Source organism: Myiozetetes cayanensis, unplaced genomic scaffold (assembly GCF_022539395.1).
Source record: "Myiozetetes cayanensis isolate MyiCay16 unplaced genomic scaffold, myiCay2020 scf4, whole genome shotgun sequence".
NCBI classification, from domain to species: domain Eukaryota; kingdom Metazoa; phylum Chordata; class Aves; order Passeriformes; family Tyrannidae; genus Myiozetetes; species Myiozetetes cayanensis.
The window spans coordinates 20,641,083-21,169,176 of NW_026087631.1; the positions used below are offsets into that span (position 1 = coordinate 20,641,083).

A 528,094-nucleotide genomic window follows, 5' to 3' on the forward strand; every position below is an offset into this window, starting at 1 on the left:
CCTCCTCCCTGGCCGCCAGCGCCCTCGGCTCCAGCGGCCGCCGCCTCCGCCGCTCGTCCCCGAGCGGGGCCGCCTGCTCCCCGTCGGGCTCGGCGCTGTCTCCCGGCCAGGGCCGCGGCTCCCGGTGCCGGTCGCGGCCGCCCCGCAGGGCCCTGCGCATCGCCTTGGCGGGCGGCTCCCCCCGGGCCCGGAGCGGCGCCGACCGCGCTTTCCGGCACGCGGCGCACGTGGCCGACATCCCCTGCGCGCGACCGCGACCGCGACCGCCGCGCACGCGCCCCAACCCCCTTGCGGCGCGCGCCGGCCGCTCGGCGCAGGCAGCAATATCGCGAGAAGAGGGGCGGGGGGGGCGGGGCGTGCCCCGGGAGGAGCTCCCGGCCCGGCGCTCGCTGTGGGCGGCAGAGCGGGCCGGGCGGCCCTGCCCTCACCTCACCGGCCGTGTGAGGAACCGCCCGGCGGGGCTGCCCCAAGGCGGCAGGGACGCCAAAGCACTCTCTCTCGTGCCCGACGCGGAGGCGCCCCTCGGAGTCCTCCCTTACTTAGATAAGTCCCGTTGCAGCAGTCAAAGCCCAGCTCTCCGCCTGGTGCCTGCAGCAGGCTGTGGTAAGGCACGCATCCAGCCCCGCCGAGCAGGCAGCTGTGCTGAGACGAGGCAGTACTTTGGAATAACCTCCGCGCCAGACTAAAGCCGGATTATGTTTCCTAGAAGGAAACGCAAGGACCAGCTGTGGGGAGGGAAGAGTGAGGAGGCACGTTTAACTGCCTTGCATGAGTCGCTAGGTACTAAATTTCTGCCCACAACACACCTTGGCCCTGAGGACACGTAAACCCATCCCCCTTCCACCTGACAAAACTTGTTTCACTGGATGCAGACATCCTGTATCCTGCAGCAAGTCACTATATGCCTTTCCAAACTGCTTTGAGAAGAGGTGGCTGATCCCCAGGGCCTCATTTGTAAGGGCCCATCCCCAGTTTGAGATGCTGAAGAGCATGCCCTACCTCACCCTCTGTAGAAATAGGAGAATCAGCCTCCTAACAGAAATACTCTCACTTTACTTTCAATGTTTTCCAGTATTCCTTACCCTAACACTACTCCTACTCTCTTGCAACTCCATTAACTGATGGGACACTGGATATCACTGGACACTGTGTTCAGTGGCAGTGCCAGAGAGAAAGCACAGACATCATATTTAGTTTGATGGACAAAGGAGTTGTTCCCAAGAGCACATTACTGGTTTTGTACATTAGGAAGCACCTTGTATGTGATAAAACCAACATCTAAATCAATGATACACAGGCTAAACAGAAATTCAGCTTTTCAACTTTGAAGGTTAAGGCAGGATCAATAACTCTGCAAGATAAAACGTTTGTACCTGCTACCTGCTGTTTTTGACTAGTACATTGTCATGTTCTCTCTGTTATTTTGATATGAGGAAATCACCTAAATATCAAACTAGTCACGTACTGGCATTTCTGCACTTCTTATATATAAGCCATTTGCCTTCTATAGACCACCACCACTTCTATTGCTGCAGTGTTTCTGAACATATGCAAGACACTTAGCAAAGCTTGCTTTCAGCTGTGACAGCCTGAAATTGCTGCCAGCAGGAAGTGACATGAAGAACCACAGGCTTCTGACATGCAGCTCTCCCCAGCCACAGCTTCACGGATAGCACAGCCCTGCTAATCAAACTGCATTTGCCAAGGGCAAACTAGAGTTTTCCTGTCAGGGGCTGCACTACGGTTAAAGCAAAAGCATTTTGCCAACATGCCAATGTTGCAGGGAAGTTCTCTAAGCTTTTGTAACAGCACCTGAAATATTTTTATCCCCAAATAGACTTAGAAGTTCATTCTCACTTCAGTGCCTGATAAATATATGGAGAGGTATTGAAAAACACATGAAAGCATAGTATTATCAAACTTTATTTCCTTTCATGATAAGATAACCCACCTAGTTGATCAGGGGAAGCCAGTTCATGTAATCTCTTGGATTTCAGTAAAGCTTTCAATATTGTCTCTCAAAGATCCTTCTGGACAAAATATCCAGCCCACAGCTGGATAAACACGTCATGCTGGGGGTGAGCAATTGGCTCATGGGTCACGCACAGAGGGTAATGTTGAATGAGGTAACATCAGACTGGTGACCTGTCACTAGCTGGGTTACACAGGGCTCCAGCTCAGAACCTGAGCTCTTCAACATCTTCCTAAATGACTTGGACACAGGACTGGAAGGGATGCTAAGCAAGTTTGCAGATGACACAAAATTGGGAGGAGCTGTTGGGACGCCCTTGAAGGTAGGGAAGCCCTGCAGAGAGACCTGAACAAATGAGAGGACTGGGCAATCATCAGCCATATGAAGTTCAACAAGGAAAGTGCGGGATTCTGCGCCTGGAATGGGACCCCTGGATGTTGGTACAGACTGGGGAATGAGAAGCTGGAAAGCAGTGCCGTGGAAAGGGACCTGGGGGTCGTGGTTGATGGCCAGTTGAATATGAGTCAGCAGTGCCCTGGCAGCCAGGAGGGCCAACCATGTCCTGTGGGGCATCAGGCAAAGCATCCCCAGCTGGTCGAGGGAGGGGATTGTCCTGCTCTGCTGTGCACTGGGGTGGCCTCACCTTGCATATTGTGGCAGTTTTGGGCACCACGATATAGGAAAGATATTAAGCCATTAGAGAGTGTCCAAAGGAGAGCAACGGAGATGGTGAAGGGCCTTGAGGGGAAGCCTTATCAGGAGTAGCTGAGGTCACTTGGGGTGTTCAGCCTGGAGAAGGGGAAACTGAGAAGAGACCTCATTGCAGTTACAACTTCCTCCTGAGGGGAAGAGGAGGGGCAGGCCCTGATCTCTCCTCTGTGGTGACCAGTGACTGGACCCAAGGAATGGCCAGGGGAGGTTTAAATTAGATATTAGAAAAAAATTCTTCATCCAGAGGGTGGTTGGGTGCTGGAACAGGGTCCCCAGGGAAGTGGTCACAGCACCAAGCCTGACAAGATTCCAAGAAGCATCTGGATGACACACTCAGGCACATGGTGTGACTCTTGGAAATGGTCCTGTGCAGAACTAAGGGTTGGACTCAATGATCCTTGCATATTCATTGATTATTTTTTCCCCACTGAGTTGCTGTAGTAACTGGCAAGAGCACAGAATTTAGGTACACCCGGTGAGCCTGGTCATTTTCTACAGTCCATCCCTGATATAGCCCTTCTTGTTTCTTTTACTATTTTTTATGGGTGAGGTGTCAATGAATCTTCAAAATCCGCTTTGAACTTGCTGGTACTATCTGCCTCCTATGGCCTTACATCTCAGAAGCTCAGTGTCTGCTGCATGAAGTATCATCTTTATCTGTGTGAAATATCACCTTAATATAACTGGTCAATCTGTTTCAAATGCAGAAGTGCCACCCAGACTAGTATTTGTACAATTTGGTGAATACTAGTTCTGCATCCCTTTGACTCAGCTTTCAAGATTTTGTCAATCTTGACCCTTTTACCCCTCAGTCTTCCCCTTCCACAGTGAAGGGTCCCAGCATTTTCAGTCTCTCCTCACAAAGCAGCTTCTTCATTCCCTTGATCAGCTGCCCTTCTTTTAACTCCACAATGGACTTCCTCTAAATATAGAAACTGCAACTGCCCAGCAGTGAAAATCTGTGTCCACCAGTCTTACAAGGGAGAAAAGTAGCAGCACCTGGCTTTTTTATATTTAAAAAAAAAAAAAAAAAATTGATGGAAGTCCAAACTGTGTCATGGTTACAGAAGAATTGTGAAAGATCTCTACCTTGAGCTCTTATTATAAGCTGCTGAAGTACAAGTTCAGTGCCATGTATATTTTGATAATAATTTATACCACAAATGCTTAGATCTGTACTGGAGCTCATCTATCACTTTTGCCTAGGGGAGGATCTTGCACAACTGAACTCCTTGCCACTGCACCAGTGTTGGACTACTTCAGAAAGCTTAGTATGATCTGCAAACTTGGGTGATAAAATTGTTCATTACCTCCTCTGAATCACCATGCAAGAGCAGGTGGATGTTGAAGACTGGCTCCGATGGGTGGGACCCCACTCTGAAGCAGCAGAAGACTGTGAGGAGGAAGGAGTGGTAGAGCCAGTATCCCATGAGCAGACCACAACCTCCATTCCCCATCCCCCTGCACTCTGGGAAAGAGGAAGTAGAGAACTTATGAGGGAAGTCAAGCCCAGGAATAAGGGAGGGGTGGGGGGAAGGTGTTCTAAGATTTGTTCTTATTTCTTATTATCCTACTCTGATTTGATTGGCAATAAATTGATTTCCCCAGGTCAAATCTGTTGTGCCTGTGACTGTAACTGCTGAGCAATCTTCCTGTCCTTATCTTGACTCATGAGCTATTCACTGTATTTTTTTCACTTGTATAGTTGAGGGAACACCTGGTGGCTAGCCAAGGACAGCCTCGCACAACCATCCAGGTTTTAGCTAATCTCTCCTAGTTACACCCTTTCCAAAGAGAAATAAAAACAAAAATACAGTTTAAAGTCAGACAGTCCATCACAGCATATAAGCAAATGCAGCATGAAATATTTTTAGTACAAAATAATAATAATACAAAATTATATTTGGAAGCACTTTGTCTTAAACACACCTAAATACAGCTCTAACCTGTTAACACCTTCTTCTTATACACTGACTCAGTACTGTTACAATAAAGCGTCACATTTTAATCACTCGTCAGTTCAGCTGTGATACAGTAAGAAGGATAGTCCATCCTTTGCTTTTCATGTCCATAGCTTTAGTTTTATTCCAGCTGATAAAAATGTAAGATATTGTACAGAAAATATAAGAATTAAGAAATTATTCAGGAACAACATATGACCCAACTAACTCCATTTCCTAATTTATCTAAATGTATGTACACAAATTCTATAACAAAGCTTTCACATTTGTTTAGCATACCTGCTTTCTGAACATTTTAATTATTTCAGTTTCAATCTGAGCTATGAATACTAATATGAATTCCTTCTTCCTTCCCCCTGAAACATGCATTTACTGTCTAGTAGTCTGTGCCATCCCAATCATCAATCTGCATAACATACGCATTATATTTTGTTAATGATGCATCTGCATTCTCTACATCTTATTCCCCCATCTTTTTCCAATATTTTGACTTCTCTCCAGGTTTGTTTAATTTTTTTTAATATCCATTCCCAACTGCCCCAAACAATACACAACATAGAAATTGCTTTGCAAACACCAGAGAGGTATTTAGCAAGTCTGAGTTCAGCTATGATGTATACCATTCTTGAAAAAGTAGCGTAACAACTTATACAGTCTTAAATTACACAGTTCTTCTAACCATGTATATACCAGTGATTATAAGCTCCTAAAATTATTAGAGACAATCACTGTCATTCCTAAATGATCATTTCAAACTGCAAACATCCATGTTCAAATGTGCTTATTTATCCGACAGAACTGCATCTTTGTAGTTTAGTTTTGTAGATAAAAATCTTTATGTTCTTTCAAAGGTACCCATTCAATGAGATTTAAAGCCAAAGTATGACTGATTAAACGAATTATAAAGAATGCACTGTTGATCCTAATAAACAATATTTGAGACTTACAGAGTGAATAGTTAGTACAAAAACACTTGTGTTGTATGAACTAGCATTTCAGTCACGCACATAACATTTGCTCAGTTGGTTGGCTTGCCAAACATGACAGTCTTGTTTTCAATTCGTGTCAAATGGGACCCAGGCTTTCTACATTATCATGCTGTGACCTGCTGATCTAAAATAAATAAAAAGTACACATTTAACCTGTAGTGTTTGCAAGTGACATCACTGTACATTAGAAACTAATATTACCAACACATTTGTTTTCACTGATGTTTTACCCCATATTCCTCCTGTTCCCCCTATTTTATTGTTATTTTATCATTAGATAATTGTGGATTCAACTATTATTTTAGAACATCCAATTTCAAGGAACATAATTATAATTTAGATTGACTTGGAGTAATGGGCAAACATGGGACTGTAATACATAAAGAGGTATAATATATACATATCCTTGTAGTACTTTCATATAAAAGGATCAGCTTCTTGTTAACACGGAATGGGACACGCAGATTCAATTTCCAGTAGCGTTACTTACTTTCTTCCCTCAGCTTGTTTAATTCCTGCATTATGTCACTATACACATAGGATAAAAGCTCCTCTTGGGATTTTGTTCCATCCAAATAAACTGAGGAAGACGAAAGAAAAAGTTTTCATGAGTTCTATGCCAGCTATCTGTAATACCAATTGGCAAAGTCTTCAGGATTCCTATAGATGCCATCAGAAGAGATGAAAAAATAAAAACCAAGAGCAGCATCTCCCCTTTTCTTCTTTTACAAATTAATTTTACATATTAAGAAATAGCATAATGAAAAAGTATTCTAGTTAATAATTCATGTAGAATTTTTTGTGTTATAGAAGTTTCCATAAGGGTAATAGTAATAATGTTAGGACAGCAGAGCAATAGAATAATTCAGCAGAAAGGTTTCTGTGCAGTGGAAGACTTCAGGTTCCTCAGCATCAGTATTTGAGCAAGTCCAGGAACAGCACTTCAGTTCCCATTCTCACTCCACAGTGAAAAGTAGAGTGTGGACTGAGCAGCCACCCACCTTCCCTTCCCTCTGGTCCCCCCTCCAGAAGGAGGCAGTCTAAGAGCTGTACAACTGTGAACATTACACAAGCTCATGGCACTGCCCTACCAGGTGGCCCAGCTTTGATACTTCTCATGCAAAACTGGTGACTATACTGTGTACAGTCAGCACCTAGAAAGTATCTTCAGTTTATTATAGAACTTCAACCAGGATATCAATTTGGTTTTGAAGAATTCTGCCACTACGTAAGCTATTGTCTCAGAAGCTTCCTGTTTAGACATATGTGTGTTTTCTTAACAAGCTACCTTGTTAAGTGGACTTAATTAGTGATCCAAACATTTCTATTTTTTAACTTCATAATTTTCATTATTAAAAAAACAAAAACAAAACTCCCAAAGACTTGGAATATAAACCAATAAAATAGTCAAAGCCTACTAAGTGCTACAAAAACTGAGGAAAATTTTGTCCCATTTATAAAACCCCACATCTCAACAAAAACTGCACAAGTGCCACACTTAAGCATTTTACAAGTTTAAGATTAAGGATACCATACCAACTTGCATACTTGCATTCTCTTCCAATTCATTTTTATATTTCAGATACATAGGCCACACGTGTCCATCGAAGTACCCCGGAGTATCTGCTGGCTGATAGACTCTGGTGCTACACAAAAATATATCTGCTTTTCCATACCAGTTTTACATTTTCCCCTACTGTCAGCTGGTTTAATAACACCTTTTATCCAAAATAAAAAAATAAGAGCTAGTAGGCTGCATAAGTATTGGAGCAAAGGAGGCTTCTTTGTTTAAATTCAATCCGTGTGATACAAATTTTTGCTATTTTACCTATTTCTGCCTATCAAAGCACATTTAGGAAGATAAGGTAAAAGGCTGGAGCTTTTTTAATTTAAAAAGGTATTACATATAAATTAAGCTGTATTGAAGCTTAGCAAAAAAATTACCTTTTTTTTTTATTAGACATACAGATTTCTTAAGCTTTAAATTACTAGTTGTTGGGTATAGTCACTTCCATTCTGGACACTAAACTCCTATAAAGGTGAGTCTAGTGAGAAACCAAGAAAGTGGAATCAACCAAAGCCAGCTGAATAGAGAATTATTTCACTCAGCCAGCAGATTCTGACTTTATGCACATGTATTGCTCCAAACAAAGCATACACTAAAACCACACATGAACATCATTATTTTAAAAACAACATATCATCATGTAACTGTATTCAACCAAGAATAAGACTGCTTATATACTGTTTATTACTGTTTCTCATTTTAAACATGGTTTAACTCAAATACACAACCAGTAATCAAAATAGTTTATCAGGACAACAAATTCTCTTTTTAGTGTTTGTAAAGCATTTAAACATTTTGATATCTCTGTGGTCTAAAATAAAAACTATAACAAACAAATCTAAACCAAACAGAGGACAGATGATCTTAATAGCTTACATTTGGCAAGCACCAAAGAAAAGCTAGTACAAAAGGACTACTCCAGTTGAGGGGGTACAGTGACCCTCGTTAAACAATAACTGAACAATCTTACCTCCTTCTCCTTTTGCACTCTTCATAAGGAAGGGTCAAAAAATATCTTCTATTCCAAAGTTCATTAAGTGGCCTAAGATAATAAAATATTTAGTTCCCTCTTCCATTTTAGGACAGTTTTAACATACCAGGTTACATATTACTGCTTACTTATAATTGTAAAGCAGAAAGCCTTCAACAATCAAAATATAAATATTTTTCTCATTGTCACATGCAGTCTGTGGCTCTTCTGTCACAGCCCCTGAGCTTGCTGGGCTTTTTATCCAGTTGTGAATCTTTGTCACCATTTCATCCATATAGAGGGCATCAAGTGCTAGATGAAAAAAAAGTTAGACATCCCTTAAACACAGAGAATAAAAGAAAAAAAAAAGAACCCTTAAGTACCCTTCAGTTAATCAGTAAGAATCAAATAATCCATACACAAGTTTAAAGGAAGTTCAGTTTAAATCTGAACCTCAAATATTATCTCATGCATATTAGTAGTCCTATGTTTGCAATTGATGATTTCCTGAAACCAAAGCTTGCACCAGGATTGGGGTAGTTCTGGTGGCTGAAGTCTCTCTGAACTTCATGACACCCAAAGTTGTGTGAACTCACTTCATAGCTTTTTGCTTCAGGGTAGAAATTGCAGGGACTGTTCTCCTCTTCCACAAAACTTGTGAAAACTTACTTACCCTGAGACCTCGACCTTTCTGTCAATTGTCATAGATGAAGTGGATGCTCAACATTTTGTGCTTCAGGTTTTTATGAGGTTCAGGTGTATGGAAGGTGGGCACAAGTGGATTTAAAGGAGCACAGCACACAAAGCAAAACAGCACAATGTAACACCTGCTTTTGTCTGTAGACACACAAGAATATATTAAGTACTGAAAGGCAGAAAGAAGGCAGCCTTCAGATGACATAAAAGCAAACACATTTTTAAAAGTTTTTAAGAGCAGCATTAAACCTGGATATTTGAGCCAGAATGTCCAATTTATCTCTCTAGTTCCACATTCCACTTTCATGAAGTTTACAAGTTGAGCCAAAGACTGCATAGCTCATAAGCATCATTTTTCAGATACAATGGAAGGGTCTGACTAGTGTTCTGAGTGACATATTTTGTGATCAGCAAGTATCAACAGAATTTAGCCACTAAGCAACTGTTCACAACTAGATGTAACCTGAATCAAAGCACTGGCCTAAAGTAGATCTGGATCTAGAAGTTTATTGACACATTGAACCAGCATTAATCATGAACTTAAAAACATTTGTTCTTTATGTGAGATCTGAAATGAAATAAAGGTGTCAGGTTAAGACTCCAGTTTTGACTGATTTGGAAAACTCAGTAGTGATATCCCGTGAGTTCCTTATCAAAGTGAAAAAAAAAATCCATTACATAGAAAGTTATGAGGTTAAACTTAGGCCAGTGCTACAAGCCAAGACTTAACTGAACAGTACCATTTGCTATTGCACCAGATACAAGTGAAAAAACAGAGGAAAAGATTAAAAAGAGAAAAGGAAAGGTTAAACACTAGATTGAGCTATTTACTAGTTAAGCAGGTTTTCTCAATGAGCTGAAGGAAATTGAGCAAAGGATTGCTCTGAAACAACGTTTGTTTAGTGCCTTGCTTAGAGGGGAAGAAGGGCATGGAGGGGAAGAAGTGTTGAAGCTCAGCACAACAGAATTTCAGTACCATGTGCAAAAGCAATACTTCAGAGTTACTGACCATCATATAGCTTAAATCCACGTTCATCTGTTTCTACTTCAGACTCTGGCTAAAGGAGAAAAAATTGAATTTTTTCAAGGCTGCTCTTATGATCACTCTCACAGATATATACACTTCACTAATAAACATGGGATTATACACTTTTTTACCCCAATTAATATAATTTATCTTCACCATTAAATTGCTATATACAACTGTTAAAATACAAAAACTTTATTTAATCTAGAACAACAGATACTCCAAAGCGTATGACTTAAGTTCATTAGAGCTTTACTTAAGAAATAAGAGCTCCTTAATCCTCCTTAACAAACACCTCCAACATCAACACACAAGCTGCTTTTCTGCTTTGATTTGGGAGACAAAGAACTACTTACTGCTGTAAGGGTGTAGGCTTAACACAGAACCACTAAATTCATTAGCACAAGAGATCTATCCAACATACACCTGCTCCTTATTTTAAAAGAGTATTAAAGAAGACAGTAATCTTCTTTTTGCTGAGTATACTCAGTGGTTTGGCCACTGAGACTTCAATTTACCCCAGTTCTCATTTTATTCCTCCTTCTCATGAAGTTAGCGTTACTTTAAGCAGCATCCATTTTAAAAGCTCGTCAATAGGAGAACTGAAAAAAGAAGAAATTATACTAAAATCTACTCAAGCCTTATCAGATCTTTCCATAAATACTGTTACCTTAAAGAAGTCATCTTGAGAGATTATATCACAGTTGGGAAGCATTTTCTTAAGCTTTTCTGCTAGCGTTGTTTTCCCCCCATTTGTTACACTGTTAGAAAACATTGTAAAAACTTCATCAAGACAAAAATCAATCTTTTAATTAGATGTACAAGCTCACACATACATTTCTATATAGTTATAGGTAAAGGAACAATACAACTCCTTCAGAACAATACAACTCCTTCCCCAAAAATTTATTCACATTAAATACTCTCTACCTATAGAAATTTTCTGATATGTTCCAACAGGTTTTAGACAGTAAATCTAGCAGTGCCAAGAAAGAAGCACCTGTACCTGAGACCTCTGACAGAGATAGAACAATTTGTTAAGAATTACATGCTGTAAAATCATACCATCATATGTTGTATTTGTAATCCAGTTTCAAGAGCATTGATATTCAGAAATAGAAATTATATCACTTCATTCTGAAAGAAAGACCAGTCTTAAGCTGTAGAGGAAATTTAATTTTGTAATACTTACCCTCCAAGGCCAATAACCAATACTTTCATAGTTTGTTTTCTCCTCAGTTCTTCCTTTTTGCTGCCAAAAACAGAAGACAGTGAAAACTCTTAATTCAGCAACAAGGAAAGTAGCTGCCATATTCAGAAATACCAGTTATAGAGACGATTTATTTTCTGTCCTTTTGTCAATTATTTTTCTTTTTGCAAAGCTACAGTCAGAATCTCAACTGTTGGTTCTAATGCTAACAAAAAACCTGCAATTCATATGCCACATTGTAAATTTCAATGTACTTTATCTTTGACCATATTTTAATCATTTGAAAAGAACTCTGAGAGATCCAGTTCTAAAAATATTAACATCATCCAAGTTCTTAAAGAAAAGCACAGTCACTAGCTCAATTACTAACAGTATAAAAAAACCTAGGTAAGCAGAGGCTGGGGTGGCAAAACACAGTCATTAAAAAAGAAACAAGTGACATCCTGAGAAGAAAGATGTTTTAAAAAATTCATAAAGAGTTATAACCAAGAGTATCTTCAAAGATTCTTCTATGAATCTAGTCTCAGCAGTGTAATATTCAATGTGTAATTCACCACTCCCTTCTTGTAGGGACCAACAGCACAGACCGCACAAGGACTCCTCCTCTCCTACAGATTAACCTGGATGCATTGAAACTAGTGCAAAGGCTGTTTAAGCCATCCTAGCTGATTTAGCACTGAGAAGGACTAGGTAGCACTTGGTTTTCTCCAGAAAAGATCAGAGTGAAACTATAAAGGCTAATTTAGCCACCCATACCCTTGTTGCTGTCGAGAAACCAACCCTGAGGCTCTGGCTGGCTGAACACCTTCAGTAGTCAGAGCTGCCAGAAGACACAATCCTGTCTTGCCCCAACTCCTTCCCCTGAACTTTCTTTTGGAACAGGTGTTTGCAGAGAACTATACTGGAAAAGGACCACAGCTGAAAAACAGTTCTGCAAAGAGTGTGGGGAAGAATATTTGTGTTGAGCTGAACAAATTCCCTCCAGTTCACCATCCAGTTACACGTCTGCAAAGGTATGATGTAGCAGGACAGGTTGTTCCCTTGGCAGCAACAGGGCTGCTTGTCTTGGCAGCACCACTAGTCTGGTTCATCAAAACAGTTTAACATTTGTTAAACACTGCTTTCCATAAGCACACATCAATTTGTAACTGTTTAACCCCAGACAAACACCCTTTTTTTCAACTGCTCTGTCTTCCTAGGTAACACTTAGGGAGTTAAGGTCTATGACACCTAAGACCTGAAAGGATGGAGCAGGCAAAACTGTCTCACCTACCCTAATAAACAAGTATCTGTACTATACTAGAAAAAAGACTGTTCCAGGGCATCAGTATGAAAGTAAAAACACAATATTTCTGTGAAAAGTACGTTTTAAGCATATATGGAGTCTGAAATAATAGCATCCTTTTGCATTTGGTGCAGTGACTGGACGTTCAACTGTTTCACGAGCCTGTGATGTGATCTTGGCATGGTTCTTTTTAATGTATTATTATATTGAAAAAAACCCAACAACAACAGACATACCGACTAGTGAAGCCATCACCCATATGACAGCAATGGCTTTGTAACGATGTTGCACATCTACTTGCATTGGCAAGTTTTTTTTAAGTTAGTACACTTGGGTTTTCTAATCATAATGTAATTCTCAAGTTCAAAGACAATTGCATGCTTATGGTATTGGCTATCAGTGCAAAGAGTGAAAACAGATGATCTGTTCTCAGAAAGTGATGATACTCGACCACCAAAAAACAAAACCAAACCGCTCTTTTCTAAAAATCATCAGTAAGGTTTGTGTTGGAGAGGATTACCCTTTGTCCCGCAAAGGATGCTATGTAACAAACTAAGTAATAACTGGACACATATGTTGAGCTTTGGACTTCAATTTATGTCCTTGTCTACATGTAAATTAATCCCAGCCTAAGGCAAAAAACACTAGCATAAAAAACCCCACCAACTCTTCTGATCTCTGAGTAATGTATAACACAGATTGCAAAAGCAAATTTTAAATCAATGGTGCAACACAGAAACCCTAAGCCACTTTATCTGGCCTCAGTTTAGCATCTTTAAATAAAACAAAAACTCATGACAACGCTAGCGCAGCACTGCCGTCACCCCATTTTTAACAGCATACCGGGTCAAAGCTCGCGGGCACGGGGACCGAAGAGTGCTTCCTTCCAGGCACCACCAGAGCCGGGCAGGGAGCGCCTCTCCCGGGCATCAACCTCACACACACTCCGGGATTGGCGGGGGGGCCTGGGGTCAGCGCGCCCGTCGCCTCTCCCAGCAGCTCCGACACTTCAGCGTCTCCGGGGTTCGCACTTCACTTTAACCACGCTGGGAGCGTGTCCAGAGCGGAGAGCCCGCCTCTCACGTCCCGTCACGGAACTGCCCGAGGCGCGCGTACCTCCGAGAAGGGGCGGCTCCGCGCGCACCGTGCTCCAGCCACACGCCTGGGATCGGGATCGGGATCGGGATCGGGATCGGGATCGGGATCGGGATCTGTTCCCTTCCAGCCCCCGGAGCCGCCGCGCCCCTGAGACCTCCCAGCCCCACCCCTGCGGCGCGCCCCCTTTCACCGCCCCCTCGGCGGGGAGAAGGGGCGGGGCCTCACCCTCAGCGCGCTCGCCGATTGGCTGCGTGCCGCGCGGGGCCGGCGCGGCGCCTGCGGCCGGCAGTGCGGAAGGATCCACCCCCGCTCCGCGCTGCTGCCGCCACCGCGCGCCCGTCCCGGCAGCTCCGAGCGGGGTTTGCGCCGCCGCCCGCACCGAGGGGCCGCCCGCCCCCCGCACACAGCCGATCGCCGCCGCGCCTCTCCCCGGCCGCGCTCAGCCCGGCTCCAGCCATGTCCAAGCCTCCACCTAAACCGGCCAAGCCAGGTGAGGGAAGGACGCAGCGGCCTGACCTGCCGTCCCCGTGCGGGGCGCGACGGAGCCCTCTGCCTGCTAACGCGTGGATGATTTGCGAGTCGGGTATGGGCCCTCAAACAGAGAGCCCGGGCGTGAGTGGGAGCGGGGCAGAGCGCCCTTCCCTTCCTGTCCGCGCCCTGCCGCCATGAACCCGCGCACCGCTCCCCTGATGTCGGGAGGGAAGGTGGCCGCTCCCGTGTCTGGGAAGGGCCGTGGATCTGCTCTCGGGCACCGTGTGTGGGCGGGATCCCGTGGCTGCTGTGTCTCGGGAGAATGTTCGTGAGTGCCCCGGGGCCGCGGGCCGGGGACACCGCTGTCGATGCGCAGCCCTCCCGCCCGTGTCCCTGCGCCGCGGCGCGGCCCTGCCCGGCCGCGGTGCCCGTGGCACTGCCCGGTCCGGCCCGCAGCGCCCGCCCAGAAGCTGCCTGCGGAGGCTGGAACGCGCAGGAAACCCTTCACCCTTTTAAGAAATAGCAGTGAAACGCCCTGAGGTTTGCCTTGTGGTTATTGCATGAGTTAGCAATATATTAATGCGTAAAAGCAGTTTTATAACGTAGTTCCATGCAGCGTTCTTCCTCTTCTAACGTGGCATCCGCTGCTTTCCCCTGTAGGACTCCCAGCAGCCAAACTCTCCATTTGCTCTTTGAAATTGAGTTGTAAATCATCGGGCGCATCGCCCTTTCCAGTGCACGTAGTCATTGATGTCATTTTTGCTCCTGTATTTTTTCCGAAAAAATCAGTGCAAAGTTAGTTTTTAAAAAAAAAGATAACAGCCACAGTTTTTTCCTAAAAATATATGAAAAGCCATTGAACGTGGCACAGTTTAAAATCCTAGAATAGAAGTGACAGTTTTTTTGAGTGAACATAAGTTCTTTCGCCAGAACTTAAGCCATTATTTTCAGGGTTTTCTTTTTTTAAATAAGGAATTGGTCTGGAAAATGCCTTGGCTGTTTATCTTGCTTGCATATCATCTCCCAGTGTAAAAGTTTGAATTCTTACTTGGAAATTAAAAAAAATCACCGTGAATGTAATTCAATAGACAGGACTAGTTGGTGTCTCCTGAAACAGGGCTGTCTGATCCTTAAATATATCTGAACTTCAATATTTTTTTGTGTTTGGAATGCTGTTTCAAATACTGACGTAAGTAAATACATAACCTAATTAAGTATTTCAACTAGACAGCTCATAAGCTCACAGTCTTTAATTTAAACTCAAGTAAGTGCAAACCCAGTTTTGACCATTTAAACCATCAATCTCAGTCTGCCTACAGAAACACTATCTGCTAAAGCTCTCTGAATGTAGTTTCATCCTTGGAAGAACTTCCTCTGCCCTGCAGTTTACTAAGCCTCTTTGAAAACAGCTTGCTTTAAATGAAAAAGACAGTAAGAAAAGTGTTGCTGTTGTGAACCTTTACTGAAGACAATCAGGACTGAGGAAACCTGCAGGCCTCTAACAGGATGTGGTGTTGCTCTTAACAGCTGAATATACATGAAGAGTAGGTTTTTCCAATGAAGTTGTTAACAGAGTTTTCTATTTTGCAGTAAAATGAGTTAAATTTAACCTAAGATTCTCAAGGAATTAAGGCCTCACCCTCCCTAACCTGCCTCATACTGACTTAGACAAGTCTAATGTAAGGGTCTCTCACTAGTTTGGCAGGGTGCAGTTTTGTGGTATGCTTGATCTGATAAAATGCAGACTGTCTTCAAAGGACAGGTTCCCTACTCCCACCATCCTTTTCCATTCTGTTTAGTTGCATAACAAGCTGGATTGCTGCTCTGACTTTTTATATAAGGTCATTTTAATGTCTACAGTATGAGTGCTTAACACAGCAAGAGGAAATGGTTAGAAGAGGAAGAGAAAGAATAAGACTGTCTTGGTAGTGGCTTTCAGAGCTGATTAAAATAATAAGATTAATTTTGCCAAATCCCTAATTTTTGAGGAGAGAAAATTTTAGGGAGTCTGTTGTGTTAAATGTTTTACAAGTAATTCAGGAATGGATTGCCTTCTAGCATACTCCAAAATATCTCTGTATTTGGATGTCTGACTTTCTTCTGTCTATGATACCAGTTTCACCTGTGATATTGTAATTTAATTTCTTAAGGTTATAAATATTAAAGACATAGAAGCTGCATGTGGTGAAATAGTTTCTACAGCAGTGTAATGCTGTCTCTTTTGGTGGCATTTAGATTGCAGTTGCTGGAATGTCTGGAATGTCTTGGTGCATTTGGTCAAACTGTGTTAATTTTTCTTCACTGGTTATTATCAGGTATCCAGTCTATAAGCTGTTTAAGGGAACAGCAAGCCTACTTGCCTTGCTGAAGTTGCATGGTTCAGATTAGATAGAAGAGAAAGCAGGACATTGGTTGCTATAGTCCTTTCCTATGTGTTGAGGAAATAAAAAGTGTAGTCTAGACAGAGAGGGAAGGATATATGTCAGGTGCCAGGGAAGTGAAAATATTTAATTAAATAAACATTCATCCTTTTTAAAACAGTCTTCACTGCTCAAATCAGGGATTTTGGACATGACAGTTGGACAGTGCTTTAAAAATGTGGGAAAAAGAGGAGATGAGAATGTGGAAAATCAACTGGCTTGTAGCACTCTCATTTCCATCAATACATCAGACCCTGTGATAGATGGCTCTTCTATAAATCCAGTTGTATGCACAGAACATTAGGATTTCAGTTGCAGAGAAATGGTTTTGACATCAATATGTTACACAGTCACAGGATATGTTTGTCAGCACTTGAACTAGTCTTTTAGGGTCTGTGGTTAGTCCTTAAATAAGGGGTCCCAATTGTTTTTAAAGGCTTTTTTTTTTTTTAACAAGCATGTCTAGCTTTGCTTTTCTTTTGTGACTCAGTATTGTTATTATTTTCTAGCTGTGTTTTTTTATTTAGCCTCACTATTGAAACTAAAAAAGGAGTTGAGTGGGTGTTGAAAATAGTAGGAACATACTTCTCTATCAACATTATGCAAGAGTAGGATTTCCCTTCCATCTTTCAAAAAACTTATTTATGTCTTAAACTACATTATTCTTTGCGCAGTTCATATCACTTTGGATATTAATCCTATTTACAAAAGTTTTCATTAAGTCCTTTGAATTTGGCAAGCTGTATTGGCTTCTGCTAGTTGTGCACTGTCTCATTGAACAGTGCTCGCTGTCTGCTTAGGTCTTTTTGATTAGATCCCCATATACTGTGGAGCAACAGCTTTTAGGGATATGAAAGTGGGGTTTTAATGTTTAAAGAAAACTTACTTCCTTTCATATTCACCAGACAGAGTAAGGTTTGTTGACCCTGGCCTAAAGTTGACACATTTATATTTTATGGAGAAAGACTAGTCTTTGTACTAAGGAAAATACAGTTTGAAATTACTCCCATTGCAAGGAAGGGAGGCAGGAGGAACCATAACTTATGTAACATTAAGGGTTGCTGCCTTAAAGCACATTCATTGGCTTTGCTCTCACTAGTAGCTGCCAGAGTTCAAAATAGGATTCTTGATATAAACACTGAAGTTCAATCACAAGTTCACCTCAATTCTAAGGTAAAGAAGGAGGTGTGACAGCATTCACAGGAGCAGAAGACTTGCATTGAGTCACATGCCTTGGGCCTTAGCTGTAGGCTTAAATTCAGTGTAAGTTGTAGGTTGGGTTTCTTCAGTAGACAAAGAAAGGTTAGCTAGGAATATGTGAACATGGGGAGTTACACTACAGTCATCAGCTCTGAGGGGACAGAAAAAACTGAACAGTTCCAAATCTGATTTCAGTTTGAATTTTAAACTTCCATTTCTGATCTCAAGTCCTCTTCTTACTGCAAGTTTCTGGGGCCACAGACAAGCTTTCTACAGGTGAAGGCATGCTGATATTGAAGAAGTAAAATTGGTAAGAAGTAGAAGATTGCAGCTTTAAACTGTGCCAGTGACTTTGCGTTCACCCACATCTTCCATGAGAATATTTTTAGTTCTGATTTTCTGTAAAGAAATGCTGTTTGTTCCTTCCACTTCAGATACTGGTTAGTGCAGTCTGTGTTTTTTCCTGGGCTACCCTAGTTTTTCATCTATGCTGGCACCAGTCTATCCTTTGCATTCTTTTTAGTGTGATCTTAAGCAGATTCCTAGGCTTTCTTTTTTGTTTGTTTAATGCACCCTCACCCTTTCCTCCTCTCAGATGTGTATGCCCTGTGTTCACTTCCTCTTTCTAACAAGCACTACTTAGGAGTGGAAGATGGTTGTTCTCTATAGAGTGGAGACTCCACTTTTTCTTCTGTCTCATTTGTAGCAATCCTTAAATGCTATGTTGAACTAGTTCTGTCTTTGTGAGCAAAATGCCAAACTGCACTCCTGTAGAAGGTATTTCCAATACTTTTATTCCCGCTTGAAGGTCTGGGTGTAAAGCACCTTGTTTTCCAATTCCCATGCAATGCTACAGATTTGGGGCAGAGTGGCTGGAAAGCTTCTTGAATGAAAAGGACCTGGGGGTGCTTGTTGACAGCTTCTGAACATGAGCTAGTGTGTGCCTAGTTGGCCAAGAAGGCCAGGGGTATCTGGCCTGCATCAAAAACAGTGCAGCCAGCAGGACCCAGGGCAGTGATCATCCCCCTGCACTGGTGAGGCCACACCTCAAGTGCTGTGTCCAGTTCTGGACCCTTCACTTCAGTAAAGACTTTGAGGTGCTGGAGTGTGTCCAGAGAAGGGCAACAAAGCTAGTGAATGGTCTAGAGAGTAAGTCCTATGTGGAGTGGCTGAGAGAGCAGGGGGGGGTTAACCTGGAGAAAAGGAGGCTCAGGGGAGACCGTATTGCTCTCTACAACTACCTGAAACGAGGTTGTAGCTAAGTGGGTGTTCGTTATCTTGGGACAAGTGATGCAAGTGATAGAAGAAGAGAAAGTTGCCTTGAGTTGTGCCAGGGGAAGTTTAGGCTGGATACAAAGGAAAATTTCTTCACTGAAAGGGTATGTCAGATATTGGAACAGGCTTCCCAGGGAATGGATTGAGTCCCTGGAGGTATGTAAAAGACATGTTGATATTGCACTGAAGAACATGGTTTACCATGTTGGCAGTGTTAGGTACATGGCTGGACTTAATGATCTTAGAGATCTTTTCTGATCTAAATTATTCTGTAAGAAGCCAGGAAAAAAAAAGGTTGTTTGGCCGTAATGGCCTACTAGTAAAATTGCACATCTCCCAAGAGACATGGAGATCATAAGATGAACATCTCTTTTCTTGCTAAAGCAAACTAAAAGCATATCACAAATTATTCTGATCTGTAGCTTACATCTGATAGTTCCCCTTGGCCAAAAGGTTGTGACTTCAAATTGCTGATACACACTGACAGACTGTGTAGATCCTTTGTGGGTTCTTAGGCCGATACTGAGAAAAACATGCTGTGCTTTTACCACCATGCTTTCTGTGAGGCCAGGCAGAAGATACCTATTACTTCCTTCAAGGAAATTAATCTGAACACATATCAAAATTCATATTCCCTGTTATAAATGTTCTCAGAAGAGACTAAATCTACCGTAAGACCTGGAACATGCAAACTTCTTTTTCTTCCCATCATCCCAAATCTTTTGCATATTTTCTATTTTTGGACCATTTCTTACAGGTAGGGATTCAGATTAGTTATTTTCAATCAAGTGGGTGCCAGAGAGATTACCTGATTCTGAACTGTTTCTATGCAGCATTACAGAAGCAAAGAGGAAGGTGGCTGATGACAGCTTGAACCCTTGAAGAAGTATATCGAAAGATTTGCAGTTTTTAATTTTCCTGTAGATGACCATGGTAAACTTTGATTTTCAATGGCATAGATATTACCCCTGTATTGTAGGCACTGGTAGTGCCTTGTGAACACAGTGAATCAGTTCATCTAAAGTAAGTTACTCTGACTTCTATGGTGATCTTAAGCTACTCAGTCTAAATATAGGTAATGAAAAGGTGCAGCATCTGGATCAGTATCCAATTTGTAGAATCTTGCTTGCACCAATGAGATTTGATTATGTCTGTCTATGGCAGATGAAGCAGGGTGTGAAATGCTAATGGTTCATACCAGTCCACTGAGGCCAAGCCTTGGTAGCTGCTGTGAATGTTGGCTTTCTGCCATCATTATTTTCTTTTAAGTAAATGTCTCTTTAACCAAGGACTGGTTTGGGTTTTCATTTGTTTCTTTCTTTTAGTTGAGGAAGTAATATTAGTTGACAGCTAATGAAATTGCTTTCTCTCCCTTTGGTGCTGAAAGTTCAACCTAACACAAATACCTAAGTAAGTAAAGCCATGCAGATATAGGTCGGGGGGGGTGGGGTGGGTGTCCCTTTCTTTTTTTCTTTTTTTTTTCTTTTCTTTTTTTTTCCTTTTTTAGCTTTTCATTCTTGGGTGAAAGCAAATAAGAGGAAAACAGCAAATGCTTTGTTGTCAGGTTGCATAAAAGAGGGGTAAATGCTAGAGCCGGTGATGGTTTAGAGAAGCTGGAGTAAAAGAACAGAAAGGAAGTGGGGAAAAAAGCGCCACTGAGAGAGAAACAGTAACTCTTTGTTGCGAAAACACTTAGCACTTCTTTGGAAGCAGTCTTCGGTTAATTATACTGCAATTGATTAAAAATTGTTACAAATAAACAAAAACCATGTCTATTTAGGAAATTGTGGTTTGGGTTTAGGTTTTTTTTTATTACTTAGTATTATGAAGCACAGCAGCTGTCTTGCTTCAATTCAGTACATATCAAAAGCTACATTTTTTACTGTTGTTACTGTTTAGCTCCTCCGTTTCGTTGTTTTTATGCACTTAACTGGGAGAAGGTTTCAGAAATATGAGTTGCTCGTTTCCCTTTCTCATAAAAGCTGGAGACATTTATAGGATAAGTTATCCCAAATAAATTTAAGAGCATGAGGTTAGCCCAGCCTGACAAAGTCATTAGTTTTATGTTGCTGGTTAGAGAGAATAGTTAGTTTGAATACTTTACCGTGTTGTGTTGCTGAGGGAGGCTTTGGCAAGTTATGACTCGGGAAGTTTTTATGTTAAGAATATTTGTATCTTTTATTTGTATCTCTGTATAGTAAGTTACCTTTTTCATTCATCAAACAGTTGTTTTGCAGATGTTTAATGCAAATTCCATGAGAAAAGATAGTCTTGTGGCTAAAATATAGGATTTGTGAGAGACTGAAATATTTATGGTTAATGGCTCAAACAGTCCTTCATTTGCAAAAGCAGCAGGTGCTTTGCTGACAATGTGCAAGGGGACAGCCCAGGTGCAGAGGGTGTGAGCACTAGAGGATGACCACAACAACAAATTAATCTTTGTTTAGCAAGAAGCTGGATTTTAAGCTGAATAAGGGAAGAGGCAGATAAGAAGCAGATCCTGCAAGGTGGGATAGTGCTTTTTATCATACCAGTCATGCCTCCCTTACACAACTGGCTGAGGTGTGAAAACTCCCCGCGGGGGAGGTATTGAGACATTGCTAGGTAGGCCTGGAGGTATTCATCCCTTCTGACAGGGAATAACTGGCTTAATACGCTGACATGAGAGGCAGCTGTCATGTTGTAAAAGGTGTCATAAACCATCAAAGACTGAAGTGCCCCCAGACTCATTTTTGGGGCTTTCCACCGGAGGACTGCACATGATCCACAGTGTTACATCAAATAGTGTAAAACTCCTGCAGCAGAGGTACCTGGCCATTGCCACCTATCCTGAGTGTATAATAACCCACTGAACTTTGTTTTGTGGGCTTTCCACCACCTGTGATGGATCAAGACTGCCACCATTATTTTGACCAGTGGACACTGAAATTGCAACAATCAAGTCTCGTCACTCGATATGCTTTTACTCTTATCCTTCTACTCTTCTAACTTCTCAAAACATATTGTAAGCCAGACTAAAAATTTTCAGTGAGTGCCTTAGTAAGTGCCTTGTGATGTTTGAATAAGTGAAAGTTGTCTAAGTTTAAGTTTGTGAAGTTAAAGTTTGTAAAGTGACTTACTTTGTCTAGATGTTGTTTTAAAATTTACCAAGTACCTTATTCTGCCCTAATGTTCTAAAAGTTTACAAGTAGTAGTTTGTTACTGAACCTCCTGAAAATTTTGTTGTTTTTCCCATGTGCTACCCAGATGGAATCAAAGAACCTAAACCCACTGAGAACATTAGGACATAACAGATTTGAAAAGAAAAACCTATACTTAGGGAAAGATTTTTTTTTTTTGTGGGGCACTTCACTACTCTGTGCCCGTTTACTTTGCTTTTAATAAAGATAGTTATGCTGAGAATAAAGTCATTAATATTTGCCTGGTTCCTTGAAATCTTAAAAAGATATGTATTTTTGTATTCTAGCTATTTTGTCCTGTAGAAGTATGTGGTGGGAAGGTACAGTCAGTTAACTTTGATAGGTTCAAATCAGTGCTAATTAACTGTTCATAATCTTGTATGAATCTTTAAACATGGTTCATAGTAGATAGATGGCAGTAAGTTAGAGCAGAGGAGGATCTTCAGTGTTTAACTTTTAGTTTATTCCAAAGCAGTGTTTTCACCAATGCAAGCTCTAAGTCTGCCTGCATACCTAGGGATAGGTATTGCTAGATAAAAGTACTTCAAGTGATCATAGGTACCCATGTGCCTAGTAAAATACATTTTGTATTTCCAGAACAGGGATTCAAGTCAAATGTGCCCTTAGATTTAATTATTTTAACCTTATAGACTTAATTTTTACATTAAAATTTTGTTCAAGTAATTTCCGTTAGTTTCCGTTAATTTCCGTAAAGTCCTAAAGTCCTTGTTCTAAGCTCTTAAGGGCAGCAAAGTAAACAGGCTTAATATCTCTTTATAAAAAAAAACCAAAAATTAAAGATTGATACCAGTAATTAGTAGAGTTTAACTCCTATATAAAGTGCTATAAACTTAACATTACCCAGACCTGCAGTTCTATAGATGCAGTTCTGTACTTTTTGTATTTCATCACAAGAATGTTTTAGAATTTGTCAGTCTCTGGACAATTGGACATTTGGGGAAGTAACTGTTTGTTGGCGTTTTATAGAATTAAAAAAAAAAAAAACACACACACACACAAAAAAAACCAACAAGTAACTAGCAACTAACAGTAAATTGTCTTTTGTTTAAACAACATGTCAGCAATACTTTGTCAGCATCAGTGTTTCCATTCTTTTTTTTCTCCACAGGTATGATAGCTTTAGAAAACCTGTTGACTCATATCCTGTACACTATTACAGAAAGCAAATGCGACACACACAAATACGTATTTCTTGCTTTTCCCTGTCTTGTACCATCTTCTCATTTCCCCTTTTAATATTCCTTATTCTTCCCTTTTGTGATGCATTTCCTCCTTTTGTTTACAAAAAACCTTGAAAATCGGTGGTTAATAGTTAAAGTCTTCAGAGTTGTCAGTGTATAGTTCTATCTTGTGTTTTTCTGTTATCTGTGTAAGAAAGCCGAGGAGAAGAAACAATACTCCTGTCATCCATCCTGTTTTGTTATCTCTTGTTCTTTTTTCTTTTATTTTTTTCTTCCCTCATTGTTTTTGTTGTTGTTTAGCTGCTCCCCAGCTGCAGTTCAGATGTTTCATGCTGAAGCTTTTATATCTAGGACACATTACGGTCTGCTGTCCTTGTTCATCATTTCTGTATGGGTAATGAACAGAATAAGGGTTTAATTCTCTTTAATTGTTGCCACAGTTGTAAGTACATAGTTTCTGAGTCAAAGGTACTCAGTTTTCTACATTTAATAAACTACACTAAACTTCGCGTATGTACACTGTATTGTACAGTACTAGCCTTTGGCAGTAAGTTCATCAGTTTCTATGAGTATACAAAATAAGTAAGTGACCTAAGTAATTGTCCTGATAGGCCAAACACTGCTTCACATAGTCAATCTATATAAAATATAATCTATATAACCATGTAAAGTATAGTGTAAGAACACGTACATAACTTACACTTGTATACTTATGATACTTAAAAGTAAATAAACCTATATGCTTAAGACTTGAGGTACTCTAAAGTAAACAACATGGAACAGTCTGAATAATATATTTCTCCATTGAGTTCAGTGGACTTAAGCAGTTCTCATACTTTCTGCTGGTGCTCTTGAAATGTACCTTTACTGAATTTTTTAATAAAGTTTTTGCGGAGATGTTTCTTTTGCAGTTTGTATAATTAAACTTGTACCTCTCTGCATTACAGTTATCTTTTCTTGGCTTGAATGCTGGTGACAGTCTCTTCCAAGCTGGCCTATTAACACAAATAGGAATTGCAAACACTCTAGCTTATTTTAAGAAACTGAATGGAACACCATGTCAGTTGTATATTCCGTAGGACTTGGTGACCATTTGTAATTTTTCTTAAATGCAATGAGTTCTGTGGTACTGCATTATTTTCCATTAGTAATGACTGCAAGTAAGTACGAGAACATACTGCAAACATTGGTCATTGTTTTGTTTCTTTCTTCTTTCCTTAATTCTGTATCATTTGACAGATCTGATACTAGAATAAAAATATATACAGCAGGTATGAGTGTATGAGGGTGTATATGACTGAAACTACACTTTGCCTCAGAAATCAGTGGCAGCACTTGAGTGGTGAGCTGTAAAGACCACGATAGGTGTGTGTAAGAGGCTACTTACATATAACTGATCAGATGGACGGTTTCCTTCATAACTCATTCTGCTGAGTCTTTTCATCATGATTTTCACTGACAGAGGCATAACACAAATTCATTCAGCAAGCTGCTTTGAGGTTGAAGGAAAGGAACGTATCTGGTTTTGAGGGCTGTATGTGTATGCTGTGTTTAAAAGGCATGCTATTGGTACTGATTTTTTTTATTTTTATTTTTTCAGGACAGGTTAAAGTGTTCAGGGCCCTATATACATTTGAGCCCAGAACGGTAAGTACATCTAAATTTTAGATGTTTGAAAAGCTTAATTTTAATCTTTTCAGTAACATTTCAATTCTGCTAGGATTGGCCTATTAGACTTACTGTACTGTTTTCAATGATAAAGTCTGTTTGATGGGTATTTGTTCTTAATGTGACTAAAACTGTCTGATTAATCATCACTCTCCAGTAAGTCCACTCTGTTTAAAAGCAGCATGCTTTCTTCTGTAGTATCTGTTACCTGCAATCTAAGGTCTGAAATCATAAGTAATTCAGTTTTTCTTCCAAAAAGGGGATGAAATTAACAAACACAAGATACATTTCACTGCTTCTTTTGCACAGTGCTCTGTTTGAAAGAACATAGTCTTTCTGCATTATTAGGAAGATCGCAGATATAAAAGGTCATCTGTAGACTAGTCAAACTAATGACTATCAGGTTATTGACTAGGTGATGGAGAATTTGAGTTATCATTCTTTTTAATGAAAAGGTGAATGTATTCTGACTTATCCAGGTATCTGTTTTTCATTCGTACACATATTCAAATATTTGTTTATTCCTCTTTTTTTTTTCTTTCTGTTTTTAAGCCAGATGAACTGTACTTTGAAGAAGGAGATATCATTTACATCTCAGACATGGTGAGTCTAAGACATCCCATGCAGACTGAATACTTCTGAGATACAACATGTCCCTTTTAAAATATTTTCTCTTTTCTCTGCAGAGTGATACAAATTGGTGGAAAGGAACTTGCAAGGGGAGAACTGGACTAATTCCAAGCAACTATGGTAATGTCTAGAATATTTTTATTTAGTAATGTCATTTACAATCAAAGGAAATTACTGAACAAAAAAGGGTTATTTTCAAAAACAGATCACATTGGTGTTTAACAGTACTCTACCATGTGTTTCAGAATACATCTGTCTGCAATATCAGTCACCATTTTACATCAGCAGTGGACAGGCTGTCTTGTTTTTTTATAACCCAAAGACAGCATAAGTTTGCCGAGTTGTGCAGTTTTGAGGGGAAGAATGTGTGGTTCTAAAGGAACCATTTTTGTTTGCCATTTGTTGTATTTTAGTGAATATATCCAGCCACAGAAAACATTGTTTACTTGGGGATTGCATCATATTAAATATCCCTTACACGTTTGGACTGGATAGAAACTGCTTTTTCAGATTTAACTAAAATGACTTTTAAAATCCATGAGTACAGACAATACAGCATAATTCTTCCAAGTCCTCTCAGGAACTGTAGACAGAGTAACAGTGTCTCATGACAAATTGCATCGTAACTCCAATATGATAGTGACTGTGGTTGCTTCATGTTGTCCTTTCTTCACTAGGAGATTTTATGGTAGCAATGCTATGATTCCCTGCCCTGTAGTTAGTAGGAATACATTAATAGAAATCCATGGTGTAGTTATTGAGACCACGGCATCAAATTTCCCTTTAGTTTGGGACTTCCAGTCTGACTCTACTCTTGCCATCAACTCTTGCCAGAATTCAGAGGTTACATGCAAGCAGAATAGTTTATACATGGTTACCTACACTCACATGTCTTTTGAACATTGAAATGTGTTATATTTAAAATATAATTAAAATAAAACCATCAGTATACCAATTCAATTTGTGTTCCCATTGGGAAAACTTGAAAAATTCAATTTTAGAGCAGGGTTTGGGGGCGGCATCTCTGTTTGTGTATTTGCAAAACTTCCACGTGTAAGCAGAACAGAAGTGTCTGCATACCTTAAAACGAGGAGTAGTAGGAACATGTCTTCTGTTTTAGACAAACTGTAAAATCCCCAAGGCCAGCTTTTTCTGGTTACGCCATTAGGACTGACAGGTTTTGTTGGTTTTAACCAATGAAACACTGTGATCTGTGCTATTCTATAACCCTTTTGCAAAATATGGAGACAGACCTGAAACTACTGAGTCTGGGTGGGGGATGTTGTGCTTCATCTGCTGGGCTGGAAGGAGCACATTTTAAAAGAATGTGAATGAAAAGCTGCTGAAGGCAGAGTCAGTGTTATCTGCAGTAAAGATACTTATTATGGAACTTTTCGCAAAAATTTTTTTAAAAGCTGTTGAGACAGTGTTGTTAGTGTTAATACTGTCTGCTATTCCCAACAAGCACTGCTCATTATGACTAACTTGTGCTGCTTGTATAATAGCTGTCTGCTCTGGGCATGGCTTCTCTGCATTAGGATTCTGTTCACTATTTGCACAAATTATTTTAAAATTAAATACCAGAATCTAGCATTTGTATTTTATTTTACTCACAGCTAGCAAGTCAAGCATGTAAAATCTTACAATTACAAGCATTATGGGAGGAATACACATCAAAGTGAGAAAAGAACTAGATAAGCCAAAAGAGTCTTGAGATTTTTATTTCTGGTACTAATGTACAGTTATCAGTATTTTCCTGCTTTGCATCTGATTACAGTAACATTGTGATCTGAGGAAAACCCTTTCACATAACAACCATAGTGCAAGGGTTCAGAGATCCCATTTGTCTCAGATTTTGCACTGTCCTACTTGCCTGTTACTCTTAGTTGTTAGTGATTTTCAGCTAAAATGAAGGTTTTAAAACAGAAGGTTAATCCTCAATCTGCCCATCACTACTGTCATAGTTTAAGCAGAGGTTTTTTGCAGGCCTCCCACAAGCTTCCCACGAAAAAGAAAAAGTCTCCATCAAACAAAAAGGAAAACCTCTTGCGAGTCGATCTTTTTAGCTACCCTTCACTGACCCCTTGGAAATAATTCACTCATAATTATAGATTGAAAACCTAGCCTCATGCAACCGCTCAGAACCGTCTTACAAGTTTAGAAAGGGAAGTAATGACTGAGATTAAATACTACCAGATTCCTGGTAACTTGCAACTGTTGATCAATTTGATGCTGCTGTTTGAAATTTTCACAGACTGAAATGCTTTCCTATACACTGGAAACGGAAGTTTTTCTGGCTAGTCTGTCACTCATAAATCCCTTTTCACATTAGAATCAACTATGTATTACTGGTTCCTTTGGAATAATGTCAAATATCTATTCAGTTTCAGAAGTAGTTAGAATTTACTCTTTCATTTCAGTGGCAGAGCAAGCAGAGTCTATTGATAATCCACTGCATGAAGCTGCCAAACGAGGTAAGTGTGTTTGGTCTTTTAGTCACGTAATGCTAAAGGGTGTTTTGCTTGTTTTCTGCTATAATAATAATAGTATATTAAGAATGAAGATGTTTTGCCTGTTTTGGTTGTCTGCTATCTTGAACAAGTTATCTGGTAACTTTTACAGCTTTGAAAAGCTGAGATACAAGCCTGGTAGAATTGCCACTCTGTGGCTGTATACACAGAAAAAGTGTAGTACCATCTATTTAACTGCATGAAGATCTAAAGGTCTTCTGGGAGTGGAAAATATCTGGTATGACTTTGGTTTAATGGATGGCATTGCTGCTGACTCACTTTTACTCTTTTTAAGTTCATGGAAAGACTGTCATTCAGAGAGAACTATGTGTCTTTAATGGTTCTGTTAAGTCTTTAAAGAAAAAGAAGATCATCAAAACTGATTTTGTCTTTCAGGCAACCTAAGCTGGTTGAGAGAGTGTTTGGATAATCGAGTTGGTGTCAATGGCTTAGACAAGGCTGGAAACACAGCTCTGTACTGGGCATGCCACGGAGGCCATAAAGGTATCAGAGAATTCATTTGAAATTACTTTGCTTTTCTCGATGTACTTTTTACACTAGTTGATAAAATTGCAGTGCTATCACAAATAACAAAACCATTTTTTTAATATTCTTTAAAAAAAAAAAAAAAAGAAGAAGAAAAATTAGAGCTAGAAGGGAAGTTCAGCTCCATCAACTGCTGTGTGTTTTGTTGCTGTTGAAGCAGGCATTCTCATCAGTGTAACTGTTAGAACCAGAGTGGGAAGAAGGACAGACCAAAAAGAAGTTTTCTATTGTTTTGCATATTCTATGCAATATCATGTTGTTTTGACTAATGGTTGTTTGCCCAGTGCAGTCCGACTTACAGATTTTCATTAGCTGATTGGATCGCTCTTTCACTGAATCTAAATTAAAATTTTTACTAAGAATGCAAAAAAGCCTGTTTTATTTCTACTAAATTTTTCTCTTTAACCCTCTCCCTGTTTTCTGCAGATATAGTAGATGTTCTGTTTTCCCAGGCAAACCTAGAGTTAAACCAACAGGTAGGTTAAACCACAGATCCTTACAGTAAGATATGTGATGTTATTCATCCTTGGTACAAGCTGAAAGGTTTTTTGCTGTATTTTAATCCTGTTGCTTTTCCCTCTAACTCCACAGAACAAATTGGGAGACACAGCTTTGCATGCTGCTGCATGGAAAGGTTATGCAGATATTGTAGAGATGCTGCTGGCAAAGGGTAAAGATCTTCACCAAGGTTTCAACAATCTATGTGGCAGACTAGATTCATGAATGTTTTTAGTTTGTATTTTTAAGTGTTTTTGTATAGCTCGTGTACGGTCCTTAGCCAGCTCACCTGCCTGACTTTATAAGTCTTGCAGAAAATTCTGACAGTGGTTTGGAAAGTTGACATCTCACCTGCTCAAGATAGATTTCGTCCTGCTTTGCAGACAAAATTAGGCACTTAACCCCTGAGCAGCAATGGCATCTGCTTGCTAGAAAGGGAGAGTAGCCAGCAAGTTCCCTAAGTAACTGTAGCTTATGGGAGAGCATCCATAGCTTCTGGTCTGCTTCAGAGCAGTTCATAGGTCAAATTCTTGTGTCCATTACTATTCTAGCCACTTTACTGAAATTCATATCAGAATGCCATTGCTTGAGAAATAGCTGGGACAGTGATTCATGATGAAAATTTTCTATTATGAAGGGGCAAGAACAGATCTGAAGAACAATGAGAAGAAACTGGCTTTAGATATGGCAACCAATGCAGCTTGTGCTTCCTTGCTTAAGAAGAAACAGAGTGCAGGTATCTCTGATTTTGTTTTGCTGATAAATTTTTTCTTTTAAGAGGACACTTAATATTTTAAACAAATATCAGTATGTTGAAAGCCATAAAAAACAGTTGGGAGATACATGGATGGAGTTGCGTTCAAAAGGGTTCACTTGAGAGGGTTAGTTTAGATTTATGATAGAAATGCGGTTTATCACATGCAGTGTTGCTGACTGCACACAATGTGCCATCCTGTGTCAGCAAGAGGCAAAAGAGTTCAGAAGTTGTGGAAATAACAAGGGAAGGAAATAGAAGACAGGTCCTTCAGATGGAAAAAGAAAAGGATAGAAATTACTTTAAAAGCAGTATACCACAAGGGACAGGGTATGAACGTAAAATAGTGTGCTGTCTTCCCCATTGTGCTTGTCTATTCCTCCAGACTTATGCCAAACCAACACCAACAGATGCTCTTATTTTATTTTCTACTGCTAATTTTTTAAAAATTTCTTATTCCTGTATCTTTCTGAATGATTGTCTAATAGAAAAATGAAGAAAGTCTGATTTCAGATAGTTATCAAAATAGTCTCACTGCCTCCCACTCTGTTCATTTCTCTTAATAACACAGTGCCATGTCCACAAGAGTTAAAAAGACGCAAGCTGAACAAAGACCGAATTGTCCAGTATTGTGTAACTAATACTCCCTGTAGTTTTCAGGGGGCTGAAGTTAGGGTGGAAACCGTAGGTGAAATGGGAAATTACTTAAAAATAGAGGCAGAGTTAAAGCTGGTTTTGTTGGGATATGCAGTTTAGCAACTGTATTGTCATAGGGCAAGTGAGAACAGAGGAAATGCTAACCTGTGGGAGCTTAGTGGTTATGGGAATTAAATAGTGGAGTAGCTGACTTCAGCTTTAGATGCCAAGAGGAGCAGTTGCAGCAAAAGTAATAATAATAATGGCCAGTCTTCGCGAGCGAAGATCCGGGGAAGGTCTTTACACCTTCCAGCCTGCGCATTGGATTTTTTAGGTGAGACACAGTGTGCGCGGAACTGAGCCCACCCTTTAATCCTAAGGTTCATCTGCCGGGGCCAAGCGAGCTTGGACAGTGGCAGCGAGGTCCTTAGGACGTAGGTGGGTTGCCTTTAAGGGCTAACGAGCCCCACCTGCCCGGGAGTGGCCCTGACCGGGAATCGAACCCGGGTCTCCGCGGTGATAGCGCGGCGCCTTTACCACTAGACCACCAGGGGCTCATATAAATATATATATATATATATATATATTATATCTAATATATATATAATATATATAATAATATATATATTATATAATAATATATATATAATAATAATATATATATAATAATAATATATATATATATGTGCAGCAAAAGTATTATCCAGGTAATGTCAGGAATTCCCAGCAAACTTTTGACAAGTTGTTTCTCTCAATTTTGACTCTGAAGAAAGCACTTGTAACAAAGGGCAGAACTCCTTCTGTTTTTACGGGTTTTTTTAAAGGTAGTTAATCCTTGTTAGGAGCACTTACTTCATCTTTGCATGTTGATTGTAGGCACCTGGTACAGGTGTATGCTCTGTTCTGATGTCCCTAATAATTATATGAATGTTTCATTTCCTAATACTAAGTACTAATCTTCTACTTTGTTACTGCCTCTAAATTAATTTAGTTTCATGGCTGGCTGATTTTTCATCCTTAGTCACTTAGTCTGTCACCAGTCTCTGGTACCCTCACATCCTGTCTTTTCTTGCTTGCCTGAGCTGATATTCTCAGTCTAACTGCTGTTTTAGTATTAGCTTCCATGTTTGCGTTTTTACCTTAATTTGGCCTTGTAAATATCTCTGACACTGCTGATCTGTATACTTTTCTTGGATTTTGTATTTTCATGGCTGTTTTCAGTATTCTGTAGTAGTCTTTCTGTTAGTATTCGGTATTCCTGGTAGTCTTCAGTAGTCTTCCTGTCCTCAGTTCCAAATCTGTTCCTATTTAGATACAACTTCTGTCATAGTCTATTTATAAAACTTTTTTTGTTGGAGGAAGCTTGCATTGCCTGCACTTAAATGTTCAGTTTGGTTTCACATGTACATGCACACATTCAAATGTCATAATTGCTGAAATATAGTCTAAAACATTAAAATCATATCATAGCAATGCAAAAAGATTGTGTTATTTGTGCTTCTGAACAAGGGAACAACTATTACACAGAAGAAATGGAATTAATTTTTCTCAAGATATGGCCCCTTTAGCACAGAGCTCTACAATTTCTCTTCTTCCCTCCCCATTCTTCCTTTGCTGCTTCTCCTACTCAAAAAGAAAACAAATTTTTTTTTCAGTTAGATTTCTTTTCTAAAACAATTAAGCAAGTCAGTTTTAAAGGTATCCTGGATTTCTGGAATAAGAAAGAGTAACATGGTTATCAATTCTGTGAATTATGTCAGGCTACACCTGGTTTTTTTAATACTTTGTTTTAAGATGTTATTACAAAGCTTCAGCTGACTAGAATCTTGCGATGTATAATGCAATATATCTATTATCTATAATCCCTATTCCTATATATTTGAAAATCTGTAGGGAAATAATCATCTATCACAAAAAGCCTGTGCTATTTATCTTGGTACAGTCTCAAAGATAGATGTAGTTCTCCAGGTACTGCTGCACATCTGGTAAATATACTTTAATACTCCTGTATTCTGCTTACTATCCTTCAAAGACAAAGGCTTGTAAGTATATCTAACAAATAATTAGTCAGGAAAAAACTTAATGAAAAGGAGGGAATGGGAAAAATAAATGGAATGTGTTTGATTTTAAGCAGAGAATGGCAGTCAGCTAGGCACTATCCCCACTTGATGAGGATAAAACCATGGAAGCTCTTCCACCAGCTCAGCAGTCCTTTCCTTTGTGATTTAGAAGTAATATATGCAGAAAATAGATTAAAGAGTTCAAGCTCTGGTGTACAGGTTCCAGAGAGCCAGAACATGGCTCTTGAAGGTCAAAGACTAAATCTTCTAGGTAGGAGGTGTGATTACTGGTTTAGCTCTGCATTTGAGATCCAGAGCTACATCCTCATCCGTGTAGCCCTAACACTCTAAATGATAGAGGAGTCAGGTTTGTTCAGTCCTGGTTTGTAAGCATTGCAAATGTGAGTCATTTTCTGATTTTATCCCAGATTAAGGGACATTTTTGTTTCTTTCCAGATACAGTCCGAACTCTGAGTAATGCCGAGGAATACCTTGATGATGAAGACTCCGATTAACTTTTTTTATTCAGCATCAAGAACTATAACTTGCGTTGCCTGTATCAGTCTCAAAACATATCTTTGCAACTGTTAAAATATCTTATTTTGAGTATTGCAGTCTTCCAGTATAGCATATAAATGAGTGGGTGAAATCATGCTTTCCAAAGGAATAATCTTTCCCTAGGCCAGAAGATGTCACGTTTTGAATCAGAGTTCCTTTGGAAGTATCCCACATAGGAAGTGTGGCATACTGTTACTGTTGAATGGGCAGAACAGCATCTTCTAAACTCACATGCTTCATCTCAGGCCTTCCCAGCAAGTGCCTTACATCTCTGGAACGTGTTTCTCAAACTGAAAGGTCCTTCTGGGACAGCAAGACACCACTGCTAACATTTTCCAAAATCTCCATGGGCATATGTTCCTTTGTGCAGCTAATACTGACAGAGTCAGTACTGGCTGACAAGCATAAATGGGAATGCTGCTATAGGGAGGGACCATTATTTACCCACATGGAGCCAGCATGACAAAGTTTGATTTTTATTTTTGGTAAATTTTTTTCCCTTCCTTCCTCTACCCCTCTAAGGTACAAAATGACCTAGGATGACCTGCCCCAGGATGCTTTGTTCTCTCTATTGCTCTGGGCCCAATCCCTGAAACGTTAACTCAGGTGAAATGCTTGCTTAAGTCAGGTTTGCTTGAGAAATATACTTAATTCTGAACTTGGTGGCTTGGTTATTTTCCTTTTTGAAGTGCATTATGCTGAAACTATTTGTAGTGAAAGGAAGACAAAATATTTTCCTATTTATCCTGCCTAAAATTTTTTATACTGGTCTCTTTCTTTTACTTTGTAAAAGTGCTCTTATATTTTGTCCTAAATTACCTCAAAGTTGAAGTGTGTTTGAAAGAATGAGGGAAGATGTATATCAAATATACTGCAGGTATTTAGAAGAGATACCTTAAGCTGAATAAACGTTTTTAAAATGTATGGCTTCTTCCTGTGAACTAAAGAGAACTAAAACATTATTGAGCCCCTTTCGAGCTTCCCTGCAGAGCTAAAAGACAGTACTTTCTTTAGATCACTCAAATAGCTGCAGACAAATATTGTACCTTACTGAGGGATACTTTCTCACTGTGATGATAAGAAAATGTTACCAGTATTTGAGATAAAATCTCATATCAGTTTTTGTTGCAAACTTCCCTAGTAGGGGCTTCTAACAAATTCATTTGAACACAGCAGTTTGCCATACCAAAAAAAAAGGGAAAAAAAAAAAAAGAAAAGAAAAAAACAAGCTCTTGCGAAAGATTGGGGATAAGTGAAAAGCTCTTGTGAAAGACTGGGGATAAACAAAAAGCTCTTGAGAAAGTCTGGGGATAAATAAAACTCACACTAAGTATTTTAGAGATTAAAAGAAGTCTAGAGCACTCCTAATTTCCCACTTTTAAAAATATATTCAACTCAATTTTTTATTTTTATCACTCTGGAAAGAACTAAATACAGGTAACACTTGCTAAGCATTTGTCAAAGAAGGCAGTGCTTGATTCAACAGAACAATGTAAGATGGAGACATTACACCAATAGTCATCTGCAGATATAGTTGAAAACTGTTTAAATGTTAAAACTAAACCAAATGTTTTAACCGTATGGAATATTGTGGCTACATGAACAGTGATGTTCTATTTTGTATATGAGCTTGAATATCCTGGAGGAGAAGAAATAAAAACCAAAGCCACCAGTTTTTTCTCTCTAGCTTTCATTAGGACAGTTGTTGAACGTAACTGTTAACAGACAGAGACTGTTCTGCTTCACATTTAATCAGCCAGCTATTCTACTAGCCCAGCTTTTTACTGTAGTCAAGCCACATGTTATGATGCATGCTGTTGATTAAAATGATACAATTTCAAAGTGCAAGTTTGAAAGGTCCTGTAATGAGAGGCAAGAAGGTTCTTGAGTCTTTTTCCTGCATAAATGAAGCTCACAAGGTTAAAATTCTCCAGTGTCACAGGACGTGGAGAGAATGGCTCTTCCCAAGTCACTGTTTTTGTTGAGTTTTGGAGGCAGAGTTTGTATTCTTAACTCTTAATGTAATGTCTTATGCTGCCATGGGTTCAACATCCTACAAGGAAAACATTATGCTCCTGTCTCTGGAATTAACAGCTGCCAGAAGACCTTATGTTCTGCAGATGCTACAAAAGAAGAATGGTGACAGAAGCACAAGTTGAGCACAAGGATTGCATTCTGAAGTTCTTACTGAAAGAAGCACATTTACATCGCAAGACAGCTAGCAAGTGCTGTGATTTGTTTCTAAGACCAAAATTATCGCTTTTGGGTTTTTTTCCACAACTTTGTTTTTCTTCATGAGACTGTCTACTTATCTTGTGAAATACAGATCACTGTGAAAGTTTTCAGGCAATAAATTACTTTTTGCCTAACTCCAGTGGTTTAAGTTTTGATGTTAAAAACAAAACACAACCCCAACTGAAAGTCCTACAACTAGAAGGAGTTACAGCTGGAGTAAGCTGATACATTTCTTACTAGTCTTACTAGTTATGCAAACCTACTTAGTCTCTCTACTTTTCTTCAATCTGTGTGCCACTGCAGGCTCATGGATAAATTTAAGACTTTCTTCCAAGGACAGCTGCATTTGGTATTGTAACAATAAGAAAGATATTTTTTTTTTAGGAGCAGCAAAGTGAAAGTTTTCAAGCTCATGGTGTCTCCTAACTGAACATTGAAGGATATTATGTCTTGTGTACCTCTTGTTGAACTAACTTGTGCCTTTCTTTTGAAAATAGCTGTGCTCCAGGTATAAATTTTGTGCTGTTAGGGGGTAATTCAATTGATTGAAAGTTTTTTCAAACTGAACTAGTAAATCTTCTGTTGGCTTAATCAAAAAATGCAAGTGTTTAATCCCTTTTTTCTAGGAGAAAAATGGGACTTTTTTTGAACTGACTTAGACTCTGGATAATTTTCAAGTTAGTATGCTGTTTTACTAAGACAAACCCCACCTTACTGAATTCCGCTCTTACATGTGCCATCACCTCTAATGTTATTTGCTTAAAACAGTTAAGGTCACACAAAAAGGTTAAACTGAGTAGCCTGTTTCTAGCAAAGTCTTCAGCTTAGAACTCTTGAGCCCTTATTTCTGAAGACATTGTCATATTTCTTGTGTTTGAGTTTTATGTCAAGGACTGAAGATTGGTGAAAGCCTGACGTAATTTCAGTTATATATAGGGTCAGGTGTTTGATGCAGCATACATCACAGAATTAAAAATTTGTTTTTAGCCATTGCCACCTGCCAACGAATCCTTTGAAATGTACCACTGAGCAGAATAACAATGGGCCATCAGTCTGCTGCTTTATGAGGCAGATAAAAACTGAAGTGTACCAGAGCAATGTTAAGCAACTGTACTTTGATCGTATCAGGAAACAAAAAAAAAGCAGATACGGTTTTCAAGAACTTGAAACAGAATTCTTCAAAAGAAATTAATTTGTTATCAAATCAATTTCATACAAAATCAGTATCCTCATTTGCAAAATAGAAGAAAAGGTGTGAGCTGGTTGTTTGGTTGTGTTTTTTTAAAGCTATACAATAAAAAAAGAGGAAAACAGAAGCTAAAAAGATGACAATAATACAGAAGCAATTCAGCAGAAAATGTGACTCTACATAAAATCACAAGTTCTGGGACAGAACTTGGACTGATGGTAGTGTCTGTGTCAGGGAAAAAACTACCAGGTACTTATTTACCTGATGCCTGCTGTTTCCCAGCTGATAGTTGATGCTGGAGATGTTGCGTGAAGTCTGCAACTTTCCAGGGAAAGTTGCATCACTACTTCCTCCTTCTATGAAGCTTAGCAGTCTTCCTTTGGGCTCTGTAGAGCAGGTCTATAGCACACCAGAGGAAGAGGCATTTCTATGACAGTCTTAAACTGACCTATGAGCAATGTCACTGTGAAAAAAGAGTGTTGTGTTGCAACGTTCACCTTCCCAGTTACAGAAGCAGTATTGTCTCCTGTGGTGGTGAGCAGCTAAGATCAGAGACTCGAGGAACCTCTTGCAGACATAATGGTAATTTAGGTGAGCATTTTTTAATTAATGTGGAAAAGCACAGATCTTGGCAGCTGTTTCACATGTGTAAGGTGTTAAGTTTATGCTACCAGGAAAGAATCCGTAAGTTACACTGTTGCCTCAAGAATTACACCTTTCACCACAATTCTGAAGCTCAGAGTAAGTCTATCACTGCTCCTCTGTCCGGTGGGAGATTTTTCTTTCAGATATGGATTATTTGGAACATAAAAATCTATATTCCTTCTTCCTCTTCTATCCAAGACTGACTCCTAACTTTAAAGAACTTTAGTGAGATTTAATATAAAACAGGTATGAAGACATAAAGAGCCACGAGCAAGTTGGACATTTGAAAGTTTCTTATAGTCGTGTTTCCAATTTGAATCCTGAAGCAAGTCTCTGGAATCCAGTGAAGATAAATGGGAAATGGAGGACCTCTGTTTTTAAGCTCAGCACAAACCTGTATTTGTTTACTTGATTTGTGTTGCTTAATATACTATATTTTTGTTCACAGCTGTACTGCAGTCACACCTCCAATTGACTTCATTTCTACGAGGACATACTGAAATTAATACTTAATCATCTTCAGATATGCTCAACATAAAATTAGAATTAAATCCTCAAAATTTATATCCAATGTGTATGTGTCTTTCCTGTTGAGTCTTGTATAACACAAGTAGTTTCACAGTATAGTAACTTACTTAGACATTTTTAATAAAAGGCCTAAATTTTATCTTCTCATAAAATTTCCCTAATGCAGATAAAGTTATGGTGCATTTCATGTAATCTATCAATGTTTACTTCTTTTTATGCTTTTTCCTGAGATTTCTGTTCAAGCCTAGAAAATTCCAACTGCCTAGGTATGAATTTAAAACAAAAGAGGGATCAAGAAATAAGAATATATCTGGTCTACATGCACTTACCCTGAAAGCAAGAGCAGTAAACATGCTGTTAATAAAAAAGTTGTGTGAGAGGTAGGTTGAGTAGCAGGCACTGTACTTAAGAGAAACTTAAACTGATTGAGCTAGCATTTACTTTGGCTTTAACAACTCCCATCTAATCAGAAAAGGTGGCCATCTAATCAGAAAAGGTGGCCAATTCAGTTACAGTTCAATGAGTACTTTTCTAAAATATAGTTTCCACATGGAGATAGAGCAGTGGAAAGTCATGGAATAACACAAATGTGACCAAATTTCATCCTGCTAAAAGATTGTAGAGTGCTCCCTTGTCAGACAAGGGTAATTCAAAAGCTTGGATCACTTCAGAGGCTGAACGACTGCAGATATTTTCTCATAGAAAGGTGTCTGAAGGTGAACAGCTTATGTAGGCTTCTTACAACTAGTGCTGGAAATGTTTGAATTATTTCAGTAGGTGTGACAAGATCGTTCAAGTTAATTGAGTTTGAAATGAAAAGCCATTATTACACAGGAGAAAACAGGTTGAAAGGGTCTGGTGATGCTTGTATTTGACTAGGAGTCATTTCCATTCAGTTTTAACCAAAGCAGACTGTTCCAGACACAGCTTCTGTAGTTTTCTAACCACTTAGAGATTCCAGTTTTACTCATTTTTGGGAAACTCCATTTCAGTGGTATATTGCCATTTTAAGGGCTGTTAACTGTTAGCTGAGCTTTGACTTCGCACTTTTCCTGGTTACACCAGTAACCTGCTCTTAAACCCGTGTCTGCAGCCTATAAGCTATTGTTCTTTAATTTCTGTATTTAAAAATTTTAAATGAAATCTAGTACTCTTGTGCTGGGCTTAGTTTTCCATTTATTCAAACTGATGGCTGACTGAAGTGCACTGTAGCCATATCCTTACTGTTAAAAAGTATCTTGAAATTTAAAGAAAGGGGAAAAAATAAATTAAAACCAAGTTTAGTGCATATACATTATATATCTAATAATATTCTTGAGCTATGGGTTTGTGAAAACTTGTGACAGATGCAAAAGGTAGGAGTGCAATATGGAATCTCTTTGCATATACAGTAGAAAGACCAAGCATTGAAGTACCTACACACCAATATTATTTTTATGTAAATGCATACAGATAGCCTGAAATTTCTCTTACCAGATTGTGTAGCAAAAGAGTGCACATACCTATGGATTGATTTGTGGCTTTTTAAAAATTAAATTACCGTTTGTCTAAACTCAGTTTGTAGTTTCCAGGATACATTTGCTTTGGAATCAGAAGCAGTAATTTCAATCTCATATGAAAGAATTAAAATATATTTTTTGTGGTTTTACAAACCTGTAACTTAATGCTTGGACAAGCTGAAAAAAACAATTTGCTTAATACTTCATGTATTAAGACACAAGTTTAAAAATTCTGATTTTTAAGAACTGCTAAGCATGGATTGAGTCTAACCTACTTCCTACTTGTGTGAAAAGACAATTTGATCCAAACTATAATATGTTAATGTATTAGTGACTTTTGTTCCTATATGTCAGAGCTTTTTTATTTAATAATTTTAATGTATTTTAAGTAAAGTTATGTAAACTACTGATTTCTTGCATACTGTGCTCTGAAAACTGGTCTTATATCTGTCTTGGTCCACCTAACTGCATCACTTTATCAAGTGGACTTTGTTAATGAGCTAAGTGGTTCTCCTATTTGGATTTAAAGAACAAAGCTGAGTTCTTTTGCTTTCCATATCAATTCTGCAGGCCTCATTACGTCCTCTATGCAATTCTGTTTTCTCTGTTGACCAGACCCTGATCACTATAGTGTACAAACAAACCTGTTGTGTGTGTGCGTGGTGGCCACACAGACAGGCTTTGCCAAATGCTACTGGATTCAAGGAAACTGAAGCTAAAAAACTGTGCCCAGTCTCTCAATTTCTAGTTAAAGAACGCACCATAAGATAACATCAAAATTACTTGCTTGCTATAAAATGAGTGAATTTCTTCATGTGGATTTTTCATAGCTTCTAATATAAAAATATATACATCCCAGAGAACAAAGCCTAATTTGTAGAACAGTGACTGGTTCTCCTAATAAAAATATATGTAAAATTTTCCTGTATTGAGGAGTTTATTAAACATAATCACCTCAGTTTACATCAATGTTTACTCTGTGATTGCAGTAAAACTTGTTGATTTTGATAAAAAAAAAAAATCCAGGCGCTTTGCAAAAATCTCTTAAACAATCCTTTAGTAGTTTACTTTTATTTCACTAGATAGGCAAATATTTCTTTGACTAGTTGAGTGGTATTCTTGTGATTTAAACTTGCACTGGATGCAGAGCAGGAGGTGTTACTAAGTGCATTACCAATAACAAGACTTCCAGACGCAAAGCAGAAGTCCAGACGTGATCTGTTTTTGAAACAGCTTTTTTTTTTTCCTAAAGTATATAAGGTTATATATAAATACCTTTCTATTTTGGCTGGGGGATGAAGAAGGAAATAGAAAAGAGAGAAATGAGCCAGAACTTACTTAGGTTTGTAATTAGTAATTTCCCGCTCCCCTACGCCTCGAGATACCTATCTTCTTAAAATAAGATAAAAACGTTCTTTTTGCCAATTCAATTTCCAAGCTGTCTACCAATTACTTGGAAAGATGACTCGGTTCTCATTTTTAAAGGCAGAACAGATGTAACTTGTAGGCAAGACAAGTCACTGCATTGTCAGTTGCCTTAATTTTATTGGCAAATGCAACCAATTGACACAGTCCTAATACAGCAGTTCTCATGTTCAGTTCTGCACCAGAGTGGATGATTCAAATAGGACAGAATAAAAAGGAGGGTTTGGATGGGGTTTTTTCAAGCATCAAAAATCTGGTAAGGGCGCATTAAACCATATAGGTTTAATTAGTGTTCTTCCACTAATCCTCTATCAGGATCATGCACACAGACATCCCCTTTATGTGATGAAATGCACAGCACTGCTTCATCACAGGTCTGGAAAATACATTCTTTTTTGCTGTACTTTTCTAAAGTACCAGTTAATATTTGTATTCTCATGCAGAGGCCTTTTGAGAAAGCGAGTAGACCATGGCCAGTAAGAATTGTTCTAAGGAACTGTGTCAAGATTGGCCGTCTTAGAGTAAGCAGAACACAAGGTGCAGGAAAACCAAGACAGCTACTAAAGGAAAAATTATAATATTAATACTATAATTCATTTACATTAGAAGCTATTAATATATATCATGGAGTATTTTCCAATTCTTTAATATAAAAGGCTGTAAGCATTGTTAAGGGCGAGCATTTAAAGCTGGAACATAATCCTGAAGACTAGAAAATTCCAGGCAGACAGAAGAAAACTGATATGTCCATACACAGGAAGCACACTAAGATAAAAATTAAGGCACACCTCCTGATTGTGTAGCTCTGACTATTTAGGCAGCATTAAGACTTGCACCATACAATGCCTATTGCCTGTGGCAAAATGTAATCTCAAGGCAGAGGCACTTTGCTTTACACTTGGTCATCTGTCACCCACAGGTAAATCTCAGTGGTCAGGTTCCTGCCCTTACACCCAGAATGGCGCTCATGTGTCTCTAGTGTCACTTTTTAGATGAACACCATGCTGAGTTGAGCATTCACTCTGGATTCAATATAAACAAAGCACTTCTACAGGCTTTAGCTTCATATTTATAAAGCCTCATATACCTTTGCCCTGGATCTACAGACTCTTATGCCAAAGTTTCTGATTAGCATCTTGCAATAATTTCACTGGCATAACTCTGAGCTATATACTAAGTGCTTTTATCCTCTTTTGCAAGTCTGTTTTCCAATTTCCATCTGACAAGAAGCCACTGTGATGCAACATATATCAGTGTGTATTTCTACTTGTGGAGAAATTATAGCAAATTCCACCAGTATTTTTTTTTTCTAGGTGGACAAACTCTAGCAATGACCCATTGTTTACACCTGCTCTTCATTAAAAGCTGTTGATTCTTCAAGAAATTCCATCCTACGGATGATGGCATCTTTAGAGAACTCACATTAACCAAGCACTGAAATCTGTGCTTGCTTTCTTCCACTATTTTTCTTCCAGTTGCATACCTTTTAGAAGCTATACAGTTTTCTATCAGCAGATGGCCATGTCGTTTTACAGCTATTTTCCCCTTCCGATTTTTTGGATTAAATGTTAGAAAGACAAAAGATCATAGCCAGCCCAACATGAACTCTTTATGTATTTCCATCTTGTATTTCCATCAGAACTTTGGCTTTCTTTTGAATATTAGTTAGGTAAGGTTTTTCTATATGCATTCAATACCTTTTAAGTATTAATTGCAGCATTTCTTAATGATAAGGTTATAGCTAAATATTAATAAGAAAAATCATGGTCAGGCATCAGTACAAGAGGACCACTAGCTGCTTTCAGATTCTTGATGTTTTTCAGAAATTCACCTGAAAACAAATAAAACCCAGAAATTTTCTTTGATATTATTTTGCTCTGAACTGTACTAGCAAAAAAACTTTTCAGAAGACTGCTCCTCCCACAGGTAAAATATCTGGCTGGTAATATATTGGTTGGTAAAATATCTGCTAAAATATACTCAGCTGTGATACAGAAAGCTCTGATCTGAGATCTTTGGTTCCTGCTGACAGCAGATCCTATCTCAGGTCTAGAAAACCTCCTTAGGACAACATCAAATCTAGGAAACTTTTTAATTTTATATATATATATATATATATACTTTCTTATTAGAGTCACGAGCCATTGGTATGGGGCATGATGTTTGCTGTAAATTCCCATCAGGCTGAACAAAGACACCAGACATATGTCAGAGAATGCTTGTGCTTTTATTGTATCATTGCCATAATTCTGGTGGCCAGCTCACTATTTAGACCAAAAGGTGTTGGCTAACAAACCCTTAAATTCTTACAATACATTTTCTCAAAAGTGGTGGCTAACAAGTCCTTAATTTTATGCAGTACAATCAATTCCCACAAAAAACTTCTCAAATGTGCTGGCTACCAAGCCACAACACATGACCAAAGGTGCTGTCTCACAATACACCACTTCTCAAAGATGTTGGTTAACAAGGCAAAACACGCTTACACAAGCTCCCCACTCCTACCACACACTTCAATACAGAATATGGAGTATAATATGATAGCCACACTTTGCCCAGACAAAGAAAGGGAGGAGAGAAATAAAGGCAAGAAAGAGAGAAAGAGAACAAAGTGTATCACCAGTTCATAGATATCATATTCAGCCTGTTACCTTGGTGGACTAGAGCTGGGCTAAAAAATAAGGGAGTAAGAGAAAGAAGGGAAAAAGTCAGTGAGGGAGTTGGATCTGCTTTAATAGTTAACCTGGTGCATGCCACTTACGTAAAATAGATTTTTCGTGTTTACTCTCATATATAGAGAGACATATTTAAAGAATAGTTTCTCTAAAAGATTGGATGATTGGATATAGCACTTATTGCCATGGTTTAGTTGATATGCTGGTGTTAGGTCATAGGTTGGATTTAGGTAATCTCAGAGGTCTTGTCCAACATAACTAATTCTGTGATTCTGTGATTCTCCATGTTATTACATTGTTTCAACAAGTCAATGTCCTTCCTGAGCTGGGGACCCCAGAGCTGTATGCAGCACTCCAGGTGGGGTCTCACCAGAGCAGAGAAGAGAGGCAGAATCCCCTCCCTCAACCTGCTGGCCGAACTGCTATAGACGCAGCCAAGGATAAAATTTGCTTTATGGGTTTTCCAGCCAGTGCACATTTGCTGGCTCTTGTTTTGTCCATCCCCCAGCCTTTGTCGATACCACATCACCTCAGGTTATATTTCCCGCTGCCTTCAATGGAGCCATGTAAGCTACGCAAGCCATGGTGCACTGTACATTTTGTTTACAGAGTGATGTCTTCAGAACGAGTGGAAATCATGGGTTTGCCTTCATGTTAGCATATCTGGGCTTACAGCTGCCAAACAGTGGCAGCTGAATACTCACAAGAGATATTTTTTAAGAATAGAGAAAAGCAAGTAAAGGAGTACTGCTTTCAGCTGGGATAGAGTTAATGTCTTCCCAGTAGCTGGTACAATGCTGTGGTTTGGATTCAGAGTGGGAATAATGTTGATAACATACGAAGGTTTTGGGTTTTGCTAAATCGTGTTAATCCTAAGTCAAGAACTTCTTTTAATGTCTCATGCTCTGCCAGTGAGGAAGTACACAAAAGAAAAACTGGGAGTGAGCATAAGTGGGACAGGTGACTGGCCCAGAAGATATTCCACACCACACAACGTTATGTCCACTATATAAACTGGGGTATTGGCATGGAAGCAGGGCTGATTTGTGTTCAGGGACAGCGTCAGGCATCAGCCAGTGAGTGACGAGAAATTGTATTGTGCATCACTTGTTTGTTTTTTTTCTTTCCCTTTTAATTATCATTAATATTATTATTTAGTAGTAGTAGTATTATATTTTACTTTGGTTTCAACTGTTCTTATCTCAACCTGTAATTTTTACTTTTGGATTCTCCTGCCCATTCTGCTGGGGTAGGGAGAGAGAGGAGGGTTTGAACAAGCTTCTGCACGGTACTTAGTTGCCAGTTTGGTTTAAATCACAAGGAGGTAATTCCCTCGGTAGATTTGTCTAAGCTTTGCTGAGTTACTACAAATTGCGACTTAACAGATGTAATTTCTATTACAGATCTCTTTGGCAAGCTAGCCCTATTTCTCACTCATCTGTGTGTGGCAGTGCCCTTCTCTCCCTTCAGGCCTTAAGGAACTCCACCAGAGCACAGAACTTTGCCGTGACCCTTTCACCCCTTACAGCATCTGCTGGAAATGAGCTAAGAATTTCTTTCGTAGAAGGGGAGGAGGGGGGAAAAAAACCAGACAAATTACATCGAATAGATGTTAGTGTGGCACATTAAAAGACAGACAACTCTTAACATTATTTACAAATTAGAGGACTGAAATAATCCAGTCTTCTTATAAAATATGAGTGTGTTATGGTTTAGCTAAATTTTCATACCATTGTGTGGTTTTGCGGAAGCACGGAGGACTCGCACCGCCCTCTCCCAGGGTGGGGGTGGGGATGGAGGAGGGGTCCCGCCCGCCCCGGCCATGAGACCGACCGGGGTGCGGCACCCTCCCGGCAAGGGGGAGCTCAGGGAGCGGGGTCGGTGACGTCTTGTTTTTTTTTTTTTTTTTTTTCTTTTTAAATGTTGTTGCTTAATTGTTGTTTTCTTCTATTTTGTTGTCCGTTTTTAGTAAAGTTGTTGTGCGTTTTCATACTCCACTCTAACACCTCATAATTTCAAAAATTTTCTAGTTTTTTGGGGAAAGGGGACCTTCCATCGGAGGTCCTGCCTCCGGGGACACGCTGTGAATAAACCAAGACAAAGTCCGCAGAAACCCAAACCCCTCATTTATCATCTTTTTAGCCCCTTGCTGTCAGCGTAACTTCTGCTCAATTGTGAGGAGGTGGTGAAATGTCATGCCCACTGAGCAACTACCATTTATTTCAGGGAAAAAAACACAACTTGTCAATCCTCTTTGGATTTCCTCTGATCATAAATTATGTTCTTGTCTGGGAAGTCTGCATGTGAGGTTGATTACTTTTATGATGTTAGGCAAAGCGATGTTTGCACCTCTCCCTAGAGGTCTCTTCATGTTAATGCGTCCATAGGAAATGCCACATCTATTGGTGGTGACAAATGAAGCATCTTTCTGTTGGTTGGTTAGCAACACCAAGGCCTTATGATACCTCCGTCCCATGGGTGCCTGACTGATCTTAGGCTGTAGCTCTTGCATGCCATTATGGCCCACAGTGGAGGAACAGTGATGAGGGAAACCCTACCACACATCACTGCTCTGTGGAGTCTTTTGTTGTAGGCCCTTCGGTGATTGCTTAAAGGCAGGTTAACAAGAGCTCACCCTTTCTTCCTTGCTTCCTTCCTTGTTTCCTTGCTTGCTTGCTTCCTTCCTTCCTGTATTCACATTAGAAAATTTCCTCTTGCCTTATTTTTATCTGATATATTTCATATATTCAACAGCATTTACAAGCCACACATATTTTAGACAAAATGATTTTTAATTACCATCAAGTTCTATAAAGAAGGCAACTACAAGTGCGTTTACTTAATCTTTCTATTTCTCAGTTGCAATTTGTCCTTCATTTACTGCTCTCCTTACTGTCTCAGATGGCGCCTTCTACTCTCCCTTGACATCAAACGCATGAAAACCTTATAAATTTTCCAAAATATAAAAAAACCAACCCAAACCCATGCAATCTGATTTATTTTGTTTGTAACTCATAAGTAAGAATTTCCTATTTGGAGACATATATAATGTGAGCACAGGCAAAAGAGCTGGCAAATCCAAATTTCTACTTCAGTTTCCCTAGCTCATCTTCAGCATCTCTTCTCCTATTTGCCCACTGGACAGAATTAAAGGAGTCTCCTATTAAGCACAAAGTATCAAAAGTCTTCCATTGCTGTCCAGCCAGCCGGAACAATAGGCTGGCCTGGACAGGGAAGGCAGTACAGTGTTGAGAGATTCAATTCTTTCTTCATTCAGCCCTTTTTTGTTTGTATTTAGACTGGAAATATACAAAAATTCACTATCATTAAAAGACCACAGTAAAGGGACACTTTAGTATATTAGACAACCTGGAAGAGTTTATGACGTGTTTGGAATTAAAACTTATTCTCTAAAAGTGTAGCAGGTTTCTGTGGCTGGGTTTTGGTAGCAGGGGGTAGCTTCCCTTTCCCATGGAGCCAATGCCAGCTGACTCCAGGACAGACTTCCTGCTGCTGGCCAAGGCAGAGCAATCAGGAGTAACAGTAACACCTCTGTGATAACAAATTTAAGAACAGAAGGCTCTGTGCAAAAAGAATTCCAGCCAGGAAAGAGCAGAGTGAGAACATGGGAACAACAAGGCAGACACCAAGGTCAGAGCAGAAGGAGGGGCAGGAGGTGCTCCAGGTGCCGGAGCTGAGGCCCTGCAGCCCCTGGTGCAGCCCATGGTGGGGCAGCTGTGCCCCTGCAGCCCAGGGAGGGACATCAGGGTGCAGAGACCCCCCTGCAGCCCATGGAGGAGCCCATGCTGGAGCAGGTGGATGCACGAAGGAGGCTGTGACCCCGTGGGAGGCCCAAGATGGAGCAGGGTCTTGTCAGGGACCACGCTGAAGCAGGTTTTTCTCAGGTAGGACTTGTGGCCCCTGTGGGGGACCCACATCAGTAGAGCTCATTCGTGAAGGACTGCACCCCGTGGAGGAGTGACCCACAGGACAGGAGTTTGGGAAGAGCTGCTGCCCGAGGGATGGACTCACTCCGTAGAAGTCCATCAAGGATTGTCTCCCATGGGAGGGACCCCACGGGAGCAGGGGAAGGACTCCTCTCTCTGGGCAGTGTCAGAATCAAAAACTGACCATAACCCCCATTCCCTGTCCTGCTGCACCACTGGGGAGGAGGAGGGAGAACCTGGAAGGAGGGTGGGGAGAAGGTGTTTTTAAGACTGTTTTATTTCTCACTCTTTGGCTCTTACCCTTTTAGTAAGAAATTTGAGTACTATCCCCACTTTGAGTCTGTTTTGCCCATGAAGGTAATCAGTAACTGACCTCTCCCAGCTGTTATCTCAACTCATGACTCCTTCATTGGTTTTTTTCTCTTCTCTGTCCAGTTGCAGAGGGAGAATGAGAAAGTGGTTTTAGTGCCTACCTGGCATCTGGCCAGGGTCAACCCACTACAAAATGTAAGAAAATGTTTAGAAAGTTTATGGTCCCATGAATTTACAGGATGGACTGAAATTATGGGAAAACCCAATACCAATTTAAGTGTGTTACATGAAAGGGTGGAGTTTAGATATTGCCTGTTGGTGTCCCCAGGAAAGTCGTGACCCTTATGTCTGACCTGTCTGTCAGCATCTCATAATGAGATCCTTCACCAACAGATTCACAAGATCAGAGGATGATTCAACTGCCCTTGTCAGGAGGGCTCAGCCAACAACATGAAGATTCTTCAGCAGGCCCTGTCAAGGTATTATCAGCTGCTGCCAACTGAAAAGGCTCACTCTTATACTTCACAGAATAACACTCTTTATTAATACCAATTCTGACAGGTTAATAAGGTCCATGGTCATTGGTGATAGGGTCTGGCTGTAAAAATATGTTTAAAAGCAATCTGCTGATATATATTTAGCAAGCAAAAACTCTAATCCTAAAAGCAGTATTTAACATGTCTAGAGTATAATTCTTACCTAAGGCAAGTCCCTTTGGGTAGGGAAGATAAGCTCAGCCTCTCAACAGGTCCCAGAAGTTTCGGTGGAGTCTTCTCCAACTTTCCCCCTATCCTCAACTTACTTTTGTATTATTTCTTTATGTTGAGGTGGAGCTTGAGTGGCTGTAATCATAAATACCTTTTATTTCTGATGTAAAGTTCTCTCACCATACCTAATGGAAGGGGGTTGTTGTGGCTTGGCATCTGAAGAGGGGGTTTTGATATCTTGTTAGCTCAGCTGTAGAACACCTTAATTCTCCCTTGGCTGACAGGTATTGTATGGTCTCGTGATCATGACAGTATCACAGTGTTCCCCTTTCTGCTTTGATTTTAATGGAGGGGGGGCCACGTAGTCTCCACTTTGTTCCACTCTCTGCTCCATTCCTCTGAGCAGATGATTATCATTGTATGGACAGCATGTCGACCTCATTCCATCCAGGTAGTTCCAGCTGCTTTTACCCTAGAATTCTTAACCTCCTCTAAATTTTAATTTATCCCACATAATAATAATAATAATCCATCATCCCACAAAGTGTTTTAATTATACAAAACCAAGCAATGATCTCAAGTAATGCCACTTGTAAAAATGTGCTAGGAAAAACTGGAGATCCTGAACAAGTAGGATGCTATGGTATTAAATTGGATGCAACTCCAATTTCTATAGAAAAATACCACTGCAAATCCAAAAATGCTAAGGCAGTGTGTGGTGTCAAACTTATGAATGTTGGTTTAATTTTACATCGGTTCAACCCCTTACTGTGACATGTCTGTGGCATATTGGATCCTGGATTGCCTTGGCTTTCTGATTTCCTATAACTGTACCACTGAAATTCTGATAAAGCAACGTTCTCTGTACAAATCCCCTTGTTATTTCTTGTCCAGTCACATACTGTAATAAGAAACCAATTATGCAATAGTATAAAGAGACACTCAGGAATGATATAAAGGAAAGTCTGTACTGATAAATAATGAAATAGCAAGTTGGGAATCTGACGGCATATATTCTTTAAAATAATGCTAATTAAAACAAAATGTGGAAATTTAAATAAAATATTTTAAACTTCCAAAGGGGTGCATTACTGTCTTCAAGATGAATTATCTGTCTTCAGGCTGATTTTTGTCACCTTTTGTAAATGTAACTGATGTCATCAGATAGCTTCTACAATAGAAGTTACTTAATAAAGAAAAGTACTTTGTGTTTCAAGCACTCTGCGAGCTTACATCACACAAATTCATTAGGTAGGCAGAGCTTATGTATTAGATAGGTGGGTTCATGAAAATTTTACTGTTGTAAAAGATGTCACTTCTTATCCTTTGGCATGGTTGATTTATGGAAGCCTCACAGTGCACCCTGCACAGAATAAAAAATATTTTCTTTCTAAACTAGACCCTGTGTCTCTGTTTAAAGACTTCCTGAAATCAGCAACAAGGGAAAAAAAATTTAAATTATCCTTTCCACAGGGAATTCTATGGCATAGGAAAGCTCCTTAGTTTTACCAGAGATGATTTGGTTCAAAAGCTGAAACAGAAGGGTAAGGAGAATACTATGGAAAACTCAAAATTACATAGACTGTATTTTTTTTCACTGGAACAAATGAAAAGGAAAAGGAGAAATGTATTTTGTGTTGAAACAGACATTCCATTTAACTGGAAATAAAAGGCTTTCCTTCTGTGACAGTTTTGAGAATGGCCTTGGAAAGGTTTTCAGGACAGGGTCAATTGGTTTCCCATGGGATTGACACTCACTCTGGATCACTTCCCAGCTTTGCAATAAATACCTTAACCATCAAGATATCATCTTAATGACTGATACCCTGGTCTACAGACACAGTCACTGGGCGCAGAAAAAGCTACAAGAACCATTCCCAGAACCAATTACACCATGCTGCTGACCTCCCATATGTGCCTTGGCAACCTTCACTTTCCCCTGAAAGGAATCTTCGTTTTCCATCATCCCTCCTCTGCTGCTCAGGGCAGTTAAGCAAGGAAAAACCTTCATGGCTTTGGCTAGAAGTAGTTGGAGGTAATGAGGGAGGATGGAAGGGAAGGGCTGTATTCAACAGCAAAATGAGCAAGGGAGAAATGATGATTTAAAGGCAAAGCTCCTGGGCCTTTGAATCTGTATCCAGAGAAATACTATCTCCACCCAGCCCAGACAGCCTGGTTGGCTCTGTTACAAAGACCACAGACCACCAGTACAGCCTCTCCTGTTGGCATAATGAAGACAGCTGCACCCATTAGAGATAGGTTCATGTTTGGAGAGAGGAAGTTCTCCTTACATCCAGCTCTGTTTAATGAGGTTTCAGTGGGTTTAGTTTTATTTTGGTTTGGTTTGGGGTTTTTTTTTATTTTTTGGGTTTTTTTCAAATTATGATGTCAGGCATTGTTTTCAGCTGAATTCTTTTTTATATACTAGAACATGCACTATTGAGAATGAAAATCTTGTTTTCCAGGCAATGTGGTGGATATTAAGGCGGGGCAACTTTCTGAAATAATAACAACTCCTGAACTGTGCTTCATGGTGTTGGTTATTCTGCTGAGAATGTGATGTACTGACAGCTGCGAAAGCAAAATTCCTCAACTTCTCAAGATCTGCTACTGCAAATGAATGTTGTGAGCTACAAGAAATAATTTCATGCATCTGAGTATTTTGGACTGTCCTGCAGTCCAAACATAGGTTTTTGAAAGGGACAAGATCGCATACAAGTCTACTAAAGAATTAGCTAAAAATAACACAAAAAAACTTTCTCTAGGCTAAAGAACTCTCAGCTTCAGAAAAGCCACACTATTAAGAAGTATATCCTCATTATGTTTTGTGGAAGACGTGAAAATATGTTTGAAATTATTTGTAAAATGTAAAAAAAAGTTCAGTTCCTGTGCTATTTCTAGAAAGAGGGACAGGCCATAGACTTGTAGCAGGCAGAATGAGAAGCTGCAAGTGTTTGCGTCTTGTTATCTGACTTGGAGTAAATTGGACTTCAAAACCAAAGTAACAAAGGTGAGACTTTTATGAAGAAACTACAAAAGAATGAAAATTCCTGTTAAATGATTTTCAAATAAACCAAATAATTAGAGAATGGTAAGAGAGGAAAAGGCTCAATGACTAATTAGATAAGGTATGGTCTTCTGGACCCAGCAATTGTTTGGGAGATTTGAGAAAAACCATAAACAAGGTGCTTTGTTTTGTTCCTGACAGGAACTGTGCAAAGTTGGAGTTCCTTGATGTTGCATGTCCTGCTTTGTCTGTCTGTAGCTATGGCCATATGTTCAAACTTGTCAGAATGGATGAAGATAAAAGCAGATTTAGGTTTTTTCCCTTAATAAGACTAAGACTTTCAACTAAAGCACTGAAATCTATATCCACTTCTGAGACAAAAGACACAGAGGTCTATGTGCAGAAGATACAGTATGATTCAGTTTCAGGAGTGATTTATGCAGGCATTGGAATATTTGGAGTCAAGAAAAAAAATCTCTTTGTTACAAATCCGTGATATAGGCTCTGAAGGAGATGCCAGAGTGGCAGTGGAGTTGAGTGACAATTGTGATATCAATGTTGCAAGGCTGTTGAATGAGTCATAAAGTATTTTTATTCTTCTTCTTGTTCATCCATTTTTCTTTAAGTGAATACTCTTTTTCTGTACTCACTAAATATATGTCTCATGACTAATTTATCACTTCTTTGTATCTCTGATGTGTACAGGGGGAGCTAAAAAGAGAGTTAGCTCATTTTTTCACTGTTATTGTGGGCCAGATTGTCTGTATATCTAAAACTCCCACTAAAGGTAGCACAAGGTAGGAATGTCAAAAAATATGGGATATGGTTTTAGTTATGAAAATTTAGCATGTCTTAGCTGGAGAGTTTTATAAACCACTAGTGTCCAAAAGAATCAGACTATCATTATTGACAATGATAACATCATAACTCATCTTGTTGCGCTGGACAGTTTTAATAAAAAAGGAATAATTAAGACCCACTAAATATTACAAATACTGTGCTCACATACAAGGTATTTACTAAAAGAGATTTCAAGCTGGTATTCTGATATTTTGTGTCAACACAATCACCACTCTATTTTACTGTTATTAAAGATAAACCAGAAACAACCACTTCACATTTTTTCTTCTGTATAACTTTATAATGTCTCTTCCTCCCTTCCTGGAAGAGGAAGAAAGTTGGTGTGAGAAGAGACATCCAGTACCAAGAGGGACCGGGACATGGGGTGGAGTTGGGGTAGAGCCATAGTTACTGGTCTGTATATGTAACCTCAGTTACTGGCATGTGAATGTAGCCATTCCCTGTCTTCCTCAAAATTGCTTAGATAGGGATGCTCCAGAGAACTAGTGCTTTTTCTTTGCATCAGTAATTGTAACATTGTAGATAGATTCTGGAAACTGGTAGTGCTCAAAAGAAGGCTGAAAGCCAAAAAGGATGTCAGACAGATTCACCTCTCCAATTCCTGTGCTGTGCTTTGGCACTGGAGGCGTGGGGCTCTAGGACTGGCACTGTGGCAGCACAGGGCAGCTGTTGGCACAAGTAGGAGCTTTCTTGAGCTACTGTCCCATGTACCCCAACACATCCTGGAGCACACTAAGCTGGACAGAGGCTCTGCAATGCCAAGTGTTCACATCAGAGGGGCAAACAACCAAGCTTTCAGCTTCCAGGAGCTTTTAAGTCCTCACATTTCATTATTGAAATCTGGTGGTTTTGAGGGAGGAGAATTTTTTTTCAAAGCTCATCTTCTCCCACCAGATAAAGTGGGAAATGACTGACTGAGTCCTATGAGCATGCTGCTGTCTTCAGTTTAAAACAGATAAATGAAAACTGAGCACTCCCTGCCCCCACTTTCAGCCCTTCAATAATTTTAAAAGGAGAGTTGCCACTTCAGTGAACAGAGCAGCCAAACTCTGCTTCTGGCCCACACATGTTGCCACAAGTCTAGACTGATTGGCCCAGACATCACCATAACCACATTTCCAAATTAGATTAGGCCTTCTGATCAAAGAACTGGGGACATTTAAGCAAAGCTGTAATCTCTTAATTATACATATAGAGTTTGATTGGACAAAGATTTAACATAGTGGCATTCAATATTTTCATGCCAAGGAAAACAGATTCTCACTGATTCCATGGCCCTGAGCTAAAAGAAACCACAGATGCTGAAAGGAAAGTAATAATAATAATGACAGTAGAAAAGGCATCCTACCAAGTACCCAGTTTAAGCAAAATTTGAGGATGAAAGTGATAAACAGCAGACTATAAAGCTATGATGCCTTTATGTAATTTTTTAAGTCAGTGTCACTTAACAATGAACAAGCTCACCTCTAAAACCATTAGAGAAGAAAAAACACCTCCCTTTTTCTCAGTGCACATAAGCAGAAGAGAAAAAAGCACTTCAGCAGCCCCAGCAATATGTTAAATTTAGTTGTCATACTAGAACAATACGGTTTTATCATGAAAGCTCTGAAAGTGTAAAAGTTACTAGCCTACAGGAACAACAGTGTTATATAAGAAACTGTCTACTCAGGCTGTCTCTGCAGGAAAGACAGAGACTACTAGCCCAAAACTACCCATAGATCCTCTTTCAACAGTGCTTTGAAACAGCTTTGGAAGTACCCTGATGCTGGTGGTAAAAAAATCTCATCTCTACCAGAGTATACTTTCATACAAGCTCCTGTCATACTTTTCTGGAAACGCAACAATACTGAAGGCTTTTATAGCCAATACACCCCCACTACAAGAACTGGAATTTGTGCTTGTTTATGGTCCACAAGGACCATAGACTGGGATATGATAATACCTGTTAAGTTTCATACAAGCTTTTATAGCCCTGAGCATGACCTTTGGACTAAAGAGCTTAAAGACTGACAGGCAGAAAAGGGTTAGAAGCATTACCAGCAATCTGCTTTTAAAGCAGAATATGTAAAGGGGTTTTGTTGCGCTTTTGTTTGTTTGTTTTTGGTGGGGTTTTTTTGTTTGTTTTGTGGGTGAGAATATAAAGTTGGGTTTGAAAAGAGCATGAACTCCTTTGGACTTCTCCCAGAGCCTGCCATTTATTGCCTAAATGCCAAGAGACATCATGACAAAGGCAGACCAGAGCAGATTCAAAGCAGGAAACAGGTTAGCATCAAAGTAGAGGCACGGAGAAAGTTCAGATAAATCTAGGGTTCCCCTAGAGATTAATGGAAACAATTTGCAGGATGATGGGAAAACAATAGGCTAAACCAACAACTGATGAAGTAACATGTCTAGTTCAGACTAAGCACAGCCTAATCTTTCTTCATTTCATGTTTCTTATGGACTGTTTTTCAGCATTGTATGTACCATGATCAGGAAACAATATATGACTGGTAGACAGGCACATCCATGCATGTTACTGCTTCTGTGTATTATCTTGAGTTGACTCTTAAGGCAGTATATGAAAATCTGGAAGAGTAATACATCAAAGAAATGAAGTTACAACAGTACTTTTGTATTGGCACAGTTCCACATAATGCACTGGCTGCTGCAAACAGCCACAACAAGGGCTGGGCTCAATTTGCCAAAGAGTCCTGTTCTGAAACAAAGATGGTTATTGCTTAAGCCCTGGCTCAGAACTGACTCCTTTTTCTAGTTCTGCATAACCAAACTCTTGTCACTTACTGCTGGGTCTCTCCACTCATAGCCTCTCAGGATCCCTGGAAGGATGAAACACTTAGACCTTACCCTTTCTCTCCTCCCAGCTAAGCCACTGCAGTCATGGCAATTACTCTGTCCTGACCGAATTTTATTTGTTTTGCTCTCTTGGGAGTGGTTGCTAAAGGCCAGTAACTGCACTTTGCTTGAGATGAGTGTGTAGAGGCAAGCCCCTCAGCTTCAGACCCCTGCCACAGCCTTGGCAGGGTCCCTGGCTCTCCTTTACCAAACCCCTCCTGCTTCACAGTGTGCCCAGCTGGTGGGGGACAGCGATGCTTTTCCCATCACTTTGATGAAAGCTGTCTCTACAAAGCTGTCTCAGTGCTAGCATCCTTCAGAGACTGTGACACTCTTTGCTCTGATAGTTGCCACTGCTGATGCATCTCTGTGCTGCTGCAAACTTGTTTCTGCCCAGATCTGTAGAACTTCACAGGACATCACTGAACACCTGACAGAGGGAAACAGAGGCAGAGCTTAACAGGATTTTGGGAAAGTCCTGCTTCACATCTACTGGTGTACAGGATAATATCAGCCTTGTTGAAGTTGAATTCCCTGCAAAGTCCTGCTGCAATTTCTGAACTTTGCACAATGCCTGTGTCTGGTTACGTATGAGCCATTGTGGATAGTGCAAGAAGAAACAGTACGTGAAACCACAGATAAGTAGTGACAATTCACATGGCCAGACTTGTTTGTTTCCCTATCAAGGGAGCAAAATTTTATCGGCCTGCCTCTAATTACCTATTACTGTGTGTATCTATCATTGTACTTCATAGTTTTACCTTCTTCTTATTTTTATAGTTTTGGTTTATTCCTATTTCCTTCTGTGTTTTTCATCCATTGCTGTGAAGGAAATACATAAATTCTCTTTCTATAAATTTTAACCATAAAATCATATTACTTATCGTTTCATCATTGTAATGAAACAACACTGTTTAGAAAGGAATACATGTGGGACTGTCTTCTGAGTGTACCAGTATCTGATGACCTAGCCACACCCAAAAGACAACAGGAAGTAACTAATTTCCTTCTTTGAGCTTCATGAGCAACTGAACACTTTCATTCCTCTGAATCTCTGACAAGAAGAAACCATAAGCCCTTGAAACAGACAAAAATGTTAATTTCTAACATTTCATAAAGTTACGCGTCATCTTGATGTACATAGCAGATGACAAGTTAGTAGAGAAGAGGTTTGCAAGTTGACCTTCCATGGGTTAATTTTTAAATTTATTCCAAGGTCAAATCTGCTCAGCTGCATCAGAGAAACACAGCTTGAAAACAAAGTGTTTGTGATAGGAAACACCTTTGTGACAGGCAGATGGAGTTGATGGAGTAGTTTAATGAGGTGGCACCACATGATCACCTTGAGCATCATGTCAAACATTTGTCCCAGATATTTTTTCCTGACTGTGTTTATATAATAATTCAATTACGATCAATGATGGTTCTTTTTCCAGTATGAATTACAAACTTCAAGGATGTTATTAATCAGTGGGCTGTGAACTAAGGTAATGCAGCCAAGTTGTATCTCCAGCCCTTGCTTTCCTGCACATCTGGATAACTCAAACAACCCAAACAAGCAGCATGCACTTTTTGACTTTTTCTGTAATGAGAAGGTTTGAGATGAACCAGGATTTAGAACCACTGAACTAAGCTAACCTTCCTGATGTGGGAAACAGTTTCTGATTCTGTGATAGCTGCAACAGAACCAGGACATTTTCCCTGGAGCAGCAACTGCAGAGGGAAAGATGAAGTACTGAGCCACTGTTCTCAGTTTTACTATTATGTTCTGTACACGCTCAAAGAAATCACTTTATCTGCAGTTTATCTTCTACATCTGAAAAGCAGGGTCAGACTGATCGGTTTATTGAAAGCACAAAGTTCATCACCTTTACTGAGGAAAGCTAGTAAAAATGCAAAAATTCTGTTCTGGTTAATGCTGATTTTTCAAAAGATGAGGGGAAAAAAATGAGAACTGTTGATACAAGACAATATGGGTCATGATGGTGGGGCAGGGTGCACAGAGAAGAACAATTTCTGGATTTAAAATCTCCCTTTGGAAAAGGAATGGAGGAACTCCAGGAGCCCTGTCCCCAGGGAAGCTGCTGAGGCAGGAGGACTGCACACTACCACCCTGATCTGGTATCTGTCAGCCTGCTCCAGCCCCTATACCCTTTGAAGTGCTTTTCTTCACAGTAATCAATCAAACACTTCAGTGAGAAAAACAGATAGCTTCCAACTGGGAATTCAAGATCTTCAGGGGTTGTTTGTTTGTTTGTTTTTAAATAACATTTTCTTCTTAAAAAAACGAACAACCATTTTTAGGCATGTCATGAGATGCTCTCAGCAGGTCTCTTTCCTGAACAGAACCAGACATCAAAGACCTGCAGTGTTTTCTGGGAACATGAGAAGAGGAAGATTGAGAGTATCCCACCAGGTGGTAACACTGAGCCTGCTGTTCTGTGGGCAGACATATGCCTGGAAGTGGGATGGTCAAACACTATTGGAGTAATTTCTGCTCACCACTCTATTCCAAGAACTCTCCATTGACTTACAGGGTAGCTATCTTACCCCTACATCTGCATAGATAGAGGGAGAATAAAGCAGAAATCAAAGTCCTCTGCTATCTGTTTTCCCCTGCAGAAATCCACTTACAGCAACAGATATTTACTTCAAAGGAAGTTCACTAATATGTTAAAAACCAAAAATTACTTGTAAACCTGCATAACTAAGCACCATCTGGCAGTTCTTGTCATAACAAACCTATTGTTTATTTAGGTAGACTTTAGGCTTTAATTAAACACTAGGGAGCAGCATCCCTGCAAAGAAAACTCCTGACCTCAAGCCCAGCAGATGAGAGCTGCTTATTTTTTACTTCGTTGGGAAAACCATCTATTACAAACAAACACAATTCCCAGTGTTTTAACACAGATATTCATCTAGGAGAAGAGTTTTAATGTAATTTTTTAATCTCATGGTTTAGGCCTGTCTGAGAAAGGAATGTAATCATTCAGCACTTTTTTCCCTTCATTTTTAAGCTCAAACAGGGGAGTAGCTCTGATATGCCCTTGACACAAGAAAGAACTGTTGGTCGGTTGTATTTACATCTGAGTTTTCCACAAAAAATTAATGCTGTGGAACAATCTTTTGTCTTGCTGACTAATCTATAAAACTGCAAAGACTTAAAATGTATGTAATGTATAGTAACTGCAGTGATAAAGGGAGTTAATCTCTGTAAAAGACTCACTATGGTATCAGTCTATTTAGTGCAGGTAGAAATACTCCTGCTATACTGCTGCAAGTTATCACAGTTAAACAATATTAACTAGAAAATGTTCCCTCCTAGCTGGGAGCCTTTGGTATAAATTACCATGAGAGAGAGAGAGAGGAATGTCAGTGATAACAGCAACTCTCCCATTTTCCTCCTCAGATTGTGTTTTAGGTGGTATGACAGTTTGAACACTGAATATTGGCCAAGCCTACAAAGGGAGTCTTAGTCATGACACATCACTGTCATCAATTGTATCCTTAAGTGACCTGGAACATATTAGCATTCTGAGGTAATGCTCCTAGCTGTCTCCATGCCAAAGAGTAAAGCAATCTGAAGTGAGGAGTTATGACTTCCTTTCCAGCCCTCTCACACCTCCTGTTTTAAGCCTGTGTACACCACAGACCTACTTGTCTAACCGCTAACTGTGGTGCAAAACTGATGACTAAATGTGATCAAGATGAGCATCAGACTGTAAACAGACATAATTTTCAGTTGTAATTGTTGGCAGTATAATAAAAATAAAGGTAGTAGTAACAGTGGTAGAGCATATCACAACTATTTCTATAGAAAGCATTCTTAAAATATTTTCCTATTTTTTTCTCATGCAAAAATATATGACTACAAGAATTTGCTCATAGTTAATGCTCACTTCTGAAAAAATAACTGACAATTTCGATTGGCTACAGACCGCATTGCCAAGAAGTAAAGATAAAGCTATATTAGATAAACTACAAATACATGGCTGTCTCCTGAACATCCCATGACTAAGACGTGGAGGCAGGAAAATGAATGTCCTGCATAAAAGAGTACTCATCATGCAGTGACCTTCACCTTCAGAAATACAAGGAAAACCATATCAAAATAAGAATGGTTCAATTTACACTGGCCCTTTTTGACTGCAAGTTATAACTGAAATAATGGTTTTTTTCACAGGGAAATTCTTTCCTCTGCAATGTATATTCAGATTCTTGTTTCATGTCTCTCACTTGTCCCTAGCCTACTATGGACATGAGAGCCTTCCTCCCTACAGTCTAAATTTTCCATCTGCAGTGGGTCTCATCTAATTGCAAATCCAGATGAAAGCACTTTCTTTGAATTTGAAAATCCTCACCATTTTCCTGTAGTTTGTATGGTGGTTTTGACAATTTTAAGCTGTTCTGTTGGTCTCAATGGGTTCACAATCACTTGTAACAGAGGAATACTGGAATATATTTACCTATTCATACCATTCTATTTATTTTTTTGTTTTATTAGTCAGTATGGAGCTTCAGATTAAAAACTTTATGGAGGGCAAGAGCAGTGTGCCAAAACCTCTGTACAATGCACAGAAAATGCAGTCCCCAGGGTGCTTTACTGAACTGCTCATAATTTTAAAGGTTCCTCCAAAGAGTCTTGTTTTACCTCTTCTTTAAGAAGCAGACAAAGCAGATTCCTGCCAAGTATTTTCTTCTCTGACCAGTTGGATGCGGCATACTGAATAACCTTATGAAAATTGTATTTTTGCCTGATAAATTCTGCCAGACATTCATGCGTACTCTCATTCTTTGAGTTCTAGTCAGTAAAACCTCCTGACCATCAGAGAAGACACCATGGTTTCAGTTGGTAAATCCTGCAGTTTCTTCAGTCACAGGTCAAAAGGTAAGTATAAACCACTGTTACTGTAGTATGTGCATTGATCACAAGTATTGTGTGATCAACTGAAGACTCCTACAATTCTTCAAATCTATCATTTGTTCCTTGTCAGTGTTTTTCATATTCTCAGGGCTTTTCATGACCGAGAAGATAAACATCCCCTTAACAGCACTAGCTTACCTGAAAAAGTTTAATCTTATTTGACAGGTGAAAGCTGAAACACATTCAAGTGTGTTTCATCCCACTAGAAGAAAGCACTCTGCTGTGTATCACTTTGCTGCTGTACCTTTTCCAATACCCCTGCTGTCCTCTTCATTTCCTTTGCTTATAAGGAGGCCCTTTTATGTAATGGAACCTGAGGACTGGGATCAAGGAAGGTAAATATTGCATGTTAAGCACATCCTGAGCAGCAGTGGTCTTGTAGGTTTAATCCCTTCTAACTGCACAGGAATTAGTTACTTTAAAATAAAAGGTGAGCTTACTCTGAAATACTTTGTATGCAGAGAATTAATAGAAAAATGAACCCTTTGGATTCTGGGTCAGGGTTTCAGTTGGTAGGAGATTTTTGTTTGCCAGTACACTGAGTTGATACTTGTTCTGGCCTTGGGTTGGCAGTTTTGCAAGCATTGAACTGAGGACCTTGGCAGCCCTCTGAACAGAATTTGCCACCTGTGGGAAGGTGAAAGGGAGAAAGTACTTCCTGATGTATTTCGAATGCACGGAGAAGGACGACGATGTACTCCACTCCCCGGGACACTCCTTTAACAATCATTCCAGACAGCATTTCCAAATCTCATCCTAGAACCTTGCCCAGTTCCCACAGCAGGACAGCCAGCACTCAGGCTTTGCCTGTCTTTCACAGGGACACACCATTGTCAAAGGCAGGGCTGCAACCTAGAATCTCACTCTGTCATCAGGTAATCAGCATCCAGGAGAATCACAGTACCACTGCAATCCCCCAACAGTTTCAAAAACCAATTAATTGAGCATTTAAACCATCTGTCACAGAGGGTCTTCTTGCTTCCAAAGACTCAAAACCCCATTCTGAAACATGATTTGCCCCAGCCAAAGCACTAGTGGTCAGTGTTTAAGAAGAATGGCTAGCAGATTTTCTTACATTTAACATTGTCACATCTTTAATATCTGATCTGTTATAGCTCTGCTGGGGTCTTGATGGGGACCTCAGCAAAGAAAGGATCCTAGCCTTTTTGTGAAAGTTACAATACTGGATTTTGCCTGGGCTAAGAGCTAGCAGACTTTAACTGAGTACTATTCTTCTTTTTTGAAATTTATTTTAGGTCACTCCTGAAGACTGCAGATTTCATAGAACTGTTTTAATTTTCCTTTCTCTCTGAAATCTATGCACTTAGGTTCCTAGCAATCAAGCTACTGAGCTAGGCAACCTGACAAAACAAAACATTATTCATTGAAATCACTCTGAAATTAAAGAGTATGTTTATTCAGACCTATACATACTCTAGAATGATGTACGTAAGAGTTTATCTAACTAATGTTTAACTTTGAAGTAGGTGCAAACGAAAATGTAATCACTATTCTTGCATTTCTCTACATTATCCATAAGCAGCTAAACTACAATTTATTGTGCTGGCTTTGTAGCATGTCTGTTCATAGGCTAATGAAATAGTTCTGTGGAATTTTGCAAATTACTAATAGTGGTGTAAAGTAGGCTAGACACTGATGAATCCCTTATTCTAAAATAGATGAAAGAAAATATGCTATCATAAAACTACATCACAAGATATGTAAAAGTACCACACTGAAAAACATAGTAATGAGGATGCTAGGGTCACCTGACCTTGTAAATCCACACCTTGTGTCTACACAGGCAAAACTATTGTTTGGAGCCTAAATCCAGTGATTTTTCTTGCTGTTTGTAAAATAACGTGCAGCATTTAATCTGTGAAGTGCATGTGACCCCTGCATCCCAACATTGTCTAGAACTTCACCCATAATCAGCAATGGCCCTTCTGAAAAAATTCCATGCAACCATGTTAATATACTTGATTTTTTTCCCCCACAATTTAATCTGCTATTACTGAAACTGAGTTTTGACTCCATCTGTCACAAACACAGCACAGCAAACCATAAAAATTGTTTGCACATTTCAATTAAATAAAAAAAAAAAAGTTTAATTAACCACAAGGGGAAAAAGACACAATTATTAGAAGCAATTCATATTGATATTAATATTTGAATGTAAAGAAGAAGGACAGAGAGAAAAAAAGCTAGGAAAAAGAAAAATAGATTTGCTTAAATGAATTCAGAGAGTGATGCTCGATTTCCTACTTCATTGCACTTCTCTGACAATAAAGTTTTGCTGATGCCAATGAGGTCCCATTGGTATGCAGATTAAAAGCTATGGAAAAAGCAATGTTGTGCTTACACAAAGTTCCCATTTCTGCCAGGAGCTCAGTACACTGGCTGAGAGAGGAACACCACCAAAAGAGTGGGCCTCGCCCCCAGATGCATGGCTCAGGCTGGCCTCTGGAGAGCTAAGGAACCAAAACTCAAAATTTCCCTATTAAAGGGTTTAGTTCAGCAGTTTTTCAAGAGTTGCCTGATCCAGTAATCTAGACTTCTCTTGCTATTTTTCCTGAGAAGGTGTCTTTTTTTTATTGGAAAAAGGAGAGTCTAAGTGCTGGGTCTCATAGCAGAAGCATTGTTTCCAGCTGAGACAAGATTCATGTCTACCTGTCAAGTGCTTCCTGAAAAACAGTCATGGGGAACTTGAGATTCAGCTCTTAGTGCACATCAGGTAGCATGCATCCTCTTCTTCCCACTTTTTTTTTCTCTCTCCCTTTGCCCAACTTCTTTATGTATCCATAACCAAGGGAACTAGTCATCAGCTGAGTCGCCTGTCTTCAAACCCTAGCTAAATTTGTCACCCTACATGAATAACAGTGAAAACTATTTTAAGGCAGCCTTGGGAAAGAGCATGGTGATCTGATCTTTTGTTGTTGTTTTGTTTAAATGAAAGATACAAAGGTGGCACTGGAATTTTTGGGGTTTTTTGGAAAATAGAAAGTAGAATTTTTTATATCTGTTTTAAAGAAGTATAATGGTCTGTCTTTGTTAGGGTTGCCTACCCTCTAGCTAAGCAAAGTAGGTGGAGTGCAGTGTCGAGTGTGGGGAGGGTGGAATTGAGGTTTACAGGCTGAACATCCCTGAGGAAGTGCAGAAAGCACAGAAAGAAAACTAAAAAAAACCAAACAACACAACAACAACAACAAAACCCAAATAAAAAACCCCAACCAAATAAACAAACAAAAAAATTCACACACAAAAAAAAGACTCAGTTCTCTCTCAGTAGCTTAAAACTTTTGTAAATAAACCAAATCAGAGTGAAAAATGAATAGCAAGGACATCCTGATGCATAGTGTTTTATATACTGATTTATATCTCCTGTGAATGTGGTCATGACCTATTTTGAGTCTCATTTGTTTGCACAGAGGTTCAAGCTAACAAAACTAAGTCACAAAACTTAACATATTAAAGCTCATGGTTCTGAGAAACTTGTAAAGGCAATGGGAGTGTTGAAAAAACAAGAGGTGTTCTAATAAAGCTGTATCTCTTCTATTTCTGATGTAATTTAGGTAGTACAATATTCTGCAAAAATTTATCACTTCTTGCCAGCACTAATCCGTCTGGACCCTAGCTTTAGGGGTCTCTTGGCTTTTATTGAAATTGAATACACCCTAAGTACCCAGAAAGCTCCAAAACATTAAGCTATAAATTCCAATGGTTTAAGAAAAGGACACTTTCTCAGACATTGAGGAGAAGGCATAACTGTAAAGTTATTAGTTATCTTACAAACTAGAGAGTGCTTCTGCTGCCACAGTAGATCAGACTGAGGAGTTCAGGTAAGAGCCACTGGACTGGACTGGACTGGACTGGACACATGCAGAATGTAGTTAAGTGCTTCTGTCAGGGTATCTGATGTTGGCACTTTGTATATGTATATGAGTGAAGAAACAATGACTAAGTGATTTCAAGGTTTCTGTGGTTTCACAGTAAGCTGAATGTACTTTTTTCCAATAAGTGTCCTTGAGATCTGAGAGAAAAGACATTTCTAGCTATTTAAAAAGCCAAAATGCCTTACTGCTGTAAGGGGTTCTGCTTTCTGATTCCCCTCACCAAAGCCCGTAAAACTTGTCCGAAATTAGAATTGGTCCAGAAGACTGAAAATCTTGAATAACTCTCTTTGGAAGAGCTCGGGATTTGGCCAGCTTTATTATATCATCTTTCACAGCATCTGATTCATTCATCTGCCCTTTCATGGTCTGATTACTTTAATTATAGGTGTATAGTGCTTTTCCTGAACTGTCATCTCACTTGCTTATCACTGTGTAAAAAAGGCCACAGAGAGTAAACAACAGCTAAATTTCAAGTCTAGTATGAACTACTAGTTGCTACCTGAAATGTTTCAACAAATTAATTTCAGTTTGCAGAGGGCAATCAGATTGTATATTCAGGACACTGAAGATACGTCTACAGGCTCAATACAGTCACTCTGTCTACAGGCCCACCTCTACAGGCAGCAATAACTGAACTTAACTAAAATGAAGCAACAGAAGTACTAGAAGCAGGCAAGATCTATTTGTTCTTTCCAATCTCTTCCTCTCCACACCTTTTTTTTTTTTTTTTTTTTTTAGCAAAATCACATTTATTTCTATTCTTGATCTTGGACACAGCTGACGGTAATTTTTTAATATTAAAAAAAATTAGACAAGGTACACATCCAGAAAAAAACTTCAGTTCTAATATTATATTTTGGTAAAGTTTTAAGCCATTAAAAACTAGATCTTATAATGGGCAATTTTAGGCAATCATAATAATAGGTAATGCAACAAACCCTGCCTATGATAACTAAGAAAATGTATAGATAACACACATCAGAGAAATCACATTCTGAAGTAATTGTATCCAGCATAATATTTGTTCTCATTTTATGTGATTGCTTGATTGTTTGATGTTCAAATTTATTTAATTTTTATGGGCTGAGTTATCTTCCTTTCACTAGAGAGCAAATTGCTACATGAATTATGTGGTGAGCGATTGCACAAGGATGTGCATCAGAGGCCCATGTAGTCACTGTGTACTTGGGTTTTACAGCTGTAGGTTGCATGTTATGATGATCTCTATGTATGCTCAATATAAGACAAATTGGTTTAGTGTTGGACTAAGACAACTGCTGTTTTCCATGTCTAATTGCTAATTCACATAATAATAAACCTGCTAAGGTTGCCTACAGTACTTTCTGAATTTCACTCTGAAGTAGAATATGTTACATTTGATTGTACTTGGATGGGATAGTAAGTTCAGGTTAGATTTCTATACACTGAGGATGTAATGACCAGCTTTATGGAATATGCCAGGAGACACACAGACACATCAATCATTTCCTATCAAATCATCCAGCAACACTGCACTTTCATATTCATTGCTCAACAAGGGCAAGGACAAAACAGTTTGAAAACATTTCAGTACTTTATGCATACTCGTAAGATGACAGACCTTTTAGGGAAACTTTGTCATCTGGAGGACTTTCTTAGCCTCATTCTGTTCTGCGTCATGCATGTATAATACAGGTTGAGGAAAGGGAAACTGGATTTTTCTTATGCAGGGGACTGTGTGATAAAACTCTAGCCTTCCTCAACAGTCAAACTCAGCTGTTTGACTGCAGATGAGAAGCAAAGGCTAGAACGGTGTTATACTATAGAATGGTTTCCTATTTTATTTGCCTTTCAGGACTTTTGAACTAGCAGAAAAATGCAATATGGTACAACAGATAAGAGAAAAAAGTGAGAATTCAGAAATTCCAGGTTATGGCTAATCTTTGGCTTCTGAACTGCTGTGTGATCTTGAGTGGTTTATTCTTTCTGTATTACCAGAGATAAAATCCTGACATCAACAGAAACCAATGTTCCTTGACATAAATGTAGATGCGTAACCTTGTACAACAGGCTCTTCATCTCTTTTAAGCCTCTAGATGTGTTTCTACTGTTGTTGCTAATGAGTCTGTAAGTGAACTGACCCAGTAATGTGGTTGGTCTAGCAGGGCTTCCTGATGACATATATCCTAATGTGCAGTAAGGAATAGGATTAGAAACAATTGGTTGTGTACCCTTTTGAAATCCTCGTTAGATTTTACATGTGCCCTATATTACACTTTGATGTTAAAGTCCTCTGCCCAAATTAACATGCAAATGAGACCAAATGCCAGTTCAACAATATTAACTTTATTTTGCAACCTTAAGTGTATAGGGGAAAGAGAAAGCCAGAGAGAGAGAGGGAGGCAGATAGTGCAAGCAGAAGATAGTCACCACTGTGGATCCAACAGGGTCCTGTTGGTCCTTCAGTGCCCTAGGCTTCTTTGTGGAGGGAAAGTCCCACTTCTTTCACTACCTGAGTCACTTTTTTACAGTTCCTCATCAGCATGGAAGGCGACAGTGGGTGTTGTTTCACCATTGCACATGCTCAGGTGGTTGTCGGGGCTCTACTCTGGGGGTCGTAGGAGATAAGTACCCCCAAAATCAAGTATTCTCTTTGAGATCCCAGTTCTTGTGCTTGCATAGTTATTCACTTGTTATACAACACGCATGCAGTGAAAGTATCAGTGTTGGTCCTGCTTTGCAAGGCCAGAACTGAAACTTTATTCCTTTTTGCAGTTTTTGCAAAAGTTCCAAAGGTTTCTGCTACAGGTTTCACCAGCAAGGGCTTGGTTAAATGTCATCATCCCTTTCCTTACAATATGTTCAAAAATGTAATCATTTGAGAAGAAGAATGAGAAACGGAGAAACAAAACACCAAAGAGGAATTCGCAGGTGCAGTCAAAATGCTCTAGGTATTTATGGCACAAATGAGGTAATACATATACATATCGAACATGTGATGAACTGGTTTTTTGATTTCATATTGCATACCTAGTGTAGTTCATGATTTCATAATTTGCATCATTTGCATTTTCATAATGTGTTTCATCAGCAATCTTCAATCTGGAGAAGTCTTTGTGTGCAACTGTGTTTCATTAAAACCACTTTCCTCTCTCTCTAAGTCAGACAATTCAGCTGTGATCAGTGATATACCATGCTGGTTTAGATGAAGAATTTCAATATTGCGAAAAGCATGAGAAAGATGTTTTCTCCCTACTCTTTATCAAAGACAGAGGCTATTCCAGCAGAAATGTGTTCATGACTGGGCAGGTGTAGAACAACATCTCTTTTGATTTTACGTGTTTCAGAAGGGGAGAAGTTCAGTTAGGAATAATTTTTCAGGGATGTCAGGATATCATTGAAAACAGCAGTGGATTGAAAAAGATTTTTCAGTTAATTAAGGATTTTAAAAGCCCACTAAACCATGAAAGCATCTTATTAATTGATGAAAGCACTTGCTTCCACTGTTTATTTAGTTTCAGGAGTCAAAGAGTAAGGGAAAACTTTCTAATTGTTCCTAAGAACAATAGGAAGGAAATTTAGGAGAGTAAGAAATCACAGCTGAACCGACTACCTTCAGAAAACAGAGATATAAGAAGTCTCTGCTGTCAATTTTTACCATTGCTTTTTTTTTTTTTTTCATAGAAGAACTTCAGGTTTTCTTTCTTCTCTATTTTTTTGTGTTTCACTTTTTTTTACCTGGACATGTAGAGAATAAACCCTGGGAAAGTTTGAAGAAAGGTCCCAATGTTAATAAAATACTTCTTTTCCTGTTTCCTCAGGAAACTGGAAGACACTTTTAAAAAAAATTTATTTACCTATATGTGTGAACTGAAGAGGGACCAATACTGAAATAAAACACGTTTTAGAGAAGAATGAGAACTGCCAATGTATTTGTTTGCCTTTTTTTCTTTTTTTTTGAAGTAGCGATTTCAACATGGCCTTCTTGTGGTGGTTTCCCTATTTGCTCAATATCCTGAAACAAGCTTTAATGTTTTAGTTTTAGCCACAGTCTACACTCCAGGAACACAGCCCACAGTATTAAACATGCTGAGACATCATACAGCATTCTTCATAGCTAAACAAATGATTACAGTCATTCTGTAAATCCTTCCCAAGCAGTGTTATTGTCCAGTACAAAAAATATTTTTCTCAAGAATTATTTTCCTGCATAATTTTTGTGGTATTGCACTCTGCTATGCTAAGTGCTAGCCATATATCAGAAGCTGTGAGGATCCACTAGGAATCCTAGTCCAGCTGTTACAACAAGTGCTATTGAGAAAAGGCATTACAACAGAGTATACATTGGGCAAGGCTTTAAATGCTGTTTACTCTTTTATCATACACCTTTTATTCTTCCTCAACTGCCTTTAAATCTGAGTATATTACACAACAACTTCTGAACACTGTCACTTGTCTTGCACTGGGAAAGAAAGAAACTGTGTGCACCGCTGAGTTATGAAAAAGTTTCAATTTGGTTAAAGGACCACAGTTATACAGGTGTTACTACACCTATCATCACCCTGGTCATGACTTGATCACACCTGTACTACCTGGCTAGTGTCAGCCAACCTAATGCTACAAAGTTCCAAGCCTACAGAATGAGAAAGAATCAAGACAGCAACTGCTATAAACAGGTTGGCCTTAAAAGACTTGTAAGGCAAACACACATGCCTCAGTGCTTATAAATAATTATAAAGAGAGAGAAACCAACTTCTAATTTCAAGGTGTGTATTTTACTGGCTACATCATAAACCATGAAATTACAATGCTACTCTGCAGTATTTCCATTAACATTCATAGCAACTGATAGAATATTCTTGTTTATTTTAAATGAGATGTGTCTTTCTGCAATATCCTGGTGATTCAAATCAGCAAAACTAGTGCAAACCAGTAGAAAAACCAAAATGAAAAAAACTTACCTGATAATCCTGTGATTAAATACTACATCAATGTAACATGAAAAATGGAAACATTTAGTCCCAATGATTTTGGGTAGCCAGTTAGTATAATGAAAAAGCCTCTACACTGTCTGTCATATCGCACTTATTGGATATATTAGAAATTTCCCCCTATCGGAATCCTTGGGCTTTCTTAATTTTTAGGATTCAGTTGTACAGACTTTCAGGACTACCTGGAAAACAGAAGCAAGCTTTTGTGAAGTTCCCTTCCTTTTGCCTTTTTAAAGACATAAATGTCTGCAGTGACATCAACATTGTGTTTCAGAGACATCAAACGTCATGGGAAGATGATGAAGGGTAAAAATTAGAGGAGACTAAGAATTATAGGGTAAAACACAGCTACTCCCTGGATGGAACATGGTCGACATGCTCCATGAGGACTCCCATACAATAATGAGCACCTGCTATGGAAGATGAAACAGAGGGTGGAATGGAGATGCTGCAGACTCCCTCCATAGAAATCCCTGCAAGGAGAGGAGCATAGTGGTACTTTGTAGTTCATAAGACCACATAGCACCTGTCAATAAATGAAGATGTTCTATTTCCAAGGCAACAACTATGGTGAAGTCTTTCTCCTCAGATGAACTTGGCTTATTAAAGCCTAATAATAATGCTAACGCACACCTCCATCCCAAAGTTACCTGCCTCCAAGGTACAACCACCCCCCACTGAGCATGTGCCCCATATTCTTTTGACTGAATTTTACACCAAGCAGAAGCAAAGGTATTAATGACTAAAGTCATTGAAGCCCCACCTTAACATAAAGAAATAGTATAAAAACAAGTTGAGAAGGAGGAGAAATCAGGGAAGATTCCACCAAAACTTCTGGGATCAGATGACAGGCTGAACCTGTCTTCTGCCCCTACAGGGACCCCTATTGGGTAAGAACCATTCTCTGCATGCACTGAATACTGTATTAGGATTAGAGCTTGCTTTAGGACATAGTATATTGCTTTAAATAGATTTTTGCAGTCAGATACTATTACTGGTAATCTTTGAACCTTATTAACCTGTCACAATTTCTATCCATAAACTGTTGAAATTTTCTTTTAGAAAAGCACCAGCTTTACATGTGCTGGGAGTTGCCAGAAGCATATAACACATTCAAACAAAGTGGGAAGACCAGCTAGGGTGTCTCCCTTACAAAGTTGGCTTAGCACCCCTGAAAAGGGCAGTCAAATCACCCTGTGATCCACTGGAATTGTTCGGTGAAAGGGATGCTGATAGATTGATTAGGCAGAAGGGTTTCAGCTTTCCTGAGGCACTAACAAACAAATAAATCCCTAAGAGTCAAGGAAATCTCCCCCTTTTCACATGACAAACCTTTAATCCAGTGAGGCTCCTATTCTATTCTATTAATTTTCTGAAACAGCTGTTGACCATCTAATTTGAAGTCTGGATGAAGAACAAGTAGAGAAATTATTTATTGACAATTTTAGTACCAGGTTGCAATTTGCAGAAGTAACATTGAAAATGTCTGTTTAAAAGTAATATGAAGATTCAGTGAATGGGACTCAACACATCCTAACCAGTAGCTGTTTTCTCTCTGGACAGCTTGCTTTGTTGTTAATTTCTGATTTCAAACATTTAGTGAGTGCTGGCCTCCATTTCCCTTACCTCATCTATTAGCAAACTACCTTCTGAGACTCCAGTTTTCCTGGAGGAAGTACTGTTTCTCCTTTTAATTTTGCATAGACTGTTTGTTCAGATTAAATTTAATTTCCTTACCAAAGACATTCCACTTCCTAAATATGTTTCTCTACCTCACTGCTAATGGTAGCATGTCATCACAAAGCAGAGTTACTCCATAATTGTATCAAAATGGAATGGAGAGATATGTTTCACAAAAAAAATCTGATTATCATTGATTATCACTGAAGCTGTTAGTGAGTTAATATGTTTTCTTAAATCAAGATCACACACAAGGAGATATTGTATTTTGTAAATAAAGTATATATATACAATATATATGATATATATTATATATATATTATAAGGTATATATATATAATAAAAGTTAGAGTTCATGTTTAGTCCATTCAGTCCCAATTGCTATTGTAGGCTACTTGTGCTTATTTACAATTACTTCCTTCCCTTCAGCACTCTGTTTGAATTGTACTTTCACCCTGTTAAATCAGGTTGATGTAATTTAAATCTCCCTCAATTAGAGCTTTCCAGTTTGCCTTGCTATATAAAAGTCTTTGCTCCAAAAACTTTATACTGATTGTGGTGTTTTTCAGTGCCTTCCTTGCTCTTCTGAAACAGCAGTTACAGAATTTAAACAGTTTCTAGATTTACCAGCAATTATCCTTATTTGCTGCAGTGTACTTAATTGTACCATACTGCTTTATAGCTTTGGCAAATAAACAGAATTACTTCCACTGTTTAATTCCTTTATAACATGAATAAAACAAAATAGCTTTTTATTCTGATTTTGCTGCAACTTATTCTAGAAACATGCAGATAATCAAACACCTTTTCGCTCCTGAACATCACTGGTAAAAACAAACCTTCATGCCTCCATATGCAGGCCATCTAACTGTGGATCAAATGGTTTACTAATGGTCAGCCTTCCCAAAAACTGCAAAGAGCTGCTGGAGGTCAACAGCTGCACATGTGTAGCAATAATTTGGTCAAATATTTGTGAATTACTGGAAAAAAAAAAAAAGAAAAAAGGAAAAAAAGAAAAAAAAAAAAGCTTCTCACCTTTAAGTTATTTCTATCCTGTTTTCATGGACAATGCACAGCAGTTTCTGCAGTAATTGGTGCCTTAGATTCTTTCTTTCAGGGAAAAATACCCCCATAGGTCAGCCAGTCCTGCCTGGTTCAGCATACATTGCACTCTGATGAACACTTAAAATAGACAGTAAAAGTGAACTATTTAAAAAATACATCTAAAGAATAATATACCGGTATTGTGGTTTAAACCTAGCTAGAAATTAAGCCCCACTCAGCCACTCCCTTCCTTTCCACCCAGTCCAGCGTGAGGGAGAAAAAAAGCTGAGATTCTGAGTTGAAATGAGAACAATTTACTTGAAAACAACTGGATAAGAAAATGAACACTAACTGCAGTAATATTAATAACAAAAGTATACAAAAGACAGAGGGTGTTTTGCATACAAGAAAGTGCTCACCAACCCAACCCAGCAACCAACCAACCAGCCTAACCCTACCCAGCTCCACATGGCCGCCAAGACAAAGAAAAAATGGTGGTAACCTTCCTTGTGGTGCCTTTTTCTTCTATGTGTGCAGCCACACACCCTTTCTTTGTGGAATTGGGAATCCCTTACTTCTGAGCCCTCCCCACCAAAGATGATTGGGTCATATAAAATAAAAACCTAGGTGCATCCACACAGCTCCAAGCTCCACTCTCCCCTGCCCCCCCATGGCAACTGTGAGAAAATTAATTCTGTCCGTGGCCAAAAGTAGGGCAACTGGTCTTACAGAAAGCTCAGTGTTATAGTCCTTTCTTCTGAAAAGGTTCTCTTCTGCAGCTTTGCTGTGATCCCTGCTCCATTTCTTCTATATAGTTCTGAGCTTTAAGGAACTGAAAAAAAAAAGCTTGCATTCAATATTGTCCTTGTACCTTGTACGTACCTATTAGGAATATCTGTACATGTGTACATGTGTGTGTACATATGCATATTGATATTGATATATAAAATCCGTATATACATATATAATACATATGTATATTCATATATATACTTAGAGTCTACATTTTGAGTGCTGCACAAACTTGCCAAGTACGTTTCACACAGGTGACTCTTAAACAAAGATGTATCCCTTTACTGCTTTTGCCTTATTTAAGATTGTTCTAAACACTGATATGAATGTTATAAATGTGTATTAGGTTTTTCTGTTTCTACTGCTCAATTATATGCTGTACACTATTCAGAGCCTTAGGCAATCACACCAGCAACACATGGTATCAACTGTTACCATATTCATAGCCTCTCCAGCAAGGCAAGAACAAAAAGAATAAAAGCTTTCAGTCACCTCATCCTATGGAAATAACCCTTTCTCAAAACCAATCTTACATAGATCCTGTTAACTTTCAGACATCAAATGTATCCCTAGACTGGATGCTTCACCATGCAGGTATTTTCACTGATTAGCATAAGACATCCAATTTCATAGGTTAGCAGCCATAGCATTGTTAAATATCAACTTTGTAAATATCTTAAAAACATAGCCTGGTTTTACCAACCATTTATGACACTGTAAGTATCCATTTGATTCAGTTTATAAAAGCATGGAACTAATGCATAAATGTACTGCAAAGTCTTACTCCTTCATTAAGACAGGATGTATATCTAATCTGAAGACAGATCATTACACTTATGAATATGACAGCAAGGTCTGTTGTAACCAACTCTTATGGAGATAATGAAAGCCTAAAAGAATTGCAGTTTGGTTACTTTGAAGCCTAATTTTTATCCCTTTTTGTACCTCTGTGACTTGTGACCACTATAAGCCACAAATATCTGACAACATTGCTGCTTTTGAATTAAATATTTACAAACTTGAGTGACATCTTTATAATTACAAATATCTAATAAGAATACTTTATTCCCATTTTACAGACTGGGAACTGAGACACAGTCTGTTCTGAAGTCTCTATTTTAGAAAATGGGCAAGAGAGATGACAGAATTATCTTGGTAATTCTCATTCTTGAAGAAATAGGTAACTCACAAAATAGTGCACTCCTCTGTGCTTTTTCTACAGCATGGCCATATTTGAGCTTTTGATCAACACTGGAGCAAAAAGTCGCATTTCCTTAGCTTTGTAGTACTGCATTCTTTTATGCTCCTAGACTTAGGAATTTTTTGTCTCCTTAGAGGGATCGCTGTTAGGAGAAGGCTAATACTCCTGATACTTTATTCAATGAAAGACAGGAACTTACATATTATTCTACACATTGTTTGCACTTTAACTTTGCAGTAAGAAGGCACTGTAGACCAAATTGATTTTGCCTGGAGATGAGAAGGTTGTCCCCATTACAGCACCTGCTCTTCTGTTAACTTGACTCCATTACTATCTTCACTGTAAATTAGTCACAAGTATTGCAAGACTGATTTGCTTCCTTAATTGCAGTTAGCTTGGAAAGCATTTGTCCTATATTCCTATTAGCCTTTCATTACTCATGCCATTTCACAGGCAAAGACGAGTACATCGACAGGAAAGTGTTAGGCTTGTGTTACTTTATGCATGGTTTCATATGACCCCACGTACTGTTTGGGATGGATCACTTCTCCATTCTCCTGCAGAAAAATTCCCTGAAGATTCAATTATGAGGGCTACCCACCCATACATCAGAATTTTAAGAAGTGAATGGTTCAGAAGGATAGTCATTCAACATTTATGAATGAAGAAGACTGCTTTCAGAGGGAGCCTTCAACTCCCTGTGCAGTTAGTAGATGCCTTTACACTATTCCAAAGGAAGGCTAACTTCAATCCGTAGGGAGCAAACCAGTTCATACGAAGAAGCATGATAATCAAGAGACCTTGATCAAAAAAGGAAAAACATTCACCCAGAAGAAAGGTACTACAGTAAAAGTTGATATTATTCTCCGTCTTTATTACTGTAAATTTCTGAGTCATGTTGTATCCTCAGATGATATTCAAGAAACATGCAGTTACTTTAAGGTATTTTGTATTCTGAGGTTTATGTTTAGTTATGCATCCTAGGGAAGCTCTACAGAAATACCATGTGTATTTGGAATGCTCACCATCAATCATTAACCATTAGTACATAGCAATAACTGTAAGCATAGAATTATAGAATCATTAAGGTTGGAAAAGGACACCAAGATCATTAAGTCCAGCCTCTGAACTAATACCACCATGACAGATAAACCATATCATGAAGTGCTATGTCTACTTAATTTTTGAATCACTTCACTAGGGAGCCTGTTCCAATGTTTAACCACTTCTTTGCAAAGAAATTTTTCCTCATAAACAGCATGAGCCTCCTTTGGGGCAAATTGAGGCCATTTGCCTTTGTCCTATCACTAGTTGCCTGGGGAAAAAAGCCAACTCCCAGCTCACCACAACAAGCAAGAAAGCAGCACCAGACAAAATATTAAAGCAAAGGACTTTAAGATTTATAAAGAACAGAATTCCTATTAATTTAATTACTTAAATGTTTTTTTAAGTAAAAGAATCTCTAGTAAGAACTTAAAACACTGGTAAATAGATACATACAATATTATCTAGAAAAAATCAAACCAAAGAACAGACTAAATCAGAAGCAATGATTGTTGTCGGGCCACTCACAGATGAGGTATTCATGCCACATAGTGAAAATTAACTGATGAGTCAGGTGACTGAATGGAGTCTGCAGAAAACAGTGTCTCTAGGAATAGCTATTCTGATGAGAAACCTTGCACTGAATGAAGCCAGATGTGTCTGACATGTTCTCTCTGAAACTCTCTCAGGAGTTAATAAGCTGAGTGATCTTTAAATTCTTAGAAAGGGTCTGTGTTAACCCACATTAAATCTGTAAACTATGTTGAGCAAAAACCTTTAAAAAGAAAAATCGTGAGTAATTATTTAATAGCCACATCACATCTATGCTGCTGAGATCCTCAATTCTTCCCCAATCCCTTGTGGCCAGTTTATAGTTATAATATATGATTTATTTATTACTATAACAGGGGTTAGAGAGGGGTCAGGGCTCTGCCCAGTGATACCGGATTTGCTACAAAGCATCAGGAATGTTTCTTAGCAAAGGATGAATTAGAATTGTGCCTTATTCATTAAAACTGCAAAATTAATAACCTCTTATTTGTCTAATCCCTATAAAAACATATGAGTTCTAACTTGCTTAGGAAATATTAGGAAATCTTTGTTTGCTTTAAATGCTCCTACAGGAATTTTATCGCGATGCCCAAGACAGCAACCAAATAACTGAAAATCATGCAAACTGCCATCTGAAATCACCCTCATCTTGAATTCCTTACAAATGAGAAGAACTCAATGCTGACAATCAGATTAACTGGTTTGGCCTACAGCACAGACTGTGGAGATATCACTTGAGAAGATATTTTGAAAGCAAAATGCTGGGATTGCAGTTATATTATGCAACTCTAAACATTTTGAGAAATTATTGGCATTGCTTCAGCTTGAACACAGAATAGTTTTCAGGCAGTCTAGGAGAAGTAAATACCTTTCTGCCTTGTCATTTCTGCCCCTGGATTTGCTCTTTACCTCAGCTGTTCACCACCTAACAAAAAAGTATGTTTAAACATTGACTGTCTGCAATATAATGGAGGCAGTATTTGGTTTCAGAAGTGGTTCACTCCTGCAACTAGTTCTGCACTGTACCTCTGTCTGGCAAAATAACAACCTGGATCAAAGAGAAAAGAGTCTCTCAGGGCTATTGAGCTAAGGTTATTGAGAAATTTTCCATGTTCTTGTCCAATGAGCAGGTACTTCAACTTTAAAGATATGGTGAGGAGGACAGGATATGAATTATAAGCAGTTTAATTTCTCCTCACTCCAAAAAAACAGTCATCTCTTAAGGCTAAATATCAAGATACTATGACTTTGTAGATGCTATATTACTTATGCAATGTAAAAGATCAATCCATGACATGAATAAAGGCCTGTCAGGTTGAAAAGGCAAAGGCAGTAAGCCACTAAAAAAATAATATAACTTGTTAATAGGTGTTGACATTAATTTTTTCCCTGCAGACTACTCTTCACGTGGTACAAGAACTGTGTATTTGCAAATGTACAAAAAGAATAGACGATTAAATGTATCTATTTCCATGCCAGTGATTTTCTTCTTTTCACTGGGAGTCATAGCCTTCTGTACATCAAGAACTGAAGAGATTTTTATTTCTTTCTAAAAAAGAAAATATTTCAGATAGCTTTAAGCATGGGTACGACCTAAGGGAGTAAAAAGGTCCCTCAAAGATAAGAACTCTGATGAGCCACAATTCAACACACACAATTATGCATTGATCTACACCCATAGAAAAACTCATCATAGTAGTAGTTAACACTTGGACTATAAACTTACAATTCTTCAGCTGGAAAAGTAACAGGCAGAATAATATTTGCTCAGACTTGTTCAGAAATTCTTCCTCACCTGCTTCTGGTGAACACCACAGCTCCTCATCTCTGCACAAAATAGCTTTAATGTTTGTTCAGAAGTCATAAAGAGTGTCAGATGTCACCATAGTTCTTAAAATGTCCTCTAATGGAGATGACTGAATATAAACCACAAGGATCAGAAAGGTGGAATTTTATATCATCTAGCTACTGGTCACTACATGTAATTCCCTGAACTGTTTATCTTGTGGTAGTAGACTAATTAAGAATCCTGAAGGAAGGAATTTAAAAGCAATATGACAACTGAAAACTGAAAGAATTGAAGAGTATCTCTTGAACACATCAGAAATTAAATGACCATGCAGCTGAAGAGCTGATCAAAGAGTCGAAAAGTCACTCAACACTTTCACAGGCAACCAGACTGTTGTATGAGAATTTGTAATTGCTTACACAACCATTCAGACATGAAAAGGTGAAGCAATAGTTAAAAGAACAAACTTACCATTGCTTTTACTAGGTAGTGTCATCATGGATTTCTACACTGTTAGCTTATTAAACATGTAGCAATGTGTGATGGAGATACATAAACAGATTTACAAGCCACTTGGATGTCCTGAGCTATCTTTGTTCCCCTGTCATGAAGGGGTTGGAGAAGATGAACTAATTCAGAAAAGATAAAATAAAGATGAGAAAGACCTACTATATGAAGCTGAGAAAAATAAATGTACTTAATTGCTTTATAAAAGACACTGCCCACGTTGAGAGCAAGTTGACATAGGTTTAGTTAAGGCTTATTTTTAAGTTAATTTGGAAGGCCATTGCCATAGTTCAGCCTTGGTTCTGAATTACAGAATCCTTGAACAACAGGTTGGCAAGGATCTCTGGAGACAGCTGGCCCTTGCTTTTCTAGAATTACAGAAGATTTCCCAGTGCCTTGCCCAGGACAATTTTGACAGTTTCCAAGGTAGGAGACTGCACATCCTCTCTGACCAACCTGTTCCGGAGTGTGACTGCCTGCTTGTGACAATATTATTCCTAATACCCAACTGGAATTTCCCTTGATACAAACTGTCTCTTTTCTTGTCCATATGCTTCCAATAAGAGTCTGAGCTTGCCTTTTCTAACATCAGGTATGTAATGAAGTAAAATCTAGTCTTCCCTTAGTGTTTTTGTGCTGAGGCAGAAGAAACCTGACTGCCTTAGCTTCTCATGTTTTGTGTTTCAGCCCCCTAGAGATTTCAGTAGCCCTCCACTGAACTTGTACTGATATATCAATAATCTTTTACTGGGGAGCAGACAACAAGGCCCTCCTCCAGATGCAATTACTCAAGTGTGAAATAGGATAAAAAAAAAGATCGTATTCTGTCACTTATGTAGTAGAATTTTGCTAATGCAGTGCAGAATGCAGGTGGCCTTCAAACCTACCAGAACATACCTCTAATTGTGTTCAGCTTGTCTGCCAGGGCAGCATAAGCACTTTTTTGCAAAGCTGCTTTCTAGGTAGTTGGTACTGTACTGTATTGTACTGCTGCATGGGATTCCAGCCCACATTCAAGACTTGGTGTTTGCCTTTAGTAAGTTTGAAGAAGCTCATGTCAACTCAGTTCTTCAGAATGCTATTATATCTGGGTAGCAGTCCTGAGCTCCACCATATACGTCCTCCCTCCAGTTTGCTGTCATCTGCAAGCAAGCTAAGAGTGCACTCTGTCCCATCTCACAGGTTAATAATGAAGAGGCTAAATAGCTCTAGCCCCCAAGAAACATGGCCAGTAGCTGAATGATAGCTGGACTTTGCGATCTCAAGTTTGTAAATGTCCGTAAGGTTCAAAAACAGAACAGCATGAGAAGCCCAGCCTCAGACTCATGGCAGCATCTGCAGCATCTTCTGGCCACCTGAACATAGGGCCACAGGAGCTCCACAGCCTCTTACGGGTACCTTTGTGTCCTAAATTAAGATATAATAATTATGATAAAGCAGTCTGAAAAATTAAATTTCACATCAGTGAGGGATAAATGGGAAAATAAGCCATGGCTACGGAGTCAGTAATTTTTGAACATTTTTTCACAGAGGTGGAGTGCAGCAGCACGAAAAAAAAGAAAAAAGCTCGGGTTAATTTCAAGAGGTGGGATTTTTAGTAATTTATTTCTCAAACACAGCAAACTCCATGATTTTCTAAGCTACTTTCATCACCTTGGGTAATATGACAAAGTATAAATAATGTTGAACTGAAGAGTTTGATGGCTTTTTGTATATTGCATCATTGCATATGATACTGCTGTTCAATGCTGTAATTCGCAACATGATTTTATCAGTTTGTCATAGAAGTCAGAAACAAGGAAAGAAATCCAGGGACAAAAGGCCGAATTTACAGATGATCTTACAAGAATTATTAATGAGTCAAAAATTTAATAATTTTAGACATATAAACCACAAAGGGTTCTTTGGACGGAAACAAAATCCTCAGCATTTGAGAAAGAAAAAATGATGTGATTTTTTAATTTCACAACATAAATTTTCAGACAGAGAAATAAAATTTACAATAGGATTATGATTTTAATTTAAAAAAAACTTCAGAAGAGGAGGCAAAGATAGCTTGCAATTAACATGCATTTAGATAAGCTTAAACTTCTTTCTTTCTCCTTCAGCACACTTTTGAATGTTATGATTATGCCAAGTCAGTTCCTTTTAAAGTGAAAATGTCCAAAATAATTGATTCAGGAAGTTATTAATTATTGTCTTCATTTGTCCTGCTTCAGAAACTTCTAGTGTTGCCACAGATTTTGAAGAAGACCAAAACAAAGATGCCTACAGCTTAGGAAAACCCAGTCTGATAAATCTTCACTCTTTACTGCTTGAGCTATATGGATCAGTCATGACAAATTCAAAGAAAGCACAAGGTACTGTCTGCTTGCATAGGACTTTGGATTACACCAAATGCCACTGAGAAGTGTGATAAGGGGCACAACAAACAACATACCGAGCAGGGTTGATCCATATCATGTCATCATGATGGGAAAGGTCATGGGGAACACAGAAAGATGAAGCAAAGCTGCAGGTGCAATCGAGGTCAGAGAGCATAGAATAGGGAGAAGAAGGGAGGGGAAGGAAAAGGAAAGGAGGGGAGGGGAGAAAAAAATATAGCAATCCCTTCTGAAGGAAAGGTCCAGCTTTCATGAGGAGCTCTCATTCTCTATCCTAGGTCTTCATTCCCGCCCTCTCTCCTTTCTTTCTTCTCCCTCCCCTCCTCCTTCTCTCTCTTTTTCCAGGGAGCAGCAGACCATCACCCTGATTTTCCAGAAGTCGGGCAATAACTGAGGAGAGAGAGCCACCACTATCTTTAGCAGCTGCTTGATGAAATGCTCAGCAAATAAAACTGTTATGATATTAGCAAGACCAAAAAGAAAGGATCCATACAGATGTCACTAGTGATTCAAAATAATTGGAGTAATTGTGCATTTGATTTTGGACAAATGAACTGTAGTGCTTGCAGCAGACCAAGTCCCATACAACAAATTGTCGTGTCTTGTAAACAGATTTGGTCTCCTGGGATCTTCCAAGTTGTGGAGCTATGTTCCTGGGAATAAGAGTCCACTATGAGAATGGCTGCTCACAGTATCATATTAAGGAAACATTTTGTTTCCTTACACCTTAAAAATGTCAAGAAAAACTTGGGATGTCACTGTACTTGATTAACCTTCCTTCTGTAACCCATATGGCATTTCAGCTTCTGTTCAATAAAAATAATTTCCATTTAATGGGAGTCTTAGCATAATTTGTGGAACACTGCTCAGCAGGCAACTGGTGGTCACTCTGAATATAAATAAGCCCCTTCCTTTCTTCATCTACCCTTCAAGAAAATGCATTAGGCAGAGCTTTTAAATACTGATGTGTATCACAACATGTGAAGAACAAGATCAAAGGAAAATGCAAGGTCCCTCTGTCATCCCACAGGACTGGAGTTAGAAGTGTGTGAGAATTTCAGAAGAACTGCTGAGTTGCTGCTGTTAAGTTGCATTTTCTGATATATTTTTCACTTTTTGTTGTAGGGAATCCATGTATGTGTTCACTTAAAGAAACACAATCTTGCAAAGCAGAAGAGACGTGAGACTTTTCCTGGCTAATTACTTTCTAAATACCTGAACTCCAACTCCGGTTGTGCAGGGATAAAATAACTACAACACCACTTTGTTAGTGACTTCAGCTCTAAAATTTTGGCTGGAGTGCTTTTCTGTGTCTGCTGCCTCTTTATCGGCTAAGATCTGCCCTGAAGGGGAAGATGTGATGGACAAAGAGCAATACATGTTTTCTGGTTAATTTCTGTTTCTTTCCCAAATAAACACACTGATTTTAAAATCAGATAAGGTTGAAAACGTCTGTCAGAGAAAAAAAAAATATAAGGAAGGCAAAAATTAACAAAAGTAGAATGGGACTCTGATATCCCTAAAGATTGAATACAATGAGATATTTAATGAACAACAAAAAAAATTAAAAAAGGAAATTACTGGGTAAATAATTTTGTGAACACCACCTGTGGATTTCAGTGGACAGAAACCAGGGCTTTATCACAAATCTGTGGTCTTCTAGCAAAATGCAGATTTATGAAAAAGCTGTCAAGGTTTATGTAAAATGGGGCAGTCAAAATCTCCATGTATCACTCCTTTAAATTGAAATCTTTTCTATTACCCTTGAGTCCTATGCCTTTACGTCAGAAGACAAACCCAGAGGTAATCAGAAATATCTTTTGTTATAAAGATTTCATTTGCACTACTGTAAGGTAATATCTTGTTGTTAAAGATAATGAATGCTAGGAAGCAGGACCTCTGAGGGAATAGAAACGCCTCCCAGACCTCCTATAAATTTTGAAAATATGAGACTTTCAAGCAACGTGTAGAAACAAGTAACAGTTTACTAAAAATGATTTTAGCAAAACAGAACAAAACAACCACCAAACACTAACAGAGAAAATGGCATCCAGAAATGACCCTTTCACTTTCGTGCTGCCGAGGCAGCAACGCCCTCCCGGTGCAGTCACGGCATCACAGTGAAGCCAGGATGAAGCTGCTGCCGCACCACACGGACCATGTGGAGAGGTTCACAGAGGGGCCCCCTGAGTACCCCAGTGCGGCTGCAGCGCTGGCGAGACAGCGCCGAGACAACGCGGACGAAAGGGGGCAGAAAGCAGCAGAGAAGAACAAGGGGTCCCGCGGGTCGGGTTCCGGGAGTTCCTCGGGTCGGGGATGCCACTGCTCGGGTGGCCGCGTCCCTGCGGACCGGAGGGTGCAGCGGGAGCGGTGGCTGCGCAGCCCGGAGCGCCTCCGGGGGCAGCTGCGGCAGGAGCTCCGTGTGGCAAGGCTCACTATACAGGGAAATAGGGAATTTCCCCGGGTTCCATGGCAGCAGCAAGAGCGTCGCTGGTATGCAGCACAGTGATGAGAGCACAGGATGGCACAGGTTCTGTGCAGCAAGTCACGGCAGGAAGTAGTTGACAACCTGCTGGGTTCCATAGCAGGGTGAGAGAGACGGCTGTGAGTGCGACTTGCATTATTCCATTTTAATTTGCCCTTGAAATCAACTTCACTCAATTTCTCTTGGCTTTGACAAATTAAGTCCCTAACCCTAACCCTCCATATGAGATTGTCCATTATCTGCCTACAGGAAATACAATTGCTGGTTCCTAAACCAACAATGATTAATCAAGCACTGGACTACAACCATTAATCTTTGTCTTCTAAAATCAGATTGAAACTTAAGATATCTCCTGTTAGATACAATAGTACTTGTATTGGGAGAATAATCACCAAGAACTTTTATAAGTGTTAGTGCCGTGTTTCAAGTTATGGTCAGAATCCTGACAATACAAAAATCCTAACTGTGCAAAAAAATTTTCAAGACCTGTGAAGCTCTGGGTGTGAGGGAGTCTTCAGACAACAGTGAACCTCTGAACAAATGAGAAAATGAACAAATTAGGAGACAGATTGAGGAAAAAATCCACTTAATTCCATGTCTTTGTGTCACTGAGATGGATTGAGGATGATGAAGGAGCTCCTCTCTTATTCATTCTGAAGGAGACTGAAATACATGGGAGAAAATTATGGAAGAATGATGTAAACGCTCAAGAGACACTGTAGAGTCATAGCATACCGCTGTGGAAGGGACTTCAAGGAACACCTGGTTCAACCTTTCTTTCCGAAAGCATAGTCTAGACAAGAGAGCCCAACACCTTGTCCAGCTGAATCTCTAAAGTGCCCGGTGCTGGAGAATTCACCGATTGCCTGGCTGGACTAGTCCGGTAGCTGATTGTGCTCACTGTTAAAAATTTTCCCATTGTGTCCAATTGGAATCTCCACAAGACTAACTTGTACCAATCACCCCTCACCTTTTCCATATTACTCATTGTAAAAAGGGAGTCTCCATCTTCTTTGTAGCCACCCTTTCAATATTGGAACATGATGATTAGGTCTCCCCTAAGCCTTCTTTTCTCAAGGCTGAACAAATCCCGCTCTCTCAGCCTTTCCTTATATGGCAGCTTCACAGTTCTCTGATCATCTTTGTGGGCCTTCTCTAGACCCTCTCCAGCCCACATCTTTTTTGTATAATGAGGACCAAAACTGAACATGATATTCTAGTATAGCCTGACAAGTGCTGAGTAAAGTAGGAGAATGACTCCTTTATCTCTGCTGGTGATTCCCTTCTTGATGCAGCCCAGCATCCTCTTTGTGCTCTTCTGCAGAGCCTGTTGTCTACCAGGACTTCCAGGGCCCATAGAGCTGTTCCTCAGCTGGGTCAATCCCAGCTGGTGCTGTGCTCCTGAATTATGTTTTCCTAGGTTTAAGACCTTACATATGCCTTTGTTGAACCTTTTATCCCACTCTTCCAGTCTATCAAGATCTTCCTTTGTTATGTGTCTCCCTTCCAGAGTGTCCATTTCTCCCTTTAGTTTGGTAGGATTGGCAAACTTCATCAGGGTACACTTGATTCTATTTTCCAGATCACTTTTGAAGATATTGAACTGTGTTGGGCTCAGTATTGATCCCTGGTGGACACCAATTGTGACAAGTCGCCTGTTTGAAAAGGACCTACTTACCACCCCTCTCTGGGTTGTGCCTGTCAACCAGTTCACCCACAACATGGGCCACTTTAGACTGTAATGCATCAGTTTCTCCAGGAGGAGGCTATTGCAAGCTCCATCAAAAATCTTGGAGAAATCCAAGAAGGCAATACCCACCACTTGCCCCACATCAGCTAAGCAGGTTACTTTGTCATAGAAGGCAGTCCAGTTTCTCAAGCATGATTTTGCCCCTGATGAAACTGTGATGTCTTTTCGAATTCACGGGCTGAATTTGACTTGTGATAGCCCCCAGGAGGATCCTTTCCATAACTATCTCAGAGTCTGAAGGAAGATTGATGAGCTTATAACTTCCTGTATCCTCTTTTAAGCCCTTCTTATGGTTGGGGAGACATTAGCCCTCTTCTGGTCTCCTGTGATGTCACTCAGTTTTCACCATTTCTCAAAGATTATGGAGGGAGGTCTCACAACCATGTCAGCCAGGTCTCTGAACAACACTGTTGGGGGTGGATGTTGTCAGGAACCACCCATTTGCAGGAGCCAAGCCCTTATAATAGTTCACATATCAACAGCATCTGTGGGTCTGTGTTTGCATCAACCTGCACTTTTGTTGACAAGGACAGAGACCCAACAGTGTTGGTAAAGACTGAGGTGAAAGAAGTGTTGAGAATGTCTGCCTTTTCAGCATTGTTGGTGGCTAATTCACTTCTCCTGTTTAATCATGGGCCAGTATTTTCCTTCTGTTTCTGCTTGTTTTTTACATACCCAAAGAACCCTTTCTTGTAGTTTTTGACATCTCCGGACAATTTCAATTACAGCAGAGCTTTTGCTTTTCCAACTGCATCTCTGCACATCCTGGCAATGCTTTTTTAGTTCCAGTGGGTATTCATCTGCTTTTCCATCCCTGGTACAGTTCTCTTTCAATTTTTAACTGACTCAGAATCCCACAGTTAAGACAAGAGAGTGTCTTGTTACACCTGCTTCCCTTACTTTTAAAGGCGATGAACTGCTTTTGTGCTTCCAGGAGAGCATCCTTGAAAAACTCCCAGCACTTACTAGCTCATTTATCTTCCATGAAAGCTTCCCACGGAATCCCTCCTAATCAAGCTCTGTGCAAACTTCAGTTTGGTCTTTGAAAAATATAAACCCCTTGTCTTAGTTGTAATGTTCTGTGCACTGAGCAGTATCCCTGCAGCCAAGGCTTTCACTAAACAAAATACTACAAAGCAGGTTTTCTTGGTTTACAAGTAGAAAGTCCAGGAGTGCCTCATTTCTGGATGGTACATACAGCATTTGTGTGATCAAGCAATCCTCTAGACATTTCAGGAACTTAATAGATGACATGTGAACTGCTGTGTTTTCTTCCAACAAATGTCTGCGTAAATAAGTTACCCATAAAAACTGGGTTTTGTCACTCAAAGCTTACTTAAATTACTTTACTTGCCTTACTGTCTTGGTTTGGAGGTCAATAGCAGACACCCTCTGTAATATCCCCCTTGGAGATGACCCCTTATCTTGGCTCAGAGGCATTTTATAGGGCTTTCACAACTGCTGTAGCTTTCATACATTCAAGGCTCTCCCTAAGGTAGAGTGTTGACACCCCCTTGTCTTCTTCCCTGCCTGTCTTTATAAAACAGCCTGTAGCCATTCATCATGATCCTCCAGTTGTGTGAACTGTCCCATGTTTAAGTTATTCCTATGATATTCCAGCTGGACGCAGAGCTCCAGTTCATCCTGTTAGTTCCCTGTGATGTGTGCATTGGTATGCGTACACTTTAAGTGCATTAGAAACACAAGCAAACCATACTCCCTACTGAAACAGAAAAGATTTCTATTATTACTGATATGGAAACAAACATAACCATTTTATTACCATAATGTTTGTTCCCGTTCTTATGTCAAAATGGAGTTCTTGCTCACCTCTCCTTTTCCAAAAGAATGTAATAACAATCTTTCCAGAGGGTAAAAATTTTACTACAAGAAGCATTTTAAAAACTATTATCTGTTTTGATAAATCACTTTGGACAAATGGAATATTATTCCTCTTTACGTTTCTTAGAATTCATCTCACTAAGACATTTTTAAGGCAAAAACTTTCTACAACATTTTCCTCTGTCAACATTATTCCTCAGCAGGAAAATCATATTCTGTTGAAAATTGAAGTTGTATAACTGTGTGGTGTTGACCGACCAATTCAAGAACTAGTAGTAGTCCTCTTAGTTTTCTTTTCTCTTCTTTTTTCTAATCCATTAAAATCCTATTTCTAGGTTTTCTTTCATTATCTATGTTGAGGAAATAACCCCTTTGTAGGAAAGAAATAAATGTATAATCTCTATCCACTGAGTTTACTCTTCAGTGGCAAATTCATGGTAGTATTTTTTGCTAGAAATAAAACAATATAAGGATTTTACAGGTCTTTTTGACAGAATTGAAAATATAATCATCTAACTAAAGTGGATTGAATGGTTCAGTGCACTGTCTTCTTTTTATCAGTAAACACCTTGAAAAGTCTAGCATGTGAAAAATAAAGCATGGATTTAGTAAAAAATTGAAACGTCTCAAATACTCTTTTGCTTGGAACCATTTAGCTCTGCGCTAAGGTCAAAGACATTAGCAAACTTGCCCCCTGGAAATATGCTATGTCATTGTTAACATGAAAGGTGACATTCCTAATAGCAGCAGAGAATAGAAAAGATCATCAGTAAACCTCAGATAAAGGAAACCAAAACCCAATTTGCTTCAGTTGAGGACACAAGATTTCTGTTCAGCTACAGCTTGTGCCAGCTATTCAGTGGAAGAATGCAGTGTGCATACTTACAGTTTGGATGCATCACACATGAAGATTATCCTTCTGTCCCTCAAGAATTAAATCAACTTTATTTAGTGTGCATTGTGTGGCTGCACAAGTAAGACTATGAAAAGTGAAATAATCTTTGCAAAGGGGTGCTGCTCCCTTTATCTTCTCCTAGAGGAACTGTCGGCTTTGGCATGATTCAGGGCTACCCGAGATTTTAATCTGGGTTTTAATAAATTGTTTTTAAAAGTGCACCCAGCCTCCTCCAGTAAGTAAGAAGCACTAATATTCATCTGTATTGCCTCTTGTTTTTTAGACTGGATGTGTGGGAAAAGCTAGGAAAGAAATAGGAATTATTAAAAGATTCCCATTGAAGTTAAGAAACTATGAAAGAAATTCAAAGCCTGGATGAACTCTGAAGCACAGGATTCAAATCTGCTTTCATTCTGATCTATTTTACTCTTATGACACTGCATTAATTTAAGTCAGAATATGTAATTTTCCTTAGTTTTAAATAAATATGATTAAATAAACAAGCTGTCTGGCAGTCAAATTCATCTGGAATTTTTTTTTTATCCCCAAAATACATATGGCTAGAAAAACTGAGCAAAATCCTGCTTTGGTTTTGATGTAAATTCTAAAACATAGACCTAGTTGAAGGAAAGAGTATATGCTGCATTTCAGACGTATTTGACCGTTTTTCAATCACTCAATGTCACATTAGTATTAGTCCTGCTGTTGGTTTAGGGATCTTGTTCCAAATTTGAGGCAGAATAAATAATACATCTAGCCTTTGAACTAATTTCACACTTGAGTATTTCCATAAGTGGAATAAATTTCTGAATCTCGCTGATGCGTGCTTAGGGATTGAGAGTTGGGGGATTTGGCACCACTGCAGGTACCATTTTCCCTCTAACATTCCTTTGCTGCTTTGTCAGTAATGACACGACCACCTAGATCACCTGTCAGAATAGAATGAAGGTAGACTAAGGTATGTTGCTGCATTTTCAGTGGAAAGTTTAGTGCAAGATTATATTGTTTAGGCATGATGAACCCTCTGTGTGTCATTTTCTATATGAAAATGCTTTGTATGCACCACTCTACTCCATCTGCAATTGTGCTGCAAGGGAGTGTCTGGGGAAGAGAGGCCTATGCGTGATCTTTTCTTAATGGGGTCAGCTACCAACCTGTGAAACAGCCTTCTGAGAAGTGTCATCCTGCTGTTCTTTTATTTCAGCATGCTAGGCCAACACACTGCCTCACCTTCTCCAGGGCAGCAGCTCTGCGGAGCCAAGCTTGGCAGGAAGCACATCTCTCATGCATTGCCAAAGCTCCTTGCACAGAGCTCTCACACATGCAAGAAAGTAGACAAGAAGAAAGTGCCGCAGCAGATTGAAAATTACTATATTCTTAGAAATTCTCAGTGCCAATGAAGATTAATAGAACTGTACATGGTGTCTGAGATTCTGAATAGCCCATTGAATGGTGGTGGAATATAGTGTTGTTAATGTAATATGACTGCTAATGAAGGAAGGATTTCAGAGTAGGGAAAGCATTCACAGGTGAGCTCAACATAAAACTGACTGAGATGGTGCTTGACAGAGAAGTGAAAAACAGCTGACTACTCCTGAACCAAGAGTTAAGCCAAGCATCGTTGCCAGTGTGTACAGGTGCTCCTCCTTTCTCCTTTTCTCTGGGAAGCAATTCAGATTTGGAAACCTGAACTAGCAGTTCAGTAAAGCAATCCATGCCCTGGAGGTAACCTCTATCCTCTGGTAGGTTTTGAACCTTAAGATATCACAGGCGGCTTTTCTATCCAGGCTCAACACTCAAGGGTGTCTCTTCAGATGAGTCATGGATTTTTATGCTACTGCAGATATTTTGGTACTACAATCTTGACTAAAGTTGGCAAAAATATGAGACACACCTTGCACAATACTTGCTGCCTCTCTGTCCTGGAAGCAAGCTATCCAGGCAGTGACAAATCTAAATCACTTTGCCACCTCTACATTGACTTCACCATACTGTGTTGACTTCACACTCCTGATTTAGGATCTGTTGAATTGAAACCTTAACTAACATGAAAAATATTGACTGGTGTTTGCATCTTAGTTGTGAAACATGGGTTCACCTCTCTGTCAAGGTAAGAAAGAGTCCAACTTGGATTTGCTCTTTTCCAAGATGTTGCTTACCCAGAGTGCACTTATGAACATTTAACAGGAGCAGCAGTACACACGGTAAGAGGTTGGGAAATCCAAAGAAAACCCATTTCTTGAGCTTTTTGATTGCTCTGACTTGTTCTTACATCCCTAAGAGACAGGAGAGTCAAATCCTGTCAGATTACTTTATGATAGCCACTAAAGGCCACTTATTGCAGTGTAAAATAGGATTTGCATTGAACTGAAAGTATTTGCTGCATTTCTTAGTTTGCTGCAGCTTACTTTCTCTCACTGTATAGCTTTAGAACCACAGGTAATCCAGATGCTTCTGTTTCATTTCAAAGACTCCAGAAACAATAATTGCAACTCCTCCACTTAACAAATGTAAAAGAAATTCATAGAAGTTGTGTAAAATACAAACCTCCCTCGGTCTTAAAATCTAGTGAATGCCTAGAGTTCCTTAGAGACACAAGCCAGTAGGTTAGGAGGAACAGCAGGTTAGGAGCACCAAGGTGGTCTGACTTAAGCATACTATTTCCTATCAGCACCCATCAGGTGCCTGCCATCTCTGCCATTACTCCACAAGGAGTGGAGAAGCAGTGGGCTGCCTAATGTATAGAGGTGGACTGTAGAAGGGCTTCAAGTCTGAATGCATGGAAGATGGACAGACACGAGATGGAGGGACATCATAAGCATCTATTGCTAACCTCACTCAGCTGCTGCATGTGTGGCTGCCTTAACTAGGATGGTTGCTTTGGGATATCAAAGGTGCTTTGGGATATCAAAGGGGATATCAAAGGGCAGGTGAGGCATTCAATGCAAAAGCACAGTAATGCTCTGAACTAAATAAGATCATTATATAAACATCCAAGGACATATCAACTGTGTTCAAAAAAAGAGCAGCAGGGACACACAATGGTAGAATTACAAAAAGTCAAACAGCAGCAGCAGTATTTTTGGTGCAATGTTAGGTACTCTGCAGCTGGCTCTGCCTTGTTGGAAAAGTCTTCTGCTTCCACTTTCCTTGCTACCTAGCAAAGGTAAGCAAATCTGGTACCTCTCTCAGCAAATACAGCTACTAAAATCAGAGATCTTGTCTCCAAGGACTCAAAAGGCTTATGAATAAAATCCACCAGGGATGGAAGAAAACCAGTGACATCTCATTCATAGAAGGGAAGAAATTTGAGGATGTCTTAATTGTGTGGCTGGATAATCAATAGAAATTGCTGGACCTAGCAAAAACCCAGGCCATTAGCAAAAAATTCTCTTCCAAATATCGAAGCTATTCTTTGAAAAATATAGCCTGCTTGCCTTTTTAGTTATCAGGTAGGAGTTTATGTGGGCCCAGGAAATCCTCCTCAGATTTCATTTAGCTTCCACCTAGTCTTCTATAAACTTAGGGGAAAAAAATCTTCAACAGATTTTTAGTAGGTATTTTTTCTTTTTTTCCATTGTCATATGCTGTAAAGAGCATTAAATTCTCTCTTTACCATTTTTTCACAGAGGTGCACATATCTCATGCAGGATGATTTCTGTGTACAGCATCCACAATTGCATGCACCTCCTTAGAAAGTCCTGAATGGAGGAAGGACTTAAAAACACACACAGGTAACTCACTACTGATTTAAAGTCTATAAAAGTCTATAAAAATATGCATTACACTTATGTTTACAAAATACTGTGTGCATATTAAAAGATACCAAACCATCATTTTCTCAAGTACTATTGCAACTTGTTTCTTTAAATTTGTGAGCCATTGCTGTATTCACAAAGCAAAGCAGGACTGGGAAAAGTGGAAGGCATCCTTGAAAAATCCATGAAACACTCTGCAACAGAGAGACCTGAAAGGTAAGGATGTTTAACATGTGCCTGTGCAAAGAGCAGATGGGCCCAGGAGGTTTAGACACACATCTGAGGAATGTTTGACCAACTGGGGAGGAGATTACCATAATGAGAAGGTGATGAAAGAAAGCAGTCTGAAACTCTGCCTGATCTCTGATCTGTGGATGTAGCCAGATAGCTTTTGACAGAAAGACAACAAGGGCAGGCAGAAGTCAGGCAGAGACCATATGTGGTGTTGTAGAACCACTTTGTTTATTCATACCATCATCTCCAGGGGCCCCAGGAAATCATCAGATAAAAAGAAACACTGGAACTGTGATATCTAGCTGGTTGAATTTGGTGGCTAGTATTCTTGCTCTCTAGATAAGCACTGAAGAGGTTAGACTCTGGCTGACCCATGACAAGGAAAAGTAGCCAGGATTTTCATGAAACAAGTAAGTTTTCACTGAAGGAGCTATCTGCAGATTGACATCTCATATAGTCTTCCTGCACTGCAGATTATCTGGAAACATGCCTTGCTAAGTCACAGGATGCAATACATGCTAACACAAGTCTTCATGAGCCTTTAATAAAATTATAAAGTAAGCCTTGTATGTTACTGAGAGTTTCCACAGAGGGATTTCTGTAAAGGCTCTAGAAACTATTTCCTTCTAAATGAAGTGAGAGGACAGTTGGTCTGCAAACTGGAAAGCAGCAAAATGGTATCAGAGGAAAATTCTCTTAATCCTTTCAGGAACCTCCAGCTGAATCTAGACAGTAGGACAAATAAACAGGAATCAGAGCAGTAGAACTTTTAAATGTGTATTTGCCAAACTCTGAGAAAGCTGATAATGAGATCAATGTCTCAGTGGCCAAACCGTGGGTTAGAAGTTAAACCTTGAGCTTCATCTTATGGTCCTGGAAAAATTTAGATTAAGATTTTCAAATGAAGAATTATAAGCACTTCAGGAATTCAAGAACTGACCCTTGAGTAATATAAGGAAGCTGAAAACTTGTGTCTGGTGTACAGGTTGCCTACATGTGCTTAAGTGTGCCCAACCTAATTAAGCTTCAAGCAAAATACAAAGAACATCACTGTATCCAGCATTTAAAAGCTACATGAGCTGTTTATTATAGAAGTATACACCAGCTAACAATTTTAGGCAGATAATAGAGAACACAGTGGCTAAGGTTCTTTTCCAGATAAAATTTCTCTACTATTACTTAATAAGTTGATGAGAATTCAGATTTTTTTCCATTATGTCTTAAATTTATAGTTTAATTTTTCATACCGACAAACTGAGTACACAAAGCAAAACCAACAAATCTCTATTAATTTTTATTTTTTTTAGAGTTCTTTATCAACTTCAATCTTCTATTGTTTATAACACAAGGCAATATAAAGCATATACTCCTGTGGAAACTAAAGCAAAAACAAATGTAGTTATATTACTACTCTCACCCTGGGACAACACTTTGAAATGGAGTAACAGGAGAAGAGGAGGACTCTACAGTACATAGGAGGAAAGTTTTATTTTTTCCCTTCTGTGTTTCACTGGCTAGTGAAACTCACTTAGCTGTTGCTTTAATTTAGTTTTCCAAGACTTCATTTCAGATGAACAGATAGCTGATGGGTGAACATAGAAGGTTTAAGCAAGATTAATAACTAATGCATCCAAGAGAAAAGGGTACAGCTAGTCTAAGGTCAGTCTTTGGTTGCTCACAGCACTGTCTTCAGGCTAACTGTCCAATCACTATTATTTCCGTTGGAGCAGCAGGGTAACCCTGAAGGATGCACACACCACTGGATATGGTGTTTAGCACACAGAACAGTCATGAAAAGGAAGCAAAGGGAACCATGTAGCATCTATCTCAACAGTAGTGGAAAAATTATTTTAGAATCATCCATCTTGCTAAAAATCCCCGTGAAATTGAAAGCCATTAAAGGACAATTTGCCATTTTGGATGGGTTATCATATCACTGAAAAAAAGAATAATTTGCTGATACAGTGCCAGTAGGCCCTGTATGGCAACTCTGCTGTCAGCAGAGTGACCAAAATGAATGTCCTGGTTTCCCCCACAACCATAATGTTACTCGATACCCTCTCATGTCATTGCCAGGGATAGGGCGAATGGACTCTCTCTCTTGCTTCTTAGGGGAAGGGAGCTCCTTCTGTTGGAGCAAGCGTGGTGGATGGAGCAGTGTAGTAAGGCTGGTCCAGAGCCAGAGAAAGCAGTCTGGGTGGCGTGGATGCAGTTGTGTCAAGCTCCACTTTTTGTATACTTGTGTTATTAATATTGTTGCTGTTACTGTTTGTTTTCTTACCTCATTGCCGTTTCCAGTAAATTGTTCTTATTTCAGCTCGTGATTTTTGCCTCTTTTGCCTCCAATTCTCCTCTCTGATCTGCTGCAGCAGGAATGGGAGAGGAAAGGGTTTTGGGGGGGAAGTGAGTGAGCATCTGTGGTTTTGGAGTCTCAGTGGGGAGGCACTAAATTGGGGAATACATTCCTAAACAACAATGGAGATGTGTTCCAGTCCACAGCATGGCTGGAAATATTTGGAAAAACAAAGGAGCCACTTTCCAACTTAATGCTGGAATTACCTTACAAGATAAATAAAACAATACAGATATAAATCTACTGCTGTGATCCAGAAATGCACTGCAAATCTAAGTTAAACATCAACAATAATATGTCTTCCCATCCAGTCCCTTCTAATGCACAGCTCACGAGTTCTCTCTATCTGCAAGATATACAATTCATTGCAAAATACCATGAAAATTAGATTGCCAAGGTATTTTGATATATTGCCTTGAATACAAGTCACATTGTGAGAGATTAGAGAAAATGATTAATGGCTCAAAACAACATAAGGGGGCAGGGGGCAGTAAGAGGGGGAGGCAGTGCAAGTTCTGTGCAGGTGGGGCAGTGCATTGCTCCACACCCCACCCCTGGAGCCTCTAGTCCAGCCTCAGAATGGCTATCTGGCACACCAAAAGCCCCAACAAAAGCCACTGAAACACCAAAAGCCCCACCTGGGGGCGAAGTGCCCCAGAAGACCAGAACAGATAAAAAGAGTTAAAAGTCCCATTGTCTTGTATCTTATAGTAGCTGAGACAGCACTGGATCCAAGCTGTGACTATTGATCTTCCTCTGTCCCTTTCTTTTCTCTCTCTCCATCTTTCTCTCTCCCTCTCTCTCTCTTTCTTTTCATAACTTCCTTTTCTCAAAATCTGAATAATTTAAAGTTGAATGGGTTAGAATTTGCTAAGTCAATGTTCTGTGCGTTATTTTGATTGAAAGTATCTGAGCCCCTTTAAAAAACTCACCAAGCAAGCTCAGGGCTTTACACATGTCAGGGAGACTTAAATGCCATATTAACAAAATCCAGCTCATTGTTGAGGATTCAACAGCAGGGAAAGCAATTATCTGAAAAAGCCAGAAAGCAAGATAGAGACTGGTATTCCAAAGCTCACACACAAGACTGGCAAAGAACCACTGAACCTCCACAAGACTAAAGCGCTAGGGAGAGCACAAGAGCATAATACGTAAAGAAAGTTTGCAAAACCTGAATTACTGAAGGGAGATTAAATTATATGTTGAAAATAAAAAAAAACAGTATGAAGTAAATGAAAAAAGTTAATGAACGTTGAAGAAAACAACAAGCACACAAACTAAGACGATCAGATTTCTCTCCAAGATTATTAATTTCTTCAGGGCTTAATCCATATAGATGTTAATGACCAAAAGGTTCCAGTGAAACACATCAGCAACTGAGCCACTTGTAGTTATTAGATTAGAGATCAAAGACAAAAACCAGGGATGCTTTACTGTCTGTAGAGTTACTCTTTTGGAAGAATTTGTAACAGGAAGCTAGAACTTGTTTTTCGCTTAGGAAGCCTTTTTTCCCTTTACCTTCTTTATTTCAGAGCAAGTTGCAGGAAGAGCTATCTATCTCCCTGGTATGCAAGAGAGATAATGCTCGACATGTGCAGGGTCCCCTCTGGCCAGAGAGGGTGGGGGAGAACAGAGAACAGATAAAAAACCTTGGAAGAGCATGGGGAATTTGCCTTTCCTCCTAGGCCTGGTGCTGCCTGCAATGCAGTGATGTTTGTAAATTTTAATGTCTTTGCCTATGAAATAAACCCTTTTTGAACCCTTTCCACTACCTTGGGAAGATACCTGAGTATGTTTTACCTTAGGCTGTCAGAAAAGGAAAAATCTACTAGACATATTAATGTGAGGACTTTTTTAATTTTAAGGAGAAATTTTAGTATAATAGCTTGCAGAATGTCTCCTCTCATGAAAAATGAGCCTGTGGAACCCCAGCCATATGTACAATGCAAAAAAAAAAAAAATCACTTGCAATAGCAGATAGGTAAGACGAGGACTGTGCCCACCGAGGTGTGTGTTAGGATATGTGTTTTACATGCTTGTAGATACAGAGCAAAACTGCACAGCAGCACAAGCAAAACACTGTCAGGCAACAGAGCAAAGCCTAAAATACCTTGGAAGTTGATTGCAACCCCATTAACCAGCCAGCTGCCTACAACAGACACAGCTATGCCTAATGAAAGGCAAGGGGAGTCAAGACTAGCTGCAGTTCCAGCAAACTAATTTTATATTTTTGAAAAGGTAAAGATCAAACAAAATGAAAGCAAGAACATTGTTAAAAGCTCTAGCCCTCTGGAAAAGAGTTGGAAAGAAGCTTTTGGAGTTTTTGCTAAACACAGAAGGAAGGAGCAAGATACATATACCAAGGTTTAGTCTCCAAGCAATATGGGAGTCTTGCTGTAGATGTTGGAGAAGACCCAAACCCACAATGTGGAAATTTTACAATGGTAATAAGCAGAACATTTTCATCTGTTATCTCTAATGATTTTTGATTGCAGAATTTATGTCCTGCCATAAAATGATCAGACTGTTATACTATCTTTTTAATATAGATAGGAGATGATGCTTAGACGATTCTCAGATATTGCCCTCACTCTGTGAGCTTTGAGCTTTCTGGAAAACTCATTTTTATGTGAGAATTGCAGTAACTTCCCTGAATTAGACCATCTCATTATACAAGAGGAAGACAATACAAAGAGAGAGATTTACAGGTTGTTTACTGCATGTTTTGGGCCTACATGGGTGTTAGTTATGACTCCTTAGAACAAGGTTTTTCTCTGGGTGGACAGAACCTAAAGATATTTTGTGGTTTGATCAGACAATATTCCTGGCTAGAAAGAGCATTTACTTTGTAACATAATGCTAGATAGTATGGTGTTTTCTAGCCATACTGGTAGAGATTATTATGCAGGTGGAAAAGTCAGCAGTAATGTACTACATTAGAAGTAGAATAAAACGTCTTATGCCTTTCTTTACGAGTGGAATATTTGTCTTGGACCAAGAGGCATGCCAGATAGTGAAACATTTTTATATATGTATTTTGCACACTTACTGATAGTCACTTGAGAAGTCTGTACTTAAGTTCTTTCTGGGGAAAGCCCATAAAACCAGCTCTGGCGGAAAAATTTTTCTCTGGAGGATTTTGGTAGAGAAAAGGAATGCTACATTACAATGTAACTACTTTGTGGGTGATGGTTTTTCCAGTCAAACAAAAAGAATGGGGGAGAAGATGAATGTAGAAATGAAGTATGAGTGGTAGCCAACATGAAAGATATTTCTGAAAGGAACATAACACAACAATCAGTTCTGCTTTGCCTATGAGCAGAGGAGTTCAGTACAAATTTTGTTTATCTGCACTTCACTATGATGGCTTCATTTGTTCCTTTCATCTCCTAACAAAGATTCAAGCTTAAACTGCAAGACATTTTCACTAAAAAAACATCAGTGCTCCAGCATACTCAAATACCGTCAAGCACAAATATAAGCTATTAAAATAGTCTCAAAAATTTGAGGAACAAGGATGTCTTCAAACATATTTATTTTATCACTTATTATGTTAACATATTCAGAAAAAAAAATCATTACTCTGCAAATTTTGCCCTGGGTTTATTTAAGGAAAGGATTTTATTTGAGACTATCTCCATCAACAGATCTAATAGTATGCAAAAAATGTATTGTGCCACCTAGATGACCAATCCTGTAAATTGATTTGTAAGTACTGACAGCTGTATATGTTTTTATCATGCATATCTGTCTATATCCAAAGACAGCAATAAAATAAGCAAAAATTTTTTGTAGCACTTCGTCCTTACATTGATGTTATCTTTCAGTATCAAATGTTGAAGTTTTTTGAAGGGGGGAAGAGAAAAGAAGAGCAGATGGATACAGAGCACACTTGTATACTCAATAATATTCTAACACAGGAAAAGTACTGTTATGGAGAAGTTGTATATCCTTCCATTATGTGACAAAAGAAACACAGATACTTTCAGTTCCAAGAAGATGGTTCTTTAGGATTTTTTTATTTCTGCTCCTTCTGCTGATATCCACTGCTCTTGCATCCATGGACTTCACTGAGATTTGCACCAGTAAAGCTCAGGGCTGAATTTGCTGCAAATGAAGACCTAAATCTCATCTTTGTACACCAAAGACAACGGCTGTCAGAACACCTTTATGTATGGGTAACCTGCTTGAGGTACATAAACAATGTCTGGTTTCAAATAGCCAGCAAATACTCGCATTGTAAAAATCAAGGCCAAGCTACGTTCAGGTGGTCGTTCAACAACAGAAGGTTCTAAAACAACAACTTTGAAGGGTCTTTGCAGTGCTAATACTTATAAAGTCTTATTCCAAGGCTTATCTGAAGGGCTGTCAAGCATTTCCTCACAAAGGAGGGGAAACCCACACAAAGCTTCAGAGCAACACCATATAATTGCCCAGAAAAAAAAATTAAATAGAAAGAATCTCATTAGTTTACACTTCCCAAAACTCAACAATGTTTTTCTTCATTAAATGCTTCAAGAGAGGCATGTTTTCAGAAAGGTAAACTATACTTTAAGACACTCCACAGTAGAAAGCTGACTCTGCATCAAAACATCCTTTTTATCTTTCCTTCCCAGGTTTGAGCAGAACTGATGAAACATTTCTGAAGGGAAAAATCAGAAATATTAGAAATTCCACTTTACTGCAAAGTTAAATTTGGAGTTATTTCATCAACCTACCTATAGGGATAGAAATACATAGATTTTTTGGGGTTGTTTTTCAGCACTCCTTCCTGTGGACTATCATTCTTGATAGCAAAACCACTTTGGATGATGAACCTGAGAACCAGCTAATATCAAGGAACTACAGTGAAGAAAGAAATAATATCATTTTGGTTCTCTGATTCAAGTTTTGCATCAAGATCCATTCTTGAACTGTCTTGTCTTCGGTCCCATTACTTGATGTGTAACTCTCTACATTATCTTCTAATGGGACATAATATAGTTTGAGGGTGGAAAAAAAAAGCAGCATCTTGCCATCAAAAAATAGACAATGTGAGTAATTGTGTTCTTGAATTATAGATTATATAGGTATTTACTGATGAACAGAATGGAGAGAAAAAATAGTAATTTAATTATAGACTATAATTTCCTTACACTGTAGGAGTAAAACACATTTTTATTTTCATTAAAATTCAGCACATATCAAAGTTGAAAACTATAACATTTTGGTTCAGTGCTGGAAGTGAAGAGAAATGGATAATTTCAGAACACTACTGTATGCAACAATGAACTTGGCTAAGCAACATATTTTCCTAACATATAGAAACACACCTGAAGATAACTAACAGGACTGTAGCGAGATCACTTTGAAACAGGATTACCCTGAGTAAGACAGGAAACTTTTAAATTCCCTTTCACTGCAAAGGAGACATTTCCAGTGTTTTGCAGCATGTAAGCTTCACTTCTCTTTAACTGATGGGATTTTTGTCTTCATCTCTAGTTTGAAAATGCTGTTGTATGGATGTGCCTAAAAAAAATAATTATTAAGAATATTTGGAACAGAAAGACGAAGTCATCTTGGAGCACTCAAAACAATAGTCTAACTTATTCACATCATGTTCCCATGATTGTAGGTGGAAAAAAATATTCTGTCATCATGGTATACATTAAATATCTAAAGACAGATTTTAGTGAAAGATGAGTACATACATGTACCTGTATTTGCCATCACAACATTTTTACCTGAAAGGCCGTTTTCTTAGATTATATCATGTGAAGATCTGGGTAGTTGCTGATGGTTACTACATTATGTCCATAGTGATTAAATTCAAATAGTTTTCCTTTTATGACTTCCTCATCCTAAATCTCTGTTACATTGGGGTTTTCCACCAGTGAAAACCTGTAGAACAAGTGCGTAATTTATTAGTGTAAGTAATGCCAGAAACAGAATATGCTTTCAGGGGAACACAGAATAGATCCATAGAAGTCAACACGTGATTCCATTCTTCCAGTAGAGTAAACCAAAATAAGTTTATTCCAGAGTCCAACTCCCCTTTTTCTTTTAACAGTGGGGTTATATTAGCAAGGATCTGATGCAGATGAGAAGAGGATCAAGGTAGTCAAAACAACAGACCACACAATGCATAAATACACCTTTGTAGGCATTTTTAACTGATGAAAGTAGATGTGAAATAAGATAACATGTAGGTATCCCCAAAATGCCAGGTAGTGGAAGTATTGTAGGAAAATTTATTTCCAAAGTTGAGACCACTAGACTTAAAAGAATATTAACGCTAATGGCACTTCTAACACCAGGTCTGAGAAAGACACTGCCCCTGCTCTTCTCAGGGCTTTCATAATTTCTGGTCCCCTCCTCTGTGGTGGCCTTCAACATGTCTGCAGAACTTATCTTTTTCTCAAACCAGGGAACACTTCTCCAGAATGCAGGAGGAGAAAACATCTAAAACTCTATCTGGGAAAAGATGCCTCTTCTAGGCAAGAAAGGTTTCTTAAGCAAAACAAGCTCTGATCCCCTTGCCATAATTCTTCTGGAAGGTCTTCTACCCTTAGAGTAGGTATCAGCTTGGACATAATCATTCTTAGCTAATAATTTCTTCTTTCCTCAAACTTTAGTGCATTTTGTAGCTGTTTGTGAACATGATTAAAATTTAACCCTCTGGCCAGCACCTCATCGCAGTTTGTCAGAGACATCAGTCTTCATAACTGTGTTTCGTGAAGAACCAATTTTCTCCTGCAATATCAGGGTCCTCCAGTCTGCACCTCCACAACAGTAGTGAATTTTGCCCCTGACTAGCAGTTGATAAAAGTTAGTATTTTTCTTTTCTTAGAGATCTCATTTACAGATAAGTTGCTTTTCATTAAAGAAAAAGAGAACTTTTACAGATAATTGAAAAGAGAACTGATACAGATAATTGAAAATTAAGCATTTTTGTTTTCCTTTTAATGCATAGAATCTTCCATTCAAACTTGTTGTTCCTTGTTTATCTTTTCCATAAAGTAGTGTGGAGTACCCAGGGGCTTCAATACTGTGGAACATTTTGTATAGGAAATCTTCGTGCACTTTCTGCGCACCCCACTTGCCCTCATGTTCCCTTCAAAATCCACTGAAATAAGACATATTTCCTGGAGATAGCAAACAGTAATCCCTGGTAAAGAAAGTTATTGTTTTGTTTTATACATTATTTCTGGTGTTATAATCTTTTTAACTCTTTCTTTAACTGAGGGACAGATTGACTTTTTCAGTGCAAATAACATATTTAACTTTGAGTTGACCTCATACTGTATCCCTCAATGGAGAGATATTCATAATATCTATGGACATCTTTCATTACAACAGTGGGATTTTTTGTCATCAATAGATGAATACCAGAAACATGGATGGAATAAAATGTAGCAGATATATTGAAAAGACAGATTGAACCTGATTTATTTATCAGCCTATTATTTACTATAGCCATCCTTTGTCTGCCTCATGGTGTGTGAAATGGAATTATTTCCTGTGTCTGTAAAATAAAACCGGAAAAAAGGCAGACACAGATAAAATACCACCTGAATAAAAGAAGCTGAAATTACAAATGTTTTTTTTTCCTGGTCCCTAAATATATAAACTGTTACAGAAGCTTTCAGAATTTTCTATGTGTTCAGTCCCCAGACGGAAAGTAACAAGATTCTTGTTCTTATTTGTTCTTACTATCTTGGAGTACCATCATGAGCACTTGGCACTTCAAAGGAGTAGAGAAGGAAAAAGGGAGCTCTCAGCCTTGACACGTATACAGACTCCACAGCAAACAGTTGCTGGCATAACAAACCCAAACAGGAGAACAAAGTAGACACCAGAGTTACAGATATGGTTACATGAGCACTCAAATAAGCATGACGAGTCAGAGAATTTAATCTTAAAAATATTTTCTTCCACTCCTACTCCTCCCCAAATTGCTTATTACAGACTTTTGTTCTCCAAAAACTTGCACACTAGATTTTCAACTGACTGGCATAGAAATCTGGTATAGATGACTTGTATAGGAATCAGTCTACCAAGATCCCAATCCACTCTATATTTACAATTGTAGAAACTATTAGCCAGTATGAAGAGCAGGAGAAAAGCTTATGCTCTACCTTCTGTAACTTTGATAAAGAAGAAATTTTTTTTTTCCCCTTAGCATGCACTAAAATAAGAGGGGATTGTGTGGAATTGGTGGAGATAACCTCTGGTTAGAAAAGGAGAGGTGGAGAACAGAGAAGGAGAGAAGGTATAACCAAGAGTTTAATTAATCTGCAATTTATTTAAAAATACTAAATTTTTGCATTTAGGCACAAACGTTTAAAAATTTGGGTCCCAACAAAAATTATTGAGGCAAAATTTTAGCAGTGGTAGCCCCAGCAATGAAAGGGATGTCACTTATCTTCTCAGAGTCCAAGTCAGAGTTCACCAGGAACATCAAAGGGAGAAATACTGAAAAGACAGTTATAGCTAGTACCTTTATGCATTTCATCACCTACCAGTGTCCTAACCCAAAACCTCCACCAATACCCCAGACATAGGATACACAGGATACTGAGCACATGAAACGTCAATTTTCTCTTCCTCACCCTGTAAGCCAGAGTTACAATAATACCATGTTCAAATGCAATATAAAGAAACAAGAAAATAAAAAAAAACAGTGAAAGGTTTTGTTCCTTATCAGTGAGGATCAGAGACTTGATTCTATAAAATAGCTTCAAGTCTTTCTAACTTTGGGTATAGAAAACAAAATTCAAGATTCATCCAGTAAAATACTTTGACTATCTTAATTGTGAACTGTTGACTAATTTGAGAAGGGCAAAGAGTCATTCCCAGATATCTATTTAAAGGGACCAAGTTCTTATCCCAGCAATTCTTCTGATAGCACCATGCTGAGGTACAGGCAGATGATGGAGAGATAGTGAGACTGCAGGTGCTATTATCTCACCCCCGGGCAGGTGGAGCTCGTTAGCCCTTAAAGGCAACCCACCTACGTCCTAAGGACCTCGCTGCCACCGTCCAAGCTCGCTTGGCCCCGGCAGATGAACCTTAGGATTAAAGGGTGGGCTCAGTTCCGCGCACACTGTGTCTCACCTAAAAAATCCAATGCGCAGGCTGGAAGGTGTAAAGACCTTCCCTGGATCTTCGCTCGTGAAGACTGGCCATTATTATCTCACCTCCCAGCTGCAAGACTGCAGCTCTGCCTCTGCAAGGCTGCATGAAGGCAGGGAGCCCTCCATTCCAGAGCTGTCCACAGAGTCCCATCTTCCAGGCTCCATCACACTGGGTCACAGGGGGTATGAATGATGACAATGCCAATAAAGGCTCAGATTTATCTCTCTCACAACATCCATAGCAGAAAGACCATACAGCAACCCATAGATACCAACAGAGAAAGAAAACTACACACATGGAGCTCAAACACTGCTCTTTGTTGCTAGACAGCTGTAAACCAGAACAGAGAGGAAAGACTGGATTTATTAATGCCTGGAAAAATAGTTAGATGTCTTTCTTAAAACTAAAAAATGTAAGTGCACAAAGCATTGAAGCAACAGAAGTAGACTGGGCTTTGAAAGCATCATCAGAAAACTGCAAGGTGTATTGTTAACAAAATTTGTCCCACTTCCTTTCCCACAGTATTATTATCTCTACTTCTAGAGATTTGTGATCTCTCTTTAGCCTCCATAGTAAGTGGCATATCCTACAAATGCAATATATCCTACAAATCCTATATCCTACAAATACAATATAAATGAAGGCAAATTTCAAGGTCTATTTCTAGATGAGCTTTTCACATGTCTATTTTTGGCTTCACAAAAATAATTATTTTCAAGGTTTGAAATAAATGCATTCTGAGTGTTAAATACTTGTTTTCAACATGTGTATTTGATATTAAAAACCACCAGTTGGTCATATAAATTGCCATGTATGTTTTTTATTCAACTGGATGACCAGACCTTACCCAGTTATTGGGTTTGGGATAACATAAAGGATCTGAGCCAAAATCTTATTTATTATTATTGATACACTAGCAACTAGATGATCAATTTATTGGCTTTTCCATTTTTGCAAGAGCACTTCGGCTATGAAAAAATTAATGGGCTGGGTGTCTGAAGAAAGAAAATATTTTTATTTGAGGTTGTATCTTATACACTTATACAGGCAGAACAAATCCATTCAGTTCTTGCCCAGCTTTGTTTAAAACAGCCTGTTTAAAATTGGTTGCAGTTCTGGAGAGAACATGCTGATGTGTAGAGGAGAAATAGTACTGGAATGAGACTTCCCAAACTCATGGAAAAATGAGAGCACAGTTACTGCACTAGGTCTGATGAGGACACTCAGACAGGCAAGAGAAAGCTGATGACAGTCCAGCACAGGCAGACACACGCTGTTCAGAGCACAGTTTTGCTTAAATGGTGCAATGCACACTAAATGAAACCTCTAAAAGAGGACACTGGAACAAGCGGACCAACATGCGAACTCAGGCCACCTGCAATCCTATGGAGAACTGTTCTTTCCCTAGGCCCCCTCAGGAGCTTAGATGACTGAGTAAAATCTTCCAGTTAACTGTTAATACAAGTATAATTCTATAACTAAATAATGTTAACATCAAAATCATATCTTTTTTAAAAAATGCATTGATTGACCTGTCTACATCCTATATCCCCCTCCCCTGAGTGAACCAGGATTTCTTATAATTATTTAGAATAAACTGTAATAGTACCAGGACCATAGAGATTCACAGAAAAACTACTATATGTGTGGTACTGTTAGAAACCTCATCCCTTCTGATCATTCATCTCATTTGTTTGGAAGAGAAGAGCAGCAATTGGGAACCTGGTTCTGTATCATGGTAGTGATGTTTTATAAAAGGACATAGGAGATAAGGAAAACATGCCCACATACAGGACTTTCTGCCATTTGGCCTTCTCAAGACATACTTATCTGTCTGTATATTGAGTAGCTGGATTAAAGATCAACAATGATTGATGTGGCACTAAGTCACCATTATAAGAAGACTATTAAACAGAGTTAATAAGGAGAAAGCAGAACTCATTTCTCATCATCTGTGAATTCTGGGACTTTTTTCAAATAGTAAGACAAAAGTGGCACCCCCAAACAAATGCTAGATGTGTGTGATTTCTCACTTGTTTCATCTTTATCATTTGCTTTTTAGTACTGTTTTCCTCCCGTGAAAGATGCTGAATATCCAGCCAGGGGTCAGATGTGAAGATGAGCCCTATATTTCAAGATACCTCTGAGCAGTCCCTGGAAAACAGACAGAAGTGCAGTCAAAATTAATAGCAAACAATCAAATGAAATGATCTTTAAAATCTCATCCAATACAGACTATTCTATGATTCTGTATGAATTAACTTATTTATCAAATATTGGTGATTTATGAGAGTAACTGGAGAAACAAAGATTTTTTGCAAACAATAGAAAAACTAAAGCTTGCAGGATACTTTATCCAAAAATGGTCATATCTGTCCTGCTAAATACACAGCCCTGATTCCTTATATTTAACAGGACACACTTCATAGGCTCCTTTCTTATAAAAATAGATAATAGAAACCATAAACATCAGAAGCAAATTTCTTGTAGTGTCACAGCTTTTCAGATGCCCTAGTTTAGCTGTTAGTACTGTCGATGTTGAAAATTCCACCAGACTTCAAGAGACATCAGATGATTCAGGATTGAGTACTTTTCAATTTAAACCTCAGCATGGAAACTCTGTATGTGTGTGTGTGCATGGCTTTTAAAGGCCATGTTTATAAAATCTTAATTGGTACTTATCAATGCAGTAAATATATGGCATGATGATGTTTGAGATAACTTTATCAATAATAAACAAAGATATTTTAAGGATTAATGTTTTAATTAGGATTTCTGTTAAAAATAGAGGACCTAGTTTATTGTTAATTTAGTGCTGTTTGCCTATCTTCATGTTTTGGTGCTCCTAAAATACAAGTCAGCTGCCAGGCCAGTGCTGGCAACATGAACAAGAGTAATCATATACTGGGAAAAGAGAGTAGGCAGACAGAAGGACGTCCGAAAAATCTAACCGTAATGGAGCAGTGGTGGTCTGCTCTTTTACCTAACTCAGCTGCCACCTAAGCCCTACCCTCCACCAGTTTTACACACCTCTGCAGAGCCTTCTTCAGCAGTGGAGTTTCCACAGATGACACAGTGTCCTTGGAGTCTGCCTGGAGCCAGCATGGGTTTCAACAGATGAGAAAGTCAACTCTACTTCAGCGCCTTTGCTATTGTCACAGGTTGCTGTGGCTGCTGCTACTGTGTACCTTGCCCCCAACTCAGTCCTTCTCTCACTCCACCCTCACCGTGATGCCTTCAAGGAGTGCTGAAATTCAGTGGTCAGTGGACAATCTGTCTGAAACTTGTATTAGTTTTGCAGAGACAATGGACATTGTTATGTTCAGTAAGCAAATAGTTAACTTCTTAAAGCACTGCAAAACAACTGTAAAATGATACAGATTTCCTTATATCCTTCTCAATATAAGAAAAAAACAAAGCCATCACTTATCATGAAAAAAGTGTACTGTAGGGTTCAATATTCCACTTCAGTGGCTATCTGGACACCAAATTGTATTCATTTGGCTTTCCACAAAGTACATCACAGAAGTAGCTGATGAGAATAACAGCTGGTGCTCAGGACAGAGATTTTCCTCTCAAATGTAAATTAAGGCACAGGGTAGTTTCATCAGTAGGTGAGCAAACAGCTGTTTGTCTGCTGAGGTCAGAACAGAAGGAGCATTAACTTCTCCTTGAAGTGACTTTTTTGCACTCAGGAAACCTTATCAAGGCATGATTACTGTTGGTGTCATACCCACTATGTTTTCTTTTGCTGTCAATCCCTGAAATTCGTTTGCACTGGATGAATTTGAAGGCAAGCTGTTGACCAGCTTACAGGGACACAGGGCTAAATTATTATTTTGTGTGGATTTTCAAGCTCCACTCGATGACACTATTGAAAACTAACTGAAAAAGGATTCAGCTGACATAAAACAAGAGAAATTCTGAAGACATGGATGATAAGAAAAACAAGCAAAATCTGCATAGCCAATATCTGATTAAAACTGTGCTGCAAAAATGACTGAACATTTATTTTAGTAACAAAATCTTAGTCTAGAGGAAACACAGTGGAAAGGCAATCAGTAGGTAAAGACAGAACACTATTTTCCATTTTCTTGGATATGCTAATTTCTTAACTTCGTATCTCCTAAAGTAGCTTATTGAATTTAACAAACGCTTGATGCTGTAATGAGATGATTGGAATCAAATTTAGGAATTAATAATCATACTTTCCCTATAAAAATATGGAGTCAGTACCATTAGTCTTAGTTTCTTCAACATTTGTTCTCAGTGACATTTAGAATTGTTGAACCATATGTTTTCCTACTCCCAAAAGGTGCAGGCAATTGAAAATTAATGTTTGTATCTACGAAGGAACACAACAGTTGTAGGGGAAATAATTCCTTTCAGCAGTCCAAGGGAGCAGAGGGATGTCTCCAAAATATCCCTCTAGTTGAAGTAGATTGTAGAATATTAACAAGATATCCAGAAAGTCATAGTCATAACTTTGTATTAGGAGGCAGTTGGACAGAGGAGTGCACTGGGAGCTTCACATCTGCCTCACCCACTTACAAATATCTACACAAGTATTATTTCAATGACCAGTTATTGTTTAGGCAACAACTAAAAAGAAGTGTTCTTGTCTCGATAAGAAAAGAAATTTTCTGGTCTCATTATTGAAAGTATGATGTATTGTCACAATTTGAGATCCTCCATGATAGGCAAGGAAAATAAGAAAAACATCCATTTCTGTGTCTCCCTTCCATCACTGTGACTTGTGCATGCCGTTTAAAAGTCTGTGCTCCTCTGAGCTGAACACAGGCACTCCCAACATCATCAGGAGGGTCTTTCCTCCTCTGCAGCTGTTGCATTACATCTGCATTACAGCTCACTCTTTTGCAGTTTTTCTCACAAGCTAAGAAACCACAGACCTCTGTGCATCTTAAGGAAAACCAAAGAACACACCTTTTGTAAATAACAAATGGGCAGCATACTCCATTACACATTTCCAGAGACCTGATTATCTCATCACATAGCCAATTTCTAGCCAGAATACCTACGCAGTATCACTTAACACCTGTGGAATGACTAATAAATAAATAATAATGGCCAGTCTTCGCGAGCGAAGATCCGGGGAAGGTCTTTCCACCTTCCAGCCTGCGCATTGGATTTTTTAGGTGAGACACAGTGTGCGCGGAACTGAGCCCACCCTTTAATCCTAAGGTTCATCTGCCGGGGCCAAGCGAGCTTGGACGGTGGCAGCGAGGTCCTTAGGACGTAGGTGGGTTGCCTTTAAGGGCTAACGAGCCCCACCTGCCCGGGAGTGGCCCTGACCGGGAATCGAACCCGGGTCTCCGCGGTGATAGCGCGGCGCCTTTACCCCTAGACCACCAGGAATGACTAATGGGGTTACAATATGCCAACTACCTTCCAGCCAGATTGAAGTGGGTCACTCTTTAATTCTCATTATATTTGTTTTGATTTCTGTTTTGGATTTATACACTTACATAACATATGTCCATGTCTACTTCAGTGAGCAGCAGTTCAACTATGGAGATGAAATCCAGTTTGCTTTATCTTCCTGTAACTTATAGACACTAAGGATGAGTATCTTTGACAATTGCTCTGTTTTCCTTTACTGACCCTGCTGTTCTGGTGGTATTTGCTCTCCTAGTTGGGCACCAGACATATGCCATTTCAATATGTATTAACTTCACAGGGATTAGAAAGATATACAAAGAAGAGCCATTTGGCAGAGAAATAGTCACTGGCTTCTTAATTAGCAGACCAACTGTCCAAACAAAAGAATGAATTGCATGCCTGGTTTATTGTGAGAGAGTAAAAGGAAACCTCAAATTACTTGATTTACAAAGAAGATGACACCTCTTCTACAGCCCACTTATTTTCACCAAATAGTCAGGAGACAGAGTAATCAGATTTTTACACAATGATGTAAATTTGGGCCTTCCCCCACTTCCCCTCCACCTCCCACCTCCCACCCTCTTTTTTTGCATCTTTAGGGTTTACTAAAAGCTAAAACATCTCAGACTAGTGTGATTAAAAACAAACAAGCAAACAAAACCAATAGCAAAAACTAAAACCAAAGTCAAGCAACTTGTCACAAACAGAGGAACATGTCCTTGTCATACACTTCTTCATTTCTCTCTTAGTTACTGCAGCACCTCCCATTTCTCACAAATAGTTTTCAACTTTATAATTACAATGGACTTATGAAAGGACTGTAACTTGATTTAGCTAAAACTTGAATGGAGGTAGTTCCCAATACAGTGGTAGTGAAGGGAGAGAGTTTTATAATGCTTCAAAGTTTTTTTCTGTCAAGGTCTTTCCTGGTATTGACCCTTGCATGCAAAGTGAGGATTTTTAGCTAAATAGATGGCATTTATAAGCAGAATATTATTGCTGACAGTAACGTCTGTGGTTATAAGACAGTATGCAACTGTTTTAGAAGAAATTACAGACTTTTCTGTGAGTTCCTTCCCCCTCTCCCCCCATATTTTAAACCAAGACTTTTTCATGTAATTCCATTTTCAGAGCTAACATTCTATCTTAATGACAAGCTAGAGTGCCTGTATTGACTACAAAATGATGTTGCTCTCTGGTACCAGAGATTTTTCTCCATGATCACAAAACAACTTCTCAGCTGCTGCTTTAATTGTCTTTTAACAGAACAGAGCATATCCTTTACCTCCTTGCTGCTGATTCACAAAATAGCCATGCTATTTCATCATGACTACTGAGATCTTTCTTAAGTTTTAACATATATCAAGAACTATTCATTTTCAAATGTCACTTTGGTGTTACTGCAAAGCAACTAAGAATGATTAAGAGAACAATATGGTACTGCTTCTCCTTCAGTATTTACGACAAGCTGATTCGAAATCAAATTGAATAGTTAAGCTAAAACCATAGGAGGCTTTTGCCATGCATAAGCTAAATTGTTGTGAAGTCATTGAAGGCATTAGAACTACCATTAATGTGCTGACAACAAAAACAAACAAACAAACAAACAAAAAAAAAAACCAAAAAAAAGGGGGAAAAACCAGCAAATATCAATTTATAAGAAATTGATCTCCATGAAAAGGTGATCTTCATGAAAAGGAAATGGTTTGGAGCTCCCATTTGTATTTGCAAATAGAGAAATTGTATTCCCACCCCTTACACTTTCTAAAACATTAAGGATAGGGTACTGTATTAATGTTCTCATATGAGGGAAAGGGAAAGATAGTGATCCCACAATAACAAGAAGCCAGACATACTGAAAATATTTAATCATTTCTTTAAACTGCCTGACTACAATCCAACTTCCATCTTACTGTAAATTCTGCACAGCTTAAACAGTGATTTTGTTTCTGCTTCATACTTGCTTTTGGTATTGAATATCAAGCAACATAGAGAAAAAGAAATATCACAGATTTTGTAACAACTGAGTCTTGCACATCCATATATATGTTAAGCATCAGTCTCTGGAAAATGAAGGAGATAATTTTCTGTTTCCTCCTTTCTGTCTTTAAATGATGTTCTAATACCTATTTCTTATTCAAAGACATCTTGCAGGCTTCCTGCATAGGCTATCAAACACTTCCATATAAGTGGTTACACACAAATATGTTAAAATCATTGGTGACAGTGTTAAAGGCAGGCATCCTACAGACCATTGTACTGAGAGTGCATTGAAGCACCGAAGACAAGAAATTCACTGCCACTGCTAAGAACCTTCAGATTCTATGAAGTAATTATACCGGATAAGTTTGAAGAAATAATAAAAAATGGTACAAAAAATTTAAGACAGAAGTTATTAAAATCGTCCAAATCGGGGAAAATCCAGCACCAAGTATGGGAAACAATAAAGTGTTGCAGATAGCAAACTCCTATTGTTCACTTCAGTCCAGGGCAACAGGGAAGCATTAACTCTCACAGCTTTTCTGAAAATGAAACTTTCCTATGGACAGCCACATGCTGTATTGGAGATCTGGTTGTTAAATGCAAGACATCACATCTCCATTACATGTTGTGTCCTCTGTTCAGAATAATTGTACTAGTATCACTGTACAAAACATACCAAATGTTCTCAAATGAAAAAGATTTATAAAAGGATGAATTCCAGGTCATTTTCATTTGGTTAAGAGCAGATAACTGTCCTTCCTTTTTCCTGTCCTTCCTATCCTTGGACTGGCGGTCAACTCAACATGTTAACCAGACAGAAAATATTTTTTGTTGGCTCGATTTTCTGACAACTTTCTGCTTTGAGAAAAGGGAATGGAGATGCCTCTGCTTAATAGTGTTGGTAGCACTAGACTGTTAAAACCAGTTCAAGCCAAAACATTCAACTATATTTAAAATAATGCACAATCGGTCACAGTAATATGAAAGAGACTATGATTTAAAAAAATTATTGGTTTTCTATGAAAACACATTAAACTAAACAAACACACACTCATTTCTAAAATAATATTCAATCTTTAAAATTAAAATGTGGGTCTGCTTTAACTCCTTTAGTTTATCTTTGCAAGGTACAGAAATTAAGTCCTATGAATCAGTTTCTTGTCTTCATTCTTTCAGTGAGGTGTTGTTAATAACAAATCTCAGTAATCATGATAAATGGGCACATTAAAGAGCACTGCTGAAGTAATTTTAACAAGTGGTAATTTTTTAAGAAAAGGTAATTTTTTTCCTCACAGAAGGAGGAAAGAACACTCTTGAAGGAGGAAAGAAATAGCTTAATTTTTGAGATAGCAAATGACATCTGTTTCAGCGAGCAGAGAACAATCAGCAAGTGCTAATTGCTATTTTAAAATAAAGCTCTTTATACAGAAGGGGGAAAATTCAGAGTTCATCTGGAAGAACTGAGTACTTTCTTAGACTGTTCTAGGGGCTAAAGAACTGAAGCTGTTTTTCCAGGCAGTTTTTCTGTCTAACCTGCAGGATAGGCTCTTCCACGTGGGATTATTTTATTGTCAGATAAATTGTATTTCATAGAACTGAAGGACTTTCACAAACTTACCAATTTGGTCTGGACTGGAGCAGGCAAGGATGATGCCACCCAGCCTGGACACAGCATTTGTGATTCAGAAGGCAAAAGAATCCTTGTCTTTCACAGATGCTGCAGTAGTAATTAGATTTGTTTCCAGACAAGAATGAGATCTTGATAAAAACTGCAGGATCACTTGAGTCAATCCCATTGTCTAGGAATGTCTTCTTTATGAAAAAAGAATCAGCTGTCAGTTCAGCAGCTAGAGAAAGCTGTAAGATATACTGCACAGGGCTCAAATATGGTAGTTCCTAAGAGAGAAAGGAATGTAGCGGCTCACAATAGTTTCCAAGGTTACTCAGGAGGCCCTGCTAGACTGCACCTCCTTTCACCTTCCCATATCCCCAGAGCCCTCCTAATGGAAAAGCTCTGCTAAAGATATAGCAAGCTTCAAACATCACTCCTCACTTGGATGGGCAACATCTTCCCTGCTCAGGAGAATATCTGAACATTCAAGACAGACAAGATATGTTCTCCACAGCACACTTTGTTCTTTAATCTTTCCCCCCTCTCTTCTAAGCCTGTTTTTCAAAAGTTGGAGGGTCTTTTTCTCTTTTCCTCTTATCATCTCTAGTAATCAGTTGGATTTTTCTCAACAATAGAAAACAGATGATCAATACTCATGGATAAACATTAAAATGCCAGTTTGGAGCAATATAGTTTTTTTCTGCTAACATTCTGCAGAATTTTCAGTTGAAGCCCTGTTTAAATTGGGAGCAACCAAAAGACCGAAATGAGAAAATGGCCTTTCATGAGCCCTCAATAGGCAGATTAAAGAAGCTATTGAATGGGCACTGATAAAGGCAGATATGTCTCCTAAGACTGGAGAGGTATTTATATTTGGAGGGCTTTCTTTTCCTATAGACTATTTCTATTATAATCTAACAGACCCTTCTTTGAATAGTATCAGTATGTATGACAATTTATCAAGAAAAAACATTCCCTTCTCAACTTTCCCTATGTTGTATGTAGTGGCAACTCTCTAAATCACCCTTGTAAGTACTGAAGTGAGTACTTATCATTGCTTCAAAGAAAAAGTAGAATCAAAGAAAAGAATTTAAGAAAACCCTTCAAGCTACAAATTCACTGTACCTCCACAGTCAATAGGACAAAATACTGAACTATAACTCAATTTTGGCAAATATACTGTAAGTCTGTGTGAGAACAGTCAGTTCAGAGCATAAGATGTCAATTAGTTTCGCAAATAAGACACACGTCACATTCAAAGACAGTCACAACATTTTGGGGATTAATATACAAGCCATTCTTATCTATGTGCTTTTAAAGTCACCAGAGTATTTGCTAAATGAAAACTTTTCATTACTATTTCTCTTTTCTTAAGGATTTGACTGGAGAAAAAAAAAAAAGAAAAGAAAAAAAAAGAGGTGCTTTCAGATGAAGCAGACCTCAGAATTTGTTCAAAGAGCCTTTTCTACTAGATGGGAAAATTTTTTGGCCTGTTACACCACCACAGGATTCTCTGATAACATGCAGTTGTTCTGATGAAACAGCAAATTAATATGGCTGTAAAGTCCACTATCCTTTACCTTTTTGTACTGCATAATTTCCCACACAGACACCTTACATACCAGAGTACTGATATTTTCAGGATGGTCTCATTAAAAAAAACAATTCTAAAGTTTCTGAACAGGCCAGACAGCTATCAAAATTATGTGAATGCAGGCACATGCAAATATCTATTGATAGGCCAAGATTAATTTGCTATGCTGCTTAATGAAAGATCTGCCTCAAATACCAATGCCATTTAAAATACATACACTGAAAATGTTACCACTTCAGTAAAACATGCAAAAACTTTAACTTTTAATTAAGTCTTATCTTCCCAACAATGTAAAGAAGCCACTGAAATGAGGTAAGCATGAGCAAAATGAGAACTCAAATTAATTTTAAATAGTCTGATGGGAAACCTTGCCTATCTTCATGTGTCCGACTGTTACCCTCTAGCCTTCCTGCTTCACTATTTAATTTCTTTCCAAAGAATCCACTATCCTCTACAAAATCATAACTTCTCAGTTTTTGAACACAGAGCCCAGTAGCATCTGTCTCTACAGTCAAACAAGGGAAACAAACCCTCCCACATACTGCAACCACAACCATTCAAACTTTTCCAGCTACTGCAAGACACACTAACTCCTTTACACCATCTCTGTCCTCTCCCTTTTAATAAGATTAGTTTAGAGAAAAGTTGTCATCACTCCAGGACAGTATATTTCTTTATATGAGCTTTATTTGATACTTCAGTTTATAAAAATAAGAAAACAGAGGTGTTAACAGACTTTGAGTCAACTTGATAGTGTTCAGGGAGTCACAGTTGCTGTGAGAATGTATACTGTAGATGCCACAGTAGACTGAGAAGAAACACACAGGAAACCCTGTTATAGACAAGTGTGGTGGGGTAGTGTTTTGCTTTGGGGTTTTTTAGTATTTTTTTAACAAAGAGAAATAAAGTTCAAGAGTGGGTGAAAGTCCTGCAGTGAATTGTCTCATGACTGAACAAATGCAGATCTTAGTACCTTATTCATCCAGTAGTCTTGTCAAAGATATTCAACATGTTTAGTCACATGCCAGTGTTTACAGAGAAAGGAGTGGCACAATCAAATAAACTGAACATGTTCCTAGTATGAAAAAAAAATACACTGAAAACAATGGGATGAGGCAAGCCAATTATCACAGAATCACAGAATGACAGTATATGTCAAGTTGGAAGGGACCCACAAGGATCACTGAGACCAGCTCCTGGCTCTGCACAGGACCATCCCCAAGAGCTCACATTATGTACCTGAGAGTATTGTTCACACACTTCCCGAACTCTTGTCAGGCTTGGTGCTGTGACCACTTCCCTGGGGAGTCTGTTCCAGTGCCCAATCACCCTCTGGGTGAAGAATCTTTTTCTAATATCCAACCTAAGCCTCCCCTGACATAGCATCAGGCGATTCCCTCAAGTTCTAGATGCAACATTTGAAAAGTTGAGAAACAATGCAAAATTGTATACATATTATTTTCCAGGCTATGCACAAAATTTAAGCCAGAGCTGCTTGGTAGTTGACAGTCAATTTTTCAAAGAATAAGTCAATTGTACCCAGAGAGCAAGTAAGAGGCATAGTGGCAGTTTCTTATGCTGACTCTATTTTAAACTTTTTACAGAAGAAACTTGTTTTGTTAAGCACCTCAGCTGTGCAAAAGAGGGATTTGAATGAAATACAATCAGATCCTTGGGCTTAGTCCTATGCGGAAACCTCTGGGCATGGATAAATCTCATTGAAGTCAGAGAATATGTCAAGCACTTTACAGCCCCTACTTGCACAAAATCACAGGAGCAGTCCCACTCTGTGGGTCCAACCACTCTAGTCTGGGAGGTGAATGGTGTCACCTACAGCAGAACTGCATAATTTTCAGTTTCTAGTAAAAGGCAAAAATTTGGGATTTATCTATTACATGGACTCTGTCACAGCAGGAAAAAAAAAATTAAAAGTCAACCTCTTCACAAAAGAATTACACTGTTGAAGTAGTTTCCCACTGTCTTTTCCTTGAAAGTAACAATACATTCTGTTGCAGGCCACCTTTTCCATCATACAAACTCTGAATGAGTGATATGAAGTACATACTTATCTACAAGGTCTGGAAATCTGCATATTATCCCCACTAAACAGGGGTCTGTGTATTTGACTGGTTTAATCTTGTTCCCCATTGACATCTGTAGAAATGGGAACAATTTAGCAGTTTGACTAAATATGTAGTAATTCATTAGTCACCAGAAATATTCAAATGTATTTTGCTGTTAATATGGGGTTTATTATTTGAGCTACAAAAATGAGATACACTAGAGAATCAAAGGATTACCTATTTACAGTTAAAAAAAAAAATCATCTGTTTGGAAGACTTATTCTTTTCTAATTATGTGTCATTTTCTCTTGGACTTATTCCTTAAATGTTAGTGATCCAAAATCAAGACTGTGCTGCAGAATTTTTTTTAAGCATAGTGTTAGAAAAATTATTTCATTTTTTTGCACATGATATATAGCAGACACTTACAAACAAGCTTAGAGAAAAATTTAAAATACATGATGTTTTGATGTAATCAAGTGCTGAAGATTTCTTTCTAATTTTGAACTCTAGTATTTTCAGTATTCCTTGGGACAAAGTTAAAAACACCTAAAGGATAGGGAAAGGTTTTTCTCATTGTAATGGAGACAGCCTCTGGGTGAAAACCATTCAGCAGAATTTAACAGCCAGTGAAAGAGACAGTATATATTTGATTTAGGCTCCTCTAACTGGGACCAATTAGGCCTAAACTAACATTTTACTTAGCAGTGACTCACCTTGCCCCAGGGTGAACTGCAGTATGAGAAGGCCACATACTCTGGAAGCTTTCTTTGGGTTGCTATGTCAGAGCTCATCAGTTATTTACCTGAAAGCAGAGAATGCGGCCCAGCACTGCTTCTTCCCTAATCCTGTTGAGCTACCTTTTGTTTGACCCTTGAGCTGAGGTCACATCCTATGACTCTTTGATATGGCCACTGCACTTTGTGAAGGACAACATAGAACAAGGAGCTACCCTGGCTCTTATTCTTTCCACCCACCTTGTCAGGGAGTAGCTATCATCTACCCCATGATGAGTGTCACAGCAAAAAGTTTCTTTTTCAATGCAAAATCTTCAGTTACCTACATTATCATGGGTTAATTAAGGTCACGGAGCAACTAGATGCGAACATTATGAACAAATGAACATTGTTTAAAGCTTCATTATTATGCAGTGAGTTGCTAGCACAGTTTTCTGATGATTCATTTTATGAAGAGGTTGTGTCAGCTCTTCCTCTCCTGATAACAACCCTCAGCTTATCACCTTTAGTGTCAGACTCAGAAACAACTATAAGTTTTTACTGGGACAAAACCTACAGAAACATCCTAGATGCATCAGAAGTAATCTAAATGCAATTTTCCTTCTCTACTAGCAATGCAAACAAACAACTTTTGTCTCGGTTGTGTTCTTCTGTTTTCTTCTTTTCAACAATGGCATTAGACTCAATAACAAAGTCAAAGGTAACGTAAAACACTCATCATCAGACAATAAAGGCTTTGCTAGTTTAGTTAAAAGTTTGGTTAGTGAAATGCATTGATTGAATGGGATTCATAGCCATATTTTGAAGCAACCAGAATGAGTTTGGTGGACTCAAAGTAGGACAGACAAAAATTTTTGCTACCTTATCATGACATAATGTGGAAACGAAAAGCATTATCATGAGTCACCTTGCATACATCACTTCAGTGTCTGGCATTGCAGCAAAAAGATGGAGCACTATCTCTTAGTAACAAGGTCCCTTCAAGTCTTCATCATTATGCATTACCAGGACTCAGCAAATTATTTGCAAACAAGCTGTCAAGTGAATTCAGCCTTTTTTTCTGGCCTGCTTCCTCCAAAGATACTCACTGTTCAAACATATTTATTTTTTTCCCACAACCAGCCTGCAAAAGGCAATCTAACAGCTCCCATGTAACTCAGCTGCCTCCAGATGGTCAGGAGACCATGCCATCTTTGCTGGCCATTCTCCAAACTAATTAACTGCCAAGTATCAGTTACTATTCTACATTAACAAGGGGAGCAAGAGCACATGAGAGATTGACACTTTTCATATGCAAAGTCAAATTTCTTTTCACTGTGGAATGAATCCCTACTTATTAAATGAAGGAGTTTATAACAGTAAGTTATCTCTATTGCTTTAACTTCGTAAGAGGTGTTTTCGGCATACAAAAAAGCTAGGTCCTTGGAGAGGACAGCTCAGCAGAACAACTTTGTCCTCCTTACAAGCACAGAAATAGATTTATTTTCTCTAAATGCTATCACCAAACAGAGAATGCAATTTTTTTAGTGCCCCAGTCAACCACATAAAACTGCATCATACAATTAAATGCAAAGGGATTCATCATAACAGTACTGTCAGATCAAAGCGTTGGTATGAAAGGTTAACAAACACATTTCTCAATGGAAAAGTTAAGTTGTTTCAGTCTGTACAGGTGAGGGTTCATACACACGTATTCTCTTGATATTATATAGCATGAAATGGAAGAGATGTCCTAAAGGTTCCCTTATGGTAACATTAACCCAAAACCTTGGATTCTATCACAGCCAAACAAATTAAAACTAACTTGGTACATGAGCCCCTGTTAAAAGGTGACAACGACACTCCACTCAGGAGATCTCACAGAATATCATCTTTCATAGAATGGTTTGCATAGGAAGGGGCATTTTCAGGTCACCTATCCATCCCCTTTACAATAAGCAAGGACATCTTCAGCTAGATGCTGTTGCTCAGAGCTTTGTCCAATCTGACCTTGAACCTTTCCAGGGATGGGGCATCCACCACCTCTCTGGGCAAGAGAAGACTGCAGAAGAGCACCAGAGAAGGTACAGATACAGAAATGGCTTTCCAGGCTGTGTGTGTACACCAGTATTGCATTCAGCTAACACCTGGAATCCTGGAGTGACTTCTCAGGTGATTTCAGACAAAGGTGTGGGTCTGGAACAGAGAATAAAAATGACACTGACTTCAAAATATCTCCCATCTCCCTAGCTACAGTCAGTTCCCCTATCCTTTGTTAAAAGATCTATAACATATTCAGAGAAACAAAAGGTTCCAGATACATTTGTTGTGAACAAATACATTTTTTCCATTGTTTCTCTCTTACAGTACTGTATCAAGGGTTGGAACTGTGTTAGACAAGAAATGCACCTAGTGTGTTGACCTAAGGCTGGAAATGTCATGGTCAAGTCCCATCTGTTTAAAGCCAGCCAGGTAAGCTAAAAATCTCCGGGCAAGTTACTGCTGTAAAAGCCGACAGAAGGTTACTCATTTACTTAAATTCGTTGTTGTACTATTTGTAGCTCAGTAGAATCCTCATTAATATAATACTTAAATTCATTATTGTACTATTTATAGTTCAGTAGAATCCTCATTAAAATAATTGTTGGTAACTGATTATTAGAGGTAAAATAATTAATTAATATAGCTATTTAACGTGTCCGGTTTTTTGCCCTGGCGCTTAGGGTCCAAGTTTGCTCTCAGGTTAACTGGGAAAATCCCATGGATTGATAGGAGTCTATTGACTTTATAATCCAGTTAATTATGACAATTCTTAGTTTGCACTTTGCTAATCTGAAATATTCTTTTTTCTCTGATGGTTTTTTTGACAATTTTGTGCAATTTCCTTAGTTAAGCTTGTTAGAAGCGCTCAGTGAGATTCAATTTGAATTTAAATCACGAATCATGCTTCCTGACTTTTTTCCTGTAATAATTACTTCTTTTCAGATCATTCCTGTCAGTAATCATAGTAAAACAAATTTATCCCTGCAAGCCTGCAAGTCAATGCATCTACCTCCATTCTGACTTTAGATTCTTTGCATTCTTTGGTCTTCTAAACTGAGATTGAGTTTTATTACACATTGATATGAACACCTCTTACACGCCCTGCTGTGCACAACCAGGTGTTATTCATATAAAGTTAGCAAAACTTGTCACCTAAGCCTTATAATTGAATTCTCTTTATCTTGTGTTCCTTGCATTTGTTTCACATTGCCATTTTTTTTTTTCTGAGGGATGGGGGGAAGGAGATCTGTCTCTTATTACTTGCCCAACAAAGAAGAATTTTTCCAAGGCTATTCATCCAAAACTGAAAGTTGAGTGATAGCTGTGAGTTAGACAGCTTCATGGATTCTGACCTTTCACCTCTGATGGTGGTAAAAATGTAAAGCCTTTGTTGATCCATATTACAGGTACAGGGAAGGCAGCTGTGAACACTGGTCTATAAAACTAGTTTCCTAATGACTTAAATAGGTGAATTAGAAAGCCTTATGCCAAATTTCTGTTAGTGTGTATGATGTATACAAGACTACAAGCATGAGTAATGGATTCTTCATGTTGGTACATCATTCAGCATTTCCCTAAAAACACTAACCAGCTATCAAGGAGATATGTCAGATATCAGGGTTTGCCTAATTAATAGAAAACAAAATAGTAGATTATGTTGTAGGGAGGTAAAAAAAAAAAAAAAAAAAAGTAAGTTTTACTCTAAAGCCAAAGAATTACAGCATCCTCAAAGAGTAATCTTAATTCAGTGCTGAAGGGTTTGTTGGAGAGAAATATAATTAGCAAATGCCTTAATGCACTATAAAAGATTCAGCCTTCTTTACATTTAGGAAGTAGTTCTTCTTTACATTTACAATGTATGCTATGACTGGACAAGTTCTCAATAGTTCAGTAGGACTAATGGGTCTACACAAACCCTCTCCACACAATTACTGCAAACCCTGCTCCTCTTTGTATACTCTTGTTGTGACTATATCCTTTCTGACTCTATGAAGGGACATAAGTTGATCCACATCAGCAAGATGATACTTTCTGATGTCATCAACCTAACTCCCCTGTTTCATTAACATTCAGGAATGATTTGCAAATTAATTGTGTTTGGAAACTTTCTAATATGGAGTGTTCTTGAGCCTATATGTCAAATTAATCCCTATTAGTGCACCTAATAGAGCCAATAATTTTTCTGGAAATGGCCAGGAAATTGAACCTAGCCTCAAATTCCAATTCCTTCTATCAATGATGTTGTTAGTTTCTGGTGTAAGACTTGAAAATAATTCAATTACATTTCTTCAGAAAATGACACCACATTATTTGGCTTCTTGCATATGTGTGAAGGTGTCTGTGTGCATGCCTGTGGGTGGGGGGTTGTGTGTGTGTGTACAAACTAGAAAGCTAAAGCAAACATTTCAAAGGAACGGAAGACAGTGTAAAGAAAAGCAGCATATTTCTTTTCAGAATTATACAGATTAGGCACATTAAAATCAAATAATGACATTGCAAGAAAAGAGGTTTACTCATTGTTGCTGAACACTTCCTATACATTCCTGTGGTGTTAAGGGACTGCTGGTCAAGTTGAGAAAGGTGAAATGTCTGTTTTAAATTAATATCCACTGCCTTGCACTGACAAAAGTAAGTCTGTTTCCACAGGACAGTCTTTATTAATGCTTTCAATCTTTTCAAATATCTGTGTAGATCTTCTTAAAAGAGCTACGCTAATTTGCTTCACATATTGCTCACAGGAACAGCAGTCTCAAAATAATTTATCAAGAGGAAGGAAAGAAGCCTAAACCGCAACCTCAGATTCTGTTCAGCTTGAACATTCAACATCATCCTTGCTGTGCAAACTCAATGAATGTCTTTTCTTTTCCCCAGTGTGACATCATAAAACAAGACATAGTCCTGGAATTACTGAGGTCTAAATCTCTGTGAAGGCTAAAGAATTAGCTCTACTGTCACACAGATATTGCTTTACAGCCTGTGATCAAACGTGTGCATGCAAATAGCAAAGAGGAAGAAAAATAATAATCAAGACTCCCACCTCCTCACCTCACCATTTTCTTCAAGTAGTAGCGTATACGTCTCTTGGTTTGAGACAATTTGGAGGGGCAGAGACCTCAGACAGAAATGTCCTCCCTTGGATTCAATACCCCTGGTTTCTCCAATACAGAGATAAAGAACAAATGTAAGTGAAAAAATAACTCTTTACCAAGAAGAATGCTAATAATACTGATAAATCTGAGTTAAACCAACTGAGGAGGAGAAACTTCCCAAGCTCCGCACACCAGACCAAATCAAGATGGCAGCCAGCATCCTCCCCCTAGAGAAAACACGCACATGGCCGTAGGACAGAGACAAGATGACTGCCCTTCCACATGGTTTGCCTGACCCACACCTGGAAAACCTGGCAGGAACAGCTGGAGGGTCAGCTCTGGAGTGAGGCTGTGGTGCCAGTACAGGCAGTCAGAGTGGGGCTGCAGACCCCCCAGGTGACTGGAAGACCCCCCAGGTGACTGCAAGACAACTGTTGCATCAGTGACAAGACTTGGTTGTTGCAATTAAATGTTGCAATATTAACTGGTTGAAGTGCTGGTTGCAGTCCAGATCTGTCCAGGTGGTGGTAGAAGACTCAGATGGCAAAGAAGACCCAGTGAGCGAAAAAACCCAAGTGTAGAGTGATGTCCAAGCATAGCCTTTTATTCAGCTTAGAGTAGGTGAGAACACCCCTGGTACCTCTGCTGGGGTAGGGAGTTCTACACTGGATGATGTAATACTGGATCTTCTAAGATGTTACAGCTGTCTGTTATGTCAGCATAGGTGGATTCATTATAGTCCATCAGCAAAGATCAGTATCTTCGGGCTATGTGTGAATTGTTCCAATGCTTCCCCGGAGGGGAGTTATCACAGCTGAGTCATTTGTGTAAGGACAAAGAAACAACACCCAGCTTGTAGCCTGAGGTGGCAGGTGTGTGTGCCCTTAGCACTTGGGTGGCTACTTTGCACATCATCAGCTTGCACCTGGATTGTCTGAGTCACAAGTGTTCCAGTATTTTCCACTTGTGGATACATTCTTCTCCTAGGATAATACCATCCTTATCCTGTCTCAAGTTCCCCATCACAGTTCAAATAAGTAAGTGTATTTGGGGAAAAGAAAAAAAAAAAGGTAGAAACCAGAATATTTGTGTACCTAGGACAACTACTTTGTGATCCCAGTCAAGAGGATCAGAAATCCGCCTAGAGGACAGAAAAAGGTAAAGAAGAATCACCAGCAATCAATGTCTACTTCATTAAATTAATTTTTGATAAAAGCCTGACTTTGCTACTCCTTTAGATCATCTCCCAAAGAAGTCAGAAACTGTCAGACAACGCAATAAACCAAGAGTTCTCTACTTGTGTCATGACCCACGCCAGGAGGCAGGGCAACTGACAGTCTTCTTAATAGATCCCTTGGGGCAGATTAGAGAGAAATGACACTGAATGATTTGTGTTTGTATGCATATATATACATATGGCAGGTTTATTTCAGAACAATTTGGTTCCAATAGGAAGGAGGTAGGTAGCCATTTTGGTTATTACCTACAGAAATGTAACAGTATAAAAGTATAAAAATATCACTTCAGAAAATACATAAGAAAAAGAAAGAAAGAGAAAGAAAGCTTATATATGTCAGGGAGGAAAGATATCATCACCTGTGGTACCAGTGACAAGAGTTGATTGTTGCAATTTAGATGTTCACTGTTTGAAGTGATGGTCACAGTCTTGATCTCTCGAAGGTGGGGGAAGCCTGCTAAACAAAAAGTTCAGTGGGTTAGCACACATTCAGGTAGAAAATGGGGGAATTTTACACTGCCTGATGTACCACTGTGGGTTATGTGCAGTCCTCTGGAGGAAGGTCCCAGAAATGAGTATGGGGACACTTTGGTGATCATTGGTGGTCACAGATGCCATCTGTCCTATAACTTGGGGTGAACTTTGTTTGGCCTTGTTTGATAGATTCATATGAGCAGTCACTTCCCTTCACACAGTTTGCCACTTGGCAGAAATTTTTGTCCAGATGTATTAAACAGAATGTACTAATCAGATCTTGCCTCTGCCATGCCTGAAATTAGTGCTATCCTATTGCAAATTTCTCCCTTCCGTGCTTGTCTCAAGTTCCCACTGTGGTAGCTTATCTTATCTGTGGCCTTGACAGTGTTTGAGACAGGCAACTATGTTCTTTAAGTCCTTAACAACTTGCACCGCAGGCTAACAGGTTTACTTGTTCACAAGTGCTTAACCTACATTAAAAAAGGCAAAGTATTCATTTCTGATGTGAAAGGTGGTTTTGGTATATCTTTTTTGTGTGTCTCCTTTCCCTTTATCTCCTGCCCAAATCTCAAGCATCTATTTAGAATTAAGTATCCAGATTTTCTTGTTTATAGCACTGGTGCAACACTGCTGACTTCAGAAAAAACTGTGTTTCTTCTAGAACCTTATCACTGGCCGTGGCATGAGTCCAGACTTCTGAATCTGGCCCTTACAATATGAGGACCTTCCTCTGACAAAAACTTTTCTATTAGCAAAGATTTTACACAATGCACCTCCAGGTCATTTCCAGGACATAGCAGCAGGAAAAATATAAACAAGGAAAAATATACCTAACGAGAAAAAAGAGAACTTATCTAAGTTTCATCTGAGCTGAAATACTGCAAGCATTAAAGATAGATAGATAGATAGATAGATAGATAGATAGATAGATAGATAGATAGATAGATAGATAGATAGACTTTGCAGTACTCCTTAAACCTTGTATCTGCAATCTTCACTAATACAACAGAGAGTAAAAGAGAAGAGAATCTCATTTCTGACAAGACATAGCTCTTTTATTTTCTTTCAGTACTTTCTACAATTTTAGTTATCAAAGCAGAATAGAAGCATTTAGAGGAGGTAAGAAATGTGAGGGACACATAAATTTCACAAGAGAAAGAACAAATATGCTTTTAAAAGTACCTGAAGGGAAAGCAAGAAAAGAGTTTATGACTGTAGAAATGATTGTAAACTGATCTTGAAGTCTTAGGATGTTGACAAAGTCTGTGATTAGACACAGATGTGGTGATGATGATGATCCATGCCTTGGACAAAGTCCTCAGAGCAAGACCTGAAACAACTTCCTTGTCAAAAGCAGTTGCTCACAAACTGAATTAGATAAAGAATCAAAGTACAGTGCACAGAAAACCCAAGGCAGAAGGTCATGAAAACTGCAATACTGGCACTACATTTGCTGTGTCACCCAAGGCTCAATAATGACGGACACCCTAAGAGAGATGCAGGGAGAGAAAGAGTTTGTCATCCTTCAGGATTTTGCAAAAACTAGTTCTGTAAAGTAAAAGTATTTCACAAGTGGCATAACTGTCTCAAACAAACTCTTCGAAGGAGTATCACTTTAATTTGGACACAGGCAACCAATCCAGGTGTGGTAAAACTATCCTGGTAGTTTACGCACGCACACACACACACACGCATATGTTGCAAGGAAAATGCATTGGGAAGGAGAGCTTTCATAACCAACTTTTTCCCATTAAAAGCATTCTTAAACAGACTGGGCAGAAACCAAAAAACAAAACAGAAAAAAACCAGACTGTAACATCAGTGTCAGGTTAGCACTAATTTTTACAACTGCTTGCAGGATTGCAGCTTTTATAACCAGTTTCATTATCACTGGTATTCAAAATGGGAAGAATCACCACTTGTTCTTTTGCTATTTTATATGGTCTTCACGAGACTGATCCTAACTGGGTGGTGAAGCTTATTAAAATATAAGAACAGTTCAGTACTATCCATAAAAACCCAGTGCAGACCAGGCCCACTGCCTTGTCTCCTACAGCAGCGATAAACAGAGTAAGAAGCTCAGATCAGTGTCATTTACCCCTGGATATTCTATCTTATTTCCAGCTCAGATGACACGGTAAATCTGAAGTGAACTGCTTTTTCAGCAAGCCCCTGCAGATTTCCCTCCTGAAGATCCCATTCAGTCGCTCCTTGAATGAAGGTAAATTTCTTGTGCTTGTAATGGCCTTGAGCAGCAGCTCCAAACTCCCATGTGATACGTAGAAATGGAGGTGCTAATTTAATTTTATTGATACTCAGTCTTACACTGGAAGAGTTCTAACTACTTTCCTCATGTCACTTGTGAGCACTCGTGTTAGTGTAAGCGATCCAGACTTGGTTGTAGACAGTAACACTTCTGAGGTATCCAGAATGTTGCAATTTTTCATGGTTTTTACACCAGTGAGAATAAATCCACTACCCTGTCCATAGAAATATTACATCTTGACACTCTGTAAGCCAACAGACATGAAGATTTAGTATGGAGCTACCTCTGCTGGAAGGACACTGTGTTTTGTACAGATCACAAGGGTAAGACTTTATCCTGCTGCCTATCATTTTAATAGTCTCGATTTTAGTCCATCATGGATAGGTTTAGATTGAATCACTAAAGAGAAACAGCTTATCTCAGTGGTATCTTTGGGCACGGGAGATTTAATTTAGTTTCCTGTCTTATTGCATCCCCTTGATAAAACCACTTCATCTTCTGTGCCTCATCTCCCTGTCTATAGAAGGATGAATATCTCTGCTAGTCTTTACTCTCTCAAACTGAAATAATATCTCAACAAATTGAAAAAATATCTCAACAATATTATTAATAAATAATAAAGGGAATTATTGATGAATTGATATTTTGGGTCTTTTGGTTTTGTTTGCTTGGGGGGTTTTGGGTTGCTGGTTTGTTTTTTGTTCTGGGGGCGATTGAGTACTTACTGCTTTAGAAATAATTTGAAAGACAGAAGCATAACCTGTCTCAAGATCTCTTAAAAGGAGATTGGAAATATCAAAACAGATCTTGAGGTGAGTGCAGCCTAGCTTCCTGCATGGCCCTTACACCTCTCCACTGCTAAGCTCTTTCTTCCTGAGTAACTTTTATCTCCCTGTGGGATCAATGGACAAGACAGGCCCCTTACATAGACATTTGCATGGTCTATTGTGGATTCTCAGTTGAGCAAATAACATCCCTATTGCTCTAAATAAGACACCTGAAAGCTACGACATTAAAATCAGACTATATGAATGCCCTTATAAAATAAAACAGTCCAAAGTAATGTAAAGCCTCAAAAGACAACTCTAGAAGTGTTAGCCCACAGCATCTATCCTACCTCAACCAAATGGCAATGCAGTACTATAGCAGCCTTGTGCAATGAAACTTTTCTGCAGAAAGTAAGTCATAAACTGCAGCAGAGATATAGTCTGAAATAAAGGTTACTATATCAAACCAACGTTTAAGTAGTAGATTGGCATTTTCTCTGCAGCTGGCACTTCTAGGCTTTACTGAATATCCACTTCAGATGTCCACTAAAGAGAGAACTCATGCTGACAAACAGATAGAAATTTAGAGCTGGCCAGCAGTTCCCACATAAGTTCAACATAAGTGACAGCTCCTTACTGAGATTCACTATACATCAGATTATCACAAAGACATAATTTTTAATGGTTTATGTTAACCTTGTTTTGACTTTTAAAATCCACTTCCTCACATTACTTTCCCGTTTTTCCACACAGGTATTTACATTACTCCTGCTTACTTCCTACACTTATACTTAATTTAAAAAAAATCACGCCACCAACAATGTTGCAAATAAATCTTTCCGTTCTCAGCAACTGGATGTTATCACTGAATAGGTGAGAATTTATTTCTTCCTAAAACTTCCCGTCAAAAAAACCTCACAACCCCAAGAAACTAAACATTTAAAAGGGGTTAAAAGAATCCAGGCCTCACAGCACAACCAAATTCTGGGATTTTACTGAGCAGTTAATTTCAAATGCCTTTTATGTGTGACTTAAGAAGATACTAAGAATTTAATCTCTAGGCATTCACTTAATTGTTGATTACCCCTGTGAAACCTTTGAAGTTAATCAGGGGATATTTGAGAAAAGAAGACAGTCAAGGTATGATACATAACTATTTTCTGTCATCACAAACAAACACAAATAATTTGAATAATTTTCTAACCTGTCATTATTGAACAAAATTGGGTTTCATTGGGGTTGATTTACCATGGAATGATGATCTAAATCAAGTCTGCGAAATTACTTTCACTCCACTCCTTTGAATGCAGATACATTATCCAGGAGAATGCATATTCTCAAACACAGTCCAGAAGAAAAAAGGAATATCCTCAGCAATTAATACCTTTTGCATCACAGTAACTCATACTGTAGTAGAAATAGAGTCCAGCTGTGTCAGTGCTATAACTCCTTACACTACATTATGATAGTCTGATGTACAGGTGAAGGCATTAGCTGGGCAGTCTCCAACAGAGACAAAGAAAAATCATGGATCTTCAAGGGCAATATTGTGATGCAGACATGTATTGCAAAAGAAAGAAAGAAAAAAAATCTTCCAACACACTTTACAAGTTTTATTGCGAGTGAACGCTGGAGGGAGCCAGTATTTAAAACAGAGTCTGCTTCCAAAGGTGACTTCCCCATAGGAGAAGGGAGAAGTATGTGCTCTTCCTCTCACCAGCCTGAAAGAACACGTTTTGTAACTTATGCCTGTTACCCTATGTGATGTTCAGCCTCCAGCTTATAAATTAAGTTATACAGATGTTGTCTGAGTCCACTTATCTTGTTCCTGAGTTATGGGCACTAGCTAAACTGTATGGTTTCTAAGGCTGTTTAAAAAGAAATCCAACTATAACATTTTTTATTTCCATTGTTTGTGATTTTTGGAGTGAAAACAAAGAGATAATATTGTAATTAAAACATATTTCAGGCAGAAAAATTAGTTTTCCTTAGTTGAACTCCAATATTAATTTGCTTGCTTTATACACAGGTATATCTTTGGCACAAACAAGTTATGACATAAACTTCTAAGCTTAAGCAGTCTCCAAATTGCACAGATACACACACAAATTCTTGTAAATAACAAGTATAATTTAAAATTGCCCTTTCCAAAGAATATTTTTTAAAGTACTTGTGCAATTGATGGAGCAGAAATTCACAGGACTTTGCTCGTGCATACGATCTAATCCAGGTGCCAAATTCTCAAATTTTACATGAAAAGGACTTAGATACCTAACTAGTTTTATAGATTTTGTTCTTCTTCATTTAAAAGCAGTTCATATGAGATCCAACCATTTTTCTTGCCTACCTGGCACACACCTCTGCAGAGTGACTGAAAAATCTTCAGATCTGAAATATTATACACAGGATCAGTGTAATATAGCCTGATTAAAACACACTAAGACTGTGGATTCAGCAAACATCCCTGATCACAGTATATTTGAGTCTCTCAGACTTGCAATTCTTTCTTTTCTGTGTCAGGCGAACTCTTCTTCTAGAAATCAGCCTGCTACTGGTAGTATACGAGGCACGGATCTTTTCTGAGTTCTGTCAGCAAAACGGCATACAGAAATAGCACAAGTGCCTAACTGCTCTATCAGTCCTTCCCACAGTAAGTGCTATTAACCTTTGGCTTTAATGAGCACTCTGAAGTCAAGAGGGATTGCAAAGTGTCCTAGTTCTGGCCCAGATCACCAGGAAGGGGCATGGCCACCACATTTTGTTATTTGATACTACCTCATGTCATTGCCAGGGGATGGGGAAAAACATGGCTGTGGTCACCTTGGGTCAGACTCAGGAGGGAGCATTTTTGCGTGTGAATCATTCTCTCTTTTTATATACTTTTGTTATTAATACTGTTGCTGTTACTGTTCATTTTCTTATCTCACTGCTGTTTCAAGTACATGTTCTTATCTCAAGCTGTGATCTTTGCCTCTAATTCTCCTCACCCATGGGAGGAGTGTAAGGGAAGGGGAGGGGGAGGGAGCAAGCAAGAGGCAGTATGGTTTGGAAAGCCTAGATGGCAGAACTGAATTGGGAAGTACCATTCCTAAACCTTGACACAAAGATAACAAATCAGGATATAAGATAGATGAGGGGAAGGATTTACACTGTTCCAGTAGAGCAAAAGTGTCAGGCTGATGTTTTGCAAAGACATCCCAAGAAATTATTTAGTGCCACGGATAATGTTGCCACAGAACAATGAAGGAGTTTCCTGGCAGAAATGCTGAAAGACTGACATCAGACAAAGTTAACTGCAGCCTCTTTGCTCATGCTTCATACCCTGGAGGGCTGCCAAGGTGTGTCTCAGGTATAACGGATAATGAGACCATGATGACTGACATAACACTTGTGTCAACGTTTGGCTTCTGAAGGCATCTTTGGTTTCAGCTCTTCATCTCTCACTTAGTTTTTCTTTTCTTTTTAAATTCAGCTTGTCTTTTTGTTTATTAATTGGAGCTTAATAAAGATGCATACTTGATCAAATTGCAAAAGCTGAGGCTAATACTGACAGCATTCCCTTTTCCCCTTAGCTGGTTGATCAGGACTCTTTATTCTATTTTAACTGTCCCATTACTTCTTTGGAAAGTTTAAGGGGCCCAACTATTTCTTTAAAATGTAACAACAGCATATTCAGGTGATGTAGAGAGAAAAGGAAATAAGAAGTCCATTCCCTGACCATTACCACCTTTACAATCAAATTCAGTTGTTGTAACACTCTGATTATATATTAAAAAAACCAAAAAAAGACAATAAAAACAAACACACAACACCCCCCCCCCAAAAAAAAAAAACCTCAAACAACACAACAATTTACACTATTCACATGGTTGTCACTAACTGCACATAATGCCCATAAAGTACTCAAAGTTATTTATTGCAGCTTAATTAGCTTGCTCTTATTTTCCTAGTTCATACCAAAGGCAAAACTAAGTCCCCAGCACTGGAGGGGGTTTGTAGCCAAATGATGTAGAAGGGAAGACTAAGAATTGCTGTACAATGTAAGGTTCATTTTGCTTTGGACACAGTTTATGAGCCAGTGCAAGCACCTCACATGCAGTCTCAGTCTACGGCATGACCTCTCCACGCTGGGACACCATAGCAGCAAAGTAAAGATTTGTGGAAAATACGGAGAGATTAAAGAAGTTTTATCATAGGAGGTTTTAGGGATCACTATAAGCTTCTCTGTTATAATCAGGTATCTGTTAGACCAGTTAGAGAAGAAACAGTCACTGTCATCACAGGAATTGACACAATATGACTCCCTTTAACACAAAAGGTACAATTAGGCAGGGTAAGAGGGGTAAACTCAGATGGGGTAAGGGCACAGAAGTGAGTAGAAAGGCTGAAAGGGTGTATCATATGTACATTCCAAATTAGGAAGGCTATTCTCATAATCCTTCTTGTTTTCCCTTTCAATTCAATCCAAGGTAAAATGCCACACTTGGAAGAGTGAAGCATGGTGAAGATGAGGATATGGAAAAGCTGCAGTGTTGGATTTTAACCTCTTTGAAAATTAAGAGATGTAACTACCATCTAACCCTTAAAGTAGTAATGAAAAGCCGTTAAGAATGGCATGATTTGGAATGCAGAAATTTTATGAATAAACTCAAAGGATTCTCTCTCTAAAGCAGGTGAAAAGGTGAACAGAAGATAAATATCATCCTCAAAACTTTTATTATTTTCCTCATTGTCATCTATTCTGTCTCTAAAACTTACCTCTGTCTGGTTGCTTTGACCTGAAAGTATGTACTGTTTTAAAAGGAGCATTCAAGAAAGCTTCACAGTCTTTCCCACAGAGGATGTTACACCTATTAGAGATTGGATTACTTAGTATAAACTGCACTGTCATGTTGACAGGTAATCTAAAATAAAGTTAGATGACAGAAAGTTTGCTTTTTTGCTTTCAGCTAGTTGAAGGAATTTCTGTTTGCTTGTGTAAGTTTCTTGTAGACTACATGCTACTGCATAAGGATAATTCCATTGGAACTATTCTGTGAGGTCTTATTTCTTTAACATAAACTACAGAAACTGTTTTGCTGCTCCACAAACCTGTGACTATTAACTCCCCTGCTCGATATTAAACAACGTGACAAGAGCTGCAGACAAACAAAAAAACCCAGTAGATCTACAACCGTTCACACTTGGTCATGATGCACTTGGTCATGTTGATGTATCGGCCTTGCAGAGCTTGCAGGCAAGTGCAGGACTTGAACAGACCAGTTGCAACATACAAGATACAAATGTGGCACAAATATTTCTTCTAAAAGATGCAATTTAAAATTAAAAAAAAAAACAACTCAGATGATAGCTCATAAATATTTTCAGATCTATTTCTGCTTCCAAGCCTGGAAAGAATGGACATATTTTCAAAAGCATGTGCATTCAAAATGCATTCCTGTACTAGGATACAATGTGTTACTGCAGCACACCAAAAGTAGAGGAGCAAATTGAGGTTCATCTTTGCAAATTAGTCTCAAGACCCTGATCCTTCTGGATAATATTTCCATTTATTCTTTAGATATAAGAAAAAAGCCACAATACACTGCTAACATTCTGTGTATTCAGTGGTTCTGAGATGCTCAACAGAAGAATTCTAAAGAGGTGTGCAAGTGTAGTTAGCAAAAAGCTAACTACAGAAAAAAACAGCAAGCAGTTAACAACTGAAAGGAGAGGAAAAGAGATATGGAGTAGTCAGTTTAACTCTGGTCCTGATACAACCACACTAATACTCTCAAATTCTTTTCTTCATGAGGACTCATATTGTCTCTTTCAAAAGTGAGCTGCTAGTTCATCTTCCTCTTGATTCATTTATGCTCAAAACTCAGTGTACTCCTTCTACTGCTCCATTATTTATATATATCTATTTCTGTGTAGCCTTTTTTCCTAAATAACCTCTCTCACACTATGACATCCCTTAAAATTCTTAAAATAATTCCCACTGTGACCTTTACCACCTCTTTGAATGTTTTTGTGCCAGAAACCTGCAGTTCCCTCGCACCATACAAATTCCACCAACAGAGTAAGGCTTGTTCACATTAAATCTAAACCACAGGGCTGAACCCTGCAAACCCTTCACATGCCTAGTCTCTATTCAGAGGTCTTCTTTTTAGGTTTCCATTTTAAGTTTAATGCTTTTCCCTTGGAAGCAGCTGGATTTCCATTCCTACCCTGGCCTTGCCTCACTGACATTTCCAATCCCATTTCCTTGTATGCAAAGGATAAATTTATTGATAAAAAAGTGGGTTTTTTCCCCAGGAAAAGGTATTTGCCAGTGTCACACACATAAGTATTCTGGCTTCCCTAATTTTAAATTTCACTAAGAATTTTGTTTGCATGAGTCTAGGCACAACCCAGGATGATCCTACTGGGGTATCATTCTGAATTTACCCCACTGCGGGGGAAGGGTTGTATCAGTGTCATCCACTTAACAAAACAAATTAAATTCAAGTGCCTGTTTCCACAGAAAAGGGTTAAATGTATTAATTTCAAACGTCAGCAATAGCAAAGACAGCATGCAGTTTTGAAATAGTGATAGAATTTGTGTTTTAATTAAAAGGATATTTGTTATATGCAATGCAGTAGAGTCAAATTAAGGAAAAATATCTATGATCAATTGACACTATCAGCTGTCAGATAAAATAAAATATCAAATAAAGGCATGGTAGTGAGACTCTATGATAAGCAATGGAAGTACAGGACAAACAGTATACTTGTCCTCCTCACCATTCTTAGAGCTATTTAGCCACTTCCAGAAGGACATATAAGGCTACCAAGACATTTCCAGAAACTGTTCTTACCCACATCAGAAACATTTTGAAAAGATGGACCCTACAATGGCAACTTTATGAATTATAAAAAACCTTGTACCAGTTGACTGTACCAAACAAAACTGTGTAATCTTCTAAACAGTATGCAAAATAATTTTTGTGGCTTCCACAAATAAGGACAGAGTGGAACATGAAAAGAACCCCACCTCTGCTGATGACTGACAACTACACCATAGAAAGATAAATATTCAGCTGAAATACAAATTCAGCTATTTAAAGGGCAGAAGTTTGGAAGAATTGATGAGTTTGGGGAGAGCAGAGTTTAAAAGTTCAGTGATGTATAAAAAGAAAAATTCAGGCTCCACTGAGCAAAAAAAAATGTTTAAAATAAAGACAAAAAAAATTCAAAGAAGAGGAAATAAAAGTGAGGATGTTTTCAGGACAGAGAAATGACCATAAAAAATGAAATGCAGAGAATAGTGAGGAATACACATAAAAGAAAGACCTTAGAAGGAATGCTTTAAGGTAAGGGGAAGGAGAAAAGCAATATAAGAAGAAGAGAAGAGACTACCAGGTCAAGCAAAGGGAAAGGTTCCTGAGTGAAAGCATTGCCTTTTTTACCATCCTTTAAAAAGTCTGACAATTTCTTTGGCAGAAAATGCTTGGCAGAGGAGACAGAAACAGAGCAGGAGACTTTAGAGGAAATTCAGAAATAGTAAAGAATTGAAGGGACAAAGGTTATGCTAGTTGAAGAGAAAAGAACAATCACAGAATATTCTGAGTTGGAAGGTACCCACAAGAATCACTGAGTCCAACTCTTTCTTAAGTGAACGGCCCATATGGGGATTGAACCCATGAACTTGGTGTAATATAAAGATATTGGTCAAAGGACACAGAAATGGATAAAAAAAAGAAGGTTTTTTTTGTGGAATTGAAAGATGCATGATGCTCACAGTATTTTTCTTCAGTAAGGCATAGTGACACTAAAGTAGAATGAGATCAGTGAAAAATAGACCACTAAAGCAGTGCAAAGAATGGTACCTTTCAAAAGGATCCCAAAAAAGCAAAAGAAAAAAGGAACAATGAAGAAGACCAGGCAGGAGAGCTAAGAAAAGCTACAAAATGAATGTGAATGAGTTAAGAGGGTCAGAAGAAAGTAGTGCAGTGAAAGACTGCAGTAAGCAGAAATCACAATGCCTGACTTAGAGCATGGGTATGTCCAGCTGAGGAGCCCAAGGGAGGAGACTGCAGGGGAGGGTAAGTGAGACACTATGAAAACACAGGGAACTCTACTGTGGAAGCCACAGTTCCTTCAGCCTAACTGGAGAACTGAGGAGAAGGAGAAAGCCAGAATTGCTGAAGGAATAGGAAGGACAATCAAAAGGATGACAAATGAGCACAACCGAGACAGATAAGCACAGATGAAGGAAGAATTGCATATCGACGAATCCTAACTGCATAGATATGTTATGTTACTGCTTGGGCAACTTGCAGTAGTATTGCGAAATGTTTGAAAAAAAAAAGGAAGCTAAATTTGGTTTCACCCATGCCTCCTAAAAAAGTCCTAAAACATTAAAAAAGCTTTCAGTAATCAAAGTCTGTCTTGGTTAAAGAACCAAATTCACATTTCAGATTTGAACAGAGACCCAAAGTTATCTGGAGTTATGTTTTGTTTATGGTTCTAAATATTAATTGATTAAATAAAGTAGCTTTTTAAAAAATAATACACACACACATAGATACATTATAAGGATGATACATTCTCTTTGAGAAACTGCTACTGGGATGATATGAAAACATCTGAAGAAACCAGTAGGGTATTTATCACTCTTGTTCACCAGACTCTCTCTCTCCCCTGCCCCCTCCCTCTCCTCTCTCCCCTCTACCTCTATCTATCCCAAATACATCTTAAAAAGGAATTGTATGGTAAGTGAAAGTGACTTGGTGCAAGAGTTTTGACATGACACATCACATCACATCTTAGTACAGAACAATTTACAACTGTTCATTTTAATGACAATTGAAGTATACTATTCAGATTTTTAAGACTATAGTAAAATATCACAGATGCATGGTGTGTATTTAATCATTAAATGTCACTGTTTTTGTGGTTCAGAAAGCAAATAGCATACTATCAGTATGCAACCTTTTCATTAACCAGAGAATTATTGAGGTGTTTAAAGAATTCAGCTGCGGCTCGTCATATGTTCTGCATAAAGGGATGCAGTAAATGTCCTGTGAAAAGCACAGTTTCTTTTCTCTTTAGTTCTGAGGCAGAAATAAGGGACACAGGCAGCAATCTGATGCTCTGTAACAAGCAGCCAGTGGTAAACCTTTCTGTGTCACAACTCCAGCACTGCTTGCACTGAGATACATTCAAAGTAGGGCATGGTTATTACTGCATGAAGGGTCTGCATTTACTAACCACTAGCCACTTGTTCCTTTCAAAATCTCTGAAGGAAAATCAGAAGGAAAACTGCTCAGTTCTTGAGCACTGCTGTTTTTCAATGTTTATCAATGCAGTCAGTATTTCCACACCCTCCTTCCCCCCCCCAAAAGAAAAAAAAAAAAGGATACCATTTTGTTTTGTAACTGTACCGTGATTTTGCTGGACAGTTCCCCTCCAGAAGAAACTTGCAAAATCAGCAGGAAAGGTTCTAACATACCCTTGACTCATCCTACTTCTGCTTAATGCTGCAAATTACCTTGCAAAACTCCAGGGAGGCACTGCAGTCCAGGCTGGAGGCTTACTCCCCCCTACTAGTTTCAATTCTCATTCTTCACAAGGCTGCTGGCTCACTAGTGATTGGGTGCAAGCATCAAAAAGCCCCACACTTTTTGGTGTTAATTTATAAACAATAGCTATTTAAATGAAATACAAACTCAGTTTCTGAGAGGCTTTTGAAGAAAGAGAAAAATGGTGTTTAAAACAGATGTGAAGGTCATTCTTGGTGAAATTGTAATCAAATATTTGTGCAGCTTTTCCTCATTAGATTTGAGTCCAATCTGCAAAGTATTGAAAGCCAATGCTCCTCAGGGAAGTCTGAGAGAGCTGTCAGCACTAAGCACTGTATTTGTAACTTAAGGATCTCCTTGGCTAATTTATAAAGGCTAAAAGTGGCAATTTGGGGAAGTGAACTGGTGCTTTATATCCTTTCTCAGACTAATATGACTTTTGGAAAAGAAAATTTGAAAGAACTCCATAAGAGTTTTTGCACAGTAAAGAAAGAATGCATGCCTCTTTAAAGACAGTAGTTACACCACAAGAAAAGTTCATGGGCAAGATTTACATTTCAACAACTTCGAATGATTCTTCAAAAGGTGATGGCCTTTGGCAGACAGTTGTGCTATTATTACTGTTAAAGCTAAATTCATCTATATCCTGTGATATAGATGGGAAAAATATCTGTGATATTTCCTGGGAGAAATATTTGGAAAAAGTAAATCTCTCTCTGGAGCCATAGTAACATAATTTGGGGAATATTCAGTCCTGGCCTACTGTCTCTCCCCAGTCTCAAGAAAGAAACTCTCTGTGACTAAATTCTGCAGTCTCTGAAGGAATGCAATGTACTGGAAACCCACCTTGTTCGCTCAGTACTTCTATATGATCATCTAAACAACATCATAACATACACACACCCTCCCTCTTTTTTTCCTTTATCAACAATTATTTGCATTGGAATCATAAAGTAATTGACAGATAAATGCCTGCAAAATTATTTAATGTAGAAAGACAGCAAGGAAACAACCAATAAAATAACCTGTTCCTAAGATAACAGAATTTATTTAGACAGTGGTAAGCTATCAAAAAAAAAAAGTCTGACAAAAAGCCATCATGACAGGTAACGTGGCATGGTTGCCATAGCATTTCTACCTAACTTAACATGCAAAAATCTGTTCCAAACTGCTGTGAAGAGTTGTTTCAAGACACGTCGTGATGAAGGCACAACACCTGCAACATTAACATGTCCAATTGATACAGATATGCAAGCACAAACTTTTAACTGATGCACATAGAGTGCGACATTAAACAAAAAATTAGTAGGTTGTTTAGCTCTTCTAAGATTTTCTTTTTATCTGTACATCTAATTTGCATGGAATATCTTGCCAAAAGAAGATACACACAGAAAGAATTAGGAAAAGGGGTTTATCATTCTGTAATCTCAGCTTCTATCTTCTTGCGACACCCTGATTTGCAGATTCAACAAGTGAACTTGCAGCAATTTGTCTCCTTAAAAGTTATACACTGTCATAGTTCGTATTTTTAGCAAAGAATTTTTCTTTCCTTTCCTCCTGCCTGTGTGTGTGCTCTGTGATGGGCCATTTTAGTTGAACAAAAGAATCACCCGGAGCCCTTAACGATGGAGATTTGTCTCCTTGACAACGAAGGGGGGAGTTGGCTGATGTGTGACTGGAAGGGGGTGGAGGCTGGGGGGGGAGGAGACTCTCGCTCTCTCGCTCTGCCGGGGTGAGAGGCTGCTGCGGGCTGCAGACACTGCCGGGTTCCTTTGTTTTTTTCCTGTCGGAGGGGAGTTTTTGGCTGCTGCTCTTGGCTCACGTCTGGCTGACTGCAAGCCCTGCTTACAACGGACCTTAATCAGCTGAAGTTTGTGAGTTTTCTTCCATTGGGAGAACTTTCTGTTTTATTGCTGTTGTCTTCCCCTCTCCCCGGTGGCAGCCAAGGATCCAACAGCGCCACCTGGTGACGGGCACTGGACATTACAAGTTCTACTCCTTCAGTGATCCAACAGCGCCACCTGGTGACTATAATAGGACACTACAAGTTTTTTTACACCTTCAGTGACCCAACAGCGCCACCTGGTGAATGGTACAGGACATTACAAATTTTGCATCTCCAGTGACCCGACGGCGCCCCCTGCTAACTGTGGTTGGAGCTGCACCAAAGGGTGCAAGAAATTGAACTATTTTCTTTTTGCCGGTTTATCGGTTTTGTTCATAAAGGGGATTATTGGTGGGTATAGGAGTATTACTTAGTTATTTTACTTGGTTTTTTTTTTTTCCTGTGTTCCTGTTAATATACACATACCTTTTAATAAAGGGCTGTTATTTTTTTTCCCTTTTCCATAATTTGTTTTCCTTCAATCGAAGCCTCTTAATTTTGGATTTATAATTGCTTGGAAAGAGAAGTTTGGGTCTTTTCCTCCTAATTCATCCTCAGCAAAAGACCCTTGTCTCATTTAAACTGAGACATCTTTTGGCGCCCAACGTGGGGCCCGAGAGAGGAAAAGTGGAAAAGGAATAACTGCCCTTGTGTGACTTTATATGTGTTTGTGAACCTATAGGCACCATGAAGTCTAAGATCGCTGCTTTTCTGTGGTATATAATTATGCCGAAATCTATGTCCCACCTGTCGATGTTTTTCAGCTCAGACACTATGACCCTCCTTGCAATAAGTATGTTTGAGATCTCGCACTGGTTTTATGACATAGTAAACTCAGTACCTGTTATTTTCCTTCGGGAAATGTTCTCAAGGATATATTACTGCTCTAACCTACACTGTCTCCTTTGGGGTTTTAAGGATAATGGCACCTATTCCTATGGAGAAACACAGGGGAGTATATTTGCCCAACCCTTCATACATTTTCCCTTTGGTTCCACTACAATAGCCTCTGAGAGATTTAAACTCTCTTTAGATGTAAGAGACATTTTATTTTTGGGGCTTCTCGTGCAAGGTGTCATATCTATTGCCACGGTGTCATATCTAATATTCGTAGTTAGGCCCAGGATTTACCAGGACCAAAAGGTGCTCGGTATGGTGCAGCCCTCACAGGGTAAAGGAAAAGATGAAAGTGAGAGGTCTGATACAAGGGTGACTCCAGATAAGGCCAGTTCCAAGGAACCAAACAAGTCAATGGAGGTTGCCCCTATCCAAGAGGAAATATAAGACCAAATCAGTTCGCCCAGTAGATGATGATGGGGAGGCAGGACCCTCACAGGTAGCCAACCCGGAGCCAGAAATCATCACTGAGTCCTTATCATATGACAACCTCCGAGATACGGTCAGATGTCCTTCGTCCACTCGAATGAGCCCATACTGACCTGGATGATTCGAGTCTGGGACTCCACGGGTGATACCATAAACCTTGATGGCGGTGAAGCAAGGTTCTTGAGGTCTATTGCCCAGGATGTGGGCATTGAAGAGGCATTTGTGAGAGAATCAAAGCCCCTGTCTCTCTGGGCACGGCTGCTGGGCGCTGTGAGAGAGAGGTTCGTTTACAAAGAGGCTTTGCAGGCAGACCATTTGGTGAAGAGCTGGAATACCATGGAGGAGGGATCCGACGCCTGAGGAAATGGCACTGTTGGAGATTCTGTTTGGAAGGGATATGCAAGCTAATCACGATCCTGACAAGGTTAGATTTACACCATACATGTGGTGGACCTTCATACGTATGGGGCCATCTGCACACGTCAGTTACTTGACATCATTGGAGGCTGGGGAAAAGAGTGAGCCAGTGGCGGTTATAGCAAATAAACTTCGGATGTACGACAGTATGGTCCAAGGATCACTACAAGCCCGCGTTTCCTCCGTAGAGACCTCGATCAATAACCTGACTAACATAGCTACAAAATTACAAGATCAACAGGAGAAAATCCTAGAAAAGATTGAGAGAAACAGCTCCCAGGTGGCACCAGTGAGAACCGGGCGCCCCCAGCTAGAGAGGGTAGACAGACCTCACGAACTGAGCTGTGAGTATTTCCTATCTGGCCATGGAGAAGACATGAGACAGTGGGACAGGAAACCTACCCATGTCTTGGCAGCCCGAGTACAAGAGCTGAAGGACCAGAGAAAAACAAAGTCCGTGAAAGTGAGTGCAGTGCCAGTATCCCGTGGGCAGGGATCTGACCCACTAGAAGGTACCTCCCGCCGGTATTTGCAGACGGAAAACTGTGACGAGCAGGATAGAGACCAGTATTAGAGGGGCCCTGCCTCTAGCCAGGTAGAGGCACGGGACAACCGTGTCTATTGGACGGTGTGGATCCGATGGCCTGGCACATCAGACCCACAAGAATATAAGGCTTTGGTTGACACTGGCGCTCAATGTACGTTAATGCCCTCAGGACATGTGGGACCAGAGGCTATTTCCATTTCTGGGGTGACAGGAGGGTCGCAGCAGTTGACCGTGCTGGAAGCTGAAGTGAGCTTGACCCGGAAGGAGTGGCAGAAGCACCCCATTGTGACTGGTCCAGATGCCCCATGTATCCTGGGCATTGACTACCTTAGGAATGGGTATTTCAAAGACCCCAAGGGACATAGATGGGCTTTTGGAATAGCTGCTGTGGAGACAGAGGCTGCTAAGCAGTTGAATTCACTACCTGGCCTCTCGGAGAACCCTTCTGCTGTGGGACTGTTGAAGGTTGAGGAACAGCGAGTGCCAATTGCCACTACAATAGTGCACCGTCGGCAGTACCGAACAAACCGAGACTCTGTGATTCCCATCCATAAGATGATCCGTGAGCTGGAGAGCCAAGGAGTGATCAGCAGGATCCACTCCCCTTCAACAGCCCCATCTGGCCTGTGCGTAAGTCCGACGGAGAATGGAGACTGACTGTGGACTATCGTGGCCTGAATGAAGCCACCCCGCCGCTGAGTGCTGCTGTTCCAGACATGTTGGAGCTCCAGTACGAGGCTGGAGTCTAAGGCAGCGAGGTGGTGCGCCACTATTGACATTGCGAATGCATTCTTCTCCATTCCCTTGGCAGCAGAGTGCAGGCCGCAGTTTGCTTTCACGTGGAGGGTGTGCAGTACACGTGGAACCGACTGCCCCAGGGGTGGAAACACAGTCCCACCATCTGCCACGGATTGATCCAGGCTACACTAGAAAGGTGAAGCCCCAGAACACCTGCAGTACATTGATGACATCATTGTATGGGGGACACAGCAGAAGAGGTCTCTGAGAAAGGAAAAAGATCATACAGATTCTCCTGGAAGCTGGGTTTGCCATTAAAAAGAGTAAAGTCAAGGGACCTGCCCGAGAGATCCAGTTCCTGGGAGTAAAGTGGCAAGATGGACGTCGTCAAATCCCGACTGAAGTCATCGATAAAATCACAGCAATGGCCCCACCAACTAGCAAGAAGGAAACACAAGCTTTCCTGGGTGCCATAGGTTTTTGGAGAATGCATATCCCCAGTACAGCCAGATCGTAAGCCCTCTCTATCTGGTAACCCGCAAGAAGAATGATTTCCAGTGGGGTCCTGAACAACAGCAAGCATTTGAACAGATTAAACAGGAGATTGCCCATGCTGTAGCCCTTGGGCCAGTCAGGACAGGACCAGATGTGAAGAATGTGCTCTACTCTGCATCTGGGGATAAGGGCCTCTCCTGGAGCCTCTGGCAGAAGGTGCCTGGCGAGACCCGAGGCCGCCCACTTGGATTCTGGAGCCGAAGCTACAGGGGATCGGAAACCAATTACACTCCAACAGAAAAAGAGATCCTAGCAGCTTATGAGGGAGTACAAGCTGCCTCAGAGAGTGGTGCAGAAGAACAGCTCCTCCTGGCACCTCGGCTGCCAGTGTTGAGCTGGATGTTCAAAAGGGAAGACGCCTCTACTCATCATGCCACTGATGCCACCTGGAGCAAATGGACTGCCCTGATCACGCAGCGTCCCGCATTGGAAACCCAAATCGCCCTGGGATCCTAGAAATCATCACGAACTGGCCGGAAGGTGAGGATTTTAGTCTAGCAGAAGAAGAAGAAGGAGAGCAGGTGAGTGACGGGCAGAGGAAGCCCCAGCATACAACCAACTACCAGAAGAAGACATACGCTACGCACTCTTTACTGATGGTTCCTGCCGTATTGTAGGGATGAAACGTAAATGGAAAGCAGCTGTATGGAGTCCCACACGACAAGTTGCAGAAGCTATGGAAGGAGAGGGTGAATCAAGCCAGTCGCAGAGCTCAAAGCTGTCCAGTTGGCACTGGACATTGCTGAACAGAGAAGTGGCCAAAACTTTACTCTACCTACGGACTCATGGATGGTGGCCAATGCCCTGTGGGGTGGTTGGACAGATGGAAGAAGACCAATTGGAAGCGTGGGGAAACCCATCTGGGCTGCTGATATATGGCGAGACATCGCTACCCGGGTAAGAAGCTGATTGTGAGGTCCGTCACGTAGATGCCCACGTGCCCAAAAATCGAGCCAATGAAGAACATCGCAACAATGAACGGGCAGACCGAGCTGCACAAGTTGAGGTGTCACAGGTGGACCTAGACTGGCAGCACAAAGGTGAACTGTTCTTAGCACGATGGGCTCATGATGCCGCCGGCCATCAAGGCAGAGATGCCACCTACAAATGGGCACGAGACCGAGGGGTGGATCTAACCATGGATGCTATCTCTCAGGTTATCCATGACTGTGAGACATGCGCTGCCATTAAACAGGCTAAGAGACTGAAACCCCTATGGTATGGTGGGCGGTGGAATAAATACAGGTATGGGAGGCTTGGCAGGTTGATTATATCACACTGCCACAGACCCGTCAAGGTAAGCACTATGTGCTCACCATGAGTGGAAGCCACCACTGGATGGCTGGAGACACATCCGGTGCCTCACGCCACTGCCAGAAATACCATCCTGGGCCTCGAAAAACAGGTCCTGTGGCGTCACGGCACTCCAGAGCGGATTGAGTCAGATAATGGGACACACTTCAAAAATAGTTTAGTTACCACCTGGGCGAAAGAGCATGGCATTGAGTGGGTCTATCACATACCATACCATGCAGCAGCTGCGGGAAGGTTGAGCGGTGCAATGGACTGTTAGAAGACTACCCTGAAAGCATTAGGTGGAGGGACTTTCAAACACTGGGATCAACATCTAGCAAAGGCTACATGGTTAGTCAACACTAGAGGCTCCGTCAATCGAGCCGGCCCTGCCCAATCAGAGTCCCTTCACACTGTAGACGGGGACAAAGTCCCAGTGGTTCACATGAGAGGTATGTTAGGCAAAACAGTTTGGGTGAACCATGCCTCGAGCAAAGGCAAATCCATTCGTGGAGTTGTCTTTTGCCCAGGACCTGGTTGACATGGTGGGTGATGCAAGAAGATGGAGGAACCGGTGCATACCCCAAGGAGATATAATCTTAGAGTAAACAGGTCATAACTCTACCCATATTTGTATCTATATGTATTTGTGAATATGTACATAGTCTAGAATGATGTATGTATATGTGGAGTTAAAAAGGTTCCATTTGATAGATGTATGGTGGCATGAGAAAAGGAAAAAATTAGAGGTGGATAATGTCATAGTTCGTATTTTTAGCAAAGAATTTTTCTTTCCTTTCCTCCTGCCTGTGTGTGTGCTCTGTGATGGGCCATTTTAGTTGAACAAAAGAATCACCCGGAGCCCTTAACGATGGAGATTTGTCTCCTTGACAACGAAGGGGGGAGTTGGCTGATGTGTGACTGGAAGGGGGTGGAGGCTGGGGGGGAGGAGACTCTCGCTCTCTCGCTCTGCCAGGGTGAGAGGCTGCTGCGGGCTGCAGACACTGCCGGGTTCCTTTGTTTTTTTCCTGTCGGAGGGGAGTTTTTGACTGCTGCTCTTGGCTCACGTCTGGCTGACTGCAAGCCCTGCTTACAACGGACCTTAATCAGCTGAAGTTTGTGAGTTTTCTTCCATTGGGAGAACTTTCTGTTTTATTGCTGTTGTCTTCCCCCCTCCCCGGTGGCAGCCAAGGATCCAACAGCGCCACCTGGTGACGGGCACTGGACATTACAAGTTCTACTCCTTCAGTGATCCAACAGCGCCACCTGGTGACTACAATAGGACACTACAAGTTTTTTTTTTTACACCTTCAGTGACCCAACAGCGCCACCTGGTGAATGGTACAGGACATTACAAATTTTGCATCTCCAGTGACCCGACGGCGCCCCCTGCTAACTGTGGTTGGAGCTGCACCAAAGGGTGCAAGAAATTGAACTATTTTCCTTTTGCCGGTTTATCGGTTTTGTTCATAAAGGGGATTATTGGTGGGTATAGGAGTATTACTTAGTTATTTTACTTGGTTTTTTTTTTTTTTTTTCCTGTGTTCCTGTTAATATACACATACCTTTTAATAAAGGGCTGTTATTTTTTTTTTCCCTTTTCCATAATTTGTTTTCCTTCAATCGAAGCCTCTTAATTTTGGATTTATAATTGCTTGGAAAGAGAAGTTTGGGTCTTTTCCTCCTAATTCATCCTCAGCAAAAGACCCTTGTCTCATTTAAACTGAGACATACACTCACCCTCTTCAATCCACGGGTATATGCCACCAAAGTTTTGTGTACAATAAGAAGAAAAAATTTGCAGTGTCCACTATGATCAATCTCTCATTTTCCTAAATGAAACCAAAAAGCTGAAAAATTAAATCCATCTGACAACTCTGATTTATACAGAGTTTCTAGAGAACTGGAGAATAAACAATAAAACCTAAGAACATACCCTATTTCTTAAGCACTTGCTCTCTTAAAGATGATTCAGAACAGGAGACAGTGGAGCCATGTAGGGTCAAGAAATATCTTTTATTAGAAACACTACTGATCTGTGTTTCTCTTACAAGCTCTGTGGGCAGGTATTTCGGATGACCAACTGTATCAATAATCAGTACCCCACTAAAGCTGCAAGAAGCATGAGCATACAGAGGATAGCATAGGTGCCCCATGTGGCAATGCAACCTGTAAGCACAATGACGGGGAAAGCATTGGTGCCACACAGCCCCCTCTACACTAACTGTGTATAGTTGGTGCACTAGCAACGACTTTGCCAGGTCTTTGCCCCTGCAGGAGCTACATTAGCTCACCAAGCCACAGTTTAGTTATTTATTCTCCAAAATCTCACATCTCCCAAGTACAGAGAACAAAAGATCTGCCACTTCAAACTGGACATCAAATTGGACAGCATAAGCATTCTGTGTTCACTGATGGCCATACATGGGTGCCCTAGGGAGAAAATACCTGAAATCCAGATTAGGAGTGGCATTTCAGTTCACTGATTTCTTTTAAGAAAGGAGACATCACTTACCCTTCATCATTTCAGCTAACTTAACCAGTTTGCTCTTAGTTCTCCCATTTCTCCTCTCCAGAACCTACAGAAATGAACATTTCTATCACATAGAATGAAAAAAACCTTCCAATATTATACTATTTTTAAGGAGGTCACACATAGATATTCAGATTGACCGAAAAATTTGTGGAGCAATCAGCATAATTGCACACATGAAGCGTCTGTCTTCTCAGAGAAAACAAAAGGAGAAACAAAACAGAAGTGGCCTATCAAGCAAAGCAACGGACTAAGTAGCTATAGGTGGTCACTCTCACCACAGCTGTTGGTCCCTGTCATCGCTACAAAGCCAACTCCAGATAGGCATGCTAAGGAAAGGGTAGTTTTTGTAGCAAACTCAGTCTACATAAGAAAGATTAGAGCTCAGGCAGTTTAGAAAATGGTTTTAAATTTTCTAGACTGCCTTGCATCACAGCTTGGTCTTATTTTAGTAAACTAACCTCTTTACTCTTTGTACCCATCCAGTGCCTCCTACCTTCTCTTAAGACAACAAGGTCTTTAGAAAATGATGGGTGACACCTGTGATCATTCAATGACTTTAGGTTCTTGCAAAGGATCTAGCTGAATTTCTTTTTGGTTTTAATTAGCCATGCATAACAACAAACAGGGCTTCACAGTCCCCTGCCCACAATCTGTCTGGGAACCTCAACCCCTAATGGTAGTGCACACTGCTATAGCATTCTCTTGAGGCTAAGAGAGTAACATTTAAAAATGTACACAATAAAAAGGCAGACATACATCAGCCTCATAAACAGAGAAACTGTTATGTATAATGCATAGTTGCATATCGTAGTCAGTTTATTATGTTTACAGCATGGTACAAACTTACTTAACACCATCTGTAAACCGGCTTATCTGAGAAAAACATATCTGTGAGAAACAAAGGCCATGTTAATTACTGGTGACTGAAAGGTGACAACTAAGTCTCTTTGGGTTTCTTTTCCTTTTGTTGTAGTTTAGGAATGGTACTCCCCAATTTGATACTCCCACTAAAACCACCCTGCAGCTTGCTCCCCTCTCCCTTTCCTACTCCCACCTGCAGGTGGATGCAGAGGAGAATTGGAGGCACTGAAGGTGAAGACCACAGCTTGAGATAAGAACAATTTAATGGAAACAGCAACAAGACAAGAAAATGAACAGTAACAGCAACAATACTAATAACAAAATTGTACAAAAGAGTGATTCACATACGAAAAAAAAAAAAAAGCTCACTGCAGTGCCCATGGCAATAAACAATCTGGATAGCTTCCTTGCACCACCCTGTTTTTTGGACCAGAAGGAATGCCCTTTTTCCTCAGAAGCAAGAGTCCCCTTCCCCCCACCTCCAGTAATGAGGCAATGACCTGCAGTGGTATAGAATAACCTCAGTGTCCTAGCCACACACCTTGAGCCATGTCCCCTCCCTGCTACTGCAAAAAATTAGCCCTGTCCTGGCAGGAACCAAGACCTCTCTCTGTCCCTAGATGAAATAGGTCATTTAGCTATTTAAACTACACAGTTATTACATAGTTTAAATCAGCATAAGTCCATCCTAATGCCCCTAAAATTAGTCCTGACAACACAATCCCTTGTGTGGCCATGAAGTGAAATGGACTGGAAAACTGATCCAGGTTAAAATTAATTCAGCAAAGTAAAAGAGAGAAAGAGAGTACCTTTAGGAGGAGGAAGGGAAAAACCAAGCATTCCCATGGGAAGAGAGCATACACATTTTTGGTTTTTTTTGCAATGGTGCCAGTCTATCTTGGCTTACACTATTTGTAGAATTAAGATATCAACTATGACATATTTCATGTCATATTAAATCCACTTTGACTGTGCCCCCAAACAGGACAGCTCTATATTCTTCTTCATATGTCTCTCCCTTATTTCTTGCTAGATCTTGCTGGTATGTGGCTATGGTATACACCAGGTCATCTTTAGTGGTCCCATTTGCTCCCCAGTTTACACTCTGTAGACATGTAGTGTCACAGCTGGTATAAAGACGGTGGAAAGGTGAAGATGGTGTGGTGTGAGAAGAGGACCACTCAGTATAAACCTGCAGCTAAATTTGATAAAGGATACAGTGAAATTGTATCCAAACACCACAGAGACAACAGACAAATATCTTATTCAACAGCTCTTTTCTCTCACTTACTCACACCACACTGGTATTTGTTGGAGGGACGATATGCCAGGAAGTTTCTGTAGATTACTGAAGATAAATTTTTGATGCAAGCGATAGAGGAGCCAATGAGGAAAGGTGTGTTGCTGGACCTTGTACTAACAAATCAGAAGGGACTGGTTGAAGATGTAAAAGTTGGGGGCAGCCTTGGCTGTAGCACCCATGAGGTGGTGGAACTCAGGATCCTTCACGGAGGAAGCAAAACAGTAAACAGATCAAGAACTCTAAACTTACAGAGAGATAACTTTGGCCTTTTTGGGGACCTGCTTAGAGGAATTCCATGGGTTAGACGTCTAAAAGAGAAGGGAGTCCAAAAGACCCAGTCACTATTTAAACACTGCTTTCTCCAAGCTCAAGACCAGTGTATCACCATGATGAGGAAATCAGGCAAAGGGGGCAGGAGACCCCCTTTGGATAAATAGGGAGCTCATATGAAATCTCAAATGAAGGAAAGAAACTTATGGGATGTGGAAAAAGGGATAGGCCATGTAGGAGAACTACAGGAACACCATCAGAGTATTCAGGGATGCAACGAGGAAGGCAAAGGCCCACTTGGAATTGAGTCTGGAAAAGGACATCAAGGACAAGAAGGGCTTCTGTAAGAACATCTGCAGCAAAAGAAAGATTAGGAAAAATGTGGGGCCACTGCTGAATCAGATGGATGTCCTGGTAACAGAAGACACAAAGACAGAATTACTGAATGCTCTCTTTGCCTCAGTCTTCACTGCTGCGGACGGCTCTCAGGAGTCCCTGATCTTGGAGGTAAGAGACGAAGCTGGAGAAAAGAAGACTTCCTCCTAGTCATAGAAGGTTGGGTTCGAGATCAGCTAGGCAAATTAAACACCCATAAATCCATGGGCCCTGACAGAATGCGCCCACAGGTGCTGAGGGAGCTGGAAGATGTTGTTGCTCTACCTCCCTCCATCATCTTTGAAAAATCATGGAGAACAGGAGGGGTGCTTGACAATTGGAGGAAGGTCAATGTTACTCACATCTTCAAAAAGGGCAAGAAGGAAGCCAAGGAAGACCCATGAAACTACTGGCCAGTCAGCCTCACCTCCATCTCTGAAGAGGTGATGGAACAGGGAATTCTGGAAGTCATCAACAAGCATGTAGACAAAAAGAAAGTCACCAGGAGTAGCCAGCATGGCTTCACCAAGGGGAAATTGTGCTTGACCAATCTAATTGCCCTTCGTGATGACATGGCAGGATGAGTCAATGAGGGGAGAGCAGTGGGTTACCTTGAGGTAGCAGTTGGCTACCTTGACTTCAGCAAGGCTTTTGACATTGCCTCTCACGACATCCTTATAGGTAGGCTAGGAAATGTGGGTTAGATGAATGGACAGTGAGATGGATCAAGAACTGTCTGAATGGCAAAGCTCAGAGGGTTGTGGCAGTGTAGAATCCAGTTGGAAGCCTGCAGTCAGTGGCATTCCCCAGGGATCAACAGGAGGTCCAGTCTTAAGTCAACTTATTTATCAACAACCTGAATTAAGGGATAGAATGTACTCTCAGAAATTCTTCTGATGATATGAAATTAGGGGGAGTGGCTGATACACCTGAAGGCTGTACTCAGTGGGCCCTTGATAACCTGGAGAAGTGGGCAAAGAGAAACCTAATGGGGTTCAACAAAGGCACAAGGGTATGTATAGGGTCCTGCACCTGGGGAGGAATAGCCACAAGTAACAGTACAGGCTGTGGGCTGACCTACTAGAAAGACCAGGGCGTCTTGGTGGGTAACAAGTTGACCATGAGCCAGCAGTGTGCTCTTGTGACCAGGAGGGCAAATAATATCCTGGGGTGCATCAGGAAGAGTGTACCCAGCAGGTCAAGGGAGGTGATACTCCCCTTCTACTCAGCCCTAGTAAGGCCACATCTGGAATACTATGTGCAGTTCTGGGCTTGTCGGTATGAGAAAGACAAGGAGCTACTGGAGAGAGACCAATGGAAGGCCACAAAAATAATTAGGTGTCTGGAGATCTCTCTTATGAGGAGAAACTGCAGGAGCTGGGCCTCTTTAGTCTAGAGAAGGGAAGATTGAGAGTAGATCTCATTAATCCATAAAAATATTTCACGGGCAAGTGCTAAGAAATTGGTACTAGACTATTTTTAGTGGTGCCCAGTGACGGGACGAGGGCATAAACATTAGAAGTTTCACCTCAACATGAGGAAGAACTTCTTTACGTTGAAGGTGTCAGAGCACTGGAACAGGCTGCCCAGGAAGGTTGTGGAATCTCCCTCTCTGGAAACATTCAAACCCCATCTAGACACGTTCCTGTGTAACATGCTCTAGACGACCCTACCTTGGCATGTGGGTTGGACTAGATGACCTTTAGAGATCCCTTCCAACCTAACAATTCTATGGTTCCGGGTTTGATCTGACAAGCTTTGGGGAAATCTTTTGTTACAGGTACACTGGCTACCAGTGTTTGGGACTCCCGTCATATCCAGCTTCTCTAGTAAAGGTTCACTTCTGGTTAAATCACTAAAAGACAAAACCTCAGTTATTATTTGCTTTATTTTGTTTTCTGGAGCGTAACTAGCAGTATAACATGCTGAAAGCATGTACACTTATTCATTCTGCCAACTGAACTTAAAAACCTACCCTTTCATTGACTTCAGTTCCTTGAAATGTACTCAGGAACCTCTGAGCTTCCCTCAAATGCTAACAATACTTCTGGGAGCATGTATGGGGATAAGCACAAAGGGTCTTCCACCTGTGAAATATATTGCCTTTCTGGGCAAACTCTCAAATATGGTGTGTCTCCTTTTCCAAAAGTGAAGAAAGAGGGACCCACCTTCCTAGTGTTAATGTATTACATTCCATTTCCTATGTATTTATTCCTTGCTGAACGAAACCTCCTCTTGTCCTTTTATTCCTCAGTCATGCCTTCATAAAAATGGATGGATTAGGGCACATATGCTGGATCCAAAACGGTGTAGATTCATAAGAAAAAACAGTTTGGCTCGTACAAACTCACTCTGTGGATCCAAGTTTGTTCAAAACAAAAGTATTTAAAGGATACTTAAATATTCTGGCAGGTTTTCTGGCAGATCACATATCACCTGTCCTCCTGCAGTGACCGTGAAGCCAGAATAAATACTGTACTGTGTGTTCTAGCTGATTTGACAGAAATGCAGTCATACACTCAGCCCTGAGCCAGTCTTGTACTGTACTAGGAGGTAACCTGGTTGTGTACAGCTCTGGTATTCCTGAACACAGAAGCACAGCAAATAAAAATAACTAAACTAACTAAATCCTCTTTTAATCCTCCACCTAAAGTTACAGGGGATTTCTAGGAGTACAAATCACGCAGCATGGATTGTTTTGTCTTTTCTCAGTTCTGAGTGTTTTGTAAGAGGTCCTCAATTCCTTCCTCAGTTTTTCTGGGGTCTTCTACTGACAAGCTCCAGGGCTCAGCATAGAGTACTACAGCAAATTCCTGCCTATCCAAACATTTGATTTTGCTGTGCCTGCAGTGAGGAGAAGCTTAGCAGTGGAAACCTACAGTTTAATTATTTGCTTTCAGAGGTACTGGCTTTTCTTCAGTGTAAACAAAACTGCTTTTTGTGTAATTTTTTGCCAGAAACAATGTCCAAAGTAATTTAGTAGATGCTCTAATAGCTTTCAAATTAATAGTCCAATAATTTCCCATATTGTTTAATGGTCCTGGAGAAAATCTCCTGAATTAATGGGAGTTACTGTTGTTACTCTCAGTATCTGTGGTGTGCTCCATATGCATACCTTCTGGCACTAAAATAAATGCTTGCTGAGTCCGAGCTCATACAGCCCATGCTGCTCTGCTGGGCTCTAAATCTGCAATACACACAATTATCTGTGTTTCTTTAATTTTTTTATTTTGTGTGTGTGTGTGTGTGTTTGCGTAACAATTTTTATTTTCTCCATTTTACTAGAATACTGACTACCTTCCTCAGATTTTCATTAGGATACAGGAAAACATCTTCTTTTATAATTTCAAGGTATTTTCTTGTCTTTCCAGTACTCTGGGGTGTTTGAAATATGGTCTCCTCAGGGGACTCAGAATCTAAAATTTCAAAAGCAACTCTCTTTAAATCTACCTTACAAGGAGAAATTGTGAACTTTTCCATTATTTTATTTCCTGTCTGATGCTCTATGCCATCCATACGTTTCTTTTCCAGCTTCCTGTGGAGTGTATCATTCTCAGATAGAATTAAGCTTTCTCAATATTCTATTCTTCCTGAAGAAATTATTAAACTCAGAGTTATTACACATATACATTCCTGGAGATAATGGGAACTTCTTTGCTGCTTCCCTTATTTGCAAACTTAAGAAAAGTATATTTTCTTTGGTTATCCTCTTTATTCACAGAAAAATTAAGGTGTGAGGGGTTTCTAAAATTCATTCCTTCCACTCAGCTCTTTTCCTAGCTTTTTTTTGTGTGTGTGTGGTACACCCAAGTTTCAGTTTTCCCTAGAGGCAGAGGTTTTTGCTACCATGTGTTTTATTTGGTGCCCAAAGTGCCAAATGAAGATGGAGGAACACTCCATCAGAAAGGGCCAGACAGAAGCAGTCACATCCAGCAAAACAGAAGGACTGCAAACGTCATCAGCAGGAACTGAAAGGTGGAATAGGATTGAGCTTTACTCTATCTCAGCCTCTAAAGCCTGTGGTTTAGGGAGGCTGCAAGGGCATGAAATAGCTGCAACCTCATTCCAGAAGCTGGTCTCTCTGCCTGTCTTCCACAGCTGTTCATTCTGTGATTTATTCTGGAGAACTGAGGAAGGATGTCATAAGTTAGGAGGCGGTGGTAAACACCAGTATAAAGCTTTCTGTCTCACAGGTCAGACTACCGTAAGGCCACGTGTTAGTACAGCAGTGGTAAAGGAAGGCTAATTCATATCACACAGTATAAGATATTAACAGAGGAAAACAACATCTAAAATAATAGTTAGCCTGTGTTATAGCACATTTAGTCTTACAATAACACGACTCTACATAAAGTATTCACTATCAAAAGCCACCCATGCTTGCTTTATCATGAAAAAAAAGACACCCTTTCCAAAGTATACTGTTTCTGTGAAAAGGTACTACACAGGCACCAAGATTTACCCCATAGACATACAGGGAGCAGGAGGTAAAGGATGTGAAAAGGGATGTGATAACAGGCATGGAACAAAGCAAACTGAGCTGACATTTTGAGCATGATTGCATTCTAACATGTAGTCAGCAAATCTGGACAGGACATGTAATTAGTACACGTTTTCTTATGCCCTTCACACTAATTCCCACCTCCAGGCACACCAGATATTTCACCAGAACAGTCTCTTAAGTTTTCTGACATAGAAAGAACAAGGAAGTACGAAAATGCACAAAAATAAAGGGATCAAAAATAATTAGTCAAGTGTTTTGAATGTGTGGCTCCCAATGCAACTTGGGTACCACTTTATTTAAGCTTGTTTTTCTTTATTTTATCCATCTTCAATATGAATTATAGTCCTATGGCACAAATCTCACACACAATTCTTAAATTTCTTAACTAGGTGCCTGTGTAATCTAAGGATTTGATTCAGGCTGGGTGTAAATAACCTGTGGTATGAATCTTACCTGTGTGTCAAAGTTTGAAGTGACTTAAACTAGACTTGGAGGCATCTTAGTCCTGTGTACAGACACAGAATTAGAAGATTAAAGCATATAATTTTTCAAAGAGAATAAAGGAAAATTTGTCTGCTAATTATTTATCTGCTAATTCTATCAAACAGAAGTATAAATGAAACATTATTCATTTTTCAAACCAGGATATGTTCAGGGGCCAGGCCATACTTCATGGCCACACTTCAGCAGGTAATAAACATTTCTCTCAGGTGCCACTTCTTTATTACTAGACACCAGATTTGGATAGCTTTGTTAGGTTTCCACTCCGTAAAAACGGGCCTCCTAAATATGAACAGAAGTTTTACCACTGCTCATGTCTTAGGAACGGATTTAAAAGAGGTATATCAATCTTTTGCTCCTCTACAGCAAGCGCATTATCCAGACACTAAATTTCAAAACATAAGACTTGGACAGGTAAGTATGTTTTATTATCCCATTTTAAAGATAAGGAAATCAGGAAAAAGACATGGAGTGTCCTGTGCAAGGCCACAGTAAGCACTGCAGTCAGGGCTGGCTAGCTTTCCTTTCTCTAAACACTGCTTTCAGGTCTGTTGTTGACACTGTGCTTCTGACAATAGTCCACATGAGTTTCCTTTTTTGTTTCTTTGGTAATCCTGACATAGCAGAAATTTTGGAGTAGTCTGTGTTTGATGCAATGTTTGCTACAATTACGTTAAAAATCCCTACTGACAACTGCCTCTCCTGCATGACTGTTATACCAATTTGTGCTACTCAGAAAGGCCAGAGAGGTGCATAGTTTAATTTTGTTTATTTATTCCTGCCAATTTAATCCTTTCTTCAGTAATTAAACAATGGGACTGTTTCCCCTCCCCCTTAATTAGTTACTAGCTCTTTAAACTGAAGGGCAATGATCATAAGAGTTTCTTCTTTTATGTTATAGTAAAGGACTTTGAGATATTTTTTCTCCTAAGTCGTTGTTGAATTTGACATCAGTTCTATTCATCACAGAACTAGCTGCAATTAGAGCAATTATGCAGATCACATGTCTTTCCAGTTTAATAGCTGGGTTTTGTTTTGTTTTTCTTTTTTCCTTTTTTTTTCCCCCCTCTTACTGCAGCTTCTCTAAGCTAAAGAGGAGGATAAGGAAAGACAGACAGACACTCAAGTGGACCACCTACTGACTAGGTCCCACCATGGAACTGGATAATTTGTTAAATACCTTTGAGCTGGAGGAAATTCCTACGGGGTGCTTTGCATCTCAGCTTGCCAAAGGTCATCATCACAACAGCACCCCATGCTCTCTTTCTGCTTCCCAGACAGGAAGGGATGGCACACTCTGCAAACACTGATAAACCCCTGTTCTCTGCAAAGTGGTTTAGAGTGGCTAAATAAACCGAACTAAAAATCAGATGGGAAGCAACACAAAAAAATTTAGCAAATATAAAGTAGTCTGCATTGTAAAGCAGCCTGGATGTCTCAGGCACCTGTTTATTTAGCCCCTGTCTCATTAAGAAAAAAAAAGCAAGTCAGTAATTAAGATGTACCGCACAACTTGAGTTTACAGAGCACCTTTCAAAAAATTTATCCTCCATCACACTAGATACCTCTATCCATGTGAGATCCAGATCTTTGAAGAGCAGTGTTAATAAATTAAAAACCCCACTGCTCTGCAGGCATAGTTACAAGCATAATTCTGGTCCTCCAGGCTTCCTTCCTCAAAAAAAAACCCCAAAAAACCAACAAAAAAAGCAAACCCAATCCAAAACCAAAGCAACAAAAACAAACCATAAAAACAATTTAAAAGCCCAAGTATTGTCCTCAAATACTTAACTAAAAGGATAATCAGGAGACCGAATGTCATCTGTAAGATGATTATTTATTACCTTGTCAACAATGCCTTCTAGTCCTGTTTTTCCAAAATAGCTATTAAGAAAATATATCTAATTACCTGTGAGGCAAACAAAAGTATCGTGTCCAGGCTTAAAATTATACAGATACCTTACAAACAGGTAAGTTACTCTGAGACATCTCCTACGTAAGTTACTTTGAGACATATTTTAACTTTACAAATAAAATGGAGTCAGATAATTGATCATCCCTAAAAATGATCATGCAGTAAGAAGATAAAGAACTGTTAGCATATCAATTGTATTTTACAATTGTATCCAAAATTTAAAAAATATCTGAACATATCCTTAAAGGAAACCTGATGGCATAGATATTTTATCTTTCATGTGAACCACTTGGCTGCATGAGAGAGCTAAATTAGCAGCAAACATTAGACATTTTAGACAACATTTCAACATAGTAAGAGCAAAATATTGAAAAATTTGCCTTTTAGATATGTGGAATTTTACCTGTGTTCATCAGGTGAAGATATTTATGAGCTTAAACAGAATTGCTTTTATTATTTGTTAGTTCTGGGAGTGCAAATTTATATCTTACATGTGTGTGGATGTTATGCAGCCTTTTATATCCTCTGTTCCCCTCCTTGAATAGCTCACAGACAGGGGATACATACACATCCACATGTGAAATGAATATTCTAATTATGAATGTCTGACAATGAGTTGCTGCACTCACATTGTCAGAACCTCCAGCAAAGTACAGCCGTTTTGTATTGTCTTCCTGGAAGAAACAGATTCAAGAAGGTTCAAATTTCACTGGTCATTCTCCTTCTGAGACTAGTAAGAAATGTATAATATAGACAGTTTTACATCTTAACAACTTGGGGACCTGCATCTGTCTTTTGAGTGAATTTGCAACTAGTGTAAGATAATGCAGGATAAAAAAAATAGGTTTCCAGTCAAATTGATGGAGTTTACAGGTGAGCTGTAAGCTATCTTCTGTATGTCTCCATATCTTCCTATTCTGTAAGCTATGCAGAACAACTGCATGAATAGGACTGGATTCACAGGTGAATAAATACATTATACACACATATACAGACTTTCTTAACCTTGCCTGCATCTGCATATGGGACTGATTTTAACAGCCTTTAATACAATGTCCCTCATTAATGTCAAATGGCTATTAATCAGATCCTTGATCAAGCAGTTTGACAATAATGAGACTTATTTTATTAAGGATGTCCTAAAAGTTTGACTTCAAATCTTGGGGTTACTTGACGTACAGCAAAAGCCCATGTGAAATGCATAGAACAATGATACTGCCTTTAATTAGGCCTCAAATTATTTGAGTATTTATACTTTGACAGCAAATGAAGGACATCAATTTTCTGAACATGTTTGAAAAGGGCAGTGTAAGCTTTTAACTTGACGTGTCTTATGCACAAAAAGCTCTTCATCTACTTGCAGCTCCTGTGTATCCAGACAAACAAAATAAATAATGTTGCCTGGAGCTTCCAGTGTGTTATAGCAAGCAGAGGGTCTGCAGGAGAAGGAAAATCTTAGTTATGTTTGCAACATATGGTTTCACACAGGCAAGCATGATAGGCATGAGAGGTGGCTTACAGGGTTATGAGATGACCTCAAGTCATGCCCTGTCATTTTCATGGTCTTCTCCTAATGCACACAGGAGGAAAGAAGCAAGGAGCAATGCTATAGCACCCATCAAAATGTCTGGGATTTAGCTGTGCTGTTGCATTGAGGTACTATATGCTGCACTTGGTATAAATTCAGTATCTCCGTTAGTCACCATTTCCTCAAACTGCTTTCCCTGGTTGCTCCAGGGGCAGCATAGCATCCTAGTTTTCCTAATAATGACTTCATTGTAAAGCCAGAATTCTGCTCTGATGATTTCAGCAGTTTTGCACAGAATGTCCAGATACATTTCTGAATGTAACTTTTCTGATTTCATCTCAGTTTGTTTCATATACACTTAGAGGTGGTTTTCCAACATATTACCTATTTCCAACGTGTTATCCAACGTGTTATCCAACATGTTATTTAAAAAAACCCCAAACTTCTTTGAACATCTGGAGATAAAACTTTTGAAATAAGTCACATTTTCATCATTTTTAGAGTCTGTCAGGCTTTGAGTTTCACTTTCTTGCCTTTCCAATAATAAAACCAGTAATTTCTTCTGAGTTTTATCAGGTCACTCCAACTTTCTGTGATAGTCCCCATGAATGGATTTCATTATCTAAGAACAAGTTTCCTTGAGACATTTGGTTGCTACAGCTGGCTTCCATGTGTTAACTTCTCATCCTACCGTCTCTCTGTGACACTAGAGATGAAAAGCTTGCCAGTTGTGTTATATTGTTTTCTTTGTTTATGTTTTCCATTTCATCCTCACCTGTGGTATTAATGGAGCTAAACAAAGCATGTTCTGTTGGAGGAGGAATTCTTGTTCTCTCTCTCCAGCAGTATTCAAGTATCATTTCCTGTAGCTGAAGTAACAGTAATAATATTATTCAGAAATGGTTGCACCATCTTTGTCATCTTGAGACCATCTTGTAGCAGTGTTAACAAAATGTGTCTGCACATCTAAAGAACCTGAATCAGGAGTGAATACATTTGGACCCACTGCGGAGATACATGGTAGTTATGTGAACCTGAATCAGTGCCCTCCCATAAGTGTGCTGGAAACACATCACTCTGATTCAGTGAGCCAGATACTGTTCACTATATAGTCACGTAAAGCTAGGTTATTTCTTCTGATGACAAAAGAGTGATACACGGTTAACCAGAAAACTGTCCAGAACTAGATCTGACCAAGCAACTCAGAACATAAAACTGATCAAGTAAGTACAGGACACTGTCTATTGCATGTTGCTGGATTCCTCTGCCACATTGGAAGTAACAAGACTGAGGATTTAGTTCATTCGACTTCTTACTAAATGTATTCTAGAAATTGTCATTTCTTATTAATTATTTTAGTGCTGGGAAAGATTATTTTTTTTTCTGGTTTTGTTCATTTCATGGATGGATGGATAGATTAAGTAAAAAGTGAACTCAGTGACAGAGGGTACACAAAAATCCATCTGTGCTGGCAAGTTCTAACTGATTATGTAAATCAGAGGGTATTACTTCTCTCTCTGATGGTAAAAGTATCTTCTGATCAGAAGGAGGTCTTCAAAAGGCCCAGTCCTTTTTACCTCTCAGGGAGAGCTAGCATGGATTGAACATTTTAAAGTGCTATCTCTCAGGATCCCACAGACCTTGTCCAAACATGTTCCAAGAAAATAAATTGATGATTATAAGGTTTATTTGCTGCATAGTGCTTCAAAATTAACTTTTTAATGTCACATTCACATAGTGTGCATATCTGCAAGCATGATTTTGATGCATTCATGAGATGCTCATGAAAGGTTCAAGGAACTTAATGAGCTGGTTATACTGGTGGTGTTGATAAACTATAAATTGTACATACACTCCTTACATTGTGAACATTCAAGTTAAGGGTTATGACCTAAAGAACTGTCAAAAATCTGTTCATTTTCCAATGTGCAAAAAATATCACATTCAGGGTGGCTCTCCATATATGCTTTTTTTCTTTTTAATTAAGATTTTAGCAGTGTTTTTTGGAACTACCATTCTGTACATTAAAGAGGTCCCTGTCTCATATTTGTTTCATAGAATAATCTGCATTTTACAGCATGAAGAAAAACAGTGTAAATGCAAAGGGCACAGAAAAGTGTCAGACTTTTAACAAGTATATTGGCATATGTTCTCACCTGCTCTGTTTGCTCTTCAATTGCTCAGTTGCTGCATCAAAAATTTAAAGATAAAAATACGTGTCTCTGAATTACCCAATGGAGGAATCAACAGAGAAGAGACAAAGAGGAACTAAGGCTGACAAGAAGTGAAGGAAGAGCGGAGTGTTTATGAATGTACACATCCAAATCCCTCTTCTCCTTCACAGGCTGATTCTTCCAGTGCTGGTTTACACATAAATATCATTGTGCTGAAGATTCACCAGTGCTGTAACTTCTGATTAGAGTTAGCATTAGTGTAGGACTCTGCACTTTGAACATGGACTACCAGTTGCAGAGCATTAGGTTATTCTCTATCATGAAAAGATTATGCCTTAGGGAGGATTTCTCAGCAATTCTGTATTACACGCCATCATGGTCCTTTCCATTCATTTCAGCTACCATGGCCCTTGTTTTTCATAGTAAACAGAGGAGAGCACAGAAAATAACATCCCAAGAGTAGGATTTAAAGAATAGATGTTTTGGAAATGAAGGGCAGAAATGATAAGATGGACAAAGAGTGAAGAGAAAAATCTTTCCAGCAGCAGAAAGACAAGCAGAGTAGGAAAAGGAGATAAACTACAGAAATGGGGGGGGAAAAAAAAAAAAGAAAAAAAAAAGAATAATAATAAGAAGAAGAAATCACAGAATATTCTGAATTGGAAGGAATCCACAAGGATGATAAGTGGAAGAAAAATTGGGAAAGGAAAGAGCTTTCATCAATGGATTGTTTTGTCCTTTGCATGAAATCAAAGAACACCAAAGAGGCCTTGACAGAAACTGTCAGTACTGCTCTGCTCTTCCGCAGGCAGAGTTCAGAGGCATCTGCAGAGATGCGCATTTTCTCTATCCATTGTAAAAGAAGCATCAGAATTGCCTCCTTAGCAAATTGACACAGTAGAGGGAGTTTTTGAGTTATGGGATCAGCTTCATCCCTTCGTAAAGAAACTTTACACTCATAGTATCTGTAGCTGGGCCATTCTTACTGATATCTATGTTTCTGCCCTCCATCTCCTTTCAGGCTTAAAATCTGCCAGGATGAACCAAACATACCTGATTCTCTTTCTGTTTTTGTTTAAAACCAATAAACAATGAAGGGGAACTTCCATTTTTGCAGTCTTGGCATTGGTTCAATTACTACTACAGCAGGGAAGAGCACATACAATTCTACCAGTTGTTCCCTACTCTTCTGTTTGGTAAACCCTTTGACTTTTTCTATTCAGGAGCAAGTTATCTAGTGAGTGCTATCTTAGGAGAAAAGGATGTGCCATAGCTATGCCCTTGAACTCCCTAAAGAGAGAATTATGACAGAATTATGACAGAATTATAACAGAATGGTTTATTATTCAAACACAAACAAATAGAGGCTGTATGTCCTAAAATACTCCCTCCCAAATGCTTCCTTGTTTGGAACACAGAATTTAAAAACCTGTCATACTTAAATTATAGGCTGGTGTTCTTCCAGCTTCATTCTCCATTAATAAACTTGCTCAGGCGACAATTTAGAAACAATTTAACTGCAATGTTAACTTCAGTGAACTTGTGTGAATAAAACCTTAACTTCTTTCACATGGATATATTTACTCAGATAAGTTATTTCAGAATAAAAGATCTTTCTATCATCACTTTGAAGGGGCCTATAATAATTTCCATAGTTAAAATTCATAGCCAAACACTATAAATGTTGGTTTTATACTTAGTTTTTCCACATATTTGAGATTCTGTGATTGAAACTTTACAGTTCAATGAGAAGTTGGAGAGGGAAAATGGGCAGTTGTTCTTCTAAAGAGAACTCAGGCTTCAGTGTTACAGGACGCTGTGTGAGGCACTAATGTCAGCTGAAAAAATTCCCTGCTTCCACCATCCTTCTTTTCTCTCTGTGCCTTAGCTATTCATCCTAGCTGTGCACTGTGTGTTATCAATACAGTTAGTATAGCTATTTGCACTGTCAACTGGATCTCTGAAATAAAAAATAAAACAAACAAAAAGAAATATGGAAATTACAAATATTTTAAATGACAGTTTGGATTTCAGCCCAAAGAGACGCATTTGCACAAATGGAAAGATGGTAAATAAGCATGCTGGCAAAGGCATCAGTGGAAGCAGGAGGAGTCTGATGGTTTTGTAACAAACACTAGCGCCTTTTCAAATTATACCTGCCAGTATGATCATAGCTATAAAGAGGTGGGAGCCACTGCTTCAAAAAAAGACAATAAACACAATCAAAGATAGAAGGTAAGCATCACATTCTGTTGACAGTATGAACAGAAAAAAAATGGGACAGTGCAGCCTTATTCATAAAATCAAAATGAAATCCACAAAGCATATGAATAAGACAGCGTGAGTCCAATTACCATTGATCACAAAAAGTCCAGACTCAGACCTATTCCTAGGCCCAGACCCAAAATCTAATTCTTTATTACCAACAGACAAGAAATAAGGGATTCTGCCCTTTATTTCCTTAAACATATCACTGAATTTCTTACAATAAATTGCCCAGGGGAACCGAGCCTTGGGCTGGAGCACACCTTGACAGAGGATGGCTCTGCCAAACCTCTATCCCAATTTCTTTCTCTTCCTTTCTTTCTCCTGCCCCAGATTCTTCATCTCAATTGAGTACTTTTACCCATCCTTTTCACCCTCCACATTCAGAAGGCTTCCCTCCTCTGCATTTCCAGAAAAATCATTAAAAACTGCTGTCAGCTATCATGCTCGCTCCCACAGTGACCAATAAGTAGTGGGAACAGGAATAAAAAGTCGTGCTTTGCTGTGGACTGCATACCTAACCATAGGGTTAGGTATATAGACCCTATAGTCTACAGACTAGGAACAGTGAGCCAGTAAGGGTAATCAATCTCCAAGTATTGGCTGCTGAATGCAAAAAAACAGTGTCTAACGTACAGGTGAAAACCCTTACTCAAAATTTGGACATACATAGTGGTTTTTTATGAGAACAGTGACGTACTCAAGATAGGGATCCTGCTTCAAAGGATAAGGAGACAGGTATTTGCTAAGGAAAAAAAAACTACTAATAAAGTTGATCACATGTAAAAACAGTGTTTTATTTAAAAAAAAAAAAAAAAAAAAAAAGGTAAAACCCCCCAAAACTTAATTCTTTTCAAAAGCATTTGAAGTTAAAATAAGTAAAATTAGAGGTAAGCCTGAAGTATGGAAAACTGCAGATCAAAGAACTGTGTACTAGCAAATTAGACCGTATGGTGACTGCCGTCAAGTGACCTAGCTGCACTGTTTATAAAAAAAAAGTAAAAACAGTTATTCTTGAAACTAAGGAAATCTAAATACTCCCTTGGATTCCAAACTATCCATCTAAGGCAATCTCTAACGACTCCCTGACACAACCTCCACTCTCTGAAGATCTCCCTTCTTTCATCTGTTATGCCCCAGACTCTCCCACTCCAAACGATGATATGTACCCCCAGTCCATTCTTAAAACATTCTCGGATCCATAAGGTCTTCAGGGGCTGGCACATCTGCTTGCAAGACTTCTTCCTGGAGGAACCTGAGCTGTCACTTTCTTAAAATTTATTTGCATGCCCTCTGTGGTTTCCTCCTTAATTATGACCCTAGGGTGCCCAACACATCTCTGGAGCATGGATCTGTGAAACACAGGAAAGTCTTGGAAAGCTGACATGAAGCACAGCACAGAGGCTGCCAGAGCTGGTGAGACAGAAGGATTTTCAGGTCGAGAAAGAACTAGAAAGGCAAATGGTAGCACAAGCTACAGGGAAAAGTATTGACAGAGAAGAGCAAATCACTGGTAAATTAATTTTTGGAGACACTAAGCAAACAGGGAGGTAGAGAATGAATTTGTCTCCTTCCTCCCCTTTAAAAACAATCAAAATATGTGGGAAGATGTTAGTTACCAGTATAATATCCATGCATAAGGGGAAAATGAAGGAACTTAAGACAGAGAATCATTTAAATTGGAAAATGTGGCTTTAGCTCTGCATTTTACTATTTCTATTTTATTAGGAAAACATCAATTTAAAGGTAGCTGCACAGGTCTTGGTGAAAGAAAAAAGGAACTCCATGTTACAGTATGACTTTCTGTAAAGCATTTAACTTCTCATTCTTCAGTGAAAAAGAGTGACAGCTACCTGACTTATGCCCAAAGGTCAGTCAACTTTGCCTACACCTTAGTTTCCCCAGAGAAAGAAAATCCCACAACGTTTATGTTACTGAATTGCAGTAGTGCTTCTCATGTCCAAATTCCTTCAAAACCTGCAATGGATCTTCACAGCAGTTCTGAATTTCTGAATTTTACACGTTATTATTTTAACTTTCAAACAAAATGAAGTAGATCTACAGGTTGTTCAAAGATACTGTTGTGGCTCTAAGGTTCAGTCCTGTGAGCAACAGTTCAGGCTTGACTGGATGGACATGAGTTTTCTCCCGCTCCCTCCAGGCAGGAGTACCTTCAGTACTGGTGGTGCCTGGGTCAGCTGCAGCTGACCAGCTGGATCTCCTCTAGGCCCTCAGGCGCTCTGCTGCTGGAAGTGGTTCCCAGCAAGCCTGCAGAGCTGTTGGCAGGCTGCATGAGGACAGGGACGGGAGAGCGCTGGGAAGGCCGTCCTTCCCGTCTGGGTCTGGACCACCCCTTCTCTGCCGAAGTGGCAGCCACCCACTTTTCTTTCTGCACATGGTGACCATCGGACAGACGGGCTGTGGGGGAAAGCTCGGCATTAAATGGCAGTGTCCAGCGCCTGTAAAGTGAGGTCAGCAGGCGGGTGCACGGCACAGCCCGCGGCTGCCGGACAGGGGCAGAGAGGCTGTTCCTGTCCTGCCTGCTACTCTGGCTCACTCTCCCGGGGCCAGAAGGGCAGACCTGGCCGACTGGGGCAGCTGGGGCTCCCCCCGGCCCCTCCTCGCCCCGGGTATCCCCGAGGGCAGGGCCGGGAGGCCGCCGCCGGTGCCGGGCACGAGGCCTTGCTGCAGGCCTCGCACCTCGCCGCGGCTGCCGCAGCCCCGCCGGCCGGATGGCAACCTCCCGGCCTGCGGGGGGACAGGGAAGAGTGCTCGGGGGCAGCCACGCCCGGGGCCAGCGACAGCCCGGGGCCAGGGAGCGCACAAACATGCACAACACGGGCCCAACCCGGCTGCCATTTCCCCTGCCCTTCGGCGCTGCGGGCGGGCGGGAGAGAGGGCGGGGAGAGGAGGCGGAGGAGAAGGAGGAGGGAGGGGAGAAGGGAGAGGGAGGTGGCCGAGCCAGAGTACACTAAGGCGCTCAGCTGCCAACACTCACACATCGCCTGCCGCCGGCGTCCCAGTGGTCCTGGGGAGCGAGTACAGGCGAAGAAAAGCCAGACGCGGGAGAGGACGTAGAAGACGGCTTGGCAGGGGGAAGGAAGTCAGAGAGGAGGGAAACGCGGAGAGAGGGAGAAGGAACCCTCCTCCCCGCGGAGAGACGACTTCCCATATAGCCGGGGATAGAGGGAAAAGCTGGCGCTCAGGAACTGTGAGAGAAGCTTTCCGAGCAAGTTACCCCGGAGAGCGGCGGGAAGCGAAGACAGCAGCAATCACTGATCAGAACCACTATTCCCAACCCCTCATCATTTAACCCTTAGGCGGTTCAATGCACTACTCCAAGCTCTTCCTAGTTTCCTCCTCGGGGTAACTTCGGAGGACGCGCCGCCGGTGCCCCCCGGAGGTGAGGAGAAGCGTCTCGGAAGAAGGAAGAAGTTTTGTGGGGGTTGTGTGCCGAGGAGGAGAAGATGGGCTGGAAGCGCCGCTGCTGCTGGGGAGGCGGAGGCGGCGGGGACCTTCTCTGCCGGCTGACCCTAGTGCTAGGGTTCCTGCTGCCCGCCTGCAGGACGCGCCTCTACACCAACCACTGGGCTGTGCGGATAACCGGGGGGCTCCAGGAGGCCAACAGGGTAGCGAGCAAATACGGATACGTCAATATAGGACAGGTAACCCTACTCACAACTACTTCCTAGCGGGCGCCGGCGCTGTGGCCGGCGGGCGGGCGGCAGGGTGCGCTGCCGCCGCCCTGCGCCGCCGGGACAGGGGCAAGGACAAGGGCAAGGGACGGGCAGCCCCGCGGCCGCTGCCCGACCCCGGCCCCGCCTCAGGCCCCACCGCCGCCGCGGGGCGGCCCGCGAAGCCGCCCGCCGCCCCGGCCTGCCGGCGTGGGCCGCGGGAGGTGATGCGCGGGGGCAGGTATGCCGGAGGGCTTGGGGCTGTGTTCTCCTCTTACGAGGCCAGGTGTGAAGCGGGGCTCGCGGGGGGGGAAAGGGGAGATCGTAGCCGAGGGGCGTCCCGTCGCCGCGCTGCCTTCGCGGCGGCTGAACTTCGCTCCGCCGCGGGCGCCCTCCTGCCCCCACCTTGCAAATTGAAAAGCGCTGGTACAAGAGGAGCTCGTTCTGCAGCGAGTGCCCTTCTGTCTCCCCGGCAGCCGGGACGTGGCAGCTGCGGCCGTGGGGGGCGTCTCGACCCCCGCTTCGGCGGGGCGTGCGGAAGGAGGAGGTGGCCAGGGTGTCCCAGAGCGGTGCCGGGTGTGTGGCTGCCGGCGGGTTCCGCGGGAAAGGGGAGCGCACCGGAGGGCCGGGGCCGTACCTGAACTGCCTAGATCCACACATCACACTGACGGGAAATTCTTGGATCCAGCCAGATTTAGAAACTGCAAGTGAGTAAACACCTGGTTCTCACTGGATCCCGTCATATGATAGTGCCCCCTGCTACAACTAGGCACAGTTCTGTATAAAATGTTCTAACATCGCTTTTTCCGATGGACTTTATATTCAGTTTTCTAGTTATTCCTAACAATTGTCCTCAAAATATGAGTTACATATGTAGGATTTGCTAGGTGAGTGCCTAAAAAATAACCAACTCTGTTGTGTGTTTGGGTGTAAACGTCCAAGTACACTCTTTCTAGACATCAGTTTCTACTACATGAATTGAAAAGTTAGAAATGAGCATTTACAGGTACAGAATGCTTCCTTTTATACATGAAATTCACAAAAACGCAGCTGCGTTTACACAGCAGGCTTTTCATATCAATCAGATCAAAGTGAGACACGATTACTATTGTGTTGTAGAATGAGTTCCCACTTACTGCATCATTGACTCAAAAGTCTGAAGCATATCTCCCACGTGTTACCAATCATTGCAAGCCTGAATAAGATAGCTGTGCAGTCTATTAAGGTAAATAATTTACATGAGAAAAACTGGAAAATGTCACTGAGGTAGCACAAAATATGATGTGCAAAGATGCAGTTACCTTAAAAAAAAAAAAAAGACTACCAGCTTCTCTCTTGCAGCACTGAGGTGAGCAGGCAGTGCTACTTCCAGTTGGATGCACAAAAATGTGGGAGGAAGCTTTCATGTAAAAATTGAACTACCACCTCAAAACTACCCTTTAGGATTCCAAGCACAAAATTTTTTTGCATTGATCACTTTTTTTTTTTTTTTGTATGTGTTACATGTGTTTTGCTCAAGGTGTTTCTCTGTATTCCTAGCTGGGCCATTATATGCCCAAATAAGCAACAGTTGGTTGCTGGATGCACTTTCCCTGACTTTTAATTTTGCCAGGCTGGTTGGCCAGCTCAGAGCCTGCCTTTTTATACTTTGCATATCCAGACCTCATGTTGAATTAGGGAAAGAATGTAGTGAGCCAAAATAGTTTCTTATATGTTGGTGAAAGTGCCGTGCATACAGCTATGAGGTATCAATAATGGATAAATTTCTCATTGGGTATACAGATGAGAATGAGAGAAAATAGAGATTATAAATAATGAAAAGCTGAAAAATACTTTAGTGGGTATACAGCTAAAAAGACAGCCAATGTGCAGATGTGAAGAAACCAATACCTTTACTTACTTATACAGGTAGGGAGAGTGCAAGGGAAAGACAGATGCAAGAATATTAAATGATGGATACATGAGAAAGAAGACTTCCACAGTGGCATAAACTAGGCTGATGGGTTATTCCTTACCTTCTGGCTGTAACTAGTCTGTAATAAGAAGAAGCACATGCGGGCGTATGTGAAGGAATTCCACAGAACTTCCTGTATGTATTTTGGAATGGAGTAACTGGGTGCTAGATGTCAACGTGCTGTGCCAACATGTAGCTCTGCACTCTACCATTACATGTGCTAAGAAGTGGTGTGCGTTTGCACAAAGTCCTATGCAGGTTTCCTTTCGTGACCATTGTTCAGTTTCTGGGAACTTCTTGCAAAATTATCTCCAAATGGTATTTCTGTGACAGCACATTCGTTAGTATGTTGGTAGTCAGTCTAATGTTTGTTCTTTTATTTCCAGCTAGTGCTTGTACAATTTGCATCATACTGCCCTGGTTGCTAGATAGAATTTATAATTTGAGAATTCAGTGTTCATAAAATAATCCAAATGGCTGTGGTCTGACCATATGTAGTTTAACACTTGAATATATATGGTTTAAAGCCTGTGTAAAATCACTGAATTTCTTATCAATAAATAAAGTGCACTGTTTTCTATAAAGCCTCTCAATCACTCTTTGTAGACTGTATCTCTTGGTAAAGATGGGTAAATGGAGTAAGATTTTGGAGAAAGGGAGTTAGGACTAGTCTGGACTGATGAGTTAGACTTGCTTTTTGTGTATATTTGGAAAAGCAGAAAGATATTTGATGCAAAAAAGAGAAAGTGCAAAGGAAGATGAGAACAGGGCAGCTACCTGCTGTTTATTATGGAGAAACAATTGTAAGCAATTTTAATATCTCTTTTGTGTGAGGTGTTGAAAGATACTCTCTTAATTGAATACACTATGAAAACACTGAAAGAAATAAGCGGTACGCAGGATTTACTCATGTGAAAACATTGAAAGAGATAACCCATAAGTGGAATTGCCTCATACAGTTACACAGTAACTTTAATATTTTTGGTTAAATTAAAATGAAAAGCTCCTCTTTAAGAAGAAAGTGCAAAAAACTAAATCCAAATTCCACTACAGCTGTTCCAAAGAACTAACTCAGTACAAATTGCTCAGAAAAATAATCTAATTAAAATATTCAAGATAAGAGGTAATGAAACTGTATAAAAATGGAATTCAATTGCAAACCAGGAGTATTCTGACAACAGTTAATTGTGTGATTAGAGGTGAAGGGAGTAGTGGAAAAGAGGAGTTCTGAAGGTCTTATTCTTACCAGGCATTCTGTTAGTTTTGTATTTGTGGAAAAATGGCATTGAAAAGTACATTAAGTTGATCAGAGGAGACAAGATAGTAGGTCCAAGAAGGCCCTGAATTGTAAACACAGACCAACATACCTTCTTCCAGTTTTTGTTATTTAGTACATTCCTGGTAACAAGAGGAATTTAACTTTCCTCTTTTTTTTTGATTCTTGTGGGATTTGGAGAATGTTCAGCTGAGTCTTGAAATACCTTTCAAGTCCATTTTTATTGCCATGGTGGAGCTGCAAAGGCTACCTGAATGACTGGACAAGTCAATCAGAAACAGATGACAGAAAGGGGTGTTAAAAGAGGCCTTGAGATCACCTGCTGATGATTGGTGGAGAACTCCTTCTGCTCACACCTTCTGGTAAATTCTTGGTGCTCTCAAACTTCTTCTGTGGTCTCCATGTCTTGTTATGGAAACTTGAAGCTTTAGCTTCTCTGTTCATTTAAAATAGGAGCTTTGCATTAATTTGTGAGGGACATAGCATAACAGAGAAAGAATCCTCTTTTACTCTCTGTTTTTCACCATAGGCTATATGTTTTGATTTCTGTTTCCTACAAATTGCTCCAACATGCTACTTGGTTATCTTCTGTTTCCTGTATTACCAATGTAAGGTGTGTCTCCTGTGTTTCACTGGACTTTAAAATAGCATTCATATGTAATACTGGGACGTAAATGCATAGAGGTTTCCTCTTCCCCCCCACCCCTTCCTCAATGTATTGCAAGCTTTTCTAGCCTACCCTTGAAGTGCAATTAGTAGTTTCTCTAGCAAGGAAATCCTTGTCTTATGTGAAAAAAATCTGATCTTTTTGTTTGGGTTTTCTAAGACAGTGGTCTGGACTGGCAAGCCCTCTTGGGCTGCAGTAAGGTAGTATAATGCAAAGCAGCAAAGGAGTTGTTCTAAGTTATATGCTGGATGCAGCAATTTAGGGTATAATGCATCCTCCAGCAGCTCCTTGTGGACATGTTTTTTATCTTGGAGTGGCTACAGAAAGCAGCCGTTTCTCTTAGAACAAAGTATCTGTCACTGGCTTCGGGGAACGTTTCTTCCAGTGTTGGTAGCTGTCAGGAATTAAGCATATAGTTTGTATAGTGTGTTGTACAATTGGCTTAAATATTGTGACTACTTTGCTGTCATCAGGTGCCAAGAGTTTCTTGTTCAGGCAGTAGATTTTAATTGAAGGTTCAGGAGCATGAAAGAAACAGACAGTTGATACCCCAGAGGTGCTGGAAGAATGGAAGAGATAAAAATATCTTATCTGTGGCTCCAGCAAGGAAGATGAATACTGCATTAGTTAGTTCAGGAGTAAACTTCAGATGCTTCTGTTCCTTTTCTCTTTCTTAATTCTAAGCAGGGACTGAGGATGGGTTAACACTTTTCCAGATCACATCTTTCCTCACCTTATAATATTTTTCCAGTAACTTTACTTTTCTGATCTCTTTCAGAACTTAGTAGCTTACTCCTTACCCTTGACAAGTGACAGACTACCCTTTCCCTCCAATTTTCTTCCTTCAGGGAATACACACTATTAACCAAAAGATATCTAAGTGACTAATTTTGAGGTGTGGCCTAGGACTCAGTTAGATATACAGATTTTTTTTTTAAATAATGTAAATACTGATGTGATTTACCAATATGTATTCTGTGGTGGGAGGTTTTTTTGATGTTTTTTTGTTTCTTTGTTTTGTGGGTTTGCTTTTTTTTTTGTTTTGTTTTTTTGTGTGTGTGTTTTGGTTTTTTTTTTTTTTTAGTGGGGGTTTATAGATTTAATACTAGCAAATCACACAAAGAATTAGCAAATATTAGTTCATTTCAAACCTCAGTGATGGCACAGAGATGATGTTGTGTAACAAGGTCAATTGATCAGAAAGAATGGGAGGAATGGCTGTTTTTCATTTTCCAAATGTATTCCTGATGGAAGACAGAAGTAAATTTTGCAAACTTAATAATTCAAATTGGAAGAGAAGTAAAAAAGCATTCAGTTAAGGGAAAAGGAAATTTATTTTGAGATAAAAACTCTAAATGAAGACTGTTGTCTTCAGCAAAGGAAGGAATTAGCTGTTATGGTCTCCACCACTTTACTTGGATGTCTCAAAAAGGGAGGATGGTAGGCCCATAGTGCAAAGAACTTCAGCTACCCCATAATATAGATGGATAATAGAAGAGACATACACCTTAAGAGCCTGGATGGTCACAGCCCTGAAACAGAATATACTCTTACTAAAATTTAATACCTGTAATAAGTTTAATGAAGTCCTGAGTATTAACGAGACAAGTATCAGGACTATGGTATTAAAAGAATTAATGTTAGGTGTACTCTAAGCTGTATGCACATGCAGATATATATAGTGGGGTTACACAGATGCACTAAGGAAAAGTGAATTTTCTCTTACTTATGGCAGAAAAAAAATGTTCATTTAGGGACTGGTAGAGAATAACCACCAGATAGAAAAATATTTGAAAAATGCAAGTCTGAAACAAAATTTTTCCAAATGCTCACATGCCACAGAATCAGTATACCCACACATACCAGAGACTACAGAGGGTATTCTGTGGCTTATTACTTCATGCTTAGCAGAAGTTCTCTCGTCTCTGAAGTTACAAATGAGAGCGAGGAGGGAGAGAGAACAGAACTTGGTACTATTTTTTAGGAGTTGGATGAAGAAAAGGAATGGCTTCAGATGATAGAGGCAATTTAGTAGCCTTTGTATGCTGTTACAAAATGAGGGAAGATGAGAATCTTGTTTAACAGCATAGTAGTCAAGCTACAAATTATGTGATGATTTTTTTATTTAAAGCCCTTAGGAAAACACTCGCTAAATTATGATTTTGAGAATAACAATTAGTTGGAAGCCCAACTTACAAATGGCAACACTTGTGTGAACTGCCTCTGTCAAACAAAGTACATAAAGAAGTGGGCCAGACTAGGTTAAAATGGAAGAACCAGAAGAAATCTGTAAAACATACTGAGGTAAATCAATAATGCATACTGGTATATATAGATATGATAAGACATCAGTCATGTCTGGTATGATATAACCTCTGACTGACAGTGGCTAACAGCTGTAGATGGGAAGGGCAGGAGGGTCATTATTGCAGATTGGTTTGTCCATTGCAGTGCACTTAAGGAGAAGCAGCTGTGCCCACATGTGTGCTGGCAGATATATGCCCAGTTTTCAAAGGTCTTCAGTAAGGAAGCTCCATGTGGTCAATCCTAGCTGGCTCCTTACGCGCTGCCCCAGTGAAGTCAAAACTGTATTAGTCTTCCTGCAGTTCAAAGCCTGTGTTTCTTGTTTCTCTATGGACATAAAGAGAAGCAACATCAGAAAAGTTGTAGCATTTCCGTCTTCCTGTCACCGACTTGTACAATTTTTTCATCCAAGCTCAGTCATTACCTTTGTTTCATATAGGTCAGATTTTGACCAGTCATGCTCTTTGACTCTGGTCTTTCTAAGAGCTCGTCATCTTGAACAACGAGCTGCCAGGTCATTACAGCTGAATACAGCATAAGGATTCCTTCAGCTGACATCAGGATAGCACGCCTATTTATATAACCCATTACAGCGTTTGTCTATCCTGCAGCCATATGATATTCTTGACAGAGTTTAGCCTGTGATCTGCTATGGTTCAGATTGATTCTGCCGAATTCCTAGCCCATTGTTCTCCCCACTGAATTTATCCAGTAGGTTAGTTTGTTTTGTTAGGTTAGTACCTTGCTTATGCCTTTGCTGAATGTTGCCCTGCTTTTCCAGACTTGTTTTACAGTGTCTGTTTTGAATTCTGTTCCTGTCCCTCAACGTGCTTGCATATCATCTCTAGTTCTTCATGTATGTTGTCTTCCCTGCCAGGGTTCGGGTCACTAGTTGAAATGTTGACCAGAACAGTTTCTAGAGGAGCTCTGCCAGGCAGTTGTTTGCTACTCTGCTGTAATAAATAGATATATCAGTCTTATGTTGATTTGACCTACTGTTCCATAGTTTATTTTTGTGCCTTGCTTCAGGAATTTGGAAAGTACTATTACTCAGGTGGTACTTGAATATAGATAAAGATTTTATTTTGCAAAGTATCCACTCAAAATAAATATAAAAATCTCAATAGCATTGGATTGGACAAGATCATTATATACCTTAAGGTGTTCATAAGTGGAATTTTTACCCCAGTTTTAAACTAGTCTGAAATTAATCAGTTTTAAAAAGTGTTGGGGTTTTTTTTTCCAACCTACAGACTGAATTAGTCATGGCCAGTATATTACATGTCTGTTCTTGTGCTTAAGTGGCTCATCTGTTTCATTTACAGGGCCAGCCATTACTTTTGCTTCTGTAGCTTTTATTTTCCTATTAGAAGATAGGCTTCCCACTTTTACAGTCCTCATAGTTGCTGTGTTTTGATTGACATGTTTGCCTTGACCAGAAATTATGGCCTGCTTGTGTACAACCTCCCCACTGCTTTGTACATAAATAACTCTCTTTGTCAGGCAAGATATTTCCAGTATCACATTTGCATGTTCTGGAGCTGTGTTCTGTGACTGACCAGTGTATCTTGCTCTCCTCTCCAAATAATGAATAGTGAAATCACAAAGTGCAGATACATGTCAGCCATGGTTGTGAGTATATCATGTGGTCCCTGGTGAGGAGCTGTGGTGCTCTTTGTTACCTGCCAAACATAGGAAGAAGTATGATAGAATAGAATCTTGTTTGCCAAAGATTTATACCTTAAGACAGTGTTTCTTTGGCAACATGCTGGACCCAATATTTATGACTGATATTTGCAGAATGAAAAAACTGTTTGGAATGAAACATTGGCAAGTCCAGAAGAGTATCAGAGCTACAGCACGAAGTCCTGGCAGAATAGCTTGTGGAAATTGTTGTGGATTACAAGATGGTGCATGATGGAGGTGAGATTGTAAAAACCACATTAACCAGGCAAGATCATGGAATACACATTTCTAAACAAATCAGGATAGAAAAAATTCTCAGCAGAGACTCTCTCATATAGAAGGAATCTGCTTCCAGGGGGATGGCATGTTTCTAAATAAGGGATAGCCATCAACAAGAGCCTTGTTTTGACCAAATTTTGTCTCCTCTTTGTTTGTTTTTTTGTTTTTAGGATGTTTCTGTGCCAAAAGGGAACAGGCATCACTTAGGGGTGATTCCTGGCTTCTGGGGCCAAATTGAAGTTATATAGATGCTACAAGTCACACTTAAAACCTGTACCATATTCTTTATTCAAACTGTTACAAAACCGCTGGGTTTTGCATAAGAGTGCTTAGTAGGCAATGAAAGTGTTGCAGAGTAGTGCTGTGTGGCTAAAATTCAAGCGTAAAGTTGGATAATATTCTCCTTTTAGAAATATGTTGCTTAATCAATGGTAATATGTAGCCTACCCTCTGGATAAACCTAGAGAACATTTTTTCTTTTATTGAGCCTTTCTTTGTAGAACATATTGACACAGTAACCTGATGTCTTAAAAACAAGAAAAGAAAACACACACTGTGTCACACCTCTAAAACCAGTAGTATGACATCTAGGACATAGAGAAATAGATCCTCTTAACATTTTTGTTCACGTTTAAAGCCTTTTTTCAAATAGACTCATAAGGATGAAAGGTCATTCTGAGTCAGTTAGAAGATCCGTCTAGACACCACTGCCATAGGAACAGGCAGTGGTTTTAAGTTACTCTCCCTGGGAGAGGATGAACGAAACAAGCATCCGATGCTTCTACCTAACACTCTTCAGCTGTTTTCAGCTGAGGAACCTACATGAGCATACTCAAAAGTTCTCAATGTCTTTTTTGTCCAGATTCTTGTTCAGTCTTTGAACTAACTAAACTTTTGGCATCCACAATATTCTGTGGCAAGGATTTTTAAAGTTTGCTACTTCACTGTGTGGAGAACTACCTCTTTCGTTTGTTACTTACTGGCTTTGTTAGGTGGCTGCTGAAAGAGATGGTGAAAGATGATTTTTGACCAGTCTTACACAGTTTTTAGATTTCAAATATTTCCCCCTAAATTGTATTGTATATATTGTATTGTAATATTTTGCTATTCATCATACAGAAGTTATACTATATCCTTGTCTATCCTTCTCCCACTTGAAAACTTTCAGGTCTATTATGTCTTCTTTGAATAGAGAGGACTAGAGCCTTGCATTTTTCTCATAGTCCCGTGTTCTCTGTACTTATTCTTTGTACTTCAGCTGATGTCTAGTATATCATTTGTTGTTGGGACTTCTGTCAAGCTGAGTTTTCATGGATTAGTCTGACATAACCCTGAGATTGTCACTTCTTAATGGTGCTAGGCACCTCAAAATAGTTAATTTTAGTGTGAAGCTAAGTTTGTACATATTGGATTTCATTTGCCATTTTATTGTTGTGACTCAGTTTTACAGGGTCCTGCTGCAATGCATGCACAGTCAACTGCAGCCTTTAGATCTATCATGGCTGACATCTGCACCTCATTTCTCCCTCAGTTTTCCATGCATATTGTTTATAATGAGATAGTGTAGGTCCCGAAAGAGGTTCTGCAGTGGTACCCAGCAAAACTCTATCAGGGATCTCCATCCATTGCAAGAAGCTAATTGCTATTTAATAAATAAATCAATAAATTATTATTCCTAAGCTTTGTTTTCAGTCTTTTGATTGCTTACTTCTGCAAAGACCTTATGCAATGAGTTCTTAAATTCTTAAAACCTGTTGGTGAAAGGTATTGTCAAAAGCCTTTAGAAAGTTCAACCAGAGTATATCTATCTACCTATCTTTATCTATATGCTTGACCTCTTTGAAGAACACTAATAAATAGTGACTTAGAAGTCTGTAGTGCTTTTAAAAATTGACATCACATTTTTTTTACATTTTGAAATATGAAAAATGTTTTTTAAATGAGAGATTTTCAATTACTTTATTCATTGAGTGTTTTGTTCAGCTACTCTGTCCATATTCCTTCCACATTCTGGGCTACAGAACGTCAGGTATCATCAGTAATTGAGCTGAGCTGAACTGAAGCAAACAAATCATACACTAAATTTTCAAAAAAAATTTGAATGCTTTTCTGAGTGTGCTGTACTCCAGTGAACTAAGTATGAATGAACAGCAATGGGAGGGCTTTAAGCTGGCAAAGTTCCCCTACCTCTCTTGAAAATTAATAAGCACCCCTGCCCTTTATGATTGGACTGCAGAATAAACTGTTTTCTCTTGAGCAGCCAAGCTCCGCCCTGAGCCACTGACAGTTTTATCAGTTGGGTGTAGAGTGCAACTAATGCAAATACTTGCAAAATGGTCTTACAGCTCACATTAACTTTTTCCATTTTTAAAGTATTATACTCCCTGAAGTAGCAGTTTATGAAAATCTCAATAGTCTCTTAGGAAGGATATTAGAAATGCTTAATGTACCCCAGTTATATCAGGGAGGCTGACAGACCAGATGTGTCCCATCACCACCACACAAGAACTCCAGCCCTAGCTAGCGTGACAGTATTAACTGTGATACTGTGTACAGTTTTCCTGTTTGCTCCCTTTGTAAAGGAAGTAATTTGCTTTCCATGAATTGAAAGCACAACATTAATAGGATTTTATTCATACCTAATTGAAGTAAAAGTTAATTCCAGAGAAAAATATCTGGGATTTCTTTGACAGTCTTGACATGCACCCATCACTGCATTACTGTCATTGTTCCTTTCTGCTTGTCTGACCAAGCACTATGTTTGCTTCAGCGCAGAGTAGTTTAAATTTCCTTTGTCAGTGAACAGCAGACTCCTTCTGATAAATCCCAGTGTATGATGAGCATGGCTAATTGACAAATCACAAAACCATCACCTGGGAAAACTGATAACTGGATTTAAACAGAGTTTCAAAGCACTGCTTGCTATAGGAGTTAACCATTCTGTGACCTAGAAGGGCTATGGACTGTGTTGGCATCAATAAATGGTTCTACTGTTGCAACAGACTGCTCTTTTGAAAGCTTTCTTGTAGATAAATACCATTCCAATCTTGTGAAGTTTGAGCAATTTCCATTTCTTGCCTGGCAAATATAAATATTAATCTGACTCACATAACTGCACAGTAAGTAGTTTTGGCAGGGACTGGCATCTGTATTGTTTTTTTGATGTTTCTTATCGTGTAGGACTGAAAACAAATGTTTCAAAATGGAAATGCAAATCCATCTATAAAGAATACATAGTTTTAACCAATTCAGTGCTATCATTCTAACTGACCATCTTTTCCCTATTTAAGTATTTTGGTATTTTTCATGTAGTATCAATGTATTAAACAAATGTACAATAGAAACTTTGATCCTTTCTCCAAGGAAAAAAATTGTTTCATTTAGACAGCTAAGCATTCACTCAGCCCTCGGGCTGTAAGATTCTGCTGTCCAAACAAGAAGGCCACCGAGAAGTGTTCCTTAAATATGTGAAATGGATAGTGTCTCAAAGCTGTAACCTGTTTTTCGCTAGTTTGTAAATTGGATATCAGCTCTCATTGGTTTTTCTCTGCAGTGTGAAGTAATTTAGAAGCTTAAGCTACTGCTTAATTAGATTAACTACACTTAATCTAAAATGTAGGCCTTACTGAGGTCTGGGTTTAAAAAAAAAAATCGTTTCTTCCTTAAGTTCCTATTGCAGCTCCCATTAAATACAGTGAAAGATTTCAATGAATCTGGTAAAAGCTGAATTGAATTTTACAGCACTATGAAAAATAGTACAGCAGGAGACATCTGCATATGTGTCTGAATTAATGACACTTTTTTGTTTTGTTTTTATTGTTGCCATTGCAAAGAGCTACTTGAATTGGAATATTGTGAGACTGTACTGGAATTAACATCCCCTCGGTGTGCTGTAATGCTTTTGAAATACTCACTAATTGTTAGTTATGATGATATAGATGCTTTATTTCTTACTAGGGTTGAATGCTGCATAATGCAATATTTTTAGGGATTATTTTTTGGTCTAGTTTACTTATTTACTTTTTCTTTCAGTGTAAGAGAATTTTTTTGTTTTCATAATACTAAATTGTTACATGAGTTGGTATTTCTGTAGTTGTCTGATCAAAATCAATGGGATTGCGTGTGGTTGTGAAGACTGCTTATATAAATAAAGGGTGCTGGTAAACCTTCCTTTTACACAAAAAAATATAAACTTTTGTACAGCTCTAGCATTAACCAAATAAGATAGATGAACATGCCAGTAATGTGTGCACAAGTTGCATGCTTCTCTGTATTTGGTTAAGCGTGTTGTACAGACTTTGCTAGAGTACAAAGTTGAAGCATAATCTAGGTTCATAATGTTGGAGTTAGTGCCTACAAAGGCCACACAGATGAAGGTAACTCAGTCTTAGATATTGCCATGAGTCACTTCTTTATTACTTTGGTAAATTATATTGGTGATAGAAGAGGAAATTGCTTAAATCAAGTCTCATGAGAAAGAGTTATAACATTGTGTTTACTATGACTGATAAGAACCGAGTTCAGATTTACAAGACAAAGAACAGCATGAAAAGGTTTACTGCTGGCAATGTACATATTCACTGGAAAGAGTGTAACTAGTTTAGGTCACTACATTAGTAATTTTGAATATTACGAATTCTCTTGCTGTTAATGAGCTTACTAGTTTTATATTGATGTTTAAATCACTGGATAGAGATTTAACAGTATTTCTAACTTTGTTAAAAAATAAAACCTGTGTCTTAATTACCCTGTGTACTGTTCGCATGAATGAAATAGTTTTGTCAGAACTTTTCTCAACCCTCATTCTTATGCTTTATTATAATTACATATCAGAGAGTATAGGTTAAGAAACATTAGAAAGAAATAATCCTTACACTCTGGAGTAGTTAATTATGAATGGAATATGGCAGTTCTGTTTGCTACTTAAATAAACATTCATGATACTGCCTGAGTATCCATCCTCATTGTCTCATCAGTTTACATTTGTTCAGTGATACAACATGAAATAGGATTAAAAGTCAATAAAATAGTGACAGAGCTCATTTTGGATGATACAGTATGTCATTTAGATGCTTTAAATTACAGAGTAGTGAGTTAGGAACAGGAAAAAAGATTTCAGAAAGCAGTGGCAATTTATTTGACCCCCTGAAAATGTTAACTGGATTTGTTTCCTCTTCAGTGGCTTAATTTGTGGAGGTTGTGTACTGAAACAAACATTACTATGCTGGAACAGGCTCCCCAGAGCAGTGGTCACAGCCCCAAGCCTGACAGAGTTCAAGAAGCGTTCAAATAATGCTCTCAGGCACATGGAGTGATTCCTGGGGATTGGCCTGTGCAGAGCTAAGAGTTGGACTCAATTGATCCTCGTGGATCCCTTCCAACTCAGCATATTCTGTGAATCGTTGATATTGTCTGACAGTTCCTTTGCAGATGAAAGAATACATTTGTTACGTCTTGAACTTGCAAATGCATGCTTGCTGCATTGAAGTCACTTGAAATACTGCAGAGGTTAATTTTGTTTGTTCAATATAAAATCAGTACACTTTGTTGAACTCCTTTTTCCTTGCAGAAATAAGGTGATGACTCATTGGGCTTGAACTACCAGTTTGCATTATACTGTTCTCTGTATTGAAAAGGAAGTATAGAAAAGATCAATGGGAATGAAGGCAGTAATTGATTTCCTTTTGAGAATTTTCACGAAAAATGTAATGTTACCCTGGAACTCCAAACCCACGATCACAGGTTGCTGAGCAACCTTGCATTAATTTATTTGATAGGGACATGAACTTGCCAATTGCTGCAGTGCCCCATTAGGCAAAGCTCACAGTGAGACTGGGGTGGCAGTTATTAATGTGCATCATCGTACTTGAATGGTAACATTTCACGTGACAGATGTGTCAATGGCTTCCTTCACCATCTCCCTCCAAATGTTTTAGGTTCATATATCTGTTGGAAAGCAAAATCTACAATTCATACAAAACCCTGTCCCCTACTACTCCCTGCGCAATAATTAAGGACCTTGTGTTCTTTAATTTTTAGCTACTTTTTAAAATGCTGTTCTGATAATCACAGCGTGTTCATCAGTCTTAGAGAAGAGGTGGATGGACTTTGAAAGAAAGTTTTGAGTACTATAGTGAGATTTTTTTTCCCAATTTAATGTTTGAACAATGAACACATATCTTCAACTTCTCAAATTTTATTGATTCTTAACATCACTGAGGGCATATTTGTGTGCCCTCATCCCCACGGAAGGGGTACCACATAGCGGATGTTCAGCGGGTGCTAATGCGCAGCACACCTCAGGTTCAAGGAGGGCAGCCAGGTTTTTGTCCTCCCATAAAGACTGATGCATGTTCTTCTCGGAGCTGCAACAGGGAAGGGTAGGGACCAAGCTCAGGCCATGTTTCCATCATAAGTTTTGGAAGGAATAGGTATTTACTGTGGTGTCCTGTTACCTGTGAGGTGTAAGGAACAGTTCCTCTTCACTGCTTGTCTATGTAGGACTCAAACATCATTTTCACCTGGTCTTTATTCAGAGAGCTTTTTCTTGGCTTTATTTACCTGACAGGTGTTTTGGGATTTATCTTTTTATGATTTGGCTTCAATACTCTTTTTTTTTCCTGCACTTTTTGAAGTAGCATTGTTTTTAGAGAAATATGATCAAAGTATATTTTTGTTTAAAGAAAATCAGTTAACCTCTCCCACTTTCACAGCTCAGTAAGGCAGAAAGTAATTTCAGCAACAGGATTTATACAAATATATAATATAAAAAAGGTTCCACAATCACCTTTGGACGGATTGTTCATCTTGTATAACAGGAATTTTATTGAAGTTTATTAAATTTATTAAATTAATAAATCATTGTAATTTAGCATGTATTAGAATAAAGCTATGCTACAGTTCAAATTTATGTATTTTTAATATATAAATTAATCTTACCTCCTAGTTTTTACTATAAAACTTAGTTGTGACTTTGTACATGACAAAACTTTTGGTGTTTTTTTTAAATGATGTAAAACACTTTATGTTGCTATTTACTATTTTCTTGTTAGGCTTTTCCTTTATTTCTTCAAGTAATTCCACATGTTAAGTAAATTTACTGAGAGAGCAATAAAGTACTGTAATCTCAAAAACCAGAATTTCATCTGACAATATTTGTTTTAAAATACAGCTATACAAAGTAACCTTTATGCAGACGGTAGGATGTAGGAAACTTTTACCAATTTACCTCAACTTTTTGAAAGTTATAGGTCAATTAGGAGTGTCAGGGGAAACTTAACTGGTTTTATATTGCTAAATATATTTTATAATATATTTTGAATAGAACATTTATTTACTTAGAGAAGTAGAATTTTGATATTGAAAAATATTTTAGGATAAATCTAACTAGGACTTTAGAATTTTACATTTAAATTTAGATTTTAATTTTATGACAGTTTAGATTTGAGGCTATAAATATATTTAAATTATACTCTGGAATGGACTAGAAAGCCTTGAAAATAAAAACTGTGAGAAAAACTTTTTATAAATGTAGTTCAAATGAAATATAACAACTCACATTAATAATTTCCACTGCAAATTGAAATGATTTTATGTTCTTTTTAAGCTACATTTTTACTTTGTTTAGCTACAGTAGTGTTTTCTGCGAATTTTAAAGCTTCCTAAGATATAGATAAAAATTCAAATTAACATTAAAATTTTCAAAGTGACTGTGAAAAAAACTTTGATATTGAATTAGAATGATATCAAGAATTGTAATTGATCTCAGAATATACTGACAAAGGCACATGAAAGTTTAAAGGCTAAAGTTTATTTTTCAATTGAGAGAGTTATTGTGCTACTTTATTTTAAAAGCAAAATACAGCAGCATATAAACAACAGCAATGACATTTTCTGAAAGAACGTAATGCAGAGCTACTTTAGTTTAATGGCTGTTATTAATTTTTGACATTAGCTGTTTAAAAAGCCAAACAGTACTTTTCTAGCTCAAAATAAGTGCCCCGACAAAATTTCTTTGTTCAAATAGCTGAAACACAAATGAGAAATACAAAAGAAGTCTGGAGTGATGTATTTTAATTCAGTGAGGTGATATGCTTTCCTCCCTGTTTAAACAGGAGAGGGAATGTCAATGGTTAAGTGGTAAAGTGTTAGCACGTTCCTACAATGTTGAAGAGATGCAAACTGATTTATTTCTGTGAAAATGTTGATGTTTCTGCCGTAATAGCCATGTATTTTTAAATTTATTGCCTATTTTGCAGTTTTGTTTGCTTCTCAGTGTTTGTGTGGTTCAGAAGAAAACTTCATTTTTCCAGCTGAACTATTCTGTCCTCCAGACCAAAGATTTAATAACTGAGCAAGAACTCTTGATTACAGTATAGGTTTTTTTCTGTCTAGGAAACTCAAAAAATGCTTTAAGAAGGAGAGGTGTTTTTAGGATCAAGCCCAGCTTGTTCAGTGTCACTGTTCAGGAACAGCAACATCAGTTCCCTTTAAAACAAACCTGAAGCAAAAAGAATCTAGGAGAAGCAAAGATATGAACCGGCAAATTAGACTATTCCTACCTCGAGCACATACAGAGATATCTTCACAATTTGGGCTGTTGAATTTCTGTTAGTTAATTCTGCTTAAAATAGCAGTGAAAAATGGGTTACTTGGTCATTTAAGCGTAGCTGGAATTCAAGCTTACAGTGTAGTCTGGGTTGTGTCTGCAGTGACAATCTGTGCTCATGCCCATAGCATTCTCGCTCTGCTGTTGGTTTGAATTGTTTTACTTAAATAATTTTGGGCACTGTACCCCATCCGGTAGATATTCCTGAAACATACAGATTCAGCCACTCTCTAATAAAGAGTCTAAACATCATTATTTCATCTCTTAACTATTAATTAGAGCAGTATTGTCTTGCTGCTGCAGTTCAAGATAACCATAGTAGTTGGTTTCAGCTTTTTTTTAAATGTTATCTTTTTTTTTTTTTTTTTTTTTTAAAGCCTGTAGTAATCCAGGCAACAGGTTTAACTCATAAAGGGTAGTGTAGGATATCAGCCCAACAGGTGGGTAGCAGACAGCCTAAATATTTGGATAGAGGCCTTGCCTTAGAAGTTGGAATTTTAGATTTCAGGCTGAGTAAAGTCTGGAGGGCCTGTGCGTATTTCCCCTAAGTATTCCGTAAATCAATTTTTGTGAGAGCCACAAATTGTCTAAAACTGAAAGAGGTTCAGTCTTTTACTTCAGTGAGGTGAATGTCTGTGGGCAAACCTTCCTACTACTTCTTGTGAATGACACACAGTAGGTGAAATTCTCCATTATTATGAAAAAACCCCAAACAACAAAACAATAAAAAAATACTTTCAATTTGAGGTTATATTTGGGAGAGAAAGAGCCCGCATCTCAGTCTACAGCTCAGATGGGGGAGCAGCTCTGTGAACGTCCTTATGGCGGTTGCTCTTCCAGCCTCTGTGTGCTGTATCTGCCAGTGCTGACCCAACAATAAGGTTCTGGACAAGAAAGCTGAAGGTTGGGAAAGTGTTGGCACTCTGAAAAAAACCCACTCCAACAAAAACTCCAGTACATGGTTTTGCTTTTTACAATACAACTCAAGTTTAGGTTCTACGTCTTGAATGAGCATACCCTTTCCAGATATGAGTGCTTTAATTTATTAGGTCAGTGAACAGACTTTGCAGGGTTTCCTTGCCCCTAAATGCTGAGATGAGAACCCTGGATTTAATATTCTTAATACTTAAGTCTGGAGGGACACAAGAAGGAAAGGGGGGGGAGTTTTCTGTAGTTTCAGTGAACCTGCCTATACCTATGGATAACAAGGGGCCAACAAGGATCAGTAAAGGCTTTGGACTCACTTGATGAGATTTGCCATTTAAATTTTAACTACACCTTGCATTTGGTCTTGTTAAACCTTATGAAGTTCCCATAGACTCACTTTTCAAGCTTGTTCTGGTCCCTCTGTAGTCAGCTGCAGCTTGGTGTCATCCATTCTGTGATTCTATGAAAATGTTAAAAATGTTGTCACATTATGCAGAGTGCACCAGAAATGATAATTCAGAGAAAAATGAAAATGCTTCAATCTGAAGAAATTAAAAGTTTGAAATAGAGTTGAAATGATTTTGTTAAAATGAGATGATAATAGTAAACCTGATAAACTTTCTTCATGTCTCTGTTTTTGATATTTTCTTCTGTCGAGGACTGTAGTAGTAGTTTGGAAATTTTTGCAAGATGGGAAGGATCATATCTTCAACCCCATGTGCAATACATCAATGTGCCTATTTATAATGTTCTGTGTTCCAGATCTGCACAGGGTGTTTCTGTGCTTCTTTGGCTCTTCTAGTGCTTTAGAGAGTTCAGAACCAAATTTGAATCTGATCTGTTTTCCTTTACAAAATTCATTTAGCACAAAGTCGTTAAAGACTGGAGAAACAGGGACCCAATTAACCAAATCAGCAGCATATTGTTTTCCATTCAGTCCACTGGGAGAAGAGCACTCTGCAGCTAGATGTTTAGAACATTTGTCTCTTAAAAAAAAGTTTATTTACCAGCTAAGAAGCATCTCTTAGGTTCCTTCACAGTAGCTGGAGCAACTTCCCTACTCATGTTTAGCTACAAAGAAGTTTCAGGAGTAATTGAAGAGCTTAGTCAGATATGTCAGTTTGGTGATCATATAAATACATTTGAAGTATATTTAATAGTTTGCTTTAGCAGTTGTGTTTCCTTGAAGAGTTCATGAGGACACAATGCAGATGTAGATGAATTAATTCAGTAATTATGTACTAAATTATCTTAATGTTAGACTATAAAAGAATATATAGGAGAAACATTTTTCAAGAATAAGCTCAGGAAGTTTGGCTCTTGTTTTGTAGATCTTTAAAATTCACACATTTTCTCAATTTTAAATAGAAAATAAGACATGATAAATATAAAATTAATGTGAATAGGTGTGGGTGCTTGATTTTCTGGGATACCACTTTGATATTGTAGGATTGTTACGTCCAGAAATTATTTCAGCCTTGAAAAAATACAGTATAGTGCAACTAAAATGTATATATAGATCTCTTTAAAATGTTCAGGTATGAATATTACTTCTGAAGAGATTAATTCTCCCCTGCCCCTGCTGTCCATTCTTCTTGCTTTTGACCAGGCAATATTTCCCTGTTTCTTTTTAAAGACATCACGTCCTGCAGATAAAAAAGGAGGTTAAAAAGATTTCCCAAGGACCAAGTGTTAAATTGCCATCAGTCTTTAGTATTAGAGTAGTTAGCTCAGGATTCTGGTGTTTCTGTCTTTGCGTTGCTTTTCTCTGAGTGTGTCTCTAGGACCTGGGAGTTAAAAGTTTAAAAAACAATTTAACAAGAAGATACATAATGGTAAGTTTTATTGTGCTGTAGTTCCATGGTTTAACTCTTCGCTTAGTGGTCCAAGGATTTGGAAGGTCTAAGTAAATTCCCACTAAGGGAAAAAAAGTCAACAAAATTTTTAATAATGCTGGTGTGACTTTGCTGTGAGAGGCAGAGTGAATATGAATTAAATTACATTTAAAAAAAATGAGATCCTTTTAATTCCTTGACAATTATGAGCTAAAACTGTAGATCTCACAATTTTGAATAATCACTGCTAATATTAATAATTGTTGTTATCTAAAACTGTGGTGCTTGGAAGACATGGCATTGCAATTACCACATGTAATTCCGAGGGCTTAATTCTGTCTCCTCAGCTCAAGGTCTCAGAGGGAATACAGCTGTCAAGGATTACAAAACCTCATACTGTCCTACTTGGACTGGAAGGTAGAACACAGATCCCTCTAGTCTCTTTTAGTAGATGCTAAACTGTAGGACCTCCAGAAGTGCAATTAGGTCATCTCCTAAATTTGCTGTTTTGGATGCTCTCAGAGTGGTCAGCTAGGGCTAGCCTTCAGTAATTAATTGAAAAAATAAAACCCTCAAACTAATGCAAGGACTGGTGGTACTCAGACCTTTGTAACACAAAGCAGAACAGATGCTTATTTTCCCTATAATATGACCTTTCTATTTATGCAATTCTCTGAAGTGGTACAATACAGCTACCTGTCTGAGCTGAGTCCTTTCACTAATGTGTGTGCTTGTGTAGACACACACTGACAAAGTAGTGGCTTTCTAATTTACTCTGAAGACAGCAAGATCAATAAAAGTTCAGTAGCCTTTGTGGAAGAGCCTGTTATGATGAATATGTGCTTCACAGGTTTCTGAGGACTTAAGAAGCAAGATCAGCATTTCAGACCTGTTGGAAGCTACTGGTCAGTTCAGGAAAGATCCAGGAAGTAACTGATTACAACCCTCTATCTCAGGGTAGCATACCATCACCTGCACTTGTGCTAAGCCTGGCACCAAACTTCAGTGGTTGATACAAATGGTAGTACAAAGGGTGCAGCAGTAACCTGGTGATACAGAACTGTGCTATGCTACAGGCTGTTAAAATTAGAATAAACTTAAGTTACTGTACTGAAAATGAATGGTGTAGAACAGAATAGAATTGAATAGGGTATGATAGGATAGGATAGAATAGAATTGGAAGGGATCTACAGGGGTCATCTAGTCAACTGATTGAGGCTTGAGCAAGACTTACATCAATGTTATTAAGGGCATCGTCCAAAAGTCTCTTAAATACTGATGGACCTGGGGCATTGATGACCTCCCCAGGAAACCTGTTTCACTGTTTAACAATCCTTCTGGTAAAGTAACAGTTCCTAAACTCCAGTGTGAACCTCCCCTGATGGCACTCTGAACCATTCCCACACATCCTATCCCTGGATCCCAGGGCAAGAGATCAGCAAATCCCTCTGCTTGTCCCCTCTTCAGGAAGCTCTAGAGAGCAATGAGGTTGCCCCTCAGCCTCCTATTCTCCAAACCAGACAAACTCAGTGTGCTCAGGTCCACTTAACAAGCCATACCTTCCAGGCCATTCACCGGCTTTGTTGCCTTCCTCTGGACACATTCAAGGACCTTCACATCCTTAAATTGTGGATCCCAGAACTGCACACAGAACTCCAAATGAGGCCTACCAAAACTGAATACAGCAAGATAACAACCTCCTTTGTCTGTCTGGTTATGCTGTGTTTGATGCACCCCAGGATGCAGTTTGGCTCACTCCTCTCCCATTTTACACTTGTGCCTGGCATTACTTCATCCTCAATGCAGAATCCAGCATTTCAACTTTTTAAATTTCACTCCATTAAACATAGCCTAATACTCTGATCTGTCTAGATCCCTCTGCAAGGCCTCTGGTCCCTCAAGAGAGTCAACAGTGTCTTCCAGTTTGGTATAACCAACAAACTTAACTTCTGTATCCAGATTGTTGGTAAATATATTGAACAGAAGTACTCCTAGGACTGAGCCCTGAGAAACATCTGGAGTGACCAGTCACCAGCCAGATGTAGCCTTGTTCACTACAACTGGGCTCAACCATGCTACATTTGTGCCACTTCAGCCTTTCAAAGAGAAGGCTGCATGAAAATCATTCCAGTGGTAATATATTTTAATTAGGCTTAGATAAACCAATTCCTATTTAATTTATGATAAACTAACTTGTTTTAACTGAATGTTTTATTTGACTTAAACTAAATGTAAGTCACTCTTCCTGAAATGAAGATATTGATGGACCAACTGCACATATTTGGGGTTATATCTTAGACACTGTTGTGCTTTTCCCAATAAGGCGAATTAATTTAAATTGTTGAGATTTTCTATCAATATTTCTTAGTAGTCTACTTTGATATTGTCTCAAGATTTTTGTTTTCTAATATTATATTCTTGGAATTTTTCAGTAACTTATTTCCAGTTCTCTTTGAGTCTTTACTCTTGAACTTTCAGGTTTCCTACATGTGTGTTCTTATAGATGCAAATTCAGAATACTGTGGGATTTTTTAAGATTAAATTTTCCAAGTGTTGCTCCATTCTCTCTGGTGATACCATTCAGCTCATTTACAAAACCAAGCCTGTTTCCTGAGGTCACTTTGAGTTTTAACTTGAAATGACAGTAAGCTCAATTGTCCCTTTTTTTTTTTAGTCATGATTGAGGAACTTGAAACCAAATTATTAAGTGTCTTACAAGATTTTTGCAGTGCAATAGTAGGTTGAATTCCAAATGATTTGGAAAGACCTTCTCCCAAAGATGGTGAGACTGAATGTTTAAGTGAGTGAAACTGAATTTTCAAATTATTAGGGTTTAGATAGTGATGACTCTGGAAAGGAAAATTTCAAATGGTGAAGGCCATCTTAGTTTAATATTTATGTTGCTACTGTGTATGGAAGGGATGAATAAAAAGCATTTTTATTGTACCATTGTGAAATTTGCTATTTTGCATTAATTGTTTTTGTACTTCAAGCGAGTTATTATCCTATGAAGTTATCATTTCCATCTTTCTTTCTTCTACTTCTTTTTTGCCGGTGTTTGTTAGAAAGGGAAGGATATTCTTGTCGGATAGTCTGAGGCTGTGAATATCCTTTAAATAATTTATTTATATAAATAACCAAATCTAGTATGTTTTACAGTACATTTCCTTAAGCAAACTAGCTGAAATGCTTTTTAATAACCCTATAGCCGTTTGATGATTGAAATACTTGGCATTTGAGGACAGTTTGGATATAGATTGATATAGAATTACTTAAAGTACTGCATATAAATTAAACATTAAAAAGGTAGATACAGCCAGACTAAGCAGCTCAGTTATAATCTTTGGTTATGCAGTTACTGCCTGAAGGATACTCCATCTATTTCATATCGTATGTCCTTCTTTTGAAAGATGATCAGTGGGTTCAAGTAACATTTCAGCACACAGGAAATTGCATAATTTATAGACTTTTAAGAAATGAAAAACAGAAAACCGGTTTTCATAAATTAAGTCTCCTTCTTTTTTTCTTCCCTACTCTTACAGATTGGAACACTGAAGGATTACTACCACTTCTACCATAGTAAAACAATTAAAAGGTCAGTTCTCTCAAGTAGAGGTACCCACAGCTTCATTTCAATGGAACCAAAGGTAAGAAAATCCACACATGTGTCTGAGGAAAAAGCCTTTGCATTTTTTATATGAAATATTATACCAGAGGACATTCATCTGAATGGCATACCGCGTTACAAGAATTGACACACTATCTGTTTTCTAAGGTTCTGCTTCTCATTAAAACAAAGTGAAGACAATACCAAGCTATTAAGTATGTGCTGTTCTTGGAACATGAGGTCCAACATTATTCCTGGATGAGTATAGGAATTTTGTTAATGCACTAATCACTGTGCTGTGCCTCTCTGCAAAACCACATGCATAACATTTATGTCTACAGATCCCCTTTTGTAAAACAACCAGCTTTCAAAATAAAAATGAGCAATGTAGGATGGTACAATGTTCAGAGCAAAGTTTCTCTTGCTTTTTTTCTGGATTTGGTTTTTGAGGGATTAAGAAGAATATTCTGTGGTCCTTTTGGTAGTTCCTGCTGATCCTAATTTTGACATCTGTTTGAAAAATAGTGCCATTTCTATGTAGTATACATTATAATAGGTAACTGTTAATTTAATTACTGATTTATACTTAAGTATAATATCCTTGCGTATCTCTACTCAGGACACACTTTTTTAAAAATCCTTTAATTTCAGTGATTAGTAGCTTCATCACTGACTGTAGAATTGGATTTCCTCTGGTTTTCTTTCAGAAAGGAAGTTTGGTGAAGATCTCATTAGCTTTTTTTTTTTGCTGTTCATGCAATGCAGTTTTGCCAACAACCCCCCCAAACCAGTAGTGTGGTCATAACAGAGTCAAGCTTTTTAAAAGTTAATGGATGATGATCATGGTCTGTGAAGGATTTATCAGGTTTTACTTGACAAATAATTTATGAGAAGGAAAAGTTACCAGTAAAAGAGTTTGAACACTGTACAAGTTGAGCATCATTTAGGAATATTTCTTCAGTCTGGAAAGCTGTATTGAGAGCTGAAGTTCCACTTGAGGATGGGACAAGACTAGGAAAGTGCACACAGAGCTGTGTTCATTTCTGTGTTAAGGCTGAACTGCTCAACCCTTAAAAGCACCACTAGCTTTGCTGAGCAGTCTGTATTGGGGATTAGTATGAAAATGATCAGGGCCCAAATCTCTGTTCCCATCAGTACTGACACCCACCATTCAAACAGCAAGCACTGCACACAGAATAGATGAAAATGTGAAAGGAAGGGAAAGTGTTCACATCTGTGTTAGTCCATGCTCTTTCTGTGTACACAGATGGGAGCAATTTACACACAAATGCACTACTTCACGTGAAAGTACCACCATAAACTTTGGTGTTACACCCAGCTTCCAGATGCCCCTTCTGCACCCCTGGCAGAACCAAGACTGCTTTTGCACGAATAGTAAGAGACTCTAAGGCAGAGCACAGCATAAAATCAGAGTTACTGTTTATTTTCCAGTGTTTTCCATATTACGCCATTTAAGTCTTGTCCCCAGTACGTGCTGCTGATGGTATGGAACTCCTGAATTTCTGAATCATTGTTACATATCACTTCGATATTGAGAAGCTCTGGTGAAGATTGTCTTAATGATTCTGTAACCAAAGAGAACCACCAGTCTAATACCTAGATCTGGCAAAAAGTGTTTGTACTTCACTTTGTGGCTGGTTCACTGAACCTGAGCTTGAGAACTCTTGTGTGGCTGCAGACATGTCAATATTGCATTTGTAACATGAAGACTACTTTGTCCTCAGCGTGTATAACATCTAATGATTATTAAAGCAGACTGGCAATTAATTGTACTATGTAAGCTGGTCCTTTTAAAACAAAAGGTTTAATGTAAATAAGGTACACTGCATTGCTGTGAAAATTTGAAAGGAGCATAACACTACTATATGAGTGTGACGGTATCTAATGCCAATATTTGCAGCAGATTAGATGGCGTGTGTATTTACGAACATAGAAACGCTGAGATTTGTTTATATTCCAAATAATTTAATCGCTGTTTACTTAATGCTTAAAATCATCTCCCCGTAACACGCACTTGTTCTGAGCTTGCTTCAGACCTAGATCACTAATTTGCTTCTTTACAAAATTTTAAATGATGGAATTCTTATCAAGTGGCAATTTATTATGTAAATAGCTGACATATAATGGAAGAACCATTATGAAATTTAGTATTTCTGAGCTATTTGCATGGATAGTGTTTGATTTCATTGTGTGAATACACAGTGAAAGATGTAGAAGTAATAGAAAGTCTTGCTGTCATGGATTTCAATTAATGAATTGTTTTGAAGATCTTTTCTTCTGGAAAAGCCTCTTGACACTGTTATAAAAATTATGAATAGACTCAACAGAACAAAATAACTGGACATGGCAACTGGACATGTTGTCTAGTTGACAAGGTGGTGATTGGCCAAAGGTTGGCCTTGATGATATTGGAGGTATTTACCATCCTCTATGATATTGTGATAAACTGAAGATGTGTGAATTACACATTTTGACAGTTTCCTCAACATTAACCTGTATTAACCCCATACCATCTTTATTTACATGAAAAGACAAAGGATATACAGTATAACACAATTGTCCATTATCTCCATTATCATCCACATCCTCACCTAGCAATGCTACGTTTTCTTCTAGAGATGTAAAGAATTAAGTAATTTTAGGAAGAAATGCTTGTATGAGGTTTTTATTTCCTTAACATAGATTGTAATGTAGAAAATTTGAAACATTGCTTTATAATATACTCCTGGAAAAGCTGGCAGCCCATGGCTTGGACAGGGGCACTCTGTGCTGGGTTAGGAACTGGTTGGAGGGCCGGGCCCAGAGAGTGCTGGTGAACGGGGCTGCCTCCAGCTGGCGGCCGGTCACCAGTGGTGTCCCCCAGGGATCAGTGCTGGGCCCAGTCCTGTTTAACATCTTTATCGATGACCTAGATGAGGGGATTGAGTCCATCATCAGCAAATTTGCTGATGACACCAAGTTGGGAGGGAGTGTCAACCTACCAGAAGGCAGGAGGGCTCTGCAGAGGGACCTGGATAGACTGGAGAGTTGGGCTGACTCCAACGGGATGAAGTTCAACAAGGCCAAGTGCCGGGTCCTGCACTTTGGCCACAACAACCCCCTGCAGCGCTACAGGCTGGGGACAGAGTGGCTGGAGAGCAGCCAGGTGGAAAGGGACCTGGGGGTGCTGATTGACAGGAAGCTGAACATGAGCCAGCAGTGTGCCCAGGTGGCCAAGAAGGCCAATGGCATCCTGGCCTGGATCAGGAACAGTGTGGCCAGCAGGAGCAGGGAAGTGATCCTTCCCCTGTACTCTGCGTTGGTGAGGCCGCACCTTGAGTATTGTGTTCAGCTCTGGGCCCCTCAGTTCAGGAAGGATATTGAGGTGCTGGAGTGGGTCCAGAGAAGAGCAACCAGGCTGGTGAAGGGACTTGAGCACAAGTCCTATGAGGAGAGGCTGAGGGAGCTGGGATTGTTTAGTCTAGAGAAGAGAAGGCTTAGAGGTGACCTCATCACTCTCTTCAACTACCTGAAGGGAAGTTATAGCCAGGTGGGGGTTGGTCTCTTCTCCCAGGCAACCAACAACAGGACAAGGGGACATGCGCTCAAGCTCTGCCAGGGGAAGTTTAGATTAGATGTTAGGAAGAAATTCTTTACAGAGAGGGTGATCAGGCATTGGAACGGCCTGCCCAGAGAGGTGGTGGATTCACCATCCCTGGAAGTTTTTAAAAAGAGATTGGACATGGCCCTTAGTGCCATGATATAGTAATTAGAGTTGGATCAGGGGTTGGACTTGATGATCTTGGAGGTCTTTTCCAACCCAATCTATTCTATGATTCTATGATTCTATCTACATCATCTTTTCTAGGCCTGTGTATACTTATGTAGTGTTTCCTATGTGTTGATAGGGGAACACAGAAGTGAAAGAAGTCTGTGGATTTAAAGGAGAGATCAGTACTATGCATCAATGCTAGTACTATGCATCAATGAATGAAATCTATTACAGAGGTTTCTGGTCTCTCTGGCTGATGTGCTGCTTGTGATTGGCCTTTGGCAGGGGTCAACGAAAGCACCATACTATGACTCGAGAGCCTTTTTTAGCTCCATAGGGTTTGCCCTGCAAAGTAATTTTGATGATGCTACAGTGCATGAAACAATGGGAGCAGGAGCGAAAAGGAAGTGGGAAGAATTAGTCCAGAGCTGAAAGGTATCAGGAAGCTCTAATTCAACTATTAGTTAGTTGAGTGTATTGCTGGTAGGGCCTCTACCTGTATTGAAACCAGACTGTTATGGCACTTCTTGGGGGGGGAATAAGGAGCTGAGGTGTGCATCTGGGTTTGCTGCTGTGGTGAAATGAAGTCACAAAGTTAGAAATATTGCAAACATAGATTGAAAACACAGTCTGAAAGTCAGACGTTACAAAAATAGAAAGCATAAGGAAAATCAGGTGGAGCTCTTTTGTTAGTGAAGAGATTGCAATTCTGATGAAATGTGAGTTGAAGTGCCTAGGCATGACAGCAGTACATGTAATTTAAATGGACAGCATATCTGAGAAAGTCTTTTTATACTGAACTGTTACATAAGATGAGTTTTAGTGACGAGCTGTGATAATGAAATTTGTGACTCATATGGTAACAAATATCCCACAGAATAAGTATATATATATATAAGGCAGCTTTAAGAGGGATATTTCATTCAAACAGATATACTAAAGTTTGTTCCATTTTGCTTATGAGAGCCCCAATGTTTCACATCTCAGTGGAGATTTGAAAAGGACATGTGGCCCACAGTGATGCTCAAAAATGTAGAATTAATAATTTGTGTTCCTGTAAAGTATCACATTTACCAATTTTGCAGCATTAGTGTTTGTTTATCTATCTCTATTAAGATGGAAGCTCATAGTTTTTTCATTTTAATTAATTTCAGATAGTTTTATTTGGGGTTTGAACTATTGATGGGTCAGGTTCATTCATCTTTGACAAATAGAAGAATTTCCACTAAAATAAAAGGTAAAGCTACCTAATTTCAGGAAGATACTCTGCTGGAACGTGATTTTGCAGAAGTGCCATACCTTTGTCAACTCATCTCCAGGATCAGAATACCTGGGAAAACAGTGCTTCAGACATTTGCATGTTATCCAGCCTGACCTCACCACACAAAGAGCGGATCAGTACAACCTGGTGATAAAAAAATGTTAGTACGGGGAAGGAAGGGAGGAAGGCTTAACCTTTACCATAACAAGCTGAGCAGAACTCTTGATAGCAGCATGTAAAATGTTGGCAAGCATATCTTTGATTACACCAATGATCTGAGCTATCTTTAGAGGATAGGAAATTAATGGCAGAATCCTGTCCTTATTACTGGTAGGACAGTTGTGTTTTTGAGAGGGTAGAGGGGAGCAGAATTAAAACAGCCACGAGTAACCTAGGGCTTTTAAAAGCCAGCACCACAGACTTGAAGCTTACAGAAATTCATATGAGAATGTCGTTATGAGTAAGATTGTATTTCGTATTGGCAATGTTATGTGTTTAGTTGTTAAACCTTAGTGAACAAAAAGATTTTATTAGCCAAATAACAGTTGAACAGTGAGATCAGGTGAGTTAGTGATGTGTGTGTGGGTAGCCCTAAAATATACAAGAACACAGGGGACCAAGAGTCAATATGATGCTACTTGGTTGCTAAATAATAGGGACTGTCATGCTGTTTTCATGTTCAGAGTTTGACTGGAGGTTTAAGTTAGTTATTAAACAATTTACTACTGTGGAGCCTTTACTTAGTTGCCTCACAAAGTTTTACTTAAGCAATTTTTCCATCTTTAACTTAGTGAAAATCAGGACTAAGACTTACTATTTCCAAGGAGCCTGTTTTTGGGTGAGTTAGAACATGAACTAAATCACAGTGAATGAGAGGGCGTAGCAACATCTGCCTGTGTAACCTGCCTCTGAAGTATTAATTTAATGTAAACATGAGCAGATAGTCCTACAACTCAGGGTTTTTTTTATGGCTTTTTGAAATATGAAGTTGCTGTTCACTGACAACTCTGGTAGATCCTGCTGTAATTAATGTTGTTCTAGCTGCTTGTTGCATTGTAAATTTTGCACAATTTGGTAGATATTTTGTTTGCTTAATGGCGGTTGAAATCTGTACTTACTGAGGTGCCTATGAAATTACTTTTAGTTTAAACCATATTCATCAGCAGCAAAAATCACTGGGAAGTCTGTGTTGCTTCAGCAGGAATCAGGAATATTTTTAGCGTGATGAGTCTGCATTGGACTTACTTTCATTTGTGGCTCAATAATGACAGCAGTTCAAAATACACCTAGACCTAGAGAAAAAAAAGGGAGTAGAGCAGTAATGGAGTGGATTGCAGCTGCATTTTGTAGGTGGTTTTCCGTTACCTTAGAAGAGTTGGAAGGAACCCTTTAAAAGTCATCTAGTCCAACCCCCCCACACAATGAGGAGGGACATCTTCAACTAAATCCGGCTGCTCTGAGCCCTCTTTGACCTGACCTTGAATCAGAGATGGGTCACCTGCCACCTCTGGGCAACCTGTTCCAGGTTTTCACCACCCTCATTGTAAAAAATTTCTTCTTTATATCTAATCAGAATCCACCCTCTTTTAGTTTAAAACCATTACCTCTTGACCTATAGCTATAGGCCCAGCTAAAAAGTTTGTCCCAATTTTTCTTATTGATCCCCTATACGTACTGCAAGGTTGCAATAAAGTCTTCCTGGAGTCTTCTCTTCTCCTGGACAAAGAACTCAACTCTCAGTCTTTCCTCATAGAAGAGGTACTCCAACCCTCAGTCTTTGTGATCCTTCTCTGGACTTGCTCCAACAAGGCTGTGTCCTTCCTGCACTGAGGACTCCAGAATTGGATGCTGCACTCCAGGTGGGTTCTACACAAACCCAATACCTGAAACACTTGAGAAAGTAGGGTAAAACTTCTAATTGTTCTGAAGGACAGCAACCTAAAATTTAGTGTTCCTTTTCTGTATATGGAACAGTGTGTGGTCTGTGGTAGATACAAAACCAGTTTAAACCTGAACCTTGGGTGGATTGTAGCTTAAAGATGAAAAACCAATATCACGTGAATATATGTGGCCTTCCATTTTTTCTCTGCTGGTGAAATCCAGTGCTTCTGTAAGAGGAAATAAAAGTTCTTCAGTCACATAATGGTGATTTCTCTTCATTTATACAATAGGTACAAATATTTAATGAAGTTAATAGTAACACTGATGAGAATTTCTGAAGAATAAAATCTTTCTTAATGTCTCATTCTTTTACTATATTAATGTGGTAACTGACTTTGCTGTTAGAACTTCAAGAAACAAAAAATAATCACTGAAGCTTCCTAGTGGAATTACCTTTTGATGTTTTCTACTAAATGCAGCAAAATGACCAGCAAGAATTCAGTGTAATATGATTTCAGAAAAGAGAAATGTTCACTGTTGGGGAATATGGAATTTTTTATTGAAAAATATTAGTATTTGATTTTCTTTTAATCATGATTATCCCAGTTGCAGGCACCTGCCTCAAAGGGGTTTTGTCCCCTCAATATATCTATATTGCAAGTGCATTAAAAAGAAATATTAGATTAGATTCCAATTTTCCAGTAGCCAAGTCTTTTTACAGAGCTCCTTGGCAATGACAGTGTCATTGTTAACTTTTGGAAGAGAATTGAAAAATTGTTTGAGAGGTTTTAACTGGTTCACTTCCTAATTAGTGTAGTGAATGAGGACCCTCCTCAAAAAAAACCCCCAAAACATTATTCTGCAGGATTATGGTCTTTAGCTATTTGCACAGTATTATTTTCTTAAGATGGTAGAGAGATGAGCAAGGAAATTGGAAGACCTTAGGATGGCAAGGAGTTGTGTCAGGATTTTGATCAGGTTTTTTGGGGGAAAAAAACTTCAGTGCCTCACCCTTTTTATGAATTTTTTGCAACATCACAGAAACCCAGTGTCAAAACAGCTGTTAAATATTCCATTCCTGCTCTCAGCAGTTTATGGGGATTACGGTAGAGCTGCTGTTACGGTCTCTAGACTTCATGGTCAGTGAGGAAGATACCAGCTGACTAAAGTGGCAGGCAAGGAATCAGCCATCTCTAAGAGAAGGAGCTAAAACTTTCTGAGACCACAATATTCAAAATTAGGCATTGATTCCTTTTTGTTTAAAGCATTGAAATAACTAGAATAAGTGGGAAAAAACTCTGTCCACATACTGCTTCACCAGAGAACACATCAGCATCACAACCATGGAATTAAAGTTTGGAGAAATTATTTGTGCCACATACACTCCAGTATTGGTGCAGCACACTGTGAGAGTCTTCAGCTGGCAATTGATTTGAGCAGGGACTAGTAGAGGTTGCATCTGCTTTGGCTGAAAGTGCAAAAGGTATATGTGGTATGTTGAATGGCTAACTTAGTTACGCATCACTGGGTTTAGCTTGTGTATCTTGAGTTAGAATGATTTGGGTTGGAAGGGGCCTCAAAGGTTACCCAGTTCTGACTCCAGTTTAGAGTTATCTAAATGCTTTCTAAAGTCTCTTCATTCTGGGATTTTCTTGGCACTTCTCTGTCAGAATGCTTCTTTACTTAATGGCACATCTATATGGTTGACTCTCCCTGTGCGACCTGGGAATGCTCATTCTTGTTCAAAGTGAGACCAAAGGGACATGCAGTGCATGTGCAGGCAGATTGCAGAGACTTGTGCAGCTTTGTTTTGCAAGTGCAAAATGATATTTAAAAAAACTCAAACAACAACAAAAACAACAACAAAACCAAACCCAAGGAAAAGCCATTTGCAGGCTAAAATAAAAGGATGTTATGTTCCTCTCACAATTCAGGAGCTGCTCAGCCTTAACAGTGACAAAAGCACTTTAGGTGGATCTATGTGTGGGAAATTTAAACACATAAGATGACAATTTCATCATAGCAGTTATAAATATGTAAAAGCTGAGGGTTGTAAAGAAAAGCTCTTGACAGTCCTTAGATGCTAGTAGGTGTTCGAGTTTCTTTATAGTTCTGGTAAAGCAGTACATACTTCTATGTTTTTTAGCAGCAAAGTAGGTTTATAGGTGAAAAATGATAGGATGACTGAATTTTTTTTAAAATAAGGAGACTTAGTCCTTTAATTTTTAATCTGTATTCCCAGAACAGCAGAAGACAGTGGCTCTGACAGCTGCAGTGGTCTTGTGTTACATTAAGTGTGCTTTAGCTGTAGTTGGAGTCAGTTTGCATTGCTAATGTCAGATAGATCGCACGTTGCTGGTTTGGCTACTGGGCTATAAAATTGCTGGATGATAAAAAGAGTCAGAAGAGGAGCAGCTGAAGAGATCATAGTTTTGAACTGTGGAAAGATACACCATTCTGGAAGCAGCTGATCCTTCAAGGCCAAGTGTCAAAATATCAATGGGGAAAGTTTGAAAGAAAATACGTTTTGTATAGGTACATCTTAGAACAGACTGTCTAGGAATGTAACAGAACAGCTTCAACACACCATTTCCTGAGGAGATCCAGCTTCCTCTGATGCTGATGATATTATTGTATTTCAGGACATTAATAAAAAAGAGGATTAAAGTTCCTTTTTTTTTTAAGCTTTTGCGTTTGGAAAACATTCTGGCAGTAATGCATGTTCCTGATGTAATGCTGAAGATTTTTCTGCATCTGTTTGCCTGCTTCTACAGGCAAGACAATCAAGTCTAATTCCAGTGGTAGTTGACTCACCCAACAATTCTAAGTGGTGGACTGCAAGAAATCATGATATGAATAGATAAGGCAGGAACAGGGAGCTGAAAAGACATCCGTCCCCAAAACAAAGCAAAAAAAAAAAAAAGAATCTCCCTGTTATCCAACTTTTTTTTGTGTAAAACCCCCCTTTCTCTTGCAGTCATATTAAAAACCAGTGCCACTGGAAAGCCACTAATCTTCTTTGGCTGATCTGTTACACTTCAACAGCTTCAATGGCTCAGAAGAGGTGCCAGGCACCTACATCCTGTTCACAGCTGTGCTTGTGCAGCCTTCATCATACAACTTTGCTCCTTCCTGCTTCTGACTCCCCACCTGCAAACCATTAACAATGTTGACACTTGAATAAAATCTTCTACAAATGCCAAATGCACACCAAGTGTTATGTATTTTATTCTGTGGAATTGTATTTCTCTTGGTGTCACATGAAGCATTTTATGAATACAAGCAACATTTTAGTAGAATAAAACACTCATTCTAAATCCATATAATTCACTTAAAGCAGTCATATGCATTGGTGTGTTGACTGTTGCTTACATAAGCTGTGTTTAACCTACATTATTGTTTGACATTATTTTTCCTGTGTTGTTTTGTTGTTGTTGTTTGGTTGGTTGGTTTTTTTTTGGGTTTTTTTATATCGTTTGAGGAAGAATAAATACTGTCACTCGCATTGGCGCTGAAGTTTTAAATATATATAGAGGCCAGAATATTGGTTTATTTTTACTTTTGTAAAGGATAGAAATTAAAAATTTCATATTAAGCGAGTTTACCAAACTGAGACTCAATCTCCTTTTCATCTGTAGATGTTATAACAACTTCATGTGATTGTATAATAAAACCAGAATTTCAAGATTCTAAAAGCTTTTCTGTTTTCCAGGTGGTTCCTAAGAAACTGTTTCTCCAAAATACAGTTGCCAATAGACTCATAATCCGTAAAATCTAAAGGAAAGATTATGATCATACAGTCGAACCATCTTTGACTAGATGTCACGTGGCTTGTCAGAATTAATTTCTGTTTGGTGCAGAGCATAGGTTTTAGGAGTTTCCAATTCTGATTAAAACTATGCCAACAATGCAAAGTATCCAGAAGGTTTTAAGATGTTCTGTTTTTGCTTTATGTGAGGTTATTTAGCTTCAACTTACAGCTATCTCCCATTGGTGTAACTATTTGTGAGTCTGAAGAATACTCCTGTTTAGCAGTTTGATGACCTGCATATGTGTTTGGACACTGTGACCTAAAAGGCTTCCCTTTCCTCAACGAGGAACACATCCTAATACCACTTCCTTGTGGATCTGTTTTTCTCTTCTTTTTGTTATATCAGGGCTTCTTTCTTGAGTCCTTGCTGTATCCCTTGAGTTTGATGCAGGAATCTAGCAGTGAGATTTGCAGCCCTGGTCAATGCAGATATATGGTAAACTTACATGTCATTTTATGAGCCCAAATGCACTGTAATGAGGTAGTCTGAAGAGGTTACTTAGGTAATCTGGAACTGTTGCCATTGCGAGAGACTGAGATTTCTTACCATCTCTTTTGAATTTCACACTGTCCTGGCAAATAGTGGAAATGCAGTCAAGTGATTTAAGCTGTTGTGTGATGCTAATATGTGTTTGTTATTCCACTATTTTTATTCTAACCTCTCCTATCAGGAGGAAAGGAACTGGATAAATGCTTAGAAATACAATAATAGTACTAATGGGAGACCATTGCAATTTTTGAAGCTCCTGAAATGTCTTCCCTCTTGAGAGCAGACATCTTCTATTGCATCTCATACTCTATCCAGCAAAGCTTAAGTTTGTATACTTCAGAAGATACATGTTGGTGTATTTGAAGTTTGTCTTGGTTTGGAAAAAAAAAGGTTTTATAAGGACAGAGAGTATTCATAAACAGTAATCATATGAAGAATCATGTTTATGTCAGGCCATTTTGAAGTCCTCTTATCCCCACAGAAGACAAAGTAGAAAGAGCTGATAAAGATTGCTATTGAATCATATTGAAACATAGATGGCAGAAATTTTGTCAGGTCTGTAGAGGCCACACTGCAACCCCGTAAGTGATCTGATTGGAGACTGAAAAGCTTTAGTATATGCAGTTTAAAAATCTATCCCGTAAATAATAGCCACGGATATAAAGATCTTTATTTTCTTTTTCTCAATTTATAGTATGACAAGTGTTGTGTATTATGAATCCATAACAGAATGACTGTACTTGACATGTTTCAAATGTCAGAATGTGCACAGGGGCCATCCCAAAGTTGCAAACCAGAAATGTTGCCCTTGATTCAGCTGGGGCTTTAAAATAAATAAAACCAGTAACTAGCAGGTTCATTAATCAAGCGTAACTCAAACCTTTTTGATGTCTGATTTGCAGAATTGAGATGTAAGGCCTCTTTGGAAGCACTGTCCACATTTTGTGGGGTGTTAAAATAGTGCTTTTGGAAAAATATTGGAAAAATATTTGATTTTCTTCAGCCTACTGAATGTAGGAAAAGAAACTTCAGTCCTTTTTCATTTAACTGGGGGTTGGGCTGCTATGTTTCCTTAGGTTGGCAGTATGTGTCTTTCAGTTTATTTCAAATGGTGATGATAATGATGCTTAAGAGGTGCAATAATCCATGTTTTAATAGCAGCAAACTTTGCTGATAGCTGCGAGACTGGAGGTCAGGATAGAAAGAGGCAGCTTGTTCCAGAGGTGACAATGCTGACAATTATTCTCTGTTGATTTAAAGTGATAGGTCAGGAACAAGCACACTGGTCATGGAAGAGTGGTGTTCCCCAGTGCTCAGTACTGGGGTCAGCCTTGTTTATTATCTTCAGCCTGTTTATTATCTTCACTGACAACCCGGGTGAGTATTGAGTGCACCCTTGGCAAGTTCGCAGATGACAGCAAGTTGGGTAGGAGCCTTGATCTGCTGGAGGGTAGGAGGGTGCTGCAGAGGGATCTGGACAGGCTGGATCAATAGATTGAAGCCAATGACATCAAATTCAATAAGGTGAAGTACCAGGTCCTACCCTTGGCTTACAACAACCCCATGCGGGCTGGGGAAGGAGTGGCTGGAAAGCTGCCTAGTGGAGAACGACCTGGCAGTGCTGCTCGTCAGTGTGCCCAGGTGGCCAAGAAGGCCAGTGAGATCATTGGCTTGTATCAGAAGAGGGTGGTCAGCGGGACTAGGGCAGGGATTGCCCCCTGTACTCGGTGCTGGGGAGGCTGCATCTCGAGTCCTTTGTCCAGTTCTAGACCCCTCACTTCAAGGAAGACATTGAGGTGCTGGAGCAAGTCCAGAGATGAGCAACAAAGCTGGTGAAGGATCTGGAGAGTAGGTCATGTGAGGAGCTGCTGAGGGAGCTGGGCATGCAGAAAAGGAGGCTCAGGGTCGACCTTATTCTTCTCTACAGCTGCCTGAAAGAAGGCTGTAGAAAGGTGGGAATCAGTCTTTCCTCTCTGGTAACAAGTAAGAGGATGAGAGAAAATGGCCTCAAGTTGTGTCTGGAGAGGTTTAGATTACATATTTGGAAATTTTTTTTCACAGAAAGGGTTGTAAAGCATTGGAACAGAACTGCCCAGTTCACTCTGGAACTGTTGAGAAAACCTGTGGATATGGCACTTAAGGATGGTTTAATCGTGAACATGGTGGTGGTGCTATATTGATGGTTGGACTTGATGGTCTCAAGGGTCTCTTCCAACATTAATAATTCTATGATTCTAAGTAAGAGTAATTATTAAGTTGTGCTACAAAGGTATCTGAAATGCCAGAGAATTAGTGAAATCGGGCGGTGTAAAATATGCCACTGATACTTCTGTAAAGTGTAAGACCCAGTAGAACACTGATCACTGAAGAGACTACTGATTTACTTTGCTAAGTCCAGTATAGCACTGTTCCGTGTTATATATCACTTAATTATAAATTAGCATATGCAGATGTCTGAAGGACTTAAATGATTTGTGACAAGAGTTACAGGACTATTGTAAGGAAAGAAAAAAATTCCATCCAAAATTTCTACTTTTTTTTTTAATATGTACACTAATTACTGTGGTAAAACAAGCATGAGACCCAAGATATTTCAGCTGCTAGATGTTATACTCCAAAGCTAGTTAAGTTTAGAGAGCTTAAAAGTTTTATCCCCTAGTGGACATCAGATCAGCCTTTCAGTTTGTTAAGAAGATGCAATTAGAGGCATAAGTTAGACGGAGTTGTGACATATCAGTTTATGTTCAGGGTGATATTAACAGTAATCCTCATGGTATATTGAAATACAAGATTATGCTATTGCAAGACTAGATATTACTAGATACTAACATTGTGTTCAATGGTGTAAGCATATCTTTAGGTACCAAACAGACATATCAATAAGAGGTCTCTTTTTAAATTGTGTTCAGAATTGTGAGCTTGTAGCTCTTGAGTTGTTACAAGGTGAGTTATATGACCCGTGGCTAAAAATTATAAACTGTCTTGTGTAAACATAGGAGTTGCTTTTACACTCATGCAGTTGTGACTTTTGCTCAGTATTTCTAGGCTGAGTAATTTTAGAAACGGAACCAGAACATCTGAGCTGTTTAGGGCATTTCAGATCTGAGGAAGGGAAAAATCCTTAACTGCTTGAGACATGCTTTGCCTGTGACAGCTGGGGCTAGTGCTACTGGAAGCCACCAACCAGGAGCTCAAGTTCCCCGGAACTTGTTCTCAGCTCTGCCACAAAGCTGCTGTGATTTTCATCCTGTAATTTTGAGTGTGATGCTTGCCCTCCCCAGCAGCTCTGGCTGCTAATAAACTGCCTTGGGACAGAGCCTCTATATCTTCATTACTAGCCAGGCTGTTCCCTTTTCTCTTCACAGCATACACCTCTACAGTCTTACTCCTAAAGAAGAAAAATTTGTTGCCACATAGTTTTAGGCTGATATGTGAAGAGCTCTGAACTCTAGGGGTAGGAAGACTGCAGTGGAAAGACAAAGGCTATTTCCATTATATTAAAATCCACAGCTGTAGACCATCGTACCTCATCGATGTGGAACTGTGGCTATACTGCTACAGTTCATCACAATTACATAGCAAAGCAGGTAGAAACCACAGAAGTCATATCAGGATTGACTGGCTTTTTTGTGGCTATAAGGTGGAAAAATGTGCCTTGAATTTCAGCTTTTGTCCATGGGTGACACTGTGGTAGCTCACCCTTCTGTTGTGCAGGATGTGTGTCTTTGGTCTTAAGTGGTAATTTCAAGGATTCTCTGCTGCCTTCTTTCCTGCTCTACTTTTCTGTTTTCTGCTCAGCCTGTATTAACATCTGTTTCTTTTTTTATCTTGCTTTTTTTCAGAATGTGTAGCATAATTATGACAACTGCTTTGATTGTGGATTGTCATTGATCCTTGTTGAAGAAGGGCTTTGTCAATCAGCAAGAATACATCACATAGCACTGCTGGAGTCACTGACTTTTTTATCCATCTTTAGAACCCTGCATTTGTGAAATGGTATCTGCATTTAATTTTCCATGCTCTTGACCTACGTCAGCATCTACTTTACCCAACTGTCTTCGTCTATTTTTATGACGCAAACTGGCTGTTGCTATTACGAGTCAAAGAAAACTGATAGGTTAAGAAAATAGCGAAGTTTTTAATTATGATCAAAAAACCCGCACAAAATTCTTCTTAAACTGAGCAGTACAGTTTTGAGGGTCTTAATTTTGTGACTGCGTATGGATAGCTGGAGATGTGTCAACAGTCTTCATCGCCTCTCCTGCATTCCTGAGTAATAATGGCTTGGGTCTCAGTTGCTCACTGACCAGGATATGTCCCTTGGATATTACTATGTCCTCCTATGCCCTTCAACCCTAAATCTATTGACTTTTTATTTTCGTTAAAAGGTGAAATACGGAAAGAGAATGCTGTTGAATTATATGCTTAAGTAGGGCTGGTATCACAGAAAACTTCATTACGGGACAGCTAGGGTACTTACTGGTTTTGTTAGAAACATAGAATCATAAAATGGTTTGGGTTGGAAGGAACATTAAAGATCATCTTGTTCCAACCCTTCTGCCTTAGGCAGGGACACCTCCCATTAGAATAGGCTACTCAAAGCTCCATCCAACATGGCCTTGAACACTTGCAGGGATGGGGTATCTATAGCTTCTCTGAGCAACCTGTTCCAGTGCCTCACCACCTCACAGTGAAAAACTTTCACCTAATATCCAGTCTAAACGCACTCTCTTTCTGTTTAAGACCATTACTCCTCATCCTATCACTACAGTCCCTGATAAAGAGTCCTTCCCTGTCCTTCCTGTAGGCTCCGTTCAACCCCTTCAAGAACTGGAAGGTTATTGTAAGGTCTCCCCAGAGACCTTCTGTAGGCTAAACAACCTGAACTGTCTCAGAATTTCCTCACAGGAGTTGTTTTCTAGGCACCTGATCATCTTCATGGCCTTCTCTGGGCATGTTCAAACAGATGTATGTCTGTTTTATACTAGGGTCCCCAGAGCTGGATGCAGCACTACAGGTGGGGTCTCATGAATGTGGAGTATAGGAGGAGAATCATCTCCCTCGACCTACTGGCCATACTTCTTGTGACGCAGCCCAACATGCAGTTGGCTTTCTGGGATGCAAGTGCACATTGCTGAGTCATGTTCAGTTTTTCACCCAGCAATATGCCCAAATCCTTTTCTGCAGAGCTACTCTCAATCCCATCACCTAGCCTGTATCCAGCTATAGGATTACCCTGATCCAAGTGTAGGACCTTATACTTGGTCTTGTTGATTTTTGCATGGTTCACATGGGCCCACCTCTCAAGTCTGTCAAGGTCCCTCTGGGTGGCATCCCTTCCCACTAAGGTATCACAGAATCACAGATGGGGTTAGAAGGGATCCACAAAGATCATTGAGTCCAATTCTTAGCCCTGCACAGGACCGTCCCCAAGTGTCACACCAGGTGCAGTCATCCAAACAAATTCTTGAACTCCATCAGGCTTGGTGCTGTGACCACTTCCCTGAGGAGCCTGTTCTAGTACCCTAGCCACCCTCTGGGTGAAGAACCTTTTGCTAATATCAAACCTAAACCTCCTCTGACATAATTTCAGAACATTCCCTCGGGTCCTGTCACTGGTCACCACAGAGAAGAGATCAGTGCCTGTCCGTCTTCTTCCCCCAATGAGGAAGTTGTAGACTGTGATGAAGTCTCACCTCGGTCTCCTCTTCCCCAGGCCAAACACGCCAAGTGACCTCAGCTGCTCCTCATATGGCCTCCCCACAAGGCCCCATGAGACTCTTCACCCCCCTGTATTCCAGGAGGAAATAGTCAGTGACTTACTGAGATACCTGGATCCACACAAGTCCGTGGGACCAGGTGGGATTCATCCTAGGGTGATGAGCTGGCAGAAGAGTTTGCCGAGCTGCTCTCCATCATTTACCAACAGTCCTGGCTCTCTGGGGAGGTCCCAGACAATTGGAAGTTGGCAAATGTCACACTAATCCACAAAAAGGGCTGCAAGGAGGACCCAGGAAACTCCAGGCCTGTCGGCCTGACCTCAGTGCCTGGCAAGGCTATGGAGCAGATCATTCTGAGTGCAATCACAGAGCACTGTCTGACCAACCTGATCTCCTTTTATGATCAGGTGACCCACCTGGTGGATGAGGGGAAGGCTGTGGATGTGTCCGTCTGGACTTCAGCAAAGCCTTTGACACTGTCTCCCATAATATACTCCTGAAAAAGCTGCAGCCCACGGCTTGGACAGGGGCACTCTGTGCTGGGTTAAGAACTGGCTGGAGGGCCGGGCCCAGAGAGTGCTGGTGAACGGGGCTGCATCCAGCTGGTGGCCGGTCACCAGTGGTGTCCCCCAGGGATCAGTGCTGGGCCCAGTCCTGTTTCACATCTTTATCGATGATTTAGATGAGGGGATTGAGTCCATCATTAGCAAATCTGCACATGACACCAAGTTGGGAGGGAGTGTCAATCTGCTGGAAAGCAGGAGGGCTTGGCAGAGGGACCTGGATAGGCTGGAAATTTGGGCTGATTCCAATGGGATGAGGTTCAACAAGGCCAAGTGCCGGGTCCTGCACTTTGGCCACAACAACCCCTGCAGTGCTACAGGCTGGGCACAGAGTGGCTGGAGAGCAGCCAAATGGAAAGAGATCTGGGGGTGCTGATTGACAGGAGGCTGAACATGAGCCAGCAGTGTGCCCAGGTGGCCAAGAAGGTCAATGGCATCCTGGCCTGGATCAGGAACAGTGTGGCCAGCAAGAGCAGGGAAGTGATCCTTCCCCTGTACTCAGCACTGGTGAGGCCACACCTGGAGTGCTGTGCCCAGTTCTGAGCCCCTCAGTTCAGGAAGGATATTGAGGTGCTGGAGCAGGTCCAGAGAAGAGCAACCAGGCTGGTGAAGGGACTTGAGCACAAGTGCTATGAGGAGAGGCTGAGGGAGCTGGGGTTGTTTAGCCTGGAGAAGGGGAGGCTCGGGGGTGACCTCATCACTCTCTACAAGTACCTGAGAGGAGGTTGTAGCCAGGTGGGTGTCGATCTCTTCTCCCAGGCAATCAGCAGTAGGACAAGAGGGCACAGGCTTAAGCTCTACCAGGGGAGGTTTAGGTTGGATATTAGAAAGAAGTTCTTTACAGAGAGAGTGATCAGGCATTGGAATGGCCTGCCCAGAGAGGTGGTGGATTCTCTGTCCCTGGAGGTTTTTAAGATGAGGCTGGATGTGGCACTGAGTGCTGCCATGATCTAGTAACCACAGTGGGGTTGGATCAAGAGTTGGACTTGATGATCTTGGAGGTCTCTTCCAACCCAGTTAATTCTATGATTCTATTCTATGAAAAGCATTGCCCTCCCCTGGATACTCTCTAATATCTTAGTATCTTTTTTATGTTGTGGTGCTCAAAACTGCCACAATATTCAAGGTGAGGCTGCACCAGTGCAAAGCGGAGCAGGACAGTCACCTCTCTCCAGTGGCTGGTGATGCTGTGCCTCATGCCCCACAGGACATGGTTGACTCTCTTGGCTACCAGGACACTGCTGACTCATATTCAACTGGCCATTGACCAGGACCCCCAGGTCCCTTTCCATGGCACTGCTTTCCAGCCTCTCATTCTCCAGTCTGTAGGAACTGGAGTTTCCAGGTTTGCCCCATTCCAGGTGTAGAATCCAGCACTTCCCTTGTTGAACTTCATATGGTTGGTGATTGCTAAGTCCTCTAATTTGTGGAGATCTCTCTGCAGGACCTCCCTGCCTTTAAGGGAGTCAACAGCTCCTCCCACTTTTGTGTTGTCTTCAGACCTGCTTAGCATCCCTTCCAGTTCTGCATCCAAGTCATTTATGAAGATGTTGAAGAGCACAGGGCCTAAGAGGGAGCCCTGTGGAACTCCACTAGTGACAGGTCACCAGTCTGATATTACCTCAGTCACTGTTACCCTCTGTGTTCAACCATGAGTCAGTTGCTCACCCACCACCTGATGTGTTTATCCAACTGGGTGCTGGACACTTTGTCCAGAAGGACATTGTGAGAGACAGTATTGAAAGCTTTACTGAAATCAAAAAGTAGGAATTGTTACAACAATATTTCTCCTATGGCCTGCTGGGACAAGCACAGTGTCACGTTTTGTCTCTGAGAGTGCCATCTTCAATCCTGTCCTTTTCCAGGAGGGTCTGTCAGAACTCAGATGCACTTGAGTGTTGAGATCCTTTAAGCAAGTGAAGAATGAAGTGTGCTAAGTACAGCAAGAGAATAACCTCACTGGGAGGGAGAATGCTCAGTCAGAGCAATTCCTCTGCAGACAAACTCCAACTAACAGTGGTACAATGCTGTTCAGTGCCAGCTTTCCACATGGATGATTGTTACCCCTTTTGCTGATATATTCTGACTCCATTCAGATTCACTGCTCACTGGATGTTACTTTCCACAGCCGCTGTGTGAGTTTTCTCTCTCTTTTTTCTTTTTATTCTGTAGTGTTCCTGTGACACCTGCTTTCTTGTTATCTGGGGAGAAATTTCCAATTCCTTCTTACAGGTGTAGGACAGATGAAGGTGAATGATGACAGTATGAGGGTTACAGTTACAATTACATTTGGGAGTGGCACCTTCAGAATCTTTTCACAGACTGCACATCCCCACACCTTCATGTTTAATATTGCAGCATACAAGTGAGAGATTCTGATATGAGATTTATAACCTACTTCAAAATTATTTTTTTTTAACCCAAGCATGTTTTCCTCAAGATGGAAAGGATTACACCTTCAACTCGCCTGTAACTTCTGCTTATAGAAATGGCATTTTCACATACTGGACTTGACACGTTTTTAATAATTTTGCAATATTTATTCAAGCAGATCCCATCATGGTATATTTGAAAAAATACTCTCTCACAGCAGGATATAGTGTTTGCATGTTAAAACTCATGCTGCTTTGACAAATTGATGATTTTTTTTCTCCGGCATGTAGCTTTTTTTCATTTTTCAAACTTGTTTTCCACACAGCTTATTACACTGGGTAAGGCAGATCTTACTGCAGCGTACATGCATGACACTCCTTTCCCAAGAATTCTATTGAATCAATGTGGCTGAAAATGGTAGAAAGTAGTTCTGATTCACACAGAGATAACATTTCATTTCAAATTTTAGCAGTTAAGGAAAGAAGAAGAGTGCTTGAATTATCTCAGAGCAGCTTTTATTACTCTAACAGTATTCCATGCAAGTTTGTGAAGAGGAGCTGCATGATGCACAGAATAACCTTGTGAGTGCTGAAGTGAGGAGACTGGAAATGATTTTTTAAAAATAGTTCAGTCTTCAGTCTGGCTTGGGCTTGATTTCTAGAAATTCAGGAAATGGAACTTTTGAAGCTGAAGTCAATGGGAAAATGTCTGCTGTTCCCCCCTCAGTAAGTGTGACGTTATGGAAATGTTAAAATGCATCTCATTGCATAGACTCTCCTTTTGACAAGAAATGGGAATCCGTATAATCAATTACTCCAGAGATATTATTTCAAAGCCTTTGGATTAGAAGTGTGGACACCTTTCAAAAAGAAAATATTTTTATTCAAATGAGCTCTTTTCATTTGGAATCAAACAAGATATTCCAGGCATTCAGCAGTAACGTGGATTGTTGTGGGTTTATTCAAAAATATTCAAAGGCAATGTATGTCATAATACTAAAATAATTGATGAGTCTTGACCTTGTTTTCAGTAATAAAACCCAGTGATTGTACAATGTAGAGTAAATTATTCTATTTAAATAACAATGATATTTTATGTAAACAAAATTTTATGCACTGACATGTCAGATGAGTAAATTGCCTTGTAGGGATGTTTTAAATTATATTTAAAAGTAGAAGGTTGTATCAATACAACTCAAATAGAAACAATTAGTCAACAAATCTTAACAAAGGGTGTTTCCTAGAAGTCTTCCAGATAAAGCTGTAAATAGGACAGTGATCAGGCATGTTGGGATTCTTTAGATTTCTCTGTCTGGTACCCTGCGTTGTCTTCCCCTTACCAGTGCACAATGACTGGCTGGGAGTGGTCAGTTTGACTTCTGCCTTTGCTGATGTAGTTGTCTGTAGTGTTCAAGGCGAGTCTGAATGTTTTACACCAGGTTTGTCTAGTTTGAAGAAAAGGAGGCTGAGAAGCAACCTCGTTTCACTTTATGGCTTCCTGGGGAGGGGACAATGAAAGAGAGGTGCTAATCTCTTCCTCCTGGTATTCAGTGATGGAGCATGTGGGAATAGTTCAGAGCTGCATCAGGGGACGTTCACACTGGAGTTTAGGAAGAATTTTTTAACCAAGACGTGAACACTGATCAGGCTTCCTAGAAAGGTGGTTGAAGCCCCAAGCCTGTTCACTACTACTGTCATTTGGACAGTACCCTCAGTACTGTGCTTTAACTTCTGTTCAGCCCTGAGTTGGTCAGGCAGTTGGACTAGATGATCATTGTAGGTCCCTTCCAGCTAAAATACTCTATTTGAGTCAGGTTTATTCCATTCCATTCCATTCCATTCCATTTCATTCCATTCCATTCCATTCCATTCCATTCCATTCCATTCCATTCTTAAGGAGCTACTTGCACTATCTTCTGTTATGCATATTTAGGAAAACTTGCCATTTATCCACATCAGTATTTGTATGAAATCAAATGGCTATCTTACTTAGAACAATTCTGTGCATATATAAAATTGACATTAGGTCTTGAGGGAAGACAAGAAGTTATGTTTCTTTTTCTGTATTTGAGTCTGATCATACAATCTGCACGGTCTTTCTGCAAAATTACTCTTTCATATGTTTTTCCTAATTTTGCTAGGAGCTGAGGAAATAAGAATTATGGGCAATATAGCATGTAGTAAGGGCATGCCCTGCAACAAATACTTTTTTTGTTCAAAGGTGGTAGATAAGGTGCAGAAAAATATTTATCCATACCTTACTAAAATATAACCGCCTACTATACTATGGACTTGCAGATTAACTCAGTTGATAGAAACTCTTGTACAAATTCATGCATGTACATAGATACATATAATCAAAAACTTTTATGAATTAAATTATATATGTTCCAATAAACAGGAAGTGTGCAGTGCTGCAGTGCTTATGATTGCTTGGAGTAAATAACTGATAAGTGTTCTCCATAATATTGTCTGGAGGGAAGAAAAAGGAGAAAAGGGATTAATTGGGCTTTTATTTGAGGCAGCAATTATACATGTATGGGTCTGCACAAGTACTATGTTGCCGTTATGTTTCAGTGTTTTTAATGACCAGCAGATACTTGTAGCAGTAAATCAGTAGAGACCAGATATTTTCACAATAAAGAGTTTTCCTGCTTGTCTAGTCAGGAGAACTCCTTTCATTTATCCATATAGAAATGGTATTAGGTTACTGAAGTTCTGCTTAAACTTTTGTGCTGCACAGGCTCCTGGTATATTTTACACTTCTTTTGCTCCACTATCAAAAGAAAGATGTTTTCCCAAAACTTTTTACAGTTTCTAATATTAGTTCTTATAGAAGGCTATAGGAGTCCCTAATGCCAAATTAGATGCCTAGAGTCTCTGCTTTACAGTTCTTCTACCTAATAGTAGTGTTGGTGAATGCCTTTTTTCATTAATGTTTATGCATCTAAATTAGAAGTAGCAGTGGTAGAGGGCTTAATCTCTTCTACTGAGTCTGTCTCATTATTTGTGTCTTCGTGGACACTTTCACAACACTGTGAAATTCTCAGGATATTGGTGGTAGGCATTTTTAGTTTCTCTGTGAAGACAGAAGATAGGAGTGAGTTACCATACATGGCATGGTGTGCTCACTGTGGTCTTGGCCTGTGAAGTGTAGACATTTGTTCGCTTAAACAGCTTTCTCTACATGACTAACATACTCCTCTGGTTAATCCCTTCAGCAAAGTGTGAGTCAAGGTGACAGTAAATATTCTTGCAGTGTAAAAGCCTGAGACCCCTCACTCAGTTGCCGTGTTTCTAGCACTAAGACCCAAATCTCAAAATGAGGCCCGGAAGGTGGATCTGTACAAGCCCTGAAAACCATGGTTGCTTTTTCAAATCCATTGAAGCTTTTTATGTTAATGACTGCTAAATAGTAGCAACAGAAAAAGAGAGGCCCCTTATCTATGGCATTCCAGGCAGCAGAGCAGTCAGAGACCAAATCTTACATAGGATGCCACTCTGTTGACTTGTGGTGTGTTGGGAGGTATAGGCTACCTGAAAAAAAGAAACTTTGAAGAAAAATAAGCTTCTATTGTGAGGGTCTAGGGAAAAAAAAGATATAAGAGCAGCAAAATACAGGATAGTAGGGTTCACTATAAGTCAGTTATAAATCAGCCTTTTTCATAGAGGAGAGAGGTAGTTAAGAGGGTTGTTGATCCCACTCTAAAGCAACCATAAGGCCTAGTGCTTACTAAAGTCTTTTGACTTTCCCTCCTTTGACCTTTGCCCAGATACACTTTGTGTATCTTACTGGCCTCTGGACTCTGTTATACCAGATGGTGCCTAAGGCGGAGGTCCTCCTCAGCTCCTGCTGAGGACCATGTCTGTATTCTGTAAGATCTGAAGGGAGCAGTCAGATCTTGGCTTCTCATGAGGGCATCCACCAAGATGGATTTCAGACTGAACTGAAGGAGGAGGACAGTAAGCAGGAGAGAAGGGCACACTGGCATATTTCTCCATTCTCATAGAAGCATAAAGTGACTTAGGATTGTTCCTAGAAGATTTAGCAAAGAAAAGGATTTTAATGTGGTCACTACCTGATAGTCTGTGTTTGTAGACTGCATAGTATCTCCTCTACAAAAATACTCTTGACCCTGAAGTTAATTCTTGGGAAGGAGAAAATTTAATTTCTTCTTTATGAAGAAAACGATGAAATCTTGCCAACCTGTATTAGGACTGTTCTAGGAATCCTATCTGAACAAATTTGGAGATGTCTTCCTGTATTTTTATCAGACCAAGAAGTAGAGGCCAGACTGACATGGTAGGTATAAGGATTTGAAGCTCTGTTGTGAATGCACAGGACAAAGATTAGCCTTAATACCATCTCTGACCAGTGACAAAGAAATATAAACTTCTTTTATATATTTGTATGGTTTTTTACATACACAGATATTCATAAAAAGCACAAATAAAAGGTGCAGAGTTGGCTGATAGGAGGAAATAGCTGTCTTGCTTGGAGAGAGGTGAAATGAATTTTTCAGGTTATATCTCTTGAGGCAATTAGGCAGAAATATGAGATGATAGGTGTGTGTAAATATAACAGGTTTTTCTATGCTTAGTTTATATTATTTGCATTTATAGAAACTAGCCTCCATTTAGAATAGCTGATGAAGAAATAAATGCAGAGTTCTCTCTGCTTTAAGGTTGATGTCACTTCTGATGTCACCCTTTTTGGATGTGTCACGAATCTTTGAAGAGGAGTCAGACACACAAACATATAACTTTTAGAATTAGATTTTTAACCCTTATATTTCTTTTCCTTTTTCAAGCTCTTTTTTTGTGGTTGTTTTAATTTGAGCTGTTGCTCAGTACCCAGCTATTTCTCCCAGTGGAGAGCTAGTATTAAATAAAGTTCCAAAGTGTTTCTTTGAGAGAATCATGATAAAGAGCCACTTTATTAAAAATAAAATTCAGTTTGGGGTTTTTTTCACTCCACATGGTGAAGGTGATTTAGATATTGGTCAAGTGAATGTTTGAATATATTTCTTAATGTTTTTGTTTTCTGGATCAGAAAAATCTAAAAATAAAACCAAACCCACCCTCTTAGAAAATCAATTAATTTCTCATTGTAAGCTATGTTATATTATGTCTAAGTATTCCTTTTTATAAATTCAAAAGAAGCACTAGTGGGATAATGAAAAATAGTAAAATAATAGTAGTTAAAAGATGATAACCAAGGAAGTTCTTCTAGCAGGGTATTTAAGCAGTTGTTTAGGTAGATTTTTAACACTCACTAAATTGGATGTATTCCTTAGTGAACAGTATGCCAAGGTGAGCTGCATGTTTCCACTGCCAAAATGAACTCTTTAAAATGAAGTGTGTCCTGGAGTATGGTAATGGGAAACATCCCAAGATTTCACACATTTCTTGATAATCTCCACAGAACCCTAACACTTTCCATATGTTTTCCTGGTTGGCAGGTGGAGTGGATACAACAGCAGGTGGTTAAAAGACGGATAAAGAGGGATTATAAAGCTGGTGGTACCCAATCCACTTATTTCAATGATCCCAAATGGCCAAGCATGTGGTACATGGTAAGTACAGACAGGGCCATTGGCTGTGTTTCATTCTGATGTTTAATTGTCTGGTTCGATGTTTCTAAAGGGGGCAGAAGAGTATGTTCGGAAAAAGCAAATTTGGGGATTTTTATGTGACTAATGAACGTTTATGAACTCCTTACAAGTATTACAAAGAATTCCTGGTGAGCCCTGCAATAGAAAACATTTATTAATGCATTCATTCATTAATTCTTCCTATTCCTAGTTGTCTTGGGAATTACATATTAGAGGATAAGCTTTCAACAATGAGAATGGAAGGAACTTAGCCACAGCTTGTGAGAACCCACTTGTATTCAGTGCCTAGTTCACTGTCTCCAACATAAACGTATTGTGTCCTGAAGCAGGAGAAAAAAGACACTGACCATTCAGTGTTACAATCACACTGTTTTTAATAATGAACAATTGCATTGTTGAAATAAATGGACTGTTTGTGCTGTTTCCTGTCTGTTTCCTCTCCATCTTGCTTAGCCCCAGGATTAGGTTGTTATAGCTATGGGGTTTTTTAAGCGATCCATTGTACAGTTTGAAAACAACTTTCATCCAAAATGTAGTTCTTTTCAGCTGTTTGTGAAAGCAATATTATTTTGGGTCAAGGGATCATTGCAAGTCTTTTCTCCACTTTATTGAAATGTGTATACTCGTCTCTCTCCTTTAATAAGTACATTTATTCAGTCTACCTGTCTTATAAATATGTGCATAAGGTGACAGATTCCAATTTTTAAAAAAAATTTAAAAAAATTAAAAATGTATTTCAGTATTTTAAATTGGAACTAGAAAACAACAGTGACTTATCTTTAGTTAGTCTGTTGTTACTGCTACAGACTTTCAGCTCTGTGTAAGACTAGAAAGAGGGAGGCCAAACTTTAAGAGAATCATAGTAGTCAAGGAAAAGCCCACTATGTATCATGTATGGTAGCTTATGTAATTTTTCCTTTGTGCTCCCAGATTTATATGCAACCTTTTTAGAGCCAGCATAGCTTTTTGATGGAACTAGATTAGGGGGATGTTTTTTAACTGGTAATAGATGCTTTAGCAGTTGCCTCTAATTTTGATCAGAAGGGTAGCAGTTTCCTATTGATAAATCAGTTGTATTGTATAGCCACATAGTTAGCAGCTCCCCCACAATTGCCAGTCTAACACAGAAAACACTTTAAGGCAGCAAATGGACTTTACTCTTTGTCTTTTACAACCTTAATAATTTCTCATTTCTATCCCTGTGGAAGAAAGTCTTCACTTTCAGACCTTCTGTGAAGGGGCCATTCCTGATGCATTGCATTTACATCCACTGAATAGCCCAGTTTATTTGTAATATCTTCAGTGGTAGTGGTTTGATGATATTTTGTTGAGAGAGATCAGTAAGGTATTAGCAACCATGCTGTTTCATCAGAGAGAATAGCTAAAAATATGTGAATGGGTTGACTTCAGGACTGACTTGGGTCATTACCAGATATCCTCATATGACTGTGTTTGTGATTGTTACCATAACTACTTTTGTTAATCTTTCTTACCTTTATAAGTTGAAGGGAAAAGACAGAGTTCAAGGTTAGTTAATGGTTTCAGTCATTGCTATGTCAGGAGAGGTTTTTAGTTGCTGTCTGCAGACATGTTGTTGGGAAAGTAATAAGAGCAGTATTGTATACAGATTTGCATTTGGATTAATAAGTAACTTCATTGTGGGTTAAGATATAGACCTTTGGCCATTGAACTGGCACAATCTCTAACAAGGCCATTAATGTAGTTCAGATTTGTTGACACAAGTCCTTTTATTCATAGACATTTTCAAGCCATCTCTGATTTTTTCCTCCCCAAGCTTTTTCTTCACAAGTACCATCCTTTGTTATTTTAATTGTCTGGGCTAGAAATAATACATTTTTGTTTGTGTGATATCCGTGGCAAGAAGTTACAGGAGGGATTCAGGCCTTCTTTGTCTTTTGGGCCATCACAAAGTTTAAAAGAATCCCTCAAGAGCTGTACAAATTAGAAGGCATTTTTTTAATCACTATTTTCTCCATTTGCACTGAAAGCATTCATAGAAAGAGCAAAGTGATTAGAAGTACAGTTCTTTAGCACCTTACGGTTTTGTGGAAGCTGAAGCAGACAGTGCCTTCAGACCCAAAAGTATACTTTTACTTTTCATGACCAGGATGTTATTTATTGAAAAATGATAGCTTTTAATGCTTTCTAATAACAAGGATAAGGTGATTTACTTCTGAGTTCCCTTCCTCAAAGCGAGGAAAGTTGGGAAAAAACCCAAATTCTTTAGCATAACCTCTGAAACTGGAGATGTCTCTGCTTAACAGTAGAATAGAATATTTTTATAGATTTAGTAGCATATGGAACTTTACCTATCCAACTATTATTCAAAACCAGCTTACTCAGAATGAAGTGATAGCAAAGAAATAAAGACAGTCACTAGTTAAAATCTCTTTCCAAATTTTGAGTCAGAAGAGAGCTAAGTCCTATATACCATCCCCAGAACTCAGCTACCTTGGTATTGTCATGTTAAATGCAGTGAATTTCTTCTCTTTCATTGATGTTGACAAAATAACCTGATAGTTGGTAACTGGATGAACTATATACAATTAGTGTGCATAACTTAAGAGGTCACAGTCAGCTCTTCTGTATCTGAAACTGTTTAGTCATAGTCATAATAATAATGGCCAGTCTTGAAACTGTTTACTTAACTTGAAATAACAACAGTGTCTTCTGAATGACTAAGGGGACTTTGTGGCTAATCAATTTCATTGTACCTGAGAGTTGATTAAATGAATTTCCTCATCTTGCCTGCATAGAAAAACTGTGGGTTTTAAAAACTAGAGGAAGTAAATATATTAAAAAAAAATTAAAAGTATATGCAAAGTATATGCAAAATTGTGGTTAATATAACTAATAGACAGAGTACTGTCCTTGCTGATTATTTCTTTTTGTTCCCCACTTCAGAAGAGTTTTGTAGTGGTCAACTGAAACTGAAATCACATAGGCACACAAGCACAGCTTTCTGCAGCTGCAGATGCACAACTCTGCTGTGATGATGGGCTCCACTACATATTTTTTAAACATAGAATGTAACAACAGAAAAAGAAATTAATTTAGCCATTGTTTATTTTTTAACAAATTATTGTTAGATTACAAAGATGCTGATTATGCCTTTGCAGTCAGTGGAAACAGGTACAAGTCTTTTTCTACACTGAGGAAAGATAATCCCCTACAGTACTGTTACCGTCCCTTCTACTGTTAATAATAATTGCTAGTTTTGAAATAATTCTGTAGTGTGGAGACATTTCCAGGTTCTTCCCACTCTGTGTGGCCTAGTTAGTGATGGCCAGGAACTGAACATGTAGAAGGATGTTTCTGTGGGACTGAGAATAGGCTGGAGGAGGGTATGATATTTTGAGATGTGACACTGAAGGGAGAGGCACTGTTCTGTTAAAGCACCTAAGAATAAATGAGATAGTTAAAGAGTGTAAGCCAAGTTTTTTTCTTATCATTCGATACCACTTCATCAGAGTAAGAGAAAATGTGTACCCAGAGGTTACTCCCTGTAGCTGGGAAAGTGCAGCACTGTCAGAGATAAAAAGCAGAAAGCTGGAACTTCTGTTGCAGTAAATAAATGGGACAAGATGGTACTCCTCTGAGAAAGTACAGCACAAAATCACTGTGCATCACAAAAATAAATAACTTTAAAAAATATGTTATACTCAGAGAAGAAGCTAGCCAGGGCCTCTAACATGCATATTTGAGGGTCATCTTGAATATTTTTGTAGCAATGAAACTTAACTGAGAATGTAGGGAAATAGCTGACTGTCACTAAGATTGTAAATCACGGTAAGAAGTGAAACACGGGAACTTGTCTGCGAGCTTCTCAGATAGAAAACGGGTGAGATTGTCACATTCATAAGCTACTTGGAAGAGAGGAACACCACCTATTACATATCTAAGACAAAGAAAAGGCTGTCTTTTAAGTGTCATTGTTAAATACATCCCACACCAAGAAAAAGTATAATTCAAGGCCTCATTAAAGTAAAACTTCCATTTTGTTTTACGTGTATAGTGTGGTCTATATGCTACTTGTTCCTCCTGCTTTCCCCTCCCCCTTCATGGGCTGGAGAGAAGAAATGCAGGCATAAAAGGCAAAGATCTTGGGTTGAGATAAAAACAGTTTACTGGAAAGAGCAATGAAATAAGAAAATGTACAGTAACGTCAAAAATACTCATGACAGAGTGTCATTAACCCTGTCCTGACTGAAATCAAGACAGTGTATCTCAGGTCCACAATGAGATCAACTCTTCTGTCTTAAATCATTTCAAAGTCTGCTGTTAATCACTGCAAAGGCAGTACCTCTTCTTTTGAAAATGATTTTCTTTTCTCAAAATCTTTTCCTTTTCTCAACCTTTGTTATTTTCTTTTCACATTTATTCCACTTACAAATCAGTGCTTTAGGAGAGTAGGCAAAAGAGGAAAGCTAGAAGCAGATGACTGCACAGTCTTCTGCTTTGGAGGACTGTGGAACTCAAAAGAAGAGCTTTTGTAAGCTGCCTTGTAGCTCTTCATAGTGTACTACTTTTCTGTGAGAGGCAGGCAATATAAAGGACTAGAAAACAGCAAATTTTGCGTAGTCTTCTTAAAAATAAGAAAAATGTATTAGGTAAACATAATGAAAACATTACATTTTCTTAAAAATCTTATGAAAAAATACTCTAATAGAAATATGTAAACCTAAGAAAAAATACAATACCTGGCTGTGCTGTTTTTCCCACTGGTTATGCTATGACTTACCTCTGGGAGCTTTTCAAAAAGCATTCCTGATTTCCAAAACTGGACTGAAGGAATAAGCAGATCCACAAATGCAAAGTGTTTTAGGGGATTCAAGGTGGAAGAGCATTATAGCAGTGCCGGCAGTGCATAATAAAACCAGATGTCTGAGCCACAGAGGAAATGAACATTTACCAATTACTTGGTGAATTGCTTGGATTAGACAGCTATATTATATTGTTGCACAATTCTAGATGTAGGGTCATGTTACTGAGATTTTTAGAAAGCTGTTGAAGATAGAAGATTTACTGAGAAGCCTAACTCATCAGCCAGTATTTATCAGTATTTCCACTCTAAATTTCTGGTATAGACGGATGAAATTTAATTTATGGTCTAATTGAGAGCAGTTCATGCAAGTGAATGTATACTGAATTAGTTGCATCTAGGGCTGGCTGCCTTGAGCTCTGATGATGAAACCGAAACCCAGCAAAAATAGCTTACTTTTTACTTTCAGTGAGAGCTGTGTAGCAAGCATTGCTTTATGTTTCAATGAAAGGTCTCTTGAAGCTAGCTTACTTCAGAAAATCCTTTCAGTATGCTACATAGTGCTCTCCAGTTATATTTGTGAGTTCCCAACTGAGCTGTACTAGCATTCACAGGGAAGGACAGACATTCCTGCTCTGGCACAGGATAGTTTGGACAGCAGCCAGAGTAGGGCTTTATCAGCAGTGGGTAATTGTGAGTTTCCTGAGATCCTGTAGCTGTGAAATAAGATGGAGGTGAAGAGTTAGACAGGCGAGTTGTCTCCCTTATACATTGTGTGTCACTGTTGAGATCTGTGGGGAGTTGCCTTGTCTTGTAGTTCTCGAAGTGCAAGCAGCAGAGCAGGGAAAAAGATTTTACATCCCTGGCCTGGCCACTAATGAGGTCAACTAAGGCAAGTGGAACTGTGAAAGGAGACAGAGGAACAAAGGAAGAAATGACAGAAGTCTGATAAGATGAAAGTGTTGAAGGGAGAAGGAGGGGTCACAGTGGATCTGAGTTCCAGCCTGAGTACAGGGGAGACAGAATTCAGGAGAGAATTTCACCTGCCGTATGCTAACTCCACAGCAAATGAACATGTGTCACCCTCCTTTACGACCTCCTAAAATTTTATTTGGCAGCTAAGGAAAAACCTCACTCTCTTTTTATTGCTCTCCAGAGAGTTGTTCTCTCTCTCCTTCTGTCTGTGCAGTGGAAACAAAATCATTGTTCTTTCTTGAGGTGACATGACATGCTTGAAAGTGTTTTGCGTATTTTATAGCTTCGTTTGGTTGTTGCATGCACTTCCGTACTTGTGGTTTTTATTACATGAGAAGATTAAGCTTTTGGTGTTTTACATAGTTAGGAAGATGATCTATGACTTAACTTCAACCAAAGTGCTGCTAGAAAGAACCATAATATACTCCTGGAAAAGCTGGCAGCCCATGGCTTGGACAGGGGCACTCTGTGCTGGGTTAGGAACTGGCTGGAGGGCCGGGCCCAGAGAGTGCTGGTGAACGGGGCTGCATCCAGCTGGCGGCCGGTCACCAGTGGTGTCCCCCAGGGATCAGTGCTGGGCCCAGTCCTGTTTAACATCTTTATGGATGATGTAGATAAGGGGATTGAGTCCATCATCAGCAAATTTGCACATGACACCAAGTTGGGAGGGAGTGTCAACCTACCAGAAGGCAGGAGGGCTCTGCAGAGGGACCTGGATAGACTGGAGAGATGGGCTGACTCCAATGGGATGAAGTTCAACAAGGCCAAGTGCCGGGTCCTGCACTTTGGCCACAACAACCCCTGCAGCGCTACAGGCTGGGGACAGAGTGGTTGGAGAGCAGCCAGGTGGAAAGGGACCTGGGGGTGCTGATTGACAGGAAGCTGAACATGAGCCAGCAGTGTGCCCAGGTGGCCAAGAAGGCCAATGGCATCCTGGCCTGCATCAAGAACAGTGTGGTCAGCAGGGGCAGGGAAGTGATCCTTCCCCTGTACTCTGCGTTGGTGAGGCCGCACCTGGAGTATTGTGTTCAGCTCTGGGCCCCTCAGTTCAGGAAGGATATTGAGGTGCTGGAGCGGGTCCAGAGAAGAACAACCAGGCTGGTGAAGGGACTGGAGCACAAGTCCTATGAGGAGAGGCTGAGGGAGCTGGGATTGTTTAGTCTAGAGAAGAGAAGGCTTAGAGGTGACCTCATCACTCTCTTCAACTACCTGAAGGGAAATTATAGCCAGGTGGGGGTTGGTCTCTTCTCCCAGGCAACCAACAACAGGACAAGGGGCCATGGGCTCAAGCTCTGCCAGGGGAAGTTTAGGTTAGATGTTAGGAAGAAATTCTTTACAGAGAGGGTGATCAGGCATTGGAACGGCCTGCCCAGAGAGGTGGTGGATTCACCATCCCTGGAAGTTTTTAAAAAGAGATTGGACATGGCCCTTAGTGCCATGATATAGTAATTAGAGTTGGATCAGGGGTTGGACTTGATGATCTTGGAGGTCTTTTCCAACCCAATCTATTCTATGATTCTATGATTCTATGATTCTTATGGGTCCCTTCCAACTTGAGATATTCCATGGTTCTGTGAGGAGAGCTTGATCTGTGTCAGCGGAGAAACTGGAGAACCACTAGGATATTAGGTCTTGTACCAGTTGTCAGAAATCATTATGTACCTCCTTACTGAAGACAGATGCCATATGGACCCCATAGAACTCCAACTTTCCTGGTTTGTACATTTGTGTTCTAACATGTCTTCTTGTATATCACGCGAGCAAATGTTGTGACTAAAATTACAAGTATGCAGAGCACTTTAGTTCTCGCTGACCCTTTACGACCTTAATTCATGCTCACTTTTTTCCACATTTTAAAAAATACCCCAAACACCGCCTCCCCCCAAACAACAGAAGAAGCAAACACAGTGAGGACAGACACTTCATAAAGTGTGTTCTGCACCACTTCATTAAATGCAGGTAATCCTTGGCATTACTTGTATCTAATAATAATAATAATGGCCAGTCTTCGCGAGCGAAGATCCGGGGAAGGTCTTTACACCTTCCAGCCTGCGCATTGGATTTTTTAGGTGAGACACAGTGTGCGCGGAACTGAGCCCACCCTTTAATCCTAAGGTTCATCTGCCGGGGCCAAGCGAGCTTGGACGGTGGCAGCGAGGTCCTCAGGACGTAGGTGGATTGCCTTTAAGGCAACGAGCTGCATCTGCCCGGGAGTGGCCCTGACCGGGAATCGAACCCGGGTCTCCGCGGTGACAGCGCCACGCCCTTAACCACTAGACCACCAGGGGCTCCACTTGTATCTACTGATGTAATGAAATCTCTGCTATGCATTATGTCTGCTACTTGAGCCCTGTGAAGAGAATTAACTAAGACATCATCTCTGTGAATTGAAACACGGACAGAGAAATTAATAAAGCCTACTTAGAAAGTGTTACAGCCCTTACATCTTGGTAAGGAATTGATCTGCATACAGAAAACACAGTTCTGGAAAAAACCCTAAATTCTTGTAGGCTACAGAATTTGAGTCTCAAGACTCAAGACCCTATTCTGATGATGGTTTCCCAAGACATCAGGCAAGCTCGAGGCTTTGTGTGTCACATCCTAGGACTTAAGAGTATTTTTGCCCCTAACATCCTGTCCCCATCCTTTGCTTCATCTCTTATGACTGCTTGGACTAGAGAGGAAAAAACCAAACAAACAAAAAAAACCCACCAACAAAAAAATTCAAATCATCACTTAAAGAAAGAGGGATCAGCACTTTTCTTCTAACAGTACTGAGAAATTAAATTGGTTCAACTTTCTTGAGGATCTTGACATTCAATGTATGATATCTATCCTCTTAGTTTTGATTTAATTATTAGGTGTATTGGCTACTCTCATGTGATTTTCCTTTTAAAGACAGTTTCTGCAGTTTCCATTTGCTCCCACTCCTGATTGGTGATGAACAGTAGAAAGATGAAAGTATTGTGAAAGTGAAAGCATTCTTCTACTTTATGCCTGTCCTTTGAAAATGTTTGCTCAAAACACATTATAGCATTGACCACTTGTCATTGATACTGACCAGTGAGAGAGAACAAAGATCTGAAAGGTCTTTTAAACCCACTCGCATTGAGTATGAGATATGGTGTGCTTTCAGTATGTCTGGCAGCTGCTGCTTTTCCAGTATTCAGAAGTTTCAAGTACTGACCTCACTATGTGAAGTAGCTTTCACCTTGTTTGGGACTTCAAACATGCTGATAGCTGGAGACCATGTTATACATTGTGTAAATGTTGTAGTTTAGATTCTCTTGTTGAATTTCCTCATGGTGCTATGGGTTTTTTTGGGGTAATCACCAATAGCAGCGTGTGCCACCACCGGGGAACGAGCCACGGAGAGGGAGGGGAGCGGTCAGGGGGGAAGATGAGATCCCTGGGGCAAAGGTCCCATGAGAACTGGGAAGAATAAAAAGAGCGCAGATCCACCTTCACTCTTTCTGACCTGGGACTTCTGTTGGGAGGAAGCTGCCAGCAGGTGCGAGAGGACCTGTTTTGTGCTCCTGCTTTGCACATCCCACATCCCAGCTCTGGAGCTGCACCCACCAGAGATGTGTAGTCTCTCATCAGAGCCCCCCACACTGCTACCTGCCGTCCTTTGCTGCATGGAGCCTGTGCTGTCCCTTACCCACTGCCGATACAGAAGCAGCAGCTGTTTGCTGATCGAGACCGTGGCACTTGGGGCCAGTGCCGCAGCACTGGGAGTTTGTGAGCCCCGCCACTCTCATGGATCTTGCCCACTGCTGGCTCCAGAGCAGCAGTTTCCGCCAGTCACGACTGCAGCACCTACCTGCACCGTGGTGTCCAGAGCTGTTCCGTGCTTTCTCTGCCTGCTACCCTGCACTGGTTTTCCTGCCACCTGCCATGGCCAGCTGCTGTGGGGGGAACCTGCCATCTTTCTTTGTTATTGTTTGGTTGTAGTTTTGTTCTGTTTTGTTCTCTGTTGTTAGTAAACTGTTATTAATTTCTGCACTTTTGCTCAAAAGTCTCATAGTATCAAATTTGCATAATTTGGGAGGGAGAAGTTTATATACCGTTGGGGTCCTGCCTCCTTGGCAGACCTTGTCTTAAAAACAAGACAGTAAACTGTAACCAATGACACATTCTGAGGACTAATTCAGCATCTGTTCACATGAATGAGTCTACAAGGGTGGCCAAAAACACTTTGTAAGCTTGGTTTGTTACTATGCCAAACCCTAGAAAAAGTCTTCAATTTTCTCACCATCTGAAAGACTGACACACGAGATTTATCCCACAGTCTAATAGGAAAAATAAAATGAAGGCTGAGTCATGCATCTCTTCTCAGCTCTTAGCAGGTAGGAGTTGTTCATATGAGTATGGCTATGAATGGAACAGGGGTTATGACCCGTTTTGTCTCCAGGCAGGCAACGAGTAGCAGGCACTGATACAGTTTCATGGGGAAGGACAGGGATGATTTACATGTCTATTTGTGTGTTTAGATTTAAAAAAAAATGTCCTAAGGTATCACAATTTTTCTTCTAGGCGTTTATCTGTAGGGGTGTTGCTAGGAAATTGATTCAAATAGAAAAATTCAATTAAAAGAACAGCTGTTTTGGCTGTAGAATAAAAAGGGAGATCTTTAATATAAAGTGCTACCTGAAATAATGTTGTTAAAAAGATGATGTGCAACAAAGTATACAGTTATGTGGTCAAATCCCATGCACCTCATTGGAATTAGGAGTCCACCTGAATGATTTGCAGATCAAGGATAGATTTAGGCATGTTCCTAAACATAGTGGTATACTTTAAGGTTCTGTTGATTTTTCTCAATGTCCTCCAAGCCAACATTAATTGGCTGCTAACTGGCCCAAATTTTGTGTTTTAGTAAGCTTGTTATTACATTAGTTGGTTTTGTGAATTTTTCTGTATCAAGACCTAAATCTATACAACAACTGACCAGGGTGTCTGTGACAAGACTTTGAAATGGATCTTCATTTGAATTAGTATAAAATCCTTATTTATTGGTATATATTTATTTAAATGTATTATATATGCAGCACCAGGGTTATAGAACCAAACCCAACTTTCTTCTTGCTTTTCTTAGAAACCTTTTTCCTTTGAAAGTTCTCATACCACTAGCAGAGCAAACACACAAACTTGTATTTTTGTGTTTTAAAGCAATCCATATCTATATAATGAGGCTTATCAATTAAAATTTCTAAAATTTTACTCCAGAAGTGATAAAAAATCTTTCCAAATGTTTTTTGAAAAACGTTGTCACCCCCTCCTAAATGTAGATGTATTGCATTACCTTTGACATAAAATACACCCCATTGCTTTCCATATAGTCCTCAGAGATCAGAGGGGCAGGGTGTGGGCAGACCTCACTTCTGATTAAAATCAGTTCAGCACCATAACTCTGGTGGAGTTCAATAAGAATTTGTATGAGCAGATTCACAAATAGTGCAATTAACCATTACAGGGCTATAGGACTGGTTGAGTTCAATAGGAACCTTCGCAAACACAGATTCACCAGTAGTGCAGTTTATTGGAGCAACAGATCATAGGTTCTTTTACATTCCCAGTGATGCATTCGTTAGACCTCCACAATATAAGTACAGCACTGTTCCCAAACGTGTGTACAAGTGTTCCCAACTATACTCCAACGCAGTTGGAGGCACAAATCTTACTGAAGAAGTGTCCCTGCTTTGGGGAGGAGAGAGGAGCAAGCCCACTGTCTGGTCTGCAAGGTGGCTGTATTCTCATCCTCTGCCCTAGAGGATTTCAAATACCAGTTTATACTTTTGGAAGTACTGGAGGTAAGACTGTAGTCAGATATTCTGTAGCTTCCCTAAGTGGCGTGGTGGGCAGCCACTTTATTTGTAAATGATATACCGAGAGTAACTGAGAGATTACAAAGACTTTTGGTGTCGTGCAAAGGTGGAACAGAATACATGACAACTTAGCATCAGTCCTTCTTCCACTTGGCTGATTGTGGCACTAAGGGTCATCCTCCACCTGGTAACCTGTCACTCCATTAGCAGGCTATCATACCCATGGTAATTCCTTATCCACATATTTCATGAAGTATCTCATAGCTGTAGGCCTCATTCCTCCAAAATGTCAAAAGGGGGAAAAAGTTCCAAATATCACCTAATTTGAATGTTTCATATAATTTCTGTGCTTATATCTCCACAGCTACTCATCTGTGGACAGACAGGTCCACAGGTTCATTTGAGTAGCCTGTTGCATCTCCAAAGAGATAGTGAATAGATCCCTGCTCGTTACACAGAGGTTGAACTAGATGAGCTTTAAAGGTCTCTTCCAACCCAACACAATCTATTAGTCCCTTTTGACACTATTGCTTTGCATATATAATTGAGTTTTAGTCATAGTAATTAATGTTTCCTTGCGTATTTAGAGTGGATTTATTCATGATATACTTATATTTAAGCCAGCACCTAACTGCATAAACTGAAGCTTCCTCTCAAAGGATTTGAATATAGCCAAATGGCAGAAAAAAGTTTATTTCTCCCATATCATACTACTTACTGAGGCTTCTGCGGAGTTCTTGACACAGAGTTGCTTTAGTCCCAGCAGAGATGCTTTAGAGCCAGCATCGGGAGCTGACCTCCTCTGGTTACTTCTCCTCTGGTTTGACTGAGCATTGTCTTAATGATTAACTATTACAATCTTACACCTAGTAGTTGAATTTATCTTGCTCTGTACTTGTTAGGCCGTTCTCTTCTAGATTAAATAAACGCTTGCCTTTCAAAAATATCTGTGTTGAGTTACTTGCATGTTGCAATCAAGTCATATAAGTTCTTTGAGCTGTCAGATAAGTTCTTTGAGCTTGTTAAAAGTCTCTGTAAGTTGTGTTTACAGCACTTATTTCAGAAAACTAGCATCCAGAAAACAAGCAACAATTTCATTGCTCATTTTCCAGTAACATCCTTTGTGAGACATCAGTACAATGATACATGCATTTATCATTCCAGGAATAGTATCATTGCTGTCATTTAAAAAAAAGTGTGTTAACCCATTTCTGCTATTCCACTTCTTAACTATCAAATAATAATATATAGCTTCACAGAGCATCTTCTTGAACCTGTAGGGGACTTTCTACCTTGCATCTTAAATCCTTTTAACCACTACCGTGTTTCTATACACTCTCTCTCATTTTATGCCTTGCACTCTCAGTCAACTACAGGACATAATTTTATATATGGTTTTCTATAAAATTGTGTTATAAACACACCGCTTAAATAGGTTCACCTTCATAAGTGATCTAGATCCCTGTCTCTGTTGCTGTCCATACTTGCCACTCTACTAACTTTTCTATCATCAGATTTGAGAATGTGCTATATAAGAACATAGTTTCAACTTCCCTGAACTACAAGGAAGCACTGGAGCCTCCTAAGATTTGAGACATAATAATTGTACATGGTAAGTAACATTTCCTTAAAGAAAATGACTAAAACTATGTTAAGCCATCATAATGGATTCAAAGTACAAACTGATATGTCAGATCTTCTGTTAGCTTCCTTATGAGTGACTACATTATTAAATGCTTACAGATTCATACTTAGTCTCTAATGGATTCAAAGATTTTACTACAGCTTTAAAATAAGGAAAAACATTTTTGTAACATGGTTTGTTTCTATGGTAGAACATAACAGTTGAAAGAAACCAAGTAGTTTACTGGGGATCCATTATATTTCCCTGAAAATCCTCCCTTTTACTTGGAAGAGCCTTTCTAACTTTACAATGAATTTTTGCACACATTCATTTTAAAATAGTATTTCCAGTTAAGCAGCAGAGTCAGTAGGAGAAACAAAACAAAGAGGAAAAAGAACATCCATTTACTGCTCAGATTTGAAAAGGGAGTAAGCCGAGTGTCAGAAGGCCACTAACAGGAATCATAGAAGATATGCATAATGGTGGTGAGAATGACAAGGGAGAATGCAGAGAGCATTACAATATAAGAAATACAAAGAGTAGTTTGTAACTGTAGTACCAGGAAAAGTGGTGGACACTGAGAAATTATCAATAATCATGAAATTAAGAACTCTTACCTTTAATTTATTTGTGATGTATATTTTTTCTGTGTATATTTTTCCCTTCTGACAATGCTCTGATCATCGTTTTCCTTAGTACTTTTCTTTAGTATGAGTTTTCTCTGCAGATTTCCTGAATTTGTAAAGATATCTGCAAGTTCTGAGATAATTACCACAAATGAGTATCATTTCAACATAGACACATAGACTATATATAAGCCTACTGTCACGAACGTGACTTTTCCTCCTTGTTTGTTGTTAGACAAATTACATTTTCGAGTCTGTGATGTGCACAAAAAGTGTTTATACTGAGGCTGTGTATTCTGTCTTTATACAGGAATACATTCCTCTAGTATCAGTTCTGAGATTAGTTCCCTATGTTCAATTACTTTATTTGCAAGTGAGAGAAGTTCCTTCATAGCACTACTGCAGTCTGTGCCATCCGTGTGTCTTTAGTGATAAAGTCAGGTTTTTGTTTAGCAGCAACTCCCCAAGTCTTTAAAGTCCTTTTACTAGACATTGGTCTGTGTTCAGTTTTCCATAAAAAGTGTGCAAATACATTGGACTTCTCCAGAACCTTTCTGCAATATCTGTATTTTCTGAGATAGCTTGAATCCTGATACTTCGATGGGATTTCCTGTAACACCCTTTGCAACTTTGGCAACATTTTTAACTTCATTGTCTATTTTGCACAACCCTTCTTCAGCATGGTAGAAGAACTTTAAAATTTAATCAGCTGAAATTTAGTCAAATTTCCTGAGACAGTAACAAGAGTAGTTGTGTGATACTTCCTTGTCTTATGCAAAACTTTTGGGTTTGGTTTTTTTTTGTTCTTGAATAGCTTTTCCTTTTTCTTCCCAGGTCTCCCTAGATTTCTCTGGGTCAGTTGTCTCATTTCTGCAGGATGATCTCATCTGCAAAATATAACTATAGTGGTTTGGCCTTATCTTCCCAGGTTTCTCTTAAGCTACACAGTGGGCCTTGCATTCATCAGCCATAGAACGGTCAAATGGTGAAAAACCTATTGGTGCCTACAGCAATTGCCTATAGGCAAACTAAAATAGCAGCCATTTACTTTAGTCTGATCCTCTACTGTTGATAAAGTTTCGCAGCATGCATTTCCAGTGTTAGATTAAACATTTCTGTAAGGCTATCTAAGGAGGGTATGAAGTGATTTTTATACTTCTGTCTTAAGAAAGTAGTTTCAAAAGCAAAAAGTTAGTCCTCTGGCAAATTATAATCTCCTGTAGTATACCAACCACGCAAATAATGGGACCAAGAGTACAATAACCTGGTGGCTTTTTATGGTTACTGGGGAAGAGGCTTCTAGGTATCAAGTAGCAGAGATGTTTATTGCTGAACGGAAGGTGCGTGAAACAGTTCCAGCTTCAGGAATGCCATATACCTACAACAGGGAAAAACTCTGTCTCCATTACTAACAATGGAAGATGGGGCTGTTATCATATTCTGACCTGTAAGTGCCCTGCATTTCCTAACCACTTCTGTTCCTTGAGATATGTATTTTTCCTTCAGCCTCCTGAACAAGTCCTGTTGTCTCACATCCCTCCGCTCTCATTGTCCCTCTCTCCCCCATTGTCCCCCCAGGACATTCCACCATTAACACCAGATGTCACCAGGCTATTGCCTCATGGATCAGAGGGACCAGACCACAACATAAAACAGAAAAAATAGGAATGCATTAGTGCAACAGTCGTTAAAAGTTAGGTACAAGCATTCAGAGCCATAGCCCATGTAGAAAGAAGTGATATTAGAGGAAATTGCAGCTGGGAGAGAAACTTTGCTGTCTGAAGACTAGAAGTGGAAGAGTTTCCCACTCCTAAAAGAAGAGTGCATTGTCATCAGCCTGTGGAACATGGACAAACAGGGCTTCCCTGAATTAACTGGTATTTAAGCCAGTACACAGTTTACAGAAAAAAATGCCACTGTTGACTTTAAAATAAGTGCCAATGATGAAAAAGCGATGGAATTGTCTTGAATAAAAATTTAATGCATTATGAATTTTTCTGTTTTTGTTAAGAATAGCAGTTTAATTAGATCCAAAGAATAACATTTAAGAGGCTCTTATTTTTCACTGCAAAATCTCATATATATAGGCTTGTAAATTATTCTTGTCTCGTTATAGCCATCAGATATTTTCTAATACAAATTTCCTGTTCTCCTTAATTGTTTAAACAAGCAAAAATAATACATTTCTGCGATTGCTTTATTTGCCTCTAATTGTATTTTTGTTGGTAACAAATCAATAATGCTTAAGGACCAAATTAGTCTCTGAAGTAAATTAGGTTACCCTAATTGCACAGGCAGTAAATTGGTGTTTAGTATGATGCAGTGTTGAAATATTTCTCCTAATACACACACAGATAAAAAAAAAAAAAAAAGGTAGTAATTCAGTAAAGCATGACTCCAGAAACTGGATATACTTAGTGAAAAATAATCTTGTATTTGAGATGAATCAGACTTTATATTATCTGCTCACTCCTGATAGAGCTTAAAAATACAGTGCGTGGCAACAATCAGAAATTATTTAAAGATGTAACTCAGAAGAAAATACTTTTCCTATGAAGTTAGAAACTACTCTTTATCATACACTAAGTATAAGATTATGTCTGAGAAAAATAAAATAAAAAATTCTACAAGTATACCTTCTTCTTCTAAAAATCCTTGTTTTATCTTCTGTTTTTTTATAAAAAAATAAAAAATATGAGAAACACTTTTTAAAAGAAACGTTATTTTAGTATTTAGAAGATGTATCTTTCAAGTGCTTACTCTAGAGAAGCCAAAAATTAATTTCATTAGTTCACATTGTCTTTACAGGACAAGAAGCTCTTCAAAGCCTATTGTCATGATTTCTATTACATTACACAAGCCATTTTAAAAAGGAACCTACCTTTCCAACTTTGTCAGTTACAACCCTGCTTGCTGCTTTCATTCCACTTTGAAATTGGATCCCATAAAGAACATAATAAAAAGGATATTATTTCTCTTTTCTTGCAGGAAAAAAAGAATAATTGGCAGGTTTTAATTTAAAACACTGCCCAAACCTGTACCTCAGAAAGCTGAATGTAGCATTAGGATGTCTCCTCTACTATAAAGCTTATAAACTTTGCTGCCTATGCATTTGCCTGGACCAGCGAAGAGTGCCAAATGCTACACATTGCTTTCCCTTCAAAGAAGAGATAGATGATCACTTCTTTAACTCCACAAAGTGTCAGAATCTGCCTTGTGTGTCCCCTTTCTCTCTGCTTGTGTTGATAAAAGTCAAACCATAGGTCCTTGATTGTCCTTCCTCTGTGAGTGGTCTTGTGCAACTTCTGTCCTCTCCATGCTTGCAGGTTAGTAGCTGACATAATGAACGCCCTGATGTAGAGAACGTGACTGTAGTAGTCTTGTTTCTGTCTGTGCTGAAGACCAGACTTTATTGTTGTTGTTGCTCTTGTTCTTCTCAATACTCAGTGAGCGTATCTATTCTAATCCCTGACCGGAGACTAGTATTTCAGAGCTTTCCTGGGATCAGAAACATGGTTCCACTAAATGGGATTCAAGATTTGTCAAACTCACAATTGGTCTTTAAAATTGTGTCATTCATCATACTGTGTTTCTCTCTATCTCCTTAGATATTGACTAAATCTTGTCAAAGAAGTCTGCTTGTTAATTGCAGAAAGGCAGGCTTCCAAATTGTCTGTCCAAAGGTATCAAAGATATATCTAGAATAAGAGATATTTTTTCTTTTTATGCTCATAAGCATTGAATTTCAAGTATAAGAAATGTTAAATATTTGAAATTTTTCATACAGTATCCTCCTTTCTTCACGTGTGTACTTCGAGAGTCTTTCAGCCTTGCACATGGTTTCGATTAAATACCAATGGTTGTATCATTAACGTTTTCCATTTAAGCAGTCCAAAGAAAAACATCATCCTTTGAATGCCTTTTAAAAATCTCAATATAATTACTCTAAGTAACTGGGCGAGAGATTGTTTATTCCTTTTGATGGTATTCTCCAGGCAATAGATGAAAACAATGTATGTTGAAATAGTGCTGGCTTAATTCAGTTGCCTAGTTATGGTACCAGTGCAGGAAATTTCTGTTATTTTATCTGTTTTGAGAGGGGGAAAAACCAGTAGAATAATCTATTTTATACTGTTCCCTTTAAAATTCAGAAAACAACAGTTTAAAGATTGACTAATCTAATAAAAACTCCCAACCATGCTTTATTTGTACAGTATCATGATATGGTTTGGTTTCATTCTAAAAAAAGCAAACAGGAAAATGAGCCATAAAATTCAGTACTTGCCCATTGATTCAAAATTCAGTCACTCTGGATCATGTAACTTTTGTTATCCTGACAGACATTGAATATGTTTTATTTGGGTAACATTGTAAATTGAAGCAGTACTTCCAAATTGATTAAGAAGCAGCCTTCTGCTAACATTGTGACAATGTAATTTTAATTGGTGGTAAAGAAGCAGCATGTGGTTAAAGAAAAATTATGTAATGGAACCCAGAAAATTTCCTTACAGGAAATGTTTTTTGAAGGAAGAGGAGTTTTAACCCAACCCAGCGACTAAGCACCATGCTCACTTGCCCACCAGTGGGATCAGGGAGAGGATTGGAAGGATAAAAGCAAGAAAACTCATGCGTCGAGATAAAAACAGTTTATAGGGAAAGCTAAAGCTGGACACACTAGCAAAACAAAACAGGGAATTCATTCACCACTTCCCAAGTGTTCAGCCATCTCCAGGACAGCAGGCCTCCGTCACGTGTAATAGTGACTTGGGAAGACAAATGCCATGAACTCAGAACGTTTCCCCTTTTGTGCTTCTCCCCCCAGCTCTATGTGCTGAGCATGACACCCTATGGTCTGGAATATCCCTTTGGTCAGTTGCGGTCAGCTCTCCCATCTGTGTCCCCTCACAACTTCTTGCCCATCCCAAGCCTCCTCACTGAGGGAGTGGTGTGAGGAGAAAAAAAGGCCTTGGCTCTGGTAAGCACTGCTAAACAATAACAAAAAAATCCCTGTTTTTTCAACACTGTGCTCATCAAAAATCCCAAACACAGGATCATACTAGCCACTGTGAAGAGAATTAACTCTATCCCAGCCAAAACCAGTACCAGGGGACAGGAAAGAGCACAAGGGAAGTGAAGTAGTAGATGGCGTCTTAGATGCTGTTCAATGTGGAATGGCATATCTATACCATATTAGATAGTACTTAAAGAGTAATTGCACTACAAATTTTAAAGTGTTCCTGATTAAAGACAAATCTGACTGCTTTAAAAGGAAAATGCCCATTCTCATTTATATGGAGAAAATCAGACACCAATCTGGAGGAAGGTGTAGTTTGTGGTTAAAATGTGAGAATCAGATGCTGAACCAAACAAAATTGGAATTTCAGTGATAAAAGACAGTATTGGAAGAGAAAAACAAGACTAGAAACAGGCATAAAAACCCCATAAATGATAGGAGGAAGAGGAGTAGGGAATAGAGGTGAAAAAAAGCCAAAGTTGCTATTTTAAATAGGATGTGAGAAGAAATTAGGTATTTTAACAATAGTAGCCAAACTCTTCATCTACTGTTGAACTACTCCCATTGAACGCTTCTCTGCTCCCTTTGTACTCTGTATCTGTACATTACATATACTGTGATCTAAAGTTATAAGGTGGCCCACAGTTATGATAGCTCACTGTTGAATGTACCCTGTGGCTGGAGTTTAGTGCTTCCACCTTCTTTTTCTCCTTGTCTTAACATCAGCAAAATGTGAAGGATGATATTAATACTTTTGCAGGTATTTTCTGATAAGTAGCATTTTGAAAAAGACATAGGTACCTGGAAACATGGAATTCATTTAACCATCTTGCTTGTACATTAGAAATCCACATGTGTACAACCACAACATTGACTGTAGAGATGGCAGGTTTAGACTATAACTAATTTCATAAAACCAGCAGCATGAGCATTTCCAAGCAGTACAGAGAACAAAAGTGTTAAGAATAACCTACACATTCCTTGGAACTGCTCTCTGAAGTACTTCAGGCTCCTTTTTGTGGGAATGGATAGACGAAGACAGATATTTGCAGGCCCAAGGGAAAGACCATGAGAGACTTTATGCTATGTGTATGTGTGTGTGTGTGTATATATATATATATATATGTATGTATATATGTATATATAGTGCCTAATATATAATCTTTCTTTAGTAATAGCAGATAACCACTCTTAAATCCTCTTGTTTGAGTAGTAAACTGGAGAAAAAGGAGGGGGAAAATTATGACAATAGTAATCTGACGTCAGTAGGATGTCTAACAGTTCTTCAGTGTACTCACATTTGGGAGAAGAGCAGAAAACTAAATCAAGGTGGAGTGCACCTCTTGGAATGTATTTATACTCCTTATATTCTGTGGAGTGACAAGAGATGAGGTTGAAGTGAGGACATTAGGCAGTGGGGCAGGAAGTGAGAAGGGGCATGCTCTATGACCACTATTGCTATGATTCAAGTTTCTTTTTAAATTTTTTTCTTCCCCCCACCCTTTGCTTTTCCCCTTCTCTGCACCCCATCTCTTTTATGGTTTTACCTGTTGCTCTGTCTGAGCCTGGAGAAGCGAGAGGAAAGCAGTACTGATGAGGGGCTCACTGAATTCACTTCACAGGGTGGGACTCTGCATCTGGGTTAGAGAGTCACTAATGAGGTGTTACAAATAGCTGGGGGTCATATCTCACTGCCATGGCAAACCAGGTTTCTTCGCGTGGGCTGGATGCATTTGTGTCAAGGAAGAGACTTTCAGTTTTAATGCACCTTAAACTTTCTTTCTCCACCACACTGGACTTCATTGCTCTGAAAGCCATACCCCAGGCTGCATTCAGTCTATACTATCTGCAGTTCATCTGACCCCCTAAGTTGCAAGTTTTACAGGGTGTTGTTTTCATAACAGGTTCTTAACTGCTGCTTATCTCCTACTGATACTGCATAAAACCTGCCAAAAGCCTTCTTTTTTAGATAGAAATTAATCTGGATTAGTTTCCAAACTGGCTGTCAAAATCGTACAGCACGTAAGTTCCAAAAAGCAAGGGGTTTTTTTCCATGACCATTTGTACAGGCATTTATCTACTTTTATCCACATATGGTTTGTTTTTCTGAAAAAAAAAAAATTTTTTTTTCAAAATGAGTATGCTTAACAGCCAGGAAGAGATGCTTTGTTTTACACATGGCTTCTAGCGGTTCAGTACAGCTTTCCTTTTTTATTGCTTAGCATGGAGAGTAATTTGAAAGACAAATAAGCAGGAGTAGCAGTTTTCATATAATTTGCATTTCTTTCAAATTGTTTTCTGTCTAAAGGTGTTGACGTTTTATAGATGCTATTCAAGTCAGTATGTTCATGTGCTAATTTAAATGGTAATGTTAATGTAAGTAGAATAATGTCTCAACCCCTCACTGCTCAGTAACCTGCAATATCCAACATCTTTTGTCTCCTCTTCTCTCCCCAGCACTGCAGTGATAACACCCACCATTGCCAGTCAGATATGAATATAGTAGGTGCTTGGAAGAGAGGTTACACTGGAAAGAATGTTGTGGTCACCATCCTAGATGACGGCATCGAAAGAAACCATCCAGACTTGATGCAGAATTATGTGAGTGTCCACAAGAGTCCTGATTTTCTGCTTTGTTATTACGCAGAAAAAGTTAGCTTTTGGAAATATGGAGAGAGGCAGGAGAGAAGGAGGAAGAATCAGTCAAGTGTTTCCTCAAATATTAACACCAATGGGAGGAAGGAAAACAATTTTTGGTAATCTGTATTATTTTAGTTAAGACGGTATTCCATCTGAACATATTTAGTATCTGGATGCCTCTTGTCCTGAATTTCTGAAGGACTGGAACCAATTATTGGGCATTTTTTCTCTCTTCTACAAATTTTTTTACTTAATATGCTCACTCTCTCAGAACATAGAACTGGAATACGCTGCTTTTCAATTAATGCGTGCAGCTGAAGTTCATTTTTGACCAATACATTTAGTCAGTGAGACAGTAGCTTTTCTCAAAGGCAGTAATTTTACAGTAATCCTTCCATGTATTCATTTTTAAAGCTATTTATCTTACCTCTAGAAGCAAAAAGGAAAAATGCATGACCAGTTATGATTCACTCTGTTAAAAACAATTGTAGAATATCTTGGAGTCTTTCTAATAAATCTCTCTTAATGCTACCAAGTCCCTCATAATTTGTGATAGAGCTGTGTCCTTTGTTTTCAGTGTCCTATGTCTCACATTGCCTCAGGAGGTTTCCTTTTGCTTGTGGTTCACCACATTTAGATGATTGGTTTAATATAACTTGGAGGCTGGATAACATAAGGAGAAGCTTCTTCTCTAGTGGGTAACTTCTTATGTTAGTGTCAGAGTTTGAAGCTATTCAGAGCATCAGGGCCACACTTTGCTGGAATGATTTATCCTATCTTTTGGGAATAGACATTACCAGAAAGCATATGACCATGAGGACCATGGTTTGTCTGAAATAAAGTGTGCAAGGTGTACATACACACAAGGTAAGAAATCAAGCAAATATATTTGGATTGAGCTGGACTGATGAAAGTGACCAGGGCAAGGCATGCATATACCTTCACTTGCATTACAGATATGTCTTGTTAAAGAGCCCTGAACACATGCATTTTGTCAGTAAGTTTATCTTCTTCATAGAGTGTTAGAGAGGTGAAGGTGAAAAAAACATCTGTAACAACCTATTAAAACCTACAATGGTGTCCACAGGTTAAAGCCACTTACTTTAAATTGGCCCTATTTACATCTGTATCCATTCCCATGCTACACATGGAACTCAGCTTGGAGGGTGACAGGCAGTAGACCAATTTGCCAATGTATGTTTGATCCTAATGTATGACACATTTTTCATTTTAATATGTGAAGTTATTTAAACAAGCAGATAAAATTTGACCTCCTCAATGAATGACCTAGATTGTAACATATATCACCTCATCCCAGTAATGTCTTTTCACTGAATTTAAAGCAACTATTTAATTCCTTACCACCTCCTCTCTCCCTTTCCTCACACCAACAAGGAATTCCCCCAAAGCAATATGCGTTGCTTGTTTGATCACAAATACCTTTTGTATATTGTATTATAGGTGGTGTGGTTGCAAACAGGAATATTTGATGTGGATGTGGTAATTGGTTTTGAACACAGAAGAGTTTTAAAATGGCTGCTTGCCATGTCAACACACCACATGCTACTACATCTATTAATGGGACCTGTACAAACCAGGAGCTATTTTGTCTATATTTTCAGCTGTAAGAATCCTGGTAAATATGGAACAAAAAGAGGTATCTTTGAATATTTGGAACAGTTACACTTCCAGGGAAATGGGGAGGTAGTTTGTGTTGTATTTCAAGGTGTGATTTTCTAGCAATATCCTTAAGAAAATTATTCTTAGTCCTTGAAACAGTGGCTGAAATTTCAGTCATTGCTGTGCAGATAATTTCTTGACTCTTAAAGCATTTAGCAAAATCCCAGTTTTGAGAACGGACTCCCTTAAGTTCTAAAAGGTTCTTAGAAGAAATGAAGTCTTTTGGTTAAATGAAAAAACATTTTCTATTTCCTCTCTGATGTTGAAACTATAGTTTTTCAGAGCATTTGTTATCCTTCTCTGTTTTCCAAAATTAAAATAATATATATATAAATCCCATAATTATTAAGTATATAATCCTTTACTGAAACACACAGTCATCATAAAGTGAGAGAAATGTTAGTTACCTTGATTACTCTGTTGTAGGAACCTGCTGAAGAATGTATAGGCCACATGAGTCAATGGCTACTTAATGAGAAACTGGTTTTCTTTCTCTTGTTGTCTACAGGATTCACAAGCCAGTTTTGATGTTAATGGAAATGATTTTGACCCTATGCCTCGATATGATGCCAGCAACGAGAACAAGTAAGGCCCTATGACACTCTTGACATTTACAATCCAAGTTATCAGGTAGAAAGTACAAATTCTTCTGTGAAAGTCTACAAAACTTGATTCCTCATGACGCAGAATGATTTGCATTAGATTTTTTCTGAAATACGTATTTTTGTCCTTTCTGTGCACACTGTATGACTTTTTGGAAGCATTCGAAGCCACCTGGAAACACATAAAAATTCGTCTGAGAATTCTGGGCATGTGAAATGAACCATATTCAATCCCATTGGAAGGCAGAATATATGGGGTTACTCTTACTTTTCTCAGATATCATTTCATTGAATTATTGGAGGGTTATTATGTGTGACAACTGCCTTAGTTTCTTACCCTCTTGAACTTTGTAGATTTTGTGTATTGAAGAAGTAGACAAGTTAATTGAGGTTGGGATTTTTTCCCCCTCTAATGATGTCTTTTAAAGTGAAGAAGACTCTTCACGTGGAGTTTGACAGAAACCTTATAAACCCAGAAGTGGCAATTCTGCCAGATGATACTGTTTCACATGACTAGTTGGAGGGATTCCATGAATTACATATATCCCCTTCAGAGCTCTGCTTCCCAATGTTTCTCATTCCAACATTGCTCTTTGGATGTGCTATGTTGAAGGCTGGGGGAAATTCTGGGAGGACACCTCACCTCAGGAAATGGACCACTTCTCTACCCTCATAGGTATTTGAAGGCAGTATTTGTTGGTTTCATTTTCTTAACTAGGTACTCGACAGAAAGAAATTTTGGAATTGGTGGAATTGCATCATTTGGGGGAAGGAGAATCCTACTAGTTTTTAATATAATGATTGTGCATTTTGTTTTCTAGAAGTTTGGGTTGGTTTTTTTAATTGTGAAAAGCAATTTTTTTGTGGCTAATAAAAGTCATCCTTGGCATGGCTTATGAGAGGTCTCAGGACTACCAGCAGGGTAGTTATAAAAGTGCTAGTTACTTGAAAACAAAGTATGAATAGAGGAACAAAAGTTGTTTACAGCCCAGAGATGTAGGCATTGCCACTCAGCATGCTGGAAGAACTAGTTTGTATGACTGACCACTTTAGCATCAGCCCTAGCTTTGAACTACGTGTCTATATTAGAGCCCTGTAAACAGTGTTGGAAGAGCAAAACTGTGACTGCATCATTACCACAGAAGAGTAGTAACCTCCACTCATCTCATATTTGCACTTTGCTCCTTTCCCCAGCCTTTGCACAGTTCTCTAATGTGAATCATGATGGTAACTTTGCTGCCAACAACAGGAACAAAAAATTACATTTTAAGTCAGGCCAGGCACATGCTACATTTAGCTCAGCCTGAGGTCAGAGGAGAGTGAGACTGGCACAAGTGGGGAAAATGAAGCATGACCTGAATCACTTGCTGACAGTGCCAGTTGCAGGGAACTGAGGTGACTGTCTGACAATGCCCTGAGTGCCTGTGATTGATGTCCACCAAACTGAGTGCGATGGACAGACGTTTGCCATCCGTGGCTTCCAAGGAGTTTTGAGAAAAGATGGGACAGTCAGCCTGGCTCTCTGTGAGTATTACTCAGCTGAGCTGCCAGTTTGCATCACAGCACATCCCTCTCTCCTGCTGTCCACCACGCACCTATTTCTGTACACACTTCAGGGACACATCCTGGCTCATCTGTATGAACACGTTACTCTTCTTGAAGTTGGGACATGAGAGGGCACACTTAGAAACATCCAAATTTAAGTGAATTTGGACTGATTCATTTCTCTCCTAGAGCTGGGGGATTATAGTTTTCCTACCCTACATCCCTCTTGAATACTTTTACTGCCCAACCCTCAAGGTCCTGCAGTGAAATATGGTGGTCAGAGGACAGAAGCTGTGCTGTACTGTACTGAGCTTTGTCAGTGTTATCAGTAGGTGCAGTGTCAGTGTAGGATCAGCTTTTGGACACAGACAATACATGGAGGCAAGTTTTCGGTATAAGATTATGTGGCAGCTCATAACCTCTGCTAAAAGGCTCAGTGTTTCCAATTAGCAGATATACAGCCTGGTAAACAGCACCTAACCATCTTCAACTTCTGCAGATCTCGCCCTTTTTCCCCAGCTGCCTCTGGACTCAACAGGAATTAAAAATACTACATAGATACTGAAAAGCACTACTAACAGCCTGTGTATGTTTTTTGTGTCTAAAATATCTTCAGAAATTAGGGCAGAATTCAGATTGTCCAGCATATGTGGTCATTTGGCATTAGATACTTAAGTTGTGCCTGGAAGTTGAGCTAAACACAACCAGGGAACATTCTGAAAGCCATGTTTTACAAAGACGTCATAATGTGTAAATTGGTTTGGTTGATTCCTGCTTCCTGCTATAGCAACTGGACAACATTGCATAATGCTGATTTGTGTCTTCCAGTGAAGGTGGGTTGTACAAATGCACCATTGTTTTGTGAAATGATCTAGTTTATTCTACCTCATTTTATAATCCAACCTTAAGGGATGGGATGATAAAGAGTAAAAAGAATGGCTGTAAAAATAAGCAAGTGTCTCTGGGCAGCATTTCATGCAGCTGTGAAGTATCAGAGTACTGGGTCTGTGTGCTAGCTTTTCACTTTTAATCAGCTGAGGCTAATTGGTGAGGAAAAGAAATGAAAAAAAATTAACTGTAGGTTCAGTGTAAACACCAGAGTGTCACCTTCCAAAATTATATTTTGAAAGTTTTACATGAAACCTTCTATTAGCTAGTATAGGAGGGTAGAAATAAGCACTAGACTAATCTTTCAAGGCTTGTAAAATCAGGGTGGGATGATAGTTTCTTTAACTACTATGGTATGCATGAGTCCTGCCAGAAGTTTACTTTGGTTTCTACAAATTGGCAGCAAATCATGAAGCTTGTAAATGGTACAAGCCTAAAGTTTCCTTTTGCTCAGAGGCTAAAGACAGCAGTCAGCTGTGGATTAAGTCATTCCTGCTATGCAAAGCATCTTGTTTTGGTTTACTGCAAAGTACAGCTGCTTTATTTTTTTTCTGTTATTCCACTGCTCTGTGCTAACATCTATGTTTAAAAAACTAGGCATTGTCAGTCACAGGTCCATAGGCAGAATGCAAATGGGATCACTGAAATGGTACAGTGCCCATTGTATAGCCTCAGGAATAAAGTAGTAATGTTCATAGTATTAAAACATTTTTCTATTTCAGCTAAACACAAATGAGTTTTTCTGTTTCACGAGAAATTTCTCAGGGATTATATTACAAAGTTTAGGTCTTGCTGTGGTGACAGGTACTTTTATAAAACAGAGGACCTTTTAAAAGAGCTCACTTAAATAATAACCCACTGAATTTAGTGCACTTCTTACTAAACTTATGTAAGAAAAAGTAAGATGTTTTTTCTGTTTTGGAGATACTGAGTCACTCTTTGGATGCCTCTTCAACATTTTTCGGTGATACATCCCACTACATGAATAACTTATTTCAATAACCTTCTGAATTATCTTTTAATGAGTGTTAGATTCAAAAATTCTCGTTGTTAAAAAAAATTAGAAATACAAGTTCTTCTGTCTAAACTTTGCAATATGGGGACAACTTTACATTTTGTCTCACAAAAAAAAGGATACAAAATATTTGACAGGAAGATCAGCTTCTGTTTCCTCCTGGATGGTCAGTAAAAGAAAACTTACTGCTGTGACAGTATTGAGTGCAGACACCTGAAGAACTGAGCACAGTCAAACTGAGGGAGCCTGAAGCTTCTCAGTACTGGCTTGAAAGAACACCTCCAAAGGTTCCCATAGCAGCAGTTTGGTAGAAAGGAGTGCTGACAACTGGGATTACCTCTCTCTGCGTTTTATGCATTTTGACTGCTGGTATGCACCTGTTAGCATTGCTGCAGAAAAAAATGAAGGGGAGATAAACTGTACAGAGAAGCACTGCTGCACAGTCTTGTGCTTTGTAAAAATCAATTCTGCAGTCCAATGGTTAGTCACAACAACAAAAAAAGGCTCAGGCAATTTTTCACACCAGTCATTACTTTTTTCTCTTGTGCCTGCTCAAGACTTTCAAACAGGACTGAACTGCAGGTCCCAAGGCTCACACTTTCAAGGAGGACCTGGGAGAGGCAGTGGTAAAGATGTATAAGGAGGCTGGAAATAAGTTGGCTTAAGGTATCAGTGCTTAGACAAAGGCCTTTTTTCAGAAGGAGTCTTTATCATGTCTGCTCTTTTTCTGTACCCTGACTTTTCATCTTGACTTTCTCTGATTTCTGGATGCTTAAAAACCAAGGATTCAGTGATGTTGTCAGCTTGCAAAGTGCGGTCTGTCAGTTGATGTCAGAAAAGCACTTCTGATAGCACAGAAATATTCCTTAATGGGAAGTTAATGGGAAGGTAATTGAGGCTAGAGAATAAACTTACATTTATATGTGTTTCAGTTAATAGATCAGATGCTTATACTGAGTGTAGTATGGTTGATTCCTGGTACCAATGACTGAATGTCAGGTATCTAGTGTGTCTCAGTGTCTCTACAGATTTAATGGACTTTGGTTAGGATTCTTAGGAAACCACAAATTTTGGATTGTTTTCTCTGATGCAAAATATTTTCGGGAAGGTTTTGTTTTCTGTTTCCTTTGACTTTTCATTGTACAGAAATGTGGAGATTTTTAAATAAAAGGATATTTCTCAAGCTCCTGAGGTATCTCCAGCTGATATGTATTGGTGTAGATGAAAAACATAAATCAGGATAAATAATGACACATAATATACTGTCATTACAAAAGCTTGTGAAACACAAGATGTGGAATGGAAGATAAAATACCAAAGTACAGAATGTATCTCTAACAGAGCAGGCTCCTGGCCATGAATTTAAGGTGATCAGTCCTTAATAATGAAGAAGTACAGGAAGGCTGGGCACACTTCAAGATTGAAGTCTTAAAGTGTAAGGTCTCTGATTCACAGGGAAGACCCCTACCATGGGAAGGCACTAGTGTGGAACAAAACATTTCTGCTGTAGTAGAATATTCCTGCCTCTTACTGGCTTCAATGAAATTAGCTAGCTTGTGCAGAGTTGCTGAAAAATTGCAGTCTGAAGTCTTATTCCTGGCTTGGTTTACAGATGTGATATGATGATTTGCTTACAAAACAAGGAAAAGTGTGTACAATTTAAATATTTGTTCTGAAAGTTATCGTTGTTAAGCTGGAGCTGTTCTAGTAGAGATGTTCCTTCTAGTCCCCGATTTGCAGTTCAGAGTCTTGATACCTCTTCAGCAGAATGAAAATAGAAGTATCGTCTTACATTCAAAAAGTATTATTTTTTAAGTCTGTAGATGTTTTAGCAAAAGGTGATGAAATGCAAGCAGATGCAAATGCAAATTTGCACAGTTTAGTTGAGCATTTCTTCAAAAAACAAATGAACTGCTTTACCTTTATTCATCTCATCCAAACGTCTTCTATATGCTTACTGTGTAGATAACATGGTGCAGCCAGTACATAGTAAACTTTTTCACGTCTAAGAATGTTCACTGTAGGTGGTACGTTTGGAATTTCTAGCAGCAACTTTTTAACAATCGTTATTAATTGTGTCCAAGCTTGTGTTTTCTGAGGATAGTAGTATCTTGGATAAATACTGGTGGACTTTCTTAGGAATAATAAATACGTGGCATAGGCAAAAGTAATAACTATTTCACCATTCCAGTTCTTACTCTAAAACTTTTAAAAACTATGGAAAATTATAATAGATCATTAACTTTGGATAGCTGTATATTCAGAAACACTGATAACTGTTCAGAAGTGAAACTGAATAAATAAACCAGAAGTTTAAATTAATGGGAACCATTCAGAAAACATACCAAGAGTTTCTGATTTCTGTAAAGTAATATTGGGAGTGACATTACCTTGCTTTGCAGTCTGAGACCTTGTTCCCAAATTAGGATTAATTTTAGCCTCTAAAAACATTAGCAAAACCTTAAACTATGCTCATTATCCGTGTATTTGCATGTGAAGAATTAGTGTAGGGAGTCACTTTTCAATATCTTCTTAAATATATTTATATCAGGTAGAAATACTATATTTTTGAGATGCACAAGAGTAAATTAGGGCAATATAAAACATTGTTAAAATAGTATAAGAAGCTGTCTGCAAAGATTTTTGCTCATTAAAATACACTTACTTTTACATCTTTCCACTTAAATCAGAGTTTGTGTCCCACCTTGTGAGAAAACCAGGGGGGACAACCATACACCCACATTTATTCCTTCTTCCCAAAGAAACAAGGTGTTTCCACTCTGTGGAAACAAAGTGGATTTCAGCCAGAGATACTTGAAGCACTGAATGACCCCATGTAGATTACTTTACTGGTGTTACTTTTTGGCAGTGTTAATATATGCAAGAGGGATAGTGCCCCAGACAAGAAGGAAATGGCACTGAGAAAGTGGTTTGTTCTATTTGATACTTTTAGCAATTTCCTTGGAAGCTTCAAAGATTCCTTTATTTGAGCAAGAGCATGGTGTTACTTTACTGTTCCTCAAAGTTAAGCAAATAAGGTTATTAAGATGCTGCAAAATCTAAGTTTTAAGATTGTGTTCTAGTCACAGAGACTCTTACAGACTGGGAACAGATAATTTAATTTTTGTACTGAACCACTAATTCCAAGTGTAAAATAAAAAAGTAATTCCAGTATTTTTACTTGTTTAAAAGTACATTCCTTGTTTTGTCTTCCTTCTCTCATTAATCTGAATAACGTAATGGCTCCCCTTACCATTTTGTTAGCCAAAATTTGAAATTGGGCTTTTGTTTGTCCTTTTTTTCTGTATGTCATGAGCAGTGATAAAACTGTCCGTATTCTGTGGCTTTCCGTCCATTCTACAGCCTCTCGACCTGCATTATTTTGGTTAAAAATAACATATTGCCTATGTGGCAGAGGAACCTTGAAGTCTAAGCAGCTTCAAATTCTTCAGTTTCAAAAGCAGACAAAATAGTACTTTTCATTAGGTATATCTAGGTAGTGATATAGTGTTCCAGGGTAATTCTAGACTTGATGTTGCTGCAAAACAGGTTTAAGTCCAGTGCACAGTAACTAATCTGTACTGGTTTTACTTCTGATTTGCTCTAGTGAATGAGTACAAGAATCGGATTGCCCACCTTATGAAAGTTGCTGTACGGTTAATGTAAAAGGCTGGGTGAGAAAAAGAAGATTGGCTAGAAAGTTTTGCTGTTTGTTGGTTGTTGAAATGTTTTATTTGTTCTCACCAGTGTCATTTTTTCCTCCATAAAAGAGGCTGAATTAAAATTTTCCCTTGGATTAAAGCATACTAAGACATCAGAAAAGAATTCTTTTTATTTTAAATACACCAAACTATACACTCGGCTAAATATATTATTTGCTGATTTTTTTTGCTATTTCTTATTCTGTGTCATATCTCATTGGCCCAGTAAGACTGTCTATTCATTGTTTGTTCTGCCTTTGGTAGAAAATGCAGAAAAAATGCGTATTTGTTTTTACATTCATATTAATTTGCCCACTCACAAAAACAAAACTGTAAAATGCTGATTATGTTCTAGAGGCATATTCCTTTCCTGGGCTTATATCCGAACTTCACAAATTAACTGCTAACAGATAACAAATACTGAGAGAGTGGCAAGGTGGCACGACTATTACCCACGCTGTTGAGTTTAAGACTTGTTTGTCTGACATGTGAAGTGTTCCATGTGTTTGTTTTAATGCTGTCATCTTTGATTTTATTTTTGAGAAATAGATGAGATATTTTCAGGTTATTCTAAAAGTAACTTCCCCTCATCATGCATGAAGTCATTAGAGACCTTGACTCAAGAGACCTGTGAGTCCTGTGCTGTAACTACATTACAGCACTGTGATGCTCAGAAACAGGATCCTGCCTGTGATGACACCCAAGTTTTTGGCATTTTTCCTGATATCTCAAATTGGAGATTTGTGTCACTTGTTTTTTACATTTACTCTTCGTCTTTTTCTCCATTGTTGATATCCAAATATTTCTCCTGTGGGAAGTAGCTTTATTCTTACTATTCATCTGTAGCAGATTATATTTTAAAGGCAAAAGATTGATATTTTCCTTGTCTATACTTTTAACTTCTGACACTTCCTTTATATGTCTTTTTATTCAGTTGTTCCTAGAACAACATACCACCGTAGTGCCAATTTGGAAAGTATTTTTCCCCTCCACATTATTGGAGACCATTCATATGTGAGCAGCTCTACAACATTATTTCTTCTGCACTACAGAAGACATTACTCTGGAATGCCATAAAGTGCATTTGTGATGATTGCTGTTAAAATATGTATCTTCTCCAACTGTTATTACATTGTGGTCCTTCAAATACCACATTTCCCTGTTTAAAAATGTAATCCAGTGTAAGAAAGCACTTTGAAAACATTTGAAAATAACTAAATAAGAGTTTTGAAAAAAATGAATACCAACTCAGTTAGTTTCCTGCAGGTAGGAATGGCTACTTAAAATTCCATTCCTTCTCTCCCCATAGAGGTTTGAAAATTGTTACAACACTTAAAGTTCCTTTATTCCTATAATATTCAATCTCCACCAACCACATAGTTTAGTTCATATTACATGTTGCATCCCTTGGATTCTATTCTAATTTATAATAGTGACTAAGTTGGATTTTTATTTCTTAATATGAATACTTTATCTTTGTGTATAGGAAGTACATTTATATGTAATTATGCTTAGAAAGGAAGTTGACAGTTATCAAAAACAGGCTGTTCAAGCACAGCCTATTAAAATGTAACCCTGCTTAATCCCTCCCTGTTTTCTTCAGTTGATTACAAAGTAATTCCTGTGCTGCATATGTCTTAGAAAACTTTAGTAAATTACTCGTATGCAGAGATGTTTGTGATGGGCTTGCATTGGAGTACTCTGAAACTGCTTTTTCCTTAAGTTTCCATTTTGAAAAGACTCGGTGACAGGTTGAAGTGGGCTGAACTATAATGTTGTAGTGCCATGAAAAGTTGTGGGTTTCAAGTGCTCTAGTCCCCTAAGCTTTTTTCTGTTCTTGAGGAACCTGATGAAATGCAGGGCCTATTTACATGGCAGAGGCTTTTCAAATTACTAGAAATTGTTTTCACTACCTCTGTCCTTCTTTGGTCCTCAGCAGCGCCACAGCAAAAGGGTCCTCTGAGAGACCCAGAAGGTATTCTGTTGTCTAATTTCCTCTGTCTCCACAGAAGCCATCCCAAAAGCAACGATGCCTTTTTGATCCTTTAAATACCCTCTCCTGAGATAATCTATGCCAAGACTGCACGGGACCTCAGGACCAGTCACAATGGGGTGTTTTTGCCATTCATTCCCAGCCAGGCTCACTTCAGCTTCCAGTATAGTCAGCTGTTGGGATTCCCCTGTCACCCCAGAAACAGAGATGGATTTTCCCCCTAAATATCTTGATGGTATCAGGGTACATTATCTGCCAGTGTCAACTAAAGACTTATACTCTGAGAACCAAAGAAGGACAGGTACTGATCGCTACTACAGCGTGCACTGTCGACAATACTGCACCAACTGGGACTCTGTGGTCCCCATCCATGAGATGATTTGTGAACTGGAGAGCCACGGAGAGGTCAGCGAGACTCCTTCACTCTTTAATAGTCCCATATGGCCAGTGCAAGAGTCCAGTGGAGAGTGGAGACTGACAGTAGACTATTGTGGCCTGAAGAAAGTCACACCATGACCGAGTGCTGCTGTGTGATATGTGCTGGAACTTCAGTACAAACTGGAGTCCAAGGCAGCAAAGTGATGCCACCACTGGCATTGCTAATGCATTTTTCTCCATTCCTTTGGCATCAAGAGTGCAGACCAATTTAATTTCTCCTGGTGTGGTGTCCAGTACACTTGGAAACAACTGCCCCAGGGGTGGAAACACGGTCCCACTATCTGTTATGAACTGATTCAGACTGCACTGGAAAGGGGTGAGGCTCCAGAAGACTTGCAATACATTGATGACATCATTGTGTGGGGCAACACAGCAGAGGAATTTTTTGAGAAAGGAATTTTTTGAGAAAGGAGGATAATTCAAATCCTCCTGAAGGCCAGTTTTGCCATAAAGCAAAGTGAGGTCAAGGGACCTGCCCAGGAAATTCAGTCTTTAGGACTAAAGTGTCAAGATGGTTGTCATTAGACTCCAACAGACATGGTCAACAAAACAGCAGCTACATCCCCACCAAACAGCAAAAAGGAAACACAGGCTTTCCTAGGCACTGTGAGTTTGTGGAGAGTGCATATTCCAAATTACAGTCAGATTATAAACCCTCTCTATCATATGACCCAGAAGAAGAGTAATTTCATGTGCAGTCCTGAAAAAAACAAGCTTTTCGAATTAATTAACTTAGACATTGCTCTTACAGAAGCCCTTGGGTCAGTCAGGACAGGACAAAATGTGAAAAATGTGCTCTACACTGCAGCCGGGGAAATGATCCTTCCTGGAGTCTTTGCAAAAAGTACCCGGCAACCCATGGGGTTTTGGGGTTGGGGATACAAAGGATCTGAGGCCCATTACACCCCAACTGAAAAAGAGGTATTGGCAGCTTATGAAGGGGTTCGAGCTGCTTCAGAAATGACTGGCAGTGAAGCACAGCTCCTCCTGCCAGTGTTGGTCTGCATGCTCAAAGGGAAAGTCCGTTCCACACAACGTGCCACTGATGCTACATGGAGTAAGTGGATCGCAGTGATCACACAGTGAGGTCAAATAGCAAGCTGCAGTCACCCAGGATCTTGGAAGTCATCACAAACTGGCCCAAAAGCAAAAATTTTGGGGTAGCATCAGAAGAGGAGGAGGAGGAGAAGGTGACACATACTTAGGAGGCTCCACCATGTAATCAGCTCTCTTTACTGGCAATTCCTGCGTAATTGTAGAGATACATCAAAAGTGGGATAGGACTCGATGAAGTCTTATGCCATGAGTCACAGAATCTATTGAGGGACAGGTGGATCAAATCAGGTTGCAGAGCTGAGAGCTCTCCAGTTGGCTTTGTATACCACTGAACAAGAGAAATGGGTAGTGTTCTACCTCTACACTGACTTGTGTGGTAGCAAATGCTCTGTGGGGATGGAAAAAGATGGATTAGCAGCACAGAGAGAAACCCAGTTGGCCTGCTAAACTGTGGCAAGACATCACTACCTGGATAGAGAAGTTGGCTATAAAGGTACATCATGTAGATGCACATGTACCCAAGAGTCGGGCTACTGAAGAATGACACAACAACGCACAGGTGGATCAAGCTGCCAGGATTAAACAGTCTCAGGTGGATCTGGGCTGGTAACATAAGGGTAAATTATTTCTGGCTTGGTGGGCCCATGACACCTCAGGTCATCAGGGAAGAGATGCAATGGACAGATGGGCTTGTGATTGAAGGGTGGAGTTAACCATGGATGCTATTTCTCAGGTTTTCTATAACTCTGAAACATGTGCTACACTCAAGCAGGCCAAGTGGGTTAAGCCTCTGTGGCATGGTGAATAATGATCAAAATATAATAGGGGAAGGCCTGGCACACTGATTACATCACACTCCTGCAAACCCACAAAAGCAAGCACTACATGCTTACAATTGTAGAAGTATCAGCTGGTGGCTGGAGATATACCCTGTACCTTACACTACTGCCAGGAGCCTTGAAAAGCAGGTTCTGTGGCAACACACACCCTAGAAAGAATTGAGTTGGACAAAGGGACTCATTTCAAAGATGATCTCATAGACACCTGGACCAGAGAGCATGGGATTGAGTGGGTATATCATATTCCCTACCATATTGAACAGTACAGTGAACTTTTAAAAACCACATTGAAAGCAATGGGACCTTCAAGCATCGGGATCTATATTTAGCAAAGGCCACCTGGTTAGATAACACTGGAGACTCTACCAATAGAGCTGGCCCTGCCCAATCAAAACCTCCACATACAATAGAAGGGATTAAGTCACCATGGTGCACTTGAGGAACGTGTCAGGGAAACCTACCTCAAGGAAAGGCAAACCCATCTGTGGAATTGGTTTTACTCAAGGAATTAAGAGCACGTGGTGGGTAACACAGAGGGATGGGGAAACATGATGTGTACCTCAAGGGGATTTGATTTTTTGGGTGAGAAAAACCTGTAATTTTGAATTCTGTAATATTGGTTGCTGAATGACACTGCCACTGTATACCATAACTACCATGGACAGTGAGTATGGACTGCTCAAGATATAACCAGTCATGAGTTCCTGATCCAGCTCACCACCTCCTGACAGCACACCAGCCCTCCTGGAAGCCCCAGAAGACATCTAGAGTGTATAGAACCCACAATCATGGACTAACTGAACTCAAAAGACATCTTGGAGGGACAGCAGTTGACTATGGAAATGATACCTGTGCTTGTGTATATATGTATATAAATGTATATAGTTGGAAGGTGTAGGCTCTGGGCATGACATAGGTGGTATAGAGTAAGGGGTGGATAATGTCCTGGTTCTGGCCAGGACAGGGTTAATTTTTGCAGCAGCCAGGAGTAGGCATGTCTGGGACACGGAAGTTGTTCTATACCACCTCACATTACTGTTGGGGGCAGGGGAAAGGGACTGTCTTCCAGGGAGAAGGAGTTCCTTCCAGTCAAGAAAACATGGTTGAGGGAGAGATCTGGTATTGTGTCAGGGGGAAGGGGAAGTGTTCCATCTGAATCATTGCTTTTCTTATACCCTCTATTCATTAATATTGTTGCTGTTGCTGTTCATTTTCCTATCTCATTACTGTTTCCAGTAAATTGTTCTTATCTTAACCAATGATCTTTGCGTTTCGCAGTTTTCCAATTCTCCTCTCATCCTACCACAGCAAGGAGGGGAGGGGAAAACAGGGAAGCAAGAGCATCAGTGTGATTTGGAGAGTCTTAGTGAGAGCATTGAATTGGAGAGTGCCATTCCTAAAGTATGACAGATTATTACTCAAGGGACTCATGAAAGATAACATATTAAAACAAACTGACTTTCATTATTATTAATTCATACAGTGGGAGAGTGATTGTAAGAAGTGCGCTTTCATACATATGACCTTGAAATTAATAAACCAACTTTTTATTATTTCCATTTGAAATGTAGAATGCAATTAATTAATAGCACATCATCATTGTTGAAGACAGAAGAGAAAAAAGTGTTAAACATCTCTGCCTTGTCTGTGTCCCTGTTTGTGAGACTCTTCTTACCATATAATGGGCCAATGTTATTTTTGCAGTGCCTTTTGCTATTGACATATTAAAAAAAGATTTTGATTTTCTCCACAGTATTGGCCAGCTTTAATTGAGCTTTAGCCACATGAATTTTCTCTGTGCAGTGGCAAGCTCCCGTGTCATTTGACCTTGCTTCCACTGGCCATACACCTTTTTTCATTGTATTTGCTCTGGAAGAAGATCCTTGCTCTGTCAAGCTACCTTCTGCCTTGTCTGCTTGACTTCTGGTATTTTGGAATCGCCTGCTCCTGTTGTGTTAGGCGGTGGTGCTTAAAAAGCGACCAGCACTGATGTATGCCAGCACCCTCAAAAGCGTTTTCCCAGGGAACCTTACTAACTACTGCCCTGAGCAGCCTGATTTCCTCATATCTAGGGTTGAAATTTTGCTGGCACTTTCCTGTTATCAGAGATTGCTACGTGGTTTCTGTGGCCAAAATGGCCACCTACTGCCACTTAAAACAAGAGCCCCTCTCTTTTAACAAATCAAATGAAAGCAACAAAACAAGGGGGGCAACTTTTCTAGTCATCTCTCTTAGTACCTATACCATGAAGTTATACTGGTATTTTAGGAATCTTTTGGACCTGTTTGTACCAGCTCTGTTGTATTCCCAGTTAACATCTGGGAATTGAAGTCCCCCATAAGGACAAGGGCAGTCGATTTAGAGATGTCCCTTAGTTCCTTAAAGATTTAACTCATCACTGTCATCATCCTGGCTGGATGGCTTATGGTAGACCTCCACAATTACATCAACTTTGTTTACCCCTTAATCCTTATGCCAAGGCTCTCAACTGTGCCATTTCCAACTGCAGGCGCCATGCATTCCAGCCCCTCCATTACTTACAGTACCGCTACCCTGTCTTGCCTGCTCTACTTGATCCCTCCTGGAGAGTCTGTAACTGTCCACCATGGTACTTCAGTCACAGAACTCATCCCACCAGGTTTTGCTTATGCTGATGATGTCGTATCTCTCGAATGGGTCACAGCTTCTGTCTCCTCTTGCTTGTTTCTCATGCAGGATGCATTGGTGCTAGGAACATTCCAAGTGCAGTTCATTGTAGCCAACACACTGGGAAGCAGACTGAAGGATCTCACTAGCGCTCAGTCCCTCAAATTTTGGTGTTCCATTGCATTATCACTTGCAAGCCTGATTTTGTCTCCTTCCTTCTTTCAATCTAGTTTAAAGCTCTATCAATCACCCCTGCTAACTCCAGTGCAAAAACCCTTTTCCCCCTCTGAGAAAACGGCATCCCATCAGGTGTCAGTGGAAGTGATGTTGCACACTGTTCTTGGCCCTGAGGCAACTAGTGTGTTTGATGATACAGTGGAAATCTAACCCTCAGGTTAGATTGACAGGACTCATTGGATCTAGCCATCAAAGTAACAGGTATCCCTGTACTCCACTTGGAACTAAGGAGATGTTTGAGCTGTTTCTGCCATTCTTCTTCAGAAATTCTCCCTCCTCCAGGTGTAGCTTCTATCTGTCCACTTTCTCTACTGAAAAACCTTCCTCCCACCACTGCTTCTCAAATTTACTACCCATGAGGGATTTTTTGGCAATGCAGTCTCCCTCTGGGAAGCTGCAGCTTGACCACATACCTTTCACCAGGCAGGGAATGATTTATTAATAAATTATCTGCACTGAGCTGATGTGTGCAGGTATTTCTGCCTTTCCAGAGTATAGTTGTACATGCTTTGGTGTTTGAGTGATAACACCTCGAAACTTATATTGACACCTAACAAAATCATAATGAGAAAAAGGGATGTTTAGGAATCGCGTCTTGTAAAGAATTCTTATGACAGGCATTTTCCTTTAAATGTTAATACATTTTTAAAAGACACCACTTCAAACACAAAGCTGTTTACTGAAGCTATTTACTTCTGACTTTTCAAAATAATTCAGCAAATGGATAAGACATTGGTTTATCAATTAAAGTCAAATAGGCTTTCTTCAAATGAAAAAGAATTAGGCTTTAAAATTAGTCTTTGATATGAAAAATAAACTTCAAATTTAGTCATGAAAAATGTTCTGATCAAGTTTGGCAACCAAATAATGAATTGTGAGAGATTAATAGGAAATTAGTTGAGATAAACATACAATTGTGAAACCTTTATCCAGGTTTAGGATTTATCAGCATTCAACTTGTCACTTTGATTTTGTGAATAAAGTCTACACTTTTCCATACATTATGTGTATCTTATTTGTCTGATAAATGAAATGATCTTCTTTGAAATTCTAGCAGTTTAGCATTGCTTATTTTTTTTTGTTCCCTCTCTTTTTTCCTAGGCCTATTTGTTGTTGTTTTGTATTAATCTATTCCAAACAAGTTATCTTAGTGTTTCCCATTTAAGTGTCTCAAAAAGATAGCAGAAAGAAGTTACACTAATAATAACAAAATAAGGAGTGACTCTACCCAAAACAAGCTGTACCAGGGGAAAGCAACAGTGATTCTTGTCTGTTAAATGAGTATCACCTTTACTTCAAAACACATCTATGTTCTCCAGATGTGTGTGTAAGCAGTCTGTCAACCACCACGAGCAGAAGAGTGCCTGTGTACACAACTGACCTCTATTAGCCTTCCCTAAAGCTTGCTATGTTGTTATTTATTTTTTGCTTTGACTTTTTAACCTTCTTTATTTATGGGTACTCAGCCTTATATTATCTTTTTATCTTTGTCTCATCAACTCCCCATCTCTTTTCCTATCTGGTCTGAAACTCTGTATCTCCTCTCCACAGCACATCTCTAAAGTTCCCTGCCTGCTCCTTCTTGCTTGTGTCACATTTCTGCAATGGAGCTGCTTAACTGCACAAGGGTGAGGGCATGATTTACTGGTAGAAAACACGCTGTGAAAACTATGTTGCAACAAAAATCACAAAAATCACAAAAAGCAGGGACAGCTTTCCTGCCATGGGGATGTTGTGGATGATCACTGTCACCTGATAGAGAGCATGGATCAGGGGTGGGCAAGGCATCCCGCTGTGGCTTTGCACAGTGGGGAAGAGACTGAGGAAACACTGAAGGCTTTGGTTTCCTTCAGCAGCTTCTTGAGATTGTACACTTGCAGTCCAGCTCTGCTTCCAGGCCCATAGTATACCTCTGATGTGAAGGGTGCTTCATTTTTTCTGCTCCCGGAAAGACAACAAGCTTGCAGGGTTGGCCCAAGCCACAACCAGAACATGCCTATACAGAAGCTTTGAGCATACCTGGCACATAGCCAGTCTTAGGCTTACCTCTAAACAACGATGTGGGCATTGGTGCAATCTCATTTTCTTGGGGAAAGAGTGTGCCTGCTGGAGGTTGAGTGGAGATGTATGTACATACTAGCAATACGAGTGGCTGTGGGTGAATGCTGGACAAACATTTTGTCTAAATGTAAGACCTGGTTCAAAATCAAGAACTGATGTCTAAGACTTCTCTCTGTTGCTGTGAATTATGTATCAATAGTGTATGTCTCTATTACAAAGTGTATGTGTTTCCAGTAGGCATGAAGAGTTTGAAGTGGTTGTGGTAATGATGTTAAAATGTGTTCAGAGAAATATTGTAACATGGGTATAAATTACTATAAAGGGTTGAGTGGTACCAGACATTGTGGATAGTTGTGCATTTAGCATCGAAGAATAAGCAAAGTCAAAGCCTTTAATCACAATGGTTGATGCTTACTTGGAAAAATGTTTGTCTGACTGCAGGCACGGAACCCGTTGTGCTGGAGAAGTGGCAGCTACGGCAAACAACTCACACTGCACAGTAGGAATCGCCTTTAATGCCAAGATTGGAGGTATGTGAAACAATCTCCCACCAAAAACAAAAAAAGTAACCAAAGAGCCATTTGTGATAAATGGTGCATTCAGAACTTTCTCAACAAGAGAAGGAGATTTGTATGGACAACAAACCTAGCTGTGTTAGCAAGAAAAGCTCGTTTGTGGAGTGGTCGTTCAATACCAGTACTGAAGGAGTTTGTGTGCAGTATTCCTTCTGCACTGCTCTCTGGAACACTGTAAACCAAAAAATAGAAAGGTGAGGCTTTTGATGGAAACACAAACCCCAGAATTAGGACATTTGGGTTTTCTCACATATTCAGAGCTCTAGGTGATGAACTTTGACAAACCATAAGTAAATGCACACATCAGGAATATTGCCTTGTGTATTGTTCCCAAAAAAACCACTGTCAAAACGTAATGCATTATTGTGTTGTTTGGCTGTGGTTGGAGAGAATGTTCTTTTGATCCCTCTGTGTGATCAGATTATTGCCTAGAAAACAAGATTTAATCGCACATTTTTGTTCATTCAGCCAAGAGTTCCAAGAGGTTTCTGTGAATTCTTAGTCATTGGCTCCTAAGTGAAGATCTTTGGTTTGTGGTGATGATTATCAAGATGTCATCTATATGTCTCCTAGGATGTAGCCTCTCTGTGACAGGTTGTAACACTTCTAGTGAAGTTTCATCCTGAACTTTAGATGAAGTCATGGGATTGGTATATTGGCTTTCAGTAGAAAGACCTGTAGCTCAAATTCATTAGTTGTTGATTTTTGAAATAAAGCCTAAAATAGAGCCCATCTGTGGAAACAGAAACATCTTTATCTCTATATACACCAGAGAACAGTTCAAAACATATGAGCAGGCAGAGTTGAGGCCTTGTTTCCACAATTAATAATACTGCATCTGTTCTCTACTAGATAGTACAAGTTTGATCCAAATCAAATGTGAGCACATCTGCATTTCAAATTAGCTAAAGCACACATCAACATCCTCATGTCAGCTTTCTGTTTTCCTGCTGGTTTCAAGAGGGTAGACAATACCTAACCCAGGATAAGGTTAGAGTGACGCAGGAAAAAGAATTCCCCTCAGGTGGAGAGCCTACCTACACAAAACTACCCTGTCACAATGATTTAGAAAATCAGAAGTGGTCAAATGAGTGAGTTTATGACAGATGAACAGGTTGTCTCATGTGGACATGGCGTTTAGCCATGTACCAGCAGCTGTGAAATCATATTTGTTGAGTTGTCAAACCAGAATCAGAGTTAGTGCACTGATAGAGATAAGAGATGCCTTCTGGGGAAGTTTCATTTGTGAATGGAATAGTCACACAACCTGCAACAGCTTAGGCATGGCCTTGAAACATTCTCCAGGAGTAACAGTGACATCTTAATAGGCTATTATTTATTAAGCATTAGGAATGTGCTATATAGGAATGTGTGTATAATAAATACCCTCGAGGGATATCAGCTGATTTATGGCTTTCTCTAAATGTAGTGAAAAACTGATTCAAATGGACATACTATGAATGCAGGTAATATGAACAGTAAAGACTGCATATGTGTGCCTTTTAATTATTTATTTTTAAAAGAAAACTGTAAATTAGTAACAATGTGTAAACTTCACTGGCGGTACCACCTTTTAAAAGCATCTTTACTTGAAAATAACACTTAAGAAGGCTCAGCAGATAATCTGCTGAGAAAATTAGAGGCAAGAGGAAATTCCAGGAAAGGGAGGTAAAGCTTCCTCTTCCACGAGTTGAGTATATTTAAGAGTTTTGCTGCTGCTGACCTCTACTTGGTATGCCTCAGAAAAGCCATAAGCTACACATTTGAATGTGCGGTGGTTGTGTTCCCTTTGCACAGGCCAGATAAAGTGTAAAAATATTGAATCATATAATGCTGAACTAGTATTCAGCTTGCTTGTTTCCCAGGGATTCAAAGACCCTCCTGGAGCTTTCTTGAAGAAGAAACTAGAGTTGAGGTAAAGCAATTACATTCTCCTTGCATAGAGGAGCACCTGGTGGCAGGTTGTGATGTTGAATTTGCTCCATCAAGATAAGTATTTTTTACTTCAAACTAAAAAGCATCTCTGGACATGTAAGGGATACTAAGGAGATAAAGCAAGAGAGAGAAAAATCTGTCCCATCAGTATTCCCTCAAATGCTGGCAGCTGAGCAAATGCAATTAATGATCTTTGTGATGAGAAGTTGTTAACAAGACACCCATCAATAATGCCCCCTTTTTTCCTAAATGTGTTTGTACTCCTTTTCTCATTTCCAAACATTTAAGAACTTCTGATAACAAATAGGTAAGAAACAAGATCCTTAGAAAGTTTAAGCTTTCCCCTACAATGGTATAAGTGGGGATGTGATCTGCAGAAAAGAAAATTTGAGTAAAATTACAGTCTGGACCTTCAGTTTTTTACAGGTTGTGACAAGTTTCTTATAAAAAATTGTGCAAGTTTTTGCTTAGCTAAGCTACAGTCCCTTTTACTACAAGAAACTAGTGCGCCAAAGGGATAGATCATTTTTAAAAAGTTACTCTCTGGAGTAATCACATAAAAACAAGTTACTATGTACAGAGCTTGTGAGATTTTTTTATAAGAAAGATTGGTTAACATGCTATTATTGTTGCAAACTGATTGTGGAAATTGCAAAGCATCTGTGGGGATTTGGGTGCTTAGCTACTTGGCTGGGCTCAAGCCCTGATGGGAAAACAGTTACACTGAATTATGGCATAACAGATGTATATTGTCATCAGCTGATGAGGAATTAGTTCAGCTGTTTCTTTAAGACAGATGCTGATTAGAAACAAGCATTGTAAAAGAAAACTTGCTTTCAGCTCAGTTTTGCCTGTTTTCTGTGATTCACTGAAAATTTCTTCTGAGTTAAATGCTACTTAAAATTTGGGAATTACTGCAAATGTTGGGAAAAGTTTGCAGGTCTCTAAAGTCTTAGGCAGAACAGTCTGTGAACGCAGTCTTTTAATTACCCTCTGGACAGCTTTTGTTGCCCTATCACCACATACCAAATGCAGTATGAAAGTTTTGTGATCAGCAGAATTAAGTACTGCAGACATTGGGAGGAGGGAGGGAGGGAGGAAGGAAGCAAGGAAGGAAGATTATTTTCATTGTAAATATCCAGTGAGATGTCTGTTATTCAAAGTCATCTTTCACAGAATCATTTAGGCTGGAAAAGACTTCTTAAGAAGTCTTAGTGCCTCATCCAGTCATTTCTGGCACAGCTTGAGGCTGTGTCCTCTCAACCTGTCACTAGTTGCCAGATAGAAGAGGCCAACCACCACCTTACTATGACCTTCTTTCAGACAATAGTAGAGAGTGAAAAGGTCTATCCTGAGCCTCCTTTTATCCAGGCTAAACACCCCCAGCTCCCTCAATCATTCCTTGTATGACTTACTCTCTAGGCCCATCGCCAGCTCTGTTGTCCATTTCTGGACATGCTCTAGAATCTCAATATCTTTCTTGAAGGGCCCAGGACTGGACACAGAACTTGAGATGCAGCCTCACCAGTGCGCAGTACAAAAGGGTCCTTCTGGCCCCACATTCTTGATACAAACAAGGATGCCATTGGCCTTCTTGGCCACCTGGCTGCACTGCTGGCTCACATTTAGCTGGCTGTCACCCAGCACAGCCAGGTCCTTTTCCCTGGACTGATTTCCAGCTGCTCTTACCCTGGGGTAGCACTGCCTGGGGTTGATGTGACCCAAGGGCAGGACCTGGCGCTTGCCCTTGTTGAACCTCGCGCAGTTGGTCTTGGCCAATGACTTCAAAGCATGCGTGTCCATTGTTGGCCAGAGAGAACAACAGCTAAGTCACAGCCTTGTTGCTGTTGGTTTAGAATAGCCCACTTCACCATTAACAAAAAAATTCTGGTGTGAATTAATTTAGATGCCAGTTGCAGAATCTGGAATTACTGTTCACCTGTTGTATATAGCATTTAGACTTGCCACACAGTTATAGAGCCATAAAAAAAAGTTTTATTTTCCTTCTTTCAAAACCAGTGTACCTTTATTCTTTATTTAGAACTGATTTTTAAATTATTAATGTTTAATGTACTTTAAAGAAATTTAGAACACAACTTCCACCTAGCATTAATTTTTTCAAATTATGCTGAGGTAGAAGAAAAAAACCCTAGAATCCCAGAGCTGGTTTAATGACTCTTTTTTATAAAGTCCATAGTGAGATTACAGTTTGTAAAAGTTTATTATCTCACAAAACATGGGCATCTGTTGTGTGAACTGAGAAATAGGGTCACTTTACATTTTTGAGTCAAATAGAGTAAGGAAAAAACCAACTCCTCTTTCAACAAAGCAACCCCTATGCCTTTTGTTAATTGGAAATTAAAGTCTTGGTAAACAAGACAAGTTTGTTTAATCTGAGCTCAAAAGCCAAATGAAATGTGTCTGTATTTAAAATATGTAAATTTGGCTTATAAATAGCATTGACCTTTTAAAGGGGATGGAATCTGATTTGTTCATTTTGGAAGTAATAATTCCTCTGTATTATCATACAGTTATTAAATTTTTATTTAATATTTAGCCTCCCTTTGATCACATGTCACACTAACTGTATGTAGAGTTTTTTTCAGTTAAAACTGGCATTGGTGGTTTTATCAGTCAGATTTAACCACCATCAAAGTGTTAGAGTTAGTCAAAAGAACAACTTCCAGGCTTTCTCAGTTTTCAGATTTTAACAGACTTTATTCAGTCTAGTAATCTTAAAACATCATGAGGCCTTTAGCTTTAGAAGTGCTTGTGCCTTGACTTGTCCGAAGCCATATAAATGGGTTCTTTTAACACAAGAATTTCAGATTATACCTTACAAAAGCTTCTTCTGCAAGAGAAGGATGTTCACAATATTGTAATTTTAGGTTGAATAATGTTACATATTTCTTCATAACTTCCTGTAATTGCCTTGGTACAGTGTGTTGTAGTAGTTGTCTACACACAAGAGTTCTCCCCAGTTTCTTCCTTGTGGCCTCATACGTGAAGGTTATTTGTCTGTAGAGATCTTTATTACATCTGTTAACATGGTTAGAACTGTGAATGACTCAAAGTGGATGCTGCAGTTTCACTACAGTATAAAACAAGAAAGAAAATAATTTGTTATCTTTAAGTGACACATACAAACATTTCAAGGTTCAAGTATTTTTTAAATTTTCCTTAGCCTAAAATTCTCCTGTGGGAGTTCGAAGGCTGTATAATGGATAAATGACATGTAGATAATTTTTAAAACTTGAAGAAGGACCAGAATGTTCCTACCTTTTTATATTTTTTCATCTAGAGATATTTTTCTGTGGAAAAACACATATCCAAACAGATTTTTATGCTTCTTCTCTCTAACAACAGTAGAAATCCCTATAATCATTCAGTCCAATGTTATGCACAACAGTTTTCTCCAGGAGAAAACAAATAAGAAATATTCTGAGTTGGTCAGTCCTGTTTTCGTTGTGTCTTTCATTCCGAAGGTGTGCGGATGCTGGACGGTGATGTGACGGATATGGTAGAAGCAAAGTCTCTGAGCCTTAATCCCCAGCACATTCACATTTACAGTGCCAGCTGGGGGCCTGATGACGACGGTAAGACTGTGGACGGACCTGCTTCTCTGGCACGTCAGGCCTTTGAAAACGGCATCAGAATGGTAAGTCAGCATTGGAGTGCATCTCCTGGATCTGCTCTCCTGTACAAATACAAGGGTACTTGTGCCCAGTATGTACAAGTGCAGAGCATAGGGAAAAGGAAAGGATTCTGAAGGAAAGAAGAAAACTTCCTTTGCATAAAGCTAAAAATGCATTTTCCTTTGATAGTGACCTGATAGTCAGTAAGTAACTGAATCTACTGCACATCTAGAGTAGCATCTGTGGTGTAAATGAAAATAAGTACAGGATACTTTGACAAAATCTTTTTTCTGATCTACAGAAAGTTTCAAGATCAATACTCTTAATTTATTATGTGTATAAATACATACTATATATTATATTTTTAAAATGGAACAGCAGCAGGAATTATCAAGAATTTTTAAGAGCATCTGAAAAGTAAATTATGCCATCTGGTTTAATTAGGAAAATCCAAGGTAGTGCTGAATAATAACTTTGAATAAAGTATAAGTAAATTGAATTATTAGTTTTAATTTATTATAGTTATTAAGTAAAAATGAAATTGATGCAAGAGCCACTGTTTTTTGTTGAGTTTGCTGAGAGACTGAGATCCATTTAAAAAATGTCTGGTTTATCTTAAGCACATATTATTCCAATTAACAGCTCACGCAGAGTGTTTTATAAGTATTATTATTTTGAAGTCTGCTGAGCTATTATGATTACTCCTTCCAAATCCTGCGGATAATAACAAAGATGACTGCATAGTTTTTCTATAGAGATACACAGAGACAATATATGCCTTGAATTGAAATAGAATAATCTATTTAAAGAAAGGCTACTGAGGATAAATGAGTTTTTTAAATGACAACCAAACACATAAGTTAAATATGCTTTAAAAATTCTGCCCAGAATCACGGTAAAGGAAGAGGAAACTAGTTTTTAAACCTGTCTCAAGTACCATGTTTTTCTGTCATCTTCAAGGGTATTTTGTTTAATTCTATTAAATTTGCATAGTTGAGTTCAAAGAGAAAGTTTAGGGACTCTACTATCAAACAATTTCTATGCAAATGCTAAACTCCCTTTATATCATGCTTTCAGCTGACAAGGTCCTTTCTTGAAAATAGTATGGCCATAAGGGCGGAAAATTCTAGAGGCTTGTGTTTTCAATACCAGTGCATTAGAAGTGTTAGACCTAATAATCTGAAGAAAAAATCCATTGTAATCATGCAGAACTTGCCTGAAAAAATATCTGATGAATGGTGGTCTATCCAGAATTAATATATTCACTATAACATTTCACCCTGTGTTCAAGAACAAACAGGCTCAGCATTGCAAAACATGATTATGGTTAAATCATGTAATGAGACTGTGCTGAGTCTGGGACAAAAGGGAGAACACAAAAGCCTTTCCTTGGTTCAGAAAGATAAAATCTTAAGTACTATTAGATTTTAAAATGTCTGTATCTCTCACAATCTATAAGTACTTGAGGGACTTGGTCTTGCTGATTCATGGCTCTGCAGTGCAGCATTCAGGCTAGTTCATTTGTATTCATACAAACAAGCTTGTTATTCTGGGATCAGTGTCAACATCACTTGGAGAGGAATGCATTTCAGATATTCAGACTTATTCTCTCACTGCTGTTTGGCAAAGACCTAATAGTCAAGTTTCTAGACGTGTGAACCCTGTGGATGTTTAATGTTGCAGGATTTCAAAAATCTAATAGCTCACCTCTCTAAACATTCGTTCTGTAGTACCTGTAAGAAAGTACAAATCAGCAACAGGGCAGATCATCCTTAATATAAACTAAGAGGGTGGAGAGGAGGGGAAATCCACATGGAAACTTCTGGCACAGGGACCTTCATCTTATTGCCGTGACGCCATTCTGTTAAGCAAGCTGGATGCAAGCCAAGATATTTGATGGACATTAATGACCAGATTCTGTGTGGCTGAACCTCTTGTGCAAACTCAGCTTGATGCCTTGCCTCCCATCATCACTGCCTCTTCTCATCTCTCTCGCTTCACCAACTTTGGCTGCAGAATGCGTTCAAAGTGCTTGCTGGGAGCAGAAAGGCTGTCTTACAATCAGTAAAGAAGCCTCCAATCCACCTGCAGGAGAGAGGAATTGAAACGAAAAAAAGGAAAGGAAAAATTAAGAAAAATACTTTCACATTTTATTATTCTTCTTGTTGTTATTAGTATTATTATTAATACTACTACTCCTACTACTGCTACCATATGGTTCTACTTCAAAAGCTGCAAGAGACTTCTCATTATTTTCAAGTGTCCAGAGAAAGGTGATACTCCCTGTCTTGTACCCCAGATGTTTCTGTTAAATTTATTTGTCTTGTCATCCTATCTTTTCATCATTCTGAGTAGGATGTGTTGCCTACACAAAGAGGAGTTACTCTGTTCTGCTTTGCCATATCTGTGTGTGTGCATATCTCATATGTATCATATGTAGATACGTTTTCTATGCACAAGACCTCTTGGACGTTCTCAGTTAGTTGGCAAAAAACTACTTGTTGAAGATCAATCAGAAGAACTAGTGCTGTGTTTGGGGACGATTTCAGAAGATATGTCCTCCAGTATGCTGATGTAACCTAGTGCTAGGTTATAAATGCTTCCTGGTATTTATCCATTATATGATTTGCATATATACTGTGTATCCTGATTGCATCTATCATATAAAGTCTGAACATGTGATGCTATTTTTACTTCAGCATACTGAGTTAAACTTTGTCAGCTGTATACTAGAGGTGGATGGTGGTTATAAACCATAATTTGAAAAAGTCCTATGACGTTTTAACATTGTATTTCTTCCATCTGATGTCACAAGACATAGCACCTTTGTCTTGAAATAGTATTCATAGTTCTAACATCTGTCATCTAGATCTGTCTTTCTCATAAGTCCAATCAGTAAAGTTTCATCCATTATTGCTTCATCAATATCTTTGTTTTCCTGATTCATCTGTTATTTTATGGTTTCTGTACATCTTTTTGTAAAGAGGTAGTCTTAACTGAAGTCTTATGTCCATGGCTGTGCAAGGCACTAACAACCATCACTATTGAAAATGTATAGCTTGTTACTCATCTAAGTTTCTTATTTTTCTTTCCACTTTTGCTGTATTTATGGTGCATCTTAACGGTGTTAAAAAACTCCACATGTAAGTAATTACAGATTTCGGCCAAGTGATCTCTTGGATAAGTTGGAACATAGGAATATAAGACAGGAAATGACCATGTAACTTTCTCTATTTTTGTTAGGAAACCATTTCACAGCCATCACTAATCTATTGGTTAGAGACTTTCTTCTAAGTTGCAACTGAGTTTACTCATGTGCAGTTTTCTGTCCATTTGTTCCTGGGCCTAAATTGTGCCTCAGTTTAATACCTTTGCTCCTTCCATTTTTGTTTCTGATATATTTCTAGAATAGTCTCCTTTCAGACTTCATTTTGTTGTGACAAACAAGCCACACTCGTTAGTCCCTTAAAAAACTAGGCAGTCCATTTTCTTGATCATCAGAGTAGTAGATCAGCAGAGTACTGCTTCTCCACATCTTCCAGCCTGAATTCTTGTCTTGAATGCAGGTGATTGCAATTACTAGAGTCACTAGATGCTCTTTCTTTTTTGTGTCAAAATCACCCAATAAGTTTGTTTCCCTGGCTCATCCTTGAAATACTCTACTCGTAACTTTTTTGAACTCCATGTTTGTCCAGCGGAGCCTATGTCATTTCAGGTACAATCATTTCCACTTCCACCTGTGGAATAATAATGTTCATTTTCTTTTGTTTACTTAGTAATTTCTTGTATGGCTTGTCGTGTTTTGCGGAAGCCAGATAGACTGGTTCTAATACATCCCTCTGCATAAAATAAGTTACTAGACAAAAACTTCACAGATTTATCTGAAATTCTAAAGCATGTGTTGCATTTCAATCTTTTTTTTTCCGTTAACACTGGTGCCTCTTACTATCCTTTAAAATCATTCTACAACTTTAACAGTAATGCTTTGTATATTCAGTTTCCTTCTGCTAGTGAGAATTTGCAAACCACACTTCATTCCTTTGGTTCTTTCTGAAACACATTCTGTTTTCTGTCATTTTTTTCAAGTGTGGATGCCATAGCTGGGCATGTAAGTTTTGGCATGCTCTATGCACGCTTCCCTATTCCATGGACAGATCCTACTGACCAATCCAGTAATCAGACTGTTTTAGGGTAGCTCATTGCCAGTCATCTTCCATGACCCTAAGTTCCCTTTCAGAGTCACCACTTTGCAACAGTTTGTCCACCTTCCTGTATGTCTTACCAATAAGCTTAGTTTCTAGGTCATACTACATTGCATTTGGCTGATACATGTATCTCAGGATGCCTTAATGACTTCTCAGATGTGGTTTATACTTGATATGATGTAGTTTCCTACAAACTGGGATTGCCCAGGGAAAATGAGGTTAGGTGATAACCTTAACATATAATTAAGCTAATAGTGGCAATCCTTTGTTTGTACAGTTAGCAACTTTCTGTATTCGGGCAAAGTAGAATTGGGTATATTGCCTTCCAGTACATGAAGTAATATTTAGGCTTAGTGGCGCCTGGATGATCTTTGATACTATGTACTTTATTTTGTTTTGGAAATAAGTAAACACAGCTAACCTTAAAATTGCTCTCCTTTGCTTGCTATGAAAAATGAACCTTTTCACAGACAGTCAGCATGTAGTGCAAAAAAAAAAAAAATGGCAGAAAAAAGAAAGAATGTATCAGAAACATTCTTACATTGCATTCAATGGAATATAAAAATTTGTAATGAGAGTTACAGGAAAATATATATCAAAATGTCCATTTTTCTTACAATATCACAAGGTGTACTGGAAACCAACACTATTTAGTTACCTCATCCCATCTCACACATGCATGGAAACTGTTGTAACAAGCCAGAATAGCATTGCTGGTTTTGGACTTGCCAAAAGTCTCTCTGGTTTTGTGTACCGAGCCTGAAACAGGTTGAACATAAAAAACCCACACACCATTCTTTTTGTGGGGTATATCCTAGTTTGGAAAACTAATACTGAAAAGCTTTGGCAAATGAGTCTCTTTCCATACACTACATACATTACAGAGAGTGCGTATTTGAAATATGAATCTAGTTTCTTTGTGTAAGCAAATCACATATCCACTGTACTCATATTTGAGCAACAGCAGTATCTACATCTTTCTGTGTGTCATGAGAAAAACTAGATTTCTGGAATGGAAATTGCTGGAAGTTTGATGTCAAGAGTTTTCTGTACAAAGAATTTAACATAAGTTTAAGGCACAAAACTGTGAGGGCAGTATTTTTCACAGTCTAAGTACATTGTTACTTCTTAAATGAATGCTGTAGGAGATGACCTTTACAAAGCTATAACTGCAGCCTTCAGTCTGCAGATGTAGAAGGGGAGCAGTAGCGTTTCCCCACTTATCTACTGAAAAGAGCTAAATTTGCAGAATATTTTAGATTCTTTTTGTGAAACCCCAGAAGTTGAACAGACATCTCTAAACCTGAGGTTTTGCATAAGGAGGCATCTGACATAAGTAGTGAAGCAACAGCTGTGTGGATCTGGTGGCCATGGGCTCCTTTCTAGAATGTTTAATCAGGTAGTAGTTTAAAGGCAATAAGAACTGCCCGAACCCACCTGATAGAATGGGTGTTTGTGTGTTACATCCATCTCATATCCAGTCCTCACACTGATGGCTTTCCTGTGCACTGCCTGTTAACCTTGGCTTCGCATGCAGAGACAATTTCAACTATCATTAACTAGGGACTCCTTATACAACAGAAATTTTGGAAAACCAAGTTCTTGCGTTATCACATTGTGTTTGCAATATACAGCTTGCTTTATCCCAGTAACAGTAGGAGCCCCTGGTGGTCTAGTGGTTAAGGGCGCGGCGCTGTCACCGCCGAGACCCGGGTTCGATTCCCGGTCAGGGCCACTCCCGGGCAGGTGGGGCTCGTTAGCCCTTAAAGGCAACCCACCTACGTCCTAAGGACCTCGCTGCCACCGTCCAAGCTCGCTTGGCCCCGGCAGATGAACCTTAGGATTAAAGGGTGGGCTCAGTTCCGCGCACACTGTGTCTCACCTAAAAAATCCAATGCGCAGGCTGGAAGGTGTAAAGACCTTCCCCGGATCTTCACTTGCGAAGACTGGCCATTATATTATAGCAATTATACTATGGAGAGAGAACTTGAAGCAGAACTGCGATTCCTGCAGTCCTGGAGCTGCCTCACTTTTGCTTAGTAAATGAGAAATTCGTTCCAGTGTTCCACGTGTTCAGATTTCAGGTTTCAGCCAGTTCTTTTGGTTACACTTCCAGCACTAATTATAGCTCTGTGGGGAATATCTTGTAGCTGTTGAGGCTGTCTTTCTATTGAAGAGTAAAGTAAAAAATACACAACATAAAGGCTACATATCGAATTGTTCCACTGATATATCCCAGTAATTATTGTGTTAATAGGTAGGTGCTTGTGGTAATTCAATATGGTATTTTTTTATACTCAGATTAAAATATTTTCCCACTTCAGTATTTCAAAGGTATCATATCCTATGACCTAATAAAATACATTTTTCCTTTTTTAACATGATTAATTGTTCTTTCATTTTCTTCTTTAAAAAGCTGGTTCAGAAATAGCCAAAACCTTACCTTTCTTAGCAACTACTTGCCTTTTCAACAATATAACTACTTTTTGTAAATAGTGATATAGTTTTGCATTTTATATATATATATATATGTATATATAATATGTATATATATTGCTGTGTTCCAGCAATAGGAAATACTTCTTTACTTCCTAGTTTCCCTAAGAGTAAAAACATGATTGCTAATATGAAAACATAGGTCTCATTTTTGGACATTCCCTCAAACGTTTATCTTTATTAGTACACATCTCTTTGGCTTATTACTCATTTCTTCATAGATACCATAGTTGTGCATTTTTAGTTATTTGATGCACAAACATGAATTTTTTCTGAGAGTGTGGATACCTCAACAGAATTAATGGCTTTAGAAATGTCTCCTTTTGTTCATAAATTTTTAGTTCTAATACCCAAGGAGACTGTTTTAAAAAAAAAAAAATTATCTGTTTGTCTGGCTTCTGGTAGCACTTCAGAATTGCTGGCATGGACTTTCAGCTTTGCATTATCTGTTTTGGAGAGATTCTTCCTTTGAAGTTCGGTACTGTGCAATCTACAGCAGAGTCTTTTAAGAGTGGTGTGCCAAACTACTTTTCATTTCCAGATTAGAGGTTAAATGAACTGGAGGAGCTAAATACAGCAGGGGCTAGGAGCTGCTATTTGTCAAAAGCAAAACACTGACACTCAACCACTTGGCAGCATTGTGTCTGTTCACAGGGCAGCAGCGTCCAGCTCCCAGGGAGTACAAAAATCTGGGAGCAAGTAGGTGATACCTCTCACAGGTGAATTTCTCAGGATGCTGTGATCCTTGGTGCCTTGCCCTACAGTGATTGTACTATGCTGAACCCAAAATCATGTCTTCGTAGTAGGTTTTTTAGGTCTCCAGAATACTGGCCTCTGTTTTGCACATTCAGTTATGAACATTTCCTCTTTAGGAATTAGTTTTTAAGGAAGAGGTCATACCATGGGCTACTTTTTCCAGTTTCCACTTCAGTATCGATTTCACTTCCTGGCAGTAGTTTTTGTTCTTGGAAACATTTAAGTAATTTTAGAATAGTATTGGGGAGAGTAGAGGAAATTGAATGTTTAGGCTCTAGGTGTGGATAGAGTGTCCCTCTTTTTCTCTGCATTTTATATTTTCATTATTTGTTTTCTGCCCATGGGTGTACAATTTCCAGCATATTAATGCCAAATTTTGTCTTCCTGGCTGCAACCCTTGTAAGTAATTACTGGAGGTCAGTGGTTCTGTCCTCTGCCTTTTCTACTCCTTTCTATTTTCTTCCTTGTCCCTTTGTAAATTTGATCACTTCTATTAAGACAGCAATTGACCTTGTGGATGGGGAGAGTTATTGGGGCATTTGATTCCTGGGCAGGAAGTAATCAGGATTCAAGGGTAGATTAAGGCAACTTGACTTGTAAAGCAGTGAACAAATGTAGAGTTTAAGTTATATGAAATACTGTGGTTAAAGTTTGTTCCACTGGCTCAAACTTCAACTTGTAAATAGAAACTGTTTTTATTAGATGGAAGCAACTTGAAAGTGTATGGGGCTGCTGGTTGTCTTTTAGATGAACATGTGAAGACCTCTACATTATAAAGGTTCCTGCCAGTACCACTACGGAATTCACTCATAAAGACATATGTAGTTTATATGTATACACATACACATACACACACACACACACACACTTGGAGTGTAGAGGGTGTACTTCTAATACTGTTGGAAGTTCTGCAGATGTCATTATGAACATGTTCATACTGGCTCTGATTCTTGGCAGACTTAACCCATCCATGCTGGTGAACTGGAAAAAAACCCAAAAAACTTTTGTATCACTTATCTGCTTGCAACCTGCTGACCAAGGAAAAGGAGGCACTAGCAGAAAAAAAAGCCAGAATGCCCCAAGATTGTTCTGTCATGCTTTTACAAGTTTAATTTCTGCCTTGGGACCTCTTTGTCAAGGGCCTGATGAGCCCATTTCATATAAGGTCAGCTGCCTGTTGAGCACATTGACTTTGCCCAGAAAATGCACTAGGAAAATTGGACTGTGGCTAGGTCAATAGCAAGCTGTAGTTGCCAGTGAAAAACTTTTTGCTTTGCATATTGGAACAGATGATTTTTTTTTTAATTATCTGGATCTTATGCAATTTCAGAAAGCAAGCAAAACAAAAGGGAATCATTTCACAGTGGTCTAATTGTTGCACTGACAAGCACAAGTGCAATGGGGAGTCCCTAGCTATCATTGCAAATGGAAGAGCAGAAACTACTCTATGCCTTGAGGAAGAGGCAATGTATTTTTAACATCATGGGACACAGTGAGCATACTTTGCTGAGCATCCATTCAGCCCTGGTCTGTGCCTCTTTTGTAATTCACTAATTCTTAGTTTTGCTCCAGGTCTACCAGTATGGTTTGTAAATGCACCTTTGCTTTAGAGTAGTAAATGATGCATGGCTTCTTGGCAGCTCAGGGCTTGACTTTTCATAGTGACACCCTTGGGCATCTGGCAAATGACAGATGACAGACTTAGATAAACAGTAAAAGCTACATAGTGCCTTGCATGTGTGTTTGTGTTAACTTTGTAACACAGTCCAAACATTGTTTAACTTCATTTGTTTAAAGGAGACCATTTGGGAATGACATAGAACAGGACAGCTGATGCTGTTGCTCTATTTACTTGTTTGGCATGGTTACTAGCAAGTTTTTATTTTCCTAAGCATGACCAGTGTTGCAGTATGCTTTTGGTATAGAAAAGTATGCTGAAGTTCTAATGTTGTTAAAGTGAACATGCTTCCAAAATGGTGATCGTAAGTCTTTGTGTAAACCTTTCTCCTTCCCAAGATCCCTTACCTGTATCTTTGGAATGTCTAAGAGATAACTGGAAGCTCATCTATTGGTTGTTAACCCTTTCTTGTAATTGGTTGGTTTGTAAGATCTCCTGAACTCCCAGTGGTCACTTTGTAATTCCCCCAAGAGCTATTTAAGCAATTACCAGAACAATAAAGCTCTGAATTCTCATTTCTTCTCTCTTGATTGTATTAGTTTTTCTGAATTTCCCATGGGGTATTGATTTGGCCAAATGTCATTACATAATACTGTTTTCAAGACATACGTGTGAAGAAACAAAAAAGTAAAAATCTGTAAAAATCTCCAAATAGCAGACACTTCTGAAAATTCAATTAAAAAGTGTTTATTGGAATATTTTGAATGTTCTGGAGGTAACAGTGTGGCTGTATGTATATATATGGTGTGTATATATATATATATTTTTTTTTTTTTTTTTTTTTTTTGGGGGGGTAGAGCATATGTAGGAGAAAGTTGGTTTTTAAGAGAGTAGGACCAGACAGAAATCTGTACATGACTCTGAAACAGATATAAGAATTGATGGGCAAGCCAAAAATTACCATTTCCATTGAGGAGACAGAAGATGAAAGCAAATAATTGCATACTACTGGGAAGCGTGATCAAATATCAAGAGGTAATGGGATGGAACCAAAACAAAACCAGTAAAAATCAAGGAGGATCACATCAAAAAGTAATGAACCAATGTATTATTAGGGTAATCCTCCATCCTATTCCCCACAAACATCCAGAGAGGTCTATCTTCTGTCTCCCTCACCTGTTGGTGTAATAAATTGGTGAATATGCATGAAATAATTTTTCCATTTGCCCTTCCTTTAGTCTGTCTGAGCAAATGTTTTCAGAATGGAGGTGTGAGATTAGCAAAGGGGTATGACCTGCTTGTAAAATGAGAGAAAAGTGGTTCATAAGAGTCCCATGCTTTTGCAGATCACATCCCACTGGCTTTGGAAGGCTCAGATTTGGACCCTACTAGCTGGAAAAAGCAGGGAGAACCCCAGATGGAAAGGGGGTTTTGATTTGATAAGAGTTCATAATGTTGGGAAATAGAGCTGTAACACTTCATCAAGGTTGTCTTAAAAAAAAAAAAAAAGAAAAAAATGCAAAAAAAGTGTTGCTATTTTGCATCTTTTTTTGGTGCAGTAGCCAAGACTAACTCAAGGAAATAAAAAACAATTAAATATTCAGATTGATTTTGTCTGGAGAATGTGGATGTCATAGTATGTATAACTTGGCATTTTGGGATTTTTTTCACTGTTTGAATTGTTTTTTTCATGAAAATTTACATTTTAGAGACATAACCTTATGTAAATATTAACCAGGAGAAGTTGCTATTTACCTTATTTTGCTGGAGACAAGAATCTCTCCAGGTATTATACTTCCACTAACCTCACAAATTATCTCCATGATATTTGAAAAGTTGTGGCAGTCAGATGAAGGCCCATGTGACTGGAAAAAGGGAAACACTGTACCCATCTTTAAAAAGGGCAGGAAGGAGGACTCTTGGAACTACCAGCCTGTCAACCTCAACCTCTGTGCCTGAGAAGATTTGGAACAGATCCTCCTAGAAGCAAAGCTAAGGACGGGGAGATGATTCATGACAACCAACATGGTTTCACTAAGGGCGAGTCCTGTCTGACCAACCTAGTGACCACCTATGACTACAGCAGGGGACAAAGGAAGGATTACAGATGTCATTTACCAGGACTTCTGTAAAACCTTTGGCCTGGTCCCCCAGAGCATCCTTCCCTCTAGACTGGAGACAAATGGATTTGGCGACTGGACTGTTAGATGGATAAGAAGGTGGTTGGACAGTCACATCCAGAGGATAGTGGTCAACAACTCAGAGTCATGATAGACATCAGTGACAAGTGGTGTTCCTCAGGGGTCCGTATATATTGTTATTGTTGTAGTGTTATTCAGTATCTTCATTATAAGACATAAATGGAGGGATCAAGTGCAACCTTCAGCATATGTGCAAATGGCACCAAGCTGAGTGGTACGGTTGAAACACCTGAAGGACCGGATACCATCCAGAGGGACTGGACAAGCTCAAGAAATGGACCAATGGGAATGCCATGAGGTTTAATAAGACCAATTGCAAGGTGCTGCATCTGGGTCAGGGTGCAGCATGTCAGTACAGACTGGGGGAGGAACAGATTGAAAGCAGCCCTGCTAAGAAGGACTTGGGGGTACAGGTGGATGAGAGGCTTGACATGAGCCACCAGTGTGCACTTGCAGCCCAGAAAACCAACAATATCCTGGGCTGCATAAACAGCAGTGTGGCCAGCAGGTCAAGAGAGGTGATTCTATTCCTCTCCTCCACTCTAATGAAGCCCCACCTGGAGTGCTTTATCCAGCTCTAGGTCCCCAGCACAGGAAGGACACTGGCCTGTTGGAGCAAGTCCAAGGCAAAGGCCACCAAGCTGATTAGAGGGATGAAGCACATCCTCTCTGAGGAAAAGCTGAGAAAATTGGTTTCGTTCAATCTGAAAAAGAGGAGGTGACCTAATTGCAGCCTGAAGGGAATGAAGAGAGACTTTTTACAGGAGCATATAGTGACAGGACAAGGTGGAATGGCTTCAAACTGAAAGAGAGTAGGTTTAGATTAAGTATAAGAAAAAATTCTTTACTGTGAGGGAGGTAAAGCTCTGAACAGGTAGTCCAGAGAAGTTGTGGACATCCCGTCCATGGAAGTGTTCAAGGCCAGAATGGATAGGGCTCTGAACAACCTGGTCTAGTGAGAGGTGTCTTTGGCCTCTGGAGAGGGGCTGGGACCAGAAGATCTTTAATATCCTTTAGTGGAGACCTTAATAATAGATTAATAAATTCATCTGTGTTTGAGAACTTGAGCCTGGACTGTGAAGTGTGACAGTTTTTTGTCTTACATTAATGTAGGTTCAGTTATGCTCAGCACACAAAGCCCTAGCAAAACCCCTCTGAGCATTTAGATTGAATGAATCTTTGATTTGTGCAGAAAGTTGTTTTATGCTATATTTTATCATAAAACATATATGTTTTATGCTATATTTTATCCAAAAGCAAGGCAGAGGCAACATGATGAGTTGCAAGCACATGAGGTATAGGTGAGAGTGTTAGCATACTTGCAGATGTATCATGCTTTGCAAGAGTGTCTTGTAAGAAAGGGTGACACTATTTAGCTTAATCAAAAATACCTTAGTGCTGATAATTAATCATACAGTTACATGAATCTGAATTTCATTCCTTGGCATGAAATATGTAAATATAACTAAGGAAAAACCCAACTAACCATGTATCAATTCTCATATATCAATAGTACATGTTACTGATTGCCTTCACTCTTCATGTCAATACCTGTGTAAGAGTATTAGCACCACTAAAATGTTTTGATTCATTTGGACACTATATAACTTTGTATATTAAGAAAATGTCAAGGGGAGGTACCTACTTTACATTATGAATATGCCTAATTAACTTTTCCAGCTAGTCATATGTTTGAAATAACATGCTGAACTAATGATCTAGTGCTTCATTAGAATAGATTTATAGGAATTATTTTTCTCCATATTTGTTTATATGTTGTGTTGTGCATTTAGCAGTCATAATGGACTGGGTGGGTTGGACTAGGTACTTGAAGTCCCTTCCCACCTCAGGTTTTCTATGATTCTGTGATTCATAGTGTGTGTGAAAAAATGGTACTGTGATTCACAGTATATAATGTTACCTGAAAAATACTTAGTGCCTCAGGCAACCCAAGAAGAAACAGCTGAGAACATCCTTATAAATAAGAAGTATCGTACATTATGAAGAGGTTTTGTTTCAAGTATGTTATTTATTTTCCTCTTTGCAACACAGTATGATATTCTAATCTGAGTTTTCAGCACCTCTTTTTTGGTACATTGGGATAGCATAGATGCAGACCAACAAGCAAAGACTGTATAAAAGTTGCTTGTAAAGCTGTGTTCATACCACTCATTTTCTGAATTTTTCTGATCTCTGATTCTGAACTCTGCTAAATCCTGTTTTGATTTCAGATTCTTCTCAGTGAAATTGCTTATTTTCTTTTTCTCATGAGATGCCTTTGGGGGGGAAAAGACCTATCTATTAAGCAGCTGAGAGGGAAAAGAATTATTGATCAAATCTTTCTTACTGTTTCCAAACAGGGTCGAAGAGGCTTAGGTTCGGTTTTTGTTTGGGCATCTGGAAATGGTGGAAGAAGTCGAGACCACTGCTCCTGTGATGGCTACACCAATAGCATCTACACTATTTCAATAAGCAGCACAGCTGAAAGTGGGAAGAAGCCGTGGTATCTGGAAGAATGTGCATCCACACTGGCTACAACATACAGCAGCGGGGAATCCTATGACAGGAAAATAGTATGGGGTTTAATTATTTTCTTTAATGTGTATGTGTATGTGTTTTGTTTGTGTTTGTCAGTGACTTTGGAGGGAGAGAGAGAAAGAGAAATAATTTGTAATAATATCCTCCATTTTTTTTAAATCCAGTTTTTTAATTCCAGTAGTTTTCAGATTTTATGCACATGATATTAACAGTTTGTGTACATACCCCTCTATTTTCTCAGATTTCATGTGATCCAGCATCATTCTTCTTTTACATTCAGTGATTGTAAATTACTCATACTGCTGTCTATTCTGGCAAAAATATATTGTAAGGAAAATTAAACTCAGTGCTCATCTTTCCTGTGTTATTCCGCATCTCACTCCTAAGCAGCCAGCATCCATTTTCCCTAATGTACTCATCTTTGCTGGAAAATGGCAAATTGTTTTAATTCTTTTTGATAATCTGTTGATACCATTAGTATTTGTACACTGTATCTGCCTTTGCAAAATGAGCTCATTCAATATACTTTCCAGTATTCAACATACTAAACTTTTTAATGTTCTAAAACCTTGTAATGAGGTAAATGGGGTTTGCTAAAGTTTACCTCTTCCCTGTTTATTTATTCTAGTGTTTAACTTACAGAACTAATTACTTTAGAAGATTGAGGGACTTGAAGGGGTTTTTTTTCCCCATAGGTTTTCTTAAGTACTCATCCAGCATTGCCTTTTATCTGATCCTTAGCAGATTTCTCTCTTGATGTCAGTGAAGAGTTAAAAATATTTGCCACTATATTTTGTTAATACTGTTTGCCTTGTCTTTCAAGGATTCTGGATGCTGGCCATCTGTTCTTGGATCCTTCCTTATTTTCAGATTATCTAATTTTTGTTTTAAACTTGTTCTGAGGTACTTCTTCATTCCAGTAATTTTTCTGTTCATTACTTGCTTCTCTTCACTGAAATCTTATCTCTGTCTTCCTGGCACATTATTTATTCTCCCTGATAAATAATAATAATAAAAAAAAATTTACTGTGTCTCCTGGGAGTTCTCACTTCTGTGATTAAATTCCCTTCACATGTTTAAATGTTAATAATACAGTATAAGGTGAACTAATGTGATTGGCTTCCTCCACCCTGAGCTCTTACTTAGCCGGGTCTGTAGGACTTCCCTGAATCTGTCAAATCCAGCAATTGTTGTCAACTCCACAATAATTTTCACAAATACAATCAATCTTACCTTCAAAGTTTTCAGTGACAGAAAATCCACTTCAGTTTAGGGCAAGTGGTTTTAATTACCCATTGCCATTAAAAAAAATTCTTGTTTGTTCTCTGAGCTCCTCTAACTTTGATTTCTTAGCATTTAGTGTCACTGATCTTATTGCTAGTATGAAAAGTAGCACTCCAGTTGTCTACTGTCTTCTCTCTGCCCATGTAGCCTGAACAACAAATCACTTTTAATAGCTGAAGGTAAGTGTCTTGCATTATTCTATGTAAGATATGTTTTCTTATAAACTCTCTCGTGTTGTGAACATTGAGCATCCAGACTGGACACAGGAGTCAGGTAGTATTGAGTAACAAAAGCACTGTGTCTGTGAGTTAAAAGGATTGGTATGTTGAATATTGGAAGGTGTATTGAATGTGCTCATTTGTACAAATACTAATGGTATCAACAGATGTCTGTGGGAAGTCAGGGGGTTTTTTTGTGGTTTTTGTTTGTTTTTTGTCATGTAACTCAGAACAAACTCCAATATCATGTAAGACTGTGTGGTGTCATAGTACAGAAATACCTGTGCAAGATTGAGGGACAGTGAATGGTTATGGTTGTGTAGTGTCATGTTCCACAGTTCTTTCTTATCTTTCCTTGCAGTTATATAGTTGAATCTCTTTCTTTTTTTTCCCTTCTCTGTTGTTCTATCCAATACTTGATGATCTCAGAGGTGCTTTCCAACCCATCTGATATGATTCTATGTGCCCAATGTATTATAAGCTAAATGAACAAATAGTGAGCAACCATTGGGAACTCACTGTGTGGACTAAAAATTCTTATAAAAAATACTTGACTTTAATATGGACTAACAGATCACCCACGCTTTTATAACCACACAGAAGAGTTTTTTTCTTTTTTTCATTGCTACCTGTTTTTGATAATTGCTTGCTACAAATGTAGAATGTAATTTTAGAAGTTTTTCTAGTCTGGAGTTCTAATTTTGTCTTCTGCAATGATAGCTTGAAATATTTTAGGCTGACAATTACAGTTAAACACACACTGATGTTACCATCTTGCAAGAGTTCCTGTTCAGGGAAGGTGCTCCAAGCACACTTAACTGTATACTGCACTGAATTTTGTTGCAGTAACAATTAGCCCCTTATGGACCAAGTTTCCACCCTTTCTATGTCTTGAAAAGCCCAAAGCATACAAACATTTCAAAGATGCAGATACATGTGTGCCTTTTACATAGACTCTCAGAGAAAAGAACTGAAATTACTTTTGAGTGTTTTCAAGTGCAGCTGGCAAGTGCTGGCATAGGTATAGGTGTAGAAACTCACACTGTGGGACAAAAGCAAATCAACAGCAGGTAAAGACTATAAAATTATACTTCTTTATAGATGTTATTTTTCATAACTCAGTGAGTGCAGAAGTATTGGCTAATAATAAACAGTTGTCAAGGTATTTTTCCTATTATTCTCTTCTCTGCCACTTAGCATACCATAGGACAATGCTGGAAGGTAGCTTTCCCACTCCAGACCATGTTGCTAGGATAGGTTAAGTACCACTTAATATAGTTATTTATATGGTTCTTTCACTTATCAAACATACTGCACAAATGCATTTCCTTTGAATTCCTTTTTCAAATTGTTTCCTTAAGCACTAAGAATTTTGCATATGAAAGTCCCTCACAGATATAATTCATAAGCCTATTATATTACTTAACTACTGAAAATAACCTGTCCACCTCTTTTGTTGTTTTGTGATAAATGCCAATTCATCTGCTGGTTTTCTTCCTCTTCTCCTTGCTGACTAACTACTGCTCTAAGCAGAACTCAGAAGTGAAACAATGGAGAAACCAAACCAGTTTCTTGCCAGTTCTTAAAACACAAAAGCCTGCTCTCCTTCAGAAACTCACTCAGGTTATTAAGGTATGCGCAGGATATACACAGGATACCATGTGGCACCTTCAGTCTTAGGTACATATGGGTACACAAGCTATGTAGAATGAACAGTAAGTACATTTTTGTTAAAGCCTTTTTCACTTCTAGGGACACAGATTCATGGAAATCAATGTGTCTTGAACTGTAGCAGAAGGTAAAAGATTATTCAATTGGATCAAAAAACTCATGTCATGAAATAGTAAGAAATGCAGAGGGTTGGGAGGGGAGGAGTGAGCATGTTCTCTGCTAGAGGAAATCCCATTTTTGACCTTTGTTATTAACCTCTCAGTCAGTGAAACTGTGGAAAGAGTGATGATGCAGCCTTAATAATGACTGTATAGAAATGGCATATCCTTAGTTCTTCAGACCAAGTTGCTTTATAAAACCATTATATTGTCTAGAGTTTTTCCTTTAATAAATGTCTAGTTTTTCTGAAAGCTTTGTTCTGCTGCATATGGGAGGTATTACAGTGCATTGTGATGATTCATATAATTTTTGTCTTCCTTTCATTAGTGTGTCTGTCCAAGGTCGTTAATTTCATGTTGATTAAACTAGGCAGTACCAGAAACGTTGTCATTATCTTCAGTGAAACCTGGTTGTTTCAACTGATTTAGAAGTGGATAAAACTCATGCCCCTAGAAATACTGCATGGATTTTCTTGGACAGTTTAATCATGATTTTCCCTGATCAGCTATTGTTATGAAGGTACTTCAAGCATACACACGTGTTATACTCAACAAAAGATTAAAAAATTTCTCCTTCTACCCACCCTATTGATCAGAATGACCACTAATGCACAGTAATGACAGCTTCATGGTGATGTCAAACACCGCATCATATTATTGAGGTTAATAATATTGCTCTCATGTTGTTTGGGAATTCTTCTTGAAACTTGCTCACCTGTTGGTGGTCCAATACTCACTTTTCTTGGGATGAATGCAACAGTTCTCTGACAATGAATCCACAGTGCTGAAAAACATGTCTTGGATCTTGGAGGTAATTTACATCCAAACATCTCAACTCCTTTCAGTAACTTTCCTTTGAAATAGGGCAAATGGGATTTCTGCTTACAAAGCTTTCCCTACCTGTTTTCTGCTGAAATACTTACTGAGTTTGTAGTTCAAATTGCCACCACAGCATCTGTTTAGAACATAAGGGAAAGTATTACCAAATAACGAGATATCGTGGATTATTGTGCTTGATATCTGGAGCTGCAGGACAGCAAAATCACTCTGGAAGGATACCCTCCCAGAGGACGAGAAAAGATAGCAAAATTTGGTATGTGTTTCACTGTAGTGAGAGAGTCTGTCCCTTTGGGAAAAGCTGCCTGAGGTCCTGTAGGCTTTACTACCCTTAGTCCTCCAAGGAAAGCACCTGCTGCACCACTTTTATGCAGGGAACAAGATATAAAAGACACAAACATGTGTTAGTCCTTTTTCTGCCCTCTCTTTTTCCTGGTTTTGCTTCTGCTCCTCACCATGACTGGCCACTCTTTTTCCAAATGGGATACCGGAATCACATATATCTCTGTGTGGGTGCACGTCATCCTCTATTTCTTGGACATGTCAATCCCACCTGCAAAAACACTACTTACGTTTGCACATATAGGCAGTGCATTGTTAGGGCTGTTCCTGCCGCAGTTTCATCTCTTAATGTTGTCAGGGCATTTATGGAATTTGCATGGATAAGGCTTTTCCCAGCACTCTTAATTTTCATTGTCTAAATTAATACACATTCAAAAGGCAAGAAGGCAAGAGATAATGAAGTAATATGAATATTTTCTTTATGAGGTTCCAACTTTTAGCTGATGACGGATAAAGAATTCTTGATGAAGAATATTAAATAATAGGGGAAAAAAGGTTCTTTCTAGACTTCATTAGTCAAGAAATCTGGCCTCTGACAAGTTCACTAATTTAAGGATCTGACATTATAAATGCTTTAATCTGTCTTTTTCAATTTCTTGAAACTTTCATTTCATTTCAGTTGCTCACTACACATTTTCAACAGTCATTTCCTTACTGCTGTTAGCTCCTTCTCTATTAGAGAGCTCTTTTGTGTTAGCTTGCATATGCTTACATTTTGTGAGAATTTTTAGCAGCCATATACAAATTATGTAATATGTATCTTACTGAATATGGCTACTGTAAAGTGTAGAACCTATACCTCCAACATGCATTTGCTTATATTCTGCCAAGACAGGATGTAGCTAATTTTTCAGATCATATTTTGTGTATCTTGAGGTTTCAAAGCTGGAAGGCATTTTCACATGCCCAGTGCTTTTTTGTGTTTTTTTGATACTCCAGTCCTCTCCTCTCCCATCTTTGTGCATATCCATATTGGAAATGGAGCATACTAGTAAATTAAGACACAATAATTCTGTGTGCTTAGATAAGAAGCTGTGTAAGCAACCTCTCCTCTGCCCTTCAGGCAGATATTTTACATCTTGCAGTGACTGAAATTCTGAGAATAAGGTTTGGTGTCACAGGTCATTCACTCTCACACCTTCATGGAGGTTTCTGTGCTGTGGACTGCTGTCTTCTAACGACTGTTCTCAAGTCTGCATGGGTTTTACTTAAGCTTCTGTTAGGTAGTAGTTGCCCTTTCTTCTGCTGCATTGCCCTTGCTAGGAACCACTTGTTCAGGAAAACAAGCATAGAGTAGAATCACTTTAGATTAGCATTTCCATAAAAGAAGCAGGATTTAAACACATTTTTGGTTGTGATTTACTGTCCGACAGAAAGAATCTGTGTAAAATTCATTATTAGATAGAAACATCCTAACACTTCAGTGGAAGACTGTGCCTCTAGTTAGTATTACACATCACAGTGTAGAAATCCACTTAGATTACATACAAAAATACATGGCAGCATATAATTATTTATACGTAATACATAACAATTAAAAACTGAAAATATCTAATTGGCTGGTGATGACTGGGCCAAATTAGTGATTACCATCAGGATTTTCCAGTTAATTACTGCTTAGTTTCATGTGATTTATTGCATAAGGCATGAAGGAATGATTAAACATGGTACTTAGCATGAGCCCAACTGTATTCGCTTCTGTCGCTTATTTCCAGTGTAACTTTTGGCAACCTAATTAACCTCCATACCTCTTTTATAGTCTCTAAAATGGGCATAAACAGTCTGTTTATAGGGAGCACTGTAAGATTTAGTTCATTCGTGTTTGTAAAGCACTTTGAGATTCTTGAAGTGTTCTATAAATCCAAGAGAGGCAGAGTTCTAACTGCAGGTTCAAACCCCTCTGTATGTTTTTCTAGTTTAAAAGTCTCTCTATTGAGCATGCCATGAAAAAAACAGAGCTTAACATATGTTTTCATAACAATATAGAGAACACTTCTCTGACTTCACAAATGACTTCAAGCTGAGAACATGTAGCATCATGTATTTAGACACCTCTTTTTTTACCTTTCCTTGCAATGAAAGAAGAAAATACCCTCCACATACATGTGACTCATTCAAGCAAATAAAAGCTGCTCTGATTTCTGAAGTTGTGTTCTAAATTTCACACATTCAATTTCTTCCAGATCACCACAGACCTGAGGCAGCGTTGCACAGACAGCCATACTGGAACTTCAGCCTCTGCACCTATGGCTGCAGGCATCATTGCCCTGGCACTGGAAGCAAAGTAAGATCTGAGTTGTACTCTGGAAAAAAAGATTAAGCATTCAGAAGGATCTTTCTCATTTATCCAGCACCTTTATACAAGGGATCTCAAAGTGCTTTGGAAACTTAGTTGTCATAGTTTACAGTATCCTTCCGAGAGCAGGAATGATCTCCATGCTTATTTCACATGCTGGAAAGCTGACACTATGGAGGTGTCAACAGAGTTCTCAGTGTTGAAGTAACTTGAAACAGTGTTGAGCACAGGTGGTTTCCATTAAATGATGTGTAGCATCCTCAAGATGTTGTAAAGCACCTCAGTGCTACCCAGATCTGCTCTGCAGGCTGCTGTAGGTCACCTCCTGCATTCATCAGCTTCCTCTTAGCAATTCTTGAACATTGAAGGAGGTTGTGGGATGATGTTAGGCTACCCTGATAAATTAATATAAAAAGTAAAAATTCTCAACTGAATCATGCTCACACAAGTCTGCTTTTTAACATGGGTTAAGTTCCTCAGCTCTAAAAACCATGGATAATGTAGTTCAGTAGACCTTTAACCTTTAGCTCAGAAATATTTCTGTCTTCTCAAGTTGCAGGATTTTGTTCTTTATGCCTAATATATATCTTTCATGTGCTTCACGGAGCAGTAGAAATATGGGAGATTTTTCAGGTAAATCTGTATTTGAAAACCTTTTGCATTAGTTTTGTGCTCTGTTTTATACGATTTGCAGGTTTAAGGTGGAATTCGCCACCCTAAATTCTACTCAAAATCGAGTGTTTCTAAGCACTAGGAGATTGATTCTGGAAGCAGCCAGTTCCTTTGAATGAAGTAAACAATTTGGACACAATGATAATTTCAAATTGTATGTAATTTGTAACAGCAGAATTATGTTTTCATGTTTCATATTGCTTTTTTGAAGACACCTCGGTCCAATATTCAGCACAGAATACTTTTTTGGTGTTGAGTTACAACAATAATAATAATAATAAATATAGTTTGTAATTAAAGACCTTTCATTATAGTTAGATCTTCTTAATGCAGTCCTTAGAAACAAAGGTATTGTGAAAAGTTAATATAATGCTATTGGGGTTTTTGCAATGTATTCCTTATCTCAGTTTAAAAATCCTAAAATCCATTATGAACAATATGCAAATGCAGATAAGATTGCAAGTGTGTACATTTCATTTTGCTGAACGTTATTCTTACTATTTCTTAATGAACTCAGCTTGCTCATAATTGTTTTATGTGATATTTTGTATGCATTTTTTAGCAAATTATTCTTCTAATTGAAAGTTTCAAAAAGTTACAGCACTCAAGACATACAACCAAGCTACTTCTGATTGTGACGTCTTAACACACACCGAGAAGCCTCCTCTTTTTTCTCTGTGAAGTTTTGTGAATATACCAGTGGGAAATCTGTGTTAGTGCCTATGGACTAGTATTTTTTTTTTCCAAATTAATAGTTGCTATGATAGGCATGAAGACAAGACTATTACAGCTTCAGATGTGGTGGTGGAGACAAAATGTGCCAGTAACTAAATATCCTAGGCACTTCAGTATTTGTAGTACTCGGTTCCATGGTGCTAACAAGAGTTTCAGTGTGAAAATGTGTTGATTTTGTCTCCTTTCAGGCTCTGTTTCATTTCATTATGTGGAGGGGTTTTATTTGTTTCTGTATCTTAGCCTGTGTATTTGAATAGATCTAAAGGAATTACATTAATAATATCACAAATACAGTTTTATTCATATATATTCCATTCACTAACTTTTCTCTCCTATGTGTACTTAAAATATGCTGTTGCTGCTGCTGTCCACAGCCATTAAAGAAAATAAAGTTTTTAAAAAAAACAAAACAAACACACTAGAGAGGGAAATAATTCCTTGTTTCCCATGCCAGGCTTTCTCTTCAGGTTGGAGAAATCTTTGGTCTGTGAAGTTATAGATTATGAAGTAAGGATTTTAATATTACAGGGAGGTCATATCAGGATATATTGAATTCTAATGTCTGTATGAAATCTATTCAGATTATTCAGATAGTTTCTAAATGGTAATTCTTATTTATGTGATTGGAAATTTCGGAGTATATTTTTCACCTGTGATATCTGCCAAGTTAGGTGACCCTAACTACATGCTGGAAATTAGGCTATGCGAAAAGAATCTTTGAAGCCATTTAAGCATTCTCTGTAGTACTTTTAAAATATATGAGATGTAAAGGACGCATGATATTGCAGCGTAGTGCAACTGCTTAGTGGAACTAGTTAGCATTCAAACAGAGTTTGCATTTTTATGGATTCTTCCTTAGATTCTGTATTAGTACCTGTACTAATGGCACTAAGTGTTTACATGAAATTTTTTAAAAAAAGACAAGTTGGAAAGGGGCTTTGCAAGTTTAATTACATTCTCCATACAGCTTAAAAATTGGAGCACTTAGTCCTGAACACTTCTTGACTATGTTTGTGATAATGAATAGTTTCATTCCACTTTGTGCTGGAAAACACAATAAATTGTACCGTGGAAGGGTTTCAAGCCTATGAGGTCAGTTTTCCCCAGTAGCCAAGTTCTGTTCCTGAGAGACATCAGGAGTTGAACAGAGCACTAATATGGCCTGGATGTGAGTTAGAACAGCCAAGAGGTTGCTTCAACTCACACGCAAAGGTACATTAAACCAATGGAAAATGAGCAAGACAGATTTACACTACAACCTTCCACTTTCTTTCTTTGACAAGCCCCATACGGTAGGATTGGCAAATAGCTGATGAAGGATCTCTTGCTTTCCTACTGATTTGAACCCTCCAGTTAGCTGTTCCTTCCAGCTGGGATCTGCTCCTGAAATCCTGGAAACTATTTGTTTGGGGGTGGTTTCTGCATGCTACCCCAATTTCAAATGCACTTTTTTTTATTTGAGTATCAAGTGACATGTTTTCCTTCAGAAATCAAAGAATTGTAACTGAGTTTCAGACTGTTTGTTTGGAATCCCTGCACGTGCAGTGCAGAGTTCTAGATAGGCAACTACTGTCACACAAAGACAGGTGCTATGAGTAAGTGCTTGCTTGTGTATTGCACTTCTTAGTCATTAGATAATGTCAAATTTTTCTAATTGTAAACCAGCAAATAAGTATAATCAATTTAGTCCACAGAGGCAGCAATGTTGTTACTATAAATAAACTACTTGCATTACACAGTACAATCTACACTTAGTACCACAAATTCCTTTTCTCATTTATGAAAAATTTGAATTTGGAATTTGGGTAAATCAGAGTCAGGAGAGACAGTAGACCCATATTTGCTCTAGAGGGCACTTCTTCCTTTGAAGAAGGCAAATTAAAAAAAAGAAACAAAAACCAACAAAACCTGATGTTTCTGACAGAAGAATACATAATACCTCCCCAACTGAGCTGCCTGTTCCACTGTCTGTAAGCCAGTGCATATTTTCCAACCCAAGGTATATAAACTACAGTTTCATGAGTAAGAACCAGCAGCTGAAATGGAAGTATTGGTCTGCTGTGTTTGTACTGTGTGGTACACTCAGTGGTATAGCTTTGGAGAGAGTTTATTGTCTTCCATGACTCTCTTCACATGAACAAAATAGAATCATAGAATGGCTTGGGTTGGAAGGGATCTTAAAGATCATCTAGTTCCAAATCCCCTCTCATGGGCAGAGACACCCTTCATTAGACAAGGTTGCTCAGAGCTCCATCCATTCTGGCCTTGAACACTTCCTGGAATGCGACATCCACAACTTCTCTGGGCAACCTGTTCCAGTGCTCACCTCCCTCCCAATAAAGAATTTTCTCTTAATATTTAATCTAAACCTACTCTCTTTCAGTTAGAAGCCATTCTACCTTCTCCTGTTGCTACATTCTCTTGTAACAACTTCTTCCTTGTCTTTTTGTAGACCCCCTTCAGGTACTAGAAGGCCACAATTAGATCACTCTGACACCTTTTTCAGGCTGAACAAACCAAATTTTTTCAGCTTGAACTTGTAGGAGAGGTGCTTTATCCCTCTAGTCATCTTGGTGGCCCTCCTCTGGCCTTGCTCCAACAGGTCGATATCATTGCTGCATCTGTATTACATGAAACCAAAGATTCTGAATCTGTCACATCCATTCAGTTAAATGATAGTGCACCACATTCTTCTGAAAGAGTACCATCAAGTGGAATCACTGAGCTAAAAAGAAAATGGAGTTCTCATTGCAAGGGGTCAAGACTGTCAGAGGTAGGTTCCTAGGAATTCTGACAACTGAACAGATAGTTGCATGCTTATCATATTGATTGATTTTCTTACAGAAGGGAGAAGACGAGTGTTCTGCCTGGCAAGGTACAGTTTTGGATACAGAGAACATACTTCTGTGTCATCAAAGTTATGACTGTATTTGTCATATATATATATATAGTCAAAGGCAAAAAGTGATTGGACAGCTGAGGTGAACTGAGAAAGTGCTGTCAAATGACCTCTATATGTAGACTATAAGTCTTGCCTACCATTTAAGTCCATCAGCTATAGATAAGTCTTTGCTCCGTTGGAGCTGCTTGTTATAGAAGGGAATGCTAGAATGTGTGAGTTATAAATCTCCTTCTGAATCTTTGCATTTTTGGAGTAGTTTGCTCTTAATACGGAAGTATCTGAAAAACATACCCATCAATAAATTCTTAATTTGGAACCTGTGTTGCTCTTGAGCTTTAACCATCTCTGAAATTGCAGTTGTTTCCCATTTTAAGGTCCTCTTTCTAGTTACATGTAAAGATGCCAAAGAATAATCATTAGGGCTAAAATTTTCTATTTAACTTGCTATAAAAGCCTTTGAAGAAAATTCCATCCAGGCATTTCTTAAACTCAGTCTAAACTAAAAACAGCCAAAACGAAATAATGTTTGATGGTGCTAATTTTTAACTTTTTCATTGAGATTTTCTGTGTTTATACTTTGGAGCAACAGCTAGAAATAAAACAAGTGGTTAGCTGTTGTTCCAGTGCTATGACAATGCCTTTAACTTTTAAAGGCTTTTCAAAAATCTCAGTTGACATTTTTCAGCTGAGACTTTTAAGAGTTTGGAAGCTCTATCCTCTGTAGTTTCTTGGCTCTCCAAGTGTTGTGCAGACTCAACTTTTAGAGGCTTCTCTCTGAAGTTTCTCTTGGTGCTGCTGGATGTTCACCTTGAGAGCAGGGAGCCCATCTGCTTTTTCCTGTCACTGCCTTAGCGGGAGGAAAATAAGGAAGGTGGAACACAAGCACTTTCATGGGACTTAAGTCTGAATTCACTCTTTCGAGATTCCATCCACCACACTGTCATAGCTCAACTGTATTAAAAGTGATCAGCACCACTGGACTTGGAAGAAAGGTCAAATTTACTTTTGTCAGAAAATCATTATTTTTTTCCCTCCGTGAATCTATCAGTGTCTCTAAGAGCACCAGTGCTCTAGCACTAAATGTACTTAATGCTGTTACCAGAAGGCTAAATTTATTCATATTTTTAAAACAGTATTAACGGTCTGGCAAGAATCAAATCAAACCACTCTCAAAATATTACATATGCATTTTCTGAATATTCTAAAATAAGTGTCTGTTGCTCCTGATAAGCTTTTTTTGTTACCAGAGAAGGAAGGGAAGATAGTATGAGTAGTAAAGACATGGCTGCTATAGCTTCCTGCATTAAAATAAAATAATGTAAGCCTTCCCCACCTGCACAGCCACAGCTGTCTCTAAAAGTGGCAGCTAACCTAAGGTTTGGCTGACATTCCTTCCATGCTGTTATTCAGTAGACTGTGTGCACCGTCTTTTGGACAGTCCTATTTTATTCTTCCTTTGGAGAAGGCACGATAAAGGTTGTGATTCAGATACCTTTCTCTCAAAGGTTTTCTCTTCCCAATTTCATTGTTATCAACCTTCAGTTAGGCCATTGTTTGTTTGATTTTTGGCACATACGATTTTTTTATCTCTGGGAAAAATGCAATACTCTGTAGTCTCTGAATCTTCCAGTGCTGTGTGAACACATTTGGCACAGGTACACCAGAACACTGTTGCTGGTGGATGTGTGGCTGCCTAGCCTGCTGTTAATCTAAAGGAATACATGTGTCGTGTCCTGTCACCATTTCTCTGGGTTGTATCCTAAAACCAATATAAAGATAATGCAAAAGATGGATTTTTATTTTTTTCTTTTACAATGAGAGTGGTAAAACACTGGAACAGGTTATCTACAGCGATGTTGGGTGATCCATCCCTGGAAACATTCAAAGTTAGGTCAGATGGGGTTCTGAGCAACCCAATCTATGGCTACAGCCATAGAATTAAAAGTCAGAAGTCTTCCAACACTGACTCATGAAGAGATTAGGATGTGTCAGGGAAACCATGAAGACACTGTATTAGTATAAAATGAATGTCATAAATTAGAGCCAGAAATTGATAAAAATTATGTTGTACAAGCAAATGCTATTACCTTGAAAAGATGCCGCTAAAGCTACATCTTAAATGGAAAATTTGGATACTGTAGAATTTGCAGACCTGAGATGTTTAAGATTAGTATGTTTAAATATGATGTGACGTGTTGAAGTTACTTGGTGACCGTTGGAATGGATGGAGTGTGCCTTTTCACAGTGAAACCTGTCAAGTGTAACTGCACTTCAGAATGTAATTGATTTACATTTTGTTTTCTTAATGAGTGTTAGTCAGCAGTTTGGTTTCAGACGTGTATCACTGCTCTTCTTTCTCCAGTACCTAACTTAAGCTATTAATGGAAAAAGAGGAGAAATATGACAATGAGTGTAAAAGGCTGTTGATAGCAATTTTGATCCTAGAGAGATGTTTTTAAAAAATGTCATTAATTGCATTGATCTTTTTAATTGCATTAATCTTTTTAAACAGAGTTCTACTGGGTATGCCTTTAAAGCTACTAGTAACGAACCTTTAACTTGGGTTTCTTTCAAAGGGCATTGTGTAAAATTCAACACAAATCAGAAATTAGCAGTAGTGACAAATTTCTGACAAGATATTTGGAACTCAAAAAAGCAGTGTGAGAAAGAAGGAACTGAAATCTAACTCTGAAGTAAACAAATAGTTTTGTTTGATATATCAGTTGAATGAACAGTGGCTTAACAGGCCGGAAAATGAAAAGACTGCTAGAGGAGAAACTTTAATTTCATTTGTGGGGAAAGACCTACGTGCTAATCAGCAAGTACATAGCATTCATTTCTTTTCTAGCAGAAAGTTAACAGGATTATGTGCAGAGTACATGACAATTAGAATATATGGGAATGGCAGACATGTCAAAACACAGACATGTCAGAACATGTTCATAAGGTATCCATGACTGGATAAACACTTGTTAAACACTGGAGTCTGTTTTTCTGTCTTCTTACTTTCACGATTGAAATAGTTAGGATGTAGACAATTTAAACACATAAGCACAACTATAGAGGCTGTCCTAATGCCTCATCACTTCTAGAAGTCTGTGCTACAACAGAAATCTGCACACTGATTCTTTATATGATCTAGGAAAGAAGAAGGTCTCCCATTAGCATAGCTAAAATAATCCTGTACAGGGCGTTATATATTGGAGTCATTAGGACAGGTAGTAGGGTTGTAGATCTCATAAGAAAATTTGGCTGATTACTATTTCTTATGTTTTGTTTCTAAATTTATCAATTTAAGGGTGGCGCTGTGTGATGAAAATGATCTCTTACTGCTCTACAAGATGTCTAAGACACAGAGATTCTTTTTTAAAACAATAATTATCCATGTCTGCTCTCATAGCTAGGATTTCCAAAGAAGGTTATTTGATAATTCCAAATTGAATGGTGACCCTCTTTTTAATGTACCCTGTGATACTCTGTTTTACCTCAGTCCTTTGGAAAAAAGTTTATGTATTCTTTCAGCACTTCTCAGATGGCTATTTTTGCAAGCAACATTTTTTTTTCATATAGGCCTCATTTATCACATTGCTGATTATGAAGATAATGTACCTTCTGCTTATTCTTTATTATTATTTGATTTTGAGTATTGTGTGGTATGTATAATCCCAAGGCAATTTTAAATGAGACATTGAAAAATAAAAGTACTGGAAGGAAAATGTCCATTTTTTTAAAATCAGTTTGTTATATAACTGTTCTTGTTAATGCATTTGTTAATCTCAAGATATTTAGCCATTAATTCTTCTGAGATTATTTAAATAGTAAATCAGTTAACATCAGTGACACCTTGTCTAGACCTGAAGCCCTCATGGCTAGCAAAAAACTGTTTACTCACTTAGGAGCCAATTTTGACATGTTTTATAAATCCTTGACCAATTCTGTGATTTTTGTGGATGCTATAAAATTGCCTTCTAGTCTATCTTGTTAAAAATAAATTAAAAAAATCCTTCTTTCTTTGAATGAACTGCTATTTTGACATACTTCAAGTTTCTATTTTTTTCTTTTTTTTTTTTTCTTCTTTTTTTGGTTCAAGTTTCTGCAAAAAAATAATGGCAAATAATTGCAGACTTATTTTGTTTCAAATGAGGTGTCTACTGGAGAGAGAAAATTTCCATCTGACTATAGTGAAGGAGCTACACTAGGCTTCAGAAATTGTTTGCAGTGTTGTTTATGTGGTATTAAATCTCTTAGATATAAATATGCCCAAGTTGCCATTCCTTGTGAAGAAAATTTAGAAATTTTATAGTTTACACAGTAAGCGAGCAGACTTGGGTATTGCATAAGGGACAGACTGATTTAACTATATACAGTGTTGTGTTGTGGAAATCAGATTTTTGATCAAGATTTTCTGGCATAGAAATTCTTGCATTATTTTTTATTATTTTGTAAAGATAGGAAATAGAACAGCAAATGGATCAGTTTTCAAGATCTGCCATGATTTTGTTTTTAGAAATAAATTATAATTCTGAGAGACAATCTCGTTTGTTGACTGACCAAGTAAGTCCAATTTATGTGAGGCTAGTATTATAAAGTGAAAACTGCTGTATCCGTAGATCCTTTATCTAGACATAGTTAGATCCACCATTAGGTCCATCATTCCTCTTTAAATAGCCAGTTGACTGTTCCCTATCTTGATTCACTGCTTTAAAAGTTGAGGAAGGTATTTTAGTGCCTTGTTGTTTTTCACCACTGTCATGGACAACTTGCTTTATAAAATAACAGATTGTTCAGATTCCAAATTATAAAGAATGTAGCTCTCAGGATTCCTGGAGATCTTCCTGAAGACTTGGAACATGTTTTTCTAAGACTTTAAGCTGGCTCCCAGTGAAATTCCTGAGCTGGTATAAAATCTTTTTTTTTTTTTTTTTCTTGAAGCATGTTATGTGACTGTACAAGCACGCTGTATCTTGCAAACGCTTAATACTCCTTACATTCCATGAGTTTTTTTTTTAATCTTCTTTTTCAGTAATTTTTACCAACTCAGCTGGATAAACAATTACTGTCGTTCTAGTACATCAATCTAGTGTGAGAAAGAAAAATAAGAAAAGAATAAGAAAGAATAAGAATAAGAAAAAGAATAAGAAAAATAAGAAAAAAAAGTACCTATGGGCATATTAATGTTTTAAAAGATTATCAGGGACAGAAGGCATAAGCTCTCATTAAATACAACAGAATATTGCAAATATGGGAATATCCTTATATCTTGTAGCCAAAACCAGAGAAATTGAATGGCTGTGAATTGATAGAGTTTGAAAGAAATTACCAAAAAATCTGGCTACAATTAATGAGATGTTTATTTAAAATTCACCTTCCTTTTTGAGATTATTCCATTTTCTCTTCCTGTTTCAACTACAAGCATAAACAGGACTTTCTGTGTTGACTGTAAAAAAATGCATACTGCTTCCTGTGGTGCCCCAGCTGTTGGTGGAAAGGTGCTATGTTACATCAGCCTTCCCATGGTCCACACAAACCCAGTGGGAAATGTTCTCCTGTGGAAAATTTACATTCAGAATTAAAATCGTATTACTGCAAAGGAAATGACAAAAATATGTATAGTTCCATGTTTTTTTTGCTGTTGTTTCATTATGCCATACAATCTTGTCACTTAAAAGAATTCTGACATTTTCAGGCAACTCCTACGTGTTTTCAAGCATATGGTTTATAAGGCTGTAGGAAAGTAAAATATATTAAAATGAGTTCTATGTGACTGAATGTCATATATGTCCCAAGTTTTTCTCTTCTGTTGGAATGACAGACCATGATTCTGAAACTGGTTTTTATTTTCAGTAATTCCACCAACACAGGTTAATAGCCAAGAATTTATATCTACATGCACACAGAACACAGGCTAGGAGGAAGACTTTCTATAAACAAATTGACTGCTGGTTTGCAGTAACTCCTTCTCCTAAAGCTGTAGCTTGTGGAAGCTGAAATTTGTCACCTGAAAAACTAAACTGCTGATGCATCTTGAATGAAAAGCAAAGTCTCCATTTCTTCACAGATTGTCCAATGTATTCACTGATTGCTTTCTAATTGCTTGATTTTGGCTCACAGGATAAGCAGGATTCTACTTCCACATGTCAGTGCCATGAAGCACTGATTACTCAAGTATTTCCAAAAAGACATTTCTTTGACAAAACAAGTCCTGGAAGGTGTGAACAATGTGTGTGGGATGCCAATTCATGCAACATTAATTTCTGTACATCAAACAGAGAGACCAAGTGAGATTCTTCTGTCTTCCTTGTCAGGGAGACTTACAACATTTCTGAATGTTCCTTGTTGCCCTCTGTGTGTTTTACCAAATAATTTGTCCTTGAAATTTCTTGTAACGTGACTATGTAACTTGTAGCTCTTGTAACTTGTTTTAATTGTATAATTTCACTCTGTGTGACAGCAATGTCCCCCTCATCTCAGAATGTGACCCATTCACAGTCATCCCTGGGCTGACCTTCCCCTCTTATGGCTGTTGTTTTGGTGTCCTTTAGACCAACAAATGGAAACAAGAGCCCAAGTATAATGCCTTAAAGATAGGTACTGAGAGTCAGTCGCTTTTCTGATGGTCCAAATGACTTCCTAGTCTGAGAGACACAAACGCATGTGTTAAAAAACTGAGCTAAGGTTCCTCATATTTTCAATGACTGCCTAGTCCTGGTCAACATAGACTGCTAATTCTGAGTCTGATAAACTTCATTTTGGTCTGTCTTCATCATTACAGCTGAGTGGAATTGTGGCAGTGTGTGCAATAGGGGCAGATAATGATGCTCTGAGAATGATACTTAGTGACTGCTGTTCTACACCACAATACTTTTTTACTCTTCATTATTTAGTGGCTCAGTTTATCATTCCCTCTACTAAACTGCATTTTTAAAGATAATACTATTTGTCTTCTCACAGATAATAGAAAAACTGAAATATTGGAAGGAGAAAGAAAAAATACCCCAATGATTACACTTTTAGATCATCTTCTAAGAAAATAAATTCTCTTTGACGTTGATATAGCAGAAACAGAAAACTGCAATCTGTAAAGATTTACCCTAATCCTATGAGATAAATGTGTATTAAAAATAGTGAGGATACAAATGGCATCTTTTATCTTCTGGGTGGACAGGTTATTAGGAATACCCTTAAAGGAGTGTGCAATTTGTGCAATCAGCTACTTGCTCTGCAGTCCCTTAAAGGAGTACATATCTGTGCAATCACATACTTGCTCTGTACCTATCCAGCTGTCCAGATGCAGTGCTGACTGCTTGGTCCTCTTGAAAAATATGCATAGACCCCCAGTGAATTCCAAGACCAGAGGTAGTAGACAAATTAATAACAAAAGAGGCACCTGGAATAGCTTCAATAGGAACTGAAAGTCTAAAGGAATTGCCAGCTTGAGCTAGCAGATAGTGAGATTTAGTAGAGCTTTTCAGCAAGCTGGAAGTTTGATTTCTTCTTCTTTGCACTGATTGGGGTGCAGTAGTTGATGTTCATAAAAATTGCCTCTGTGTGAAATGTGCTCCTTTATCTTCCCTTAGGTTTTATATAATAGAATATATAGGTTTATATAATAGAATAAATAGTTATCGTATATTGTTACAGTCTGCTTATTGCAAATGTCACAGATGTATAAATAATTTCATGTAGTACTTCTGTAAAATTAGGACATGTTATTTTGAATGGAACAAAGGAAAACAGAAGAAAAATTATGGTTGTTTTGCTTTGGATACTTTTAAGTTTACATGACCTTGTATCCCTACATCATGGTAGAATATGTCTGATCTATGACTTTTGTCTTTCCTCTTTTTCATAGTCCATTTCTGACCTGGAGAGACATACAGCACATTATTGTCAGGACTTCACGTGCAGGACATCTGAATGCTAACGACTGGAAAACCAATGCAGCTGGCTATAAGGGTGAGAGCTTACTTTCTTCTTTACCATCACAGGCAATATATTATTTGATATTTTTGCAAAAGAAATAATCTCAAGTATTTTTCTGACCCCCTATGTTGTGCATAGTTTGGAAACTTTTCAATCTCTAGCTGATGGGGCCTATCTTCATTCTCTTACATAATGGAAACCTTTCAGAATGACTAAACCGAAAATGTCATCTACAAAATGTATTGGCCAGATCTTCTTAGTCCTTTTAGATCCTATCTCATGCACTGCTGGCAGAAGACTAAGTAAATTAGTGGTGTCTAATTTTTCTTTTATAGCTAGTATTCTGATAAAATAGTCCAGAGTTGAAGATACAGCAATTTCTGAATTATGACCATGTTCTCATTCAGAATTATTGACAATTTTGATTTAAAATGACAAAATGGTATTTTCAAACTTCTTTTTTTAAAATGATCAATCCTATATTATTTATATGTAGGATTCCTGACAGATTTAGGATAAAACCAAATCTTGAGCTGTCATGACTTCTAATGGGATATACCATACCACTCAGTCACCTGTCACATAGTTTTCTAAAATTTTGTACAGTCTTGTAAATTTGATTAAAGCTACATCTTTGAAATGTTTTCACATTTGTAATGCAAGTATAGGTAAATTGTGCCATTAAACAGGATATGTATTTTCAGGATGGCTTAAAACTGAACCTTGAGTCCTTACAATGTTGTATTTCAGCACAGATTGTCTGCTGATTCCCATTCACTACATTATGACTGCTTTCAATTTGTATTGCATACAGACAAAACCCTGGAATGGCTTCTTTCTGGTTTTCTTTTCATGAGAATTCCACCCAAGACTGACATAGTTTTTAGAAGATGAGAGTTGATCTGTTTTGTGCCAAGATCTCCCAAGAGATAAATGTAATATATAAGAATCATCAAATCTTTACCCTGGTTTCACTTTAAAACTGAAGCTTGGATTTAATCTATTTCAGATCGAGGCACTCTTACCATAGACTATCTTTAATATATAATTCTGACCTATGACATTCCTGCTTCAATGGAAAAGAAATCAAACAAAAAAAAATGTTTTCATTTTTGGATCCAAACCTATCCTACAGAGGATAGATTTAGAAATAAATATTTAATTTGAGTCCCCTAAGCAAGTGAAGGTTCTGTTGTTCAAGGGCCTGGTTTTGTCCCATTTGCAAGTGCATACCCACACAAAAAAACATATGGAGTGAGAAATACATACTTCCTTAATTGCAATAACATTACAGTATTTGTTATTGTGAAACATTTCCCAGGATTTAAAAAGTTTTGGCAGGAGATTGTTACTGTGTTGTTACTGTATCATCAGTTTGTTGAAGCTGTATGAAGGTCAAAGAACCCTTTTCAAGTAGCATAAAGCAGAGATTTTTTTTTTTTCTATACCTAACTTCCAAATTCTATATATTTATGTTTTTCCAGTTGTTGCCTAAGAGAGGCAAACACCCTGGGAGACATTTCACAGCAGCTGTCACTTATTATCAAAGGAGAGGTCACACTAACACACCCATCAGTAGCAGCATTGGCAGCAGGACTTACACTGTGGGACCACTGGAGCCTGCTTATTCTAAATCTGTGGAGCCACACATTTTTCTATGCATTATAGCATATATATAGGAAAGAAAAGGAGTGGAAGCAGGTTTCTTCTCCACCTATGTAAAGTCACAGATATAGATAAGCACAGCTGGGTAACTCAGACTCAGAAAAAATGGCTTGACCTGGCAAAACTTGACTGTAGACGCCATGGTGGAATTGAAAAAGAGGAAGACAACCTAAATGCCTTTACCTCTGTACAGCTCAGGAGTCAACCTTAACCCAAATAAAAACAGTAGTTTTAGCTTAAATTATTTTGACAACTTAGCCTGAGCACATGGTTCCAATAAAAATACAGCTCTCTTTAAACCTCTATTGGTTTTGGAAGAAGGAGAAGCAAAAGATTTAGATTAAATCACAACATCTGAACCTGAATTAAAAAGGGGTTTGCACACTGATGCTTGCGAGACTGAAACAGGTTTTTTTACTATTGCACGTGCCAATATTTAGTATAATATTACACTATTATCCTTCACTATCACGAAGAGTAACAATTAAAGTATGGTTTTTCATAGATGAACTACTCTGATCAGAATGAGTCCCTTAAGGGATTGTACCATAATTTTGTTGATAGCAAGATCCATATTTCTCCCACAGTGTGTTCTTAAGAAAAGAAGGGATGGGAGATTATTTTTAATTATCTAAAGGAAAGACAGTCACAAGAATCAATCTACTTTTCTTCAGTGCATACTACTGGAGGAAGAAGAAAACAAGAATAAATAGAGAGACAGGCTTGCCCCTTTAGAAATGAGAACTGAAAGGGTGAAAAATAGCAAAAACTTGGAAAAACCTTTCACTCAACAAAGGGTCAGCAAGAGCTGGTAGTTGAAAGTGGGTCAGCATGCCATTTCAGAGGGCTGTTTTGCTGGTCTGCATGGCAACCCTCTCCCTTTCTATAGTCCCTGGCAGTGTTTTGCTACTGCAGAACACACAGAAGGAACTCACGGATGTCATTGCTGATTTCAAGTTCTCCTTTTTTTACTGTCTTACATTTATACAAAGAAAGATTAATTCATGAAAAACACTTGAGCCAGCTAGTGATTTGCTAAAGCAGTTCTTGCTATTTGTTTAATTTTCTGGCAAGTAAACAGCATTCGTTACATGCATGTCAAAAGAATTAACTCAGGAATGAACAAGAATTTTTTTCTTGTTTTTTTGGTGGTTTTTTTTAGTTGTTTTCTTGTGAGGCAGCATGTATCTTTTCTCAGGAACTTGTTACTTGGTTGTCTCAAAAAGAAAGACTTGAATGCTCGTTTTAGGATATTCTCTGGTTAGTTAGTTTGTCAATAGTGGGAGCTTTTAATAATTAAAGCAGTTAATTACTGATTTTATGGAAAGTACTTGAGAACATCTGTTTTTGTGAAGATATCAAAACTGCTGATCTCTTTCTGCTATGGCAGATTGGTATGCAAAGGCTCCTTGTTCTGCCAGCTGTTTGATCAACAGCAGAGCCTGCAACTGCATTCATAAAAAAGAAGTTCTGTGTTAATCCTAACCTGTCTCTGGGTTGAAAGATTCAAAATGAAACACTGCAGTTTTAAGAACAATGCTCAAACCATGTGAGTATTTCTTTGTAAGTGAAGCTCCATATACTGTCAAAAACTGCCTTTGGAGAAACAGACCGTTCACAAGGAGGAATACTACTAATTTGCAAGGAGATTTTTAGAGAACATATTTCACTCTTCCTAGCTCTAAAGTGTAGACAATAACACTTCAGTACAGTGAAATAAGATGCTAGTGAAAGACAAAATTAAATCAAAACTCTAGCCAACTTTTTCAATTTCAGTCCATTCCTACACCCAGTGGAGATATTATTCCTACAGAAACTGAGTCACCTCAACTACCAAGGAGTAAGAGAGTACCATAGTTATGTGACATCCCTTTAGGTTAGCCAGAGTATCTGCTACTTCACCAGAGAGTGACCAATGAGAAGGATTGGTCACTTAATGTTTTACAGCCTTTTAATATAATTGCTTAATTACAATATTAAATTAAATTGGTGATTATTCTTGTTGTGAGTAGACCATTAACAGTCTGAGAGTGAAAAAGAGACAAGCCTATCTAGGCTCCTTAATAAGAGACCTAGACTGGACAGATTTAAATAGTGGTAACCAGTAGCCAGGAACAAATTCAGAAATGAGCTAGAAAATCTTCACAACAATATGTGCATTTCAGAGAACACAAATAAACTATTCATAAACACCCTACTGCATGTTTTCAATAACTTTAAAATATAAATAAATTTAAAACTATATTTAAAAATGTCAGAAGCTGGCATAAGACTTTTGAAAAATAGCAAGCCCTTTTGAATGGTTATGTCAACGAATCAAACTGTTCATATATCAAAAGACCTTCCAGTCTTACAGATGCTTCCTGATATTTTCAAATGCCATTGACAGCCAGTATCAGCTCTATCCAGCCCTAATACCCATACACACAGTGGATGGAGCAAGGGAAGTAGGAGCTTTGAGTTTGGTTGTTGTAATATCCCACCTCTGTTTACTTGTCAATCAAACACCAAACACATGAAGTTGCATTGGCCTTTGTAGGAATGAGGAAGATCATATCTTATGCAAGCTAGACTAGGTATTTTTTGTACTTGAAATATTAAGGGAAGAAGACCAGCCTGCTGAACAGAAAACTTTGCCTGGAACTCAGGGAAAAAAGGCCAGTGTATCACCTTTTGGAGACCATTGGCAGGACACTCAGAAGTTCTACAAGGATGTCATGAACCACATGCAGTGAGAAAATTGGAAGGGACAAAGCCCAGCTGGAACTCAGTTTGATTCCTACAGTAAAAGGCAACACAAAATGTTTCTATAAATACATTAACAACAAAAGAAGGGTTAAGGAGAATCTCCATTCCTTATTGTATGCAGGAGAAAAACAATGACAAAGGATGAGGAAAAAGACGAAGTAGTTAATACCTTCTTTACTTCAGTCTTGAATAACAAGACCTATTGTACTCTGGGTATCCAGCCCTCTGAGCTGGAAGACAGGAATGGGAAGAAGAATGAGACCCCCACAGTGCAAGCGCAAATGGTGAGTGACCTGCTATACCACTTAGACAAACACAAGTCTCCATGATCAACTGGGATTCACCCAAGGGTACTGAAGGAACTGAGACAACACCTTACTACTTTCCATCATTTACAAGTTGTCCTGGTTAACTGGAGAGGCCCCAGTTGACTGGAAGTTAGCAAATGTGATGTCTATCTACAAGGAGGATCAGAAGGATTTGGAGAACTACGGACCTATTAGTCAGACCTTGGTGCCAGGGAAGGTCATGGAGCAGATCATCTTGAGTGCCATCATGTGACATGCACAGAACAAATGCTGACACTGTTTCCCACAGCATTCTTCTGGAGAAACTGACTACTTATGGCTCAGATGGGTGACCAGTTTGCTGGTTAAAAAATGGCTGGATGGCCAAGCCCAGAGAATGGTTGGGAATTGCCTTAAATTTAGCTGGTGGCCAACCACTCATAGCATTTCCTAGGGCTGAGTACTGGAGCCAGTTCTGTTTAATGTCTTTATCAGTAATGTGGACAAGGGGATCAAGTGCACACCCAGTCAGTTTGCAGATGATACTAAAGTGGGTGGGAGTGTTTATCAACTGGAAGAAAGGAAGACTCTGCAGAGGGTTCTGGATGGGCTGGACCAATGGGCCGAGGTCAATTATATGCGGTTCAATAAGGTGAAGTTCCAAGTCCCGCACTTCAGTCAAAACAACCAGTGCTACAGGCTGGGGGAAGAGTGGCTGGAAGGCTGTTCTGGGGGGAATGGAAACAGGTCCCTGTTCAGAGAGGTAAAAGAATACCCTCTGTATCCCCTTCACCTCCCCGGGTGCCCTTGAACAACAGATATGAGGCCCTAGACTCAGAAAGTCAAGTAGAGATCAGGCAAGAGGAAGATCTGTCTGCAGATTGCACCCTGTCTACCAGACAGGTTACAACTACAGCTATAAGGAAAAAAAGAAGGGTAGTTGTAGTAGGTGACTCCCTTTTGAGGGAAACTGAGGGCCCTATATGTCGACCAGACCCATCCCACAGGGAGCCCTGCTGCCTTCCAAGAGCCAGGAGTGAGGGACATTGGTAGGAGACTTCCTGAGCTAATTTGGACCTCAGATTACTATCCACTGTTGGTGATCCAGGCTAACAGTGATGATATTAACAGAAGAAGTGCCAGGGCAGTCAAAAAGGCTTTCAAGGCACTGGGTAGATCAGTTCATGGGACAGGTGCACAGGTAGTATTTGCCTCAGTTGCTGGAATGAATGAGGAGATGAATGAGGAGAAGAGTAGGAAAGCCTACCTTATCAATAGGTAGCTAAAGGATTGGTGCCACCATCAAAATTTTGATTTTTTTGACCATGGGCCAAACTCCAGAGTACCCAGTCTTCCTACATCCGATGAGCTTTATGTATCTAGGAGGGGCAAAAGGACTACAGCCCATAAATTAGCGGGGCTCATCAGGAGGGCTTTAAACTAGGTTTGAAGGAGGAAGGGGTTGAATCGAGGCTCTCTAAAGAGAAGCCCAGGGATGAAAAGCCCGATGAAGAGTAAAATCAGCAGCCCAGCTGAAGTGCATGTACACAAATGCACGCAGCATGGGCAACAAACAGGAGGAGCTGGAAGCCATCGTGCAGCAGGAAAGCTGTGACGTAGTTGCCATCACAGAAACGTGCTGGGATGACTTGCACAGCTGGAGTACTGCCATGAATGGTTACAAGCTCTTCAGAAAGGATAGGCAGGGTAGGAGAGTGGAGGGGTGGCTCTGTATGTTAGAGAGTCTCTTGACTCTGTAGAACTTGAGGTCACCAATGATAAGGCTGAGTGTTTGTGGATCAGAATAGGGGAAGACCAACAAGGCTGACATCCTAATGGGAGTCTGTTATAGACCACCCAACCAGGATGATGAAGGGGATGAATTATTCTACAAGCAGCTGGCAGATGTCTCAAAATTTCCAGCCCTTGTTCTTGTGGGCAACTTCAACCTGTCAGATATCTGCTGGGAGCTCAACACGGCAGAGAAGAGGCAGTCTAAGAGATTCCTGGAGTGTATAGAGGATAATTTCCTGCTCCAACTGGTAAATGAACCTACCAGAGTGGGGCCCCACTAGACCTGTTGTTTACAACAGAGAGGGGCTGGTGGGAGATGTAGTGGTCAGAGGCCACCTGGGGCACAGTGACCATGAAATAATAGAGTTTTCAATACTCAGGGATGCAAGGAAGGCCACCAATAAAATCTCTAAACTGGACTTCCCGAGGGCAGATTTTGGCTTGTTCAGAAGACTGGTCCAGAGCATACCCTGGGAAAAAACCCTGGAAAACAAGGGGGTACAGGAGGGATGGACGTGCTCCAAGAAGGAAGTCTTGAGTGCACAGGAATAGGCTGTACCAGTGTGCCAAAAGGCAAGCCAGCAGGGTAGACAACCAGCTTGGTTGAACAGGGAGATTCTGAAGGAAATCAGGGATAAAACGAGAGCTTACAGACTATGGAAAATAGGGCTGGCTACTCAGGGTGAGTTTAGGAGTATAACTAGGTCATGCAGAAAGAAAATTAGAGAGACAAAAGCACAATTTGAAGTCAATTTGGCTACTTCTGTCAGGGATAACAAAAAGCACTTCTATAAATACATTAATAAAGGAGGGGCAAGGAAACCTCCATTCCTTGTTGGACTTAGGGGGGAACATAGTTAACAGGGATGAGGAGAAGGCTGAGGTATTTACACCTACTTTGCCTCAGTATTCACCAGTAGGACAGGTGGCCCTAAGGACAACTGGCCTCTGGAGCTGGTAGACAGGGACAGGAAGCCAAATAGCCCCCCCTGTATTCCAGGAAGAAATAGTCAGTGACTTACTGAGCCACCTGGATCCACATAAGTCCATGGGACCAGATGGGATCCATCCTAGGGTGATGAGGGAGCTGGCAGAAGAGCTTGCCAAGCCGCTCTCCATCATTTACCAACAGTCCTGGCTCTCTGGGGAGGTCTCAGATGATTGGAAATTGGCGAATGTCACGCCAATCTACAAAAAGGGCTGCAAGGCAGACCCGGGAAACTCCAGGCCTGTCAGCCTGACCTCAGTGCCTGGCAAGGTTATGGAACAGATCATCCTAAGTGCAATCACACAGCACCTACAGGATGGACAAGGGCTCAGACCCAGCCAGCACGGGTTTAGGAGGGGCAGGTCCTGTCTGACCAACCTGATCTCCTTTTATGATCAGGTGACCCACCTGGTGGATGAGGGGAAGGCTGTGGATGTGTCTGTCTGGACTTCAGCAAAGCCTTTGACACTGTCTCCCATAATATACTCCTGAAAAAGCTGCAGCTCATGGCTTGGACAGGGGCACTCTGTGCTGGGTTAAGAACTGGCTGGGCCCAGAGAGTGCTGGGGAACGGGGCTGCATCCAGCTGGCGGCCGGTCACCAGTGGTGTCCCCCAGGGATCAGTGCTGGGCCCAGTCCTGTTTAACATCTTTATTGATGATTTAGATGAGGGGATTGAGTCCATCATTAGCAAATCTGCACATGACACCAAGTTGGGAGGGAATGTCAACCTGTTGGAAGGCAGGAGGGCTCTGCAGAGGGACCTGGACTGGATTGGAGAGTTGGGTTGATTCCAATGGGATGAAGTTCAACAAGGCCAAGTGCCGGGTCCTGCACTTTGGCCACAACAACCCCTGCAGCGCTACAGGCTGGGCACAGAGTGGCTGGAGAGCAGCCAGGCAGAAAGGGATCTGTGAGTTTGGATTGACAGGAGGCTGAACATGAGCCAGCAGTGTGCCCGGGTGGCCAAGAAGGCCAATGGCATCCTGACCTGGATCAGGAACAGTGTGGTCAACAGGTCCAGGGAAGGGATTCTTCCCCTGTACTCAGCACTGGTGAGGCCACACCTGGAGTGCTGTGTTCAGTTCTGGGCCCTTCAGTTCAGGAAGGACATTGAGGTGCTGGAGCAGGTCCAGAGAAGAGCAACCAGGCTGGTGAAGGGACTTGAGCACAAGTCCTATGAGGAGAGGCTGAGGGAGCTGGGGTTGTTTAGCCTGGAGAAGGGGAGGCTCAGGGATGACCTCATCACTCTCTACAAGTACCTGAAAGGAGGTTGTAGCCAGGTGGGTGTCGGTCTCTTCTCCCAGGCAATCAGCAGCAGGACAAAAGGGCACGGGCTTAAGCTCTGCCAGGGGAGGTTTAGGTTGGATATTAGAAAGAAGTTCTTTACAGAGAGACTGATCAGGCATTGGAATGGCCTGCACAGAGAGGTGGTGGATTCTCTGTCCCTGGAGGTTTTTAAGATGAGGCTGGATGTGGCACTGAGTGCCATGATCTAGTAACCACAGTGGGGTTGGATCAAGGGTAGGACTTGGGGGGTCCTTATCTTTCTCTGCAACTACCTGAAAAGAGGTTGGAGTTGGTGTTTTTTCCAAAGTAACAAGCAATAGAACAAGGGGAAATGGCCTTGGGTTGTGTCAGGGGAGGTTTAGATTGGATATTAAGGAAAATTTTTTCTCTTAGAGGATTGTCAAGCATTGGAACAGACTGCCCAGGAAGGTGGTAGAGCCACCATCCCTGGAAGCGTTTAAATCTTGTATTGATGTGGCATATGGGGACGTGATTTAGTACTCGGCAGTGTAAGGTTAGTGGTTTGACTTGATGGTTATAAGGATCTTTTCCAACCTAAATGATTCTGATTCTAACTAGGCAGCTGACAGCAGGAGGTCTGGAAAAGCAAATGTATTTTTGGAAAAGGCAGTCTAGCCCTGTATCCATGATGGTCTTTAAGAGGTTGGTAGATATAAAGTCTGAGGAGAGATGTTGATTCTCACATAGGTAATCATTAGTCTTCTATTAGCTGGATTGGTTAGATTAATCTGAAATTTTTTGCATTATAACCCTGACTAGAAGTTCTTTGAAGTCAGAGCAGCATTTAGATTAGCATCTGGAACGGAGAGAATTTAACCAACTCCAATTACTAGGTAGTCTAACAGTGGTTGAAAGTGTCTCCCCCAGCACTGACAGAACATATATGATAGGAAAGGTCTGTGTCCTCAGGAATCTCGTCCACATTTAAATATCATAGGAATCGCAGAGTCAATAACATAACCCTTAGAAGTGTTTCATACAGAAATCATTGTGATGGCTAGAGAAAAATCCATGGTGGGATTGGAAATCAAGATGGTTGAGGAAAAGTGGTGTAAAAACCTTCATGTTTTAGCCACAAGTTTAAAATTACTGTCATTTTATTGGATGCACACTGCAACCTTTCTAGGTGACTCTTGTTTCTTTCCTGCATGTAGCAGTTCAGTTTGCAGCTATAAATAAAGGGGTTTTTAACTTAAAATTGCATTAAGAATTTTTAAGTGTTTCATATGTTAAACTCAAACAAATTGCCAGGTAACTGAACTCTGCTAGCCATGAGTGAGAACTAAAATATCTCTTTGGGATCTGGGGAAGGGAGCTGGAAAATATATTGAACTATGCAGCCTAGGTTGTGGTTATTGAATTTTTTTTCTCTATAACACAAACCAAAGTACACACATTGTTGTTTCCAGTTGAAAGACATTTAAGATCAGGAGTATGTCTATATAGTTCCAGAAATGGAGGTGTACAAAGAAGGAGGGGGAATCTTTTAGAGAAATAGAGGGGCATAATTACTTTTCACAGCCTCAAACTCTTCATTATCAAAGATTCTCAGTTACTTGTTGAGTCTGCAACACCCTGTTTTCTGCTGTCTCTGAAAAGCAAGAAATGAATCTGTGAATGTAAAACGGATTTTAAGCAGAAACTTCAAGCCTCTGTTGGGATAAAGGAAAGTGGATGGACATTTGGTCTTACAATGGGTTGCTTTCCTAGGATCATATATTTTGAGTCAGGTTTACTAGTGTTTTAAAATGTAAATTAAATGGCTCTAAAATAGGAATAACAGCAGGCAAGATGAAAATTAAGCTTTATATTTGTATTATAATAACACTCAGAATTGTCACCAAACCATGGTCAGCATAGCAGACAAAGAATTTTAACTAGTAGTGCCTCAGCTCAACAACTGAGATCTTCCTGACCGTTTGTCTTAGCTATAAAGCTATACATAATTACTATGCTCTGCAGCTCCCTAGTATTCCAAGCACTGTCAAGTGGACTTACAGCACTAACAGGATGCAAGCCATGGGAATGATAACCTTTCATATTATTTCCTTTTAAGGAGCCCAACTCAGACCTTTGTGAAAACTCTGCAAAGAATTGGGGGGTAGGGAGGAAGGGGAGAGTTAAAAGTCTTCCCCTGTGGACTCATAACCTAAGAGTCTACCACATAATGTGAAATGGAAATTTCTACTTGGCAGTATTAAGAAGAAGAACCAGGATCAAACAATTTAAAAAAATGACTGATAAAGTGATAAAATTCTCCAAAGCACAAGTCTGTAATTTTAGCTATTGAACACTGAATTTTAAAAGAAAAGTCTTTGAAAGATATATGCATTTGCATTACCTCTTTATATACTAATTGTTGATGCAGTACATTTGTGCAAATGTCATAGGCAAATATGACTTGCTTGTATACATCCAGGGCAACGGTGGACATTGCATATGTGGGGTAGTTCTGTCTCTTTAAAAAAACAACAAGCACTTGCCTTTAAGAACATCAGAGTTTTTCATTGCTGTTGCATTGCTATAGCACCTTTCAGTAATTGCAAAACTGACTGTAGTTTTATTATCATAGTGTACCCACTTTAATGGAACTAGGATTCAGGCCGATTAGGAAGCAGATCACACCATCTACAGTGTAGAGTTTTAAGCCCTTAAGACATCCTGTCACGGTGTAGAATTTCTCGTAAAAATTGGGACCTACATAAGACAACTCGGATCAGTCAGGTGCCTGAAATTATTTATATTTATGATAGTATCCCTTTCTCCCTCCAGAAAAATCAGCTTTTGAGGAATTGTTTTTAAGTCAGGTGATGCTGAACTTCATCCACAACTGTCCAGCTATCTCTGTAGACTTGGCTTACTGTTTATCTTCCTTTTGCATCAGGTTACTGATGAGAATCTACTACATAGCTCTATGGGAATTGTGTGAAGTTGGCTCAGTTAATTAATTTCTCTGCTTTGGGATAAGGTTGGTAAAGTTTTAGTTCTAAAAATCAGCACCATTATTATTAAACAATTTACAAAAGGTTTTATTGTGATTTTTCTGAGTATTATGTATCCTTACTCAGCCAAAATCAGTCAGGAATTAGTTTGAGTGTAAATATCCTGCTGGAGCTCTGACACTTCAGAACAGACAGAACCATTGTGTGAGACAGAACAAGAAGGATGCCGTGTGCCTGATACATCTGACAGCATAGAAATGCTATCTTTGTGTTTCCTGCTAGCAATCTGTTGGGATTTCCAGTTACAGTGCCTTTGATTCATGTGTCATAATCTGTTCTGAGCTGCAGCCTAGCACAAAAGGTGTTTTTATTGTTTGATACAATGAAATTACATTTGGCTGCTTTTGAGCTACCAAGGAATTCTAAATGTACCTCTGAGGGTAAATTTTCTCCTAATAGAGGAAATGTATATATTTTTTTAAAAGGTGTTCCGTGGTGCAGTCACAAAATGGTTTTTTTTGTTCAAAGAAAGTTTGCGAACTGCCATGCGTTTCAATGGATCTTTGTGCTTTAAAAAAAAAAAAAAAATTAAAATCCAGTTTAAAAAGGCTACTCCTAGTTAAAATATTATAGTTTCTATTACTGTAGATGCTTCTTAGCCAACTTTATTTTGGCAAATATTTCTTCTCCCCTGTAAACGCATATAATCCTCAGATTTATTCCATTCACATAAGCTGACTTATTTCAAGGGATATAAATGAATGTCTTCAGTAGAGGCTTTATGATTTACTGCCAAATGCTGCTGCAGAGAAGCAACAGCTTGTCTATCCTAGCAATCTCCAGCCAGCAGTAGTCAGGTTTTCTGTTTCTGTCACAACTCTGCTTCTTTGAAGGCTGAGAAGTAAGCCAGGCTTCCTCGTCACTGCTTTTCAGCAAGGCTCACTTGTATTTTCTCTGACTGAGTAGAACATCCTCATATGCAGGACACAGTAGATACCATGTGCTCTGAGGACTGTGTTAAACTGGTTTACTCATTCCTAAACAAGCTCTGAGAAATAAATCAGAGGGTGGGGGGAAAAAAACTGCAGGTAAGGGGGAAACTTCTTATGGCAGTGTTTGGTACACATGCTCACTGTTGACTATGGACCAGCTGAATCCCAAGACTAAGAACTTGTGTCCTTAAGCTGCTAACACTCATGAGAGGGGGAACTATTTGGGTGGTACACGCTGTAGCTACCAGTAGAGCCTGACTCTGATCACCCAGAAGGGGATTTCACTTTTAGTCCCTTCTGTCAACCAATGTCTACTTAATAACCACATGAGTTTTAAATTCCTGAAATAAATAAAAACTGCCAGGATGTGAATGGAATCTTGAATTTAATTCAGTAATGTTTTAGTGTCCTAGGGCTATTTTTTAAAATGACTGCAAAGTCTCATAGGAGGTGATGCAGTGTCAGAGTTGCATACAAGCTATTCACTAAGGTACACTGGCTACTGGAGATTTAGGTTCTACTAGCTATCCTACTAGTGTTCCTGGGCAATCTGTGTTGTATTTTATCAATGAATAGGAGCTTTTGGGCAGAAAATAAATATGTAAAATCCAGAGGCCTCTTCTTTTTTTGTCAAACCTATTATCAAGTAAAGCCATGGTTAGTATATTGTTGAAGAAATTGTTTGTAGTAATACAATAATCAGAAATTGACATAAAACTGGAAACTTAAAAGTAATTTTTAAAGTATTCTGTTAGCATCTTTCTGACTATGAAAGTGTTCAAAGGGCTGGAGCACCTCTCCTGTGAAGAAAGGTTGAGAGAGCTGGGGTAGTTCAGCCTGGAGAACAGAAACCTCCAGAGAGACCTTATTGTGGCCTTTTAATATATAAAGAGTGCTTAAACAAAGATGGAAAGAGGCTTTTTACTGAGACCTGTAGTGACAAGACAAGGGACAACTGTTTTAAAAGGAATGAAGGTGGCATAATGAAGACCATTTTTATAAGAAGTGATTGGTAACAGCCTACATGGCTTTACAAAGAGGAGATCATGCCTGACAAATTTGCCTCAGCATTGGTGGATAGGGACAGAAGCACAAAGCATTTAACATCCTTGTCTCCAAACTAGAGACACATGGATTTGATGGATGGACCACTCATTGGTCCAACTGGTTGAACAGCCACATACCAAGAGTTGTGGTCAGCGGTTCCTTGTCCACATGAAGACCAGTGACAAGTGGCATCCCTCAGCGGTTGATGCTGGGGCCGATACTGTTCAACATTTTTGTTGGTGACATGGACAGTGGAATCAAATGCACCCTTTTCAGGTTTGCTGACAGCACCAAGCTGGTGCAGTCAACATGCTGGAGGGAGGGATGCATGCCATCCAGAGGGACCTTGACAGGCTCGAGAGGTCGGCCGAGGCAAACCTCATGAAATTCAACAAAGTGAAGTTCAAGATCCTACACCTGGGTTTCAGCAATCCTAGACACATCTACAGGTTGAGCAGAGAAGTGATTGAAAGCAGCCATGAAGAGAAAGACTTGGGAGTGATGGTTGATTAAGAACTCACCATGAGCCAGCAGTGTGCACTTGCAGCCCAGAAAACCAACCAAATCCTGGGCTGCATCCAAAGGAACGTGGCGAGGAGGTCAAGGGAGGTGATTCTCCCCCTCTACTGTGCTCTTATGAGAGCCCACTTGGATTACTGCATTCAGTTCTGGTGTCCCCAACATAAGGACATGGAACTTACTGGAGCAAGTCCAGAGGAGGGCCATGAAGTTGTTAAGAGGACTGGAGCACCTCCCCTATGAAGACAGACTGAGAAAGCTGGGGCTGTTCAGCCTGGAGAAGAGAAGTTTACGTGGAGAGCCCATGGCAACCTTCCAGTATCTAAAGGGGGACTACAGGGAAGCCAGAGAGGGACTCTTCATCAGGGACTGTAGTGATAGGACAAGGAGCAGTGGGTGCAAATTGAAAGAGAGGAAATTTAGGTTAGATATTAAGAAGAAATTTTTTACTGTGACAGTGGTTATACTCTGCAACAAAATGTCCTGGGAGGTTGTGGGTGGCACAGCTCTGGCAGTGTTTAAGGCCAGATTGAATAAGGCCTTGAGCAATCTGGTCTAGTGGGAGGTGTTCCTGCCTATGGAAGTGGGTTGGGATAGGTGATCTTTAAGGTCCATTCCAGCCCCTTAACATTCCATGATATTATGATTCTGTGAAGAAGATGGTGAGGCACTGGAACAGGTTGCCCGGAGAGGCTGTTGGATGCACAAGTGCTCAAGACCAGGTTGCACAGGGCTTTCAGCAGCCTGGTCTGGTGGAAGATGACCTTGTCTGCAGCAGGGAGGTCAGAGTAGCTGAGCTTTAAAGGTCCCTTCTAACCCGAACCACTCTGTGCTTCTATAGAGGCTCTTCAGATTCTCACTGTGCATCTTTGTAGCTGCCACTTTTAAGACAAATCTACCTGGCAACTTTCTGTTCTTCACAACCCTCTCCAGTGTGGTGGTAAGTGTAAGAACTCAATCTTCCAGCATCCCTGATGAGTCTTTAAAAAAATCATGGATTTCAGGAATTCTGTGGGAAAGAAGGACTTAGTCTGCCCTTTGCTTTGTTTTTAAGTAGAAAAATTGAGGGATCAGTTCCATGTAAAATACGAAAAAATATGCTTAACTTTAAAAGCTTGAGGAAATTGGTTTTAAAAGCAAGAATGAAAAAGCATGTTCTTGCATGATTGTGTTACTGGCTTGTAAAACAGTTATGTGTTTCAGAAATCACACCCAGTTATCACAGATTACTTGTCATATGTTGACATGAAGTAGCAATATGGCTGAAAGAAGGTGAATTCTCATTCAAGAACATTGTTCTCTTAGATAGGACGTGACAAAATAGTGTGAGCCATGTCATCATAACATTTCTCCTTTTTTGTCCCTTAATTTTCTTTAGACAATTGTTTTTCCTAGTTGAAACATTTCTATATACTAAGCAACTGACAGAGAAGCAATATGGAATTATTAAAGCAGTATGGAATTAAATATTTAAGAAAACCACAGTATAAGGGGCATTTTAGATTCCTATTTTGTCAGTCATCGAGATTCTATAGTAGCATAACAAAAAAGTCATAATAGTTTACAATCAAACAGATTAGTCTAGTTAAGGATGTTGCATATTCCTCATTTGACAATCTGAAAATATTACCATTTCTCTCTTTCTGATTTAGTATTTGATATGTGTATACAAAGTGTTTATATTTCAAATACTGCTTTCAGAGTATATAAAATACTGTATGGGAAAGGCCAAAAATATACCAGGGAGAAAATATTCTGCAGTGCTTTTGTCAGATGAGTAAAACAGCAAGGGAGGCTTAGCATCTAAGTAACTGATGAGACATCTTGATGACAGGCAATAAAACTGCAGCCTAACAAATCAAGTTTAGCTGCACTGGAAACGTTGTGTTTTCAGTGTCTGAAGTCTACCTGATTCTGTGTTATGATATATCAAGACCAGCCATTCATATTTCTCTTACTAAAATCAAGTGGGGTATACATTCTGCCTATAGATTCGGGAGTAGCTTTGCATACTCTTTGTATATAAATGAGAAAGTTAATGAATTTTCAATAGCAATTTCAGACAAAAACAAAGGGATTATGAAAAAACTAGGGGAGTCTCTCCAGCAGCTGAGAAGGCCTTGATGTCGTGGTGCACTAGTGGAGGAATTACTCCACAGATTAATAAATGAAGTCCTGAGAAATGTTATTTTCTTTAGTGATAAGATTAAAGAGATTAGTTAAAACTCAGTATTTACATTGTGTTGTGGGAGGTAAGTTTTTATCTAAAACATGCCCTACCTCTGTAAAGCTCTGTGTATGCCTGTTATTTTGCAGAAATATAAATGATGAGTTACATTGCTGCATGAGTAGAGAGAGAATTCAAGACAGTTCTACCAACAGAGAGCTTGATCATAAGATGTTCACATTTTTCAGTGCCTCAGATGAACAAGAGCAACCCTCCTTAGCAGACTCTTGCACTGCTCCTTAGTCACCAGCTTACATTGCACAAACCTCACATTTGTACTTTTTCTCTGAAAGCCAAATGTCTTACAAAACAGCTCAATATCCCATCTGACATACCTAATGATTCCTAGCATCAGCTGACCCCAGTAGGAATTCACAGCAGTGATAATGTAGTGTAACATTAGTGGATTGGTGCAAGGTCTGCAGGCATTTTACACTTGCAGTTAGTTAACTTATCCCACTCTGCCATCATCAGTACCTTTCAGATACTGCTTTTATATCTGGGTTAGCAGAAGTCAACTTTGCAAACAAATCAGTGAGAGTTCCAGGTGTTTCCCAGAAGACATTTATGGCCCAATGTGGACCATTCAGGTAATTTTTAGCCTCAGGGAGATACACCTTGGCACAGCAATACTAGCATGTATGCAGATGAAAGGATGCAATTTGAAGGCAGTAGAGAACAAAATCTGCTTTCTTCTGTAAGACACATCTACTTTGTTTAGCTCTGTGATTTTTTCCTGAATTGCTGCTACTTAGTCTTTGAAAATGACGGGCCTCTACTAGTACAGTCACTTGCTAACCAACCCACTGTATCAAGGGATTTGAAGTGCAGATGTTGCAGACAGCCAAGTGTCAGCTGTCCACATCCCTGACTGTCAGGAAATTTTTATTTCAATGTGAAGGCCTTTCAAGGAAAAAATGTACTTCTGTTTCAGCTGCAGAAAGAAAAGGAGCCAACAGGTGCAGAACTTTTCATGCCTTCCTCTGCTCTCATGCAAAAGAGTTTAAGCTTTGAATCATGGACAATTAACACAACCACACAACCTTGACTGGGAATTTTTTCTCTTGGATGAAAACTAGTCCTAAATTCTATCTCCCAACTAATTGTTAGGGTGGGAAAGATGGAAAGTTCACTCTTTAGATTTTATTTGCATTTTTACTGTGTATATTAGGGCAAAAAAAATCTAGGATGAGTAGTTTGAAAGTCCCTTAAGTTTCCATCAAAAGATCACTGCTTGGTGGTGGCAAAGTTAGGTGCTCTTCTACCCTTATTTCTGAGTAAGAGAAGGTGAGTTGAGGAGAATCTTGGCTCTTCCTTGAGCTCAGTATTTAGGTTGAGCCCATATATATTATAACTGGACAACTTGAGTGCTAAGTCAATGTAAGTTGCTAATTGTCAGGAATTAAAAATGCATTTTCTGTGAGTTAACTGAAAAAAATTCTCCACTGGTGAAAATTTAATCCTCCCTATTTGAATGTACTACACAGAGTAACTGTGTACAGTTACAGACTATGCGAGGTAAGATTTGTTCCTCCCACTGATTTTCAGAGATAACAGGATGATTGCTAATTAAAATTTTAGTATACGAACAGACAAACGTCTGCACAGATAAATATGTGCTCATCATCAAATGCAGTTTTTGCAAGATGGCATCTAAGACTAAGGAGATTTCCATCACAGGAATCTTCTTGACAGTACAAAAAGTTTCTTCATCTGAGCTTTCCTTGCCCTCTTTCTGGCTACCTCTACCCACATGAAAAATAGGACATCTCTTCCCCTGTCCATTTGTTTTTGAAATACATAAAAGAGAATTCAGAAGGCTGAAGGAGAGCTGAATTTAATTATTTTCATGTGTTTTAGTTGTGTTTCATTTCTGCACAGGATGCCTGCCTCATTTGGCAGAAGTGGTGTAGTTGTCTCCTAAGGAACATTTTCATCCTATGTGCACTTCAGTTTGGGGCTCAGGGAGAAGGAGGTGGGAAGAAAACCAGTTCATTAGACAGTCATTACACCTTGCAGTATTTTTCACTGAAGAACCCTTTTCAGCTGGCAGTTTCAGACAGTATTAGGTACTGCCATGTTTGAAAGATAAGATCCTTAAACATTGATTATCTTTATGCTCTGTATTTGTTTGATAAGGTTGGGGATTTTTTTGGGATAAGAGTCCTTTGATTTCTAGTTTGGCAATAGAGATTGCTATCACAAACCCTCTGCAAAGTGCAGAGTTAGGATGACTTACATTATGCTTTGTTGCATTGCTGATTAAAATAGCACTTACTTTTTTCTGAGGATTTCCTGGTGGCACTGTCCTGGTAGCAAGCAAAACTCATGTATTGATATTTGCAATCTAATCTCCTCCCTGTGGTAGCTTTTTTCTTTCACACCTGCTATCAGAACTTTATCAAGAGCCCCAACTTGACATAATAAAACAACATGTCTAGCAGCTCTTCTAATTAATCAAAATCCATTTGCAATGTTCTCTTTTGGTTGGAATAGCAACCAAAACCACACAGCTGATTCTGTAAGTGCTTTTCACCCTCGTCATGCACAGCTTTAGGGAAATGTTGGATCTACTTGGTTGTTTGGTTAGTAGCAACCATATTGCATACAGGAACAGGAGAGCATCCACATGCTGCTTACACTCAGGGAAGTTAAGAGAATACCACAGTAACAAAAGACAGTCTGTTCCATCTTAAATTTATTGTCTCAGTTACCTTCAATACATATACATGCATGTGTTTGGTACTGGAGTAATAGAAATAACCTTCCTCTGGTTCTTTACACCTTTTAATATTATCTCATATAAGACAGTGAAATGAAGGCACATGGACAAAGGGTAGTCAGAGGCAGTTTTATCCTCTGGCATTCTCCAATTCTCATGGTAGGTAGCTCCTACCATGGTAGTTTGCAAGGTAGGTAGCTCTTCATGCCACTTCTGTAAGAAAGCAGTGAACAGATTCAGTGAATAAATTAGATATAGTCATTAATGTTTCTGGCAGTGGGATTTTTGAGCTTTGAGAGAAAGCAAGGAAGAAGTAGAAGAGAAGCAGTTCCTGTTAGGATGTGACTGTCTGGAATTAGGCTAGGATGCAAACCGAAGTTTTATGTTATAAATGCAGCCATTCTTTTTGTACCTTGCAGTGAGCCACCTCTATGGATTTGGATTGATGGATGCTGAAGCAATGGTGATAGAAGCAGAAAAGTGGACCACGGTCCCTCCACAGCATGTGTGTGTGGAGAACACAGATCGGCAAATCAAGTAATACCCGCTACCAAAACTCTTGCTGGCATAAATTTATGGAAAGAATTTGGGTATAATTTACCCCTCCCTTGCATTTTGAAAGCTATACCAGGAATATCTGTCACATTCACAGGTGTCAGGTCATTTGCCTGTAAACATTGTTCCCTGTAGTGCTTGGGAAAAGGTCCCAGTTTAAAGAACACCTAGAAGGTGTAAAACAGGCCAGACTAGATAACGATAAATTTTTATAGAGGTGACGCACCAAGGAACAATGTTTGGTTGAGTGCACTTCAGTCACCCTTTTAAGAAAAGTACAGACTTACCGGTCCAGGACCGAACAAGCAAATACACTTTCCATACTCTCTCAGATAGTCTTAGGAGAGTCTCTAGCTCAGAGACTAAGCTGTTTTTCACTTGCTAGGATAGGGTGTCTATAGAACCAGGCTTAAGAGCAAAATTCTGTTTGTGCACTGTATGGATATAGAGACAGCATCAATCATAAGGCACACTTTCAAAGCATTAAGATTATTGTTTGATAATTGTATTTGACAGGCTTGATCCATAACTAGTATAGTCTGCAAGGATACCATGCCAATTTAAACCACATGCCATTCAGTACAGTTAATATGTAATACTTGCTGTTACGTAAGCAAGGACTGTAACTATGCCAGGCATTTCCTGGGGTTTAGCAACCAGCTGTGATCCCATAACAATCCTAGCAATTCTCAGCTGGCCTCTAATCCACAAAAATGCTCTGTCCCAAAGGCTTATTCCTATTTTACCTTGTGTGCATGCTTAACAGAAACACAGGCCATTAGCTGCAGCAAAATAATTACCCTGTGATGATATTTTTAGCTAGGAACTACATGTTAAAACCAATGGTTATAGGCTACTGACTTCTCAGTTGTCCCACTACCAAGCATTCACTACCAAACAAAAAAGATGTGGTTTTCTATTTTACACAAAAAGCAAGAAATACTGATGTTGTTTGCTGTGTTTCTCTTACAGAACAATACGACCTGACAGCATTGTCCGTTCCATTTACAAAGCCACTGGCTGTTCAGATAATCCTAACCACCATGTGATCTACTTGGAGCATGTGGTTGTGCGCATCACTATTACTCACCCTCGGCGTGGAGACTTGGCAATTTACCTAACCTCTCCATCTGGAACTAGGTCACAGCTCTTGGCCAACAGGTATAGTATGACAACAGAGCTTCACAGTACAGGCAGCTTGCAGAGCTTGCATTGAGATGTCCATGTCAGCAAAGAATAGACAAGTCATTACAGCAGGGTTGCTGGCAGACACAGGCTCTTTATTTTTTCTGAGAGAGATGGGCAGAGTGATGTACAAATGAACTCAAAAATTATGATCTCTTTGGAAGACTAGTCTGTAAAACTGTTGAAGGACATAGTCTCCAAAATAAAGATTAGTCAATTTTGATAGTCTTGTGTGGTTCACAAGTTGTTAGATAGCGGGAAATGTGAAGAAAATAGGCTCAGTGTTCATAAGGAAGCTGAATGGAAGTGTTTCTATATATTATAGCCACTTATTTTTCATTTTTCTCTTTTCTTTTACATTTTTTTGCTAGTAATAAAAATCAGAATAGGGCTTCTTTACTGCTGTTTTCTTTAAGTTCCTGGTGTTACCAATTTCTGTATCCTTTTTTTCAAAGTAAATATACTCAACCCATGAAAAGCTCATAATAGGACAACACTGACATTTTCTTGGAAGAAAACACTGACAGACTTTGCCAGGTAAATCTCACTAAATCCATGATCAACACCACCACCTCCTACCAGAGATGGTTAAGGCATTAAGACACATCAGAAACCTTCTCAAACTTTACCCCATTTCCAAATGTGCAAATAAGTTAAATCTGCACTAAGAAATGGTTCTATACTTCTCCATGTGGCTAGAAATATTCTTCCCAATGGGACCATAGTATGATAGGGAATCTTTTTTTCCTTAGCAGGTAGCAGATTTAGATGACTGCCATTCTGTTAGACACAAAGCTTGGCTCCCATATAAAAGTTGATGTTAGCTGATGTTATATGTCTCAGGAATTGCAAAAGCTCCCATATATCAGACCTGTGTTGTGAGAACTCTTCTGCCATCATGCTTAAATCTTCTCAAAAGTTTATATCCCTAGTCGTACTCTCCAGGTCTTTTAATGAACTGGGAATGGCCTCCTTTCAAGACTGCTTTTCATCCACGCTTCCCTAGCTAGAAATGCATACTGTATAGCTCTGGAGACTTGTGTGTACTCCTGTACCTCAGTGGTAGGACTTATCTTCCCTCTTGAAAGAAAAGGACTTGTTTTGGAGACAGTCAAATGGACTTGGTTCTGATTGAAGTGTCCTTTTTCATTAGAGATTATGTTAATTTAAAAGAAAAGGTGTATTGAAAATAGTCTTTAAGCTGTAGACATTAATTCATCAAATGGACAGAAAGTTGTCCTGGCATTTTGGGGTCCTCTAGAATACCTCCTGTGCTGTCAGAGCCTTGCTGATAAAAGCACATAGGCACACACATCTGGGTATCTCCCTGCTGCACTACTGCACTGAAGAAAGAATTTGTCCTCTATTAACCAGTGCAGCGTCAAGCTTCTTTTGTTAGTTGTGAAGCAGGATTTTGTTTTTCTGTGTGAAGAAATCCTTTTTTAGTTTTCTTTTCAATTTTCATGCAGCAGTCCTTCCTTGGTCCAAAGTGAAAAAAATCAAAAGTCCTCCAACTAGGTATCCAAACAAAACAATCCTGCGTAAACCCAGTGGTCTTAACACAGCTAACTTTTGGCTCTAGGCTTTCATGTGCTGCAGCTCACCCACAGCAAGTGGGATAAACATTCCAATATTCACAGTTCACCTCTGATGGTGACTGTTATGTGGAATAGGTACAGAATTTGATTCAGTCAGTCTCTCTGTAACCCCTGTACCATAGAAAGTAATTACTTTTCATACCTGTCATAGAGAAATGTATGTATTAAATAAGCAGAAGTTCAGTTGGTTTTTTATGCTATAGTATATCACAAGATTAACCAGAAAACAAAGAAACCTGAAAGGCCTTTTCATGTTTTACCCCTTCCCAAAAGCCAAATTATTCATGACAGAGCTTGTAGAGTTACACCAGAAATTCCCTTCCCGTGGGAACTTCAGAGATGTACTGACTAGTCATCACATTTTGCTGAAACAAACAACTCTGGGCTACTAATATTAGGGATAAATGTATATTGCAAATTCTATGTCTGAAATACCTAGGGCCTTCACAAGACCTTTCTTAGCATAAAGGGATGGATATGAATACAGTACTTTCTAAAATGGTATTTCAAGGCTTATTTTATTTGGTCTGGCTGTGAGAAGTCATATGCCTTAAAGGTCTCGAAATTGGTAGTATGCTGAATGTTGTTGAGTGTATGTTTTAGCATCATTTTATAGAATAAAACTTGAAGTAGAAATGTTATTGTTCACTAATTTGAAAATTTAGTTATGAGGTGCTTGATTCTTAAAGTATTAAAAATCAGAATAAATGCATTCAGGTATAAGTATGCATGGAGAGATACATTGGCAGTCTGGGTTTTTTTCCATAGGCAGAAGTCCCAGAGGCTCTTGTGCATTGCCGCTACCTGACTTAGATGCTTTTCTCAGACGCACGAGACTTTTTAATGCACACGTACATGATTAATAGCAGCAATACCAGCTGTTCTTACTGAACCCAGAGAAAACCTCATTGCTTTACCGTTAATCATCCGTGTTTAATTTGAAACAGTTTGCTGGTAAAATGTCTTTAAGTGCAAAAGGTATATTTTACATGTGCTCTTCTTCTCTCCCAATTCTGGATGAAAGGTCATTGTGTGTAGATTCTGGTGCATTGACAAGTAGGTCCCTCAAGGCAATATCTGGCCTTTTTTCTGCATATTTTCTCTCTAATGTTGGCATCCCCTAAAATGACATCAGTAAGAAAACTTGTTAGTCAGAGTCAGTATGGATTCCTTTGCAGTCATTTGGTGGATTACATTGTCACTGGCTTGAGCTTTATGTGCATTCTTCAAAAACTACATTACAAGGAACATCTGCTTTGTTGTTTCGAAAGTACTAAACATGATTACATTGGATGTACTGCAGCAGAGGAAAATAAAGGCTAGGAAAGTGCTGGCTGGTGTGAGGATGAGGCTACAGTTAAGACCAATGGGGAACAGTATCTCCTTTTTGAAAACAATTGGCCTTGGGATTTGGCAGCATGGGTTTCTGAGTGTTTTTCGAGACATACCACGGTCAGTTCTAACAAACATTCAGTACAGGGAGGCTATGGAGGGGAGGCTAAACACAAAGGGGATAGAAGAAGCAAACTTAGGGCTCATTTGTCTCCCACTGAGGTCATGGCTTATTTAATTCTTGCCCTTTAAATTCAAAGCAGCTGTTGCCACTTGAACTGCATAACTGAAATATCTCAGCCACGTGGTGGCAACTTTCCAGGCCACTAGCTTCCTATGCTTATATGGCCCTGACATTAATAATACTTCTGTTCACTAACAAAGGGAAGTATTTTCATGACTATCTTTTTCTTATCATGAAACCTTAGACAATCAGTAAATTTTAATAATACCCTCCTCTGCAGGAAACTCTTAGACCAAAAAAAAGGTATTCTTTTCTAATCCTACTCACTAGGTTGCTTTGTAAAAAGTCTTGGCAATCAAAATTAGAAGAAACCTTTCTTTATAGGTGCACATCTTTATTGCAATACCCTAATATTAAACAAAAACAACATTATATTTTGTGTATCCAAATCTGATGAAAAGTATAGGTCCAGCCTTCATGCTGAGTGTCCCTGTTATACAGTAACTGAAAAGATCTCTGAGGTGGTATTATTAAGTCCACAATGCCCAAACAATAATTCTATGCTTCTACTGTGTCTACAGGATGAATCAGTTCTTGAAAAACTATTTCTCCCAACTCATACTTGCTATGTTTTATTTCATTCACGTTGACTGTATTTTTTTTTCTTTTTTCGTTTTTCTTTCTTTTCGGTGTGTGAGTGGTTTGGTGAACAGATATCCCAGTACCAAGGAGCTGGCTGACCAGTAAGGTGTGTGGAGCTCCTCATCCTGACATATCTGAATATAATGATGGATCATTTAATGCAGATATGTGCAGTCCCTGGGGATAAGCACTCAACATTTAAAGATGGTGGTTGCTGTACTACCCACTACTTTAGACTGGCAGGCATTGTAGCATAGTGTTCACATTACTATTCTCCAAACCACTTTATCGTGATAGTTCAGAGATCTCCATTGCTTCATAAAATTAACTGTCATAGCCAGATGTAAAATGGACATTAAAAAAAAAAAAAAAGAAAAAGGTGTGTATGCATATACTTAAAATACATCTTTAGATCCACATCTGGAAGTTTAAGTGATCTGTCATATGTAGGTGAGAAAGTTTCTGGAACCCCTAGTGTGTTCTCTGATTTTGGGGTTTTTTTCCAAATACTTCAGTGCAAGTGGGCAGTAGGGTCTGTCTGAAGCTTTTGTTAAGTCAGTTTGAGCTGTCTGCAGTTTATCAGGGGCTATATCTCACAGGCAGCTAGTGCTTTGACCCTGTGGAGAGGAGCTACTTTAAGGAGAATAGTTGACCAAAGTATTTTCAGGTATGCAGCTTGGGAAGGCACTCCGTAGTCTCTCCAAACTGAAAGCACACTTGAAGTGTTGTGACTAAGCAGACTGGTGGCCAGGCACCACTTGCCTGTCAGGCTGCCGATTTAGTGGGCTGGAGTACATCATAACAAAGACCACTGCTACAGAGAAGAAAATACCTGTCTCTTGCCAGCTAGTCCGCTGCAGCCACAGTCACCAGCCAGTGCAGGGCCTTCTAGCTGTGAGTTGAGTATACGAGCATGGCTGTCAGTCTGGTGCAGCTGCACCATCGCAGGTGAAAACAATTATACTGATAATAAAGAAGAAACTCCTTCTGTGTGTGTACCTTCACTGCATTTTCTAACATCAAATTAAAAATTAAAACAAATTCTTCTTAGCATTTAGGAATTTAAAGGTTTGTTGCTGAAAAGCTGACACACTTTGTTTATTTTTTTGACACTAGTAGAGAGTAGCCTTATGTTACCACTTGTGCACTTGTGAAATTGCAAGAAGGTGACTGTTATACTTCCTCTGGGTCTAAAATTTGATTACAGATTAATATTTCTGCTATAAATTATATTCTAAGTCGTTGCGCAATTTTTAAGCTGAAGTGGTGACAGTGGAAGACTGTTGAATTTAATTTTGTTCTATACTGTGTAACATACGTTATTGCATAGACCTACATATGACATGTGATGGGTATGGCATAAAACTTCTCAGAGAGACAAGAGTTATTTTTTTTAAAAATGTAGTGCTATTCATTGTAACCAGCAGCCTGTAATTAGTTTCTCTGAATATAGTCAATCATGCGGTCACATCCACCCTTACTTGAGTGTTCTGTTACTGAGAAAGATCCCTTGAGTAACTGAATAACAGAACTGGCATTTTGTTGTGGTTGTGTTAACAAGTAAGTTTTTAAAATTCAAATGTTGTTAATCACTTTGCTCTTTAAAAGCATGGTTTGTGCATGAGTACAGGTTTTGCAGATAAACATGTTCATAAAAACCATCAATTATTCTAATAATATTATTTAACTGGTTAAATATATAATAATCTGTAACAGTCAAATAACAATTCATCAGACCACATACTAATAATTTGCTAATCCATGATAATCTGTGTGATAAGTATGTCCTTGATATTTGGCATCTGCGGGGACAGGTACAATTTTGGAAGAGTTTGTAACGAAAAGTTAGGAATTCAGTTTTTGCTAGGAAGGCTTTCTGCCTAAATGGTAACTCTTTCTCAAAGGCATTTTCAGTGCTTTCTCCCCTCACATAGCAAGAGAAGTTGTCAGCCTCTCTCTCTGATATGTGAGAAGAGAGACATAACCCTAACAGACATGCACAGAGGTCTTGGGAAGGCAGGGGAGAAACAGAGAGGATAAAAGGGGCCCGAGGGGGCAGGAACTCACCTTTTGCCCCTGAAGGCCTGATGCTCCTCATTGTAAAAAAGTGGTTGCATCTGAAATGAACCTTCTTTTCAATCCTTCCACTACCTTGGCATTCTTGGGAAGAATACCTGCATATGTTTACCTTACAGCATCAACTGGACAAATAACAAAATTAACATCTGGACTGGTTCCATGCTTCTTAAAAGATCCTACTCCATATGTATTTCTTTATGGATAAGGAAAGTAGACCTGACCATCTGATCATTTAATTAATTCATTTAACACCACTTAAAATGCCATCCTTGCATTGCCTCCGAGATTCTTTGATTGGAGAGTTCAGTGCATAAGCAAAGCAACTCAAAAATACTTGGACCATTGTGTGTGTCCAACATGCACATAGAGACAGCCTCATAGTCAGTATATTTCTACTTTGGTTTTTGATTGTTCTTTTGATCTGTCTGTAGCTTTTTGACTCATTTGAAGAAACACAGTTCATATATTCAAATATTCAAATTTAGACTTTACCTTATAAAATTCAAATCTTTCCCAAAGCATTATTCTTTTAAAAAACCCGACAGTTTTCTCTGAAATAATATTACCAGATTTTCACCATTTCCATGGATGGAAGCTTACAGTTCCAGTCATAGCAAAATATGTAAAGATGTTTTTATAAACACAAGATACTGGATTTTTGTCTCTTCCTCCCAAAATTGATTAAAAGAATGATGCATTATTAAAATGGAAATCTGACAACAATTTAAAATTTCAAAACAAGAGAAACATACTGCAACAAAAACTATTATGCAAAATATTAGGCTAATTAGGGTAAAAATAAACAGCAACTAGCATTTTAATGTATGTAAATAAGAAGCCCAGAGGATACAAAATTTACAGTGTAACTGCACAGTAGTTGTATAATACCATATAATTTATGGAACCACAGAATCACAGAATACGCTGAGTTGGAAGAGACCCACAAGGATCATCGAGTTCCACTCCTGTCCCTGCACAGGACCATCCCCAAGAGTCACATCATGTGCCTGAGAGTATTGTCCAGTGCTTCCTGAACTTTGTCAATCTTGGTACTGGGACCACTTCCCTGGGGAGCTTGTTCAGTGCCCAGCTACCCTCTGGGTGAAGAACCTTTTGTTAATATGCAATCTAAATCTCCCCTGACTCAACTTCAGGCCATTCCTTTGGGTCCTGTCACTGGTCACCACAGAGAAGACATCAGGTCCTGCCCCTCCTCTTCCGCTCATGAGGAAGTTGTAGATTGCAGTGAAGTCTCCCGTCAGTCTCCTCTTCTCCAGGCTGAACACAAGTGACCTCAGCCACCCCTCATTCGGCTTCTTCACAAGGTCCTTTACCATCTTCATTGCCCTCCTTTGGATACTCTCTAGGAGCTTAATATCTTTCTTACATTGGGGTGCCCAAAACTTCCACAATATTCAAGGTGAGGCCTCACCAGTGCAGAGTAGAGCAGGACAATCACCTTCCATGAGCGGCTGGTGATCTCATTCCACAGTCTGTATGTACATCTGGGTTTGTTCCATCCCAGGTGCAGAATCTGCCGCTTCCCCATGTTGAACTTCATACAGTTGGTGATTGCCCAGTCCTCTGATTTGTTGAGGTCTCTCTGCAGGGCCACCCTGCCTTAAAGGGAGTCAACAGCTCGTCCAAGATTTGTATCATCTGCAAACTTACTTAGCATCCCTTGCAGTCCTGTGTCCAAGTAATTTACGAAGATGTTGAAGAGCACAGGGCCTAAGATGGAGCCCTGCAGAACCCCACTAGTGACAGGTCACCAGTCTGATGTTACCCCATTCATAATTACACTCTGTGCTTGACCCATGAGCCAAGAGGGAATAGGGAATTGGGTAATCGAGTTACCTCAGTGGCAAAGAGAAATATTACTGCCTTGTTGCACTGACAGTGTGCTTAGAAAGTAATACATTGGAAATAATCTCTATAATGACATCAAATGAACATACTCACATGCACATTCTGGGTAATACTGTGTAATAATTTCTACCTTTTCAGTAAACAATATGTGCCATGTGTTTGTGAGATTTTCCTGTATTCATAGAACTGATGTAACAGTGACATGAAACAGGCCCATTCTGCTGCCAGAATATATCTACATATACACACATAGGCACACATACAGAGGCACAGAACTGTATCAGAACAAATTCTCACACAATTATCAATGAAAATTAAGACTTAATTCTAAATATATATTTAAATTTAATTTTCCAGTAGATTAGACTACTATTATAGACATTCATTTAAAATGGAAAAAGCAAAATGGTGAGTTGAATATGAGTAACCAGTGTGCCCTGGCAGCCAGGAGGGCCAGCAATGTCCTGGGGTGCATCAAGTCAGTCAAGAGAGGTGATTATCCCACTCAACACTGCACTGGTATGTTCCCACCTTGAGTACTGTGTGCAGTTTTGGGCACCACGATATAAGAAAGGTACAAAGCTATAGAACAGTGTCCAAAGGAGGGCTACAAAAATGGGGAAGAGTCTAGAGGGAAGGCCATATGAGGAGCAGCTGAGATCACTTGGCTTGTTCATCCTGGAGAAGAGAATGAGGGCAGACCCATTCTTACAAGGAAAAGCGGAGAGGCAGGTATCAATCTCCTCTCTGGTGACCCGTGACAGGACCCAAGGGAATAGCATGTGGCTGTGTCTGGGGAGTTAGGTTGCATATTAGGAAAAGGTTCTTCATCCAGGGGGTGGTTCGGTACTGGAACAGGCTCCCCAGGGAAGTGGTCATGGCACTAAGTCTGCCAGAGTTCAAGAATTTTTGGACAATGCTCTCAGGCCCATGATGTGATTTTTGCGGCTGTCCTGTGTAGGGTCAGGAGTTGAACTTTGATGATCCTTGTAGATCCCTTCCAACTCCATGGTTCTGTGTTTGAAATGAGAGCATGAAAATCAACTTTTGGCTGAGCCCTTCAAGGTGCATCAGGCATGCAGGTCCATATGGTTTCTTTGGCAGTAAGTGTGGACATGCAGTACCTGACCCATGCCTCTGACTGATCAAAGCTCCCAGCAAGAACTATGGTATTTTATTCATGTTCTGTGTGGCAGTTTTCACCAGAAGCTACAAAAGTTCCTACAAAAGCATCCTGTTTTCCCAATGCTTGCTGATCTTCACTACCTTTTGAGAATAAAGCTTGAAATTAGCTTAGAAGAATCACATGTGAAGAATCACGTAAGTGTAAATGTCATAATATTATTTAGTCTAATACTAGATTTTTCTCTATTTTTTGGAAAAGCATTTTAAATCAATTGGATTTTCTACTGTAGACATCTTGGTGACTGCCCAGTCCTCTAATGGAGGGAGGAATTTTCACACATTAAAATAGTGATAAATGTAATACATATGTATGTATATACATGCATGTATAAATAGATATACATACATATACATGTATAGATACATATGTATTTTTAAAACCTGAGCCATGCCATTTTATTGAAGGCAACAGTCTTGATTAGAGTGCACTTCTCCAATAGTTTTGGGGTACCAAGTGACATGCTGCCAACACTGAATAAAAGCGCAAATTCTCTTGTGTCTAATCTCTGGCCAGGGAGGGTCCTCATTTCCCTTCTCATACGGGATCAGCATCACATTGCAGTCTGAAATAGAACTTAGGCCTGTATTATGAAATTTCTAGTATGGAGGTTCCAGCCTCTTCACCTATGATCTAGATAATTAAATTATGGTATTGTTTTTTGTTAGATGAAAACTTCAGATGCCATTAGTCTCTCATTTTTACCCACACTCAGTTCTGTCAGGTGTTTGAAGAGGGTGATACCTTGGTCGTTTGAGGATTGAGGCCAGTGTCTCAGTTACATTTCGTTTACTCACAAGAGTGGCATATATTGAATCGCTGTTGTCTCAGTCACTTAATAGTTTTCATTGGTTTTAAGTATTCCAATCTAAAGGCAAAAATAAATGTTACTGAAATTTTCCAATTTCCAAGTTGTTTGTATTTACAGTATGCTGTTAATACAATGGAATTCTGTATTTTATGCAGTTTTCCCAAGACCCTTGAATCCTATTAATTAGTATTAGCAATTATGATTTTTTGCAATGGGTTCTCTTTTACATTACAAAAAATGATGGCATGTAAAGATTCTCTTCCACTCTTTCTACATTCTACTCTTGAATGTACTTGCAATACATGTGAGAAAACCATCATGAATAGTGTAAAGGCACAGATGAATGAACTGGCTGATTAGAATATTATTCAAGTGATGCATTCTTGGAGGCATAGCTTCCCAAAAAAGAAGTTTCCCTTGAAATAATGTCCTGATTTGTTTTAGGCTATTTGATCATTCCATGGAAGGATTCAAAAACTGGGAGTTCATGACTACTCACTGCTGGAGTGAAAAAGCCGCAGGTGACTGGATCTTGGAAATCTGTGACACTCCATCTCAGCTGAGAAATTTCAAGACTCCAGGTATGACTGTAACCTTTATTTGGGCTCTGTGAATTCTGAAGAATGCTTCCTATTTTCCACCTTTTATTTACACCTGAAACATCTCATTGGTTTTATTGTGAGGGCAGAGTTGGTAAGAGCATTATTCTTAATTTCAGTTATCAATGCAGTCTTCATTTTTATGTCGCTGTTCTTTGCCATTTAAGACACATGGTTCACTTTTATTCTGAACTTATTCCTGGTTTCCAGGAAAATTTCATGAGGATAGAGGGTAAAATGCCCTCTTTCTTGCAGTTGCATGTCTTGACTCAAAGAATAGAAAGAGATGTTGGCCATTTAGAGCTACATCATACTAGGCAGATTCGTGTGCCATCTGACAGGTTACCAAGAGTCAGTGCTTTAAAGAAAGCCAAATGTTTACTAGTCACAGTTTTCAAGGAAAAAGATCCAAAACTGCACAAAACCTCATGTGCCACAGTTAAATGAAATTATGGTGTCTCCATTTGTGTTCTTGAATGTTGAATATAGATTTATCAGACAGGTCTTCAACACAAGTTAGAGCTGCCCAGAGTTACTCTGCTGTAGGAGTTTTGCCTGTGACTTTCATGACTGATATAGGGCCCCTATTTACTTGACCTGTACCAACTGTATAGGGCCCAGGGATTTATTTTCATGTTCTTTTTCTTTGCTTTATATTTATTAGCCTACCCATAAGAAAAAGTGGCATTTATAATTTTTTACATAACTAAAAAATCTCACTTTACAAGAGAAAGAAATTCACAACCTTACCACTGGTAGGTTGCATGGTGCTCCCGCGTGTATGGACAGAGTGGTCAGACCTGGCATTTATCCATTTATGGATGTGCTCCTAGAAGAATTTTTGGGGCTGCAGGCATTTTTTCTTCTTTTAATTCCCACTTCACAGTTCAGTTTCATTCACATATTTCAGTATCAGCTCTTTGAAAGAAATGGAGACTGAGATAAGTGCTTTAAAAGAGGCTCAGGGGAGTACATGCTTACTTATATTTGCTGTATAAGAAATTATGAGAGGTAAGCATATACTTTTGGATTTACTGAAAATTCAAACTTTAAAAACTGTTTTGAAATAAGTATATTATACACAGGCAAAAATGCCACTTTTTATGTACGAACAGTGAATATAGTCCCTCCTTTGGAATCCCACATCAAAGTAAGTGGAAACCCTTTAATAAAAATATTCAAAGGTAAAATGTCATTTAAGCAAATAATCTAGATTAAAACAGTTTAGAGAGATGAATACTACTGATTTATTGGAAGTCATTTATCACTAAATCTAAGTTAACACTGACTGGATGGCATGTCAGAATGTCATAACATTGAAAGTGGCAAATCTAGTTGATTACTGATTCCTGATAAATAAAAGCTAATTGTAAGAATTGTGCTATGAAATATATTTAGGATTACAATGACATTACCAATAAACTTAGTTTATAATTGTTGTAGTTTAACCCCAGCTGACAAATAAGTACCAGGCAGCTGCTTGCTTACCACCCCCCATCCAGTGGGATGGGGAGGAGAAGCAGAAAAAGGTAAAACCTGTGGATTGAAATAAGAACAGTTTAATAATGGAAATAAAGTAAAATACAATCATAGTGATGATAATAATAATAACATAGTAATAGTAGTAATAGTAATGAAAATGGAGATAAAAAAAGAGAGAAGGTAATAAGAAAAACACATGATGCATAATACAGTTGTTTGCCACCCACTGACAGATGCCAGACTCTAACTACCATCATCAGCTCCCAGCTATCTACCCCCAGTTAACATACTGGACATGACATTCTATGTTATGGAATATCTCTTTGGCTATTCTTTTTTATCTATTGTGACCATGCTTCCTCCCAGCTTCTTGTGCACCTGGTTGCTGGCAGATCATGGGAAACTGTAAAGTCCTTGACTTAAAGTAAGCACTACTTAGCAACAACTAAAACATCAGTGCATTATCAGTGCTATTCTCATTCTAAATCCAGTACACAGCACTGTACCAACTTCTGGGAAATAAATTAACTCCCAGCTGAAACCAGAACAATAATTCAGTGAAATAAAGGAGACATTCCATCTGAGGCAGCTAAATAAACTCACAAAGCAGTAAGTTTTCTGATTTCCTAAAAATAGATTCTGAATTCTAAGACATAGATGTTAACTTGAAGTATTTGAAGGTATAAAAATATATCTCTGTGAACTCATTAATAGAGGATATTAAAGTATGTTTGTTCTTAACTTGGTAGGTTATTGGAAGTCATTAAAATTATTCAAATGAGCCTTGTTAAGTATAAGTATTTCTGTTGTTTCTACTACATGAAAAAGCATACATTAAGAAACGTTGATTAAAATGTGAACTGAAGTGCTTAAAGGCTTTGAGTTTAAAATCAGAAAGTCTAGCATGATAGGCCATGTACATGTAGTTGACTATTCTAGAAGAATATTAATTGTTTCAATTCTACTTTGGCTGAGAAAGGCCCATTAATGTTTCTGTCACCAGATATAGGGATGAAGTACTTTGTCTTCCTCTTGATTGAAATTTGGCTTGTTAAATTAATCAGATTGGAATGAAGCCTTTGTGTAGTTCACCTGTTCAAGGTAAATGTGCCTTCCTAGGAGGTCAGGGTGTCCAGTCACTCCTGCAACTTACAGACTCAGTGGGACTATTTCCATCATAACTTAGAGCAAACCAGGGCACAGGAGGAATTCTAATGTATGATCACAGAGTTGTCCAGTCTTCTTCCTATTCTTGCTAGTACATAGCCCAAACTCATTTGTCTTTATATGTTTTGTTTTGGACAAAAATAAACCTACTCATTTGAAAATTATGACAAAATGGAAGTGCAGATTTTATGCTGTGTAGATGATTTTCTGTCTAAAAAATCTTAGCACACAGATCAGTCTCACTCAAGTGCTGGTGTTAATTTTGAGAGAGAATTTTAGTTCTTTATTTCTACTCTACTGTAGCTCTGGTAAAGGCGCGGCGCTATCACCGCCGAGACCCGGGTTCGATTCCCAGTCAGGGCCACTCCCGGGCAGATGGAGCTGGTTAGCCCTTAAAGGCAACCCACCTACGTCCTAAGGACCTCGCTGCCACCGTCCAAGCTCGCTTGGCCCCGGCAGATGAACCTTAGGATTAAAGGGTGGGCTCAGTTCCGCGCACACTGTGTCTCACCTAAAAAATCCAATGCGCAGGCTGGAAGGTGTAAAGACCTTCCCCGGATCTTCACTCGTGAAGACTGGCCATTACTGTAGCTCTTGTCATGTTCTGATAGCCAGTCTCAACTTTTTAGGAAGGTTTTTCTGTGTTGCTGTTAAAAATCATCTTCTCTTATTGACTGACTCAGTTGTCTGCATAACCTGATTTTAATTTTTTTAGCATAGTAAACCAGCAGTCATAAGCCAAAAATTTTGAAAAGCTTTTACATAATATTAGGCTAATAAGTCCCTAATGAAGACCAAGATAATGTATGATTTTCAAAATTCCTGATCACTGAACAACTTTTGGTTTATGGTAACTATTTACAATATGACCAGTGTTATTTAAATGTTATCTGTATAGTCATTATCTGCTGAACTTTAAGCACAACCTTTTGAAAATCTTGATTATCACCCCTTAGAGCTCTGGAAGGAAACACCAGCATTGCCTGTATTTCCAATTTCATTTTATCACCACTGATCACTTGGCACAATAGCTTTACAGTGGTGAAAGATTCTTAGCCAGGTGATGTTAATTGCACCACTGAAGGAGAAGCAAAGTTTCCAGAACACTAAAAAGGGGTACTCATTAAATGCATTTGGAAAAGCAGCGGTAGACTATAAGCAGAACTGCTCAGGGATTCACGAGGAGATGTGGTGTTTTGAGGTTTTTTTAAATTTGTAGTGCTTTAGAATTTGATAGAGGGGAGTCATTCAGCAAAAACTAAGTAGTTTAATTTTAATCAGATTACTGAAAAGAGACAAAAACCAATGTTTTTCAACTCTATCGTGCACTTTTTATTCCTGACACATCCAGGAACATCTCAGGTGTGACGGACAAGTTAGGGTAGCTCTTCACCTTCATGAGTACCAGAAAGCAGTGGTTCATCCAACAGGCATGAAGAAAAACCACAGAGCAATGCATTTCAGCTCTTCCCTTGTTCTCTCTTTCTTGGCACACACACCCTTCACTAAAAAAGAGGTAGCATGGAGCTATTTTGCAGATTTTCAGTCTGGGCTATTCTCCAGATGTATTTTGCAGCCTTTTTACATCAACAGGACAGTCTCAAAGTGGCCAGCTACATTTCCAACTTTACACTTCAGAGCCTGTTCCTGCACACTCCAGGTTTACATATATAGTTGCATAGATCTTACCAATTTATTGGTTTCAATACTTTATATATATTCTTCTCAATACTGCAGTGGCTAATCTCATGGAACTGATTTCTTTTGCTCTGTAAGAACTAAAGCCTAAACATGCAACCCTTGAAGAAAAAGTCCAGTAAGGGCAGGGGATTTGCAGAGAGTAGATCTGCCCAACTAGAGTGAATGGAGTAAGCTGATCTAAAGGAATCCTGCTGGAGAGCTTACTCTCTGCTTTCTTTTAACCACAATGTGAAATGCTGCTTGTGAGACTATTTAGGTTTTTACATGCATTTGGATACAGTGGTTGTGAATTTGCATCCTGATTCACTATATACTGTCTAGTAATACATCCCCCATCTTTTTAGAGCAGTGTTTGCCTTCTGATGGAAGCTGTTTAGTAACATTTCTGTTCAAAAAGATTTGGAAGTGCCTGTCATATATTAGTGGTGGATAAACTCAGCTGTTGGGCATTTTGGGATTAGTCTCCACACAGAACAGAACATGAAATAAAAGGTGCTTATGATGCCTCTCCAGTTTATCACACTTGATATCTCCATCATACTTCTTTCTTGTTTGTGTTTTGTGCATGTGTTTGTTTAGAAATTGAAAGGTCATATAATTAAGAGTTGCCATTTTCATGTAATCAAACTGAGAACAAAGAGTCAATGTGTCATCATATTCCTGCACTGGCAAAGTAATGCTACACCTGTTACCTGTAAAGAAATACAGAGTGCAGTTCATAAAACTAGTGCATGTGATTTCTGCATTTAATTCTGTAGAGTTTATGGAGGTGGACATGTGTTTACTGTGAAACATTGTGATATGCCCTGTCTCCTCTACATACAATATGGGACCTTTGTTACACATACTAAATACAAGCAGGGTAAAGGATTATTCTAGCCAAACTAAATGATGGAATCAGCCAAAAATGGGAAAAGAAAGGTTTTGGTCTAAATGTGGATACTTCATTTATTCATTTCAAAAGTGTATGTGTCTGTTGATCTACTTAGTTATTGAAATCATTTCATTGTGCAAATTAAATCAACCTTGAGGCATATTCATTTCTTTGATGGCAAGTCACATGAATTTCTCCGGCAGCTACTCTCCTGAGAGACCCTGCATAATTCCCCTTACTGCCTTTTTGCATTACATGTACATTTGAAGTTAAACTGGCCACTTCTGTTAGGGATAACAAAAAGTCCTTCTATAAATACATTAATAACAAAAGGAGGGGCAAAGAAAACCTCCATTCTTTGATGGACTCGGAGGGAAACATAGTTAATAGAGATGAGGAGAAGGCTGAGGTACTTAACACCTACTTTGCCTCAGTTTTTACCAGTAAGACAGGTGGCCCTCAAGGCGACTGGCCTCTGGAGCTGGTAGACAGAGAGAGGAAACCAAATAGCCCCCCTGTATTCCAGGAGGAAATAGTTAGTGACTTACTGAGCCACCTGGATCCTCACAAGTCTATGGGACCAGATGGGATCCATCCTAGGGTAATGAGGGAGCTGGCAGAAGAGCTTGCCAAGCCGCTCTCCATTATCTTCCAACAGTCCTGGCTCACTGGGGAGGTCCCACATGATTGGAAGTTGGCAAATATCACCCCAATCCATAAAAAAGGCTGCAAGGCTGACCCTGGTAACTACAGGCCTGTCAGCCTGACCTCGATGCCTGGCAGAGTTATGGAGCAGATCATCCTGTGTGCAATCACACAGCACCTACAGGATGGACAAGGGATCAGACCCAGCCAGCACGGGTTTAGGAGAGGCAGATCCTGCTTGACCAACCTGATCTCCTTTTACGATCAGGTGACTCACCTGGTGGACGAGGGGAAGGCTGTGGATGTGGTCTATCTGGACTTCAGCAAAGCCTTTGACACTGTCTCCCATAATATACTCCTGGAAAAGCTGGCAGCCCATGGCTTGGACAGGGGCACTCTGTGCTGGGTTAAGAACTGGCTGGAGGGCCGGGCCCAGAGAGTGCTGGTGAATGGGGCTGCATCCAGCTGGCGGCCGGTCACCAGTGGTGTCCCCCAGGGATCAGTGCTGGGCCCAGTCCTGTTTAACATCTTTATCGATGACCTAGATGAGGGGATTGAGTCCATCATCAGCAAATTTGCTGATGACACCAAGTTGGGAGGGAGTGTCAACCTACCAGAAGGCAGGAGGGCTCTGCAGAGGGACCTGGATAGACTGGAGAGATGGGCTGACTCCAATGGGATGAGGTTCAACAAGGCCAAGTGCCAGGTCCTGCACTTTGGCCACAACAACCCCCTGCAGCGCTACAGGCTGGGCACAGAGTGGCTGGAGAGCAGCCAGGTGGAAAGGGACCTGGGGGTGCTGATCGACAGGAGGCTGAACATGAGCCAGCAGTGTGCCCAGGTGGCCAAGAAGGCCAATGGCATCCTGGCCTGCATCAAGAACAGTGTGGCCAGCAGGAGCAGGGAAGTGATCCTTCCCCTGTACTCTGCGTTGGTGAGGCCACACCTTGAGTATTGTGTTCAGCTCTGGGCCCCTCAGTTCAGGAAGGATATTGAGGTGCTGGAGCGGGTCCAGAGAAGAGCAACCAGGCTGGTGAAGGGACTTGAGCACAAGTCCTATGAGGAGAGGCTGAGGGAGCTGGGATTGTTTAGTCTAGAGAAGAGAAGGCTTAGAGGTGACCTCATCACTCTCTTCAACTACCTGAAGGGAAGTTATAGCCAGGTGGGGGTTGGTCTCTTCTCCCAGGCAACCAACAACAGGACAAGGGGCCATGGGCTCAAGCTCTGCCAGGGGAGGTTTAGGTTAGATGTTAGGAAGAAATTCTTTACAGAGAGGGTGATCAGGCATTGGAACGGCCTGCCCAGAGAGGTGGTGGATTCACCATCCCTGGAAGTTTTTAAAAAGAGATTGGACATGGCCCTTAGTGCCATGATATAGTAATTAGAGTTGGATCAGGGGTTGGACTTGATGATCTTGGAGGTCTTTTCCAACCCATTCTATTCTATGATTCTATGATTCAAAGTGACAGTTCTTGTTGCAGTAATATTAGTACAAGACCTTCCATATGTGTAAAGTCCAGACACAATACACTTAGGAGCATCTGTGGTTATTTTTAGTGGGTTCTTGCAAATATTTTGACCAACGTTCTGGTCATAGTATAAAATATACTCTTGGGAAGTTAGGTGAGCTTTGGCTTATAATCAAGACAAGGATGAAAAGATCTGAATAATGTAACAAAACACACATTTTTTGATTACACTCAATATGTTATGGTTTATGTACTGTAGATGTGGGTTAAAAGACAAAAGGACAGAGACTGGACATGGAGAAGCTCTGTCTTTGAAAGGGCTGTAGAGATGACTGCATACCTGGTTAAAAATGAGCTCCCTATGTGACTTCTTTTCTAAAAAGAAAAGTGCTATTAAGGACCCAGCTGGATCACTCTAAAGGACTTCAAGATGGAACTTGATTCCCACATGTCTATATAGGAAGAAAAGACGTGATTTGAGTCTTTTTAATCTATTGGGGCTTTAAGACCTTATGTATGTGGATAAGAAACAACAGATTGAAAATAAGGTGCATGCGGTTTTTACAGCCAAGGTAATTAGCCAGTAGTTTGGCCAGAGGTGTGGTAGTCTCATCACAGAAGTTAATTTGTTTAATTAAAAGTCTCTTTAAAGAAAGTAATATTTTGATTCGGCTGTGAAAAGCTGGAAGCTACTGTGTGACACAGCTGATGTGTGATGAGTCTCTGATCTGTAGTTTCTTCTCTATAACTGAATATAGAGCAGAGAAGATTTTATATGACATTTAGAAATTTCTGTCCCAGAAAGATTAAATCAGGTTGGCAAAAGACATGGAAATAACAGAGATTCCCCTCTTTAGCTCTAGTATAAACTATTTAAAACAATTGGTCTATGATCTGTCAGGTAGTGGGCTTACTTATTGTTGCTGATTTCTTTCTGTTCTGATGGAAATTTGACATTCACAACTAGCTATTTCAACACAGATAAATACAAACAAGAGAACAGAATTATATAAAATTTATGTTCCACTTTTCAAGCTGGAATGTGGGGTTTATGCATCATTACTTTAGGCATTATTTCAGGCCTGAGTCCTTCTGCTGTTCCTCCAAATTAATTCACCAGGTAGTATAGATAGAAAGGTGGGGACAGGAAGTCTGTCCTTTGTGTTCTGACTGCCTGAATTGATGACTTGATACATCTTTACCTTTTTATTCTTCCCCAAAAGAAAACTTATCAAAAAGCTAGATAATGCTTTGGGCAGCCAAACAATATTTTTTTTCCTTCACTCATGTATTAAGAGGATAAAATGTTAGTGATGATCACAGACTATACAGTGATATATCTGCCAAATAACTGGGGCAAATAAATAAGAAATTATGCTGGTTTGAGGGGACACTGATAATCTTCCCTGGAGATTTTAAAAAAAGCTATTTCCTGTTCATCAAGTTGTATCCTATAAGTCAGTGAAAAGTACTCTTGTGTAACCCCTTTCTTAAGTCACAATTCTAAATACAGCTACTTAGCTAAAAGATCTCAAACAATAAATAATTACTGCACAATTAATAATGCTCTGAGATTGAAAGTGATATCCAGAGCAAAACCACCTTGTTGAGTTCAATATGCATATTCCAAATAACTGTATGCCCAAAGGTTTTGTTATTTATTGTTTATATTGAGTTCAACCCAAGGTGCAGATCTACAAGACATTGGCATGAAATGAAAATATAGTGTAAAGATCTGATTGAAGAAAATATGCTTTCTCAGTTTATAGTGAAACACTGAAGACATTTATTTGAAAAGCAATGTCATCTGTACCTACTCACAACATCATGCTTGAAAGTGGTATGGTTTTGTAAGAAACAGTTCTGAAACTAGTTTTTAAAATACTTCCAGGCAAATTGAAAGAGTGGTCCTTAGTACTGTATGGAACATCCATCCAGCCTTACTCACCAAGAAATGATTTTCCGAAAGTGGAAAGGGTGCGCTCTAGTCCAGCTGAAGACCCTACAGAAGATTATGCAACAGACGACTATTCAGGTGTGTACATTCATTGACTCTGAGCATTTACTGAACACTTAATAGCTGAAGGATGACCTGAGAGCCTGCATATGTAAAATGTTCTGTGAATCGGATTCTTCATTGAAAATGAGAAGTATTTGTTTCACAACTTAAAGTGAGGTATTTTCATTTCATCCTTATGAGTAAGCATAGAGTTACATAGTATTAAGCTACAATTAACATACTATGAAGAATGCAGTGTTTTGCATATAAGTGTACAAAGCTATATATGCATATATATGCACATATATGTATATATGTGTGTGTATATATATATATATATGAAGAACATTAACTTCTAATCTGTGTTGTTTCTCACTGATCCCTATAGAGGTGTTTCAACCTTGTCATTAGACTTTAATAGCGTTAGATTTTCAGCACTGCAGAATAAGTCAAGTTGGCAGTTTCCCACAGGTAATCCACCATTAGGAGCACCATTGACATTCTCCTTCCAGAGCATGTCATTTCCACACTCTCTGTTTTAAATGGAGAGCTGCAGTAGTCCTTGTTTTAATAGGTGATGAAACACTACTATCTCTGATGTAAAGATCACTACCTTAAGTTTTTATGTGAACCAAACTCACTTTACTTCAAGTTTAGCTACTAGATGAAATTTGAAGGTGGCTGGCAAATTCATTTCATTCAAGAGAAAGCAGTGATCCTGAAAGTTGTAACTTCACCCACAGGCATTGTTCTTCTGCATAAAGGCAGGAGTTGATGGTTCTCTCCTCCCATAACAGGAAGGATCTATTTGAAAACTGTAAGCACAGAATCATAGAATATCTCAAGTTGGAACGACTCCATAAGGATCATCAAGTCCAACATGAGTGTGGGTGAGATGGAAGCCTTGCTAATCAGCAAGTACTACCTTAGGTTTTTGCAGAGTGTAGCAAACAGAGCATTGGGACCCTTGGTGTCTAGTTCATTGGGTCTTGGACCAGTTGTTACCCAGTTGGTATCCTGAGTAGCGACTGAACATTATGTGCATAATTTATGCTGACCTGCTTTTTATAAGTGATTTTGCTAACCATTCCTAATTATGATTTACAGAAGCCTTTGCATATTTGAAATAAAATGCAGAATTATTTGTTACCACTTGGGAAAGCATCAGTTTGGATCCAGAAGTAGTTTCTGTTTGATAAATTCTATAGAGGATGCCCCACCTGCTAAAAATTATAAATCACTGTGAATAAATAGTAAGACTAGGATTGCGTGGTCTTTAGGTACTAAAAAAGACTTTCTTTTTCTTTCTTTTTCCTTTCTCTTTTTTTTTTTCTCTTTATTTGTGTCTGAGTGTCCCATCACCTGGCCAGCACCACAGGTCCCTGTGCCCTCTGTTTTGCAGAGGGTCAGCAGTTCACGGCTCTTGGCCTGGGCCCTGTGCCACCCCCAAGTTCAATCTGCAGCTTGCACTGCAGTTTACAAACCAAGCTACCTGTACTGAATGTATTCCTCAACACAGGGAAACAAAGTAATTAAATTTCTGCAATAAAATACCATATTTTAAAGTTTGAGAAGTATTAAATGAGAAGTTCTAATCCCTTCCTCCCTCTTTATTCTGGTTTTATTACAGGTCCCTGCAATGCAGAGTGTAGTAAAGTAGGGTGTGATGGGCCAGGACCAGATCATTGTACTGACTGTCTTCACTATTACTACAAATCTAAGAACAACACAAGGTAAGGTGAAGAGAAAAAACCCTTTACTTCATTGATTTCTTAGTGTATATCCTAACTTACATTCCTCTTCTCTGCCACAGTCATTTTCCAATGAATTTGAAACATTTCCTTAACTAAAGAAACCCTAGCTAATCAGAATTCAGAGTACAGCTTTCAAACACCCTTCACCTTTTTTTTTCCATAAGAGACTCTCTCTATCTATTTATATATTTATATATTTATATATAACCCTAATAGCTACTACAGCTTCTGTGATGAACTGAAAAAGACAGGATGAAATATAGATGATCAAATAAGATACTGTATGAGTACCTGACAAGGCATTTGCTAGTGAGATAGCATATACTGTAGGGAAATAAATGTGGGAAGAGGCAGCTTGACACAATGCTTTTGAAGGGTTACAACTACTAAACATAAGATCATTAGAAAAGCAACAATGCTGAGAAATACTTCTGCTTTCCAGTCATGGTCCAGGAATGTGGTGGTAGGTTATTTCATTAACGACTCTGCCTTCTCTTCCCTGCTGTCTGCAGGATCTGTGTTTCGACCTGCCCACCTGGTCACTACAATGCAGACAAGAAACGATGTAAAAAATGCTCACCCAATTGTGAAACCTGTGTTGGAGGCCATAATGACCAGTGCATGACCTGTAAATCTGGCTACTACCTGAATGAAGTAACCAATAGCTGTATTACCAACTGTCCCGATGGGTTTTACCTGGATAAGAGTTAGTATTTCTTGTTGGTTTTGTATTGTGGGCTACAGAATTTGATGTGGGGAGAGATTGGTGGAATGCTTATGAGCAGGAAAAGTGTATGTTGATGTATCTATCTCTTACTCTGTTCTTATTATATTGTTGCCAAGTGTGATCAAGAATCTGCTGAAAAATGTTCCATTATTTTAAAAACCATGCTTAGTGGCAGGATATCTTTTCATCTGGGAGTGGCTGGCAGTAACAGTATCAGAATTGAGGCAGTTCAAGAGTAAATCAGCTGAAGGACAGAACAGATTATCATTATTCTGGAAGTGGACAGGCAGCACCCACATTCTGACAATGAGTCATTCCCCATTCACTCAAATTCAAATGATATGGCACCAGAAGTGAGAGCTCAGGGGTCAACCATGTCCACTGAACTGGAACTGTAAGAAAAATAGGCTCTTCAGATGTAAAACTGCATTGCAAATAACGTTTCTGACATTTGAACGCCTCCAGTTATGTGACAGCCCAAGAGCAGTAATCCTCTGCCATGATTGATACCTACCTTCAGCTTCCTCCTGTGACTGCCGAGAGACTGTGTTTAATTTCCAGCTTTGGCTAGCAAAAATACTTATACAACATTAAAACATGTGCTTAAAACTGCAGTGACTTTGGTTATCTTAAGACACTCCTTAGAAGATAAATATGTTGTCAGGAGCTTTGTTCATCTAGGTGCCTAGCCTTTTGATTTCTTGTCACAGAGCTGTGTGTTTATTTTTGAGAATTAGTAAAAACAGGTCGTACCTTAATTTTTCCATTTTTGGTACGTGAGAACTACAATAAAGGTAATTCCTTTCTACACAATTAAAATGAATAGATGAACATTTAGGATTAAGTGGGAAAATCAGGTTTTTCTTAAACAGGTACATGTAACTGAATCTCAAAAGACAGCAGGGCTGAAGAAATAGAGGCATTTATTAAAGAAGGGAGCTCTTGACATAAAAAGATAGGTGTTAAGTAATTCATGTATTTACTTTGTTAAGATGAGATCTGTTTGTGCAGGTCTGTCTTTTAGCACCAAATCAGGAAGAGGGGACAGACTGCTTGCAGGACAGCCTCTGGAACACATGGCATGTCATTACTGCGTATCGCTGTTATATGAGAAGATTATTTAAGTCCATGTTATAAATTTAAAATGTTTAGGAAACTTTATAATGACCTTAAAACGTATTTTTCTCAGGGTGCAGCTATAAGTTCAGATGCATAGAAATATGGCAAACCATTCAATGTTTGATGAAAAAAGGTAATGATAAGCAGACTTTAGCTATTTTAGTCTAGCTTGATGATGTCAAATTAGAAAACAGTAAGTCATGCAATATTATATTCATACAGTTTTATCAAATAAAACTGATCAAGGTTTTCTGGGCTTTCTTCTTTTATAGATAAGATTGTTTGTCGAAAATGTAGTGAAAACTGTAAGACCTGTGTTGAATTCCAGATCTGCACAGAATGTAGACATGGCCTAAGGTAAGTAAATTATGGATGTCACTAAACATGTTACCAGAAGAGGTATACAAGGCTGTGGATACTCAATGAAGAACATGTGATAGCTATTTAACCTTGAGTGGCCTTTATGTCAACTGTTACAATGCTGTTTAGTCTGTAATATAATATTTTCAAGTGTATCCTTTCGGCTAACAACGGATTTTTAGAAGGCCTTTCGTTTCAGGTAATACAAAAGTCACAGTCATGTGGAAAGCTGCCTTCTTCACTTCTTTGACCTACAGTATGTCAGTCAAGGGTTATTTTAGAGGTAGAGCTGATGAATTATACTAATTTTTCTAATTCATTCATTTGGTAGTCAGAAATTATTTTCTTTTCTTTATTGTATTTGTTCTTATATCCAGTCATTCACTTACCTCAAGTACCTCGGGCTCAATTCTATACTGTATAGTGTTCACATATTTTAAACAGCACTAGAGATTTTTTTTCTTCATAGGGGAACTTAATCATTCTTGAAAATGACAGGTAAAACCTACAAAACAGCAGTACACATTTCAGGCTTCTTTATGAATAAATAACCTTTTGATCTAAGCAGCAAAAGTCAAAAATCTTGCAACATTCATGACGGAATGTATTCTGGCTTAGTGCCACAAAAAATATGAAGTCAGTATTCAGTATGTATAGGGATTCTTCTTTCAGAATATGAGCTTTGTGTTAATGTTTTAACACTGAGGTTTTAGCCCCCAGTAAAGTAGATTTTCATGTCTTAGTAAAAGCTGAATGTTTGCTTCTAGAATATCAGTAGCTGGATTCCTTTATTGAAATTGAAATACGAAAAAAAAATCAAAAGAACCCAACCTTCAATTTTTTTGAGCAATTTTAGCAAACTGAGAGTAAATTTTGGTAACATTTTTAAAAAACACCATCTGTTAGGTGATAAATGGAGCCTTGCAGGACATGCATTTCATACTACATAGTTCTTCAAATCTTTCAGCATTTTCTTGTCAGAGTAACCAATGGGCAGAGCCTTCTTTGAGTGGGTCTTGAGAGGCCTGGGTTCCACTGTTGCTCCATTACTCCATTAATGGCACGCTAAATAAACATGGGCAAATAATTAGTTTTCCCATCTGTAAAAACATGCTAATGCTATGTGCCTTGTAAAGCTCTTTGAGGTGTGTGACTGAGGAAAAATAACAGGAAAGCAAGAGTTGTTAGTTCTGTTGAACTGGTAGTTTACTCTCTAAACTGGGACTGTATAGACTCTTGAAAATTTCCAGTGGTGCTGAGTGTACCTGACTTTTGCTGGATCCAGTCTGTGAAACATGTTAGCACTCAGGGTGGTAAACCCCAGAGCTGAAGAACATTTTTAGAGAAAGTGTTAAGTTGGATGAACATTCCACAGAAGATGGTAAACATGGCAGAGAAGTCTTAGTTCAAAAAATGAATAAATTAAAAAAATAAATTAAAAAACAAACACAAAAACAAACTGCTATAGGCACCTTATAACACAAAAGCAATAAACAGCTACTTAGAAGAATACATGAAAATGTGACTCTCTGTGTTAATTTTTTCCTTCTGTTACTTTTGTGCTCTGTAAATAGTGCCTGCAGGCAGAATACCTCCAACTGTAATCTAGACAAATCTCACAAGACACACAGAACTGGCATTCAGTTAGGAGGTTTCAAGGGAAACTGCTGTTGCAGATAGAGGTTGTGATTTCTTTCACTGTGAATGTGTTCTTAACCTGTGCTGTAGCATAGTATCAGGAGATGCTGATGGTCATTCAGAGAAGCATGAGCATTAACAAGTCCCTTAGCATTTTTTTTAATACGGTGTGCCAAATTCCTCATGGATAATTACATTTTACATGCCTGAATCCTTAGTGGTCTTTGTCATTGTTCATTTTTTGTCTGTCCCCTGTTACTTCATAGTATTTACAAGGAGTTTGTAAACAACTTCTGTGTTTCCCCATGGGCACAACTGCTTTTCATTCCCACTTGAAGTGATTGATGTCTCTGAATTTATAAAATATGTCCAATGAAGGAAGGTGTTGAATTGGACTATGTGGGCTGTTCTTGGATTAAAAGAAAACTACTGGATTGTGCATGACTTGTTGTCGCCTGTTGCTGTTATCTGCCCAAACACTGTGCATTTTTTCCTTTTTACAATAGCTTACATGGCACTAAATGTGCTATCCGCTGTGAAGAAGGAAAATACCATAACGGCAAAGAATGTGAAACATGCCACCGGTCCTGTGCAACATGTGCAGGTACCCCATCATCTGTATAATTTTCATTCCTGTATGATTTTAGCTCTGATTTTATTCCACTGTATCACTGTTACAGTATAGCATGATTATAGTATGTGAAAACTTCATTCTTTTGGTAGCTTTTTAATATATTTTAATACGGCAAACTTGTTTCAGCTAGCATGGAAATCAAGGTTTTTAATTTAATGAGTTTATATATTCCTTTTTTGTTTGGTTGGTTTGGGTTCTTTGGATTTTTTTTAATTTTTTTTTTTTGAATTCTGATAGAGCTTATTGTGATTTTCAGTAATGCCCTCCATTTGCTAGATTTTGTATGGGGCTTTAGAAATACAAAGAGTCATTTATTTCAGGAAAAGATACACTGAGATTATGTAATGTTGTTTATTCTAACAATACATACATTCTAACAATTTCTCTGTGGTCTAAGGTGCTGGAGTAGATGCCTGTATAAACTGCACACAGGGTTATTTTATGGAAGATGGAAGATGTGTGCAGTCCTGTAGTAGTGGTTATTACCTTGATCACTCTACTGAAAGTGGATACAAAAGCTGCAAAAGGTATGATCAGTGGCTAATGTGTCTGAAGTTTGGCAGCATGTTAGCTATTACTCTGTTGAAAAAGATAACATTTATGAGAAGATAAAATACTGTTGACTTAAAAGGTAGAAAAATGTATTGCATGCTAAGCAGGTGATGGAAAAGCTATTATTATTGTCGTTGCTATTATTTTTGCTGTTATTGTTATTTATTTTAATCTGATCTATATTCATACAGCTCTTCTGAAAGCATTTTTTCTTGACTTGACTTGACTTTTCTTGACTTGACTTTTCTTGTAAAGTTTTCTTTAAAGTGTGACCTTCATTTTAAACAATCTCCAGTGAAAAAGTATAAAATTTACTAATTTGATAGAGAATCAGCATTTCTTAATAGCAAACAAGAATAGTCAAACTAGGTTTTTTTTAATTGCGAGTTAATTACTATTTGTAAAGACTATTTTAGTTCTTACACTGCACATTCACAAACATAGCACAAGTATATTTCTAAAGTACTGTCTGGGATAGCTTATCTGACTTAGTGTACAAAAGGCTGGAGAAATCTTGGACAAAGTTGTGCTGTGTAAGGAAGGGATTTTTTTTTTATTCCATTCATTGTTAAACAAATATCATTTGTTGCCCTTTGGAGTCACTGACTCACTTTGAATTCAGGGTGGGAAGGGAGTCACCATGTGTTTAAGTATATTCCACACCAAAAAAAAAAATCAAAATGCAATGAAAATGCAATCGAGTCAGATGGGTGATGGAAGGATTGGGCAGCAAGTAAGTCAAGCTTTAGCTTATGCCTTTTTGGCGCATGTGTGCACAATCAGTTTAGTACTTTTGTTGATTATTTCTGCGTAGTTCCAAAACACGAGAATAATGCAGCTATTTAGTAAAAAAGTTTGAATAGAAAGTTGTTGATGGAAAGGAGCAGGACTAGGTTGCAGGGGTAGCTAATTTTTTATCATCCTAATTATTAGTAGTAGCAATATTGTAGCACCTGATAGCTCTAGAAACAGCAAACAATCCTTTTCAATACAGAAAAGGTATTTAGAAACTTGTATTTGGTGAGACCTGAAGACCAGCTGCTGACGTTGTCTTTCAGATGTGATGCCAGCTGTTTGGATTGTAGTGGTCAAGGAGACAGAAACTGTACAAGCTGTCCAAGTGGCTATAACCTAGACACTGGTGCCTGCGTGATGGGAACAGTATGCAAGGATGGTAAGTGCTATTCTCTGCAAAGACCCATTTTACCACTGCCAGCTTCTTTTTTTACATGTATTGGGTCGGTTTGGTCTGTTTCTTTTCTTCTTTTAGTGTTGGTTTAAAGTCTAAGTTACATTTTTTAAGTTTTTCAGGTGTACGAAAAGGAGAACACTACATTTGCATGTAGATTAGTCACATCCACTTTACTTGAATTTTCCAAATATCATTTTTTACCCCTACCGACAACCTGTTTTCCTTCCTTACCATTTTTTCAAAGCCAGTGCTTTCAACAGATTTTTATATGAAGACCCTAGAGTACTATTAATAGAATTACATTTATCTATTTCACCACTTTAGCTGTGAAAATGCTGGTAAGTAAAAACGATTTAAAGTGCCTGCAGTATTGCTTGAATTATGTGAAAGGGTAATGAGAACAAAAGAATTCTGAAATAAGGAGCATACAATTTAGGGTGATCTGAACTTCCTCCAAACTCTTTGTGGCAACCAAGATAGCATTCTTACTGCATATGATTGGCATAATTATTCACTAATACTCATTCCTTCTAAATGTCACAATTACAGAGACACCTAGATAACACTATGCTTCCCTGAAGATGTTACCATGTGAATTACTTGTAGATAGAGCCCACTAAGTGCAATCCAACAGGAAAATCATACCAGAACAAAGTCCAAGAAGATACGTGACATCAGACATAGTAAAGGTTAACAATGACTCCTGGGTCCAGCTTGTTTCCAATGGATTTAGTAAGAGTTTTACCAAAGACTTGAAAATACAGAAGAAAGGGTGCAGGTGTAAGTCTTCTTTTTGTGGACCTTTGCAGTTCCTGTTGGAATTTAGGCCTTCAAACTTTGAAAATATACTGTCCATTGTAAAGTTACGTTATAGGTACTGGTAAATTAGTCATGAGACCTTTTCACATCAGGAAATTGGAAGAGTCGTTGTAATCTAGAGCAAGTCCAGAAGTAGCCAGATATAAACAGACAAATGATGAAGAAGTGTAATGCTAAGAATTTTGAATAACAACGGTCTCAATATGGTATTGCAATTGATTTCTACAATGCAAACATTTGAGACGCCAATTTGGTCTTTATTATGGCCGGGATAAATCCATCTTCATTTGTACTTATGCGTCTTCAATCACATACACATGAAGTTGCCCATTCTTCCAAATGCAGCTTTCCTGAGAGCAACACACTGATTTGCAGGCCTTCAGGCAATTGCAGTGCACCGTGCCGGATCACACCATACACCATGTGTTCTCAACAGTGTAGGAGAGCAAAGGAAAATGAGAAAGGGTTTTTTTTTCCTGTTAATTTACAAAGCAAAGAGGGTCTCATTTCATTGGCTTACAGTCAAGCACTGGTTACAAGTTCAACTCACTCTATAGGATTTGCATTTCTATTGAGAATGTTTTACTCTTTACTGTGGTTTGATTGTTTTATTCTTTTGATTCATAAAAATTGAGAATGAATTCCTTTGCTGTAAATATCACTGTTTTCTAATTATTCTCTTTCTAATCTTTTTTTCCTTTTCACAAATGGATACAAATCATTCCCTGTCGGACCACACAATATCTCTCCCTGAAAAAAAAAATGCTGTTGACTGGAATTCCTTTTGATGGACCAAATTTCCTATTTGTTACCTGCTCCTGAATGGTCTCTTCAACCAAATCTGCCTGTCTGACCAATTAAACCTTCCTCCATTGTACACGCCATGCTCTCCAAATCTTCAACCTCTCCTCCTTCTCTTGTTGCTACCCTCTGGAAGCCACGGAAGAGTCCTGGGCCGAGGGAGGATTCTGTATGCTGGTGAAAAAGAACAATCTCTGCCAGCGGAAAGTGCTTCAGCAGTTGTGTTGCAGAACATGTAAACAAAAGGGGTGAAATGACACCTCCCAGCATCCTCCTGCTCCTATAGACTTATAGATTAATCCATATTATTGAAAAATGAAAAAAGGAAAAAAAAAAAAAGGAAAGAAAGAAAACCACGTTTCTCTCTCTCCCTCTTCTTTGTCTGGGGAGATGGTGAACTGTTTGTTGGAACTTAAATGGAAAAACTACAACACACCTACCTTTCATAACTGGGTGTCTAGAGCTGAGCATCCAGGATCGCAGAGTCAGTATTGTGTGACCAAAGCATTTGATGCCAAAATTAACATTTAAATCTTGATTTGATTTCCTGTCAACCTTAGGATTATCCCTGTTTTTTGAAAGTCCTTTTTCTTCCCTTTTTTTCCTGCTTCTTTCCACTTCAAGATGTTTATAGAGTGTTTCAAGAATACAACACAAGTTTACATGGATTAAAACTAAACAGTACAAAAAAGTTTGCATTAGTCTTTTTTTGTGCAGTGTGTATTGACAGGGGGAACTTGAGTTCCTGAGGGGATCAGAAACATCACTAGTGCAGGACTAAGTTCTGCCCCTTTTGTAATAGTATTTTAAAAATTGAAAAATGAACATTTCTGAACACATTTCTTTCTTGCTTCCTCTGCTGTATGCTGGTTTTTTTTATCACATGCAGTATGTATATATGTTTGCCCAAAATGGGGTTTTGGTCATATAGATTTCATTTTTAGACAGCTAGCTTATTAACAGATATGCTAGGATTTTTATTTTATTTTTTTAAATTGTCAAAGCTATTTCAAATAAATTTTAAAAAAATTGTTCCTGTAGTGGACAAGTTTAGAAGATACTACTTCTCTTGATTTGCATAAGTGAGAGTAATGTATATGCTCAGAAGTCAGAAAACATTGCTAACATGTAAGAAGTATTCATAAATTATTTTTGTCTTGTAATGTTCATTAAAAAAAAGGGGATATTATCATACAGATATGTGGAACTATTTCATAGTGCCCATATGTAAATGCCAGTGTGACTATATGTGACAGGATGTGTTTACAGGACTGAATTTATAATTGTGCCAAATACAACTCCAGGTATAATTGCATAAAGGGCAGTAAACCAGTGGTTCTCTTGGTGTCATGATGGGCCTGAATCTGCATTTAACTGCTCACAGTAGAAATTTCAGCAAGAACAGTCCTCGTGAGGTCAGTGGAGTTACCTCACTGTAAAATGATCTTGGGTGGTGAGAGAAGTGGCCCAGCCTTACTCTCTTCTATCCAGGAACAGGGCTGTCAGTAAAAATTTCTGTTTGATGTATCTTCATCAGCTTCACTCAGCATACAGTTCAAAAGACAGTCCTTTCACAGGAAACAGAAAATTGAACTTCAAAGATGCTGTTTACAGGGGATATAATACTTAATACTTAAACATACAAAGTATCTTTTTCAGCATTCCAGGACATACAAACAGAGAATGGATTGAGTCTGTTTAAGCATGTAAATCTTGGAAAATAAAGGGGATAAAAAATTATCAAAAATTATTGTAGAACTTTTACAAATGAATGGATGCAAACTTCTGTAGGTAATGTCCTCTTTAGCAGGGAGCAGGTAAACTATTACAACCTGGTTCAGTGTGACAGGGGGCAGTCAGGCTCCTTTCGTGCCCATTACAAATTTCCAGATAAACAAATTTGTGCTAGTTTAACTACTAGTCTGTTACTGCCTCATTTCTCAGTATAACATGTTTAACTAGAACATAATGCTTTCAAAGTTTAAGTTAATATTATATATATTATATATAAATATATATTCATTATTGAAATTTAATTATGTAATGGATTGTAAAGAATTTTTTTGGATACTTACAAATGTCTCTAACACTATTATAGAGAAGAAATTAATAACTTTGTTTTCTTTAAAAATCTGACACATTGTTTTAATCAAATTCATTTTTACTGAAAAAATACTGTACATGTGTAAAATGTTCAGTTGTTATTTGTAAAATAGGGTAGTTCTGTTGTAATTGATATTGGCCAAAATCAATGTTATTCCATATTTTATTTTTTCTATTAAATTAACCGAAATTCCTCTTCTTTTGGTCTGGAAAAACGAATTGTATGTTAAATATTTTTGTTGAAGGGCATAGGTAGCTCTGTGGTATAGAGCACTTAGGTTTCACACACAAGTCATTGAAACAAATTCGGACGTTAAAGGTGTTTAATTTTATTACAGACTTTTGTTTAAGTGATGGAATTTATGATTGCACCAGTGTCTGTTTTATGTGGAGAACACATTTTGCATAGTAAACATAGAGCCATGTCTGAACCCTGGTGTATAACAATGTTGAGTTCCTCTGATCTGAAAGAGTTTGTGATGGGTCTAATCCCTTGCATGCTTAGGATTAAAAAACATAATTTGTAACTGTCTAATGGCTCAGACAGTTTAGAAGGAAGGTTTCATTTTTGCAGTCATACATGGCCATTTGCACAGTGTCATATTGAGGTCTGTTTATGTGCCAGTGCTCACAACCAGCACACCTTAGAACGCAGCCACTGACCACCACTTGAGAACAGTGGGCTGTCTGTCCTTGCCAGACCAAAAGGGCTCCCAGTAGCCTCATTTGTTACCCCTGCAAGGTGAGATCCTTCATTGGCCTTAGCTGATGGCCTAGTTCACATAGCACTTAGTCCCACAGTCTGAGTGGAGAGCGAAGTGACAACTGATCCAAGGAGCCATATATTCAGATGGTGTTTTAGTCACATCCAGGGAGGCCATGTAAAGAATTTCCTGTGGAAAAAACACCACTTTTGGGCCTCAGACAGCTCGTTGTCACTGACCAGTTTTGACCTGGTATCAAAAAAAGAGTTAGGTCATCATTCTGAGTTTCCCAGTCAGTCCCCAAAAGCAAGCATGTGTGGAACGGCACATTTTTAGCGGAAGTTTGGTAAGACGTAAGACCACACCTGGAAAAAAGGTTAACCTAACCCTTACAGCAATGCTGTATGAAGAGCTGCTTCTTTCAGCTCCCACCCCACCTTCATCTTCCAAATGACATGAGAAATTCAATCAAACATGGTATCTTTTATTGTCAAGGCTTTGTCCAAGTCTTTGTATAGAAAATGCACAAATAGTGATAATAAACTTTTTATATCTCTGGCCAAAGAAGTCTGCTCCAGGGATTGTATCTATAGATGTTGAGCAGTTAAGCAAACATCTGAGTTTTAGGCTGAAAACCATTACTTTTGGTGCCAGCTGAGACTGATAATTTTTATTTGTTATGCCTTAATAGCTGTGGTCAGATACAAGCAAAATTTATAAGCAGCAGCGTAGTTAGTTTTTGTATCAGAGGATTGCTGCAGCAACATGTTTGCAATTGAAAGAAGCTAGTTTGTTCCCAGCTGCAGAGTTTTTTAAGTGATCAATCTTCCCTCTCTGATTCAGTGATGAGTAGTTTGGCTTGTTCAGTGTTTGGCACTGTTGTTGATGTGTGGAGCAGATATGGGCCATTTTAGAAAAATCAGAAGCTGCTAAGTATGAACAAAATAATACTTTGTGTCTAAAAAGATGCAAAGTGGATTGCATCAGATTAAACCTTCCCACTTATTTCACTTTGTTTATATCACAAGTCACAAAACAAGGACAAATTCAAGATTCAATTACAGTTAAAATACAGTATTTTCCAGTTCATGTTTGTTTAGGAGAATCCTTGATTTAAATACAGACTGAACACCCATCTAGACTTCTTCTTTACTAAAAGTGTCAAAGATTTTTAGTAAAGACAACTAGGGACAAAAAAACCCAACAAAACCTCATACATGTGCTAAAAAAAGTTTAGCATGCCCCAGACCTGCAGAAGCTTGTTGGGTGAGGGTGTCATTGTATAATGTAAGTGTTTCTTCCCATTTCTGTAGTGGAATTACAACCTTCCTTTCATTTTAGCTGCAGCTCTCCATCTCAGGCACACATCAATGTTGTGAGATCAGATACCTGCCAGAATAGGTCAGTGTAAACCTTATGTTTCTGAGCAGTAGCTTGTGTGACTCTTGGCTCTAGCCCCTGCCTACCCACACACCAGTATCCACTGGCACTGCCTGCCTCTAACTGGAAAGGATTTGCAGACCTTCCCTCTGTGAAGCACACTGTTTTCTAATAAACCCCAATCTTTATTGGTATTGCAACTTTCCAGTGTTGTGTCAAATTCCCAAGCAATCCTTGCAACTGAATATATTGTGTAATAGCAGGCTTCTGCTTGTTCCACGTTGTCAGATAATATGATGTAGGAACAGTAGGAGCCTTGAAGATGAGTAGACCTTTATACAGAGGCACTAGAGCTGATACAGCAATTTCATCCATCACTAAATACAGCTTCCAACTGTCGATGACCAAGTTAATCCTCTTAATAGCAATCTGTTACTTTTTAATGAAAATAATTACCGAATGATGGTCAGAAGGCCTGTTATAAATTCAAGATTCCTGTAAAGACATTTAAGAGATTGCTTGTATGAGTCAAAGCTTTTTATTTGCAGTGCAACTCGCGGAACAAGAACTTGTCTGTGATCCATTACCATGCCTTATATTTATATTGGAAATGCCATTGTCATGTCATTGGTACGGAATAATCCAAGAAAAGTTCTGCCATTGGTGATTTGTGCAAGATACTTTACGCAAGCATTAAAGATGTTTTACAGCATACAAAGAAAAATCCTAGTCAAGTTTTCATCAAAAAAAACACCCAACAACTTGCATGACCTTGTTTGGATTATAGAGTTTCAATATGTGAGGCAGAAAAAAGAGCTGAAATTGCTTTTTTTTTATGAATATTTTCTTTAACAGGGGAAAAATATCTATTAGGCATAATTTTAATTACTTGTCTTACTTAAACTGTTCTGTGAGATTTCAATTTCTGATTGAAATAATTGATTATCTGATTATTTAAAACCTGTCATGAGAGTCTGTTAGGGCTTAAATCCCCCTCATTAGCAAGGACTAAATAGTCATGGGTAGCAACATAGTGTCCCTAAGAATGAGCTAAGGCTCTGAACCTTAGCACCATATCCAACCAGTGGAAGTGTAGCCAACACCTGCATTTCCACCATTGGTTCTACAGATGAGGAAAGAGGATTCAGATGTATCATAGGACTCAGACATTTCTGTGATGTCTCAGAGCAAAGCAGAGTAATTTTGGGTCTCACTAGAAAAACTGTTGTGAAATTCTCAGGATAGAGCCAGAGAGATTGCAGCAATGTTCACCTGCTGTGCAAGTGTAGCAGACACCACCACAGAGTTAATATTTAATAGCCAAGCTATGGTTGAAATGATCCTGAAGGACTTTCTTTCTGGATTAAAAAGTAAGGTTTTCATCATAAAAACAGAGCTAGATCTCCCTTTTAGAATGAGAATTGTGGACGAAGGAAAACATTATGGTGAGGAGGCTCTCGATATTTAAAAAAAACAATTTCAGTAAGCAACAAATGCAGTTTCTTGGTATCTTACCAAAGACTGGGTTTTGTTGGTTTTTGGCAGCAAATACATAAGCAGCTCATGTATTTGCTGCCAAAGATGAACAAGGCAGTTTAGAAGAATGCCCCTTTTACAATAACATACTAGGTTTTTCTCAGTGTTTGGGGATGGATTTATTGAAGGTCTTCTGGGAAACCAACGACACTTTTCAAAATAAAAATACTCCCCCATCACAAAGCACAGTAGACAGCAATAATCTGATTAAGTACCAATTTTTCCAATCACCCTGGGGGCGAGAAGCCAGGACATTGACAAGCAGTGAATGCTTACTTACCCAAGGAGAATTAATGGCTCCATCATGCAGATTCAGCAGTAACACTGAATGTTCACTGGAACGTAATTAATGTGATTTAGTTACAATTCAGATAATACTGCATATCTTCTCTGTTTACAATTGTCCGTGGCCTGTCCTCTGCCCTGCAGATGCTCTTTGAAAGGTGAGTTGGAAGGAAGGTCTAGCACCTGGCTGCCAATCCCCATGGATCACATCTGTCAGCAGTGGTGCTTATGACTATGCTAATGGGCCATTCTGTGCAATGCCAGTGGATCAAAGACAACTCAAATATTCATTCCCAAGTAGCCCCTTTTCTACTCTAAGAGCAAGGTCATACCAAACTAAAGTTGTGTAAATGCTGCTCTTGCTGTCTGCGTTTAGCACAGCCCCTCTGAACACTTTCAATCCCAAGGCTGAAAAGAGGGCTCAGAGAGTCACCATTGCCAAACAGTGTCACAAAGCCTCTCACCAGCTACATCTGAATTAGAAGAGCTGTAAAACTTACCCATTTCTACACCCTCAATATGGAATATGTGATCATTAAAGGAAATGTAATCTGTAATAAAAAATATATTACCTGCCTGTTCCTATTCCTGAGGTGCTTATAATGGAGACCAGGAAACAAAGATTTTAAGCAAGGGAAGATCAGCAAAGTGTATTGAGGTGGCTGAACAGTTAGAGATGGGAATAAAATTTACACCTTTATACCACTCTTTAAAAGATTTAATTTAGTCTGCTCCTTACTTCAAAGGAGGAACTTCTATCTTTCCACCAGATTTCTTCCAGGCTTTAAAAAGTGTTCATCTCTGTAAATTAAACAGATTTGATTAACAGAATGAATCTGTGTTGTTACATCTTGTTGGCCTGCTGAAATCATCCCAGTTATCAGCAGATCAGCAGATCTGTATTCATATTCTGATTAAGTTGAAGAAGTCCAGTACAACAGCCTGTGTGGGGATCTCTTAGTTTAAGATGGATGACACCACTGAAGCGCTACCCATTCAGCTCTTCCCATTTCAGGTGTGTCTATTCAAGTCAGACTGCAGAAATCCTATGGACAGGGAAGGCTCTGTAGATACAAGTTACATACTCCTTGCTATATAGGAGAGAGACACTGGGTTACCTTGTTTGCCACTGATGTGTGTTTTCCTCCAGAATTAGAAGATTCTATCTTTAATGTACTCCAGGTGCTAATAACACCAGCTTTACTCAAAGCATACCATCGTGTTCCACATTTCTCATTTATATTTCACAAGAAACTACCTAGGTTTCCAAAGCAGTATTATCAGCACTAATTTTAATGAGATAATTTTCATGCCTCTGTTCCACAGCCCTTTAGAAAGTTCTCAGCTACTGAGCTTCATAAAGAATGGGAAGCTTGACACCATCAGACAGAAAAATTTCCAATTGGAAAGCTCAAGAAATGGAGAGGGTTCATATATTTCTTTCTGTTGTGAGTCTAAAAGTTTGATAGTGCCATAGTATTTCCCTCTCCTTCTTAAAGTGAGAAGGACACAAAACAAAGCATTATCAATACAGCTCCATATAGATTGCTCCATTCTCTTTCCTCCTTTCTCATGGGGCTGTCAAATTTCACGTTCCAGGTGAGCAGCAGCAAATTTTGCCAGGCTCTGGCATATGTGCTTACACAGGCAAAGGAGAAACCATGAACCCAGGCAGCTTTTGCATGCAGGCATCTACATAATCAGGACAAATGGAATTCTAAAGCAAATTTTTAAATGCCTAAAGAATTAGTACAAATGGAGATTTAAAGCTGATTTTTTTAAAATGCTAAAAAATGTCTTTCTGGAGTCTGTTTATGCATATTCAGTACCCCTGAGGGCTCTGGCTCTTCAGTGGGTTTCTAACAACAATTGTATTAATACTACATAGAAATGAGCAAATAAATATGCAGAATAAAGAGAGAGAAAAATCACATTATGTCAGGAAAAAATAAGGTAGCTTTGGCTAATATAAATATTTTTATTCTGCAGGGAAAAGAATAGAGGGATGTGTAAGATAGTGTAGTTAGTAAGGGTAATTTCCTCACTAGTGCCTGTCATGATTAATGCTGACCCGAGCCTCTGTGTGATCTCAGCTAACCCTGCAACAAAAGGACCTGTCATCCTAAAATCATACTCAGCACACAGCTGTTCCGGGAAGAGGTGTGCATCCCTTTTCAAGGTTCTGCATTTTCTCTTGGCACAAAGGAATATGTGGAGTTAGGAATATTTTCAGCCTTCTCGTTCATCACTGCTTAGAGCACTTTTGAAAAGAAGATTTCCCAGCCTGAATTGCTCTCATCACCTCAAATGTTAACACCCCAATGTTTTGTCCATGAAGAATATCTTCTTAGTCTCCTCTGCATATCTAAATAGGGAGACAGAAATTTGGTCATTGTGTAAAATCACCAAGGGAAGGAGAATAATTATCAGGAGACTGAAAACTGAAGCTAGACAAATAACTGGAAACCAGGCTCTAATTTTGTATGACTGCCAAATCTGGGGGTAAAGGAAATGTCTTCATCGTGAAAATGTTAGGATATGGAGATTACGGCAAGATTTCTTTCAGAGAGCTGTAATGTATCACACACTAAGACTTTGGGCTAAGCAGAGGAGAAACTTTAAACTAAAGAATCCTCAGGGTGAATTTTAATGTACTGCTATATGCAAGTTAGTCTGAGTTATGTACTTCAGCTTTATGGATAAATGTTTCCTCAGAAAACTCAGGGAGCTAATCCCACAAGCCAGACAAAACAAAATGTATCAAGGCCAAACTTGAAAAAAGCAGAGCACTCTCTAAGACCAACTTCTTTCAGCTCTCACAGTTAATTGACAAAAAACAATTCTGATCAATTTTTGTTTATCTGCTCTGTCAAAACTTTATAACCCATAAGATTACATTCAAAAAAAACAAGTGTAAAATCCATATCTAGGTTCTCATGAAAGTAAACAAGCAAAACAGAGGAAATAAAGTAATTTTTTTCTATTGATATAAAGAAAATCCACTGCAGAAATGTTACAGAAGATAATCAAGTTAAAATTAAAGTGAAGTTTTGATCAAGAAAAGTGGGGAAATAACATGTGACTTGCAGTGTCTAAGTCTCATTGGAAGACAACATAAAAAGATTTATGAGAGCCAGCACGTAAAAGTCCGTATCTCCAGGCATAACTTACAAGGATATTCACACCCTCATCTAAATGGTCTCCTGAAATATCCTGTGCTGTCAATGAATGGCACAGCTTTTGGGAAGCAGGAGAGAAATAGTGACAAGATAAAGGTACACTTGAGACTGCTTCTGCAAAGAAATAAAATGACTTAGCAACTATGACAGTGCTCCAGACTTGGGACTCAGGAGAGACTGGTTCTAGTTTGCTATTTCACCCTAATTTGATGATCTTACTGCACTTCAGGTTTCTTAATGGGAGATAATAGTGCTTTCCTCATTCTAAAACACATCATATTCACCTGATAGGAGCTCAGTGTGAAGTGTGAGGCTCTTATATGCAATTAAAGGTACAGCCTGCAACTTGATGTAGCCCAGATGTGGGCTACATTTCTAACATTTTTAACAGTGGCCACAAAAATTATACATTAAAATCTTCCCACTATCAGGAATCATGTCTGCTAACATATCCTTATTTCTACAGCATTTTCATTCCTTTTTCTTTTTTTTTATGAAGTTGACAAATGTTTTAAAAAAAGGTGTCAAGGTAACAGAGTTGAAAAATAAATTAAGGATAAATATGGGATGATCCAAAGTAACTGATAAGCACTGCCTGACTGAAAATACAGCTAGGACACATTTCTGAGAGTATTCCTCCATTAGGTATGTTTGACAGATAAAGAATTTTAATACAGGGAAAAAAAAAAAAAAAAAAACAACCAAAAAAAACCCACGCAACTAAAAGCAGATTGGAAAAAGGCTGAGGCTTTGGTAACTATTATTTATCTAGTAAGATTTGTAATGAAATAGATTGCTCACAGGGAATTCTAGCAGATTTTTAAACTGCCCTGGGGAATAATATAAAAGTCTTCTTTTTTGAATTTCAGTGTTAACTCTTTGAATATCCACTGAAAACTATTTCATTGATGTTTGGTAGCAGATCTACAGTTCTAGATGTGACTTGCAATTCAGAGAGTCCAACGTGCAAGTATTTTCTGGTGCACAGACTTATGCTTTAAAATGCTTCAGCTTAAAGTAAGTGCAGAACTGATCTTCCTGGCACTATTCCAGCACAGCTGAAATTAATTACAGCACATCAGATGAAAGACGTAACAAAGAAATAACTAAAACCCTTTTCAACTAAGCATGTCTACCATGTGAGAAGGATTTAATCAGCCATAGCTGAGGTGTATGAATTAGTAGCTCAGGTCCAATGGATAAGCAAACAGATAGTGTGGGCAAATAAACTGAAAGACTAGAGGAACAGAAAGGTTTTCTAATACGTATAACAGAACAACATCAGAGATGCAGTTATGTAATAAAGTCTTCCTGACAGATTTCCTGGAGATGTAGAATGAATTGTATAAAACACTGAGCCACTGCAGCAGGAAATCTTTCCAGATATTGCAATTTCTTGTGGTTGTGTTATTGTCGAAATATATGTGTATGTCATATACATAGAGATAGATAGATAGATAGATAGATAGATAGATAGATAGATAGATAGATAGATAGATAGATAGATAGATAGATAGATAGATGAATTTTGACCTAGCTTCAGCCAGGACAGGGTTAATTTTTTACAGTAGCTGGGAAGGGTGAATGGCTAGACCCTAATGTTATTCGATACCATCTCACATCACTTGGAGGGTGGGGGGAGATAAGGGACTCACTCCACCATTTCCTGTGTGGGGAGAAAGCGTAGTGGGTGAAACACTCTGGCACTGGTTTACTTTTTTACATTTAAATTGTTTCTTTGTGTTTCATGTTTTGTTATTAATATTATTGCTGTTACTGTTGGTTTTCTTATCTCATTGCTGTTTCCAGTAAGTTATGCTTATCTCAACCTGTGATTTTCACCTTTTTGTGCCTACAGCTCTCAACTCCATCCCTGGAATGGGAATGGAGAGGCGAAGTGAGGGGAGTGAGCAAGTGGGGGGCACTGAACTGGGGAGTACTACTCCTAAACCATGACAAACTTATATATTAAATCTCATAAGGCATTTGAGAACCTGGGTTTCCATGTTATATCCTCTGAATACGTACCAGAAAGACTCAAGAGGATTACAGTAACCAAATCTGTAGCGGCCTGAAAAACTACAAGACAGTAGACCACATTATTGTTTTCTAGAAAGTGATAGGTATGCATCAGTACAAAAAGTTCTGAGTAATACATAGAAACATTCAGAGTCCTGCTGAATTCTATGTCTAACAGCTTTTCTAATGTTTTTATTTTTAGTCCTTTATAAAGTAATCAGTCATACAAGATGCAGCATTGCAGTTCAGAAATGCCACAGTAGTTCTGTTGAACTACTCAGTTTACATGATTTGGCCTATATGGGAATGCTTGGGATTACCTAAATGTACGTAAACATATATAATATCTATATACACATACAAAATGCTCTTCTGATAATGAGAACTATAAAAATGTATGAACATATATGCATACAAAGATTTTTGTATCCCTTATCTTATCAGGAGACTCTTCATTTCTCCCAATTCTGAACTTTTTTCCAGTCAGTGCTGATCCTGAAACAGCCTCTGGGGAGGACTGCCTTCATGTTTTATGTGGTTCTGTCACTGGCTTTTGGCTTGTCTTTCACTTTTTTCCTTTCTTCAGGAGCCACACAAACCTTTACAAAATGAAAATTTTATCTTTGCCTACATTTTGGGTACTTTAGGTTTCACCCAGAATTGGCTTGATGTTCCAGTTGGTATGCCTTTATAACTATACTGTTCCCATTCCATTAAGCATGTAAGTACTATCCCAGCTCATATCTCACACCTGAGGTTTCAACTGTTATAAAATTTGTTAATAAAGTTTAATATGTAGTAAAAAACACAATGGACAGAGAACACAATTTGTGGTATTTTAGAAATCTTTTCTTCCAGAAATTGTTTTAAATTGATACCAGTAGCTGCTTGTACAGTGCCTTTGCTCTTCAAATATAAGGAACTCAATGAAACTGAGAGCCAAAACCAAGTTATTCCACACTTGTATTTTTAGTCCTAAAGTTCACTGTATTTGCCAAATCTGGATTTTCCAGTAGCAATGCAAGTGGAAAGAGTTTCTCCATATTGAAGTATCCATAGAAACTGCAGGGTTTATGTATTATATAGGACATTTTGCCCAGCCTCTTCCATTACTCAAGAATGAAGGAACGGCCAATTCTCTAAATATATAGACTCTGTTACAATAAATTTTCCCAAAACAAATTGACATAAAAGACCAATCTTGAGCTTTATAAAACTGTGTGATATATTGATTTACTGTCCCCACATGATGATGCACATAGATACAGTATTCATACTACTTACCAAATTAATATCTCTACTCTAAGAATATAAAGCAGCTTACCATTTGTACAAGTGTTTTAATTAATATTCAGTACATAAAGAGGCACTATAGTAGTACCAGTGTTATTCATAACCTAGAAATGTTTATATCTTTATCTCAGTTTTAAGGTAACAGTCCATATGATACAAATTTTTTTTCAGGTCCAAATGTGAACTTTGGCACCAAGTTTTGATTCAACCTAAGTGAGAGCCTAGGTCCATTTTGCATGGAGTCTTCCATCAGCAGCTAGGGACAGGGACAAAATGCACTATAGCTAGAGTCTTGGGAAGCACCAACATGTCTCTGACTAACAGAAGCTTTCTCAAGTCCATCTCCTCATGTAACATACCCCCACCCACGATAGCACGCTCTTTATGCTGCAGCTTACAGTCAGGCTCATGTTGCAGCTGCACCAAAAGACACTGTGTAATGAATACTCCTTGGTAACCCTGATTTTGATGGAACTTTCCATAGTGAATCTTAGAGAATCTCACCAGTTCAACTGATGTAAAATAAATAACATTTACAAGAATGACAAGAATCACTCTCTTTCAAATTTACATGGGAAAAAATTAATAAATAAAAAGCTAAATTAATAAGTACTAGAAACTGGTTTCCCAAGGGAGCCAGTACTTGTTTTCCTGATGCCACAGGGAAATGTACTCATTTGATCTAATTCCTTTTCTTTTTTTCCAGCCTGGCTAGGTGCTATTTTTTCCCTCCATTTTTTTTTTTAATTGTGAGTTGTTGATCTGAAATAAACAAAATTTTTTCTACCAGGGGAATATCTTGATGATTCCCAAGAATGTCAGTTGTGTGAAGCATCCTGTCAGAAGTGCACTGGACCTGAGTCAGACAGCTGCATCAGCTGCCTACTTACAAGGTAATTGTCTCCTAGCACACAGCAGTACAAAGATCTCACATCATCATCTGGAGAAGCGGCTGTATTGTCTTTAGCACTAGCTCGCGGAATCAACTAAAGAAGCAAGCAACAATTAGGGCAAACAAAACAGGGGCAAGTGAGAAAACAATTTTTATGTGAACATGACAGTTGGCTACACAAGCAGTTAATGTTTAGCAGCATGATTCCCACAGATAAAGAAAAATTCCTTTTAATATGTAAAATAGCCTTTCTTTCATTGCCATCCTTTTGAAATCATTATTGCTGGAAACACAGCAGTGAAAAAATCAACAAGAATCTAGGGCATTTGCACTGCTATGGAGCTTGGCACAAGGCATGAGTATGGCTGCTGAGGCTAGCAATAGGTCAGTTTGGGAGATATTCATAGCACCTAAACATCATCCTGAGGTGTTGCACATGAATTAGGCTGATACTTCTAAACTGCCATGTGGAGTGAACAGAACTAGAAAGAAGGTTCTCCACAGGACTCTGCAGATCAGAGGTTTGTGCTGAGGTCATCTCACACCTAATCCAGGAGACCACTGGTTTTAAACCCATGTCTTATTCATAGCTGTGTTCTCACACCAGTAACTGGTTCTATTGCACTGGATTGCATCGTAGCCAGCTGATATTTGAGCTGGCATGAAATTAGGATCAAACAAGAAAAAAAACTGACCAAGCAATACTGCGATTTGCCCTGAAATTATCTATGATATGACTATGCCAGTGAAAGGCACACCAGGACCAACAGAGTCCAAACAAATTCATAATTGAGGAAACATTAATTAATTAATTAATATATAAGGTGTCATAAATCAGAAATGACTGTGGAGGAGATCTAGGCAGAATTTTAGAGGGTTGAGTGGATTTCTCCCATACACAATAGCATTCAAATTAGATTGTCTGTGCTTCCTTGCAACCTATATTGTGTACTTTACACAGAGTTATTTGCAAAGCAAAGAAGGAACTGAACATCATTGTGGTAAAACACTCAGGTCTCTGCAGTAATGACATCTTTGTGATCTTTTGGAAGGCTGCTGCTGTAGCCCTTGTAATATGTTCTCTAACAATTTTAAATTTTGGTATCTAAGGTTTCAAAAAACTTCCTGTGATCTTTCTGCACATTATGAAAGCTGTTAGGAAAAAAAACCAAAACATATTAAATGGGAAAGTCTGTAGTAAAAAAAAAAATACTAAAGAAAAATCTTGCCCAGAGGCTAAAGAGTTCCTTATGAAAATTCAGGATAGATGTCATCTTATTTTGTAATAAAATCAGTTAGATAACTTCACAAATTAAATTGCTGTTACTGGTTAAATAAAAAGAAAAAAAAGAAAAAAAAAAGGAAGAAAAAGCCTAGACTTTTCAAATCATGGTAAAATTTAAATGGTTTTAAGACATTTGACAAAACTGGTTTTAAACTCTGCAGATATTTTTCTCCTTTCAGCATAAATCTGACAATGATCATAGCAACTCAAATTTACGAAGGCATATTCCAGACATTCTTTAATGCCATTATCTGGCTCCAAAAAAGCAGGCATTGTCTTAATATTACGGAAAGCCTACTTTTGCTTAAGTGTACAGAAAAGCTCAAAGCCTTTACTAACATCCAGAATGGTGCTCAGCTTCTCTAGAAACTGAGTCCCAAGTCCTCTGATACCAAATATGAACTGATGCTTTTCTATTTTCCTCCAAGCAGATTGAAATAGTAGACATTAAGTAGCAGTGAAAAATGGACCATAAATATCTTCACATAAAAGAATTCTGTAGCAAATGTTTAATTATCCAGTGAAAGGAGAACATTCAGCAGTATAACTCCTAAGTGTTTGTAGATACATGTCCTGGTTCTGGACAGGACAGAGTTGATTTTTGCAGTAGCCAGGAGAGGCATGGCTAGGACCTGGAAGGTCCAAAGAAGGACAGGTACTGATCGCTACTACAGCGTGCACTGTCGACAATACTGCACCAACTGGGACTCTGTGGTCCCCATCCATGAGATGATTTGTGAACTGGAGAGCCATGGAGAGGTCAGCAAGACTCCTTCACTCTTTAATAGTCCCATATGGCCACTGCAAGAGTCCAGTGGAGAGTGGAGACTGACAGTAGACTATTGTGGCCTGAAGGAAGTCACACCATGACCGAGTGCTGCTGTGTGAGATGTGCTGGAACTTCAGTACAAACTGGAGTCCAAGGCAGCAAAGTGATGCCACCACTGGCATTGCTGATGCATTTTTCTCCATTCCTTTGGCATCAAGAGTGCAGACCAATTTAATTTCTCCTGGTGTGGTGTCCAGTACACTTGGAAACGACTGCCCCAGGGGTGGAAACACAGTCCCACTATCTGTTATGAACGGATTCAGACTGCACTGGAAAGGGGTGAGGCTCCAGAACACTTGCAATACATTGATGACAGCATTGTGTGGGGCAACACAGCAGAGGAATTTTTTGAGAAAGGGTTAGAAGATAATTCAGATCCTCCTGAAGGTCAGTTTTGCCATAAAGCAAAGTGAGGTCAAGGGACCTGCCCAGGGAATTCAGTTTTTAGGAGTAAACTGGCAAGATGATTGTCATCAGATTCCAACAAAACAGCAGCTACATTCCCACCAAGCAGCAAAAAGGAAACACAGGCTTTTCTAGGCACCGTGGGTTTATGGAGAGTGCATATTCCAGGTTACAATCAGATTATAAACCCTCTCCATCATGTGACCTGGAAGAAGAATGATTTTAAGTGGGGGCCAGAAAAACAACAAGCTTTTGAACAAACTAAATAGATTGTTCATGCAGTAGCTCTTGCGCCAGTCAGGACAGGACAAGATGTGAAAAATGTGCTCTACACTATAGCTGGGGAGAATGGAGTCTTTGCAGAAAGTACCAGAGGAAACCCAAGGATTCTGGAGTGCTGGATTGACTGGGGTTCTGGAGTCAGAGATACAAAGGATCTGAAACCTGTTACACCCTAACTAAAAAAGACATATTGGCAGCTTATGAAGGGGTTCGAGCGGCTTTAGAAATGATTGGCACTTAAGCACAGCTCCTCCTGGCATCCCAACTGCCAGTGCTGGGCGGGATGTCCAAAGGGAAAGCCCCTCCCACACATCATGCCACTGATACTACATGGATCATGCTGATCACACAACAAGCTTGAATAGGAAATCCTGCTGGACCAGGGACCTTGGAAGCTATAACAAACTATCCTGAAGGTGAAAATTTCAAACTCTTATCATCAGAGGACGAGAAGGAGGTGACACATGTTGAGGAGGCCCCCACATTTAATCAGCTACCATAACATTAAAAGCAATATGATCTCTTTACTGACAGTTCCTGCCCTATTGTAGGGATACTTCAAAAATGGAAAGCTACAGTATGGAGTCCAATGCCACGGGTCACAGAATCTACTGAAGCACGAGGTGGATCAAGTCAGGTTGCAGAGCTGAAAGCCACCCAGTCGGCTTTAGATATCATTGAATGAGAGAAATGGCCAATGCTGAACTTTTGCAATGACTCATGGATGGTAGCAAATGTTCTGTGGGGTTGGCTAGAATGATGGAGAAAAACAAATTAGCAGGGTAGAGGTAAACTTATCTGGACTGTTGAATTGTGGCAAGGCATCACTGCCTTGGAAGAGAAGTTGGCTGTAAAAGTACATCATACAGATGCACACATACCCAAGAGTCAGGCTACTGAAGAACAACACAACAATGGACAAGTGGATCGGGCTGCTAAGATTAAAATGTCTCAGGTGGATCTGGACTGACAGCATGAGTGAATTATTTCTGGCTCAGTGGGCCTGTGATGCCTCAGGTCATTTGGGAAGAGATGTAACACAGAGATAGGGTCATGATCAAGGGGAGGACTTAACCATGGACACTCTCTCTCAGGTTATCCATAACTGTGAAACATACGCTGCAATCAAGTAGGCTAATCTAACCCTCTGTGGTGTGGTGGATGATGACTGAAATATAAATATATGTACACCTGGCAGATATGATTACATCACACTCCTCAAATCACACCAAGGCAAAAGCTCCATGCTTACCATGTCAGAAATATCCACTGGAGGTGTACCTGGTACCTCACACCACTGCCTGGAACACCCCCTTAGGCCTTGAAAAGGAAGTGCTGCAGTAACATGGCATCTTGGAAAGAACTGAGTCAGACAACAGGACTCATTTAAAATAGCCTCATAGAAAGTATGGTATTGAGTAGATATATCACATTCACTATCATATACTCAGCCCTGGGAAAACTGAATAGTGTAATAGACTGTTAAAAACCACACTGAAAGCAATGGATTGGGGAACCTTCAAACATTAGGACCTACATTTAACAAAGACCAGCTAGTTAGTTAACACTAGAGTCTCTACCAGTCAAGCTGGCCCTGCCCAATCAAAACTCCCACCAGAACGGGACAAAGTCTCTGTGATGCATATGAGAAATATGTTAGGGAAGACACTTTGGATTAATCCTGCCTCAAGCAAAGATAAATCCATCCTTGGGATTGTTTTTGCTCAAGGACCTGGGTGTACTTGGTGAGTAAAGTAGAGAGACAAGGAAACACAATGTGTACCTCAAGGGAATTTGATTTTTGGGTGAGATCAGTCTGTAATGTTGAGTTGTATAATACTGATTTCTAAATGATACTGCTGCTATGTGCCATAACTACCATGGACAAGGAGAATGAACTGCTTCATATACACGAGTTGTGAGCTCCTGATGCAGCTTGCAACCAGCTGACAATACACCAACCTTCCTGCCCTGAAGATATTTCAGATGGATAGAACCACAGTCATGGACTAAATGAACTCAGCACACATCTTGGAGGGACAACTATTGACTATGGAAATGATACCTGTTCTTCTGTGTGTATATGCATACATATATATATGTATGTGTGTGTGTGAGCATAATTGGAAGATGGAGGATCTGGGCTTGACAAAGATGATATAAAATAAGGGGTGGATAATGTCCTGCTTTCAGTCACAACAGGGTTCATTTTCATAGTAGCCAGGAGGGCATATTCAGAACTATCTCACATCATTTGCAGGAGTAGGTGAATGGGTCCCTTTCCAGTATGGTGTGGTCAAGTTGGGGGCCTTCATGGTATAGTGGTGAGCACTCACATGTTAATTGTTTGCCTGTTGTACAATTTGTTATTAATATTGTTGCTGTTCCCATTTCTCTTTCTTATTTCATTGCTGTTTGCAGTAAATTCTCCTTGCCTCAAACTGTGATCTTTATCTTTTGTGCCTCCAATTCTCATATCCATCCTGCAGCAGGGGAGTGAATGAATGGCACATGGTTTGGACTGTTTCACTGAGAGCACAAAATTAGGGAATACCATTCCTAAAGCCCAACAACATGCAAGTGAAAAAGTACAGCTCCTAAAGGCCAAGTTTCAGATGGATGTTCGACTTCATCTACAAATCATTTTACTGGAGTCATAGTACTTTTCAAAGGGAGTCTTAAAAGTAAAACAGATGGATTATTCATTCACAGAGAAAGACCAAGTTCTGTTTACTTTCTAGTAGACATAAATGACTACTGGATGGACTGTGGTATAAGGGCATCTAGGTAAAGGATCAAAAGGTGATCTTTCTCAGAAAAAATCTCAGAGAAAAATAATCTTTGAAGTCCAAGATCCAAATTCAAAACACTTTTCACATAGTGAATACTTCGAATATGATTGGGAAAATGAAGGATTAAAGTTCAAATACTCTTGTAAATAGAGTGAGGGAAGAATATATTGAGTTTCCTTTAAATTTAAAGAACAAGTAGTTGCTAAATTTGTAATCACGCCTTATGTTCTTTAAAAGAGTCTTTGACGATGGTCGCTGTGTCGTACAATGCCATAGAGGAAAGTTTGAATTCAAAGGACAATGTCATGTGTGCCATCATACCTGCTTGGATTGCAGTGGAAGTGAACCTAACAAATGCACCTCTTGTGGAACAGGTAAGAAATATTTCCTCTTGCCAGTTTTTACCCCTCCCTTGGCCTCCAAGTTCCCTTTTCCCTCAGCTCTCAGGGCCAGTTTTTAAGAGTCAATAAAATGAGTAGCACTTTTGCTACTGATCTGTGTCGTAATCTTGTTGTGACTCTGAAGGGAATTGGAACTCAATTTGTTTTTTAAAAAGTACAAGAAAACACAATTCTGTATTGTCCTTGCAACTTAGTGCATTTCCTTTGGTATATTTTCAGTAGGAGATACATTAACAGAAACAGAAAGAACAGCCCGGGGGGGAAAAAAGGGACAGAAAACCTATGTAGCCTGTTTCTGGAAAAGAAATCTCTATACATGCCTCCCCCAGCCTCTGCACAGGATGTACTACACTGCAAGTTTGCACAAGCAGGCAGGGAGCCAGGCTGCTTTCCATAACATCTGTCTGGGGAAAGCTAAGAAACAAGCATGGTGGGTTCCACTGCAGATTGCTGTGTCCCTACAGCTGAACAAACAGGGTTTGCAAAGAGAAGCTTACCACTAACACACATTTTTATAGAACTTTGGTTGAGAGGGAGGCAAATGTAGTTAAACTTGTGGTAATTTGAAAAAGCAACCCTTCTCTTTTTGAAGCTCCATTTTAAAAATTGTTTCATCTTATCTGTGTAACACCTAATGGGCAAAGAACTTGAGTCTACAACATACAAGTATGTTAACTAGCTTGAACTTCCTTTGGAAATGAGTATTTAACTTCTAATATACTTAAAAAGAGCAATTTTAGTGAGCTTTATTCTGAGGACTCAGAATAGATTCACAGCCTTTTTAATTTCAGCTGCTACTTCCGTTTTAGTCCTATTCATCAGTGGTCCAGACTTTATTTAGTAATAAGTGTTTAGATTACAAGCAAACACTAGCATAGCTGGCAATTAGTCATACTGATTACGAGATTGGTTTTTTCACTTTGGGGAATGTGACTCAGTAGATGATATTTTCAAGCAGTACTTCAGGCCTAAAGTGAGGGTAAGTTTGTATAATGGTTCCTTAATTCTGTTCCTTATTGTAGACAGAAATTCCTGTGTTTCTGGACATCAAGAAATTAAGACATTGATGAGATTCATACCCTTAGGAGTCTGAAAAAAATAGTTATAAAGACTTGTGCATGAAAACTAAAAAGAATAAAGACGGTGCTTCTGCTATGGTGCAGCAATTACTCTCTATTGCTGCAAATATTATTATATTTTCAAAAATAAATTATGGAAAGCAAATTCTTGCTCTGTAGTTAAGGCAATGAAATACACTTAGCACAGTAATGTATGTAATTTATACTGTAGGGTAACTTACTACAAAACTCTCCATGTTACAGCAGATGGCACATGGAGTTACGGATGTTTCCACAGGTTTCACTCAGAAGGATTTGAAACAGGGGACTTCCCAGTTCCTACGCACAACAGAATGCTAATGTACTGATAGCAAATAGCCGAAAATATTTGCCATTCAAATTCAAATTTGGATGATTCACTAGGGTAAGGATACAGTTGAATATTCTAGGGACGCAGACTGGTCCTTTCGAAAGGTGAAGTGGTGAATTTGCTTTCCTAATACTAATTCCATACCTCTATGTACAATGCAGTAAAAATACTCATTTGTCCTCTGCAAGGGAAACTCAGTGGTGGAAAAATGTTTATTCTATTTTATTAGGTTGATGCATGTGAACAGTCATTATTCACTAGGAGACATCTTTATAAGCCGTAAATCTCCAGGAATGTTGAAGGTTTGAGGTCCTGAAACTCTTATAGATGTTAACTCATCTGGTATAAAACTGTACAAACTTGGCAGTCAGTGTCTCAACCACAGCACCAGCGTTTTGTAAAACTTCTTCTTATACTGAAATGCCCTTTGTGGCTGACAACTTTCTCCTATTTGTTTGCCACACAGACAGAAGGGGGACTGAACGTTTCCTGTATCGTGGGGAGTGCAGAGAGAGCTGTCCTCCAGGTCACTACCACGCAGAGCATACCTGTATGCCTTGTTCTGGCCACTGTGAGGTGTGCCTGAACTCCAGCCACTGCAAAAGATGTTTCAGAGGCTACTACCTTACTCAAAATATGTGTCAGAAGCATAGTTGTAGAGAAGGTAAGTATACTTGAGTAAAAATTAACAAATATTCTATTCAATTTGTTACAAAAAATATGGTTAAGCATATTAACCAAATCCTGTTTTGAAATATACAATCACACTTGACCCCAAGACCCTTAAGTTCCTACTTGGATTCCCTTCTAATGCCATATTAATGCGAAATAGCAGTATTTTCCTCAAATTGAGTGGGGTTACACAAGAACAAATGAAAAAAACCAAAATTCTGTGAGTGTTTCTTCTTTTTTGATTTGAATCGAGTTTATTTCCAGGAACCTGGCTGAGTGCTTCCAGATGTAGCTCTTCCATTATCTAAAATTAACCCATATTGATGATTTGCAAAACACAGGTGAAGTGGAAGATCCTTACTATGAAGACTGCATACCATGTTCAGATGGATGTCAGAAATGCAAAGAGGGTAAATATTCCCTTTATCAACCTTTATTCTTATTTTTAAGGTAGCAAAAATTTAGTTCTGCACACTCGTCTCATGAATTTAAGTGCAGGCTGCTGAGTGATTAGTCAAGAAAAGTTAAGGGAGAGTATCTGTATTTGTCTTTAGCGATACTATCAGATGTTATTTCCCCATGCTAATATTTTCAATGTTCTTAACAACACTTATGACTTAAAATTCTTTTTGTCTCTTCTGAAACAGTTTAGTGTCAATCTGTGTTTTGAATTAAGGTGAAATGCACTGTGCACAACAACTTTTCTTAAAAATAGTACTTGCAAGTAATTAAGAGGATGATCTTCTTTGTATAAGATCTCTGCATATTCTCCTCTGCATAAGGAGACTGGAAGGCTATTCATGGTCTGGGGCTGTGCTCATTTACCTTTCTTTTCAGATGGTCACTGATATCCTAAATATTAATCATCCATAACACTGGCTACATATATACTCTCAGATTCTTCCACCTAACGTTCTGACCTAATATAGGCCCTTTAAAACTTTAAGATCAGCAGAATGGATGCAGGTAAAACAAAGACTGAATTAGTTTTCACTGCTGTGTAAAGTCAGAAGTATTAAGATGCCAGAGATTAATAATGGACAGTGTATTAAGGAAACTCTTTGATGTTTGTGATGCATATATTATTGAGAGTCAAAGAGAATGCTGTATTGTTAGCTCTGTTTGGAATAGAAACAGAGCAGTGGGCTAAAAGCACAGTCCCAAGAAGATTTTGAAAATTATTGTTTTCCTGAAATGAAACACAACCTGTAAGCTTCAACTTATAATAAGCGAGGTAGATAGGGTAGATACGCTGTTTTCTTGTGTTTCTACTCTCAATATTCAATGAGTTTTCAGGCATATCAATAACTTAATTCATAGATAAGTTGAGTAGAGTAATAAGTTTCTCATGTCTAACCAGAAAGCTGATATATGGAGAAACTTTTGTAAAAAAAAAAAAAAAAAAAAGAAAAGAACCCAAAAACTGAACTGCTTGTCTCCTATAAGAAACTGATTATTTTGAAAGCTGTAAAGAAATTGCACTGCCATAAAAATGCTTCAAATACTAAAACATCTAGGTGAGAAAATAAGGAACGTGATACATTTAGCTTCATATCTATGTAGTCTTTTTACAGACACTCTTTTAAAAATTAAGTGAATGCTGTGTGGTCTTGCAGTCTGTTTTTGTCTTATCTTCCTTGCAAAACCACTGATGATTTAATCTGAGTAAGAAATGTAGAGCAGGTATAGGAAATGTTCAAGGCTATGAAGATTTCAACTAGAAGTGCAGTGGGGAAAAAAGAAGAGGAATGTAGTAATCATAGAAATTTGAATCAAAATTACATAGTTCACATACTGAAAAGTAGTTATTCATATATAAAAATGCAGATACATTTTGTGCATATTTGTGGATCTACAGATGACCCAAGACCATTCTCTCACAGAAAATCTCCCAGCATCTGCTTTTTCTGAAGCGCTTTGAGATCCTTCAATATAAACTCTAGGAAATAAAAGTAATAAAATTCCTTAGGAAGTTATACTGAGCATAGAGTGACTTAAGGAATTTTTATTAATTTAAAAAGGAATCCCAGGCCACCATGACATTACATTGTAAAAAGGGAGAAATGAAATGTGATTCTCTTACTATCTAAAAATTGCAAAGATTATGATATTTTTCTCTTTTTTGTAGACACAAATCTAGTTTTTAGGAGTGATAGATAAGCTAATTAAGATAACTGAACTGCCTGTTTTCATACTAGGCCGAAAGACACACATTTTTTATTGAAAATTTTTTTTCAGAAGGCACCAAATAACAAATTAGTCTTGATCAGTAATGTCCTGCTTCATGCAGGCAAGAAAATGAATAAGATTTGTTGCCTTTTGGCATGGTGCCAGGGGCCAGCAGAATAGAGCCAGTAATGGAGGCAGTCTGTGTGGGCAATTCCTCTTCTTGATCAGTAGTGACACTACATACAGCTTAACACACAGGTATTATACTCTTGTATTGGTTTGATACTTTACATCGCATATCAAGCATTTCATAGAAGAATGTAAAAGCCACCAAGTAAGTAACACTGCAGGTTAATCTTCACCAGTTGTGAAGATGAATATTGACAGTATTTGTTTGTAAGTTTCTGAAAGCCTTATGGAATATATTTTTCCTACAAGTTTGGAGTCAGTTTTGTTTTAGGGCATCAGTGTGGCAACATATCTTTACTATATCAACACTGAGGGTTAAAAGCAAAGATAGGAACTGTCAGAGAGACAGTTAATCTTAATCAAGGATTAAGATTAGTTAAAACAGTTAATCCTTAATCAAGGACAGGTAAATCTGTGTAGTTTAAATACAGATGATGATTTCCTTTAAATTCAGTCAATTCTTTTCTTCTGATTTGCTTCATTGATTCAGAGACTGCTCATATTCTGAGGAGATAAAGAATCTTTATTGCTCACAAATACCATTCTGCCTGCAGACACTGACAAGACCTGGCATATGTAATAGGAATATTGCCCTAGAAAGCACTAATCACAAAAATGTCTATGGTTTTTTGTACACAGTGTCCAAACAATGGCTACGGATGTTAGGGTTCACCTTCCTACCTTCTTCTGCCCACAAACTCTTGAGTGCATTTGACTCTGCTTGATGCCATACTAGCTTAATTGGCACGCTTAGGTGCACATCTTCCCATGGGGTCTGAAAGGCAGACTCTTGCACAGGCATAGAAATCTGAAGGGAGAGCCAAAGAAGTCAAGTCTTAAGGGTAACTTCAGTATGGATGTTTAATCCTAAAGTCTTACAAGTTTCAAATATATCCCTACTGCTGTGCAAGTGAAGACAAACACAAAATTGGACAAAGTGTCTAAGAAAGTGTGCTGAATACATCACAAGTCCACTCTACCAAGATTATCTTTATGGTTCTACCACCTCAGCTCTAGTAACCCAATTCTGGACACTCTGAGACTACATTTTAGAGCAGCAATGAACTATTGCTCCCTCCGGTGCAGAAATGGGATCTTTGTCTTATATGTAGATGTGCAATATCTACTGACTTGCCTATGTAGGCTTCACTAGCAGAAACTGCGACACCATTAACTAATACTGCTAACCAACTATGAGCACCTACTTCACTGAGGATGAAGATATTTGCAATACATGGAGTTCAGGCGGATCATTGATAAATTCGTAGAAATCAACTCAAAATAGGTCTTCCTCTCAGAAGCGATTGTAAAAGTCAGTCATTCTCACAATCTGTGTGCCAATCTTCCTGCCAGTGAGATCCCATGCAGCCACACTTTCCTGACTCAATTCTTAATTATTTTCTGATTCTCTTCCACTTACCTCACCCATCTTGTGAAAGTACAACACTGTATGAAATGAAGAGTTCTCATGGCTTCCCACAGACTACCTTGTCTCCATAAAGAAAAATACAATGTATATCAACTTTTGACCCATGCAGATTTCTGTAGAGAGCAGCACGACATTGCTTTTCCAACATTTAGGTTGGTTCCAACCACTAGGACTGTTTTCAAAGGCTAACACTGAGAATAAAGTGCTCCTCAACAGGGTGCAAAGTGAAGAATGTTCAGCAAACACTTTTGAAGATACCTTACAAAAGAAACAAACCCCATGGAGGTAGTGTCCCTGATAAATAAAAGCCTTCCAAAAAGGCATTTAGGCCCAAGTTTGTCCCCTTGCTCCAGCAACGTAAAGCCTGAGCATCTTTCAAAGATCGCCCAGAACCTAACTATTTTATGAAGATACAAGGTGTATGCATTTTTAAAAAAACTTTATTTAAAAAAAAAATTTTCTCTCTTTGAGAAAAAAAATTACTTCCTGAGTAAAATCCAGGCTTGGGGAAAACCACTGGAAAAAATTTACAGTATGACACTAAACCGTGAGTTCTGAAAACACAGAATATTCCAGATTTTAGTTTAAAATTCTCCACAGAAATAAGAGCACAGAACAAAACTACTGGATTAAACCAGAAGTTCATGTAGCTCAGAACCTACTGAACAAACAATGAATGTATTTGTAAAATTACTTATACAAACAAAATATGTATTGCTATTTCTTCAACAATTTGCAATTGAGGAACTTCGTGAATCAAAACAGTCATGAAATGTTAGCTGCTGAATCATTCTACTGAAATCATTGAATTAAAAATACATTAAAACAAATATAACCTAAATCATCTGCCAAGCAGACCCTCTTTTCAAGGAAGTTTGCTGCTCCCTGGGGCCCAAATGAGGGATCACATAAAAAAAAAGATGAGGTTAGTAAAGCCTTCAAAATAAAGCCTCCTTCTGTTTTCACATGCGTACCAGTGATGTTTCAACAAGAAGATCAAGGTCAATCAAAAGAGATTTCAGGACCCTGGAAAGACCAAGTGACAGGTCCTACACTTTGGCCACGACAACCCCAGACAGTTCTACAAGTTGGGGGCAGAGTGGTTGGAAAGTAACCCAGAAGAAAAGGACCTGGGGTTTTGGTTCACAGACATCTGAACGTGAGCCAGCAGTGTGCCCAGATGGGCAAGAAAGCCGGTGCCATCCTGGCCTATGTCAGAAATAGTGTGGCCAGAAGGACTAAGGGAGTGATTCTTCCTCCTGTGCTCGGCACTGTGGCGGTCGGCCGCTTCTTTCAGGCAACTAATGACAGGATGAGAAGACAGAAACTCAAGCTGCATCAGGGGAGGTTTAGGTTGGACATTAGGAAGAATTTCTTCACAGAAGGGATGATTAGACATTGGAATGGACTGCCCAAGGAGGAAGTGGAGCCACCATTCCTGCAGGTATTTAAGGAAAGACTGGACGTGGCACTTAGTGCTATGGACTAATTGCCGTGGTGGTGTTTGGTCAAAGATTGGGCTCACTGATCTTGGAGGTCTTTTCCAGACTAATTGATTCTGTTATTTTGTGATTCAGGAGTACAGGTAGTGTTTTCCTCAATCCTCCGACAAATAGAGAGGAATGTTGGAAGGAACAGATGAGCTGGAGACATAAACACTTGGCTCCAAGACTAGTGCTTCCGCCAGAACTTTGGTTTTTTATAATCACCAGATTCTTCACCTGGGATAGAGGAGTTCTGGACACAAGTATAGACTGGGAGAGGAGTGGCTGGAAAACAGCCCTGTGGAGAGGAACTTGGGGATGCTGCTTGACACTAAGTTCAGTGTGACTCAGCCATGTACCCAGGCGGCCAGTGGGGGCAAATGGCATCCTGGGGTGTGTCAAACACAGCATAACCAGCCAGAAACAGTTATGCCACTGTATTCACCCTTGGTGAGCATCACCTGGAGTACTGTGTGTAGTTCTGGGGCCTACAATTCAGGAAGCAGTTGAAGGTTCTTGAATGCGTACAGAGAACAACAAAGACAGTTGGAAGGTCTGGAAGGCCAGTCATATGAATAATGGCAAAGGACTCTGGGTTTCTCTAGGCTGGAGAAAAGCAGTCTGAGGGGTGTCTTCACTGCTCTCTACAGCTTCCTATAGACTGGAGAAAAGCAGTCTGAGGCATGTCTTCATTGCTCTCTACAGCTTCCTAAAGAGGGGAAGTGGAGACATGTCCAATGTGAGGACACATAAAGATGATTCTGAACTGGATTAAGGAGGTTTAGACTGGACATCACAAAGCATTTCTTTACCACGAGGGTGGTCAAACCCTGGAACAAGCTTGACCAACTAGGCTGTGGATGCCCCAAGTCCATCATTGTTTCAGAGGCATTTGGACAATGCCCTTAATAATGTGCTTTAACTGTTGTTCAGGCCTTAATTGGTAGGCACTTGGACTAGATGATCACTGTAGGTACCTTCCAACTGGAACCATTCTATTCTATTCTAGCAACCCTATTTCACTGTGTACTCAATTCTTTGGGCTTCTACTAGCCTAAAGCTCAGGCTCTGGATCTTTCAAATAAGGAGCTGCATCATAGAACCACTTATTGACTGTAGCATTGGATTCTCCCCATATAGAGAAGATGTCTCCAATGAGTTCTTCATGCATAAATATGTTTTTAATGGGGGACCAACAGAATCCAGATGTTCAAATTCGTGGTTAAACCTGTATTGATGTCTGATGTAAATTTAGGACTTTTGGCCCTAAATCTCTATTGCTGCTTGTAGGACAGCATCCTTTGGGTAATGTTACTCACTCAGAGGAACTACCTGTGTAGGAAAAGATTCAAACACAAGGGATCATCTCAACATAATGTTCATGTTCAGAAAATGCAACTTAACACACAGAAAGTTCACTTTCAGCAGTGTTCAGCTTTCTTGCATCTTGAAATCATCACACTGAGATTTTGCCAGGTGGAAACCACAGCCACTAGAGTAGGTAACAGAACATCTGAGTGATAGAATACAATCTAAGACAAACTGAAAGCCCTTTAATTATTAAACAGTACTGCTCATGTCCTGATCTCATTTCTGTTGAAATACTCTTACCTTTTCTTTTGCTAGGAGTAGGAATGAACTCTAGTTCTTCTTTGTAGCCCTGTAAACAATAATTTCTCTGCTTGAAATCACACTTTGGAGCTTCATATGCATTGCAAATTTCACTCCAGACTGGGTCAGCAATGTCTGGTGAGATACTAGGGAATTCTCACACAATACGTAGTTTTTAAGTCAGTTTTTTTCGTTGAGATGCCATAAAAACTAAAGAAAAAGTGGTCTAATGTAGCTAAAACATATAATTATTCTTCCTGGTGGTATATGACAATTTACAGTACTTTTATTTTAGGTTAATGTAAATTATTGTTCAGGGGTGTAAAAGGCAAATAAAGTTGAGCAGTAACTTCTGAAATTAAACAACTACTGCAGGCTGGCCTTAAAGGAAAACTGCAACATAATACAAAATAATTTTCAGTCATTACATTTAATTAAACTGGAAAAGAGATGTAAACTAGGTATTAATTTCCAGGTACTGAACTACTTTTGAATGCAAAATAAGTTGAATGTATTCAGCACACTCTAAGCTCATGTCTGAGCCAATTAATAGGTCAAGAAATTAATTTTTTTTTTTAATTCATACACAAACAGGAAGTTAAAAAAAACAAATACAGATGCTGCAGAATGTACCCTTACACCTTACTTCAACTCTCATCTTTATTGTATACATTAGATAAATTCTGCATAAGAGTCATAGCAAGATCTGGGTCTAATTGAATGGAATACTTCGAATACATGATACTCCAAGATACAGTGGGCTAGCCAGGTAAAGTTTCCAGAAGTAGGATCTGTTTAAATACCATGAACACTCAGACACAGTGAAAGAGTGACAAGGACTTCCAAAATGGTCTGGACCTAATTTTTAATGTGGAATAACATATAAATTAAATATTTTATTAAGCCTCTATAGTAAGACTAAAAAAAACCCACAAACAAACGAAACCCACAAAAAACAAATTACATTGTTCCTTGACATATTCAAAGAAAAATACCCTTCCAGCATAACAATGATGTGCTTGTAATGTTAATGCCCATACTTCCCTTCCAGAGTAGAAAAGAACACTAATTCATTTCAAATCAGAGTCCTAACAGAACGCATGACTGTTTGACCTTTGACCAATGTTTAATCTTGGCACACACCTTTTCTGTATTATAATATATATACACTACAAATGAATTCTACTTGAGAAGGCTGGGTGTGGAGAAGGGAACAGGAGTATCAGTTTATCACACACAAGGGAAGAAAACAAATTACTTTTTCTATGAACTCTAGGCAATATTTACTTGTCTAGAAAAAAAAAAAAAAAAGACAATGAAACCAGAATGAAACAGAGGAATATGTTGTGTCTGAGGCTTTATGTTTTAAAAATAGTTGAATGTTGTTTCTTTGCATTCCTTTCCAAACTATGTTAATTATTCCTCAACAGTTTAAATTCAGAAACTATGACTAAGCACAGAAGGTAATAGATCTTTTCTTTGGTGGATGTGTCTTTGATAGAAAGAAGAATGTTTCAGTAAGGGTTGATAAATGCCATAATATACTACAAAAACAAACAAACAAACAAATTAACTCACACTACCATAGTCCAATGAGTGCATGCTTTCATTTCACAAAATTGTCAAGAAACTCTCCTCTGCTTCTGCCTTCAAAATCTTACGTTTAAAGAAGGTTTCAGTTCATTCCTAAATGAAATACAGCAAATCAGCTACTCCTGTGAAATCTGTGGCCTTCTAATAAGGTATTTACTACAGCCACTTCTGTCTAGACTTTGTGCAAGCAGCAGAATACAAGTTCTATTAGTGATTTTTTTTTTGCCCTCTCCACAGTATGTATTCCACCTCACAATCTAAATTAACTATTTTTATCCATGTTTTACCAGATACTTTCCTTTAGATCCTAAACCAACTCAAAATACATTATCTTTACGTAATGGTCACTTACTTAGTACTTGTTTCCTCTAATCTTTTTCCAGAGGACAACCATAAATTTAGTCTTTCTTTGCAACTACTGCTGAGATCTGTCTCTAACTGAGCTACATAGATAGCCATCCATACAGGTAAAACTGAGAGGGCGATTAGGAAGAAACAGTCATCAGAACATCCCACAGGCAAGAAGGGAAAGATTCCTTTCCCCATAAAAGCCAGAAATTACATGGAGAATTAGTTACTAAAAACACAAACAAATTTAACGATCTTTTTGATGTGTACTCTATTTTTTTCATCAACAAAAGACAAGAGCTGTATGTACTAATACTATAATAATTTTCAAAATGTATAAATACTCGTATTTGTCTTGAGAACAACCTGCCTCCTAGCAATAAAAAAATAAATAAAAAACCCCACACAAATTAATTGAGGAAAATAATATCTCAGGAAGTGTCCTCATTTAGAAACAATATTAGTATTTCATAAATCACTCAAAATGAAGCCCTGAACCAAATGCCTTTCACTTGGAATTAAAACAAGACTTCAGAGAAAGCATTTTCGCACTTTAGGAGTACTTCCTGTTTTAACATAAAATGTAATGCAAAGAACAGTAGATCAGGTAATTACTGTTTCTCTTTGTGCTTTAAACACTAAAGAGAATATTTTCACAGGTCTGCAATTTTTCTGAGTTAAACCTTACACCTCACAGATAAATTGCTAGACTTACTTGCAAAATCAAGCGTGTGTTGCCTAATAAGTTTGCATGCATGAAGTGTGTTTTATTGTAGACACAGTTCCAACAGATGCAGTGAAAATTTTGCACTATGTGTACTGTTGATATAAAAAATAATTTATAGGCATTTCACAGTAGAACCATTTATAAATACATTCATTGTTATGTTTCCTTCCATTCTGCTCCCTTTGGTATATTTGGTTAAGGTGAAAGAAAATAAAGATAATAGCCAACAATGGAAGGAAGGTTATAGAAAATATTCTTTATTTTGGGAGCATGAAACCACATCCATAATTTTAACAGTTTTAAATGTTCCTTTTAATTCAAAAAATTTTTTGAATACAAAAATTAATTTTCTGATGCGAAAGTTTACCCAAAAGCCTTACACCATCCTCACCACCACCCCCTCCTCAAATACAGAAAGGTGTTTGTCTAGCTTGGGATTTTTAAGGTTAAATTGATTACTTAAATGTCTTTGGAAAGTTTGCTTTTAGAAGTGTCAAATGCTTTTAACTTATCTCTGAAATGAATAAAGAAAGAGGATGAAATTACAGATTTAGATAAGTTAAATCTTCTTTTAAGAGTTCATTTGACCCAACTTGAACCCCTGTGAACATTCTGCTTTTCAGACAATCACTTCCTAAGCATTCAACATCTTCTAGGTACCTGTTTGGGTTCATGATGAGGACTAAAAAGCCACAGATTACTATGAACATGAAGCCCAGGATCTGATTGTGGAAGAGTTTATCTCCGAAAAACTGTAAACAGAGATTCAGAGACAACAATGTTCTTGCTATGACTGTAGTTACTTTAGTGTTAGAAATATTAAAATAAATATGTTGTAGCAAAAATTCTTTTTAGCATTCTGCTTTTAACTCTGAAAATTATTTACAGAATTTTACGTTTTTAATTTCAGATGATCCAAGAATCTGTATAACATGCGTTCAGAACTATTATATGTAAGTATAGCTGTATAGCTTTTCATGCCTACATATTTTTCTGAAGCAAAAATGTATGCTACTACGTAGACCTATGTTCTGTAGGTTGTCGTCTTTCTTAAATTGCCTATCTGAGAACAGTAACTTTGGAAAAGACTTGGGTATTGCTGGAAACTCATCGGTTGCTCAGAATTAAGGCTCATTTAAACTTAGGGACTGGTGTAAACTTTACATACATGAAGAGAGGAGTATGAAGAGTGAGTCTAAAAGTTTAACTGTGCTTTGGAACTGGATTTACAACTAGTTTGCTCTTAATAGGTTGCGTCCAGTTCTGGTATGGGCTGTTCATCAGACACACTTAAAAATGTATGGAGTTTATGCAAAGGAAAAAATAATTCATTAAAAGCCTAACTTAGGTGGAGAGAAAAAAAACTCTGCTGCTTTTCAAAGAGACAGTAAAGAGATCTCTGTAAAAATTATCATGACAAAAGAAAGTATTGGTTACAATCTATCTACAAACCACAGCATTGGATTATATGTTTTTTGCAAGCCATCAGCTCTTTACAACAGCAATACAGTAATTTCTAATGAAGCATGTGTTCATTTTTGTGCTTTCATTTAAAAATCAAATTAGTTATACTTAAGAATCATAAGATTAAAAAGCACGTCTTTGTCAGTTGAATAAGCAACATAACAACAAATACACTTTGAATCCTCATTACAGGAATTATTTCTATTCACTAAGATGACATTAGAACTTTATCATTACCACTCCTAGAAACACACAGAAAACAAACTCAATGGCCTCAAAAGAAACTTACTAATGATGTTCTGCTTTATCTTACAGGTATAAGCAGCATTGCTATAAATACTGTCCAGAAAACACCTACAGAGACGAAGGTTCTCTGCAGTGTCGAGATTGTCCTAGCAACTGTGATAGCTGTGACAAGGACAAGTGTGACTCCTGTGAGGAAGGCTTTTATCTCTCAGGTAAGCAAAGTGCCAAGTATGGCATATATACAAAAATATTTTAGACTTTTTCTTTAGGGAAAGATTCTGAATCCAAATTCTCAAATTCTTACATCTGTTCTATGTCAGACAGTGGAGGCTGAGGGGAGTTAGCCCTTTGCAAAATCAGGCATTTGAACTAATATAAGGTGGTTATGTTAGCCAGTGGTGTAATTTGATTCAAAGGAGCCATATATTTGAATTTCCACTCTTTTAGGTATATTAAAAAAATTTGTATTTGATTCAGATTTTGTCTTTAACTATGGAAAGACATTTAAATGTTTCTTTTCTATTTGCAAGTCTAATTTTACTTTGACTTTCAGATGCATGTGGAGTAACAAGCCTTAAATACTCTGAAATAAGCTCAGTTAAAACACTAAATTCCACACCAGATTCATGCAAGACTAGGAATTTCTTAGCTTTATTAAGAAGCCATAAATCAGACAGGTCTGGTTCAGACATGGTGCTAAAAAAGAATCACAGGAATTCATGAGGTTATGATATTCTTGTGCATTTCTTGCTGAAGGTGTCCAGTACTGGCATCACATTCATGGAAAACTATGGTGACAAGCAGAGGTGATCTGTTGGTCTACAATTTTATTAATTGAAATTAGAAGGAAGCTCAAAAAGCTATCAGTGTAACAACTTCAGGAGCTTTAGTATGCCAACACTTAAACTGAACCAGGTTTACCTGAGTTTAACTTTATATTCAGCAGAAACTAGAGATCCCAAAAATATGTGTATGTCTAAAATCGATTTTCTATTGGAACTGTATAATAATTGGGACTCAAACACAAAACTTTCATCCTGACCTGGATTTCCATAAGATTTGTATGTAATAGGATCTAACATATTGATTAAAGCCCAGCTAGATATAAATTTAAGTGCAGATCGGTTTGAAGTTTGTGAGGCTTGCATAAGCAACTGAACTGAATTTAGGTTTCATGCTAAAAAAATTAGACTTCATGTAGTTGCAAAAAATGTCATGTGTTCTTATATACTGGTTCTTTTTCTTAAACCATTTCTTGCTGGAGACTGAGATAAGCTATATATGAGGTACCTCCTTGCAGGGTTGAGGGGTCAATATGATGACAGGCTATGTTTGTTGCAGGTGGCACGTGTGTGAGTGAGTGTGGAGATGGCTTCTTCACCGATGACATCTCTAGAGAATGCGAACCTTGCCACAAGAACTGTGCAACCTGTGTTGGGTACAGTTACGAGAACTGTACTGGGTGCAAAAACGGTTTCCAGCTATCTCATGGGCAGTGCCTGAATCCAAGAAATTCTCAATCAGTGGGAAAGTTCTGGAACCGTAAGTTGCAACAGATCCTGCAATCTTTTCTGTTTCTTTGAAGACTACTAAAAAATTTTAAATAGTGTAGTAAGATCTTGCAGATGGAGTGAAATTGCACTGTTGTCAAATTTGCTGTAATTTTAAAAGTATAAATGACCAAACCCATTGGTTTCACAGAGTGAAATTCATCTTCCTGCAAATAGCATAACATTTCAATATAACGTGTCTTATCTGTGAGTTATCTGAATAGATAAAAGATTAGAAATATAATAGATAAAAAGGATAAAAAAATACGAGAAAGGTTAAATATAGATAATAGATTAGGGTACTGGGTTTTCCTTATCTAAGCTAGTGGGAACCTTGTGGGCTGTGTCTTAGATCAGCTTTATGGCTATTGGTTCCCTACACAGAAGTCAATATAAGTTGAACTCAATGATCCTCACGGGTCGCTTCAAACTTGGCATATTCTGTGATTCTTTGAAAATAATGTAATATGTGGCTCTATGTGGGGGTAGTGTGGACTAAAAAAAATGCTCTCTCTCTTCTTTTCCCTGCTGTTCCCTAGATAGACGTGCACTGCTTTCTGAGAGACCAAACATGGGCTATAGAACTATATTCTGGCATTCTGCTCCCACACAGGATGTTTCCACAACCTTCACAAAATAATCAGTTCTTTCTTGGTGCCCTCATCCCTAGCATGGGAAAGGCAACTCTGAAAAGGGCCCAAAAAATCCAAGAAGTGTTTGGAAGAAAAATGCTTTTAAAACTAGAGATGTTGAGGAGAATGCTTCGTAATAGATTTAGAAATTACTTTCCCTCAGGGGTATCTTCGAGTGTATCACAGTACTGTCACAAATTTACCAAGAAAACTTTAAATGAGGAGTGTACATGTGGAATATTTGTCTTTCCCATTATGTCAGTTATATAAACTACAATTGAAAGTTTATGTTACCAAATGAAATTGCAAATGGAAAAAATGGAACTTTCAAATAGAATACTGGAGCAATAGTAAAATATTCAGGGAGGTTTAGGGATTTACATTACTAGGGGTCTTTAAGAACACATGAAAAGTATCTGACAGGGATGTTTACCAAATGAAGCAAGAGACCAAATTAGTAGCTATATTTTTCAATCAAATAAATATTTTCTTCTGATTCCTATGTCTTTATTTGAATGAAACATCAAAGAATGACTATCCTTAGATCTATGTGATCGTGCATTAAAAATTAAAGTATAGTGACAAATATTTCCAGGAAAAATATTTACCATTTCTATTCATTGCCTACCTCATTGAGAAATGTTGTTGTTTCAAAAGGAATAACTTTTCTTCACTTCAAAAAAAAAAATCAGAGAAAAAAGAGAAATATTAATAGAAAGTTGATTTCTTATATTCATTTCCTTGCATTTAATCCATATAAGCAAGTATTTTTTTTTCAATTTGAGACATCAGTGTCATGGGGAGAGCACATCTGTAGTCTGGTTTATGTACTGGTTATTTCTTTCTCACACTGTAAAACAAGGTGACTTCTTATCAGTTTTTTTCTTTTGAGCAGACATCTGATGCAGTTCTGTATATACCAACATTGCTGATATATACAATCAATGCTATATTGCTGCGCTGCGGAACTTGTTCTCTCTATCTTGCGTACCATTTCTCTTTCCTCCCAGTACTAAAAATATATCTGTCTTAGGGGCATTTCAAACTGCAAGATACATCTCTCTCAGAGTTGTATTGGTTTGAACATTAGCAACTGTTCCAAAGTCACAGGATTCCTGCTGCACCTGGAGATGGGACATGGGAACATGGCTGGTGGCTCTACACCTTTTTGTGGATAGACTTGCTGCGATTCCTCCAGTGTGGCAGCTGCTGTACCATGTAACTGCTGGGAAAGTGATGTTGAACTTGCTGAAATCCTGAGCCTTTTCTGTCAAGGATAGGCTTCCAAATATTAGTAATCTTCAAGTAAAAATGTTAATGAAGTTGTCACTGTCTTTCCTGAAGTTACACCCTTAATAACTACATTTATCTACATTTTATGAAGTTTCCTATTCAGATACTCTAGGACTATCCAGTTCTCATAACAGTAATTTTCATTGTTTCTAATTAACAACATAATCTAAATAGTTGAGGTTTTGGCTAGCCTATCAGTCATTCATTTCTTTTGATGATGCAATAAAGGGACAGATGTCAGCTGAGTCCAGATTTTCAACCATACTGTCTATATTGGAAATCCTTGTTGTATATTAAAAATCCTTAACAAAAAATACAGGATTTAGGCATGCAGGACTAAAACACATTTAGCTCTAGTAGTGCTTCACATCAACAGGATAGTTCCTGGTTAAAGACTGCAGGACATTTCACACCCTGATAATATTTTGAAATACATGGATAATTTCAAAGGGCAGAGTGGGGGGGAACAAAACTAAAAACCAAACCAAACCAAAAATTCAAAGACTGTGTGTGCAAGAGCACTGTGATAGCTTCAGAGCTGCAGTAAAATTTAGCTCAAGAAATTATACAGTGGGATTCAGCTTCTCAGTTTCTAGAAAAGAATAGGAGACACTTAGCTTGGTCAAAAAAGAATATTCTTGTAAAGGTCATTCACTTTGGCCTTTTAAAAAAAAGAAGAGCAGAACAGCCTAATAATAAACCACTCTGTTCTTTCAAAGTCAATGTCCCATAATTGGTACATGGGTGGTTTACAACTGTACTGGTTTTAACAACTCGGCAGTAAAAAATTAACCCCACTCGGATGCCCTCCTCTTGCCCCCTTTCTAGCAACATGAGAAACACTAGGGGAGACCAGAAGCAGGAGTCACAATTTTCCTCACAATAAACTCACAATAAACACAACAATACAGAGGGAATAGTTTAACCAACAAAGGTGAGAGGTAGCCTGGCCCCCCTAGAACAAAAGGAAATAAAATGGCAGCCACTCCCACGCTGCACTCCAGGCGGACCCCCAGGAACAAAGGGTAAAAACTGTGGGCAACTTCCACATTTTCCTCCCCGCAGCCAGACAAAACTGCAGGTAACAGGGGCAAAGCAAAAAACTTGGGAAACCATTTCATCCAAAAGCAGATATTCTTATCCTTCGGCAAAGCTCAGGTCCTGGTTATAGCAGCAGTGTTGGTGTTCTCTTATCTCCGTGGTGTGGTAGTGGCAAATGAGGGTGGGATGGAGGGCAGTGGCGTGCAGTCAGTCTCTCTGTCTCTCTTCCTGCTGCTGTAATCGGTGGTGGTGGCAGCAGCAGTGGTAGAAAGCAGTGGCAGCTGCAGTGGTGGCAGTGCTAGCAAAGGGTCTCTGTCAACAGCAGGGCAGGTCCCACTGCGCTCCTCTGGTTTTTTGTTCTGCTCAGCTCGTCTAGGTTGGAAGTTATCCCTGCTGCTCCATTCTCCCACAGCAACCTCCCAAACTGGAGCTGTCTTTTCAGCACCACCACAGAGCTGTGGCTTGAAAAGTGATTGGTACAGGACTGGAGGTGGTCCATTGTGGTTCCAAGTGGTGGTTACCTCTGTCCAGAGCTGGGGAAGAGAAAGGTGACCCTTCCACTTCCACCTGCAGCTTTCAAAGGGGCCAGTCCACTCTCTTCCTCAACCTGGTCAAGAAGAACAAAGGTTCCATTTCCTTCACCTCTGAGTTCCGTGATGAACAAAAACCTCCCCCACTCTGCCATTGGTGACACGGGTGATGTGGAATAAACAGTGCTAAAAAACTCCACCCCTTTTTCTCCATAACTGTGACAACAGCATCATATGCCTATGGCTTCTACATTTGTAAGTTTCATTGGCCACTGTAAGAGCTACAGACTGAAAATTTAAAGGAAAGCTAGCTGAATCCCCAAGTCCTTTAGGGGAAAACAAACTAAAAACCAACAGCTAAACACAGTAATTTTCAAGCTTTCCCTTTGTCATCAGTCTAAACTCCAAGGCAACATACATTGCATGACCATTTTTCAGTTTAGTATGGCAATTCTTCAGAAGATATGGTTACATTATTAAAAGTAGTGTGCACAAGTTTCTGTAAAAAAAATTGTTACATCACATTTTCCCATTTGAAGAACTTTTTGCTGTTCAGGAAAATTACATTTAAAAACTTCACCTTATTCCAAATGTGTGCTGTGTTTGGGTTTTCTCACAAATGAAAGCCTATTTCCAGTCACATTTAACCTATCCACAATTAAAAAAAAATAATCTTTTTGACGGATTTCTTCTGTCAGTACTAAAGTTGAGGAATTTAAATACTTACACTGGACTAGAAGATAAAGGTTGTTTACCTTGACAACTATCAGAACCCAATTGCTTGTGCACATTCCCCTCTGGTGGCAACTAGTGTATATTACAGAAAACAGCATGTGCTGCAAAGGGCAAATGTTAAACAGAAATAAAAACTACTTTACTGAAAAAATCTTTATTTTTAATTTTAATCTTGAAACATTTTGAAACAATGGCCTCCTTGAAATACTCTTCAGTGATAGTTAACCTCATTTTTCTGCTATTTATCTTCATTCAAGAACAGTAAAAGAGAGAAACTCTCTACAAATAAGTGAGGATAACAGAAAACCTAATAACACCAAAAATCCAAATTTTCTGGAGTATTCCTTATATTCTTACAGGTACAATCAAAATGGACACTTTATAAGGTTTTGTTGAATAATGTAGAGTCAGAAAAAACATGAAGCTAAGGAGTAGTCTCTCAAAAAAATCTTTTGACAGTGAATTTGTGTATCTCACAAAAGTAAGCTGTTGGTTGAAGTGGTGGCCTTGCCCTGTTGGGGCTGAGGCAAGCCCCCAAGAAAACTCAAAGGTGTTATGAGTTATTATACATTTCTAGCTCAGGTGTACACCTTGTACCTCCTCGGGGTGGGGAGTTTTACAGTGGATAGTGTCACAGGACATGTGACTGAGTCTCTGACAACTTCTAAGGCAGTTGCAGCTGCCTATTATGTCACCATCGATCATGGTTCATCATGGTCCGACATCTGAGATGCATAGCCCAGGCTAGATGTGCAAAGTTATCATGTAAAGGGAGGACATTGTCATGATAAGAGGGATTCTCTCACCTTGCTGGTCTTGCCTGTTCTTAGCCTCTTCCCTTATTTGGAAATTCAGTTTGTAGCTTCAGGTATGCATCTGCACCCAGGATAGTTGGACAATGGCACCCACTTACCTGATCTGAAGGTCCTTTGGCAATGTTCAGTACTCAGGGAGAGGTGGACCTTGCTGGGTGAGCAGCTGCTTCTTTTCAGTTTGCAAAGTGATCTGAGTATGCATAAGTCATTAACTGTTTCAGTTTCTAACAACAAGTAGTCCTGCTAAAGAATCATAGAATCCCAGACTCATAGAATCCCAGATTCACAGAATCAGCTGTGTAAGAAAAGACCTCTGAGATCATGAAGTCCAACACCACCATAGTTAGTAGACCAGGGCACTAAGTGCCACATCCAGTCTCATCTTAAAAACCTCCAGGGATGGTGCATCCACCACCTCCCTGGACAGCTTGTTCCAATGTCTGATCACTCTCTCTGTAAAAAATTTCTTTCTAATATCCAACCTAAACCTCCCGTGGCAGAGCTTAAGCCCGTGCCCTCTTGTCCTACTGCTGATTGTCTGGGAGAAGAGACTGACCCCCACCTGGCTACAGCCCCCTTTCAGGTAGCTGTAGTGAGAGATGAGGTCTCCTCTGAGCCTCCTCCTCTCCAGGCTAAACAATCCCAGCTCCCTCAGCCTCTCCTCACAGGACTTGTGCTCAAGTCCTTTCATCAGCCTGGTTTCTCTTCTCTGGACCTGCTCCAGCACCTCAATGTCCTTCCTGAACTGAGGGGCCCAAATGACTAACCATGTCATTGCTGAGTGACCTTCTATTAAACATCCAGGTTTTGATCTGCTGTGCTGCCCATGGACCCCCATATTAAGAGGTTTTCTCAGTACAAGAAGTTTTTGAGATGTTCTGAGCTGATGGTAGGGCCAGATACAGTTAAGGCATATTGTTATGAGTTGTCAATCGGTCACATTAACTGTGGATCCACTTTTTTTCACTGAAATAGCTATGGCTCAGCTCATTTAGCAGTAGAGTTATAAGAAATAATAATCATCAAGATTTTTATTGTTTTTCCTTCTTCTGGCTCCTGTGCCATGTTATGCACATACACAATTTTCATATGCTTTAGTAAAATGGCCAGTATTTCCCCTTGTAGGAAAGGGCTTTATATAAGTCTTCTGTTCTCCATTGTCTTTTTACTTGAAGCATTTGCTTTCATAACTTTCATTCAAAATATCAATATTCTAACTACTTTGCCATAACAGGCAGAACAAAAAAATAAAGTGATATGCTGCATGTAGCTAATTGTTACTGTCAGTCTATCAACCTACAGAAAATATATACACATAAGTGGTAGGATGAGCTGGGTGTGCTAACTGAGGTGCATAGCTCAGTCTGCATCCAACTTCTGTTCTATTTTTTATTTTCAGCAAAATCAAAAGACTACTGTCTGTCTGTTGGCCCATAATTATTTTTTCACCAGACATCCATCCAAAATACAGACCTACGTATTAGGACCTGCCACATTGCATAACACATTTTGTTTGTATCAGGTATGATCCTCATTGATTGATTGTCATTTAGAGCTGATGGTTATGCAAACCATAATCATCAAAGACTCATAATCAGTCTTGGTTTTGCACAGGCATAAAACTCCATTTGACATGCATTGGGCTCTTCCTTTTGGAGGGAAATAGCAGGTAGTATCTTTGGGGAAGAACTGTTTAACAAATAGTATTTCCAAACTTCAACAGTTTTGGGCACCAAAATATAAAAAATATTAAACTCTTAGAAAGCATCCAAAGGAGGGTAATGAGGATGGTGAGGGGTCTGGAGGGGAAGCCTGACAAGGGGCAGCTGAGGTCACCTGTTTTGTTCAGCCTGGAGAAGAAGAGACTGATGGGAGACCTCCTTGTGGTCTTCAACATCCTCATAAGGGAAAGCAGAGGGGCAGTACTGATCTCTTTACTCTCATGACCAGTGACAGGACTCGAGGAAATGGCATGAAGCTGAGTCAGGGGACCTAGAGTGTGGCTGAGAAGTAGGACAGGCTCCCTAGGGAAGTAGTCACAGCACCGAGCCTGTCTGAGTTCAAGAAGCATTTGGACAACATCTAGTGTGATTCTTGGGGTCACAAGTCGGACTTTGATGATCCTGATGTGTTCCTTCCAACTCAGCCTATTCTGTGATTCTGTTGTTACTCTCTCCTTCCTACTCACAGTTTTCTTCCTTAGTTACAAGGCAATGGTTCTTCTGCAACAAGTTAGTTCAAAATGTCCTTACTAAACCAGGTCCCCAAATTTACATACTTTCTAGCTCTTCCCATTTGTATTAGGATTACATATCTGTATTTGGGTTTGGAGCACTACATTGAAACTAATATTATTGGGCTCATTATTAAAATTAATTACATAATTATTATTGTTCTCACTTGTGATAAGAGGTCCAGAACACTGGTTTAATGAATCTCAGGAAAACATCTATATTTTGCTTAAATACAATTCTTAAGTTACTATTTAGAGAGAGCAGTCTAACACAATCATCAAGTTCTTTCAAATCTGTGAATTCCAAAAATTCAGAGATATATTTTCAAAACAGCTTAGGAGAAGACATAGGAAATGTCCTTCCTAAAGGAGGGAAAATTAACAAAAACAGATGTAAAAAATGAACTTTTTTCCCTTTCATCCCAGATGCAAAAAGAAAATTGCTATCTTGTGACTCTTCATGTAGGACCTGTGAGAAATCTGCTGATAAGTGTACTACATGTCCAGAAGGTAAGACTTCATCTTCCTTGGGTAAGTTTTGCAAGAGACTATAATATTCTGTATCCTACACCCTATCAGGGAATGTTTTTGTCAACAGTCACTAGAAAGTTCCTTAACAGCTTAAAGGATAGGTAGGGAATCAGATAATCAGCAGCTGGAGTCAGGCATCAGCACACGCCCTTGGCAATATGGGTTAAAAAAATGTCAGGTAGATGGTGTTCCTTTCCTTTCAATCAAAAGTTGTAGATATGATGTGGGAATTACCAAACTGGGATTTATTCAGGAAGATGTACTAGATAATCCTGATGATTCCTTCTAACCATAAATTTCAGTGAAGTCTGAGCAAAATACTTTGGGAAATTGCTTAAAGAATGTTTTATTCATGCTTTTAAGCATACATGTTGAGTTTTGAGAAGTTAAAAGCTTTTTTTATAGCCATCCAAAGCAGGAATCTTTTAAATATCTTTCTAATTGATGCATTTACCCACCTGGGTTGCTCTTTTTCCAGGAAAATTTCTTATCCATGATACCTGTGTTTCTCTGTGTCCTCAAAAAACTTTTGGCAACACTGCAAGCGGAAAGTGCGAGAAGTGTAGGGATGACTGTGAGGTATGTTCTGACCCATGGCATTGTCAGAAGTGTAAGGCTGAACAGGACCAGCTTCTCTTCCTCCACAATGGCAGATGTTTACCAGAGTGCCCTGAGTAAGTAACGCCTGTTGGATAACTCATTCTTTTTTTTTTTCACTGTGCTCCTTCTCTTTGAAGTTCAGATCCATTATAAACCTTTCAAGGAAGACCTTAATGTAACCTAAGATACCAGAAACTGCCACATGGTAAAAATAATTACCGTCTACCTGAATAAACAGCATTTTCACTTGGTTAGAGAAAAATCAAAAGTCAAGCTAAGACATGAAATCCTATGACAGATGGAACAGCTCTCATTGACTTCAATAGGACCTTGGTGCTTCAAAATGGCTCTTAATGGTGAATACAGATAAGCCTCTAGACATTCTTCAAATTTTTTCTTTCCTCAAAGTTGTGCAGAGAAGCCGAATGAACCAGAAAGTGAACCTCTCAGAGTCCTGATATGGAAATACAGTGCTTAAGGTTTTGAGCCATATTCTTTATTTTTTCCTGTAATAAATGAAATTCAAAAAGAAAAATTCCCATTTGACTGCAACCAATTTTAGATGGATACTCAGGCACATGAGCAGAGCAGGTTTTACCTTTTCTGTGCTTTTTTAATCAGCATTCTTCATGCCTATACACACACATAAAACCTGTGCTACCTAGCATGAAAATCTTGCTTAGTTAACCTCTTTCTTCAGAAAAATGTGCAACCCCTACTTTTCTTGCAATCAGTGCAAACTCTTTGTCACTATATTCCTGGTAATTTTGTCATATTAAATCGTGAGTGCCAGTGGAACACGTTTTGTTCATGAAATGTCTGAGTAAATGGAAAGTAATTGCACTAAAGCCTACTGTAGTCCAGAAACAACTTTTAATATCAGAAATTGTGGCATACAAGCAAAGATAATGTTTTGGCATTCAGATGCATGTTATAAGTACCAACAGCCCAGTTATCCTACACAGTGAGTATAACAAAATTAAATCTTTTTGTATAGCACTAGTCTTTTCAGATATTATTATCCCACTTAATTCCAAATTCTAGACTGTAAACAATGGCTTCCCATCATTCAGCAAAATTCTTCTGGTTTAAACTCCAGTTTAAGACTCTGAGGCAAAGTTCTTGAGCTATAACTACTCTCCCCTGGAGCAGAGGATTATATGAGAAACTTTTTTAGGAGGTTGGTTCAACTTGATTTATATTTTTTTGAGTTTTGGGACATGCTGTAAGGGATAAAGAGGATTGGCTTACTGCACTGTTAATTTTCTGAGGAATTTTCAAAGCCTAGGCTGAGTACTTAACATGGAAACAAGAGATGACAGAACTGTGAGAAATAGATGCAGATCTTGACAAAGGTTAGAAGAAAAAAAAATATTAAAATAGATGGCAGACACAGCTCTTCCCATCTTTTCTCTAACCTTACTCCTAATGTATCTCCCAAGGCTTTCCTTTGAAAAATCATCTCCAAGAAGGAAAGGAGAAGCACCCTTCTACAGGGAAAACCAAGCTTGTTAATGTAAAGTACATATTCTGGAACTAATTTCTATCTCTTTTTCTTCCCTAGTTTTCATCAATGGCTCTAAAGATATGGATTAGCAGTCATCTGAAAATGTCAACTTGCTTGTCCTTTAATCTTCTAACACTTTGGTTTTGAGAGCTTAGACAGATCAGATTCAGCCTCTCCTTTTATACATCTTCTCTGAACCACAAGTGCAATTTTTTCTGCATTTTATTTATGACAGTAACTGTGGCTGTCTACATTTGCTCTCACACCAAGATAGCAGTGAAACATAACCCCTCTTCATCACCTCTAGCCTGCCTTCACACTGCCAGGGTTTTCTCTGTTTTTTCCCCTCAAGGGCCACTGAGGTTGTATTTCTCTGGTGTGGCTGTTGCAGGTCAGCTGTGCAAGATGAGAAATTACACCTTTCTTTTCCCAAAGATCTTTCTATCTTACGTGAAGGAGGAAATAAAGAAATGAGCAAGTAAGAATGTTCAACGTCCCTTAGAGAATGGGTACAAGAAAAAAGGAAGGCCAGATACCCTTCATCTGCACTAACCATGCACATTTTCTTTTTGCAGACGCAGGGGATTTAAGTGGAGGACAAGTAACAAATTGTGTGAGAAACCTCAAAGATCCAGAGAAATATGTGTGCTGGGAAAGTCTCATTTAGAGTTCTTATAGCCTGGACTGTTTGATAACTACATTGACCAGAAGTTTGCTTTATGTTTTTTTGTTTGTTTGTTTGTTTTTCCATTCAATAGGGGATATTTTAATGATTCTGAGACTTGCAAGGAATGCAGCGGATCCTGTAAGACATGCATAGGAAATGCAACTAAATGCCTGTCCTGTGAAAGCCCTTTGCTTTTGGAGCACTGGAAATGTAAACCTACCTGTTCAGAGAATCATTTTGCCTCTGAAGGAATCTGCAAACACTGCCCTGAAATGTGTCAGGAATGCATTCACAAAGAAATATGCAAAGGTATTACTAAGACTTGGTCTTTACTTGGCTAAAATCCACCTGGATCTGTCTGGAGACAGATTGACAGAAACACAGATCTGAATTGACATTCTGTAATGTGTAAAAATGAAAAAAGAAGTGGTGTGTATACCATTGCTTTTCTCTAAGAGGCAAAACAACTGGTGCTTTATGATGAGACTCAGTCACATAGTTAATCTGTAAAGCTTTCATATTGCTCTACCTTTTTCTGTTGTTCTTCAGAGATTCCTACTCGTTTGGTTCTATTTCTGATCTAGTGTATACATATCTAAACACATACATACACATTTACACCAATGTGAAAAACAGAACATTTCTTTCCTTGTTTGTTTGAACCTCATATCTCTTCATGATTTTTGCAAACAACTGTTGGAGAAAGAACTCTCCGTAACGAAACATATTAGGAAAGCCTTGGATATCTTGGTGAGGTTCAATGCCCCCTCAAAAATTTCCAGCATAGTTAATATTGAGTTAGCCATTCTGGAAAACAAGCCTATTAAATCAAGTACTGGTAACAAAAGTAGCAACTGATTCACAGCTCAAAGACAGACATTCAGATCAATGTATTCTAGTCATATTTTAATAATAAACTACACGAATCTCAGATGTGGACATATCTGATTTTGCAGGAAGTTCATAATGCAGATATAGTATGCTAGGAAAAGGCCATTTATATTCAGTGGTAAATGGTTTAGTTAATATCAGCAAACCTGAACCAGTGATTTTGCTTCACAGTCTCTTGATGTAACACAGAAGAAACCATGTGAGGGTTAGGCCAATATGGGTGTTTTGGAGGGGAAGGAGTTGAAAAAGAAAGTCTCAAGCTGTTCTGTTGCCTTCTGTTATGAGAGATAATGCAGAATTTATGGCTTCCTAGCATTTATTCATCCATCACTTAGAGTGTGAGAATTAACTTCGTGTTCATTTACCTGTTTTCTGGTCTCCCCTGTAGAGTGTATGGACCAGTTCTTCCTGCACGAGGGGAAGTGTGTACAGGAATGCCCTTCACACTTCTATGCTGAAGACAAGCACTGCTTTCCCTGCCATGCCAGCTGCAAGGATTGCAATGGGCCAGATTCTGACGACTGCACAGCGTGCACCTTCAGCTTGTTTGTCCTCTACAATGGCATGTGTTTTGAAGAGTGCCCTGAAGGGAGTTACTATGAAGAAGCCACTGGAGACTGTCAAGGTTGGCAGCTGTTGTTTTCCCCAAAATAGTACTCAGATAAAAGTGGGTCTGTTTAAAGGCCACGCCCAAAAAATGTGTGTGCCAGCTAATGTCGATACCAGTGTCCTGGAATCAAAGGAGATACCTAATGCAGAAAAATAACAAAGCTTATCTCATAACAGCAAAACGTGAAGAAAGCAGAGAGGGAGGTAGCAGAGCTACATATGTTTAATATTATGGGCAACCACTCTGGTAAAATGCTGGGAATTGCCAGAGAGCATATGCTGAAAAAACAGTACTGGTTCAAAGTAAACCTAAGGAACTGCCTGCACAAGATTGAAAATAATTTCCCTCAGCCTTTCATCCTGAGATGACGGCTTCTTCTTTCAAAATTAAAGCTGTAATAACACTATAAGATGCAGCAAGAAATGGTGATGTTCCTATTGTTTGTCCATTTCAGCATGCAACAGGACATGCCAGACTTGTTCTTCTTCCACTGCCTGCCTTACTTGCAGAAATGGCCTGATACTGAACAGTGATGGGCACTGTATGGTATCTGGGTACTGCTCTCCCACTGAGTTCTACGCTGAAGAAACTCAGTCTTGCAAGTCTTGTCACAGGAAATGCTTCCACTGCTCAGGACCCACTGAACACCAGTGTCTTAGCTGTGCAAATAACCACTATCTTCTCAGTAAGTGTCTCCTGCCTCTAGATTTCATTCTACACCAAAAGCATGAAATAGACGAGTATCCGTCGTATTTTTGCAGTATCTAGGGCTGCATCAAACAATAAATTCTGTAAAGCTGACCTGACAAGTAGATAAATTGTGCAGAGATAATTTCTTTTCTGAGGCTGCCTGGAAACTCTTTGTGAGACTGGGCTTGCTACTGGGGCCAATGAAGGACTTTTAAGTAGCAACAAACGCCACTGCTAAACAAAACTCATATGTTTAATTTCCTTGGTATGTACTATTCCTGTTGTTTCCTGACCTTAAAAAAAAACAAAGAAGGCTATCATTAGCTTCTTTTTTTTGTTTGGTTTTATTTGTTTGTTTGTTTGGGGAGTTGTTTGTTTTTTCTTTGGCTTGGGCTTTTTTTGTAACTGTATTCACAAAGGGCTCACATTTTCATGGTGACTTGTTTAATCCCTGCAGAGGTCTGATGAGTAAAGAAACACATAAACAGAGTTGTTAAAAATTGGTATGTGGATCCCTAGGTCAGTATCTAGTGGTTGGCTGAGGGGCAAAGCTGCTTTTCTGAGTTTGGAGCAAAAGACTATACTGCCTCAGAAACTAATTCTTAAAAAGTATAAAATCCTAGAACTTAAAAATTGCTTCTTTGCATATTCTTCTAAAAATAAAGAAAAATTTTAGAAAACAATTGGGAGAAAAAAAGTTATTAAATTATCTTTCATGCAGAAAAAAATCTAAAGAGAGTGTGGATTGGAACTGAACCTAAGCTTCTCAAATCTAATTCTAATGCAGATTTTTCATTCTTAAATTTCTGAGCCCTTGCATCAGACCTGTCTTTTTTATCAACACACCCAGCTGCTTTGTAGCATTACAGTTGGTAAAGTTAATGGAAGCATGTAAAGAAACAATCTGGAGCTGAGAGAGAAATGCAAAAAAACCCCCCAAAAACTACCAACCAAAAACCCAGAAATAAAGAGAAGTATCTTCCTTTGCCCACTTGCAACACAAGCAGCAAAACAAGACAAGCTATATAATAAGTACAAGCAACTCATGAGCAACTCATACTGCTCTCTTAGCTTGATGCACTTGCAGCTTGTTAGATCAGTCTTAACTTCTCATTTAAGATTCCTATTTTAAAGGCTGACATTTCACTGAAAAAAAAAAAAAGAGTGGGCTCTACCTGGTACACTTGGCAGCGTTACAGACATTTAATCCCATATCGAGTAGCAGCCACAGACAAGGGTAAAGACCAGTAAACAAATGTCATTAAATCTCAGGTATAGCATCAGAATGCAATGAGATTGATGCTTAGAGCAAGATGTAAGGAAAATGGCAATGCAGACAAAAACTTGCCTAATTATTAGTGTTGCCTAAAAGTGGCACTTAAAAGAAATTTCTGACTCAGTCTGTGAGTTAGCTTATGTGTCAGCCTTACATGATTATTCATTTTTTGTTCCCCACATTCCTGTTACATATTCATGATGCTTCCCAACACTTATTAGCATATATACATAGCCTTATAAGGTCTCTGAGGGTCTTCATCGAGGGTCTTGGTGGTCTTTCCTGTCTGGAGCCCCCCAGAGTTCTAAGTGACCGCCTTGTGAACTTCAAGACAATTCACTTAGTTATACAGTGACTGGGTGTTGTCTGGCTGGTTGCCTCAGTTCCTATCCTCTTTTTTTTAAAAAAAATCACTTGGCTCAGCTATCTGTAGTTTCTGTGAAGTAAATACTATAATTTTTTTTACATCTCTAAACCTCAATATCACTGGGATAAGATTTCTTTTGATTATTGTGAAAGAGATCACATCTTCTGTTAATTATGATGTTCTTACATTTATATTCCCCAAAGTAAAACACTTATTTATTCTGCAGAGCCTGCTAGTATTCATAAGACACCAAAATGAGGATTAATGAATTGACAAGACTTAGAAGAATCGAAAAATAATTTCTATATCCCAACATTTGCTTTTCTTGTTCTGGTACATGCCTATCAGCATCTCCTGTTACAGAGTTTGCTCTAGCACAACTGTATGAGATGTTTTATAGTAGCAGATACTGAATATGATGTGTTATTCTGCATTGTTGTCTGTACAGATACAACCTGTGTTAAAACATGCCCAGATGGATATTATGCTGATAGCGATGAGGGGCAGTGTTCTGCATGCCACAGTGCCTGTGTCACTTGCACTGGAAAATACAGCTCGCAGTGCCTTTCCTGCAAACCGGGTTGGTACAGACAAGGAAACAGATGTGTAAACCAGTGTCCATCAGGGTAAGGTCCAAGATCTTTTGGTAAGATCTGCGTCACAGAGAGAGCTTTAAGAAATTAGATCACACTGAGGTATTCTATTTCAGTGTGGAATAGAACTATGTTTTGTTTCAGGTGAAAATTTCTTATGTTGTCCCAGCACAGAGGTGGTGGAAAACCTCCCCTCAAAGTAGAAAACTCTCCGTTGTTGCCCAAGTTGGGACCATTTTGATGTGGTGTGGTCATTGTTATACTCCAAAGGTGATCTGAGGCTATATGTATACAGAACAGTGTGAACCAGAATAAGTATATAAAGTTATCTGTCTGTCAGCTTGAGAACAGGAAGTAGTGTAACTTTCCTCAAGAACCTTTGCAGCTTCCACTGAAGTTTGGATGAAGTTACTATTTTTTTGCATTGTGTGAATGTTTATAATGGGTCATAATAAAAACAACCATTAAAACACCTCCCAGCTGAGCACTCATAATTCTAGACAGAAACTTCTTTGATGAATCCATTTAAGTTCAAAATGTGAATTCAGTGTGCTCTTGTGACTACATCTTAGAAATTCAAATTTAGAAATGGACCTATGATTTCTGTTTCAGGTCCATTTAGTTTAAAAGAAAAGTACAATCACACTGGCTGTTAAATTATCATCCCATTAAACTGGAAGTCCACAATGACCACATCTTAGCAAAACCCCAATATATCAATTCTTCTTTTTCCCTGAGAGCATAACTTAGGTGAATAGAGTCAAAACAGAGCTGAGCTTTTTTGAGCCCTGCCTATTTATATACTTTGTGACTGAAGTCACTCTACGTTTTAGAAAGTATTGCTTTATACACCTACAATTTACAAAGTCTTGCTCTATAGCTGAACTCCAATAACCAGGGAAAATTAAAAGAAAATTAATTCTATTTTCACTGAGATTGCAAGTAATTACTGTGTTCACATTAATATAATTTTTATACATTGATGTAATCACAGTAAAAAGCTAAGAATTAAATATATTTTGGTTTTCCTGTCACTACTGAGCTTTATGCAAAGCTATGACTATCTGATCTGTTTCAGGTATTTTGCACAAAAATCCACTGGATTATGTGAGAGATGCCACAAGAGTTGTAAGGAGTGTATGGGGCCTCAGCCCACAGATTGTCTTTTATGTGATACATATTTCTACCTGTTGCACTCCAAGAATGAATGTGTTAGCTCTTGTCCTCAGTACTACTACGAAAACAAGGACAACAATGTCTGTGAAAGATGCCACCCTTCCTGTCTAACTTGTGAAGGTAAAATCATACACTCTGCTTTGAGCAAAAAAATGGTCACCAAAACACCTGTAATCTCTGCTTCAAGATTTGGAAGCACTTCACAAAGATACATTACACGTACAGTGCTACAAACCTGGCGACGACCTAGGTAGCTACAGTGGGTGATGCAGACCTCTCCCTGGCCCTGGGTGACTTGCTGCACTAACTGCTCCCTGCTGCCACCTTACTCGTACAGTATTGAACAACTGAGATGAAAACAAGGGTGTGAATTCCTGCCAAGCTCTCCACAGGGCTTCCTCGAGCACAGAGCACAAATGTAAAGACAACCACTTAACAGATAGGGCTGGGACTCAGTCCTGTTGCCAGGTCAATGAAGGGAAACAAATGGACAATGGTAATGAATTTTCCATCAGCCTAGCATCTCTCAAAGATGCTCACCAGCTTCAAAACATGGGCTCTATTAGTTACAGAGCTGGACCTCATTTCTCACACAAATATTGAATAATGAGTGAAATATACCTTACTCTCCGAGCTATCCTACTATATGCTACTCTGTGAAAGCCAAACCAAAGAACGTAATTTAAATCACATGTCTTTACAGTCTGCAATGGGAAGAGTAAAGACCCATATAGCATATCTTTAGCGGGGGGGGGAAAGCAAGGAGCACAGTGATGCCTGCTGCTTTTAATATAGTGAATACTTATGTATTCAGTTTCCTAGTTTTCCTAATTAATCTAGTTCTGAAGCAAGCAGCATTAATCAGTTAGTATGCAGGGCTAATAAGTATGGATTTTGTGAAGCACAGCTTTTAGCTAAGGTTCTCCAGAATTTTACTTTAGCGCACTGACACAACTGAGTTTCCTGAATGTGTCAGAGCTTCCCTGTACAACTGATTCCAGAATCATCTTCTCATGAATATAAAACCACATAAATACATTTTGTGGGCACATAAAAAAAACCCAAGATAAGGCCAAAACTTCTTCTAATACCAACCTCTTTCTAATACCAAACTCTTCATGAACTCCTCACCAGTGATTCTTGCTGTTGACAAATAGCCTTTTGTTTCGTGGTAGTGGTCAGTATGATTTTTAAAGGATGTTAGCTGTCAGTTTTTCCTGTTGTAATCTTGTTTCATTTGCCCTTCTAGGGAAGGGAGCATTCAGCTGCACATCTTGTGTATGGAGCTACAGTTTATTAGGTGGAATGTGCAACTCGGACTGTTTTGTAGGTGAATACAAAGTCCAGGAGACACCAGGACAAGAGGTACCTCTTTGTAGGTTTTTTCTCCTGTAAATATTACACAGTGCTAGGAACAGATTGTTCTTCATGAGTTTTTAAGTGTGCTTATCTTTAAGGTATGTTTACTTGTTTGTTGTCTTGGCAGAGGAAACATTGTTTCTCTTTCTGGGGTTGTCAACTATAGAGTAATCCTCTATAGTCAACAATGATATCAAAGCATTGTTTGATGATTTGATATCATGTGAACAGAATCAACTATATTAGTGATAGAGGTAGTATCACTACATATTTCAGCATAACTGAGATTTGCCCATGGATTTCTGATGCCTTTTCTGTAAGAAATCATTTTGCATTTCTGATTGACAGCTTTGCTGGCAGAAAGCTCTAGTGGGCGGACAGGCTAAAGTTAACAGAGCTGTATATTTAGTAGAATAGGACCACAGTTGGATTTGGTTCTGTGCCACAAGTCTGGGCACTCCAGCTTCCAGATTTCCACACCAACTGCCTTCCAAAAATGTTTATTCAAGAGTATATCAAAAAGGCATAGCAGCTTGCCTGAGATGTTGCATACCCTGAAATCTCTGGCCTGGAATACCCCTTTAGTAGTGCTACTTCACACCAGCAAGAAAACAACCTAAGAGCTGGGACCACAGAGGTCTGCAGGTCTTTTCAAAAGCTTTGACTCTAAGAAATTATGATCTGCTGTGATCCTCCCGTCTTGCACAGGTTTTTCAATCCAGGATAAGCAGCCTTGCAAGTCTGACAGCAAGTTCGGTGAAAGTTTATCAGAGTTTCCAAATCCTCACAGTGGGGTACTTGGTCCCACAGCAGAAAAATAAAGTGTTTTCCTCAGTAAGCCAGGAACTGTGAATGCTGAAAACCCTGAAACACCCCACCTCAGAGCATTCTGCAAGGCAGGTGTAACCACAGTGACCTTTGGTGTCACAAAGGCTCCTAGGGCCTATCTGGAATTTGAGAGGAGTATTTGAATCTAAGCTGTTTTTGTAGAAAAGAACCAACACAATCTAATAGAAATCTCTTTTGCTAGAAAATTTCTAGCCATCTTTATTCTTTACTTCTGCTCATTCTCCGGTTAGAAAGGAAATGCATTCTTTCAGCTCTCTTCCCCCCCCCACCCCTAGAATATTTCATGTTGCTTCTTCCATGTCAGTTACTTTTAGTGATACTGTTGAGCATGCTTCTGGAAAGTCGCTTTACCATCATTACTGCCAAACTACCTTAGATCTGCTAGTGTGGGACTGGTAAAACAAAAACACACTTTCTGGCCCAAAGCACTTACAGTGTGAATAAACTTTATCTTCCTGTCTAGCTAGGTGAGATCTCTAAGCTCCTACAACAAATTATCCATCTCCCTACAAGCAGATCACCAAGAACTCAGGAAACAGGAAATTTTAGATTTGCTACTGTATTTTGCCATTGACACTCATGGTGCCCAGAGATGACCACCCAGATAGTGAACGACAGGACAGAACTACCAGGTCAGACCCCAAGAATCCAAAATGAAAGGCGCATTGCTTCTGTTTTGTGTTTGAAGGAGGATGAACCCAAGTGTGAGAAATGCGACAGCTCATGCACTGAGTGCAAGGGACCTGGTCCTTTCAACTGCACAGTCTGTCCAGCCAGCATGCAGCTCTACCTAGAGGAAAGCCGCTGCCTGCCCTGCTGCAATGACTCTGATCCAGCAGGCAACGTAGAGTGCTGTGACTGCAGTGAAACACAAGGTAGGACCATGCTGAAGAGCAGTAATAGTGCTGAAGGGTTTTATGGCTGATTAGGCTGACATTTAAAAATCATAAGGGGAATAGACCAAAAATGTGCTGCTGAGATTTGGCAGTGTGTTTCTACTGCTCCATCACCAGAATGTGAAAGTTTTACAAAAATAACAACAATCGTGGCTGATGCTGGAGAGGGCAACTTCTCTCACTCACAACCATTATTTTAAATGGCCAAGCATTTTATAAACCAGGTGACTGAGAAGTGCTCGCTTCAATGAGTAGAAATCTGAATAATTTAATTTGTGTGCCTGCTAGCATGCTTCTTTCTGATTATTTTGAATCCCCAATAACCTTGTTGACATTCTTACAGCATCACAGCTACAAAAGTACAGTTATGCTACTGGGAAAGTAAGCTATTTAGTTGAATACAGTCCTAAACACTGTATTGGGCTTTTTAAGACAGATATACCACACACACAAGCTCATTTCATCTTTTTTATTTTCTTTTTAACTGCTGTTGTAGATGACTGTGTATTACAGACCACTGTACCCCCCAAGAGAAAAAGCAAAACTGCTTTCTTTGTTATCACCTGCATTTTGCTTCTCCTTGTCATCGGAGCCATTGTATTCATCTGGAGACGATCAAGAGCCAAAACCCAGGCTGTCAATAAAGGTGGGTATGAAAAACTGACAAATCACTCCAAAACCTTTCCTTCCTCTGTGAGCAACTACCACAAGAGTACCAGTTACCAGGAGGATCAAGTGATTGAGTACCGAGATAGAGATAATGACGATGATGATGATGAAGATGACATTGTATACATGAGCCAGGATGGTACAATCTATCGCAAATTTAAATATGGACTTTTGGAGGATGACGAGGAAGATGAACTTGAATATGATGATGAAAGTTATTCATTTAGATAACTTTTTACTAACTTACTAATAGTAAATTGGTCCTGCTCTGTTGCTTTTCCTATGAAATTACAGCAATTTAGTTAAGGATGTTTAGTTACTTGCTAGCATGCTGACCTCCAAATTTTTTTCTAATAGTTATTGTGAGAGTAGAATAGTTTTTAAATGCTTTGCATAAATGCTTTCTAGACTTTTAAGTAGCTTTCCAGATATAGTCTGGTTAAGAGATTATGTTTCTGTGCATTTGTGTGGAGAATAATTCCTTTCCCAATATGTATTTGTGTGCATTATAAATAATACAAACTTTGTTTCAAACCATGCACACATACTTATTAAGAACTTTGCCAATCACTACCAGAAATGTGATAAGCAAAATGAATGTATCTACTTTATGAATGCCACTGGGATAGGGTGACAGTAGTTTACTGCTTTGTGATTATAGTTACTCAGCAATTCATGACAGAGGAGGCAACTTGGCTGACTTTACCTAGATTTTCTTCACTGGTGTCACCCGGTGCATCTGTGTTCCCTGAAGCCAACACATTTCTCTTTATAATCTTTATAGCGTACTCTCCAGGGAATTTAGTCATCTATGATGTGAAGTTTTAAGATTTCTGATTGTGACTACTCCTCACAACTATATTGTATTCACAGTTTGTGTGAAATATAACTAAAATATTTTATATATCAGCCTCTGATCAATATTTACTACGTTTGTCAAATAATCTTTCATTGTACTGGATTTACCACAAAGGGGAGTATTGTTAGTAAGCATGGCACACGCACACAAGTGCCCCAAGCAGCTTTTCTATTTCTATTATAAATGGTTCAGGGTGTTCAGAAAGGGGATATTTAGCACTTATGTGATAACTTAAAAGAACACCGAAATATGATTTTTAATAATTATTATTATTATTATGATAAAACATAATTTTAAAGAAAAGTATGCTTTGTGACTCTTTGTTGTGAAAGAATAAATTCTTTACCTGTCTTAAAAATGCTGTTATTTGTTAAGTTTCATTCACCTTCAGAGTTCCTTCAGAGTTCCTTTAGACTTCCAGTGAAAAGAACTGCTCTAGAATAATAAACCAATTAGATTTAGTGTCTACAAAGGAATTGTGTGAAAATACCCATTTTTTATGGCTCAATACCTCAGTGGAATTTTTTGCATTAAGTATTTCTAAAGATAGTTCCATCTGTAAGATTAATGAAGTTTTATGGAGAGGTTTGAATTTTGTCCTTCTAGTCATTTCACCTCCAGTAAGAGAGAGGAATGTCATGTGACTTCACAAAAGCCAAAACAAGTAGTTATATTCATCAAAAGTTGTACAACATCAAGGTACTCTGGAAAGATGCATGTTATCTTTCACTTCAAATTTTGAAAAATTGGAAGGGGGAAAAAGGAGTGAAAAATCAGTTTGAAAGGTCATACTGCTATCCTGCTTTCCTAAACTTGTGTGAATTAACAATATGCTTTATTATTGTTGCTAGTGGCTTACAATGCAACTGTAAGAATTTGCTTTGACCTGACTTGCCTCCTCACATTTCAAAGGCTTACTCCTAGCTATGCCTGAGCAGTCTGAAACCATTGTGATAGATGTAATGAGCATTTATTTTATGGGCTCTCAGATTATGAAATTATATTATTATGAAATAGGCATATGAATCTGGCAGGTCAAGAAATGGTTAAAGCAATGTGCCATAGTGCATGTTCCTATTTAACTGATTGTTGACTACTGATCAGAAATATCTAGGAAGTTACCTAACACATTTTGGCAGATTGTACCATAGATGTTATGATTTCATTAATTGTTAACACGACAAAAGACAATTTTTCCCCTTGGAGAAGATATGTTGCAAAGAAGGCAGTAACTGGGAATTTTTTTCCCCCATCATCCCTTTTCAGATTTAGCTCTGTAATTGAGGGACATCTCCTCTTGGACCTTAACAAACAAACAGATGGACTTATTATCTCTTTGCATTATTTTGAAGGGCTATATTACACATTTAATTAAATAGTAAAAAGGGAAATAAGTATTATTTTATTCTACCTAATTTATATTGCTTACTTAGCATCTAGGTAGTCAGATTTTCCTTTTCAAGTAGAGTCAAGGTACCATACTTATCTAAGAACCACTATACTAAATATTTCTTGTTCTTCTTGCTCCATTTTTTTTCTAATGTTTCTCCATTGTTGCTCACTGTGTGTCATGTCTAGAATCCTCATCCAATTATGTTTTCTGAATCCTTTCTTCTCCTTCTTGTCATCAATTCCCAGTTTTTCTTTTTTCTGATGCAAAAACCTAAGTTAGTAATTTTAGTATCTCATCATGAGTAACAAAACACCAAAAAGTCCAAATATAACTCACACTGTATTTGTGGCACTGGATTTTACCTTCTTTCAGTGCCAAATCTATGCACTATAGAAATGCAAGGTAATCATACACTCAAAACAAATAATAATAATAAAAAGATACTACTACACTTTGCAACTCTCAGGCATGAAAAAGAAAGCAGAATTAAATTCTCAGATATTAAAGAAGATGACCCTTACATGAAGTCAGCACCTTCAGGTATGTAAATAATCATATATTAATGGTCATTTTCAGCAACGTTTACAAAGTTCTACTCTCCCTAAAAACACAAATCTTTCCAAAACTCCTATAGATCAACAGATAATACATCTCTAAACATTGTACTAACAAGTACAGCCTTCTGTTTATAATTTCTCTTTCATCCTTCTACTATGGGTTTTTGGAGGATGCATATTCCAGATTAGAGTTGGATTGTAATCCCTTTCTATCATGTGACAAGGAAGAACGATTTTAAGTGGGTTCCTGAGCAACAAGCTTTTGAATAAATTACATAGGATATTGTTCATGCAGTAGCCCTTAGGCCAGTCAAGACAGGACAAGAGATGAAAAATGTTCTCTGCAGTGCAGCTGGGGAGAATGGCCCTTCCTGGAGTCTCTGGCAAAAAGCACCAGGGAGAGTCAAGGATGACCACTGGGGTTCTAGAACCAGCAGTACAAAGTATCCACAGCCTGTTACACCCCAACTGAAAGAGATACTGGAAGCTTATGAAGGGTATACTCCCTTCTACAGATCATGCAACTCCATATAGCTATGGAGTAAGTGGGTCACATTAATCACACAGCAAGCTCAAATAGGAAACCCCAATCGACCAGGATCTTGGAAGTCATCACAAACGGTCCCAAAAGGGAAATTTTAGACTATCATCATCACTGGAGGAGGAAAAAGTGACACGTGCTGAGGAGGCCCCATCCAGCAATCAGAAAATAGAAAGCAATACACTCCTTTTACTGATGTTCCTGTTTTAATCTAGGGATACATTGAAAATGAAAAGCTGACGTCTGGAGTCTTAGGAGGCAAATCTCAGCTATTGAGGGACAAGGTGGATCAAGTCAGGTTGCAGAGCTGAAAGCCATCCAGTTGGCTTTAGATATTGTTGAATGAGAGAAATGGCCAGCGCTGTACCTTTGCACTGACTCATGGATGATGGCAAATGCTTTGTGGGGGTGGCGAAATGATGGAAGAAGACAAACTGGCAGCAGAGAGGTAAACCCATCTGGGCTGATGAATTGTGGCAAGATATGGCTGCCCAAGTAGAGACCTTTGATTGTAAAACTACGTCATGTAGATGCACATGTCGGGCTATAGAAGCCAAGAGTTGGGCTACTGAAGAACATCACAGCAATGGGCAAGTGGATTGGGCTGCCAAGGTTAAAGTATCACAGATGGATCTGGACTGGCAACATAAGGGTGAATTATTTCTGACACCCCAGGTCAGCAGGGAAGAGATGCAACATAGAGGTGGGCTCGTGACTGAGGGTCGACTTAACCCTGGACACCAGGTTATCCATAACTGTGAAACATGTGCTGAAATCAAGCAGGCCATACCTCTGTGGTATGTTAACAATGGTCAAAATATAAATATGAGGAGGCCTGGCACATTTGTTATATCACACTCCTGCAAACCCACCAAGGAAAGCACTGTGTGCTTATGATTTGCTGCTACAGAAAAGGGTAGACAACCAACTTAAAACACTGTGATTTCTGCAACAAACACATGGAAGTACTGATATAAAATAATTTTAAAAGGCAACTATGATCTTAGCTACAATACTACAGTCAATAATTTTTTCTTTTAGTGAGTTCTCAACAATACAATACATTGACAAGCATGGCTATTATTTACTCTTCCATAAAAGTAAAATAAAAAGTAAGAGCCTGACATTGCTATATTCTCAAGTACGCCTCCCTACACTGGGGAGAAAAAAGTTTGAAAAAAAAATCTCCCATCACCCATCAGTTTTGATGTGGGAAAAAAGGAACTCAATTTCATTAAAATTGTTGTACAGATTTCCAAACATGAATGAAGTAGGAGTCCATTACATTGTTCTTGGTAGGTTTTGTGGTTTAGGGGAAGGGAGTTCTTTGGGAGGGGGAGGGGGAAGTTTGATTGAATTTCTTTGTTGTGTTTCATGTTCTTGAGTTGGGTTGGGGTTTTTTGTAAGTATACCTGACAGCAGGTAAGTTAATTTAATTTTAATATTTTCCTATGAGAAAGGTTTAAAATATCCAGATGATGGTTAGGATAAATCTGACATTGTCAGTGGAGAATTACATTTATAAACAACCATAGCAACATAATGCTGTTTATTCTAATAAATACTTCTATAGCAATCATTCTTTCCTCCCTCAAGATGTGTGTATCCCTTCTATCTTTGCTGTCAATGGGACTAATGAGCAATTCATACAAATAATCAAGTTTTGATTCAAGTCCTGCAGAGCTATAAGAACTGCTTAATTGCTCAAGGTCTTTTCCCAAACACCCTATGAGATTGGCAGCAAGTTAAAACATGAATTAAAGCTATAGCAGGTTGACAGTGCCCACAACAGAGAATTCCCATAAGGCTATCATGTAGGGGTGCAATTTAGAAGCACATACGCTGTATATACACTATATAGACACCATATATACATACCTGCTATACAATTTTACCAATATTTTCCAAATCACTTTTCCAAATCACCCCTTCTGTTTATCTGTGCAAATATTTCAGAGTGGGAAGGGCCTCAATAACTTATAATAAATACTCAATATCTACTGAATTGTTGACGTATTGTTCTGAGAATCACAGAGAGAATGGTTGGACTTGGAAGAGACCTTTAATGATCATCTTGTCCAAACCCCCAGTAATCAATCAGGGACATCTTAAAGTAGATCAGGTTGCTCAGAGCCCTGTCTAACCTGATTTTGAATGTTTCCAGGGATGGAGTATCCATAACCTCTCTGGTCTGGTTAATGCCAGACTCCTTTAGTTTGAAACTATTACCACTTTTCCTATTGCAACAGGTGTTGACAAAAAATTTGTCCCCATCTTTCTTATAGCCCTGCTCAAAATATTGAAAGTGACAAAAAGCCTGCTTCCCAGAACCTTCCTTCTCCAAGGCTGAACAACTCTAACTCTCTCAGTCTTTCCTCACAGGAGGTGTTCCATTACTCAGATAATCTTTGTGGGCTTCTTTGGACATACTTCAACTGGTCTTTCCTGTGCTGAGGACCCCAGAACTGTATGCAGTACTCCAGGTACCCCTCTCACTATAGGGTAGTAAAGGTGCAGAGTCATCTCCCTTAAGCTGCTGGTCACTCTGCTTTTGATGCAGCATAAGGTGTGGTTGGCTTTCTGTGTTGCAAGCTCACATTGCTGCCTTATGTCCAGGCTCTCATTCACCAAGTCCTTCTCAGCAAGGCTGCTCTCAATCTGCTCATCCCCCAGCCTATACTGGGATTGGGAATTGCCCCAACCCAGGTGCACCATCTTGCACTTGAACTTGTTGAACTTCATGATGTTCCCATGGGCCCATTTCTCGAGCTTGTCCAGGTCCCTCTAGATGGCATCCTGTCTCTCAGGTGTGTCAGCTCGACCATGCAGTTTTGTATCATGTGTAAACAGCCTGGGCAAACTATAACACACCACACCTCCTGGAGCTCCTAACCCAGCCTCACATTGACAAGGACTGTGAGAACAATGCCCCTCACCCTGGCCTGGAACCCCAGATAAAAGCACAGGCACGTGTTTGCCTCGTGTCATGACCCTGCCACTTGGACTTGTGAGAGCTGATCTTCTACAAGATTCCAGTGGTAGCTGTCTCTCCCTTTCTCTCCTTTTCTCTCCTTGCTCCCTCTGCTTCTCTGTTCTTGATGCTTAGGGTGTCCTGGAGCTGGAGGGGTTGGATCTTGATGTAAGTGTTGTGGAATTAGTTGGATTTTGCCTTCAGTGTTGTGGATTAATAGTGTATGCTGAGTTAGTATTGTGGTAGAACATTTTTGTCTGGCTTGTGTTGTGTCCTTTTCAACTTTGGCCAAGTTACTTTATTTGCTCCCCTAACTTAATAAAGAAATCCCTTGAGAACAAGCTCATGGCTTATTCTCTTGATGCTATCTTGAGGTATTAAAGAACCCTATATCTATATATTTAAGTAAAACTTCTATCCAAGCTGGTGAGCTGGCAGCTCCATGGGGCCAGAGTCTTACAAGGGCATGCAGTGATTAGACAAGTATGTAGGTTTAAAATACATATTATGATGAAATTCTTCACTGTAAGGGTGGTGAGGCACTGGAACGGATGTACTCCCAGGGTACTACTTCCTACCCTTTTTAAAAATAGATTATTTCCCTTCTTCCAGTCACCAGAATCTTCACCTGACTGCCATAACTTAATTCCCAAAAACTGTCACTGATATGCAGCCAAAAATTCGGATCTGAGTTGCACTTAGTGCAGAGGGCTGACAGGATTTTTCTGTGCCTTACACTTTAACTTCAGCCTGGAGTCACTCATTTCACTGTCAGTACAGTGAACAAACCAGAGTTTTTCCTCATCTAGGCAGCTTCTAACAGTAGCCAAAATGCCAGTTGCCTTTAGTTATCTCCTCTGCCTTAGAGGCCAGAAAGTAGAAGTACTGTTGTACTAGCTCTGCACTCTTTAAGCCTGAATTCTTGCAGTGTACCAACTTTCTGCCTAACTTTCTCACTTCCTCAACTTCTGTGAAACATTTCCTCAGAAGGCAACTACACAGAATTATGTGTTGTCATATACACAGTCAACTACACAGAAGTATCTCACGTTCCAGTAACTCAATGAGTAACAGTAATTTCCTCTATTTCAATTAAAACCGCAATAAGTAATTCCAATTAAAATGACAGCTACAACCATGACAGCTGTGCAAGATATCAAAAATAGGAACTATTGTGAATTATTCTTGTTTCTGTTATCAAATTGTTGGCATCCTGCACCACAGGTGTATTTTTTACTCCATCAACATAAAAAATTTCTAAAGTGCTACCTACAGGGTGAACATAAGAGAGACATAAAATTACATCTGAAACCCTGATAGTCGTCATTGAATTTTTTAACTCTACACTACACATCTCAGGGGCAGAAAAGGTGACAATTCCCTTTAGTCTTGTTCCACACGTACTAAGATATCTAAATGATTGTTAGCATTTGGATGCATGAGTTTTCCATAAAGATCTAAACCATCTTTCTCTTTTTTGCATGACTGGTTAAATGATCAAGTAACATAAACAAATCTAAATCATCTCATATGGTTTTAGCATTCAGTTCCAGTCCCAATTAGCTCCACATGTTCTGCCGACAAACAGTTAGGTGTAATACAGCTACTTGCTCACTTCTCCCACATCCCCACAGTGAGTGGGACAGGAAAAGAAGAACAGCAAAATAAAAGCAAGAGCATTTGTGGGTCAAGAAAAAAAAATCAATAAGCAAAAGAGAAGTGGAAGACAAGGGGAGGAGGAGGAGGGGAGGGGAGGGGAGGAGGAGGGGAGGGGAGGGGAGGGGAGGAGGAGGGGAGGGGAGGGGAGGGGGAAGGAATTGCTCAGCATGACCATTATATAGCATGGAATAGCTCTGGTTAGTTCAGGGTATTTTTTCAGTTGTGTCCCCTCCCAACATCTTGCACAGTCCTAATCTATTCACTGAGGGAGCAGAGCAAGAAACAGAGAAGGCTTTGATGCTATGCCAGGACCATTCAGAAATAGCTGAAACAGTGTGTTACGTTCACTGTTTTCATGGGAAATCTGAAGCACAACACCGTAAGATCTGCTATGAAGAAAATTAACTCCATCCCAGCCAGACTCAGTACACACACACAAGTGTCATATATCAAATGATGCATGATCAATGCTGGTACAAAGAGCTCCAGGAGAGGAAAAAAACCCACATGGTTTTGTTAAACCACTAAGGTTTACTGGTTTGCCTTCTGGAAGATAAATGAAGTTGTCTTATTTGAGTTTAAGATGTTCAGCTGTGTTTTCGCTCCTTCAATGCCTTCTTGAATTGCTGGATTAAGTGCCTCTGAAAAGAGAGGAGACAAGCAATACTTAAAAGCTGATCTAGCTTCACAGTAGCAAGTGAAAAAGAGTGCACTACAGAACACTAGAAAACAATCACAGAGACAGAATACATTTGTTGTTATGAAGTTGGAAAGACAACATTCTGTGTTTCTAAAATGACATGCTTTTATGCTTCTGACACTGCTCTAAACACTACCTTTTTTTTTGTTCCAAGCCATCTTATTAAAAAAAAGAATGTCATTGTTTGAGTTTCAACACAGATACAATTTTTAAAAGAAATGGGTGGACTAGGCCAGTACTTTTACAACAGGATCATGATTTTCAAGCTACTCTATAGATGACTGACATGAAAATAAAATTTTTAGACTGAAATTCATAAGTAGTCATGCTTTGGAAATTGTGGGGGTTTTCTTTTTTTAATATGACCAATCTATATATCAGTAGATTCAGTTTAAACATTTTACTGAAAAGTAAAAGGTAAAACAAGAAAATTGTATCATATCTTAAGTTAGAAGGGACCCATAAGGATTACTGAATCCAACTATCAATCTGTCCTATCCCTGCTAGAACAACCTAAAACTAAACCATATGATTAAGAGCATCATCAGCTGCTTCTTGAACTCTGACAGACTTGGTGCTGTGACCAGTTCCCTGGAGAACCTGTTCCAGTGACCAAACATCCTCTGGGCAAAGAACCTTTTCTTAATGTCCAGTCTGAGTTTCCCTTAAAGCAGCTTCTTTATTCTCTTTCCTTGTTCCTGCTGCTGGTCCCCAAAGAGAGGAGGTCAGCAGCTCCCCCTTTCCTGCCCCGCTTGAGGAAGCTGTGTGCTCTGATGGGGGTCATGCCTGTGCTCCTCCAAGCTGAACAAACCAAGTAACCTCAGCTGCTCCTCAGAAGTCTTGCCCTCAAGGCCTTTCCCCACCCTGGACCCTCTCCTCTGGACACACTCTAGAGTTTGATTATATTGAGGCACTCAAACTATATGCAGTACTTGAAGTGGAGACAATCAGTGCAGGGTAGAACAGAAGAATCACCTCCCTTTGCACAGCTGGCAACACTGCCTGATGCATCATAGTGCACAGTTGGCCCTCCTAGCTGCCAGGGCACACTGCTCATTCATAGTCAACTTGCCACTGACCAGGTCCCTTTCTCTGAGGCTATTCTCCAGCCTCTCATCCCCCAGTTTGTACACATACCCAGGATTACTCCATCCCAGGTGGAGAATTTAGCAATTTGCTCTTGTTAAATTTCAAGTGGTTGGTGGTTGCCCAGCTGTGTAGTCTACCCAGATCTCTTGGTGAGGCCTCTACATCCTTAAAAAATAGCTACAAGAAACAACCAATTATGAGAAAAAGCTGCCCTACATGAAACAGCTGATTGTGAAGACAAGGAGAGAACAATGACACAGTACATTCAAAAAGCAAGTCTACAACAAATAAAATATTTGTTTAAAAGGCCTGAAGTACTGACCTAAATATCTGATTTTTTTTATTATTTATGGTATTCAAGAACAACTATACAAAGAATCTCTTCATAAAAGTTGTCTTTGAAAGTGTGCATAACATGTCTTTCCTTTTAGTTCCCTGATGAGCTCTTATTATCTCTTATTTGAATTCTCTTCCACATATACCAAGAAAATTGAGACTTAGTTGAACATGTATAATACAAGATTAAGAGGCTATTTTTTAGCCTAATATGTAAAAATTAATTAAATTATTATTTTAATCACTTGCCTTTTTTTTGTGTTGCATTTTAAGTTATTCACATTCAGGATTGCTAGGATTTACTTAAAAACCTATGAATCTGAACTAGAATAGGTTCCCTTTCCTGGCTGAAAGGAATAAATCTAAGGCTTTAACCAAACAACTGTTTGACTTTAACTTCATAAACACACACACACACACACACACACACACACACACAGAGTCTAACTTCTGGTTAGAGTTCTTCATGCATGGTTTTGTGCTGATTCTGAAGAATTTAGTTAGTGAATTTCTAGCCTAGTTCATATGCTGAAAAAACTTCCCTCCTCCATTCCCTAATACTAATAAGTCATATAAAAACCATAAATGGAAAACCCAGTAAGTTTATATTAACAGATATTTTCACATATCCAGTACCTTAAGATCAAGGAGTGCCTGGTAGGACTTGTGCGAAAAGCCTGCTGACTTCAGCCTATCTTTAAAAATGAGTGAAATCTATTTGAATTACACCTCTATCTGTATTCAGACAAGTCAAACAGAGAAGGGCAATGGGAAAATACAGTAATCTTTAGGACAACTGCTATTGCTCCACTTTTTACTATCTGCATTGTTTGCTTTACATTTCCTTTCTTTCAGCCACTAACAGTGCATGGTCCCTTTGACTTAAACTGTTGGAGCACAACTAGTTTGTAAGAGCTGACACTTTCCAAAGTGCCACAACACAGCCCCATGCAAAGTACATGTCATCGCACCGCGCCCTGATCCTCTGTGCCCCTTCACCAGTGGGGATGCACAGCACCTCGGAGCCTCTGACAAAGCCCTTCACCACCTCCCCATGGCAGAAGTATGGGAGATGCCTCAAAGTAGTAATTCTGGTTTTGGCTTTACTTTCAGAAGAGCTCAAATGCATCAGAGCATGGCTGACATATGGGTAACAGGTTTCTTTTGTTATGCAATTATGACAAACTGTAGCTATTTGACAAAGAAAAGTAATTTTGTATTCTCCCATGATTTTTCAGACTAGCACTATAGGGATTTCCTTCAGGAAAATAAATACAGACAGAAACACTCGTTCTATATGGACTCTATAATTCCTTAATTTATTGTTTCCAGTCACTTTTCATGTTGCAATATGTCATGACACTGCTTAAATATGGCCAGGTGACTAAGGCTTCCATTTCTATGGGCCTGATCCAGCTCAAATAATCTGAATTTGCGTAAGTGTCATTCAAGATAGCAGATAGACGTGCATATCCAGTCTGTACTACATAGCAGGCAGCCCTAAGCCGGTCTCTTATGTCAGTGTTGTACATGCCAAATAATTCAGGACTGCTATAGTGCACTTGTGCATATTTATATAAAAGCATATCAATATCTTGAAAGATCATCAAACTCCTTGAATTGATTTCCTAATAATTTCCAATTATTTCTCTAAAGCACAGTTGCTAGCTTTACAAGTTTCATATAACTAGTTACAAAAAGGCTGCAGAAGTTACTCCTAATTTTATTGGCTATTTTTTTATACTGAAAAGCAGTTTAAGTTTATATCTAATTGCATATATCTAATATACTTATATCTAACTGCATTGAAGTTGATGGCAGCCAATTAATCCTAATGATGGGGAACTGTTGAAAAACTGATAAAGGTCTGGGAAGTGGGCTCCTGAGAGATGATGACGAGGACTTTCCTTGGCAAGGGCAAGCACCCAGCACCCAGCACTGGTGCTGCCAGCTGCCTAGGATAGGACAGCTTTCTGTCCTGGAACCTTTTGCATGCAACTCCTTCCCAAACCTCTCAAGCTTTGCCTGCTCTGTGAAAGTTTCAGATGCGGACTCCTGAAGGGAATGACAGTGCCTTTCTTCTTGGCAACTTAGCCCCAACCTTTGTGGTGCCCACCATAGGCTGCCAGGGGGAGGGAAAGGCCAGCTACAGCTTTCTGTTCTGGCATGTTTTGTGTGAGAGAAATTGCTAGATACTTTCAAGTTTGGATGGGGTCTGCAAATTCTGGGATCCTGAGAGATGATGCAAGTCCCTTTCCCTGGGGAGGAATGCACCTCTCTCCCTGGCACATCCTCTCTCCAAGGGGAGCTAAAGGCCTGCAACAGCTTGTTCTATTTCTTACCATTTCTGTGTGAGCTCTCTGCAGATGTTTGGAAAGTTGGAGATTTCATCCCAACTTCAGGGGTGAGCTTCTGAAGGCAGATGAGAGAGCCTTTCCTTCGGATGGAAAGGACTTAACTCCTGCTATTATTGGTATAGGAGACAGGCTGGCCAGGGGACATAATGGCCACTAAAAGCTTTCTTTGCTGCCACCTTTCATGTGGGAGTGCATGCAGGAACGCATCCCCAGCCCCATTCCCTTCAGAGAGAGGTATCCACATTTTGGCACCTTTCTCCTGAAAAGCGATGGAAATACCTTTCCTCGGCAGGAAAGCACCTAGCCCCAGCTTTAGTGGCAGCAGATGCTAGGCTGCCCAAGGGAGGTGAAGGCCCCTGGTTAGTCCCCAGTTACTGAAGGGGATAAGAGTGCCTTTCCTTGGCAAGAAAGGTGGTTAGACCCAGTCTTGGTGGTGCTCATGATAGGCTGGCTGCCCAGGAGAGGTAAAAGCCCCCAGTCAGCTTTCTGTTCTGGAACATTTTGTGGGGGAGCAGTCCCATGCTGCCTTCAATAGTGGCAGTAGCATGGAAATTTCAGAGTTTGTCTCCTGAAACAGGATAATAGTGTATCTCTTGGTGACAGAGAGCACCTGGCCCCAGTGCTGCTGGTGCAACTGACTGGCTGCCCAAGGAAGGTGAGGGTCAGGAAACATGCCAGGGCAAAACCAGTTGCTGGATTAGCCCTTCTCATCACAGCCTTGGTTTATGGATGTTCCTTCTCAGATATATGTAACATCACATTTTTTCACTCTCACAGATCTCAGTTTCTAACCTGAAATTGTCCATTAGCTCATCCCATGCAAAAGGTCCTAGAACAAAAAGCCACCACTGAGTTTTTGTTTTCCTCTGCAACCAAAGAACTGCACCAAACATGAGGCTGCATTGCAATTCCACCTATTCATACCATCACAAACTCTCAATCTTGCTAAATCAAAAATGAAGTGTTTCTAGCTACAGCTAATTCAGGTAAGTGTGCCATGAGAGAAAGGTTTCAGTGGCCTAACCCTTCTAATTGCAAACTTCTATACACCCCATAATCAAGTGGCAGTCACTTTCCCCTTGCAGCCTGTAAACTGAACGTATCCCATGGTGCTCTGCACGATCTCAGCTTGATGTACCATCAAACACTTTTAGTCTCACAGAGTCTGATACACTTCTCTCACAGAAAACTGTGGCAGCACACACACAGGCTGATGAATTTCCCCTTGACCTTGAAGCCTTTCGTGAATGTGCCACGCATCAGGGCTGTGCATCTTCTTTCTCAGCTGTATGTACCCTCACATTTTTCACTCTGTCAGATTCCAGTTTAAAACCTTAAAACCTCCAGCAGCAGCTCCCATGCTACCAATCTAAGAACAGAGGCTCACTGCTGCTTTTGCCCTTACCCTCTGTAGCATGTGTACCACACACATCCCACGTTGGAATCCAATTATTAAAAGATGCCTCTTCCTGAATTAAGGTGCAAATGAGGCCATATGCCAAAGTCAACAGTACTGATTTCATTTAACAGTAAATATGAGGGAGGGAGAAAGAGAGAGAAATAGGGAGAGAGAGAGAATGATAAAGAGACAGATTAGGTAAAAAGATAAAGATATCACCACCACATGGATTCTGACAGGGTCCTGCTGTCTGGTCTTCTCGGTGGTGAGGGTCCCAATGTCGTGCTTCTTGGATACCACTTTTATGCAGTCCAAGTCCTGGATATTCACAGGGAGTCTCAGATATTCCCAGAACACAGGATGGCATGCGTGCAAGCAGTTGCCTTTTTTCCCAGAGCTTGCACAGTGGAATTTCGTCCAGTGTGCTAATTTCAAACCTTTACCTTAATTTAGGTCTGTAATTAATGCTTTCCTTTCTCACAGTTTTCCATGGTAGGAATCTTTGTTCTAGTAGGTTGCCCAGATCTGCTTTACCAGGCCTGGTTCCTGTTGTTGCCATCTGCTCTTATGACAAGTTCCTGAAGTGGTGGTTTATCTTATGGAAATTTCCTTCTTTGACAGTGTTTTGAAACAATTAACTGCATTCTTTAAGACCTGAGCAAGCTTCTCTGCCAGCACATTTCTCTGTGAAAACTGTAGCTGGAAACTTCAGATTCAGACTGGAAGAGTGACAGAATAGGAGCATCCAAAAATCCCTTGACATAATCAATTTTAGAGGTGGAATCAAAATTTCTCTGGTGGTCTTCCAGAAGAGGAAGGAAAGCACAAAGGCCCATAGGAAGGAAAGCACAAAGGCCCAGTGTTTCAGAGGTATATGATAAAATGCCCATGGTGGGTTATACACAGCAAGACCAAGACCTTTCTGTCCTGGCACCTTTTGCCTAGAAGCAATCCTTGGATGTATTCAATTTTGGCAGCATTGGTCTCCCAAAAGAGAATGGTGATTCTTTCCCATAGGAGGAAATCTTGTTTCTCTGTGTTTCAGGGGCAGATGATAGGCTTCTCAGGCCAGCTGTTAACCAGCATGACATTCCATCCTGGCATTTTTTGTCTGGGAGCAATCCTTGGACGTTTTCAGTTTTGGAGGTGGAATTAAAATTATGGTCGTGGTTTCCCTAATAAAAATTATAGTTCTTTCCCATAAGGAGGGAATAACCTAGCCCCGCTGTTTCAGGGTCAGATGATACGTGCACAGAGCATGTAATAAGCAGCAAGACATTTCTGTCTTGGCACATTTTGCCTGGGAGCAATCCCTTGATGTAATTAATTTTGAAGGTGGAATAGATATTTCCCTGGTTGTCTGCTGAAAGAGAATGATGATTCTTTCCCTTAGGAAGGAAAGCACTTTGCCCAGTAACAGTGTTCTGGCATCTTTGTATTGGATCAATTGCCAGATGTGTTCTATTTTGATGAGGGGGTCACATTTCATTTGTGATGCAGGGTCACAATTCCTCTCTGTGGCACAGAAATCCATGTTGGATACACATGTTCTGTGGTCTTGGACTTGGCGAGTTTGAAAGAGTGTAATAATGCTTAGAGCTGAGAAGGAAGGTGCAGAGTCCTGTAGTGGGACTGCAGCTTACAGAAGAGGAAGAGGACTGTCACTCAACTGTGGTGTGAATCCAAGTTTCTGAATAGAAGGAGACAGGTGCAAGCAAGTTTTTGTCCCAGCACATTTCTCCACGCAAGCCTTATGGAGCATCAGGCCCTTCTCAGTCTTACCAAGTCCCAAACACCCATGTGCTTCTTGCACAGAAACGTGGGTCAGGACAGATGCAGTGCAGCAAACTGCTTCTGTGGCACAAGGCTGGTGCATTACACTTTCCTTCTCAGCTCTTCAGACTATCCCATTCTGTCACTCCTGAAGTGTGCCTGTAGCCAAAAAGTTTCCAGCTCCATTTAGCACAGAGAAATGTGCTCAGAAAAACTGGGTTCAAGCTGCTGCTCTGCACTTTCCTTCTCAGCTCCAGCTACCCTTATGCACTTTCCATTTCCTAGTGCTGAAGGAGGCTTGCTATACCGCTCTCACAGAAAGAAGAGTGAGAGGGGGATAGATACTTTGGCCTGGGCAAGCCTTCGAAGTGTGTGATGGTACTTGCAGCTGAGAAAGAAGGTGCATAGCACTTGCAGCTGGACTGTGGTTTACAAACTCACAGAGTCTGAAATGCTCCTCTCACACGAGAAAATGTCTCAGGACAGAAGCAGTGCAACAAACTGATTCTGTCGAAACACGCCAGTGCCTGCACTTTCTTTATCAGCTCTACATATGGTCCCATTCTGTGCCTCTTGCAGTCTGAATCTAAACAGAAAAGTTTTAAGCTACATATCTCACAGATAATGTGATAGGGTAAAAAGCTTGATCCTAAAGTTTGGGAACTTGTATTCGCTTCACGATCAGTCCTTTCCCTTTCTAGCCTATGAACTACAGTCATACCATGGAGTTCTGCACTTCCTTACTCAGTTATATATACCATCAAGCACTTCCAGTCTTGCAGAATCTGATACATTTCTTGCAGCCTTTCATGCAAACACCATGCGTTTAGACTGTGTACCTTCCTTCTCAACTGTACGTACTTCACATTTTTTCACTGTCAGATCCCAGTTTCAAATCTTAAAATATCCAGCAGATGCTCCCATTAAAAACAAAAACAACAACAAAAAGGTAGCGGAACAAAAAGACAGCACTGGCGTAAAACTTACCCTGCTGCCTATAAACTACACCCAATATACCGCTGCTATGCGCTTTCCTTCTTGTGCCGTTGCACCTCTTGCAGTCTGCATCCAAACTGAAAAGTTTCCAGCTACAGATACAAAGTTTCCAGCTTGCACAGATAAATGTGACAGGACAAAAACATACTCCGACCTTGCCCCCTTACATCTGAAAACTTTCATATGTGTCTCAATCAAGTCACTGTTCCCTTGCAGCCAGTGAACTGCAGCCACACAGTCACTCTGCACTTTCCTACTACACTATGTACACTACCAGCACACCTTCAGTTATGCAGAAGAAAATGAGTCCATATAACTCCAAACACAGAGGTATGCCAGGACAGAACCAGTTGCTAGATAATTCTTTCTCACAGCAGCATTTCAACAACACACCACTCACCAGGGCTATGCACCTTCCTTCTCAGTTATATGTAATGCCTCACTTCTTCACTCTTGCGGAGCCGAACTTCAAATCCTAAAATATCCAGCAGCTGCTCCCATAAGAATGGTCTAAGAACAAAAACCCAGCGCTAGCCTACACGTTCACCCTGCAGCCCATAAACCACATTAAAAACACTGCTGTTATACGCTTTTCTTCACAGCAACCACCTCACATTCAATTGCACAGCATCTAAGGCTACACCAAATTGTTTCCACATAGAGCTCAAATATGAAAATGTGCCAGCAAAGAAAGCTTTTGCACACACCCCTCTGTGCTCTGCACTTTTTTCCCCCAATCTATATGTACCATCACACACTTTCAAGTCTCATAGACGCCGACGTATATATCTTCCTCTCAATCTTCTGTGCAAGAGGTATAGCAAGCTCCTCAGGCATTGGGAGATAGAAAGTGCATGATGGTAGTTAGAGCTGAGAAGGATGGTGCAGAGCAGGAGCCCAAGCAAGCTTTTCTCCTAGCACATTTCTCTGTGCAAACTGTGTCTGGGAATTTTTCTGTTTAGATGCACCCTGCAAGAGTCACAGAATGGGATAGTCCGAAGAGAAGGAAAGTGCAAGGCACCAGCCTAGTGCAACAGTTTGCTGCACTGTTGCTGTCCTCACACATTTTTCTTTGCCAGAAGCAGTTAGACATTTCGGACTCCGCGAGACTGAGAAAGGCGTGATGCTCCATAAGGCTCACACAGAAAAATGTGCCAGGACACACAGTGCTGCTGTATTTCCCCTTCGGCTCGCAGCCCTTCATGAACATGTCAAGCACCAGGGCTGTGAGTCCTCCTTCTCAGTTGTATGTCTCTCCCTCACATTTTTTTCACTCTGTCAGATACCCTCAAACCTTAGACGTCCAGTAGATGTTCCTGTAAAGTTACTAGAAAAAGTTACTTGACCAAAAAGCCAGTGTTGGTGTTAACCTTCCCCTGCTGCCTAGAAACTACACAAGAGTGCTTCTCAGCACTTTCCTTCTGAGCTACTTGTGCCATCACACTCTTGCAGTCTGAATGTAAATTGAAAGGTTTCCAGCCCCAGCTTGTAGATATAAATGTGCCAGGACAAAACGCTTGCTCCCACCTTGCCCCTTAAGTTTGGAAACTTGTATTTGCACACAATCAAGTGGCAGTCCTCTTTCCCCTTGCAGCCTATTAACTGTAGTCACACCATGGAGCTCTGCACTTTTCTGCTCAGCTATACATACCCTCATGCACTTCCAGCCTTGTAGAGTGTGCAATACACCTACCGCACAGAAAAATGTGCCAGGGCAAAAACAGTTGCTGGATTAGCCCTTCTTGTTGTAGCCTTTCAAGGACACACCGCACAATGAGGCTATGCACGTTCCTTCTCAGATATATGTAACATCACATTTTTTCACTCTCACAGATCTCGTTTCTAACCTGAAAGAAACCAGGGGTTAATACCTGCAAAAGGTCTTAGAACAAGAAGCCAACACTGATTTTTCGCTTTCCTCTGCAACAAAGAACTGCAACAAACATGAGGCTGCATTGCACTTCTCATCTGTTCATATCATTACAAACTCTCAATCTCGCAGACTAAATAAAAAATGAAGTGTTTTGAACTACACCATGTAAGTGTGCTATGAGAGAAAGGTTTTAGTGACTTTACCCTTCTAATTGCAAACTTCTATTCTCTCATCAGTCAATTGGCAGCCACTTTGCCCTCACAGCCTGTACAGTGTAAAACCCATGGTGCTCTGCACATTCTTCTCGGCTAGATGTACCATAAAGCACTTTCAGTCTCACAGAGTCTGATAAACTTCTCACACAGAAAAACATATGGCTACTGAATTTCCCATTCACCTCGCAGCCTTTCATGAACACACCGCACACTGGGGCTGCGCGCCTTCCTTCTCAGCTCTATGGACCCTCACATTTTTTCACTCTGTCAGATCCCAGCTTCAAACCTTAAAATGTCCAGCTGATGTTCTCTTAAGAAAAATGTACTAGAACAAAAACTAGCATTGGCATTAAACTTCCTCTGCTGCCTAGAAACTACACTCAATAGAGTGTTACTCAATACTTTCTTCTGACCTACTTGTACTTCCACAGTCTTGTGGTCTGAACGTAAACTGAGAAGTTTCCAGCCACAGCTCACACATATAAATGTGCCAGGACAAAATGTTTGCTCACACTTTGCCCACTATGCTTTCTATCCTGGAACTTTTTGCGTGCAGCTCCTCCCCAAACCTCTTCAAGTTTTGCCTGCTCTATGCAAGTTTCAGATGTGGGCTCCTGAAGGGAATGACAGTGACTTTTTTCTTGGCAAGGGGAAGCAACCTAGCCCCAGCCTTTGTGGTGCCCACCATAGGCTGCCCGGTAGAGGGAAAGGCCAGCTACAGCTTTCTGTTCTGGCACATTTTATATGAGAGCAATTGTTAGACATTTGTAGTTTTGGATGCTGTCTGCAAAATTCTGAGCTGGGATCCTGAGAGATGATGCTAGTCCCTTTCCTTGGAAAGAAACCCACCTCTCCCCCGGTGCTGCTGATGCAGAGATAGGCTGCCCAAGGGGAGCTAAAGGCCTGCAACAGCTTGCTTTTTTTCTTACCATTTCTGCGGAAGCTCTCCACGGATGTTTGGGAATTTGGAGATTCCCTCCCAACTTTGGTGTCTACATTGTTCACACGTTCTCACTCCGCTCTTCCCTTGCTGCAAATTTAATCTGCGCAATAACTTTCTTTCTGTTCTAAAATATGTTATCGCAGAGGCGTTCTATCATTCCTAATCAGCTCAGCCTTGTCCAGCGGCAGGAAGCCCATCCTGGAGCCAGCTGGCATTGGCTCCACCAGACACAGGGGAAGCTTCTAGCAGCTTCTAACAGAAGCCACCCCTGTAGCTCCTCCTGCTACCAAAACCTTGCCAAAGAAAACCCAATACATTTTGAAATCCAATGACGTTTTTGGAGTTAAATACTATCACCGACAACTTACGAACCTTATTAACCTGTAACAATTTGTATTATTAAAGAATGTTATTCTGTAAACTAGCAGGTGCTAGCAGTTGCTGGCAGCAGCTGGGAAGGCTTGCTGAGGGTCTCCACACTGTTGGCTTAGCCCCCTGAAAAGGACAGTTGAATCAGCCTCCGATCCAGTGAATCTGTTCAGTGAAGAGTCCCCCTTACAAGACTGACAGACTAGCTGGACGTAAGGGTTATTTTCACATGATTTCCTGGCAAATTCACAGTGGCAGTCTCTTACCTCTTTAGTGACCATGAGGACTGTGTACTTACAAAAATACATTTTTGTTTGTCAGAACAATGGTACCTCTCTCAGCAGAAGCTGACGATGCCAATGCCCTTGGTAGCCTCAGGTATGTCTCAGGAGGCTGCGTTGACCTGAATACATCTAATCAATAAGTCTGAACCTGTTGGCATTCCAGTTTGCCACCTTCTCCCTTTCACTTCACAGTCTCTCTTCAGTGTTAATACATCATAACTCACTTGGCATGTTTGAAAAACAGATTTTTTTCCTTTGTTAGCTGGCCAATCTTGCACGCCGCACACCTCATTTGATTAATGTTACAATAATGCAGATGCATAAGCATAACTAACAGAGTAAATGAATACAACCCTATTGTTAAATCTATCTGTTTAACACTTAAATTAGCTCAGTTCTAAACCAAAACAGGCATATTATTTATTGCAAACAGAGACAGGAAGGTGGTAAGGGGCTTTTCCTTTCTTTCTCTTGCTCTTCAGAACAAAGGTTCACACATAAATAATAAATAACTTGAAAAAGTCAAAGTTTTTCTTTTAACAAGTCAACATTTTCTTTTTAAACGAGTGTTTTAAGAAGACCATATACAAGAAGTATTAATGTAGGCATACTGAGTGCCTGATCACAATCTGCTACTTTTTGGGTCACATACCACAGTACCACCTTGCAAACAAGCATCCCTACTTCCTGAGATGGTAGCTCCGGTGTTTTCTGCATTGTCTGGAAGTCTGCCCCCATGCTCTGGGCTTCTTTAGACAGTCTGTGACACAAGATGTAGTTGCAAGAAGTTTTTTTTCCCAATTTTTCTTCCATTTCAGAGAGTATCACAAAATGGCACTTTTATAAACCTATCACAAAATGGCAATTTTATAAACCTAACATTAGTGCATCTTTAAACCTCATGTCTTCAAAGAAAGCACTCTCCACAGAAGCTACAAAATGCAATTTCCTCTAATATTTTTTTAAACATTCAGTCATTAAAAAAAGAACACACAAAATACATCCAGTTAGCCATAATTTTATTTTACTGTATTCTGTACAATGTACTGCATTTTGTTCAGATCTCTGGAAAGTGATCAATTTCTTTATTATTTTCCCTCTTGAACAAACATTCACATGGATATAAATACTTTCTCTATTATGCAGCCCAATGGATATAAATACTTTCTCTATTATGCAGCCCATTTATTTTAAGTAGTTTCATCCCTACCTGAACTCATTTTAACCAGATTTATCATGGCATGCGCTACAGAGTTTGAAGGCTTTTTTAACTATTAATTTGCTCCTTCCCTACAATATCAAATAAAAAAATAAAATTCTGCCATAGCAGCAAGTTGTATAAGGTTAGCAGTAATGTTCTGTGGACACAAAGATAGAAAATAGTTTAAGCCCTCATCAGTATATACCTAATTTCAGTGTGGTAAGTTGTTTATGAAATGCATGTGGAGTGCTTAGCCATCAGAAAATATGTGTCCTTTTTTATGTTTATTCTTACTGGCTTACTGCTACTGCTAGGTATTTAATTACAGATTTCAAAAAGCATTTATGTATAAAGTATGATGTTATTCTGAATTGGTACTATAGCAGCAAGCACTGTGATCAAGAATAAGAAAACTGAAGTGCTGCTGTAATTACATTTATCCTTAAGCAGAAGAGTTACTATCTAAATCCTACCTTCTTCCAAAACTACTTTGGTTTTTCGTCACATCCCTGGAAAAATGTGAAATAGTATTTCTATGTTAACTCTTCCTGTAAGTTTCAATTCTGTCTCCTCTGTGTATATTTTAGGTTTCAGTTCTCCAGTCACTGATGCACATTAAAGCATTGACAGGACTTAAAGAATGCAATGAATTGTTTCAAAACACTGTCAAAGAAGGAAATTTCTGTAAAATATCTACAGGAACTTGTCATAAGAGCAGATGGCAACAACAGGAACCAGGCCTGGTAAAGCAGATCTGGGTAACTTACTCGAACAAAGATTCCCACCATGGAAAACTGTGAGAAAGGAAAGCATTAATTATAGACCTAAACAAAAGTAAAAGTTTGAAATTAGCACACTGGACAAAATTCCACTGTGCAAACTGTGACAAAGAGAACAACTGCTTACAGCCATGCCATCCCAAGTTGTGGGAACATCTGAGACTCCCTGTGAATATCCAGGACTTGGACTGCATAAAAGTGGTACCCAAGAAGCACGACATTGGGACCCTCATCACTGAGAAGATCAATAGGACCAGCAGGACCCTCTCAGAATCCATGTGGTGGTGATATATTTATCTTTCTACTTATCTGTCTCTCTCTCTCTTCCTATTTCCATCTCTCCCTCTACCTCATATTTACTGCTAAATAAAACCATACTATTGACTTTGGCACTTGGTCTCTTTTGCACCTTAATTTGGGCAGAGGCATCTTTTAATAATTTGATCCTAACAAGCATTTATTTGCAAAATCTAAGTGCATAACAGAGACTTAGTCAAGCAGTTTTCATCTTATGCTGTGCAAATCACACTATCACTTTTCAGAGGACTACTCTACTCACAGGTTTGGTCAGAGAATTTTTGGGGTTAGTTTTTTTTTTTAATTTTCCAACTGTGACCAGAGATTCCCCTCCACAAGTTCAATTAGGAGCCTATGAATATTATCAAATTTTAAACAAGGAGGGAGTGGTAAGTACCAGACCTAAAAGCAAAAGATTAGCAGGCAGATCTTGAAAAGATGGAGAGGCTAGTCATCTTTATGATACAGGAATGCTGACATAGTTAAGTACTTGAATAACCCACATCTATGTTCAGACCAGTACTCGTTATTAACTTTTTGATTATATTTTAACTGCTATAGCTTCTCTTGAGTGGATGAATGCGTATTTAATGAGGACTTACAATGAATTTGACAAATTCCACTGTCACTGGTAGCTTACTTCACTAAATTTTATAATCTTTGCTCTGTCCTTATAAATGGAAATTCCTATTGAGTTTTAATGCTTAATACTTTGTGTGTTTTTAATCAGCCAAATATTCCATACACACAATTATTATTCACATATTATCCTTCCTGTGTACACTTAAGTGTTATGGAACAATAACATATAAAACACTAGTTTTGTTGTGCTGGCATTATATAAAATGCTCTTGGCTCCCTAACACAAAGCAGTAACCGTTTGGGAATCTTTGCTTTCAACAGCTTATAAAAGACAATAATTCTTATACAGCATAATATTACAAATACAGCATAATATTACAAATGCACAATGTTTTCATACCCTCAGTCATATTAAATCCAGGTTGTTTCTGTCTACTGCCCAAGCCATCTGTCAATTGCATTCTCGTATTTTTTTTTGTCCTTTAACCAGTCTTGATGCCACCTAAGGTTCGCAATAACACTTGAGTAATTCTGACCCAAACTTTGTTTCCAACTAATAAACTGTCGTTTGTTATACTCCTGAACAGAAGAAGAAACCTTTGGATAGTTTACTAGAGAGCGGAGTATTTTGTCCAAGGAATGTACAATTACTGGGAATTTTATGGCAACATTTGTCAGCTCATCTGGATCGGCAGTAAGATCTGGAACAAACAAAAAGTCGGTTAAGACTGCATTTAATTAAATTAATGAGTTAGGACATAAAAGCTGTAACATACCAAATAGTTGTGGCAGTACTGAAAAGCCATCTGAGTACGTGATGTATTTCCATTTGCCAGTTCGCAGCATATACACAGAAGCATTCACATTGCACCCATGGAACTCACTCAGCACCCAAGAGGGCCGAGGTCCTCTTGATGACACTTCACTCTCAGTCTTTTCATGTAGCAGAGGTATAAGAGAATATCCACTGAGGTTCTGTGGGACAGGAATTCTTGCTATATCTAAGGAAAGATATACAAAATCAAACTGCTATTGTAGTTTCCATGATTAAAAAAGCATAACAAAATGCTATAGGTCTCTGAACATTTTATTTTGATAATAAAATGTACTTTCCTAATTATTATTCTTGTAGAACAAAGAAACCCCCAAATACAAAATGAAGACAACTTAAGGAACTTCCCAAGGAAAGCTGCCCACCATCTTGATCAAATGCACCATCATCTATGTCTAACAGAAGTTTGCAAAAAGAAATCACAATAATTTTCTTTGATGGGTGGTGCTTTTTTATTTTTTAATCATGGTTGTAAACATTTCTCTTCTGCTTTGACTGCACCAGGCAGGAGAAAATGATTGTCATAGTATGAAAAGACCCCAAAAGCTCCACATTCAACATGGTATAGCATCCATTCCTTTAACAATAACAGTGTCAAGCTCCTATATAGCATTCTTCAGCAGTGAACACTGAAATGCTTTACAAAGGTGGCCATTATGGTTATCATCTCTAACTGGTGGGGAAATTGAGGAGCAGGGGCACTTGCTTGTCTGGCAGGACTGGAGATAAAGATGTATCAAGACACTGTATGTATGGAAAACACTGGTGAGTCCATAACCCACTAGATGGCCCTCAGAATATGCTGTAATATCCACAAGCTCCTCAGCATCAACTTACAACATCACAAGTGTCTCTAGGTCCCAAAGATCAGGTCAATATTAAAAGGCTGCAAAGGTATGTCAGAGACATTCTGAAAAACATAACTAAGAATCCCAACAATGTCCCCTAAACGTCAGCATGCCCTAAAAAACAGGTATGACAGTAATTTTTTAATCACCACACTGAATATCATCTATAGACATTCAAAATTCAACACCTTCCATTTCACAGAGCACCGTGGTAGTATTTAATCTTCAGTTCTATGCCAAGTGGTGATACTCTGTGATAAACTGGCCATAGGTGACTTCTTCCTTTATCAGCACACATCTTCCTTTTTGTCCTCAGTCCAGCCAGTGCCTGACTAACCACTAGAAAGACCTGTAATGTGTAAATCCAGTAGTTCCCAATGCCTGGGCAAAAACCTTGAACAAATACATCCTACATTTCAACAAATGAAAAAGGGATATAGGCTCTTCTGTTATCCTTAATCAGCAATGCTATTAGTTGAAGTAACTGCATGTGTAAAGAATGCTCCTGTTTTTCCAATAGAAAGCCAAAGGTACTTTTATACAGACCAACAAACCCACTGTTGCCTGGAGGAAAGGTTACATTACATTCTGTTAAAAAATGCAAGAGTAATTGCACTTCTGGTAGAATTATCCGTATCACACAGATTCTGCTGGAATCAGAACATCTGTGCCTATTCACAGTGTCAGTAAAGGAGGAAGTCTTGAGCAAAGCATTTGGAGGGTGTCTTAAAAAAGATTATTTCCCTTAGACAGCAAAAAGCAAAGGGATTATATTGTCACAAAAATAGCCTTGAAATATGTTTCATCATTAGTCAGCAGTAGCATATAAACTAAGGACGTAATAGAGCATAGAGGGGTTCTTCATGTTTTCAGATTCACCTTTTTGACATTCAGTTTACAGAAAAGGGAAACTGCCAGAAGAGAAGGAAAGGATTATACACACAAAGTTCTGGGGGGCAGAGGAGGAAAGGATAGAAGCATGTTAAACCACCTGGCAAATTATTTCATTTGTGGAAAAGGGACAAAGAAGAAAAAAAAGAGATTTTTAACTCTTTACATATGATACCATAACTTATATAAGATCCATATCCAGTACGCACATATATATATATTTGATATCAAATTTGAAAGAGAAAGTCACTCAGATTTCATATCCTATTTTCAACTGGATAACTCGTTCAGAAGTTTTCAGAAGACACAAACAGCTAAATAAATTTTGTTCATTTTTGAGAAAATCAACTTAAAATAACACAAAAGAGAATTTTTTGCTGACATTCACTGCTAGAAGTACCGTTTTATCTACTGCCTCATGTTCTCTCAGCAATTGCAGTGTACACGTGACACATCTTGGAGAGAAAGCTTTGCAGACTTGAAAAACACTTTTCTGGTTGGTAGCCTAAAGGATCACAGATAAAGTCTCAAACAGCAACTTCACCTGATGTTTAGTTTCAATGAGAGTCATCTCTTGCATGATTTATCACAGACAATTGTTTAAAACTTCATTCTTAAAAGTGATTTCCATCCAAGTAATTTAATGTCAATTCTTCCGGAGTCTCTGTCCCATACTAAGTACTTTCATATCAAATAAGGTAAGAATCAATATCCATTATTATATCTTATTTCCTTGCCCAGATCAATTGTATATTTCTTCTACAAAGCCTATTGTTCCTCCACATGCTCTTCATAAAAAACATTCCTTTGATAAGCTAATGAACCTGCAATCCTCTAAGGTTTAATCTCATTCCTGGATGCATTTACACTGTAATTTCTATAGTAAACTGTTAGGTGTGAAGGTTAGCAAGGATTATTCATATCTAAAATGCATCTGATTGTTTTTTATTACCTTTTTTTTAGTAACAAATAATCCTACATATAATCAGTCAGGGTAATTACACTGAGGACAGTAATAGTGATAAGGAACATCATCAGCTCCTTTATTTAATTTTTTCTTCAACTTTTTTACTTTTTCTATTTAGTCCATAAGTATGCTCTATAGATAAATTATCTCTTGTTATGCTGCTATATTGCTTGAGAAAATGGAGACATAATTCTGAGTGTAATACAAATACATAATAATGATAACTGAGAAAAAAAAATTTCGTCTGAAATTACTTAACTCACCAAGCATAGTAGGATATATATCCACAAGAGATACTACATTTGGTATTTCCTGATGTTCTTTTACACCAGGCCCCATAACTAAAAGAGGAACATGGGAACTTCCTTCATACATGCTCATTTTATAGAACTGACGATGTTCCATAGCAAGTTCTCCATGGTCTGCAGTGAATATAACGATTGTTTTTCTAAGAAGCCCCGTATCTCCCAGAGCTGCAATAATCTCACCTGCAACAACAAAAAGGTAATGAAAAGGATACATTCAAAATACTTCATCCAACTTCTGTACCTGCAAAGCAGCATGCAAACCTCTAGGAATCCTCCTAGTCAGAGGGCTAGAAACTTCTCTATTTTTGCACATACATTTGTGCAATGAAGACGTGACATACACTCCTCTCCTTTTGCATGTACACTTGTGCAACAAAGACAATCTCTTCGTTCCCTTAAACTGTCAGGCTTCCACTGATCTCTTTTCATTCATAAAATGAGGAAGAGCAATTCTGTGTCTTTTAATTCAATTTATCAGTCTAACATCTGTAAAAGATTAGCATATTATATAATAAATTAAGACCAATTTGCATTGTCATTTTTGTGTATGTAGACCTTACTGGAAACTAGGAAGAATTCTGAATGTCCAATTAATTATTTCTTAACTGTCAATAATATGTTGCTAAGGGACACTCCAAATGTAACCTTATTTTTTAGTCTATATGTAACAGCTGTTATCCAGTCTACGCATTTGAAATCAATCTCTAAGGATCGATACTTATACTACTTATGCAGTAAAATTATCTTTCCTTCCAGCTCTGCTTTGTCAGTCAGTTTCCTTCACAAAAATGTTTCCATTATTTCATTTAGCACTTAACCAAAGAGCATTTAGTTCCTCTGGTACATGGGTCATGCAATGTTTTGCTGCTGGTTTTCAACAGAGCCTCTGATTTCTAGTTGTGATTACTTTTCAGAGTGCACTGAATTCACCTTGCAAGAACCTTAAAAGCTACCCTATTATTTGTCACAAAGACTGATTAAGCAACATCCACGTGACTTACTCCCAGGTCTGAATTGAGGTGTTTTGTTTTCTATTTTTTCCCCAAAGATCAGCCCTATCAGCATTCCCCCCCACCCCCCCCAAAAAAAACCCCTCACTAGAAAACCCACTGCAAAATGAAATATTACCTACCCAGCATGGCATCTGTCTCTGCACACATAGCATAGTAAAATGCTCTAATATTTCTCACTTCTTCCTTGGTAAACTCTCCTGTGCAATTCTTGGTATACGATGAGTAATAGTCTACTGGATGCATCTCGGAGAGAGAAGACCACTTGGGTATTTTAATAGCTTCAAAATTTACCTAAAAATAAGAGGAATCTAACATCACTTTGGTAACTGAATAAAACACATTTTTTTTAACACAGATTTAATTAAAAACTTTACATAAATGCACAGTTCTTAGCTTATGGTCCAGAAAACACCACCTGCTTACCTGTTACGTGGTGCTGCCACCCTGTCTGTACTTCCCCGTGGCTTCCACAGGTAGCAAGTAATTTTAAAAAATCATCTAGAAACATGGCTAGGAGCCAGAAATGTGTGCTTTACCAGCTGTTGTATTATTTTAAGAGAGATAGCACTGAACAGTCTTCTAGAACTGTACTCCCTAGTAAGTACAGAAGTATTGGCATAGTGTCTTCATTAGCTGTAGGACAACTATAAACCTCCCATATCAAAAAGATTGGGTGTTATGTAGGACAACATGGAAATTCATGCAGTCTGGGAAAGTCTCCAGGACAGCGATGACAAGTCTTGACATCTTGACAAAAAGAATTGACTACAATAATCCAATTTTTTGATACTTTTCTACTTGTCTACAGATGTCAATCCATTCAGTTATAAAGAAATCCAAGATCAGTGTGAAACTAAGAAGCCAATAAATTTCAAGTAGTGATGGACATATATATTCAAACTGGCATAACTGTGTGCTGCAGTACTAGATTTAGAGCCTCGAAGTTTGACATATACATTTAGCCTAGACTGTCATACTTATAAGCACTCCCTTATGTAAGTGCTACATTTAACAGTTAATAATTTCTATACAGTAGACTTAAAAGTACAAATTATCACAAAGCAGAGAAGACGTAATCTTAGTATGGAAAACTTAAATTTATTAAAAACTAAACCCACACTTGTTGTCTTTGTTTACCTCTGAAAATCTCTAACAAACAGATCTAAGGACTAGATTATGGCACAGCAACTCCAGTATCTGTGGAGCACATTCTCAGGACTACAGTCACAGCTCCACTCCTTGGCTGGCCCCAAACATGGACAACACTGGTTCCTGATAAAATAACTGAGATACTTACTGTTCAAGAGGCTCCATACAGCACAAAAGCAATCAGACCAAAGTTGTCCCTGGAAATATTGCATTCCTGTTTACTTAGAATATCAGTCCCATGTTATGGGTATTGGAACACATGGACATCAACATCACTGATGGTCCAAGATACACCACAGGCTCAAGAGACAGGAAATGTGCTACAAGCTCTCCAGGCAGCTCTTCATTATCCATACTTGGCCGTGTGTTCCAATACCCACAACATTCCACCTCCCATAATGTCAATATTCTCTCTTAATGTCTAGCAGATGTATTAAGTCATAGAATCATAGAATCATTAAGGTTGGACAAGACTTCTAAGACTGCGTCAGTCATCTTCCTACTGTTTAAGGTCCTTGGCTACATAAAAGTTATATTTTAGGCATCTTAAACTGTATTTATTAGCTGCTTAAGATATAATGAGAGCAAGAAGTATCCCTCTCTATCCATCATTCTTTTCTACAGAACTACAACCTGGATGCACAAAGTCATAATCCCTTTGTCTGTATGTTGTAATTCATAGATAGGAAAGAAGCCAGATGCCCTGAAAAAGTGACAGCTTGTGAAAAATACAGAGGACCATCTGCTTAACAACACAGGGTTTCACAAACATATTGTGTTGATACCCTGTTCTGTATTAGAGCCCAAGTAAACAGGACATTTAGCTCAGTTCTTCATCTGTACAATCAAACTTCTTCATGAGATTATCTCTGTGATTTTCAAAGACTGCTTCTTCCATGACCAAAATACAGCTACATCCCAGAAGAACCAGCCAGTGGTCAATAAATGGTAATATGTGGTTCACATAACACAGTATGTATATATAGTTGTGCAAAGGACCTCAGCAAACTATGGAGTTTAACACATCCTTAACTGGATTAAGCATGACACAAAAATTTGTCAGAGATGTTATAATTCTGTCTGTGACTTGAAAAAAGTACCCCCCCTAACAAGACACATCTAACCTAGTAATTAGTACCTAGCAAGTTTTCCTTAATAACTAAGCTAGATCTTGTTTTTGTAAACAAAGGTTTTTTTCCCTACGTTCTTCCTCTCCTCACAAACTTTTCACCCTTCCCAAAAGAACCCACAACCATCACTATTACAAAGACATTCAACCTTCATTTGTATATCTTTTTTTGTAAGTGCTTGTATTTTTGGTGCATGTAGATACTTAGCAGTTCTCCACTAGAGAAGGTCACAAGTTATACAAACTGCATTTGGAGGGTTTTTCTGAGATATAAAGTCTTTTCTAACCTAATTATAATGCTTCAGCTGCGGAGAATATTTCATGCCTTTCTGCAATGAAATCTGTTGTAACACATGCATATTTTATGGTAGATAACAGCAACTGGAGATCATACAAAACAGGGAAAAAAGTATTTCTTCTTTGGCATTAATGGAGTGGTATTTGTTAGTTTTACAAATACAGATATAAGGGGACTTTTTTTGTGCTCTAAAACCATTGCAAACCTACAGTAGCACAGGAAAAGTTAACAAAAAAGAAAGACTTCTCTTGTGTCTTATTTTCTTTCATGGTCTAGGTTTTTACTGCGGGGAAAGTCAATCTTTCACTGTAAAACTCAGACAAAATGGATACATATAGCATCATTTATGACAAGCAGAATACAGAATATTCGTAACAATGAACTTCAGACCACTAACTAAAAATAATTTACAGCTATAATTCTTTTAAGTTTCTGGCCATTGAACTCCAAACTTCTTATTGATTCAGTGACTACTGCTACAAACCTTTCCTACAAGAGAGAAGAATTTTTTATTTGCTTAGCCTTAAATCAGAAGTCTAACACCTCATTCAAGTCCTTTCACTGTGTACTGAAATATCAAAACTCTATATGGCTTGAAAACTCAGGAATAAAATACTGTGTGTAAAAAGTACAGTTATTAATTGATTCATATTTAAATTTCATCTTCACATACCTTTTCAAGCCAATAGGGAGATGTTAAAAATGTAGAGGATCCAAAATTTTCTCCTGCATAAGGTGATGGGTATGGGTGTGGTAAATTTAGTCCCAAGTAAAGAACAAATGGTTGAGTAAGATTAACAGCTTCTTCCTTTATCCAGTTTACTGCTTTATCAGTATTCCGCCAATCTGCTTCCATCACTCTAACCCGCTTCCTATCACCTGTAAGATTTACCATGGGTCTCCCTTCTTGCCGGAGCAGGAAGTGAACATCCCTAGTCCAAGCTTCCACACGGTTACTGAAAATACATACACAAGATACGTACTCAGCAGAAAATGTTTTCTTCACTTTTTCTCCAAGCAAAAAGCATTACGAATTCCTGAAAATCTTTCCCTATACTTTTAGCTGCAATCTACCTGTAATTCCTACCTAAAGAACAATTGTTATTCAACTGAGCTATAGCTATTGTGCCTCTATTTTATACTCCAACTTTCAGCTTTTTTTTCTGCTTCTGAATCTTTTTTCTTATTTATTATCACTTCATGTCAGAACAGCTCTTCTTACATCTAAAAAATAATATTTAGAAATAGCATTTCCATCTTATTGATGCTGCTCTGCATTCTGGTATGGATTCACATGTTATTTATTTGGTAAGGAGGGCCTTAGATTTTTGTTATTTAAAAGGATTCCATGGAAACAACTTGCCTGGTGAGGCTGCCTTTAGAAACAACATTTTTAAATACACTTAAGACAAAAATCTGTAAGAGTGATTTCTCTTATTCATTTACTTTAGATGTAGCTGATAAACACTATTGAGGAAGTTAATGCCAATTTTCCACATTTTCAATGGGAATGAAAAGAGATCACATCTCCTTTCCCAGCAGATAGTACTCCAGTGATTGTAACAAATATACAATCAAAAAAAGCCATAAATAAAGGATATAGCAATGCAACATTGAAGATACAGTTTAATGAACTACCATCATTATTGACACAAATGAAAGTAACTACATGACAGTCAGAATTACATCTATTTTAAGTGAAAAGTCAAAAGCACATATGGAGTCTTTTTGACAGGAAGCAGAGGCTTGATGTATACAACAGTCCAGAGGCTGAAGATCCAGTTCTTTTACTCTGTTAGTATATATTTCCTAGAAACCCTCTTCTTCAAATCTCCTCAATTCACAACTATGGATAATTATCTTATGAGCAAGTCATATTCAAATTACTCCTTTTCATTATACATTTGTATTTTTAAGATACATACATTTCTATAGAGAGATGATTTGTGTTAGCAATGAACTATTTGAAATAGGTTAGAACAAAGCAGAATTGATTTATGTCACACAGACTAACTGTTGAAGCAGAAAAGTTAATAAGTGTTTTTTTACTTAGATAAACATGGGATTAGGGAGCAGAAGTGAATTTATTGTCCAAAGAAACAACATATGCTTAAGAAAAATTTCTGAAGATATAATACTGCCTGCTGAACCTTGCACTAGCTAAACTGTTCTATGTCCCTTTGCTAGTCTCCCTTTTAACAGGAAATTAAAACAGTAGGACATTTTAATTATCTCCACAACAAACAGGAATCTTTGTTATAACTCCTCTGCACTGTTGAGAGATTACTTGGCTACTTAGGGTTTTCAAATGTCTACACAGATGCCATGCTGGGAACAAAACGTGCATTTTTCTCTGACTGAGGAATCATATTTGTAGTTTCCATTTTTAAAATTAAAAATGCTGTAAACTGCCATTTTCAAATTCCTCTTGTGTAGGCATAAAAAGGCTGACTAACCATGTGTTTATTTTCATTTATTCTCAACCACTACCTGCACTTGTTCAAATAACATTAAGTCCATATCTCAAACTTTCACTGAAAGTCAAAACAAATGTATACAAAAATTCCAGTAGGTAAAAAGGTAAGGTCAAGACATAGAAAAAAAAAGATAATTAAAAACTGCAACACCATAGAGTTCACTGTGTTTTCCTATTATATCTGAAGTGCCTATGAATTTAGCCTCATGTGACCAAGACTTACATAAACATGATGTGATTTTGTGGTTATACCATAATTTCTATTTGTGAGACTCAAACCCTATCACTGAAGTAGATAAATCCCTACATGCCAGGATGAGGAAAATAAGAGCACACCAGTATAACTCCACCGATACTGCTGCCATTTTGAACAGCACTGAACTGGCTTAATTTATTTTTCGTCTGTGAAGACTCGTGACAAAAACATTTAGAATAATACAACGAGAACCATGCAAATGTGAGAGTACCAGACATAATGAGAGCAAGTTTAAAGCATTGATAGTGAGGGAACATGAATGACATCAGCAAAACAGATCAGTACTGAAGAAGGGGATTTCAGTGTTAAGATCACTGCACAGATGCTCAGTCAGCAGCATTCTGATAGCAGAATGGCAACCAGTTCATTGCGCACTCTCTGTGCCATTCCTCTTTCTGCTATTCAAATGGGTAGAGTAAAATAGGACAGCCATAATAAGTAAACAAAAAGAATATTTGCCTAATGTTACTGTAGACTGAAACCAGCAAGACTTCATGTCAAAATATCACACCATATCAACTTCTCACTCCTAAATAGTGTAAAATACCTATGCAAAGTGCCATTTCCTCATTGCCAATCAACACAAAAATAGGAGAGATCTCACCAGGTTACATCAGTAAAGTATTTTGTCATTAAAAGCAGTGTATACATACAACACACTAATAACTACTAACGTCACCTTTCAACTTCTGACAGCTCATTTTACTGAGGGAATTGAGGAAACGTTAACTCTAACCTGTTCAATACAAAAGAAAAAGCTGTTCTTTATATTATTTCAACAACAGACATCATTGCTAATCAGTGAGAGAGAGCATCTTCATAAAAACTACATAGAAGGAGGACACCATTTTTTGTCCCAACTATCCAGACACATTATTATTAATTTTTTAACGTAATGCAGTTATTCTCTAAATGTTTAGAGAATGTGAGGGCTCCTCTCCCTGAGGAGGAAGGAGTGGCAGAGACAACATGTGATGAACTGAGCACAGTCTGCACTCCCTGTCCCCTCCCCTATGCTGCTGAGGGGATTAGGTAGAGAATTTGAGAGTGAAGTTGATCCTGGGTAGACGGGAAGGGTGGTGTCTATCCAGAGTCAACCCACCACAATGGCACAAGTCTGTGAACATTTATGGCCTTCAAAAAACACCCCACAAAACCTCTCATGTTTAGTGATGATAGCTTTAATACTAAATTATTATAATTATGGGGTTTTGTTCTGCTTTTCCTACATTGCTAGTATAACCTGGAAGCCAGGAAGTCTCAAAGCAAGGCAAAAACAGTTTATGAATTTCATTTAGGGAGCAATACCAGTGATAAAAATTAATGTTGGGCAAAAGCAGTTTTGTAAAAGCCAAAGTGCAGTGACATGGGATACGCTTGCTTCTGCATAAAGTTGAAGGACAGATCCCTGTTAGGTATCTAGCACAATTTCTTTTCACTTAAAGCTACTACTATTTCAATCAGAGACAGAAGCCACATAACAGATCATTACATAGTTTGTTCACTACTGTCCATTTCATAGCAGAAGAATCCATCCGATTACCTAACTGAATGATGTCCAGAAGTATAGTCCAATTTCCCAAACTTCTGTGTGTGGTAGCCATGCTTCTCCATGAGATCCATCCATGTTATATAATCTGGATCTAGACCTTTGAAGTTATTCCAAGATTCTGTTAAATGGGTGAAAAGACCACTCCACATAGCTGGGAAAAAAAAAAAAATTTTGATGAGTAATTGGTACCCCCTACCTGTATACTTGGGAGGGATATTCCCAAGATACACTTGTATACTAAGGAGGGATTAATCTTATTATTACAGAGGCTAGAACTTCACATTGTGATCCAATAGAACAAGGAATACAAAGTATTACTCTTTCAAATCTTGTCATAATCAATATAAGTAACAAAATTTACTCAAACAATCCCCCAAATTGCAGAAGAAGGTCCCATCCTTCTAGGTGCCAAGTAATTACTAAGTCAAGGTTTTCTTAGATCAGAAAATATTCTTATTGACTTCTGAAAGAAAATGGCATGGTAGTACAGATCCCCATGAAACAGTCCTGTACTTCTTTTTTTTTCAGAGTATTATTTCCCCTTACTACAATTAGATTTTAATATGAATTTAGGTATGTTTGTGGAGGGAAAGAAAATACAATGTTTTTATAAACACCATATGCCTTCAATTTCATCCTTTTTAGGTAATCTGCTTCATTACCAGATGCAGAAACAAAGTGAGAATATTTAAGATACCGAGAAGAAAGGAAACCAAGGGAAGAGCCACAAAGAAACTATAAGATTGTTTTAGTCAATTCCTATTTCTTTGCAGCTTATTGAGAATTGTTCACTCTTTCCAATACTAATTTAGAGTTAAAAGGAATCACAAAATGAAACTTAGTCATTCTACAAGCAATAAAAATATCCTGTTAGCATAGTGCATCAACCCCACATGGCAACATTCCTCCTTTCCTCACCCCAAAGTCTTCTTTCCTACCATGTCTTCTGGTATCATCCCCAACTCCTCATATGAGATGTACCCTCAGTTCCTTGCAGGTTTCCAAGACATTGGCTAAATAAAAGCTGTCCTGCTGGTTCAGAGCCCCACATGTGATGACTGACCAGTGGCCATAGCCACTCAAAGTGCTACACAGTCTTCATCACTGGGAGCAATAGCTGCTATTTTCACAAAACTTAATAAGATTAAATAACACAAAGTTATTGCTCGCAGCAATAAATTGGCTGAAAGATTCAAAACTCAAAAAAAGAAAAAAAGACTGACTGCTTGTTCATGTAACCTTGCCCACTTAAGACCTTGAGAAAAAGATTATCAATAAAGTGAATACTAGAAATGTAAAACTATATTTGACAGCTTGTGCCTGCTGTTTCTTCTAGTGTATGCTTTGAGAGAAAGAAGGATCCCCCTTATAGATACAAACGAGAGAGGGTCTTTGCAACTGAAAGGACTAGACACGTTTTAAGATGGAGGACTACAGTTTTTGTCTACCTTCCCAGCAAATTCTGCAAGTGTGAAATTGAACACAGAAAAACAACTGCATTAAGCAAAGAAAAATCCTGAAGAGTTCAGTTAAAGCTACAGAAAGATACATCATGTATCTAAAAGTGTGTTTGGAATAAATGTCATTGGAAGACAGTGATAACAGTCACCACTTTATTCAGATGATATTTATTACTTTTTGCCAAGAACAGAAAAGATATTTATTAACTTTGTATTGGGAAGGGAGAGTAGTTCTGAGTGTAATTTCAGCATTGTAGCAGACAAATCAATGATTTCTCTACAAATCCTAAAGATTTGTTTAGCCTGGAAAAGAGAAGGCTCAGGGGTGACCTCATCACTCTCTACAACTCCCTGAAAGGAGGTTGTAGCCAGGTGGGGGTCGGTCTCTTCTTCCAAGCAACCAGCAGCAGGACAAGCGGGCATGGTCTTAAGCTCTGCCAGGGATGGTTTAGGTTGGATATTAGGAAGAAATTCTTTACAGAGAGAATAATCAGGCACTGGAATGGGCTGCCCAGGGAAGTGATGGATTCACTGTCCCTGGACTTTTTAAGATGAGACTGGATGTGGCACTTAATGCCATCCATGGTCTATTAACCATGGCAGTATTGGATCAAGGGTTGGACTTGAACTCAGAAGTCTTTTCCAATCTGTTTTTGTGATTCTATGATTCTATGATTTTTTAAAAAACTGAAGCTTCCATGGAGTTTGCAAAAAGATTTGGGAGATTACACTTACCTGAAAAAAGTACAAAAAATGAAAAGAAAGGAGGAAGCATAAGAAACAGGAAAGCAAAACAGGTGAAATAGGAGAATACTGAAAAAATTCATACACAAACTAGAAAAAAGAAAAAACAAAACAAGTCCCCCTCAATTAAAAACTTTGACATTTCCCATCATTACCACATATTTAAATTGACATGTGTGAGCATTTATCTATGTTTTGCTTGGTTCTACCTGCACGGGAAGGACAACAAATTGGAGAATTGGTATAGGCATTGAGAAAGACAGTGCCATATCTTTTCATAAAATTTATGGAAGGTAAATCCACAGTCTGATTTCCTGGAAAAAATGTCAAACGTCCATCCTGTAATCAAACAGAGAAAAACAACATATAAACAAGCATTACCACGAACCATTGGCTGCATTAATTCACAGATTTTTTACTGTAGTGGGTTTCTGTGGCTGAATTTTGGTACTGGAGAGGGGAGGGAGCTATAGGCTTGGCTTCCGTTAGAAGCTGCCAGAAGCTTCCCCTGTCCCTGGAGCCAATGCCAGCCGGCTCCAGGACGGACTTCCTGCTGCTGGCCAAGGCCGAGCCAATCAGGAGTAACAGTAACACCTCTGAGATAACATATTTAAGAACAGAAGGTTGTAGCACAGAAAGAATTCCAGCCAGGGAAGAGCAGAGTGAGAACATGGGAACAACAAGGCAGACACCAAGGTCAGTGCAGAAGGAGGGGCAGGAGGTGCTCCAGGTGCCGGAGCTGAGGCCCTGCAGCCCCTGGTGCAGCCCATGGTGGGGCAGCTGTGCCCCTGCAGCCCAGGGAGGGACATCGGGGTGCAGAGACCCCCCTGCAGCCCATGGAGGAGCCCATGCTGGAGCAGGTGGATGCATGAAAGAGGCTGTGACCCCGTGGGAGGCCCAAGATGGAGCAGGGTCCTGCTGGGGACCTGCAGCCCCTGGAGAGAGAACCCCACACTGGAGCAGGTTTTACCTGGGTAGGACTTGTGGCCCCTGTGGGGGACCCACATCAGTACAGCTCATTTGTGAAGGACTGCATCCCATGGAGGAGTGACCCACAGGACAGCAGTTTGGGAAGAACTGCTGCCCATGGGAAGGACTCACGCCAGAGAGGTCCATCAAGGATTGTCTCCCATGAGAGGGACCCCACGGGAGCAGGGGAAGGACTCCTCTCTCTGGGCAGTGGCAGAATCAAAAACTGACCATAAACCCCATTCCCCATCCCCCTGCACTGCTGGGGGAGAAGAGGGAGAACATGGAAGATGAAGAGGTGGGGGGAAGGTGTTTTTAAGATTGTTTTATTTCTCACTCTCTGGCTCTTATCCTGTTAGTAGTAATTTTAAGTACTATCCCTACTTTGAGTCTATTTTGCCCATGAAGGCAATCAATAAGTGACCTCTCCCAGCTGTTATCTCAACTCATGAATCCTTAGCTGTTTTTTTTTTTCTCTCTCCTCTGTCCAGTTGCAAAGGGAGAGTGAGAGAGTGGCTTTAGTGGGTACCTGGCATCCGGCCAGGGTTAACCCACTAGTTACCTTGAACTTGTGTTGCTTAAATGCTGCCTACTCAGGTCTGAAAAATAGTGCTGAGAAGCTTTAATTAGATCAATATAAAATACATTACTTATGAAAAAGTACAACGTAAAAGATAACTGGGCTTCTTCATAGTCAAATTAATTCCTTTCTATCAGTGTACATTTTCCAAGCTCCAGTTCTTAAGGAGTAGGGTCCTACGATGACACATTCAATGGGAATAGGTACAGTGAAAGGTGACAAGGAGTCAGGCTGAATCCTAACACAGATGTGTGCACCAGTATATATTTCTACGAAAGCACCACTGGTCCCTCATCCTTTTCAAAGGTTTATCCACACCACAACTCTGAACTTATTTTAACCTAGGTACTGGAGAAGTGATGAGAAGGCTGAACAAAGGCCACTCTCCCACTGAAATGCCACACACAGTGGTTCCCTTTTGATACTTGCATATTGAAAATTTAATTTTCGTCTTTTGTTTAGGTAGAATTTTTGATCAGTAACTTTAAAAAAAAATGACATTTTGTCATGGTATACTTTGTATACTGAGACACAATTACTGTTTGTATAGGTGATGCACGTATTTAGTGAAAGTTCTGTTCTTGAACAGGCTGATAAGGTGAAAGCTCAACACCTATTTCTAGAAACTTGCCCTCTAAGAATTATGTAGGATTTACAGGTTTTGAAATACCTAAGAAAATAAAATTATTTTAACACAAACAAGCACATTTCATCCAGGAACTTGAGCTGCATTGCAAGCAAAGCCTGACATCACCCAGTTTACTTCAAGTAGCTAATCAGGAGCTGAATTGCTAGCACATTCCTCCAGGAAACGTGCAAAAAGCACAATGCCTGATGTGACATAGCAGCAGAAAGCTGGCTGTTGAAGCAAAAGGTCACTGTTCTGGAGGCCAAATGCAGTCCAGCATCACTGAAAACAAAATTTTTGTCACACTTGACAACATAGGTGTGCATCTTTCATAGGCAGCATGACCCACAACAAAGGCAGGCACACTTTTTAATAAAAGCCCAGGCATTTCAACAGCTTGTAGGACTTTTTTCCAGAAAAACTGTTAGTTTCAACAGTACCTGTTGTCTACTAGTAATGTAATTAAAATGGTTATTCTATTTCTACCTTCAAATCCATCTCAAAAAAAAGCTTACACAGCCTAACCTTTAACATATTCTTCTTTGTATGCACTATGCAAATGACACTTTTCAAAAACAGCACTTTGCTCTTAATTGTTTATATAAGAATATCAAAACACCTGGGGTTTTACATTTCTTTTTTGTAAGGGTTACCTCATTAATCCCTGTAATATAGTCATGAAAATATTCCTGTTTACAGGTGACAGAGAAGTATAACCAAAACTTGTCTGCAGCTTATGCTAGTATCTGGAGATAAAATGGACATTGACTAACCCCAAGAACCTTACACACTCTAAATTCAACTATTGGTAAATAAGAGTTTTAGTAAAAGCTGAACATTTGGATAAAAAAACATGCATTACTTTGGAATTTTAAGAGATGATATACTCAAAATAAAATAAACAAAGAATACAGTCAAAGAAAGGAAAGTCTATACAGAGCTATTGCATTAGTAAACAAGAAGCTATTTCTTTATTTTTGAAATCATAGCATATGTCTTTTAAAATAGGGTTTGAAAAAACATAATACACATTTACCAAATATTTAGAAAGAATTCATCCCAAGAAGCTCAGGTAGTAGGTAAGAAGTCAAGTGTTCTGTGCAGTCAAAGACAGAATTCTGAGAAGGCCAGGAATCAAGATTTCTCAACAGTGAATGAGAACTGATGAGATGTGAAAGCCTTGGAAGAAATACCACAGAGCTTATGTCTGATTCCACAGTAAGGAGAGCTCAGATGAGCCAGAGAAACCAAGGCTACTCAGAGTAAAATGTAAATGAAAGCATTTCCAGTGGGTGGGCACTTAGAAGTATGGTGAGAAAAGTGTGAAAAATGTGTTGTCTTTACATGTGTCCAAGGAAACATACTTAGCTATTAGTGAAGTCTTTTCTACCTGTCTGGGTGTTAGACCAAACACATCGATAAATCACTGTAATGAAGCCACTAGATACCTACTAGATACACATCTGACAAGTTTATTGTGTTGTTATACCTTCTAAGAGCCTGAGTAAATCAATACGTGATGCTCCATAAGTCAGTCATTTCATCTGTGAATTCAGAAGTTCTCTATCCCATCTCGAGGAGAGCTAGTGTTCTTATGATTTACAATAGAAAGGACAACAGGGTTGAAAGCGACGTTCCTTTCAGCTTTTCAAGTCAACAGAAGAGCATTCACTTCACACACCAGCCCTGCCCCACAGTACTGCTGGCATGCCCCTCTCCACGCCAGTGTGCGGTGGGTGACAAGCTGTATGTATCACACCAGACCCGGGGAACCACCTGTGCAGAGGTTCCCGACTACTGTAATGCATCAGATGCAAGCACGGAGCACATTCCTGGAAGAAAGTTTGGCTTGAAGCACTAAAGGTCTCTGGGACACACCAGGCCTGCTCTTTTAGTCCCAAGAGAGACTACCGCCCCGCGGAGGTGCTGGAGAGTAAAAGCCAGCCTCGTTGGCGCCCGCCTGCGGCTCTAGCCTGGATAAGGCACCGGCACGGCCTCCTTACCATCCTCGGCGGCACCACCGGGGCCACTGCCGAGGGTTCTGCCGCTCTCCCTCACCCGTGCCCGGCCCGGGCTGTCCCCCTTCCCGGCCACTCACCAAGGAGTCGCAGGCCACCAGCACCACGCTGGACCGCGGCTGGTCCCCAGGAGCGGCGGGCCGCGGCCTCGCCCCCGCCCCAGCGGCCATGAGGAGCAGCGCCAGCCCGGCGCGCCCCAGCGGCTCTTCGCCCCGCATTGCCTTGCCACTCTGGCCCCGGTCCCGGACCGAGAGGAGCAGCAGCTCCTAAAGCAGCTCCTAAAGAGTCTCCCGGACCCGGCCGCAGCAAAAGAGTGACAGCGCCGCTCCGCGGCCTACAGCTCCCAGGGTGCCCCGGGGCGGCGGCCTGACTACAACTCCCAGGGTGCCCCGCGGGGCGGGAACGATATCTCCCACAGTGCCCGAAACAAAATGGTGGTTGACTGGAGGATCGCTGCCTTCAGGTACGAGTGCGCCTGCGCGCGGCCGCGGTGCCAGGTGGCGGAGGCGCCGGTGGGTGAAGGTGGAGCGGCGGGGGAGGCGAAGGGCCGCGGGGCGGCGGTGGCAGTGGCGGCGGTGGCCCGGCTTCCCCTACCGTGGCTTCGCCTGCTTGGCTTCCCCTATCGCGAGGGCTGTCGGGCGCGGATCGCTTCCCAAGGCACCCCGCAGGCCCGGGGCCCCGGCCGCGGCCCATGCTGAGTGGCCTGGCTGCGGGGGCTGGCCGCTTCCGCGGAGCCCCCCTTTGCGCTGAGGCGGTGTGTGTTTTCTCCGTAGGTGACGATGGGTCTCATGCTGGACAGTGCCCGCGGCAGGGTGCGCTTTTGGTGACCGAGACGTCAGTGTCCTCTGAAAAGCAAACTTACCTCCAAGAGCTGCTGAGCAATGCAAGTTCAACAGATTTCTTTATAGGTTTTAAAGGGAACTTGGAAATTTGCTCGCATCCCATGTCCTTTCATTACTAAATTAACACTGGGCCCTTCAACCATTCTTTATTTTTGCTTTTTAGCTGCTAAAAAAGTTTTTTTGTTCTTCATCTGGTCGCCTTTTCCATCTCTGTTGGTGCTGGCACCAGCACTGTTGTTTCTCAGCCTCATCCCATCTAGGCAGCTTTGACTGGTGTTCCTAAAGTTCATTTAAGGCAAAATATTTACCACATACACCGAAACAGTGCATGTTTATTGGAGTTGAAAAGCATGACTGTGTCTTTGGTGTGTCCTGACATACTTACTCCTTTTCAATTCACAGCTGTAGTCAGAAGCAGAGTCTGGTGTGTGTGTGTGTGAAGGGAGAGGACCACGGTGAGCCACACCAGAGCGTGACAAGCTGGCTGTGGTGCTGGCCATTGCAAGAAAAGCCCTGAGCCTTAGCAACCCCTTAAACACATATCCAGGGCAATATGCTGCTTAAGTGCAGTTTACTGATCACTTATTTTATAAAGAGGAATTACGACAGGATGGTTTTCTTGTAAGTGTAATGAAGGACCCTTATAACACCTCTCTTCGTACTTAAATTTATCTTAACCTGTAACAAAAGGTTCATTCTGGGATAGCTACTTTGTATCATTTAACTGTTTGGAATATTGATGGAATCCTGCCTTGGAGCTAAACCTGAGTAATTTTACCTGTGTTATTTTTTTTCATCAGGTTTTAGTGCTGTATGCATTTTAGCGTACTGCACTATATTTCTGTGTTTAAAATGCTCTCTATGCAATTGCAATAGGATATAAACATTTTGTGTCAGTATATCTTTTTACAAGAACTGATTATATGTCTTTTTTATTTAGCAGCCACAATGTCAAATAAAGAGGTGAAAGCAGCCTTAAAGAGTGCTAGAGATGCAATACGAAATAAAGAATATAAGGAAGCCTTAAAGCATTGCAAGGTAATGTATTTTTTTTACTTAGATGGTAAATACTTTGCAGGACTTTTTTCCTCTTCCCCTATCCCTACAACTGTATGGTAATGCTGAACGTGGAGTACCTTATTGATGCTTATTGATGCTTATTGATGGATTTTCAGATTTAACTTCATTGATCATTCATGTTAATTTCCCGCACATAAATTTTTTTTCCTCTTCCTTTTGCATTTGCTTACATGTAAGAATAAGAGTATTAAGTCCAGAATCAGAGAAATAGAAATCAGTTTGTAATCCAGACCTCACAGGAATGCTTTAATTGCTGAGCCACAGATATGGTTACTGGCAAAACATTTCAGATATAACGCATTCTTTGGCATAAAAAGATGAAGTTACTAATCTTAGTGTCTTCCTAAAAATTACTTAACTTGTAGAGGTGCTGTACAGAGTAGTTCTCCAAACTGTAGTGATAAAACACAGTACATGGATCTGTAAGTTACATTTGTCTCATCAGTTTTACTTGAAATTGTATAATTCTAGGCAGTCTTGAAGCAAGAAAAAAATAACTACAATGCTTGGGTATTCATTGGCCTGGCAGCTGCTGAGTTAGAGCAACCTGATCAGGCCAAAGGAGCATATAAGAAGGCTATTGAACTTGAACCAAACCAGTTACTGGCATGGCAGGTACGTGACTGTGTATTTTTTGTTTCCCTAAAAAGTGTCACTATGGAGTTACATATAGGAATAAATCAGAATTAAGACTTATATCTTGTTTTCTTGAGGCCCTTAGTTCCACAGAAGCTCTGGGGTAGCTGAGGTTCATGTTACTTGTGTACGCAATGTAAAGCCATGGTGAAGTTTAGTTTCAGTATATTTGAGTTTGTATTTCTTATGTAGGCTGAATAGCTGTGAAACATGTAAGGGAAAACGTGAATTGAAACAAATACAGTAAATTTGCTGATGTAAAAATTTCCATGCTTGTAGCTCAAGAAGCCTTTGACAGTGATCCTCTTACAGGAGAGAAAATGTTTTATCTCGTAACATAATTTTCCACTTTTCAGCATCAAGTGGATTGTTAATGAATTTTGTTGATATTTAAGAGCAAAAATATTTGTCTAAAATAGCTATGTGCTGGGTGGTGTGCGCATTCCAGCCTATTAAAATATAGAGTTACAACATAGAGTTGTGTAATATGGAGATTTGTGAAGCATAAGGTTGCATATTGAGTCTATTGCTTATATCAGCAATCAATGTTTTTTTAAGGTAATAAGGTTATTAGTATTTCCAGTATAAATACTATTTTAAATGAGAATTGTTGGGGCCTGAATTCAATATATGTTGAAATTTCCTCACTGTTGCAGTCAGATTCTGGCTTTCTTGGTGCAATACTTGGGTGTGTGTGTATATATAATATTTTGCATATTATATAGATTTTAGCATACAGCCTAGTGTACTTTGCATATTGCCTATTGTGCAGACAAGATCATTTAATATATGTAAGTTTCAAAGAGTTGTTGGTATTAATTAAGAAAGTAGGAAAGCTTTTCACTTAGTATGAATAGAATTCAGAAGGTTATGCAAAATTCTGCTCAACAATTTTTACATTACCACTTAGAATCATAGAATCATAGAATAGATTGGGTTGGAAAAGACCTCCAAGATCATCAAGTCCAACCCCTGATCCAACTCTAATTACTATATCATGGTACTAAGGGCCATGTCCAATCTCTTTTTAAAAACTTCCAGGGATGGTGAATCCACCACCTCTCTGGGCAGGCCGTTCCAATGCCTGATCACCCTCTCTGTAAAGAATTTCTTCCTAACATCTAACCTAAACTTCCCCTGGCAGAGCTTGAGCCCATGTCCCCTTGTCCTGTTGTTGGTTGCCTGGGAGAAGAGACCAACCCCCACCTGGCTATAACTTCCCTTCAGGTAGTTGAAGAGAGTGATGAGGTCACCTCTAAGCCTTCTCTTCTCTAGACTAAACAATCCCAGCTCCCTCAGCCTCTCCTCATAGCACTTGACCCCATTTAAGGCAATGGAATAATTTTTATAGGCAGAATTGGTAGTGGTCTCCCAATGCATAACCATTGACATCAAATCTTACTTATTTTTATCATTTTTTTTAAGGGATTAGCAAATTTGTATGAGAAACCCAACCAAACAGATGTCAAAGGAGACTTAGCAGATGTATACCAAAAACTCTTGGAACTCTACAAAAGGTAAAGGATAGTGAATGCTGTAGTTCAGTCTAAGATTTATAGTTTAGTGAATGCCATTGCTGATATACAGTAGTGACTTTGATTTTTTTTTTTTAAAGCCTTCTCATGTCAGTGAGTCAGCACTTTTTACTCAGGCTTTCTGTACCAAATCAGATTTCTTGTTTCTTCCATTTTAGTAGGGTGAAAGCTCTTACTTTAATTGGACCTGAGGTTAGTAGTTTAGTGAGTTTGTTATTATCCTATTCCTGTCTAAACTCACTGCCTTGAAGCATTTATCTCTGATTGTTCATTGCATTAATAAATAGGCTTATTTTTCTCTTCTTTAAGATCATAGAATATGTGTCATCTGACTCACAGAGATACAGTTTTAAACAAATTTAACTCAGCTGTCACTTTAGCTGATGGAAGTGTTCAAATTGTTTCCTTTATTTGAAAATAGATCAGAATGAAATGTATGGTCCTTAAAAGTATTTTTTTTTCTTATTCAGAGCAGCAATGAATAAAACTTAGAGGGTGATCTGGAGTATTTATTCTAAATATTAGTTTGACAACTGAACCTACTGAAAATTTTTCACCTGAATTTGGAAAACATCTTACTATTATGTGAAAAACTTAGCTGGTTTTTTGGGGATTTTCTTCTTCCTTTCTAGTGGTGACAAGCAGAAATGGTGTGATGTATGTAACAAACTTGTGGAACTGTATCATCAAGAAAAAAAGTATTTAGAGGTAGGTCAAGTACTTTACTTTCTCTCTTCTAACAAGAATTTTCAATTTGATCAGAAGTAACTATTTTTCATCAAGAAGTCCCCACTTTTTGGGCCACAGACTACTTAAGATCTCCTTGTGGACTGCAGCCAGGAAGAACTGATTTTAATTGTATTTCTTTCTTTTCCACTGTGTAAGACTTGGATGCAATCCATTTAGCTGTCAGAAGGTGACAAGACTATCAGTATACAGGCTGAAAGGGTGGAATATAATTTTTCTGTTGTATTTCTAGAAGTCAAGAGTGGTCTCAAATGCACATTTACATGCAATATATATGAGTCAGGTGTCATTTGCCTTGCTTGGCAAATTCTGGGTGTCTGATTAGTCCTTCACTCATGTGGTGATCCCTTCCTAGACTGTCCCTCCCTGATGCTTCTTTCCAGAGGGTAAGGTGGGATACATACACAACTTGACTGCATGAGTCTTATGTACTGCAATCCCAGCATAACAATAAGGACACAAAAAGCTGCTCAAGAGCTTTGCAGAAATAATCGTGACCCTTGGCAGTGCCATGAGGTGGAGTTGTTGAATGCCTGAGTGTTTCAACAGTAATATTTCCTGCAGTCTCTGTAATAATGGTACAGAATTTCGGAGGTATGCTGTTCACTTTTCCTTTGCTCTTTGAAAAGGTTGCTTTCTTACAAGGTGGTACATCATTGTACTCCATGTCATCTTCCCACTTTACCTACAACAATGAAAAATGAAAAATTTTACATAGCACATAGCATCAGGCTCAAGACTGTTAATTTGCTCCAAAGCCACTTTTTGTACTAGTTTCTGAAACTCAATTCAATGCTAATAATTTACCTTATGAAGGCAGACTTGCTCTATGTGGAACAGGAAACTAAAGTTAGCCTTGGGGTTGTATTTTTTCTTTTAAGTTCTGTTGACTTTTCCACACTGGAATTTCAATATGTACTGCTGCTGCTGCTGTTCTCTTTGTGTTTGTAGTGCTGTAGATCCAATAAGGCTTATTCCTTCAGAGTTTATTGAAGGACTGTTTAGATCTATTTCTGCTGTTGATTTCCTCCAGGAACCAGAGTCAGAATTCATACTTTTGATGTTCTCTACCTTATTTACTGTACCTTGAAAGTGGACAGGTCCCACACAATGGTATGGGACTTGTTACTTTTTTAATCAGAAGGCAAGTAAATCCAAGTTGTTACTTTAAATGTTACTTTGTTTTCTATCTTAGTGTGGTATAGTTGAGTATACCTATATTGGACCTCCAGTTCTTTACAGAGTAACATCATGGTTCATTTGTTCCTGTTGACAGGTGGCTGAAACATGGCAGAAACTCATACAAATGAGACAGGAGGAAGGTGCAGAAAAGGCAGAGCTTCATCAGCTTTGGAAGAAGATGATCCAGTTACTGAAAGACAGTACAAAGAACCAAGATAATAAGACTGAGCAGTTGGTAATGTTTCTCACTCCTCCTTCAGCTAGATAAAAATATATATGTACAGTGCAGCTAGGACCTCGGTTGAATTAACTGTCTCAGTGTTCAGTGGTACTAAGCTTCTCCAACAAAAGCAGCAATTGTGCAGCAGCCTGAGGTGGGCCTTAAGTGTAATGAGGCACCTAAATTCTTCGTGAATTGCTCCAGCATGGGTCACTTCCACAGGGTGCAGTCCTTCAGGGACAGACTGCTCCAGCATGGGTCCTCTCCTTTCTCTTGCATATTCTCAATCCTCTCCCTGCCTGTAATTGCTGTTGCACTAGTTTCTTCCCCTTCTTAAATGTCTTCTCCCAGGGCACTACCACCACTGCTGATGGGCTCAGCATTGGCCAGCAGCAGGTTTGTCTTGGAACCAGCTGGCTTTGGCTCTGTCGGACGTGGGCAAAGTTTCTAGCAGCTTCTCACAAAAACTGCCCCATTAGCTCCTCTACTTAACTAAACCTTGCCTTGCAAAATCAATACAGACATTCCTCAAAACAACAAACTTCCCCCTGCTTTTGTCCAGGGTGGAAGAGAGAGCTTTTTGCTGATTTTCCATTTCTTTGTACCTACTGTTTATCTTAGTTTGCTATAGATTTTAAACTCTCACTCCTTAGGAAAGTGTCAAAGCTCATTGAAGCAAAAAGAATGAAACAGAATAAACACTCATCTTTGTGTTCTCTATGGACATAGTTTGTTTTGTTTTAGCTTTTTAACTGTTCTTGCAAGATGAACCTTCTTCAACACAAAGGGTGGAAATTTTTCGTCTCGAATCTGGTTGGTAACAGTGTTCCAGAAAGGCAGAAAATAGAAATTGAAGCCATTTCAAACAGCAGAAAATTGAATTTGGATCTCTACTTTTGAGAAGGCAAATGTTATAATTTATGAGCTGCTATGGAAAAGAGGTGCTGCAGGCAGCAATGGTTTCTTTTTTGGTAATAAAAAAGAACTTTAAAATAGAAAAAAACCTTGCATGTCAGAAGTGGATTTCACATGCAAATCTACAGAGCACTTTACTGCAGTTTTGAGTAAAGCACCTGAACCTGGAAGCATGTGGCACTGAAGGCAATGCGCTATTCAGTGTTTCACAGACAAGCTGCGGGCAACTTTTTGGTTAGCATGTGTGTTTGGAAGCCTCCAGTCTGGTGCCTGTGTTCTTGAAACTATAAGGAATCAAGAGAAAAAAAAGACTAGGTTTCTAGATTTGAGCAGAGGGAAGGGCTTACAGCTAACTGTAGAGGATAGCAACCTAAGTTCCTTCTTCGAATTGGGATTATGTTTGAAGAAGAATGTATGTTATTAAAAATTTCACCTTCCTTGTGTCATCTTATGTTATGTAACAGTGTATTATTGCTTCATCTTGTACTAGGCAATTAACATGCTTTAGGTCCTGAGTACTGCTTCATGATAGAGAACTTGCTTTGTGAGTTCTCTGTTCATAGTACTAGTGTAAACTTAATGAGTAGGATCCAGATAATAAGTAACTCTCTAGTTAACTATGGAAGTGCTAGAAGGCATGTCCTCTAAGGAGCAGATGATAACTTTGGGTTTGTCTTGTTTGGAGGAGAGGAGGCTGGGGTGACATCTGCTGTCTACAACTTCCTGAGGAAGAGAAGGTGGAGAGGGAGATGCTGAACTCTTCTCCCTGGGATCTAGTAATCTAATATGGGAATGGTTCACAGCTGTACTGTGAATGGTTCGTGGGACTTGCCATGTGATCAGACACTGAAATGGCCTTCCTAGAAAGTCAGTTGATGCCCCATACCTGTCAGTGTTCAAGAGGCATTTGGTCAGTGCCCTTAATAACATGCTTTAGCTTTTGATGAGATCTGAAATGGTGAGGCATGTGGATTAAATAATTACTGTATATTCCTTCCAACTGAAATATTCTATTCTATGAAGATAACGTTTCCCTAGAATAATTTTTTTTTTTGCACTTCTACTTTTTTTCTTTTGATGCAGCTTTTGACTGCATTTGAACATGCGGTGAACTCTGCTGACACTGTTCCTGGTGAAGACCACCAAAATCTTTACAAGGACTTTATCCAGTGCTTGTCAAAAGTAAGGTTATGTTAAGGTATCTTAATAAGTGAATAGATATAATATCTCACATCTGATAGTTCACAAAAATAACTATTTACCTTTCTTCCTTCCAAGTTTCCTCATGAAGCAGCTAGGTTGGAAAAGGCCTGTAATGATATGATGGCTTTGTATCCTACCATGAGTTATCCTTTAGAAGTACTTTGCTTGCACTTTGTTAATTCAGGTGAGTAGGATGGATTTAGGCATTTCTGGGGCTTATATTATTTCTTTTATAATTAGTTTTGTGACAATCTGTTATCAAGTTTTTGTCCTTCACAACCCAATGCAAGTACACTCTTCTGTGTTATGTTTCTGGAAATGAAATATTTGGTCCTGTGACGTACTGTTTCCTAGCTGTGTAACAGAGTGTGGCTGTAAATTGACAAAAAACTTCTGTGAATTAGATCCAACTCTGACAATGTGTGAGGTCTCAAAGAAAGAATGCTGTACAAATCTTGAAACCAGCCTCTCTAGGAAAATGAAGGTTAGCTTCTTGAGCTTAGAAGAGAAAATGAGAGTGTTAGCCAGTGCTGTAAGGCAGAGGATGGGCTACACTTAGGTTATTCTTGACACAGATTATCTCTCTTGGTGGAAAAAAAAACCCCATACAAATGTTTGTGAAACTTTCTTTAAAAGTGTACCTTGTGAATAGGAAATAAACAGATCTGTTTAGATATGTGTTCTAAGCAGAAAAGGAGAATCCTTCCAGGATGGGGCAAGGGCAGGTTGGTAGGAACAAAACGTGGTGTGTTCAGAAATGCAGGGACCTGAAAGTATGCAGTCGCTATTTTCAGTACTTCACTAAACAGTGCAATAGTGTTGGACACTTTCTCAGCATTTTCAAAGATAATTACTAGATTTTGGTATTTAATTAATTTTTTTAAGACATCAGAAGTTGATTTTATTTTTAAAACAAGGAAAGAAGATCAGGAAAAGAAAACCCCTCTGGTTTATATAAAAAGAAAGAGCTTTCAGCTTAGGCAGAAAAGTACCTTTTCCAGTTTTGAAGGTAGGCTTCATGGGATAATGCAGCAGCATAAAACAGGAGAGAATGTTTGACTTGTATTAGAAAGGATGAAGACAAATGAGGCCCAGACTCTAAATTCTTAAAACATTTGAAAATGCTTAATGTTTTTGGATAACCAGCAGAAACTAATTTCAAAGGAAAAAGTTGGCACAGTTTTTGTACACCAGTACTCTGACAACATCTCACCATCCCACAGGCTTGTATGCTGCTTATATTTTAGTAAGGCTGTTTGTTTATATCTGAGTTATTCTAACTATTTCTTAGTCCTTCATGCCCTGCACTTTTAGGCTTGTAACTCAGTTGTTAAGTCCCCTTTACCAAATGCAAAACAAAGGCAACCATTATGTCACATGAATTAATGATCTTTAAAAGAAAATAATAGTTTAGAGATTGTTGCAAGTCACAGTTGTTCCTATTAGCACTGCCAAGACTACAGTCACAGCTAATGTCAAAAGCTAGTGATATCAGTTAAAATTAAACAAAGATATTAAATTATATGGTGTCACAACAAGGTTGTTTCAGCAAGCTCATCACAGAAGATTTGTAGGTACACAAGGCCTACTCTGGAAAGAAATTACTTTGATTTATTTGTGGTAGATTTTGATATGTGGGTACTCAACTGGACATAAATGAAAAGCATATGAAGGAATTAGTTCTTATTAATAAAGGAAGTATACCTGTAGTAATTTAATAAAAGTGGTCATTCATGTTTCAGACTGTCAGTTTATTTTGTTTGGGGGTAATGAATATTTACATTGCTGCTGGTTTTTTTGGGTTGTTTATGGGATAGAGTGATAAGTATGTGATACATTTGGAAAATTACTTTGAACTCAAAGGTCATTTAAGTAGATAAGGTATGCTGTTGCATCTTTTTAATCTAAAACTCCATAAAATGTGTCTTTGTCTGAAACCAGGTACTTTGTCAGAAGAGGCCCTGCACTGTTTTTCTAGGCTTTTGGAGATGGACACAAGTAGTGGTCCAGGCATCATTGGTTTTGGTATAAAATGCCTCCAAGAAAAGAAATACAAGGAGGCTGTTAAGAGTCTTACTGAAGGTAAATGTGTAATATGTGGTGTAAGTAGTCAGTAACTTGAACACCAGCTAGTTTATACAGAATAGTTATATATATGTTACCCTTTCACAGTACTTTGCCAGTTCTAAGAGGAGCTTTTAAAAGAGTTCTCACACATTCTCTAATTGAGTGTTGAATTTTTTTTAAATATAGCTTAAGTATAACATCTCTGAAGTCTGTCATTGGTGTTATAGTCAGCTCTGTAGTGTTTTAATGTAAACTCTTTTTAATTCTACTGTTATTGGGGAAATACCTAGATGGAACAATAAACACAGCGATAGGAATAAATGAAGGAATGTGGAATTTATAAAGTAAAATGTAATACATCTTCTCTAATTGAATCACTGTATTTCTCTGCCTGAACAAAGATGAATTTCCTTTGAAGTTACTTCATTTTAAGACCTCTTTAACACTTGCTTTGGGTAAACAGTTACATTAAATATCTAAAAAGAGATATTCGAAGAATTTCTTTTTTTGGTTGTTGTTTTACAGTAGCTATATTTGCTAAAGAGTTGGCTTACTCATCTGTAATAACCTTGCTTGTGTTGAAATGGCAAAGCTCTTTGTAAAGTATTCAGAAGTATACTAGTGGAAAAATGAGACTTGCCACCCTCACTGTCCTGGCTATGGCAGCTTACTGTTAATATTGGGTAAATAACTATTTGAGATGTAAGTGTTCATGAAACAATCAGGCTACATTGTGATATCCCACATCCAGGTTTAGAATGAGATTGTTTCTGAAAATGAATTTTGGAATATTATACAGTAGCTTACCCACAGTGAAATAATGACTTGCCTAAAATGTGAAATAAGTTTCATGTGCTTAAGAGGAAAAAGTGCTCCATGGAAAGCAAATTCTTAGGCTTAAATGACCACATGATGTATGTTTTGACAAAACATACAATCATATTTTTGACAAAAGATAGTATTTTATTTTAATTAATATTAATTTTTCCCAGTGAGCCAAGGGTTTGCATCTTAGGCATTGAAGCTTCCAGGCATTATGGTTATATTTTAGAGGACAGAAATTCAGTTTTATTAATGAATCTTTAATTAAGGCAGATTCATCAAGAAGTTTCAGTGAAACACTCTTGCCGTCATTTTTTTTGCTATCTTGAAGTTCTATAGGCATTTTCTGGTTTCTAAGAAAAACTTTATAAAGCAATCTATAAATTTGATCAACAACAAAGTGAAGGATTTTCTTGTCTTTGAAACAAAAGTGCACCTTAAGCCAGTGTTGTATATTTTCTCACTTTACCCCTTTTTTTCAATATATGTAGCATTTTATGCAAAATTAAGCCTAATGGAAACTTACATGCTTCTTAGTTTTTACCTTGTTGCGTGGAGGCCTGTATGTCTAAAACTGTCTAAAATAAGTTTCAACATGACTTGCAGTTAATTTTTTCTTTATCTGATTGATAATGTTTTTGATGGCATTATATGATAATACAGCTATAGTTTCTTAGCAATCCTAAGCAACTTTTTTAATTGCCTTTTTTAAACTCTGACTAGGTTTGCAGAAGACTAACCAGTGTCCAGCAGCATGGCATTATTTAGCAGAGGCACAGGTGAAAATTCACAAACACAGAAATGCTGTCCTGTCCTGCAATCAAGGTAAGTGCTTGTTAACTGAAAGAGCAACTGCAGAGGTGCACTGCTTTATGTGGTCCAGCCAGTGTGGCCTTTGTGTTCTAGGTCTGAGTTAGCAGCAGGCATAGTCTCTTGATTTTTGCAGTCTCACAGCTTGTGCTGCCTCTCTTGGTTTATAACAGCTGAACAGCACCTTATGCTGCTTAATCTCAGGAAGAGAGAAAATGCTTGGCTAATCGGAACCAGAAAGCTGTCTGATGGGTAACATTTAGAAGGTTTGCATGTTCTGATGTGCTCCTTCAGCTGGTGGTTGACCAATGCTGCCAAACAACAGATAATTTCCTGAAACCACAAGGGTAGGTGTCACAAATATTTAGTCTGGTAGACTTTGTATTACAGCCTGAAAGTTAAGTTTTCAATCAAGTTAATATAAAGTGCAGAAATGATGCATAGTACTCTGCATATGAAGAAGCCTCAGTGTAAAACTTCATCTGTGCTAGCTGGGAATGAGGGCAGTTATTATGATCTAATAATGCATATCTAATCTGAGCAGAGCCACTGTCTGATGTTTATAAATGAAGGAGCAGCCAGAGTAGACTTTTTTGGTGGCAGAGACAAATGTAATGAAAAATTTCTCAAGAAAGACTTGAAGAGGCAAAAGTATGCCAAGCTGGCTGAACACTCATGGTAAATTATTCACAGCAAGGGAAAGTACTTGCCAAAAAGGAAAATTAAAAGACCTGTGAATTTGGGTGGAGGAAATATGAAAACTGAACAAAACAGGTAAAAAGAAATTTATCGCAGAAATAATGAAAATGTGGTAATTCTTTTCTCATCTTTCCCTACTTAAGAATCGACAAAGGATTATTAGAGGAAAATGCTGGAGTACTATGAGGTTTAAGTAGTTGCTTGCTTAAATTTCAGAGAAACCACTGACAAATCTGGTATTTTAAATGGTCAACTTAGCTACAACTGGAATTTTTAGAGTTATAGAATTGATGTAGAAAAAGTAGTTTGAGGATAGACAGCATGGCTTTTGTAGAGTTTGCTTTTTTTTTTAGAACCATTTGAAGGAGTGTATGAGCACATAAATAAGAGAGATTTCCAGGTAGTAATTGATAAGATCTCTTACACAACTGATTTCCCTATGGGTTTGTATTCAGGATGGATATTGAGGTGCTGGAGCAGCTTCAGAGAGGAGCAGCAAGGCTGGTGAAGGGACTTGAGTGCAAGTCCTGTGAGGAGAGGCTGAGGGAGCTGGGGTTGTTTATCCTGGAGAAGAGAAGGCTCAGGGGACCCCTCATCACTCTCTACAACTACGGGAGAGGAGGTTGTAGCCAGGTGGGCGTCGGTCTCTTTTTCCCAGGCAACTATCAGTAAAGGGCATGGTCTTAATCTCTGCCAGGGGAGGTTTAGGTTGGATATTAGGAAGAAATTCTTTACAGACAGGGTAATCAGTCATTGGAATGGGCTGCCCAGGGAAGTGGTGGATTCTCCATCCCTGGAGATTTTTAAGATGTGGATGTGGCCCTTAGTGCCATGAGACCGTGGCAGTAACTGCAGTGGTGTTGGATCAAGGGTTGGACTTGATGATCTCAGAGGTCTCTTCTAAACCTGTTTATTCTATGGTTCTAAAGAAACTAAGTTGCCTTGGGTTAAGAATTAAAGTTGTATCATTGAGTGTTGGATTTCTTTGTTTTAAATAAGTTAAAAGGTAGAGCATGGTATAGTAATTACATCAGTTTTCAGCTGGAAGGAGGTGTCTGACATTTTCACCAATACCTTTGCCTTTTATAATTGTTGAGTAATAATAAGGTTATAGTTTGCTTCTATTCAAAGTAGACTGCAAAACTTTGAGGGGATTACCTGAGTGTGTAACTAAGTGTTAGAATTATGAATAAAATTCTATAGTCTTAAATGCAGAAGCATCGAGCTGTGGGAAGAAGTGTTCCCATAAAGGTGTCCTACATTGTTGAAATAGAGTGCAGAACAGTCCTCATTCTGTATGAAAAAATAGGACTGTTTCTTTCCTCTTGTATGCTTTACAGGCAAGTCAAATATTAGCAATTTCAGGGAAGGAAATGGTTACTGAAACAGAGCATCAACATACAGTGGCTTTAGGAACTTCAGCAGCATGAAATCTGTGTGCAGTTTTGATACCCATCCACCCCATCTCAAAAAGAAAAAATAGTAGAAGTTAATAGACTAGTAAATAAGGATGATCAAATATATGAAAAAATGGGGCATATGAGAACTAAATAGACTTTCAAGTCCTTTTCCAGCCTGGAGAATAGAAAAATGTAAAATATGTAAAGGTGTAAATTGTATGGAATATAAATAAAGATGTGAGGTCTTGTTAGTACCAAGTGCAACTAAAATGGCAGGCTCAGAACAAACAACATTTTGTTTCTCAATGCAAGGGGTAAGTTAAGGTATTAATCTTTGCTAAAAGATGCTGTTGATGAGGAACTTTTCCTTGAGTCCAAAGAATCTGTGGAAAATTGGAGAGAATTCTGGGGAAGCATTGCTTTTTGCTGACCTGTCTTACTGGCTGTATCAAACCAGACAAAAGTTCATCATACATGAAAATAAATACAATTAATTGAGTTAGCAGGAACTTCTTGCCTTTGGAGAATCCTGAAACTTGACAAAGTTACCTTCATTCTCTGAAGTGAGATTGTACTGTGCATTGGAAAAGTAAGCAGTACTTTGTAGAAAGGTAAAAAGCACAGAGGTAAATCCCTGGTTTCAGTAATATTATTTTCTGTAAATACTGAAGTGTAAACCAACTTGTCTGTTGAAAGGCCATTGTTTCTTCAGAACTCAAATGGGAAAGAAGGTAGCCTTCCATTTATCCCACCAGCAACTAGAAAACAATCAGTGTCCATGCATCTGAGAGGACCTCCCTAAAATTGAGTTAGTTTTTAAACTTGAATGAATTGAAATTTTACAGGGCAATTTCTTACATATGGGGGAGAGCAGTTCAAATGGTGCTTTATTAGACTGAAACATTGGAATTAACAAGATTTTAAAAATATCTAGAACAGTGCTGCTCTTTGTAGTTTTGTTTTTTTTCCTAGTTTTACTTAATGAAAGGTTCTTCTTGTCAACAGCTCTTGAGGCTCTTGAAATTCCTGAGGGTCCTAATCTTTGGCAGAAGAAACTTGTCCTTCAGTTGAAAGCAGAGACTTTGATTAAAATAGCTGATGCTGATGCTGCAGAAGAAGCCATTAAAGCACTTGAGCAGGTATTTTCATGGACTAAAATGTTGTAGTTTTTTTTAAATTTTAAAAAGTGCTCTCATCTTTCTGTGCTCAAGCTGTGTATTTCTATCCCTGCCTCCTTTTTACATTCTGTGTGGTTTAGACTGTTCCTGCCAGCTATAGTGTAATCCAAACATTTCTTTCATCTCTACTTTTTTAGGTTTTGCTCCAGCTCTTTTTCAATCACAATTGTAATTTTAGAAGCTGTTGCTTTTGACATTGTCTAGTCTTGCTCTCTACTGCTGGGCTCATGCAAGTTCTGTGGCTGTTGTTCACCTTAATTTGAATTATTGTTATAATCCTACTTCCTTATGTCCTTCGTTCACTTGTCATTAGTCATGAAGATACTTTAAGGTAGCACGGTTAAGCTTTAGCAGAAGTTGCTTCCCCTTGTTTTTTGGCTCAGTTTCATTGTTCATTGTTGTTCTTCATGCTTCTGTACATTTGTTCTTGCTCTCTACAATCTCATGCTTGTTCTTTGTCAGAACTATTCTGTCTCAAAGTCTTTTCAGGTGTAATAGAGAAAGTGTGCAAATGTTTTCTTTCCCTTATCTTCGTGCAGTCTACCCACTTGTGACACCTTTGATTTCTTAGTGTGGAGAGAGAATAAATTGGTGATGTTTACTACTTGGTTTTCTAGATTGTAGATGCAAGCAGTGATCCTGTGATTTCAGCTATAAGGGGCCAGGCTTATCTAAAGAAAGGTTTAATTGATGAAGCTTCTAAGGTTAGTGCTTTATTGTTATTCCTGTAATTTAAATGCAATTCTGAGTTTCATGAAGGAAATAACTAGGGAAAAATTACGTCCTTTTTCAGATTTCACAAGAGCTTCTGTTGTCTCACCCTGATCTGGCTGAGTCCCATGCTCTAGATGGTTATATCCATTATTCCCAAAAGAACTATGAACAAGCAGAAAGAAGGTAGATTTTTTTTTTCTGTCCTTCAACAGGGAAATGTTATGGAGGAGTGGAATATAGAGTTTTGCAGCTTTTCAGAATTTGTCTGATCTGACCTGTGTTCCTTTCATTTAGTTTTCTGAATGCTATTGAAAGAAAGGCAGAAACTGCAGAGTATCATCAGTACTTGGGGCTCACATACTGGTTCATGAGTGATGAGACAAAAAGAGACAAAGGAAAAGCACTCACTCAGTTCTTGAAGGTAAAAAGACTGCTTTAATTGTTGATGTAGAATTAGTGTTTTCCTATATCAAAGAAACCAAATATGGAAAATACGCAGAATGGAGTGACAGACTTGAATATTCTGCTTGTTACAATGTATAAGCCTCCAGAACCTGTAAACCAATTTCAGCTGTGCAGAAAGGCATTGTAGGGAGCTGTACGGCTACCTGGAATCTCCCTGCTTTTGTTTTCCTCTTTCCACCTAATTCTTGAGGCCTTTGAGTTAGCCAAACATAGTGGTGATTTCCACAATCTTCATTCCTTGAAGTTTAGAATGTTGAGGCCTCTTGATGACCGGCATAGATCTTTGAGGACATTTAGAAATGGGGAGGGCATAATTCAAACTGGAAGAAAAGTGAGGAAGGCAAAAGTTGAGAATGGTGTTAGAGATTCACTGCCTGTCCATGGATTTAAGTCTGTAAACCCCCACAATTTATATGCTTTTTCCGATCTTTCGTTTTTTACTGATTGTGGCTTTTTCTCTGAACATAGATTATAATCTGAATCCAAAAGATTTAGTCTGACATCTTATTGATACATGAGAGTATACAAAAAAATACTGCAAGCATTGTAAACTCATCGTATAACTTCATGATAGATATTGACAACTCAAATCATTGTCTACTGTTTACACTTTAATTGCAGCAGAGTGTACTGGTGAGTGTAAGTGGATAGTACTTTTGGTTTTAAAACATATGTTCTTTATTATTATTATTATTATTGACAAAGCTGTTTTCTGCTGCTTAGAGGCTGTGGATTTCTTAAGTATAAACAAATTGGCCAAGTGCATCTAAGAAGAAACTTAAATTTTATAAAAGACTGGAGTTAATTGGGTTGTAATATGGTGTGATGGTTTTAATCTAGGCCTTCCTGGTGACTAGTTTGTAACCAAGCAAGTGGCCAAGTACCCAGTATTCCATACGATTTTTACGTAAACCAGAGTATAAATAAGTTGGAGATTAGAGACCTCGCTCTCTTCTCTTCCAACGAGGGTCGGGAACTGTAGGTCCTTGCGTTGGTCTCGCTTATCTAAAGCTGAGGCCTGCAGCGACCGCTGGCCTACCACGTGGGGGGTTCGGAGAGTGCTGGCTGTGTCTGCCAATCCTGCTTTTCTAAGGGAAGTGGTGAGATCTGTTTTGTTAGTTACTAGTATAGTTCTTGAGTTTGATTGGGTATACCTGTTCGGTGTCCCTTTTGTTCCCTTTTGTCCCTTTTTTCCCCTTTCCCTATCCCATCGGGAGGTGGATCCCCTTTTACTGTGTATATAGCATCTTAACTGTATATAACTGTAATTTACGTAAATATAAATATATTTTCATATAAGTAGCTTGACTTTGAGTTCTTTAATTTTTTTATAGTTTTTTTCTTTGCCCTAAGAGGAGAAGGGAGGGGGAAAGGGGGCTGCTGTTGTGACTTTCAGGCATTTGGCAGGGAGACAGATCCAAACTATCACTTATGGCAAGAGTATGACCATAATGGTTGAAACTGTATAATATGAAAATTATGGGATGTCAACTTCCACAAATAGTTTGTTAGTACTTCATGTACAAAATGCTTTGTGTCATGAGGTTTGTAGCATATTTTGCAGATACTTAAAACTCAGGTAATCTGGGTGAACCTAAAATAAAGTTTGACAACTCAGATACCTCACAGAAAGAGCTTAAAAAAGTTGGTAAACAGAGATTAAACAAGCAGTTGTCACTGGACCTGTCTATCACTAAATCTTGTCTATCACTATAATCTTTCAAAATGCTGTCTTATGTTTGTTGATATTTCCTTACAGGCTGCAAAATTGGACAGCTACTTGGGAAGTGCCTTTTTTTATTTAGGTAACTACTATAGAGACATTGCTGGAGATAAAAGTAGAGCTCGTGGTTGCTATAAAAAGGCTTTTGAACTGGATGAAACGGATGAAGAATCTGGAACAGCAGCTGTAGACTTAAGTGTGGAACTTGGAGATATGGTATTGTACATTCAGAATTTCAGATTACTGCTGTTTTGCTTTTCTGTTAGTCCTTCTCTTTGAGGAATCACTTCAGGTTTCCTTTGTATTTTAGAATAAGATCTGAAAACAGATATTCTGTCATTGCTTATTAGCTTTCATAGGTGGACCTGCTTCTATTTTATGCTCCAATTTTGAACTAAATTTATCTGGGGAGAATGATATGACAACCATTAGAGTCATCACGTGAGTGATATAGATGAACAGTTTTTTCAGCAGGAAAACACGAAAAGAAAGCTAGGGCATTTTCCATATTTAAATTGAGTCATCTCTTTTTTTCACCCTCCACCTTGCTGCTTTCAGGAAAATCATGCAGTCATCAGAACATTTAAAAAACATATATTGTTTACTAACCTGGCATTTTTGGTGCTTTATTAGGATACTGCTCTGTCAATCCTGAATGAGGTAACTGAAAAAGCAAGCCCTGGTACAGCAAAATGGGCCTGGCTTCATCGTGGACTTTATTACCTGAGAAGTGGTCAACCGTCACAAGCAGTGGCTGAGTAAGAGAACTGGTGGTTGGTTTAAGTCCTTTTCTATAAATCCCAATGAAATGGTCTTTGATCATAGCAAGTTTTGAAAATAAGTTAGCTGCTAATAGGATGGCTTGTACTAAACAATGGGAGATGGGTCTAAGTGAGCTGAGTCTCTCTTCTGTTCCAGAATTCTTAGAATGTGGTCTTATCATAGCAGTGTTTTGTACTAACAAGCCTGGTGACAGGCATAGACGAGCCTGATATAGCACTGAATAATGAGCCACAGTTAGGTACTGTGGCTAAACTTGTATCATATCTTCTGAAGATGAAAGTGCTACTATGCTGTGTTTAAAAGTTCTGTATAATTGTGCGTTTGTGTCCTGAGTATATAATGCAAAATTAGTGTTCTGAGAGTATGTAATGCAAGGAAATACTTTATGTTAAATTGTATCACCTTTTATTTAAATAAACTTATATCTTCATATCTTCAGTTTGCAGGCAGCTCTCAGAGCTGATCCAAAGGATTCCAACTGCTGGGAGTCTCTAGGGGAGGCTTACTTGAACAGAGGTAGCTACTCAACAGCTCTGAAATCCTTCAGGAGAGCAAGTGAGCTGAACCCAGGGCTCATGTACAGCATTTATAGAGCTGCAGCACTTGAGCAGATTCTAGGCAAATACGAAAATGCTATAGCTACCTATAAACAAATTTTAAAGAAGACAGAAAACTATGTGCCTGCACTGAAAGGTAATGTCTGAATTTGAAAGTGTTCACTCATTCTCTCTCTACACACTGTAGTGCTTCAGTCTTTTGGAAGAGTTTTTGGTGTATTGAGGTTTTCCTGCATGGAAGGATAGGGTTATATTTTGGCTTTGTAGAGCCATGTGATGCCCTGCATGAAAGCTAGTTTGTAGTAGCCCTCAAATATCTGAAGAACTCTTAAATCATGATGAATGATTATTTCTCTTTCAAATAAGTATAAAAGGTAATTAATCCTTGGCCTACCAGACCAAGTGGGTGGAAGAATTGAGGACAGATAGAGGAAGCCAGCTAACAGTGCTGAAGTTTCACCTAACCAGTAACACTTTGGCTCAACAGGCAATGGAATCCGACTGCTATTTCAAAGAGGAGGGCTTATAGTAATTTTCTGCTGCTCCTGACCATGCATTCCTCAAGTCTTGTGTTAGCCTAGTGATCCAGAACAATCTGAGCTTCCACAAGTAATGAAAAAATAGCAGTAAATCCCAAGAGGTCTCACAGGTGTAGCAAGAGGTAGAGATCTTCAATATATATAGCTAGAAGCAGAGAGAAATAGGGCAACTGGAACTTCTTCCTGGTGATGGAACTGTGATTCTGAAATTATATAATACAGGGATTACGTAAAATTTTAATAACAAATTAACTAATAATAAAACAATTATTGAAATAACGAATAACAATTAGTAATTGTTCTGTTTGCATTCTCCCTGCCACTTAGTCTTCAGTCGTTCTCACCCCATATACCTCTCTGAAACAGATGTTTTTTGTTCCTTGATACTGGTATGAATCTTCAAGTATTCATTCATTGTGTGTAAGGCCTCTTGATTTCTGGGTGAATCTAAACTGATTCTTGTAAGACTTAAGTCAGAAGTGTTGGGTTATTATTGCAACAGTAAGCTTTTTATCCAAAAAAGTTGGTCTGGTTGGCACCTGTACTTCCTCCTCTATAACTTCATTGATTTGGATTTTTTCAGACTAAAGTGGCATGGCAAAAGCTCCATGATGGAGTTGAATAGTATTGTAGATAGGCAGTTTTACTAATCATTAGGCAAGAAGGTAACAGCTGACTGCAGCAGCAGTTTGTAAAGGTCTTGTATAGAAGTTAGCACATGTGTATGGCTTTTTTAATGTCTGTAGGTAATGGTTGACAGTGTTAATTGGAGTAAAATGCTTTGAGAATGCATAAGTGCACAGTATCAATATTTCCCCCCACAGCTGCCTTTGTACCTACACTTTCCTTATATCTCCACTCTTTCTTTGTAATCCCTCTCATCCTAATCTCTGGTTTGTTAGCTCTAGATCCTACTTTGAGTCTCAAAACAGTCTTCACTTTCTCAGAGGCTGTTCACAATGTTTAGTCTGGTGTGCTAACTTCTGTGGACCTTAAAACTCTCTGAAGTTCTTTTACTTTCTCATCAGTGTTTTTTTGCTGATTTTCTGAGTTGTTGGAAGCATTGTCTCCTAGTAATGAAAGAATAACTACTTGACTGCATCTTTTCAGTGTGTTTTGGTTTTGTGTTACTAAATGATATGTTTATTCTGCCTCTGCTCTAGCATATCTTTTAATGTATAACTTGGGGGAATAAAATTGATTTTGGTTTTAGATTATAGAGTGTCTTGACATCTGATAAGCTTACGACCTTGGGACTTCTGTGTGGTCAAGACGTATCTATTGGGGCCAAGATAAAGATGTTTGCAAAATGTAAGTTTGGTATAGGTGCAGGGTGCAATAGCATGAGGAAGATAGCTACAGAACTGTCAGTGTGAGAGTGGTGCTCATATCCAGTGATTTACTGCCAGATAGAATCACTGCTGGTGCCAGAAAGATACAAGCTAAGCAGTTACTCATTCCAAAGTGCTAGAAATTGTGCCATGAGATGCAGTTCCTTTTTAACAGTGGGATTTATTTCCATTGGTGGTGGGTTGACCTTGGGTTCCAATCTTCAGAGTGCAGAGAGGCAAATCTTATCCCTTGATCCACAAGTGCGGAGAGGAGAAAAGTTCAAATATAGCTGGAGCAAGATTAACACACAAACGAGGCCAAATGTTGGTAACCAAAACTGTAATTCACTTTTATTCCCTATTAAAGAGGAGAGAAAGGAGGAAATAGGAAAGTAGGAAAAAGCAAAAAATAATTACAGAAAGCAGGGTATAGTCACCACCATGGATCCAGTGGTGTTCGATAGATCCATTCCTCTTTTGTCCTTTGGTGGGGGAGATCTCTGTCCGGGGGTGTCAGGTACTTTCTTATATACAGTCTGGGTGGCTCACTTTACGGGAGGCTACAGCAATGGCACGTTTGCCATGTGTGGACTTACAGCAATGGCACGTGCACCATGGAGTCCGTGGCGTGTCTCCTCTCAAGATTTTGATCACCCCCAACCCACTACTGAAGTGGGGGATGGTAGCCTTGGTGCTGTTCCAAACACTGCTTGTCAGCAGCCAAACCCAGACCCAGTGCACTATATGAAGTAAATTCTTACATAAATAGGATTATATAAGGTTGGCTTCAAGTATTCCTGAAAAAAAGACTTTCCCTTTTGCCTACTGTGACTTTTTTTTTTTTTTTTTTTTTTACTCTGCAATTCACACTTAACAAGATAGATTGAAAGCAAAATCTCTGTTGTGAGCATTATGGGTCTTTTGATTTTGTGGTAAGTTTATAACCTGTGCAGGGTATAAATCTTTTTATAAAGCAGAGCACTGAGCAGGCTTCCACACTCCCTCCCCACCTTATTTTTTAAGTATATCATAAAAGCATCTCTTCATAGATGATATTTTCTTTTATTTTCAGGACTTGGTGAATGCTATCTCATGCTGGCAAGATCAGCCCTGGATAACTATTTGGATAGGAAGGCTGTGGGTTACATAGAGCAGGCTCTTGAATATTTCACAAGGTTAGTACTAAATACTCACTTATTTAATTTCTCCTGGGATTGTGCATTGACAGGCAGAAGAATTGAAGTTAAGTGTTTGAGGATTTTTTTTCAGTTAAACTGAATCAAATGGACTAGAGCTTCTAATCTAGAAGTGAGAATGTGCTTATTGAAAATGGTTTAAATAAATTCTAAATGTAGACTGCTTAAATGAATGGCTATTATAAAGTTTTGGGTTTTTTCTGTTTGAAAGATACAGAATCATTTGATTATAACAGAAGTGTGAAATGACACACAGTTCTCTCCAGCAGTCCTCCTGATATTTGGGACTGGAAGGAGGTGATTCCTACCCAAAAATAGTGTATAAGAGGAAAATATTCCTTCCTTCCTTCCTTCAATCTTTTTGTTTTACATTTCATACAAAATGCTTTAGTGTCCTAACTTAAACCTTGAAATAACTACTGTTGGAAAAGAAGGTCATTAAGTTTCTGCAGATGAGACATGTCTTGTAATATGACATGGTAGTCCTCTAAAATGCAAGTGTGTGTAGTCAGCTGACATGTTGATAGATTGGCTATTTTTTAGAATTTTAGTCCCAACAGTGTTGGAATATATTGACATTTTGTGGTTTCTCTTTTGTTTTTTATTTATTTCTTGATTTTGACATTTTAGACCTATAGCTTGAATAGGAAGAAACTGAATTAAAATCAGACAGCTCATTGATGAATTGCATTTGAGACTGTGCCACTCTTCGAAGTGGCAAACTTCTCTTCAGAAAAGGATATTGAAATGCCTGAATGAGTGTTTTGTGAGTCTTCTGTATAATTAATTACAGGGCAATAAAGGACCGTCCGGATATATCTTGCCTCTGGAAACTTTTTGGAGATACCTGTACTAGTGTGCATGTTATTTCACCAAGCAAAGTGCATGTTCAAGTACTAGGATCCCTTCTTTGGGGAAAAATGAGTAAAAACACAGACAAACAGACGCTGAACAAAAATGAGCTGCTCATACTTGGAGGAAGGTAACACTTTTTTTTATTATCAAGAGCTTCTGTGCAGCTTGAAACTCTATGGAGTCTTAAATATTCTAGATTACTTTATTTCTGGCAAATGAAAAACATGCTGATCTGTTGACAGCTGCGTAGTGGGTAAATAGATTCTTATGTTTCTTCCAAGTTACACTACTCATTTCAGTGTATGTTTCCTGTATTGCCACAGTGGCTATCAGCACTTCATCTAGCATCTGCTCTTCTCCTTGTTTTTGTCTCTGGCATGACTGCATCCTCCCTGCTATTCCACAAATCATGCCTCTTTAAATGGAGTGATTGTAGTATTTGCTAACTAATTCTCCCAGGACAACTGAAGTCCAAGATAATGCTTTTAGCTCTCTGTCTGTACTTCATTCTTGTAAAAATGTTGTAAATTTAGAGGTTTAGAGTGCATTGAAAGAGAAAATTCCTTGTTCCGAAGTTCATGATCTAGAAAATATTTGCAGTATTTCTGCAGCCTCTTCTGTGACTCCCTCTGAGCTTTTTGCAGCTGGATGTGTAAGACAAAGAAATGTAGCTGCTTAGTGAATCTGAAACACTATCTGTAAAGTCAGATAGTTCCTGGGGGAATTCTGATAAAATTTAAAAATGACTGATTTTTGTTTTAAGTAAAAACGTGCATAATGTAACTGACAGAGCTTTGATTTAATAATGCACACCTACATAACCACACCTGTGGCTTCACAAGTGGTGGGCACTGCAGGCTGCCTTTTGTCATGGAATCTATTCTGGTCTATAAGTGTCTAAATGAAAAGGTATTAGTTGTTTTTTGCTTTCCATACTTGTCTGGTTTTGTGTTGCTGGTTTAGATTTTTAAGCAGTCTTTTGAATGGTCTTTCAGCTTTCTGCTCTTTATGTAGCAACTTGGAATAATTGATTCTGTGATTCATGTTTCTGTAGGTGTTATGGCAGAGCTTTAAAATTGATGCCTTTACCTAGCATATGGTGTGATCTTGGAATAAATTATTATCGACAAGCAGAGCACCTCACAGCAGTGGGCACTGACAAGAATGAGATCAGTGAACTGCTAGAGAAGTCCTTGCAGGTATTGCGTGTTTTTCCTGATACATTCTTTAAATTGACTTTCATGCTTCTCTTCATACTCCTCTGTCCACAATAAAACCTATATCTGAAAAAGTAAGTGCATAAAGACTTAATTTTTGTTCTCCTAATAATTATAATCCACATTTGAATTTCTTCCAGTGTCTCAAAAAGGCTGTAAGACTTGACAGCAAAAATCATCTTTTTTGGAATGCACTTGGTGTAGTTGCTTCTTGTAGTGGTAAGTCTTCAGCAAAAGGCCTAGCAGTGTACTAACCTAAATTGGAAGGCAACTTGACTAATGGTGTTTCGAAATTCAGTTAGATCTAGCTGTCCTTTTTTCTTTCTCCCCCCAGCTATTGCGAATTATGCTCTTGCTCAACATTCGTTCATCAAATCTGTTCAAGCTGAGCAAATTGTAAGTGCTGCAGGCAGCTTCCATCTGTTTCAAGTGGGCATTTAAAACTTTTCCCTGATGCAGTGTTATTTTTGCATAGTGATTTTAACTTTATTTGTTCTATCTAGAATACTGTTGCCTGGACCAACTTGGGGGTTTTGTATCTGGCAACTGGAAACGTTGAGGTAATCTATTTCCCATCCTCAAATATTATTTCCCTTTCCATTTTTTTTTTAAGGGTGTATCTGCTGATGGGAGTGTGGGGAAACTGAGAAGAACGTCCCTTTCAAATTCAAGAAATGTACTTCCTTCAAAAGAAATAAAATTGGCACCCACACTTCACTTCAGGAATGCAAATCAATTTACATATTTGTTCTGGGGGGAGTAAGGTTAAGTGAATTGTTAATTCTACTGCATTGGCGAGGTTGCTGTTCAAGCAGCTGGATAGAATGAAAACTTACTGGAAGGACTGAGAAGTGGTTAGTCAAACCAGAGCATGCCTGGTTTGACCAAGAACTTTTAGTTGTCACAGACTGAATTTCAGTGTTTGAGTTCCCATAAGTAGCTACTTTCTGCTCGTCTACAGATGTGTATTTACTGGGACACTCTAGCCTTACAGAGTTTCTATGGAGGAAAATTACAGTATATCTTAAGTGAAGCCTGGAGCTCTTATGCAGCTAAAGTACATCCTGTCCTGTTTGCTCGTTAGAATTAAAGAAATCTTATTTAATTGAAAATCTGATGGTCAGAATTTTTTAAAATAAAAATAACTTAATACTACAGACTGCTTGCTGCTAAGACTACTAATGCTAACATTTCCTTCACCTTGTGCCAAATTGAGGAACCCTTTAACATATGCAGTCAATAGGGAGATGACTTGTGCATGATAATCAGTTTTATGCTTTTGAAAATGCATGTGTTTAACTACTTGCATTACAGAAAAGCAAATTTTCAAAACTGGATTCTTCAAGAATCATATTTTTAAATATTACTTGTCCCAAGGGTTAATTTAGCTTCTGAACTCTTTTGGTGCTATAAGAAGGAAGTATATTTGGAAGAGACAGTAACTTTTATGTTGTAAAGTTTTTAAGGTTTTTAAAAATTTTATTTAAGAGTAAACCTGTTTATTTCTCTGGGCAATGCATTGTTCTGCAAGGCACAGTAGATATTTTAGTAGTGACCTAATTTGGTCCATTAAATCTCTTCTAATACTTGATAATGTTGATACTTGTGTGTTCTCAGAAGTACTCCATTGCCATACCAGGCAGTTCAATAACACTGTTATCTTCATTTTACAGCAAGCTCATGAAGCTTTCAAGGTAGCCCAGTCTCTGGAGCCTTCTTACTTGCTGTGTTGGATTGGACAGGTATGATGAAAAATCCTAAAACTGTGCACCAAAACCAGTTGTCAAAGAGTGGACTTGAACTTCATCCTAATAATTGGCACTTATTCATGTTCCTAAAAATTGTTTGAATTAAAGGAAACTTACAGTTTCTTGAAGGTGGATAGGAGCCATTGTTTCCATTTTGATGATATATTCATCAAATACATTTGCATAATGGCTGATGTTGTGAGTTCAGTAAAAAACTACCAACAGAGTATATTAACACTGTGCTCTGAGGCTTTTTATTGACAACGGTCAACAAAGTGCTGTCTTCATAAGGTGATAGTTGTTTCAGCTTCTGCTGTATCAGTAGTTCGTTATGGGGAACCACCTAATTCTCTTCTCAGTCTCCCCTTTGTAACACCACTGTTAAAACAAGTAAGCCTCTAATGTACCTAGGATAAAGCACTTTGCATTTTTTGAGAAGTGTCTTCCTGCCCTACCATTGGGAGTTGATGTGCTCCTGCTGGTATTTAGGCTGTCTGTGAATAGTTGAGGTACTTCTGACTCATATTCTTATCATCACTATAGATACACGTCATAATGCTAATGATCATCTAATTGAAACTGGATTCTAGAAGAGAACTCTCACCATCACGTTGAAATTCAGCTCCTCTCAGATGTTTTTATACATTGTTCTAACACAAGTCTTTATATTGAAGAACGTAGAGTAGCAGCAGAAGACTTTAAATTACTGATACAGTGGAAACTCCAATCTTCCTTGGAGCGTATGAGGAAAAGGAAGTGTCTTCATGTTGAATGTTTAAGATATACCTGACATAACACATACTGAGTTTTTTGTCAGTGTCACGATTTTTAAAGTACCTGACCACAACTCTTTCTTCTCTATAGGCTCTTATTGCAGAGATGGTAGGCAGCTATGATACTATGGATCTCTTCAGGCACACAACTGAACTCAATATGCATGTGAGTGTAACAGTTGTATTGTTCTGAAGTTTTTGTATCCAATCTCTCCATTTATGAGATTTAATTTTTTAAAAAATAGGTATATCTTCAGTAGTGAAACTCTTACAATCATGTTTCAAATGAAATTGGGTTACTTCCGTTTTGTTGTTCCTGGCTTATGCTGGCACTGTATAGCAGCAGTTATCGTATTAAATGCCTTAGTCCCAAGAGTCCAAGAAATTAGTTCCGTAACTAATGAGAAACCATTCTTCATGTTCCCACAGACTTGGACATAGATCAAAGGCATAAATTATAAGTATTTCAGGAGAGAGCAAGGACCCTGAGTCCCAAGAAATTGGAGGACTTATTCTCTTAAAGCTTTTTTTGTTGTCATCCCTACAGTGATGCAGCAAATTGTATGAAAATTTAAGAATTTACTTTGCCCAAAGGGCAAGTTAAAGTGTGTGGAGTAATTAAATCTGTTATGTTCTTCTGCTTAACGCTGATGCAGATTGTTGGCTGAAACTCTGTCCTAAAACACTAAATTGTTATTATAATCTCTAATTATTTTGCTGTATCTTGAGCAGCTTTAATGACTCCTCTTTTGGGGGTGTTTGTTTTTTAAGGCTGAGGGAGCAAAAGGCTATGCCCACTGGGTATGTTCAACACTGCAGGACAAAGCCAATAGAAACACTGAACTATATTTGTACAACATTGTTCAAATGAATGCTATCCCAGCAGCCCAGGTGGTATTGAGCAAATATACAGGTAGGTAGTTTAAATATCTTTCTAACCTGTCACACCTACGAGATGCATTCAGAATGAACAGATAAACCTGTAGTAATATCTGGACAAGAGCGGTCTGGCTGAGTTGGGGAGAGGCTTTTGAGCTGTAAAGTAATCAAAACAGAGACGGTTGACTTTTATTGTCACACAAAAATGAAGCATGTTCATTCTGTTTGCTTACTCATCTTAGTAGATTTTGTTTCAAAGACCAACAAAAATAGGGACCAAGGCCTTGTCATGCTTGTCATAAAGTGTTTGCTCTCAGACTCCCTTTGCATGTGTCTATATGAATAGGTGCAGATAGATGCTAGATCCTCTGCCTCTGTGCTATGATGCTTGGCAAAAGACTCTTCTTAGGTGCTGTGTAACTCCATAGCCTTAAGAATATGATTGTGTTAACCTTGAGTAGGTGACAGACCGTGGTTTTGCACATAGTTCCAAGGAGCCTACACTTTGAAGTAGGCTTGCATATGTCTAGCCTCGAAAGTAGGCATAGCAAATGTGGATTTTCATTAATCTGCAATTATTACTGTAAATAAATCATTTGAGTAATCTGTTGCTGACTTTTGAGAGCTAATAAATAAGGTGCAAGCACTCTAAATGAGATAAATGTGAGACTGTATTTCTATATGTCATTGCTGTTCTTATGTGGACTGCTGCAGGGGCATCCTTCCTAGTCTGGAAAGAAAAGTTACAAGTCTGAGATGAGATGACAGCTGAGAAGTCTGTGCCTTACCCATTTTGTAATTCTGTGATTAATTGCTAAGGTTAGAAGGGACCAGAGTGGGTCATCTGGCCAGAGCTGGGCTCAAGCAGCGTTATCCTAGAGCACTTTGCACAGAATTGTTCCAGAGATGTAATATTAAAAATAAACAATAGGATTCTACTAATATTTTACTAGGGTAGATAAGAGATGAATACTTTCGTATTTCATTAGGAAAGAAAAAAAAAAAAAAAGTGGTGTGCCGAGAAACCCAAAGTATTTTGAGTGCATTACTTCTGTGTCATATTTTAAACATTTTTGAGCTAACCTGATGTCATACTGTGGGTCTTCTATCCATTCTGTATTTGCCTGCAGGTTGTCAAAATTATTCTAGTGAGCAACTGACAGAAGCACTTGGCAAAGGGTTTTGTATATATGCGTACACTGTAGCTTTGTAATGTTTTTTCACAGTTCTTTCTGATCTTGTTGTCCTATTGTCAATTCTAATTTCCTAGAAAGAAATCCAGATGATGCATCTGCTTTCACAATGCTTGGTTATTTGAATGAGTATCTACATCTAAAACAGCAGGCAGCATATGCGTATGAGAGGTAAACTGTACACCCTTGGAAAGCTTGCTTATAGAAGCTCATTGACCTCTTTCACACACCAGCTGAAAAACTTTATTAAAGAGTTTTTCTCTTCCTTAAATAAACAAACCTTACTTTGTCAGTTCAGCAGTACATATCGACTAAGTAGGGGGAGGTGTGGGAATGTTCCTATACTGAATTTGGAAATGCTGAACGTAGAACTGGAAAAGTAAAGATATTCCAAGGCTTGTGTGTCTTACCAGGACATTTAACTAATTCACTGTGTGGGATTTAAGTAAAATCTTGGGTGCAGGTAAGCTTGGGCTTAGTTCTATTCTCTATCCCATGCTAATTAATGGATATGTTAGGGCTTTGGGTTTTTTTTTCCCTTCTCTCTTGTTTTCAAATGGTAGAGGAATGTAACAATTAAACAATGTTTGGTCAACATGTTTGTTGATGCAAAAATAGTAAAATAAGCTCTGTTTGTGTTTAATGAGCATAGAAAAGCTTCTGCATAAAACTGTTGAGCATTCTGCGCTGAGAACTATTCTCAAAATATGCAGATGGTAATTATTTTTCACTGTGGTTAATTTCAGGGCAGCTTCATTGCTGAAAAACTCTGAGGATACTGAGAAATACAATACAGCAATGCAAAACTATGGCAGGTCACTGTGGTAAGTGTTGATGTCATTTTCCAAGTCACTAAGTTCAGTTTTGAAAAGCACTGGCCCAAAACATAGTGAAGCTTAAAGATGAAAGGTCATTGCTAAACACAGTCTATTAAGCATAATTCTTAACTGTAGACAGGTTTGACTGAGCTTTGTATTTGCTCCAGAAACGTGTAGTGTATTAAAAAGAAAAATGAATTGCAAGGAGTTGCTGTATGTCTTCAGAGGTATCAGTGATTCCCTTATCATTAGCTTGATACTGTAGTGCCTTATTGTAACCTATACAATGTAGCTGTTGTATAGTCTCCAGAATAAATTGTGATTTTATTTTTTTTTAGGTTTTTTTACAGTCTCCACATGTGAGATCTGTAATAGGCTTAGTCTGCATAAAATAGCTACTTTAAGACTTATTCAAGATCTTTCTGCCTGCCCTTTGAATTTGCATTGACTTGTACAACCAGAAGCATGTGTGGTTGGGGTGTTGTGTACATGTGTGATTTTTCTGCTCATGAACTCCTCTGCTGTAGTCGTACTCACAGTTCTAAGTTCCCTTCATGATACTCTTCTGGTTCTGAGGGAATGCAGGACACAAGTCTTAATAGATGAAGACTTTCAGACTTCTCTTTGATATGAAATAGCTCAAGCTGTGCTAATTAGATATTTGTTAGCTCTCTTGAGAAACCTCATATATTCTTAAGTTTCTGTACATGATGCTGGAACTTCTAGCCTGTGGTGATGTGATAAGTCATTAACTTCAGAGAATATTTTAGAAGCAATTCTTTAGATTCCTGTAGTCTCACATCCAAGCTATATATGTGTTTACTTAGGTGTGTAACTTAGACAAGAGCAAAGCTCTAGTAATTATTAAGTAGTTTAATAAACACAATCCTGTATTATTTCCTTCATAGTGGTCTTAGAACAAGAATGCTGTAAAGTCTGTCTGTATGTGCACTTGCCTGTCTGTGTGCATGCATAGTTTGATTTGCTTTTTCCATGTTTCTCCTTTGATATTTTCTCCAATTCCATTGTGTTGACCATTAAGTGGCATCTGTTATGCAGGTGGGGAGGGCTTTTTCCTATTAATTACTCTTCATGCAACAGATAGTTGGAAAGATTAAGTGCTGTAACTGAAGAAGGGTGGTGAATATTGCACATTCTTGTCCTGATTTTTTTTTTTTTTTGCTGTGGTATCTGCTTAAAACTACTGTGTAAAAGAGGATACTGGTCTTCAAGGACAGTTTATCTGAATCGTAGCAGCTGTTCTACAAGCTTCATACCAGTAATTTTATTTTTTTCACAGTGCCCTTGATCTGTGTGACAAGGCCATTGAAGTTTATGCGTCAATACCCCTAACTGAGTTTGATGGCATTGTGGGGCTAGCATTAGCTTACTTCAAGAAAGGACTCTTAGAAGAAAGTATCAAAGGTAAGATTCAGAGGCACTTCTCTTGAGGTTAATCTTAACAAAATTTGTCTGACCAGCTTAGCTGTCATTCAGTTTATTTTGCTCTTTCAGTCCTGGTGCATAAGTACAAACTCCACAAGCACTTTAGCTTTAGTGTTAAATATGGTTCTGTGCCGTGGTCTGCACTGCTAAGATGTGAGACTTCACAAAAACACATACTGAATTATCAGTGTTGAAGAGTAAGCACTCAGAAAGGAACAGCTATCTCAGTGTTTTAAGTAATCTTGTATTTTGATTGGAGTGATGTGTGCCCATCTGAAGCAGTATTTCATAAATGAACTATCACTATTGCTACTGTGTTCTAGAGGCTTTTTCTTAGTATGTCAATACTGCTTTGCAGTTCTGTTTCCACTTGCTAATGCTGAATAACTCCTAGGTTCTAAGCAGTAAATCGGTGAGTCTTAGTTGAATTTTTTTTGTCTTCTGCTTATGATTTTAGGTGTGAAAATATATTGAACCTGAACCCAAAGTGTCTATCTCTTTTCTAATACCATGCTTTAAAAACACTGTGTTTTTTCTTCTACTTCAATTCTGAGTCTTGAATTTTTACCAGCCTATGAAAAAGCCCTGTCTGTTGCTGAGTCTGAAAAGGATAGAGCACATATCCTGACTGCCTTGGCAATAATAGCATATAAACAGGACAAAGTGGATGCTGCAAAGACACTGCTGTTCAAATGGTGAGTAGAGGTAATAATAACTAGCATGTGATATTTAATTGTGCTACTGAATCCTCACATTTCATTTTTGTGGGAACTCAGGTGGATATTTTCTTTTTGTATTGCAGAATAAAAGTGGAAATGGATGCAGTGCTCTTAACTGCTGTGATATATCTGGTTTTGTTTTACAGCCTATGTCTTCTACGTTTTTAAAGCAGTAGGGAGTGGAAGGGCTGGGCAGTTTGGATGTCCATCATCCTTGAATGATAATTTTGAAAACTTTATCTTTTAAGATAATATTGCTTTGTAGTTTACCTAAGCACTAGGCAGTATTTTTGGTCTTTAGCTGTAAGAGCTCTAGATGGCTAGTGAAAACAATTTCAGTTTAAATAGTAGGAAGTCTCCGGAACAGTTGTGTTCCAATCATCATAGACAAAGATAAGCCTGTAGCTTCCCCATGAAAAGAAACAGATCTGTATTAGTTGTGCTGTTAAGTGGTGAATGTCTTTTTTTTTTCAGATCTGTGTAACCTAAAAGCCTGTGCATCATCGTTTTACTCCAAAGCTACCGGGAGACTGAGTTAACATCTCAGCCTCTCAGGGTCAATCCTTTGTCAGTAGAGAACTCCAGTAGCGGCAGTACAGTACACCATCTTGCCAGCAGCCTCCTGATGTTACTGAAACAGTGAAGATCCATTACTTAGTACAATCTAAATCCCATATGATTCATGATTAGATAGCTAGGAACCTGATATTTCCTACATCCTATAAATCACTGCGGACTTCTGTTTTTGTCATAAACATCAGCAGTGAGAGTTTTCTGGATGACCCTGTTTGTCTTTAAAAAAGGAAAAAAAACAGTAAATGGTTTAGGAAAGGAACATCACAGTGAATATGTCTAGATCTGAATTTTAAGCACAGTGCTGCAAAGGTATATGGTGGATTTTAGTAATAAGAACAAAAATGGTGCGTTCTGGTCCAATAGACAGATGTCTCTGTCTGGAATTCATACTAGATGACCTAAAGGGCCACAGTAGGACCTTGAACAAGAAGCTACCTTTTTAATTTCTCATATCCAGCTTGACACAGAGGCTTTTAATAGTGAGTATGTCTTGATAGCTTCCTAATGTGATAGGATACTATTTCTTACTTGTCAAAGAGTGGCTTCTGCTTGTGTTTAACAGCTCTTAATTTTTTTCTTGCTTAGGTTTGAAAATAAAACAGAATCAGAAGCTTATATGCTTGTCTTTTTTTGAAGACAAAATAATCATTAAGGACTTGATTAGGAACCTGTAGCGACCTGATACTGAAGGATACAGATCTAGTTTGATCCACAGTGAGAGACTGTTAATTCTGTGTATCATTCATGATACAGAGGAGAAAGAAGACTCAGAAATATACAAGTACTCTAATGTTAACAGCAAATTTAAGTTGTGCTCTTTCCCTCTCTCTGGTTCAACAGTTCATTAAAGGAACCCAGTATGGAAAGTCTGAAGGCTTTGTGCACACTAGGACTGGTAAAGCAGGATGCAACACTTGCAACAGCTGCCCTAAAAGAATTACTGAAGCATGAAAAAGGGGGTGATGGGATTTATGAGCGGTGCCTTACTGCATCTGCAGTTTATGCATTACAAGGTAGAAATGTGGGCATCCAGAGAGAAGTGTCCAAAGCAGTGCACAGGTAGGTGGTTTGTCGTGCTTCAGATTACCCTGTAAATGTATTGCTTTGATTACATCAAACAGTAAGCAAACCTCTGTTTACTTGCATCATTCTTCCAAAAAAAAAAAAAAAAAAAAAAGTTTTTCAAAGGTGAAGTCCTCACTTAAGGTTGTCGCATCAGCTGACATAAGTTTGCTTTCTGATTTATTGCAGAAGTTTCATGGCTTATTCAGTATTTTCTGGTTTTGTTTTGGTGACTTCTTTGATAGCTATATTAGTTCACTGTTCTATGAAAGCATCTTTCATCATATTTAACATAACCTTCAGTCTAGAAAAGTCTCTAGGGTCTTTATTTAATATTTTAAAACAGCCTTTGAAGCTATCTGTTCCATTAGCTAAATGTCTGTATTTAAATGTGTTTTGATTAGCCTTACCCTTCTGTGCCTTTAAGAAAAACACACTTCAGTCTTCTAAGTGTTTTTGGAAACTATTCTTCATGCAAATTGTATTTCTCCAACTACAATTAAAATTCCTTGTTCTTCACACTCTGGGGACAAGTGTACTAGTTTTCTTCCTATGAATATTGATATGCATATTGCCCATTTTGTTTCTTTAGTTAGCAATATAACTTCAATATTTTGTTGTTTGTTTTGAATTACTACCCATGTCTATTATCTACTACACTTCATTGTTTTCTTAATAGAGAAATTTGGTATCTATAGCAACTGCCTACTGAGTCATGGAAAACCAGGTGCATATCTAAATCAGAGAGTCTAATATCCTTTTCTTTTCCCAGTAACCCGGATAATCCTGCTCTCTGGTCCCTTCTATCTCGAGTGGTTCCACTGTCTGCATCACAAAAGGCAAAAGTAAGTGCATTACTGTAAGATGTGTGGTGTTTACATCCTGAGTAGTCTGTGTTGTTTTTTAACTAAAAAAAATTCCTACCCTTCAGTATGTGGACTTTCACTAGTTAATATGAAATCTTAAGGCTTACATACACAGCAGTGCACAGTCACATACAGAACTTGTATACTATTATTTCCATTTTTCATGAGGTAACAGCTTCTGATCTTCTTGAAATAAACTTAGAGGAAAAGTCTGCTAGAATTGTTCCAACAATAAAAGGCTCTACTATGTATCGTTTTATAGAGATGTATAGGTGTATCGTTTTATAGAGATGTATAGGTGTATCGTTTTATAGAGATGTATAGGTGTATCGTTTTATAGAGATGTATAGGTGTATCGTTTTATAGAGATGTATAGGTGTAAATAAATATATATTAAAATTCATGTATTCTATTTGATTAATCTAGTCGATTTCACTTTTCACGTTAGCCAGTGTTTCCTTACCACTTTTGTGCTTACTGTTATCTTTTCTCCAAATAAATACTCTCTCTTAATTTATGTTAATTATGTAAACAGAAATAGCACTTGAAAACAAACTCCTTTGTATATGGCACTAATATCAGAAACAGATCATATGGATAAGCTCTAATCCCAAATGTTTCTTCCTTATTTTTTTATAAAGAGATTGTGCTATAAGCAAGGAAAATACCTCATTGTGCAAATTCTATATTCATGATGAACAAAGATAAAACAATACTGGCATTATATTCTGCATAAAATTAATTAGTCAGGTAACCAAATTAATTGGGCTTTTTTTTCATCTTGCAGGGGGGAGCTGTGGCAGGAAATGTCGCACATATACTTGATGTAAAGCATGGAAAGGTTTGGCTTTCTTAAAATGAAGATTTCGTAATTCCATAAACAATCCTAAAGTTAATTCCATCTAGTCACTTACAGTTTTAAGTGACTCTTATGTTCTGTTTTATAGGAAGTCCTGCTGAATATTGCAGTTAATCAGTTGGCAGCAGGATGTCACATGCTAGAAGATGAGAAAAACAACCCTATAAAAAATATCCAGAGGGCCATCCACATCTGTCCAGGTTACTCTTGTTTTCAAACACAGTAGTGATTTTTAAAATTTTTACCCATCAGGAAAATTACTGGATTAAGAAAAGTAGATTTCTTTTCTTAGGTTGATTTGTCGTTTAGGGTTATCCGTGTATGTTTTGGGGAGAATGCTTAGAGTTGAAATTTTCATTGTCATTCCAAGTTTAGACAACGGGAATTAAACCAGACAAGAAGAAAAATGTCACTGGGTTTTGAGGCTTGTTCTGAAAATGTGGGCAATTTCTTAATCCCTCAGCAGGAGAAGACATTAGTATTATTTAGTATGTTAGGAAAAATTCTATTAGAGCCAGTATGAAACACAAAGCAGAAGAGAATAATTCATTTAGCTTGAGAATTTTGATTGGAAAGGTTCTGTTACCATGTATGGGTTATGAACTATAGACAACTGTTCTCTTACTAAATGGTGTTCTTCCTATAAGTGTACCAAGCAAAAACCTAGCATGGTTTTCAGTTTCTAATTTGCACTTGATGAAATACCAAAATGTTGTTTCTTCTGCAGTCATTTTGCTCTGATGCGGAAGGGTGACTCTAAGTAAAAAATTCCAGTTACTTTCCTACAGGAACACACAAGAATATGACTGCTAATCAAAAACGGAATAGTTTTCATTTTACTTTGTTGAATCTTCAAGCTTTTTTTCAGTTTGCTGGCAGATTTAATAAATTCTCTTAGGGGTAAAAATTTACATAGATGAAATCTTTAAATAATCACTGTCCAGTTCATGACAGAGACCACTCTTCCAGTAGTAGGTGTTCTTCACAGGGCTAGGTCAAGGTAAAAATGACACTGGAATTAACTGGCATTGGAAGCAGGCACTTACTGCTGTAACTTTAGTGTAACAGTTACTGCTGTACCTGTTAGTGGTCAGATTAGACTGTATGACTAAAAGCTGTGGATGGCATCTTGGGATTTTTGCTGCCACTGTGACAGCACTAAGTGATAACCAAGGTTAATCTGTGTAGTCAGAAATAAACTGGCAGCTTCAGGTTAGCACACTAGTATTTATGTAAAAATACATTAGTTGGTTTTAGGAACAGAATCTTCCTTTTATAATCTGACAAATCTTACTAGTTAGAGGCAAGTAGTTATCAGCTTCCTTGGACTGAGTTCTGTTACTCGTCTTGTTGTTGCTATCTGTTATTTACAGTGTATAATTCCATTGGTAACTATGTTTTTATGCTTAATCTGGTAAAGACCATTCTAAATGAACTACCAGTGTATTTAGAATGGCACGAGTTGCCTTTGACCATTCTTTTCTAGATAATCCTGCTGCCTGGGCAGTGCTTATGGCAGCCTGTCATGCTGAAAACACTGTTGTCTGTCTAAACAACACTCAGCCGAAACGAACAGGTCTGGAGATGACACTTGTATCTACGGTTTCAGCCAAAAGTAAGTTATAAAAGTTTTCTCTTTAAAAAAAACAAAATAAAATTGATCTAAGCTTGCATTACTGTTCTGAACTTGCAAATAGGCTCAGTCATGGTTTGAGCTGTATTTTACACATAAAAATGCTAAATTCTAATGCACAGCTAGGGTTAATTATGTAAGGGCACCTTGCTTTCCCCTCCAAAGCCTGAAATGGTTTTTTAAAATAGTACTTCTGAACTCTGATGCCTAAATGGATGGTTGTGGGTGTATTGCATTGCCGCAACACTGCTTATGAGGAAAGACTAAAGTATGCTTGAGTTCTGTAACTTTTCCATTAGAGGCTCAATTTTGCTCAGTGTCTGTAGTGTTCTGAAAACTGGAATTAAAATTCCATGTTTGATTGATTGTTCCTGAATCATGAACTCAAATGGTGTATGCTTTTTTTCCCTTGCTTTTAATCTTGCTTTTAATTTTGCCCTTGCTTTTAATCTTGCTTTTAATTTTGCCCTCCTTCGATGTTCCTTCTAATGAAGGAAGTCATGCCAGATTAAAACTCCTAAAAGTTCTTCCTTACAGATCTGGAACACGTGGCTGTGGTGTGGCACTACAGCATAAGCACTATGTTTTACTGTCTTTACAGCTGGGGAAAGTAACCTTCCTCATAATTATGTCCGTATTCTGGAAGACTGGTGTCTCTGTCAAGCTATTACCAGTCTAGAGGAGACTGGTAAACTATCAGAAGCTGAAGCTCTTTGTAACAAGGTAAGGCGGCATCAGACTGGCAGATTGTGGTAGAATTGTATAAAAATCATTTGTATGCATTATACAAAAAGGTAATCTTTGAATTAGCAACTGTCTATTCCATCAGAGTTACAAATAGAGTAGTTCACAGAATATTCTGAGTTGTAAAGGACCCACAAGGATCATTGAGTCCAACTTTTAAGTGAATGGCCCATGGAGGCATTGAACCTGCAAGGCTGGCATTATTAGCACCATGCTCTACCCAACTGAGCTAGTTGTTGGCATATTCTCGCTTCACCAAGATGCTGCTTCTGTTTGCAACACTGAAACTGTGTTAATAGTTGAAACAAGTAGTGTATGTCATGATAAAGATAAATCTGCTCTCTCTGCCTAGAATTAACCTAGAATTAAGCAAAACGTGGAAATTCAAGGCAAGAAGTCCATGTAGGATACTGCCTGGGACTTTACTTTCTGTGGGGTTGTTATTTTGTTTCAGAGCCACAGGTTTAATTTGTAAAAATAAAAGTCTTGAGGCAATGCAGCTGGGGAAGGGGACTGGGGTGTTAAAAACATTCAAGTGTGTGTTTCATGTGTTCATGAACAGAAGACTTGGCAAAAGATAAGCAGAAAAGCTGTTGAACTCAGCAGCTCATCCTTGACTTTCATGAAGGAAAATTACTAATCCCATGCAAATGTGCTCCTTGGTTTTGGCATTTCTGTATTAACAGGGATGGGAGTGAAAAAAAACACAAACCACAAAAAAAGCAAAACCAAACAGATTTGTTGAACATGCTGGTTTTCAGGGGAAAGTACTTTCTCGTCTCTTTGTTTGCTTGGTGAGAAGGTGTTTTTCTTTTCTGGCCAACATGTCTACTGACCTGTCTTCTATTAACAAAGATCAGAGATTTCTAAATATACAAGGTGTGTCCTTCCCCCCATCTTGGCATGGGGGAAGGTTATGGAGCGGTGTGCATGTGTTTCGTTGATTAAATTGCTTAGGGAGAGGAAGTCAGTGCCTGCAATTAGTGAAGAAAGAGGGGAACAGTCTCTGGTACCACAGACTCTCAGTGACAGTTTTGGACCCTGAAATCCTGAGAAAGCCGTATAACTGAGGATAGTGAGTCTGGCACTGCTGTCATTCAGTTTGAGATAGGCAATGTGATTCCGCACTTGTTCATAGGGGAAAATTGCAGCAAATTTAGGAGCTTCTATTGTGTGTCAGAAAGTCTCTGCATTCTTTAAAAAGCAACAGCTTGCTAAGGATTCACAGGCAACATATTTCATTTTATAAAAAAAAAAGATGTGTGAAAAGTACAAGTGTTGGCTCTTAAATCTGCTTTGAATTATAGTTCTTGAAAATATTCTGATTTGAGCAGGGAAAATAACATGCAGTGAGGTTTGCTGAAGCTTCACATACTTCACCTGAGATGGATAAAGCAACGGATGGTTAGTTTTCTGTCTTTGCTATTTTGTGTGTATTTTTTCAAAAAAATTCTCTCTAGATGTCTGCTGATACTGAACAGGAAGTGTTTAGTAAAGAGCTTCTGTTCCATGGAGAATAAAGCACCTTACCTGGAAGAAGTGAAACTGCTTGAAACACAGTCAAGGTCACAGGACAGGTTTTTGCCCCTATTAATAGGCTCAAACTTGTAATGATTGACAAACCAAAGAAGAACTGTCTTTCAAACAGTTTAAGACTGTCTGAAATAATAACTAAGTAACTACTGTAAGAGTAGGATATATACAAAATTTAGGATAGACTTCAAATGTATTTTGAGGAGAGTAAAAAAGGTTACCCGTTTTCATGGGTCAGTCGCTGGAACACTGCTTTGTGCAGAGGAGGTGGAAACAGCTATGTTGCAAAACATCCTGAGAATGCTTCCAATGCTGTTTTCTGTACAGAACAAAATAGAAAGATGTATCTTTGATATTTGGGAATGATAATTCTAATTGTTTTGGTCTTAGGCTTTAAAAAGCTGCCCTGAGCACCCAACTCTGTTTTTGCTTTTGAGACAAGTTCAGTGTAAGCAGCTGTTGAAGTCTCACAAAGAACTTCCAGGCAACATCCTGGAGGAGCTTCGCAAGACAGTCATGACCAGTTCAACTTCAGTTGCAGCCTGGCAAGTAAGTGTGCATCCTTTCCCTGACTGATGTGCCAGTCTCACCCACTGTAGGAGGGTGAACGTTAGTTTCGCTGCTTGGTTTTATTTATCTGCTGACAGTCAGTGACAGAAAAAATAGCTTATATTTGGGTCATTATAAAGTTCAAATATTGTGTTAAATGTATTTAATAGTTGAAATAATAAGCACCTCTAGTAAGGAGAAGCAGACAGGAGACTTAAAAATCTGAGATAAATCCCTAGGACCTCTGTCTTTAGGGAACTGTGATTTGACATGTGAGTAGAAAACAGTGAAATATTTCATAACTTATAAGAACAGATGGAAGTCAAGGGTTTCGTAATGTAGTAATATACAGTTCCTTATTCAGGGTCTGAAAACCTGAATAAGCCTCTTCTAGTAACCTTAATTGAGGGAATTGAAATTGCTTGAAACACAATCAAGGTCTTTCTCCATAATCCCCTGACTTCAGGTGTCACTGTTCTTTTGAGTAAGTTGGTTCTGCAGAGATGAGAAATCACTCCCAGTAACAGTGTTCACTAACTCACTTCCATGGTATCATGAGTAATCCTTTTTAGCAGACATGAAGATGCAATAACTCAGTTCATATGCTGCTTCTGTGAGACAATCTGAGAAGTCTGTCTCACAAATGCCAAGAGATCTTTCCGGTGATGCAGCACATATGTTTGTTTATTTTCTAACAGTTGCTTCTAGTTTCAGTTATTATCTTCCTTTTCCAATGTAAGAAGCATATTGTTTAGAAAAATTCTGTGAGCTTTTACAGTCCTTTATATAGTTGAAGGATTTATGGCACTCCCTCTACCTGTTGATAAAATAAAACCCTCTTGTGGTATTGAAGTTGTTTTCAGTCTTAGATGCTACTGTAGAGATCATTATCTCACTTGTTTCAGGGCTGCAAATCTGCTCTTCTGAAACACTGAGTATCATTTCTGTAAAGATACTTTTTTGATGCAGTTTTCACTGATTTGTGACACTTCATCTTTCTGATCAACAGAACTCGTTCAGATTGGATTTGCAAAACAGGAGGCATGAAGGCATGATTGTATCCTCTATTTTAGTAACACATTTTGGAAATCAAATTAGGGCTTGTATACATTCTTCAAGCATCCCTTGCATAGCCAAGTCATCTTGCTTACAAGCAGGATGATAAATGAACTCAAAGTGTATGTGATGTGGGGAGTGGGAGGGCTTGATTGTTTTGGTCTTCTTAATCCAGGCCACAGATAAGCTACCTCTGAGGAAGATCTTTTCAGTCTTAATTAAAGAAGATATTTCTTAGGGCTTGGATAGCGTTCTGAAAAAGCCTGGCTGCTACATCTGTTCATAGCAGATGAATATATGCTTTTATGTTTTTTGTCTTTAGACTTCCTAAGAGTTTGATAAATGTTTTGTCTTGCTCAGAAGTATCCATGGGATGCCTCAAAGTTTTTATTAGGTTATAGGGGCCCTTAACTGTTCTTTTTGCTGAAATTTTTGGCTTTTGTCTTAATGGTTATTTTGCAGGACTTAGGAGTGCTGCTGAACTGCTATTCTGATGGCTGTTCTACTTTTTGTGCTGTGGCTTATCAGGAAAAGAGAGAAAAGCACATCTGGTAGAGCTGCCTTTGTGCCTTTGCATAAGGGTTCTCTTCTTTACATCTTGGGAGCTAGACATCTTCAGCTGCAAAGAACTGAGGCCAAGGGAACCTTTTTTTTCTTCACATGAATGAACGTTTTGGTTTACAAAGCAGTCCTGCAGCTTGATGTCAAGAATGCACAGTCTTACTAGTGCTAATTAATACTTTCTAGTGTGTCTAGTGGATAAGTAACTTCTGTGCACCAGAAAGGGTTAATAATTTTTGTCCCTTGTAACACCAGGCAGTCTTTAGCTAGCAAAAGTTTACAGGCCTTTGCTCAAAAGCAAGGGATTTTTTTTTTTTTTAACAGGAAATTGCTTTGTTTGCTTGATGATCCAGCAAAGAATATTTCTAGATGTGGCTTACACATCTTCATGCATATCAGGTACCTGTGAGGAATTCACAAACTTGTGGCTGCATCTGCTTCAAAAAATGTGATGTTAGTACAGAATTAAAGATGAAGAAGTTAGAATCCTTTTTCTTCTCTTTGTGAGGAAATCTAGGACATCTTGTGGTGGCAGAGCAGGCAGCAGAAGCATGAAACTCTGCCTCCAAGTGTCTTATTTCTTTTGTCCCATCTATCTTCTCCAGCATGACTCAGCTGGTTCAGAAACTGTGTAACACAAGTCTACTACACCCATCACCTGGATTCATGCTTATGTCATAATGTCTTTCTTCCTTACATAACTCAGATGGGTTGAGAAAATCTATCAAAAAGGTGTCCATGAGTGGTCTAGGGAAATCCCAAAATAAGTTACTGTAGTGAGGTGTACTGCCAGTTCTGCAGCAGACCACATTTTTCTGCAGGGCAGGACACAGGATATTACTGGAATGAGGTATTGTGGTGTTGAGGTGGTGTTTTAGCTAATTGTGTGCTGTGGTACTCTCATAAATTGAACTAAATGATATCGTTTAAGGGATGTGTGTTTTGGTGTCTCCATAACTGATTTTGTTGGATGTTTATTTTCAGTGGCTGGCAAAAGTATATCAGTCTCAGAGAATGATGATTGGAGCGGAGATGTGTTACAGAAAGAGTCTGCAGTTGGCGTCACAGCAGGGCAGCTGGAACGGGAAGTTATCCAGTCTGCTCAGGCTAGCTATGCTCGCACTGGAAATCTGCATGGTAGGATAACCAGCATAACATAACTGCATGATTCAAGAGGAGTTACTGGAATGCAGGGTTTCTGTAGTCTTTCAACAAAGTCTCTGTTGAAATCGCTTTGCATTTTATGAAAGACAGCTAGAAAATAAAGTGAGACTTAAAGGAGCAGTCAAATATTCTTAGAACGTTACAGTGAAATAATCACATAGAAACACTTTGTGCATAAAGAGGCTAACTTGTTCAATAGACTTACTTGTCTAATAACAGTTCCAGTTGGGTGATCCAAATTGATGTACCCTTCAAGTATGTGTCCTCTTTTTCAGACAACTGCCTCAATAAACATTTTTTTCTGCACTGGTGCCTGGAGACATCGGTCACATTTCAAGTAATTTTATGCCATATGGTCATTTCCAGATATGGTGCCTTGCCTTGAAGTGTAAAAACAATCTAAGGGAAGCGTAATTTGTGGTGTAAAGAAAATTAATCTATTCCTTGCACCAAGGGGCAAGGTGAACACACCTCAGATTCTTGGCAAGTGTTTATTCTCTTTAAGCAGTGTCACTTTAGAAACTTAAACCAGACTGCTTTAAAGCCTAGTGTGAAATGTAGATACTGCTACGATCTTGGCTAACACTTTTTCATGTATTTTAACAGACGACCCAGCTAGGAGCTGTAATCAAAATCAGGCAAAGCAACACCATGTATCCTGAGGTCTTATATAAGAAAAAGCAGTCAGTTTTACTGAGAATAAAGCTGCAAAACTGTTGTGCCTTGTGGGAGAAGAGAATCGCCCTCAGTGTAGACAAGGTTCATTCTCACAAGCCCTATGCTTCAAAAGGCCAAATTTGTCAAGTGGCAGTACTTTTCCTGCTATGATTATTCTGTCAGCTTTCTAGTGGTCTTCTCCCTGTTTCTTACTGCTCTTAAAAACTTCCACAGGTCACAAGGTACCTTCTAACTTAATTAATACTATTTCTTTAAGTGCTGGCCTGAGTGGCTAAGAATGCACATGACTTTGTTTAAAATGAGATTAGTATGAATTTGATTAGCTTGATAAGTGGATTTCTTTTTGGCCTCTCTAATCTGCCCTTGTTTAATGAAATGTGCAAGAGCCTGGTGAAAACCTTGCTTAGGTCCAAGAAAGTTCTGTGTTTGAAAACTGCTTGTCTCCCAGTTATCTGTCCAAATGAAGTATAGTTTGAATGCTCTCCAGGCCCAATGGGGATAATAAGGTTTTTCTTAAGCCAGTTTTTCTTTTTTTCTTTTCTCTTCTTGTATTCTGAAGATGCATGGCTTTGCTCAATAGTTGTTTTGTTAAGTAATTACCATATTTGAATTGGCTTTCACTGTTGGGGATAAATTTCACTTCTGGGGATAAATTCTACATTCTAAAATAGTCTTGTATATGGGATGAAGATATGCAAGCTGAAGAGCAAACAAGGGTTTCTGAAGCATTACTAAAACTTGTATGGAAAAAATAAAAGGATTGTTTGCATAAATGAGGAACTGGAATGCTGGCAATGCTGGTCCTTTGTCAAGTTAACATGACTTTTCAAGGCACTTCTAACCACTGTTAGTTTGTGGTTTTTTAAAAGATATCTTTCTAACCTGCCAAATACTTTATATAACTCAGAACTGCTTGAATTAAACATTCGTTCTAGAGATCTGCAAACACTATAATAAAGTCCATTTTGGGGATTTTTTGGGGGGTTTTTTTGGAGGGTTGGTTGTTTGTTATTTTACTTTCTTTTTCTTCCCTTTCTTTTATTTTTCACTTTTATAATAGGCTAATGTCTCAAATGATCACTGGCCATCCTTGGTTCAGGAGGCAACAACTGAAGCTTTGAAACTTTCTCCTTGCCCCCTGGCAGCTCTGCTTCAAGCTCTGCTACAGTATAATCGCAAAATGGGAGCAAGGTATGTGTGATCTGATAAGTTCTAAGTGGAATACACTGCCTAAAAATACACGTGGTCATTATCCCCAGATTTAACTCCAAGAACTAAAAGAAAATTGAAAGCAGGAATTAATTCTTGAAATACTACGGGAGTTAAAAGGGAGAGGAGAGAAAGTAGCGTGGGGAGCAACTGAATCTTCCTCTATTTGTGGCAAAAAAAATGCATATGACCTTCCTACTAAGAGAAAAACAGCTGTAGGATAATTTTTATTTTAATAGCATGTTACCTAAATAAATTAATGAGGAAGACTACACACTCTTAAAAATGCTGTAAAATAGCACAGTGGAAACACATATCACTACCCTGTATATTGCTGAGATTAATTTTGATCCTGAATTAGGCTCCAGTCAAAGTTCATGCCCATTCCTGAACAAGCAAGTGCTCACTGTGGCTTTTTGAGGAAGGGTACTTGGAATCTTTCTATGTAGTGAATTTGGTTGTTAGATCTTTTATAATATTTTTGTTTAAGATATGGGAAGTTGGAATTTTTTTATGGTTTTGTTCAATAATTCATCTGTTTTGTAGATAATTCTGACAAACTGGCATACTTTCTCCATTGGCATTGCCATTAAGAAGGCAGCCTAATGGGATTTTGATAGTTGTCAGTTACAGTAAAAGTAAGATAAAAACTTATTTAATCAATTAAAATTGGTCTTACTACAATTTCAGATATTAATTTATGTGAACAGTGTATCACAAGATCTAATTGATCTGCCTAGATGTTTCAAAATCCTGAAACATGAAATTAATCTTAAATACAAATAACAAACATAAAACAGTTAAATCACAATGTACTGGGAAATCACATTGTTTATAATAGACAGAATAAAAAGAACAAGAGTCAAAGCTGATGGAGCACCAATGAATTATTTTGAGACTCCTAAATGTAATTGGCAGTTTTTGCCAGATTTCTAATGACACTGTGAATTTGAAAATGTATTGGTTAGATATAAACTGTTGGTGTTGGAAGGTAGTATCAGCCAAATGGAACTTCAGACTTCGTGTAATACTCTATTCTAATTTCCTTCTCTTCTGCAATTTCACATCCTGTCTCTGTGTTTGCAGGAACTGCAATACCTTTTGTGAGAGCCTGGGTTAAATATATTTGTGTATAATGTTAAATTCTATTGGTATCACTAAGATTCTAATACCTGCTTCTTTCAAGTGCTCTGTCTTCCAAAAGATTTATTTCCTAGGTCTTAAAGAGGGAAATACCTGCTGCACTTGTTCAACAGATTACATACTGAAATAGGAGATTGTGCTGAATTCATAGATATCATGATGTTTATCATGTTCTTGTAGCAGTTGTAAAATCTTCTATGTCAATCTAATTAGGGTTAGTTACTAGTTAGAGCAGTAACTTGAGTGTAATATATTGGCCATAACAATGAAGGCAGAATTCCTTAGCATTCTAGATGCAACTGCATAGGAAACAAAGGGATGTACAACTCCCTCACTTTCTTGGGCAGTATGAAAATATGTCCTTATATTACTTCTGACAGTTATTGCTTGCTCTGGTATGTTACATGCCGCCTAGTCCGTTGCATTTCATTTGGATTATGTTATATTTCTAGGGAGACTCGACGAATGTTGGAGAGAGTGGTTTATCAACCAGGGAATCCAGAAACCATAGTGTCGGTGGCACGCTGGTACCTCCTGCAACATCTGTATGCCAAAGATGATTGTGAATTAATAGATGTAAGACAGTGTATTTTATACAGAAATTCAATCTATTTGCATTTAATATTACACTTACAACTTGAAAGTGGGTAGAAGGAGGCTAAAAAGGTTCTGGCTTACCTGCACTTAAAGTGCGATGTATAAGGGTTCTATATTGAAAAAAGATACTTTTGTTTTTGAAATTTAGACTAGTTTGTTTGAGGGTCTTCCATTCCTGCACACAATAATAATGAAAAATAAATAGTAAAGTGTCTACTCCAAACTTGGAAGAATTCTACTAGTGTCTCTTCAGGGGACATGAGGACCATTTAATCAAAATTTTACCAGGACATACAAATGTACCAAAAGATACACCCTCTAGCCTGGGTGTAGCTTGCAATATCCCTGACCCAAAAGATCTGATCTGTATGTTCTGTATTGATGATTTTATATCTGTAATGGTACATTATTTCGGTACATAGTAAATGGTACATTAGTTTCTGTTGACGGGACTTCACATATGGATTTGGCCAAACTTAAAAATCCACACGGGTCTTTCATGTAATGCAAATGGAGAGTCGTTCATTTTGACTTGTAATTGGAATAATTTCACTAGTCAAACTCTGAATACGCTCTCCTAATAACCTCCTCACTGCAGCTGCTGTCACGATGAGTCTTTTGCCCAGATCATTAGCTGTTTCCTGGTGAATGTTTAATCCAATACAAAGTACATTTGGAGACACAGCATATAAATAGGCTCAGCACTGACAAAAATCCATACAAAGACATGCAGGTTCATAAAAAAAGCTAGAATTAATGATTTCAGATGATTCTGGTATGATCTCATTGCACTTCCTTCTGCAAAGTCATCTGTACTCCCTACCAAAGAGTATGATGATAATGACTAAAGATTTGCTTGATTCTACTTAATGGTTTTCCTTTTTAATATGTGTAATGTGATTGGATTACAAGAGAAATGCCAGAAGCTTAGGAAGATTAGGCTGTTGTGTGAGTATTTTTAACTGTTAGAAAAGCTCCAAGTATGGTGTATGGGGAAAAAAATCAAGGAAATGTGAATTTTAGAGGGGGAAGAGAAAGAATATCTGTCAAGATTTTAAGTTGCTGCAGAAAATGCTCCAATCTTGCAAATGGAGACTTATACAAAGGTACCAGCAAGAGACAAGTGTATGTTAGCAGGAAGATAGGTCTCATCTAGCTCCGCTTGTTTAATTGCCAGCAGGTAACTAACTTGTCAAACTTGGTTTCACTGTCAAGTAAAACATGATGCTGTTAATAGAGCATTGGTAGTGACTACAGGTTTAGCAAGTCACTGTAGCGTGAAGTTTTGATCTTCTAAGAAAGCTGATGTGTAATGTTCAGTATTTTCTATCTGGGCTTTATGGGTGAGGTAATCTATTATAGAAACTGTCTCAAAGGAATGAAAATACATTTGAGATAGCCAGTAAAATACTAGCAGTAAAATCCTAATTTCTCAGTTTTTCACTGTTTGTTTCTCTATGCAGGTGCTTATAGAAAATGCCAAAGCTAATGGGGATGTTAGAGCTCTGGAACTAAATGAGAAGTTGTCAGCAAGCACCTAATATGGACTGTCTGAAGCAAAATAATCTTCTATTCATCTAACTCAACTAGTCCACCTTCCAAAAGCATATATGGTTTGGGCTATTGTATTTGTTTATGTCTGGTTTCGTTTTTTTCTGTTTCATCAACTGAAACTTTGTCCTTAGTTTTACTTCTTCTTGAACAAAAGTAGGCTACTTTCTTGTTGAGTTACATAACCCTTAAAATCACACTTTACTTTGAAAACAAAGTCCTGACATTTTCTTTTGTTTGCTTCTTCACTTAAACTTCATCACTATTCACAACAGAGAGTATTTGTCTGTATTTTCCCCTTGACCACCCACAGAAGTACAATATCAACTGCATTGGCAGTGACACCAGGTTTTCTTGGCACAGAATCCTAAGAGTTAAGTAATAGCAAACTTTTCTCTCTTGGTAATGCAGCTGCTGACTGCACAATTGGATGAATGATGACAGAGATTCTTAAGACATGTTATTATTTTGACTTTATGTACATGAAATTAAATAAATTAAAATAAAAAAGCAGTGACTCTAACCTGTTAAAGCTACCATGAGGATTCTCACTCTGTTTCAAGAGTCAAGATACCTATCTGTCTTCTGGTTTAAAGCTTGTTAAAATTTCCGTCCAGCGAATCTTACAATGGCTTATATGATCCCATATTAGAGGGAAGAAAGGGCACTTCAAAGGCATGCAGTGGGACTGCACTGAACATACACTTGCTTTTGGAATCAGTTGTTCTAGTCTTACAGAAAACAGGATGCTGAGCTCGGCTGTGCATCTCTACAAGTAGTCATGCACAGTGATCTCTGGAGAGCATGCCAGTGTCATTTTAACAGGAAAAGTAATCTCAGTTGGCTGGGGCTTCTACTCTGCAGAGGTGAGTAGCAACCTCTGACTGGCAAGAATCCCTTCTTTCTTATCTCTTATCTCTCTCACTCCCTTCACTCCTTATCGCTTTCATTCTCCCTCCCTTAAAAAGATTATTTACTGTAAATTTAGATCGTTTGTGTTTCCCTTCACAACCTGGTGTCACATAGTCTTGAACTGTCACTAATTGCAAATATTAAAAGTGTTGCCTAAAGAGACCACTGAGAAAAAGACTCCAGGCCAATTTAGTGTAAAGATAAGATAAAAAGAGCAGGTCCTTTAATCAGGCCTCAGGCCCAGGGGAATATACACAATATGCGCCCCAGACAATGGTTCTATGATTTTATAATAAGGTCCATCCAATCCCAGATCTATCCAGCCCCCGGTCCTGCCCAGTTCTGCCCCCTGACACGCTCCTTCAGGAATTGGATTTGAGGAAGAAGGGGTCCCAAAGACCTCATCTTCATGTTCACAGCACATACAGTCCTTGGAGCTACTCCAGAGTTCTGGGCTTAAAGATTGCTGTGTCTGTGTGATATCTTCTGGTCCAGGCCTAGCATGCGATGTTCTTAAACAGAGGTGTTTTTCTACAATTCTACCTTGAAAAGAAGACTAAACACACTAACAGAATTTAGAGGGAATTTTTGACATGAAATGGGGTAATAGGGTTGGGTATATATAAACTATTATGTTAAAGGGTAAGGGATATAAGACAGCTACATTAAAATCTACATTTACTACACAACTACTTTTAAAATCTACAAAAGTTAAAAAATCCAAAAAGCTATGACACATCAAAAGGGAATGTTACGAAAGCCAGATTTGTGACTCTCAAGAACAGCTGTAACTTTTTTTAGCTTGCTGCTATTAAAAACCTGAAAAAATTCTTGCAGCCTATGTTTTGTATCCTTGGCATATGGTCTTGATATGTGTGCCTCCCACTCTAATGTCATCACCAGCCTGATGATAGCATGGTAAGCGACTGCCTGCCCCTGTGAATCCTTCTGTGTGAGCCTATACTTTGTTAGCACTAAGCCTTAAATACTTTCTAGCACCCTGAAGAACCGACAAATGACGACAGACCAGAGAAACCAGTTAAATAACCATCAACTGTGAATATTCTGTATTAAGGAAAAAAGTAGTAGTTTTTTCACTTCAGAAGATCATGAACTTTATTGTGAACAGGATGAACTCCTTGAATAAGATAATTATGCACCCTGAAATTGTATTACAGGCCCTGTAGGAAAAAAAAAACCCAAAACACAAATGTCTACCACCTACTCAGTGAAAAGTGCTCAGGGAACATGAGTTTAAACTTAAGCTTCTGTAACATTCAAAAACATGAGGTAAAAATCTTGCTGTCATCATATTTTAACAATGTCCCAACAAAATTGGCACCTTGTAGCAAGTCTGCAGTAGCACTGAAAAAACTGGGGAATTCATGCAAATTGAAGCAACCCTATATTTTATAGTGTTTTATACTATTGTAGAGCTCAGCAAAGTAATGAACTAAGGCACATAAGCATCACTGATCTGGGGAATTGAGAATTGTTTATTGTTTCACTGCTTGAGAAGTCATACCTTCAGCTGTTCTTGCTGTAAAGGAAAAAATAATCATTCTCCAACTGTAATTTATTATGTTGGCTTATGCTGAAGTCAAAATGGAATGAGATCTAATGAATTTGAAGGCAGAACTTTCCGCTGCTTCAGATAGAAAGGATTTCATATGCTGCTTATATTTCCTTTTATATAAACAGGAGAAAAAAGCTTCCTTCTGAGAATTTTATTGATTGATTTGTTTATGCATCCCTTCTGTTTCCTGAGAATTGCTGGATTTGATTTATACTCCACCTTTGAGCTTCTCTCAGAATGGTATCACAGTGAAGAGTGGGCAATTGCATTAATTTAGAGTGTCTTCCTAACCTTAGGAAAACACAGATATGTTCTCTCTCCTCAACGTTTTTGTTTGACACCTTTTAACGTCCTTTTAAATTTACAGAGTAAAGCCCATGAGAACTGTTTTAATAGTGCACAAGGCACCCTTCCAAGAAGTACAACCCTAATTCTGCGGCCCAACTGAATATCGCCCTGGATGTCTAGAATTTACCTTTCCTTCTCCCAGTTAATTTGCCTTCTACTGATTTAACTGAACAGCTGTCTGTTAAATAACTTTTAAAATTAGTGTTCTAAGGGGAGAAATGGATCATTTTGAGTTTGGTTGCAGTGTGGAGTGACAAATACTGAGATAACTCCTTTATGCAGGAAAGTCACTCAATAGCAATATATAGAAATATATATTCATGTATCATCTGAATTTATAATTAGGCCCTGAAACCCTTCTGCTTTAATTATACAAATCAGTGCTTAGATAAAACATTTGTGTCATACTGCCATGTGAAAGGATGGATGGATAGATGATTGATAGATAAATAGAGATAGGAAATATGCAGTGATACTTCTGTCCTTTGCTCTCTTTTATGGTTAGACTCTGGTGGTTTGGTTTTTTTCCATGCTATGTGCTTTTAGAAACACATTCATCAATGACCTTGTATTTCACCTTTTTGGTGTTCTTCAATATACTGAAAAGCATAGCATTCAGGGTTCTCAGTGGGGGATAGATACACCAAACCTTACCAACTGCTGCTTCACTGGCAGCCAAGTACATGGACAAAAAATGGCAAGCCTAGAAGGATCTAGAGATGGGCATTTTGGGATGCTGCCCTCAGCCCCAAATGTTTTGCTGTTTTGCACTAATGGACTTCAGTCCTATAGTGAAGGCAGAACCCCTGCCAATGGACCAAACATACAGCAGAACTAAAATATGGATATAGAGGAGCTCAGAAATGACTGCATGTTTTTGAGATTTCAGTGTTGTTGGTTTCCTGCTGCTTGTAGAAAATGTGGCAAACACAGACCTGGCCTGAAAGCAGAGCGTAGTGCTGAGAGTCTTTCCCGTGCAGTTTATTTCCAAAGAGCCTGACCACAAACGAAATGCAGAAAGGTCATCTGCAACCTTTGTTGACTCTTACAAGATGTGTGTGATTTCTATGACTTTTAAATCACTGGAGAAGGTTTAAAAGTACTAATGTTTTTGCCTGCAGGAGCAACATGATTAATTGCTGAAGCAACATTCCCTACTAACTGCATCGTTTTGCATTCAGCTGTCATGCTGTGCAAGCTTGGCATCTCAGAAAGGCCACCTGCAATTCATGGCTTGAGAAACCTGCCTTTCTGTAGAGCAGTAAGCACAAGGGACTTGCAATATGAATTATTAGAGGATGGTTATCTACTTAAATCTTTTTCTCTGTGCAACAGATGACTTTATAGAAACAAAGGTACTGTAGAAATTGAGGTTTCTATTGCAATTGTATTGTGAACACTTTTTTTGGTCTGATAAAGAACTGTATTAGCTTCTGTTGGGAAATTATACTGGTATGGTTTTTTGTCCTGCTCTCACAGTTTTTCTCCTTATTTCCAGACTGTTTTAATTTATTTTGAAGCAAACCAAACCTTCAAACCACCACTAACTTTTATTCAATAAGAGAAGATATGTTCCTCTGATTCTGTCTAGGGGCTTGCACATGGGAGACTGGGGCTACATCCGCCCTCTTGGAATTGCCTCTGGTCATTTTTCCATTTAACTCCTGTGCCCCTACTGATAAAGCATAGGTGGATTTTCTATCCCATTTACTCTTGTCTTCTCCATGTTCATAGGAAAAACCACCAGTTGCCCTATGTAGTGTTCCCTTTCTGCCTAGCCAGGGGTCACCTGTTCTGGATAGCAGGGCTTCAGTTTGCATTGGCAAGGCATGGAGAATGCTCTCTTTAAACTCCTCTCTTTTGTGGTCATTTTTTACTTCCTCAGTTAGTGCCCAGAGGTCTGCAACTAATTTCTCTGCAGAAGAGTTATGGTCCCACAGTGGGGCATGGAGGATCTCATTATATATGTCCATAGAGCCCACTGTTTCTTGGTTTTCCTTCCACTGCACTGTTACCAGGAGATCAACATCTATGGTGGCCCTGCATGTTGAGGTTCCACCACGTCTGTGATGCTCACTTGACCTTGTCAGGGTCACGATTGGATTGCTTGTCCCTTGTGAAAAGTATCTCTAACAGTGCCATTTCTCTCAGGCAGTGGATCCCATCCTCCATGGTCTCGCAGGTGCAAAGATGATGCCCCTGCAAGTTGTCTGTGAGCAAACCTCTCTTTATGCTTTTTAAAAGCCTTGTCCAGAGATGGAGGAGTTCTGACTCCCTAGTTAATACCCACATCCTGAGACAGAGAGCCTAAATACCTTGCTTTGCTACTGCCAAGCAGTGCACCTTCACCTATAAGATCCTAGACTCAAATCAACCAAGTCAGAGTGGGTCTATTCAGTCCTTGAGTGATGTCTTTCCACAAATTGTGGAGATTATCAAATGAAAGGGATTTGGTGATTATTTCTGGGTCTGTTATTTGTGAGGGTCTTGCCTCCCTATCGTCATCTACTGAGTGAAACAATTTGGTCTTGTATTTTCTTTTGGATAGGGGCAACTTCCACTGCCTTGGGTTGTCCTTCTGGTTTTTTACACTCTGAGTTGCCATGGTGTCAGGCATTTTGTTCTTTCTTTTCCTCTTGAAGGTGCTGCACCAAGCAGCTTTCGGTAGCCAGAGCTCCACATACAACCACAAACTGCCCCTCCATAACTCTACTATGGCACTTTCCCCTTACCGATCTCAGCATCTCGACAGGGTCTTGCAGTTGTTCAGGGGTGAACTTCCAGGTCACTGGAGCAGAAACATTCCCCAAGAACTTACCCATGTACTCCCACAGCCCATGCCAATCGAAACTCCTGAACACATTCAGACACCTCTTGGTCCTACCTTCATACATAGATAGAGCAAAACATGCAAACTTCCAAACATCTCTAAGATCCAGAGGGAATTTAAACTCTTCGAAAACTGTTGTAGCGAACCTGAATGAGAAACAGCTCAAGGACTGGGAAAAAAATGCTCCCCTGCATTTATTGCCAGGGATAACAGCTTAGGTTAGGGTAGGAAAACAACCCTGAAAACACATTCCAGGGGAGACTTACAGACATGGAATTTACACCACCATGAATCCAAGTTACAAACTGAGTAACAGCCATAGCTACCTCGGTCTTAAGCTCTACCAGGGGAGGTTTAGATTGGATATTAAGAAGAAATTCATTACAGAGAGGGTAATCAGGCATTGAAATGGGCTGCACAGGGAAGTGGCAGATTCTCCGTCCCTGGAGGTTTTTAAGATGAGACTGGATGTGGCACTGAGTGCCATGATCTAGTAACCACAGTGGTAGTGGATCAAGGGTTGGACTTGATGATCTCGGAGGTCTTTTCCAACCTGTCTGATTTTGTGATTCAGTGATTCTGTGAATGGAAAATACAGATGCAGGAATACATGCTAAATAAACAGGAATAAATTGCACAACCTGATGCCTGAGGGGTTCTATATCCAGTGCACAAATGGGTTATTCAAAACTGTTATCCTTTTTCTGCTTTTTCTGTGAATGCCCCACACTGGGAAAGGGCAAATTAATCCCTTGGTTTACTGACAGTATGTCCTAGGATGTAGGACGTCTGATAGAATAGAAACCCCCTCCCCCAAATTAGGAAAATTTTGAAATTATGAGGTGTATGAGTGAAGTATGAAAAATTAATATCAGTTTTACTAAAAACAGAGAACAGAACAGAGTAAAAACCAAACAACAGCAGAGAAAATGTCACCCAAAACCACTCCTTCAGTTTTGTGCCGCCAAGTTGTCCCAACCCATTCACGCGATCACAGTGTAGCTGGAGCAGAATTGTGGCTGTGCAAGCGGGCCACACATTACAGGTTCACAAAGGGGAGCTCCTGAGTTCTTCCAGTGTGGCTGCAGCGGCAGCGCCGGCAGCAGCAATGGCAGTGACATGGAAGCGGTGGCTCCAGGCAGAGGCGCCGGCAGCAGCAGTGGCAGGGACACTGGGGGCAGCAGGGACACTGGGGGCAGCAGGGACACTGGGGGCAGCCCTGTGGAAGCGGTGGCTCCAGGCAGAGGCAATTGCGGCAGCAGTGGCAATGGGGCTGGCCATAGCAACAGCGGCAACATGGAAGGAGTGGCTCCGGGCAGCAGGAAAAAAGCATCTCTCCAGCCAGTGGGAAGCTGGCAGGGGGTGGCAGCAGCGGCGGTACCAAGAAGGGGGAGTCTGGGGCGAATGGCCAGAACGAGAAAGAAAACCCACGGCAGGAGAGACTTCACTCCTACCTTTGCACCACCCACCAGAACCACAGAGAGGGGGTTCAGGCTGTGCCAGCGAGCTTTATCCTACTGAGTTCTCACAGTATCTCCTGGCGGGACCTCCCCACCCTCGCCCTGTACGGGGAGGGAGATAGGGAAGTGCTCCTCGCACCTTCCGAAACAATACGATGGTATGAAAAGTTGCAACAAATATAATCTCCTTCATTTAGCTAAACTATTACATAAACCTTCCTAATAATCTGTCTCATTATTTTATTGAATAACATGGACATGCAATAACAGCCTGGGTTGCAAGTTATTTGCTATAGGAACTATCTTCCAATACATTGGACAATATCAAGGATGATGATGTAAACTGCCACTGACTTCAGGTTTGTGATGTGGAAGAAAAAAATTACTGTCTCTTTAAGACAAAGGGTATTGTTTGCTTTGAAAGTTATTTTTTTCACTGAGCATTGGGAGTTTTCTTTATTTGTTTTTTTCAAGACTGCAGTCTTCACTCAAAGGCTCTGCTTTTCCCGTTAAATACTGTTGGTTTGCAGTCTCCCTACCAGATTTGGTACCATGGATCTCCCAGAGCTGTAGCAACTCTAAATAACATCTAGTAGTCATCTTAGTTGAACGCTGTTTTGTTGCACGCTTCTGGGAGAATGGGAGCTCAGCCTCATCGGCTGTTTATGTGTCTGTGTAGGTGCATAAAAAGTGAGATGTGAGTGTGCAGACACACTTTTTTTCCAAAACAGCTACTGAGCACCTGATGCACCTGTTTTGGATCACTGTATGGTCAAATATTGTCAATAAAAACTGGAGAATTGTAGAATTGTAAGCTACTGTTACCTAGCTGATTGCAATAACTTTCAAATTACAACATAGCTCTTTACATTTGTTCAGCATCTCACATAGGTGTTAACTTCCTACCAAGTAAGCAACCTTTTACTTTTTCTTAAAATTCGTATTGTAACACGGCAGCCAATGACATTTTTCTTTTTGGAAAAGCTGTTTCATATGGATTAATTTTGTCACTGCTGTAGTCTAGTTAGTGTTCAACCAAATCGCTTCATAGTGCTTAGAATCAAATTCCAGACGTCTCTGATTTCCAAGATGCCAATCTATGTTGAAGCACACACAGCTGCTGAGACATTTGAGAGGCTCCCTCTGTCCTCTTCATGCTGCTCTGAACCTCTTCGGTGGCCTCTTTCCCCCTTCTGTGGGGTCAGCCACTGCCAGACGACTGTCAAGGGAAAGAGCAATTCTTGGACTTGAGTTTGAACACAAGCACAGCCAAAGGTTGGTATAAACAGTTCTCTTCTGTCCTTAATTTCCACAAGCAGGAATTTGAAGTTAGGAGCTCTCTTGGCACCGAAGTCTTTTATCCTGAAATTTCTTAACCACAGCTTTCTTTGAAAAGCTGTCTTGAGCTCACTCAGAAGGTCTTGTAGACAGCTAAGCCTTGCTCTGTCAAGCTGCAAAAAGACCTTAACTAAAAGAGAGCTTGCTTTACTACAGGCTTCGAGCAGGGTTTGTGGGTAGGTTGCAGATAATGAAGGAATTGGAGCTGAAGTAAAAAGCTGGAGTCCTTGATCACAGACAACCTGGAAGACGAGAACCAGATGCTCAAGTTCCAGTTGAGAACATGTAAGATGTGAAATACTCTTGTAGTGATTTTCACCCATCTGTTCCCTTGGAGAGAGGGCTGAGTGATGTGTTTTTGGATAACCTACTGTGTCTGCTGTGCCTCCATGAGCAGCTGCAAATGAAGGGTATTACGATGGATTAGGTTTAAGTGATGCAAGAGTACATTACAGTGGGTGAACTCTCCTTTTGTGAAGACCACGTACTCAGTGTCAGGTGAAAGCCTATTTTCTGCTGGAAGTTGAACAGCTAGAATCATCTAGTAAAGTAGCTCATGCTTTGTGAGAGACATTACTGCAACTATGCCCATAAAAAGGAGCTGCCATGTATCAGCAATGTCATCTGACTGCTTCCCTCTTCACTCGCACAATGCATGGTCTGTGTTGGGTAGCTGTAACTCACCAAGATGCTGTTGGTTGAGAATGGGGAGTAAAGCATGAAAATAATATAAAACCATCAAACATGATCACAGCAGCAGGATCTGTGCAAGAGGGAATGACTTCTGACTCCCTATGAAGGCCAGGGACCTTGCTAATAAAAGAAAGAGGTGCTCCTAAAAAAAAATCTGGTAAACAGGTTGTCAAATTGCCTTTAAATGGTCTTACCTTGAAAGTCTTAGATGGGGAATGCAACCTGTGTGCGAAAAAGTCACACGGGCTGTTTGCAAAGACAAACGGGCTAACCCATACAACTTTGTATGTGGGGTTTGGGAGAGACGAAGAGTCATTTTAACATCTGTCTTTACTGGAAAGTGGTTTCTTCAGCAGCAGGTTACTGTAGAAATATCTTCCTAAAATAACTTGCATGAAATCCCATTCTCACCTGGTCTGTATTCATTTTGCACTTCCTCAAGCTCCTTCCTGATCTGTCTTTTAAATCTGGCAATTCATACATGAAGTCTTTTTTTATCACTTTTTATCTGGCTCAACTGCTTTTCATGTTTCTGTGGTTTATCCATTTGTTCTATCTTTAGTGACAGAATTAGGAGCTTTTCATCTACTCTTTCTTTCTGCCCTTTAAATACAAAATACAGGTTTATAATAAGACACTTTACATATGCCACATTAACCTGCCTCCTGCCACCCATACATTCTTTCTTTCTAATTCTGTGTCTGACAGCACTGAATAAATGCAAGGTGAGGTCTGGTACCCTGGAGAATATATCAATCCTCTCTTCCTCAACAAATCAAATAAACAGTGAAATTAGATCTGGGCCAGGACAAGTGTGCTTTTAAAATTTTTATTTATTTATTCATTTAAATCCATTGATTTGCTCTCACATTGCAAAGTGTGAGACTGAACTCAAAAAACCTTTTTTAGGTTGCTCTCATGCATCCATCTCAAGCCCAAGCTTTCTGACTGAAGAAGTGCAACACAGTGCTATAGGCCCAGTTCAGCTGCTGGCATGAATAAGGATGCTGACCCCTGCAAGAGCTACCTAACTGAGGGTTGGAGGCAATTACCCCTCAGAAGCATGCTCAAATGTGATCTGCACAGCTGCCCACCCTTTCCTTAGTCCTCAAGTTGTACCAAGTCCTCTGGTCAACTCCAGCTCTGGTAAATATGGTCAGAATCCTCCAACCTTCTTTAGCCCTTCCAACCCAAAGGTGTCCAGTGGCCCTGATGCAAGGGCTCTGTCTCCCGAGGAAGGTCTTTACAAACCTGGCAGAATTGCGCTGTTGGAACACACTCTGAGTTTACAAACATTGCTGTGTGGTGCAGGTGGCTGATGAAGTGAGTCAGCTCCAGAAATAACCAAGCTGCTGCTCTGTGCTCCCAGAATGGGCACATGTAGCCTGCCAGATGCCTCATCCCTCTGGATGGCATATCTTGTCAGACTGATGTACACAGGAGTGTTGCTGAAGGCAAGCTGCCAGGGCCTACTCTTGAGCAGAAGTGCTCAACCAAACTCTTGCAGAGCTTTTGGTTCTTTGATATCTTGAATTACATAAAGAGAGAAAGCTACATACTCTTTTTTTTTCCCCCCAAGAGAACTTTTCTTAATTAATGTGAAAATAAGCATTTTGGCAAAAGGGGTTTACAGGAGTAACAAACAACAAAGGAGAAGCATTCCACGAAAGTACCCAACACACTACAACGCACAAATCAGTGAAATAAAACCCACTGATTTTGAGTTACCCACAAGAGGAAGCGAAGTGTAAACGAAGAACAGAGAGAAGGAGTGAAGAAAGAAGAAAGTGCGAAAAAACTAGTTACCACCAAGAGTCGCATGGTGGCAGCTTCCAGGAGAGAAGGCAGGACAAAATGACGGCAGGCCCTGTGTGCCTCTGTATGGTTTGGCTATTGCGGCCACCGCTCGCAGGCGGGACATCTGGTTCACTGACCCCTCACTGCCCTCCCAGCCAAAATGAGGGATGCTGCAGCCAATCAGAGGCTCCAGGAGGCGTGGGGTGGGTGGGTTACCAGTTTCATTCTTAGTGGCAACAGTATGCCAGCATTTCTCCAAAGCAGGGTTTTTTAAAGGATATTCTTCCTGCTTTGGGGAAGATTTAGAGTATGATTGAGTCAAATTCAATGGCAGAACCCTTCTTTTTATTTTGATTCTTGAGAAATCAATGTTGCTCAACCACTGTCATTTGCTATGTGCCAGGAGCAATTCTCCACACCTCCTCTAATTCTGTAGAGGCTCTGATTGACACGTCTCACTTTACTATTATCTGCACTATCAGTGCTCTATCCCTTTCAGATTCAGACAACTAAAACACACAAATCTAGCATGCACCTGAGATTAGGACTTAGAGAAGTGTAATTTACAATCAAAGGAAAAGATGAGATTTAGATGCTGATACCATCTTAGAGATGCTTCTAGCAGAACTATACTGTAGATACTTGAACTGAATAGTGTTAGAGGAACTGGATGATTTAAAGTAAGTGTTTTTATAACATTGCTTACTACCATAACATCAAAACCTTAAAAACAAAATCAGTAGGTCTTTAGGCAGGAGAAGGGCATCCCATCATGTTTTTCCAGCACAGAATCATCAGTCAGTTTAAATAAATGCAAATCTGGACCTTCATTCCAGTCTGTAATGAGTTTTATGAGGTATTTTAGCAATTTTTGATTATGTAGAAGTTTGTATAAATTAGAATATTTGCATCAGAAAAAGTAAGAAGTAAACCCAAACTTGAGTCTTGATGTTATATGTTAGATGATAATACAGCTCGTTCCATGTTTTCCTTGAACAAAATCTCCTGCACTATCTGTATTTTTCTCCACACTCTGACAAAACTGAAAGCCAACAGAATCCAAACCTTCTAATTAAAACACCACCAAAAATCATTAATCTGCTTTTTATTTCATTTTTCTTTTTCTTTTTTCTTTTACTTTTCCTGGTTCTCTCCCCTCTGTTTTCATAGGTAACTGCAAGTGCCACTATACAAGAAAAAAATCAGGATTTAACTAAAATGTAGTTAAGTTAAGGTTATGGTACCAGAGTGGTCATGGCTTCAGAGTAGTTTTCTGCTGCTGAATATAGTGCTGGATGGACCACGGGCTAGAGCTGGACTACTAAAGCAAAAGAGGTACTCCTCAGTGTGTGTCCTGGCTGTGCTTTTTAATGATGTTCAGGATAGTCTGGATGTGGTTTTCCAGGAGTTAGGGAGCATCAGTCTTCCTGTGCTAATAACCTGCACTTCGCTGGAGGTAAGAGACAATGTCATTTTTGATTCAGAAAGACTGATGGAGGAGGAAAGCAATGATCTCCTTGCTGGATATTTGCTCTTCTAGCAGGTAAGCCATGTCTCCAAGGCAAAGAGGAGGGGAAGGATCTCTCTGGTGAACACCAAAAACTCCTGTGTCATGCTAGTCATGGCAAATGAGCCAAGACATACAAGTTTTGGTGCTCTCCTGTCCGCAGTGGAACCAGTCTCAGCCCCAGATGTCAAAATTGCCTGTTGTACCAGGGGCTTTGATGCTCCCCTGCACTGCTTATACATGTCTGCAATGCCTCTACTAATAGAAGCCTCTTCATGCAGGGCTGACTTGGGCACTGGCCCCATTAATGCCCTTTGAGATGTAAACAATATTTTGGTAGCAATTAGGAAAAGCACATACACTTGGGCTAATGTTCAGAGGCAGAGGCTTTGAGGTACTTCCATAATATGTCATCATTGCAATCCTCATTTTAAGCTCTTCCTGTGTCACTTTAAATAAAGGCAAAAATGAGCACACCCAGTTACCATCTTAAAAAACACCCTGGTGGATATGGTGATGCTTATGCAAAGCATCCCCATGTCCCTGAATGAGAGTGGGAAGAAGGAGAGCTCATGCCAAGTATAGCAACTCCTGTGCTTGGCTTTCCTTCATATTATTTACACCTACCCATTGTAAAGTCTGAAATCCTAATAGTTTTCTTACATGTACCATCTCCCCTTAATCTGCTGTTTAAAATCCCTACTGGACTAGGGGCTCAAATAAGCTCAGTGAAACAGTATAAATATAGAAGAGAGGAAGGATGTTACAGGAATCTGAAACTGGCAGCTACATAATGAAGCTGCATTTAGATCAGAACAATCTGGAATTCAAGGGAAAATGTAGTCACCTTTTTTTTTTTTTTTTTTTTAAAAAGCTAAAGAGAAAATTAAGTACTGCAGAACTTTGCGTTTGCATGTTGTCCTGAAAATGAAGTTTGCTTTATGTCTCAGTTTAACCTAAATCACATATTTTTTACTCTCTCAATGTTATATGAAGTACCCTTTCATAATGCAGTTTAGTTTAATCCTATAGCTTAATGTGAAGAAAAATACCCAGTTAGTCATTTGGGAATGAAGTCATAGACATTTTCTCTCAACCTCTGCCTTTTAGACTGCTATAAATAAGGGTGTTGATGCAAAATTAATGTAAGAAAACAAAAAAAAGGTTAAGAAGAGATAGTTCAGCTACCCTGATCGATCAATACACAAAATGCAAAGATGACAGTTTAGTGACTGAAGTGAACCTAAGATACTCTGCAACAAATTTTACAGCCATATGGGCTGCAATGATGTTTTGCAGCTGGCTTCTCTCTGTGTTTACCAGGACATGCCTTACATTTGCCTGCACAATTAAGGTTTTAAAATACACATAAATTTTTGTGGACATGAAGTACCAACCACATCCAAACAATTTCAATCTCCTTGATAAAAATTCTAAATATCAAAATGTATAAGCTGCCTTCCACTGCTGACTGCAGAAGTCACTGGTTGAAAACGAAGCATGTCCACTATCTATTTTTATCCCTTCAGTTTTGAAAAACATCTTGTTTCTTTAAAACCAAACAAAACAATAACAAAAAAAACCCAAACAAACAAATCACAAAACCAAACAAAAACCCAAACGTAATGTTTTAGAGGAAAACAGTTGTATAAGAATGTAAGTACAGTAAAGGCCACTGGTGTACATCTTATCCTCCACAGTCAGTCTCAAAACTTGAGATTGAATTCTGGTTATGGCACCTTGACATTGTTACACAATCTTATCTGGCTTCTCCATGACCATGATTGTAGACCCTAGTACATGTGGAACAGGATACAACTCAGGGCAGTCTTAGATAAGACAGAAACAAGTTTTACCTACCAAATTACAAAGCTTTTGTGCATGTAACCAGCTTCATGCACCATGGCTTCCCCAAGCAATGCAAGAGCAATGGCTCAATTTGAGCCCATGCTCTGCTCAGGAGCTGCCAAAAACTTCAATGTATGAGGTCTACAGTCAGGGTCTGAAGACTGAGGCTATCAGAGATGGAGGTAGGAAGAAGAAAGTAAGAGGGTAGGTAAAGGCAATATGGGTCATGCTCCTTTCAAGGACGATAAAAATGAAAGTACCTATATTATGACAGCCCCACCCTCCCTCCTACCCTTGACTACTGCAGGTCCCACTAATGCTGACTGACATATTCGTATGTCAGAGATTTGGAAATCTCTTCAGTAGAGGCGAAACCAGGGCTTGCCAAGGCTGATGGAGTCCACGCTGTGTTTATAACAAGCAGAGCTCCACTCAAAACCCTGTCCAGTGAACAGAAAACAAAAGCCAGAGAGGAGGAGGCCAGTGAGCTGCGAGACTCAACTGCTCTGAGACTGGTGACCTTGAAGAGTCGTTGAAGATAATGGCTTAAAATTTCATAGTTTGACCAATAAAATAAAGAAATTAAGGTGCCAGAATTTTTAGAAGAATTCTTGTTAGCTTATTCTTCTGACTAGTGAAATGAGCAGATCAAATATTTCAGATACGGCATTGAAATTATTTCTCAAGGTGAAGCCACACAAAGCCAAGCAAAGCATGGACTTGTGAAGCAGCCAAGAGGCTGTGTATCAGAAGCAGTGCTCAGCATCACCGTAGGGCAAGAGCTCCAGCAGCACCCACCAATGATACCTGCTGCACCTTGGCACAACGCAGATCAGACTTATATTTGTGCCTAACTCTGGTGTGAAATCAGTGCCATGACTGTACCTCCCTTGGTCACTGAGATGCTTCTAGCAGAAATGCATGTGCAGTGTGTCTGCTGCAGCCTGTAAATGTGGACGAGTAACGTAAACGAGTGATCCTGAGAAGAGGGTATGGAAAGGCAGTGCTGCATCAGTGGCCATGCAAAGTGGCTCCAGCAGCTCTAAAATGAAGGGGCATAGGGGTGTGCAGAGATACAAGCCTACCTGGGAGCTTAAAATTCAGAAAATTCTTGATATTCATTGACTGTCTGTGGAACACTTCTGGTCTAGTGGTAGGAGGTCACTGGGATCTGTCTCCTGAATTTTTATTTAAAGCAGGCTGAAATTTGGGAATGGTCCTGTGCAGGGCCAGGAGTTGAACTCAATGATCCTTGTGGGTCTCTTCCAACTCAGCATAATCTATGATGCTGTGAAACATGAGCTGTCTCTTCCCTAAACCAAAGAAAACCCTGACAAGCTGGGATGCCTTGCAGAGCAAGGGTTGTTGAGTATACTGAGTACAGTGAGAACACAGAGTATCAGTGAGTAGACCATTTAAGAGGAGTTAAAACAGGTATCAATGAGAACTTTCTGGGAAAATGGCTCAGACTGCAAGGGCTGTAGATGATCTCTGCTGTTCAGCTGAAAGCTGTGCTCCAGGGGCAGCGGCCAGCTGCCTGGTGAGTGACCAAAGCCCTTCCCATATCTGCCTCCACAAGACTGCAAACATGCAAAATGAGAAAAGTGCACGGGGTTTGGGGATGTCCTTGGTAAGAGTACATATGATCTTAGTACTACATCATGGAGGCAGTACAGACACTACGGTTGGGGTTAGAGCATGGGCTTCAGGCTGTGAGGATTCTGTTTTTCCTTCTTGGTTCATCCTTTAGTTTACTTACTTCTGTTTTCCTAGGTTTTAATATACTGAGGGATGCCATTATAATCTGATTGGATTTCCTATATAACACGTTTCACGGAATGATCTTGTGGTGGCTGAATACAGGAGACAACCTTCAGCAAATGATCCTGTTTTGGCACAGGACCCAATCTCCAGAACTGGAACTAAAACCTGACATTTTATTGTCTATCCACCATGAGTAAAATTTTAACACTCATGATATCATTTCTCTCACATTTTTATCACCACAGCAAACTGGTAGCACATATGCCTGTAACTGTTTAAAAGCAGCGATAATAAATGCACAAAAAACACTTTAAAATAGAAAACCTTTTGAGAAAAGTCATTCTTTAATGTTGTGTAGAACATGGATTCAACTAATACAAACGCTGTAGTTGCCAGTATTTTCCCCTTTCTCCTTGACCAACTTTGTTACTTATTTACAGAGGCAAAGATAGAAAAACAATTTATATTTGCATGCACTTTAACTAGCTGGCTGTGCTCTTCTGAGGTTGCACATCTTTGCCTGGGATTAAAGACAATGTTGTCTGCAAATGTTTTAACTCCTCTGTTCTAAGAAATTTAACTGCAGCTTTATCTGTTCTGTCACTCAGTCATGTTTGCCAAACATCACTTCATCACCTGCCTCTGACAGTTTCCATGCTGAATGACAAACAGTGGCAAAAAGGCCTGTCTTCATCCCTCCACCCTGTCACTTTCTAGGGTGTTCCTGGTATTTGAGGAGCATCTATTGAGAAACTCTGAAGGCAGAGTCTTTCTTATTCTGTCTGTGGGCATGTTCAGAAGACACAGATGTTCTCAGAGAAGTCATCAGCCCATTGACATAGATGTTTAATAAGTTAGACTGAGTAACAAATATTTTCCTAACATTCTTAATGAAAAATCTGAGTAAATAACCATTACATATTTCTGCCTATCTGTGTGGCATTACTTGTACTGCATCATGCATAAATTAAAATGTATGGTTATGACAAGTAAGAAAAGCAATGGTAAACAGTTTCTGGAATTCAGATGTCTGAGCTCGTGCTACATACGTAATACCTGCTTAGGCAACAGCAGTTTTGTATGCAGGTGTTGTAGTTTAGGAGTGGTGTTCCAAATGAAAATACTCCAAACCAGGCACCACTCGCTCACTCCTCTTTTTCTCTCCCCCTCCCCCTGTAGTGGAAGGGAGAGGAGAACTGGAGGCACAAAAGGTAAGGACTGTGAGTTGAAATATGAACAATTTACTCAAAGCAACAATGAAATAAGAAACAAACAGTAACGGCAACAACATTAATAACAATATTAATACATATAGGAATAACCTGGTGTTACCCCAACCTCTCACCCTGCCTCTGCCTACTGGAACGGGCCCATCTCCCTGCTGCTCCCTGTGTATGGCATGAGGTGGTATAGAATAACCTCAGGGTCCTAGCCATGCCCCTTCGGGCTACTGCAAAAATTAACCCTATCCTCACCAGAACCAGGGTAAGCAGGCTTCTTAAAACAAAACAAAACAAAACAAACATAAAACCCCAAACCAAAACCAAAACCCAGCCAAAAACTTGTAGAGAGTAACAGAGCCACAGATGGGGGATTTCCTCATATAAATACAAACCTAATGCCAGAAGAGCACTGAATTGTCCCCTCCCACAGGAGCAACTGAAAGTCTCAGGAAAGCCATAGACTCTCTGCTCTATTCTGAAACCGATTGTTTGCTCTCCCTTTGCCCTTTGAAATTTCATCTAATCTTAATCCCACATAGACAAAGCTCCAGAATCAATTGCTGAGGAAACACAGGTCATGCCCAAATGTACCTGACTCCACTCCCCCTGCAGCCAGCAGCCACTTTGCAGGATTGTTGGAAAGACCAGGAAAACAGCATGCAAAGCACAGACGTCTGTTGGTAGCAGGCAAAAGGCTTTAAATTTAAATAACATCTAAAGTAGCACAAAACTTGCCTCAACATGTTCCAGGAGAAGCAACCAGACAGAGGGGCCACTGGGTTTCTCTTTGACATGTCTACCAAGAAGTTTGTGTTTGCTCTTGTCTCTGAGAAATGCCGAGGAGGAATCTTGCTGAGGATTGCCGTCTATGTTTCTCTTGCATAACCTCATTTAAATTGCCAAGCTCAAATCACAGTCTCTGATCCTCACTCAGGAAAGGGTGATGGGGCTGAGGAGGCTCTCCCAGCCTGGCAGGAGAGGGTACTGTGGGTGATGACACTTTCTCAGCAGCTGTCTGCTGAACTGACTGCTCTGTGGTGGGGACTTGGCCCCATCTCTAGCATTGTGTGGGTCCCTCTGCTGCCACCTGAAAAGAACCCTCCAGCTGCATGCTCAACATCTGAAAACTTCAGCACAAGCGGGATGCAATTCAATTGAAATATATGATCATAGGTGGATAAATTACAAGGGATTCAGAGAGCACATTGGCACATTTGCAAATAATTTCTCCAAGACAAGTTGCTCAAGACCTTGTAGGAAGCTCTTCTGAAGTCTGTTTTGTTCACCTGGTAGATTGCTGTGTCAAAGCAGGATCCAAGGGCTTGAGAGCTAATTTGGCAGAAACACCCAATGTTGCTCCTCATTTTCAAGTGGGCCAGAGAAATGTAAAGCCACAGCCAGCACAAATGAAATGAATGCCCAAGAAACGGTAAACGGTGCTATTTCCATGTGAGGTCTTGCATGTAGGGCAGCAGGTGGCAAGATCATAGAATCATAGAATGGTTTGTGTTGTAAGGGAGCATAAAAATCATCTCATTCCACCCCCTTGCTATAGCCAGGGACACCTTCCACTAGACCAAGTGCTCCAAGCCCATTTGGCTTGGCCTTGAATGTTTCTAGGCATGGGGCATTCACAGGTTCTCTGGGCAACCTGTTTCAGTGCCTCACCATCTTCACAGTAATGGTGTAAAGGTAGGGCTGCATGTGTGTGGTGCTTGTAATAATGACATCAGCATCTGGAGGTACCTAGAGGGATCAGGCACAAATAGATCACAATGTAAAGGTCGGAGAATTCACTTGACAGCCCTCTCCCTATCAGTGAGATCGTGTACTGTTTTGCTTGTGTTATGCAGCATGTGGATATGCATGGGACAACGCAGATCTGATCATGACAAGATGCAAATGCAGAGTGACAGTCCCTTCTTTTTTACTGATGATTCTACAAATAAAAAATTACTGTGATTTTATACAAATACATGTCAAGAGCAAGAGCTGAATATGTAAGAAAACTAAAAAGTGTTTAAGAAAATATTGCTGAACATGGGCAGTACTTGAGGGTGAGAGCATGGCCTGCAAGTCAGTTTAAATCCTTCTGTGGCACTGTAGATATAAAACATCTTATACTGACAGCTGCATGGCCCCACCATGGCATCCCAAACACTCCACTACTGAACATCTGGGCACCCCTTCTCAGTTCTGCTCCAGTGAAAATGACCTGCAGAAACATCCTGAAGGGCACTGGAAGTTCAGCACTGTTGAATTCTGGTGAGAGTCCTGTGTCATAGTACATACTTTAGGAAAGATGGTGTGAAAAATCAGCCTCCTGATTCCTGTCTGAAATAAATCTGCCTTGTGACTCCTCCTGGGCAGGACAAAGCCCCAGAAAATATCACAATACTTGTCTCTTCTCAAAGGACAGATGAAATTTGGCTATTAATTTGGATAGAAGAGAACCAGGACCAAAATTCCTCACAACTGACTGTGTCTGATTAACATCTGTGCCCTATCTGATCTCCATGGATATTCTTTCCTCCCTCTGACTACAAACTTCTAGAGTGATCAGAAGAACTCTGTACATGCTTACTGGTGAAAAGGAATGTCCTAGTAGTATATAGTCTGATTTACCAGTCAAACTAGGTTTGTTCAGATGCCTTGAGTTCCAAAGCTTGTAAGGAAAGTTTGTGAATAGAAAATAAGATAAAAACCTGAATCACTCACTGCAGGAAGATGGCTAGGGTTAAAAATGAAAGGAGACTAAGAATTACAGGGTAAAATGCAGCTATGTCTCCCTGGACGGAGCATGATCAACATGGTCAACAAAGATTCCCTGTACAGTGACAAGCACCTGTTGTGGGTGATGGAATGGAGGGTGGAGTGGAGTGGAGACACCAGTGCATTCCTCCATAGAAATCCCTGCAGGGAGGGGAACATGGTGGTACTTTATAGTTCATAAGACTGTACAGTACCGGTCGACCAAGGGAGATAGAAGAAGGTGTTCTGCAGCTGAGCCAACAACTATGTCAAAATCCCTTTCCTCAGATGCCAAGATACAACCATCTGCATTAAACATGTGAAGCAAAGCAAGAGAATCAATCAGAGATAAAAGTATTTATGACTGAAGTCATAATGACTGAATTCAAACTCCACCTAAACCTAGAGATAGTATAAAAGTAAGTTGAGAATAGGGTGAAAATTGAGGAAGACTCCACCAAAAGTGCTGGAATCAGTTGTCAACTGAGGCGGGACTAATCCAAAGTGTCTTCCCTAACGTATTCCTCATATGCACCATGGGAACTTTATCCTCTTCTATAGTATGGGGAGGTCTTGATTGGGCAGATCAATTCAATGGGCTGAACCTGTCTTTTCCCTCTCATAGGAACTCCTATGGGGTAAGAATTATACTTTATGCATGTTAAATGCTGCTATAGAATTAAAGCTTGCTTTAAAGTATGGTAGATTGCTTTAAACACATTTTTGCAGTCAGATACTATCACTAACAACCCTCAAACCTCACTAACCTGTCACAGTCTGTGTTAATAGAGTGTTATTCTGTAAACAGTTAGAGTAAGCCCCTTATAAGGTGCTAGCAGTTGCCGGTGGTGGACAACACATTAGGAAGACCTGCTGAGGGGTCTCCCTGTTGTTGGCTTAGCCCCACAGAAAGGGCAGTCGAATCACCCTCCAATCCAGTGAATCTGTTCAGTGAAGGGTCCCCTGACGGGATGCTGACAGACTGGTCAAATATATATAAGGGATTCAGCTTTCCTGAAGCACTGACAGACAGATAAACCACTAAGGGTAGAGAAAAATCTCCCCACACTAAGGGTTGGGTAATCCCCCCCCTTTTCATGTGACAGCCACCAATATATATATATAAAATATATACCATGTTTTAAATAGGGAGTTAAAATTATTCATTTGCACTTTCCAAGACTTACTTTAAGTCTCTCTGTGTACCTCTGCAGCTAACAGAAGGCTTAACCTACTTCTCAGACCAAAGATATATATATCTGTGTTTTATATATATACATGTATATATATCTCATATATATCTCATCTATATGTATCATATATATATGATCCTTACATATGTAAATTTTCCTTTATACTGCTTACACATGTCCCCACCAGTCAGCAAGAAGGAAACATAGGCTTTCCTAGGCACTGGGGAAAATTTTTAGAATATGCATATTCCAGTTAACAATCAGATTATAAACCCTCTCTATCACTTGACTTGGAAGAAAAACAATTTCAAGTGGGGTGCTGAAGAGCAATAAATTTTTTAACAAATTAAACAGGAGATTTTTCATGCAGTAGTCCTTGGGTCGGTGAGGACAGAACAAGTTGTAAAAAATGTGCTCTATACTGCAGCTGGGGCGAACTGTCCTTCCCAAAGTCTTTGGCAAAAAGTACCGAGGGAGACTAGAGGATGATCACTGGGGTTCTGGAGTTGGGGATACAAAGAATCTGAGGCCTCATACCACTGCCCTGAACACCACCTTGGGCCTTGAAAAGCAAGTCCTGTGATGACATGACACACCAGAAAGAATTGAATCAGACAAGAGGACTCATTTCAAAGATAGTGTCATAGACATCTAGGCCAGAGAACACAGTATTGTGTAGGAATATCATACTCCACATAATGCATCAGCCTCTAGGAAAATTGAATGGTACAACAGACTGTTAAAAACATGGAAAGCAATGGGTGGTGATACCATAAAGTGGTAGCAAAAAATTTCTTAACACCAATTTGCAGATATTAGAAAGCAGGTATTCTTCTTTATTCAGTGCACTGGATGTTTGGAGATAGCTCCCCTAATCAAATGTGCCAAATGACGGAAGGACAGGGCTTTTTATTAGGCATACTGTTTACATATTCATTAGTTTGCTTTACACAGTCACACCCTTACTGGAAGTCCTTCTCTGGTCCTTCTGGGTCTTCTTTGTCACCTTGACCTCAGTTCTTGAGCAAGCACAGCATCATTATATTTCACCACCAAAAATTGTAACGCTTGTTCTTTATCTGGATACACAGAGCTTAGTTTACATGCTATTTGTTTGAATTTCATCTCTTGTCTAATTCTTGAGGTCTTCTCTAAGATTATATTGTTCCTTATTTGGGCATTCTGGGATACTGTGAGTGAAGTTTCTATTTCTCCTATCAGTGGTGGGACCTTCAAACATTGGGATCTACATTTAGCAAAGGCTACTTAGTTAATATTAGAGGCTCTACCAATCGAGCTTCCCCTGACCAATCAAGACCTTCTCGTTTTGTAGAAGAGGATGAAGTCCCCGTGGTGCATGTGAGGAATATGTTAGAGAAGACACTTCGGATTAGTTCTGCCTCAAGCAAAGGTAACCCCTACATGGTTTTGCTCAAGGACCTGAGTGCACTTGGTGAGTAATGCAGAGCAACACGGAAACATCATGTGTACCTCAAGGGGATTTGATGTTGAGCGAGAATAGTCTGTAATTTTAAATTCTATAACACTAGTTGTTGAATGACACTGCCACTGCATGCCATAACTACCATGGACAATGAGTATGGACTGCTCCAGATACATTAGTTGTGAACTCCTGATGCAGCTTGCAAACAGCCAACAGCACGCCAGCCCTCCTGCTCTGAAGACATCTAAAATGGAAAGAACCCAAAGTCATGGACTAAATGAACTCAACAAACATCTTGGAGGAATGACCATTGACTATAGAAATGATACCTGTCCTTATATGTATATACATATATACAAATATATATAGTAGGGGGTGGGCTAAGGATCTTTCTGGCTCCTGAGAAGAAGGGGGCTTCTAGTTGAAAGAAGGGGCTAGAGGAAGCTGTCTCCTATTCTCCCACTGTTCATTGTTGCAAGGGATCCACAGTGAGTGTTTTTTGCATGTGAATTACCCTCTCCTTTGTATACTTTTATTATTAATATTGTTGCTAATATTGTTCGTTTTCTTATCTCATAGCTTCTTCCAGTAAATGGTTTTTATCTCAACCTGTGATCTTCACCTTTTGTGTCTCCAATTCTCTTCTTCCTTCTGCCTAAGTGGGAGGGAGAGTGGAAGAGGGAATGATAGAGTGGTGTCTGGTTTGGGAGAGTCTCTGGGGGGGCACTGAATTGGGGAGTATCATTCCTGAGATACGACATAATATTATCAGCAAGGCTTTCATCATGAGTATATGAGCTCTGCATGTGATAAAGGTGTAATTTCACATTTAGTGATATTACTACATCACTCATAGTTAACACAATAATTATTATTATTTTATCATAGTCATCATAATAATTAATATAATATAATTACATATTAATTTACTTCAAACAGACTGTTATAAATAAAAAAATATTGGAATATGTGGTTTTGTAGCTATTAGTCTTCTGTAATGTATGCCATAGCATATTTTAATCAGTGATTTATCAGTCCCTTTTTGGGTGAGTGTGATATTAACACTGGACATATCAAACCAAAACTATTCAATTTGGGCTAGGTAACTAAGACATATAAAGAATAGCTGAGCAGCTCTAAAATAGGTCACCCCTCTCATAATCTCTGCTCTTGTTCAAAATAATTTGTTCTTTAAGTCAATGTGTAGGAGTAGAAAAGAATTTATGTAATGAAGCTCAGCGCAGTGAGTTTAAGTAGCTTTGAAAAGCCTCTGATTTATTTATCACTCTCCCAACCCTTGCTAGTCCTCACAGCAGGCAGCTGTGGGAGTGAGTGGGATCAGACCAGACAAGTCATCACCAGCCACTGCAGGAAATGAGTGGCTCTGCTTCAAGACCTACTGACCTGTGCACAAGGACATCCCTGTTGAGATGCTGTCTGGGTGCTTTAGCTCAGCTATTAGACTGCTTCCTTGGGCAGCTGACTGTTTATATCCCTAGTATTTCTTGTAATAATGGTGTCACAATTATTTCAGAAATTGCAGTACTTGCAGCAGTTGAGGCAAGGTCAGATTTAGCGTGATCTCCTCTGTTGGTCAACACTGCACTCATATTATATCTTTGAGAGATTTAGTGAGAGCCTGAGACGGCCTGTACGAACTTCCATGCAGAAAAACTCTCTTGATAGCCATGGAGAAGAATAATTACTGTGGGTTAAAGCTTGAAATACAAGCATGAAATCATCTCCACAGAGAGAGCAGACATAGTCATGTTCTTCTAAAATGTATTGAGACTCACAAAAATATCAGCAGGAGTGAGGCTATTTTGGTTAGCAGAGAAAAAAAGAGTTAACTCCAGAAATGTGTTGTAGGATGTAAATGAAGGAAGAAATTTGGCTTATGGTTGTTGGTAGGAATTAAATATATTTGGTTCAAATACTTTTCAGTCAAAAAATATAGAATATTTTGTTGCCAATAGAGTAAACCAAAATTGATGGAAACTGGTATGAAGTCTAGAATGGAAAAAAACACAAAGAAAATAATAATAGGGGAGTCTAAGGGCATTGCCTAGACACCACCAATGTGAAAGTAAGATAAGTTGCTAAAGAGATTTGTGCATTGCCCTCATGATGGATGAAAGCAGAAGAAAAAACACATTTCAAATCCCATTCCTGTTCCAGAATGGTAATATACTAGAGTTAGATTTATCAAAAATGTCAGTCTTCTTCATCACTAAAAAATTATTCTGAGTGTATTGATTTTACAATGTTCTTCCATTTATAGTTCTGGTTTTTTTGGCTGAACATTGTGATGACTAACAAGAATTATGCAATTTACCCAGGGAAATGAAAAGCTTCTATGAAAATCATGCAAAGTTTTGCTGCACTCATAAATACTGCTTCACAACATCCTATCTTTTTAACTGAGTTTTGTTTAAACTGATGGAACATGGAAATATAAATTAGTACTTTTATTGTAAAAAAATCAAAGTATATAAATTGTACAGTGTAACAAAGGCAATGTTATTGCGAATTACATGACATTCCTATGGTTGTGAATATTTAAGTCCACGTCAGTGAATGTCAGCCATGTCACACTTTCCAAGGTCAGAAGGATGTAGGCACTTGTAATCAAATCAGATGAATTTTGCAAAGCATTACTAAGTAAACATCTCACCAATACATTTTCCCCTGAAATCTAAGATATTTGTTCTACTTACCACATATCAAACAGCTTTTCACTGAAACTATCACTCCAAAAAGTGTTGATCGTTGATTTCTCCAGCCTTGTGGAGACCACTGATATAGTGACCCTTTTCATCTGTTTCCTACAGAAGGACACACAGGACACAACCAAAGGCAGTCAATAGCCTTTTCTGCTGTTAAGGAAGAAGCAACATATCCCCATTACCACTCCCAAGCAGTGCTAGGACAGCTGGGGTAACCTTAACTCCCAGTGCAAAGTACAACAGGGAGGGCACAATATTTTTAACTATCTGACAGTGAATTTCTAAAGCTATGATGATGGAGAACATTTGCGTATTCCAGCCAGAAAATTACTCATAAACTCATTTATTGTTTTAACACATCTTTATCATTTGATCAAAATTCTACTTCGAAAATTTGTAAATTACTGGATTTGTTATTTTTATAGCTTATTTATGCAGTCCCAAACCACTTGATGTCACGTGGTGGTCCACACATTTATTTTTATTTTCCTATACGTAACAAGACTGTGAGCGCTGTTGTGCATATTCACTAAGGAAAATGTTTCCTGCATTAAAATGTCATTTATCACATATTAATTTAGATGAATGCTTGAAGATGTCTAAGGAGGATTCATGAGCTGCAACAAGAGAGGAGGCACAGAAATATTCACTAGAAATTCCTTCAGAATATTGCTAACTTTTATTGTACCCCAGCTTGGCTTAACCCTGAAGTGCAGGTTGACCTGGATTCAGCTAAGAGAAATGTCATTTTGACTTAGTTCAAACAGGCATCATCCTGCCTACTGCCCATAACCAGGCAGGCATGCAGTCTGGAGATCTCAGTGGATGGCAGGTTATTTAGGTCTGTGCAAGGAAGCAGCCCAGTAAACAATCCCATGTGAGTTCTAATTACATGAGCTGCAAAGTGGTGGTAAAGATGGATGTGGACAGCAGGCTTTCTCAGCATGCAACAGTCCATTTTCATTAAACAAGGAAAACCTGCAGCCTTGTCTACGCATATTATTGCTAATCTCAGTCAAGTGTTGCAGGGCTGTTTCAGGTGGGAAAAATGTTGATGTGGGGTCTTGTTGCAAAATTACTTCTGTAGCAATGAATTTACTAATATATGGAATAGTCTCCTCTTATGGTATCATGTACTCACATTCTATTTCTTATAAAATGCAGCCCTTTTCCCAGTAGACACAGACATAAAATTTTGGGTAAAATAACAGTTGGCTGTATTTTGTCATTCTTTTCTCCCTGACTGTAAAAGGCTGCATTAAATAAGCCTCTCAAGTCTATGAAGTAAGTGCTCCATTAATTAAGATATGCATGGCCCTGGAAAGTCTCCTGCAGACCTAAGAACTCATAGCATAGCAGAACAAAAAACAGGTCAGCTTTCTGTAAACTAATGAAATTAAGTAAGAAATGGATCTGTACACCAGACTGTTACTGTGCTCAAAGTGAAAGGAAGAGAAATGGTTTTTTATGGGCTTTATTCCACACTACCATTTTCCACTGGAAATCCATACAAGTAATAAGACACTAGAAAGAACAAGCTAGAAAGACCTACTGTAAAACTTGGATTAAAAGTGAGGAATATGGACCTTATATCCATCTCTGCTTCTTTTTTTGGTAAACTAATTGATTAGTCTCTCTTAATTTAAAACTAAAATTTATACATATCACAGGGAGTATGAATCTTACAAAATGTTTTGTTCTTTGTGTTTAGAAACATGTATGTCTCGGAAATAGGATTTGGAGATTAGGAGGTGAGAATCATGACAGACTAAGCATACTTCAGCATCCCAGCCTTTGTGATCAGTGATAAAAAATATTATCTTTATTTTTTGTTACTGTGTTTTTTCCTAAACAGTTTTCAGACTGGCTGAACAACCTGCCAAGGGATTTTTTCAGAGAGGAAAGAAGCTAGTCTATAGTATCTTCCATCTCAGATGTTTTGGGTCACTGGTATTAAACCTGGGGTAGTGTTACCACTAACCCCAAATGCTAGAAAGATGCTACATCCTTAAAGCCTTTAAAAGTATAGTGTTAAAGAATATACATCCAACCCCTACTGCAGCACAAGGAAAGAAAAAGCAACGAAAAGGACTGCCCCTGTGTCCTGTAGTTATTTTTTGTCTTACTGAAGATGACATGACTGATCAACAGATGTTTTTGTTGCCATACATACAAAGGTTTTCTTCACAAACACTGAATTCAGAAGTGTAGTTGCTCTTTCCTGAAAATTGATACAGGAGCTGTCCTGTAGAGTTGCGTCTCAGAAGGGTACTATAGTGCAAGTCTGCATGAGACCTTTGGAAACACAAATCTATTGGTTTGACAAAGGTGTGTAGAAATACAGGTGAGATTCCACTGGGGTGCCCTTGTTGGCAATCCTGGGGCTGCAGGTGACCCTGGCTTCCAGCAGCACCTCAGCAGGGGTGCTGGGGACACCATCATCTCCCAGCCAAGTATGATCTGCACTGCTGGGAAGCTGCCTTTGAAATGGGACCCCCACAAACATTCAGGGTTCTCAGGATTCTGGATGTGCAGTGAGGGCTTACAAATCCCGGGAGCTGCAGCTCGTCAGAGAGCTTTGCAGCTTTGGCTGTCTGGTACAAATTAATTTCCAGGTTTTTCTAAAATTCATCTGGATGAGTTTTCTGTATGTGTCAGTGTATCATTAAACACCTTAAGATAAAATAATGAGGCATTCATATCATGGCATAGCTCTGTACATCCTCATCTAAACAGCACTTGTACCCTTCAAGAATGCAAAGCCTACAAAAATGTGAACATTGAAGTAGTTGCCAGTGATCCTGACTTGTAATTATTTGTACATCTATTTTAAATAAAAATTAATATTTTTTAAATCAATTTGTTTTATGGACTGTAGTCTCCATTTCTGGAATGCATTATACATCAAATGATTTCTAACAACATTCCATCATTCATTAACCTTTTTGATCTATTTGAAAATGTTCATAATAATTTCATTAGACAAATATTAATTTTTTTCTATGTGTAATTAATGCTTTGACCAGCTGTTGTCATGGGTTCTTTGAGAAAAACACATAAAAAGAACTCATTATGAGAGTAAAATCATTAAGCCTAATTCCTAATTTCCTGCCAAATGATGGGTTTCTCATGGTTCTCATGGATACTTTCAAGGATGGAGAACATATCAACAGGAGAAAAAGTGTATCTGTCGCAAGTAAGAAACAAAGGAAATATTTTTTGAAAAAAAGTCTTTGTCTACCTAGGATAACCAAACAGGGAAATGTGCAAATGTTGCTTAGATGGATTTACCCTTTTACTTTTCATCATAATATTCCCTAAAATGTTCTGACACTTTAAACTTACATCTTGCACTCAGAGTTAAAATGTGGTATGAGAGACTGTAGGACTGAAATTGACAAAATTTCTGATTTTGCTAGAAATTAAAAGGTAAAGACGACTCTGAAAAAGCAAGCAAGTCAAAAGAAGAGTAAATGAGAGAGATTAAAATGAGAGAATTAAAAGAAAAAGGCAGAGAGATGCTTGGAAGGATTGGTGAGAGTGAAATGATTGAAAGGGCATATGGGCAATCAGAGCACTTGCAATGTGGTTATTCCTCACAAGAGGAATTTGGGTATCAGAGATAAAGGCAGCTCACCCACCTTCCATATTTTGGGATACTGTTGGAAGAATTTACTGTACTGTAAGAAAGAGCTATAGCTTGGCACAAATATGTAGCCTTGAATCCCTATTATATCCCACATCTGCACACGATGGTCCAAAGGAAAAAATGTTCACTATGCTGCTCCATGAGGACTGGCAGAAGGAGCAAATCTCACTGGCAGACTTTATCATCCTGCAACTACTAGACACATAAAAACAGTGAGAGTAGTAATGTATTAACCTTGAGAGACCAAATTTTTCCTATGCAAAACATTATGTATGGAAAACCTTTCAAGTAAAACAGTAATTTCTAGGTTTCTTCCAAATTTTGGATGTTAAGAAGTCTCTTGTATGTAGCACAACCAAATTGGGTTGGTCTTAGAAGATGTCTGTTTCCTAAATGCCAGCTACTTTGGCTTTTTGTATAATTACAAAGTCCTGACATAAGTAGTCTAGACAATTAGGTTGGTCCTTCCCAGTAAAAGGTGTGGGACCAATATCTCATGCAGCACAGCTCTGCTGTTCTGCTCCTTACTTCTCTGCTAATCTAGCTCTTGTCCATCAGAAAACATGCCTAAAGAGGGGAAACAGAGGTGGACCCTCTTATCTCTGGGTTTCCTCTATGTACTCATAAATATACACATACGTGGGTATAATTCAACACATTTAGTGGAAAAAATGTATCTGTTCTTCATTTCAAAATGAACATCTTTTTTCTGCTTGAAAATATTCCTGTTACAGATTACATCAATTCAGATCATTATGCCAAGTAAATCATCTTACACAGTATACTTCTTTTCTTCTTGTTTGATATTTTAAACTATCTTTTTTTTTCAGCTACTCTACTTTTTCTAAATGTCTCCTTTTCCACCTTAAGTTCTCTGATCATAACTCTTCAGACAATGGGGATTTCTTAAATTATCTGATCAAAGTAAAAATACTGTTCTGCAAAGTAGCAGACAAGGACTGGGAATACTTAACTCTGCTACTGCATAACTAGTAAACTTGCTTTTAATAGTTTTGCAAGTAAAAAGACCATAAAGTTCTGGAGAAAATTAGTTTACCTGAATTGAAAAATGAGGCTGTTGCCAGATTAGATGGACAACTCCTCTGCTCTTCTTGGACTAGCCCCACATCTTCAGTGTTGTCTCCTCAGGACCACATGAATAAGTGAAATGCTTTGGCATCTTCTTGCAACCTTCTAGTGAAGATACTATACACCTGAAACCGCTCATTTGCAGTACTGCCTGGCTGCCTTTCATGCAGCAGAAACTTCAGCAATATGAAAATCCTCTTTGCATGTTCTCCACTTTTATTGTAAACAGATTATAACAAAATATAGGGAAAAAAAGATTTATTGTGTGTTTTTTTTTTTTTAATTTGCAATGCATCAGTGATACAGAGATACACAAGGATAAACAGAGATAAACAGAGAGTGTTACAAACAGATATATAGAGATATCACATTGACTCAGAAAGACAACAAACATTTTGAAATGCTGACGTTTTGAAGTAGGAAACAGTTTTATGTTTGTGTGTGCTGTTCAAATATTTAAGATCGATCAGGAAAATGTCCATCACTTTATAAAAGCATTGAATCACTTTCCAGAGTAACTGCCACTGCAACACACCCCAGTGATTCACCCACAATGCATCAGCCCAGGTCCGCGATGCTTCACAATTCAACAGATATAAATGGGCCAGAAACTTTCAACGATGCTCAAGTACTGCGTTTTGGGGATTCAGAGTGTTCCCTGGTGCATAAAAATGTTCAGGAAGCAGCTAAAAGGTTTTTCATCTTCAGTTTCAGACAGAGTCTGTTTCAGATGCATTCACAGATGTAAAAACACTGCTCTCTTAATTGCATATGAGACAAACCAGTAATTACACCTGTTGCCTTAACACATCTACTTCTGTTTTGTCTTTTATTGGTGCCTTCTTATACAAGACAAGAAGTTAACCCTGTCTGACAACGAGCCTTTTCTGATCAGTAATGAGTACAAAGAAGGGTAAGCTGTAGTTCTAATAACACCTCAAGGAGAACAGGTGCTGCATATTAGTAGGAATACCTATTTTTCTTGATTGTATATGACAAAGTTCTAGGTAAACATGTTAGAAAGTCTTTGACTGCAGCTATGAAACAAGCTCAGATGAGAATGTACATACCCAGGACTGAACATGCAAAATAAAGTGCACATTTTGCATTTTGGACTACATAGATTTAACAAAGGTGTGATCTCAATCACTTGTAGGCCACTTACATGACACTGATCAGCTTCCTGAAAATTTTTCCTTGGTGGGAAAATCACGGGAGTCATACCTAATCTTAGTGGGTGGGTCTCTTGGTTTATTGACAACGTGCCCCAGGAAGTGGGACCTCCAATGGAATAGAAACCCCTCCCCATAAATTACGAGGGTTTTTTTAATTATGAGGCATTTTAAATTATGAGGTATTATGAGGAATATGAAAATTAATAACAATTTTACTAAAAAGAGAGAAAAAAACCCCAGAACAAAACAACAACCAAACAGTAACAGAAAAACGTTGTCACCCAATGCGCCGCACAGTCCCAGTGTGACGGTCACACGATCACGGTGAAGATGGGCAGAGTTGCAGCCGCAGGAGGGACCACAAGGGTGGCGGCTCCGGCAGAGGTGCTGGCGGCGGTGGCAGCAGTGGCAGCAGAAGAGAAGCAGGTCCCCACGGAGGCTGGCAGCGGGCAGCGGGGGCAGCAAAACCGGTCCCCACAGCTACAGCGGGCAGGCTGGCCCCTCTGAGCCGCAGCCCCAGGACAAAGAGAAACACTTCCTCTCCCACCAGCCGCTTTTATCCTTCGTAAACTCTCACAGGGTCTCCGTGGGAAACTTCATCTCTTCCCAGCTCCACCTGCATCCACCTTCCCCCAGTCCTGCATGGGGGAAAAGAGGGAAGGTTTCCCTCCACAGTCACAAAAAACACGTGATGACATAAAAAAATTAAACAGGAAAGTCTAAACCATAACAATTGGTAATAGGAGATTCAGATCACAATTTCTCATGCAAGCAGGGGAAATAAATTTATTGTGGTGTGATATTGCTAAAGATTGAAAGGACTAGTGTTGGTTTCATGCTGAGCAAACAATTTCTCTTGAAAGACACTCATACTTTTCAATGTTTACAATATAAATACTAATCACAAAACCATTTTAACATTTAGAAGTGTGAAATCCATACAAAATTAATTTCAGTGAACTTTACACATAATCTCCAGCTAATAAACAGCTAATGGGCTACAAAGTCTTCCATTTCCCATGAGAAGTTCTCCTCAAAGGGTGGCAGTGCAAAAAAATGTTACATTCCCATTGCCCAAATAAAAGTTCTGTTGCTCAACAGAGGCTTAATTTTTCAGACCTAATCTCTCAGATTTAACATTTTTCGGGTTCAGCTCTGAATGGGGCTTGCAATTTGGGAGTTTACACTTGCAAATAATTGCACATGTAAATAAAGTGTATGCAAATACAAGCTGGTAGACATCCAAGAAGCAGATTTTAAATTCTCCATCCATCCATTTTAAATGCTCCATCCATTTCTTTAGAAGTTTGCATATGTATGCAGGTAATTAGATAACAAAATATTACTGCTTGCATCTGTCATTTAAAAAGTTGAAATGTGAAAGGGTACTCAGAAAACATTTGCACTCACAACTCTGAAAATTCTGTCTGTTGATGAACATTAAATTGTCATCTGGTTTCTGCACTGTAGATGCCTTCACAAACTCTCAAAAATCAGTTTTGTTTGGGCTTGTGCAGGATCCTGTGCACCAGATGGCACTTTTATTGAACTTGGCTCTCAAGAAGCTGGCCACAAATTAATATGCATTTATCGATTCTGTAAAAATGTTTATCATTTAAGGTAATTCTAGCTTGCCTTTAAAGTTTTTTACTTCTTCTTGGCAATCAGAATTTTTTCTCTTTGTAATGCAATTTAACAAATGCATTTATGGACTTTGAAAAATCAGAAAATACATGATAAAACCAACTGAACAAATCAAATATATAAACACTGTATTTGCTGTGAGTTTCTTATTGAAGCTATTAATGAAAAAAATGAAAGCATGGTCAAAATTGTATTAGATGATATTATGCACAAGGGAAATACTTAGTATTTTAAATGTCTTTTCCACTGGAAGTATAGTGAGTAGTTTTAAAATATTTGGTCTAAATTAGAGATAGGAAACATAGACACCACCTGAAGGAAAAATATTGCAATGTAGTTGGAAAATACAGTTGGTCTCCAGCAGGACAGAAAAGTTTTTGCTTTCCAGGAATCTAGGTAATCACTGGGAACCATTTTCATCTTACTGTTGTCTTTCATCTTACTGTTCATCTTGCAGTTTGTCTTTATGGGAATAGACACCTACATTTCACATTGCCTAATTTACAGATGGAGGCACTAGTAGTTACGTATTTAATTACCTATTTCCACATGTGCATTCTGTCAGGATAATATGAATTTTTAATAAAGCAAAGCAGAACGAATTCACAGTTGTATTTTAAGACTTTCCCTACTGCATTTAAATCTACATCAGAACTTTTACTTTTGTGAGAAGCCTGATATAGAAATAATTTATAAGTGAAATATCTCCACCTCAAGTAAAAAAAAAAAAAGGTCCTTTTTTCTCCACTGTTATGAGCAGCACAATGCTGCAATGTTTCAGATACGTAAATAACTCTTTTTCACTAGTGTATTACAAAAAAAGTATAACTGGGCTTATAGAAAAATGCATTAAGGAGATATGATGAAAACCTTAATTTCCAGCCTCTGTCATTTAATGAGTCAGTAAATGTTCTCCTTTCTCAGATCAAAAGATATCCAAATGGAGACAGAGAAACATAAATAATAGGGAAACTCTGAAACAATAAAAAGCTGACTCAAATGCCAGAGGCAAAGAGAAAATATCCAAAATACCAACAGGATGATCAAGGTCCACAGCAGAGAAATAGTTAAAAAATCAAACTGTAAACACTTTAAAGCAATTTAAATCATAAAGCAGTTGTGTACCAATTATTTTTCATTTAAAAAAAAAAGAATTGTAAGTACTTACAGTTACTGCTTATGATCTTAAAACCAGGATTGTAATTTTACTAAGTACATGAACTTCTCTGGGATTACACTGGATAGTATATTCACATTTAATTGCAGTTCTATTATGAAAATAAAAGCCGGTATCTCGTGCGTGCTTATTTACAATGTTGTTTCCAATATACCTGCTCTAAACTACAATACAAGGTTCAAGAAAGAATTAACACTAAGTTTTTGTGAATAATTACTGGATTCTCAGAAGGCAACCATGCTGAACGTGTGAGAGTGGATGCAGGCAACACTTGAGAGGTCTTGTCTCCTCTTTGACCAGAGAAGAGGATGAGCACTGTCTTTTCTTATCCCCACATGCCACTAGAGGCTTATTCATCTAACACTTGATGCTGTCTAAACTCCTGAGAGGTGGCTCTTGCTCCAGCATAATCTGCACTGGAGTTAGCTCACTTTTGAATGTCCTGTAGCAGCTGAGGAAGCAGTGTCATTGACCTCTAAATCTGCCTTACATCTTGGCATATTTCTAGCGAAGTTCTCCAGATATGGAGGACCCAAGGATGAGAGATTATGGTGGGAGTGGGGAGTGGACCTGCTCTGAATTTCTCCCTCTCCATCTACAAGATGTGTTCACTAAGAAGCAAAGAAGGAGGCTGAGCTCCCTCGCCATCAGAGTTTGTGAAGAGAGCCTCTTCTCTTCCACCAGCTTTCAAACACCTCACCAGTGTGGAAAGGACAACAAGGTGATAGTGTGGCTGTGGAAGGCAGCGTCCCTGTCGTGCAGAAAACAAAGTAGAGCAGTGATTAAGGGGTTCATTCTGCATTGTATCAGCAGGTAACATTACCAGATGGGGCATTTGGATGAAAGCCTTCTTGCCTCTGTGCTGTTTATACTGGCACACACTCCTGGCACCTGCTGGTGGGTGTTTCTCCTTGGGAATCCTGTGCACCAGAAGCATTTCCCACTGGTATGACACACTGCCTTACCTGAGTAATAGTCAAAGTGGCACATCTCAGATCTAAAGAACCTGCTTGCTGCCACTGCTGACAAATTCACCACAGTCTTAGCAGAGCTGGGAGAGACAGCACACATTCCTATTGCTGTCTGAGCATTAAGGAAACCAGTAGGGTTATAATTTGCTTTCCTTGGCCTCCAGGGGAAGAATATAGCCTCAGAGCTATTTCTCCCTTTATTCTCCCAAATTCACTGGTTGTGTGGTAACAGTGGGGACCACTATGGTCCCAGGACATCAGTGAATGTGGTGGTCACAAGGACTTCACTGGCAGGAACAGTTTTTCCCTTCCTGACTCCTTTCCCAAATGTGCTTTATGTTTAGATTAATGCAGTCACACGGGAGATGGATAATGGATGCAAACCAAGTAGCAGATGATCTTGTTGTTTATCCAGCATGCAGGATCAGCAGCTCTGAAAGACGTAAAGAATGAGGAGAGCAGAAAAGCAACAAGGTAAACTGAGGAAACTGCTCAAGAAAAGGTTCTGTGGCTATGGGAGTGGGCAATATGTCAGTGGCATCAGTAAGTCCTGACAAGGTGGCCATTGTTCTGGGAGCCAGAATAAAATAAAAGTAAAATAAAATAAAATAAAATTATAATTTTTTTAAAAAGGAGGAAAAGAAAGAGAAGCCCACAGTAGCGAATAAACTGGTAATGACAGCTAAAAAGATGTGTAGGAGGAGGACTTTGGAGATAAAAGATGAAGAGATGATAATAGTTCTGGAGTGTCAGAGACAAATATCAGAACTTTGGGGCTGTGATTAAAATATTATTACTCTTGGACTCCTACGAGGGGCCACTGTGGCTTGAAAGGTTCTCAGAGCCTGGAAGGTGGTAGTCAAATAAGATTGCAGTTAAAAGGCTACATCAGAACAAAAACTTCATTAGGGTACATTCAATTTGAGCATAGTTACACAGTAAGAGAAACATCTTTTGATTCTCAGTGCTACCAGAAAATTGAAAATAAAAAAAAAAAAAAAAAATGGAGACAGCCAAATTGAAAAAAAAATATGGACAGAAACAGCTAACTATTCTTTTATTTGGGTAACCTGATAGGCAGTTATGGGATGATGGATAGAATTAAACATCAAGGGGATTCAGAATTTTAAGGTAAAAACCAGCTGCAACTCCCTGGATGGACTGAGGTTGACATGCTCCCCTGTACAATGATAAACATCTGCTCAGAGAAACAGAATGGAGTGTAGGACAAAGTGGAGACTACATGGCCCACCTCCATTCTAATCCCAGTAGAACAGGAGAACACTGTGGTACTGAGACAGTACAGTACCTGTCCAATAAGGGAAAATCAAGATGTTCAGCTGCTGAAGCCAACAACCATGTCAAACCATGTCTCAGGTGCCAAACTGCCCCCTGAGAAATAAACGGTATTTATGACTAGAGCCACTCAAACTCCCATCCAAACATAAAGAAAATAGTACAGTTGGAAATAGGGGGAAAGTGGGAGAAGACCTCCACCAAAATTGCTAGGATCAGTCAACAAGCTGAGTCCACCTTCTCCCCACCAAGAGGGACGCCTTGGGTGAGAAATATACTCTACGTGCATTAAATGCTGCTCTTAGGAGTAGAACTTTTTGTTTGTGCTTCCCCCAGAGCATATTAGTGAGACTGCTTTGTATCAGAGCCTGTGCTTGCTTAATATATGTATCAGTAGAAGACTTTAAAACATAGTTTTGCAGTAGACACTATCACCGACAACCTTCGAACCTTATTAATCTGTCACAATTTGTATTAATAAAAAGTGTTACTCTGTAAACTGTTAAAGTGAGTCCTTGCAGTTGCCAGCAGTGGAAAACACGTTGGCAGGACCCGCTAAACGATCCTGGCTCTGTTGAGTTCCCCCTAACAAGGGAGGTCAAGGTACCCTCCAATCTTGTGAATCTGTTGGTGAAAGGTCAAGCATCTCCTTATGAGATGCTGACAGACTGTTGGACACCAGCACCTCAACTTTCCTGAGGGACTGACGAGCAAAAATAAAAACTCCCACCTTTCATGTGACAGCAGTTATAAAAAGAAGGTTGAATTTACAGACAAACAAGGCACCCAAACTTTCAGGTAAAATTAAGAACCAAGGCATCTTTTAACTTCATACCGGATAGCTTCTTATGTCCATAGACAGGAAAACAGCTTAAAGAGTATGACTCATTGGAAAAATCAGGCAGCTAAGTACAACCAGATTTATAGTTTGTCAAAGCAATGTATTATAGCCACTAAATTCACTCCTGCTCCAAGAAATTCTGATTGTAACAACAGCAAGGAGTAGAAATGCAGACAAAGGTTTTCCTAGAACAGAAATTTTGTAAAGGTGAGGGAAAATATTAATTTAGAATGCTAATTAATGTCTCAGGAAACCCTCAGCAGCCTCCAGGAAAGAGAAAATTTTTTTAGGAAAAAGAGCAGCAATTAAGTTCTTTGGGAAATGCAGATGGATAGATAAACAAGGTAGGTTCAGGGCTAGTATAATGTCAGATCATACTATGTTCATGTGTTCAAAACCAGAAAGAGTCATAATCAGAGTTTACTTGGATTTTAGTACTAGTAAAGACTTTATTAATTTTTATTTATACTTTATTGCTAATTCCTGAATAGAAGGGAACCAAAGAAGCCATTTGTAAGAAATTATAATTAAAGGAGTATGACATTTTGATGAAAGAACAGAAAAGACACTGTGATTCAGATTATATACATATTTACATGCAAGTTCCAAATGATTCTCCAAGCAACTTTTTCCTTTTCTACTACTCCTAATGCCAGTGCTAGGATGAAGCAAACCTCATGAGTCCTCCAAAATCTCTCATCTCAACTTGAATTGAAATTGCTTATTGTGGCGCAGGACCCCAGTGCCCCTTGCAGAATCAGGAGGTAATTCTAAATGTGAGCAATGTTAAGGCAAAAAAACCCTATAAAAATACCTGTATCTCCTTGGGATATTGACACCTTACAAAACAAGAAGGCTGTTGGGAGGGGAAATTATTTTAAGCAGAGATGACCTATGAATAAGTAAAAGTTTAAGAGACAGGAAAAAAATTAGTTTCTCTAAATTTGTTCAGTGGTAGTTGAAATAGTGTATTAAGTGTATTGACCATAAAGATCAGTAAATGTTCTGGGTATTGCAGTATTTGGAATTCTCATTTATGGTGTACGTAGTCAGTTCCTCATATAATTTATACTGGGACAACAGGAGAAGACAACCTGAAAGAATTAGCAGGAATTGAAAAATGGGCACCATTGATGATGCTTAACAGAGATGTGAAAGTTGTCAGGGAACACTGCCAAGAACATTCACTCCGAATGTCCAAGATTCTTAACACCTAGATGAACATACATACTTTTTTTTGTCAAAGGGTAAAAATATAGAATACTGAAAAAGAGTAAAACTGTTACCCTCTGTAACTGTAAAAAGAATTAAGACAGCTAAGGAGCCAAGCAGAATTAAAGAATGAGATGGCAACTGAAGATGAATATGGAAAGTATCTGCAAGTTTTTATTATTATTATTACTATTATTATTATTACTATTATTTCTTTTTGTTTATAATTTTAAAATAAATGACACTCGGTTCTAAGAACACTTTCAACTCAGTGGCTGCTGTGCATGGAAAAGAAGGAAATAAAGACGCCTAAAATTAATACCTGGAGAGACACAGGAGTTACTAGGAGATATAGGTTCCAGAGTGAATCATGATATTTCCCTGAAAGATAGGCAAAGACCTAAAAGCAAGGCTCATATAAAAGAGATTTCAGAAGGACTGAAAGGGGAAGGAGCTACAATTGTCCCACTAACCCTTAGAGATATTGAAGGAAACACCAAAACCTGACCTAAAGAAAATACTGAGAAACAGTGGAAGCATTTTAAGGTTTTGCCATTGATCTAATGGTTTATGAAGTTGGGATTTTGTAATTATTTAAAATTACTTGAGTCAATCATTAAAAATAACTTCAAAGGTCAACATGACTATTAGTAGTGAATCATAAGCACTGATGGGTTTTACCATACAGGAATAAAAATCTAAGGCTGAAGCTGAGAAGAATCATAAAATCAAAAAGAACAACTGATGGACATACTTTGTTTTGCAAAAATACCTGTCATGCTAGCAAGACAGAGGGTCATAGAATAGGTCAAAATATTTAATATTTTTTTTACAGATATTTTTCATATTATAAAACAAACACAGATACAATATAAAATAGGAAAGAATAGTTTGAAATGTATCAAATACAGACTAGTCAATATTTATATGTATTAACTAAGGAAATACTGAAGATGTCAGACAGGTTTAGAATAAAAATGAAGCTTCATAAAATTTCTAAATTAATATTAAAATTTAGCACTAACATTACTGCAACTTAAACCGGAACTCAAAAATAAAAAAGCTGTATATTCAGTGGTGCAGACCTGAATCATAGATTCATAGAATGGCTTGATTTGGAAAGGACCTGAAGGATCATTTTATTCCTTGAACACTTGAACATTTCCAGGGATGAGGCATCCACAGCCTCTCTGGGCAACCTGCTCCTGTGCCTCACCACCCTCACAGTGAAGAATTTCTTCCCAGTATCTAAACTAAATCGACAGTCTTTCAGTTTAAAGCCATTATTCCCTATCCTTTACCTATCTGAAGGGCAAAAACACCTGCTACCATCAGAAGTACTGCCACATCTTGATACTTAGTCCTCTAGTGGGGTCAGCCTTCTTCTTCTCTGCTGTAAGAATATCTTGCTGGATTTTCCACCATTGTGTGTAGACTGGAATATGGTCTAACTACATGGTTTGAATTGCAGTACACAGCTTATGATACACCAATGCTGACCTGTGTGACTCTGTTTTTATTTTTCTTTATTCCCAGGAATTGCATTAGACCTTCCCGCACATGTTATTAGAGGAACTGTGTCAGGTATCAACAACAACAATCAAAGAAATAGCTAAGGAACATTAGCAGAAGTCTAGTAATACAGTTAACATATTAGAGACAAAGATGTAAATGAAATGAAGGGAAATGAATCTCCACTAAATTGACTCAGCTTTTCATAACAGTGCAACCTAGACTCTTCCCAGTACTTTGTCATAAGGATGGTTCTCTTACTTTAGGAATACATTTTGGAGCCTGTACTATCCCAGATTAATGGCTGAACCCGTACTGTTATCATTACAGCCAAAAAACCCAATAGCTGGATAAAAGTACTCTAAGCTACATTAAGGTGATGAAATATTTTGTGAAGCTATCTTGCAACTGGTGCTATGTTTAGTCAAATTAGAAGAGCAGGAACATAATTACTGGTATAAAATGCAAGAACAAATGTCCTCATTACTGTGTAGCTGTGGGTGAAAACAGGACTTGTAGTACTGTCTACAGCTGAGGTTGCCTGAAGCTTCAAATCATAAGACACAGTTTCAGTACTTGTAACATTTCAAAGCTCTTTGCTGTTCTGGTTACAACATTCTATACCAGATTTCTTGACTCTCCCTGAATTTCAATTAGAAAGTTTCAGGTAAAAATATTTTAATCTGTAGAGGAGAAGAGTTAAAGAGTATGTGTTTGTCCATATAATATGAAACTTCTTACAAGAGGTTGGGGAGAACTCGTTGCCTGAGATACTGTTTATCACAAGACTTGAATTTGCTTACTGGGATGCCTGTGTTCATTTCTTAGGGTGGAGATAAAATCAAGCAAAAAACAACATTTGAGGGTGTACTTAAAAATTGTGTTATAGACAAGAACTTTGCCATCTGAAAAACAAGTCTGATGAAAAAAGGAAATGCAAATCCATAATAATTCAGACTGAAGAAACATAGAGAAAGAACAAAGCAAAATGATGTGCAAGTGGTGTTAAAAATGTGGTTCTAGGCTAGAAGAACAAAATCATGCTCAGCTTTTGAGCCTAAGGCCATCTTCCAATATTGCCTTCAAAAATGTCTGGTATGTATTTCAAAATATTACCATTCTTGCTGTATTTTATATTCTGAATGATGGGAGAAGAGATGGTAGAGGAGTTAGATAAAAAATTGTCTTTTGAAATATAAATACCATAGATAATGACCTAAGTATCAGAAGCAACAAAGTAACATTTTTTTCAAGAAATAAGCAAGCCAAACCAAACCAGACTTTTATTTGACCCAAATAACTAGAAAAATCTGGGGCTTTAAGTCAGAGTCTTCAAAAGTGTTAGAAAACATTTTTTTCCAAAATGCATGGTGCTTAGTATTGAGTGATACATTTATCAGTTTAAATTAAACTAATTAGAGTAATGACATATATAGATAGATGAAGTACAGTTCTGCTAAGACTAAGATGTCTGCTAAGACAGTTGCCTTACCCAGAAAATGTTCTTCCTTTTTGATATGTATACTTTTTATGTTGTAAATAAAAAAAATATTCTCCTTGGTTTCCCATTTGAAATACTGCGTCAGTCTTTTTTGTTTGTTTGTTTGCTCTATTTTGTTTTATCTTACAAAACTTTATAGCAATATGGTGTAAACAAGTATTTTCAGATATCCTTCTTTTATTTCTAAGGCCAATAAAGATGTATTTGTATGTTTAGAACTGTCATTCTCATCTGCACAGGTGTTAAACCCATGGTTTTGTTAATCATTGAGATTTCTATCTGAATGTTGCTTGAAGTCTTCCTGTGATCTTTCTGCCAGGTTCTGCTTCACCTTTAATAAACAAACATAGCTCAGAGAATTCAATGTGTAGAATGACTCATTTTGTTGTAAAACTGTTTATAGTGAACTGACTTGAATTAATTCTGGAATAATCTCACTCTGCCTGTTGCAGCACAGCCATATACTGCCTTCTCATCCCAGATGTACTTCACCCCCAGGACAATGAGTATTTCTGGAACTAAACAGCCTAAGCTCCTTTGATCCTTTTATTAGCAAATCTACTTGCTGGTTGTATAAAAAGGAGGTGAATTAGACCAATTTGGAAATTACAATGTAATGACAGAATTTTAATGTAAGGAAAGCTTATGCTGGTTTATGTGGAAGAAGAATCAGAAGGCTTACTAGCATGTTATTTGGGACCACTCAACACACGGGTCATAAAATACAGTACAAGGTAGATTGAGGCTTGTGCACACCTTTCTCAGACAGTGAGCATCCATGTACTGTTCTACCTACGAGATTACTTTCTGTAGGGAATATGTCTACACAAACAGCAAAATTTATGGTCTTTTTTTTTTTCTTTAAAAGGAAAATGTGATCACTTGTGAAAATAACTGTCATTTAAAGATATCAGAGTAGTTCGGTATTTTGACAAACAACAATTCCTTTGAATACAATGTTGTAGTCTTTTATACATAACTTTATATGTTTATATGTTATACTAACATAACTCTTTTATACATACACTTTACTTTATGAAAAGAGTATTAATTGTAACAGAAAACACTGTTTACCTGAAAAGCTGCTTATTCTGTGTTTTAACTGTAATATGAAAATAAAAAGAGTGACACACAAGGCACATGTATATATTGAAATACTTCTGTAGTCTTTTTCACTCTCCCCAGTGTAGATGAAGAACTAAATTAATCTTTTATTCTTTTGATTTCTGCTCATTGAGTAAACCCATTATTTACAAGAAAACAGACCTTTTAAAGAGCTTCCATTTTAGCACATTTCTTCTTTGATTTAAAGATGTAATTTCAAATATTCTGACACATA

At 39.0% G+C, this 528,094-nt stretch overlaps 6 protein-coding genes and 1 long non-coding RNA gene across 19 annotated transcripts in view; 3 read left to right on the forward strand and 4 right to left on the reverse strand.

The window, feature by feature from the left end:
- CARNMT1 (carnosine N-methyltransferase 1) overlaps positions 1 to 238 on the reverse strand; it is a 21,023-nt gene extending 20,785 nt beyond the window's left edge. Inside the window, exon 1 of the mRNA XM_050329322.1 lies at positions 1 to 238. This exon is cut by the window's left edge and continues 61 nt beyond it. Coding sequence (XP_050185279.1) covers positions 1 to 238 — 238 coding nt within the window.
- A 1,668-nt stretch (positions 239 to 1,906) lies between these two features.
- NMRK1 (nicotinamide riboside kinase 1) lies at positions 1,907 to 111,320 on the reverse strand. Of its 8 annotated transcripts, none has more exons than XR_007630540.1 (11): positions 13,232 to 13,492; positions 11,086 to 11,145; positions 10,564 to 10,654; positions 9,876 to 9,924; positions 8,320 to 8,482; positions 8,171 to 8,242; positions 7,170 to 7,279; positions 6,124 to 6,213; positions 5,652 to 5,757; positions 3,994 to 4,151; positions 1,907 to 3,682 (listed from the first exon to the last, which is right to left on the reverse strand). XR_007630540.1 is itself a non-coding variant. In XM_050329337.1 (9 exons), exons 2-9 carry the CDS (start codon positions 11,112 to 11,114, stop codon positions 5,738 to 5,740), a joined length of 624 nt encoding a protein of 207 aa, XP_050185294.1. In that variant the 5' UTR covers positions 11,115 to 11,145; positions 111,174 to 111,320; the 3' UTR covers positions 4,537 to 5,737. The 8 variants fall into 8 exon arrangements, 4 of the variants coding, with proteins under 4 accessions (XP_050185294.1, XP_050185290.1, XP_050185293.1 ...); XR_007630538.1 differs by having other exon boundaries at positions 5,592 to 5,757; XR_007630541.1 differs by lacking the exons at positions 1,907 to 3,682; positions 3,994 to 4,151 and adding an exon at positions 4,537 to 4,774.
- On the forward strand, positions 13,806 to 35,462 carry OSTF1 (osteoclast stimulating factor 1). Its single transcript, XM_050329332.1, has 10 exons — positions 13,806 to 13,976; positions 24,834 to 24,880; positions 25,454 to 25,504; positions 25,588 to 25,651; positions 27,952 to 28,005; positions 28,438 to 28,545; positions 29,014 to 29,063; positions 29,179 to 29,257; positions 29,723 to 29,821; positions 32,992 to 35,462. The coding sequence occupies exons 1-10, from the start codon at positions 13,943 to 13,945 to the stop codon at positions 33,048 to 33,050; spliced, it is 645 nt and encodes a 214-aa protein (XP_050185289.1). The 5' UTR covers positions 13,806 to 13,942; the 3' UTR covers positions 33,051 to 35,462.
- Positions 111,321 to 162,938: 51,618 nt separating the features above from the next.
- On the forward strand, positions 162,939 to 396,280 carry PCSK5 (proprotein convertase subtilisin/kexin type 5). 3 transcript variants are annotated; one of them, XM_050329291.1, is made up of 37 exons: positions 162,939 to 163,622; positions 186,710 to 186,814; positions 212,107 to 212,220; positions 233,567 to 233,710; positions 235,938 to 236,014; positions 252,892 to 252,980; positions 258,446 to 258,618; positions 272,232 to 272,444; positions 279,103 to 279,203; positions 291,377 to 291,480; positions 311,109 to 311,226; positions 312,217 to 312,405; positions 322,572 to 322,708; positions 331,956 to 332,099; positions 333,694 to 333,796; positions 334,330 to 334,523; positions 335,936 to 336,020; positions 338,168 to 338,265; positions 338,693 to 338,822; positions 339,906 to 340,021; positions 354,949 to 355,051; positions 360,881 to 361,017; positions 362,939 to 363,136; positions 363,486 to 363,554; positions 373,605 to 373,647; positions 374,474 to 374,616; positions 375,746 to 375,946; positions 383,660 to 383,743; positions 384,243 to 384,438; positions 386,630 to 386,847; positions 387,818 to 388,054; positions 388,494 to 388,724; positions 390,821 to 390,998; positions 392,044 to 392,261; positions 393,391 to 393,506; positions 395,038 to 395,224; positions 395,742 to 396,280. In XM_050329291.1, exons 1-37 carry the CDS (start codon positions 163,425 to 163,427, stop codon positions 396,143 to 396,145), a joined length of 5,595 nt encoding a protein of 1,864 aa, XP_050185248.1. In that variant the 5' UTR covers positions 162,939 to 163,424; the 3' UTR covers positions 396,146 to 396,280. The 3 variants fall into 3 exon arrangements, with proteins under 3 accessions (XP_050185248.1, XP_050185250.1, XP_050185249.1); XM_050329292.1 differs by lacking the exons at positions 354,949 to 355,051; positions 360,881 to 361,017; positions 362,939 to 363,136; ... (12 more) ...; positions 395,038 to 395,224; positions 395,742 to 396,280 and adding an exon at positions 341,796 to 341,975 and having other exon boundaries at positions 162,941 to 163,622; XM_050329293.1 differs by lacking the exons at positions 333,694 to 333,796; positions 334,330 to 334,523; positions 335,936 to 336,020; ... (18 more) ...; positions 395,038 to 395,224; positions 395,742 to 396,280 and adding an exon at positions 332,861 to 332,956.
- LOC126647262 (uncharacterized) lies at positions 395,701 to 403,952 on the reverse strand. The gene is made up of 2 exons (XR_007630548.1): positions 397,120 to 403,952; positions 395,701 to 395,879 (listed from the first exon to the last, which is right to left on the reverse strand). It is a non-coding gene; the product is annotated as an uncharacterized LOC126647262 (long non-coding RNA).
- Positions 403,953 to 404,074: 122 nt separating this feature from the next.
- Positions 404,075 to 437,542, reverse strand: ARSK (arylsulfatase family member K). 2 transcript variants are annotated; one of them, XM_050329311.1, is made up of 8 exons: positions 437,286 to 437,542; positions 433,220 to 433,349; positions 430,798 to 430,957; positions 427,196 to 427,478; positions 424,066 to 424,237; positions 422,889 to 423,113; positions 419,864 to 420,088; positions 404,075 to 404,535 (listed from the first exon to the last, which is right to left on the reverse strand). In XM_050329311.1, exons 1-8 carry the CDS (start codon positions 437,421 to 437,423, stop codon positions 404,426 to 404,428), a joined length of 1,443 nt encoding a protein of 480 aa, XP_050185268.1. In that variant the 5' UTR covers positions 437,424 to 437,542; the 3' UTR covers positions 404,075 to 404,425. The 2 variants fall into 2 exon arrangements, with proteins under 2 accessions (XP_050185268.1, XP_050185267.1); XM_050329310.1 differs by lacking the exon at positions 404,075 to 404,535 and adding an exon at positions 417,231 to 419,788 and having other exon boundaries at positions 437,286 to 437,535.
- Positions 437,543 to 437,608: 66 nt separating this feature from the next.
- Positions 437,609 to 487,020, forward strand: SKIC3 (SKI3 subunit of superkiller complex). 3 transcript variants are annotated; one of them, XM_050329294.1, is made up of 42 exons: positions 437,609 to 437,668; positions 437,979 to 438,088; positions 438,988 to 439,085; positions 439,599 to 439,742; positions 441,189 to 441,280; positions 441,931 to 442,006; positions 443,322 to 443,462; positions 445,446 to 445,544; positions 445,641 to 445,749; positions 447,507 to 447,647; positions 449,178 to 449,279; positions 452,369 to 452,502; positions 453,159 to 453,245; positions 453,335 to 453,438; positions 453,550 to 453,676; positions 455,480 to 455,659; positions 456,077 to 456,201; positions 456,666 to 456,919; positions 459,726 to 459,828; positions 460,643 to 460,831; positions 461,759 to 461,903; positions 462,062 to 462,140; positions 462,256 to 462,317; positions 462,425 to 462,481; positions 463,595 to 463,663; positions 464,534 to 464,608; positions 465,214 to 465,355; positions 466,592 to 466,685; positions 467,261 to 467,338; positions 468,633 to 468,757; positions 469,350 to 469,473; positions 470,914 to 471,132; positions 471,908 to 471,980; positions 472,789 to 472,842; positions 472,949 to 473,060; positions 474,347 to 474,475; positions 475,095 to 475,216; positions 477,161 to 477,319; positions 479,921 to 480,073; positions 481,839 to 481,969; positions 483,583 to 483,706; positions 485,191 to 487,020. In XM_050329294.1, exons 3-42 carry the CDS (start codon positions 438,996 to 438,998, stop codon positions 485,266 to 485,268), a joined length of 4,701 nt encoding a protein of 1,566 aa, XP_050185251.1. In that variant the 5' UTR covers positions 437,609 to 437,668; positions 437,979 to 438,088; positions 438,988 to 438,995; the 3' UTR covers positions 485,269 to 487,020. The 3 variants fall into 3 exon arrangements, with proteins under 3 accessions (XP_050185251.1, XP_050185253.1, XP_050185252.1); XM_050329296.1 differs by having other exon boundaries at positions 438,991 to 439,085; XM_050329295.1 differs by lacking the exon at positions 437,609 to 437,668 and adding an exon at positions 437,701 to 437,717.
- The last annotated feature ends 41,074 nt before the right edge of the window (positions 487,021 to 528,094 follow it).

Bases quoted from the DNA above. Each gene is read 5' to 3' on its own strand.
- SKIC3 (XM_050329294.1), top strand. From the start codon at position 438,996: ATGTCAAATAAAGAGGTGAAAGCAGCCTTAAAGAGTGCTAGAGATGCA. The intron at 456,202-456,665 runs GTAAGAGAACTG...TCATATCTTCAG, and splicing joins CCGTCACAAGCAGTGGCTGA to TTTGCAGGCAGCTCTCAGAG. The intron at 462,482-463,594 runs GTAATCTATTTC...TTCATTTTACAG, and splicing joins TGGCAACTGGAAACGTTGAG to CAAGCTCATGAAGCTTTCAA.
- OSTF1 (XM_050329332.1), top strand. From the start codon at position 13,943: ATGTCCAAGCCTCCACCTAAACCGGCCAAGCCAG. The intron at 25,652-27,951 runs GTAATGTCTAGA...CTTTCATTTCAG, and splicing joins ACTAATTCCAAGCAACTATG to TGGCAGAGCAAGCAGAGTCT. The intron at 29,258-29,722 runs GTAAAGATCTTC...TCTATTATGAAG, and splicing joins AGAGATGCTGCTGGCAAAGG to GGGCAAGAACAGATCTGAAG.
- NMRK1 (XM_050329337.1), bottom strand. From the start codon at position 11,114: ATGAAAGTATTGGTTATTGGCCTTGGAGG. The intron at 10,655-11,085 runs GTAAGTATTACA...GTTTTCTAACAG, and splicing joins TTGGTTATTGGCCTTGGAGG to TGTAACAAATGGGGGGAAAA. The intron at 8,243-8,319 runs GTAAGCAGTAAT...TTATTATCTTAG, and splicing joins TTTCTGCTTTACAATTATAA to GCCACTTAATGAACTTTGGA.
- PCSK5 (XM_050329291.1), top strand. From the start codon at position 163,425: ATGGGCTGGAAGCGCCGCTGCTGCTGGGGAGGCGGAGGCGGCGGGGAC. The intron at 258,619-272,231 runs GTAAGTCAGCAT...GTTTCCAAACAG, and splicing joins TTGAAAACGGCATCAGAATG to GGTCGAAGAGGCTTAGGTTC. The intron at 338,823-339,905 runs GTATGATCAGTG...GTTGTCTTTCAG, and splicing joins GGATACAAAAGCTGCAAAAG to ATGTGATGCCAGCTGTTTGG.
- ARSK (XM_050329310.1), bottom strand. From the start codon at position 437,423: ATGCGGGGCGAAGAGCCGCTGGGGCGCGCCGGGCTGGCGCTGCTCCTC. The intron at 427,479-430,797 runs GTAATCGGATGG...ATGTATTTTCAG, and splicing joins TCTGGACATCATTCAGTTAG to TAACCGTGTGGAAGCTTGGA. The intron at 424,238-427,195 runs GTATGTGAAGAT...TCTTATTTTTAG, and splicing joins CTCCCTATTGGCTTGAAAAG to GTAAATTTTGAAGCTATTAA.